This window comes from Stegodyphus dumicola, chromosome 9, assembly GCF_044657685.1.
Source record: "Stegodyphus dumicola isolate Sdum_Otavi_A_Nest chromosome 9, ASM4465768v1".
NCBI lineage: Eukaryota > Metazoa > Arthropoda > Arachnida > Araneae > Eresidae > Stegodyphus > Stegodyphus dumicola.
In genome coordinates this window covers 103,050,435-103,517,772 of record NC_140776.1, presented here as the reverse complement: position 1 = coordinate 103,517,772, position 467,338 = coordinate 103,050,435, and the positions used below count along the sequence as shown (strand labels likewise).

Sequence of the window (467,338 nt, the reverse complement as noted above, 5' to 3'; positions counted from 1 at the left end):
AAATCTTGAATTATTCTTAATTAAATACTGGAAACCTTGGTGTTAATTTTGTGGAGTTTGGTGCAGGTGACGATGTAATAGTGTGTGCTTTTGTGAAATCAGCTGTGTTTTGTGAAATCAGGTGCAAGAAACGTCATCAGAAGAAAGTAAGAAGGGCAATATCACTCCGCTCCTCCGCCAGGAAGTGTTACAAGCCTTGGGCACTTTAGAGCGTTTGTTGTACTATCCGAATCGTCAGCTAGGTTTAGTGAAGACTTCAGTACAGTTGGCCGTGAAGCTATCAGGCAGCGACAGAGCAATATACAGGAATTTTTCACCAGAAAATAATCAGTGAGCACAATTTTAAGTTACAGTACAGTAATTAGTGTAGTACTGTAGTGTTTTTTTATGACGACATACATAATATGCTATTGTAATTACGTATGTACCTATGTGCTGTAAATATTTAATGTGTGAAACAAACTACTTGAAAAATAAAATTTCATCCTCTCTTCCACTTAACACAAATTCTTGATTTTTCTATCCTTTGGGATTAGTATTAATTAGGGTTTAGTGCATATATATATGTAATGTAATGCACAAAATTTATATAATATTATGAATTTTGTGCATATATAAATAATTTTATTGAAATTATATGTAAAATTCTAGTAGGTTTATATAATATAATGTAACATGAAAATATAAAAGAGCTATTTAACATTGTATATAGTTATTTCGTTAAATTGGAGAGATATCGCCAAGCTGGCAGTTTTTTTGTGACTAATTTTTGTCACCAAATTTGGTGAGAAATCGGCGGTCTGGCGCCTGTCTAACTATAAAGGGTATTGTAATTGAATAACTGTAATTAATCTATATATGAAATAATTATCATAGTAGTTGCTAGTTCAGAGCTGAATTGAGTATTGAGACACCCTTGTTAGCTTCGCTCTTTAGATGAACTATGCCTTATCTTGTGTTTAACGTTCTTAGTATATATATATATATATATATATGTAATAATTGCAAGAGCAGGAAAGGCTAAGGCAGATTTAATCTTCAGTTTTATTTTTAGCAACATGTTGCGGTTACACAAAAGTCGGCACATTAAATGTGCCTGTTCCAAAAGGCTTACATTTTCGATAACTTTGTAGCAAAAAAGAAGAGGCAGACAGACAGCAGTGTAGCTAGGCCAAAGCGTGGAAAGCAAGCGCGTAATGTTCAGAATGAAATCTTAAGTCAAACTGAGTTAGTTTTTGTTCTCAAAGCATTCTGATTGGATGGTTAATATTGCTGTAAAATTATTATTGGCTGTTAAGAGTTTTAGTTCCGCTTACATCATCATACAAATTACGTAAGAGTCATATGACAAAGATTTTTCTCGAAATGACGCAGTGCAGAGAGGGGTTACTATTTTTAGAATAGAGACGGAAAATTTACTTTGTTAATTTAATCTTCTATACTTTTCTTAAAATATTGTAACCCCTCTGCGTCATTTGCGTTCTGCGAATATGCGTTCGCCTCCGGTTTCCTAGTCATTATGGATCAACACTTATACGCAATCAAAATTCCTCTCCCTGCTCTTCAGTTACTTCTGACGTTGTTTATATTGTTGCGTTATTTTATTCTTTTGACACCAGTTGTTACGTTATTTTCTGCCTTCACGTTCGTACGGGGTCGTAGATTTGGAGTGAATAACGATGACACTTGATGAAGTATCGTAACACACTTTATTTACCAGTATTAATCAGGACAGCTCCAAAGTCACATTTTACAGTCGTCGAAGAACTACTATATACACTCACTGGAACAATCAGCTTCACACTGTCAGGCAATAACGGTGGAAACAGCTTCACTGCAAAGCACCCGAGTACAGCTCCCAACTCTGCCCGGTCGTTCTCGGAACTCCACGTACTCTCGAGACTCTCCATGCGATGCACTCGACGATACACAAGAGTATAGTTCTCGACTCAGCACAGTCTAAGACAAAACTCGACGATGCACTAATTCGCGATGCACTAAAAGACTCTCTCGATGCACTCGACGACCAACTCGGCGCTAGACTTCGAGACACTCGTTCAATGACTGACTATCAGCTCGCTAGACGAGGCACACACACTGACTGACTGCTGACCAGCAGCGTTTATATAGCTTTCGGTTTGTGTTCGAGAACATTCTGTGCTAAACCGGTAAGAATTCGTTCCAGAAGTTTCTCCATCCGTCCATGGCATATCGCCAATTTTGTCGCCAAATGTGGCAACTTTGCCTTCCTTTGCCATTTATGGTAACCCTAAACTGCTTTGTGGGGAAGCCATCTTACCGCGCCTGTACATTTCGTAACAATATTACATATATATATATATATATATATATATAATATGTAAATTAAAATTATAATTTAAATTAGCAATAGTCCTTAATCTCCCCCCTCTCTATTCTAAAAAGCGTTAATAACTTTTCTGAGTTTTCTGAGTAATTTTTAGATCAATTCATTTAGCATGGATTGCGTAACGCCCATGACGTAACTAATAGACATGAAAGCTTTGAAACAGATAATTGGAATATCTTAAAAGATAAATTTCTCACACATTTTTCCAGTTTACAGTACCTTTGATCATTTTGTTTTAGTAAATAATAATAAATTTAATGAAGTTGATCAATATTTCCGCCAAAAATTAAAATTAGGTTCTGCGTTGAAATTTACTGGCCAAGTTTTAATCGACTTCCTCACTCAAGGATTACCAGAAAAACAGCATATATTGCTACCTGTTCAGAATAGTATTTCTCTTCAAAATTGGATTTCCTTATGCGGGAAAATATTTATAACCTCAAATCCCCCCTGAAATATCACAAAGAACCAGTAATCTGCGCAGGTTTACAGTTCCTAGACAAAACCCTTGTCCGTATTTTGATTATCTAAGATATCCTACTCTAAGACCATACTATCCTAGGTCTTACTTGCCTCGAAGGCAGGTCTGGAGAATTTTTCAACCACCGCAACTGAGATATCCAAATTCACAGTACCCCGCTTTAAATTACTGTTAACCTCCATCTTATAAAAATCCAAATCCAAATTCACAAGTATCTCGACTTAAACTAACAACAACCATCATATTCACAAAACTAAGTTTCACCTAAAAAATGAGGCTATTTCAAAATCAATATTCGGGTAAGGAGCAATGACGTTCCTGCTATTATTGATACTAGTAGCAAAGTTAACGTAATTTCTGAAAATATTTTGTTATATTGATGATTTTGAAATTACTGAAAATGAAATTTGCGAAAGCTATTATCGCTATCTGAAGGTCTTGATGGTCACTAAATTAGTTAAAGTGTTATGCAAAGCTGGAAGAATAAGTAGAAATGTGATATTTTATATTGTTAATTCTTATTTATTTAAGTTATTTAGAATTATTTGTTGTCTTCATTTGTGTGCCATTGTTTCAATTACAGCTAAATTTACTGACTATAATGTGTATCACTTTAAAAGAAATATAAGCAAAGATATATGTTTAAGTAATCCTTTTAAAAATAATTTCTTATATTTACCTGAAAATCTTAAACTTGAAAGAAACTGATTCAATAATGTTGCAAGAAATGAATGTGAAAATTCCTGTGTAAATAACCACTTGAATGAATTCTTAAATAAATTTTTTTGCAAAAAGTAAATATGATGTAGGTAGCGTAAATATTGAACGTCCAAGAGTGGTATTAACTTATAAGATATTTTCTTCCTTCTTTCATCGTGGCGCGTATTGTAGAGGTGCAGGTTCGAGACCCGGTGAGGGCATTGCTCATTTCTGACGTCTTCTGCTTCAAAATAACTTAATGTTTCTACAGTGGCGCCAGAACTATAAGGTTGTGGATGATAATTCTTCACCACCAGGATTTTGCGATTGTCCAGTCGCCATTTAAAGGGTGGTATATAAGGTATTATCTCCCTCCTTCCAGCATGCCTTCGTGGTATAACGGTTAGTACACTCGGCTCGTATTCGAGAGGTCCACGTTCGAGTCCCGGCGAGGACACTACTCATTTTTCACATCTCCTGCTTCAAAATAACCTAATAGAACGATCTACATGTTAAATAACCTAATCGATACGGTCTACAAGCTACAGGAAGTCTACAAACTTCAGAACTTCCTGCAGCTTGTAGACCGTATTGAGCATATCCTAAAGCTAATAGTGAAATTCAAAAACAAATAGACGAATCATTACATGCAGGTACTATAAAACCCCTGTAACTGCCCCTGTAACTGTAGCCTATAAGAGATGAAAATGCAAAAGCTCGATTATGCATTGATTATACAAAAATAATCAAATTACGTCACTATGGTTAGAGAACTGGCTGAGTAGGTATATTTTTCTCCCACCAGTCACATTCTTTTGGCCACAGCTTCAGCAGAAAGTACTACCACACTTACACGCACACACAATACGCATTTTTTTATCATTATAAATTTTAATATTGTAGGGTAATGATGTTATAGCAATTTCTTTGACATAACTTCAGCATACAAGATATTTGTCTACCTTGAATTTGAGTTTTTGTGTATTTAGATTTTTGATTGTAAAAAAAAAATTGTTTGGCATAAGAGTGAAACTAATATCAAGATATCTTGTCAAGAGCTTTACAGATCTTGAACATGAAAAACATCTCTAATACAGGAAATTTTTTATCTGTTCAAGAACTTTAGAGACTGTCAATTTGCATTATTCATTCATATAATTTTGTTTTTATATTTCTAAATTGCATTTTTACGTGTTTTTATATATTCTAATTTTTTTTTTTCCCCCGTTTTTAAATACTTAGATATGAGAAAGTTTGTGAACCAAGTGACAGGGCATAGTGAAACATCGATGCTGTGTCCCTGAAGCCCTTCATTTCCTTTCTCGTATCAACTGTACATATAGTATAAAATTACTCTGCTACTGCTCTTATGCTTTTGCTAAAAAGGCTTTTCTGTAGACAAGTCTTTTGTTTCTTGAAGGGGAAGAATATGAAAGATGAAAAATATGTAAATCAAAATTATAATTTAAATTAGAAATAGTTCTTAATTCCCCCTCTCCATTCTAAAAATCGTAATAACTTTTGTGGACTGCGTTATTTCTAGATCAATCCATCTCGCATGGCTTCCGTAACACTCATGATGTAGCTAATTCGGAACCTAAAGTCAAAATTTTGTGAATTGAAACCTTTCTAAACCTTAACCAAAATCTTCTCTTGGTGAGCTTCCATACTGGATAATTGCGCACATTTGCTTCAGCTCTTTTCCCATTAAGATGCTAGTACGCTCGCTTAGCCTTTGCCAGCTATTGTCCATTGTTCTAAAAATAGAATCTGTATAAAATTGGAGGGTGCATGGTGCACCAATAATAATAGTGTGAAACTAAAAAGAATATGTGTCCTCAAAAGGCATTATCCAGGAGTAAAATTATATGTGGAATTTACGGCTACGTCTGTATTTGAGTGTCATCTTTCTAACTGCGCAGTAAAGCCTCTTTAAGTTATAAAGCAGAGAATCATCGCCAATCCATTGCAGCTTTCTATTACATATATATACAGGGTATCCACTAAAGTCCGTTACCACTCGTTTAACTGCCAAACGGCTACAACTATAGTCATAAACTGGTGTCAACGTATAGTAAAGTGGCTATGTGCTACTAGCTTACAGCGCCATCTGGTGGAAAATTGCGTAGTTAGCGTCTCTATTTCGAAAACTATACGAGATAGGAAGAAAAAATGAATTACAAAGTTGTAGAGCATCATCGAGTTAGTACAAAAAGATACCTTGTGGATAAGAATGCTAAAAACAGATCGCTGAAAACGTATATTTGTTTCTTCGTGATTTCCGAAACTGTGACGTCACGAAACTTGAACGAAACAGAAAAGATCACCTTTCGGACGAAACACGAGCCCGTATTGCGGCACAGTAATTCACAGTCGAGAGGACTGTGGTTCAAACTCCGCGGAGTGCAATAATGTACTGATTTCCATTACAAACAGCGTAGACAGTATGAAGATCTCGCCCAATTGTGTCGCAAAACGCATCAACTCAATGCAACTTGAGCTTGGTGCGTGAATTTGTGCATTATGCAAATAGTTTATAAAACGTTACGCCTGTTCACCTGAGACAGCTATAAAAGAGATATTTCCTCGGGGTTGTATGTTGAGCCTCATGTTCATGGAGCGATTTTCAAAAAAATGATTATTGTGTGTGGTTCTACTTTACGGTGAATGTGGGCACAAAGCATGATTAGCAGCGCGATTGTATCGGCAACATTTTCTGTGGGCCCACGTCCTACACGCAAATCCATGCTACAGGTTGTAAAACGTTTAAGGGGACAGGCTGCGTGACTAGCCGACTTCGATCCGGCAGACCAGCTAAAGTAGAGCAAAAAATAAGGCCGGATGATGTTTTATCATACGGCCTCACATATCCGAACAGCAGCAAAAACTGTGGCCTCTCAAAAAATCGTGTTTGGAAAGTCTTAAATGAATTAGGTGCTCATCCATACCGGCCAACACCTAATCAGGCATTAAAGGACAGAGATGCCGAGAGGCGTTTCGCATGGTGCAACTTTCATGAATCAGATAGAGATCGAGCCAACAGTCTTGGCAGATATAGTGTGGACGGATGAGGCATGCTTTTCGCGGAAAGAAATGTGCCCAGTAACGGCAGAACACCTGTTACTGGGCACTGGGGGAAAATCCATTATGTTTTGCCGGCGTTCGACTTCAAATACGGTTTCAGATTAATGTTTGGTATAGAGTTTATAATAACAGGCTAATCGGCTCAATACTTTTACCAGGGTACGTCAACGGTCGTACGATATTTAGAACTTCTGCAAGATATAATACCCGAATTTTTTTAGAACCTGCCGTTGCTTCAACTCCGAAATGGATGGTTCCAATATAACGCTGCGCCTGCGTGACGTCACAAGTGAAGTAGTACCTCATGGAGGAAATCGAAGAACGAATAATCGTATATGGTGGTTTTGAAGAGTGGTCTCCACGTTCATCTTATAAGGTGTTTCTCCCGCCTTCTTAGCCTACCTTTGTGGTGTAGTGGTCAGCATGCTCGACGCGTATTCGAGAAGTCCGTGGTTAGAGTCCCGGCGAGGGCACTGCTCATTTTTTATATCTACTTCGAAATAACCTAATGTCTCTACAACCTCATCTGACTCTAATGGACTTTTTCCTGTGGGAATACCTCAAACAACAGGTGTATGCGACCCCTCCACAAACATTACGAGACCTTCAGCGACGTATTACAGATACTTGTGCAAACGTGTCACCTAAATGCTAAAACGCGTGCAGCATGAAGTTCTAGGAAAGGTCCAGATGTGCGTGTCAGATGACGGAGAAAAGTTTCAACATCAAAAATAAAGGTACCTTGTGATAACTAGTTGTTTTTTTCTCTTCTAAGCTGGTTTCGTGACTTCACAGTGTAGGAAATCGCGAAAAACAAATGCCCGTTTGAAACGTTCTGTCCTTAACATTCATGTTCACAAGGTGTCTTTTCGTACTAAATCGACGATGCTCTCCAACTTTGTAATTCACTTTTTCTTCCTATCTCTATTGTTTTCGAGACAGGGACGCTAACTCCACTGTTTTTCACCAGGTGGCACTAAAAGCTATCTCATCTAGTAGCGCACGGCCACTTTACTATACGTAGACACCACTTTTATGACTATAGCTGCAGCCGTCGGGAGTTAAACGGGTGGTACCGGACTTTAGTGAGCATCCTGTATATATATGTCTGCATTGCCTTTAAGTTTTAAACTTCTAAAAATCTTCCATTTTTATTAATATTTCACTTTAAAAATATACCATTATATTAATAATTTCTTATCATTTCTCAGGAAATAATCAAGTTGAAATTAATTATTAAAATTTATATATATATATATATATATATATATATATCCAAATCTTATTTCCTGGGCTCTATGCTGCTGTAAATTAATCAGTTATAGACAAAACGTAAGAAATTTAAAATCAAATCCACAAAGACCCAAAGAAATTAAATTCAAAACCAGTAAATTTCAAAATTCCCCATAAGTATGTAAATAACCAACCAAAAGTCAAAAGAATTAAATAAATATGAAATACAAAAAACACGTAGGAAGAGGAATGCAAATCAAATCTAATTCAGCGTTATCGAGAGCAAGTATATCAGATTCAGTTGAATCCCCTGCCTCTGGAAACTGCGTTTCTGTTCGTCAAGAATAGCTGATCAACCATTTTAAATTATTTAACTAAAATAGCTCACTCGAAAATTTTGTCCTCCTCCTCGACACAGAGGCAGCCCATTAAAGAAATGTGCAAAAACAAATCCATATGTAAAAAATTCCAATGTCAAATAAAGTAAAAGAAATTAATTATACACTTTCTCTGAGTTTAAGATTGAAACTAAAATATAGTAATGCTATTTTTATACTATAAGCTAACACAGTAATACTATAAGCTAACAGAGAACATTGAAATTAATTTACTGGTTTTGAATTTAATTTATTTTCTGTCTTTGTGAATTTGGTTCTAATTTTTTTACTTTTTCACACTATATATTTGATTATGCTAATGATTTCTCTCTCTCTCTCTTTTTTTTTTTTTTTTTTTTTTTTTCAAAGCCCAAGGGCGTTAGCTCAGAAAAGCTATTAATTTCGTTTTGGCATTTTGCGTTGAAAACTTTAAGCGTCCGTTTCGCTTTTCAAATTGTTGCCACCAAATATTAGAGCCCTGTACTATATTTAAAGGAATTAAATAATGAGGAATCTGCATAAATGTGTGTATGTTCCTAGCATTGTGATAAAACAAAACGGTACCTAGAGGTATCAAATTTTGAATAACGTCACCACCCGAATATGGGCATCTAGAAGCCCGAATTTGGAATTTGTTTTATTACCTATTGCATATTTTGTAAAGCATATATGAGTTTTTGATTAAGAAACTCAACGATTTCAAAGCAAGCATTGGTAACACTGTACGGGGGGGGGGAAATTATCTCCGGCGCGCGAGACTGTATGTCGGAAATTCTGAAGATATGCTCTTTTTAAATTACTTTCTGATATTGCTGTTGAATTGAATTTATGGTTTAAGTGAGAAGAACATGATATTTAATAAATAAAGGTAACACACAAAACATTAAAAAAAAAAAAAAAAAAAAAAAAAAGCCCTTTTGAGAGTAATGTAAAATTTGAAAACTTTCGGATTTTTTTTTTTTTTTTCCACTTTCCTGTTTTTGTTCTTATTTCTTGATTTCTGCTGTTCTAAGCATAATAAACATATTTCTTCACCTTCTTTCGTGTTCTTGCTTTCCTTTACTTTGTGTTGCAGCTACCGCGCCAGGAAAGCGTTTTCCACCATTACATGTGATTACCCATCGTCTTCTATTTCTCCTCAAAGTTTATAGCAGATTTGCTGAAACACTTCCCTTACCAGATTACCTTACCCGGCCTATATCTTTTGCAATTGTTGATCACAGTCAATTACTTCTAATTACGGAAATGTTTTAAATGATGAAAATATTTGTTTTTTGGCAATTTAATTTTTTTAAATTAATTTTCCACAGATAACGAAATTTAACTTTTAATGCTGTCTCAGTATTTCTAGACTTATAGAAGAATAGAATGAGAAATTTTCATGCTCATTATGAAAAAAATAAAGTCAAAAGAAATTTGACTCCCGTGAGACGAAAACTGACCAGGATATTTAATTTCAAAATTTGCAATTTTTAATGCCATTTTCAATTTGCCTTGAATGTTTGGTTATTTTGTAGCAACATTAGGTTTCTTGGTGCTCGAGACGGGAAAAATGAGCAATGCCCTCCCCAGGACTCAAACTTGGACCTCTTGAATGCGTGCTGAGTGTGCTACCGTTAACCTGCGAAGGCATGCTTAAAGGAGAGAAAAAATACCTTATAATTCAAGTTAGAAAAATTCGAGGAAATTAGTTAAATAAAATGCAGGGAAGAATGTGCATAATTTAATGGGCCGTACAAGAAACTCATGTAGTGTCCGCATCAGTTTTTTTTTTTTTTTTTTTAATTTTTAAAATGGCGATAATATTTGTGTTATTTAAAGCATTCTTTTAGAACTGGAAGTTAAGAATTTTAAAGGTGTATAATTTTTGGATGGAGGGAAAAGCATAACTACTGCGCTATTAAAATGTGTGCATAAAATTAAATGTGTTAACTATTTATTATTTTAGTAATAGTCTTCAACTGGAAATTTACTTTAGTATTATACTTCATGGGAAATTTTTAAGTGCTTTCCTATTTGAAGTTCAAGAAAAGTTCTTTTTTAAATCGCTGGTATTTTTATTTTTTATTTTTATTTTTTATTTATTTATTTATTTACTTATTTATTTTTTCTGTTTAGCTGTTAATCAATTTTTCAGTGACATTCGTTCGTTAATTACTTAATTATTATAGCAAAGCGATTCAGGGATATATGCATAAGAAAAAATGAAGAAAACTTTCTAAGCAAAATACAACTTTGTATTTATATTACAGTTGTAAATGTTGATCATCTATGTTTCTGAATTGAGAACAATAATAGGTAGCAGGCTGTTCAGTTTGTATGCCATTAAAGCATTTATATGTAACTAATACGATTAATTACATCATTATTTTCACCTTCCTACTGCCATTTTTGGCTTTCACAGTATCACAGTTATTCTATCTTAGTGGTGTTCAACCAAAGAATCTACAGGATCACGGCCCCAAATGAGGCTGCAAAACTGTAGTGGGGTCGCAAGGTGAATACAAATCCTAAAAAATCTGAGTTGGCGAGTTGATGGTATAAAACTATGCGTCGACGATCCGAGTGGGGTCGCGGAATTGTTTGACGGTGTGGTACTGCCAGAAACTTTGAATACACTTTTCTATCCAATGCAACGAAGCCGAAATTTATTTGCATCATTTTTTTTACAAGAATCTGCAAGTCTTCGAAAAAGACATTAAGTGTTGAATATACATTCCATTTAACGGCAATTGCACTGACTAATCGTATATTTGCACATATTCTATCACTTGTTTTCAAAGGTGAATATTTGTTAGAAAATTCTGCATATGGAACTGTCGTTTTCCACCCTTAAGCTAGATATAGCTAGACTCATTAAAAGAATGTTCTGCAATCTAAGTTAAAAAACAAGAGATGCAGAATAAATATTTTATACAGTTTTTGCATCGTTTGGATTTAAAATTGCATTTTATGTTCATTCCATGAGACAATAGCATATGTGGTCATACATTAAAATTTCTTCTGTACATACAATATCATCTATAATAAATCCAACGACAGGTTCGAGTTCGCTTGTCATATCGTCTTCCCACTGGGCATAAAAACTTCGGAGTTCTGCTGTCAAACATGTTATGTAATGGATGAAATCTGCCACTTATTAGAAATGGATTTCTTCGGGCGATAACTGCATGAAGTATGAACCAACTTGTACATTGCAAGAACAAGATGTAGTGAAAGATCTTCATGCTGTGCAGATCTGATAATATTTAACCTGAAAAAAAAAAAAAAAAAATAGTATTCAGAACATAGAAAACGCAAAGTTCGAAAAATTAAAGGCATGAAAAATCCTTTTAAAGAATAAAAAATACTTATATTGCTCCTGTTCCTTTCACCCTCTTCGTTTAAGACTAGGAGACTAGGAGTAATTTTATAAATAATTACTTATATTATTTAATTTTATATTTTCGTAATAAAATAACCTCTACAGCTCTTTTTTACAATTTTAATGAAGTTGATGTAAGAGGGATTAATAGTCCTTTCTCGTGTCGATTTTTAATAACAGATGGCACTACGAACGTTGAGCGATGAAGCGTCAAGTCTGTAAGACTACCTACAGCCTGGTTACTATGGCAACAATGCTTTCCTTCCTCTGTACTCGTTTGGCGGGAAAGTGAGTAAGCCATAAACCACTTAACACATCCCCTCAATTGACTGCATAGAGGTAGGAAGCAGGGATATATAGAAAGGGCTAGTGCATTCCTTTGTTCGACTCCTCGCCGAGGCGAGCCTAATGGGGGGACTTAACCAGCAGTAATCTGATGTCACTGTGATGCACCTAACCTGTTCTCTTCTGTAAGTCCTGTGTAGTTATAGTCAAGCTGTGGTTTAGTGAAGCATTGATTGTCCTTCCGCATAATAGAAAACGAATTCATCTGAGCTTTGATATAAGAAACAGTTGTAGATGCAATTTCAAGTTTCGGTTTGCGATAAGAATAGTACTCAATTTTTTTAGCTAAATTATTTTCGCATAATTTTTTTTTTTTTTTTTTTCGTTTGATTTTAATTAAAAGTAACGTATCTGCACAGGAAACAATTGTTTAATTTTGCACTCAAGTCTTGAATAGGAAAACAAGAATATCACAGTTTTAAAAATTTAGAATATCACAGTTAAGAAGTTTATTTCGAAATTATTAGTCCAAAGGGGCTTTTTGTTCCTGAGGGACTATTGTTTTCATTTTGCGATTTTGCGTCGAATCGCTCTGAATGTCCGTTTCACTTTTAAACTGTTGCCACCAAATATTTTTGCGCTATATTGGAAGAAATTAAATAAAGAAGAATCTACATAAATATATGTATGTTTCTCGCATTGTGATAAAACAACGGCACCTAGAGCCATCCAATTTTGAATGACGTAATCCTACTGCGAATATGGGAAACTGGAAGCCCAAATTTGGAATTTGTTTTGTTACAGATTTCATATTTTGTAAAACGAATTTTTAATTAACAAACTCAAGAATTTCAAAGCGAGCAATGGCAACGTTGTACAGAAAGAAACATTTTTATTTCCAGCGCGTGAGAATGTGTATCGGAAATTCTAAAGATATGATCATTTTAAAATTATTTTACGACATTGCTGTTGAACTGAATTTTATGATTTAAGCGCAAAGAACATGATATTTAGTAAATAAAGGTAATACACAAAACGTTAAAAAAAAAGGCCCCTTTGGACGTAATTTAAAATTTGAAACATTTCATATTTTTTATTTTATTAAAATTTTAAAATCTAATTAAAATGGATCCTATAACCATGTGATCTGGATTTAAACATTTAATATACAATGAACCCTCTTATGGCGACATCCTCCAAAAGAATTTCCCACAATAGAAATAAACACTTGTACCGAGCATTATCTCTTTAAGGCCACTTCCATAGAAACGTGGATGATGGTCTTAGAAAGGATTTAATACATTTTACAATGTTCTGGGTTGATCACGCATTTTCACCTCGCTAAGACGATCACTTACAAAAGTGACCAGCTTTTCTAAAGCTATAAACAAACACTTGCACTGAACATCATCTTTCTAGGGTGATCACCTCCACAGAATACCATTAATCAACTAGAAACTTGGATGGATATTTTAGAAAGGATTTTTACTCATAGTAGTTATATTCATTACAATTACGTGTAAAGCTTATGGAAACTTATAAGCGGCCGAGCGATTAAATTTCTGAATCCTGTTGTTAGATCTGGGTTCGATTCCTAGCAAAGCAGTGTTTCGGGGTTTTTCCCATATATAGCGTGGTTACGAGCGAGTTTTCCTTAGGAAGCCCTCCACGAAGACAACCCTTCTCTTAGGCAGATTACTTTCGTGCGCTTTGTTATAATCAAGTATACCAAACCAAATTAAAGAAACTTATTCATTCTACTCTCTAAATTGCGTTTCAAATAAATCATACGTGGTAGTTTTTCGTATTCAAAACCTAAAGCGTATCAGAACGGAAAATTAGATAAATTTAATTATTTAACTTGGTTATGCAGAATTCCAATTTTTTATTTATCCCTACTTTCCAAAAATCTGGGCGTGAATAATTATGTAATAGACCGATAACTTTGAAATTCAGAGAATAACTTGGATGACCTTCGACCACTAGCAACCGAAAGGTAAAAATCGTTGAATATTGGTAGTTTGACTGGCGTTCAAACCATGGCGGATGGGCTGCTTACCAGGAAATTTTCGCAGTTTTCTCCATGTGTAACATAAATACGAGTCAGTTTCTATCAGACGTATAAAATAATTTTTGTATCAACTCCAGACTAGTATAAACAGTCCTCCATGAAGGCATCCATATCTCCTTCGGCAGATAATCTTATGGTACTTTGCCATAACCCAAATAATCTGAATTGATGATCATGCTAATCTACTCTCATACTGAAGCCTGTGTTGCTTTAATTAATGTTTTATTTATCGTAAACTGTGTTAACTGCTTTAAATTAACCATTTCAACAACTTTTCTGTTGGATTTCTTTTTTTAAATTTTTGATATCATTTTAAAAGTCTAAATATGTCTGATCGTTTTAGTAAGACATATTATTTGTAACTGTTTTACATATAAGTACAGATAATCTCATGACGGCGAACTCTAAAAGTGTTTCCTATAACATAAATAAACAGGCTATTATACATTTTCCTCTCTAATGCAACCATCTATATAAGTGGCCTAAATCGCTTGAAGCCATTAATGGTCGCATTAGAAAAGTCTCATTATATTTGCATTTTTGTGGCATTTAATAATTTCAGTTCATTTAACATGTCTGCCTTATAAATTATAATATTGATTTTTCAAGGTCGTGTAACAACTTTCAATATAAATTAGAATAGTAATAATCTTTTACATTCCATTCGGATTATTCTATCCGTATGAAAAGCCTTGAATCAATTGTTGATCATTATTTTGTACGTATGTTATTGCAAAAATTCAAAATTCTTAATTATGATAATTTCCAATATTCGGGCTTTAAATGCCCAAGTTATTTCATTTTATGTCAAGATTTAAACTTTGTGCATTTACAATGAGATCATAATTATGGAACTTTTTAACATCTGAAGCTTGTTAAAACTGCTTGAAATGTATTGCAGTCTCAGTTTCGTTATGCAAAACCATTCTCGCATTGATTTGTTAACTGGTTGAAATGTGTTGCAGTCTCAGTTTCGTATGCAAAACCATTCTCGCACTGATTTGTTTTATGCTTAATTTATAGCAGTTTCCCTATGTAACCAAATTTTAGATTTATATCTTTTTTTTTTTTTTTAATTTGTGAAAATAAAAAAGAAAGGAGAACATTTTTGTTTCTTACATTATAATTATTTTCTGTTCATCTTTTATGATAATTAGTATATTTTTCAATTTTCCTCAACTGTCAAATTTTGTTGGATTTCTAAATATCTTTACATTATTTACAGTCCCCGCAATTTTAGTGTTTTTGCGTTTATTATTAGCAGCGTTTGATGTAATTAATCATGCACGTCGCCCATAGATTGGATTTTTTTTTTTTTTTTTTTTTTTGATTTTGCAGCAAAATTTGAATTTTTAGAATTGTTGCAAGCACTAGAGCAAAAGATTCGTCTTTCCTAGAAAACTGCAAATTTTAAAATTCAATAAATTCACTCCATCAATCCAATTTTCAGACTCAATTAAAGGCACTGAATTTATTCAACTTTAAGAACTCTCGGTGATTTAGAACTCCCCGGGCATTGGTACTCAAAAAATGATTTCAAAAATGTTCTTCTACATCTATTAATATTTGTTCTATTCCTTGAATAGCTAGTATCTACTGCATTTTCTTCTCAATTCTTCTTAGGTTATTTGTATTATGGCAAAACACGTGAACTGTCTAAGAGAAGGGATGCCTTCGTGGAGGACTTCCCGAAATATGAGAAAGGGAAACTGGATCGTATTTACCAGAGTCGTAGCTAGGGTTTTCAGCGCCCAGGGACAACTGAAGATTTCGCGCCCCCTACTGCTTGTCAAGGATGGAAAACATTTAATTCTAAAATGTCGTAACATCAGTCTGGCGCCCCTTGGACTCTGCGCCCAGGGACAGATGCCCCCCTCTAGCTACGCCCCTGGTATTTACCTTACACATGAAAAAATAACTAAATTATCTTGCAACCAGCTTGTTTGCTGGGATTTGAGCCCCTGTCGAACTATGTCAGTGTTAAGCTACCGCTGGAGCGCTAATGAGCTACATTATGTGTTCTGCTTAAGAATTTAGAACACAAATGACTGTCAGTCTTCTTATAGCATCAGTGTTTGGTAACTTTCCATATGAAAATAAAATTGCTATAAATATGAGTGAATGTAAATATTTTGAATTTGAATTCAACTTAATCCCCTTCATGTAACATATAATGCTGTAATTTACGTAAGAGCATGTAAATTTTTGAATATATTAGCACAAAAGGATCGCAAAAAATGCGATGATGGGACCATCGTATAAATAAACAGACATTATGCTACGGTAGTGCTGTAACGGCATTCGACAAAATATGTCTCGTTTACATACAAATCTCTGCAGAAGGAAGAAAATTATAGCCAATGCAGAAAATTTCCAAATTCAATTTCGCCAGATAAATTTTTCATAAAATGAAAAAACAATTTTTAGTATACATAAATAATTAATTGAATGAATGTAAATTTTTACTGCAGAATACATAAACTTACTTCCAGCTCAATGTAAAATTATTACCCCACAAAATTTATATTACAAGAAAAAGTTAAATGTCTGTTATGTCGAATATTTCTTTACTTACACTGTAGAGACATTCGATATTTTATGGAAGCAAGAAAAAAATTAGCAATGCCCTCGCCGGGAATCGAACCGCGGATCTCTGGAATACGCGCCCAGCGTGCAGACCACTACACCACAAAAGCACGTCAAGAAGGCGGTAGAAATACCTTATAACATAATTAAAATCAAATCTAATCTAAAATTTATGCATATTTAGTACTAATTCTATATTTTGCATATTAACGTAAAAAAATACCTGACTAAATTACTCCTGGACGGTTGTGTATAAATCTATGGTTTGTTTGATCAAGTGCAACTCATTTGCAAAGTATTGAATGGTGTACTCGCTTGCAAAACCTTGTGAATTTTGTGTTTCTTGGAAAATCGGCAATGCTAAGTATGATTGCTAAATATTACATTCTTTTTAAGGTAACATTATATTATATGAATATTTTCTCCTGGGATATAATTTTATCAATGATACGTTACTGTAGCGTAGTTTTGCTAATTTTTGGCAGTGTGACTCTTTCCACTGCTTATTTTTTTCTTCTCTAGTAGTTTCCGTTCTCTGGCCAGGTTTTATAGCAATCACTGAATATTTGGAGAAAAGTCTAAACTCGGTCTAATAAATTATTTTAATGTACTATTACACAGAGAAAATAATATTTTGATCACCAAATGACATAAGGTGAACACAAAATGCCACTGATGGAAAAGAAATATGAAATTCTAATCCAGCTCCTCAAAATGATGAATTATTAATAATAAGCAGCATTTATGCGATGGCTCTATCAAGTAAATATCATTGTAGAAAACATTTTCAGAATAACTTGAAATTTGATTGATTTTTCAGAAATCATTCTTTTCTGCTTATAATTTCTTAGAAGTAACATTGTATAATATTTATTTATTTATTTTTTTTATTATTATTCATGGGTTCTCAGTTAGTTGTAAATTATACCTTTAATCAAATATTTACCTAATGCAACACTTTCGTATTTGTATTCAAATATAAAAGTGGCAGTGCTACGAAATCTGCTTATTAGGATTTATTTCATCCAAAATTAATAACTGCCACGAATGCTTTATAATTGAAAATATTCCGCCATAAATGGCTAAAATTTTAAACCATGTGTGTGTGTGTGTGATTATGGCAAAGCCTCGAGGGCTATCTGCCTAAGGAAAGGGATGCCTTCGTGGAGGACTTTCTAAGGGAAACTGGCTCGTATACACGTTACACATGGGGAAAGCCACGAAAACGCCCATGCGGCCAGCCCCCGTTCGCGGGACTCGAACCTCGGACCGAACTACCAGTGTTCAGCGACTTTACCGCTCGGCCGCTGGTGAGCCCCAATTTTTAAACCATGAAAATAGGACTAGGATATTTTCAGCTAAATTTCGCATCATGAATCTTGACTTACCAGTTCCTTATTGAAATGATCACCATACAAAATGTCAACACAAATACGTTATTTAGCATTTATTTTATTAAAATTAAATAGTTAGCATGATTTGGAAAACAAAAAACTTAAAAACTAACGGAAAAATACCACTTAATTTAACAGACAAACATATATTTAAAAAGAGCTTACTAATCTGCCAATTATGACTATTTAAAAAATATTTTTAACTTTTCTGTCAATTAAAAAAAAAGATAAAATTGTTTCTGCTAGGTTTGACTTCAGACAGTTTTTTTTTTTTTTTTTAACTTCAATTTTTAGCATAAGTTTTTAGTTATTGCATTTTCAGTGGAAAGGATTGCCAAAGTATTAAAAATTAGCTCATTGTTGATCGATATCTTTTAATCAACAATTTTGAAAACCTTCTCTGGCAAGAAGCAAATGAAACGCATTCTGTCAAAAACATTTTTAGTGACAAATATAATTTAGGGATTGATTTTGGAAATCTGTTTCCACAATACATTTTCAACGGAGACCACTTTTTAGCTTCATTCTTTTTTATTTTTTTACATGTAGGTACACCTTGCACACAAATAAGGAACAATTCTATATCTCCCGTTCTACTGGACCAATTGTCGGAATTAAACTTGAGTTTTACATGTTTCGAAACAGTGACTTAGGATATATGTATATTAGATTAATATGTAACATTATCCTAACATAGGTATTTTGACACAAAATCGGACTTTTTCTGAAATAAAATATCATTTATATGCAAGGTAGTTAGTACAATACTGGCCGTAAAAAATCGCCAAATTATTGTTGATGCCAATGCTGCCAAAAATAATTACGGCAACCCTAATAATTGCTGCAAGAAAGGAGGTATAATAGTAAATAATTATCTAAGGTTGATGTTTTAATTTAGATGAAAGGTTAATTTCATATAATACTTTTTTATTATTATAATTTATATGAAAAAGGCTAAACATGACTGAAGGGAAGCATAAGAGTAAATAACTATTTCAGATCATTATTATAATTTATATAAAAATTGCTAATCATAATTGAATGGATGCGTGCATCGCTACTTCGCTACCGACTTATCGCTAAAGCATAATTTCATCTCGTTGGTTGTTCAAACGTAATTTTCTATGATGAGGGATGCCTTTTCTTTGAAAATATTCTCAGTAAAGTGCAGAATCGCTCACTTATTTGTTTGCCGCTTTTTACAAGGGTAAAAACAATTAGATTTTTGTCAATTTTCTTTTACTTTTTAAATACAAATAGGTCGATGTGTACATAGATAAAGTCAAGGGTGTGCGCAGTGCCATTTTTGTGCAATTCTAGGATTTTTTTTTTTTTTTTTTTTTAAGTGAAAATAGGTCGATGTGTACATGGATACCGAGTATGTGCAATTCTTAAAAACGCGTCAAGCAGTGGGTGATTCTGCACTTTACCCAAAATTCTATTGCCGACTTTTCGTCGTGGACAATTCCCAAATTGTTAAATCCATAGGATATCAAAAAAGATTTAAAATCAAAAAAGAATTTAAAAATTAAAATGGCGTCTTAAGAAATATAGAACTATATAAACCTACGCAATCTGAATCAACGAGTACGCTAGATTTGGCGAGCTGTTAAATGGGCGCGTTTGATAGATTTGGCGCTTTTACGCATACATTTTCGCTGCAATTATTTTACGGCCCTCAAAACCGAATAGTACCAAATTTTATAATTTTTGGTGAGAAATTTATGGAGAAATTTTAAAATTTATCTTACTGCATTGTTTTCAGTTTGCGAAAAGAATAATTCACATGGCGAACTTCTTAATTTATAGCAACCTATTTTCCTTTCAATTTGACGTTATTATCGCTTATAACGGATATGCCGAACTTAAAGCGCGAACATGTAAATTCACGTACATTTTAGGAAATTTGGAATAAAAAAATTTTTGTAGGCATGCTTAGAAATGCATCTGCTTTAAGATAATGATAAAAATTTGATAGGTTATAATTCAATTTTTTTTTCGAAAAATTTATAAAAATTATTTACAAATATAAATTTTAATAATAAATTATAAAAATAGACGAATTTTATTTGAATGAAATAAATTTAATAAAAAAGAGATATTGACAAAATATGTTCCAAATTCAATTAACATGGAGGAGCTAATTTTTTAAAAACTACTCTGGCGATTTATGCAAAACTTCGGATAATTTGAGTCGTAGAATTGAAATATGGAAAAAAAAATGGTACGTTACTTCAGAAAATGTCCGATTTTGTGTCATCTATGTTAGAACAATATACAAATCTAATATATATCCTAAGTTGAGCTTTCGAGATATGGTAAACGCAAGTTAAATTCCGACAATCGGTCCAGTAGAACGGATGATATAGTGTTGTTCCTTTTTTGTGTGCAGGGTGTACATATCCGTCATTGTGCTATGCAACTAACTGACGTAAAATTCTTCATGCTGTCAGAATAGAAAACGCAAAACCCATGTGTTAAACTTTCGTGGAGAACTTTTTAAAGAAAACTGGCTCGTATTCCCGTTACACAAGAGGAAAACACAAAAGTTCCCATACAGCAGAAGCCCGTTAGATAGATTCTGAAGCCGAATCAAACTACCAGTGTCATACCGCTTAGTCGCTGGTAAACTTTTAAAAAAAGAGAAAAAAATTCCTGTTTCTTTATTATTATTTCATTATTTTCTCCCTGAAATCTTCCTTCGTGTAAGGTTTGGTGTCGTTTTAGACAGTGGATTTTTAGCCACAAGAAAAAATCGAAAAAATAGTAGACATTTAGCCAGAATTTCTTTTGCCCGAGCAGAAGGGGAAATCGAGGCAGGTTGCAGTAAATAAACGCTCCCCACTTAGCCAAGATCTCGCAACTTTGCACCCCCCCCCTTTATTCCAGCTTTAACTTTTTCGTAAGTCCGATGTCTTAAACTGGCTTGGGCCCACCAGCGGCCGAGCGGTAAAGTCGCTGAACACTGGTAGTTCGGTATGAGGTTCGAATCCTGCGAACGGGCTGGCTAGATGGGTGTTTTCGTGGCTTTCCCCATGTGTAGCGTGCATACGAGCCAGTTTCCCTTAGAAAGTCCTCCACGAAGGTATCCCTCCCCTTAGGCAGATAGCCCTAGTGTACTTTGCCGTAATCTTAATAAACCAAACCAACTTAAACTGGCTCAAATTTGGCGACCGCATACTAATTAATAGCACTAAGCACTAACTTTCACAGAGCAAACTACTTAACTTTTTTTTTTTTTTTTTTTTCCAGTTCGATCATATTTTGAACGAAATTATTCAGCACATAGTACAATTTATTTTTATTTGATTGTGTTTAAGAACTAAGTACTAAAATAAACTTGACTAAAAATATTCTCTGTATTTTTAAACATGTAAATTCACGTATGTTTTAGGAAAGACTAAAAATATTCTCTGTATTTCTGATTTAAAAAAAAAAATCCACACAAATTAAGGAAAACTAAAATGCGAGGAATTATAAATAGCTCCTTCATTAGTTTATTCAGCTAGATTGATATTTCTGTCTTCGACATACTATTTAAAAAAACGGTAAGACAGCAGTAAAGCTTTCATACTTTATTCCTTGGAAGACAGCACTTTCACTTTAATTTACGGTTATTTAATTAAATTAAATTTCATAGCAGAAAATATGAAAATCATTTCACTGATATGTATTATGACTTCTAATTCATATTTAAAAAGGAAATGAATCAACAAGCTTAACATGTATGGCAAACGGCTGCATTCTGACCTTTTAGCTCAATCTCATATTTGATATTTCAGCATTAGGTACAGATATTGCAATCAGCATTAATGAATAGTTAAAGCTTTGACACTGAAAATAGTTTTAAAAAAAAGATTTCTAAAACTAAACTTTGGAAAATCGATTTGAAGTAATTTATCTCTAGAAAAAGAAATTATATATGAAATGTAAGCATATGTAATAATATATATATGCACATACACACACAAAAAAGTCGTTTAATTAGTTATGCAAAGCATTCCAATGAAATGAGAAAGAAACTCAAAGTAAAGTTAATGAAAATATGTTTCTAAGAGATAAGATCGACTTAAATGCGTGGCTGTCGAATTAGTTGGCTGCATAGGAGTGCGTGTGATTATGGCAAAGCTTCGAGGGCTATCTGCCTAAGCGAAGGAATGCCTTCGTGGAGGACTTTCTAAAGGAAACTGGCTTGTATACACATTACACATGGGGAAAGCCCGTTCGCGGGATTCGAGCCTCAGAGCGAACTACCAGTGTTTAGCGACTTTACCGCTCGGCCGCTGGTGGGCCCAAGGCTGCATAGGAGATTTCTCCATATGTAACATGAATGGAAGCCAGCTTCCCTTAAAAAGTCTCCCACTAAGGCATCCTTAATTTATGAAAATAGTGCTTTGCCATAAGCTGTTAAACAAACAAACTGTGAAAATGCAAAGCACTGATGAATTTTGATCATAATTTGTTGTGGTATGGTCAAAAATTTTATAATAAAAACTTCTTCCAGCAAATTGGAGAGCCGCGTGCGGCTCGCTTCGTAATAAGCAGCAATATTTTATTTATGAAGAATATAATTAAAATTTAACGAAAATATCTTGGCGCTACGAGTCTTGTTTTACGTATCAGTAACGTAATTTTTTGATAATATTTGCGTATAATAATTTTAAAATGCATACAACGCTTTAAATAAAATCAAGGTAATAAACGAAAGACAAAAATTTCTTTTCTGGACTTTGGAGGCATTGTTTTTAGAATAGACATTGACTATCGAAGCAGCATAAAAGACATATACGTTGAGAATATGTTCTACCAAAATATCTTGCTGAATAACATCATGGAAATAGTGGAAGAAAAACAAGGTCTAAGAAAAGGCAAGATTGTTCATGTATTCCAGACATTGTACGACCAGAAATAGAAAAATATAAAAATGAATATCATACAAACATAATCGCGAAGAATTTAGCAGATTTATGAAGAATCGTTTTTCAGATTATTTGATAAAGATTTGAATTTCAAATCAGAAATTCTATAATGCCAAAGCTGTAAATAGAAATCTTCGTAAAGCTTTAGATATTTCATTATCACTCAATAGGGAAGATTTAATTACTTCTAATGAATACAAAAGTAATTTTTTGATACACGAAGAAGGTGGAATATATATGAAGAAGATTGAGTTCCTTGTGATGCTCCTTGAAAAGAAAACATGCAGCTAAAATTCTAGATATATAGATAGAAGCCGTTATATGCCTCCCCACAAAAAATATGTCCAAATATACCTCAGGATACTTGTTTTAAACAATTTTACTTTTTCAGCTTCGTATATTTACCATGCACATGGGTGATTCGCATTTTCGAAAATGATGAAAATATTAACAAATTGGAATGCTGCATTGGAAATAATCCTTTCACATGTGAACAAAGGAACGTCTCTCCTATTTGGTTTGAGCTCACTAGCGGCCGAGCGGTCAAGTTGCTGAACACTGGTAGTTCCGACCTGGTTTCGATTCCAGGCGAAAGAGCTCGCTGCATGGACCAAGGAAGTTAGAATAGAATAGAATCTATTCTAACCTCCTTGGCATGGACGTTTTCGTGTTTTCCCTATGTGTAACTTGTATTCGAGCGATTCACGAAGGCATCCCTTTCCCTAGGCAGATCGTCCTTCCCATTTTAATAGATAGATAGTCTTTGCGTGTATTTTTAATAAGGTTAGAGCTCTTTCGAGTGGCCTTTTTCAGTGCATTCAAATATTTTGTATAAATAATTAAGCAAGTTTTTTACTGTACCATATTTTTTATAAAGCTGTTCTCGAGAAAAAGAAATTGGGATTATTCCTCTGAATTATATAACATGCTGTAATTCAATTGGCATCAACAGTTATCACACGTATCAGTGAAATAATTTTTTAAATGCATGGTATAAAGTTTCATTTCATTAAATTAAAATCTAGTTACCGTCCTTTAAAAATAAACTTTGGAAGCTTTGTGTTTGTTTACTGTCCTTTTACAAGTAGTTTAAGTAATATTTCAATAATAGAGATTTCACCCTAGCTGAAAAAAATTTCATTACTGTTTATATACATTATAAAAGAGGTAAAACATTGTAAAACTTCATACGTTACAAATCTATGTACAGTATGAAGAGCTTTACAAATCTTCGGATAGACCGTATTCACTTTCGTTCGAATTAATAATTTCAAATTTAGTTGATTAAAAAAAATAAATTCTACGAAAAATGTACACAAAATAAATTTTAATGCACAAGTGTTTGATTTTTCTTTCATTATATAATCAGGACTCTTTTTGTAAGATTTTAAAGTTATGCGATACAATGCATATTTCACTTTTTCTGGGGTTCCCCGTTGTTTATGTGTATATCTATGCTAAAGCCTTGTTCTTGAACTCCAACAGCTGTCTATGGCCCACTGTTGAATAACTATCATTATTATCAATATTAAAGCATGTAATAGGAATGTATTTTAAAGCTGAACTGAAAAACGATACAGTTAGTTGCTACAGAGAAATGACCTAACGTGTAAAGGACAAACATCTGCAGACATCGAAATTTCTAAGTAATGAAATTGCGATAAATATGCGTTTTTAAAAATTATTCATAATACAGAAATTTGAAATTGCGTTTTATTTATTGAAAAACAAGAAGGTAAAAGGATTTTTTTAAACCTATTATGCTATTCTGTATGTATTAATTTTTCAGTTAGTGCGATTTTAAATAATTTTAAATGGTGGACCGATTAGCCAGGCTGTGAAAGATTTTTGTTTTCAATTTAAGTTTTAATTACATTTTGTTGTTAATCAATTTCAAATCCACGTGAATTTCATTTTAACATTATCGGGTAATATCATGCTTGAAGGAGTAGAGTAAAACTTGCTTCTTATCTTCCTCTTTTTTAAATTATTAGCGCAAAGGAGCGTTAACTCAGAAAGGCTATTAATTTCGTTTTGACATTTTGCGTCGATTCAAGATAAACGTTGTTTAACTTTTCAAATTGTTGCCACCAAATATTATCGCCCTGTATTGTATTTAAATTAAATACTGAAGAATCTGCCATGAATGTATGTATGTTTCCCGCACTGTGAAAAACAAAGGTGCCCAGAGACTTCAAATTTTGAATAACGTAATCATTCAAAATTTCAAATTCAAAATTCATTTCGCTCAGCATTTGAAAGCCCGAATTTGGAATTTGTTTTATTATCGTTTTCATATTTTGTAACACTTTAACGAATTTTTGATTAAAAAACTCAACGATATCAAAGCGAGCAATGGCAACACTGTGCGAAAAAAAAAAATTATATCCACCGCGCGAGCCTGTTTATCGGAAATCCTAAAGATACGCTATTTTAAATATTTTGCGATATTGCTTGATTGAATTTTATGGTTTAAGTGAGAAGGACATGATATTTAATAAATAAAGGTAACAAACAAAACGTTAAAAAAAACGCCTCTTCGGCGTAATACAAAATTTAAAAAGCTTTGAGTTTTTTTTTTTTTTTTTTTTTTTTGTGTGTGTGTGTGTGTTGTTGTTGTTGTTGTTGTTAATTAATTTTAAACATAGTTCAATTCATATAAATTTTATTTTACCGTTGTTCGACTGCCCTGCAGAAGCCTAGCAAGTAATCACCAAATGTGCAGTTGTTTGTATGAAGTGGCGCAAACTATTCATTCAGTCCACAGCTGATAGGAGTCAGGTTACTTGCACGTGTTCGTTTTAAGTGGGGTGGCTATAAGAAACCACTTTTTTTCCTATCTGCCTCAAAATCCACGGCTAGAAGTGGACATCACTTCGTGTAATTCTTTTTTTTTCGGGGGGGGGGAGAAGGAGTACGTGAGTTGCGATAAATGGTAGGTATGCATGTGGATCCAGAAACTGAAAAGTCTGGGTTTTAAAACGTTGCTGAATATCATTTAATTCCTCTGATCTTTCTTCTCTGCTATTAAATAATGAAGAATTTGTATGCATGCTCCTTGGATTAAAAGAAAAAAAAAAAAAAAAAATATTGGAATGCCAAATTTTGAACAAATGTAGTAACATCGAAGCCTAAAATTTGAATTTCGAATTTTTTATTTAGTTTATATTTTGCTACTTTAATGAATTTTTAATTACGAAACTCAGCCCTTTATAAACAATGTGTTGCCAGTCAGCAAAACGTACGATCCTTACTAACAGGCTGCGATTCGAAAGCGACGGAGGGAGGGAGCTGGTATCCGGTCGACCGTTGGGTTGGCGAAAAGTCAAAGTTCACGGATTTACGTACATGTGGAAAACCATTTTAAAATTAATAACTTCTAATTAACTTACCGACTTGAAACTATTATCAACATTTCGACTTTTGTGATATATTTAATGTTTTGTTTTGTATTTTTTTAAAGATCTTTTCGTTCGTGTTATATATTTGCTGGAAAAATTACATTTACATTTTATATTCTTTACATTTTACTGTGTGCGATAAAAATTTTTGTTTTATCATTTTAAGGCGCTGGAATGTTATTTATTTTGAAATTTTACGCGGAGTGTATTTTTAAAATCCACTCGCAGTTGAAACTTATTTAAGGACATCAAAGCGAGCGCAGTTTAATGAAATATGTTTCAAATTTAATGAAAAAAATCGGCTATTTAAAGAAACGTGCTGCCATTGCGCGATAAAGAAAATAGTTTTATCTTCCACTTGCTAGTGTGTTACCGTTAGGCTAAGCGTAAAATACTTAATTTTCGTCGCAAATTTAATCTTTCTGTCACTGGCTAACAAACTGAAAGATTTAAAAGCAATGAAGGCAGTTTTTCTACTCTATTTCATTACTAATAACTAGACAGATACAGACGATTTCACTAGCTGAACCCATTAAAATTGTTATATATTTTTGCTTTTTAAGAATTTACAGTTCTTTGTACGAAGTAAAGGGAATATTGTAATCTTGAAAAATTTCGGGTTTCACATTTCAACGAAAATATCCATTTTCACTGCTCCCGAATCCATTTCGACTATTATTATTATTATTATTATTATTATTATTATTATTATTATTATTATTATTATTATTTGCTTGACTGTCTGACTGAATAAAGAACTCTTTATTCTAAAATGAATTCTAAAATGGATTCAAATTGCATTTTTTTTGTGACGTTTGTACGTACATATAACTTTGGTACATATGCATACATGTATCTTGCATAATTCAAAAGCGTTGAAATTCTATATATTTAATTGCTATAACATCTAGTTCATCGCAATCGACAGTAACAAAGGAATACATATATATATACATTCTTCTCTTTATATATACGTACATAAAACCCTTACCCAGCCTTTATTTTCGCAATCGTTGGTCGTAGACATATACTTCCAATTACAAAAATGTTTTAAATGACGAAAGTATTCATGTTTTGCCAATTTCAAGTCAAATAATAGTAATGGTTTGGAACACATAACGAAATTTAAATCAGTCTCCCCATTCCTATACTTATATTTGGGAAAGTTTTATACTCATTATGAAAAAATAAAAATACAAGAGGCTTGACTCCCGTAAGCCAAAAACTGACTGGGATATTTCATTTCAAAATTTGTTGTTTTCAACTTGCCTTGAAGGATTGATTAATTAAGTTAGAATAATTCGAGGAAACAAGTTTAAATAAAGTGCAGCGAAAATTGTGTATAATTTAATAAGCCGTACAAGGAAGTGATGTGGTGCGCGCATATCTTTTATAATAGGTATTTTAGGCGTATGACACACCAGCGGCTACCGTAAAAAGGAAATAAATAAATAAGCAAAACTTTCAGGCTTTACTTAGATTTTCAAGATTTCAACTAAAATTTAATTCATTATTATTGCGAAAGTTCAGATTAAACTTTTTGTCATTAGACTAACATATTTCCTAAATAGCAATGTAAAAATTCAAATTTTTTTTCGTTATGATTATTCGATTAGTTGTTTTATTTAATTTCGAAGGTAAGTACCCATTTGTCTCCTTTAATAACGCCGATGTTCCATACTGAGGGATTAATGTCAGAGTACATTGAAATTATGAAATGGATTAGGTTCTTTATATGACGAATATCGAATATGTCAAGATAATACTTGTTAAATCATTTAAGTCAATAAACAAATACATAATGGATTTAACACACGAGGTTACTAAAAAATACCATGCAGGGGGAAGCGTCAAGGCCGTGACGTGGCCGTCAAGGCCGTGGGGGTTGCGTTTCTTAGTAAACCCTCACAGCGTATTTGCTTTGTTCTGACCAGTGAATGAGTGGGCTTTACTTTAGGGTTAGTGTAATTTTCGATGTCAACAATTTTGCCAGAAAAGGTGTCTGCGTACGTCATCAAAGAGATAAGCATACATATTATTATATTTTTAAATGAACAATTCTAAGAGAAATATTTTATCTTTAAGCTTATGTTTTCGCGATACTGGTCTTATTCTATTGGGTATGTTAGAGACATTCTTGCCACATGAATCTTCTTTTACAGCCATTGTCCTCAGCGCCTCAGATTCAGGGAAGACTGTTTCCGGGTGTTGGTTCATTATGTTATGTGAATAGAACGTCTCGGGGGGTTTGTGGAATCTGGATTTCATGCGCTTTCCCTAAAGGTGCAGACTGGAATTTTTTTGTTAGGCTTTTCAATAACCACGTGATCTAATGGGTATTGTGAAAATGTTTGTTTTGCTTCAAAGAACGTTTAAGGATCCTTTAATGTTAGGTCGTTGTTTGAATTTCAATGAATTACCAGTACAGGGCTAACAATCCGCCACAAACTGAAACCAGTTATTTCGAACTCTTGATAGCGAAAGGGCATAAGAAACTGGTTGCTCCTGTAGTTGCTTGAAGATTCTTTTACTTATTCACTTGAAGACTCGCACTGGATACGCATCAAAGCTGCTTGAAGAGCTTACTTACCTACATCTTTGATACTGATACCGTTTAGCTTGCGCAGTGAAAATCACGATGGCAGCTTCGGTAAGTTTTGTTTGAAAACTCTGATCTGTTAAATACAAATGCAGTAATTATTAGTAAAGTATCAAAAACGAGGCAGTGTTAAGTCTAAATTTGTTCCAGTGAAAAGTTTTTCCGAATTGTACGTAATCTGAAAGTTTGCCATTGGAAAAGAAATGCATGCAATTCTCACAACAATTTTTGCATATCTTTTTATATCTCCTTTTTAAGGGATCATTACTAGTTCCTGCATCAATATAAAACTGCTTGATAAATGCACTATTTTATTATTTGTCTTTTGATTTTTATTTAAGAATTTTTGAATTGATTAATTTTAAGAGTATTTAAATTTTGAATTTTATTTCATAATTTTTATTGATTTTAAGTTGTGCCTGCTGCTAGTGAGTAGAATTAAAATTGTTTCTGTATTTGTGTGATACATTAAAGGACGAGAAATAGTAGTATCTGTAGGAAGATTCGTAGAGGAACTGTTATCGATTCATTTGTAAATTGTTTATGTAATTTTTCGTACAGATAACATAAGCATGCGTCAACTGTGGTATCCGCAAGTAGACAGCTTAAGTGCATTTTTAAGTAAAGAAAATTTCTTGAGATTAGTGATGGTTAGATTATCGGAACAGCTTTAGTATTGGTCCTTTTGGCGATTTTTTTATTTGGCGACAAACTTCGGTCGTAGTAGACCCGATTTTGAAGATCGGAAAAAAATGGCGGATTGTCAACAAAACCCGATCTAGACTAAATAACAATCCTAAAAAATAAGCTCTTAATCAGAATAAACAATCATTCTCTAATTTTTAATATTTCTTGTACTGCAATGATAAATTCTTGAAACACTACTGTAAATGAATTTATGACAATTATTATGTTATGAGTAATGAAATTTACAAAATGTTAATATTTTTAATTACAAAATATAATGTATTAAACATTAATATTTTAAGTAGTTAGTTCATATTTATATTTTATTATATTAGTACTTAGCTAATATTTTAAATTTACAAAAGGTTAATTTTTATGTTTATGAATAATGAAATTTACAAAAGGTTAATAAATGCATTTCAAACTAATATATGTTACTTTAGTTTCTTAGATTCTGTTATTAAAAGAAAATAAAAAAATATTTCAAAGTGAAAAAAATCAAATTCAATTATAATGGGCAAGTTTTGTACCAGTGTTAGAAATATTTTTTATGATTAAATATTGTAAATGGTAAAAATATTAAGAAGTGTGTATTTTTTAATCCCTCAATTTATTACAAGTAATTTATGATTATAATTTAAAAGCTAAAATTAAATTATCATAATGAGTAAATTTTGTACCAATGATAATAATACAACAATCATCGTAAATGATGATTTCTGTGAAAAATTCGAACAGTCATTGGAATCCACTAGTGGTGCAGTGATAGCCACTGAACAGTGGTAGTTCAGGCTGGCTATATGGGAGTTTTAGTAGTTTTCCGTAGATGTAATGTGAATCTGAGCCAGTTTCTCTTAAAAAGTACTTTATGAAGGCATCCTTCTTCTGCTAGCCAGGATATGTATTTATTTTCTATTCATAATTCTCTCTTATTTTCTTATTTCTTAATTCTAAATCTTACTTCTGAAGAGAAGAAGTGTTGCATCTATAGGTCGAAAAATATGGTCAATATGTTTGCAAAATCCTGTCAGTTTTGGAAAGCATTTAAATAAACTAAATAATTTGTATGTGATGCAAACAAAAATGCATTACACTATTTCATGTACTGAATAATTAATCAGGGAACAAAGTATATTGTAACGTTCCTTTATTTTGTAACCAGAGTTATTTTATGCTTGGGATCTTTACTGTCAATTTCCTCCATCCGTTTTCTCACCAGAATCCAAATGAAGTTTTTATTTTGTAAAACAAACCGTGTTTTGCCTTTTGAGGCCACATTAATAGGTTGCTAGATAAGAAAAGATTTGTAGTCTTCAGCCTTGCATTATAATTGCTGATAGTTGAATTCCAGGCCAGTTAAGTTTTTAACCAACTTTGCATTAAATTGATTTGTGCAGCCTTTGGGCTACAAATTTATTTGAATTTAAATTTTACATTTGAACTTAATTGTTATCATAAGTTATCTTGCCACAAGTGGTTGACTGAGTTGTAAGCACAAAGTGTGCCTTCTGTTCTGTACATCTAAACTTTATAATAGAATAAAAGTACTTAATAAGAATAAAAAGTTAACTTAATAAGAATATATCTAAACTTTATGATAATAACATTTAAAGACATTGAAATCAGTATCTAAGTGCTTGCCATGTAGTCAAATTTTTATATATAAATTGTACTCTTACTTTTATTGTAGAGTTTTTATTACAAAAAATTCAGATTTCTATTAGATAAAATGTTTAAGTAATGTAGAAAATTTGCATAAAATTTAAAATAAAAAGTCGACTGTTGTGTCAACATACTATTAATAAAAGTAATAATACTCAGTGAAGGTTATTCATATACAGCTGTTAGGTTGTAAGATTTACAGAATTTGAGAACTCTAAATTATAAGCAATATATTCCATAATCTAAGCATTATTATATTTTTTAGTCAGGCAAATTATGAAAATGTTATAAAAGCAATAATGAAACCTGATTTTGGTCCTGATTTGAACCTATGAATTCATGCAATTACACATCCCTATAGTTCTAATATGAGGCAAATAAGTATTTTTAGACCATGGTAATTTTGATCTCCTTAGCAAAGGAAACACCAAGAGTTTACTTCATGCTACTGAAGGGGGGGGAGTTTATAATAATATGCAGAGTTGACATATGAAAAAAATGTCAAGACTCATGTGATGTAATATTAAAAGCACCAGTTTTAACTATAAAAAATTCGGCTTTTTAAAAAATATTTTAAATGTTGTGCTTTCCTAACACAAAAGTAACTTTAAGAAAAACACACAATTTATCCCTCCTGCCATCAAAGCTCTGATACCTATCAAATTCGTTAAAGTTACGTGGACAGAAATGGCGGCATGTTTGAAGCTCAGTATTTAGGGTTACCAAGGTTATCATAATATTTCATTTATCGCTCCAAAATGTCGCCAAACAAATTTCTCGCCAAAAAGGACTAATACTAAAGCTGTGCCAAATTGTCAATAATAGTAACTTATCAATTATAAATGCAACTATTTGGGTTTTTCTGTTCATGATTTGCATAAGTTATTGTTTTCTGAATGCGCTACCACGTGGTGTCATTCCTCTCGTGTTTACATATTATTGAACTATTTATGTAAAGCTCATATAAACTGTGTAAGCACATTTTAAGTAAAGAAGAATTTCTTGTGATTTGTGCAGGGTTTAATTTCTAAAATTAGAAGCGCCGGAACCGTTAATGAAGACCGTCAGGAAAGCTGAACAAGAATAAATAAATAAATAAAATGTCTAATCAAATCATATATAATTAATTAAGTATTAAAACAATTAAATAATCAATTAAAGTAATTAAAATTTGACAAAATGTAGAGGTAATTTAAAACTTAACAAACGATTTTTGATATAATTTTATTATTAAAATATTTGAGGTCAAATTTCTACCGAAAGTTTGAAGTTACATGAAAGAAGTGCCGGAGCCTTTTTTATTTAAGGTGGTCTACTACAGCAGCATTACAATACTAAAAATTTTTTTACACGCAGAATCGCTAATTAAGAAACTATGTTGCGTGCAATTTGGCAGAAATATAAAGCAATAGGTCAGTTTTCGAATCACAATGTTAGAATCAGGTTTGAAATGAAATTTACTTAAATATTATATTTTAAAAAAATTAGTTTGAAATACGTAATTTTAATGTGTAGTTTGGAAAGCCATCAATAGATGGCGCTACGAGTTAAAATTTAACATTGTAATCTTATTTCTGCAAAAATTCACGAAGTAATTGATTTTGATATCAGTTATAAATCATATTTTTTTCTAAATAATATTTAGAAGCGTTTCATATATTCCTTTATACACAGTTTTCACTAAACATTGTCAGCTGTCAGCAGAATGACGTTTACGGCAACCCTATTGCATTGCTATTCCGCACTCGTTTTGTTTACATTTATTTGTACTGTGGTCAGTTTGCAAAAAATATGCGAAAATATCAAGGACGACCGAAAAAACATCCTGGTTTTAATAAAAGATCCAGAATTCAGCGTAAACGTCGAGCTCAAGAAAAAAATATGAAATTAAATTCCCGAGATGTGGAAGATTCCGAACAAGCGGATGTTTTCGAAAGGTGAGAAATAATTTATTCTTTATATCGACTACCCCGTGTTTATGATTTCGTAGTAAGTTAATTCCGAAGTAAAATATGCGTATTTTTTTTATTGAAGGTCAGAAATTATTGATACAACTGCATCTGTGTCAAAGGAGAATCATTGCCCGGATGATTTTTTTACAAAGTAAGTTTTTTTTTTTTTTTTTTTTTTTGTATATGTGTGTATGAGGGGATGCTAATAATTGTTCAATTCTGTTATAAGAATTTATTCCTTATTTCACACTAAATTGTTGGGAAATATTGAAAGGGTAAATTCCAATTCACAAGGAATTGCTGAAATAATTGAATCTTTTCAAAAGTATGAGCATGTTCTTGCGATCTAAATTGAATTCACCATCATTACATGTATTATTGGAAATTTTATAGTCATATGTTTGCTACAAAATGCTTTGTCAGTTACCTATGGTATATTTTAACAGGTGTATGCACATTTATTCATGTGCTCGCTGTTCAACTTGCTTTTTTTTATTATGTCATTTACTTGGATGTTAAAACTTTCTTTTAGCGTTGGAACATTTTATGATCATTTAGTAAAATTTATATATAAATATATATTATTGCTTGTTTATTTATGGTTCTGTGTATTTGTCATGTATGCATGTTGTGAAGTGTAGTTTTTGAAAAATATGTCACAAATGTTAAATTCCACCAAAAGCTGAATTGAATTGATATTGGGATGCAGGTAATTAGAAAATATCTGCTGTGTATTTTGAGCGTAAACCAAACTAGTGCCAAGAATGGGACCAATACGCTCAGGCTTGCTTAGCCTTTTTGCCATTGTCCAAATTGAATTATCTCCAGTATAAAGGGAGTGAATGCTTTCTCTGTATAACATTAAAATATCCGTCTGATCAAAAATCTACCAATAAGAAACTTTTCATATGTTATGTGACAGACTTTCTGCAAACAGAAGTCCTCAGCTCTGTTCTTGTACATGTTTTTTAATTGTGGTTCAGATGTGTACTTCTCAAAGGAATTCTTCTCATAGGAAGATTATCTGAACATTTAAAAACTATATTCTGCTTTTAGGGGCCTAATATTTTATGCCCCTAAAATTAATATTGAAATTTCTAAAATGTTGAAAAATATGTCATCTGGATTCTGTACAAAAAATATAATCCCCTTTTTCATTTCTGCATTTGCAATTCCTGCATTTTCTTTATTCCTACATTTTTTAATTGGAAGGAATTTCATACGCAGAGCCCTCTAATTTATTCTTACAAATCATGTAGTAATGTACCATTTTAGATAGATATAAATAACACATTTTGTAATTTTTCTAAACTGTGGTTATACAGCATGATATAATAGCTACACAGGGTATGGCGAAACAGTATACAGCAATATCTGTCGCACTGTCTGAGATGGGTGGTAGTCATACATAGCTTAATGCTTGAATTTGTTATGTGTTATTTATTTATTCATGTTTTTTTTTTTTTTTTTTTTTTTTTTTTTTTTTTTTAATTATGTTATAGCAGTTTATTTCTTTCATTCTTAGGTCCGGAAGTGAAAAATTTGACTTTTCTATGCCAGAAGTTACAGCTAATGTTCCTAAGACAAACCAGGCTTTCCTGAGGTAAGTTGGTTTATTTTTAAAATAGATATTAGCTGTGCATGATATTACAGTTACTTAATTATGGTTAACTAATTATGTATTTAGAAGTCAAGCAACCAAAATCAGCGTTATATTTTCAAATAGTGAATATTTCAAAATATGATGCTGATTTTTGTTGCTTGACTCTCAAATTAATACTTGGTCGGTGTGTTATTGTATCTTAATTAAACTAATTATGGTTCTTTTCTTCTCAGTTCTGATCTGGACATTTCAGTTATTGACTCTGACGTAGAAGGTAGAAATACAAGCTCTCTTTTGGGGTAAATATGTATTTCTCTATGCCAAAATTAAAATGTCATCATTTATGTTTTTCTTTTATGGTGTTACATTATGTTGTTTACATACTGATAGCTATTAAAACTGTTAAATATAATATTGTAGCTATCAAAAAGAGGGGGATGAATTTGATTTGTACCAAATTTGGACGTTTTGCATGAAAGAACTTGAAAATAAAAGATTTTTTTAAAAATATATTCATTGAAATCAGTGAAATTTTCAGTCGGGACACTGAAGCAAATGAAAATATTTTGGGGTTTGATTCTTTTGATGGGAGCCTCATCAATAAGCCTACTATCTTTTTTAAATATTGCTTCTTTTTCATTGTTTTCATGATGTTTTATGTTCCCTTCATGAAAGAGATTTTTAATAATTTAAATTTTGTTAATAAAATATAACAAAATGAAATCTGTGATTATGTGGCTGTTATTTTTTCCATATATATATTTATTTGAGGAAAACCACAAATTTTATTATTTTACAGAATTTTTAAGAAAAATATAAGGATAAAATTTTTTAAATAATTCTGATTACTACCTTTGCTTTCCTCTCATAATGTGCCTCAAATTAGAGCAATTAGACAACAAATTTAAGTCGTGATCTTTTTTTTCCAAGTTTTTTTTTTTTAGGCTTAGGAGTATAAATTGCTTATCCCCACAAGACAGTGCATCTTATTAGTATGCAATCCTAAGGCTCCGTTCACATGATGGTATAAATGTCATAGACGCATAATCATAAGGCACAAAATGTGGGAGTTCCATTCACACCTGCGAGAGAGGGTCTAAGCCATAGCCAATTAGAGAAGCTAAATTTGTGCATGCATGTATGTGTCTACAGCTTTCTCTCTCAATAGGTTTTATGTATATGCTCTGATTGGCCGACTCTTATATCAAGTCGGCACAAAGTTGAAAACTTCAAGCTTAATGCCCAAACTAGTTTTTGTGACATAGTAAGGTCTGACTACAAAGCGTTGTTAGTTGGGAATTATGACATTTATACAACGGCTTGAATAGAGCCTTAGAAAGCCATTTGGTAACTGAGTTATCCACCATGAAAGAGTTATTCTTGCCCCTCTGAATTCAGTGTTTACTGGAACACGAACATTTTATACTCAGGTGTAGAGGCCCTTCATATGAAACCTCCGGCACACAAAGTAGTGACTGATATTGCACGAGCAAATGACACTGCGAGCACGGAAGCAGCAGTTGTGAAGATGACTCATCTTCTTGTAGTAATATACTGGTAATCCAGTGTATTATTATTGTTAATTTATTTGCTATCTGTTGCCTAAATTTCCTAAACCTAATTGCGAATGGGCTGCCTGCATGGGCGTTTTCATGGTTTTCCCCGTGTATATGAGCCATTTCCCTTAGAAAGTCCTCCATGAAAGCATTCCTCCTCTTAGGAAGATCAAGTGCTTTGCTGTCATCAAATAAGCCAAATTTAAACCTAATTTGTAATATTTATATATATTAATTATATATATGTATATATATTGTATATATATATATTTTAGCTTGGAGTCTGAGCCTCTTCAGGAGAACCTTAATGATGAATTTCTGTGTCCTGATTCACCTTTAATTATCGAAAGGGAAGATCGACGAAAGGCAAATCCATTACCATCTGGCAGAACAATTTGCAATATGTCTTTTGTAATAGTGCAGGCTAGGACATTAGAGCAACATTCCCTAAATTGTAAATTTGGAGGATCATTTATTTTTAACAAAGTGATTCGACGTGGTCTTGTCACTACATATAACTATGTATGTGATAAAATTTTATGTGGGGAAATGGCAACAATTTGTTCTGATATGGAGAAAAGCAGCCTAAATCAGCTTGCAGTATTAGGTGCGTTATCTACTGGCAGTGGATTTTCACAAGAGGAGGAAAAGTTTAGCATCATGGAAATTCCGTATATGAGCAACTCGACCTTTGCTTCTTGTGAGCGAACTACTGGCAAAATAATACAGGGATGTGCACAGGAAACTATGTGTGCTGCTATAGAAGAGGAGAAAAGGCAGGCAGAACTTCGCAATGATAAAGATAATGATGGTTATCACTGTATAACTGTCATTGTTGATGGAGGTTGGTGTAAAAGAAGCTATGGGCATGGTTACAATGCTTCAAGTGGCATATCTGTTATTATAGGCATGGTCACCCAGAAAATTTTGTTTGTTGGAATTCGCAACAAAGTGTGCCTTATATGCAGTGCTATTGAAGATGGCAAGATGCCAAATAAAGTGCACCTTTGTTGGCGAAATTGGAATGGGCCTTCTACAGGTATGGAAAGCAGTGCCATTGTGGAAGGTCTGAATTATCTCCAGTGTGTTCACAAAATACGTTGTACTCGACTTGTTGGAGATGGAGATGCTAACACAATGGCCAAAGTGAAAGAAAGCGTTTCATATGGAGGACGGGTGATCAAAGTAGAATGTGCTAACCATGCTGTTCGAAGATATCGCAGAGCTCTTGAGAAACTTCAGCAAAATACTGCGCGCTTCCCAGGGGCTAAAGGAATTGCTGCCCGTAAATTGCTGAAAATTAAAATGCCACTGTTAGTCAGAGGTGCTAGAGTAGCTATAAAAGCTCATGCTTTACCTAGCCATTATCAGCACACACAAGAAGCTATTGATGCATTAGTATCTGACTTGAGAAATGAGCCACATCATATATTTGGCAAGCATGATGCTTGTAGTGCTTTTTGTGCAAAGAAAGGTGCAGAGTTGGACAGCACATACAATGAAATTTTTTCCTCGGGTATGTTGCAAGCTATTGAAGCAGAAGTGGGAAGAGTACTGATATCGTGTATGCCATATGGTTTTATTGAATTTTTTACTGATTTCTGCATTATTAATGAGCAATTTTTTCCAGTTTATTGTTTCTGAGATCACAAACTTGGAATATATATTCGAAAGTAGTGGTTCCTCTCACTGCTGCTGAAGAATGTGACCTTGATTTCTTCAAACACCTTAAAATGCTTGCTCATAACGATTTCCTGCAGAAGCAAAAATGAGCATCCAGAGATGAAAGTTTCCAAACTCTTCAAAGCAAGCGGATAGCATTGAACAGCAACCTGGGGATGATGAAAGTCATAAAATCTGGTGACCCGACAGGCAAGAAAATTTAAATGATGATAGCTGCTATAAGCCGATCGGCGGAAGTTCAGATTCCGGCAATGAGCCAAGAAGAAATAAAACTATTTGTCACCAGCCAGAAAGAGTAAGGAAAGTGTCTGCTAACATGAGAATGAAGGTTTTTGATGCTGCAAAAAAGCTGATGGAAATAGAAATGCCAGTACCCAGCCTGACATTCCCCCCCCCCCCCCCCCCCGGGGGGTTGACGTAGAGAACTCTGCGAAGCTACTGGCTAGGATCTGTATCTAGGCAGTCTCGGATTCTGCTACACCAAACAAGTGGCTTGCATTAATCCTATCACAATTCAGGACTCCTGATTCAGCTGGAAGGACATCCATACAATGATATTTGAGAAGAAGACATACAAAATTGAGTATTGTGGAAAGATGATTGCTTATATCTTGAACGTGGATGATCCACTTGTCTACAAAACTCATAACCATTCTAAAAAATAAGGACATCAAATTTCAGTGCATCCTGCTCTCACAAGAGAGAAAGGTGATCATTAGAAGCCTTCCCAGCTCCACATGTTAATGCTGCCTCATGTTGCATAATATAATAATACACACACTGGCCAATCAATAAGAAACCTTTCAGATTTTCATCTGAATGCATGCTAGGGATGAAATATCCAAATTTTTTCTATGATGTGGATTATACTTGGTTAAAATGCCAGTATAAGTAAGGTGTAAGAGTGCTTTTCATGATGAATGAAGTAAAATGGGGAAAAAAGGCGGCAGATCGTTCACCATTTGAAAAAGGGGCTTATTGTTGGTGCACATTTAGTGGGGGCATCGATTTCGAATCCTTCTCTAAAAAATGTAACTGCAGTTCGAGCATAGTTTTCAAAGACAGTGATCGGCGGTATCTCCGATGAATTGTACGGCAGAACACGGATTCAACTATCACAAATCGTCAACCAAGGCTCTTCCCAACAAATTTCAGCTAGAACTATGCGCAGCGAATTGCAGAGGGATAGGAATGCATAGTTTTGGTGCCTGTAAGAAAATCACTCAGTTCTGCCGACATGCAAGACTTCATTTTCAGTGGTGTCGAGAAAAGACACTGGACATCTGAGGATTGGAAATGGGTAATGTGGTGGGATATTACATTATGTATTACATATTAAACATAAGTTATGGGTTACCTCATAACTACAGAAGGTTCCTGTTCGCTGCCAGAAAAGGTTGAAGTAATCTGCAATGTAAATTACCGACAATACATGAGCTTTGTTCATTTATGGGCATGATAAAATTTTATCGATGCTTTTTGAAAACTGCTGCAGAAACTCAAGGAGTCATACACGAAATGTTAAAGGGTGATAAAAAAAGATCATTGTAAAGTTCCATGCACAGATGAAGGTGTTTAGTGTATTTAATTATGGCAAAGCACACTAGGGCTATCTGCCTAAGAGAAGGGATGCCTTCGTGGAGGACTTTCTAAGGGAAACTGGCTCATATACACGTTACACATGGGGAAAACCACGAAAACGCCCATGCAGCCAGTACGTTCGCGGGATTCGAACCTCGGACCGAACTACCAGTGTTCAGCGATTTTACCGCTCTGCCGCTGGTAGGCCTGCACAGATGAAGGAATTCACCAGTTTGAGAAGTGCAAATCTGATTTAGTCAATGGTGCCCTTTTGTGTTTCCCAATGGATTACCCTTTGTGTGCAGATACATCAGACTTTCCTATAGGATCAGTATTGCAGCAATTGGAAGAACAAGAACAAGACTGAAAACCTATTGTGTTCTACTCTAAAACATTAAATAATGCACAGAAGGTTTATAGTACCTATGACAGAGAATTCTTAGGAATATATCTTTCTGTCAAGCATTTTAAACATGTATCGGAAGGACGCAAATTCATCATACTTACTGATCACAAGCCACTGTCATATGCATAGAAGCAAAAGAATGGGAAGGCATAACCCAGACAACAACACCAACTTCAGTATATATCGGAATTTTCAACTGATATTCAGCATATTGATGCCAAAGAAAATTTAGTTGCAGTTGAAGTAGTCTCAGTTACTGGCTATGAAGCAGTAGCAGATGCTCAAGAATATAATGAAGAATTGCAACATTTAATGACAGGTAGTGCTTCACTGAAATTTAAATCATCTACATTAGCATTTTGGAAAACATTAAGATGTGACAGCTCAACAACCAGTATCAGGCCTTTTATTTCAAAGCAATTTAGACAACAAATGTTTCATCAAATTCATAATTTTGCTCCTCTGGTATCAGGACAACTGTCAACGAGATGACTGAAAAATTTATCTTTCCAAATATAAAGAAAGAAATTCACGAATAGACTTAAAGTCCTGTTAATTGTCAAAGGAGCAAAGTCAACAGGCATACAAAATCTAAAATAGCCGAGTTCCAAGCACCTCATGCTAGATTAAGTATTGTGCAAGTTGACCTGATTGGGCCATTACCACCATCTGCTGGTAGGACGTATTATCTGACATTTATTGACCATTTTTCCTGTTAGGGAGAAGTAGTTTCTTTACCAGATATCACAAGAGAAATGGTTGTCAAAGCATTTTACAATCATTGGATTAGCAGATTTGTTGTGCCTAGTTCCATAATCTCAGATCAAGGAAGACAGTTTGAGTCGCAGCCTTTCAAGAGCCTTGCAAAAGTATGTGGTGCTAAAGTTTTACGTTCCACTCCATACCACCCACATTGCAGTGGGAAAATTGAGCAGTTTCTCAGAACTTAAAAAAATGCAATAAAGGCTCACAGCAACATCAGATGGACAGAAATCCTTCTAGGATTCAGAGTTGCAATATGTCCTGATACTAATCACTCTGTAGCTCAAATGGTATATTTTATGCAAATAAGGTTACCATGTGAGTTTTTCGACTACCTACCACTAAAACTAAACCTGAACCATTTGTAACAAGTTTACTGTCTTTTATGGATCCGCACCAGTTTATCAACTGCTAACAAACATAAAATATTTATGCATAAAGACTTGAGATCATGTTCTCATGTGTTTGTGAGAACTGATCGTGTGAAAAAGGCACTTGAATTTGCTTATTGAGGGACCATTTTTTTTGTGGTGAAAAAATATGATAAATATTTCCGAGTCTTAATTAAGGACAGACAAGTTAACATTTCATTGACAGACTGAAACCAGCTTATTTGTTACTTTCGAACAAATTACTAGAAACGGTGACTAAAAATAAAAAACCATTTCACATTTCATGTACCCAAAATTCTGATATTGTACCTAACGTCAAATCTATTATTCTAGATGGTATGAAAATCAGAAAATGTGTTAGATTTAAGGACTAATGTTTTGTATATTTTGCTATACTTCATCATCTTCTAAATATTAGTAAATATATATCTGCATTAGTGATAATCAGCTGTGAGCACATAGTGCACCATCTGCAACTCATTTGGGTATAAACTATGCTAGTGATTATAATGTCCTTGCTTTTTCCCATATGCCATATGTTGCATGAAATTTTGTTATATGAATCTAGCTTCCTGTGAGGAATTTCTGTGATCTTTCTAGTATGTATGGTCAAGAATTAGGCTTGTGATATACTGTCATGATTTTGCCCACATGTTCCCTAAATATACTAACATTTCCTTAGGAAGACTTCCAAGAAGAATACTGTTGTGAGTTCTAAGCCTAACTATGGTTTGGAACTGTTTATAATGAATTATTGGGATTCTGCACATGTAATGTGGATGCAATTCTATTTCCATTTAGAAGATTTTCTGCAAAGGCAATGCTTTAGCTGTGAGATAATTCTGTTTTGGAAATAAAACTGATATTTATTTAGATTTGTGGTATTTATAAGGCAGTTTATCAATAGCAGGTAGCATCTTGCCTCTTTGCTTTGATCAGGGCCTGTGCAACCAGTGGTAGTCAAAATTTTATAATTTAGCAGAGGGCACTGAGCAGCAAAATTTAGAGGCAAAAAAATGTTCAGAACTTACGAAGACATCAGCCAGCAGAATTTAGGATATGCAGAGATTGCACTGAGTGGCAATAGTGCCATATGTTACATTTGCTATCTGCATTATTAATTTGTGAAACAATTTCAGCTGCTTGAAAATGCATTTTTCTGTTAGAAATTTGTATTTCTTGCAATTTCTTTTTTTTGGGGGGGTCGAGAATATGGTGTTAAAAATATTTTATCATTTTCTTTTTTTTTTTTCTTTTCAGGTGAAAATTTTGTGCATGATTTGGCTTTCATTGAGACGTCTCTGGGTCAGGAGTTACTAAGGAAGAGAAACTTACATGCAGGTTGAAGGATGCAGTGTCAAATGTATAAGGAATATAAAAGATGCTGTATATTAGTATAAGTTTGAATAACCATAATAAAAAAATTTCTTGAAAATTGTGTTTTTTCTGCGAGTTATTAAAATTGGAAATAATTAATTACAATATTTATGAAAATTTTCGAAAATAAAAATACAAGTAGTATTTAAAAAGTACTGCAAAACTCATTTTTAAGTAGAAAAATTATTCTCAGATGAAATTCTTTATGCAAAAGGATTCGATTATGCAAAAGGACTTTTTTAGTATTTGAAAGGTTCATTTGAACCCAACAACTGAAACTAACGTATCCCCAGTTTATTGATACCAACCATTTTGTTGGTATCAATGAACCCACTACTTTCTAAAAGCATTTCTGTCAATTACTAAGGGCTAATGAACAAGTGTTGAATTCTCAAGATGAATGTTGCCGAAACAGAAAAAAGTGTACTTCAGAACATTCTGCAGTAGCTCAAACAAAGTCACGGACCTCATCTATACTGTAGTCAGAGAGAAATTATTCCCCTTCCTTTTCTTTCAAAAGCTGAGTTTCCAAACGCACAACGGGAGGCCGTTGCTAAAAGCTGTGGAACCAGTTTTATAGCTATTTTTAGCAACTTGTGAGCTGTTTTTCAGATAACACAGTAAATCTCGGGGAGGGGGAATTTGAAATCATGATCACTGCCGGTACGGCAGAATTTACGTACAGCAAAATTGTAAAATTCAGCGAAGCATCAAGCAATAAAATTTTAGAATTTTGTGGGAAGGGCACTTGACAACAGAATTTATTGCGTACAAAATCAGCAAAATGCATAGCGCCGTACCTGATTCATGATACAGCAGTATTCATTACCAATAGCAAACTTGTTTGAGGATAAGTTCGAAAAAATGTTTTCTAGTTGTTACCTAAAATCGGTAAACAATAATCTTTGAAAGATTATTCGATTATATCGTTACTAATATGGTAAAAATTTGAAAAGCAATCAGAAGCCGTATCTCTAGGGTCTTCAAGTCACGATTTGTTTTTATTTGTTCGAATATGATATTTATATCTCTCTTCCTACAAGTATGTATCTTCGTACGTATAAAGTATCAAAAATAATAAAAGTAATTAATAAATTTTCTCTAGTTGCCCTGAAAACTACATCTGAATATAAAGATAAGAAAGACATCAGTAAATTGCTGTTGTTATTTGCTGATCATAATGGTAATCAACCGAACATGATCACATATACCGTCTTCAAAACTTTGATTTTTATCAAGCTTCATATAAATACTAGGTTTTTGTTAGTCACGTAATTTGACATCCTAAATTTAAGATGACAGATGAAATAATGACTAGTTCTGAATTAGCTCACTCAGGAAGTAAAATTTTCTCCTTCCCGTCAATATAGCATATTTATAGCTCCCAATGATGGCGATCACTAACTAAATATGTTATGGATTAGAACCCTATTGCACTCCATAAGTTTTTCTTTATTCGCCTTATGTGCATGCATGCATGCTTGGTTGTGGAAGAAATTAAAAAGCCCCCCCTTTTTTTTTTTTACTTAGGTTATTCGAATGTATACGCCAGACATTTATTTGTTGAACTGTAGTTATAATTTGGAACGTGGTGCTAGAGCCGTTGGAGCCGAACCGAACGTCAGTTTGTTTAGAATTATAGAGTTTGATTACGCCAAAGCAGGTGAATTTGGAAAACACCAAAATCGGTCATGCATCCAACTCGTTATCGAGGCTTGAACTCCGGATGAACTACCAGTGTTCGGCGGCTCGCTTGCTAGAACTGCGTTAGGCTCTTTGAATGTAGCAAAGCCACGAGGGTTACCTTCTTAAGATGGCAGGCCTTCGTGGAGTCATTTTCTGAAGGCTTAGATTAGGTTATTATGGCAAAGCACAGTAGGATGCCTTCATGTTGAACTTTCTTAGAGAAATTGACAACCCATACACGTTACACATACAGAAAATTATGAAAACGTCCATGCAGCCGGCCCGTTAGCCTTTATTCGAATCCAGGTCGAAACTACCAGTGTTCAGCGATTTAATTCCTCTACCGCGGGAGGGCCTAATTGCTGAAGGGAACTGGCTTGTATTCATGTTACACACGGTGAAAACAAACAATGCAACCAGCTGATTCGTCTGGCATCGAACCCAAACCAGTTCGAACTTCCAGTATTCAGTAGTTTTAACCACTCGGCCACTGGTGGCGTGTGGTAGGAGCCACAGATAATGTACTGAGTAGCAAAAATCCCTAATAGTGGCCCTGGTTACTAGTAGGATTGTAAGTATATTGGTAATCATCCAATCTACAGCAAGGAAATTTCGGAGCTTAATTGTAAAGTCAAATGCGACACTCCGATAAACGTGGTATATGTAGAGATGGAAAAATTTATTATTTAAAATACTTGTATTTATTAGTAAACATTTTATAAAATTTATTCTTAATTTAGCGTTTAAGAATTCTAAGAGAGTTATCTGAGTATTTTTTCCTCCTTTGGTAATCCAATAAAATTGAGTAAATTTATGTTCTGTAATATCTTTGCGTGTTATATACATAGTTTTTTTTTTTTTTTTCAAAGTTAGACAAGTTTACACAAACAATATAGGTCGAAAAGGGAGCTGGTCTGCGCCCGGTGAGCCTGTCGGCAGCGTCGCAAAGCGTAATTTGACTAACGAAAAGATCATGCTTTGGATCTGGTGATCTGGATAGTCACTTGTGTTGAAAAATAAATTTATTTCAACAACATAGGCCAAAAATTTAGTTGATCTGCGCCCGTGAGTCCGTCGGCAGCATCGTAAAGCGTAATTTGACTAACAAAAAGATCATTCTTTTGTATTTGGTGGGATTGCCGTGGTATTAATCACAAATAGTATATGGAAAAAGGTAAAACCCTTGACAGTAAAGGATACAACGAGATGCTAGTGCATGTTGACGCTGCTATCAAGGAAAAGAGTCGAATTGAGTTCCGGCGCAGAAAGGTAACGTTCCATCAAGATAATACCATACGTGTCTGCATTCACCGGCTAGCCTCTGTACGGACTCGAAAGGGATCTTTCACCACATCCACCATATAACCCCGACATCGCACGTTCGGACTTTCAGCTACATCTTGCTGGTCCTATCTTCACTTCTGCACAAGACGTCCGAAATGAGGTTGACCTGTGTTTGGACTCGGGCCACCAAGTTTCCGAGCCGAAGGTTTTGAAAAACTACCAAAAAATTGGCAGAAAAGCATAGATTTTTGGTAGTGATTACTATCCGCACTAAAGGTACTGACTGCTTTTTTTTCATAACTTTATGAAGAACGTTCGTGCTTAAAATTTTCGTTACAACCATTAAATTCTGTAATTTATGAATTCCTTCCCACTTCTCATGTATTTATCAACTGTTCTTTATGAACCTGATATTCCTACAATTATCAGCTGTACTTTATAAATCTGATATGTAGAAACGCAATTTGATTTTATGCATTTCAGTATCAAGTGAAATCTTTAAACTAATCGTTCATTATAACACTTTATGTTGTTTTCATTCAAAGCTGAACTCAGATAATGTGCCGAGGTTGAACTACCAGTAATAGGCGACTTTAGCGCTCGCCCGCTAGAATTTAGAGAGGAACTGAGTGCTAGAATTAGGTTAGGCTCTTTGAATATAGCAAAGCCACGAGGTGGCAGATAGCAGATGCTTTCGTGGAGGAAGTTTCTGAAGGCTTAGTTTAGTTTATAGCAAAGCTCCCCATACACGTTACACACGGGGAAGATTATGAAAACGCCCATGTAGCCAGCCCGTTCGCCTTGATTCGAACCCAGGTCGGAACTACCAGTGTTCAGCGATTTAACCGCTCGGCCGCGGGTGAGCCTAATTGCTGAAGGAAACTGGGTCGTATTCATGTTGCACAACAGGAAAACAAACCATGCAGCCAGCTGGTTCGCCTGGGATCGAACCGAAACCAGGTCGAACTTCCAGTAATCAATATTCTTAATCACTCAGCCACTGGCGGCGCGTGGCAGAAGTAAGAGCCACAGATATTGTAGTGAGCAGCAAAAACCTCTAATACTGGCTCTGGTTACTAGTAGAATTATATATTGGTAATAATCCAATCTACAGCAATGAAATTTCGGAGCATAATTGTGAAGTTAAATACGACACTCCGATAAACGTGATAAAGATGAAAAATTTTTTAAAAAAGGAAACTTACTATGCAAATACATGTATTCATTAGTAAACATTTTATAAAATTTATTTTTAATTTAGCGTTTATGAATTCTCAGAGAATTATCTCATCGAATTATTTTTTTCTCCTCTGGTAATCCAATATAATTGATTAAATTTATGTGCTGTTAATATCTTTGCCTGTTATGTACATAGTTTTTTTTTTTTTTTTTTTTTTTTTTTCCGTTCAAAGTTAGATAAAACTGAACGTACGTTACACTGAAATTACTTTGTCTAGAAAGTAAGCGCTTGAGTAGAAACAGATGTTGGGTTTTATTTTTAGAAGACATGAGATCGCTTTCTGTAAAGTAATGTTATAAAATTTTGAATTTGAAATAATCGTACTTCGTTTTTAGTAGCGCAGAATGATAAAGATTTAATGAGAATATAGCAAAGCATCTTTTTAGAGACGCTGTTATAATTTTGCTATTTTATTTTTTTATGGTAGGTCAAGGAAAAAGGCAGGCTGCTAAATACGGTAACAGCACATTACTCTGTTTCATATATAGCGAATCCGCTCTGAAATGAGGCACGAAGCGGTAAAGTAGCTGAACACCAGTATTTCGGTCCGAGTTTCGAATCCCGCGAAGGGACTGGTTGCGCTTTCGTGGTTTTACCCTGTGTAACGTGTCTAGGAGCCAATTTCCCTTAGAAAGTCTTCCACGAAGGCATCCTTTCCCTTAGGCAGATAGATCGTACCGGTGTTTATTTTATCAACAGTACTGGTTATTTTTAAAAATGATCATCCTAGAAAGGTGATTGCCAAAAAGTATTCACTTCGCATATTTATACGTTATGCATGAATATACTCTTTTTAGTCAATCTAATATATATAAATTACTAATGCTTTAAAAAAATTCAATTTTCAATATTCTGTTTCCTATTTGTTCCTGTTCAATGAAACAGATTCATACACAGCAAATCCAAATGCATCGCTACAGGAAGATGATAAACCAGCACAGTACGTAATTACAGTTACATCCGGAAAAGAGTAGATATACATATAAATACATAATATATATATACGGTATACAACGATATACAATATATATATATATTATCGTTTTTTAGGATGTATCTATAATATGTATCATTTTACTTTATTAAAATATAATATTCAATTTTGTAATTTAGGAATTTCTTCTCCCTTATCATGTATTATCAGCTTGTACTTTATAAACCTGATACCCCTTCAATTATCAGCTGTATTTTATAAACCTGAAACATAGAAACGCAATTTGATTTTATGCATTTCAGTATCAAGTGAAATATTAAAACTGATTGTTCATTATAACACTTTATGTATTCATTCAAAGCGGATCTCAGATAATGTGCCGCAAATTATTTCCACACTAAGTTTTTTGTGCAAATAATACGTCCTGCTAGTGTTTTTGTAATAAAATGCATGTTATTAATTGATTTCGAATTTTCGTTGCATCTTGATATTGCTGCCAAAAGATATTCAATCAACAATAGTATCTTTTACTACGTTTATGTGTGTGGATACATAGACCATTTCTCCGTGTACTAGAAAAATTTGATAATGATTTATCCACTTTTGAAGTAAAAAAATAATAGTTAGGAGTGTTATACGATTTTATAATACAAGTAAAAAATATATATAAAGCTCTGAAAAGTGCTAACACATATTTATGGAATATTATGGATGGATGAGTAAATGGAATATTATGTGCGTGCTATATATGTATACACATATCATCAAGTATAAAATCATTTATATATAATTTTTATGTCGCGATGAAATTTGTTTTCTTCCGCAAAATAACGGCAAATTATGAAACATTACGCAACATTGAAAAGCGTGATGAACAAATTTTGCGAAAAGAAATAGCGACTGCTGCACGTATCTCACAGATATCTTTCATTCAACACAAAGGTGAAAAAGTTCTATTCCTGTTCAAAACATACCCTGCAGTCTGAGTCACAGACGGAAGAAATGACAGCAGGTCTTTTGTTCAACTGAGGGGATGTGTTTTATGGCTTACTCACTTTCCCGCCAAACAAGTACAGAGGAAGGAAGCGTCGTTGCCATAGTAACCAGGCTGTAGGTAGTCTTACAGATTTGAGTCTTTATCCCTCAACGTTCGTAGCGCCATCTGTTATTAAAAATCGACATGAGAAAGAGGTATTAAACGCTCTTAACGTTCCGTCTAAAATTAGGATTTATTCCAAAAACTAAGAAGTATCGGAGTCGGGCCCCGGCGCAATTTAAGCTCTGGATTTGTGATAAATTTTTAATAATAGTCAATTGTAGAATACAAATGCGACTATTTGAAATTTCTATTCGTGATTTGCATAAGCTATTGTTTTCTAAATACGCTACCATGTTCTGTCATTCCTCTCATGTAAATGCATGTCAAAAAATTCCATACCATTCTGAATACGCTACCACGTGCTGTTATTCCTCTCCTATTTACAAATAGTTGAACTATTTTAGTAAACCTCATAGATCTGTGCAAGCACATTTTTAAGTAGAGAAGAATCTCTTGTGATTAGTCATGGTTAAATTTTTAATAACAGTTAACTGTAAAATGCAAATGCAACTATTCAAAATTTCTATTCATAATTTACGATTTCTAAATACGGTACTACCACGCGATGTTATTCCATTTCGCGTGTTTATAAAATGTTGAATTATTTGAAATTTTTAAATTTGTTTCTTGTAATATGTAGCCTAGGCCAATAAATTACTAAATAAATATGATATAGGGTGTCTTTCAGCCGCTGAAAGGTAAAATTGTTGCACACTGGTAGTTCGTCTCGGAGTCAAGCCATTGCTAATAGACTTCCCTCTCCTTAAGCAAACATGTGTAACGTGTATACGAGCCAGTTTCCCTTAGAAAGTCCTCCACGAAGGCATCCCTTCCCTTAGGCAGATAGCCCTAATGTGCTGTGCCATAATTAAATAAACCATACCAAACCTCCCTAAGCAAATAGCCCGGGAGTGCTTTTGATATTCTAAATAATTCTAACTGTATTTATACATAGACGTAATTAGAAAAAAGGCATTTGGTTAGATTAAACAAATGACTTCCATAAATTAAAAAAATATATATTCGTATTAGAAGTACAATTAATTTATTTAGAAATTAATTCCTGTTTGTTATGACCAGACTCCCATATATTTAAATATTAAGTAGATAATTTGAAAAAATTTCATTTTAATTAGAAATTATCTGGAAATACGAGCAATAAGTTAGAAAAAGAGAATATTTTATTCTGTAAAAATAAAATCATTTTATTCTGATTAAAATTGTAATTAATTTATTTATTATAATTCAAAATTTTATATGTAAATACACATGGGATAAGGTGGGCCATAAGTACGGAAAAGGAGCATATTTTGTAATTTTCTTGTAAAAATAAAATTATCTTGTTCTGATTACAAGTGTAATTAATTTATTTAAAAAATAATTAAACAGCGAATTCAAATTACTGACAAAGTCATGTGATCACCAGAACAAAGATTCAGCTGCAAAGTCACGACACCCAACGCAAAGCATCAACTGTATAGAAAAAGAAAATATCCCTTTCATTTTCTCTATCTTACTTTTAACATCTGGGCTAGCAACCTAAACACTGTTCCAATTGTTTGGCGCCTATCGCTCAAGTTGGCGAAAGGGATTTCTGGAACCTCGCCAAGTGCCGGTTATCTGAGTACTCCACAAGCGGGAAGGACTCCTTTCTTTCTGTTGCTGAAAAACTTTTTAAAATTTAATAGAAAGTATGCATGTGTACGATAGTTTCTTCTCCCCACATGGTATTCTAAAAAAACCTAAACGGAAAATTATTTACACCTTATGCAGCGACCTTACCTTCTAATCTGTAATGCAGGATACTTCTTTATTTTTGAGCACATGCTAATACATACCTCAGATAACCAGCGGTAGGGTTTTTGAATTTACTACTTTCTTGACGTTTTCTTGTAAATCTTCGTTTTATTTATATATAAATTATCCTCAGCTTGGATGCATAATATGTGAATTTTAAATTCCCATGTTGAATGCATTGTTACATGATTTCTTTTTAATGTATTCCAACTAGAGTGCTTGAAATTGTAATTTAAGATTACTTTAGAACTGTTGCTCCTCGTTCAGGTCTGCCGCTGAGATTTTACCCCTAAGCCATATGGTGGCATATGTTGCAATTACAAAGGTCTTGCCATTTCTTATTGAATTTCTTGAGCAAAATATGCATATTTTATGAATGCTTTGTAAAATGTGTTATATTGCGATTAGTTTTTGCCCAGTGAATTAAAAAATTAGAAATTTGTTTGCACTATCTTGTATGTATAAGTATGACAGTTTTCCTGTTTTCCCATGTGATCGTCGATGAAAACTAATAGTTATAGGATTTTTTTGGAAAACTATTTGTCCTTTATGTATTGGTCTTCTAATCTATTGATGCAGGACCCCCCTCTTTTTTTTTTTTTTTTTTTTCTTTTAAGAACATTTCAGTACGGAGATCAGACCACAGCTTTTGGATTTTCCCCGATGTGAAACGTAAATACCAGCTATTTTTCCACAAAACATCCTCCATGGAAGCATACTTCCTTTTAAGCAAATAACGCTACTATGCTAAAAACTAATCTTTCAACCACGGCTGAGTGAATAAGACTGTTGAAAAGTTAAAAGGGGGAAAAAATAATTTGTTATATAGTTTAATGGGAATAATAGAGTAAATAATTCTACTTCAAAAGAATTCACCTAAAGTTTTATATCACAGACAAGCGTGGGGCACCAAAGTAACGAATTAAATAATAAATCTATTAATTTAATTCTATTATCAAATGCATAAGCCATTATTTTTAAAAACTTTATATCAATTTCATTGAGTTTATAAAAATTTATTCATGTGTGTTCCATGCTTATATTATTCACGATACTCAGCATAAGTTTAAATGATTATAACTTGCTTTGAGATTGCATGGTGGTTCATAAAATGCAATAAACTTCATTCCTGGTCAAAATTGACTGTTTCTCGACGACATATTTCGAAAGTAGCATCATCTGAATTCAAATCAATTTTATTGACTCAAGCTAACTGCAGATTAAAAAGAAAAATGACTTCCGTTAGCCAGAGTCATACCTAGATAATTTTTCGCCTAATGTAAGAAGGTAAATTTGTGCCCCTATGTAAACGGCGAATCAATTATACCTGTACATATGCGTATTTAATAAATGTTTTAGATAACCGTAACTTTTATTGTAATTTTAATCAGAGTTCTTAATAATGAAAAAAGAAAAGAAAAAAAGTACATTAAGAGCCTTTTGTTTTAAAACAAGGAAAAAATAAAAGTGCATTTTCTATCACTGAGCTAAAATAAACAATTTAGAAAATTATAAATAGTGATGCAGTTAAATGTAGAAGGATATTGCTCTTATTTTTAGACAGTGCTTTTTATTTATCGACAAAAAACAATAAATTTTTGCAAAAATAATATGACTATTTATTTTATGTTTTATAAAGTAAATATATATTTATTTCATAATACAAGTAACCCTCGTATAACACGGTAGATAGGTTCCCAGAAAATGCCGTGTTGTATGAGACCCAGAGCCAGTAAAAAAAAGGGGGTTGCGTTCCGAAAACATATTAAAAACAAATAATACTTTTTAATTATACATAAACAGCTTAATTTTTATTAAAAATATATCGTATGTACAACACAAAACAAAATATATTACATAATTTAATTTAACACAACTTTAGTTTAATAAATTTCTTCATTGTCATTGCTCAGTATAATCAACAGAGAACGTTTTTTCTGTGGAATGAGATCGTTTTCACTTTCAGAATTTCTTTCTTCATTTAAAGTTCTGGCATTTTCTTCCCTCTTTAAAAAAATTTTAATTTCATTTTGCTTACTAGTTCTTACCAGGTCATTTTAAATTTCTCGATATAGAGCTAGACAGTTTTGCAGCTCCCTTTTGAATTTTCGGCTTATTTCAGAAGGTTCTTCACAAAGAAAGCTAGATTCAATAAGGTGTCACTAAAATGTTTATACAGTCAAAAGTCTTTAATCTGGACATCCATAATCTGGAATGGTCTATAATCTGGACCTCAAAGCTACAAACTTTCTGCGCATGCGTTTATGCATGTGCATAATATGTTTACGCATGCACGTTTAATCTATAACGGACGATATAAACTAAGCTAAAATTATCTAATTATCTATTTCAGTTAATGTTGCAGATTGCATTGTTCCTTAATCTTCTAATTCGATCCCGCTTATTATTTTTTGCAGACTGTTAGAGCAATTTTATAAAAGTAAGCTTGAACTTTCGATTATGTCAAAAAGAATTTCCGATTCTGGAGCTGCCAAAGGATCTACAAAGCGAAAGCATGTTTCGATGTCCATCAAAAAAAAAAGTGGAATTGCTTCAAAAAATGGATAAAGGCATATCCTTTGTTTTTCTAACCATTTGGAAATCTGTTTATCAATTTCATGCTGCTCTGCGGGGGGGGGGGGACATCGCGGTGCGCAATGAACTGGAAATTGATCTGTCAGTACTATCCTTATCTTCAGGGCAGATGTTTTTATTTTATTCTGCTCATAATTCCTTACTAAATGTAGTATTTCATCTGGATGTACTCCTTTTTCGATATGATTTAAATCAAATTCCTCGTCATTATAAATATCACAAATACACATCAAATGGTTTTCTGGTTGCAATTTTCTAATTTCGACTACAGTCAAAAGTCTTTAATCCAGACTCGTAGGGTCTTCAGCGATTCCCGATTATAGATCATCAGTTATCATCTGGTAAGATGGTATGCAGAAATTATAAAATTAAAAATATGAAACCGTAATTTATGAAATAAAGAGCAATTATGATCTAATGGGTATCAAAATTTACAAAAAAAAGCTTAATATTTATTTATTTACTTTATTAAACATTTCTTTCAATGTGCACATGTGCAAAGTATACATTACGCATAGTCGAAATCAGAAAATTGCAACCAGAAAACTATTTAATGTGTATTCGTGATACTTATAATGACAAGGAATTTGATTTAAATCATATCAAAGATGGAGTACATCGAGATGAAATACTGCATTTAGTAAGGAATTATAAACCGAATGAAATGAAAACATCTGCCCTGAAGATAAGGATAGTGCTGACAGATCAACTTCCAGTTCATTGCGCTCCGCAACGTTTCCCCCCCTCGCAGAGCAGCGTGAAATTGATAAACAGATTTCGGAATGGTTAGAGAAACAAAGGATATGCCTTTATCCATTTTTTGCAGCAATTCCACTTTTTGTTTGATGGACAAACTACTTGTGCGATTTTTACAAAAAATGGCAGTTTGGCATAATTAGAATCGAATTGTGGAAAAAAATTGGCATGTCATTTCTGAAAAAGTAATATTTTGTGTCAGAATACCTATCACAGAACAATGTTATATATAAAACTAATACATATCCCAAGTTGCACTTTCGAGACATGAAAAACGCTAGTTGAATTTCGTCAATCGGCCCAGTAGAATGGGTAATGTAGAACTGTCCCCCCCCTTTTTTTTGTGCATTGAACCATTTCAAAATAATTATTCTAATTTTTTTAATATCTTCATTGTTATCATCATTAGAATTTTCAGAATCATCTTATACTTGTTAAACCAACGACTTCCTAACTCTGTCCCCAATTTAGTGTAAATTATACCTATTGTAAAATTTTATTTCAGCAATCAACGTAATTCCATGTAGAAGGCATAATAACTGATGACTAGCATCAATCAAATTGATTGCTTTCTTCGTCACCGAAGATTTATTCGATATACAAAAATAATATTTAGTAAAAAAATGTAAGTTAATTTAATTTTAGATGAAAATTACACATTTTCAGCAAGGAAATATCCATGAATACGACATAAGATTCGAAAATTTAATTTCATTTTGTGTACAACTTTTCTTGCATTCAGAAACAAGCAGCACTGGCGAACAGAAGAAAGGTGCGATTCTTGCAGGATAATCTACATTCTGTTTTGGTCACCTGATATAACTATTACTAGACATATCTATTTTTCCAACTTCTCAGACACGCACTTTGGATTTATTGAAATTAAGAAGTATAACTTGTTAGCAGAACTTTAAATAAAGATTAATTTTGGGACACTGTAGACCAATTTAAAAAATTAAATACAGTCAAAAGTCGTTAATTCGGACACCCATAATCCGGAATGATCTATAATCCGGAGATCAAAGCTCAAACTTTCTGCGCATGCGTCAACGTGACGCATGCGCGTAAGACCTTTACGGCTGTGAATATGCATATGTGCAAAATACGTTTACGAATGTGCGTTTAATGTATAACGGACGGTATAAGCTAAGCTGAAATTATCTAATTCAGTTAATGTTGCAGATTGCAGTGTTCCTTAATCTTCGAATTGGATTCGGCTTATTATTTTTTGCAGACTATTAGAGCAATTTTATAAAAGTAAGCTTGAACTTTCGATTATGTCAAAAAGAATTTCTGATATATATTTACTATTATGTAAAGGATCTACAAAGTGAAAGTATGTTTCGAAGTCCATTAAACAAAAAGTGTAATTGCTGCAAAAAATGGATAAAGGCATATCCTTTGTTTATCTAAACTTTGTTTATCTTTAACGCCGCGGTGCGCAATGAATTGGAAGTTGATCTGTCAGCACTATCCTTATCTTCAGGGCAGATGTTTTTATTTTATTTAGCTTATAATTCCTTACTAAATGTACTATTTCATCTCGATGTACTCTCTTTGATATGATTTAAATCAAATTCTTCGTCATTATAATTTGCTTCTGATAGCAAAGAAAGTATCAGAGGTTATTGAAAACGAAAAAATTTCGATTGACGAATTAGTCGGTATTCTCGACACAGCAATTATAGGACTTGAACAGCGGAACTTTGTAACTGAACAAGAAATTATGTCTGTTTATAGAATTAAAGAGAATGTATTATCACATAAAAAACGAAGCAACCTAAACAACTTACATTGAAAGAAATGTTTAATAGAGTAAACAAATAAATATTAAGCTTTTTTTTTTTTTTTTTTAATTTTGATACCCTTTAGATCATAATTGTTCTTTAATTCATAAATTACGGTTTCCTATTTTTAATTTTATAATTTCTGCATGCCATTTTACCAGATTTAAACTGATGATCTATAATCCGGAAAAATCGATAATCCGGAATCGCCGAAGTCCCGACGAGTTCGGATTAACGACTTTTGACTGTATATATCAAAATCATATATTATTGTCATTTCTTTTATTTAAATTGTGTAAGTGGTTTATAAAATTCGCCTATCCAGCTGTAAAGTTCAAAATAGTTAAATGCAAGTTTGTTTAAAAGTTTGCAAATTTTAATTGAATTTTTTCTTTTAGGATATGAAGGAGTTTGGATTTGATCAAAACTGGTGTATTATGAAGCCAATAATGCTTAAGGTCCTACACCAAAAAGCAGTTAGACGAGAAGAATGGCATGAATTATTTGTGTAAGTAGTAACTTCTCTTATTAGCATCCTAAATTATAAAATTAAGCTCCCACCAGTGGCCGAGCGGTTAAGTCGCTGAACACTGGTAGTTCGGTCCGAAGTTCAAATTCCAAGAACGGGCTGGCTGCATGGGAGTTTTCGTCATGTGTAATATGAGCCAGTTTCCCATAGAAAGTCTTCCACGAAGGCATCCCTCCCCGTTCATGAAGAATATTTTTGAGTAATTTGTGGCATTTATGTGAAGCCATTTTTAACTAATGACCTGAACTGTGATGAAATAAGCTTGTGGGTTTTTGCATCATGATAATGTATATGTGCACGAATTTTTCGCTTAAAATTCAATAGATATGGCTACTCAAGCTTTGGGTTCATCTGTTATGCGATTGTGTGACTATTTCTTATTTCTATAGTTAATATGTGGGTCAGTGGTTTGAGTCCGTTGAACAAAAATGTTTGCTGCAAGCCTGAAGGGGCTTCCCGAAAACGACTTCAAAGGATTGGGGATTAAAAAAAAAAATAAATAAATAAAAAATAAAAATAGCAAATTTTTACTTCAGTCACATTAAAAGTTGAAAATCACATTTAGAAATAAGTAATAGATTAAAAACAGAAAAGTAATTTTTTATGGAACAATATTTCCATAAAAATATTCATTTCCAAAATGAATACCGTTTTATTTTATCAGCTTTAACCTTTTCCATATGATTGTATGTTAAAAATGAAAGAAGATTAAAAAAAAATTTTTTTTTTGAAGTCTTTCAAAATTTTTATTGCACCTCAAGGAGCATTTTTTAATGTTTTGTGTGCTACCTCTATTTATTAAATATCATGTTCTTTGCACTTAAATCATAAGATTAAAAACAGCAATATCACAAAATAATTTAAAAAGAGCATATTTTTAGAATTTACGATACACATTCTTGTGCGTGGAGTTTTCTTTTTTTCTTTTTTCTTTTTTTTTCCATATTTCTGCTCGCTCTGAAATGGTTGAGTTTGTTAATAAAAACTTCCTCAAAAGTTTTACAGAATCTGAAATAGATAAAACAAATTCTGAATTTGGGCTTCCACATGCTCTTATTCGAGTGCAGGACTACGTATTCAAAATTTTATGTCTCTAGGCGCTATTGTTTTTTCACAATGCGAGAAACACATCATTAATGCAGATTCTTCATTATTTAATTTCTTTAGATATAATGCAGGTCTCTAATATTTGGTGGCAACAATTTGAAAAGTGAAACGCCATTTACAATAAACTAATGCAAAATGTCAAAACAAAATTAATAGATATTCTAGACAAATTGCCCCTTTGGGCTAATAACACTCCTAAGTAGTTTAATGGATGGTAATAACATTGATTCTGTTTCCAAATCTGAAAATTGAATGCAAGCAGAATATCAGAATTTGGAAAATTTTGATGTAAAATATTATAGAAATGTTTCAGCCAGTAACTTTATAAACTTGAATCGTTGCTCTGTAGTGGCATGGCTGTAGTGGCTCTGTAGCCTCTCTGGGATTGAAAAAATAATTGGCTTGTCCCCTGATGTGGCCCTTATTCAAGAACCTTATTTGTATCAATGGAAAGATTGCCTGTGTTCAAGGGACCTAAGAGTCATTCATAAAGAAAGACAGGACTGCAGCAATTGTTTTAAATGAAGATTTTAATTTTATAGCTAACTCGATTGAAAATACGGTGGTAGTTGTTTTACTTAAACTGGGTGAGGATTATTGTAGCTATTTTCGGTTTATTTCTCGCCCTCCGAAGATTTAAATGGTCATATTTCTGGATTAGAGGAATGTATTAAAAGATACAATAGATGCTTAATTGTCGGAGATTTTTAATTCAAAACATTTTAATTGGGGCACTCCTTTTAACGATGACCATGGATGCATTTTTATTTTATACAATAACTTAGTTTTATTTAATAGTTTTAATTTTCCTCTGACTTTTCCCCCCATCTGTTAGTGATGGTTTCACGGATTTGGCACTTGTTTCTGAGAAGATTGACATTAAAGATTATCGATTTAGTGTCTTAGACTGAGAGATTGTTAGTGATCATACATAAATACATTTTATTTGAGAGGAAATGAAGATACGGAAGTAGTTATTTAGAGGTATAGATTGGACACTCTAGAGATAGAAATAGATTGGTCCGCTTTTGTAAATAAATGAGAAGATATTCAGATGTTGAAAAAAAGGTTCAGATCACTTACAGAAAGAGAGGAAATACGTTATGTGAATCTAGAGTTGGAAGAAGTGATGATTAAATATATAGATAAAAATCTGAAAATAATGAGGAAAACTGCAAGGAAATTTCTTGTTGATTCCTCAAACTGGGAAAAAAAAAAGAGAAGGACAGCCCTTAGAAAAAGTTCCCAGATAACTAATATTCAAATGGAGATTAAAGTACAGAGAAATATATTGTGTTAACATCAGCTGGCTGTGTATATTAGATTGATTAAAAAAGTGAAGAGAGAAAGCAAATGTAGATATTTTCTCGAGAGTTCCGAATATTACGATAGATTATAAAAAATATCAACCGGAAAGCTAAAGAAAGGATTGAAGGCAAAGAATATTTTTGAAAAATCTCAGGATTATAAAGGATTTTTTATACATATATGATGACAATATGATACATATATGACATACATATATGTATCATATATCATATGTATCATATACATATATGTATCACATATATGACAATATATACATATATGATCTCTCTGAGATGATTGATATAAAAGATGTGAAATTAGAAGATTAGTATTCTACCCTCGGGAAGAATTCCCCAAACAAGAGATCCAGATAGTGATTAACCAGTAGAAAAGTAGAATTGTGCCAGTCACAAACAAAATAAAGTATGTTTGATTTTTATTCTGATTTTATGGTTCTTTTGTTCAATAAATGTTTTCACTATTATATATTTTTCCTAAATATTGGAAGATTGGGAAAATGGTCCTAATTCCGAAAGAAGATTGACCAATTTGTTTGTTAAAGTTTCTGGAAAAGGTTTTTAGACAAATTATGAACAAAAAGACTTTATCATTATGTACTGACCTTAGAAATTATGTCAAGGAGGCAATATGGGTTTGTGTCGAACCGCTCGACTAATGATGCATTATATGATTTTGTAAATTATATTCAAGATAACAAAAAAAAAATTTCTAATGTGGCAGCTCTTTCTTTTGATATTAAAAAAGTTTTTGATTCAGTGAACTAGAGTATACTTTTAAATTTTTTAGTAAAATTAAGTGTCCCTATTGACATCTTTCAACTTTTACAAACCTATTTCGAAGAAATAAAGGTGTCGTTTACTGAAGAAGATAAATTATATGAAATGAAGAGAGATTGTCCTCAGCAGTCCTAATTTGGAATAGAGTTATCAATGCATTACTTAGTAAAGAGTTCCTCGACCACGTAGAAATGTTTTGTTATGCCGACGACTTAATGCTTGTTGTGTCAGAATGCTCTCTGGAGAGGCTGGATAAAAAATTTAAAGATGCTGTAAATATAATTGAGAGTCGGAGGAAAGAACAGAGATTAGAGTTCAACTTTAAGAAGACCAAGGGCCTATTTTCACAAAAGAGGGAAAAGGAACACTAAAACTAGGTTCCTTGTCATCTGTGAATTTGTAAGTTTATTTTATTTTGTGTTGTGGTATTTGTGTGTGTGTGTGTGTGTGTGTGTGTTTACTTATCTCTGTAAGCCTTGTGTAATACTATGTGATGCACAAGGAATTTTCAATTAAAAAAAATAGGGAATTAAATCATTTAGTGTACTAACATTAGTATCTTTTTGCTCAGTGGAATCAAAAGTTAACATTCAGTTTTGTGCAACGAAAATTTTTTCTTCTTGCCTAATAGTTTTTGCATAGAAGCTCTAATTTTAATTTTAAAAAGTTAAAAATTAATCTGAGATGTTAGGTGTTTCTGTATTTTACAATTAAATTGCGATACCGGATTAGGGTTTTTTCCGGATTATAGATCATCAATTTATATCTGGTAAGATGGCATGCAGAAATTATAGAATTAAAAATATGAAACCGTAATTTATAAAATAAAGAGCAATTGATCATAATTGGATTGACCTAAAAGGTATCAAAATTTACAAAAAAAAAAAAAAAAAAAAAAGTTTCATATTTATTTGTTTACTTTACTAAACATTTCTTTCAGTGTAAGTTGTTTAAGTTCTTCGTTTTTTGTGCTAATACTTTCTCTTTATAAACAGACATAATTTTTCAGTTCCACTGTTCATGTCCTGTAATTGCTGTGTCGAGAATACCGACTAACTTGTCAATCGAAAGTTTTTCGTTTTCAATAACCTCTCTGTCACTTTCTTCACTATCAGAAGCGGTACATTGAAACATGCTTTCACTTTGTAGATCCTTTGGCAGCTCCAGAATCGGAAACTCTTTTTCTAATCGAAAGTTCAAGCTGACTTTTTATAAAATTGCTCTAACAGTCTGCAAAGAATAATAAGCTGGATGCAACTAGAAGATTAGGAACAACACAATCTGCAACATTAACGGAATTAGATAATTTTAGCCTAACTTATGTCATCTGTTATACATTAAACATGCATGCGTAAACGTATTATGCACATGCATAAACGTATTATGCGCATGCATAAACGTATTATGTGCATGTGTAAATGCATTATGCCTTTATGCATGTGCAAAAAGGTTGTAGTTTTTAAGTCCGGATTATAGATCATTCCGGATTAAAGACTTTGTACTGTATTTGTTTATCTCAGTGCCTATATTTACAGCAATTGTACTACTTATATACTTGTGGTTTTCATAATGATGCATCACCGTATATTGTTCGAATCATCTCAAAAGTTTTGGTAGCAGATTAACCTAATCTGTAGCAAAATTTAATGTTATAACTTGAATCCATCTCAAAGCAGATTTTTTTGTACAATGTCTCCTCAATAAACGAAATTGACTCTGTCATTTCGATGTTCAAACAACAAAATAACCAGTTTATCAAGAGTTGAAATACTCTTTTTCTAAACATGCATTTATTCTTTCCCTTTTTTATTTTTACCATTTGGTCTTTAAATTTTTTGGTTACTTAATGGGTGCACTTTGTAGATTTTGCTGCATGAGTCATTTCTCAAACAGCCATATGTTGATAATCGTGCAGTGATAAAGGAAAAAGAATAAATAATGGTTCACCATCTTGGCGTCAGGGATATAAGTATTCTGTAAGTGCAAAATTAATGATGTTTCAGTGTAGAATGTTTTGGTTGATGAGATGCATGCCGAACAAAAGGATGGCTATGGAGCCAAATTATTAACCATACCTTGTATTACCTCCGTTACCTCCTTGTATGGTAATAAAAATGATTATTTCTATGATATGGAGGTATTTTATTTAGTGCCAAAGTGAAGTTAAGAATCAAGACTCCATGCATTTTATAATGAAAAAATGTTAAATGTGCCTGCATGAAGAACACGCACATAAAAGCAAGTAGTTGTTGGTTGTCTAGAGGTCCCCATATTGGACTCCCAGATTTCAGACCTTGTGCTGTATTACAATAGATAATAACAAACCTGCATAAATAACTCAAATACATATCATTATTTTAAACTGAAGTTAACAAAATAAGGGGGCTGGAAAAAAAGAAAATCGGGTATAATTCAGATTTCAAAGTCTCAACAGAGGGTTTGTTAAGGTTTTTATACTCTCCTTGACTCTTTCAATTTTAACTATCTGCTCTTGCTGCTGCTGAAACAGCTTTTTTTTCCCTTTATTATTAAAAACATCACTTTCTTTGAACTTAAGCTACTTAAAATTAATAATAAAAAATCACAAAATTTTTGAAAGGATCATGTTTTTTGAATTCCTTATAGAGTGTTAAGTGTTGTCATGCAGTTTTCCATTTTTCAGCCTTTTTCATATTTATGTTCAGTTTTCTTTAACAAAGTGACTTGCACAGTTTCCTCTGTCTTTTTAAGTTTTTTGTGAAACATATTTTGTTCACTCTTACACAGTAAAAAATTCAAAAGCAAAATTGCAAAATTTTTAAAACCAGCATATGTTTAGAATTTCCAATACAGTGTTAAATGTAGCTTTTTACCCACTCTCAGCTCATCATATCGATGTTCAGTTTTCTTAGTAAGGTAACTTGCACAACTTTTGTTTGTCTTTTAATTATATTTATTAAACTGTTTAATGAAAAAAATGAAAAACTTATTTTTATAATTCACTTATTTGTTGTTACAATTAATACTGAAATTTTGCATATTTGCATGTCTCTTGTATACTCAGAAGGCTTTACATGTACTTAAAATGTTAACTGTCTAAATTTTAATGAAAATATTACATACTGATCTGTGATTTATTTATATTCTGCAGGCTTGTTCATAATATTTGTCTTTGGGCTGAAAATGGTCCATCAAGTTTACAGAAAAATATAGAAGAATGCATTTTAAAATTTATTAGGGATACCCAGGCTGTAAGTAATAATTTTATGTTTTTATTTTGAATCTGAAAATACTAGTTTCTTATGTAGGTATCATTATTTATTTTCAGGGGGAAAAAATCATTCAATCTAGAGAATATGATGATGTACTCATACTTTTAATTAGACATATTTCCTCACACTGTGAAAGGAGAGCATTTTAAAAGCATAATTTTTTATCTGCACAATTATCTTTAGCTTTCGGAGAAAAATCATTAATTCTAGCAAATATGATGATATATTAATACCTTTTAATTTGACACAGGTTTGCCTTGCTTTGTGAAAGTAGAACATTTCTCTTGTATCTTCATAAGAAAAAAAATGCAGTAAAGCGACTTCTATTATTTTGGAATGGCAAAAATTTATCATTTCACCTTATATACACCATATGCTTCAAATTGTATGGTTTTCTTTTTCTCAACTGCCTACAACAACAGTTCAGAAAACAAAAACCTCACAATCTTGAGTGGCATTGTTTTCTCATCTGCGGACATACATTTTCAATTACAAAAATGTTCAATATATAAAATCAATAATAACAAATGATTCAAATATTAATGTTTTTGAAAACATAATTATGTAATAACTATGAAATCTAATTTTTTTATACACCCTTTCTGTTTCCTATAATTAAAGTTAGTAACAATTTATACTCATTATAAAAAGTAAAGCACAATAGGTGTCAGTGCTTTAGAGTAAAAAAATGACCAAAATACTTAATTCCAAAATTTGGAATTTTTGCCTTTTTACTTCCTTGTATAAAGTTAATTAAGTATTGTAACTTACTGTATCATATTTCAATAAAAATACCCCTTTGATCATTTCCGAATCCTTAGGATGAATTTTTTGCATGATGTCTGTATGTATGCACAGAATGAAGGACCTTTTTTTGTAAAATGGATGCAAAGGGGATTTTTTTGCGATGTATGTACATACATGTATATCTCGCATAACTTAAAAATGATTAAGCATAGGATGTTGAAACTTTGTACATGGGGCTGCTAGAACATCTATTTCTGCACCTCCCTTTTTTTTATTGTAATTGGCAGTACCAAGTATATGTATATATGTATATACAGTCAAAAGTCGTTAATCCGGACTCGTCGAGACTTCGGGGATTCCGGATTATCGATTTTTGTGGATTATAGATCATCAGTTTAAATCTGGTAAGATGGCATGCAGAAATTACAAAATTAAAAATATGAAACCATAATTTATGAAATAAAGAACAATTATGATCTAAAGGGTATCAAAATTTACAAAAAGAAAAAGCTTAATATTTATTTGTTTACTTTATTAAACATTTCCTTCAATGTAAGTTGCTTCGTTTCATGTGATAATACTTTCTCTTTAATTCTATTAAACAGACATAATTTCTTGTTTAGTTACAAAGTTCCGCTGTTTAAGTCCTATAATTGCTGTGTCGAGAATACCGAATAATTTGTCAATCGAAATTTTTTCGTTTTCAATAACCTCTGTGATGACGAGGAATTTGATTTAAATCATATCAAAGATGGAATACATCGAGATGAAATACTACATTTAGTAAGAAATTATAAGCCAAATAAAATGAAAACATCTGCCCTGAAGATAAGGATATCAACTTTCAATTGATTGTGCGCCGCGGCGTTGAAAACATCTGCCCTGAAGATAAGGATAGTGCTGACAGATCAACTTTCAATTCATTGCGCGGCGGCGTTGAAAACATCTGCCCTGAAGATAAGGATAGTGCTGACAGATCAACTTCCAATTCATTGCCCCCCGCCGCAAAGCAGCGTGAAATTGATAAACAGATTTCGGAATGGTTAGGTAATTTTTTTGCAGCAATTCCACTTTTGTTTAATGAACTTCGAAACATACTTTCGCTTTGTAGATCCTTTACATATTAGTAAATATATATCGGAAATTCTGTGTGACATAATCGAAAGTTCAAGCTTACTTTTATAAAATTGCTCTAACCGTCTGCAAAAAATAATAAGCCGGGGATCCAATTCGAAGATTAAGGAACAACGCAATCTGCAACATTAACTGAATTAGATAATTTTAGCCAAAGAAAGTCTATGATTCTTTTATTTTAGCTTACCTTATACCGTCCATTATATGTTAAACGCGCATGCGTAAACGTATTTTGCGCATGCGCACACGCATATTCGCAGCCGTAAAGGTCTTACGCGCTGAGGTCCGGATTATAGATCATTCCGGATTATGGGTGTCCGAATTAACGACTTTTGACTGTATATGTTGTATGATCTTAAATTCACTTAGTGCGAAATCAAGTTATTCTACTATATTTGCACAATAGCTGCAAAGTAAGTTAATAATAATTTATTTACTAAAATATTGGTTATATTATCTCCTAAGATTAATTTTAGTAGAATTATCTAAAAAGAGTGAATCCATAGTTAGTAAGTTTAAATCCGAAAATTGTTTTAATAATAATTCACAAAAAATAGCATAGACTATCTTGATCTTCAAATCATTAACTACAAAAAAATTTTACTTTTTGACAAAACAAGAAACTTCACTTTCAATACTAACAAATTAATAAATTGGAATTCCAACATATCCAAAAAGTAATTAACAATACAAGAATAAATCAAATACAACGTATTAAAAATATCTGCACAAATACAATAGATCTACATTTGCTCTAGAAAATTTGCTCCTTATTAAAATTCTCAAAAAGAATCTAATACCTAATCAATTTATTAACCATTGCCTTAAAGAGCAGGCATTAAATACTCATTCGAAATCATTTAACTGATAGGGATATGATAATTTGTTCCTAAACCTGAGAAGGCGGTATAAGTTAGATGACTATCAGTTGAAGGATTTGTACATAGTGTAATTACAAAGCTGTATATAATGTAAAAAGCTAATTGTCTACAGACTTATGCTGTTACTAAAAAAATGGGCCTATTTCATAATCTTTAGTCTGTCAAATAGTTTTTTGACAGTGAAAATTCCTTTTTTCCTTTTTTTAATTTCTTCCTCATTACGACATGAGAATTAGCCAGAAATTAATTAATTTTCATTCACTAGTATATTCAAAATTTCAGCAGACGGTTTCACTCACATAAGAACTCCACAACAAACTACGTCCCTCAAGCATTCCTAGTCACTCCCTCTCCCATAAATTACTTCACACAAGTTTCACCACCTGAAATAATTCAAAGCCTCCGCTGCTGATAAAGAATTTTGGACACACAACTCTTCTGAGTAAGATACGAAGAGAACACTTTGCCCACTTCCCACTAGAAAGAACGTAAGTTAATTAATGCTTTTTCTGGCCTTTTATATCTTCATGTACATTCCCTTTTCTTCTTATATATATTTTTAATTTCAATTTTTATTTTTTGATTTGTTTTTGCAAAGATTGCATTATATTTTTTATATTTCGTAATTTTCTAATGTTTATTTCAATTACTTTGATTTCTATTTCATAGTGCCAATTTCCAATGTTTAATTTTTTACAAATAGTTTTGAATTAAAATGCATTAACACGAGGGTGTCGGGAAACAATTACTCAAGTAATTTATCAATTTTACTGCATAAATTGCTTTTCACTCAAAATTGAATTAACGAAAATACTTAATCAAAATGAGTTCTTTGGTGCTCTGCATTGGTTCTTGATCCCTTCAATTCACGGAAATATTTGGCCTTACTTAAATTGCCAGTTTGGCATCGCCTTATTATTTGAGTGAAGGATGAAACATCTTCGTATTTATTTCTTAATTATTGTTCATTGAACGGGAGTTGGTTCGTTCGTCTTGAAAAGTCAACTAATTTCTGATCAATGGCAATGATTACTTGGTTTTAATTTAATTTCTTTTTACAATTGAAATTTTGTTATTCATGATTTAATTCAAGTCCTTGTTAAACATTTTTAACAATTTACATTCAAGTTACTGTAAAACAATTTTCAGAATTAAACTTACTAACTATGGATTCACTCTTTTTAGATAATTCTACTAAAATCAATCTTAGGAGATAATATAGTCAATATTTCTTTAGTAAATAAATTTATATATATATATAAAACGAGTGGTAATAAAAGAAAAACTTCTCTGTTATAATGAGCCACTATTGGCCTATTTGCTCAAACAATCTAAGTGAAATTTCGGATACTGTTATTTGAATGTATGTGCTTCAGATTGTGATGATTTGAAAAACATCCACTAATAATTATAGTGATAAAATTTGAAATTTTCAAAAGGCAACACCCAATTTTCTCCTAAGCAAATTGTTCAGAGCACTGGAAAACCATAAATGACATTGAAATGATACACATATGACTAAAATTGCTGACATAAAATATTTGAAAAAAAAAAAAAAAGTCATTGGGAAGCACTAGTGAAAACATAAGAGAGGAGAGGGAAAATTAAACTTTTATATCTGCATTAAAATAACAATATTTAGAAAAATTTATTTGTAGCAAATCTTATTATTACAGCTTTCAGATCAGCAAAGATTTCAATGATGGTCTTTGTTATGTAGATTGTGAAGTAGTGCTCATTTTGTCTGCTCTATTTCCTACGTTTAAAATTAGCTACAGTCAAAAGTCTTTAATCGTTCGGACTTCGGCGATTCAGGATTATAGATCATCAGTTTAAATCTGGTAAGATGGCATGCAGAAATTATAAAATTAAAAGTATGAAACCGTAATTTATGAAATATAGACAAATTATGATCTAAATGGTATCAAAATTTAAAAAAAAAAGCTTAATATTTATTTGTTTACTTTATTAAACATTTCTCTCAACGCGAGCATGCATAAAGCATACATTACGCATACTCGAAATTAGAAAATTGCAACCTGAAAACTATTTGATGTGTATTCGTGATATTTATAATGACGAGGAATTTGATTTAAATCATATCAAAGACGGAGTACATCTAGATGAAATATTACATTTAGTTAAGGAATTATAAGCCGAATAAAATAAAAACATCTGCCCTGAAGATAAGGGTAGTGCTGACAGATCAACTTCCATTTCATTGCGCGGCGCGATGTTTCGCCTCCCGCCCCCTGCACAGCGGCGTGAAACAGATAAACAGATTTCGGAATGGTTAGAGAAACAAAGAATACACCTTTATCCATTTTTTGCAGCAATTCACCTTTTTTTTGATGGACATCAAAACATGCTTTCGCTTTGTAGATCCTTTGGCAGCTCCAGAATCGGAAATTCTTTTTGACATCATCAAAAGTTCAAGCTTACTTTTATAAAATTGTTCTAACAGTCTGCAAAAAATAATAAGCCGGATTCAATTAGAAGATTAAGGAACAACGCAATCTGCAACATTAACTGAAATAGATAATTAGATAATTTTAGCTTAGCTTATATCGTCTGTTATAGATTAAACGCGCATGCATAAATGTATTATACACATGCATAAATGCATATGCACATGCGTTTACGCATGCGCAGAAAGTTTGTAGTTTTGAGGTCCGGATTATAGATCATTCTGGATTATAGACGTCTGGATTAAAGACTCTTGACTGCATAGAAAATTTATTTATATAATGCACTAAAGCTGCTTTTATATTTATTTTAGACTAGTGGTTGGAAATTCTTCTGTCATCAGTTTTCAACCTTTATTATAATATTTTCACTCATGGTATCTGAGCCTCTTTTTTTGTAGCCCAAAGGGGCATTAGACCCAAAGAACGATTAGTGTGAAAATGGCATTTTGCGTTGTTTCACTTTCTGCATTAATTCACTTTTCAGACTTTTGCCACCAATTATCCCCATGTATCATTTAAAATAACTAAATAATGAAGATTCTACATAAACGATTCTCGCATTGTGAGAAAACAACAGTACGTAGAGCCATCAAATTTTGAATAACGTAGTCCTCCAACCGAACATGGGCACTTGGAAGCCCAAATTTTGAATTTCAAATTTGTTTTATTATCTATCTCAAATTTTGTAAAACTTTAAAATGAATTTTTGATTAACAAACTCAACTATTTCAAAGCTAGCAATGGCAATATTTTACGGAAAAAACCATTTTTATCTCCAGCGCACAATACTGTGCATTGGAAATTCTACAGTTGCTGTTTGTAAATATTTTGTGATATTGCTGTTGAATTGAATTCTGCATGGTTTAAGTGTGAAGAACATGATTTTTAATAAATAAAGGTAATGCACAAAACATTAAAAATTAATATACAAATTTGAAAGCTTTCAGATTTCTCCCCCTCCCCCAAGTAACACACGACTTACTAATAATTTTATCTCACTTCAAAACTGTGCTGAATGAAATGTGCATGGATTCTCTAAAGTTAGTATTTTGTAGGAGAGTGATTTAATTGTGTTGCATGTAACATTCAAAATACAGGTTTATACTTTGTTGCAGAATGTTACAAGAACTAATTCATATTTTTCTTAAAATATATTAATATAGTATTCTTTAAAATATTGTCTCTCAATTTCATTTAACTGTATTTGTTTCTTGTTTTCTTAGAAAGTTCTTCGTCATCAAGAGGATCAAGCTTTGCTCAAAGCATACGTAGCAGAATGGACAAAGTTTTACACACAGTGTGATTATTTCCCATTGCCATTAGCACAGCTTGAGCTCATCATGGTTGGCAGTACTAGTATAATAAAAAAATGGAAAAAAGATGGTCCAATTAGGAAGGTTATACATATTTCTTTCTTTTTTTTAAAACTTCTCTTTCTTTATCATGCAGCTTCATTTACCTTCTCTTCATTTATCTTTAGCATGCTTTCCAAATAGAAATTTAAGTTACATTGTATTAACATATATTACTTTTTTTATTTGCAGTTGTTGTTGAAGTGTTGGAATGACAGTATTTTTTCTGACATAAAGCATAGACTTCAGGAGAGTGCAATGAGACTTGTTCGTGCTGAAAGGAGTGGTGAAGCTTTTGATTCACAGTTAGTTATAGGAGTCAAAGAATCTTATGGTATTTTCATTTTATGATTTTTTTCACTAATGATAATATGATAGCTGCTATTTCTGTTGGTTTTCCCATCACGTCTCCCAATGTCCCAGTAAATCACTGAATCCCTTGGTTTTTAATGTTCAGTGTTTCCTAAAAAAAGTTTTTCCTATCAAAAAAATGAAATTAATTGAATTAATAAATCCTATTTTGCACAAATTCCATTTCTACACTCTTGATAATTTTTAGTATAATTTTTCTTATTAAATTTTATTGTCTGAGTTACCTTAATTTGATTTAATTTATAAAAATTCAGCCAATACATAATCAGTTAATATTTTTATTTAATTATATTTTGCATCAATAAATGATATAGTACTTGTATTTAGAATATCCAATTAAATATAAAATTGTTTCACAAGAATATAGTAAAGTTAAATTAAATTTAAATAAATCTCTTGCACCATTTTGCATTGGAATCAGTATAGTAATAACTAGAATCATGCATTATTATATGAATGTAAGTCAGCTGGAAGCTTTTCGCAAATGGCTTTGCCATGCACCACAGATAACTAGCAATCCCTGTTTTTTATGCATGAAGTACACCCATCCACCCAGGGTGCTCTCGATCAAAATTGGGAGTAGAACTGAGCTAAATCACACTATCACCTGTAAGGTGCTCAAGATTGTTGCCAATGATAGGCGTATCTTGCCCTCTTCACCATGAGGAATTTTGTGGGCTGATAGTACTGTCAGACAAATGAGTATAAGTAACAACAACAATAACAACAACATTAAATATTTTAGGAGACAGTAATGTATATTTAAATTTTTTCTTTTACTGAAATTATAAAGAATTAAAGCAATCAGAATTTATTTCAGATAGTCTTTCTATGCTAAATTGAATTTTCAAACAATTGCTAAGATCTTAGTTCAGGTGAGTTTAATGTTTTTATGTTAAAGTTAGTCCAAGTCTGCAAATACCATATTTTTCTTTAACTTTTTCTTCCAACAGTTAACCTTGGTTCGACTACTGAAGATAAACTACAGATTTATCGAGATAATTTTGAAAAAGCATACATTGATGCAACTTCAGTATTCTATAAAGAAAAGGCCACTGAATATTTAGAAGCAAATGGTATTGAAAGCTACATGCAATATGCAGATCAAAAATTGAAGGATGAAGAGCAGCGGGCTGTCAAATACCTTGATTCTTCTTCCCTGATAGTGGTAAGGAATTTCTCCTTATGCTGTCATTTCTTATAAATCTTTTAGTCTTTTTTTATTGAATTAAATTATAAACATTACCATGCTTCAAAATTGGAATTTATTGCAATGTAATCTGCCTGTTAAAAGCCGTTTGATGTGGTTACCTCAGTGTAATTTTTTATTGTGAACAAGATGTTTCCCAGTACCTTTTATTTTATTTATTTATGTGAGAGATTTATGCTTATTATTTCTTGCAAAATAATTATTGAATGTTCTAGAGGAGTTAAAGTGATGTTTAATACTAGGAATTGCAGCCTTTAAATCTAGAGGAAAATATAAAGGGACTGTACATATACAATATTAAAATGCTAGAAAAGGAATAAATCACAGGATAAGGATAAGATAAGGAAATAAATAAATAAAACAAGTGCGTCTGATAAAATATAAACTCATAAAACTAAATTACAAATGGGTAAACATAGATATTTACACAAATTTACATTCATATATAAAAAAATTACTTATTAAAGGGAGTTTTGAGGGTCTCTTTATTTGCATAATAAAATGTATTGTAAAATTTTAATAATGTAGATCAGAAACATTACTTTAAAGTGGTTTGTTACTCTATAAACTTTTATACACACATATATATATATATTGCAAAGGCACTTGATTATATGTCATTCGCCCCATTGGAGAATGAAAACAATACAAAAATAGAATTACAAAAAAAGGGGGAGGGGTCGCTTTTATACTGAATACTGGACTTTTATATTAAAATATTATTTCAATAAACTTTTATATTAAACATTTCTAAAATTTCATATCTTTAAAAAAAAGGTGTTCACCATAGTTAAAGAAACTAGTTGGAAGAAGGTATTTGATTATGTATTTAAAATAGCTTTCTTATTGATGAATTTTTTAGAATAAGAAGTTGAGCAAATGACTAGTAAGCTAAATGTAAGTTTAATTTTATTTTTCCAAATTTAAATATAAAAAGAAAATATTTTAAAATATAAAAAAATGTATTTCATAATTTATTAATATTTTAGTATTGAAATAAGTACAGTCAAGAGTCTTTAATCCGGACGTCCATAATCCAGAATGATCTATAATCCGGACCTCAAAGCTACAAACTTTCTGCGCATGTGTCAACACATAATGCATTAACGCATGCTCATAATACCTTTACGCATGTGCATAATATGTTTACACATGCACGTTTTAATGTATAACTGACGGTATAAGCTAAGCTAAAATTATCTAATGATCTATTTCAGTAAATGTTGCAGATGGCGTTGTTCCTTAATCTTCTAATTGAATCCGGCTTATTATTTTTTGCAGACTGTTAGAGCAATTTTATAAAAGTAAGCTTGAATTTTCGATTATGTCAAATAGAATTTCCGATGCTGGAGCTGCCAAAGGATCTACAAAGCGAAAGCATGTTTCGATGTTACTCAAACAAAAAGTGGAATTGCTGCAAAAAATGGATAAAGGCATATCCTTTGATTCTCTAACCATTCCGAAATATGTTTATCAATTTCACGCTGCTCTGCGGGGGTGGGGGGACGACGCAGCGCGCTATGAACTGGAAGTTGATCTGTCAGCATTATCCTTATCTTCAGGGCAGATGTTTTTATTTTATTCGGCTTATAATTCCTTACTAAATGTAGTATTTCATTTTGGTGTACTCCATCTTTGATATGATTTAAATCAAATTCCTCGTCATTATAAATATCACGAATACACATCAAATAGTTTTCTGGTTGCAATTTTCTAATTTCGACTATGCATAATATATGCTTTACGCATGCGCACGTTGAAAGAAATGTTTAATAAAGTAAACAAATAAATATTAAGCTTTTCTTTTTTGTAAGTTTTGATACCATTTAGATCATAATTGCTCTTTATTTCATAAATTACGGTTTCATATTTTTAATTTTATAATTTCTGCATGCCATCTTACTAGATTTAAACTGATGATGCATAATCCGGAATCGCCGAAGTCCGGATTAAAGACTTCTGACTGTATTAATAATAATTAATAATATAATAATTAATGAAGGTCCCCTTTGAGGTTTGGTGCATAATTACTTTTGGAAGAAATAACTTTATGCATAATTAGCCTCTAATACAATGTTATTTCGTGCAAGGTAAACCTTTAATTCATAATTCAGTGGTATACTGCTTGTCCCACCATATCTAGAACAATAAAATGGCATCTTTGCCTGAGTGTAAATTCTTCTAACATGCTTATATAAAGTGCTAGTTTTAGCAACCAAATGAAAATGCAAGATATAAAAAGCATTTTTGAATAATTATGTAGAAAATATCATATTCACAAAATAAAAAAAATATTTAAAAAAAAAAAGAAATTACATAATTTAAAAAATATCGCTTCCTGTACAACTTTTTAGATATTTTTTAAAGATTTCATAGTAGATTTGAAACAAAAGATTTTCGCTCCAGTACTTTATTTGTTACAGGTTTGAAAAGGAGGATATTTAGACGGCCATCATGCTTAAGAGGTTTTCATATCTCGTGAAGGTCCCTGCTAGATGGGACTTTTCTGAGAAATGAGATTCTGGTAGCACTGGTTTAAACGGGAGGATTCCTAGGAAAAACTGCTCTGCTGGAAGCGAAGTCCTGCCTATCTATGGAAATGATGTACCGGCTATGCACGATTTTTTCAAATTTTGCTGAAAATGTTTCGGCTGCAGCTCTGTCCCGGGTAGAGATCAACCAATCAGATAAAAATTCTGTTTCTGAAGGATCACGTGATCCCAATCTGAGTGATAATTGATTACTGTTTGGCATTCATGTCTTTGTAGTAAGGGAATATGGTTACCTAGCTACATAGGTTTTGTGGAAATGTGCGATATCTGAGAATTGTCCCTTTCGACATACAGTCCCTCGTAGCGAAAACATGTGTGATTGGGACTGAACATTTCACCTTTCTTTCCTCTGCTTAGGATATTTTCTATTGTGAAACACACTCACATATCCATTCAGTATTCAATGACATTTCATGTTACAGAGTTATATTTTCATTTCTTTCGGAAAAAATATTAAATCTTTCTCAAGTTTTAACATTACTGCAATTTATTAAAAAATATAAATTTGCATTATCCATATATAAAATGAACTTGGTACTTGAATTTCAAAAAAATTTGAACAGTGCTGTCACCTAGTAGCAGCATTTCCTACATGCATGCTGGGACGTATTTGTCCCACCTTTTAATTTCAATCATTTTCAATTAATATATAAAATTTCAAATAATAATTTTTATTAGAAAAGGAAACTTTCAGATAAAAATATATATTTTAATACCTAAAGTTGTTGTTCAGGTGATTTAAACTGCATAAAAAGTTTAAATCATCTGAACAACAACTTTTGGTATTAAAATAAAATAAAAAAAAACTGCTTCAAAATTAGAATTTTCAAAGCAAAAACTGCAAAGAATTTTTCCTACGTTATTTCCATTAATGAATACTAATGCTGCCATCTGTTGTACATTTAGTAAACTAAAAGGTGTAATTTTTATGTATTTTAAATGGAATTTTGAAGCTTTCATCTGGGAGATAAAAACTAACAACTGGCAGTGGAATGCCTGATGTCCCATTAAAAGGGGAAATGTTTTGTCTCCTTAATTCTTAAAAATCTTTGTGAAATATGTAATTTATATGCAGCTTTAAAATGACAGAATTCTTAAGATTCCTTTCAACAGAAAATTTTGTACACAAACTTTTCTCAACAAGTATTGTTTTTTCCTAAAAGTTGTTTCTGGACTTTCTCAATCACTGCAAGATATTTGAGTAATTTGTTTTCAATTTTTGGTGTATATGCTTGCTTTCTCTTTCGCTTTTTATATATCTGCACAATTTTATTTGTATTTATGTTTCACATTAATTTTTTTTTTATTTTGTCCTTTCTTTTAAACTAGTTCACAGAAAATATTGTAAAGTGCCTGGTGATAGAATATAAGGATATTATGTTAGCAGAATGTCTACGAATGATAAAAAATTATGAAACAGAAAGTAAGTCTGATTAAATTCATTGCATGGAATAAGTATTTCAGTTTTCACTATCTAGATGTGAAGATAAAAATTCATATTGAGGGCTAATTATTAAATATTGACATAAATGAATGAATTGTTTTATTTTAATACTTAAATGTAATCATTTTTAGTTGTTAAAAGATGTTTTTTATTTTTGATTTTATACAATAAAATACGATGATACATTTTACATTCTTTTAATCTTTTTGCACATTATATATTTTTACTTAAAGAAAATGTATTTCAGAGCTGCAGTTAATGTTCAGATTGATAGATAAAGTTGAAAATGGAATTGAGCCTATGTTAAAAGACTTAGAAAGTTATATCATTAGTGAAGGTTTAGCTAACATGATGGCCTCTGCAGATATTATTACTCAGGTATATTTTATTTGTTACTTAATGTATCATACGGAACATATGTTGAAGTCATTAGTGTGAAATGACTGATAGTTAAGTACTGAATTTATCGAAAATGTCTTGTCGAATCCTAACCCCTTTTATAAGGCTGTATTCTATGTAGTTATTATTTTTTAAATTTAGTCTACCTGTATTTTATACCACAACTCTTGTGAGAAAAATATGGAATTAAGAGTACTAAAACTGCTTATTAATTTTTATATTTTTTATTAAAAGTTGCTACCATTCATCAAAATTGAAAATAAGTAGATGAAAAAATTTTAGTATACAGAAAAATTAGGTGTATAAATTGGCTGAAAAATTGCTGCAATTCATAACGGACACTTTTGTTTATTTCTTTTCTTACTCATTACTAGAGATTCATTTCTTATATCCTATCACTTAAATGAACAGTTTAGCAAGTTAGAAGGGATATGGATATAAGATCTAACCTTTCTTGCTATCATACAAGGTGTCTACATCTCAAGGAATAGCCTGGCAATTTCTCACACAGGCGTGAAAAAGCAGAGAAAGTGTGTAAATAGCCCTTTTATTTATCGCAACTCTTTAACAAAAGGCACAAACTTCATGCTCACAACCCCCTGACTACTTGCGGTGAGAACTTAAACTACATTTAACAATAAATTCAAAAGATAAGAAGTAGTGCTAGACTTCACTATTTAATTTAACCTAAAAGGCTGACACAGCAAACTACACTGGGGACAGACTAGCTAAATGGCCAGAATACGTAGTCGCTGCCAAGTTAACGGCTGAAGGACAAAAATAGGAAATGTGCGCTATACTAGCGAAATCACACTCCACCTAAACTATTCATTTCACTTGTTTAAATACTCTTTTTCACCCCCTTAATTTGGATCCTAGCGAGGAAATGCAAGAGGGTATAAAAAATGCAGAAAAGATGCCAAAATTGAAATAACTGGTTAGTGAACCAAGTGAAACCTTGTAGAAATAAAAATGGAGAAATAAATTATCTCTTCTTCAAATTTATGTAATTAACCCTCCATGTATGGCACGATTTGGACACATTCTGGTTCTGAAATACGGGGCATTTCTTTTTATATTCTCTATCTTCATATATTACTATTCATATCTCTATAAACAAAATTGGTCTGATGCAGAGATTTTAATAGTTTTTTCTTAATTTTAAAAAACATGCTTATGCACGCTATTTTCATGTATTACGAGACGGATTTCGTATCCCGTGGAAATCACGGGAGCCGTACACAGAGGGTTAAGAAATTTGGTAGAACATACATATTATTGATGATCAACAAAACTCCTCTGCCTTTGAAAAATTCTTAAAAATCATCTGTTATAAGTTAAATTATTTTTTTTAACTCTGCTTCATTTGTGTTGTCCATTTCAAGTAAAAAATATAATAGATGAACACATTAAAAAAAATTAGGCTGCAAAAAAATATTTAATTTATATAAATTTTTACTCACTGGATATATAGATTTGCTTTTATGCACATTCTACAGAGTATTTTCATCTAAATTTGATTTTGAAGTGAAATCTATATTGAAGTTTTTTTACTCATGCAGCACTCAAGTGAACAGCAAATTAATTTTCTGATTCCAGATCAATATATATTTTTCTTATGCAATGCGTAATTAATTTTCTAATATTTTAATAGTATTAATTTTTTAATTAACGTTAATTCATTCATGTCACTCTGTCACTCATATTGCTGCAGTAATAGACTGACTGAAGGGACACCTTGAAACAGTCTTAGTCTAGGGTTTCAAAGAATTAAATCTTTATTGTCTTTTTGATCATATGCTGTATATGCAGTATGTATAATGCATATAATTTTTCAAACCATTTTTGATATGTAGGCATTCACATAAAAATTTTAATGTTTTCAAACAATATGTATGTCAGCTTCAATTTATATTGACAGCCTTTCATGCTGCCTAAGAAAGTATATTGAATATAAAAGAGGGGTTGCAATAACCTTTGCAACCCCCTATTAAGTTATAATTATATCAATTATATAAGTATGTTTTTCCAAGTGTAAGTGCTCATATTTACAAGGAGGGAAAGTTGTGTTCTTAGTTTCACATTTTGTTACATTGTTTGTTAATGATATTAAGCTACTCTACAGAAAAGATTCTTTTTGGTAACATATAAAATTGGTCTAAGCAAATAGCAGTAAATTGATACAAATGCCCATAATTAAAAAAAAAAAATAATAATTTACTATATTTGATGATTATATAAATTTAGTAACCATATTAACCAGTTAACTGTGGCACTCTTGTTTAAGAGTGCTCATCATTTTGTATCGCCAGAATCGAGCCATGACGAGTATATTTGTCAATAACAAAGTAAGTTGTGCTGGTAAGATATTGGATGAAAAAGATGGGTTTATTTTATAAAATTGAAAATTTTATTACTAATATTTACTTATTTGGTTAACATAAGCATATATTACATACATATTAAACTAAAAATGCAATAAATTAAATTAAATATTATACATATAAAAGTAAGAATTTAAATTTCTGCTGTGGAGTGATATTCAGCAAAACAGGGTACTATACACAATGAGACTTTGCAAATCGAACACCAATAACGCGATTCCTTCCTGATCTTAATGTTTGTAGCAATGTGAACACCTTTGCATAGGGTTGTTTTTTCAGTGTTCCGGGTATATAATCCAGAACATGATTCCCACCTAACTGGCTTATATTAGGTTTAAATGGCCGAGTTTGTGTTGATTTATTTCTTTCGATTGGATACGTCGCAAACGTGTCTTCAATAAATTTGAGCAAAAAGTCGATACGCGATAATGTATTATTATTTTTATTATATAATATGAATGCATTCAGAATCATAATGTCTAAGAAATGGAGAAATATCTTTTTGTAGTTGACTTTTTCTGAGTCGTTTTCTTGCTATGGAATACGCTATGATAATTCCATTGCTCATATCTACTCCAACCATTTTTTTATTATAATCAATCACTAGCTCTGGTTTCTTTGCTATTATTTTTCTTTTCCCTGTTTCTATTACATTGCTTTATATGTGCATTGCTTACACTGCTTTATACGAATGATGAGTATACTCGTCAATACACAAAATTGTGCCGCTTCTCCATGACGAGTATACTCGTCAACCACAGTTAACTAGTTAAAATGTTTGTAAGTATGGAAAACTTAACTCTTAAATGAAATTCATCTCTTTAATAGCCATTTTAATTTATTTTATCTGTTTTTATTGCTTCTTACAGGATTCTGAAAAATATGTGGCGCAGTTATTAGAATTATTTAGAAGATTCAGTAAACTAGTCAAAGAATCATTTATTAATGATCCTAGATTCCTAGCATCAAGAGATAAGGTAATGCTCATATTGATGATTATAATTAAAATAGGATGTATACAAATTGTGAATAACAGAAAAGGGATGGTGGGAAAAATACACAAAATTAAGAATTTTGATTTAAATCAAGTTTTAATTTAAATTACCTTTATGCAGTTAAAGCTTATTTTTAATGTGATTAAAGCTTTAATGCATCACTAAATTCAAATTAATTCATAAAGGAGCTTTTAATTATATCATTATTAAATTTTGTTGTGCCATAAGTTTGATTAATATTCCATTAAACAGATAATTAATTTTCCCCAATACCTGAAAACTAAAACTGATTATCAGATGGAAGTCCATATAACTTTTACTTTTCATATTCATTACATTTTATTATGCTTCTGATTCAAATATCCAGTACCAATGGCTGCTGTTTCAGTATAGTTATCTGACTGGAATAGAAATTCTGAAGCCTTTTTGAAATTAAATTTTTCTTTCATTTTCTACAAACCAGATCCAATTGTGAACCATTTATTTCATATCAGCTAATATTGTTTCAGCTGTGAATAATGTACAAATTGAACTAATAAAAAATTGTAATAATATGATCAATGATTTAAAAAATGTATCAGTTGATTAAAATCCTGATTTAAATGAGTGATAGGGCAGCAGCTGAGTGATAAAGTCATTTAACACTGCTAGTTAGATCCGAGGTTTGAATCTCATGAATGGGCTGGCTGCATACGCATTTTTGCGATTTTCCCCATGCATAATATGTATACGAGCCAGTTCCCTTAAAAAGTCCTCCACCTAGGCATCCCTCCCCTTAGGCAGATAGCCCTCAAGTGCTTTGCCATAATCAAATATGCTTTAAATAAGTGATTTTATCATATGACTAAAATTATTGACACTGAATTAAAATCATATTTAGTTGTGTAAATGTGTGTATATGTTACTGTGGAAAGACCAAAATTGGAAAATGTCGACTTTCACCGGAGAATGTCAACATTCACCAAATATGGCGGTGAAAGATCGAATATTTCTTTACATTCTTGTACATTCGGACCGTCACTGGTGTATGTCGACAATCCCAGATATGCTCTGGTGTAGGTCGAAAAGAGAGGAGTATATATACATGCTGCCATTCCAAAAGGAAGTGTTCCACAAATAAATGCGGTTGTAAAAGCAAGGGCCTCTTGTGCAATTCAAAGTGTCATAATAGTTTAAGTTGTTGCAATAAATAAGATTTGAATCACATAATTTGGTAAGTTTATAACTTCTATTATTTTCTTTTCTCATTTTGAATGTACTGTGTGTTTTATGTTCTTAAGTTCTTATTCTGAGTCTCAAGTGCGTTTTTTTGCGAATGAATTACGGAGAAATATAATATTCTTATATGTTCAACATTCATCATTAGTACATGGTGAATGCTGACATTCACCGGTGTAAGTCAGAAATAAGAGTATTTGGAAAATATTTCGGACATACACCAAGCGACTATGTGAATGTTGACATTCTCCAGATTTCGGTGTTTCACCATAACATATACACGCATTAACATACATGCACAGAGAGGTATATAAATATAAAAATTTGTAATTTATGTTATTTGTAATAAATTGTTGCAGATTAGAAGAAATTAACTGCTTTAATGGCATCAATTATTAAATTTTGCCATTTTGTGTTTCATTTCTCTTTTTCTACTGCCCTCTCCCCTTTTTCATTGCCTTTTATATTTGTTAGTACACTGTACAAATTTACTTTCAAATCTGCATGCAATCAAATTATAATCCATAAGGATATTATTCTTTCTTTCTTTCTTTCTTTTTTTTTTTTTTTTTTTTTTTTTTTTTTTAGGTTGACACTTTGTAATATTAATTCTTCCATCATTCTGGAGTCAAGAAACTTATTTTTTAAGGCAAAACTCAGTTAATCTGAAATTGATTTTATTTCATACTTCAGAATGAAAAAGTATTGCAAAACTTGACACTTGAGTATGGTAAGGAAACTCCTGGGAATCAGCATTCGTTTACTCTAGAAACATCTGAGATATATTTCCCTCTCCCCTGTTGAAACATAAAGCTTGCTCATAGTTAGCAATATTACATTAGCCAACAGCATCAAACTGCAAAATATTTGCTACAACTAACTACAGCAATTACTGCCTTATTTAATGATCAAATAACAAAATACTTGAAAAGCTTGCCTGTTAATAAATTATGAGTCAAAAATCTGTCTAAACTAACAGTATAGTGATCAAACAATTATCAAAGTGTTCAATTTTACTCCACACATAGATGGAAGACACTGCAAACTAATTGATTCTGAACTCTTGAACTCTAATAATAATTGCTGTCCATTTTTACATCATCAGTTTCCTCTCTAGTTGCTTTTATTTGAGTCAAATTTTCTGCAGTTAAACACAGAGATTCTAGCCCTAATCTTCTTTACAGAATCATAGATGGATTTCATAGCATTTCTGGAACATTATCTGTACAAACTCCTCTGAGAATAGCTATAAATTTGCAAAAATATGGGATAGTGTCTATACCTTAAGATGATAATGACTCTAGCGCAAATCAAGACCCATCAATTTGGACTATTTTATATCGAAGAGGATAATTTGAAACCACCATGTAAGAAATTCAGAGTTTAAGAAAGCATTACTGCAACAATCATCAGTCATACCTGAGCATTATGAATATAAATAAAATTTAACCCTCACCTTCAACTGAACTTCTCTATAATTAAATTAGGTAGCTGTAGCAAAATTGTTTACATAGTGGAAAACTAATAATTGTCTGATTTAACTTCTTAACATGTCTGATTTAAATTCAAAACTTTTCATTTAAAAAATTATAATTAAAAATAGATATCTTTTGTAAAAGAGTTCTGTATTACCTCTCCCCTTAATTGATCAGAAGGAAACCGAAGCATTTTACTTCTCGTTTTGTATATTTTCTTCTGAAATTCCATAATGCTGTAGTTTCTTAATTAATATTAATGACATTTTTTACATTTCTTGAATACATTTCGTAATTTTAAATTATTTCACTTATCTGATATTAACATGTAAACTTTCAATAACAGTTGTTTTTGCTGTGGGAGTGTTGTACATTAAAGAGAAATATCATTCTGTTACATAATTTGAATGAGAATTTTCAGTTTTATTGAAATACCATTATGTATAACCTTTCAGAAAACGTAGTATTTTACCTTTTCTGTTTATTTAATATTTCATTATTCACTTGACAGGCCTTCAAGAAAATCGTCAATGATATATCAGTTTTCAGCTTAGAATTACCTACAAAAAAGAGAACGTAAGTTTATTTCAAGCTTTCATATAAAGTACATCAATAAATACTTTTATTCAATAATTTGAAAAATTACATGATCTTTTTCAAAATAATCCTGCTCATTTTCTTGGAAAATGACTTTTTGTTAATTAGATTCTGAATGTTAATATTTTCTTTTGTATAGAGGTAAAACTGAGCCAGAATCTCGTTGCCCAGAACTGTTGGCTAATTATTGTGATATGCTGCTGAGAAAAACACCTCTTAGCAAAAAATTGACATCAGATGAAATTGAAGGAAAATTAAAGGATGTGGTATGTATTTAAACATAAAACAAGTATTTACAAGTTGAAAATAAGTTTAACATAGCACATAGTTGCAAATTCAGGTTTAGTAATTTTAATTAACTATTACAACAAAAATTGTGTGATTTATACATTTTTAATATATGATATATTGGTTATAATAGATTATAGTACTATAAAGTAGGGCTATATGACTTGCAAATGGCCAACTCAAAAAAGATTAAAGGACGTCTAATTGAAATTTCAGCTTAAAAATGGGATACACATATTTTAGCTTTTATGATGTTATAATAAAAAATATTATACTGTTATTGCTGCATAAATTCAATTTAGCATCAATCACTAGTTGTTTAAAATATTATCTATATTAAAAAATAATAATGCTTCAATTTTTTACAAAATTCTTATTGAATAAAATATATAAATAAGAAAAACCATACCTTTATTTCAGTTGTTCAACTTGAAAAATAACCCTTTTTCCCCTGAACAATTTCAATATACATGCAAATTTTAATTTTTTCATATTGTTAGCAAAGATTATTATAGATTATTCATTATCATTATTAATATTTCTTAATTATTGTAGAATGTATCAATACATTCTAGCATATTATAGCATTGGTTATATAACAGAAGTTCTCAAACTTTTTTTCACTCTTGTTGGGTTAAAAAAAAGTTTGCAGTCTATCTACCCTTAACCCATTAACGCCCAAATTAACAATTCTTGAAATTTTGCCTTGAAATTGATAGACATTGTTAGAAATGCATAAATTAAAAGTATTTCAAAAGCATTTTGAAAAATTTTAACTGCAACCATATTTTTTAAGCCGTCCTCATTTGAGGACACTGGGCGTTTGTATATAAAAATGTAAAATTTTTAAAAATCAAAATTTTTTACATAAAATGATTTAGTTTTAATATATAAACAAACTAATAGACAAAATAATGTTAAAAATCAAAATTTATTTTAAGACGTGTAAGAAAACTTTTTTTTTTTTACATTTTTAAGATAGATTTTTTTTATGGAAAAGAGGAAAGCATTGAATGCACAATGTTACATTGCATTTCATGCAATATGTTCTTGGCTTTGAGGCACAACTGTCATATTGGCAACACCTTTGTTTATCTCTTTTACCAATAACATGCTGTATTTTGTCGAATTTTATGTCAGGAAGCACGTTCGATCTGCATGTTATCCTCCTTTGTACTGGTCTTCCTAGGATTGCTTTTGAGTCGGCTCCTTTCTTCAAATAGGTTACTGCAATGTATCTCCTAAAATCTTTGATTGACATTGAACGATGGATCCTTTTATAAATGAGATAGGCATTTACAACAGCCATATCTATCATCCTAGTAATAAGACAAAAATACCATTTCTTTCCTCGTATGGCTATAGAATGTTTCTCAAGAAGCCAATCATGAAGGTCAACACCCCCCATAAATGAGGTATAGGAACTTATAGCATGAGGCTGATTTACTTTCACCTTTTCTTTTTTTTCTCTACACTCCATCTTTGTACTGAGCCCACCAGCGGCCGAGCGGTAAAGTCGCTGAACACTGGTAGTTCGGTCCGAGGTTCGAATTCTGCGAACGGGCTGGCTGCATGGGTGTTTTCGTAGTTTTCCCCATGTGTAACGTGTATACGAGCCAGTTTCCCTTAGAAAGTCCTCCACGAAGGCATCCCTCCCCTTAGGCAGATAGCGATAGTGTGCTTTGCCATAATTAAATACACACACACACACACCATCTTTGAACTGAAGATAGCGGCATTATTGTGTCAAAATTAGTGGCCAATGAAACACACTTATTGTCTTTCCATTTGACAACAAGAATTTCATTTGTTGTGTCAAATTTACTATCGTAAAACCCTCTCTCTTTCTTACTCATTTTCTTGTCATCCATTATTGGGCATTTTTCAGTACGATTTTCTCGAATTGTTCCACTAGCTCTAAACTTCAGTTCTTTCAGTTTTTTTAGTAACGCATGACTGGTAAAAAAATTATCAAAATAAACACGATGGCTCTTCGGATCTTCTACAATAGATAGTAGATTTAGCACCACTTTTGTACCTAAAGGCAGTTTGTCAGATTCGGAAGTATTTGTTTCCTTTCCACAATACAGTGCAAAGTTATAACAGTATCCATCGTTGCCACACAGAACCCAGAGTTTATACCCAAATCTAATAGGTTTAGATTTTATAAACTGTTTCAGTGTATGATGACCATAATACCGGACGATCATTTCATCAACAGACAAATTTTCATGGAAAATGCCCCATTTTTGAAAATTCTTGGAAAGCATTTCTAACAAGGGACGTATTTTAAATGATTTATCATTCTTGTTATATTGATGTAATTTATTATCTTGGAAATGCAATAATCTTTTGAGCTCTAAGTAGAAATTTCTAGTCATAGCATTCTTCACTATTGTTACTCCTAAATCATCTGCTTCTGCCCAGTAATCCCGTTCACTGGGTAAAGTATGATAGCCCGAAAGTATCAGAAATCCTATAAATGTTTTTATTTCATCTTTAGTCACATTATAATTCAATTTATTTTTCATTTCGTGAGCATATCGATTAGTTTCCTCTACGATCATATCATAAACACTTTCAGTAAAAAATTCTTCAAACAGCTCAACTGGACTCATATTATTAGTTTGCGCTGTCAATATATCAGAATTTCTCTTGGACAAATTTTCCGAATTCCCAAATGTGTAAGCCGGGCTTTCATTCGTCCATACAATTGACTCTCTTTTACGTTTACGGGAATTGTTTTCCTTTTTCTTATCCGAAATAATAGGGTTATCATTATTATCTGGCATTGTAATTTCTAATGTACCTGTAACATCTGATACAACTGGAGTACCCAAATTATCATCATCGAATTGCTCTTCATCTGTTAGATCATCCACATCCGGAGGCATCGATATAATATCTGCTTCTATTTCTTCAGAAAAAAGATAAGCAGTCGCCTCTTCTAAGCTTTTAAATATTTTATTTCTACTCATTTTTCAAGATTTATTTATAGTTTTTCTGCAACAAAAGTAACAAACACTTAAAAAATAAATCTGAATACTGCATAAAAACTATACCCAAACGCCCAGTGTCCTCAAACGAGGACGGATATGTTTTCCTGTTTATTACGGATATATTTACAATAATAAATATTAACAAACATGCTAATGACACAATATGGGCTATCTAGATTATATTTATAACAAATTGAAAGAATTTACCTCATAAATCCAGTGCCATACAGTGGAACATAAAATAAACAACGCGATTACCAAAAAACGGGTAAATTATACTTTAATCTTTTTTATCTTTCCCGCACAATTTTACTTAGTTCCAAAATAATTGCACATCTCCCATTGTATGGTTGTGTCATCTATCGGACCAAATTGTACATATAAAAAGTTTTTTTAATTTAATGCAGGGAATAACAATTTTTTACAGCGTCCTCAAATGAGGACACTGGGCGCTAATGGGTTAAAACAGTTTCAATATGAAAAAACGAAAAAAGAAAAAAAAAAAAAGTACCTCTCATTTGTCTTTAATTTGCTGAATTTTTCATTATTTCTGTTATATTTATGGGAATTTTTAGTTAATTTTATCTGTAAATCACTTGACCCAGAAAGTTTGCTACAACTTTTCGTGATTATTGCCATGCTATCCAGTTTGAGAATTGTAGATATAGACCATTTTATTACTGGACTATTTGTGCATTTAATATTTTACTAATTAGTACTTATTTTAATATTTACTATAACTATTTTCTATTTAACTATTTATTACTATTAAATATTATTTTGTTATTAGACTATTTGCACATTTGACATAGGCTATTTTTGTTTTTAATGCTATTTAACCTAACCTAATCTTTAATTGCTATTTAATTTCTTTATTTCATGTCCTTCTTGTTTGATTATATAAATATTCTTTTTGAGGAATCACTAAAAATGAATATTTTTATTTTAGTTTTAATAGTTAAGATTTAATTAGTACTTGCAATATGCTGGGTTTTATGGCCATGTTAAAATTTATAAAGAATAATTTGAGATAATATTTGAATTGAAATTTTATTTACTGAGTGATGAAATCTTCTCTGATAAAAATAGTTATCTGCTATTAGATCAATTAACATTTTATCCTAAGTTAACCTTCGTTAAGACATTACTTTTGATAAGACAGATGTTAATCTTTTTTATTTATTTATTTATTTATTTTAAGTGCTCTACTTTTGGATATATTATTTCCAGTGTTTAAATTGCGCCAGAGCCCACTGGAGCCCGGCTCTGGTACTTCTCAATTTTTAAGATAAATTACAATTTTAGCCAGAGCGCACCGGAGCCCTAAATAAGATGAGCTTCTTTTTATAAAATTGACGCACAATTTCAAGAAAAAAAATTTAGAATTCCTAATGTTTTAGTTTAACAATAAGCAGATCTTGCAATACCCTATTTCGCTAGAAATACAAGCTCATGAGAACATGAGATGTTCAAGTAAAGTCCTCTCACCCACATGTGGAAACCTTTCCCTTTAAGAAGGGTAATAAATTTGGGGGAGTTTGTTTAGGAACATGTAAATTTCTCGCCATGATATCGTATCTAGTGTATTGTTATCGATGGTTACAGTTAGTTATCCTCGCAGGAAGGAAGATTTGTTTTCTTAAATGTGCATTAAGTGACAGCGAGTACAATACAATAAGAGATAAACTGCTCAAGCACGTCCTGTATATCGTCTTCCTACAGTATCCACTAATGTAACCAAATACGGGTAGCGAAAAGCATAACCAGCAACTTTACATTCATCCTTAGAAGTCAGATTCAGTACTCATTTTACCCCTGACACACATCCACTTGATGGCTATACTTATATCAGCAAAGAGCTGTGGTCAAAGAGAATGCTCTCTCTCACCAAGATTCCCCTCATTTTTTGTTTCCACTTACTCATACCCTTGTGCTCTCATTCTGTTTCGCCCTCTTTTTAGTATTATCTGAATTTTCATCAGCTATATTTTAAGTATATTTGTGACGATAAAAGAACTTTTTCCTTCCCTACCATCTGAGCTTAAATTGCGCCTAAGCCCACCGGATCCTGGCTTCGATGCTTCTTAGTTTTTGTAATAAATCATAATTCTAGCCGGAATAATTCTAACTCTAATTCATAATTCTAACCGGAGCCCTAAATAAAAAGGTTGTGACACTTCTTTTATGTAAATGAATAACAATTTCAGTAGAAATTTTATCTCGAAAATTTTATTTTTAGCAATAAAATTATATTAAAAATCACTTATTAAATTTTAATTTATCTCTTTACATTTAATTTAATTTTAATTATTTAATTATATCATAATTATTGACTAAATAAAAATTTATAAGCATTAATTAAATAGCTATTAATTAATTAATGTGATAGTAATTAACTATTCAATTTTAAAATTATTAATGAGTTAAATAGTCATTTTATTTATTTATTTACTCTTGTTCCTCTTTGCTGACAGTCTTCCATAGGGCTCCTACACTTATTATTTTAAAAATTAAGCCCTGATTGTTTTTTTATTTTAACAAATTATTATTGTATTCATCACATAGCTATCATCTTGTCATCACACAGTTCCTTAAATGTTGACTGCTCTAAAATTTAGTATCAAAATTACTTTTATTATTAATTTGGGTATTTTTGAAATTCCAAGAGTGTTTATTTCCCTTCCTGTTCGAACTTTTATTAAAATTATGCTATTGCTAAAAAATAAAGTTTTTTGATCACATAGTTTCATCTGGCTGTTTTCTTTGCACAGCTTTTAATTCTCAAGTATGTTCAAAACAAAGATGTTTTCATGAGGTATCACAAATCTCATCTTACAAGACGGCTCATTCTTGAGACTTCAGCTGATAATGAGAAAGAAGAAAACATGGTCAATGGCTTAAGAGTAAGTAAACTTTTAAATTTTTTGCCTTTACATGAATTTTATTTTATGAAATGTTGGTTGTTATTAATTTTTTTCTTTTCTTCTAAGGATATTGGTATGCCTGCTGATTACGTGAATAAATTATCGAGAATGTTTCAAGACATAAAAGTAAATGAAGATCTTAATGAAGAATTCAAAGGAACTTACCATACTAAAAACTCTTTGGCTGGTAAGTCATAAAATTAATCAAACTATTTGTTGTAATTCCACATACGCTTTAGTTTGCTTACGTTTCCAACCCTCTGCTAGCTGAGATCTTTGAAGCAGAGGCATACCTAAGGTTTTCAGCGCCCAGGGACAACTGAAGATTTTGCGCTCCTTTCTGTGTGCCAAGAATAGAAAACATTTCATTCTAGAATTTTGTAACTTCAATTTGGCACCCCCTGATTGCTGCACCCAGGGACAGGTGCCCCCTCTTGCCCCACCTTAGCTACGCCACACTCCAAAGGTTTACTTAAGTGCTACTTTCCGGATTTTTTTAAAAAATTATTTTAATAATAATAAATGTTACATCTATGAGTTTATTTATAGAAATATATTTCCATAGACATTTAAAATGAAAGCATAATTTAACATAGTATTACATTAAAAATATTAATATAACAGTAACCATTTATTAAGTGCAAAAATGAACGCTTTTTCTGTAAAATAAAAAAAAAAAAATAGTATGTAAAGTACATTGCAGAATAAAGATTTTAAATAAGAGCTAAAGCTAATTATAGCAAATTTATGCTTTGTACTTCACTAATATTTCAAGTAAAAGGAATTCTGCCAGCACCCTGCATGCTTGCTTCATCACATGCTGGCTTCCAATTCAAGAGTCACCTGAGTCTAGTCAAGCTGGTTTACATTATGTCTACAAGAGCTAGCAACTCCCCTTCATATTCTTTGATTATATATATATATATAATGAATTTGGTTCCCATATGATAAAACTGACCCATTTATTTAATTTAAAAGTATGTGCGTATGAGGCCATACACAAACTGAAGCCTAAAATGCTTAGTATGTAACATAAATTTCCGTTTAGATAGAGGTTTTTGATCTTGATAGATAAAGTGGTGGATATTGCTATGCAAACTGATGTAAGAAGTAGTGATTAATATATATCTTTTAAAAAGGAGATCCTATTCCCCTGAATGTAACAGAATTCATGTTCTAGAAAACATTGGCAGACTTTGGTATTAGCACATAGCTAACTCCTAATGTTCATATATTAAACATTAAAAATATTTATAGCCTAATGAATTTTTGTATGACTCAGATTATGATTCTAAAGTATTAACTCTGCATGACAATATGTTTCCTACATGTGTGCAGCTTGTACATGCAAGAATACAGTAATAAAAGTATAGTTATTATGGGCTAAAATGAGCTTGAAATTTGTTCATAATTTGCTTCCTGATATTAACTTGACTGGTTGATAGTAAATTTATTACTGACATTCAAAGTACTTTTTAGCTTTATTATCATTTACTAATTCAGAATACTCATTCATCTAATAACAATTTTATGTTTGCTCTTATAATTTTCATTTTTATTAATGTTTTCTGTAGATTTGGTGAAAATAAAGATTCTTAATACTGGTGCTTGGGCTAGGGCAAGTGAGCGAATACCAGTTTCATTGCCACTAGAATTAGAAGATTTTATACCTGAAGTTGAAGAATTTTATAAGCAGAAATACAGTGGTCGTAAACTTCAGTGGTATCATCACATGTCAAACGGCACGGTAAGGATTTATCTATCTTCTCTTCTGTTTGTATTTATATATAATAAATATGCTGTCCACATTCATCTGAATTATCTGCAATATTGCTGTTACCAAAAAATTTGAATACGCTCAAAAAACATTTATCATCTAAATACATTTATCATTTAAAGTCACATTTATCATCTAAATATTTATCTGAATGACAAATGTGGGTATTTTAGAGCATGCAAATTGCAAATGGTAGTGTCTTAGCATATTTTCTCACACCATTCAGGTTTCCAAGAGATTCCTCTCTCAATCCTTGTGGCAAACAGTTTAGTTGCATAGAAATAGTCATGGTTTTTCCTTGAATAGCATGACTGTGAGCCTGTTTTTCTTAAGAAATCTGCACAAAGGCATTTCTCCCATTAGAAAGACAGACTATGCTTGTTTTGTGTAATTTAAATTATAATAATATCTGTCAAACTGTTTTTATGTGTAGATTCGAGTTTTATATATTTCTATGGATTAATTTTCATGTTCTTACTTTACCAAACAAGATGAATGACACTCTTTTGAGCACAGGATAAAATGGAAAATGCTGAATCATGGCATCAGAAACTGAAGACATTGTAATTTCATCACACATGATGTTGCAAAGACGTCGCATTATGTATGCATGTGTCTGCAAAATTCCACACTTTTACGACAGTTGCAAAGATGTTGATTCAGATCGTTGCCTTTATTTCTTTTTACACAAAGATGTCAATTTCATGTCTTTAAATACCATATTCTCGTTACAAAAATGTAGGATGCTAGGTTGTAACAACATATACAGTCAAAAGTCTTTAATCTGGACTCTTCGGGACTTCGGCGATTCCGGATTATTGGTTTTTCTGGATTATAGATCATCAATTTAAATCTGGTAAGATGGCATGCAGAAATTATAAAATTAAAAATATGAAACTGTAATTTATGAAATAAAGAGCAATTATGATCTAAAGGGTATCAAAATTTACAAAAAAGAGAGAGCTTAATATTTATTTGTTTACTTTATTAACCATTTCTTTCAACGCGTGCATGTGTAAAGCATACATTAGGCATAGTCGAAATTAGAAAATTGCAACCAGAAAACTATTTGATGTGTATTCATAATATTTATAATGACGAGGAATTTGATTTAAATCATATCAAAGACGGAGTACATCGAGATGAAATACTACATTTAGTAAGGAATTATAAGCCAAATAAAATAAAAACATCGGCCTTGAAGATAAGGATAGTACTGACACATCAACTTCCAGTTCATTGCGTACCACAACGTCTCCCCCCCCGGCAGAGCAGCGTGAAATATATAAACAGATTTCGGAATGGTTAGAGGAACAAAGGATATGCCTTTATCCATTCTTTGCAGCAATTCCACTTTTTGTTTGATGGACATCGAAACATGCTTTCGCTTTGTAGATCCTTTGGCAGCTCCATAATCAGAAATTCTTTTTGAAATAATCGAAAGTTCAAGATTACTTTTATAAAATTGCTCTAACAGTCTGCAAAAAATAATAAGCGGGATCCAATTAGAAGATTAAGGAACAACGCAATCTGCAACATTAACTGAAATAGATAATTAGATAATTTTAGCTTAGTTTATACCGTCCGTTATAGATTAAACGTGCATGCGTAAACATATTATGCACATGCATAAACGCATGCGCAGAAAGTTTGTAGCTTTGAGGTCCGGATTATAGATCGTTCCGGATTATGGATGTCCAGATTAAAGACTTTTGACTGTATAAACATTTTAGTGACACCTTATTGAATCTATCTTTCTTTGTGAATTTCATGCACTAAAGAAGTAAACTACGAAACTAACATCTTATTAGTTCTGTAAATTTACCTTTTGGGGATTGTTCCAAAGTCTTGTTATGATGTCTTTTTGTATATAGAGTCCATTTTGTTGGACCATAGTGTTTATTAAAATCTTATTTAGTTTTTAATTCACTGATTTTCTAAATTCAGTGACTAAATCTTTACTTGTTATTCATGATATCTAAATAAAGTGCATATTTAATGTAAAACTATATATTTTAACTCTTAATTTAGTAAGAATGGTTTATAAAATAATGAACCTAAATAAGAGCTTCAGATTTGTTCAGATCTTTCAGCATGCATTACAATTGACTAATAATATAAGCATCCTTATGAATATTGTTTATTGCCTGTAAAAACTTATAAGACAAACACAGACAAATAACTGATAAGACAAATAAACATTATAATAAGACAAATAACTGATTAAAAACATATTTTACATGAGTCCCCTTTCTTTCAACAATCTGCCCTGGAATAAAAATTTTGTAAATTAGTACATATGTTAAATTTCAAGTTTTGTCTACAGATATATATAATAAAAATACTCACTCAATAAATTAAAGTATAGTAAAATATTTATTTCTGATGAACATGCTTTTCTTTGTTTACACATGTTGAGTTTAAATATTTTTCATTTCATGAAGTACTACATTTTAACTGTTATTCAAATTCACTGTCTTCCCCCCCCCCATGTTTTCTCATAACATGAATTATCTACAGCATTCATTATTTTAATTATCTACTTCTATAGGAACTTTATATAAATTGTCAATTTTCATTCTCTTCAAGATGTGCCAGTGTTTCATTAAATTAATGGCATAAAAAATGTTTTTTTGATAATAAAATTGAATTCCATAATTTTTGTTGTACATTCTGAAACTTACATTTCATAATATATAAATAACAGTGTTAGCTAACATAAAAACAGATAGGATTTTCCAATTCTGTTTTTCCTCTTTGTAGGTGCATTCCTCAATTTTTTTAACCTATTGTATTTTAATGCAAAGGAATAACCTTAAATTGAACTAAATAACCCCTGTTGAAATTTGGTGATAAGGAATAACCTTTAATGTTACTGTTTTGTGACATTAAATGTTATTCCAAACTTCAGTTAAATTTTCTGTAACCCGTTTATTAAATTCAAAATCCATATGCAAATTTTTAAGCCAAAAATCTCCCATTCATTATTCATAAATTAAAAATTATCTTTAATTATTATAAATCTTTTCAATTAATAAAAAAGCATCTAAAATTAAATCTGTGATTTGTAAAAATAAAAAAATAATGAGTATGCTTTATTGATATGATTCTTTCTAATAAACTGATTTATAAAATCTCCAGCAGCATGCTTTGAATATGCTTTTTGGTAAATCTCTTAGATTGCATTTACAAGCAGATAAACATTCATATTTTTCATATAGCTAATAAAACTGGCAGTAAACGTTTTCAGGAAATTCTAATTTAAAATGCCCAGTTTTTATAATTTAAAGTGTGCCTAATTTTTTTATCAGTTATTAACTTGAAACTACTTTCCAAGAAATAAGCATACAAAAAAAATTATAAAATCAGTTAATAAATAAGATTTAAAGAGCATCAGCTAATAAATAGCAGCATTAAATGAGAAATCTAAATAAGTATTTATAAAATAGTGAACCTATATAAAAGCTTCAGATTTGTTCAGATCTTTCAGCATACAGGCCCACCAGCGGCCGAGCGGTAAAGACGCTGAACACTGGTAGTTCGGTCCGAGGTTCGAATCCCATGAACGGGCTGGCTGCATGGGTGTTTTCGTGATTTTCCCCATGTGTAACGTGTATACGAGCCAGTTTCCCTTAGAAAGTCCTCCACGAAGGCATCCCTCCCCTTAGGCAGATAGCCTTAGTGTGCTTTGCCATAATTAAATACACCACCACCTTTCAGCATACAGTATAATTGACCGAATAATATAAGCATCGTTATGAATACTGTTTATTGCTTGATTTGAATTACTTAGTGCTTATTTATTAGTTTTTCATTTAGTTTATTATTTAGCTTATCAAAAGTAATAGATGCAGCTTAATTTTAAAGGTTTTCTTATTAATATCTTACAATTGCTTGAATAATAACAGTATTTCCGTAAATAATTGGCGTAATTCTTCGAATGTGACAGAATAATTGGCATCTGAATCAACAAGGTCTTTCACACACTGTCCGTTCACAGTTATAAGGGAGGTATTTTTTTTTAACTTGGCTGTGGTGTACATTAGAGGATTTTCTTCAATTGTGGCCTCACCTCCTGCATAGGACACCTGCCCTAGTTTTGCTCATTGCTTTGACATGGGGAATGGCATACTGGCAGCTGCGATGGCTGTTGAGAAAGCGTGATAAGGTGAACCGGATAAGGTGAACTCCTCCTTATTCGGGAAGAAGTTTTGGCTGGACATACTTGAAGCTGTATACAGTGTCCTTGTCCAGTGTTGGAATGTCCTAGTTGCTCTTGCATTTTCAAACATTTGGCATCTATTCCTATAGTACATTGCAATGATAACAGAGAGATATGCCAATCCTTGGGCATCTGCAATGATAACAGAGGGGCATATTATTGTCGATCCTCCCCAGGGCTATCTTACATTGTGGAGCAGCTTTCTTGCTGCCTTCATGCCTTGGTTGCGGCTTAACTGGAACAGAATGTAGGGTTGTGTTTTTGCTTCTTTCGGTTCCTGTGAGTGATGCTAGAGCCTCCATAACTTCCTTCCAGACCACTGAAGCTATGTGATTCGCTGGCTCTTCGTCTGTGTAGCCTTGAACTTGTGGCATGACATTCTGAAGCCCTTCCTTGATGATGGTGTGAATTATAGAACTTAAATCCCTGTCGTCTGCATTGGCCAACGCCGCAGAGACATTAAGTAGCCTCTCGAATCATCGTTGGTAGAGATACCTCATTCTCAAAGGCTTTCCATGTGACGGCGACATTTCATGAAGGTTTCGAAGCTGTCGTAGTCCTGAAAGGACAGGAGACAGGACCTGGTACAAGTCCTCGAAATATCTTTCATGAGTCATGAGATAAGCCACTATCTCATCTTCAACCCTCTATGACTGAAGATGAGAAATTCTCATCTTCAACCTTTTCGGCACATAGCAAGTACATCTTGAATATAAGCATCAGACATCTCGTTAGTTTGCTGCACACATGTGAGTAGTAGTCTTTCGACTTGGCGTTTTACAGCAACTGCATGACAAAATGTGTTTTGAGAGGATTTCTGAAAACAGTTCAACTAGTAAATGTGTCTTGATTATTATCGAACCACTGTCGAGTGGTTCCGGTTCTGTCGAGTTTCCAAAGTAAAAAATGTTCGCTAGACACAATTAATCGTCACAGTGGTTATAGGTGGCGATTCAATCAAAGTCCTTGAGCCATCTGTTAGTATCTTGTTGGTTGTTACCGGCTTCTGGGTATTTGTAAGTCATTTAAGTATCGGTGCGGCGTTACTCCGAACGGAATTAGCTCCTGCTAGGGGACTTCTGCTCTGCTTTCTTCCCATCATCCTCGATCTTCTACTTGAATCCTTAAAAGACCAAAATTAGGGGGAAGTCTTCGAATATGTAGGCTTTGGCTTGACTCTTCTCTAGTAATTAATTTACCTGGCACCTTGACTAAACTGTAGCATAGATGAAGTGCTGGAAGAGACAAGTGTTCAAGGATGAACTCAAGACTTTATCATTCAAACTGAATGAGTAACCATTTATTTACACCTGAATGATCTGAATGATTACACAAATGAATTCTTTAAATATTTGGTTGTGTTGAGAAAAATCATTACTAAACTGTTTTGCTGTGCTGAGAACAACTTATTATAACTTATTACAACTTTTATTCACAATAAAAAAAAATCTGACATGTTTTTCATATGAGATATCCTAAACTAATATCCAGCTTGAAACAAGCTTTGATTAATTTACGACTAAAATCTTAGAAGTTAATATAAGTAGACAAACTAACAGGAAGGAAATTTAAACAAAAACCAATTTTTAGACCACTTGCCTTTGATGAGTTTTGAACTCAGGTTTGATTTATTGGTTTATGTGATTGCAGCAAAGCCTTGAGGGCTGTCTGCCTAAAGGGAGGGGTGTCTTCTTAGAGGACTTTCTAAGGGAAACTGGATCGTATACATGTTACACATGGGAAAAACAATGAAAATATCCATGCAGCCAGCCTGTTCATGGGATTCAAACCTCGGACCAAACTACCAGTGTTTAGTGACTTTACCACTGGTGGGCTCTTTGAACTCAGGATCTTCAGTTTCCAAATTCTGCATCTTACCCACTGAGTCACATTATACTTTGTAGAAGGGAACAATTTTAATTAATTTTCTTTACGGGGATATAGGCATATTTGTGACTTTAGTCAGGTTACTCCTGTCTCCTGGCGAGCAGTGGTCAGCTTGAAAATAAGTGCTGGTACCTTTGTAGAAGTTGGCCAGTGCTTGCCAAGATTTAGAACTCTCATGGGTTTTCCAAGAACCTCAAAGAGGATTCCTCATGAAACTCAACTCCGTGATGGTACTGGCACCTTTGCGTTTCTTGCACAGTCATGCTTGTGACTGCTAAATGGGTACCAAGGAAAGCTGCTCGTGTTTTATCCAAATTGCGTGCTACAGTTGGACCAGCTCCATCCACACTGTGCACTGTGTGTAGAAAATGGCTTCAGTATCCTTCTTGCATTGCTTCTCCACATCATGCCTGAAAACAAACAAAAAATGCATACCTACCATACATCCTATGGAAAGCATTTCTTGCAGTGATTGAAAAATTCATCCATTACCTTGTCATGAAAAGAAGGAAGACTTTATTACTCTAAATTTGTCCTTATTTATTGCTAATATTTAACAAAATTTTAAATACATGCAAGTATCCTTTTTTATAACTTAAAACCCGGACCAGCCTCACAGCATGTGCAGCTGGTGTGGCTGCAACGGACCGCAAAATTTTTATAATTTAGAAAAGAACCGGGTGATGGAATTTTGGATTCCATCGGGCAGCAAAAAATCTATCATCAGTGTTGCTTAAAACCCAGTAACTTAGTCTGAATATGAAAATATATATATGGGCTCCTTGGCACATGCTGAGTTATGTGCTTACATGAAAAAATTTAGCAATGCTCTGAAACAGTTGAATTAAGAGTGGGCATAAACATTTGATATGTAGTGTATATCCTTTTCTTTTATTATTATTATTAATTTTTAAAAGTTTTACACAAATGAATTCTTTAAATATTTGGTTGTGTTGAGAAAAATCATTACTAAACTGTTTTTCTGTGTTGGGAACAACTTATTATAAGTTATTATAACTTTTATTCACAATAAAAAAAATCTGACATGTTTTTCATATGAGATATCCTAAACTAATATCCAGCTTGAAACAAGCTTTGATTAATTTACGACTAAAATCTTAGAAGTTAATATTTATCTTTAAAAACAATAAAATGAAAAATTAACTAGAGAGTAATGTTATAAAGTTGTTTTGATTCTATTATTGCTAGTTGTTTATTTTCCGATTATTTCACCCCCCCCCTTTTTGTGCGTGTGCATGTAGATTACTTTTAGCAACTCAGTTGGAAAGTTTGATCTAGAAATTACAACATTTCAAATGGGAATTTTGTTTGCTTGGAATCAACGACCACATGAGAAGATAACATTTGAAAATCTGCGTCTAGCTACGGAACTACCAGATACTGAATTGAGAAGAAATTTGTGGGTAAGTGTTATTGTTATTGCTCTGCCTTCAATCAATCTATTCTTTCCTCTGTGGCAAAACAGACATTAGAAATTCTTTGATTGCTGTTTGCTAATGTTAAATGTTAAAAACTAGTCTGTTTTAAAATCTCGTAAGATGGCCAGTAATCAAAATAAACATCTGAAAGAACTGTGTAAGGGAGAAAAATGAAATTCCAATACTCATAAATAAGAGTTCATTTTGACTAGAAATTAGGAAAGTGGTCTTCTTATATTATGCCATTTTCATTTGTGTGTAATTATGTGTCTAATATAATCAACGGTGTATTTAATTATGGCAAAGCACACTAGGGCTATCTGCCTAAGAGGAGGGATGCCTTTCGTGGAGGACTTTCTAAGGGAAACTGGCTCGTATACAGTCTAATATAATCAATCTTGACTTCTTGTAAATAATAAATGCAGGTTTGAAAGCATCAAGTTTTTAGAGAACTTTTAGAGTACTATTAATATTGCCATACAGAATTCAAACTGATATTCTAATGGCTGTGTAATGTTATATTTCCTTTAATTGAACTGATTAACTTGTACCCACTTTTTCTTGTTTATTTTTCAGAAAATAATTTATTAAATATATTAATATTTCTGAAATATTAATTAGCAGTGAATAAAATGTAGCCTGTATGTTAATCTTTGCTTTCATTCCTTATTCCAGCAGGAAATGTTAACTTACATTATATTTGTTTTATATAGAAACTGCTACAGAGAAAGCAATTATCAATACAGAATATTGATAATTGTCTTTCCGCATGGTGAATAGAATTTTAGCTGATTCTCTTGTTCCAGCTTCATATATTACTCTATCAGTTTCCTTTGTCACAATGAGAGGGGAATGGATTAAAAAAAAAAAAAAAAAAGGCAAGGAAGATTGCCAAAATAAAAAGAAATCTATTGGGATTTGATGAGTTAAGCCAAAGTTTTGCTAAAGTATAATAATTATATAATTATAATTTGCAAACATAAAAAAACTGATCAAATAAACTCTTTAAATGATCTGTAATAGTTATTATTTCTCTCTTAAACTGAGCAGTGAGATAATTCAGAAGCAAAAATTTTTATCGGAATTTATTAAGAATGGGCATTTTTGGAAGTGTGAACCTAAAGAAAACTATCATTCACATAGAAAATAAGATCAAATCAGTTTTCTATAGCTTCATAATTACAGACTTACAAAACTATGCTTAATTATTTTACTTATAATAGCTTTTTATCTTAAAAAGACTATACTTTTCTTCTAATGTCTTATTAAAATGAAGGGATGATAGTTAGGAAGCTGAAGTTAAATTTAAAAAGAAAAATTGGCTAGGGCATTTGGCAAAACTGCAAACTCAACAGCAAATCAAATAGACTTTCTATAACAATTTAATAGCGATTGGTTTGTAAAATTATGTGTACAATCATTTTACTTAGAATTATTTCTTTAAATCTCAAAGACTGGACTTTTTCAATCATATTTGTTGGGACAGATGAAGAAGAAAGGAAGCTCAAATAAAATATTAAAGAAGTTGCTTGGCTGAGGTATTTGGGGAAATAGCAGACTCAAAAGTTGATAAGTCTGGCTTACTGAGTGAAACTCAGATGTTAAGTCTGTTATATAGTAATGAGGGTTAAGTAATTTTATAGTTTAGGTACATTAATACATACTACACTAGGAGTATTTGTCATAAATTAAGGGACCATCTCTTAGACCTGTAATTTGTAAACAGAGATATTCATTCCAGAATTGCAAACTAAGTAATTAAAGACCATGCACGTGAATGTCAGTTTCATAGCTTTCATGTATATGATTTTGAATTATTTAGTTTGAAATTCTGATCATACCTCATTTATCGCATGCATGATGCATTTTCTTTACTTTTCTTCCTAAAATGTGGCCCACCAGCGGCCGAGCGGTAAAGTCGCTGAACACTGGTAGTTCGGTCCGAGGTTCAAATCCCGGGAACGGGCTGGCTGCGTGGGTGTTTTCGTGGTTTTCCCCATGTGTAACGTGTATACGAGCCAGTTTCCCTTAGAAAGTCCTCCACGAAGGCATCCCTTCCCTTAGGCAGATAGCCCTAGTGTGCTTTGCCATAATTAAATACACCACACACCACACTTCCTAAAATGTGAAAATCATGCAGTATGCAAAATGAATTGTCAGTTGAATTTATCCAAATAGTGTCTCAGCTGACAGCCCAAAACAATGAGGTCCAAGTGCAAGTGTTTTGGAACACACTGTTCAGATAACACTGTTGGATATGAAGACTGTGCAGCAGACATCCCACTCGTGTGTCTCTGTTGACCAAGCATCATTGTCGACTGTACCCACAGTGGGCTCAGAAACATTGAGAATGGACCATGGAAAAGTGGAAGACAGTTGCCTGGTTAGATGAATCATGATAAATTATCAGATTGACATTAAGTTCAAATAAACATTTTGCACTGCACCATATTAGCTGTAAGCATACTGGAAAATCCAAATAGAGCAGGCAGGGGCTTAAGTGTAAGTGAAAAAGATTGAAATATTTCTTTGTAAAATTCTAATTTGTAAGTCTAATTTAGAATTTATTTTTTATGCTTTAAAGCTATGTAATAAATTTATATTTTCCTGTAATGTTGCATGATATGCAAATGACATGAATAAAAGAAAAGATCATGATAAAAAAAAAACTTTTTTTTTTTTTCAGTCCTTAGTTGCCTTTCCTAAATTGAAGCGACAAGTTTTATTGTATTCACCTGAAGTTAAGACACCTAAAGATTTTGATGAGAGTACTGCATTTTGGATCAATCAAAAGTTTGCAATAATGTAAGTCTTTTATTTATACTCATAACTTCATATACGATTTTGAAACTATTGAATTGAATGTTACAAATGCATATAATTTATTAATGTAAGAACATTATTTGGAACAATTGTATTCTCATTATTACTTTTTAAAATACATACAACAGAGAAAAAGGACATTAAAAATGTATTGCTTTGAATGAAGGTAAGAAAAATATTATTTCCTTTAAAAAGCATGCAAAATAATATAATATATAATCATCTCAGGAATATTATTTTTAAACTTTGCACAAATCAAATTTTTGCTATGCATTTGTAAAAGTTATATCGAGTTAAGATTTCTCCAAAATTAAAATGTGAAGCACTTAACTGAGTACCTATTCTGAACTTTAATTGATTTAGACTATAAATCCTTTTTTTATTATTATTCACCTAGATTGACTGTTAAGTCATCTAGGTGACACATTGAGAAAGAGCAGACACATCGAGAAAGCAGTGCATGAACTATGTACAGCTCTTTAATCAGAGATTCTTATATAAAAAATAATAGTTTTATTTTGAAATAGAATAAGAATTTGAATAATTAAAAAAGTATTGCCATTTGCTTTAACAATCTTTTTAATTACAGTAGGAATACAATAATTTCGAAATAATTATTATGCACTTATCAAAATACCGAAAAAAAAGAACAAATAATTACATTTCTCTGAACTTAATTGCCATGGTAATGCTATTTTTAGAACTGACTATGATTATCAGACAGCAGAAAATATGCCGATAAGCCAAAACATTATGGCCATCCCCGCATTTTTCAATGCAGTCATTTAGATGATGTGGAGAGCATGTGATTAAGTGGGAATGGTATTTAACTATTGCTGGAGAAAGTAAGGAATCATTCTGGCAGTTACTTTTGCACTGTTCTTGCATATTTTTACTTGCAAGTGATGGGAAAGGCTGCTGATCTAAGCAAATTTGTTATAGGGCAGGTTGTAATGGCCTAGAGACTCAGAACAAGTATCTCTGAAACTGTACGAATTGTAAATTGTTCACACAATCTGCCATTGTTAATAATTATGCAAAGTGGATAAATTATGGTGAAACTAGCAGTAGACACGAAGGTATTGGACATCCATAAGATCATCAAAGTAAAAGAACATCGGAGAATGTCTCCCTTGGTAAAGCAAAATCAGCACCAGATAGTGGCTCAGCTGACAGCCCAAAACAAAGAGGTCCAAGTGCAAGTGTTTTGGAACACACTCTTCAGATAACACTGTTGGATATGAAGACTGTGCAGCAGACATCCCACTTGTGTGTCTCTGTTGACCAAGCATCATTGTCGACTGTGCCCACAGTGGGCTCAGAAACATCGAGAATGGATAAATGGAAGACAGTTGCCTGGTTAGATGAATCATGATTTCTCATTCATCACGTCGATGATCGTGTCAGGGTATGCCATCTTCTAGGTGAACAATTACCTCCCTCAATAGATACACATGCTGGTGGTGGCAGTATAATGCTTTGGGGGGACATTCTCATGGGTGGCTCTGGGACCTTTATTTGTGTTAGAACAGACAATGAAAGCTGTGGACTATCTGAACATAACTACAAATTAGTTGTACCCTTATATGGCATCTGTCTTCCCAACTGGAAATGGAATTTTCCAGCAGGACAATGCCTGTTGCAAGGCTGGAATTGTGTTAGAGTGATTCAAGAAGCATAAGGATGAATTCCAATTAATGCCCTAGCCACCTAACTCACCATATCTTAATCCAATAGAGCACATTTGGGATGACATGGAGTGGAAGCTCAGAGCTCAAAAATCACCATGTCAGAATATCTAGACTTTGCATGACCGCTGCTTAGACATTTGGTACAACCTGCCTTTAGTCATTTACCAAGAACTTGTAGCATCCATGCCAAGGTGAGTTGCAGCTGTTTTGCAGGCCAAAGGTCATGCAGTATGTTATTATATAGGTGGTCATAATATTTTGGCTCTTCAGTGTATATAAACCTTGGCAACAGTCTCACTGTGTTTTGCCATGTAATTTTACTTAAAACCATAACAAATATGAAGCAGTAAATTGTGAACAGATTGTAATTGTAAATTCCGAGTTGGAGAAACTAAAGGTGTGATGGTCTAATTCACTTGCAGTAAATTGATCAAAAATAAAATCTATATATATTGCTCCTTGTGTTAATTTTAGGGGGGCTACTACTTCTTTTATAAAAACAAGTAACAGAATGCTCTTTTCCACATGAATCTCAGTGCAGGTCTTTTCATTTTTTTTTTTTTTTTTTTTTAATTGTGTATGAGGGATCAAGAATGTAGAAACAACACTATTCCATTTCCCCCAAATAGCTCTCATTCTTCATTCTAGTGGAAAGCTATATTCTCGATTGCAAGGGTTCTCAACTCTTTTTGTTCTCATGCACCATTTTCACCATTGTTATAAGATAATCCTTCCCTCCTTTCCAGAACTCAAATTTACACATTTATTTAGAATTAGATAATTTTTAAATCATTTAATAAATTAAACACTGAAAAATGTATGAAATGTTGATAAATACCAAAACATGAATAAAAATAGTTTTTCATTTTCGTGAATTAAAACTAAATACTTAACACCTAAATAAAAAGCTGACTGCAATCCCACCCTAAAAATATGAAATCCTTCCCAGAGAGAATTCTGCCCTGATTGAGAAATCCTTCTCTATTTCAATATCGTGCAAGTGATCATCAAGTTTGAGTAAAAAATTTTGGAACTGAAGTTAGAGAAATTCAAATATTGTCTGCATTATTTAGCATTATTCCAGGGGTGTTTGTGCTCCAGGGAAACCCCGGAATACCGGGGATTGTGAACTTCCGGGGATCGTCGTTCAAAAGGAAGTAGGAATAATAATGAATTATTTATTTTTATCTGGGTAATTTTGTTTGCTTTGAAACCAGAAAACGCAAGGTCAGTGTGTGTGGTGAAAACTTTTCCTTTCTTTCTCCAAAGGCAGTGATAATGCGTGAAAAGGGGGAAAAAACTTCTTTTTTGTTCTTTCCTTATTGCGAGTTATGACTCATTCCCCCGGTTCTCGGACATTCTCTTCTGGATTCTTTTCGGCGTGGTGCAAGGGCACATGGTGCTAGAAAATAAATGTTGCTGGACAAGCATATTGTGTTGTTTGTAACTCACTGCTGAAGTATGGTGGGGAAGGATTCAAGGCTTTCACAAATCATTCTAAAACTGTGACGCACATAAAATATTCAAAGTGCATAATACATTCAATGACTTTAAGTAATTATGCTAATTCAAAAAATACTGATGACTTACTGGAGACTGATGCTCGGCCATTGGATATAGTGACAAGAAAAGCACGCCAAGAGGTATCAATAACTTCGTTTATCGCCGAGAATTCTCTTTCTTTCAATGTAGCTCCCAATTTAATTGAACTCTGCAAACAGTTGAGCCGCGATCAGACGGCACTAAACTCGTTGGAAATGTCCAGGACTACTGCATGTTATAAGATGAAATATGGGCTCACAAAAACTATTAAGGAAAATATCATTAAAACTTTAAAGGAGACTCCATTTTCTCTAAATTTGGATGAAAGTACTAGCAATGCTCAAGAAAGCATACTGGCAATATTGTTGCAGTTTTATGACAACAATCAAAATGAAGTTGTAGTTCATCATTTTGCATCTCTAAAAATGGAATCTTGCAATTCAGAAGCTGTTTTTAAAGCAGTTGTTAATACTATTGAAGATAATAATATTCCATGGGCAAACTTAATTAGTGTATTAATGGACTCATGTAACACCATGCGTGGAAAAAAAAAAGGGTGTTGAAACCAGACTACGATCAAACAAAGCACCCCACTTATTAGATATTGATGGTGACACATGTCACACAGCTAATAACTGTGCAAAAAAATTTTCTTCATGTTTTGATAGATACTTAGAAGATTTGTTTGATGACATCTATTTTGATGTGAAAAACTGCAGTAAAAGAGAAAATTTTTTCAAAATCTGTGAATCCCTTGCCATTAAAAAACTTAAGCCCTTGAAGAGACCAGACCATGGGTGGGTGTACATTTTATGTGTTTGAGAAAGAATCAAAGATCTGTGAGATGCTCTTATTGCATTTTATTTTCACTACTTGGATAAAACTGATAAAGGAGATTATTTTTCTTATGTTGAAACTGTATACAATAAAAGAAATATTTCTGCAGCTCAGAAAAAAATTATAAAAGTTCAATGTTCATTGTTGAAGTTCATTGTTCATTGTTCATTGTTGAAGGGGTGTATTCTTGCTTGCATTCCCAACAACTCACAAAGGATGCTTTAGCTCCGGAAAAAAGAATATTAAATGGGTTATTTGTTATGCAAAACAAAACTTTATTGCATATGGCATTATATTCAGCAGTATTACGAGAGTTCAACACATATATTAAATTATTTGAAACAAAAAAAACCAATGCTTCATTTAATACATTCCAGTATTTATAAATTGATGGCAAAATTTTTCTCTTTTTTTATGAAGCCAGAAAATATAGAGTTCACATATTATAATGATTTATTAAAGGTTGATGTCACAAATCCAGAATTCCATTTACCTAGCAAAGTAATATTTACTGGTGCAGAAGCTTCCACTCTCCTGAAGAAATTATCAAAAAATCATCCAGTAGCAAAAGAATTCCAAATTTCTCTGATGAAGGGTTATACTAATACAGCACAGCATATGAAACAGAAATTACCCCTTAAAAATTCATATCTAATTAGTTTTACAGCATTAGATCCAGAGCTAAGAGGTAAAACCAGTACAATATTAGCTTTTGAAAAATTATCATCTTTTATGTCCCATATTTTTAGTGATAATGAAAAGTCGAAAGTAGAAGCTGAAATAAGGTTATACCAGAGTGATATCGATATCACCAAAGAAATGCTCTACACATCTGATGAAAGTGGAAATCAAGTCAAGTGTACAATTGATAAATATTGGTCTAAAGTTTTTAATTTAAAAGATGATTTCACAAATGATTATAAGTATCCTACATTGGCTAAATTGGTCAAAGCCTGCCTTAGCTGCTTCCATGGCCCATTAGTGGAAAGTGCATTCAACTTAATGGATACACTTGTCACTGACTATAGAACCTCTCTTAAGATTGATTCCCTAGATGCAGTGCAGACTATTAAATATGATTTAATGGCTTCTAAAGAAATCTCTTGTGAAAAATATGGCTCAAAAAATCCAATGACTGATCCAATTCACAAAGATCTCTTACTGAATATGAACAGAAGTTGGAAAACATATCAAGAGGACTTAAAAACATGTATTTCAGATGAGTCACCTATAAAAGTCTCGGAAAAACCTTCTACATTAGCAGAAAAGCAAACTGCTTCTACCTCTGCATGTGCAGTTCTCAAGGAAATTTCTTCAACTATAAATGAGAAAAATACAAAAACAAGTCAACCTTCCTGCAATTATGAAGTTCACCACAAAAGAAAGACAAGCCCACAAACATCAGAAAATAAAAAAAAAGCAGCAGAAATTAGATAATTTTTTTTTAAAGAATTAATTCAGGTAATTTAAAATATTTACATAAAATGTAGTAGTTTATATGTTTGAAAATTTATGGTTATTAATTTTGCAAAAAAAGCAATTCATTGAACTTTTATAATTAGGTCATTCAATACTTCATAATTGTAATTTTTCATTTCTCTCCCCCTTCCTTCTCGAAACTCCAAAATGTCGGTAGTAAGTCCATAAAAGTTTCAGGGGATTTTTTGGGGTCCCACAAACACCCCTGTTATTCAGAAATGTTATTTAACATAATTTTAAACAATTCTTCAGAGAAATTTAAAGGGGAAAAAACAAATTTTACTTCGTTTTGTTGCAGAATATTTGTGCAAGACAGGGTTATAACTTTAAATTGCAATAAAATACAAAAATAGAATGAATAATAATAATAAATACTATTTGCTTTTATTTAATTAATATGTTGATTTTTTGTAAAATTTAAGAGTGAGATTCATTTTGTTCATAAGTATGATATAAAAATGGGAATAAATGTTTCTTTTGTTTACCTAATATATATATGTGTGATCATTTATTATTAACTAAAAAACCCACATTTACCTCAGAGTTCCTTAAATTTTTAAAACTAAAAAATTATTCCATAATGAGAAAAGTTTGGGAAACACTGCTCTATCATAAAAACAGTTTTTTTTTTTTTTAATCAATTTAAATTTACTTCTGTTCAGATAGAATAATGATTATAGTTAGATGAAAATGCATGATTTTTGGTTTGAACCAAATAAATAAGAATATTATTAGAAAGATGTAGAGTAAGAATAACAAGAATTACTTATTATAAATAAATGCCATAATAACAGAAATAGAAACCTCTGTTAATTTAATTTAAATGCATCATTCTATTCAAAAACTATACTTCATTTAAAATTATTTAACCCTTTGCGGCACAGTGTGTCCGGTCTGGACACACCTAAAATTTCCTTCTGTACGCACAGAAAAATTGAATGAAAAAGGATTTATAGATTACTCTGAACCTTCTTTATTTATAGTAGACAAAAGTCCATATATTTTAGCCATGTTTAGTTTTTTAAGACCCTCATTTTTCAAAGAAATCTTCCAGATTTTTTTTTAGGGTATAAAAGGGATAGTGGCTAAAATTAGTGGGGATGCTGTTCCAAAAAAAAAAAAAAAAAAAAAAAAAAAAATTAACCTTTGTTTTAAAATTGTCTGAAAGGAAACAATCATGTATAAAAAGAAAATTTATTTTGAAACAGGAAATCTTACAATAAAATAATTAAGCATTTCTTAATTACTTTAACCAAAATTTGTACAGTTCACTCTTTGTTTATTAATTTAAAAATGAACTCCATTCTTCTTGTTTTACTTTGCACGAAACAGTCAATAATTTTCTCTTTGATCTCTGGATGACAACTGAGGAAATTTTTCTTTATTGAAAGCAATGCAAGTGCATTTAGTCTTTCCGAATTCTAGTGCTTCTTAAAAATGTTTTCATTCTTTTTAATGTTGAAAAGCAGTGTTCTGCCTCTGATGTAGTCATGGGAACTCTTAAGAGAATTTTGATCAATTTCGTAATTCCACTAAGAATATCATCTAGTTTATTTTTGAAGATAAATTTCAGTAGCTCAATTAATTTGCAGTATTCATGGATATCAGACCTATAGTAGAATACCTTTAGTTCAGTTTCAAGCTTTTCTTTGTCCATCATAGGATATGCTTCAGTGGTGACTACTATTTCTTCTGTAGAATGTTCATTCTTAAAACTAGCGAAACATTTCTTGTTTAACAATTAAGCAGCTGCTAAATGTTTAGTGGAAGAATATCTGTGCATTATATCAATACATAGTATAAAGTCACATATTTCCTTAGCTTCTGCCATCAGTGTCTTTGAAAAATTCTCACAGTACTTTGAGTTTCTTAATTCTAAAATATCAGTTTTGAAATTTTTTATATATGTGTTAACTTTTAACACACTAATTTCTCTGGATTGCATTTAGTTGTATATTATTTCAACGTGAGGCATCTGTTAAAAAAGCTCTAACCAAAACTTGAAATTATCATCATTTAGATATTTTTAAATTCCTATTGCTTTTGCAATAGGAACAGTTGTTTCATTTGTTGTTCTGCATTTGATGTTGATTGAATTTCACTAAGGCAATTTTTTAAAAGGTTGCAAATTTTCATGAACTCTGTTTATGGTCTGTATGATGAAGTTCCACCTTGTGGAGGAATACCACACGTGTGGAGTAAAAAGAAATCACTTTTCGAACAACATGCCAGAATTTCGGCATTGCAAGAGTGACAGTGCTCTTCTCTCTGCCCGGTTCGCGTGCTGCTTTCTGTGTGCGCATGCGCAAAACAGCCAAACACCACATCGCTGGAACTGTGAAGCATGCAGTTCCAAAGACTTTCGTCCCTTTTTGACAAAGTGGGGGATGGCTACTGACATAAAGCTTAAGGATTATGTATTGTAAAAGTGTAAAGAAAGAATTAAAGACTAAAGGGCACACTATATTAAATATTAAAAATAATAATAAGTGGAAATTGGGGGTGCTGCAGTTCCACAGTGCTTATTATGAGCCGCCACTGAAAAGAAATTGTTTGAAAAGAAATGTTATTTTTCTGGCTGTATGCTAATCTCCTTATTCTATATTAGTTTTAATTTTTTACCTTGAAATCTTGCCTAAAATCAAACGGTGAATCCTAGGTGTGCCCAAATCGGACACACTGATAATGTAGAACAACTGAGAGTTTGTATTCTTTGTTTCTCCACATTTCATCGGTCAGTTCATTGACAACAATGCTCGTTTCAGCACTCTTTTCAAAGCTCTATTCAATCAGTGTGCCCATTTTGGGCACACCCACAGAATTAAACGATAAGTGCTATCTTCACAAAATTTTACTTGTGTGCTCCTCCAGGCCTAATTAGACTGCCTACCTTATATATATATATATATATATATATATAACAAAACTCCAAATTTAAAAGGTAGCGTGCCGGAAGGGCTTAAATGCCTAGTTGCAGATCTTGAAATTTCAGAATTTTTGTATGTGGCTCTGGCTCTTGCTAAGTTTTTTGTTTGTATGTTGAATCCTTGTTTTACTGCATATTTTTATTATTTTTTATATATACTAGAATTATTGGCAACTTAATATGCTACAGTACAAAGCGGAAAATTAGTTTTTTTAATATATCCTTAAAATGTGCTCTGTCAGCAGATGTACTTTAAAATAGCTGATTATCTGATTATATATGTTAGTGTTTTATACTGTAAGTTACAAGTAATATATTTTGCAGAAAGAATAACAAACCTCAGACAAGAGGCAAGATTAATTTAATAGGAAGACTTCAGTTGTCAACTGAAAAAAGTAAGCAAGAAGACAATGAATGCATAGTACATCTGCGAATACTTAGAACTCAGGTTAGTACAGTTTTCATTTGCAAGTATCTTATAATTTTATATTAAACTATTGAATCTGAGATCAGGGTAATATTTATAGATTTTTTGGTTACTATTATTTTCTACAGATAGTGTTTGCAGAGTTTTAAAAGATTGTGGGGTCGTTTAATTAGGGTTTAAAATAAAAAAAATATTTTTTTAAGGTGTTTAAGCTGACGACCCCTTTTCTGGAATGTAAAGACTATTTCTATTATGAAGAGCTTTTAATAAAATTTCCTGGTTTATTGATTTCCAATCTTTTCCCACTAATCTCCAGAGTCCATCTATCATGGTGTGTTTTCACTTAGAAATTGCACTTTTCAAAAGGACAAAAGCACAATATTCCATAAGGGTAATGTTCTGAATACACTGAGATTGGTGGAATACACTGGAAAAGAATATATGCAATCCTGTATCAGTTTTTATTTTTTCAAGGTATGCAATGGTACTTTTCAAAGTATAACTTGTTGCTTCATCTTGATGAAGTTTTTACTCTTTGGAAGCCCAGTGGCTTCCAAAGTGGATAAACAAATCAGATTACTTTTGTGAATATCAGCCATAAAATTTTCCCTTGAAAGTCCAACGATTTGATTTTAGCATTTTTTTAAAATCTTCTTATTTTTAATTTTCTGCTGTATGAGACCATGAAACCAATGCGACAATCATAATCCTCTTAATGAAATTTTCTTTGCATCAATGGAACCAGATCTGTAAATTTTTTTTTCTTTTTTTTTAATAATAAATATATAATTTTTTATTGAAGACATTTAAGTACAGGGTTATCCAAATTAAACTTCCCCAACTCAGAGGCCTGTGCACAGTGTTGTATGCGTCATAATGTGATGAAATTTTAAAAACAGACACTTCAGATCATGCGCTCGAGATTTATTACAGAAAAAAAAAATTAGTACAAGAAGTTGTTGATAGATGGTGCTGTAACACTAGTAATGTGCATATTGCAGCAACATGATTTGCAGAAATAAAGCTTCTGCGCAACGCATCCAAAAGACGAGCCCTACAAAAGTAGAAGACAGGCCTTGCACAGGCAGTTGTTTCCAGCTCGCTGATGCACAATGGCGACTTTGAAAGACAAAGCTTTGTTAGTGAAACTTTTCTACTAGAATGATGAGAACTGTGCTGCGATAAGAGCATTCCATCGGTTGAAGATCTTACGCCGAGGACCAATGACACCACGTGCTCTACGAGACATGATAAAGAAGTTCGAAAGAACGGGACAGCTGTGAATTTTACCAGGTAGAGGACGACAGGTAGTGGAATCTGCACGCGTAGAAGACGTTGCTTTGGCGGTCGTGGACCCCACTAGCCAATCGCCACATGGTGTTGTCAGTGTGCCAACTGTTTCTCGTGCTGTTGATATGCCCTATACGACCGTCTGGTGTGTGATGCGTCGAATCCTCGATTATTTTCCTTACAAAATTCATAGTCGTCATCAGCTGTCCGACGGGGATCCTGTAGTTCGGGAAACATTTGCGTTGCAGTTCCTTGCCAGAATGGAAGTCGATGCTGCTTGGCCGTGGAACATCCTTTGGACAGATGAGGCCCATTTTCACCTGAATGGTCGAGTGAATACGAACTGCTGCATTTGGGCAAGTGAAAACCCACGCGCAATCCATCAAATGACCTTGAACCCTCCAAAGCGTATTGCATGGTGCGGTTTCACTGCAACATTCATCATTGGGCCTTATTTTTTTGAAGAGATGACTCCAACAGGGTTCAAAACCTGCTCTGTCACAGGAAAACGGTATGAGGACATGTTGACAATGTTTGTGATCCCTGAACTGCAACAACGTGGCCGCCTCCAGGACACGATATTTATGCAGGATGGTGCACCTCCCCATATTCTTCGTGGTGTTCAACAGGTGTTACGGGCAACTTTTACCGATGCACGTGTGATCAGCCGCTGTTTCCCTACAGCTTGCTTTGCCAAGTGGGCTTCCCCGCTCGCCTAATCTCACGCCATGCGACTTTTGGTTATGGGGATTTTTAAAGGATCGGATCTACCGAGAACACCCAGGAACCTTGGCACACCTGAAACACGCAATTATTTGACATGTTCGAGGAATTAATGTGGACTTACTGCGTTCTGCTGTGGAACACACTGCTTTGCGAATGGAAAGAGTTCTGGAGAACCACGGCACACATATAAAACATGTATAGAATATCTTGTTTATCTGCAGCGCCACCTATCGGCAACTTCTTGTACTAATTTTTTTGTTTAATAAATCTCGAGCGCATGATCTGAAGTGTCTGTTTTTAAAATTTCATCACATTATGACACATACAACACTCTGCACAGGCCTCTGAGTTGGGGAAGTTTAATTTGGATAACCCTGTATACCTGTACTTCATCAAGAGTCACAATATATTTCCATTTATCTCTTGCTAAATAGTTTTCATACAGAGTTCTACAAATTGTTCTGTGTAGAGCCACATGTTTTGCCAAAAGCTGGTGAACAATGTTTTTTAGCTTTTTTAAGTTGTAAATCTTGGTTTATTATTTTATTTATTGTTGCCACCAGATGTATTTAAAGACTTTGCAATTGATTTCTGGGTCAGTGAATTTTCTTGCCAATGATTTAATTTTAGAAACAGTAATTACTTTTTTCAGGTGAGCATTTATAGCCTTCTTTCCCTGTTGAAGTAATGGTGGACAGTTTTCCCCTTTCTAATAATGATGTTTATTTTGTACTTAAAAAATTTAATACCTTGCATTTCACTATGTTTTTGAAGTATGAATAGGAATATTTCCTTTTGGAAAGCACAAAAACTTATCCTTCATTCCACAGCTTTTTTGCAAGCAACATTTTGAAAGAAGAATAAATTTAAAAGTAACAGACGATATTCTGCATTTTAAATAATAAGCTGGTGCTAGAAATTTTTATTTTAGAATATTAGCTCTTTTTTTATTTCTTTATCAAAATCATTCTGAAGATGTGTAAATACCTCTGCAATATATAGGTTTTCACAATTTTTGGTTGTATATAATTAGAAATCATGAGGCTACTTATGCAGGGTGAGCCAAAGGTTCATTAAAACTTAAAAAATTTCTAAAAACAAAAAAATTATGATAAAGACTTGCAGTTTGCAAGAAAGGACTCACAAAGAAGTCTGATTTTTTTAGCAGCAAAAAGATTTTAGTTTAAAATGTCACCGGTAAAGGGGGCTGACATGTGAGAGACCCAGCAGAATTATGCAAATTAATCTCTTAATAAAAAACTGTGATACACGAGGATTTCTCATTCGCTTCCAAAATATTATTATTACCCAATCGAGTGTTGTTGGTAAAGTTGTTCTATTTGAATGGATAATCAGCAACTGTTGTGTTGTGAAACTTGTGTCCCAGCAAAAGTACTGAAGACAAAGAATGGCACCATACCTTGTTCTGGAACACTGACGGTTCGAAGAAACTGGCTCTTTGGATGATTGGCCATGAAGTGGAAGTCCCTGTGAAGGGCCAATTACTGCAGTGGAAACCACTATAAATGATACAGCAGAGGAATTGTCGATGGGGGATAGCAGGACTTGCATAGCTTGAAGGATATTGGATGTGCCTCACTCATTGATTTGATGTATTCTCCATGGGATATTGCATCTCTATTCCTATTAATTTCAATCACTGCATGAGTTACAACTGGGAGACACAGCTATGATTCATTTGCCAAGTGGGCTATGGCAAAAATTGAAAGCGACCGTAGTGATTGTTCCACATTTTATGGATGGACGAGAAACATTTCATACTACATGGGGGATGTCAACACCCAGAACACTTGTATATGGGCAATGTCGAATCCTCATGAGTACACAATGAAGTCCCTGCATCCAGCCAAGTTGACAGTCTGGTGTGGCTTCACTTCATCTTTCATTCATCATGCCTCTTCCAAAAAGAATAGTCTTTTTGGAAGAGGCATGTCCCATATCTGGCTGGAAACATGCACAGTAGTTGCTCAGCATTATCTAACTCTTTTGTGTGAAAGTCGTTCCCACATTAAATCAAAGAGGTGTGTTATCTGTAATAAGCTTTATGCTGGATGGTGCATTGCCAGTCTAGTAAAACGATTCCCATTGAGTACCTTTGGTGAAAACAGAGTGATCAGTTTAGGTGACAAGATCCCATGGCTTCCATGATCACACGACCTCACTCTGGTCAACATCTGGTAGTGGGGCTATGAAATCATTTGTGTTCTATTCATTCCCTTTAACACTGTTTGAACTCAAAGATTCTATCTGTTGTAAGGTTTTTGCAATTCATTCCAATATGTTGCATTCAGCTGTAACAGGAGTTGCAAATCGCCTTAGTTGTGTCATACAATGTTCTGGAGGTCAAGTTGAACAATTGTTATTAAAAGAATAAATGAATGGAGTGTCTGTTGGCTTGTTCATTATGTTTCGGGTCATCAGCACTCTCTACTGGTGACATTTAAAACTAACAATTGTTTTTGCTGCTAAAAAAGTACGACTTCCTTGTCAGCCCTTTCTAGCAAACTGCACTTCTTTAACATACTGTCTTCCTTTTTTATGAATTTTAAAAGTTTTAACAAACTTTTGGCTGACCTGCTACATGCCAGCACTTATGTATTAATGGAACCACCATGGTGCAGTCTGGCGACATTTTATAGATGAAAAGATATGAGTTACTTGTTGCTTTTTATGACTTTTTAAAAACAATTATCAGACTATCAATGTTTACCATAAATTGGTAGATGTTATCAACATATAAACAAAACACACATTTTAGCAATTTAAAAAACAGATTTTAATTATTAAATAAGGATTACGTAGTGCATTAAAAAGATCAAACATTTTCATTTTTGTGAAATTTATACGTAATTTTCTGTGATGTTGTTCTTTGTGCTTTTGTTCCATGTGGACAGCAACCTAATTTTTCTTTAAGAAATTCCAAAGAATTGCACAAACTTGGCATCATGTGTAATATTGGCAGTACACACTGACTATCTATCAAATGCTTGTCATGTTTGTTCCTTTTAGGGACCATGTGGCAAAATCTTGCTTTCCTGCAAAAATTTTGACACAATTTTTTCCGTTTTTCTTAACTACAAGTACACTGGTTATCATAAATTAAGGAAAAAATCACAAAAATCACAATTACTAAAAAAGTTACATGTAGAATTTTATGAAACTTATCCACAATAAACAACACGTAGTAAGGTATCAAATAACATAAAAAGAAATTAGCAGACAATTATGGTAGTATAGAAATTAGCACATGTATAAAATGAAAAAATCGAAAATGTCAGTGCTATAGTAAAAGTACCTTCAGTATGGAATATAATCACCTCTAGAAGCAATACAGCACATTCAGCGATGTGTGATGCTTTCAATTATGCGGTCTATCAGTTCCAAAGGAAGCGAGAGCCATTGCTCTTGCAAAGCAGTTGCAAGCATGGCAAGGGTCTAAGGGGGTGGATTGAGAGCAGCTAGACGTCTCCCTAAAGCATCCAAAACGTGCTCGATAGGATTCAAGTCCAGGGATCGAGCTGGCCACTCCATGCACATAATTGTTTCCTGTTGAAGATAATCATATACAATACGAGGCCTGTGTGGTCTTGTATTGTCGTCCTGTAACAGAAAGCATCACCTATTGCTCCGGCATATGGGCGCACATAAGCATCAAGGATATCATCTCTATAAACATGAGTATTCATGGTTCCCCTTGGAAAAACATGGAGGTCTGTGCGTCTACCTAAAGAGATGCCACCCCAAACATAGACACTGCCTCTTCTGTATGCATCTCTTTCACGGATGTTTGACGGATGATAACGGGTTCCAGGTTCTCTCATATGAAATAACGTCTACTATTGCATTCTAGACAAAACCTGAACTCATCCATAAAGAAAACAGCCCTCCATTGCTCAGGCGTCCAGTGGACATGTTGTCGTGCCCACTGCAAATGGTTCCTCCTATGGCGTGACTTGAGCGACACGCAAATGGTTGTTCACCTCACATACAGACCACCTTCGTGAAGCCTTCTAGGCACAGTTGACATTGACACCAACCTTACGTTAGCTGCAGCAAGGAAGGATCTAAGAAGAGTCGGAGTAGCGGTTCTATTCCTGAGTGCACATAATGTCAAATATCTGTCATCAGCGCTCGTCATAGCAGTTGGCCGTCCTTGGCTGAACCTCCTAGGTGCCGAATCTGTGATTTGAAATTGCCTCCAAAGTCTATGAACCACAAAAGGACTCACATTTAGATATCTGGCCACTTCTGTTTGACTTTTGTCCTGCCTCTAGTCTCCCAATGGCTTTCTATCATAGTTCTGTAGGCAAATGATGCCTGGAGATCATTGTTACAAATTGGCTATCTCAGATTTCAGATGTCACTAATCTATAAATGATGATCTATATAATCACAGTGAAATATGTGGTCTTGCTCTCAAACATGGACTTTTATGCTCCTCGCAGATGACGTATTCCGAGTGCAGCACCACTAATTTGCATATTGGAGTTTTACTCAGCTACTCTTACTTGGCAACATATTCAAATTTTACGCGGTTTGGCTTATTTTTGAGGGTGTTATCGCTATTTTTGTGATTTTTCCTTAATTTATGATAACCAGTGTCTATATCTTAAAACTGACTTCAAGGCAAAAAAATATTACTGTTTGTCTACAAAAGCATTGTCAATTCGAATACAATAAAAAAACTACATGAATGGCGATGATGCTTGACTGAAGAATAGTTATGAATATGGTTGCCTGAAGAATAATTATGTGCATGGTTGGCCAGCGTCTAGCCCTTTCTGGAAAAATTTGTCATTTTCTTCTAAGGTGTTTGTGATAATACTCAAGTACCCATGTGCCATTTCTGCATTAAAAATTTTACTGCTGTTTTAAATTCTGAATATCTTCTTCTGCAGTTGCCCTTTATTTTATTTTAAATAAGATATTGCTAAGAATTATCTTAGTTAAAAAAATTAACTTTCTCTCTTTAGGGTATGTAATTTAAACTGTTATTATAATAAAGTAGGCGTGCACACCCATTTTAGCAGAAGGGCCACTCACAGAAATGACTTGGTTGCCGAGGGCCAATAGCATATGCAAAAAATTTAGGGGGGCATTGCAAGAAGTTGCTTAATTTGCAATTCAGACATGTACCATATCAAATTTAAAACAATTTGGAGATCATTATATATGTAAGTAAGGAGGAAGGGGGTTCCCTTTCCCCTTGCAATGGCTACTGGGGCCAACACACCCAGTTCAGCTTGGAAAAAAAAAATACAGTTTATGTTTGCATATGATAATCTATAAATATTTTACTAAAACTGTGTAAAAGTTAGCTGTAGCTAAATACATTAGTGTGATGTTTGAGACTGAATTTTATAAATAATTTTTCATATATTTGGTTGACAGCTAGTTGCTAATATTCTTGATTGATTGCTGGCCACAGGATATGCATTCCTATAATAAAGCAACAATCCATCTATTCTGTATTCTTTTATTTAAGCATTTCATTGTAACATTTTTTTGTCTTTCACAGGAAGCAATAGTGAAAATATTGAAAATGAGGAAAAGAGTGACAAATGCACAGTTACAAACTGAACTTGTAGAAATTTTGAAAAACTTATTTTTGCCATCCAGAAAAATGATGAAAGAGCAGATAGAATGGCTTATTGAGCACAAGTATATGAAACGAGATGATGATGACATAAGAGTTTTCCACTACATGGCATGATTTTATGCATAGATTTTATATGGACAATTTTGTCAATTTTGAAAGTCATTCACTTTGAATGGAATAATTTGTATTTTGTAAATAAGTGTTTTTTTTTTTTTTTTCATTATTTTACATATTTTTAATGTGTTTTTAAATAAAAAATTTTCAAATTCGGAGTAATTAATAACCTCTGTTATAAAAATGTCTATTAATTATTGAAATTTTATTAAAAATGCAAAATGAGTTTCACATCTGTGAAAAGGTCATTATAATAATATGAAACACACATTTCTAGATAATTTTTGCCGTCTGAGCAGGTAATATTACATAAAAGAAAAAATATCCGTAATAAAGATTATTGCTTTGCATTCTGCCTTTAATCTCTTTAAGTTTCTTAATGCTGCACAATGTCAAAAATTTTAGCATCGAAGCATAAATGGCATAAATAGCATAATAAATTTTAGCATAAATGGCAGTTTCACAGGGCAGGGCCTACACTATGCATTTTGCCATTGAAGGGTATACCATTGAAGGGGCATTTTGCCATTGAAACAGATACCAAACAGCAGTTTGGGGGGACTAAAGGCCTTCAAAACTGCTGTTTGGTATCTGTTTAAATTCTAAAAGGTTTCGCCCTTAAGTTCTACTGTCCAGTGACTCTCCCAAATTTTAAAAAGTTCTGCAGTCTCTATAATTTTTGCTGCTTGGTACTCTTTTAAATTCTAAAATTGTAACTGCTCGTAAATTATGACACATGCTGGAGGAGGGCAGAGGAGGTTGCATCTTTCTAGCTCACCTAAGCAATAAGTGAAGCTCTAATGTTGCCCTGCCTACATGTCATCTTACTAGATTTAAACTGATGATCTAGAGTCTGAAATCACCAAATTCTTGATGATTCTGGATCTTGGAAATTTTGCTGTGTTAGAGACTGTGTTGTGTGTATAGAGAAAAATGCAAAAACAAAATTGTTGTATATTTGCGGATTAAGAAAGCTGTGAATTATCTATAAACATGTAGTAAGTAACACTCTGATAACAGAATAAAATTTAGGAAAAAATTAAACTTAATTTTTAAGTATTTTGAATAATGATTTAAAAATAAACAGTTTCTATGTGTGAATGAAAAAAAGAATTTTAAATTAATGAGTGCTATAAATGCTTATAAATTAGTAACGCAAAAGCAGTTATAACAGGAATAGCAAATATATAACATTAGGTGGCCAAACTTCAGGGTAGTAGAAGCCACAAGATAGGATTTAGGAAGCTTCGAGAGCCACAATAAAGTATTTATATACCAAGAATGAAAATTCTTTATTTGCATCATTTTAAAAGATTTCGGGAAAAGAAGTGTTTGAAGTAAATTAATCAGAGTTTCGCATTTTTGGGGTAATTAATGTAGTTGCATATAAACATACCTGCCAGCTGTGCAGTAATTTTTACGAAAATGCGTTTGTCTTTACGATTTTACGATCGTAATCCATTTTTTACGATTTTTTTCCTTTTTCAAGTGTTTTTAGTGATTTTTGTCGAAATTTTAGAATTTTTCGCCAATTCAGCGATTTTCGCCAATTGCATTGTGTTTTACCGCCAACTACCGACTACTTCGAATCCAGTAACCTGCGGTTTCTCCCAACTTGCCGCTAAACCAGCCAATCCCATGCACTGAACTTGTAGAATTACTCAGCTCGGATTCGGCGAGCGTGGATTGTCGCATTCTGTTTTTTTCTGTTTTTTGCACGTGCTACAAATTTTCTTAATACGTCGTTGTTACGAAATGAGTTCAAAAAAACCGTATTCTCAATATTTTCGGCTGACTACAAAGCCGAATTTCCAACAATTAAAGAATCCTTCAAAGGAAATAACTGCATTTTGCAACGTGTGCGTGTGTGACTTCATAATAAGTCACGGTGGAAGAAGCGACATTGTGAAGCATGTTAAGTCTAAAAAGCATGAAGTTAATGCTTCGGCTTCGACAACGTCAAAGTGGATGATTTTTTTTTTATTATTATTTTTTTATATTTTTTTTTCAAATTCGGCTACGAATTCGGATGCCGATGTCATTTTGGCAGAGTGATTGTTTACTGCATTCCTCATCGAACACAACGTGCCGCTAAGCGCTGCGCCGGTCAACTTTTCAGACGGATGTTTCCCGACTCCAAGATTGCTCAGAAATATCAAACCAGGGAACTTGTAAATTCTTTGAAAGATCATGAGAAAAAATAATTTTTTCAATGTGTCAGAAAGTACTTTTCCTCAGCCTGTGATTACATTGTAAGGAAGTTTCCTTTGCAAAATGAAGTTCTTTTAAATGCTGAAGTGGCAAATTTGAAACAAATTGAAAATTCATCTTTTGAAAAGATTCGTTTTTTTATTGATAAATTTCCATTTTTGTTAACAATTAAAGAAAATGAATGCCATAATGATGCTTTAGATGAACTACAGAACCAATTTTCTGCTGCACAGTTTGAAGACTTTGCCAGTTCTGGAGAAGATAGACTTGATGTCCTCGTTGGTACCTTAAAAAGAATAAAAAGAGCTGATGGAACACCAAAATATGATAGACTAGCAAGAGCTTTATGTGCTATTCTCGTAATTTCACACAGTAATGCTGAGTGCGAGAGAGTCTTCAGTGTTGTGAAGAAAAACAAAACTATGTTTCGTTCTTCAATTTCACCAAAAACTCTAGAAAACATTTTAATTGCTAAATGTTATGAGGAAACTAATTGTTTCCAAAGAATTTTTGGCTAAAGCCAAAAAATGCTCTCTAAATTCATTGCAAATTTTTTTTGTGTAACATTAAGTTCTTGTTTTATGTTTCCTAATAAATTTTTTAGTTACTACTTAATTGAGATTTACTAATGTAAGTACAATTTTCTTTTTTCTATTCGTATATTTTTTTTTTTTTTTTTTTTTTAAATATCAAAGCATGATATTAATTCTTCGTGTTCTTCTGGATTTTTATCTTTAGAGGTTGGCAGGTATGATATAAATATAAATAAGAGCTTTTATTTCTCTTGCTGTATACTCAGAAAAATTTGTTTCTTTGATGTTGAAATTTAAAATTAAATGCAACTGAGCATTCTGTTTTCAGGCAGAAAACCAAACATTTACTTCTGGTTTCCTTTCCTCCTTCTCCCTTTTATAATTGTTGATTGGTTTTAGTCGATGTATACCAAACTCAAAGAATTCTAATGGTGTTTGCGAGTACAACAATGTAAGAAAAAAGCATTAATTTAAAAAATAAATCCATTGCTCTTTATCAACTCCTTCACAATAAGATATGTGAAACGAGACAGGGTATGCTATACACATTGTTATTCGAGAAAGATTTGTTTGAATTTGCAAAGCACATGAGGTCTATCTGCCTAAGAAGAAGAATGCCTTCCTCTAACACTTTCAAAAGAAAGAAGCTCATACATATGTTTTTCAAGAATCAAAGAATTAATTTTCAGGATTTTACATAAAAATACATACAAATTAATTTAAGAACTAGCATTCTGGGATTAAAGCCTAGCTCTAAATAATTGATTTAACTCTTAAAATGTGAATTGGATTATCAGTTGCATTCCATTTCGTCCCGCCCCTAAGGATGAGACATTCAATCTCTCAGACCCCTTTCTTTTTATAATAATGTTTACCTAAGAAATAGCCTAGCGTTTTGACTGAAAATTTTATAAAGATTAATTGTATTTTTTCATTAAAAAATTAATGCGATTGTTGAAACTTCAGTGGATAGGTTATTTCATTATGTCAAAGCACACTAGGACATTCTGCTGAGAGAAGGACTCAGCAGTTCTTCGTGAACTTTCTAAGTCAAACTGACTTCTGTTCACGTCACATATGGTGAAAACCATGTCGAACTGTTTGTATTGAGTGAATTTAACCCTTGTTCATGTCGAAATTTTAATGGTATCTGAACTTTTGCGAAGCTACTCTGGAAGTGTTCATATCTCTTATACAATATCTAAAGCAAGAACAACTAGAAATTTCCAAATGCAACTTATCTCCAGAACCAGCCACCTCTCTCAAAAACAAACTCCTCCTTCATTCAAGCACCATCCTTCTAATTCTCACATATACCGCATCTATTTGGTCGACCACAGTCAAGAAACTCCAGGTATTCCAGCATGTTATGCTTCATATCCTTACCAATGCTCACTAGTACGGCCGAAGACTCAGGTGCAATTGCGTCACTTGTATCAGACCCCTGGGCTAAGGCACATCCTGAGTAGAACAACGTGGCGCACCCATAACTTTCAGGTACCACAACATGAATAAGTTCTTAGCTGAGAAAAGAATTTCTGTGTTGCGTGCGATAAGTCTTTCATATTTTTCGAGTTACTCCGCTGGAATATGTAAGTGGGATAACGGCAAGAAATCATTTAAATATTTCACTCAAGAAATATTCAAAGATGGTAAAAAAAAATTGCGTGCTGGTAGGCATCCGAAATCAGGAGAGATCCAAGTAGATCAGCCTATGATGAGCCAAGGACTAAGGAAGGGTTGTATTACGAGGCACTTTTAGACTTATTGCCTTTATCCCCACATCATCAAAGAATTATTTTTATCGTCAAAAAGAGAGTTCCGCAAAGAGGTAAAATTTAGTGCCAAATGTTAAATTTAACAAAAGAGTTCCTTCCACAGTGAAAAAAAAGTAAAAGCACTGAAGGACTTAATTTAGTAAATTTTTTGTGTCGAAAAAGGGCCAGAATCAATTTGAGGGGGTTACATCATGAATTTTGACAAGCATCGACGTTTCCTTGATCAATGGTCATGTGATGTTAACAACACGAAAGCGGAAACACTCGCGAAAAACTTCATGTCGCAAGTGCTTCGCGTCTGGGAGGAGAAGAGAAGCGGGAACTCGTTATGCGAGTTTGATTTAAAGAGACACGGCCAGCAATGCCTCTGAGGAGAAACTTTTATAAATACAAAATGATTACTTTAGCTTCAAGTGTTATGTCAACTAATGAAAAATAGTATTAATTCTCATAGCGAGATTAAGCTAAAATTAAATAAAAAATAATAATCAATGCACTAGAACCCTTTTAAGAAGGGAACAAAAGCGTGCTTAAAGTCAGTTAACAACTGCTTACGGTTGAAAGAAATAAGATTCCCCGATTACGGGACAAAAAGAGAGTGACCCCGAGGGAAGCTGAAAGATCAGCGAATTCACTCAGGCGGAGGGAGGGGGAACGCGAACGAGTGTAGTGAAACCTTCGAGGCGCCTCGTCTCCATAGCAACGACTCTTGGAAAAAGGAAGTGCATTATATGCGTTCTCCAGAGTAGCTCTGGGTCTCTTGATGATGCAATTCCCGGATGATAAACAGACAGGCAGGCAGTGGAGTGCGGGGTTTCCGATCGAAGGAATCTTTTGGAAAAAATTAGCCGAAAGTCGCTGTATAAAGCGAATCACAGGGAGAATTTTGGCTGCATTATGAAAGTCCTCGTTTGTAACAAACCAAGCAGCTTTATAAATTTGCCGTAGCATAATATTCTGAAAAATTTGGATATGTTTTCTGTTAGTAATTGCTGCTGCGCCCCATACAAGACTAGCATATGTCAGAATTGGCCTTATCATTGATTTATAGAGCAAAGTCCTGTTTTTCGTGAACAGGTCGCTATTTCTAGCAAAAAAAGGCAGCAATTGGGTTTTGACAACCTTCGCATTGGAAATCGTTTTTTGGATGTGAGGTTGCCAAATTAATTTTGAATCAAGTATCACTCCTAGGTACTTATAAGTAGGAACCCAGAGAATTTGTTCTCCGAAGAACTGGAAGTTAGGTAAATTTGGGAAAGTAGTTCGGATAAATAAAGTGGCAGCACATTTAGCGACATTTAATTTTGATCTTCCACAGTCCGAGCCAGAGCTCTAGGCTTGGAAGATAATTCTGCAGTGCAGGCATTACCGTGGAGGTGTTGGAATATTGGTTCATGATGGCTGTTTCGTCCGCATATAAAGCTAGATCGACGTTAGGTGACTTAGGTCTGTCATTTACGAAAATGTTGAACATTTGAGGTCCGAGCAAACTTCCTTGTAGGACCCCAGCACAGATCGGGTGAGTAGTTGAGTATTCGTGGCGAACTTGCACCGAAAGGTTCTACCCGTCAGGTACGAGTTGATAATTTTAATGAGTTGGGCCGAAAAAAAAAAGCCGCATGAACTTGTAAATAAGCCCGTCATGCCAAGTCCTGTCAAAGGCCTTGGCAATGTCAAGATAGGCAATTCCAGTTTTCTCTCGTTTATGAAAGCCCTCGTGAATGAATTCGACTACACGGAGTAACTGGTGTACCTTGGAGTGTTCAGACCGGAAGCCAAATTGTTCCGAAATTATTAAATTTCGATCACGGCAGAATTCATTCAGGCGTTTAAGTAAAACATATTCATAATTTTTTGAGAGAGATGATAAGAGACTAATAAGCCTGTAATTGACGGGGAGATTTAAATTTTGACCCGGTTTTGGAATAGGAGTGACTGCGGCGTTTTTCCAATAGTCAGGGAAGTAACACCTTTTAAGCATAAGGTTAATCCATACAATATACATTATGGGCAAGTTTTTGATCATGCGATTCGTAAATTTGATCTATGCCAGGGGCCTTCTTCGGTTTCATTTTATCAATGAACTCTAGCACCTCAGTTGGATCAATCGGCCTGAGATCAGGTGTGATGGGTTGTGTTAAGAAATGTTCATCACGAGAGTGTATGCGCCCCTGTGTAACCGGACGGTTACAAAAGGCGTCGTTATTTGGAATGAATTGTGTAGCAAGGCTGTCAGCAATAACTTCAGCCTTTTCAGTGTCTGTAAAAGCCATCTGTTTAGCATTGACCGTTTGAAGGGGTGGAATATGTTTGTATTGATGAGCCTGGAAAGTAAGTACAAACGCTAGCGAGTCAGGCATTGGGGTAGATGGGAGGAGCTAAGGTGAGTTTTTAGTGATTTGTGTTAGAATGGGAAACTAGATGGTACCACATGACTGTGGAGTACTAAAAGTAGATGGGGATATTTTTAAAATTTAGACCTAGATGGCGACAAATGCCCATTGAAAATTTGAATCTAAAGGAATTATTAAAAATCGGGAAGATCAGGGACTGAAATAATAGGTGGCCTAAACATCTATTGTAACATTAATGGCGGTAATTAGTTTTAGTTGTATAATTAGTACAAGATAAAAATATTGTAAGAAATATCAGGGTAGATTTAATCAAAAGATAAGTGCTATTACTCTAAAGTGCTGGTGATTTCGCTCATAATTTCAAAGAACAGAAACATTTTATCTGTTGCGTCAGTGAGCGTCCTAAGCTTGGGTAGGTATTTTTTGATTTTATTATTCATAATAGCATTGTTGGGACCAAATATATCATTTAGCTCAGATACTTGGTTTTTATCTGTTGTATTAGCATTGCTTTTAACTTTAGATTTAACATTAGTAGAGCGAGTATCATCCTGATCAACATCGTGCTGTGCAGCAGAAGATGACTGGGGGACCTTTCGGTCGGTTTAGAGTTATAATGCTCTGTTTGTCGTCTAGCCATTTCTGCAAAGGTAAGTCCATTTCTGACTTGGTTGTCTTTTCTTAGTTGAGAGGGCTTATTTTTTGGGAATCGACGGCATCCACAATAGGACGCTGTGTGATTTTGAGAGCAGTTGCTGCACTTTGGGTTTTCTATGCCGTCCGGGCGTAGGGCAGTCCTTGGTTTTGTGATCGAGAGAACACTTTACACAGCGAGGAGTGAAGAAACAATTTTCAGAGGAATGGTGCCACTGCTGACAGTTATAACGTTGGGGCACTTGGTTTTTGGAGACAAACTTTTTCACTTCCACCGAGAAGAGCAAGAGGTCCTTGAGATTGTATATATTGTCAGAATTCTCGTTCCTGATGACTTGAACCAAGAATAGCGGCATTGAAACACTCGTTCTTCTTCTGGTGAGCTGAGTGACTTTGGCATTCCTCTAGCAGTCAGGGCGCTAATAATATTTTCCGTTTTGGTCGACGAAGCAGTTCCTCTTATGACGACTTTAATCGGTCGATCATGCTTGGCATTGATTACATAATGCTCTATGTGCTTATTTTTAAACAGGGTAGTGAGCGTTCGGTGATCTTCCGGGCTATGAGGTAGGTAGGTAGGTTACGGAGGACTGGAACGCCTGGTGTCTAACAGAGGTAAACAGGCATGTGTTCCAAACCCTCCTCTAACTACGGCAAAAGCTTCCTGGAACCACACGAGGCTGCACCAGGAGATTATTGAGGTTGTCAAAGGGAAGTACATGGCCTTACAAGGGCATTAGTAGGATTGTATTACAGTTTGAAGAGGCAAGCTGTGGTGTTACAGATAGTAGGTAGTTAAACTAAAAATACTTGGATAATAAGACGTACGCATAAAAATGAATAGGCAACAATACACAACCTTTCCTAAGAATTTGGCGTTCGTGATGTTTGCAAGTTCTTTTAGAAAATCCTCGTGCGCTAATTCGCCTGGATTGACCATAATGGGGGGCAGCCTGAGGGCTGGGGGTCGTCTGCTGCTGCACAGCCTGAGTAACTGGAGTATTATCAGTATTGTTACCAGTGATCATTTTTTCATTTAATACATTAAATTGATTCCTGGTTTCAATATTTTCACTAACTTTTTCTAGTTTTTGCAGTTTAACCGTTTTAATAGTTAATTGAAAGCCATCATTATCAGTATTTTTAGGATTAGCACAATTTACGTTTACTATTAGTTTCAGTATTTTCCCTTTATTTTTGGTTTAGGGGGGTTAGTGCCTTACGAGCTAGGAGAGTTGCACATACCCCGTAATACCTCGGCTTGAACTTTCAGCTTTTGAAGTAGTTTAATCGTCGGAGTGGAGACGATATCCTCATCAGTAACAGCCCGGCTGGCCTGGTAGATCATAAGTGAGGCTTTGAGGCTTTCGACGTCTTTCTCAACTTTTCTAAGTCTTTCACAAGCAATGTCCATTTTAGAGTCCGAACTTTCATTATCCGATGGTAAGCCGATAATGGCAGGAGGTAATCCAACACAGCTTTCGCGCGGTTGATTAGCAGTAATGGGGCGACTTTCGTCAACATAAGGATAGCTGTCGTTGCCGTTAGGCATAGTTGCATCGGCTGGCTCGGACATAGTCGAGCAACCTACATCCACGAAGGATCAGGACGGAATCGTTATATATCGAAATGTGGTACGGCCGAAATGATGTGTTACATTCTGACTTCAAAATTCTAGCCCTTGATGACTTTTTCCAGCAAAATTCGGCCAAATTCTTTCAACGACTTTTTCAGATAGAAAACCCTATCTTGTTTTCTATTCTTGTTTATGATCCAGCAGAACCAAGCTCTGCCAAGCTATCTAGGGCTGGGCAAAACATTTAACACCTTCCCCAGGAAGCCTAAACGAGTTTGTTTGCTCGACTAAGGGAATTTATCAGAATTACCAGCACTTCACAGCCCTAACCCGGCAACAACTATTTTTTCCTGCTCGCTAGATATAATCTAAACTTACCTCGGAATCAACTCCCGTGCTGCTAACCTTATTTTGGACCTTCTGATGTTAGGGCCTCTCCTTTGTTCAGCCACGCCACACAGTTTAAATTTTAAAATTTTAAATTGATTCAAAACATTGATCTTAACGAGTTCCGCAAGCTGACAAAACTATATATAACTTTATTCAGCTTAATTACTTAAATTTGTTCATTTTAGCATACAATCCTAACTTGGATTTTATCTTAATTTTAATTCTTTAATTATTCTAAATTCATCTCACTAAATATCCTAATCTTAATACACTTTATCACCTTAATCTTAAATCTTATTTTTATTTAAAAAAATCTCATCTAATTCAATGCAATGCAGAATAACAAACTGGACTCCCCGCTTCTTGTTCTTTCTCGCTTTTCCATGCAATCCAGGTGATACTGGAGTCAACGACCAGCAAGCGACTAGCCTGAATGGCCGTAATAATGGAGAAGAAAAGGGGTGAAGAGCGAATAATGAAGAAAGATAAGGCAAAGAATAGCGAAGTTTGCTAAGAGCCTTGGCAACGCCACCTAGACTGTAGTCTAGACGTTGGCCTTGGTCGCTGTGGAGGTAGGAAGTAAGACTGGAGGCCTTAACTGGTTTTTCCAATGCACTGTCTTGAAGCAGTGGTTCACCCCTCGTGGAAACCAAAATATTCAGTGACTTGCCATTAAGATCAATAGGGTTATATTAGGTAAATATTTTGTAATTATGTCGTAAATATACGTATAAACATACATATTTTCTTTTTTACAGTATTGCAGAGCCCTAAGTATGTGATAAGAATGCATTTTTAAAAAACATTTCATTCTGAACGGAATTGAATGCTATACTTTCCCCCGAACAGTTTGCTTGCAACAGTTTAATTTGAATGAAATAGTTTCACAAGTTTTCGTTAATTACATGAGAAAGAAATTTTAAGATAATTCGATTTTATTCGGTTAACGAAGACCAAAATTTATTGTAGTATTAATACTAAATTGCGCATTACTTCTTTTCCGTTTACAGAACTTTGTTCTGAAATACTTTCTCAAATAAGAGATGATTTTTTAGCTTCTGGAGCATCCTTTAAATAAAAAAGCCATTTTATAATTAGAACACCTTTTATTTTAATCGCGAAATACCTTAAAATATCGCTGCTTGTGAAAGGGAATAAAAAAAAGTTTTTTTTTTTAATACATTATTCAAAACTTGTAACTGAATTATTATAAAATGTTAGGATATATTTTTTTACTCTTAATTTCAAAAATACATATTTTAAAAATTTTTCATTACTACCTTAAAATACGCATTTCATCGACTGTGCTATACCGAACAATTCTTGCCTAAATAGTTTTATAAATATATTTGTCAATAGAACTTCAGTTTACGTTTGCAACTAAATGTGAAAGTTATTCTATAATTAGATAATATTTATAATCATTATAAATTTAGATATACTTAGTAACTAGATTTCTTCACCATAATATTCACAACAGATTATGAATGAATATACCCTTCATTTCTAAATACGTTATTAAATATTTACGTATTTTGTTAAAGGCAAGCACATGCTTTTTACATGGCTATGCACAAACCCATACATATTTAATATTTTTCATTTTCGGCGTGTGCAAATCTTTCATTTCTGCACATTCACTATATTTTTCGAGTAAAGTAATTTACAATATATTAGCATAAATCACAATTTTTTGTATAAGGAATATGTATAAATGTTAATTGAAAGAAAATTACATGCATTGTTTTTAGTATGCATTCAAAGATCAGTTTTCCTTCGAAATTCCTCCATGAAAGCATCTCTCGGTTTAAGCAGACAGCCCTTGCATGCTTTACCCTATTTAAAATCTTAACCTATCTTGATCTATGTGTCTAAATACGAATATTTTAGCGTACATAATTTAAGTTTTCATTTAGCTTTCAAGTTTCAAACTTTTGACTTAAAACACGTTTTTGGATACATAGCAATCTTGATTGCCTTACTCTGCATAATATTGCTTCATTTTTCAAAACAGTTAAAGCAACTAATTGATCTAAATTCACAAACACATACATTATACAAATAATTAAAAATACATAAATTATACAAATTTTTGGGCTTACACCACTTAGTTATAAGGAAACTGAGGTAAGAGTGTTATATTTTTGTGATATTTTGGCATTTTAAAGGTAATTTGGCAAGTAATTTTCCTTCATTACGCTTAGTATAAAAATTTTGCTAAAATATACATTTTTGGAGTCCAGTAGCTTCGAATTTTATAAAACAAATTCATAATCAAAATCGCTGTTTCAACTTATCGAAAAATAACAAAGATGTGATTTTTGTGTAAATGCCACTAAACTATACAAATTGCTATTCATCCATCCAACAATGAATGTGTCCTTTATGCGGAAGTGTCCTCGCTTTTTGATTTGTCTGGAAGCACTATCAAAGCGCTGTCAAGGAAGATCCGGATGTAAACAAAAAACACTTCCTTTGGAGACCAAAGCTTGGAAGAACTGCATAATAAAAGAAGACGCCAACCCTACACTACGACTGGTTCTCCAACTCCAACTTCCTCTGTTTGCCGCGATTAACCTGCAAAGAATGCAGGTTGTTTTCCGACTATCTCAGTCGGTGCTTTGATCAGTCGGTTTCAGTTTTCCGACTATCTCAGTTAGATGCTTCGATGAGCGATGCAAGTAGGCATTTTTAGGCATTTTGGTCTGTTTGACCTCAGGTGTACAACTACTGTGAGTTTTGACCTGTTCAAAATTGTACCGCCTATGCCATTCACGGTATTTAGATCATTAAGGTGCTACTGAACCTCGCCCGGGGGCGTGACATTAAAACAAGGTGCAATCATTCCGCGGCAAAGTCAAGCAGTACATACGAAAATTAGGAAATTAGTACTTAGAAAAAAAAAATCATCCAGTATTCAAGTCCATGCATGATGCATCCGGTCAGGATAGTAGCGTAAGGTTACTGAGAGAATTTTTGTAGCAGTCTAGCAGCAAATTAGAAGTAGAACCACAGCGGTGGTCGTGGTGAGAACATATGATACACAATTCTTTACACATACTAATTAACTCAGAGTTTCTAGCCTGCTTCCAGGCATTACGCCAGTTTTGGAATAACACAGTCATTGGTTAAATAGATCACAATTAAAAAGTACATACAATATTTAAATCCCCACCGCGCATTATGGTGAATTGACCGAGGTCTCTTCACTACGCTATCCAGCGTAGGGTCATAATTTCGGAGTTCTCTTAGCGTGTGCACTGGAGAATTATCCATTTTTTTTAAAGAAGTTGTGCGCCTCCATGAGGATTTGTTCAAGAATGGGTTTTATTTTCCTGCGTGAATGATGTTATTTCGAACAAACCAGGGCGCGTTAGTGACGAAAATGTTGAATAATTTTGGGCCAATAACAGACTTTTGTGGGACGCCACTGGCGATAATTTTCCTTCTGGAAAGGGAGTTTCCAACTCGCACTGGAAGGTTCTTTTCTACTGGAAGGTAGGAGCTTCTACTGGAAGGTAGGAGATGATTAACTTCACAAGGCTTACAGGAAACATAAAGTTTTTAGCTCATAAATCAATCCTTCGTGCCAAACGTTGTCGAAGGCCTTCTCAAGGTCTATGAAGCAAGCTGCCACCCCAGTTTTGTGGAAAAAAGCTCTTGTGATAACCTCAACAATATTTAGTACCTGATGAGTTGTACTGAGTTGTTTCCGGAAACCAAATTGGGCCGGGTCTAACAGATCCAATCTTTCTAGGTGGTTGGTGATTCTATCGTTTAACGCTTTCTTAAAAATTTTCCCGATAGCCGGAAAAAGGCTAATAGGACGATAACTGTCTGCTAGTGACGGGCTTTTCCCTGGCTTCAGTTTGGTGATAATTATCGAGTGTTTCCACTGCGGTGGGTAGTAACTCGTCTTGATATTCCTCAAGGTATCTTTGCATGCATAAGAAGAACTCTGAATCGCATTTTGAATTTTGGAAGTAAGCGAATAAATTTCGCTTTCTATTTCCCCGCAGTCTCTTAGATGGGGGTTACAAGACATGTTCCGTAGTTTATCTGTAAAGCTGGTCCAATTTACTTTAGTGCGTTTCTTTGGAGGGTAAGGGTAAAAGCCGTGAAAATCAAAAACAACTGGATAGTGGTCTGACGACAATTCGTTTTTTACTTCTAAGTAGGGAGTCTGATTAATATTTTTGAGTAATGCAATATCCAATATGTCTCCGCCGCTTCGACAGTAGAAAATCTATTCACTTGGGGTGACTAGCTGTAAGGTATTTGCATAGATATAGTTTTTGAGCAGTCTACATATCCGTTACCCATCCTGGAGCCTCAGGAGCGTTCTTTTGCATTTAGATCAGCCGCAAGTATGGTAGGGAAATTCGTCGGCATTGAAATGTCAAAGTCCTGTAAGTTTATGTTATTCCGGGGGGGGGTTGTACGCTGCCACTATAAGATAATTCTCATTTGTCGTACTGCTAGCAAGAATTGCAGTGTATTCTAATCTCGTCTTCCTGATAGTGCTGAATTTAATGTGATTCTTGATCACAACTGCAGTACCTCCGCGGATAGTTCTAAGCCTATAGCTTCTAATAACATTATAACCTGGGATTTTGAACTTATCACAAGGCTTGAGATGAGTTTCACCTATCAACATAATGTCAATATCATGTGCCGATAAAAATTTCATTAATTCAAGTTTCTTGTAGAAAACATTGAAAACATTGAAAATTTTTACATTGAAAAGGGACATCCTTAAGAACGAATGCGTCGCATCGATCAGATTTGTCACGTGAGCTTGGTTATTAGAACTCATATTTAATATTTGAAATGTATTCGATTGCTTCCATGCTAACTTCAATTTTACCCATTAGGGATTTTGCTGACTTTGTAAAAATGTTTTTCACTTTGCAGAGCTGCTTTTTAAACCAGTCAAATATGTTCTCTTCAGGTTTTCCGCCTTTCGCCCAACTGGGCCAAGTTTTGGTGTTTTCGTCAGTCTTTCCACCCGGGAATGTGGGAAAGTCATCTTTATTCAAATTGAATCTAGCTTCCTGCTCTTTCGCTAAGGGTTGGGATTCAGTTCTTCGGATTTTAGGATACTTTTCACATCCCTTGTACGACGAGACTTGACTTTCATCACAGAGCGCACAGCGCGCTGGTAGTTTCTCCTTGAGAGTTTTGCACGTAAACGTTTCATGCCAGCCTGCATATTTCATGCAGCGGGCTCTGTAATGGCAGTGCTCTCTTGAATGTCCGTAACGCTGGCACCTATGACACAGCACAGGTCCAGGCTTCTTCTTGTACTGTCTGACTACAACATCAAGTCCTCGAAGTTTTTCTAAATTGCAGATCTTCTTTCCATTATAATTTCTCTTGGTTTCAACTAGAAATGAGAGTAGCTTCACTATCTGGTCTTCTCAATAGCTGGTAGCTGTCTCATTTCTCTACGGGTATTTTTAGCTCTTTCAGCTCGTTTTCAATAGCTTCTACTTTCATCATTCTGGGTAACTTTTTTATCACTGCTTTTAGCGGTCTATCTGAGTTAATTTTAAAAGTGTGGAAGGGGACTCCCTCACTTGCGAACATGCCTGTGATCGTTCTATAATCATCAGGGGTTTTTGCTCGAATGGTTAGCGTATCTCCTTTCATTTCACCTTTGTAGTTTTTAATATTTAATTCTTCCTCTATTTTCTCTTTTATCTTATCCCAGTCGCCATTGAAGTCATCTAACACGATTGGGGGAGTATGGTTTGCCGTCTTTCCGGGGGCAAGAAATTCTCCTTCGGTATCTGCACTATACATTTTGTCATCATCCTGTAAATCCGCAAATTTATTTTGAGGTGGTTCATTTATCTCAGATTCCGATCGCGTTCTTTTTACGGTATTACGAGGGGCAATAAAACCGTTCTCATCGACCACGTTTTTCTTTTTAGGCTTCGAATTTGTCCTCTTAATTTTAGGGGTTTCCTGCACTTGTATACTTAGCTGGAAATCACTTAACTGCTGTGAAATACGCTGAATTCTAGCAGTAACCGGTTCTGCTTTCAAACATGATTTTTCTAATTGAATCTTTTCCGTAGTCAGATTATTATATCTCATTAAACTTTTCCTTCGGTAAGTTACGGATAACCTGTTCATCTAGATATTTCCGTAAATCATCTATCTCTATTTTTGACATGGCTGGCTCCAACCTAATCTGCTGTTATCTGGCTGATTTGGCTCGGCAATGCATACTCAAGAAACAAAAAGATCTTACCTAGGTGCTCCAATCCACCAGGTCTCCAATTCTTGAACTTCAAATATCCTTATCGCAATAACGAAATCCTCGACAAAACCAGGAGTAAGAAAATCCGACCTCGTCTCTCGGAGCTCAGCGGTCGAATCCGATATCGATATGATTCAGGTAGGGAAATGCTGAAAGTAGGTCTCAGGAGGCAGGATATCAGGTACTAGGAGCGTGGCCAGTTTCCACGTGATGAGCTTTGAGACATCTGAGTGGTGAATAGTTATCTATGCATCGGTAGTCTGAAAAATCGTACTTTACAGAAAATAATTCGAGTATAGACAAACCAACAATATTAAAATAAGTGGGTTGCAATCCTAACGATGACTAAAATATTTTCAAGTCTAAATATACAGGAATAGGTACAGATAAATATTTACATTCTAGGGGGGTGGCATAGTGTGTCACATGGGTAGTCACCCTCCCTGGTGCTAACCTCTCAGTTTGCAGCATGATTTATCAGATTTCTTAACTATTTACAGAAATATTTTGAAGATAGGCGTAGTTCAAAGTTACTTAAGTTGAGAAGTCTTGGTTTCCACTAAGGAGAAATGCAGCGTAAGGTCTTAAGCGTCGGTACTTTCGCAAGATTTCATAGTGGAATAAATTGAATATGCTCATATGTTCGCACTGCTTAGCAGAGTCATAGAAAGAAGTATTAACTTTACTTAGAAATTCCTCGATAGTGTCAAGCTTTAGATCTCCGTGAAGACGCTTGTTCTTTACATGAGCATTTGTGATTATTCTGAGACAGCCATTTTGCACTATTTGCAGTTTTTTTATGTCACTTTTGGTGGCATATGTTCAGACGAGGGAAGCATATGACATAATAGGTCGAATTGTAGCCAGATAAATGAGTCTTTTCTTTTCCAGGGTAAGCTTGGAGTACTTCCGATGATAGGGAATAAGCTCTTCATAACTTTAACTGCTTCATAACTGGGGCAGGGTTGGCGCCGTAGGGAAAAAGACCGATTCGTTGGCCTAAGAATGGGAAGGAGCATGGAGGTAGGAAAAAGTTTATTCTTACCTAAAAAAAAAAAAAAAGAGCCACACACCAGTCAAATACAACTCTAAAAGTTAACAAAACTTTCCTCTTCTAGTGGCTTTGAAAAATATCACTTCTACTGTTTATGATTTAGAAAAAAGAAACGGAAAGGAAAACTGCAGAATTTCGTCTGACTCTATTACTTCTAAATGTTTCGACACCCGGCAAACTTAAAAAAAAAATTAAGCTCGATGAGAGCTAAGAGTGTGTTGTATAAATGATTAAGGACAAAGAGATTCGAAGGTAAGCCAAAGCAGGACTAACAGAAAGCAGGATCTAAGCTAATCGAAAAAAACTAAGCAAAAGAGAGAAACAGAGCTATGGTTCTGGTATTCTGTTTATTTAAAATTATTGTTTTCCTTTCGATTTTTCGAAGAAAATATGTTGAATTCGTTTTAATTTAAATTTAATTCAAGCAGAGCAGTTTTTATATTTAAAATTAACTAACTGCAGTTTTAGTTAAAAAAACTGTCCCATTATTTCTGTCCTCTGAAAAGACTAATATTTTCAGAAAAATCTGTATTGTTAACTACCATTATTAATTAATAAAAAAAAGCTACATTCGTTCTATATTAGAGTGTGGATTAATTAAAAACTTAATTACATAAATTGATAATTAATGGATTAATAAAGCCAAAACGAACCCATAAATAAAGGACTTTGTGCGTTATATACTAATGGAACTTGAATTATTTTAATCTATTAACTTTTTTTTTTTTTTTTTTTCCAAAACTTTTTGTTGCGAAAATTGATTTAATTCAGGAATTAATGTTTCGTGAAAGAAGACTAAAACGAAGAGGAAAGTGCAGATGCATCTTCTCAAACGCTTAGGCCAGCGAGATGGGACTAAAATTATCTCGCCCAATCTTTCAAGAGTAAGAAAGTAAGAAAAACATCATACAAAGAAAGAAATAAAAATTTAGGAAAGAAGAAATTTTAGATTACGCCCAAAGGGGCGTTTTTTTAATGTTTAGTCCAAAGGGACTTTGTCCCTGAACGACTATTGCTTTCGTTTTGCGTTGAATCATTATAAATGTACGCTTCACTTTTCAAACTGTTGCCACCAAATGTTAGAGTCCTGCATTATATTTGAAGGAACTAAATATTGAAAAATCTGCATAAATGTATGTATATTTCTCGAATTATGATAAAACAATGGTACATAGAGCCATCAAATTTTGAATGACGTAATCCTCCTATGAATATGGGCATGTGGAATGTGAAGACCAAATTTGAAATTTGGAATTTGTTTTATTATCGATTTCATATTTTGTAAAACTTTAAAGAATTTTTGATTAACAAACTCAAGGATTTCAAAGCCAGCAATGGCAACACTCTACGGGAAAAAAAAAAAACTTTTATCCCCAGCGCGCAGAACTGTGTATCGGAAATTATAAAGGGGTGGGCTCCAACTGCACGAATGAAAATCCTCCCCCCCCCCCGTTCTGCTATAGTATAACTGCGCGAATCAAAATTCTTTCCCCCTTTGCCTACAGGATTACAATTTAACTTTTCGAAGCCAATTGTAGCCATAAGGAAAATAAAAATAAAAAAACAGAATTACATATCACAATCACAAGAACAAGTAAAGAATATCTAACAAGAAGGCTAATTACTTGAATAACAGTAATAAATGCGAGAGCTAACAAAGAAAAAAGAAAATAAAAGTTATTGGTAAACATACATATTATCATTACAAACACCTTTCACTTTCATTAATTACAATATTAGAGCAAAGAATATTACAATAATATCATAAATTAAATAATTATAAAGCATACCAATTATATTTTTTATAAATGATATCAATAATAGTCAAAATGTCTAAACTAGACTAGAAAATTTAATATAGTTCACTTGTGTGCAAAAGATAATTTAGAATCAAAGTGTGCTAGAAATATTTTTCGTTAATTAAAGTAATCATGTAAATGTTTGCAGAAATTAATAGTTAAATTAACAAATCTCAGCATGAAATCTATTAGAACTGTAGAGACATTAGGTATATTGGAAAAGCAGGAGAGATGAAAAATGAGTAAACTGCCTTCGCCGGGAATCGAACCACGGACCTCTGGAGTATCAGCACAGCGTGCAGAACCACTACACCCCGAAGGCACGCTAGGAAGGCGGGAGAAATACCTTATATACTCCCCCTTTTATAAAGGACGACTGGAGTTTTTAGGGGACCCAAATCCTGGATAAGGAGAATCATCATTCAAACACCCTTTTAGTTCGGGCGCCACTGTAGAGATATTAGATTAATTGGAAAAGCTGAAGAGATGAAAAATGAGCAAACTGCCTTCGCCGGGAATCGAACCACGGACCTCTGGAGAAACCGGCCCAGCGTGCAGAACCACTATACCACGAAGGCACGCTAGGAAGGCGGAAGAAATATCTTATATAACAACATTACTGTGCGTTTGGAACACTGACGTATAAATTGTAAATAATTTAAAATTATTATTTCTAAAATTTATCTAGAAGAACCCAAAACTAAAAATTGGGATGCAAAAGTTTGTGTAATATACTTGGAAATATCTTAACATATAATTAATTAGAAACGTACAATTAAATTAATAACAAGCTAATTAACAGTAACATTAAGCTTAATTTCATTCAGTCTAAAACAAGCAATCGATGAGGATCTCCACATAACTGAAGTTTTATTGCTATTTTGCGTAGATTTGCGTATAAAATAAATATTTGCACTTGTGAAACAAGTGAATAATGTACTGATAGTCAACAGGAATTCAAATTAAGTGGTTAAAAATATAACTACTTGTCAGGAGGTATGCAAAGTTACCATAGCTACAGAAATTGAAGGATTATAGTGTGAAAAGAAGCGTGAAAAGTAAATTCTGGAATAAACACAGTAAGAACAAAAGTGGGCTGAATTAGAGATTTACATGTTTGGTGAATGAGTTAAACTTTTCTGTATGCCATTATGAAATATTAGGAATGTAGCATAAAAGTGAAGAAGGCAATGGCAATTTAAATCATTGTAATCTAAATGTATAACATTACAATATCTGTTATTAATTTCAATACTGCTGAAAAAATTATAAATGAATTCTATTATAAATCACATGAACTTGTTGCATTATAAATTACAACAGTTAGAAATATTATTAACGTGATTTAGCGACCATCTTTGTTAACAAATAACTTCAAATAATTAATTTTACAGATAATTCAGCCTGAAACTAGGTTAGAAAATAAGCTGCATGCTGAAGATTAAGCTTTACCAAGGTGTTAGAATTAGCTTCTGTTAGCTAGAGTTATGATGCAAGAATTTATAAAAATTATCATTTAAACATAAATTGGCATAACTACAATACAAATATATAAATTCTACATACATGAAAACTTGAATACAGTGCAACAATATGTGAAAAAGGAATGGATAAAAAGGGAACTGAAAATCCCAAGGTAAGGTATATAAGGGAGTTCGAATTTTTTTGGTAATTATGAAAATTCTGCAAACACTCATAATTATCAATTTATTAAATAATGTGTATTAGAAATTAAATGTATGCCAAAGTACATCAGGTAGAGTAACTGGAAAACAGAATAAATATTTAAACGTTTCTAGTATTAAAATATGGACTTGTAATAAAGTTAAATAACCTTAAAATAACTTTAATGACTAAAAATGGAAAGCTTAATATGGCAATATATTGCAATAATATTAGTGTGAATTTAGAGCCACTTAAGAAATCCAATTTTTAGATTTAATAAAGAGAATTGTTTAAATTAAATTAGAACTGTTTACCTAAAAGGGTAAATTTGAAAGTTAAAACCATTCTGCTATCTAATAAGATTTTTTTACATTTATCTAGACAAGAAACTTATTCAAGATGCACTACAAATCCGATATTTGATAGGTTGATTATGTATCAGTTTTATGTATGTCATTAATCTATCAATATCATTATTCAAAACTGATATATATATATAAAGTTTTTAATTTTTAAAAAAGATCTGGCTCATTATTCATTTAAGCATCATAAAACTTTAAAAAATGAGTGCAAAAGAAATTCCTTTTTGTTTTAGCACACTCTAGATTTTAAATTAATATTTGTTTTGCATGCACAATTTTTTACAATATTGATAAACGAAAACAGAGGTTTGCAGTCTCAATAAAATGCCCTATTGATGGCGATAAATTACTTTTTGTAGCACCCAATCTTCTTGGGAATTCAATTTCTTAGAAAGAGGGGACAGGAAAAAGTCGCGCAGTTCGTTTATTAGATAAGAAGGGGGCATGTTAGATCAAATTTCGCGCAGTTCGTACCCTACCTGCTAAAGATATGCTCATTTTAAAATTATTTTGCGACATTGCTATTGAACTGAATTTTATGGTTTAAGTGCAAAGAAAGTGATATTTAATAAATGAAGGTAACACACAAAACGTTAAAAAAACGCCTCTTTGGACTTAATTTAAAATCTGAAATCTTTCAGATTTCTTTTTTAAATTGTTTGTGAGTTATTTTTATTTATTAAATATCATGTTCTTCGCACTTAAACCATTAAGTTCAGTTCAGCAGCAATATCATAAAATAATTTTAAAATGTGTGTGTGTGTGTAATTATGGCAAAGCCTCGAGGGCTATCTGCCTAAGGGGAGGGATGCCTTCGTGGAGGACTTTCTAAGGGAAACTGGCTCGTATACACGTTACACAAGGGGAAAACCACGAAAACGCCCGTGCAGCCAGCCCGTTCGCGGGATTCGAACCTCGGACCGAACTACCAGTGTTTAGCGACTTTACCGCTCGGCCGCTGGTGGGCAATTTTAAAATGAGCATAGCCTTAGAATTTCTAGTTCACAGTCTCGTGCCTGGAGATAAAAATATGTTTCTTTTTCCGTACAGTGTTGCCTTTGCTCACTTTGAAATCGTTGAGTTTGTTAATCAAAAATTCGTTAAAGGTTTAGGCCCACCAGCGGCCGAGTGTTAAAGTCGCTCAACACTGGTAGTTCGGTCCGAGGTTCGAATCCCGCGAACGGACTGGCTGCATGGGCGTTTTCGTGGTTTTTCCCATGTGTAACGTATATACGAGCCAGTTTCCCTTAGAAAGTCCTCCACGAAGGCATCCCTCCTCTTAGGCAGATAGCCCTAGTGTGCTTTGCCGTAATTAAACACACCACACCGTTAAAGGTTTACAAAATATGAAATAGATAATAAATAAAGTTCAAAACTCTAAATTTGGGCTTCCATATGCCCATATTCGTGTGGAAACGTGCGTTATTCAAAACTGGATGGCTCTAAGTACCGTCGTTTTATCAAAATGCGAGAAACAGACATACATTTATGCAGATTCTTTATTATTTAATTTCTTTAAATATAATACAGAGCTGTTATATTTGGTGGCATCAGTTGAAAAGCGAACCGACATTTAAAGTTTTCAACGCAAAATGCGAAAACAAAATTAATAGCCCTTCTGGGTTAACCTTTTGGGCTAAAAAAAGTTTACGAAACAGCAAGAAACATAGCATCTGAGAGATCGAATACAGGAAAGAAAAACTGATTGGAAGGGGGGGGGGAACAAGTAAAAGGAAATTGCCCTACTTAATTTGAGCAGTGGCTGTTTTGTTTTTTAACTACTTTAAAGTGAAAAAGCTAATTTTATATTTATTCCTTTTTACGTAGCGTAATTAACAATGTTTTTCGCTGACAAGAAGTTTGATTCAAAGCATTTCCGAATATTCATTACTAATTTTTAGCAGTTACTATCCACTATAAGAATTCAAAGTAAAGCATAACTTGATGTACTTACGAAGTTCAAAAAGTTTATAGCCCAAACCACCTGAAAAAGAATTTCCATACTTAATTTCAATAAAGAGCAGTTTATTAATGAAATAACATAATGTTACTGCAAATGCAATAACAGTTATTTCTTAAATGATTTTTAAATTAATGCACTGGAAAGTTAAAAACATGATATTCTTCGCCCAAACAACTCCAAACCTTACGATTTTGTACTTTCATTCTAAAACTGAAGTGTTTGTATTTTTAAAACACTAATATTATCAAGTGTTATTATAAATCTGAAAACAACTTCTGCAGAAAGCAAAATATATTTTTAACCCTGCATCTTCCGCCAAAAGACAACAAACATTATCATATGCTATAATAGCAATAATAATATTTGAAAGGATTCAGATAAACAAGCATCTTTAATCTAAAATAATAATTATTCATATGAGAACTCTTTTCAACATTCAGCGGATAAAAAACAATATTCTATCAGAGACTAGATTATATATTTCCAAATTCAATCTTTAAATTCAAGTTTACTTAACGAACCTAGTATTTATTTTCTAAGTTTTTAAAGCTAAAAATAAGAAGGGGAAAAAATGTTGGAATTTATGATACACAAATAATTGCTAATTATCTATGCAGACATTCAATTTTCTATGCGTTAAAGAAAAATATAGTATAATATGAGTAAAATGAGTCAGGGTATAAACAAATTGTTATTTAAGCAAAACCAAAGCAAAAAGAATAACGATATGCACACCTCTGACAAACATTTGCTTATTAGAAGAACTTCCTGTTTGTCCAGAAACTAATTGTCAGTTACAACTTCGAGGGAAGTCGCACTAGCGACGTAAGCCGCATCCAGCGGCCACTGTTTTGTATTATGGGCTGTAATGTTTTGATTATTTTACTTATGATTACTCAAGAAATTCTTAGTTTTAAAATAAATATTTAAAAGACAACTGCTCTTTTCTCTTCGTCCATCACGGGTGATCAGACGTTACAGCTTTAAATAATTGGTGGCAGCGGTAAAGATAAGAAAATCCATGCAGAAATTATAGACCGTCAAGATCTGAAAATTCATCTCAAGATTGTGGGACAGCCATTGTCCGAATATCATCAGTATTGTCGCTCAAGTTGTGGGACAGTCATTGTCCGAACATCCTCAGTGTTTTGCAGATATTACAGACCATTAGGTTCTGAATTTCGGTTCAAATTGTGGGAGAGTCAGTGTCCAGGTATCATCAGCAATTTTTAAAATTTGTACGATCGTCTTGCGTCCGAAAAAAATTTAGTGGATCGAAGTGTGTGGGACAGCCAATGTCCGAAGATCATCAGTTCAAGTGCGGTGAATTGTGTGATGTGTGTGATAAGTGATATACGAGTCGAATATTATCAGCATCCTTTGTTTCAAGTTTCAAACCAGTGCACCAAGTGCTTAATTTAAGTATTTCTGTAAATTAACTGTTCAGTGAACACTTTTCAATAAAACTTAAAGAAAGGTGTCGTTTGGTTTATTTTTATATTAAGAAGCATAAATTTTAGGTTGGAATTTGTGTTCATAGATAGTTAATATCTGAAATGTTAAACGCTGGGCTGAAATTAAGTTTATAAAATTGAATGTTTTAAATGTAAGTATTTTCAGTTAAGGTGTAAAATTTTATTTGAGTAAGGACTGAACATTTCTTTTTTGCTTTCTGGTGGACTGGTAAAAGGGGAAGCTGGAAATCCCAGTATTTTATTTTAACTCTGTGTGCGAAATCAATGTTTAATTCTGAGCATGTGGATATGTGTTGTTTAATTTATTGTAGCTTTAAATGCATGTTTTAACATATCTCAAATTTTGATGAAAATATACGGTATTATCAAAAGCCTTTGAGTTAACGCTGTAAGGATCTTAAGTTTTACTAACGTTTATTTTATTTTAAATCTTTACTATTACTTCTTATTTTCTACTTCCGGCCAGAATTATAAGCGTTAAGGTTTTTATGCAAAGTTTGTCTGGCGAACGCCAAGTATTTAAGTTGTGGCTTTTTGCCAAGAGAGAGAGAGAAAGCAGTGAGTCAAAGCAGGCTGCTTACCTTAGAAGTTACGCAGTTGCTGTTTGCCTTCCAGGCCAGAGGTTGTAATTCTCTTGATAAATTTAAACGTATTGTAGTGTTCACAGTTCTCTGTACTACATACGCTTCCTGTTAATATAAGGCCAATCTTCCACGTTTATTATTATAAAGTTAAATTAGAGTTTAGTTTTATTTTTATACTTTTACGTTTTGACCCCAAGTAGCGGGTCGGTGTATTCCGAAGTACGGAAGTCATTGTAAATAAAGAAAAATAAAGGGTTTTGTATACCCTTCTTGTGTATCCTGTTTACTTCCCACAATTAGTGAACATAGCTTTAGTAAGCTCTCTGTTCCTAGTCAGGTCCTTGCATGTTCCCGAAGAAGGTTAGAAGCAACATTGACCCTGATAGTGGCGCCCAACGAAGAAGAATAACCATGGCCGAGTTTCAAGAAGAACCTGTGCTGTCTGCAGAAACGGCTCAGAATCCAGAAATGCCAGCTGCCGCCCTAGAAGGATTTGGTTACATCGTCCAGACCATGCGCGCTTCGATGAAACCAGAAGCAACATTTAATGGAAACTCACCGGTAACCAGTTTTTTGGAAAAATTGGATGACCACTTCATGCTCTACCCCGTGCACGAGTTTCAAAAAGTTACCTTAGCTACCAGCGCTTTGAGGGGCCAAGCGCTTAACTGGTTCAAATGTATAGGCAGAAGTCTCTTGGGTCAAGCAGGAAGTCCCACCTATACTTACGAACATTTCAAGACTGCCCTACTAAAAGCCTTCCCTGTTGTAAGGGATCGTGCGAAATTAGAAACGGAACTTTTTAGTATATATCAACAAAGAATCGAAAACCTCTCAAGCTTTATTTTAAGAAAAATTCACGTCTTCAAACTCTTGTATGGAAACCGTCCGAATCCTGAAATAATTCAAGTGATTTTGCCGAGGTTACTGCCCCAAGTGCAAGACTTTATTGAATTAAGAAATCCGACTAAACTGGAAAAGTTATTTGAGCTAGCAATCCAGTTTGAAAGTAGAAGAACGGCGGACGTCGAAAGAAGACGCCAATATCAACAGCGAAACCAATTTGGTACGCCAAGACTACAGCAAACTCAAGCACACGGCTACGGAGGCAAAGCGTATCAGTGGGCACGGAAACCCGAGCATTCAAAAACAGCCGGCGAACGTCGACACTTCAATAGCAATCCAGGAAAAAAGTCTCAAGGCCAGGGGAAAAAGAAGGAAAGCACGGAAATGAAAAATAATTTAAACTAAAACGGATTTCTGCTGACGAGAGGGTGCGGAAATCCGAAGGTCACGAAAACCCCTCTTCCTACAAGTTAAATACAGTAATGGTGAAAAATTTGACTCTTCCGAAGATTGAAGTGTTGGTGAATAATTTCCCAGCCACCGCACTCCTGGATACCGGCGCGCAGTGTTCCTGTGTGGCAGAAGATTTTTTTAGGAAGTATTTTCGGAAATACCGCATATATAATTCGGATAATACCACAGTGTTAGCGGCGCAAGGAGAACTATGTAAGTGTATAGGTAAAGTACCGCTATATGTCCGTATCAAGGACGAACAAGTAAAGGTGATGTTTTTTATAGTAAAGAATCTGCAAGCACATATAATCTTAGGAATAGACTTTCTTTCAGACGCACAAGCAACACTGGATTTTAATGAAGCGTCCCTTAAGCTGACAATGAAACCAGTCCGTGCAGAAAAGACTGAACCGCCGATGTTAAAACTTGACCACCTCCCTAATGACGAGCAAGGAAGAATCCGACAAGTGGTAAGTGAATTTGCTTCGTTATTTAGTGATATTCCAGGATTTACTCAGGTTACTAACCATAGTATTGACACCGGAGATGCAATGCCAGTTCGTCAAAAACCATATCGGTATTATAAGAATAAGGAAAAAATTATAGAATGGCATATTACCGATATGCTACGTAAAAAGATCATAACGCCCATCTCAATTAGTTATGCTAGCCCGGTGGTTTTATGTAAGAAAAATAATGACTATCCTTTGACGCATCCAAAAAGGTGGAGATTCGCTATTGATTACCGTAAATTAAACTCCATAACTAAATATCCGGTATATCCGTTACCGATCATTGAAGAAATTCTAAGGAACATAAAATCAACCAAATTTATGACGACTTTAGACTTAACGACTGGTTATTTTCAAATAGGGGTTAGGCCTGAGGACGTGCCTAAGACTGCTTTTATAACCAAGTCTGGCACTTATGCATTTTTGCGTATGCCGTTTGGCCTTTCAGGGGCCCCGGCAACATTTCAGCGATGCATGGACATTGTGTTAAGACCTGTTCTTGGAAAGTCCACATTTATCTATTTAGACGATATCATTATTACTAGTGATAATCTCGACCAACATGTACAGGATTTAAGACAGGTGTTTTCTTTATTAAATGAGCCGGTCTAAAAGTTAATGTCGAAAAGTGCAAATTTGCAGCCCCTGAATTAAAATATTTAGGTTACAAAATATCTCAGAAAGGAATAGAAACAGACGAATCAAAAATAATCGCTGTACAAAAGTATCCGACTCCGAACACGCCAAAGAAGCTCTCTTCTTTTCTAGGACTTTGTTCATATTATAGGTCCTTTATAAAAGATTTTGCGGCTATTGCTGAGCCATTGTTAAAATTAAAAAGGAAAAAAGCAAGATTCTCGTGGACGGCCGAAGCCAATAGTGCTTTCGAAAAATTAAAACAAGCATTAACGCAAGCCCCTGTGTTGAAATTTCCTGAAAAGGATGAGAATTTAGAAATTTCAGCGGATGCTTCGGATTATGCGGTAGGAGCGGTACTTTCGTAAAATCAGCAGCCCGTGGCATTTTTTAGCCGAACTAATTCAAACACAAAGAAACTATTCCGCGACCGAGAGAGAGGCACTTGCAGTTCTGTTAGCAGTGCAAAAGTTCCGAGTCTATTTTGGAAAGGCGCCGATAACAGTATACTCTGATCATGCGGCGGTAACTAGATTGTACTCAGGGAAAAATTTATCCCCAAGGTTAATAAGATGGGCACTCAAGCTGCAAGAATATAATCTGGTAATCAAGCATACCCCCGGAAAGGAAAATATCGTAGCAGATGCCCTATCAAGAATTAAAATAGATGAACAAGGGAATACCGTAAAGGTGGCAATGCTCACAGCATGTACAATAAATTCCCGAGAAACTGTAATAACTGAACTGGGTAAGGATCCTGAGTTTGGAAGCATTTATGAGTATTTGAAGGATCCTGAAAATTTTAGCCACCAAGATATTGTGGCGATAAGAAATAGGGCGGCCCATTACGAACTAATAGATGGTCTATTATTTTATACAAAAACTACGAATTCCAACAACGAATTTCGACCTGTTATCCCAGCTAGTCTTAGATTAAATATCCTGCAGGAGCTCCATGACAGCCCTTTAGCTTCTCATGCTGGTATTCGAAAAACTATCCAACGCGTACGCGAGGCAGTCTACTTTCCTGAACTGCAAAAGTTAACAAGGGCGTATGTCCAGTCCTGCCCAACATGTCAAGCAGTTAATTATATTAATTTCCGCCCGGCCGGGTTTCTAAATAGTATTAAATCCGAATTTCCAAATGAAATAATTGGCATCGATTTATTGGGCCCTTTCCCAAAAAGTCAGTTAAATAAAAGTCGCTATCTCCTTGTTATGGTTGATCATTTTAGTAAATGGACCGAAATTGTTCCCTTAAAACGAGCCTCCGCGAAATTAGTTACTGATTCTATTTTAAATAAATATATTTTAAAATACGGGGCGGCCCTAAAAGTTATATCGGATAATGGTCCTCAATTTGTAAGTAATATATTTGAAGACATCTGCCAAAAACTGGGCATACGTCATTTAAAAATGGTCCCGTATCGGCCGCAATCAAATATAGCGAAACGGGTCAATAGAAATATAGTGAAAATTATCCGTAGTTATGTTAAAAATTTTCATAAAAGCTGGGATAACTATGTCAATGAATTTGCTTTCGCCATTAGGACCGCAAAACATGATACAACGGGCAAAACTCCTGCTGAGTTATTTCTAGGCAGAAAGATTATAACGCCGTTAGATAAGTTATTTTATGTGCAACAAAGAGCCCCAGAATTTAAAATGGGTGATATAGAAAAACTAATTAAGGAAGCAAAGAAGAATACGGAAGTAGCACAAAGAAAACAGAAGCTCTATTATGATTTGAAACGACGGGGAGTAACTTATAAAGTAGGGGATGAAGTTTTAAAAATTAAGCATTCACTTTCTTCAGCACCAGAAGATAAGACTGCCAAATTTTTTCCACGATTTGAAGGACCATATGTTATAGAAAAAATAACTCACGCTGTAGTAGTGTTAAAAGCCAGAAATGGTGAAACCTGCTCCGCAAACATTGATCAAATCAAACCCTACTTCGATCGTAATAAAATGCAAATATTTTCAGATCTTTTGCAGGATCCGGCACGGCAGACACCGCAGGCACAAGCTCCAGAGGTGGAAAAACGACAAGTAAAAGGGCAAGCCACTAAGAGGCAGGAGCAAGTGAAAAGAAAATTTCCCCGCGGAAAAATTGAAGGTAGCAAGAAAAAGAAGCCGTTCCACCGTCCAGAAAAGAGAGTTCACGAACACCCCCAGAATGAAGAAGGGAGAAGGACGACGTATGTGAAGAGAACCAGGCGAAATGACGGCAACTATAACCCGGTTCTAAAACGGAAGATCTACTCATCCGACAGGAATATCCGCAGCAAATGCCGCCGAACTGCGGAAGGGCCATCAAGGCGGAGGAAAAGTTACAAGGAAAATTTGAACGGCCAGCAACGAGGTCCAAGCAGGAACACGAAAGAAGGTTCCCGGTTCCGCCAAGACCAGCTGCCATCAAACGGCCAAGAGCACAAGCAGAGGAGAAAAAGAAGGTATTCAAGGGTGACCGAACTGGTGAAAAAAGGAAGCTTCCAGAGGAAGGCACTGAAGGGCGAGCCCGTACAAGAAGGAGGATAAATCAAACTACTATCTGCAATACCTTTAAAGACTGGGCCCAGAAAAGGATGTCTGAATATCACAAAGATAAGTAAAATTTTATGTTACTTTGCAAACATTAAGTTAATCTTTCATTCTTACTGCAAGTGGCAGATTTCAAGAAGTTTTACCTCATGCGAGGTCTACCTTTATCGCCAAAAGGGCGAGAAATGAGTTCTTACCGATTTTGGTAGTATGTTTTTCAATTACTCGCGCGTAAAATTAAAAGTTGATGTATAATAGCGTTGTGTAAAGACTTAAATATTGTAAAAAGTTATTGTATAAATTTTATTTAAAACATTCTAGCAAGAAAGAAGTTTTAGTCTGAAAGACTTTTTGAAGTGTATTATTTCAATGTAGAAAGAATTGGCACTTGCTTTGAAAAGAATAGAAGTTAACAATGTACTACTAATGTATGTTTTCAAATGTGTAAAATTAACGGCATGTTAATATGTTCTTATATACAATGTGAACTGTTATTTTAAATGTTAAGAAATACCGTGATATGGTAAAAGTGAAAGTAATGTTAAAATTTTTTTTATTCGTGTGACTGTAAACAGATTAAATCATGATGAATATGTGTTAAAGGGTGAATGATGTAGTTAGGCTCTCTGACGCTACACTTTAGAGTTAGCCACTTTTAGAATAGTACCTCAGGGTTTAGAGTTGAAATTAGGGTGTGTTAAGAGGTCTGGTTATGTTGAATTTTAACACGTTAGTGTTTTGATTGTAGGAGGAAGTGTGGAACACGTAGACAGAAACATATTCGTGTTTGGTGTTCTTTTACAACACATGTCAGAGAGCACGGGGAGAGATAATTAAAATAGTCATGAATGAAATAAGAATGTTAAGAGAAGTATAATTATATATGTTACTTGCCATTTCATTGTGTAACATTTCATTAAACTAGTTTTCCTTCCAGGTCTCTGGAAGGAACCAGAATTGAATAAAAGCTCCTGTTTAGATGCAGTACAGATGAAAAAAAAAGTGTGTATCCTGGGAGCTGCTATTGTAAAAACGAATTTCTTTCTTTTAAATTTCTAGTTTCTAGCGAAAAATATTTGTAAAAGATTGGCAGCTAAAAGTTTTCAACAAGGTCGTTTTAGACCTCAGTTTCAAACTAATTAACTCTGGCGGGAAGTATGTAAGGATCTTAAGTTTTACTAACGTTTATTTTATTTTAAATCTTTACTATCACTTCTTATTTTCTACTTCCGGCCAGAATTATAAGCGTTAAGGTTTTTATGCAAAGTTTGTCTGGCGAACGCCAAGTATTTAAGTTGTGGCTTTTTGCCAAGAGAGAGAGAGGAAGCAGTGAGTCAAAGCAGGCTGCTTACGTTAGAAGTTACGCAGTTGCTGTTTGCCTTCCAGGCCAGAGGTTGTAATTCTCTTGATAAATTTAAACGTATTGTAGTGTTCACAGTTCTCTGTACTACATACGCTTCCTGTTATTATAAGGCCAATCTTCCACGTTTATTATTATAAAGTTAAATTAGAGTTTAGTTTTATTTTTATACTTTTACGTTTTGACCCCAAGTAGCGGGTCGGTGTATTCCGAAGTACGGAAGTCATTTTTAAATAGAGAAAAATAAAAGGTTTTGTATACCCTTCTTGTGTATCCTGTTTACTTCCCACAATTAGTGAACATAGCTTTAGTAAGCTCTCTGTTCCTAGTCAGGTCCTTGCATGTTCCCGAAGAAGGTTAGAAGGAACATTGAACCTGATAACGCAACTGAATTTTAAGTTTGTAAAACGTTAATAGTATTTATAATCTTAAGCTCTCAAGTAACAAATTATATTTGAACTCATAATATGCATATTAGGGTGTAAATTGTTTTGCATTTGTGTTTAGACCTATAGAATATGTTGTGAAAAAAATTAAGCGCTCAATTTTACTTCTCTTTTTGTGAAAATGATATTTGTTTAAATCAATCTTATATATATGTAGTGTGAGGGAGCTAAAATTGTTAGGTTGTTATCATAATTTTGGCTTATATCATGGCATTCTTAGCAAAAGTTAGGAAAGAGGATCTTAAAACCTTGGCTGAGGAGATACGGGAAAACGTCAGCTCTGAACTTAGGATATTGGATTTAAGACAGCTGATTATGGGAAATGAATCCTATGAGGAGGCACTAGTGAAAGGCCTTTTAGAAAATATCATGTCAACGAGGCTTGAGAGATAAAAGAAGGAGCAGGAAAGAATTAGGAGAGAAGAAGCAGAGAGGCAGGATAGAATTAAAAGAGAAGAAGAAGAAAGGCAAGAAAAGGTTTAAACTTAGTCCAGAAAAATTTCGCATCAAATTTTCAAAATCCCAGAAAAACACTCAAACCACTTGGAGAGATTTTGCTTTTAAATTAAGGAATTATTTTGAAGAATGTATTGCAGGTTTGGAAGTTACAGATTTTGAACTTTTAAAAGAACTCATGATAACAGAGCAAATGAAGCGTCGTGTAAATTTCGAAGTGCGGCGGCATTTTATTGACGAATGGTCGAAGATAACAACTCCAGATAAATTAGCAGAAATGTTAGAAGATTATGAAAACGTACGTGAACCCCGGAAGAAGATCTCCCCTGTTCATAGTTCGGAGTCACAAAAGGGCATTAAAATCATTCAAATTAAAGAGATTCGCAAAAGTATCACCTACCTGGAGGGGAAGCTAGATATGCCTCTGAAAAAAAAAAGGAAAATCTCCGAAATCAGAATGAGCGTTATTTTGATGTAAGAAGACCACTTAATTGTTATTCTTGTGGATCCACCGAACACTTAAGGCCTCAATGCCCGGAAGTTCAAAAAGATTTCAAATTGCCAGTTATTGTAAATAGGGTGCAGGAGATTGAAGAAGATTGTTTATCTCCGTACCTGACAATGGCTAAGTGCACGAGTTTAATTTCCCAGTGTTGAGGCATACCGGATCATGTACTGACATACTATGCAACAAATACATCACTCCTTCCATATTGACCGGCGAAACAATCTGCGTAAAACAAGTTTGATGCCGCTTCAATTTGCTTACCTTTAGCACACGCCAAAATAGAAGGGGGGTTTGGACGCAGTGGCTAATCGCACTGACGGTACGAATAGCTAACAGGCTATTCACACAACCTACGTTCGCGCATGCGCACAAGCAGCCCAGGTACCAGCATTTTACGCCGATTTTCGTAAGGCAGGTGACAGTGAGAGCAAAGAATCTATAGGGAGATTATAGTTTCTTTGGTGAGAGCGCAGGTTGTTAACCCTAACTCAGCAATAGAAAGGGTTGTTAATAGTTCACCAGCAAGAGAATAATTTGCAAGTAATAATTATCAGTTACAAAGACGAAGTCAATCTATATATATGATAATGTTCAGGAAATGATTAGATAAAATAGGTATTTAATGATGGTTTTAATTTCAAGCGAGAACGTGTAATTAGTTAAAAAAATCTTAGAAAATTTACTGAAAATGACAATATTCTTATATTCATCACTTTTTCAGTATCCACACAGGTTCAAATGCCATATTTCAAAATCAAAGTTATTTATGAAATAAAACCTTACAAAATCTGATAAATCATTTGTGTGTGCAGATTTTTAAATCTAAATCTTTTACATTAAATTATTTCTGTCTTTTAAATTATATCCCATTATTTATTTCAATTTAATTTATTAATGTGTTTGTACTAATATTTCCAAGTTTTTTGAAGCACTTTTTGTGTCTTGAAAATACCGAGTATTTCCATAAAAAAATAAGCAGGCATACAGAATGATTCATGTAATAGTTCATATAATCGCTTTTAACTTATTTCATGTCTAAATTTTCTGCACAGAAATCCTCTGTCTAATTTTTAGTATCTTTTATCGGACGAAATTTTTCAAAGAGGAATGAATTAAAGGCTTGATTGAGCAAAACACATCTTTAAAGCTAAATGTATTCTAAGAAGTACAAAAAATGTCAACACGATTTTGTCCCCCCCTTCAAATCAGTTATTTAAACTATTCAAACCGTTCAGGAAAAGGATAAACATTGCGAACATAAAAATGTGCCCTTTTTTTATATATACTTTAATAAAAGGAAATGTGTTCCTTCTTTTTATAAGAAAAGGAACCCATTTTCCTTTCTAAACTTTTGAAAGTCGCCAACGCTTAAAAAAGGATAAATTACGCCAAGGTAGAAACCCGCCTTTGACAATTCAATGCGCATGCGTGGTTAATGTTGGTGAGAATAGCTTAAGCGGCTAATCGCACCGGTGGTGCGAATAGCATCGGCCGAGTTTGGACGAATAATAAGAAAAGCATGGGTCGTTCGTAGCGAGCTTGACGAGGGACGGTATGTCCCATAGACCTGTTATAGACTATAGCCATGGCTGGTGATTTCCCCCCCCCTTTTCTCTCAGTTCGAAACGCGAACTTGGAAAGATGTCATTTCGCAGAAGCTGCCATTGAATTTGCAGAAGAGGTTAGATAGATAAGTAGAATAATATTTTGTAATATGTCCATCGGCGTCTACAAAATTTAAAATAAAATAAAAAAACTGGAGAGAACAAACTAAATTCAAATAATTGAAATTAAAAATACAAAAATTTCAGTGATAGATTCAAATGCAGAACGATTCTTGACGAATTTAGTATCGTAAAATATAAATTTTATACAAGAAAAACTTTTTATTGTAATTAATTCCAAGATAACTATACGTTCAAGGAATTTTATTTCAATCACAATGCATATATTATACTGAATATGACTAAAAAAACTTGCACTTTCCAAATAAATAACATCTAATCATAACTACATATAACTTTCTTTATAACACAGTAAATGTATAAAAATAATTAATTAATAATAATAAATAATTGGTACATTACATAGACACTAAAAAATCAGAGGCAATAAAGCTACAAGTGAAGCCCAGAAAAGGAGTATGTACATTCTGTTCACAATAAAGTTATATAAACAAATTTGCTATATACTTTAACACACTAACACTACCATATATCATATAATGTGTCAAATTTTAATACATAAGGCTGCTCTTTGAATAAATCAAGCTTTTCCTGTCCAACCTCACAAAATAACGACGCTGATGCATTCTAATACACAGACTTGTTCATGTTTCGCTGTGAAATTAGTTTCATAAAACAATACCAAACTCAGTTTTTTCATCGCAAAATCATCAACCATGGATTTGTATTTTTATAATTAATACCTTTTTATTAAATATATTTGCATGGTTAATGTTGGTGAGAATAGCTTAAGCGGCTAATCGCTTAAGCTATTCTCACCAACATTATGATTAATATAAGTAAATATGTTATTTTTTATCAGGCTTTATAAAAAAATTAAAGAAAAATTATTTTCTGACAGTGAATAACCACTCAAATTATTCAGAACCAAGAAATGAAATTTACTAAAAATGGGGAAAGAGTCAAAGCATATAACTAATATTTGATCAAATGTGCACTAATGACCTTTAAATAAAGTTGTTTTGATTTTATTGCTACGAATTTTTTTAAGTTGCAGTTTTTCAGTAATCTGTTTTCCCACATGATAAAATCTGATTTTTAAATATTCAAATAAGAGAGCTTTCATTAAAGATAATCTATGGTTTTCTAATGGAGAAAAATTTAAAGTGTGTGAATTTAACGGGGTGAAAAAGGATTCAGATTCATGGAGGGTCTTAATAATTAGTCGACGCATAATATGACGTTTCACTAAATCTCCTGCAGCTTGCGCTACGCTGAAATTTCTTTCCCCATTTTTACAAAGTTTTATAACGTTGGCAGCCAGAGTGATTAATCCACCCATATTTTTCCTTTAAAAGAGCCGTTTTCGAAGTGTAAGTCCCTTCTTAAAGCTGATAAGCAATGTGCACAATATATTTTTTTTAAATAATTTCCTCACTATGAATCCAGAAATGTATTCCACTATATCTGAAATGTATTCCCTTACTTTTTGAGGATACTCATCCGAATATAAGTGGATTTCTAATTCATTTCTGCTGTCTGAAATACCATCATCATTATCACTATCCTGATGAAAGTAATTCAGTTGAGACACATATTTGTTCATGGCAGATGTAATATTTAAAATATGTGTCTCATCCAAAATAATACAATTAGCATTATCAGGTGTGATAATTTCATGATGGCATAACAGTCTTATGTATGCAGCTTTAAACTGCTTAACAGTTGGATTGTTGTTATGTCCACTTTTCATCCTAATTGCACTAAAAAACATTTCGAGATGGTCTTCCGAAACCTTGTATGTTAACAGGAACTTCATTATAGGATTTGGTCCCTGACACGATTCAGTGTACAAATGTTGAACGCTTTTAACAGATGTTAAAAAGCCCCAAAATCCCATTTTCCTATTGCTTACAAGGATATGGTCCTCATTAGCCAATATTCTAAGGCATCTTATGTATGCAGCAGCATGTTCTAAAAAGTCAAAAATTATATTATGGTTGTTTGCATTTAGTGATGATTTGAATCCTTTGCTAATATATTTTTGGAATTAATGATATCAAATAAATTGAATATCGTTAAAAAGCGAACTGTGGCAGCAGCACCCTGAAATTCCTTAAGTTTAAGATCATCACATAGGTAAGTTAAAGAATTGGCAACACTTAGTCTGAAAACTTGAGAAGCAAGTTTCACTTTCATTTTTTCGCGTTGCCACTCAATGTGTCTTCTGCGCAATTTATTTGTAGCATGCAGCCCACATTTTTCTTGATATTCCACCAAGTCTATTACATACTGCCAATTAATCATTTCACTATTCTCATCAAAAATAGAACCTTTACTGCTAAAGTGTTTCTTATTAATTTGATCATATGTGAAGCATTCAAGAAAATGTATATATCTTTTTTTGTAACCGGATGTGGAAAACTATTTTTTAAATGCTCAGCGTTAATATTTGCGCCAAGATTATTTACTGTGCTCACATTGGCACTCAAACCATCAAAAGTTAGAGAGACAATGTCTATTCCAATACAGTGTAATCGGCCTAAGGCATCTTTTATTATATTTGCTCTTTCATTGGAATTTAATCCATTAATGAGAAAATATGCAATTGGAATTTTCCAGTTTTGGTTCAAAGCATTGACCATAAATACCAAAGTCTCCTTTGCAACAGGCATTTCATCGTCGTCAACGTTATTTCCCCTTATGGCCGTTTTATCCATTAATAAGCCACAGATGAGCTTCTTATTTTCTTTTTTTGCTTCTTCAACTGTGGCAGAAAGTGCGAGAAAAGCCTCGGATGTAAATCCAGGCGATCCATCGACCCCCTGGTACCACTTTCTTAAAGTGGATGGATGAGGCAAGCTGGTGTTAAAGACTTTCTTGACATAATTATAAGCTTTTGATGAATAAAAGTTTTAAGTTAAGGCAAATGCCCACAACTGTGGAGGATAAGTCTCATTTGTCTTTCTCTTTTCTATCCGCCTAAGAAGTTCAACAGCAGAGCCAGGAAGAGAAAGCTAGAGGGAAAAAAAAAAAAAGATATGTATAAACATACTTGTAAATTCTTATTTTTATTCATGAAGAGGCCACACGCATACATATTTGCAAATAGAGCAAACGACTTCTGCATATTTTATATATAGATATGCCAGCTGCTAAAGATAATTTTGAATTTAGAAAAATTTTGAGAAAATTAGGACGATTGTTATTTTAAGAGGTATTAGCACAGATTTTTTAAAAAAGTAAAAATTTTATCTTAGCAAAAACTAAAATCTTTTAAAAATGACAGTGAAAAAGTACGCAAAATAAATTTAGACTATAATTATGTTTACTTACCTCTAATAATATATTAGAAGCTGAATCGGTAATTAACGACTTCTGTTTCATTTCATTCAAAACGTCTTTCAAAGATAAAATATTTCTTTTTAGTCTCTTGTTCTTTTTTTGCAAATTCCTGATTTTTTTCCTGTATGCTTCGGCAACATGATTTGCGACACTAAGGACTTTTCTTGCCTTTGTTGGCGAGGCTACATCTTCTTCCGTGAAATCGCTCAAAAAGCATTTTCGTTTTGTTCCTTTCACAGCATTATTAGAAGTATCTAAACAAAGGAGATATGAGATGCTTTATAAACAGACTAAAAAGTTTTATAATTGACGTAATTATTTATGGTGCTTTATACCAAGTGATTGTTTAACCTGATTAGTAGTGGATTACAATGAAAGAATAATTCCAGTGAAAACTTATTAATATGGGATCCTCGGATAAATTCAGGGGGGTATATACTATCCGTTTCTTTACAAAAGATTAATTACTGAACTAATCAAATATTATGGTTGATTTAGAATTTTAAGAAAATATACAAATACAGAAAATATATTGTTGATTTAGAATTTTAAGGAAATGTACAAATATAAAATAATTTGCATGGGAGTCAAAAGTGATGACAATTTTAGAAATTATATATACTTTAATTAGAAAAAGAAAGAAAAAAAAACCTACCTGGTTTTTTATTAGTGGTCTGGTCTACAACACATCTTTCTTTGGGGGGCTTTCTTCCTTATGCAAATGATTTGGGAAGTTAAAAATTGATGGAAGCGCATCTTTCTTTAACCAAGTACCTCCAAATTTCCCTGTGTCGAAACATTCGGGCTTGAAATGTTTTGAACACACTTTCGAATATTTTATAGCTTTAAATCCTTCTCTTTTTAATCTAACTTCCCATAATGCTCTTATTTTCTCATCCTTAGGAAAGCTACAAATAAAATTACGATTTTTACAAAGATTGTGAGTATATAGCAAAAATAAAATGAATAACAAAAGCAAATACTCTCTATAGAAAAATATAAGAGAAATTATAATAATATTGAAATGAAGAATATGCAGGGAAAAATGGAGAAAGTGACAAAAATGTGCAAAAAATTAAAAAAAAAATGTTTTTAAATGGAGAAATAGGATGATTTTATCAGAAGGGTAGCATCACTATAAGGCTGTTTCTACACTGCACAAATTAAATTTTCAAAATGCAGTCTACCCCCGAGAGCCAGACAAATAGTCATACTAGCTTAACAGCACGAAGGTAGACAAAGAGAAAAAAGGCAAAAACAGAATGAGACGCAGCAGTGTACAATAAATACAACATATCGGAAAAATGGTAATGGGAATAAATAAAGTACAAATAAAATAAATATAAAAAAAGAGTTTTTTTCATTTAAAAATAAATGAATAAATAAAAAGTGATTTAGGCAAAGTATATAATACATACTAAAGATAGTGGATGAAAATTAAATAATTAAAAATAAATAAAATTCATATATATATATACTTATTGTAATGTATAAAGGAGTAAAGATAATTTAAGAAATGATTTTGATTGAAAAAGAGATTAAAATAAAACAGGAAGATTATAAGCCTAAAAGGAAAAAAAGGGCCAGGGAAAAAGAAAATAAATAAATAAATAAAAAAGAAGGTTTTTTAGTACTTAGGACAGAATAAAAAATTTAAAAAAAAAATAGATAACACAAGAAAAATGAGTGAAAACAGAAAATAGTACAAAAAGGAAATTTAATATTAATACGAACAGGAAATTTAATGTTAATACGGAGAACTACAGAGTAGGCAAATCAAAGAGATAAAGAAAAATTCAATCAAAGAGATAAATTAAATGAACTAAAAATGAATGTCAATATAGCAGATATAAGTTAAAAGAAGAGAGAGAGAGGTAAATAATTAAATTATGAAACAAAAAGGTGGTAAATTAAGACTTCCTTTTACTAGCAAAAATATATATATCATGCACGTTGCACAATGTAGTCGCACTTATTTTAAATAATTTTAGAAGGTAAAATTTAAATAATGTTCATTATTTTTAAAAAGAAACTTAAAACTATTAAAGTTTTGAAATTTAACTGCTATATAATTACTTAATACTTAACAAATTCTTAATATTGGAATAAATGCCAGAAACATGATATAAGAAAAAAAATACGTGATTGAAAGTAAACATATTTGTTATATTTGGATGCAAGAAAAGGGGATAAAATAAAGTCATTCATGTTTCCCCCCCAAAAAAAACATAATTTTATGCAGTTCTTACACAGTGTTACATCAACATTACCAAGTATTAAATACATACTTCGCACATGTCCGCATAAGCAAACGCATACAAAGAATATTTAAACAAACCCATTCAAAGCAGTCTGTTGGCGTATAAAAAATGTCGCCAAAACAGAATACTAGACTAATTAAAATTATATTATATTACTAAAATTTTAACATTTTTTTTCAGAACACAGTTATTAGAAACATACATATATATTAAGGTACTTTTATTTAAATGTTATTTCAAGTATGCATATATTATATAAAATTAGAAAATCTATTTTTTTATTAGAAAACGGCAAGTAGAGTGGATAAAAAACTATACATTTTATAAAATTAGGTTTTAAAACATTAGGAAAAGCTCACCTGTGAAATGTTACTCCCTCAGCTTTCACGTATCTGGAATTAAATCCATATACGGAGCAGGAAAGTACCATTTTTGAAGTCCGAAACAAAGCGCGTACACGCAAAACACTTGCTTCTCACAAAATCTCCTGTAATGGTAAGGAAGATTCGCGGGAAATACGATTTGGGAAATGTTCCAAATGTCACGTGGTTCGCATTCCTGTTCCCCTTCAAGGTTGCCGTTTCTGTCTCTAGTACATTACAGCTCTATGGTATGTCCTAGGAAACCGGACCGCAGCAAAATTAGAAGCAGATCAACTCGATAGACTTTCTTTTCGAGCTCCTCCGGCAGTCGAAGAATGAAATCGGGGGAAGCTATCCAAGGTTCTTTATCCACATGAGTCTGAACGCGTCGGGTTAGAGCAGTATCTCCCAGGGATAAATAGGGATAAATCCCAGGGATAAATCTCTTCTAAGTCCTGAGTACCTGTAGGAGGTACTGGTTAGAGCCCCTAAGGGAAAATTCCCCCCGTAGTACCGAAAGAGCAACGTTTTGTCCCAAACAAAAGAAATGGGTAAGGCCAATTTCGCCCTGCCTCAAATAGAGGTGAACGAACTGTCACTGTTTACAATAGACAAGACGCAGTTAACTGATCTACAAGAGATAAGGGACGTTGTAAAACCACTTTTTGACCTAGCCGCGTTAGACGATCAAAGTAACTCTCTGGAAAATGTTTACATATTAGAAGTTCTAAATTTTGTTTCCGAGATGGACGTCTTACTACCTTCCATTGGAGCGGAAGTTTCTAAAGAAATTCGGCACGAACCGGGAAATGTAGATATGCCAAATAAGGCTCCGTACCAACCAGACTCAGTAGGTTTACAAATGCCTAAAAATTCCATAAGAGAATTGCTCAAGACACCGAGGAGCGTAAATTTACCAGGGAAAGTAGAAGAATCCCCAATTCATCATTTATCTATGTTAGTGCCTTATACTGAAAGGTAAAAGGGGTATAAATATAGCTACTTCGTGAATGATGTAAATCTAACTTGTAATGAAGTAGTTTATTCTGATGTTAATGCCAAATTTAATGTGCATGTTTGTGTTGAGGTTAAGTGCAGTAGATCTCGATCGGGCTTCGGGAGAGATTACCAGAAACTGAAAATCAAGTATCTGCAGGTTTTCCCTTTTCAGCCTGGCTAGATATATAATTAATATGAGATTTAAGAATGTATATTGTGTAGTACATATTTCAGAAAACTGTACGTTCTATTTTGTATGTGTATGATTAAGATTAGTTCTTAGTATTGTGTTGTTTATATGTTATTTACTGGCCTCAGTATAAGTTCCTACTGTGTTATCCTTGGTACTTAACCCAGCTTTGTGAAAAAAATATTAGTGTTAATATTTATTAATTAGTGTTGACTTTTTGAGAACTTGCTGTGGTAAAAAAAAGGTACGAGGAATTGGAGTTCTGAACCACGTTGCCTCGGGGAGGAGAAGGGTTGTAACGATATGCACCCTCTGACAAACATTTGCTTAACTAGAAGAACTTCCTGTTTGTCCAGAGATTAATTGTCAGTAAGAACTTTGAGGAAATGAGTTACGGAAATCCCCTGGTGCGATTTCCGGACACAAAGAATGTGGTAAATGATCTCCTCATAAAGCATTTCCTAAAGAAGTTTAACAAAAGGGAAAGAAAGGGGCTTTTGTGTGGATTTTACGCAATGAGTGACTCGAAGTCGCACTAGCGACGTAAGTGGTATCCTGCGGCCATTGTTTTGTATTATGGTTGTAATGTTTTGATTATTTTACTTATTACTCAAGAAATTCTTAGTTTTAAAATAAATATTTAAAAGACAATTGCTCTTTTCCCTTCATCCCTCACGAGTGATCAGACGTTACACTACATTTCATTTACGCTTATGTTTCACAGACTGACTGTAGAAGAGTTTAAATGGTAAATAATTTTTTCCCGCTGGAAGTTGAAGCATCTCCCCACCCGAACTTGCGCTATGATCGTTTTGGGGGACGATATTTAACATTAGGAGGAAAGAAAGAAAGCATTTTGATACCTTTTTTTTAAAGAAAAAGGTCAATCCTCTCAAGTCTAAATATACTATTATGTCAGCAGGCACAAGTTAGCAAGAGTTCATTTGAATGAAAACCCACTTGTATTATTACGGAGCTCCACCCCTTAACCCATATAAGCGTATTCAGGCTCCTCTTTAGAATCGCGAAAAAGAATTTGATGTAATCAGAACAAATTAAAACACAAGCTTGGAAGATGACATACACCTACAGTAGTTCATATAGTAGTCAAATTGTTCTCTATAAAGGTACTGGTTTAACAAAATAAACTAGTTTCTAAAAAATGGGCTAAATATTATGTCTGCATAAAAGTATAAAATTTCACCCACAAACAGGGGTTTTCTTTTTATAAATACCTCATACTTTTTAAATACTTTCCATTATATATATAAATTATAAATCCAATAACTTGGTTCTATTAATTAAAAGAAATATTTTAATAAATGATGATATGAATTGCAGCATTTTTTTTTTTTTCATTCAGCATTTATTTTAAACGTTTTTAGCAACATGAACAACTTAAGGAGTTTAATAATAAAGTCAATTCCTTTTCAGTATTAAATGAACTCATACAGCCTTAAAAACTTAGAAATGCACTTTTACAATACTTAAGTCAGAATGTAGTACTTTTCGAAAATGACTTGGCGTTCATTATTAAACAATATTACAGTGCAATATAAGTATGTAATCTGAAATATCAATAATTTAAGATTAACGAAAGAAAAAAGATAGAAAATTTCGCCGCAAAACTTGAAAATATTCCAAGATCTTAAATCTAAAAAATAGATACTTCGATAAAACTAGTATGTATTACAATAATAACTATTCTTAAAAAAGAAAATACGAAGGTTGCTATTTATATTTCTGCCCTTTCGATATTTTTAACCATAACTTCTTCAGAACGTTTTGCCATTTTAGCATGATTTGTGTTGTTTACAGTAAACTGAAAAATTCATCCCGGGCAAAAAATGCAATTAACTCGTGAACATTTTCGTGCGATGATTTATCATAATTTTCAATGTGGATTATCAAGACAACAGTGCTTCGATGAATTTAATTCTTTATACAGAGATAAAGCACCATTCCGTGAAAGTCGTCCAAAATCAATTGTTGTACCAGATAATATCGATGTCGTGCGTGAACTGATAAAGTAAGATCGTCATGTGACATACCGTGAGATTAAGTCTTTAGACATTAGTAGGACAAGAATCAATAAGCTATTACATGAACATTTGGCCGTAAAAAAGATTTGTTCACTTTGGGTCCCTCATAATCTGACAAATGCTCAAAAGAAGGCTCGTGTAAATTGGTGCAAGGAAATGTAAAAATACGTTCAAGTTGCATCGAAAGCTGTGTATAACATCTATACAGGTGATGAATCATGTATCTATGCATATAAAGCCCGAAAAAAAAAAAAATAGCAGCGATTGTATGGGTCTTCCAAGAAGAGCCAAATCCAACAAAAGTTGTTTGCAGAGGAAGCAGATCGAAGTAAATGGTTGCCTGTTTCTTCGGAATTACCAATCACGTGGCGACAGTGGCGTTACAACAACGCAGGATGGTCAATTCCGAATGACACACGACAATTTGTTTCATTGGAGAAATTCGAAAAAAAGCAGAAGCGGCGAATCATTCTTCATCATGACAATGCGCGCTCTCACACATGGGCCCAAACAAAGGAATTTTTGACGGGCCAAAACATCGAATTGATTGGTCATCCGTTGTACAGCTTTGATTTGGCAACCAACGACATTTTTTTTTATTCCCGCACATCAAAAATAAATTACTTGGTCAGCGATTTGAGACATCCGAAGAAGGGGTTGATGCATTCAAAATGCACATGTTGAAGTTACCTCAATCAGAGTAGAAAAAGTGCTTCGAAAATTGGTTCAAACGCGTACAAAAGTCACTGATCTTTATGAAGAATATTTTGAACATCAATAAAACCAATTTCGATCATAAGTATTTGTTTTTTCATTATTAGGCCAGAAATATAATAGGAAATTTCGTAATATATCCTTTTTAAGTATATCGACTTGAATAATGGCCTATTTACTAGAAATATTTGCATAATACGGTTTTAGAGCATTAAAATTATATCATATTCAAATTAGCAATAAATATCTGGTTGTAACGTAAGTTTTCCGCCAAAAACATTCTTAATAAAGTTAGGAAAAAATATGAAAGCAGTACTTTTAGTGCGGGTAGTAATCACCACCTAAATCACATAGAATTTGCCATCATTCCAGAACAGATCAACCTTACTGGTGGCCACGAGTCCAAAAACATATCAACCTCATTTTTATACGTCTTGTGCAGAATAGAAAATAGCACCAGCAAGATGTAGTTACAGGTGTGAAAAAAGGTAGACGTCCGAAGGAGCGTTGTCGGGGCTATATGGTGGCAAAAGATCCCATTTGAGTCCGTACAGAATCCAACCGGTGAATGCAGAAACATGTGGTATTGGATTATCTTGACGGAACATCACTTTTTTGCGTCGGAACTCTGTTCAACTTTTTTTTAATATTTCTGTCAACAAGGATTAGCATTTCGCTGTACACCTTACTGTCCAGGGCTTTACCTTTTCACAGATACTCTTTGCGGATAAGGCAATCCCAGCAGATACAAAGCATGATCTTTTTGCTAATCAAACTGCGCTTTGCGAAGCTGCCGACGGGCTCACCGGGCACAGACCAACCCCTTTTACAGACTGTGTTGTTGAGGTAAATACACTGCGATCCGGTCCAGAAAGATTAAAGCAAGGTCGAACAGGTCTGTCCTTATCTGCTTGAGTCAGCTCATGCGGCACCCAGCCATTGAACTTGTACGCCAAGTTAATAACATGCATAGCGCGACTAATGGACATAGCACTAACGTCACATACTGGTCTTCTACAAATTCTCGCAGGTGGGCCTCATCAACATCAGTAGGCCGGCCAGAGCGCTTTGATTCTTGAATGTCACAGCCCTTGTTTTTGAATTTTCGGTACTAAACCTTATGTTACAACAATAGTACCTAAAGCTGTGCACATATTTTGGTGGCATTCTCTAGCTAACTTTTTGAAACAGAAGTAGAAGTAAATTGATGGTTCTAATCTGATAGCGTGATAGTTCCGTTTAAGCACCTTGTACTTAATAAAAACGATATTGTTTTACAAATTTCATATCTGATAGCGTGATAGTTCCGTTTCAGACACCTTGTACTTAATAAAAACGATATGTTATACAAATTTCACAACACAGTGTTCTAAAGCGTCTCTTTCTTTCAAATGCCAAAAATCGTTTGACAAATTATGGATAAACACACCAATGCGAACTGTTTGCGCAGACGATATTTATAGCGGCAGGAAACTTTCGTTAAAAACCCAGTATATGGAACAACGGAAACAGTAACTATTGTAACGATTTTGAGAGGTTAATAAGAGGAATTTAAGCACACATTTTATACATATACAGGAAGTTTGAGTGATTTTATACATTAAAAGTATATACGCAGACCGCAGAGAGTACAAAAGATTTTACGAAACCAAAATATAAGCATTCATAAAAACGGGGGTTCCAAAATACGTGCTGGTATATTTATACAACAATACGCAAAACGTTTCAAGTTACTGCAAATATGTAGAAGGATATGGAATATAAAACGAACCTTCTTCTGATTATACAAAATAACAAACCTTCTTTTAATTATTCACATAATTTAATTTTCCTTTTTACAGGAAAGAAATAACTTGGTATTTTCTTAATAGCTAATAACTGAAAGGTACTTATTTTTTAGAATAAAAGTTTTTGAGCAATAAAAGAATAGTTTAATTGACTTCAGTAATTAATAGTAAAATATCTGAGGACCGATTATTAATCTAGCTGATCAATTTGTTAATACCTAGTTGCAAAACTTCCGATGTGACTAAGTGCAAGAACCAGACAGGAAAAGGGTTAAAAGAACCCCTTTATTTAATTATTAAAAGAACCCCTTTCGATTCTTAAAAATTCACAATGCATCGACTTGACGCTAGCAATTAACAAGAACTAAAAATTCAAAGATATTAACAAAACAGTAGAACTTTCCCCAGGGCTCAGATAATCTTGTTACTTAAAACCGCGTTGAAGTCTAGTGGCAGCAGAATAATAGCAGTTACGCCACTTTTTTAACCAGCTATAAATACAGAATCAGAAGCTACAGAGGAATAGTACTATTGGTAGAAATTACATTCCCTTACGCGCGCTACCAAATTTACATATTCTGGCATTCACAATTAGGGGAATGAAGGAGCATAAACCTAACTGGTGAGTCGAAACAAACATAAATCCCTACAAGTTATCAGCTGGACTTTGAAAACTAGTTAGTAAAACAAAATTGCAAGGAAACTTCATACAATTTGCTATCTAAGGACGTCTTTGCGGTCTATTTGGCACTTACATATGTTTGGGGAATATAATTACAGTATACTTAAGCTAGATTTCAAATATGTTTGTAAAATGCTTCTTGAACATTTGTAAAACATTTTTTCTTAAACATTTGTACAAACGTTTGTGAAACATTTACTTGAAATAATTCGATGATTTAAATTAATATAAATTATTTACATTTCAGCTGCCAAAATAAATTATATGAATTAACTGCGTATGGAATATGCTATACTTATTTACAACCGTAGCATACATATTTGTTTTTAAAATAATCGAATTCATAATTGTCCATTATTTCTTAATTAAATGCTGGAAAACAAAAGGGCAGTAAGGAGATGCAGTGTTACCTTTCCCAAAAAATAATTTTCGAATATTTCCATCTGCATATTCATCAGGTCGTAAGATGTGTATCTAGACATCCGTTAACCAAAATCAAATTTTGCACCAATTAGATCTTTTGCTACGTTATTTCAAAATTTCTGAGACGTGACATGTTGAATTGAAGCAGACGGCACAGAGATTAAGAGATGAACATACGTATAGTCGCAATCCTATGATCATGAAACGATTTTTGCAACGTTAAAGAAATGAGACGCATTAGGAATGACGACGCAAGACGATTCGTTTCGATAAGTTTCTCTTCATTTAGCGACATTTGCTATTCACAGGTAACGAAATAAAATGGTTTCGAAGGTGAACTTTTGTGCAGCTAGTAATACGATTATGTAGAAAAAACGACTGCATTGGTAGCACATGTTGACGTGACTCTTCCTCTACAAAGAAATATGGCAGTGATAATTAACTATGCCTAAAAATAGTGTTATTTCTATATTCCATAGTTCTATTTGGGAGAGCTTTCGATTTCTATATTCGATTCAAATCATAACTTATATTAAGTCTTAATGAGTTCTTATTTTCACCCATCTTTTACATTACAATATATGCATAATTCGAGATTAATTTCAAATCAAAAGAAAAGGATTATCCCCCCCTTCGTATCAAATTCTATCAAGAGAAACCGAGTGAGCGACCGCTCCCTTTCCAGTTCGTTTTTTCGACTCCTCATTGCCATTGGCAGAAGCGAAACTTTCGCTCATTTCGCGTTCGAGTTGTGAAAATTGGAATAAGAATATAAGATGAGTAATTTAAATCTTACCAAAAATTAACAATTTTATCTAGGCGTAACAAATATTTTGAATATTTTAAACTTAAAATTCTGCAAACGTACATTCTTTAAAAAACAGGCAAAAAATTCTTTTCTGAAAAATACTAGTAAAGAGATTAGTTCACTAAAATGGAAAAAATCAAACTGTATACAAAATTTACACTCAAAGAAAAGAATAAAGAAAACAAATAATAGTGATACTGAAAACAAAATTAAACTAATTAAGGCGTTGGTGTTGGTGTATTTAATTATGGCAAAGCACACTATCGCTATCTGCCTAAAGGGAGGGATGCCTTTCGTGGAGGACTTTCTAAGGGAAACTGGCTCGTATACACGTTACACATGGGGAAAACCACGAAAACGCCCATGCAGCCAGCCCGTTCGCGGGATTCGAACCTCGGACCGAACTACCAGTGTTCAGCGTCTTTACCGCTCGGCCGCTGGTGCGCCTTAAACTAATTAAAATTAAAGAATAAAGAAAACAAATAATAGTGATACTGAAAACAAAATTAAACTAATTAAGGCGTTGGTGTTGGTGTATTTAATTATGGCAAAGCACACTAGCGCTATCTGCCTAAAGGGAGGGATGCCTTTCGTGGAGGACTTTCTAAGGGAAACTGGCTCGTATACACGTTACACATGGCGAAAACCACGAAAACGCCCATGCAGCCAGCCCGTTCGCGGGATTCGAACCTCGGACCGAACTACCAGTGTTCAGCGTCTTTACCGCTCGGCCGCTGGTGGGCCTTAAACTAATTAAAATTATTTGGTTTCACAATTTTTCTGTCATATCTACTAAATGTTTTTATCAGACTTTCCAAGTTCATAGTCTTTAGTATCAATTACTAAATCATCCTTTTTACCAGTATTTCTCCAAGATGTGGATGATTCAGTAGTTTTAAGCTCGAAGATAGATTTTTTATTGTCTGTCTCCATTGGAAATACTCTTTGAACTGGTCTTAACAGTTCACCACTAGATGCCTGTACTTTCAACACTCTGATGTTGTTGTCTTTTCCTGGGTATGTTTCGATTACACAACCCATGGGCCAGTCTGTTCTTTTCCTTCTATCGTCCTCTATAAACACTAAATCATCTTTCTTGATGGTTCGCGAAGGTACGGTCTTTGGTCGCTGTACTAACAGTCCAAGATATTCATTGAATATGCACTTCGATATGACTCCTTGTATGGTTTTTCTTCCGTTTATTATCCAAAATTTTTGATGAATATTGGTCAAAAGAACTTGAGTACCAGCATGTAAAAGTTGTAAATGGTAGTCTTGTATCATTCTTTCTACTGATTCGTGTTTGGATGGAAGAACAATGGGGCACCGGAAGTTTTCATCGTCATGTCTTCTCAAAATCTTCGTTTTCAATCTTATAATCCCTTCTTCATCTCTGAAAGTAAAATGTCCCTTCAACTGTTCTTTACTAGAGAATGCTCCTTGTTGAACGATCTTCACTAATTTCTTCTCAGCAATGTCCATTTCTTCAACACTCAGGGTTTTGCCATAATTTCTTCCTCCATGTGTACAATTATTTATGAATCTTAGAATCCAAGGAATCATTCTCAGAATTTTAAAATAACTTGAAAAGTGAATCAGATACCATTTTTCAGCGGTGATATTAGCCAAAGTTGAAATAATGTTCTTTCGCTTTTCTTTCATAATTTCTTCTTCGTTAGTAATCACTTCACTAGTTGGCCACTCTTCATCGTTCTTCATAAGTCATTCTGGCCCTTGCCACCAGCGAGATCTCACAAAACTCTTAATCGAACACCCTCGTGATGGTATATCTGCTGGATTCGAATTTCCTGGAATGTGACGCCATTCAGATCCCGATGACAATTTTCGTATCACTTTCACTCTATTTGCGACAAATGACCCCCAATGGTCATCTCTTTGGATCCAAGAAAGAGCAGTACTCGAATCTGTCCAGACAATTTTATGGTCATTTGTCTTAACGAAATCACTCTACTTTTAGCTAGGAGAAAATACACTGATACGTTTTCACTTGTTTCTTTTGTTAAATAAATCACACATCCATAGGCTTGTTTACTTGTGTCACAGAACGTATAAAGACTAAGACTCATTTTCCTTTATATCTAAAGCCCTTGGAATTCTAATACTGGATAAAAGTGACAAATCACCAATCCACGAATAGAACTCTTTTTCTATGTCTTCGGGTATATTTGTATCTGTTGGTTGTGCATTAGCACTGAAGGCGTAATGACTACGTTTCCTCAAGCACAGAATTAAAGAATCATAAGTCAAAAGATTAACTACGAAATCTTTATTTTAATAAAATAGGTGCTTAACTTAAGCATAACAAAAAGTAATAATGTTCAAGGACATTAAAACACTGAAGTATTGAAAAGGAGAACTTACATAGAATCATCATCAGTACTATATATCATCAGGCTTACCCATTTTAGGCAATAAGAAAAATAAACAGGAACATACTTTGCCATCGTACCTGAAAGAGAAGAAAGTACTACTGGATTAGACCTTTGGCCAGGTACAAGTAGCTAGGGTGAAAATCAAATATACTGCATTGCACACGAGCTTTACTTTCTCTCGCCAATATATATCTTGGCGCACGTTCGTTTCGTATGCCTTTCGAGTTTCATTATGCAAAATACCTAAATTTATGCTAACATTGCCCCTGTTTTGCTAATGAAACTCATACCAATTGTAATTCATTCCTGCAAAACTGAAATTTAGCTTTAGGAATTGGTTTAGTCATAATATCAGCAACCATTTCCTCTGTTGAAAGATAAGCAAGTTTTACTATTCCTTTGTTATTCAAGTCGCGTATATGATGAACTTTTGTATCAATATGTTTTGTGCGTGAACTGAATTTTTCAGATTCTACAAGTCTTATAGTAGACTGATTATCTTCAAATACCTTTATCGGTAGAGTTTGGGGTAGATTGAAATCTTCTGTTAATTTTAATAGCCATAATAGTTCTTGCGTAGCTTGCGATAGTGCAACATATTCAGCTTCTGCTGAGGATAAAGAAACACAAGTTTGTTTTCTTTGTCGTGTTTAAGTATCTAATGATTCTTTTAACAGCATTCCAGTCCTTTTGACGTGGATTATTACACCTTCTGCTGAGTATGTGAGTTGAAGCTGTGATATCTGGTCTTCTGATAGACGATATATACAAAAGACTTCCAATAGCTTGGCGAAATTTATCATTTGAAGTTAGGAGATTTTCTTCCTTGTTTAGGTTATAATAGTTCGTTTCCATTGGTGTGCTAGCGTGTTTCGCTTCTTCAAGTTGAAATTGCTTCACAAGTTGATTTATTTTATTTTTCTGTGATAAGAGATAACTTCCATCTTCCTTGCGATTTATTTCCATGCCTAAGAAATATTTAGCTTCACCAAGATGCGTTATTTGGTAACGTTTCTTTAAATCATTAATTGTTTGAAGAATTAGTCCTTCTTCTGTAGAACTTATTAGGATGTCATCAACATACACTATTAAATTAATTCTTTTATCACGAACCACTTTTGTGAAAAGACACGGATCTGCTTTGCTTTGACTGAACCCCAGATTCTTCAGTATATTTTCAATTTCTGCATTCCAGCACCTAGCTGCTTGTTTGAGACCATAAATCGACTTCTGTAATTTACAAACTTTATGTCTTTCTTCCGGAACCACGAATCCTTCTGGTTGTTCCATATATATTTCTTCATTTAAGTTGCCGTACAAAAAAGCTGTTTTAACATCTAGTTGATGTACCTTGGCATTATTATACGCTGCCCATGCTAAGAAAACTCTTATCGTAGTGTGTTTCACTACTGGTGAAAAAGTTTCATCATAATCACTGCCGTATTTTTGAGTAAATCCTTTGGCTACTAAGCGTGCTTTGTATTTTATATTTTTACCAGTTTCATCATATTTTGTCTTAAACACCCATTTGCTGCCTACTGCATGTTTTCCTGGTGGTAATTCTGTAAGTTTATAGGTTTCATTTTCTTTTAGAGAATGTATTTCTTCTTGCATAGCCTTGATCCAAGCTTCTTGTTCACGTTTTGGTAAGTTTAGAATTTCTTCAAAGCTTTCTGGATCTTTAATTTTAAGTAAGATTGATTCTGCGTCTTCTGCTTTATAAGAGAATCTTTCCGGTGGGACCCCTTTGGTTGATCTGCTAGAAACCCTTCTTTCTACATTTTCTTCACATTTAATTAACTCTTCGGAACTTTTTGAATCTTCTGTAAAATCATCGCCAAGAGATGTTTCTTCATTATTTTCTTCATCATCTTGCGAGTTATTGAAGTGAATTAATTCTAAATCTTCAGCATTATTTTCTGCAAGTTTGTCAGGTAAAGACGCGTTTTCTGAAAATTTAACAGTTCTACTTACTATTATTTTTCTTCCACCTACATAAATCCTGTATCCCTTACTTCGTAAATCGTATCCTACGAATATTCCTTCTTCAGCTCTGTTATCGAATTTACGCCGTTTTTGTTTGCTCACATAATAAAATGCTGTACAGCCAAATACTCGTAAGTGACTTAAGTTTGGTTTTCTACCATTCCACATTTCATATGGTATTCTATCTGTGGCTTTAGTTGGTAACCTATTTTGAAGATATGCAGCAGTAGCTGCTGCTTCAGCCCAGAATCCTTTCGGTAATTTAGAGTTTATTAGCATAGCTTTTGTCATTTCTATTAAAGAGCGAATTTTCCTTTCTGCGACGCCGTTTTGTGCCGGACAACAAGGAACCGAAGTTTGGTGAAAAATGCCGAGTTTCTTTAAATAATTTTCAGTACTTTCGTTACAGTATTCTGTACCGTTGTCGGATCTGAGAACCTTTATTTTTTTTCTAAATTTATTTGTTGTCGATGCAACATACTGTTTAAGTTTGTCGAATACTTCATCTTTTGAAGTAATAAAATAAATTTGAGTATAACGCGAATAGTCATCAATGAAAGTTACGAAATATCTTTTCCCTCCTAAGCTGTTGACTTCAATTGGCCCACACACATCTGTGTGCGCTAAATTCAGTGGATTTTTAGATCTTAAACTAGTTTTGGGATAAGGTGTTTCAGTTAGTTTCGCTTTTACACAAGTAGAACATTCCACACTATGAGTGCATTTGCCAAGTTTAATGCCGTCTGCCAAATCATTTTTCTCAAGTGTTTTTATGGCATTTATATTTCTGTGGCCTAATCTTTGATGCCATTTTAGTATACAGTTCGTATTTGAACATGAAACATTATTAACTAAGTATGCTTTCTCATCAATTGGGTTTACGATCAATTTATATAAACCTTGCTGAGCGTTGCCGTCGGCTACGAGTATATTGTTACGCTTTATGTAACACTTATTACTATCAAATGTAACAATGCAACCTTTATTGGTAACAGATTGAACAGAAAGTAAATTACTATCTAAACCTGGTACATACAATACATTTTCCAATTTTATTTGTGTAACCTGACCCTTTAAGTTTTGAACTTTAAAATAACCTTCACCAGTACCATAAGAATTTAATTTAGCACCATTGGCTACAGTTACTATGCTTAAGTTAAGTAAATAAATGCATACGATAAATGACTGTATTTATTGTTTATTAGAGTCATTTAACTGAGAGAAAAATTTCTTATCACTCGTCATATGAGTGGAGGCTCCTGAGTCGATAACCCATTCTTGCGTTTGCGTGTTTTTCATGTTTATTTTCCACTTTTAGAACTTGATTAAACTGAATCTGTGTATTTTCAGTTTCAATATTTTTAAAATACTTATTTTCTTTAAGTTTTGTTATGTTTTCTACACTTTGCGTATTTGCTATTTGGCATGCATTACTTTTATAATTTTGAGAATAATTTCTTACTTTACTATTATTTACATCTGTTTTCGGGGAAGTTCTAGCGTTGCGTTTTAAATGAAAACAGTCATTTATCGTATGGTTATTTCTCTTACAATAAGTACAAAATTGTGTAACATACTTTGGTTTATTTTCGCTTTTACTTTTTAAAGCAACTGAATCGTACTTTTGAACTTTCTTAGTTTCCACACGTCTACTATACTAATCTATTAGTTTGTTTTTAACATATTCTAGCGACAATTCAGCTTCCGATTTACTTTCTATTGCAGTTATTAAGGAGTTGTATGAATTTGGTAAAGAACATAGTAGTATTGCTATTAAGTTATTTTCTTTAATTTCTTCACCTATACTACGTAGTTTTTCAGCCAACTCTATTACTCCTTTGATATGTTCCTGCATTTTAGAACTTTCATTATATCTAATGAATATAGTTTTCTAAGAAGAAATAACTTATTTGTTAAATTTACACGTTCATGGACACATTTTAACTTCTGCCAAACTTCTTTTGCAGATTTACTATGTAAAACATGGATAATTTGCGAATCCGAAATGTTTAGACATATTAAAGCTTTAGCTTTATGATCATTCTTTAACCAAATATCAGTATCAGTTTCCGGTTTTTCTTCGAATACAACATCATCTAAACCTTCTTTTATTAGAAGTTGTTTTATTTTAAATTTCCACACTGAATAATTTTCATCTGTTAACTTTTCTATACAAATTGATTCTTTTAGAATAGATATTATTACTTGTTACAATTATTCTTATAAACTTTGTAACTAGTTTTTTTTTTTCAACAAAGAGTTTTAACACTTTATGCCCCTGGAATCTTACAACATTACAAAATTTTAATTTCTCAGTCTCATAATCTTTTGTTGGTTGTGCATTAGCACTGAAAGCGTAATGAGTACGTTTCCTCAAGCACAGAATTAAAGAATCATAAGTCAAAAGATTAACTACGAAATCTTTATTTTAATAAAATAGGATAATTCTGCTTAACTTAAGCATAGCAAAAAATAATAATGTTCAAGGACATTAAAACACTGAAGTATTGAAAAGGAGAACTTACATAGAATCATCATCAGTACTAAATATCATCAGGCTTACCTATTTTAGGCAATAAGAAAAATGAACAGGAACATACTTTGCCATCGTACCTGAAAGAGAAGAAAGTACTACTGGATTAGACCTTTGGCCAGGTACAAGTAGCTAGGGTGAAAATCAAATATACTGCATTGCACACGAGCTTTACTTTCTCTCGCCAATATATATCTTGGCGCACGTTCGTTTCGTATGCCTTTCGAGTTTCATTATGCAAAATACCTAAATTTATGCTAACAGTATCCCAACCAATTTTTAACAACCATGTCTTTTGTGTGAGTAGTTTAGGTGTTAGCATTATAGGACAGAGAAAACCCATGGGGTCGAAAATGCGATGTACCGCAGACAATATATTTCTTCTAATAAGATTCACTGGTGTGTCAGTAGTAGTCTTCACCTCACAGAAAAGGCTATCATGTTCCTTATCCTACAAAATTCCAAACACAGGAGTAGGTTCTATAGTGTCTTCAGATTTCAAAAGAGAAATGTGCTACCACCCTCTCAGATCGAATGACGCAGAATCTAATATTTGTTTCGATTCCTCGATGAATCGCGTAAGTGTTTCTTCATCAGGAACAGATGTGATGCAATTATCTACGTAGAATGATTCTTTTAAATTTTCCGCTGTTTCAGGATATTTATACGAATTTAGATCAACGTGATGGCTTATACAGCATCCAACAAAAAGGGAGTGCAATTCAATCTAAAAACAACGCGTTTATATCTAAAAACTCTAAGTTCCTCCTTGTCAAAGTCTTTCCACCATAAAAATCGTAAGAAATCTCGATCACTCTTATTCACTGACATTTGAAAAAAAGCCTTTCTTATGTCTGAAATAATTCCTATTCTATTCTTGCGAAATCTTAAAATTATAGGAATAATTTGTTCCAGCAAATTTGGACCCTTTTCTAGGCAATCATTAAGTGAGCGCGAATTTTTGTTTTTACAGGAAGCATCCCCCCCGGGGTCGACGTAGAGAACTCTGCGAAGCTACTGGCTAGGATCTGTACCTAGGCAGTCTCGGCCACGGGGGATAAAATTTATGAACTTGGTGGTTCTGAAGCCCCTGGGAAAGGTCACTTATTGGCCGGCCTCGGGAACTGGCGTGTCCTGAGCGGTGTGGAACCGTAGCCGGAGGGTTAGTTCCTCTCGGTTTGCTGGGTAACGGCTCACTGCGACGGGCTCGCCCATGCGACTGGTAGGAGCAACTTGACGACCGGTGCTGCCTGGTGTCTTATCCAGGTGGTGCGCTGCTCCCTTGGAAGGATAATAGTTGAGGTTGAACCTCCACGAAGTGCCCAAAGAGGGAGTGGACCTGTAATGTGAATGAGTTCACGAGGCAGGGAAGCCCAAATTGTTGTTGTTTACAGGAAGCATCAAATGCCGGTCGCAATTTCGTGGTCGAAGTTCTTTGAATACCCCTTTATGTGGTAAATAGTGACACTGATTATTCAAGATTAGTTCAGGGACTTCTTCTATAATTCCTTCATTTAACCATTCTGTGAAAACATTTTCGTAATCCTCGAATTTTCCGTTTTGTATCAACCGGTGTGTTCTTCTGTTTAAACGCTGTCTAGCAATATCGAAATTTTGACTCAAACAGTCCTTTTCTATCACCCGGGTTTTTTCTCATTTTTGTAAAAAAAGGGTTATATTGTTTTTTGTGGTAGTATACACAAGAGTTTTTCTCAGAGCAGTCTGACAATTTATGACCTTGATCCAGACAAATATAACTTCATATCTTCACTCTTCAAAGGTAACTGAACTGAAAGGTAACTGAACTGAACTGAACTTCATATCTTCACTCTTCAAAGGTAACAATTTCGTTAAAATGATTCAACGCGGCAATTTTCATTTCCTTTCTGCATTTTGTTTCAACAGGGTCTCGAATACCCAATAAATCTAATTTCCACAAATTTTCAATTCTCGATGAGTGAATAAATTAAGAAGTCACTGCGACGGCATGAGTCACATTTTACCAATCTTCCATATGATCAAACAGTTTTTCCATTAAAATCCAACCCATTTTGATTTCCATTGTAACTAATGTTGAATTCAAACGTTCAATTTTTGTCCTTTACTAATTTCCAATAATTATCAGCTCCAATGAGCAAAGATACGTTGTTGTTATCTAGAGATTCGTGATCAACATCCGCTAAATTTATTCCCTTATCTTTTAACAACTCCATAATATTTTTCGGAGGATAGTCTAGTTCAGCATTTGAGATCTCATCAGTCTCTGAAACCTCAATAATTAATTCCTGGTTATCCAAAATGTTTTTTATTTTTACTTCCACTTGCGCACAGTTCTGTTTGGTAGGCACATGAGATCCGAAAGTATGAGTCATTATTTTTTCCCTTCCCACGACTTTTAATCCCAGTTGTTTAGACAGACGTTTCTGAATATACGAGCGTTGACTAGCGCTGTCAAATAAACAACGAACTAATTTATTGCGTGACCTACTTTTAAGTTCTACTGTCGCCGTCTGTAAAAATATTTTATTCTTACCGATGTTAATGTGATTGCACGCTGAATTTTCTACACCTTTCGAATGCTATGCTTCGGGTTTTTTCTCATTTTTGTAAAAAAGGGTTATATTGTTTTTTGTGGTAGTATACACAAGAGTTTTTCTCAGAGCAGTCTGACAATCTATGACCTTGATCCAGACAAATATAACACTTACCTTGCAATCTCAGTACATTTCGTTTCTCATTTACACTCATATTACACTTTTCACTATTATGTGTGTTATTTTTGCAAAAAATACAATTTTCTTCTTTTACGGAAGCTAATAAAATATAAATTTTTACTCAATTTTTTGAAACTCAAAAGAAAGGTTTAATGTATCCGAAAAGTAATAACGGACTTAAATTTAGTGATGCATATTACAACAGAAAAATTGAAAACGGAGAATTAGTTCCCGTTACATGGCTGTTATATTCCATAAGTAAAAATTCTGTTTTTTGCTCCTGTTGCAAGATATTTTCACCGATTGACAGTAGTAGCCTTGTAAAAAGCTATAATGATTAGATAAATGTATCTAAAGCTTTGCATAGGCATGAGACTAGTGAAGCATATATGAAATATTTCTTAAAATGGAAAGAGCTTGAGAAAAATTTGAAAAATAAAACAATTGATTCCCAAACACAAGATATGCATAAAAATGAAACAAAAACAATCGTTAAATGCATTAGGAAGACTGACAGAGATCACAAAATTTCTTAGCAGCCAGAATTTAGCTTTTCGAGGCTTATCTGATGAGCTGGACCAAAAATACAACGGAAACTTCTTAAAATTAATGGAATTGTTTGCAAAGTTCGACCCAGTTATACAATTTCACATAGAGAGAGTATTACGACTTAAAGGTAACAGTAGCCAAAGTCATTATCTAAAGAAAGAGAGTCAAAATGATGCTGCAAATTATTGGCAGTAGTATAAGAGAGAAAATCTTACTATCTCTTCGAAAAGCCAAGTATTATTCTATAATTTTAGAGTGTACTTCCGATATTAGCAAACCTGAAAAGATGAATGTCGTCATACATTTTGTCCTCTGCAATGATGGAGTAGCAGAAATCAAGGACCATTTTTTAAAGCTGATGATTATACAGGTAAGGGATAAGCGACGGAGGACGTGACTACTACCCCTTTACTAATAAGTTAATTAGCATAGTGTCACGCCCACCCTTATCCAGAGTTTGACCAGAGGGCCACATGTGGGGCCCGCACAGGACGCTCAGACCCAACATCTGAACCAACCGGTTGGCAGTTCTGCGAACCAATTGCCACTTAATACCACCGGGCACACTCCCGTCCAAATTGCTCAGGTCCAGTATTTATTGATTCATTAACCATAGATGCTACATGGCCATACAGGGCGTTTAAAATTTACATATGCTTTGGAATACATAACTGAGAAGGGTACATAATTGTGGGTTGACATTAACAAAAGGTAACGGTCTAAACACTAACAGTAACGGAAGTGTAGAAAATGTGGAAGATTCCCCTTGATGATATGAGAGGCCAGGGATATGACAACGGCGCAAATCTGAAATGGAAAAAAAAATTATCTTCAACATAATATCTTAAAAATAAATCCTCGTCCATTTTATGTTCCTTGTGCCGCTCATAGTTTAAAAAAATCAGTTTTTTTTTTTTTTTTCTTTCAAATTCAAGAATTATACAATGTATTTTCTTCTTCTCCTAAGCAATGGTCAGTGCTTTTGAAAAACCTTAAAACCTGTTTAACCTTAAAACCCCTCACAAACACTCGGTGGGAAAGCAAAATTGAAGCCATTCGACCTTTAAAATATCAACTAGAGGTAATCTATGACGCTCTTTCTGAAATATCCGAAGGTGAGTGCTTTTCAGAAGTGCAACATGAAGTACGAAGTCTGTGTGCCAAAATCAAGGATTATAAATTTATTTGTTCCTTGGTACTTTGGCATGATTTGTTTAACAGAATTAATCCTTCAGCAAAAAACTGCAAGAAAAGGGTTTGAGTGTTACACTAGCCTTAAAGGCCATAAGTAACTTAAAACCATTCATTGAAGAATATAGAAATGACATCAATTACAAAAGTATTCTTGAGAAAACCAAAGAACTTAATGAAGAAGTGGATGGAGAGCCGCAGTTGAAAACTATTGAAGAAGTTCGACAAAGGAAAAAGAAATGTCACTTCGATTACGAACATGCTGACAAATCCCCTCAATCTCCAGAAGAGAAGTTTACGGCAAATGTCTTTTTTGGAATTCTGGATATTGCTTGGACATCATTAAATGAAAGATTTGATGCAGTGAAAAATCACTGTGATAATTTTAGTTTCCTGGGTAATTTATCAGAAATCGATAATGAAAATTTGAAACAAAAATGTAGTAAATTAGAAAAATTGTTACAGTGGGATAACAATAAATATATTAACGAAGAAGACCTTTATGACGAAATAGTAGTTTCCAAAGACAGTTTTACAGCTGGTATGGATCACCCATTTGATACTCTGAATTTAATTGTATCAAACAATTTATACAAGAGATAGATGCAAAAGAAATTATAGAAAAATTCGTAAATATGAAATGCAGAAAAGTAAACTATTATCGATAAACTCTTAAAAAAATCAACAAATGCTTTCTTCAAAACTTCCTTTTCCTATACAAAAATTTAAAAAGGGGGGGCGTGACTTCAGGTATTTTGCAGGCGGGCGTCAATAACCTTGCGCCGGCGCTGGAGACGTCGATTGGTTATGAAGCCGTACAAGTTACATTTGTTACAGGCTCTGTGTCCTGATGAAAAACGCAAACATATGGCATTTTGTAACGAGATTATTGATGCTATCGACAATGATAACACTTTCGCACAACACATCGTGTTCAGTGATGAAGCGACTCTTCATGTTAGTGGTCATGTAAACAAACACAATGTTCGAATTTGGGGCCTACAGAACATGTACGGGATTAGCCCAAAATTAATGTGTTTTGTGCGATATCTCGCCCATTCTTCTTTGATGTGCGATCATCTGTTTACAGCCCATTCTTCTTTGATGGAAACACGGTTAATGGTCAGCAGTATCTCGCTATGTTACAAAACTGGTTGTTTCCGAGGCTGCACTAAGACAACTTCATTTTTCAACAAGACGGGTCCCCCCCCACACACACTGGTATCGCCAAGTGCGCGATTATCTGAATGAAACTCTACCGAACCGTTGGTTTGGTCGTCAAGGAGCTGGCGACTTAGCATGTCTCAGCTGGCCTCCATGGTCACTTTTCGCCACTGATACAGGCTTCCGACCTAAGGTAATTGCGAGAATTGCCAAACGGAATTAGTCAGTAGAAGTATTCAACCTCTCCATCAGCGTGCCCTACATGCCAGCGGCATTTAAATTCAAAATTCAAGAGTTACAGAGTCACAGCAATTTGAGATATACATAATCATCTATGCCAATGGCTACAAATACATTCATTAACTGTATACATTAGATAGAATAGCATAATAATAGACATATTGTATCCACACAAGATTCACATCAACTATCTTTGCAAAGAGTATATAATGTGAAGGCGTAATAGGAATGAAAGGCAGGTGGGATCTCTTTAAAATAATATCAAGATGATATAATAGTTTAAGTACAAGAAAAATTAATTTTCTCTGTTTCTACATGACGAAAGTACTGTGCTATTTACAGTATACAGATCATTCATATTTAATGTACAAGATATGTAGTACATTAACAAAAATAAGTATAACCAATACATTTTAAACAGTACTGGAATGAAATTGCAACAGAGATGCAACAAATACAATACAGTAAGTATACATAACAGAACGTTCCTAGGCAAAGATATATCACAAAAATGACAGTGATTTACAAATTACCGTCACAGCATATATTGATTTGCTTACTGGAGTAGTAAAATAAGAGCTATATATATTGTATTGTCAGAATCATCAAGGGATACAAAACTATATATTATATTGTCAAGATCATCAGAGATTGAATTGATTCAATTGAATTTGATTTAACTGGTCATACTTATAAATGTGCTTACCTAGTTACTAGAGAGATTTATCGTATAGTAAAACATGGTAACATTAAGTGTGCGAGAGTGGTTAATACATAACACTTCCATACCTCAAGATATCATATGCTACAAAGCATAAGTAAGACAGCATAAGAAGTTTAGTAAAATATAAATATACGCATTTGAAGTATTATAAGGATATTAATACAAAATTAATAAAAAATATATTGTAATATACTAAGTAAAAACAATAAAGCAATTGAGCTGCAGTGTTATCCTAGATTATTTACAATTAGGTTACATAAATAGTTATGCAATTCAAAGAATTGAGAGATGATTACAAATATTGCAGCGCAGTGTAAGACATAATGAAACTATATTTTAATAAATCTGCCCCTAATGTAGTTCTATGCCTCCAGAGAGCTTAAATGAAGCGTGTGCTCTGAGCACCACTGTAAAATGTTATTAAACTTATTTTAAGTTACCAGAGTGTCCCATCAGGTGTTTGAGCCAGGCAGTTCTGTGAGCATTTGCAGGTCTTGCAAAGTGGAACTGAGCTGTCATGGAACAAGAGTGTACACAATGATCAGGTGAACCAATTTCACCACATTCACATGTATCGTTTTCAGTTCTAGAAGTTCGAAAGGGCCCATGGCCAGTCAAGAAGGTAGTCAGTGCAGAAGAGAAAGAGAGAAATTTTGTTGACACCTTTTTAAGATAATTAAATGTCCTTCTACCGGTAGGCGAAGCATCCCATCTACTTTGCCACTGTATAAGAAGCTGTCTAAAAGTCTGCTATTTTAGAAATGAGCTTGGAATAGGAACAGAGTGTTCCACCAATGTAACACCCAAGGCTGCTTCCTTTGCCAGTGCAGCAGCACATTCGTTGCCAAGGATGCCTTAATGTGCTGGTAGCCAGTGCAGGGTAGTTATTCGGGATTTGATACCCTGTGACTTCTTCCTGTGGGGTTTCATTACAGACAACGTTTATGTACCACCACTCCCACAGAACCTGGAAGAGATGAAGAACCGGATCCGTACTGTCATAAAATCAGTGACGATGGACATACTTGCCCGAGTATGGGAGGAATTTGAGTAGCGATGTGACAGTGTTCGTGTCGTTGATGGAGGACATATTGAACAACTGTAATCTGAACTTGAGAGGTTCGTACATATTTGCGTAAAGTTTCATATTCGTATGTCATACAGTTTAATAAATATATGCATTTGAAATGCATATATATATATTTTTTTTGAAACACGCTATTTATACATTTAAAATACATTATTATTAATTTTAACGTTAATATAAATTTTATTATGTGTAATAGTTTAAAATGTTTATCATAATAAAAATAATAATTAAACTTTTTTAAATGCACTTTTTTGTTTTCTTAATTAAATATGTTTATATGCGGCTTAAATGAAAATAAAAAAAAAAAAAAATAATAACAGAAAAATTCTACAGTTTATTTTATGCGAATCATGTCGAAGAATAATATTATTTTCGAAAATAATGCATTTAAAAGTCAGATTTTCATGACTTTTTTTACATTTCTGATTTTCATGCAAATATACATCACCCTGAGTTATCTGAAATGACAGCTCTTCTTTTAATTTGAATAAATGAGGTCCTACTCTATGTTACAACCAAAAAATTTCATGAAAAGTAACTAAGGTTTCAACCAATTAATAAATTCAAATACTCAACAAAACATTACATGGCATTTTTCTCTGCTAATAATTATATTTTTTCCTTAATAATAAATAATTATTTTTTTCCTGCGATAATAAAATGTAAAACAAACTATGGCAATTGAATTTGAATGATAAACGATTTATTCTTAAATGTCAACCTGAAAGTTTTTATTAAATAAATTTAACATTCAAACTTTAATAAAGGGCTACAACATAAGGATTCTTCTGGTTCTGAATTCTTCCATTATATTCGTACATAAGGACACATTAATTAAACATAATACCTCTAGTAGAGGTATAACAGGCTCTCCCTGTTAGTATGGAATACATATATACATATATATACAGTTCACAAAATTTTCTTTTCTCGCAGAAGTTAATGCACAAAAGATAGTGCATGTTACTTAAAAAAAAAAAAAAAAAAAAAAAAAAAAAAAAAAAAAACCTTCATTCTTTCCATAGGAATTAAAAACACGTTATAAAGTTATTTACGTACTAATGCTCCGTACGAAATCGGATGCGTCGTTTTCGTAAAACTGATATATAATATATGTATAATATTATCAAGTAGAGCAAATGAACGAATAAGGAAGTAAAAAAATTGCCTCAGGTTATTATTATTACTTTTTAAAAATTTTCTAGTAGTTTCTTTTTAAAAATTTCTAGTTCTTTTTTTTATGTACTGTTTGTAAGCTACTTCTAATTTTTCTAGCAGTTTCTTGCTTTTATTTAATTTTTGTAAGCTGCTTCTAATAATTCTTATGTACTGTATATTTACGAGAATACTTAAACATCTTATATTTACGTTCGATTTAAATTTCAAATTTTACGCAATTTGTGGTTGAATACATTTTTTATTCCAAAACATAAGATTCATAAACTAAATCTCTGCATTTTATGTGTTTTAAAATAATCTTTCAGGAAGGAAAATTTGGGTACTTTTTTCACTTTTAAAACGTCTATAGCGGAGCCTTCCTAAAAATTTCAATACGTTACGTCACACTATGCTACCATCATCCACGGCTTTCGCAACAGTTATCATTGCTAGAACACTGCTTATATTATTGATTACGTAAGGTATCGTATGTTAATTAACCAATTATGATTTAAACCTTTACGATAACTTCTCGTTTTACGTTGTTCTCACCAAGATGCCAGTCAGTTGGCCGAGTAAGTGCAGGGTCTGAATGTTTTAGAGTGAGAGTTTTTGGCAGTTTCACCTAAGGTTTACGCCCTGTCTCCCAGCTCTGCCAGTGCTTATTCCGGCTTTAGCGATTTTGGCAGCCGGCGTTAAAAACCCGCCATTAAAAATTGAGGTATATTAAGTAGATCACTTTCTGTAGTCTACGATTACATTACCTTAAATCTGAAACTTCAACTTATGTTATTTTAAATGCCGCAAGTGGCGGTGTTTTGATCTTAAGTACGAGTTGTGGCTTCTGTTTAAGTTCAAAATTAAATAGAAAAGGTTATTCACAATTTTTTCAAGGTTTTTGCCAAAACATTTTCAACCGAGTGATAGCATGCTTATCAGTCTTCAAGGAATTTATTTTAATTTTTTCATAATTAAGACACTATAATTAAAATTATCAGGTCACCAGTGACCAACGCCTTTAACGGAAACCGATCCAATTTGATTACGATCAACACTGTCTTTTACAATCAACAGTTTTCTTCTATTTCATTTAATTTTGACAATTTATCTGTTTGAAATTGACGGATTAAACTCAACATTAAAATAAAAAATAATTTTAGGAAAACATTTATTATTCTTTCTTCAAAAACTCGCTTGTCAGAAACTTAATTCCTGGGGATAAGGAAAATGCACAACATTTGAAATTACGAGAGAAACATTAAAGTGTGACAACCGCAATCTCAGAATTCGTTGCCACATAGCTTAATCAGAAATTATTTAAACACAATGACAGTATTCAAGACACGTTTCACTTATTTATTTTTTCCTCCCTTTCAAAACAGGCGACGCCCAACAACCATTTAAAATTCAATCTATAATGTAGAGGTAGAGAAAACCAGTCTAAAATCCCCTTCAGGCTTTTTTCGTTTAGTTACTTCACAAGGTTTCAAATCTGAGACAGTATTAATATTCTAGTGAAACGCTGATCTTATCCTCTTTTAATATCCGATTTATGCTTTCTTTTTTTTTATGCTTGAAATAAATATAATGAACTTTAAACTTGAAGTAAATATAATGAATGCAAATAGATATTTACGAAATGGAGATTTTTTAATGTTATCAGATTGGATAAAGCAATATTCGATTAACAGTAAAAAATTGTAAATGGTATTTTATTGTCTGCAAATCTCTCTCTTTATATATAAGTGCATGATTTATTTCGACGGCAGTCCTTTAACAGTCATAGTCTTAAGCAAAGCTATCTTACGTATGTACATCAAAATATAAAAACCGTACTTGAATTCAATTTGGCTACAAAGGAAGGACATAAGAATAAGGACATAAGAGAAAGGATATAAGAATAATGTTTCTATGTCACTAACCAAGGAATAAAAGTGCATAGAGATAAATTAGGCTTTTTTTCCTTCTCGCGTGTAGTTTGTCCAATAAGGCAATTATTGCATATAAAAGGAACTCAATCCAGTATTCTGCCATATAGGTAAATAGCTATTCACAGGTACATTCCGTTATATGTTTCCTTTATGTTACAATAGAGTTTCTAGACAAACACTTGCCTGTAAAATATAATACAGAAATTTAAATTCCACAATAAGGTACAGATTTACACATTGCGTTTCCAAACAAATTAAGAAAGAAAAAAAAAAAAAAAAAAGAGAGAGAGAGAGAGAGAGAGAGAAAAGAAAGGGGGGGAACTATATGGCACTGAAGGACTTGTAAACTTAAATAATTAGTGCATCAAACATGAAATTTCTTTTTAAGATTTCAACTTAGCAATTGCCACTTACTTCAGCTACATGTAGAAGTACATAAATAACATAATGAACAACATAAATTTCACTTCATACAAATTTCTCTTAACTATTCGATCGTACTGTAATCGCAAAAATAAACTTGCCATTAAAATCTAATTACATTGTTTGCCGTTAAACCATTGATTAATAAGTTATTTTTGATCTATGAGCGTACACTGAGTTGCCTAAATGTTATGTATTTAGTTTTTGACTAAAAGGTTCAAATATGCTTTTGTAAGATTATAAGGTATTTCTCCCGTCTTCTTAGCATGCCTTCGTAGTGTAGCGGTCAGCACGCTCGGCGCGTATTCGAGAGGTCCGCGGTTCGAGTCCCGACGAGGGTACTGTTCATTTTTCATCCCTCCTGCTTCGAAATAACCTAATGTCTTTACAAGGTAACAACGCACGACGAATTTGTTTTCCTTAGAAAATTAGAAATTGTCATTTAAAAGAGTTCAGAGTTAAAGAAATTTAAAAAAAAAAATCTGAAAGCTTTTAGATTTTATATTACGCCCAAAGGGGCGTTTTTTTAACGTTTTGTGTATTACCTTTATTAATTAAATATCATGTTCTTCGACTTTAAACCATAAAATTCAATTCAATAGCAATATCACAAAATATTTAAAAGAGCATATCTTTAGAATTTCCGATACACAATTATAAAAAAAAGGGGGGGTTGGGGGGGTGAAAGTGTTGCCATCGCTCGCTTTGAAATCGTTGAGTTTCTTAATCAAAACTCATAAATGCTTTACAAAATATGAAATAGATAATAAAACAAATTCAGAAATCAGGCTTCCAGATACTCATATTCGGGTGGAAACGTACCTTATTCAAAATTTGATGGCTTTAGGTACCGTTGTTTTATCACAATGCGAGAAACAAACATACATTTATGAAAATTCTTCATTATTTAATTTTTTAAAATATAATACAGAGCTCTAATATTTGGCGGCAGCAATTTAAAAAGTGATTCGCTTGCAAAATGCCGACGCGAAATTAATAGCCCTTCTTGGCAAATTGCCCCTTTAGGCTAATCAAGGATTCAGACGAAAATAACATGCCATCACATAAGAAAATTTCAAAGAAATCTGCAAATTAGTTAATATTTAATTTACTAATTAATCTTTAATTTTTAACGAAGCAAAAAATCTTCAGTTTTAAGCGACGGCAATGCAACAATTTTCTTTCACTTTTCTTAACAACACTATATTTGAAAGAAGTTGATCCTAGAAACGATTTCTCCATCACTGAAATAGTAATATTCAGCTAGTGTTAAATATAAACTATTTCATATAGTCTTGTGAAAGTTTGATTTCTCAAATAGTTAATGTCAAATAAAAGAAGGCAAGTTTTTCGAATGCATAATTGAGTTTAGAGATGTGTTACAATAGTTTCTAGCCCAAAAGGGTCTTGAAAGTCAAAAGTCTTGAAACACGATTTTGCGTTGTTTCACTTTTCATTCGAGTCTATTGCTTTTCAGAAACTACATAAAATATTATTCTTCCATATTTAATCTGCCTGTAATTTATTAACAAACTAAACTACCTCAAAGCGATAGATGCGGTTCTTGAGAATATTAATTTTTAACTTTTAAATCTAATTGATTTAAATAATAATGCATTTAATTTGGGACATATCTAATTTAAAGCATTAAATATTTTAATAGAATTAAATTACATATTATTTTTTTACTTTTCAAATATACAGCAGATATATAACGGTGTTATCTTAGTCTAAATGCATAGTCATCTAATATCGTATAAAATGTTTCGTTTTTCTGTATGGGACAGGGATTCTCAACCGGTGGTATGCAAGAGAAAAATGTGGTACGCAAAGAAGCAAATTTAAATTCAAAAATTCAAACCACAACATCCTGATTGAATTTTTTCTGTAACAATCGTAAATTTATGCGATCTGAGCTTTGTTCCAAGAGTGGTGATGGTAGTAGTACTTTATAGTGGTGGTACTAAAGGTTTTTAAATTTTGTTTGGATGGTACGCGTTAGTCAAAAGGTTGAGAACTGCTGATCTGGACCATCTCTATCGATAATCTCTACTTATAAACTATATTAGACTTTGAAAGAGTTCTTTTGATCGATCATTAAAATTCAAGCCTTTTCAGATGATTTTTTGTATGATAATAATATTTAACCTCTAGCACTCTAAATTTGTTTTTTATTAGTCATTCTACTATTATCAATAATGATATGAAAGAGGAAGTAAATCAAAAGATATCTCACAATTTCTAATTATCTTGAAATATAGGTGCCTGAATTTTAATGTTATTATAGAAAATAAAAATGATATTCATAAATTTTTATTTTTATTGCAAAATATAAATTCTTTCTCAAACTTTAGTATATACTTCGAGAAAATTATTATTTTCTTTCATTATATATAATTTTTTACTTCTTCTTCAATGGCCAGACAGCCCAGGATAGGCCCTTACCTTCTTCAGAATCGAATTCCAAGCTCTTCTATCCCTGGCCATGGGCATCCAATTGGTTATTTTTAAAATTCTTAAGTCTGTTGCCAAACAGTCGAGTCACCTAAGTTTAGGTCTCCCTATATATGATTTTATTTAGATAAAATATTTTGCATGATTTTTTGATTTTTTTTTAGGAAACAAAGTTTTTGACTTCCTTTATACCATTTGAATTCTTAAGATTTTGCTACGAGAAGTTGGTTAATTTATTCATTAGGATAATTAATGTTTGTGTTAATGGATATTGCTTATTTCATTGCAATTTTTTTATATATATAATACATTTTTATTGAAATTTCTGGCTGGCAGCGGCTAGTAAATAAATAAAAAAGTACATGAAAAATATGTCTAGAATATAAAAGTATTTCTCATTGCGAAAGCAAATATGATTTGCATATATACACAGCAATTTTGTCGTACTGAAAAACGCCGAAGCCTAATTAACAGAAAAGCAAATCATAGTAAATAAATAAAATTTACAAAAAAAAAAAAAAAAAAAAAAAAAAAAGGAGTTTTTCTAGAGAAACAGGATCTAGGATAAGTATTTCTTGTAAAAATTTGAACATTTTAGTGATAATTTTTCCCTTCAAAAACGAATTTATCATTAAAATGTTTTAAAAAGTTAAAAAATATATAAAGTGTTAAAAATGTGAAAAAAGCGGCCATACAAATATTTCCTTTTTCTGCTCAAATAAACATAACTACTATTCCAGTTTATAAAACTAAATTTTTACACTTTACATTATGAAACTAAATCTTCCTTCAATAACAGTATAGGTCAAGTACAAAGAAAGTTCAGTTTTAAAAGTTCCCGTTTGATTCTAAACTTGCATCCTCCTTTTTCTCCTTTTTAAAACTTAATATGACATAAACAGAAAATATCAAAATAGTATATTACGAATTGAACGAAAATAAAAACAGTGAAATCTGCGTTTCTATGAAATTTCGCGGTAATCATCATATTTTATTCTGGATGATAATGTACACTAAAAGTATAATTATAAATTTTGCAACCTATCACTATTAGAAACCTACTTATTGTATTTACGTTATCCGTTACATAAAATAGCACTTGCTGCAAAATACTGCTCAGGAATCTAGATAAAATAACTCTTTTAATGAATAATGTGTGTTTATTCAGCAATGCATTTATAATACAATACTGAAGATAGATCTTTATCGTCGCTTGGCAACAGCGTTAATGTACTGCAGATGTGATTTATTGCAAACTGGAAACTAAACACTCCAAAGATGTTTCTTTTTAGAGTTTAATTATTATATTTTATTTACTTATTTATTGAAGCCATGTTACATTACTTGCAAATCTCGTGACTCCAAGCATATCACATTATTTGAAGATTTCAGTAAACGGGTGTGCTGTACCAAATAAAGAACTAAAGCTGCTGCTCATAATTTTGTATTCGTGGCATGGCCGCCTCCCTATTAGTTTATACCCCCTTATTTAGCCAAATTCTGACTTACTTTCCGGGTAGGGAATTCTCTATTAATAAAAATTATTCACCCTTATCTTTTATGTGATTAATTAGTTACAAACTGCAGTAAACATAAAATTATAAAGAACATGATGAAGAGGAGAATTAATTCTTCTAATCATTATGAAACTTAGGTGTGAATGTTGCGAGTACAAAAAAAAAAAAAAAAAAAAAAAAAAAAAACTGTGAACATCATACCATTTTACAGCTATTTTAATTCGCCAATGAAGTTGTATTCCCTATGAACACCACTTTTTTCAAAATTTACACAAAAATAAAAGCTTCTCGAGTATTTACAATCACCTTCAATTTATTTTGCTGACTGTCGTTAATTAATAATTTGGAAAAGTTCTTAAGTTTAAAAAAAAACTTTTTTAAAAAATCCTTCTTAAGCCATAACAGGAAAAGCATTTACCTAATCATTTAAAGAAGAGTATCCAGTATTTACCTTGAATTATTTCAGAAGACTTGATTTATTTAACATATTTTTCTCATCTTTATTTACTGTGAAAAACTAAACGCAATTTAAAGGCATTTTCGAACTGACCGATTCTGAAATGAGAATTTTAGAGGAAAAGTGTACATAATGCATTGTGAATTTTAGCACTGGATTAATGGTTAAAAATAGAACTGGCCGATTAAAAATATAATACTGATTATGAAGTAAATTATTACGTATATGAAAAAGAATTGTTACTTTATCTTACGTCTCATATAGAGTCTTACAGTGAATGATTGCTCCAAATTTCAGTAAGTGACTATTTTCAGAGTAACATTAAAATAAAGTAGTTTAATAATACATATACGTTTACTATAATTTACTTACACAGACTGACGAGTAGTTCATATTAAAAGGCTAAAGAACCTGGAATTTACATTCAGAGTTGCTCTGTCTCAATAAAGTCGCTTGGAAAGCAAAACGGCTAGACAAGACTGATTAACTACCAAAGCGCTTGGCTCAAGAGTCTGAATCCGAATGCGATATGAAAGAATCTTTTAAAAATATAGGAAGGTGCTATATAATGCTATTTTCAATAACCGATGGCACATTTCTTGAATATTCAAACTTTTTACTATATAATTAGAAACCATTCCCAGAAAAAGAAAAATAATAATACCAAAATTTGATGAAAATACAAATGTGGTATAGCACAAAATGCATTCATAATTGGTTCTGAAGGTGATGCATGGATTTAGTTGATTCCAGATTTTACCAATTACATTTTCTTCGCAGCTATGTTAAATTAGTCAGATTAACTCATTTTTAATGGTGAAGATCAATTCGTCGACGGAAAGCAGTTCAGTAGCATATGGGAGTCAAAAAAGCTTACTAGAAGCAGGGCCGGCGGAAACGGGCCTGCAAGGTCCTTTTTTGCAGGCGGGCGCCGACCAGCCGACAGACACTGAGCTGTTTTTTTAATGCAAAAGAATTTGCACTTACCAGGGAAGAAAAATAATTGTACCTTAAATGCTACACAGGACAGGGACTATGGGCGCTTGCGTCCCCCACTTTTCTTTTTTGCAGAAATATTTGCAGGGGCATTGTTATTTGGTAAACTTTCGCCGTGAGCTGGTATCTGTTTGTTTTGTTTTCGGTGCTGTCGTAGTGTTGCATAAATGGGTTGAGGTAAGGGTGTCTTCCTGTTGCGCGATTCCTGTTTGCGCGAAATCATCAATCTTCATTAACCCCCTTCCAAAGGGGTTCCATAATGGGGGGGGGGGCGACTGGGCGTTGGCCTCTTCCGAAATGTAGGAAAGCAAAAATTTTTTAGATTTAAAAAAAGAATTTTTAAAAGAAATAATCGAAAGATATTTACGGAGTCTTTGTATATCTTTGTATAAATGAAGTACTGTATTTAAAAAGGAAGAGATAGTAGCGGGTAAAAGCCGATTCTGGAACAATAGAAGCTCCGCAACTCCGCAACTTCTCCACCCTCTCCCTCCTCCTTCCAAGCCATGGAGGTAGAAAAGGGGGAGGGGCCAACCCGCGCTAAAAGTGAAGCACTGCTTTGGAGCTTGGGTCACCAGATGGGGTGTTCTTTGTTTACATTCAGAAGCTCGCTTGACAAGATTCTGATAGTATTTCGACACACGACAGTTCCATAGAAATCGAAAAAGGGACACTTTCGCATGAAAGAAACATTTATAGTGTGATGGATAATAGCAATTTGTACAGTTTAGTGACATTTACGCAAAAATCACATCTTGGTTATTTTTCTATAACTAACAACAGCGATTTTGATTATGAATTTGTTTTATAAAATTATAAGCTGTTGCACTACAAAAATATAGATTTTAAGAAAAATGTTATGCTTAATGAATGAAAAATACCTTACGGTACATTTAAAATTGTATACGTCTTTTGATACATTTGATAGAGTATTCGCTACTTTTATTTTATTTTCCAAACGTCAAAATGTTTTAAATAAAACAAATTTTTTTTCATATCCATATATTACTGTAACATGTACCTTTTAAAATTTTTTAGAGGAGAGGCTTTACTGCTGCTCATTTGAAACCCATCGTTTTAATTTTATATATATGAAAAATAATCACTTTGGGCTTACACGTTTTATAAATATAAAATTATGTATGTTAAAATATTTGTAATTAGGCACATAGGTCAGATTAAGTTTTTATTAAATAGAGTAACGCATGCAAGGGCTATCTGCCTAAAGAGAGAGATGCCATCGTGGAGGAATTTTGAAGAAAAACTGACCTTTGAGTGGGTATTAAAAATAATACTTATAATTTTCATTCAAATTATATTCATATATATATTTTTATGTAAAACTTTCGGGTGTATGCTAAATTAGTGTAAATTACTTTACACGAAAAATATAGTGAATGCACAGAAATTAAAGATTTGCACATACCGGAAATGAAAAATAGGAAATATGTATGGGTATTTATGCATGTACTTGCAAAAAGCATGTACCTGCCTTTGGCAAAATACTTAAATATTCATTAAATTATTTATAAATGTACTTGAAATGAAGAATTTATTCACTTATAAACAACTGTGAAAGTACTGTGAAGAAATATAATTATTAAATGTATCTAATTTATAATGATTATAAATGTTATCTAAATATATAATAACCTTAATATTGAATTGTAAACATAAATTGAAATCCTGTTGACAAATACGTTATAAAACTATTTAAGCAAGAATTGTTCGTATTGGAAAGCAATCTGTTAAAAGGTATTGTAAAGCAAATGCTATGAGATGCGCACTTAAGAACGTAATAAAGAGTTTTAAAATATGTATTGTTGAAATGAAGGGTAAAAAAAAAATCTGATAATTATAATTAAAAGAATTATTCCCCTTACATTTTATAATAACTCTTACAAGTTTTAAATAATACTAAAAAAAAAAAAAAAAAACTTATTTTATTCCCTTTCAGAAATGTTCAGAGAAAGTCAAGTACTATTTAATACCAATTTAATTATTAGGAATTAGCGAAATATATTTCGCTAATTCCTAATCATTCTCTAATTTAAAATGAACCGAATAGAGCATTAATTATAAATTGACTTACATTTTTCGATTTAAAAGATGCCTCAGAAGCCAAAAAATCATGTCATATTTAAGAAAGTATTTTAGGAAGAAGCTCTATAAATAGAAAAGAAATAATGCATAATTGTAATATTAATAATACAATAAACTTTGACCTTAATTTTTGTACCTTAACCGAATAAAATCGAATTACCTTATTTTTTTTTCCTAATGTAATTAACGAAAACTTGTGAAAATATTTCATTCAAATTAAACCCTTCTGAAAACTGTCCTGTGAAAAGTATAGCATTTAATTCCGTTCAGAATGAAATGTTGTTTAAAAATATGTTGTTTTCACATACTTAGGACTCTGAAGTGTTGTAGAAAAAGAAAATATATACATTTATATGTATATTTACGACGTAATTACAAAATATTTACATCCGAAAGCGTCAAATCCCATAGAACTCAATGGTAAATGACCCAATGTTTTGGTCACCACGTAGGGATCGCCGGTGCTTCAGAGCAGGGTACGGGAGAAACTTGTTTAGGGCGACTCCATCTTACTTCCTACCTCTATGTTCCAAGCGCTCCTCTTCCCCACCCCTCCCACTCCTTCTCATCCCACACCCCACCCTCTCCCTTCCAAGTGCTCTGCTTCTTCCCCCTTCCCACCTTCTACTAGGGTCCATGGAGGTAGGAACTAACGATTTATTATTCCAACTAAAGTTTAACAAAACTCCGTCTTGGAGTGTACAATAAAGCCGACACTTGGGCTTGAACTTAAGAAACTAAGAATTAAACTAAACTAATCTTAACTAAAGAGATATAGCCGAAGCTATCAAGATTCTAACAGTATTCGCCCCTTAACTTTAATAGACTGCGAAGCTATCAAGGGCCTAAAGTACGGCCGAGCGTGATAATAGCTTACGAGAGAGTAGCCTAAAAAGGCGGACGCGTGCAGCCAGAATGCCTGGTATCTCTCTCTCTCTCTCTCTAAGACCGAATAACTTCGCGGTTAAATACCGCTCTTCCTCATTATGTATTCAGACGTGATTGTAAAACTACGTTCTGGCCGGAAGTAGTAAGTTGAAGTTAAGAATCGATAGGAAAGGAACTTTAACTGAAAATTTAACTGTTAATAAAATTAACATAATCCTTACAAGTTTTTTTTCGACAATTTAAGAATTATGCAATTTATTTTTTTCTTCTGGCGACGGTCAATTCTTTTAAAAAAACATTTTCTGTTTATCCTTAAAGTCCCTCTCAAACATTCGATGGGAAAGCAAAATTGAAGCCTTTCTATCTTTAAGATATCAATTAGGAGAAATTTATGACGTTCATTTTGAAATATCCGAAGGTGAATGGTTTTCAAAAGAAGTGCAACATGCAGCACAATGTCTGTGTGCCAAAATCAAGGATTATAAATTTATTTGTTCCTTGATACTTTGCCACGATTTGCGTAACAGAGTTAATCCTGGCAGCAAACAATTGCAAGTAAAGGGTTTGAGTGTTACACTAGCCTTAAAGACAGTAAGTAAGATAAAATCATTCATTGAAGAATATAGAAGTGAAATCAATTACAAAAGTATTCTCGAGAAAGCCAAAGAACTTAGTGAAGAACCGGATGGCGAGCAATAGTTTAAAACTGTTGAAGAAGTCCGACGAAAGAAAAAGAAATGTCACTTCGATTAGGAACATTCTGATGAAAACCCTTAATCTCCATAGAAGAGAAGTTTAGGGAAAATGTCATTTTTAGAATTTTGGATATTGCTTGGGCATCATTAAATGAAAGGTTTTACGCAATGAAAAAATCACTGAGATAATTTTAGTTTCCTGGGTAATTTATCAGAAATTGATAATGCAAATTTGAAAATAAAATGCAGTAAATTACAAAACTTGTTACAGTGTGGTGACAATAAAGATATTAACACAGACCTTTATGACGAAATAGTAGCTTTGAAAGATATTTTTACAACCAGTATGAATGACACATTCGATATTCTGAACTTAATTGTGTCTAATAATTTGTGCTTCACGAACTTGAACATCATACTGAGAATACTACTTAGCATTCCTGTTAGTGTTCCTAGTAGCAAAAGATCATTCTCAAAATTAAAATTGATCAAGACATGTTTATGGTGAAATATATCGCAAGAAAGACTCATAAACCTAGCTTGAATCTGTTAAGAGCTAAGATGCAAAAGAAATTATAGAAAAATTCGTAAATATGATATGTAGAAAAATAAATTATTATCGTTAAATTGTTAAAAAAATTCAACAAATGCTTTCTTCAAAACATTCTTCTCCTATACAGAAATTTAAAAAAAAGTCGGGGGCGAGGACTTCAGTTATTTTGCAGGCGGGCGCTGGATAACCTTGCGCCGGCGCTGACTAGAAGTAATTAGTTTACATAACATGCACAGTACAAAACGTATCAGTGGCGTAGCTAGGACAAAAGGATTCCAGTGCCCGGGGACAACTGAAAAATTTGCACCCCTTTCTATGTGCCAAGAATGGAAAACATTTCATTAAAAATGTTCGTAGCATCCATTTGGCGTCGTCTGGATGCTGCGCCCGAGGACAGATGTCCCCCTTTGCCCCACCCTAGCTACGTTTCTGAAACGTATCATCTGTACTATTTATTACACTTTCCTTTAATATGTTAGGATTAAACTATTGTAGTCTTCATTATTCCTGAACAACGGTGTCTTTCCTGTAATAGTCAGGTCTTGTTGTACGAAACAATGAATATATATCCTGAGAAAAATTTACTTTGCTTTGTTCATCACACGTATTCATGAAAAATAATAAACGCACAAAATATTAAAATCGACACATTTCTTAGAAGAAATTAAAGATATATATATATAAGAAAATCTGAAAGGTTTCAGATTTTAAATTACTAAATTTTCAAATTTGGACTTCCAGATGCCCATTTTCGTAGTAGGATTACGTCATTTAAAATTGGATGTCTCTAGGTACCATTGTTTTAACACAGTGCGAGAAACATACATACATTTACGCAGATTCTTCATTATTTAATTTCTTCAAGTATAATACAGGACGATAATAATTGGTGGCAACAGTTTGAAAAGTGAAACGGACGTTCAGAGTGATTCGAAGCAAAATCGCGAAACGAAAACAATAGTCCCTCAGGAATTTTTTCAAATCCAAAGAATAGGCACTGGGCTGATAGGTGTACTCTAACAGAAGGATTCTAAAGTGGCCTACATTGAAAATTTTCTACAGTCGACGAAGCAAGCCGAAAAAAGAAAACAAGCAAAGAAAAATAAACGGAATAAATTTATATATTAAGGAAAAATCTTCAAGAATGAAGAATTTAGTTTCATATCCATGAGAGAACGTGCAACCATGTTTACACTTGAAACCCCCTCAAGCAGAATATGTGAAGGAATTAAAAATCGTCCTTTCCAGGATTCGCAGAGCGTGACCGATTATCACGGACAGTCTTCTATCAGCATTATTTAGCTGCGTCCACTCCCCTAACAAAGGATTTCTGTTTACTTGGAGCAATTATTTAAAAAGCATTTCGTTGGTAATAAGTTGTTTTGCTCTTGATGATTCGCTCTTTTCTCATTCGTGGTTATTGTCATTGGAGCATTTTCCATCAGGATAATAATCACAAGATTGCTTTTATGAAATGATACAACTGGATAAATGATAGAATAAATTAAGAACATATAATTCGGTGAAAGGAACTCCTACTCTTCTTCATTGAATACGGGCGTAATAAATTGCATTGTATGTTTTATTATTGAAACAATTATAAAACTGCGTTATCTTGAATACAGTTTCAAACACTGCATTAGATAGTACGCATTTAAGTGGCAAATTTGAATTATTCTCCTACTGTTTTATATTTGTTTTAACCTACAATTAACTTTCTTTTGTTTTATTGAAATTGATTTTCAGCATTTCTTACTAATAATTGATCACAGCATAGATTCATCCAGGGTTGCCACTCAAACAGAAGAATGAAATTCCCTGACTTTTCCAGGTGTGTTTTAAAAAAATTCTAGTCTATCTGCGTAGTACGCGTTGTCTGTGCTGAGAGGTAAATTAATTATGGTACCACTTGAAAACACAAAAATTTGCCAATTACATATGACTTCCCCAAAGCATTACTATTATAACTATAATAAGAGCTGTTTTCTCCACTGAAGATAGAGATTAGAATCTGCCCAATATGGATAAAAAATGTCTCTTTTTACAGACATATTACAGATAAACGAAAGGAAGAAATCTATTTAATGATATTTTAAAATAAATTCAGGTATTTTATATTTATTTAACAGGCTACATAAGCAAAAAATATGTGCATTAAATTTTGTGATGGTAGGTCATCATACTGCTAGAATTAGTTTCAGGAGTATACCAGAGAAAATTGTTTGAAATTTGAAAGTGTTATTAACTAATAATAAATTAATTTCGAAGGAAGAAGCCACATTGAATGACACGAATAATATTAAAATAAAGTTAATGACTTAAAGATCAAAAAATAAATAACAATAACCTACGGTATTTTGGCGAATAGTTACATTAAATGGTTAGCCTTGATGATTGATAAATATTTTTTTATTTTACTAAAAAATGACAAAAGGCATTTATTAAAAAGAAAAAAAGATTTTGTGGTAAAATCCTGGTATATGGTACGGTCTTGACACAATTTTGAAAATTGTCGCCAACACCAAAATGACCTGTTTACTGCTCATCTTAGATGTCCGGTTTACTGATCATCATAAATGTCTCCAAATCTCCGTATACTAGGATTAAACCGATTTCGTTTTATACGACAATGGGAAGGTATTTTCTTAGGTTCAACATGCGCGTCTCTCGATTCTCGAGGTTTCTAGAAACCAAAGTTGCTGGAAACTTGCTTTGCTTTGCTGAAAGACAATCTGACTGTAGCTGCGAAAATTAGCTCTAGCTCTTGTAGGCCTCGCCAGTTGCTCGAATGATGCTAACGAGATACATAATTCGTCAAGAAAGTGATCGCTTCCAACGTTAGCATAAAAATTGCTTTTTTTTTTTTTTCTTAGGGGAGGTGAGGAAATCGCCGTATGAAATTCCCTGATTTTGACAGAAGTATTTAAATTTCCTGCATTTGTTGGTCAATTTTCGAATTCCTTGACAGCTTAGCAACATTGTTCATTACACTTTTATTTCTCTCTAGATGCCGTATTTACTTACATTATGTTCCCCTTAATATCCCGTAGCTTGACAATCACTGGTAGTTCTGAGAAGTCATTAGGTTATATCGATGCAGGATCGCGAAAAACGTGCAGCACCCACGCCGGGATTCGAACTCCGGACTTCCCGATTACGCATCGATAGTGCTTCCAGTTACAGCATTGAAGGCATGCAGAATGGAGGAAAAAAAAATAGCTTATAGTTTAATTATAAATAATTTTCATTTGTCATTTTCTTGCTCTACGCATAAAACAAATTTTTTATGAATAAACTACTTACTTTTATTACTTTATTTTACTTCTTTTTCCTCCTCAGTGGCGTAACTAGAACTTTTGGGCCCCTATGCAAAAAATTTTCCTGGGCCCCTTTCCCAATAAATTTAATGTGCTTAAAAAGAAATAAAAAAATAAATACATAATTAAAAAAACGCGGAAAGTTAAGAAGAAATCAAGGATTCCAGGAGTCAACGTTTTCATGAAGATTTTTATCACATTTGGATTAATTGTTAAAAAATAAAAGCACGTTCTTAACTAGTTGAAAGGTACGTAACATGAAGAAAGAATAAAAAGGAAAATAATTTCCCTTGACCAACTGGTAAAATGAAAATTTGTTTTAGTCTGGGTATTTGACGTCAGATGATTTTAATTCAGTTACTTAAGACTTTTTGTTTGATTGCGAGAGACAGATTTTTCTCTCCTTTCACTGAGATGCATACTAATAATAAATGAATAAGTCTATATAAAAAAAGGAACATGTCAACGTATACCATTAAGGAAAGGAAAAAAGCCTAGATTTCAGTGGCGTAAATAGAACTCTTCGGCCCCTACGCAAAAAATTTTCCTGGGCCACTTTCCCAGTAAATTTAATGTGCTTAAAAATAACAACAACAACAACAAAAAAAAAAAAAAAAAAAAAAAAAAAAAAAAAAAAAAAAAAAAAAAGTAAAAAAAAATATTAAGGATTCCAGGAGCCGATGATTTTTATCACATCTTGTGTATTGAAAATACGGCCAAGCACACTAGGGCTATCTGCCTAAGGGGAGGGATGCCTTCGTGGAGGACTTTCTAAGGGAAACTGGCTCGTATACACGTTACACATGGGGAAAACCACGAAAACGCCCATGCAGCCAACCCGTTCGCGGGATTCGAACCTCGGACCGAACTACCAGTGTTCAGCGATTTTACCGCTCGGCCGCTGGTGGGCCTCTTTATCACATCTGGATTAATTGTTAAAAAGTATAAGCACGTTCTTAGGGAACCATTTGAAAGGGACGTAACATGAAGAAAGAATAAAAAGGAAATTAATTTCCCTTGACAGCCTGGCGAAATGTAAATTTGCTTTAGTCTGGGTACTTGACGTCAGATGATTTTAATTCAGTTACTTGAGACTTTTTGTATGAGTTTGAGAGACAGATTTTTCTCTCCTTTCACTGAGATGCATACTGATAATAAACGAATAAGTCTATATAAAGAAAGGAACATTTCGACGTATAGCATTAAGAAAAAGAAGAAAGCCTAGATTTGTGGAGATTTTTATATAAAGTCCAAGAAGTTTTACATACTAATGTTTTAAATTTTTATATAAAATCTGCGTATATCTCAGTTTTTTCGCTTAAATTAGCAAACTTATAAATAATTAGTTATATTATAAACCGACAGACAAGATAATTGATAAACGTATAAAATAGCTATTACATTAATGTATAGTACTCTGTGATTTACGAACTTACGAACATTACATTTATAATATATATAATATTATATTTATTTATATAGAATTATATTATAAATATTATAAATGTATAAATATATTATAAATATCATAAATTTATAATATATTAAGTATATATATTATAAATGTAAGTTCGTAAGTTAGTATTATATTTATTTATATAGTTCGTAATGAACTTACGAACATGATTATTAGCTTACGAACATGATTTATGCAATAATATACAAGTAATAAATAAGAACTTTTATAATGTAAATGATACATTTGTTAAACAAGATAAATATAAAAGATATTTATCATAAACTTCATAAAGAAAACTATTTGAACATACAATTTTCATAGAAAATATGTATGGTAAAGTTTTGTTCTGTCTTTTTAAAAAACCTTTTGGTACACTAAACTACTTGAATACATGATTTTTATAAAAAATATGAATGTTTAAGTTTTTTACTGTGTCCTTTTAATTCTCCTCAGTCCGTACTGCTCTTCTTCTCTAATTTTTTCCTCCCTCAATAAGTGTAATGATAACACTGGTGGCCAAAATTCATCATAAAGAAAAAAACCCTATAAGGTATTTCTCCACTTCCCTAGCGTGCCTTCGTGGTGTAACGGGTAGCAAGCTAGGCCGGTATTCCAGAGGTCCGTGGTTCGATTCCCAGCGAAGGCGGTTGCTAATTTTTCATCTCTCTGGCTTCCAAAAAATCCTCATGACTCTACAAGTGGCGCCCGAACTTGTTGGGTTGTGGATGATGATTCTCCGCACTCAGGATTTGGCGGCTAGGTCCCCTAAAACCCTAGTCGCCCTTTAAAAAGGGGAGTATATAAGTTATTTCTCCCACTTCCCCAGCGTGCGTTCGTGGTGTAACGGTAGCACGCTGGGCCGGTTTTCCAGAGGTCCGTGTTTCGACTCCCGGCGAAGGCGGTTGCATATTTTTCATCTTTTCTGCTTCCAATTAATTAACCTAATGACTCTACAACTCTTCTTTTAAAATTTGCGTCTCCTAACCTTCATTTCCGCAAAATTATTTATCAATAATTAGACGTCCATTTTCTCAGCCATCTCAGCTTCAACTCTCAATAGTGAAAGGTTTGACAACCGATCTTGTGTCATACTGTTTTTATTAGTTTCAGTATTGAAAATGACCTCTCACTCGTGGCTGTGGTTACGGATAATAATAAATAGAATATCAGTGAATTGCACACTTCCAAATAACTGCTTGTCATGCCATAATATTTTATCATTGCTAATTTAGCTAAATCCTTAACGGATTTCAAATTTTGAATTTCTGTTCTGAAAGTATTTATAAATAATAAAAGTTGTACTTCCAGTGCAAGTCTTCGTTATATATTTTCTGTATTTTTAAAACATTATTAATAATTTCCGTATTTGTTAACAATGACAGTGTTTTAGGTTCTTTATTTCTCTTTTATTTTTCAAATTTAGTTTCTATGCCCCCATTTATTTGCAATAAACTCAGCTTCTTTCATAATGTCTTCAAACTTGTTTCTCATATCTTGCATATTAATAGAAACGCTTTTTAGATGTTGATAAGCTCCGTTCAAGTCGATTGATTTTCGATTGTCGAGCCGATTGATGGGTTGATCGATCCTGCACTATAGCGCAGGACGTGTTTAAAAAATTTTGTTTTGAATTTTGGCCTGTTATGATGTTTCTTAATGTATGGAAACATAGATTATATTTATATTTCATATTTATCATAAAACTATTTCATGTTAATGTAACAATACGTTATTAATATTAGTAGACATCTGCATTGTTAATGGTGATAATTTTTTATTTTGCAGATAAATGGATTAAAAGTTTATCTGAATTGAATTGCAAGTTTTAAATTATAAGAATTTAGTTTATGATTAATTTAGATATTACAAATCAATAACTTACCTGTATAATGAAGAATTATATTTGAGATCACCTCTGAAATTTAATTTTAAACAAAAACTTATGTTTGTTCTCGCCACAGACTAGAGAAATAGCATTAGAATAAGAGCAAGTTTAAGTTCAGTTTACTGTTCTGAGTCATCAGCCAATATACAAGTATACTTGAGGGATGGCCTGGCAAATGCGGGCAAGAGCAGGAGACTGACGTTAATTACGGAAGGGGAAAGTAAACGGCTGTGTCAGGAATCATAAGGGGAGATATATTTTTTTAAAAAGAGTGTTTTTAGGTCTCATTCAGTATCAGTATATCCTTAACGTAATTAATGAAAGCCATTTGAAACCAAAATAGGATTTGCATTAGTAAATTATAGTTATGTTTTTGCAGTTGGAAGAACAAGAATATAGCTCATTTTGATTCACCTTTCTTTTCTTTATGAATGACGAATATCTGTTTTCCATAACCGTGATCAAATAGGGAATAAGTGTTTAATCCGTAAGATTATAAGTATTGATTAACATTTCCTATAACTACTTCTAATTGAGGCTTTCTAAGAGCAACCCCCTTAATTTTGACTCGCAGCTTTTAATTTTAGACTAAAATATGAGCATAGAATCTACCTTTAAACAATGGGATTTTTTTTAAACACTGTGGCATGAGAGTGCCTAGTAATAATAGTTTTAGCGTCGCTAAGAATCATTTTCTGGATTCTCATATTGATTTTTTTCCAAAAAATATTAAAAGCTGCAATTGACGAGTATGAGCAATGCATAATACATACATATATAACGTAAGCCTACCATAAAGAAAAATGAACCCCCAACAAAAGCTGATCGACTGCTATTGAACTCTAAAGAGGGGTTTATCAGAGGGAAAATGGCAATTAAAATTCCATTTAATTGATTTTAATTATTTATTTACTGTATCTATTTATTACTTATTGTAATGGATTGGAATATATGAATATGAATTAGCTGAATATTTAAGAAAAATATTATGACTGCGAGAATAGGAAAAAAAAACATTTCTTGAATAATTACTTTCTTGTAGAATGCAGATGAATTCATTTTTACTCAACGAAAATCAAAATTTAGTAGCTAATTAATCTGTCCTGTATCGAGCACTTTAGTTCAGTGATCCGTATTAATGTGCGCTTTTAAAAAAAAATTTAAATGCTTCAAGAATAATTAGAAAAGGGCATAATTCTCTTCTTACCCTTAAATTCTTCAATAAAAAAACTGCATTTTCAGCTATAACCAAGTGAAATAATTTTCTAAATATAATTCAAAGCATGAAAAATAAGGTACATAAACAGCTTGGAAATGGAACCAGCATTGAGATTCTCTTTAAGAAATATGGTGAAGCTTAACAAAAAGTCTACGAAGTGAAGTAATTCCGTAGAATATTTTCTAACTCTTTATGATTAAATTGCACTCAATTATACTTTATAAACGACATGTAAATACTATTTAATGTATATGTGTGGATGTGTGTGTGGCTCACTAGCCGGCTGAGCTGTAAAGTCGTTGAACTCTGGCAGGTCGATCCGGCGTTCGAATTCGGATCGACAGGGATGGCTGTATTGGCGTTTTCGAGGTTTTCCCCACGTGTAACGTGCATAAGAGTCAGTTTTGCTTAGAAAGTTCTCCACGAGGTACCCTTAGGTAAGTAACCGTCGAATGCTTTGCTATAATCAAACAAACCAGACCAAACAATAGATATATAAATAAGTAGCTTAAAAAACTGCTATATTTTATGTATACTTATCAAGTAGTATTTCAATATATATAATGATTAAAAGAAAGGAAAAGTCGGATCCTAACTGATTGTATATAATGTAATCCCTATGAAGGCCCTAACAATTCTTTCTCACTTAAAGTCGTAACCCAAAAAGAGAACAAATTAAACTTCAGATTAATACTACTACATATAAAACACAAAAGTGCATCAATAATGTATTTTTCAGTATTATTTAACTTCATTCTTAAGAACTTTCTGCAGTCTAGTTTGCGTTATTTTATTCATAAGTCTCAAATTAAAAACAATTTAATGTTTATATGTCATTAGAAAATTAACCAAAAAGCAGCGACCACAATGTAATTGAAAAACAGTCCTTAGACGTGAAAAGGTTGAAGGCCATTTGGGTTAAGACTATTTTCTCAGATACTCAGCTACTTCGCATACATGGAACATAGCATTCAAAATGAAAAATTCAGTATTTACTACAAATTCATTGATGTAACAAATATCTGTCTTTTTCTCCTACTTTAAAAAAAGATCATTATTTGCCTTACAGTATATAGTTCAATAATACATTTTCATCGTACAAAATTGCATTCATTCGAAGAATTCAATTTGTATTTTCCTCTGTATAAAAATTGAATGTAGAGAAGTTAGATGTTTAAACGACCCCCACATTTTCTGAAGACCATGAGCAAGATTATCCCCTACTTTTCAGCCCCCCTGTGAAAAAAGGGGTTCTAAATTTACGACCTGACCGCATATGAGGGTATTTCACTTGAGGGGTAGCGTTTGACACTTCAATGCAGCTGTTTAACGAAGAAAGTGGCCCCGCCTCCATTATAAATTTCCAGTGTCTTCCCAAGTCTAGTCACAGTAAAACTTTCATCTAATAAGACTTTACTGTAAAGATGCCCATTGTCCATTTCCCTTTTAAACGCTGAAATATCTGTTTTTTCTTTTTCCCTTCAGTCAAATTGTACTATTATTATTGTCATATTCCAATGATACATAGTACATCACCTACAATATCTTTCTACATTTCCTCTGTATTATAAATGCATTTCAGTTAATGTATAATTATTAAATATTTAACAGTAAAAATTATGGATATTCGAATATTTTTAGGAAATTCTTCACAAGTTTACGACGAAATCATAAACAGGTAGGAACAAATTTTATTAATATGTTATCCAAAGAGCTTTGAAAATGATTGTGTAATAAGCAATGGAAATTTTAAAATTAAACACAAAATATTCATGGTATGAGGATTCATCTAAATTTAAATACGTACTGTAGCAAAATATGACGATTCTCTTCCAAGTTTCAAGGTCCCAGAAATGTTTAATAATTTAGAGTTAAGCTTATTGACACTAACGTATATTTGAAGATGAGTACTCACACTCTGTCGCATGGATTCTAAAAGTAGTACACATAAATACTTGTTTAGGAAACAAGTATACAGTTTCTTCATAATTAGTAAAAATAAGATTGTATGAAACAAGTTTTGCGTACTTCGTAGAGAAATGCACAAACCTTCATTTAATGAAAATATGTTTGTTGTACCCCAGGTGATCAGAAAGCAAAAATCAGTTAGGAAAAGCGGATAAAGTTTAGGAGCATTAATATTTATGATTATTGTTATCTGTTTTATTTGCGTCTTAGAAAGCTATTTATGTCTCAGAAATTAATGACCTCAGATTTCCAGTCTTTACACTGCTTATAAATTAAGCAGTATCAATTTTTTATCTTAATCATAATTTATTAATGACAAAAATATAAAAAATAAATATAACGTATTGGAACATATATTAATGGAAGTTTTTTTATGTCTTAGATAAGTTATACAGTGATGCTGAAATGAAAGAGAATAATGTACAAAGGGATTTTATAAGTGAAAATTGCATCATTTACTATTAAAACGTGTTAATTAAATTTTTTTAATTTGCAAAAATTATTGAAATATTTCAATAACGGGGAGCATTCTTTTCTGAAATATTCCATTCGTTTGTGTAGTGAAAATAGCAATGTAATTCGCTTTCTTTGAGATGTTGAAATGCAACTTAAAACTATTAGAGCAACGCTGCCATTGATATGTTTAATATTTTCAGTAATTAATTTAACGAAATTTACGAAGTAGTATATAGTTTTAGTTGTGCGATACCATTTTTATTATCATTATTATACTATTACTGATGATTTCACGTACTGAATGCTGTGGAAAGTAAATTAAAAGCAAAAGTAAAATAAACTGTAAAATTTCATTTCAAATAACGATTTGAAAGTACTCTATGAAGGCGTTCTTCCCCTTAGGCAAATAGTCCTCGAGTGCTTTATTATTATATAATAATTCAATTTCGTTTAAATAACGTACAAATTATTGCGCATTACTCAATTATACGCTTAAATGCTATACTCAATTATACGCTTAAATGCTTCAAAACAAATTTAATGTCTTCAGAATTATCTTTTACAGATAAGTGTGAATTTTTGGTAGATGGGTAATTTACAGGTTAAGAAACACTATAGCTCTTCTCTTTTCTACAGCAAATCAAGTAAATCCTCAAACGAGTTCTGTGCTTTCAGATTTAATTCTCGATCAGGGATTTTAAAGAATTCCTAACCTGCATTTTATCTGCAATGTGCGAATATTTTGATATGAAAAATTGGATAAATATTTATTTTCTCATTAATTCAAGCAAAAATATTCACCCATTCCCATTTCCTACCCCCATGAGTGAAAAAGTAATGAACTTCGATAAATTTAATTAAAAAAATTTCATTAAATTTAAGTCGGAAATTAACTGAAATATTTGGCCGTTTAATGTTTGAGCATCTGCGTGTTCGTAGCCTGTCGTTAAACTCCCCCCCCCTTTTTTTCGGACATTGAATTCATTCAAAGATCCCTAAGCCAAACGGGAAATCTCTCCTTTCCAAGTGTGGTGTCATAAATTCTTAGCGTTTCCTTAGAACGGCATTTCGACATGGGGGTGGGGCAAAGTCCTTTCATGCCACAACTGCTCAAGTTACGTCAATGATTTTGTGTTCTTAAGAAAGAAAAGCATGTATTCTGGAGTTAGCAATGAATACTTAGGAGTGATCCCCCCCCATCCAGCTTATTACTGTAAAAAACAGAGGGAAAAAATCGATCTGCCTTTAACTTTTCCATTTTGTACTGTCAATCGTGCTTCTAAATCCAAAATGTTTCTGTCCCTTGCCTCTTGGTGCGATTGCACAGGTTAAAGTACCATCGTTTTTTACATTGTGAGAATTATACATTCAAACATGCAGATTCTTTCTTATTTAATTTCTTTAAAAATAATACAGGGTGAAATTATTTGGTGGCAACAATTTGAAAAGTGATACGCCTTTTATAGCGAACCAACGAAATACATGTTATATTAAATTCTAAGAATCATTCACATTAATAAATTCAATTTCAAATTGAATATTAGGACTGATTTTTGGACTTGCGTTTAATGGAAAGGCTAGGTAAGAGATTCAATATATGAACAAAAAATTAAACGCTACCGGAATGACATATTATGAAAATTACGAACTGCAAATAATATACCACGACTTCTCTTAACTTGCAAAGTTCATTCCAAAGTACCAGAATCCTGCCTAGTTACTTCTTTGATTTATACTTAGAAAATATGTCTACTGATTATTCGATCATAATGCGAATTATACAGAAACAAATTAATATATAAAATAAGTACTTTATAATAAATAGTTACAATTAATTTCAACTTCCACCGCTTTTTGATTTGGGACTGCAAAAGGAGAAACATTTCCTTTCGGTGGTCGCCTTCAACAATTTTCAGGTTTGAGACAAAGGAATACAAAGGAACTTTTCCTATTTTCCGCTTACTGCTATCCCTAAACTGGGGTAGGTCATGAAGTTATTATATCATAGTCGACTGCTGGAATTTTAACTTTTGCAAACACTTGAATTTAGCTGTTTCAGGTGCTTCCAAGGGCCTCCTATCTGCGTCATACAGAGAATTGCGTCACTGCACCATACAGGTAGGGGGCCCTTAAAAACTTAAACGAATTCTATTATCTACATATACTTGAAGATTCTAAAGTTAAAAGTGAATTGAGTCAAATCAAGGCTATTCCTCAACTATATTAATGTTAACAAACGTGTAAAAGGGGTTTAACACAAAATCAAAACATATCAAAATTAAAATAAGAATTTATAGAAGTACAAATTTTAAAAACAAAAATGAAAAGCAAAAGGGAAAAAAATACAAGATAAAACATATAAAAATAATAATTAATATCTTCTTTTATTGAAATTCTAATTCCGAATTCATGATGGGAAAATGAATTAAAGCTTCTATATATATGTAATGGAATCCGCCTTTTAAGTTTAAACATGTAAATGTAGTTCAGCAGGACATTTAAGGGCCCCCCTAAGCCTTCGGGCCCCTATGCGACGGCATTCCTTGCATACCCTTATTTATGCCACTGTTCCACCTTACCGGTAACTATCGAGCTAAGGAAGAAATACAGGGGGAATAATATGCTATGTGTTTGTTTATTCCTTATTTGATTACTTATAATACGGAACTTTCAAACGCTGTTATTATTTCAATAAAAGAACTTTCTAAAACGCAGCTGAAATTGTTGGATCATTGTGAGAGAAGCTAGAATTTGAATGGGAACAACTAGTACAGTCAAAAGTCATTAATCCGGACTCGTCGGGACTTCGGCGATTCCGGATTATCGATTTTTCCGGATTATAGATCATCAGTTTAAATCGCGTAAGATGGCATGCAGAAATTCTAAAATTAAAAATATGAAACCGTAATTTATGAAATAAAGAACAATTATGATCTAAAGGGTATCGAAATTTACAAAAAAAAAAAAAAAAAGCTTAATATTTATTTGTTTACTTTATTAAACATTTCTTTCAATGTAAGTTGTTTCGTTTTATGTGATAATACTTTCTCTTTAATTCTATAAACAGACATAATTTTTTGTTCACTTACAAAGTTCCGCTGTTCAAGTCCCGTTAATTGCTGTGCCGAGAATACCGACTAACTTGTTAATCGAAATTTTTTCATTTTCACTAACCTCTCTGTCACATTCTTCATGTCTTTATCCATTTTTTCAGCAATTCCACTTTTTGTTTGATGGACATCGAAACATACTTTCGTTTTGTACGATCCTTTGGGAGCTCCAGAATCAAAAATTCTATTTGACATAATCGAAAGTTCAAGTTTACTTTTTTAGTATTGCTCTTACAGTCTGCAAAAAATAATAAGCCGGATCCAATTCGAAAATTAAGGAACAACGCAATCATCAACATTAACTGAAATAGATAATTAGATAATTTTAGCTTACACCGTCCGTTATACATAAAACGCGCACGTGAAAAACGTATTCTGCGCTTGCGCCAACGCGGAGCATGCGCAGAAAGTTTTTAGCTTTGAGGTCCGGATTATAGATCATTCCGAATTATGGGTGTCCGAATTAACGACTTTTGACTGTATCACGTTTCTATCGATCTCTGCCTCAAAGCAAACAGGTGTCAGTGAAGAATTACTGTGGGCTAGTACCACTGAGGACATTCAGAAACATAAACACCGTCGTCAAATGACATCTTGAAGTTATTAAAATACTTTATTTTATTTAGCTATGTTTTCCCTCTTTCAGTCTTGCATGGCCATCTTAATTGTTTTCAAAGATACTGTTGTTTAAAATACAATCTTCGCATATTTTGCTGCAATCAGCTATATATCGAAGCCAAATCTCTTACTATTTCCTTCTTCCTATAAAACTTCTACCTGGTTGAAACTTCAACAATCAATATGCTCCACTGAATCAATGAAACACATACATAAGATCTCAAAGAAAATCGAAATCATTAAATTTATTTAAAATACCTCCTTTATATTATTAGTTCCCCCCCTTTGGAATTTGTATGCATAAAATGATTGCCAATGAATGATAAATTGGAATTCAGCAAACAATACTTTAATGATTAAAAGTTTTTTAGAAAGCCGCAAATGAACATCAACAAAGATATGCAAAATTCAATAAAACATATTATATCAACATAAAAAAACTTTAGTTTCCCTTTAGAGGTCTTAATTTCTTGATCACTGCAATGATACAGAGACAATTCTTCAGTCGATAAGAAAATTTCATATCAAATTTATCAAATACATAATTATTTTTCATAGCTGAAAGTCTTAATTATTAAGAATGAAATTTTTCACAGGTATAGGTAAATGCCATTTTCACTATGCTCCTTCCTGTAAAAGTATACTCACTACAATTATTAATTTATAAAATTGCTGATGCAAATCATTTGTCATTATAACATGTATCATAACCTAAATTACATATATTAAATATTGCAGTTAAGAGCTTTTTTTTCCATGCATGATTTACAAAATGACTTCTTAAAAATAAGATATTTTCTCTTTCTGCATGCTTTCAGGGTGTAACTGTAAGTATATTCGACGTGTATTCGAAAGGAATCCCGGCGAGGGCAATGCGGATTTCTTCAGTTTCCTAAGCAATAAAAACCTAATGACGCTACAGTGGTGCTGGAACTAAAACGTGGTGGACGATAATTTGTCACCACCAGGATTTGACGATTGGGTCCCCTCATCCCCATTTGCCCTTTGAAAAGGGGAATATACAAGGTGTTTTCTCCTGTCTTTCCACATGCCTTCGTAGTGTAACAGGAAGCACACTCGACACGTATTTGGGAGATCCGTAGTTCGAATCCCAGCGAGGGCGTTGTGGATTTCTCCAGTTTTCTAGCATAAATAAAAAAAAAACCTAATGACTTTGCAAAATAAATTAAACTTTACACAATAATTAAAAAATTTATACCCCAAGGTATTAATTTGACTAATTTTAAATTACATTTTATTGAACTTAAAATAAATAAAAAAATAGGGAAAAATCTTTTAAAATTTTACTATTTCTTAATATAACATTAGAAATTTGTGAACATATAAAGGGACCCTAAGATTTTATAGTATAAAAGCAATAAACGCTATTTCACTAATTAGAAACTGTAAGTAGATAAACAATCAGTGCTTAAATTGCGCCGGAGTCCACCGGAGCCCGGCTCCGGTGCTTCTCAATTTTTAAAATAAATTACAATTTTAGCCAGAGCGCACCGGAGCCCTAAATAAGATGAGCTCCGGTACTTCTCTTTATGAAACTGAACCACAATTTAAAGCGGAAAATTTTTAAATTCCTAACGTTTGAGTTTAAGAACAAGCAGATCTTGCAATACTCTATTTCCCTAGAAATATGAACTCATGAGAACATGAGACGTTCAAGTAAAGTCCCTTCACTCACATGCAAAAACCTTTCCCTTTAACAAAAGCAATAAATTTGGGGGAGTTTGTTTAGGAATACGGAAATTCTCGCCATGCCATCGTATCAAGTGTATTATTATCGATGCTTATAGTTAGTTATCCTCGCAGGAAGGAAAATTTGTGTTCTTAAATGTGAGTTAAATGACAGCAAGTACAATAAGAGTGAAATACTGAGATAAACTGCTGAAGCACGTCCTATACATGGTCTTCCCACAGTATCCACTAATGGGGGAAAAGCGTAAACAGCAAATTTACATTCATCCTTAGGAGTCAGATTCAGAACTCATTTTACCCCTTACACACATCTGCTTGATGGCTATAATTATATCAGTAGAGAGCTGAGGTCAAAGAAAACGTTCTCTCTCATTAAGATTCCCCTCATTTTTTGTTTCCACCCACTTATACCCTCATTCTGTTTCGCCCTGGAATTTTCATCAGCTATAAGTATACTTACTTTTTTTGTGATGATAAAAGAACTCCCCCCCCTACGATCAGAGCTTAAAATGGACCGGAGCCCACCGGGTCTCAGCTCCGGTGCTTCTTAGTTTCTGTAATAAATCATAATTCTAGTCGGAACGCACCGGAGCCCTGAATAAGAAGGCTGCGGCACTTCTTTTATGTAATTGAATAACAATTTCAGTAGAAATTTTATCTTGAAAATTTTATTTTAACAATAAAATTATATTAAAAATCACGAATTAAATTTCAGTTTATCTCTTTACATTTTATTTAATTACTTTAATCTTTAATTATTTCAATAAATAATAATTAATTATCTAATAATTACCAATTAAATTATAACTAATTAATTATATAATAATTATTGATTAAATAACAATTTATATACATTAATTAAATAGCCATCAGTTAATTTGATAATAATAAACTCTTTAATTTTAAAATTATTAATGAGTTTAATAGTCGTTTTATTTATTTATTTATTCTTGCTCCTCTTTGCTGACGGTCTTCCATAGGGCTCCGGCACTTCTAATCTTAGAAATTAAGCCCTGTAAACAATGATCGTACGATATTGGACTACTCCTTCTCTTTGTATAGATAACTGTGTGATAAACTTCGTAAAAGAAACTGACTTGTATTTACAATACATTTTCCAATGGCATACACAGAAAACACACACACACACACACACACACAAAAAAAAAAAAAAAAAAAAAAAAAAAAAAAAAAAAAAAAAATGCAACACATAGAAAAAGTCGAATGAACTCCCATGTAACTGTAAGCCATACCAGTGGCCGAGTGGTTGAAGATTCCTGAATACTGGTAGTTTGGCCTGAATTTAAACTAAGGTGAACAGGCTGGTTACATGATTGGTTTTCGAATTTTTCTGAATGTGAAGCACAGAAAATCGTCAATGAATAAAAATAGGTTTAAATACTTCACAAAGGCATCACTTCCTTAGACAGCATGTGCTTTGCCATATTCAAGTAACCTAATCTATGTAACTATTGGGATGTGCCCAAAGGCTGAATGTTAAAAACAGTTGAACATTCCAAGTTCACAATTTCAAATCCAGTTGCTTTGAAGATTTTATGATTATCCCTACGTGTAATGTGACTATGAGCTAGATTTCTATAAAAAAGTCTTTCACGAAGGCAGCCCTTTCCCACAGACAGATAGCCCTTGAACGCTTTCTATTGTATATAATTCTAATCCTAGTCTTATGTAACTATAGAAAATATCAATTTATATTGACTAATTTTATTATTCATTTGTAAATCAAAAATAGCACAAAACAATTAAAGCTTTCACATTCAAATTTTTTATAATAAAATTTTTAAAATGAAATTGAATATTTTTATAATACTAACCAATGTTTTTTTTAGAAAACAAATTAGTTAGATAAGTTAATAACACACAAACACCATTCAAAGATGAATAAATTGCAATTAATCTCTTTTGGATTGACTGCACAAATCTTTATTCCCTTAAACATTATAATTTTTTAATTTTAGAAGTTAATTTATGTACATTTGAAGCTCAAAGCCATTTTATAAATACATACTTAATGATTAAAAAAATACATCATGACAAAATTTCCGAGAAGTACAAGAGAACGAATGTCATTCACCAAAGATAAAACCAACTTTGTTTTGATTTCTCTTTTATTATGACAAGCAGCAATACCAGTATATAAAAATTAGAACTCGTGTCAATTTTAGCAGTTGAAGAACAAGAAAGTTTCATTTATTTGTTCGTCCTTGTTTATTTTGCTTGCTTCAGCCTATTCATGACTTCAGAAATTAATTGTTCATACTAAAAGTATGCAAGGAAACTATGTGCTATATCAATGATGCAAAAAATTTTTATTTCTAAGAAGCATCCATAAAACGTTGTTTTAAATTTCAATACTGTTTTTAAATTATTATGTAACTGAAAAAAGGATAATAGTTTGAAATTTCTCTCCTCGATTAGCAAATTTATGAATACCAATTTTTTTAAAGTACACATAATTAAGTTTTAGTAAATATTTTCTCAAGTATTTTAAGGGATTATCTAAAAAGTTATGTAATATGGTTTCTTAATTTTGTTCTTCAGTAACTAAATTTTAGTAATTCGATTTTATTTGTTCAGTTTAAAGTAACTGTAAGTTAATTTCTTTTTAAACTGTAAATCGTTAACTTGGTAGAGTTGATTTTTTTGGGGGGGGACAAGTATAACAAAACTTTATTATTACAAAGCAACTAAGCAATACACACACACACACGCACACACGAAAAAAAAAAAATTAAATTTACATAGAAAAAATTTTTGCACTTTGCACTAAACACACAACAACTTCAAAAGTTCTGTATTTTTGGCATCAACGTACTGCACAGGAGTGAGTCCTCGCTTATCTTTTACAGATTTTAGTTCAGGTCTCACAGTAACTAATATATTCGCTGCAGCGAAATGCTGTCCTTCTGCAGCCTTATGAAGAGGAGTTTTTCCATCGCTGTCAGAGATAAAAGGGTCAGCATTATACTGAAGCAAAAGAGAGATGATGCTTGTATGCCCTACATATGCTGCCCTGAGTAGTGGGGTGGCTCCTCCATGTGTTTGAGCATTAGGATTTGCTCTATGACATAACAAAATTTTACAGGCTGTTTCTTTCCCATGCCGTGCAGCATAATGTAAAGCTGTGTATCCAGAAGTATCACAACTAGATGGATCAACTCCTTTAGAAAGAAAATATTTCAATTTTTCAACATTCCCATCCATTGCTGCACTCCATATACCTCTTTCAAAAGCCATTTCATCTAAAGTTTGATGCACCGATGGCACTCTAGATGTGTGTCCACTGCAACATTCTTCTGACATAATGTTGTGCTTTAAAGTAAGTACTGTAGTTACACAAAATTAATTACATAAGTTTTAATTATTAAACAGATGAGTGCAACAGAAGATTCATTTCGCATTTCTTAAGCAAACAAGAAGAAGAATTTAAACATCACTTGAAATATTGTTTTTGGTGTGCCTAAAAAAAAAAAAAAAAAGATCAACACTACTATAGTTAACAATTACAGTTTAAAAAGAAATTAACTTACTTTAAACCGAACAAATAAAATCAAATTACTAAAATTCACTTACTGAAAAACAAAATTAAGAAACCATATTACATAACAAAAGCTATACTATAGACTTACCCACAAAAATCATGAATCTGCATTTTATTATTTAAACCATTTTCCATGTTCTGTATTGAATTTAATGTAAGGAATGGGTATTATAATAAACGAATACCTGAGAATCATTAAAAGGCATAACTAGTTTTTCTAAATTTGAATGCTTGGTAAATGCTTAATATTTATTCTCAAATACATTATTTTTCAGATTTCTTTTATTATACTTATACATTACTTACCTTGCTTAACAGATCTTCACATGGATGTTTAATTTCCCAGTACTATTCCGTTAGAATGGCATCGCTCAAAAATGAAGAAACAAATAGAAAAATAAAATGCTACAACAACATACCAAATATCGTAGCTCGAGAATTTAATGTTTGAAATATCGTGGGTTGGGATTTCTTGTTTTCATTTGAAATATTATCACTTGTTATTTTGAGTATTTTTTATTTATGTTTGAAATATCGTAGCTCCAAAATTCTAATTCTCGTTTGAAATTTCATCACTTTTTGTTTCTTTTCTTTTAACAATTTCGCAAATACCTAATCATGAAGAGGCTGCCATAAGATTCTTTCAGAACAAAGGAATAATTCATAGCAATAGTTTTTGTTCTCAAAATCATCCGATAAAGTTAATTTTTGACTCGCAGAAAGCTCCCATATGGTATTGTTACGTATGTTCTTCTTGTGAAAAAAAAAAAAAAAAGGATTCAGAATCAAAACTATGAATTGAAGGCTCCTTTCTTTCCTCAATGCCTCTGTTTTTAACTATCTCTGGTGCCAAGAATTGATGTTGACCGAATTTTTCCAACTTCAATTAGAAATCAGTCCTAGTACGACAATAGATTGGAATTACTTTAAAGTCTTTTCACAAAAAGAAAAATCAACATTGGACGTGTTCTTCCAGAGCAATGGGTATTCAGGGGTTTATGCCAGGAAAGCAAAGAATGTTTTCTGGTTGCCGTTCCCGATCGTTATGCTACAGCATTGATGACTGTCATTTGGGAAAACATCGCAGATGGCAGTATTATGTCTTCAGACTACTGAAAAGGTTATAAGAAAGAGGAGCTAAGAAATGCTAGGTATGAACATGTCACTGTGAATCAGTTATAATTTTACAGACCCCAAAGCCCAAACTATACAGAGATTGTGGGGCAGTGCCAAATGGAGAAATTAACCTCAGCGGAGTACTGCTCACACCATTTAGAGTCATATTTGATAGAATTTCTGCGGCATCATATTCAAAAACTGAAAATTTTTCTACAATACTGAATGATATTTAATGAATGAAAATTTACTTTTCACGGAAATATTTTTTTTTAGTCTTTTGAACATCCATTATTATTTCATAATTTTATACTTGGCAACAACTAGTGGGGGAAAAAATGGTGCATTCTGAACTGATACCACTATAATGGAATAGTACCAATTTTCCTGAAGTTTTCCAGCATATTTATCGAAAAAAATACCCTTATAACAGATCTAAGAAATTCTTTACAGCTCATACCTGTAGAGAATTTTTTAGCTAGTAGTTCCGGTGGATATTTTCTTCTGCGCTAAAATTCTTTAATTTTAAAATTTCTGCTACTGTTTCAGGAATAGAACTGTTCACATTTCCACAGAAACAGGTAAAAGTAATTTCTGAATTTTTTGTTAAAGTATTTAAAAAAAAAAAAAAAAAAATCTGAAGGCATTCAGATTTTACATTATGACCAAAGGGGGTTTCTTTTAAATGTTTTATGTGTTACCTTTATTTATTAAATACCACATTCTTCGCACATAAACCATAAAATTCTGTTCAAGAACGTATCTTTAGAATTTCCAATACACAGTCTCGCACGCAAAGCAGTGTCTCGTATCCAAATCGTCAAGTTTGTTAATTAAAAATTTGTTAAAAGTTTTACAAAACATGAAATAGATAATAAAAAAATTCCAAATTTGGGCTTCCAGATGCCTATATTTGAGTGGAGACACTCGTTATTCAAAATTTGATGGCTCTAGGTACCATTGTTTTATCACAATGCAAGAAACATACATACATTTATGCAGATTTCATTATTTAATTTCTTTAAATATAATACATGGCTCTAATATTTGGTGGCCAAGAATTTAAAAATTGATTCGCCATTTATAGTGAAGCAACGCAAAATGGGAAAATGAAATTAATAGCCCTTCTGGGCAAATTGCCTATTTGGGCTAAAAATCTATTATATATAATCTGTCGTTATAACTGTACGCTTATAATTATACACTGCGAAAAAAAAGGGGGGAGCAGTTTTGTATCTCTTGTTCTACTGGGCCGATTAACAAAATTCAGGCATTTTTCATGTATCGAAAGCGTGACTAACAATACACATTAGATTTATAACATTGTTCTAATATAATTTATTTACTAAATAATATTGATTATCTTATCTCCTAAGATTAATTATAGTAGAATGATAAGAGTGAACCCATATTTAGTAAGTTCTATTTCGAAAGATGTTTTTAAGTAACTTGAATGGAAATTGTTAAAAATGTTTAACGGGGACTGGAATTAAATCATGATGAACAACAATTGTAAAAGGAATAAATTAAAAGCAATAACTAAATTAAATGTAAGTAATCATTGTCATTGATCTGAAATTAGTTGACTTTTCAAGGGGAACAAACCAACTCCCGTTCAATGAACAATAATTAAGAAATAAATACAAAGGTGTTTCGTCCTCTACTCGAGCAATAAGGTGATGCCACACCGGCAATTTAAGTCAGGCCAAACATTTCCGTGAATAGAAGGGATTAAGAACCAATGCAGAGATCCAAAGAACTCATTCCGATTAAGTATTTTAGCTAATTCAATTTTGAGAGAAAAGCAATTTCTGCAGTAAATGTGATATCGCTCGAGTAAGCATTCCCCGACATCCTCGTGTTTATGCATTTGAGTTCAATATTATTTGTAAAAATTAAACATTGGAAATTGTCATTATGAAATATAATTCAAAGTAGTTGAAATAAACAGTAGAAAATTACAAAATATAAGAAAATAATTCAAACTTTGTAAAAACAAATCAAAAAATAAAAAAGTAGATAATAAGAAAAGTAAATGTACATGAAGATATAAAGGCCAGAAAAGCATTGGTATTTTGACACAAAATCGGACTTATTCTGAAATGACATGCAAATTTTTTCACATATTTTGACTGTATGATTCAAATTATGCCAAACTGCCAAATTTTGTAAAAATCACACAAGTAGTGTTTAAAAAATTAGCTCTCAAAATTTTAGCAAAATTTTAAATGTTAATTGAATTTGACATATATTTATCAATATCTCCTATTTTATTAAACTTATTTCATTCTTCCTTTCATATTTCGAAATTTAGGTTCATTCGAAATAAAATTAGCCAATTTTTTTACGATTTATTTTTAAAATTTGTATTTTTAAATTTTTTGAAAAAAAATTTTGAATTATAAGCTATAAAAATTTTGCCATCATCTTAAAATAGATGTATTTCTAAGCACACCTGTAAAAAATTACGGTTTTTTATTCAAAATTTCCAAAGATACAAAGAATATTGGCACATTTTGAAACTTGGCAATAATGAAAATGTGGTTTACACACTTCGCTAAAATTACTTGAAAGTATGAAAAATGACTTTTTCAGCACGTGGACAAAGAAAAAAAGGAAAAGAAAATAGGTTGCTATAAATTAAAAAGTTCATGAAGTGAATTATTCTTGGCCCAAACTGAAAAAAATGCAGAATGGAATATGGAAAAGAATTGGCAAGTCATTTCAGAAAAAATTCGATTTTGTGTCAGAATACCTATTACAGAACAATGCTATACATAAACCTAATATATATCCTAAGTTGCGCTTTCGAGACATGAAAAACACAATTTGAATTTGATCTATCGACCCAGTAAAGCGAAAAATATAGTCCCCCCTTTTGTTTTTGCGTGGTGTACCTAGTGCTATAATTTATCATGCCACCTGAAAAGAGCACGTTTGTTTATGTCTGTACAAGTTTATTTTAATAAAGAAATCTTTTTTAAATATTATTTCATAACATTTATATGATTTTACTGTATACTTTCATAAGACAAAGTGCTTAAATTTAAGCACTTGTTATGGTAATTACTAGTAATATTCATATTTTTATTAATCAAGCACATTTTCATAAGTAAACTATTCATTAAATGTAACACCTTTGCTGCAATTCATTATTTTAAGATTGTACACTGTGGGGGGGAAAAAAAAAAAAAAAAAAAAAAAAAAAACAGTTCTGTATCTCATGTTCTATTGGGCCAACTGACGAAATTCAAATTGAGTTTTTCATGTCTCGAAAGTGTGACTTAGGATACATATTAGATTTATATACAGCGCTATTCTAACATAGGTATTTTGACACCAAATCGGACTCTTACGGAAATAACATATCAATTTTTTTTCCATATTTCAATTCTTCGACTCAAATTACGCATAGATATTAAACTTTTTAATTTTTGGTGAGAAATTTAAAAGTTTATCTTGGTGTATTTTTTTCAGTTTATGCCAAGAATAATTCACTTGGCAGAATTCTTAATTTATAGTAACCTACTTACTTTCCTTATTTATCATTGATGCACAAAAGGAAAAAAGGTCCGTCAATCTTTCAAATAATTTCAACAAAGTGCGTAAACCACATCTTCGTTATTATCGCTTATAATAAATATGCCAAATTTCAAAACGTGCCAAAATGTAAATTCACGTATATCTTAGGAAATTTTGAATAAAATACTCTAACTTTCTGCACATCTATTTAATGATGATGTAAAAAATTTTATCGGTTATGATGCAAAAAATTTTATCAGTTATAATACAAAAGTTTTTCAAAAAATTTATAAAAAATATTTAAAAATACAAATTTTTAATAAATAATGTCTAGATTAAGCCTATATTTTGAATTCTGGAAGAAAGAATCAAGTAACTTTGATAAAAAAGAGATATTAATAAACATATATTAAATTCAATTAACATTGAGGAGCTTAGATTTTGATAGCTAATTTTTAAAAAAACTACTACTGTGATTTACACAAAATTTGAGTGGTAGAATCAAAATACGGAGAAAAGCTGGCATGTCATTTGAGAAAATGTTCGATTTTGTGTCAAAATACCCATACTAAAACAGTTCTAGATATAAATCGCACTTTCAAAACATGAAAAATGAAAGTAAAATTTCGTCAGTCTTTTTTTTTTTTTTTTTTGTGCACAGTGTACCTCTTTATTATTTATCCATAGAAATACTGTGAAAGTACTTTCAATTTTTATGATGAACAAGCACAGTTTGATGCGTATTTATTATTTTTTAGTAGTGAAATATTAAAGGCAAATCAAGATAATTTTTGGTGAAGTTAACCAATTTATACTTCATTAATGCAGTCAAAAGTCGTTAATTCGGACCTCAAAGCTACAAACTTTCTGCGCATGCGTCGCGTTGACGTATGTGCGTAAGACCTTTACGGCTGCGAATATGCGTGTGCAAAATACGTTTACGAATGCACGTTTAATGTATAACGGACAGCATAAGTTAAGCTAAAATTATCTAATTCAGTTAATGCTGTAGATTATGTTGTTCCTTAATCTTCTAATTGGATTTGGCTTATTATTTTTTGCAGACTGTTAGAGCAATTTTATAAAAGTAAGCTTGAACTTTCGATTATGTCAAATAGAATTTCTGATATATATTTACTAATATGTAAAGGATCTACAATGCGAAAGTATGTTCCGAAGTCCATTAAACAAAAAGTGGAATTGCTGCAAAAAATGGATAAAGGCATATCCTTTGTTTATCTAAACTTAATGTTTGTTTAACTTGGTTTATCTTTAATGCCGCAGCACGCAATGAATTGGAAGTTGATCTGCTAGCACTATCCTTATCTTCAGGGCAAATGTTTTTATTTTATTTGGCTTATAATTCCTTACTAAATGTAGTATTTCATCTCGATGTACTCCTTCTTTGATATGATTTTAATCATTCCTCGTCATTCTAATTCGCTTCCGACAGCGAAGAAAGTGACAGAGGTTACTGAAAACAAAAAAATTTCGATTGACAAATTAGTCGGTATTCTCGACACAGCAATTATAGGACTTGAACAGCAGAACTTTGTAACTGAACAAGAAATTATGTCTGTTTATAGAATTAAAGAGAATGTATTTTCACATAAAAAACGAAGCAACTTAAACAACTTACATTGAAAGAAATGTTTAATAAAGTAAACAAATAAATATTAAGCTTTTTTTTTTTTTTTTTTTTTTTTTGTGTAAATTTTGATACCCCTTAGATCATAATTGTTCTTTATTTCATAAATTACAGTTTCATATTTTTAATTTTATAATTTCTGCATGCTATCTTACAAGATTTAAACTGATGATCTATAATCCGGAATCTCCGAAGTCCCGACGAGTCCGGATTAACGACTTTTGACTGTAATGAGATTGGTTTAGATCTTTGCAATTTTAAAACACAGTGGACACTCATTAATCCAAATTTAGATAATTCAACCTTTGGTTAATTCGAGCTAATACAAAAGTTCAAAAATTGTATGGGAATTAACGTTAAAAATATCTCATTGATTTGATCTAAATTTTTTTAAACTAAAAATTTGACAATTTCCCCCCATCTAACAGAGAAAATATGTACTGCATTTATTATTTTGTGTGTCAAAATCACCTGTACGTAAAGAGGCACATGTTTGCATTCCTAGACTACTACATCTCCACATTAGTGGCTATTGTCTTACTATCCACCTCTTGTCAGTGCTTAATGGACAAAGCTCCCTGGCCCAGCCACTTTTCTTGGATTCCCTCAGAACCCTTTACGAATAGGTTGGAGAATCATTTGTCATGAATTTTCTTAGAATTTCAGAAAAACCAGTCTTTATTTATTTCTTGTCCTTAAAATATTTTGTCAACTTATTTGAAAAACAAGGATTTCTTTTTCATTTCATGATCATGTTAACTCTTTATTGCTTTTCAATATGTTTAATTTTAGATAATGTAGCATATTTTTTGGGGTTATATATACAAGGAGATTTTTTTTTCTTCAATGATACACTTTTAAAGTTATATTTTCCCTTAAGATTGGATAATTCAAACTCTTTTCCGAGAACTTTTGAGTTTGAATTAACGAGCATCCCCTGCATATTTGGGCCTGTAAATAAGCAGGGATTATAATTTTTAAAAATAATTTCATCTTATGTTTCTTATCATAATCTATCCTTATAATTAGTATTTAAAGATTTTTATACATTTTTATTATTGAATAATGTAAAAAGTATCTACTATTTATAGTTTCTAGGTATTTGCTGCGTATTTTATAATACGTTTACTAATATGTGCTTTTTAAAAAAAATATTTACCTTATTTTTTACAGAATAAATTAGGGAAAATTATTATTTACCTCTCATGCAAGACGTAAAGTGCATATAAAATTTCAATGCTTTTTTTTATAATGAACTCCTTATAAACAATCATAATGAGTATAAAACTTTCCCAAATGTAAGTATAGGAACCAGAACACGGCCTTAAAAGTTAAACTTACTTATTTGTCCACAATTTTTTATTATTTGACATTCTAAAACATGAATATTTTCGCCATTTGAAACTCTCTTGTAATTGAAAGTACATGACAACGACCAATACGATCAACGACTGGAAATATATAGGCCATGTAAGGACTTTAAAGCCTGGTAAGGTGATTGAGCATACAAGGTGATTCAGAATTCCCCATCAATATTTGGTGGGGAGGTAGGGAATAAGAAAAGAAGGAGATTTCATATAGGAAAGTATCGGCGCAGACGAACGCATGGTGATGTAGAGGGCGCTGTGTGTACACAACTTCCATACATAAGCACAGCTGTTTGACTACCAAAAAACATATATATACAATTTGCATTCGACCGATACTTTGTTATACTGCTTCTGCTTGGAACACGGTCACTCAAACTCAACTGCATCAATTACAAGTAATGCAAAACAAATTTCTGCGCATTATTACTGATTCACACTATCTTATCCGCAATAAACTTTTACACAGAGACTTAAACCTTGAGACGATTCCAGATTACATCAGAAGAACTAATGAAAAATTCTTCAACAAAGCTGTGCAATGTGACTTTGTTAATTACTCTTAAGTTTTTAATTATGAAATTCTCTTCGAAGATAGAAGCGTCAGACCACTTGCAGCTCACACCTTCATGGGAGGAGACGACAACTTTTTCACTTAGCTCCTGAATTGGTAGCTGTTCATACTTCCAATGCATCTGATTTTGATTGAAGTTCTTCTGTAGCTGGAATATTATTCTTGGTGAATTATAAAACTAATGCTGTGAGATTTTTCGCATTGTGATGATATAGTAGTGTTGTAAATAGGTTGCTTAGGTTGTTGTTGAGTTGCTATAGCGTATTGTGTTTAATAGTTGTATTAAAATTGTGTTGTATAGTTGTATTGTAAAGTGTTGTATTTAGCACTATTGATTGAGATGTTTAGTTATATTTGAATTTGTCATTGGAACTATTGCTGTAGTGTATCTTCTCATATTGTTGTCATTGATTTGCATTGTTTTGGGTCCTCCTTGAAAGCTATGATCGCTCGTCACGTTTTGCGAACTTATCCGATTGGATTCTCTTGCTCCTTTTGGTACTTATCTTCTTCCCCTTTTTCTACGTTTTCTCATCTGAGATTTTCTCCACGTCCAGATTTCTTTATATCAAGTGCCCTTGGGCTTTAATTCTGGAACTGGCAACATTGCTCTTCGAAATAGCTGGGTCAATTATAGGGTCAAGTATCACGCTACAAAATACGACATATCATCACGATAGTTCATTCATCTCTGCGCATGCGCTAGCCACACAATTTCACCAAAACCTCGTAAATCGCCAAATTAAGTTGCGCGTAGTAACTAAATTTAGTAAAAATACGCCTCAGGGCGAATATTAAGAGTCTCAAGGAAAAGCTAACTTTCATCCGCAAGATAAATTACCCGCCAGATCTGTAACATAAGATAGAAACATAAACTCGTCTATAACACAAGACTAAAGCTCCTTTAAAGGGTATTTCTAATAGCTTTACATAAGATGTCCTTAAAGGAGCCAAAATGGCGCCAGCAAGACTGTTCGCTGGAGAATATTTGAAAATTGTCCACTAGACCACCCCCCTACGGGCAGAAAGATGTAGCGAGTATTAAATGAGCTCGCTTATTCGATGTGTTTGGTAACAATAAATTTAAAGATGCTTTTTTGTTCCTCTCCACGTTAGTTAAGTAATACGTTTTTTTTTATTTCGTCAGTGATCTTGTTAGCACTATTAGTAAATTATGGAATACTTTGAAATATAGGAGGTAATAATAATTTTTTTTTTGTTTGCGTAGTACTTTAAATTATTAGCATGCCTAATTTTTTAGTGAAATGGTGAATTCACAGTTGAATTAAAGGGGATAATATAGTATGTAGCATAATTTTGGTATTGAATATGAAATTTATAGTTTTCTTTTTATGTGGAAGAATGTTTATTTCTTGCATTTATCTTTGTTTTTTTTTGGTTACCGGTATTGTTTAATCTTCAGTGTTTATATTTGATTATTTCTTTTTCGTGATTTTAAAGAAGTGCTTGCTAAGTTTTTCTATAATTTTTAAATATGCAATTTTTTTAACATTTTCCTTATGAAACAGTTGAATTTTATACCTATTTAAGAGAAATGTAGATGACCTGTGTAACATAAATGTACTCCACTTGCTTGGCAGCTCAGGAATCTGAATGTTCTGGAAAAGTGGAATTCGCCGAAACCAGGTATTTTTAGCTTTCAAATACATTTTAGCCTTTCGAAAATGTGAAATATATATTGTTTGCATGTTTGACAGACAAAAAAAAAAAAAAAAAAAAAAAAAAAAAAAAAATTCTTTTACACAGGCGAGGGGGAATACACAAATGTAGTAAAATGAAAGAGAAAGGTGCAAAATCATTATATAATAATATGAGAAAAGCGTACTAGATATGAAATGATAATAATGATGAGAAAAGCGTACTTATCTAGATAATGCTTTCATGTATGGCCAGTACATGTAATTTAAACAATGATAATTTTTGGAACTTCATTATTATAGTAGCCTTTAAAATTTAATCCCTTATCAACTGAGGTGTAATGTGTAGCAAGGTATAAGAGCGTATGGTGAGATATCTCAGTTGATTATTGATTCAGTCTTGAGAGCTGTTATAATCAGGAAATGCCTAATTTTGTAAAGAAGTTCGAAAAAGGTTATTGAGTTTTGTAACCAGGTTTTGTTAGTGAGCATTGTGTAATTTTATTCAAAGGTGTTTAACTTCTAAAAATGTTTTAAAAATAATTATATAAGATTGAATATAGAAATTTTGGTACTATTCCGGTTTGAGGGCCGTAAAAAATTGCAGCAAAAATGTATGCGCAAAAATGCCAAATCTATCTAACGTGCCCATTTAACAGCGTGCCAAATGTAGTGATTTCAAATTGCGTAAGTTTGGAAAGTTCTATATTTCTTAAGACGCCATTGAAATACTAGTTTAATTTTTAAATCCATTTTTGATTTTAAATCCTCTTTTGATATTCAAGGTTTTTAACAATTTGGGAATTGCCCATGACGAAAAGTCTGCAGTAGCATTTTGGGGAAAGTGCAGAATCACCCACTGCTTGGCGCACTTTTAAGAATTGCACATACTCGGTATCCATGTCATCAACCTATTTTCACTTAAAAAAAAAAATCGCAGAATTGCACAAAAATGGCAGTGTGCACACCCTTGACTTTATCTATGTACACATCGACCTATTTTCATTTAAAAATTAAAAGAAAATTGACAAAAATCTAATTTTTTTACCCTTGTAAAAAGCGCCAAAAAAATAAGTGGGCGACTTTGAACTTTACCAACAATTTTTTCAAAGAAAAGGCACCATTCATTATAGGAAATTATGTTTGAATAAGCAATGAGATGAAATTATGCTTTAGCGATAACTCAGTAGTGAAATATCGATGCAGGAATTCATTCAGTAATATTTTTTAATAAAAATTATAATAATGATTTGAAATAGCTATTTACTCTTATGCTTCCATGTTTATCCTTTTTTATATAAATTATAATAATAAAAAAGTATTATATGAAATTAACCTTTTATCTAAATAATCTTTAAATGGTTATTTACTATTATTCTTCCTTTCTTGCATTAGGGTTGCCACAATTATTTTTGGCAGCACTGGCATCAACAATAGTTTGGCGATTTTTTACGGTCCTCAAAACAGAATAGTACCGAAATTTTATGTATCCTGAATTTCTACACACGCACACAAATGCAAAAAATGGATAAAGGCATATCCTTTGTTTATCTAAACTTAATGTTTGTTTAACTTTGTTTATCTTTAACGCCGCGGCGCGCAATGAATTAGAAGTTGATCTGTTAACACTATCCTTATCTTCAGGGCAGATGTTTTTATTTTATTTGGCTTATAATTCCTTACTAAATGTAGTATTTCATCTTGATGTATTCCATCTTTGATATGATTTAAATCAAATTCCCCATCGTTATAAATATCACGAGTACACATCAAATAGTTTTCTGGTTACAATTTTCTAATTTCGACTATGCATAATGTATGTACGCATGCGCACGCTAAAAGAAATTTTTAATAAAGTAAACAAATAAATATTAAGCTTTTTTTTGTAAATTTTGATACCCTTTAGATCATAATTGTTCTTTATTTCATAAATTACGGTTTCATATTTTTAATTTTGTAATTTCTGCATGCCATCTTACCAGATTCAAACTGATGATCTATAATCTGGAATCGCCGAAGTCCCGACGAGTTCGGATCAACGACTTTTGACTGTACTGTTTTTATTTTATTGTAAAACTTAGAAATTTTTTATTAACAAACTCTAGTATTTGAAAGAGAGCATTGGCAACAACTTTTGAAATAAAGCAGATTTTTCATCTCCAGCTTGCAAGACTATTGCCACTGGGGAAAATGAGGGTGAAAATTATCGTTTTTCCGAGTCTTTAACTAATATCTCCAAATTTAGCTTCTTCTTTTTCTTTTTTGAAAAAGTGGACGTCGACATTTTCCAGGATCCAGAAAAGAGTTGTAGAAAGTTTGGCGATGATAGCTATAGCAGTGACTGAAAGTATATAGGACATAATTTTCTATAGTGCAGAAGCAAATGAATGGGATCTCCAAGCTAAGGCCTGTCATCTCGTCGCCTCTCAGCGAGCAGACGCAGCAAATATTCTTCAGACTCTTCCCGAAAACAAAGATTTCGAAGCTCTGTCCAGTTGGTTGGAGCTTTGCTTTGGAGAGAAGTGTTTAAAAGACTACAGCAGGCTTCAATTAAAATCCTGTCAACAGAAACCCAGGGAAACTCTCCAGGAACTTGCCATGTATGTTGAAAGGCTGTCTCATGTCACCTTTTCAGAATGCTTGACAGAAACAAGGAAAATCCTGTTCCTGCAGAATTTATCGATGACATCGAAGATCCAAAAGTACATAACATTCTACGAATGGCAAATGTCAAGGATTTAAAGAGCAACTGTGGTGTATGCTGTGAAATTCGAGGCAGCCCAGCAAGCAACTCATAGAGACCACTCACTCAGAGCTGTGCAAGTCCACGTGCCAGTAGATCAAGTCATGCCTTGTTCAGATGATTTATCCAAATAAGTCAATGCTTTGATATGGAGTAGGAATGAGAACAAACTGGCTCTAAAGTGTTGGAAATTTGGTGCTGAAGGCCACATACGATGACATTGCAGAACACCCAAGGCTACGTAAAATAAAACAGATGATTTCACAAGACAAGTCCAGTGCCTTGAAATGAAATAACAGGGTTCGTACGGTCCTTAAGAATCCTTAAATTTTTTTGCAATCTATTTTTGGTCCTTAAAAGTCCTTAATTTTGGCAAAAATCTGCAGAAGGTCCTTAATGTTAATCATCTGAAATTTCTGTCTGTTTTTACGACTGCCATTTTGAGTGTGAATTAGCATTTTGGAGGAATATTTTCAGTGATTCACTGACCTATATGGTTATCTTTTGAATGGTTTCATGAGTTATAATTTGTTTCTATTTCTAATGTAAATGATGGGATACTTGAGTTTCTAAGCAAGAAGTGAAACATAAGCATTTCAACTTTTTCTAATAAAGAGCTCTTTAACAACTTTTCACTTTTGGGGATGTGAATTTTTTTATTAAACAGTTTTAAATTTGGCGACTTTTCAACATTTTGGCGATTTTAAGATCCATTTCTATAGAAAATTTTTAATCCCGAGATCTGAGAATTTTTCTGTGATTTTTTAAAACATCGTAACATTGATAAATTTCATTACAATAATGGTAATATATTGAAATTATATTTAAATAATAACATTAAATAACATTTTTATTTTTTGCTCTCATATTATAAAGTTTCATTTTGGCAACTTATTATATAATATATTGAATCTGAAAAATAAACAAGGTATAATGCTATAAAGGTCATAAGGAAACAGCTCTTAGCAAAAGCAAAATTAGCTATGTAATTAATTTAAAATGTCTTCCTTTTAATTTTTTCTTATGTAATTGCCTCAGAATATGCATCAGTTTTCTCTATAAAATTAATTTTATACTTTTTCCCTACTTTATTTTTTCTAAAATATTTCTGGCCTTTTGCTGTAACAGAATTGGTAGGGATAATTTTTCTTTAGGATTTTAGATGTTGCAGCTTGAAAAGTTTAGAAGGATTTGAAGGCAAGATTCTGGAAGATTTGAGAAATATGTGACAAAATGAAAAATGTCTCCATGGTATCAACACGTAATGGATGTATTTTACGGAAAGTTTGCAGTGAATTTCTTACTTTTTGGAGAGCGTCTGGAAGAACAATGAAAACATATTTGAATGTTTTACTTCTGATACTAGAATCTTTTTCTTAACATGTTTATCTTCCCTTTATTTTCTTTACTTTTCACTAGACACGATAGAAAATATCAAAAATGCTTCTAATGTTATCACGTGGGCAGGCATTATAGAAAGGGATTTTTTATTAATAAAGAAATTGGAAACTTACAATTTAAAAGATTCATCTAATATGTCTTAATGCATCATACACAGAGCTGGTACTAGGCATTTTCTCACCTGATGCAATCTTTGTCAATCCTAAATTCTGCTACTTAGTGCCTTTCTAAATTCTGCTTCCAATGCCTGCTCTAAATTCTAAAAGTTTTGCCATTTCTGGATTTTGTTGTTTGGTGTGTCACTAAATTTTAAAAATTTTGCCACACCAGCTCTGTAACCGGCCTTTACTATATATATTTCATACTTCTTCTGAATGTTCATGTTACTAAAGAAATAAAATTAACGACTTTTTCTATACGTTCTAAATGCATTTAGTGTTTTTTAGAATAACAGAAATCCTTAATTAAATCCAAAAATTGTAAAAGGGAAAGGAAACGTGTTGAAGAAAAAAACTGAATTCATAAAGAAAATTATTCTTCAAAGATATGTGCAGTTATTATTATGTAAATTACCCAATTGTTTATGATTTTTGCCTCTATTATAATTTCCCGTTTCTATTTCCTCATATGATAGAGCTACTGAGCCAGATTAAATTAAAATTAAATTGTATAAACTTTGACTACTAGTCCACACTTTTAGTTTGAATTTGAATGTTCTTGTTTAATTACGTGACCATGAGCTGTAATTGATTTTGTTAGCATCAGAACGTGCCTTTATTTTCTAAGTTCTTTTAAAATAAAAAGCTTTTTTAAACCTTCGTCTTATATTGTTGTAATTTTTAGCCATAGCGATAATTTGCTTCATGTTTGTCAGGGGTTTAGGACTATTTAATTTTTACCAGATCAAGTAAACCCTCATGGGTACATTGTGGAGAGGTTGACAAGTTAGGAGATAAAACACACAGAAATTAGTGAGAGCATTGGTTTGCATATTGAGGCAAATCTCTAATTGTTAGAAAAAGAGCTTAAATAGAAGGAAATCCATATAAAATAGCCAAAATGTATGGGAAGGCTTCAAATTAAAATGACGGATAAATATTTTGTTGAGTGTTGCTGTTACAAAACATAAATGTTTTGTAGCTTTTAATGTGCGATTATCCTAATATTGCTTACAAATCAATGTCATAAATTACATGTATAAGGGTTGCCCAAATGAAAAGCAGACACGTGCGATAACGTCAGAATGAATGCATTCATAGCAGCGCCACTGCACAAGTATTTAAAGGGTGGTATGATGTATGCATCTCAGATGGCGTTTAACTGTGAAACCTGTTTGTAGGAGATTAAATTGTGCGAAAGGAAAGTCGTGCTATCCATGGATGCGTCCAGATAAGAACAACGCACGGTAGTACGGTTTCTGGTTGTGGAAGGTGAGCGTAATGCGGACATCTATTGAAAAATGGTGACAGTGTATGGCGACCACTGTTTAAGTCATACGGCTGTAAACAAATGGTGTAAAAGTTTCCGTAAAGGGCGGCAAACGACATCAAATCTGCCGAGACCAGGCCAAGCAAACAAAGTGATCACCTATGATTCCATTGCCTCTGTTAGTGAAATGATCCAAGCTGATCAAAGGGTTACGACCCGTGAAATCAGTCATGAATTCAACCTGAGTAAAGGAACAGTTAACACCATTATCCACAAACATCGGGGGTACAGCAAAGTGTGTGTGGCATGGGTACCAAAACATCTGACCTTTGATAATCAAAAATGATGATGGCCTTTTGTCTCCAGCACTTGATCCATTATGAGGAGAATCCCGCATTTCTGGATCGTATCGTTGTGGGCGACGAGACCTGGTGCCATCACTACATACCCAAATCCAAGAAAATGAGTATGCAATGGAACCACAGCTCATCTCCTCCACCACGAAAATCGAAAGCTAAGATAGCTGCATGGAAAGTGATGCTTTCATTTTTCTTTGATTGTCGTGGACCACTTTTAATAGAGTTCCTGCCCCAAGGGAGCACTATAAATTCCACACAATATTGCAGTACTGTGATGAAACTGTGACAAGCAATAAAAAACAAATGGCTGGGCCTTCTCACACAAGGAATGATCCTTCTGCATGACAATGCGCACCTACACGTCTCCCAGGAAACCCAGAGGACCTTTAACACATTCCGTTGGGAGGTTTTGGAGCACCCACCGTACAGTCCGGACATGTCACCCTGTGACTTTCACATCTTTGGGCCACTTAAGAGAACCTTACAGGGAAAACGTTTCCATTCAGACAATGGAGTGAAGGAGGCCAAGCAAGATGGACTGAAGGAAGGCAAGAAATTCATGTGAAGCCTAGCAAGTCTTCCTCAGGAATTGGCCCCAATCTTTCTACAACAAAGGCATCAAGCTGCTGCCGCAATGCTGGGACCTGTGTTTCAACACCCATAGTGATTTATTTTGATTTACATTAAAGGTATTATTTTTCTTCAACTTGTCCACTTTTCATTTGGGCAACCCTTACATTTTAAACTGTGAAATTTTATTAAATTTTGATTTTAATAGGACTTTTTTAACAAATGTTGTTAAAAAATAAAATTTAATAGTGGCCATGTAAATTCATAATGACTTAAGGTTATCTAACTACCTAATTTAATTATTTATAACTAATTGCTTACCCTTAAAATTGCCTTTCATTAATACTCATGTGGTCACAAGATAAAATACAAAAATGTAAAAATTCATGTAAAACTTATTTTTTGCATCTAGTGAGACTTAAAATAATGCAAAACAACTTATCACCTCTGGTGCTTTAATAACTTATTGGAACCTTAAAGTATATTAACTGGGTTACAACCCCTGGAGCTCTACACGGAGCTATGGCACTAACTGTATCAAACAGATCCTGACTAACTTGCAGCACTTGCCAACCATGCCTACATCAGGCCTTTCAGGTTGTTCTAATCAGCAGGTCTCTCTCTAGACAAGCAGCAGCAGTGACAACATTGAGTCTTTTGTTATGAATCATGCTGATTGGGATCTTACGTTTCATTTTAACCTATGCTGTTTGACATAAAATCTACCTGCTATTTACTAAACCTCTAGACTGACCAATTATGTGACAAAATGAGACATAAAAAAAATCAACATAAGCAAACTGTTAGTAAAACGTATATGTCACATATCTTCTTTCAAATATGTCCAACTATTATAAGTGTAAAATATTTAATGCTACTTGATAAATTGCATAAAGTTTATTTTATTCTCAAACTTATTGATAATTATGTTAATTAATTCATGTTTAGTAATAATGCATACTACTTAGGGATCTATTTTATTTTTAGGATGGTTTTACAGAAATGAAATTCAGGCATAGATAGTATTTTTAATTGAATTTATTCAGTTCCCATTTGCTCATAGGTCCTTAATTTTTTTCATAAATGGTCCTTAAAAGTACTTAATTTCCGTGTGCAGAAATGTGTACAAATCCTGAATAAGGGTGAAAAGAAACCAATTTGAAAGTACTGGAATTGCAGTGTTGAAGGCCATGTACGGAGGAACTGCAGAATACCCCAGGGCATGAAAAATTAGACCCATTCCCCAGCAATGCCACGAGAAGCAAATTAATGGCCATATCGCAAAAAGGAATTTGAAGGATAATGAGAAACCCCAACGTGCTTCAGATATCTGCAGTGAGTGACAGCAGTAATGGACTATCCATCAGTCAGCGTATCAATGGAGTTCCTTGCAATATGATCACGGACACAGGAGCTAATGTTACCTTCATTTGGAATGATTTAGCTAAACAATTTAAAGATAAACTCATTTGAACGCCATCCCGTGTTACACTCCAGACTGTGTCTGGCGACAAAATCGACATAGATGGGAAGTTAAACGTGAACATCACATTTGGAAGTGTCGCCTATCATCACGCGGCATATGAGGCAGAGATTACAGATCCTTACATACTTGAATCAGCAAATAAGGAAATACAATGTAAGGAAATACAATAATTAAATACAATTTTAAGGAAATACAATTTTCCTTGGACTTCAAAAACAACAAACTATTTTCAGCATCTGAAGACATAACTATCCATCATCAGAAAGGATCCTCACCTGGAAACGCTGATGCCTCATCTGGAAGACCCTGCTCAGAAAGCTGACGATATCATACTAGAGTTGAAGAGAAACACAAGGTGCTCAATCCAGTCGCATGACAAATTACAACATCAACATTGGCTGATTGAGATCCATGGAGTGACAAAGAGTTCAGGAAAGGCCAGCTGGGAGATGGCAACATGAAACACATAATTTATTTAATGCAGTCTTCAAACAGAAAACTTACATGGCAGGACATTTCGATCTATATTCTGATGACAAGACTATACTGGGCTCTCTGAAATTCACTCCACATTCGAAATGGCATCTTGTACCAAAAATTCGAATCTGATGATGGAAAGTCTTTTCGATGACGGTTGATACTTCCAAGATTTCAGACATCCTTAAAGAACTACATAGCAGCTCTACAGGAGGCCACTTCAGAATAATGAAGACTTGCAGAAAGTTTGAGAGCGTTTCTATTGGAGTAATGCTAAAGACAACATGCAAAAGTGGTGCCGATCTTGAGATGATCTTGAAAAGAACCGAAGAAACGCAGTTGAGATAAGCTGCAACATTACAATGTAGGATTGTCTATTGAACATATCATCTTTGACATCCTGGGACCTCTGCCACGAATTGCTAATGGCAACAAATACATCCACATTGTCGTAGATTAGTTCACCAAGTGGCCTGAAGTGTATTGTGTTCCTGATCACTGTCACGGTAGACTGAATCTGCCACTGAAGACTGTTACGGTAGCAAGAGGTAATGATTCAGTTGGATTTCCTGTGTGCCTTTTCAGTTACATTCCGATCAAGGAAAGAATTTGCATCGGCTGTAATTAAAGAATTCTGCATTGACAAAATCCAAATGACACCTTTACATTCTCAGTTAGACGGAATGGTAGAGAGGTTTAATCAAACCATCCTTAAAAACCTCTCATTGGTCATTTCCAGAAACCAACAGGACTGGGACAAAAAATTACCACTGGTTTTACTGGCTTACCGCAGTACTGTCCAAGAGACTACCAGCTATTCCCCATCTCAGACGCTCTTCAGTGGTGACCTTCGTCTGCCTTGTGATATCTTGCTTGGTCGCCTTCCGGATCCACCTTCATCACCTGAGAAATACATCCAAGATTTCCAGACCCAGTTTGAAGTGATGCACAAGAGTGAGTCATCTTGGCGATCTAGAAGATAAAGATCCGATACGACAGAACGATGCTGAGCAATGTCGGCTGAATGATGTATTTCGGATCAGTAAGTCACACTCTAAGCCTAAAGTTGTTCATTACCACAGGCTAGCTCCTTATTATGGCCGTAGTATGTAGTGTATTTAATATAAATAGTATAAGACCATGGTCGTTTTTGTGTCTATATTTGTGCACTCATTTATTGATTTAGTATTTGATTTGTTTTATGTTACTTATTGTAATCATTGTATATGTTGTTTGTTATTGCATTATAATGTGTAATATTGCATTGATGCCATAGTTGTAAGTTTCAAATCCTGTCCAGGGATTGTACTGCCTGGGATGTGTAGTCGTTGGGAAGGGTGCAGTGTTATGAATTTTGTATTGAGTTAGATATATTTAGTAGAATTATAATTAAAACTGTTTTATTTCCCTGTGCAATGCAGCGCATGATAAATTTTAAGAGAAAGCTACCCCTAAGAAGTAAAATTAATTATAAGAGCACATGCATCTCTTTTATTTGTATTGAAATTGAATAAATGTTATTGACTTCTGTTGGCTGTAATCATAATTCCATCCTCTTGTTGGTTTCCTGAAATCTCAAGAAGCAAAGAAATTACTAGGACTCTCTTGTGACCGACTTTAAAAAGCCAGAGAGAGATGTCTGAGTTAAGTTGTTTACTTAGCTACTGTTGTTCCTGTTGATCAGATTAAGTTTCTGGTTAAGTTGATCGGATTAAGTCTCTGCACTGTAGATTGTGTTCTATTTAACGTTTTAGTAGTTTGAAGGATAACTACTGATTATTACTACATGGTATTTTAGGCACTTGTCCGAGTATCTCTGAGGAAAATTTCAGTATTCTGTTATATTTCTTTTGATAATAATTAATTTTGTGAACATTTTATCGGACTTGTGCATTCAATTTATTATGAACCTGTACACATGGAAGAATATTCAAGATCTTAACGTTGCAACATTCAAAACTTTCCTTGGATATGTATTTGTAACACATTTTGCATTTGAAGCCAAACTGTGACCTTTTTTCTCTCCTTTTCTTATTGATAACACTATTAACTATCGTGGCTTTAGATATTAAAAAACCATGGCTTTTACACATTGTATCTTAATAACTAAATATGAATAACTTTCTTCAGAAAAAGCACAAACCTGGTCTTCCATCCATTCTTCTTCTTTTCTACTTTGTATGAAAACAAAACTGTCAAGTAGCAGACAAAAATTTATGTTTTCACAAATATAGCTGCAGTTAAATAAAAAATTTCCAAGAAGAGGATTTTTTTAAATGGCAAAGCAAAATCATGGTAAAAATGTACGAATGGCCTCTGTAACAGCGAAATATCATGAAAGTTTTCACTAACAGAAGAAACAAAAAGTACATGCTTATGTCAGGTATAAACAGTGTGTACATGTGCATATTTTTAACTGTCTTTTTCTTGCAAAGGTTGAAATGCACTAATTCCCATCTCTTTTTAAGGCTGTATAACCGACAAATACCAGAGCGTCTTAATCTGGTGCTCGAGATTTTAACAGTAGATCCTGAGACACTGCAACTTTAATATATAATGAGAGTAGAGCTATATCAAAAGATTATGATGTCTGGACAAGTCTCAAATTAGTGGCTTCCTAAATACCATTTTACACTTTGATATTTTTATTTAATTTATGATTTTTTCCCCCCCATTCTGATTTTTACACTTGAACTAAGTGCCTCACTTACAGCAGTGCTCCGCAACTGGTGTGCCATGAGTAGGATATAGGTGTGCCACAATCAAATACATGTATTTGACATTTTGCAATTTTTTATCATGTATTTAATACACAATGACAATTTTTTTTTCCTTAATAATGTCTATTTTAAATGTTTTTATATATTTCACTGTTGTGTGTGTGATTGTAAGTATGTCAGCATTTGAATTTTTCCGGCACTTCCTTGATAACTCGGAACTCTTTGGTGTGCCACGAAATTCCAGAAAGATTTTTTGTGCGTTGCAGGTGAAAAAGGTTGCGGAGCACTGACTTACAGCACCCTCAGTATAATTTTTGTGAAAGATGAAACTATCATACCTCATACCTTTCCATATCTAGAAAGGTAAGAGGTATGGTAGTTCTTAAGAATTGCTGTTTAATATTAAATGTTGTATTTGTTTAATTTTACTATTTTTATTTTGATTTATTTGATTTACTGTACATTTTTGCCTTTTAGTGCATTCACTACATCAAGTCAGACATTAGGTATTACTGAAAAAAATCAATTGCATTTACTTTGTATTAATATAATTCTGTATTGGTATGCGTTTTTAATTTGAAATCTTTACATTACTGAGAAATATGTTGTCATTGATTTGTGTTTTTAGAATAAAAAATACACAGCAGCAGGTCAAACTTGTGTGGATTCCAATTTACAAATAAAAGGGGTGATCAAAAGGCAGATGAATAAGTGATCTCTATGTATAAATTATTCAAACATTTCCAATTGTTTATTTTCCTTAAATACAGAAGTGTTTGTGGTGCTTACGTATTATCCAGTCAAAGTTGGCTACTATTGAACCACTAAAGTTGCGCCAATCATTCCTGTGGAATTCTGAAGCAACTGATGCTTCTTTGTTTAACAATTCAGCCCACTCAATTTTTGACATTCTGCAAAAATGCTTTATTCAGTTTATGCTGCTTTGTTTGGCCCTCCAGTTTTACAAGAATTTCTGTGTAGAACGCTACAAATACAAACTTCCTCCCTTTCCAGTCTATTTATTTTTTGTCAGACACCTTTTTTCGTAGAAAATTTCCGTATGACCTCTGAAAATAATCCATTGGCTGCTGTTTTGTAAAAGGCAAGTTCCAAACTCTAAATTTTTTTTTTTTTTCAAAATGAAAGGAAAAAATACAGTAGCATTTATATTATTGTATTCATGCCCGGTGTTAGCCATTTTGCTACCTGGTGTGGTCTCTGCAAATCCTAAATTTTGCTGCCCAGTACTTCCCTAAATTCTAAAAACTTTGCACCCCTAAATTCTAATTCCCAATGCCTTCTCTAAGTAAAACAAAAATTTGTTTTCACTAAATGCTGCTGCCCATCAGACAGTGCACTGGTTGCACTGTCTCCGTTGCCGGCCCTGATTTTATCTGTAATTGGTGCTAAATGGTGCTGCACGCCGACATGGTCAATAGAGTAATATATAAGTTCATGGTTGATGGGATAATACATAAGTATGGTGTATTCTTTATTTTATATTACTGAAACTGTAAGGATCTTAAGTTTTACTAACGTTTATTTTATTTTAAATCTTTACTATCACTTCTTATTTTCTACTTCCGGCCAGAATTATAAGCGTGAAGGTTTTTATGCAAAGTTTGTCTGGCGAACGCCAAGTATTTAATTGTGGCCTTTTGCCAAGCGAGAGAGAGGAAGCAGTGAGTCAAAGCAGGCCGCTTACCTTAGAAGTTACGCAGTTGCTGTTTGCCTTCCAGGCCAGAGGTTTTAATCCTCTTGATAAATTAAACATATTGTAGTGTACACAGTCTCTGTGCTACATACGCTTCCTGTTATTATAAGGCCAATCTTCCACGTGTATTATTCTAAAGTTAAATTAGAGTTTAGTTTTATTTTTATACTTTTACGTTAGACCCCAAGTGGCGGGTCAGTGTATTCCGAAGTACGGAAGTTATTGTATATAGAGAAAAATAAAGGGTTTTGTATACCCTTCGTCTGTATCCTGTCTACTTACCACAATTAGTGAACATAGCTTTAGTAAGCTCTCTGTTCCGAGTCAGGTCCTTGTATGTTCCCGAAGAAGGTTAGAAGGAACATTGACCCTGATAGTGGCGCCCAACGAAGAAGAATAACCATGGCCGAGTTTCAAGAAGAACCTGTGCTGCCTGCAGAAACAGCTCAGAATCCAGAAATGCCAGCTGCCGCCCTGGAAGGATTTGGTTACATCGTCCAGACCATGCGCGCTTCGATGAAACCAGAAGCAACATTTAACGGAAACTCACCGGTAACCAGTTTTTTGGAAAAATTGGATGACCACTTCATGCTCTACCCCGTGCACGAGTTTCAAAAAGTTACCTTAGCTACCAGCGCTTTGAGGGGCCAAGCGCTTAACTGGTTCAAATGTATAGGCAGAAGTCTCTTGGGTCAAGCAGGAAGTCCCACCTATACTTACGAAAATTTCAAGACTGCCCTGCTAAAAGCCTTCCCTGTTGTAAGGGATCGTGCGAAATTAGAAACGGAACTTTTCAGTATATATCAACAAAGAATCGAAAACCTCTCGAGCTTTATTTTAAGAAAAATTCACGTTTTCAAGCTCTTGTATGGAAACCGTCCAGATCCTGAAATAATTCAAGTGATTTTGCCTAGGTTACTGCCCCAAGTGCAAGACTTTATTGAATTAAGAAATCCGACTACACTGGAAAAGTTATTTGAGCTAGCAATCCAGTTTGAAAGTAGAAGAACGGCGGACGTCGAAAGAAGACGCCAATATCAACAGCGAAACCAATTTGGTACGCCAAGACTACAGCAAACTCAAGCATACGGCTATGGAGAAAAAGCGAATCAGTGGGCAAGGAAACCCGAGCATTCAAAAACAACCGGCGAACGTCGACAGTTCAATAGCAACCCAGGAAAAAAGTCTCAAGGCCAGGGGAAAAAGAAGGAAAGCACGGAAAGGAAAAATAATTTAAACTAAAACGGATTTCTGCTGACGAGAGGGTGCGGAAATCCGAAGGCCACGAAAACCCCTCTTCCTACAAGTTAAATACAGTAATGGTGAAAAATTTGACTCTTCCGAAGATTGAAGTCTTGGTGAATAATATCCCAGCCACCGCACTCCTGGATACCGGCGCGCAGTGTTCCTGTGTGGCAGAAGAGTTTTTTAGGAAGTATTTTCGCAAATATCGCATATATAATGCGGATAATACGACAGTGTTAGCGGCGCAATGAGAAAAATGTAAGTGCGTAGGTAAAGTACCTTTGTATATCCGTATCAAGGACGAAGAAATAAAGGTGATGTTTTTTATAGTAAAGAATCTGCAAGCACATTTAATTTTAGGAATAGATTTTCTTTCAGAAGCCCAAGCTACGCTGGATTTTAATGAAGCGTCCCTTAAGCTGACAATGAAACCAGTTCGTACTGAAAATGCTGAACTGCCGATGTTAAAACTTGACCACCTGCCTAATGACGAGCAAGATAGAATCCGACAAGTGGTAAGTGAATTTGCTTCGTTATTTAGTGATATTCCAGGATTTACTCAGGTTACTAACCATAGTATTGACACCGGAGATGCAATGCCAGTTCGCCAAAAACCATACCGGTATGATAAGAATAAAGAAAAAATTATAGAATGGCATATTACCGATATGCTACGTAAAAAGATCATAACGCCCATCTCAAGTAGTTATGCTAGCCCGGTGGTTTTATGTAAGAAAAAGAATGACTACCCTTTGGAGCATCCAAAAAGGTGGAGATTCGCTATTGATTACCGTAAATTAAATTCCATAACGAATTATCTGGTATATCCGTTACCGATCATAGAAGAAATTTTAAGGAACATAAAATCAACCAAATTTATGACGACTTTAGACTTAACGACTGGTTATTTTCAAATAGGGGTGAGGCCTGAGGACGTGCCTAAGACTGCTTTTATAACCAAGTCTGGCACTTATGCATTTTTGCGTATGCCGTTTGGCCTTTCAGGGGCCCCGGCAACATTTCAGCGATGCATGGACATTGTGTTAAGACCTGTTCTTGGAAAGTCCACATTTATCTATTTAGACGATATCATTATTACTAGTGATAATCTCGACCAACATGTACAGGATTTAAGACAGGTGTTTTCTTTATTAAATGAGGCCGGTCTAAAAGTTAATGTCGAAAAGTGCAAATTTGCAGCCCCTGAATTAAAATATTTAGGTTACAAAATATCTCAAAAAGGGATCGAGACAGATGAATCAAAAATAATCGCTGTACAAAAGTATCCGACTCCAAACACGGCAAAGAAGCTCTCTTCTTTTCTAGGACTTTGTTCATATTATAGGTCCTTTATAAAAGATTTTGCGGCTATTGCTGAGCCATTGTTAAAATTAAAAAGGAAAAAAGCAAGATTCTCGTGGACGGCCGAAGCCAATAGTGCTTTCGAAAAATTAAAACAAGCATTAACGCAAGCCCCTGTGTTGAAATTTCCTGAAAAGGATGAGAATTTAGAAATTTCAGCGGATGCTTCGGATTATGCGGTAGGAGCGGTACTTTCGTAAAATCAGCAGCCCGTGGCATTTTTTAGCCGAACTAATTCAAACACAAAGAAACTATTCCGCGACCGAGAGAGAGGCACTTGCAGTTCTGTTAGCAGTGCAAAAGTTCCGAGTCTATTTTGGAAAGGCGCCGATAACAGTATACTCTGATCATGCGGCGGTAACTAGATTGTACTCAGGGAAAAATTTATCCCCAAGGTTAATAAGATGGGCACTCAAGCTGCAAGAATATAATCTGGTAATCAAGCATACCCCCGGAAAGGAAAATATCGTAGCAGATGCCCTATCAAGAATTAAAATTGACGAACAAGGTAATGCCGTAAAGGTGGCAATGCTCACAGCATGTACAATAAATTCCCGAGAAACTGTAATAACCGAACTGGGTAAGGATCCTGAGTTTGGAAGCATTTATGAGTATTTGAAGGATCCTGAAAATTTTAGCCACCAAGATATTGTGACGATAAGAAATAGGGCGGCCCATTACGAACTAGTAGATGGTCTATTATTTTATACAAAAACTACGAATTCCAACAACGAATTTCGACCTGTTATCCCAGCTAGTCTTAGATTAAATATCCTGCAGGAGCTGCATGACAGCCCTTTAGCTTCTCATGCTGGTATTCGAAAAACTATCCAACGCGTACGCGAGGCAGTCTACTTTCCTGAACTGCAAAAGTTAACAAGGGCGTATGTCCAGTCCTGCCCAACATGTCAAGCAGTTAATTATATTAATTTCCGCCCGGCCGGGTTTCTAAATAGTATTAAATTTGAATTTCCAAATGAAATAATTGGCATCGATTCATTGGGCCCTTTCCCAAAAAGTCAGTTAAATAAAAGTCGCTATCTCCTTGTTATGGTTGATCATTTTAGTAAATGGACCGAAATTGTTCCCTTAAAACGAACCTCCACGAAATTAGTTACTGATTCTATTTTAAATAAATATATTTTAAAATACGGGGCGCCCCTAAAAGTTATATCGGATAATGGTCCTCAATTTGTAAGTAATATATTTGAAGACATGTGCCAAAAACTGGGCATACGTCATTTAAAAATGGTCCCGTATCGGCCGCAATCAAATATAGCGGAACGGGTCAATAGAAATATAGTGAAAATTATCCGTAGTTATGTTAAAAATTTTCATAAAAGCTGGGATAACTATGTCAATGAATTTGCTTTCGCCATTAGGACCGCAAAACATGATACAACGGGCAAAACTCCTGCTGAGTTATTTCTAGGCAGAAAGGTTATAACACCGTTAGATAAACTATTTTATGTGCAACAAAGAGCCCCAGAATTTAAAATGGGTGATATAGAAAAACTAATAAAAGAAGCAAAAAAGAATACGGAAGTAGCACAAAGAAAACAGAAGCTATATTATTATTTGAAACGACGGGGAGTAACTTATAAAGTAGGCGATGAAGTTTTAAAAATTAAGCATTCACTTTCTTCAGCACCAGAAGATAAAACTGCCAAATTTTTTCCACGATTTGAAGGACCATATGTTATAGAAAAAATAGCTCACGCTGTAGTAGTGCTAAAAGCCAGAAATGGTGAAACCTGTTCCGCAAACATTGATCAAATCAAGCCCTACTTCGATCGTAATAAAATGCAAATCTTTTCAGATCTTTTGCAGGATCCGGCACGGCAGACACTGCAGGTACAAGCTCCAGAGGTGAAAAACGACAAGTACAAGGGCAAGCCAATGAGAGACAGAAGCAAGTGAAAAGAAAATTGCCCCGCGGAAAAATTGAAGGTAACAAGAAAAAGAAGCCGTTCCACCGTCCAGAAAAGAGAGTTCACGAACACCCCCAGAATGAAGAAGGGAGAAGGACGACGTATGTGAAGAGAACCAGGCGAAATGACGGCAACTATAACCCGGCTTTAAAACGGAAGATCTACTCATCCGACAGAACTCTCCGCAGCAAAAGTCGCCGAACTGTGGAAGGGCCATCAGCGGCGGAGGAAAAGTTACAAGGAAAATTTGAACAGCCAACAACGAGGTCCAAGCAGGAACACGACAGAAGTTTCCCGGTTCCACCAAGACCAGCTGCCATCAAACGGCCAAGACCACAAGCAAAGGAGAAAAAGAAGGTACTCAAGGGTGGCCGAACTGGTGAAAAAAGGAAGCTTCCAGAGGAAAGCACTGAAGGGCGAGCCCGTACAAGAAGGAGGATAAATCAAACTACTATCTGCAGTACCTTTAAAGACTGGGCCCAGAAAAGGATGTCCGAATATTACAAAGATAAGTAAAATTTTATGTTACTTTGCAAAGTTAAGTTACTTAAGTTAATCTTTCATTCTTACTGCAAGTGGCAGATTTCAAGAAGTTTTACCTCATGCGAGGTCTACCTTTATCGCCAAAAGGGCGAGAAATGAGTTGTGACCAATTTTCTTATTATGTTTTTCAATTACTCGCGCGTAAAACTAAAGTTGATGTATAATAGCGTTGTGTAAAGACTTAAATATTGTAAAAAGTTATTGTATAAATTTTATTTAAAACATTCTAGCAAGAGAGAAGTTTTAGTCTGAAAGACTTTTTGAAATGTATTATTTCAATGTAGAAAGAATTGGCACTTGCTTTGAAAAGAATAGAAGTTAACAAGGTACTACTAATGTATGTTTTCAAATGTGTAAAAAATTAACAGCATGTTGATATGTTCTTATATACAATGTGAACTGTTATTTTAAATGTTAAGAAATACCGTGATATGGTAAAAGTGAAAGTAATGTTAAAAATTTGTTATTCATGTGACTGTAAAGACTAAATCATGGCGAATATGTGTTAAAGGTTGAATGATGTAGTTAGGCTCTCTGACGCTACACTTTAGAGTTAGCCACTTTTAGAATAGTACCTCAGGGTTTAGAGTTGAAATTAGGGTGTGTTAAGAGGTCTCGTTATGTTGATTTTTAACACGTTAGTGTTTTGATTGTAGGAGGAAGTGTGGCACACGTAGACAGAAACACATTCGTGTTTGGTGTTCTTTTACAACACATGTCAGAGAGCACGGGGAGAGATAATTAAAATAGTCATGAATGAAATAAGAATGTTAAGAGAAGTGTAATTATATATGTTACTTGCCATTTCATTGTGTAACATTTCATTAAACTAGTTTTCCTTCCAGGTCTCTGGAAGGAACCAGAATTGAATAAAAGCTCCTGTTTAGATGCAGTACAGATGAAAAAAAAATTTTTGTATCCTGGGAGCTGCTATTGTAACAAATTTCTTTCTTTTAAATTTCTAGTTTCTAGCGAAGTTATGTTTGTAAAAGATTGGCCTCGCGTTAGATTCTAGAGCTAAAAGTTTTCAACAAGGTCGTTTTAGACCTCAGTTTCAAACTAATTAACTCTGGCGGGAAGTATGTAAGGATCTTAAGTTTTACTAACGTTTATTTTATTTTAAATCTTTACTATCACTTCTTATTTTCTACTTCCGGCCAGAATTATAAGCGTGAAGGTTTTTATGCAAAGTTTGTCTGGCGAACGCCAAGTATTTAATTGTGGCCTTTTGCCAAGCGAGAGAGAGGAAGCAGTGAGTCAAAGCAGGCCGCTTACCTTAGAAGTTACGCAGTTGCTGTTTGCCTTCCAGGCCAGAGGTTTTAATCCTCTTGATAAATTAAACGTATTGTAGTGTTCACAGTCTCTGTGCTACATACGCTTCCTGTTATTATAAGGCCAATCTTCCACGTGTATTATTCTAAAGTTAAATTAGAGTTTAGTTTTATTTTTATACTTTTACGTTAGACCCCAAGTGGCGGGTCAGTGTATTCCGAAGTACGGAAGTTATTGTATATAGAGAAAAATAAAGGGTTTTGTATACCCTTCGTCTGTATCCTGTCTACTTACCACAATTAGTGAACATAGCTTTAGTAAGCTCTCTGTTCCGAGTCAGGTCCTTGTATGTTCCCGAAGAAGGTTAGAAGGAACATTGACCCTGATAAAACTATGAATTATAACTTTGCTTAACACTAAAGAGAAGTTATTTTTTTATGGCACTCCAAGGTAGGTATATGGATAACAGGTTAGTTATAAAGTAAAGTTTTGTTGATTATGGTTACCACAGAATGAAACTTTTTTAGTACTTGTTCATTTACAGAATATCAACCATTTCATTAAGTTCAGGATCAAAGAATATGAGAACTGACAAAATATGGCCAGCATGTTAAGCTTTAGTAAAAAACAAGTAATGCCGTATTTGGTCAGCGGCAATTGTCTGTATTTACAAGGCTATGTTTATGATTCAAATTTTCTAATCACAGCTGCATCTTATTGGTGTTGGTGTTACAGCAAAAGCATACTTTGCCTTAAGTAAAAACCAAGACTAATCTAAAATAAAACTAATATTTATTCCATAACTTAACACAACTAGAATGTATTAATAGCTTTTACATTAAAACCAAGGAGAAAATAAAAACCAACGAATCATCTCATGCTCATAAATTCTGACACATAAATATACAACATCAGCCAATTCGCAGCAACCATGTTAGTTTACCACCAGTTGAACCCTATTCTAATTCGCATGAGGAAAAACCAAAAACAGAGCATTAAGTCAACAATCACTCTCTTCTTTTTCATGCCAAATAAATAAAGCAGATCTGAAAGGTTTCAGATTTTAAATTACGTCCAAAGGTTTTTTTTTTACATTTTGTGTGCTACCGTTATTTATTAAATATCATGTTCTTCGCACTGAAACCATAAAATTCAGTTCAAGAGCAATATCGTAAAATATTCTTAAATTGAGCATATCTTTAGAATTTCTGAAGCACAGTCTCGTGTGCTCGAAAAAATGTTTTTTTCCCGTACAGTGTTGCCATTGCTCGATTTGAAATTGTCGAGTGTGTTAATCAAAAATCTGTTAATGTTTTACAAAATATGAACTAGATTATAAAACAAATTCCAAATTTGGGCTTCCAGATGCCGATATTCGGATTGAAACGTACATTATTCAAAATTTGATGGCTCTACCTACCGTTATTTTTTCACAGTGCGAGAAACATATATACATTTATGCAGATACTTCATTATTTAATTTCTTTAAATATAATACAGGGCAATAATATTTAATGGCAACAGTTTGAAAAGTGAAACAATGCAGAAAGTGAATCAATGTAAAATTCCATAACGAAATTAATAGTCCTTCTGGGCAAATTGTCCCTGTGGACTAAAAAAAATCTAAAAGGTTTCAGATTTTAAATTATGTTCAAAGGGGCATTTTTTAACATATTGTGTATAGCTATATTTATTAAATATGTTCCAAGTAATAGTATTTATTAAATATGTTTTCAAGTCCATAGCAGTTAATGCTTTCATAAATAAGTCTGCATTATTTAATTTGGTGGGATGAATTCGAGGTCAAATACCCCATCATTCACCAGTTTTCTAGTAAAGTGATATTGTATGTCAATGTGCTTACTCCAGTGGTTTTTTACTGGTGATCTAGAAAATCAGTGACAGATTTGTTATTGCAGAATAGTTTACATTCTTCCAAATTAAACTCTAAAACCTCATCTTGTGAGACATTTTGCGTCCACATCAATTCCTTCGCTGCTTCTGATAAGGCGATATACTCTGCCTTCGTGGTGGATATTTCCAAATTACTGGTATTTCATCTGAATATAATATGAATCCACCCATGGACATATGGTCATCCCTATTACTTGCCTAATCAGCATTTGAATAACAATATAAATTTAGGTGTTTAATCCTGGATAAGTTTAACTTATATGCTTTAGTACTTATGAGATAACCAAGCAATTTCAACAGTGCTTTCCAATGCCTAATTCTAGGATCCTTCTGAAACTGTGATAAGATATTAACTGCATATGCGATATCGAGCCTTGTCCTATTAGCTACAAAAACAAACATCCGAATAGATTTCTAAAAGGTAATTTAAGAATTTTAGCAATTTCTACACTTGTAGACAGACAGCCTAATTTTGTAAGAACAGTTCCTTTAGTTATGGAAAGTAAAGTTATTGGTGTCTAGAAATGTTTAAATTTTTCAAAAATTTCTGTGATATATTTTTGCTGATAATATGAAGGTCCCATTGTCATTTTGTTAAAATTCTATTCTGAGTAACTTTCTAGTTATGCATAATACTTTAAGATAAAGAAACTTACTCAACTGTGAGATTACTTTATTCATACGATGCGGATCTGTACTAAAAGTTACAATATCAGCTACATATTACATTAAAGTTCTTATAAACAAAAATGTAGATTTTCTAAAGTATTTTCAAATTCGTAAAACCATTCATGGCCGTTTTGATGCAGACCGTAAATGGTCCTGTGTGATAAACACACAATTTTTTTTTTCTCTTCAGTAAATCCCTCTGGCTAGATCAAATATGTTTTTTCATTTAGCTTTGCATATATAAATTTGCATTTTTCACATCTACTTGACAGTCATCATCAAAATCTTCACCTGTTTTCTGCCTGAATCCCTGTGCAATTGAATTTGTTCAAAGTATAAAATTTAAACTATAGTTTAGTGACTTCATAGTTATTTGTAAATATGATACTTAAGAGTGCATAAATTGTTCTTTATCATTTTGTGCCCTACTAATGATGATATATATATGTACACACACACACATTATATATATATGACTGGTTGAACTTCTTGTACCGCCATTAGAGGCTTAACAGGGCTTATTGGAGCTATTTAATTAAAGAAACATTGAGATTTAAAACAAGGCCTAAATCAGGCCTATTAAGCAGTAGAACTACAACATTACTACCTGAAATAACTTAAAATAGAATAAACAACTAACATATGAACTTAAAGTGTAGGAGCTGGTGAGATTTACCAGCTACACCAACAAAAGTACATTATTACATACTTTGTAAATTATTGTAAAATATAACACATATTGCATGCATAAAATTATATTGCTTACATATACAAAGAAATAAAATAGCAGAATATCATAAACATTCTAGTTTTCCTTTAAACAGACAGACAAATTTTAAACACAATCAATATATAAATTTAGTACATTTACAGATACATATTTTATGAAATTTGACAATTTCAATTTAGTCACTGTATTTTTACTTAGATCTTTTAGAGTATTAAATTTAACAATATCTGGAATAAATCTTAGAACAATATTAGTCATAGAAGAGCATCTAAGCAACAGGTGCTCAATATCGACATTACTCATGCCACACCGGCATGCACAATTTTTAATCGAAAACCTATTATAATAAAAGGGAAAATGTCCATGATTAGTTAAAGCTTGGTTTAGATACTTGTCACTTAGGCATATTCTCTCACTTACAGTTGAAATTAAATTATAAGTGAATCTTTCTTTAGAATCTGGGTCGTTCCACTTTGCTTGCCCTTGAATCAAACTTTTTCTTTTCAACAAGGGTTTCAAACTGTTAAAGGAAGTCTTTACTTCAAAATCAATAATTTGATTTTTAGTAGCAGCCTTTGCCAATCTATCTGCTAGCTTGTTACCATTGGTACCAATATGACTCTTTGTCCAAAAGAGTTTAATATCTCTGAAAGCGCTAAGAAAAATGAGCATGTCTTTTATCTGTTTAATTAGATCGTTACTTGGACAAACATCCGCAATTGAAACAGTTGCGCTTTCGTAGTCACTATAGATTTGTACAGGATCTGTCGCAGAATTAGAAATAAGCCAATATAAGGCCTCTTGCAGGGCCTAACTCTGCCTGATAGACAGAGGCATTGTCAGAAAGTCTATATTTCCTTTGTAAGCTTATTTTCTCATCTGAGAACACAAAAAAGGCTGCCCCCACATGACCACATGACCCAGTCATCCCATTACATGCATATGTATATATATTTAATTTTATGTTATTATAGCTACATATCATAGTTATTGCTTAAAGAAAGATTCATTTTATGTGTTACCCTAGGTCAAGTATATGGGTAAAAGCCAGTCACGAAGCAATTTTTTATCTGCTGTGGCTGTCTTATGAAGATTTTTTTTTTCAACTCATCATGTTTCAACTCATCATGTTTTCAACTCATCATGTTACTCATCATGTTACAATAAAATAAGTAATGAGATCATAAATCTGTTTTGAAGGAAAAGGGTTCCTGAAAATTGAACATTTAATGGATTTAATGGGCAATTTGGGACTATTTTTTATGCAAATATTGATATCATTTGCAAGTAAATTATAATTTTCCATTTTAGTCCATCATGAAAACTGATAATATGTCTATTATTCTTATTTATATTTTTATAAATTTGTTTTATATAATTTAAATAATCTGTAAATCTAAGCAGTCGAGCCAAAACTTTCAAGTTAATTGCATAGCACTTATTTTTTTCCTTGAATTTTTCAGTTTTTGTTTGAGTAATTGGCCTTTTTTTTAAAAAATTAGGATAGAAGGAAAATCTCGTTTGGTGATCAGTGGCCTGCTATGAAGCCAATAATACTTAAGCTCTTATATCAAGAAACAATTACACGTGCAGAATGGCAAGATTTATTTTGGTAAGTTATAAATTTATATTTCTGCATGTCATTTTAGACATTAGAAAATAAAGCTTATCATTTTATTCTTTAACATTATAATTGATAAAATAAAAAATGATATAATTTTAAGCTGTGCCCTATTAGTATTAGTTGTTGATTTTTTAGGTTCTTTGATTTTCAGTAGAGAATGCAAACATTGAATGATACTGTACTTCTTAAGTGATATAATTTTATGATTTGAAATTGTTGTGTGATATTTCATTTGTGAAATTCTGTGATTTTTTTTTCAAGTGAAAATAGATTGAGGAAATCCCATCAAAGAAACCACATTTTTCAACACTGTAAGTGTTATTTGGCTTGGGGTAGTCTGTATTTTGGGGTACCCTTGGATTATCTCTAAGTTTTTGATTCATTTATGGTAATCTGAGTATTTTGTGGTGTATGTTTTAGAAACTCTGTCATGACGTGATTGACATGTGACTGCGCTGATTTTGGTTGCTGGGAGAATATTTTTCAGGGCTTATTTCTAGATTGGATGTCGGTTAGGAAGTGCATTGCTTATTTTGTGTTTTACACCATAAAAAAACTGGCAGTGGTAAGATTAACCTGAAGTTTCTGTGCGATTTGGAACGAATGGGAAAAGAAATACAGAGAGCAGTATACAGATTCTAGTTGAGGTAATTTTAAACAGTTTTAGATACCGTTAAGGAATTCTGTGTGCCACACACCGAAGACTCAGAAATTTCTAAATAAAGTTAAGTCAATATTTCCTTTTTTGCACTGTGCAGATTATTTCCATTTTTATGTTATTTGCTTGTTTTATTTTGATTTAAAATCAGTTTGAGATTAGGATTTTTTTTAAATGTTTTAATTATGTTTTATTGCATTATGTTTTGGATGCCATTTTACTTGGGAGGATGTTGCACATAAACAGAAATAGTGAAAAAAAAAAAAAAATCGCCAGTTTTCGCCAAGGGGAACCCCGAAATAATTTTCCCTTTGGCATGATTTTCACGATTTTATATGGTCTGAGAAACTTGGGTTTCAGTTTAAGATCAAGTCCATGTTGAGTACGCTTGATAGCCATTACATAAGAAGCTGGAACTTATGGGATGGTTTACATCATAGATTGTAGGTTTTATGATTTTCAGCCTGCAGTTTTACAAAATCTAACTGGATATCTGCATTTAAGAGTACTGTAATTTTGTTATGATTAGCAGTGCTGAATAATTCACTTGCTGAACTTCACTGACATTTTGTTGGATTTCATATCGATAATTTGGAGAGAATAGAAATTCTGTTAGAATTCGACCTTTCAATTTGCCGTGGCATGAGGCTGTCCTGTAGTAATTTGAATATGCTAGATATTGTTGGTTGAACAATGGTCTTTAGCTTGTGACATTTTCTTGTATTTTTCAATTTCTTGTGTGATGACCTTCTTTCTTTCTACCTTGTGCTGGGTTAGAGTTGGTGGTAAATATTGCACTAGGTTAGAGGCATTCTGCTGCCTGTCAAAGCTAAAATTTTTCACCGCATACTGCTGCTCTGTAACTGCACCAGTTGCCTGGCTCTGATGCCAGAGCATTATACTTCTTTTAATCTGTTGATATTTATTGTCTTCCTAATTTTTGATCAACATGGTTCAACAACGAAAAGTTCGACAATGATCCACTGCTTGATCACTCCAAATTTCAGGCAATAATGAGAAATTTTGCTCCCATAAATATTTATTTTTAAAGTCTGATCTTTTATTTTCTGAAGTATCCTCTGCCTATAGACTCCATTTCAAACTCCGTTAAGATTTATTTTTTGTACACAAGTTAGGTAACCAAATGGAAAATTGTACTATTTAACCGTTAGGCTGACAATAATTTATTTAAAACTTTCTTTTGAGTTATTTTATTTAAAAGTTCAAGAAAAAAATGGTAAGTCATTTGATTGCCTTTATTTGATTGCCAACAGTTAGAATATGGTGGATTGGCAAGAGCTTAAGAACTAAACTATTGTGCAGATATCTGCTATGTTACAAAAGGCCTCCACATCGAACATCAAGCATGCCCATAGAAATATGAAGAGTTATGCTTCATGTTATACCTGCATTTGTGAAGTAAATTCTTTATAGTAGTGACAGGTATGTTTTCTTTCTGTAACATTAGCTCAAAATTAAACAGCTAGGTTGAAGAGTTCGGCTGGTAGACAGATGAAATATGTGCTCAATGAAACACTTGTATAGCCTGGCATGAATTACTAGATTTATTTATGTGTGGAATTATCATAAAAATTCAAGAAATGGTTTTGGAGTTCATGCACATAATTTCCATTATCTGTGTCCAAAAATATTAGGACAATTTGAGAGACAGTTTCAAGAATTTTAAATGATGCACATGAACTTTATTATCTATGTCTGAAATTATCGTGATGATTCAAGAGATAGTTTCGAGAATTTATTGATGTAGCGTTTCATTCACTTTTTTCCCTCTCGGATATGTTGCCCAGTAAGAAAATAATCACTGTAATTTGTGATTTAATAAAAAATTAAGGTACTTAAGTATATTCTGTGAACCATGAAAGTTGGCAGAAGTCTCACCTAAGTTGCCCCAGTCATTCCTGCAAAATTCTGAAGGAATTGATGCCTCTCTCTTTAATAAACAGTAAGCTTACCTGCTTCTCTTTTGTGCTTATTAAAAAGGGCTTCCATTGGTTTCTACTGTTTTGTTAGTCCTTCATTTCTTTCTGTATCGCCTTAGTACTTCTTTTCTGTGTTTGTACCGATAATGGTCATATTTAAATTTATTAGTTATCTTGTATAGTTCGATCATCTCAAACACAACCTTGGCTGACATTCTGCGAAAACATACCGAATCATCCAAAAGGAGCATTAATTATGTGACATGGGGTGAGAGGTCCACTTGAAAGTCCTCTCTTCGCTAGAAAGAGGAAATTTTTATGACCCAAGGAAGGAAATTCCCCATGCCATTGAGTGATTCTATTATCGGTTGTCTTTCGTGTCTTTGGTTCATATTTGCAGAAATAAATGCCAAGATTTGCATTGGTTTGCTGTCTGGAAAGCGAGAATGTTGAAATTGTTTTTCGGAATTTATGAATTTGATATGAACAATGTGTATTTCATTTCTTATTTTTAAAGATAAAGTCACTAAACATCATGAAACTATATTTTTTAGAGAAAGTATTCTTTTTATAGTAAAAAAAGGAATCCGGTCAATAATTTTCCACTCCATCTGACATTTGCCAATAGTTTGGCTTTTTGCGTAAGTAGAATTGATAACTTGTTTTCATCATTAAAATGAGTTCAGTTGGTGAAACAATGTGTTTCAAAGTGGTGCTAAGAAGTTGCTACATCATGTCATTATATTTTGTGGCATGGAAGCTGAGAATGGAAAACTAAGAAATTCCCCAACTCGCAGCCCGAGAAAAAAGCAAGCAATATTGCAGGAGTATATTGTAGCTCAAATATAAAAAAGATAGAATAATTATTAATTATAATATAAATATAATAATTATTTACTGTCTTTTAATTATTATAATTAATAATAATAATTAAATTGTTAAAATTCATTTTAATAAATGATAATGAAAATCATACAATAAGTAACTGAATCATTAGAATTACAGTTATAAAATCAAAACCATACAATAAAACGAAATAACTGAAATATAATACAACACAATTTATTTATTACATTTTGTATTAAGTAACGTACATAAGCAAAACTAATTCTTAAAACACTTGCATTTTTACAAATATGCAAATAAATAAATGAACAAAATTAAATATAATGTAATTAAACAGCTAATTATAAATGATGATCAGCATATAAACTTAGATTATTTACTGCATTATTAAGTACTTTTCTGTCTTCTCATTTTTGTGCTCTTAAAATGCAATGGAAATAAAAAGGGAAAAAATAATAACGGAAAAAATCCTTACTACATGATTCAAGTGCATCCAGCCTGTTTTGAGAATAGATTGGTCCGAATGGCGTATGCGTGTTTGCTCTCATGGTCGCGGCTAAGACAATCAAACTATAGTGTTATATTTAAGACACAATAACACGCCGAATAAATACTAATTTAGAAGTCAAACAACAAAAATCAGTGTTTTTTGTAAATATAACACTGATTTTTGTTGTTTGACTTCTGAATTAGTATAGTGTTATATGTAAACAAAATGTAAGTAATAATATTAATAAGTAATAATATTAAGTGAGTAATAATATTAATAAGTAATGATATTAATAAGTAATAATATTGAGTAAGTAATAATATTAATAAGTAAAAAATCAAGTTTTTCCAACTGATTTTTCCCACCAGGGAAAAAATTTTCCAATTCTCTCAAGAATATCTTACTTTCCAAATCTTCTCAAATCTGATGAGGTGACATTTGCAATATATTAAATCTTGTGTGATAGAAAGGAATACATGACTTATGAAATTTTTCATGAACTATATATTATAGTTAAGATTGAAGTTCAGCAGCATTAGAAAAGATTTCCCCCTCTTTTGTGTTCATCTATTCAAAACTACAAAATAAGTTATTGCACACAATAACAAAAAATATTATGTTTTATTACATTGTTTTTATGATTAAGTCCAACTCAAAAATTTTTTTGAACCTCATTTCCATTGCCTGTTCTCTGTAAATAATTAATTACTTTGCAGCTTCTATCATTGATACAAATTAAAATTCAATATCATTATTTATTTAAATTTACTATCATGAAAGTAGATCTTATAGCAAATAAAAAAAAATATGGTACTTTTCCGTTTCGCTGGCGCAAATCTCGCCAAGCAGACTTTATTGGCAAATTCATACAGTATACACATAAAAAATTTTAAGAAATGTTAGTTTTTAAGAATTTTGTATTTTGAAGGCATAAACATTTTAATATCTTTTAAAATTTTGACAAAAGCCGATAATTAAAGACAATAAATATGTAAAAAGAAGAATTTACTATGCTTTTATGGTTCAACATCCTGATTTGCCGGTTCATATCACGTGACCCCAAGTGATCTCATCTCACGTAAACTAAGCTACAAAAATCTAATTCTCTCAGTAATTATTTACATTAATTTCAAGTTAAATATTAATTTGGTATACAAGTTTAAATGAAAGAATTATTTGAATTAGGTATGAATAGCTGCAGTGCTTTACTTCGCTAGTGCATTCTCATTAGAATTGATGAATTTAACCCTTGACTTTGCCTTTTTTATATTTTCGCCTTTGGGTGAGCTGTGTGATTGCATCCTAATTAACTTAATTATCGCGAATGGCTTTAGGGCATAAAATTTAACTATCTGGTTAAAATTATATGTACGTTTTTGCCAATATTGAAAAAAAAAAACAATTAATCTGATAATAAATGGCTGTGACTTGTTTTGAAAACGAGGCATAAAGGTTACCAGTGAGGATATTCTGTTTGGCATCAAATGTACCATTATTGGTGACATCATCGCCCATGCAGGCAAAATGGAAAAGTACACAAAGATACAAATTAAAATTCAATATCAGGATTTATTTAAATTTACTATCATGAAGGTAGATTTTATAGCAAATAAAAAAACTACACCCATACACATGCATGCATGCATGCATGCACACATGCTGATGGGGAAAAAAGTCTCAACACCGAGATGGAGTTATGGAGATATGTTACATAAACGAAATTTGATAGGCGTGCTTATACATTAAAAGATGACGTCTATTCAGATTTCATGGAAGGCACAAAAGTATAGCTATAATAGCACCACTATGAACATGCAAATCTGGTTTGCTTTAAATACATGCTGTAAAGTTTGTAAGCATTATATATTGTTACGGATTTGGTATTTAAATAGCTTATGTTAGTTGAATTGTAAATTAAATGGTTTTATTTCCCATGCAGTGTAGCGCGTGACGAATATTAAAAGAAAGCTAAGCTGGAAAATTGAAAATACAAGAGCGCGTGCATGTAACATTTAATAAATATCTCTTTTTGATTTCAAAAAAGTACTAGAAAATATTCGCGCACAATTTTAAAATCTTATAAAAGGAGGAAAACCTCTCAGTTCATAGTAGTAACTTAGTTTGTTGTTGTTTAGAAAACTGCTCTTGTTGACTGTAGCGAATTAGCGGATTAGCTTTCTTTAGCTATTTTGAATTAACTTCTTTTGAATGTTTAAGTAGTTAGAAGATAACTACTGTGAGATATTGTAAAACTGAAAAATATTTGAGGGAATTTAAGCATTTTGTGATAATAATAAATTTTTTGTTCATTTTTCATCGGACTTGTGCATTTATTTCGTAACGAACCGTATGCACGCAACAATTTTCGATGTCGCGAGTGGGATTTGAATGCCAATCACAAGAGCGATGGAAGAGCAGTTAAGACAGCAGATATCAGCCTTTGCTGCATTTAAAGAGGAAATGAAAAGGGCCAGCAAGAAATGAAAGCGGCACAAGAAGAAATGAAAGATGAGATGAAATCTAGTCACGAAAAGTTGGAAGCTGGTCAAGTAACTTTTAAAGAAGACATAAAAGCTGTACAAGAAAAGATTGAAGCAGGTCCAGACGAAATGAAAAGAGAAATAACCTGTGTAATAGAAAGTAAATTTGAGGCTATGGAAGACAGAATAGGAGCTGTCAAAAATAAAGTCGGGCAAATTGAAGAAAAGGTTTCTTCCGTCAAAGATGAAATAGAAGATAGAGTGTCGGCTGTGGAGCAACGAGTCGAAGGAAGAGTTTCGGCCTTCCAACAAAATTGAAGAAAGAGTCTCTGCCGTCCAAGGACATATTGAACAACAAATCAAAGACAGAATTTCTGCTGTCGTCGCCAAAGAAGTTGACACTTTAAAGAAATTCGTAGCGATGGCAGGGAGCACTTCGGATGGTTTAAAATTTCTACCCATGTCTGCTCGTCCCTCTCTGAAGCTATCGACATATGATGGAAGACCTCCTGGCAGGTGTATAAGACACAATTTTCGATCGTGGCAGATGCAAATGGATGGGATTCCCAAGCTAAGGCCTGTCATCTCGCCACTTCTTTAAGAGCCGACGCAGCGGATATCCATTAGACTCTTCCCGAAAACAAAAGGTTACATTTTGAAGCTCTGTCCTGCGTCTTGGAGCTGAGCTTTGGGGAAAACTGTTTAAAAGACTACAGTAGGCTTCAATTAAAATCCCACCAACAGAAAACCACGGAAACACTTCAGGAGCTCGCCACAGATGTTGAAAAGCTGTCCCACCTCGCCTTTTCGGAGTGCCCGACAGAAACAAGGGAAATCCTGCCTCTGGAATACTTCATCGACAGCATCCAGGATCCTGAAATACAGAAAGCTATATGAATTGCGGGTGTGAAGGATATAAAAAGGGCTCTGTTGTACGCCATGAAATTCGAGGCAGCCCAGCAAGCAACTCATAGAGACCACTACCCAGTCAGAGCTATGTGAGTCCACGAGCCAGTGGATCAACTGATGGCTCATTTAGATGATTTATCCAGACAAGTCGACGCTTTGATACAGAGTAGCAGTGAGAACAAAGTCGCTCGAAGGTGTTGGAGATGTGGTTCTAAAAGTCACCTATGACGGCATTGCAGAACACCCCAGGGCACGGATAATAAAGCGGATGAGTTGACAAGACCAGTGAATGCCTTGAGAAGAAATGTTGGTGAAAAGAAACCGACCCTAAAGTGCTGGAACTGAGGTGTTGAGGCCACCTACGAAGGAACTAAAAAAAACCCCAGAGCACGGAAAATAAGGCATATGATTTAAACAGACAATTAAATGCCATGAGACGCAAAAGGAGTGACAAGAAACCAAACTGCTGGAACTGCGGAGCAGAAGGCCACGTGCGAAGGAACTGCAGAACACCCCAGAGCACGGAAATTAAGACTATTTCCCAGCAACGATGCAGAAAAAAAATTAATAGCCATATCGAGAAACTTATGTTGCCAGATAATGAAAAACCCTGTTTTAAAGCGCTTGAGATTTCTACAGTGTGTGGCAACAGTAACGGACTGTCCATCAATGGGAATGTTAATGGAGTTCCCTGCAATATGGCGATAGATACAGGAGCCAACGTTACCGTCATCCAAAAAGATTTGGCTCAACAACTGGGAAGCAAACTTATCTGGACACCGCCCTGCGTTACCCTCCAGACCGTGTCCGGTGACAAGATTGACATCGACGGAAAAGTAAACATTAGCATCATGTTTGGAAGTGCCGCTTACCATCACACGGCATATGTAGCAGAGATCACTGATTCTTAAATGCTCGGATTGGACTTTTTAAGGAAATACAATTTTTCCTTAGACTTGAAAAACAACAAACTGCTTTCAGCATCTGATGACATGACTATCCATCCTCAACAGGGATCCTCGCCTGGAAATGTCGATGCCTTGTCCGAAAGACCCAGCTCAGGAAGCTGCTGAAATCATACTAGGGTCGAAAAAAAAAAAAACGCAAGACTACCAGCTATTCTCCATCCCAGATGCTCTTCAGTCGAGACCTTCGTCTGCCTTAAAACCACCTGTTTGATCGCCATACGGATACACCTTCATCGCCTGAGCAGCACATCCAAGATGTCCAGGCCCGTTTTGAAGTGATGCACCGTTCCGCACGAAAGCGAGTGAACTTGGCGACGGAGAAAGTGAAGACCAGATGCAACACGAGAGCTACTGGACATAGATTCAACAAAGGAGACAAGGTTTGGTTGTGGAATCCGACTTGTCCGAAATTACAATCACCTTGGGATGGTCCTTACGCAGTCCTAAACAAAACGAATGACGTCGTGGTTCGGATCCGTAAGTCATCGAGCTCTAAACCTAAAGTCGTTCATTACGACAGGTTAGCTTATTACTATGGCCATAGTATGTAATGTAAATAATTGTAAATAGTGCAAGACCATGGTCCTTTTTGTTTCTAAATGTGTATTTAGTATTTGATTTGTATTTGACAGCATTTGATTTGTTTTATTTATTGCATTTATTGTTCATGTTGTTTATTATTGTAATGTAATGCTTATTATTGCATTTATGCCACAGTTGTAAGGTTGGCTTCCTGTCCAGGGATTGTACTGCCAGGGACGTGCAGTCCTTGGGAAGGGGGCAGTGTTACGGATTTGGTATTTAAATAGCTTATGTTAGTTGAATGGTAAATTAAATGGTTTTATTTCCCGCGCAGTGCAGCGCGTGACGACTATTAAAAGAAAGCTAAGCCGGAAAATTGAAAATACAAGAGCGTGTGCATGTAACATTTAATAAATATCTCTTTTTGATTTCGAGAAAGTACTAGAAAATTCTCACGCACGATTTTAAAATCTTATAAAAGGAGGAAAACCTCTCAGTTCGTAGTAGTTACTTAGTTTGTTGTTGTTTAGAAAACTGCTCTTGTTGACTGTAGCGAATTCGCGGATTAGCTTTCTTTAGCTGTTTTGAATTAAGTTCTTTTGAACGTTTGAGTAGTTAGAAGATAACTACTGTGAGATATTGTAAAACTGAAAGAATATCTGAGAGAATTTAAGCATTTTGTGATAATAATAAATTTTTTGTTAATTTTTTATTGGACTTGTGCATTCATTTTGTAACGAACCTGTACGCACGCAACAATATCATTGATATTTGAAGTAGTGAGTTGATGTTGGTCAAGAATGCCTTTAATAAGATGAAGAAGTACAACATCTCAGTGAGTTTCAATGAGGTTGTGTAATAGAGCTACAAGAAGGTAGATTTTCTTTCTTTGATATTATAGAAATCTTGGGAGGAATGTATTCACTGTGCATGATTGTTTGTCAAGGGAAGGTACTAGGCTCAAGAAGGCCGGGTTCCAGTCAGCTGGCACGGCCCTACTGAGATTGAAGACTGCCGTGTTTGACATATGGCTGTAGCACATCATACTACGAGCAGCCGAAATTCGAGCTGCTGGATACAACGAACTGTTACTAATTGGTTACTTGAAAGACAGCTTCGAGCTAGATGCCCTGTAGTGTGCATGTCATTGACTCCAAACCACTGCTGTTTGCGACATCAGTGGTGTCAAGCTTGTGTTCTTTAGAGGATTAAGTGGAGATCTGTTGTGTTTTCTGATGCCAGTGATGGCTGTGCATTGATTAAAAGGAGTTCAGTTTAGCACCTGGAACCAACCTGTCTGTGACCTAGACACACTGGACCTACACTTGGAGTTGTGGCCTGGAGAGCAATTTTATATGACAACAGCAGCACTCTCATAGTTATCCCATGTATTCTGACTGCAAATTTTTACGTCAACCTGTTCTGCTGCCTTTCATGAACAACATACAAAGAGGTGTTTTGCAGCAGGATAATGCTCGCCCTCGTACCACTGTTGTAACCCTGCATGGTCAGTAGTGTCAACATGTTGCCTTGACCTGATAGACCACTAGATCTTTCTCCAGTGGAGCGTGTATGGGATATTATTGGACGACAACTCCAGTGTCATCCACAACCAACATTAGCCGTCCATGTAGTGACTGACCAAGTGCAGCAGGCATGGATCTCCATCCCAGAAACTGACATCCAGCCCCTGTACAACACAATGCATGAACATTTGTATGCTTGCATTAAAAATTCTGGTGGCTACACCAGTTTAAATGTACCAACATTTCACATTTGAAATTACTCCTCTCATGCTTGTGCATTAACCTGTTATCTTTAAAATTTAATCAATTAAATAATGTTACCTAGATAAATGTATTGCCGAAATTTCAGTACTCCACAGTAATTTTTTCTTGGTGTTGGGATTTTTTTTTCTGTCAGTGTGAGTGTATATGTATAAATAGATAGATATTTAAAAAAATATAATTTAAGATGTAAGAAAATTTGCATGTATTAGAAAGATAAAAAATATAAATACACACACACACATATACAGTCAAAAGTCTTTAATCCGGATGTCCATAATCCGGAATGATCTATAATCCGGACCTCAAAGCTACAAACTTTCTGCGCATGCACATATGCATTTACGCATGCGCATAATACATTTACGCATGCGCGTTTAATGTATAACGGATGGTATAAGCTAAGCTAAAATTATCTAATTCAGTTAATGTTGCAGATTGCATTGTTCCTTAATCTTCGAATTGGATCCAGCTTATTATTTTTTGCAGCCTGTTAGAGCAATTTTATAAAAGTAAGCTTGAACTTTCGATTATGTCAAAAAGAATTTCCAATTCTGGAGCTGCCGAAGGATCTACAAAGCGAAGGCGTGTTTTGATGTCCATCAAACAAAAAGTGGAATTGCTGCAAAAAATGGATAAAGGCATATCCTTTGTTTCTCTAACCATTCCGAAATCTGTTTATCAATTTCACGTGGCTCTGAGGGGGGGGGACGACGCGGTGCGCAATGAACTGGAAGTTGATCTGTCAGCACTATCCTTATCTTCAGGGCAGATGTTTTTATTTTATTCAGCTTATAATTCCTTACTAAATGTAGTATTTCATCTCGATGTACTCCGTCTTTGATATGATTTAAATGAAATTCCTCGTCATTATAAATATCACGAATACACATTTAATAGTTTTCTGGTTGCAATTTTCTAATGTCGACTATGTGTAATGTATGCTTTATGCATGTGCGCATTGAAAGAAATGTTTAATAAAGTAAACAAATACATATTAAACTTTTTTTTTGTAAATTTTGATACCCTTTAGATCATAATTGCTCTTTATTTCATAAATTGCGGTTTCATATTTTTAATTTTATAATTTCTGCATGCCATCTTACCAGATTTAAACTGATGATCTATAATCCGGAATCGCCGAAGTCCCGACGAATCTGGATTAAAGACATTTCACTGTATATGGCATACCTACTCCTTAGGCAGATAACCCTCGAGTGCTTTGCCATGGTCAAACTAACCTGTGATTTTGAAAATTTAATCAATTAAATATGTTACTTAAGTAAATGTATTGCCGAAATTTCAGTGCTTTACAGTAATTTTTTTCTTGGTGTTGGGATTTTTTTTCTGTCAGTGTATGTATGTGTATATAAATAGATAGATTGATAAAAAAATATAATTTAAGATGTAAGACTATTTAAGATATGTTAGAAATATAAAAAGCATATTTTGATACACACACACACATACATATATAATTTAAAATATAAGAAAGATAAAAAATGTAAATTTGTATTGATTTTTCAATTTTCGTTTACACTTTGTTTTTATATACTTTTTCGAATTTATACACTTTGTTCTTTGTTTGTTTGTTTGTTTTATACACTTTGTTCGAATTAGAATAAAGTGCCTTTTCCACCCCAAACTGTAGGAGCTGCATTGATGGAGGCACATATTATTAAGTTAAAATTTTTAATTTTTATTTTGCTAATTTAATATTAATTTCATGTATTTGCACATTTGTCAGCTTAGAAACAGGCTTTTTCTTGTACTTCTCTTGCTACACTAATCCCCTGATGAAGGAGTACCAGTAGATGTAAAGTCCATTTGCCTTTTATTATTTTTTGCATTTTTGTATTGCAGCAATTTTTGTTGTGAAATTGTTTGGTACTTACGAATTAATTCAACCACAATCGTGCAATTTGGCAATTTTTGCAATTAAAAAAAAATTGCAAACTATTGACATTTATTGCTAGTGGGCAGACATTATCATCATATCAAAAGAAAACATACTTTAGCAATTTAAAACATAAATTTTGATTTTAAATAGCAATTATATCAGTGGTTCCCAAATTGTGTACTACTGCGCCTTGGAGAGCTGCTGGCTCTTCACAGAGATGCAGCGAAATATTGTAAAAACCTTCCTAATTGATTGAAGCGAGACATTTAGCTTAACTAAACAATAAAAGGAGAAGCTAAAAATATGTAGATTTTTTTTTGTTTGTTTTTATTTGATCCTTTATAGTTGCTATAACAGAATATTCTTGCGAAGGGTAGCCGGTAAAGCTGTGCCTTCTCGATCGTGTTATCGAACGATCTTTTCATTGCTTTCTACAGCTCATTTGGTAAAAAAGGAACCAGGAACCTTTTTTTTTTCCGCAGAGCAGCGTGAAATTGATAAACAGATTTCGGAATTGTTAGAAAATGAAAGGATGTGCCTTTATACATTTTTTTGCAGCAATTCCACTTTATGTTTGATGGGCATCGAAACATACTTTCGCTTTGTAGATCCTACAGCAGCTCCAGCATCAGAAATTCTATTTGACTTAATCGAAAGTTCAAGCTTACCTTTATAAAATTGCTCTAACAGTCTGCAAAAAATAATAAGCCGGATCCAATTAGAAGATTAAGGAACAACGCAATCTGCAACATTAACTGAAATAGATAATTTTAGCTTAGCTTATACCGTCCGTTATACATTAAACGCGCATGCGTAAACGTATTATGCGCACACGCATATGCGTTTGCGTAAAAGTATTACGCGCATGCGTGAATGCATTATACGTTGAAGCATGCGCAGAAAGTTTGTAGCTTTGAGGTCCGGATTAAAGATCATTTCGGATTATGGGTGTCTGGATTAACGACTTTTGACTGTATTTTATAAAATCTTCTCCACTGAAAGCATGTTTTTTTAAAAAAAGTCAGTGAGGATATGGAAGCCAAACACTCATCTTTGTTGTACTATAGCAATGCAAAATAGCTCTATCGTGGTAATGTTTTATCACATACCTTTCAACGCAGGTAGAAATATTTATTCTCCTTAAAGGAAATGGTACAAAGATGCAGACGGTTTTATTGATCCCAATTTTTTAATAAAATTGACATACTTATGCCTAATTTTTGAAAAGGTGAATTCCCCTACTCTCTGTCATCAGGGAAAAAACATGCACCTTTTGAAGTCAACAGAAAAAGCATCAGCTTTTATAAAAAAACTCTTAACTGTGAAGAAGAAAATTGGATCAAAGGTTGTTTTATAAGATTGCAGCAATTTTTTATGTCAAATGAACTTGATCATTCTGAAGAATTATGTTTGAAGGATGTTTATCACAGCTAATTGTCTAGTTTGAGAAATGCTTCCTCAATGAAAATTTTGAGAGGTTTGCGTGGATTCAAATCTATTTAACACTGTTGTTTCATCTGAGTTTACTTCTGCAGAAGAAAGAATCTTACCGAGTTGTTTTGCGACAATAGTTTGAAAGCAGAATTTGGCAGCAAGGAATTGGTAGAAGTTTTGATTTCAATAAAAAATGAACATCCCTTTCTAAGTGATAAGACTCAGTGGATTTTAATTCCATTTTTGATGTCGTATTATGCAAAGCTGGATTTTTGGCAGCTGCTATAATAAAAGTAAATATAGAGCAAAAATCAATATGGAAAAGGAAATGAGAGTGGCCATATCCAGTTTAATTGCATGATTTGAGAAAGTGTGCTGTGATTAGTAGTCTCATCCATCACATTAATTATTAATTTATTGTTAATAAAGTAACAAAAAATGTTTAATAAGTAAGATACATGAGTTTTATTTATTCTTATCTCTTACTTATGATTAGCCTTACATTTACTTAGGGTAGGGAGGGCACCGTGAAAAAATTTTAATTGAGAAAAGATCTAGTGACTCGTAAAAGTTTGGCAACCACTGGGTTATATGCTACATAAAAAATTAATACTCAACATTTTTTTGCAAATCCTTATGTAATTTATGCTGGTCTTCTGTTCATGTACACATTAATCTGTTTTCACTTTTAAAAAAAATCAGACAATATCACACCCTTTTCATTGCTCACCGACTATTTACCAAACACATCATGTCATTATTCCCTTTAGTGATTTTGCATAAAATGCTATAATCTTGTTGAAATGTTACTTTAGTCTTTTCTGTTGGTGGCAAATATTTTAAAATCAAATTTTAGGCAAAAGTATCACAGTTCATCTATAAAAAATGTTTGAACTTTGATTACAACAAAAGGAACTCGTACAAAAATGGTGATGTTTGGCTGAAGAATTGTTATATGCATGGTTGTCTGAAGAGTGATTATGTGCATGGTTGCCAGAGTGTAACACATTTTAGGGGGGTACTTAATGATAAAGTGATTATGATAATATGTTGAGTACCATTTGTTTTGTTTGGTATTGTTTACTAGCTATGTGTAATCATAATAATTTCTTAGAAAATAAAAGGTAAAAAGGCTTACCTTTTAGTCGATCTTCTTTCTAATCCAAAGGCATATCCGGGAGTGTTTATTTCATTCATCGATGCACTACTCACAGAAAGAGAGAGGCTTCTAAGATAATAAGATATTTAATTTACAATCACATCACTAAACTAAAATATATAGTATATAACACAGAAGAGTAGGATTACATGTTTCACTCAAACGTCCATCACGAGTTCTCAAAGTTCAGTTAAAAACGTTTTAGTTTAATGTTTTAGTTTTTGCTGCACACATGCGCAAATCACGTGGTTGTCGGTGAGAGTTTCAACATACTCCCAGCTTTAAATTTGCTGAAAAATCAAATTTAAAACTGTAACATTTGAACAGGCTTTACCATTCGACCAGTTCTTGTAATCATCGATGGAATCTTTTCGCTATTAAGATCTTGAGGCAAGTCATTACGAATATCAGGATCGCAGTAAGTCTCTGGTTCACCAGAAGAGCTGCTTGCCACATTTCTAAATCTAGACTGTTCATCTGATGATGTTATCTCCAAAGGATACAAACACTTGGTTGGTCGCAAAACTTCTCCAAGCTTAGTCTTGACCTTAACTAAACGCACATGTCCATCCCGAGATTTGAAAATCCTCGGTTACTTTCGCCAATATCCAGTCTGTTCGCTTCTTATTATCATCGGACACTAAAACAAGATCTCCTATTTTCAGAGGTTGTGAAGCTTTTACATGTTCATAATTTTGCTGTAACTGTCCGAGATATTCGATTCGAAATCTTTTACTTAGATCTTGTAAAAGTTTTTGTTGATAAATAAGCCTTTTGTTTAAAGATTTCGCATTTATATTATCCAGATCAGGAACTCCAATGTGTTGAATCTCATGGAGAAACATGGAAGGTGTGATCGGAGATAAATCTTCAACATCTTCCGAGACATATGTCAATGGACGATTATTCGTTATTGTTTCACAGTCACACAAAATTGTTATAATTTCTTCATGATTCAGAGATGATCGTCCTAAAACTTTGCGAAGGATTCTTTTCAGGACTCCTATTAATCGCTCACACCATCCTCCCTACCAGGGAGCTGATGGCGGAAGAAATTTCCATGTGATTCTGTGGATACTAGCTTATTCTAATATTTTATCCCAATTTAAGCTTTTGAATAATCTATCACTTCCTTTGAAATTCGTTCCATTGTCGGAATAGATGGTGTGGGGTCTTCCACGTCTAGCAATGAAACGTCTCGGTGCTTGCAGAAAACTTTCAGTTGGTAGCGAGAAAATCAATTCCAAATGTACTGCGCGAAAAACAGCACAGGTAAATATCACTATCCATGATTTTTGATTTCCCTTCAATATCAACGATCCAGTCAAGTCAACACCTACAATCTCAAAGACTGCTGCTTCTCTTACTCAGTCTTCAGGGAGAGCAGCAATGGGTGTTTTCAAAGAATTAGTATCGAACCTCTGACATACAACACAGCTTCTTATGACTTTCTTGACAGTCTTTCGTGTTTTCAAAATCCAATATTGTTCTCATAAAGCAGATATTAAAAATTGTACTCCTGCATGATTGTTCATTTCATGTTTAGCTCTAATTAATTTTACTACAATAGGATGATCTGAAGGAAGAATAATAGAAACTCGAAAATTTTCTGCATCATCTCTTCTCAGAATTCTGGTTTTAACCCTAAGGATTCCGTTAGAATCAATCATTGGTTGAAGTATACGTAATCTTTTGTCATCTAATCCAGAAAATGATTTGCTGTGCACTAATCTCAAAAGAGTTAGTTCGGCTCCTTTAATTTCTTCCGCTGTAATTGTTCCATAAGTTCTATCATTAGGACTTAGTCTGACATTTTTAACAAAATGGAAGATCCAAGATATTATCTTTAGAATGGTATTGTACGAAGAAATCTTATCAAAATTAACTTCAGTCATAGCATTCGAATTAACTGCAGAAATTATTGTCTTCTTTCTTTCAGCATTTATAATGTCAAAATTCAGTACAATTTCAGAGGTAGGCTATTTTTCTGAATCATTTCTCAACCAATCGGGACCCTCCCACCATTTCTATTTGACTAAGGTTTCCGGACTGCATCCTCGGGAAGGGAGGTCAGCTGGATTTAGTGTTCCAGGAATATAATTCCAGTCGTTTGGATTACTTAGAGTACGGATTTCTTTCACTCTATTGTGAACGAAAACGGCCCAGTTTTCATTCTTTTTTATCCAAAATAATGCATCCATAGAATCACTCCAATAATAAATAGGCAAGCTTTCTAGTCTCAAATCTTCCTTAACACGATGTGCTAGTCTAGCACCAATCGTACAAGCTAAGAGCTCTAGTCGTGGTATGGAAATCGGCTTGATAGGTGCCACTCTGGATCAAGCTGAGATGAGCTGACATGTAACGGAATTTTCATTACAGCTTCGCATAAATATGCATGTGGCATATTTACTCGAGTCACGAAACACGTTAATAAGAGATAATAATAATAAGATAAATCGGAATAAGATAAATATCATTAATAAGATAAATCGGAAATTCTTTCGGAGTCAGCAAAAATTCTTCTGGGTAGCTATTTTTTCCAAATTGTGCAATTTATTTTTCCAACTTTCAAATTTGTCAGAAATGCTTTTAGGTAAATATTTATCCCATGAAATCTACTGTTTCCAGCATTCTTGAAGCATTAGCTTAGGAATCAGTAGCAGGAGCTGTAAAACTAATCGAATCAAAAATCCTGTGTACTATTGACAATATATTCCTTTTGTTGACAGGCTGTTTCACAGAACTATCTTTAAAGTCACAGGACAAAGTGTCATTTGATAAATTCCATTTCAACCCCAGAACTGATACGGTTTTATCGGAGTCTTTATTGCAAGGATTTCCTTTTAAAGTTTCATTGCTAGGTTCATTGTAACACCATCCCCTTAAATCAAATTTAGCAGTCGACATAATTTCCTTCGACGCATTAATGAAAGTGTTTAGTCCTTCAATAGTATCAATGCTGGCCACACAATTGTCGACGTACATTGATTCACTTAATTTCTTAGCTACCTCTTGTTGATGTTCAGGAACATTCTCGAGATGATAATTCAGTGTGGCGGCGAGAAAAAAAGGACTGCCATTAACGCCAAACACAATGCGCTTATGTCGATATATTTTAAATTTTTCGGAATCTCCTTCTTCCCACCAGAGAAATCTAAGAAAGTCTCTATCTCGAAGACAGACACCTATTTGCAAAAAGGCCTTACATATATCTGAGATAACCCCGTATTTACCTAGGCGAAATCTGTTTAAAATACTCGGTATTAATTCCAAATAATTTGGGCCCTTTTCTAAACAGTCATTTAAGGACACACCATTCCTTTCCTTCGCTGAGGCATCGAACACAGGTCTAATCTTTGTGGTTGAACTTTGCTTAATTACAGCCCTATGTGGTAGTTAATGACAATTTTTGGTTTTCTTATCTTCAACAGATTCTATAATACCTTTTTCAGCCCATTTGCTAAAAATATTTTCATACTCTTTCAGACAGTTTTTTGACTGAAGATTTTTGATGCAGGATTTTAACCTTTTCTCTGCTAATAATCTGTTGTCAGGTAAAACCTCATGCCCTTCTAACCAAGGAAGAGAGACCTGATATCTACCCTCACTATCTCTCTTTAATGACTGACAAAATTATGTTTTAGCGATTTCATTAATTTCCTTTCTTGTGTGGGTTGTAGCAGAGTCAAGTCACCGTAAATCCGAAATTTTAGCATCATTAACGAGTTTTAGCATCATTTTAGCATCATTAGCATCATTACGAGTCAAGACACCGTAAATCCGAAATTTTAGCATCATTAACATGAAGTGACAATACAGTTTTCGTACTGTCAGAGAACTCACGCTTTTCATTTTTCCCCATCATTGTCCATCCTAATCTAGTGTGTACGCATGATAACCCACATTTTAGTTGTCTAACTTTCCCTGTTAGAAGCTTTTCTGCCACATCTGCACCTAAAAGAACATGAATTTTTAAAGGTGAATTTTCATACATCAAATCAAAGATTTATTCTGCATGTCAGTTAAATTCCATGTTTTCGCAGTTCAATAAGATATGTATCTCTACGAATTTGAGGAATGTCAGTACATATTTTATCCTGATCCAAAACCTGAAAATTACAGTGATAATCACCTTTAAGACTACTCAATCTAATTAAATATTTACTATGAGTTTCTTTCTTTTCAATTCCTCCGAACAAACCATGGATTAATTCTTCTTTACCACTTGTTTTATAATTCATTATACTAACTGCATACTTCGAAATGTAGGATCGCTGGGAACCACTATCTATTAAAATTCTCACATATTTTTCGATCCCATCCCCACGAAGTTTTAATATTAAAGTTTGCAAATTTACTAACTGCATGCAAGATTTATTTGTCAGAACACAGTCTTTTTTATTATTTTCATCCCCAATAATGTCTGTAGAATTATTTCCGTGAGAGTTGCACATTATTGACAAATGAGCTTTACCGCATATGGAACATTTAACTTTGGTTTTGCATAAGCGGGAAATATGGTTCCGTTTCAAACATTTAAAACAGAATCCGTGATTCAGCAATTTTTGCTTTTTTTCATCTAAGGTTAAACGACTCGCATTCCGACATTCATAACTTTCATGATCTGAATCGCAAAATATGCAGTTTGAATGTTTATAATTTTGATTCTCATTTGTAGACAGCAACTGCGAGGCAGACGATACATCTGGTACCCATTTATCATGCCAAGTTGACAGCTTGCTTTCGCGTTTTGTTTGTCGGGGGAGGGGGTTGTATGAGGAGAAATTGACGGTGCTTCTTTCGATTGCAAAGCTTTTCCCGTGCAATTAATTGCTGAGAAAGAAATTCCACTAGGTGATTCAAATCGTAATTTTATTTTCGAAGTGTTTTATTATATTCCAAAACCAAATCTGCAGGCAATGTTTTAAGCAAATTAGGTGCTCCATATGTTTCTGAGGTCATATTTAATGATTCAAGACATCGAATATGTTTTTGTATGTAATTGAATAACTTTTAATTCTGTTTTTGTATGTAATTGGAAATTTTGAATGTCATTAGAATCCTTTAGAGGTCTTATTTTCAGTAATTTATCTATATGGGCGTTTAGTAGTACATCTTTATTTCCAAATCTTTCTGTGAGGAGTTTAACTGAAGTTTCGTAATTTTCTTCGGTTAAATCGAAACCGTCAATGGTGTTATAAACATTACCTCCCAAAAGGGATTTCAAATAATTAAATTTGCTTATAGCGTCAAGCGTTTTATTTTGGTGTATGGCTAATGAAAAAGTGTTCCAAAATGTCAGCCATTCGCAGCTCTCGCCATAAAACTTCGGAATCGTAAGTTTAGGAAGCTTCACATTATGATTTTCGCTTTTAATGTTTTCTATAATACTTAACTGTTCAGTGCTTCTTAACACACTAAATTTTTGTTGTTCTATATTAATTTCTTTCAATTTTTTGTTAGCTTTGTATTTAAATGTAGTTATTCTTTCACGATATTCGTCAACACCGTTTAATTCCTGGTCTAGATCCTTTATGTCTATTAATTTTTCTATATCGGCATCTATTTGCTTTAACTCGATCGATTTTTCATTTAAGAGTTCTAAGGAAATTTCTAGTTCCTCTGCATTCACTTCTGTTTTTGATAATTCAGTTTCGATTCAGCCAATTAATTTTGTAACGGCAGCCCTTATGTGGCCGCGTTTCCTTTTCAATGTATCGATGAATTCTGTCATTGTTTAGTATTCAATAATTCAACAAGTATCAACAATTTGCTTTCATTCGCGGTACGGGATGCCAAAAAATGTGTAATCATAATAATTTCTTAGAAAATAAAAGGTAAAAAGGCTTACCTTTTAGTCGATCTTCTTTCTAATCCAAAGGCGTATCGGGAGTGTTTATTTCATTCATCGATGCACTACTCACAGAAAGAGAGAGGCTTCTAAGATAATAATAAGATATTTGATTTACAATCACATCACTAAACTAAAATATATATATAACGCAGAAGAGTAGGATTACATGTTTCACTCAAACGTCCATCACGAGTTTTCAAAGTTCAGTTAAAAAAAGTTCTGTTTTAGGTTTTGCTGCGCGCATGCGCAAATCACGTGGTTGTCGGTGAGAGTTTCAGCAAGCTATTTTTACAGCAGTAGTTTGCCGTTGCAAAAGGAAAAAAAAAAAAAAAAAAAAAAAAAATTCAATTTTTTACCAATTCCTTATTTGAGTGGGAATATGATTTTCTTTTACTTTGTGTATATTTTGTATTTAATAAATATTGCCACTGAATTATTGCAGCTTCCAACACATAATTTGATTTTGGGTTTGAAATTAGCTTGTCCAATTTTTGTAACTACTATTTGTGAACTTATATGTATGGTTCACTCACTTGGAAAGTTAATGATTATATAATACCTCAGTACATTTTAGCTAATGTTTCCATTTTTGGACACATTTTTCAGCTGTACTATATTTAAACATTTTGTGGGTGTTTTATTAATGCTATTCTTTCTTTCTATATATACATGTAAGATATGCCAACTCTTTAAGTTTTATCGGGAGACTTTTTTTGTTGCATCTCCAAGCCTCCTGCTAGACCACAAAATCTCCCAATTTTAAACTTTTATTAAGAAAAGTTTTCCCCCCCATGAATAAATGAACTTCATTGAATTAATGAAACTTAAAAGTGTGAAAATTTGATTCTGCCACCTGTAGTGAATTTCAGCATGCTTTTTCATAATAATTTTTTTTTTTTATCTGATTTATCTCTGTAGACATGGTAGGTATAAAACTTTTGGTATGTATGTGTTATTGCAACTGTCTTCTTAGAAGTCACCAAATTTTCCGAATGTTGCAAACTCTAGGAATCATGTGCATAGCTATTCTTCAGGCAACCCTGTTTATAACAGTTCTGGCAACCCTGCTCATAACAATCTTTCAGTCAAGAAATGTCTCCATTTTTGTATGTATTCTTAATGTATTTCAAAATCCAATAGCTTTTGTGGGATTTGTCAGCAGTGGAAGAAACTGCAGTAAAATTTCTGCAGAAATACAGAATTTTGATACAAAACCTCTAAAGGGAACAGTGAGGAGACACATTTTGGTAGGTAGCCAGTATTGCTGAGGTTTGCGCAATGCCGAGCCTCTGGAATTCTCTGATTTTTTTAAAGTGAAAACAGAGCACTGTATACTTGGAAGAAGAATGCTAAAAAATTACGGAAAGATCTGGAGATGAATGTAATGTGTTTTTTAATGCATCACATAATCCTCATTTAATAATTAAAATTTGCATTTTAAATTGCTAAAATATGCTTACATGCTCATTTGTTGATAATGCTTGCCAACTTAAAATAAATATTGATAGTTTGGAAATCTTTTTAAAAACAGGTGCAAAAACTACAATCTTGCACTCATCAAGTAACTTATTGTTTTACTTACAAAAAAAATCATTAAATTGCACCAGGTAAGTGTAAGTATCGAACCTTTTATGAAAATTCAGCCTATGTTTAATTAGGTAGTATTTATATTTCATTTTGTTTTACTTCAGTGAATAGTACAGTACTGTGTTTATCTACACAACTGTATGTATATTATTTAATATAATATTTGTCACATTTGAAAGTACTGCACTAAATTAAACTCTTCCTTCTCTACTCAAGATTTTTTTTAGTATAAAAGTGTAAGAAAATTACAAAATTAAATTAGAGCCAAAGGACATAAAATTTAGAATATCTAATTTAAAGTTTAGAAGATCTAATTAAATATTAAATTTTAAAAAACATTCTCTATTCGTAAAAAGCAAATTTAAAGTTAATTAAATTTTAAATGAACTTGAATTACAAATAAATGATTAATTATTGCTATGTTATAATAATCTACAATATCATTAAATTCTGAGAGCATATGTAAATCAAGTGCAAGTATCAAAATCTATGAATATATAATAAATGTATAATATATAATTCCAATAATTTTTTTTTAATCCTAAAAATTTATAAAAATGCATAAGTGAATAATTGTTGAGCAGGCAGGAGACAGACTTATCAAGGCGAAGTTGCCTCCAAACCTAACTCTTCAGTTATTCAATTCATGTTTCGTCATTCATGTAGGCAAGGGTAAAAGAAAAATTCAAAACCAAAAATTGTGAATTACTAAAAAGAAATTTAAACAAGTGGAATTTAGAGAAATTAGCAAGTAAAGACTAGGATAACTAAAGTCAATTAAGAGTAGAAAACCAAAGTAATTTAGAAACTCTTGCGTAAAAAAAACTTCCCTGGCACAAATTATGCAAATAAATCAAAAAGAAACTAGATGCTATTTATAAAAAAATACATAAATAATACTAAAAAGGCAAGTAAAAAGTAAATTTTAATTTAACTTACCAACTAATATTAATATGTTTTACATCAGAATCATTATAAATAGTTGAATAACCATTATAAAGGGTCTTCAAGGCCAGTTTGAAGTTCGTTTGAAAAGGTGCTACCATACAATGCGGAAAACTTCCAGAAACACCCAATTTCGGGTCTGAAAAACCTCCTGAATTTTCATGTTCAGGGTTGAAAGCTATGACATGTTATATATTTTTAACCATTATCAGCAGTGTGATACAACTAAAGATTAATCAAAATTTAATTCTTCTTCAAGATCTAGAATTCTGTTTTAAACATACTCGTATTGCTTTACTTACAGATTTTGTATGCTTTATAATTAGTTAAAGAATTAAGTGGTTAAATTAAAAATAAAAACTTGGTAAAGATATCTCAATTTGCTTAAATTTTATATTAAACTATAAATTTCAAGAAAGATGACATTGTTTCATCTTCTTGAAGGCGCAGAAAAATTCTGAAGAATTTGTTACTTCAAAAATAGGAACCTATGTGGGTTGCCTTCAAACTTTACAAAATTTGTGTTAATAAGTTATGTTAGCATAAATTATTCATTTATTATTTATTTAATTTATTATTATTACATTGTCATGCTTTTGAACTGTACTGAGTGATCACTATACAATATGTCCCAAAATTCTTTTTCTGATTACAAATATTCATAAAGCACAAAATGTAACACATTGACAAATATTTTTTATATTGAATTGCATGGAACATATTCAGGTTTTGGTGTACATGCTTACTGTTACTTTGTTTGTTGGATTGATTGCCTTGCTCATTATGACTTTGCTGTTGCCAAGCTGTGTGAGATTGAAAAAAATATTGACTATCTGAAATGTGTCCTTTTCTCAGATGAGGCCACATTTCATTTGAATGGTGGTGTCAAGTGACACAATGCTAGAATCTGGGGATGCGAGAATCTTCACACTATGTTGGAGACCATCAGAAACAGCCACAAGCTGAATGTGTGGTGCGATTTTATGCACAATTAAATCATGGAACCTGTGTCTTCAGTCAAAAGATGATCACAGTCAATACCTATCGCAATATATTGCAATTACTTATTGTGCCACAGATTTGGGATATTCTGGACTTAATTTTCCACAAGATAGTGCGTTAATTTAGTGGGTCTTAGATATCCATGCCTATTAGGATAGTTCCATAAACTGGCCTTCACGATCACCAGACAACACCACTGAATTTCTTCCTTTGCGGTTATGTCAAGGACCAGGTTTACTAGACACCAGTGAATGATATTGTACAGGTATCAAAGTTTTCTGTGTTTTCGCGTAATTCCGCTTTTTTGAACATCACCCAGGCTGTTTCTGAGATCGATGCAGAACCGTTGAAAAATCGCGACCGGCGTGGTGTTGTGTGGGGAGGTAAATACAGGACATGCTCTCTTTCTTCCTCTTTTCTTTGTAAAAAAACTTTACATCATGCCATCGTATAATATTACGCTGGGTTAGCGATCAAACGTGGGCACTCCTTGTTGCGAACTTTTCGAGTTTGCCTGAGCTGAGATCACGAAATACGTTGTTTCACATCAAGACGAAGTAGGTGGGGCTTATGTGGAAAGGCGGAACTAGATGCGCAGGATATCGAATCAAAGAAGAGCAACCAACCGTAAAACAAGGGCTGACTTCAATAATTTCAGCCATCAGTTCTGGTGCCATCTGTCGGACATAAGGATAACCACATGCATTCTCCAGTACACAAAACTCCATGTAAAAATTTAAGGAATGCTCATAAACTGTACAAAGAAGAGCTAGAGATTAAAAAGGAGGAGCGAGAATCTAAAAAAAAAAAAAAGCAATTAAACATTGCAGAAAATAAAGAAGAAAATAAAAAAGTATCAATGGATTGTATGAAAGCTGCTGAAAAGAAATCGAGACAAACTCGCAAACGGAAATTAAAAAAGTTGGCTGCAAAAGTAGCAAAAAAGAAAAAGCTTTTTCCCTAAAAATTTTTAATCAGGATCGAGTGAGACTGAGACAAAATAGCTATTTTTTTGTATTCCTCCTTTAACTATATGTTATTTTGTAACTATATTATCTCATATGACTACTTTTTCTGGTGTTATACAAAGTACTGTTTATTGAAGATAATTGAGAGCTATAGTAACAGTTATATATTATCTCTAAAACTTGTTATTGCCTGAAAATGGGCAGTAATATATAACATAAATATGTATATTAGTGTGTTGTAATGCTGTGTACAGTATTCATGTATCAACTGTTAAATTAAGTTACATAAATAGCATCTTAAAGAAGGTTAATTCATTACAATCTCTTGGTGATTTATTAATTTTTTTTTACAAGATAAAATTAATAGCAAAATAGTAAGTACAAGTATTATTTTAGTTTAATTATATGTATATGTTTAATACTTTTTATATTAAAATGTGTTTTTTTTTTTTTTTTGAGGTCGCGCGTGCGCAATTAGTTTTTGTGTAATTTTGTGTCCGCGCGTTATTCAGCTTTTTTTGCCAACATGCGCTTTCATGCCTGTATTGTAGTATTACAATGCAGAATTACTGAAGTCATAACATCCATCCCTCATGTAATGTTGACCAACACAAGGATGGAATTGAAATATCACCTGGATATCCTTTGGGCAATGAAAGAATCACATGTAGAAATTTACACAAAACTTACTACACACACAAAAGTACACAAAAACTTGAATATGTTACATGCAATTCAAGGTAAAAAAGTATGTGTCTTTATGTCATATTTTATGTGTTATGAATATTTATAAGCAGGGAAAGAATTCCTGGATACCCTGTATTACATAATTACCAACTTCCAATTTTAGAAGGAAATTCCTAATTTTTCATTATATCTCCTGATTTCAAATTTTTATCTTTTACAAAGTAAAACATTTCCTGCCAATAAATGCAGTTTATTAGGTAAAGGAAACTGAAATTGGGCTAATTCCATTCTTTCACTTCTAATGATTTTCAGCATAACTTTTCCTATTAAATTTTATTTGATTTGTCTTAATTTGCTGTAGGTATTTACAGAACTTTTCATCGTGATTCGAGCAACATTTAATCAGTTAATATTTATGTTTAATTTATTTTACATGAAAAAATGATATTTTAATTTATTCACATATAGTAAGTTTGTTTACATAATACAGTCAAAAGTCGTTAATTCGGACACCCATAATCCGGACCTCAAAGCTACAAACTTTCTGCGCATGCGTCGCGTTCACGCATGCGCACAGGCGTTTACGGGAGCGCATAAGACCCTTACACTGCGAATATGTTTGTGCGCATGCGCGTTTAATGTGTAACGGAGTTATACGCTAAGCTAAAGTTATCTAATTCAGTTAATGTTGCAGATTGCGTTGTTCCTTAATCTTCGAATCGTATCCGGCTTATTATTTTTTGCAGACTGTTAGAGCAATTTTATAAAAGTAAGCTTGAACTTTCGATTATGTCAAATAGAATTTCCGATATATATTTACTACAAAGCGAAAGTATGTTTTGAAATCCGAAATCTGTTTATCAATTTCACACTGCTCTGCGGCAGAGGGGGGGCAGAAACGTCATTATTAGATTATGATAGATTAGAAAGATTATGTCAAATAGAATTTCCGATATATATTTACTAATATGTAATTTGTATCTACAAAGCGAAAGTATGTTTTGAAATCCGAAATCTGTTTATCAATTTCACGCTGCGGATTGGAAGTTGATCTGTCAGCACTATCCTTATCTTCAGAGCAGATGTTTTTAGTTTATTTGGTTTATAATTCCGTACTAAGTGTAGTATTTCATCTCGATATACTCCGTCTTTGATATGATTTAAATCAAGTTCCTCGTCATTATAATTCGCTTCCGATAGTGAAGAAAGTGACCCAGAGGTTATTGAAAACGAAAAGATTGACAAATTAGTCGGTATTCTCAACACAGCAATTATAGGACTTGAACAGCGGAACTTTGTAACTAAACAAGAAATTATGTCTGTTTAATAGAATTAAAGAGAAAGTATTATCACATGAAACGAAGCAACTTACATTGAAGGAAATGTTTAATAAAGTAAACAAATAAATATTAAGCTTTTTCTTTTTGTAAATTTTGATACCCTTTAGATCATAATTGTTCTTTATTTCATAAATTATGGTTTCATATTTTTAATTTTGTAATTTCTGCATGCCATCTTACCAGATTTAAACTGATGATCTATAATCCGGAAAAATCGATAATCCGGAATCGCCGAAGTCCCGACGAGTCCGGATTAACGACTTTTGACTGTAGTATGAACATTAATTATTCATTTTATTTTCATCCTACTGAAAAAGTACGTCATTAAATAAAATTCTGCCTTGCTCAGGATCTTCTCACATTACAAAAATATAAAACTGAAGTAGCCAAAGAATATAAAATGTAGAATATCTAATTAAATATTAATATATTTTACACCAGAAACACATTATAAATAGCTCAATAGTCAATCACAATAGTATATTACAAAAAAATTTTGAATTAATATGGAGTTATTTTGAAATGACATTGCTGCCCAGAAAAAAAAAAAAAAAAAAAAAAAAAAAAAAAAAAAAAAAAAAAACACCTCTTCTTGGCAACTCCTGGTTTTCTGCAAGATTCTCCGCTTTTTCATATTTTGAAATTACCAGCTATGATGTAATGAAAGGAATTGATTATATTTTCATCAGGTAAGGATGTTTTACACCAGTTTATAAAATACTACTTATAGTTGTCATAACAAGCATCATCTATATATAATACACATTAAAGTAAATGACTTGAATTTTGCATGTTTAGGTGTACTTAATGGAATGATGTACAGATTGGAAATATTAAACTGTATTGGTTTGAGCTAAAATAATAATTACTGAGGTAGATTTTTTAAAATTTTTTAATTTTTAAAAAATTTTTTATTCTATAGGTTGGTACATAATGTTTGCCTTGGTAAAGATAACAGTGCATTAAAATTGTATCAGAGTTTGCAGGAGCATATCCTAGATTTTACTCCACAAGCTCAATCTGTAAGTAATAGCTTCATATTTTTTTTCTGGTATAAAATTTTGACTAATGTTTAATATTTTGTATAGTTTTTTTATTGCATAAAGGTATCTGTAATTAGCTTTTTGAGAAAACTATTAAGCAAAGTTAATATGGTAAGGATTATATACAGCCTTTATCTGTTTTATGAAAATAGAGCAATTTTGTTCAATCATACTTGATGTAAAAAGGCGTATAGTGTAAAGGTAATTATCAATCATTGTATGACCAAATTTTGTATACTTTTGAGGCCTTAAAAGAACTGTTAAGTAATATCAACTAAGTTAATTTAAATTAGTGCTAAAAATAAGAATAGTATGCAGAGTCAAAATAAACAGAAATAACATGTAAACTGAACTGGGACGATAGCTAAAAATATAGGAGTTTAGAGATAATAGCAATGACAACCTTGAATTAAGCTGTGTCAAAAGTAGTGATGGGCAACTTCGGTACATTCTTGTACCTGGTACGAGAGTAACGGGTACAGACAAGTACCCGGTACAAAATACCCGTTACTCAAGTAACCATTACTTTGAAAAGTACCGAAAACCGATTTCAAGTACCGAATACCCAAGTAACGATTTGGAGAACCGAAGTAACGAAATACCAGAGTAACGGTTTGCTGTACCATAGTACCCTAGTAACGGTTTGCTGTACTGGAGTACCCTAGTAACAATTTGGAGTACCAAAGTACCCTAGTAACGATTTGGAGTACCGAAGTGCCCTAGTAACGATTTGGAGTACTGATAACGATTTTGTGCACTGAAGGAACTCTGCCACGTCACCACGTGTTTGATTTTATCTGTACGGAGTAAGATTTTGAATATCAGAAAACATATCAACTACGGAAGTGTCTGAGGAGCAGACTATTCATGGACAAGAGGAGCGCATATCACCATTTCACAAATACAACCAGATACTACTGTCCTCGTACCAAAACCGAAGTGAGCTGAACCCTCATCGATCCTCCAGTAATGAATACCGAAATACTGAGAAGAGATGCATATTTTCGTTACAAAGTAACGAATACCGAAAAGCACCCGTTTCGGTACAGAAGTAATGAATACCGAAAAGCACCCGTTTCGGTACAGAAGTAACGAATACCGAAAAGTATCCGTTTCGGTACAGAAGTAACGAATACCGAAAAGTACCCGTTTTGGTACAGAAGTAACGAATACCAAAAAGTACCCGTTTCGGTACAAAAGTAACGAATACCGAAAAGTACCGATTTCGGTACTGAAGTAACAGGTACTTGGATGTACCGATTTTCAGTACCCGTTACAAAATACCCGGTTCGGTAGTACCGACTCATCACTAGTCAAAAGGGGAGCTGGTAGGCAATACAGGGTACTGTGGTAAAAGGGTACTTCCTTGTTGATCCCCCTTATTTAAGCAGTGCACAGATAATTATCAATGAGTCTTAATCAAGAAAAAATTAAGAACGTGTGCAACAAACATATTTACATCTCATATGCAGTCTGTAACTAGTATATTTCCATGATTCTTTTGAATGTAGACACAAAAACATTTACTGATCCCAAGAATTTCTCCATATAAATGCTTAAACTTACAACTTTAAATCTATTATCCCTCAAGTTAATGGATTGTGCCAAAGCAGCAGTTCTACTCAAACCTCTTTTCATAGCAGGTGGACTAAAATTCAGAATGGTTAGGGCTGCTCTTTGTTTGGCAATAATTTAGGCACAGTTTAAATAGCAGAGGTTGTAATAATTAGGAAATATTGGTGGACAGAGAAAAAATTGTCATTTTTATTCACCAGGTCAACATGACTGTGGTTCAATTATCTATGTGCCTCAAAGCTAAAAGTCAGTATTTGATAGCTCGTATTACAGACTTGGAAGTATGACAGCATTAGAATGATTAAATCTATCATAGATCATCAAAATGGTAGACAAAACTCTGTATACTTGCATATTTTTTTGCAGTCGAAGCTATATTTTTCTCCAGCTGATGCTTTGAAAGAAGCAGCAAATGTTATTTTTACATTTTTCTTTTTTCTCATGAAACCCCCAAATCTCTTTAGATTTCTTTCATAAATTGAAAAATGTGGTATGGAAGACTTTTTTTGTGAAAAAAGTGATATAAAGTAGGATTATCTGTATATGTATCAAATAATGTTTTTCTTTCCCATTAATTTATGAATGTCAATATTATCAGTTTTGATGTATTCATGTATTCAGTTTTAGAAAACTGAAGTAAACTAAAACTGTTAAACTGTGTTTCATGTTAATTTTTTCATACAGTGTCTCACAAAAATTATCGGTGACTATAAATTTTTGTAAGTAATAGGAGAAAAGCTTTTAAAATAAATATTAAAAAATATTCCCTTTGAATTCATATTTTCTTAGCTCTGTTTTTGTACTAAATTAATTTGAAAAAATTAAATAGTAAATTAAAAAAATTAAATGTTTTGCTTTTGCTATTTTTACTGCCATATATTTCATCAAGCTGCAGATTTTGTTTTTAGCAATTTCCTGATCAAATTTTATTTAATTTTAGTGTCCTTATGTTTGAGAGACAACTGTAAAATTTTATTTTCAAATGAAATTATATCTGTGAAATTATGTTTGGGATGTTTAAGAGTTGTGCAGATATTTTCAAAAGTTAGGGAGTATTATTGAGTGACAAGAACTTCTGTGTGTTTTCCATTTTATTGACTATATATTCTCAAAGGATTTATAGCATTTTAGGCTGAAATGGGGAAAAAATATATCACAAAATTAATCGGGCATTTTCATAATTTCTAACTAAAATTGTTTGTAATAAATAAAAAACAGTATTTTATGGAATTAGAATAAAGAAACTAGGCAAAAATCTAAAAATCATTTGCTATTTTAATTCAAATTTTCTTTTTAGAAAATGTTTGTTATTTTAGTTTTTCTTGCAGTGGTTATTTTAATGTATTCTTGCAATGAAAGGGAACATTGTTAGAAACTCACAGATTAGTTATTGATTTCCATCAAAAGAAAGGGAAATTTATTAGAAAAATTGCCTATTTACTTATATATATATATATATATAAACCTGGACGACCATTTAAGTTATCTTATTCTTATAGAATGAAGCATTTTATTCTAAGGAATATTAAAAGGAATCAAGACTGAGTGCTCCTAAACTTGTTGCGGAACTTCTTGAATTATATGGAATATGTGTAAATCCATAAACTGTAAGAAGAGTAATGCAATTTGTAGGATAGTATTATTGGAGCATTGGTATTGTAGAGTATTGGTATTGGAGCAGTATCATGGTAGTTGTAGGTAGAAGCGAGTAGCAAGAAGAAAATTTTATATTGGTTAAAGAAAAAATCGAAAATTTCAACTCGCTTTCACAAAATTGATGAAACAAAAGACACCTGACTGCTGGAAAAAAGTGTTGTTTGCTGATGAAAGCAAATTAACATTTTTTGCTCAGTTGGACAAGTGCTGGTGTGTAGGAAACTCAAAGAAGAGTTTCGAAAGCAAAACTTAGTAGCAAGTATTAAACATGAAGGAGTATGAGTTATGGTATGGAGAATCTATGCCACATTCCAGTGTTGGTAGTATAGAGTTTATGGATCAGTATAAGTACCTTGACATCTTGAATTGAAATTTGGCATCGTCAGCACAAAAACTTACTGTTCAAAATAGTTTCAAATTCTACCAGGGCAATGATCCAAAGCATACTGTGCACAATTAGACTCTGGCTGTTATATAAGTGTCCAAAAGTAATTAAGGCAGTATTCCAATCGCCAGAATGGAATCCTATTGAACATATTTGGAAGGAACTAGAAACAAAAATTGAAAATTGAGCATATTTTCATAGCAGTAATCCAAGAGGAGTGGCATAAAAATACTTCAAAAAATAACAGAAAACTCGTAAAATCAATGCCACAAAGATTAAATGTTGTTGTTGTCTTATTCATATTACATGGAACAATGCTTTCGAGAGCCTACTCCAAAGAGAGGTTGGACTTCCCGGAGAACCTGGGCCCTTCGGTACCGTAGTGGGCTTCCCTAACCACTATACCGTTTGGGCGACCAAAGATTAAATGAAGTGATCAAGTGTAAAGGTGATCTCATGAAAGGCTAAGAAGCAAAAACAATGTAAATTTTTTACTATTACTTAAAGTATCTGATTATTTTTGTGAGTAAATTTTTCCCTATTAAATAAACGATATTGATTTTTGAATTTAATTTTCATCTTTTTGAAAATGCATTAACTAAAAAAAAAATTTGAATTTTTATATTATCAAAATAAAACCTTTCTTTTTGTTTTAGTTTATTTTATGTTCATTAAAGAATACAAAAATTGCTTTCTGTTTGGCTTATGGCTGCAAAACCAAGCTCTGCAGTGAACTATTTGTATTTTAGTTACATATGTAGGAATTATAGGTTTTTGAAAAACTGTATAATCTCAAGATTTAAAATCACTTCATAATGTTGAAATTGCCTGAACTGCTGCAAATTCTTTTTGATAATATTCGCTTTATTACTGAATATTCTCTTTTGTTTCCAGTCTTGATTCGTAATGTATTTGAATTCTTTATTCTTTATTTTATGAATATCTTAATTATGAAATTTTTCTCATTTACTAATTTCTCTTCAAGCTGCTGTCTATGGTTATGTGTTATTAATAGTCAAAAGTCGTTAATCCGGACTCGTCGGGACTTCGGCGATTCCGGATTATCGATTTTTCCGGATTATAGATCATCAGTTTAAATCTGGTAAGATGGCATGCAGAAATTATAAAATTAAAAATATGAAACCGTAATTTATGAAATAAAGAACAATTATGATCTAAAGGGTATCTAAATAAAAAAAAAAAAAAAAAAAAAAAAAAAAGCAGCTTAACATTTATTTTACTTTATTAAACATTTCTTTTAATGTAAGTTGTTTAAGTTGCTTCGTTTTTTATGTGATAATACATTCTCTTTAATTCTATAAACAGACATAATTTCTTGTTCAGTTATAAAGTTCCATTGTTCAAGTCCTGTAATTGCTGTGTCTACTGACTAATTTATGAATCGAAATTTTTCCGTTTTCAATAACCTCTGTCACTTTCTTCGCTATCGGAAGCGAATTATAATAACGAGGAATTTGATTTAAATCATATGAAAGACGGAGTACATCGAGATGAAATACTACATTTAATAAGGAATTATAAGCCAAATAAAATAAAAACATCTGCCCTGAAGATAAGGATAGTGCTGACAGATCAACTTCCAATTCATTGCACACCCTGGCATTAAAGATAAACAAAGTTTAGATAAATAAACGTTAAAGTTTAGATAAATAAAGGATATGCCTTTATCCATTTTTTGCAGCAATTCCACTTTTTGTTTAATGAACTTCGAAACATACTTTCACTTTGTAGATCCTTTACATATTAATAAATATATATTAGAAATTCTATTTCACATAATCGAAAGTTCAAGCTTACTTTTATAAAATTGCTCTAATAGTCTGCAAAAAATAATAAGCCGGATCCAATTTGAAGATTAAGGAACAACGCCACTTAAAAACCATAATTTTATTCCATGATAATGCACATCCAATTGTTTTTTGTGTACACAAGATAGTTCTATATCATAGTTAGCAACAGTAATTTTTATGTGCACTGCACAAAAAAAGGGTGGGACAGTTCTATAACTCTAGTTCCACTGTGCCAATTGACAAAATTCATATTGTGTTTTTCATGTCTTGAAAGCGTGACTTAGGATATGTATTAGATTTATATATGGCACTATTCTAACATAGGTATTTTGACACAAAATCACACTTTTTCTGAAATAACATACCAATTTTTTTCCGTATTTCAATTCTACAGCTCAAATTATGCCAGACTGCAAAATTTTGTAAAAATCGTATGAGTAGTTTTTAAAAAAATTAGCTCTCAAAATTTTAGCTCCTTAACGTTAATTACATTTGATATATATTTATTAATATCTCTTTTTTTATTAAACTTTTTTGATTTTTCCTTTCTCATTTCGAAATTTAGGTTCATTCCAAATAAAATTCACCCATTTTTTATGATTTATTTTTAAAATTTGTATTTTTAAATAATTTTTATAAATTTTTTGAAAAAAAATTTTGAATTATAACCCATAAAATTTTACCACCATCTTAAAGTAGGTGTAGTTATCCAAGCTAAGCATATCTACAAAAAATTAGAGTTTTTTTATTCAACATTTTCTAACGCCAAATGTGGTTTATGGATTTTTTGTTATAGTGAATTGCCACAGCTATTTTTAACCTTAAATTTCAAATAAAGTTTTACGGAGAACTAATTATATGAAATTTTTTCCCTCAAAGATTCGTAATAAATATTTATTAATACTATATGAAAAGCTACTTTCTTAAAATTATGGATATTATTCAAAATTTTAACTTTCTTTTTAATTTCTTCCTTTTTTAAAAAATATTTGTGTTTTTAGTAAATTTTTACCTTTACCATGTTATTGTCTGCTACTTTACTTTAAGTGCATTTAAATTGAATTGTCTAAAACTGAAAAAGTTCGTTTAATGTTTATTTTCACAATGTTTTTAAGCAACAGGACGTTGACAGTTTGGGTCATGTCCCAGTTTAATATATATATAAATTTTTACATTAATTCTCTTAGAAAGAATATTTTAAGTAAATAATTCTACTAATTGTATAAAAAACATGATCTTTAATATGATTTAGTTTGTTTCAGCCAATATAATAATCAGTCTCTCGGTGGTGCAGAATAAACACTGCTCGAGTATTTTATTTCTTTGTCATTTAGCAAAAAATCTTTTAATTAAAATATTTATACTTTGGACTTTGCTTTAAACTTTATTTATAGTTAAAATGTCTAGAAAATGAAAAAGTGTCTTCAGCTGGAAACGCAATTGATGTAATTGATATTTTAAAAAATTTGACAAGAATGCAAAATTTATGGAAGTGTAACAATTGAAAAATCTTAATTTTCTTGTGTGAGCACTAAAAATAAATGTAGAAGGAAAGAAGAAAATAAAATAAGCAAAAATTTGAAGGAGAATTTGGCGTCAGAAATACCAAGGTGTTTCGAAAAGTTGGACGGTTTTGTATATACTTGCAGAATGCCTGAAGAAAAAAAGCAAGCCATTAAGGGGGAAAAAATTAAATTAGTATTTTTTTTTATTTAAAACTTTTTTATCGTATGATATATTTGATTCTTGCAATTTCAAAAATAAAATATTTGACTAAGGCATGAATAACATTTTAAGAAACTAAATGTAGGATGATAAAATTGTGTAAAGCAATGTGCACAATGTTAAAGCTATTTAAAGCAATATATGCAAGTCACCCTAAGTTAAAATCTCGATTATACTTCCTTCTCATTTATATATCTTTTCTAAACGGAACATTGAAAGGCGTGTTAACTGTGCTTTACTGTATTTTCTCTTTTAATATATTCAATTTTCAGATGCATCGTAGTCTATTCTTTCAAAAGAAATGCAATTTAAATAAATAAAATAAAATCCTGAAAAATTTATATTAATAAATATATTTAAAATGCTCAGTTCGAATGAATAAATAGAAAATTTTAAAATAATTATCTGAAAAGACAGTGCAACACAAACAATTAAAATAAAAGTCTGAAAATTTAAAAATTACCTAAAACAAAAACTATGGCAAAGAAAAAAAAAAAAAAAAAAAAATTTACAAAGAAAATTATCTGAAGAAAATAAATGATGCACCTTTTATTGAAACTACCCAAATCGAATGGGTAAATAGAAATTTTTAAAACAGTTATTCGAAAGAAACCATGCAACTTAAACAATTAAAATGAAATTCGAAAAGAAAAAATTACTTGAAGTAATAACAGTTATAATTAAATATATAATATAAAGAACATTATTTGAAAAAAGGAACGATTGTGACTTTCTTCCGCTCAAGGGAAAGGAAAATAGGTTACCATATATTAAGAAGTTCGTCAAGTAAACTATTCTTCCTGCAAACTGAAAAAAAAAAAAAAAAGCACAAACATAAATTTGTGAATTTCTCTGTAAATTTCCCAACAAATTTAACAAAATTTCATATTTAGGCATAATTTGAGTCGTAGAATCGAAATATGGAAAAAAATTGGTATGTTATTTCAGAAAAAGTCCAATTTTGTGTCAAAATAACTGTGTTAGAATAGAGCTACAGTACACTCCTGATTATCCGCAGAATAGGGTGGTGCGGCCGCCGCGGATAACAAAAATCGCGCATAATCCGAAAAAAGCTAAAAACGGGTATAGCAAAAGAGAAAACAGTCATTCCAATTTTGAAAAATTGTTTTATGTACAATAAAACGGAAAATAAACAGCAGGAAATGTTTAACTAATGCTTAATATTTTAGTATATCACTCAAAACTAACCTAAAATGCATTTTGTTAATGAAAACAGAAAAGTGCTTTGTACTTACGAGAGGCATCAAGGATACACAGAAAAATTATAACATATGTACTGTTTTAATACTGTAATGTATTATGTAATTACAAGAGCATAACTGTAAAACTACACCTTTTTGAAGCAATCAGTCATTTGTGTTTGCTTTTTGCTTTGGAAGCATTTTCTCTTGATCTGAGATTGCATTTTTCGTAGCATAAGTTTCTTGGCCAACTCTGTGTCGTCTTGTTCTTCCAAATAGCTCAGTAATCCGTCTTCACAATTTCATCATCTATCAAGTGTTCGAAGTCAGGTTCGTTGACGTCACACTCCAACCACTCGTTAATGTTTTCAGCATCGATGTTCTCACCACCCGGAACTGTTTACATTATATCGGCAAAAGTTGCCGTGGGCGTGTCTACATTTTCATTCTCTTCTTCACAACTCAAAGGGGTTAGGTTGTTGTTGGCTTCAGCATTGGGCATGAGTTTTCTCCATGATTTATGAGGGTTGACGGTTTCACTGAGTCCCATGCAGATGCTGTCCAAGATTGTGTAGTGTTTCCAAAACTCTTTCGGATCATAACCTTCTTCAATTTTGGTCATTAGCAGCTTGATTTGGTATGTTCTCTTCATTGTTGCAATGACTCCTTGGTCCATGGGTTGGATTAGCACAGTAACGCTTGGGGGGGGGGGAGAAAAGTCGCAAAAATGTGTCCATCAGAAGACTTTAGCACGCTTGTTGCTAAGTGAGAAAGTGTGTTGTCGATCAATAGCACAGCTTTTTGAGGCAGGTTTTTCGAATTAAGATGTTTACGCACTTGAAGAACAAACATTTTTTCGAACCATCTTGAAAAATGTGTCGGTTCATCCATTCTTTTTTTTTTAGGGGGGGGGGTTAAATTAATCAATGGGCAAATTTTCTATCCTTGTGGCTTTAAAAGATCTCTCTTTTTTTTTTTTTTTTTACTTTCCAATGACAAAAAGTCTAAGTTTATGTTCACCGGTAGCATTACATTAAGACATGATAGTGATCCTTTCCTTGCTGCTTTTATGACCCGCTGCTTTACTTTCACTTTCAGATACTAAAGTGTGAGTGGGAAGATATTTCCACAAAAGTCCCGATTTGTCGGCATTGTAAATATGTTCAAAAGATAGCTGTTCTTTTAAAACAAATTCTTCAAATTCATGGTGGAAATCGTCGGCTGCTTGTTATTCACCACTAAGTTTCTCCCAATGAAGTTCAATTTCTCGAATTCCATGTCGCTACTTAGAACGAGTCAACTAGCCAAAAGACGCATCAAAAGAAATTTAACTCGGACTGGTTCGCAAACACTATTAGGCTTAAACTAACAATGCCGAGTGAAAGGAAGTGGATGTGTCAGTAAGATTAAGATGAGAAAGGGTGGTGAAGCGAGCACTGCAAGGGTGAGTAATCACTTACTCATCATAGGGGCCGAGGGTAAGGTTCCGAGAAGGCCTGGGATATTTTTGCCATAAATAAGCACGATGTTTAGTAAATTTAACATTTCACTCAGTTTTGTGAACATTTTTATTTTCTTTGCTTTACGCTTGGGGGGGGAAAACTTTATGTCATGCGCGGATAATCCGCTCTGTGCATAATTCGCCTACGAATAATCGGGAGTCTACTGTATATATAAATGTAATATATATCCTAAGTCGCGCTTTTGAGACATGAAGAACACAATTTGAATTTTGTGAATCGGCTCAGCCGAAAAGGCAGATATAGAACTGTCCCCCCCCTTTTTTTTTTTTGCGCAGTGTACATAGGTTGACACCATACTATGTCATCTTAGATCAGGAACAAAGGAGGACAATTATGCATAGCAGCACAGAGGTTTTGCAGTGCAAGAGAAGTTATGAAAATGAATGACATAATTGCACGCGAAGCAGCATTTATATTAGGCAGGTACATATATGTACAGCCAAGCACAATTTGTTAATTTTAGGTTTTAGTTCTCTTTGCAAGCCGTTTATATAACGGTCATATGATCTTGGAGAGATCTCAAATTTGGGAGAAAAGATGAACTTAGGGGATGAACACCAAATTTAGAATAGTCATTCTGAGGCTGCCAATTATTTCTCAGTGTAGTAGCCATCATATTTTATTATATCTTACATATATATATCTATATAAGGTATAATAAATATATATATATGTAAGATAAAAAAATATGAAAGCAAACTTCTAAATTTAATTCACTATAACCTCTTTTATTTTCTATTTCATTTGGAAACTTCATCTATCTGTCCTAAAAATAGCACTTAAGTCGAAACTGCATCATTTAAATTAATCATGCGATCTTACGTAATCCTTAATGCAGATGCCTCTTGCCAATCACCGAATTGCAAACCAAAACTTTTCTCTTCGTGTGTTTCCATCTTGCATAACTATGCACTTCAGCTTTGCTCTCTACTCTGCTAAGATGTAATTTCGCTGGCTTGCTTTCCATCTCAACAATATCAAAAATGTAAATCTTCTGTGGAAAGGCACGACTAGAGTGCCAAGTGATTGTGGCAACAAATTATCAATTGCAAATGAAAATGGAATTAAAATTGCCACGACTGCCAAGTTCTTTAGATACTATGCAATCAAAATTCTTGTTCAATATGGATCTAAGCACAATTCGACAGTGTTCCGGCTTTTCCTTGTGCTCATAATATAGCGTAGAAGTGCTGATCCATAATGACTAAAAAATTGGAGGCGAATGCAGGTTTAAATCTTCATTTTTTATTTTAGCAAACATGTTGCGGTGAAAATCAAGTTGGCACATTGATTGTGCCTATTCCAAGAGATTTTACATTTTAGATAAATTTGCAATAAGAAAGAAAAAGCAGACAGACTGCAGTGTGGCCAGGCCAAAGCATAGAAAGCAAGTGCGTAATGTTCAGGATGAAATCTAAGTCAAACTGAGCTAGTTTTGGTTCTCAAAGCATTCTGATTGGACAGTCAATATTGCTGTAAAATTATTATTGGCTGGCTGAGTTTTAGTTCCATTTACATCATCATAATTACGTAAGAATCATATGGCATAGAATAGTCTCGAAATGACGCAGTACAGAGAGGGGTTACTATTTTTAGAATAGAGAAGGGAAATTTACGTTGCTAATTTAATCTTTTTGGCCTACTGAGCTTTCAACGATTTTGTTGACTTTTATTTTAAACATTGTAAAAGATTTCTTTATACATTTTTATAGTTTTGTATTTACTTTTTTTTTGTGTTTTTTTTCCTCTTTGTGTATGATTTCATTGTATTATTGAACACTGATGTTATTACTTACAATTTTGCCTTTTTTACTTACGATTTGCATGTCTCGTGTAATACTTTGTGGTGCACGAGGATTTATTTTTCTTTAAATAAATAAAACATAAACAATTTAATCTTTTACATATTCATTATTTTTCTTACATATATGTATATATGGAATTATATTTAGGCTTGAACTGTTTTTCGCTTTGTATATTTATTCATTTATATAATATACATATAATGTTGTTATTTTTTTTTAAATACTCAGACCTATTGCTTTGATGCTTTATAAAAAATTGTGATACTTTTCAAGGACATTCTTAGCATTAAGGGGAATGTAATTGCAATAAAGTATCCAGCGAATAATATACCTTTCTTAATAAATCTTTTGACCACATTTAATAATGCAGGAGGAATTGTCTGCATTTGAGTGCTGAAAAGAACCAGAACTGCATTTGTCATTTACATATTTACCATGAATTATTAACCATGCAGAATTAATCATTTCTTTTACTAGTAGAGGCTGACTGTATATGCCAAAAGGTTTTGCTTCAAATCCAAGAAAAGAACTGAATATTCAGTTTTTTTCTCCTCTTAGAGTGTAATACACATCTATCTGTGATTCATCCGAGATGATATTCTTTATGATGTCATGTTGAAATGATCAAAAGAATCTTGTGTTCTTTTTAAGTTCTCATGGGATAGTATTTTGTACTTGGGGAAAAGAAGCTAGGCATAATTTCATATTTCTCTGATTTTAAGATGCATATTTTCCCCCCATATGGATGTCTTTAAAAATGGAAAGCATCTTTGAGTAATAGATTTTCCCTAATCTTAAACAGATATATTGTCATTAATAAATCAAACATAATTTAAGAAAGAAATGTTTGCTAGATGTGTTTGAATTTTGTTATTTCATTTATTTTATTTTATTAAAATGAAAAATCTTCCCCTCCTCCCTTGATAGTGATACTGAAGTTAAAGAGAGGTGTGATAAAATAATGGTATCTTAGAATGGAAGAAAAATATTGCGTATTCCACTTTTTGTTACCTCTAAGTAGGCTTGTACTCATTAGTGTAGATATTTATGTTTTTGTAGATGTTGATCAAAAAGTCTTTCCCTAATTATTTTGTATAAATTTTATGCCACCGCATACTGTAATGATACATAAATGCATACATATATTTAACAGGTTGGTATTTTGTTAAAGAACAGGGTTCGTACGGTCCTTAAAAGTCCTTAATTTTGGCCAAAAGGAATAAACGGTCCTTAATTTTGCTCATTTGACATTTCTTATCATTTCTAATGATTGCCATTCTAAGTGTGAATTACGATTTCTCATGAATATGGAATTAAAATTACACAGCTCTTAACTAATCTGCTGGCGGATTTGCATTGCAAACGATTAAAAAAAACAATTAGCTACCCGAACGAAAGTATCGGTGTCTGATTGGCTATTCACGCAATCTTTCGAAACAGGTGTTATCCATAAATTTAGGCAGACTGTGACGAAAGCGTGAAGCTGGAAGTTCTTTAAGAGGCGAAAGTGATGATGAAGGTGCTCGAGAAAAAAAAAGGGAGGGGGGAGATTCTGAAAATATTTGCCAAAACTAGAGCAATTCCAACCTGGAAGGCCACAACCCTTCCGACGCCAATAGGAACGAGATGCCTGGAAAGTGCATTTTCAATAAACTGTGGCTTCATCAAGCTGACTACAAAGACTGGATATTGATGGATGGCAATCCTTAAATGTGGTCTTTGTCTGAAACAAATTGCAATTTCTAGAATGGGAGAGTCAGCACTGAAAATTCACATTAAAATTAAGTTTCGTTTTATCATTTCAATTTGTTTTTACACGGTTTTGCTTAGCTTAATTTCTGTGTTTGTTTCAATTAAGCCATAAATTAATTTTTTATCACCTTCTACGGAGTTTATTCTCTTTTGCACATACTATATGTATGGGATATCGGGATTATGAGTTTATTTCTGCAGAGGGTCTGTTATCGATTTCGCGGGAAATCTGTTGGCTCCATTTCGATTTTAGGTCGCCAAGGGCAAAATCGGTAACGCTAGCTGAGAAAAAGTGAAGTTCGGAAATACGTTTTGAAGCTTCAATAGACAATTAAGTATTTGGTTTAAACCTATGTTTTTGATAGTAATGCATAATTTTTGCTAATGGCGATACAATTATTAGTTGAAAATAACTAATTAAAATTTTTTAAATATTTTTAAAGCTGAAAACAACTAATTGAAACTAATTTTCCTGAATTAACTAGATGCAAAATTAACTTTCATGAATTACTAAAGTTATTGGGTAGAAGTTTAACTGAAAATATACATTCCGTATTATATATATATATATTTATACAGTGTACAAAGTCCGAGGTCTGGACTCGTCGGGACTTCGGCGATCCTAGATTTGAGATTTTTCCGGATATTAGATCATTTTAAATCTACTAAGATGGCACGTAGAAATTATAAATTTGAAAATATGAAATCGTGATTTATGAAATAATGAAGCATTTATGATTTAAAGGGTATCAAAATTTACCAAAGAAAAGAGCTTAATATTTATATGTTTACTTTAATAAACATTTCTTTCAATGTGAGTTGTTTGATTTGTTTTCTCTGCTAATACTTTAGACTAATACTATAGACATATAATTTCTTGTTCAGTTATTAAGTTCCATTGTTCAAGTCCTGTAATTGCTGTGTCGAGAATTCCGAATAACTTGTCAATCAAAATTTTTTCTCGTTCAGTAACCTCTCTGTTACTTTCTTCACTATCGGTAGCTGTATTTTCTGGATTTAGAACCATACTACAGATTCCGCCCTCCGTTAATTGATTGATGATTGGGCATTGTCATTGCAATGAAAAACTTCTGTTTAACTTCGCTAAATTCTACCGCCTGGTGCGGCCATGCGAGCTCTGGAGCTGGTTCTGGCTTTATGTGAATAACAAATCAGTTATTCTTAATTCAAATAGCACTAAATATAATCGTTTGTCCTATGAGTATCATTAACAAAATCTATTTTTAGCATAAGGAAAGAAATTTCTGCTAAATCTCCCCTTGTCAACATTTTAGCGCATTAAATTTAAATCTGTAATCGTATAATACTCTGTTATTTGGCATCGCTGCATGATTCATCACTCAAGTTGTCATTCGTTGATAAACATGCGGTGATGAAAGCAAAATACAATAAATAATGATTCGCGATTTCGGCATCAAGGATATAAAATATTAGTTGGTGTAAAATTAACAAATGTTTCGGTTTGAGATTATGCCAAGCAGATACGCAGCTATGGAGTCAAGTTACTAATCACACAAATTTATGCTAAAATAATTATTTCTTCAATAATGAGATATTTTATTTAGCACCAAACTAAGATTAAGAATCGGATTTCTGGCATTTTTTTTTATGATGAGGGAAAAAATCTAATGCGCAATTGGTTGGTGGTGGCTTTGAGGTCCAGATTTTAGATCATTCCAGATATTAGATGTCCGGATCTCGGACTTTATATATACATATATATACATCTTTCAAAATATAACTTACCAGTATGGATTCACTCTTTTAAAATAATTCTACTTTAATTAAACTTAGGAGATAATATAATCAATTAATCTATATTGTTTAGGAAATAAATTATATATATATAGTAAAAAATGTATATTTTCACTATTCAAGTATTCACTGTGACAAGTATTCTTATCTTGTCACATGAACAGGCCTCTGTGGAAAGGGGCTTCTCTGTAAATAAAGCAATTGAAATTGAAAATTTAAGTGACTCATCATACATTTTTCAACGCACAGTATTTGATTACATAAAATTTTCTGGAGGTGTTCTTAATATCGAAATTAATAAAGAAATGAGATCAGCAGCAGCTTCTGCAAGAAGTGGAGTTCGTTATTTAGAAGTTCAGTATTTAGAAGAACAAAAATCTTTAACTAAATCTGAAAATTCAAAAAGGAAAAGAAATATTATTGAAGAAGAAATTGATTATATGAAGCAGAAGAAAAACTTTCCTCAAAGGGACATTAAAGACATTAATGAAGAAGTAGATGCTTTAGCAGATAAAGCTGAGACCAGCAGGAACATTGATTTGTTTATCAAAGCAAATGAACTTAGAAGAATAGTTAAAGAAAAGGAAGATTTCAGATTTAAAAAAAGCACAAATGTTTTGTATCTTTTATTGTACAGTTTATTATTCTAGTATCTTTCAAAAAACCAAGGAAATAAATTGTATGTTTACAAATCAGTTATTTTAATCTGCAAAATATTCTTACATTGTGATTATAATAGTAGTTGACTATGTTTAAATAAATATCAAATAAGTTAAATAATAATCATGTAAATCTCTAAAATAGTGACTGTTATTAGTGTAAAATACACTTATACATGTTTTTCAAGAAATTATTTTCCTCATTTAATGTTATCTACTTCATAACTTGTAGGGAGTTAGTTTAATTTTCAAAATTGTTTTATGGTAAGTATTAAGTTGAATTTAATAATAGTGCATAATACACACTTCTGTTAGTTTTTTAAAGTGAAATTACAAGCATGAAGTCGGTTGTATGGATAATTGCTTTATTCTATTCATTTTTTTGTTTGCTGATAGGTCCTTAATTTTTTCTTTGATGGTCCTTAAAAGTCCTTAATTTTCATATAAGGAAATGTGTACGAACCGTGAAGAATAGTTTAATAGTGATATATGTGGTATTTTTAGTATTATCAAATCTCTGTTAGAAAATGTCATAAATACTGGCTCATTTTCAAAAATATTATCTCTTGGTTTGCATTTATATGTTAATTGATTGGTATCTTTTTTAGTATGTTCTTTCTGTTCAACAAGATGAAGCTTTGCTGAAAGCCTATATAGTAGAATGGAGAAAGTTTTCTACTCAGTGCAGTTATTTGCTTATGCCATTTTCACATTTGGAAGCTGCAGTAGCTGGCAAATTCCCTTCATTTAAGAGGAATGGAATTCGAAAGGTTGTTGATATTTAATTTTTGCTTTTTCTGAAATCTGTCAAAGTAAGTTTACAAGTAAGTGTATATTTAAAAACATTTGTTGCTTTTGTATTTACAGGCACTGCTGGAGAGATGGAATCAGAGTATTTTTTCGAACATCAAGCATAGGCTTCAAAATAGTGCAATGAAACTTGTCCATGCTGAGAGAACTGGAGAGGTTATTGATTCACAGTTGGTGATAGGAGTTAGAGAATCATATGGTATTATTATTATTTAAAAATGAACTTCAAAGCTTAAATGGATTTTTTTGTGATATACTTTATTTTATTCAGAAATATAGGTGAAAAAAAGATTAAAAAATTTACGCTACTGAATTTCTTGCTTGTAAACTGTTCAGGATTTGAAATAAAAAACCTAAAAATGAGCTACATGTTCTTTCCCCCTTTCTTTTTCTGGCTAGGGATTTTATTATGATAATATTATCCTTATTTTCAGAGCAAATGAAGTACAGAGGTCAGCAGAATTGGATATTATGAATTAAATAGTTTTTCTGTGATGCAGTATATACATACCATAGTTACTCTGTATCCCATTTAACCTATTAAGTTTACTGCTTGAAAACCAAGAGGTAAAAATATGCAATGTATGCTGTTTCTAAAGATATATGGCGTGAGTCATAAATATATTTCACTGAAAAGCACACATAAATACACAATAATACTATTGCATTATATATTTCAAATAACTTATCAATTTGAATAATATTTTTATTATTTACACAAAATAAGTTTCCGTTTGTGCATATATTTTATATTGTTACTGTTAATAAGAAATTGTTAAATCATATGCTGAAAAAAATCTGGGGGGAATACAGAAATATGTAAACGTACAAAGTCCGAAATCTGACGTTCATTATCTGGAATGATCTAAAATCCAAACCTCAAAACCACCAACAACGTTTTTCTGGTAGGCTTTACACATGCGCATTTGATTTTCCCCCTTTCGCGTGTAATAAAACATCTGGAAAGTCCTTATTCTTAATTTCACTTCAGCACTAAATAAAATACCTTGTTATTGAAGAAACAATCATTTTAGCATAAATTTGTACGATCAGTAATTTGGCTTCGTTGCTGCATATCTGCTTGGCACGCATCTCAAACTTAAACATTCCACATAGATACATCGCTGATCTGACGTCAACCTGGCGAATCAGTATTTATTATACCTTCCTTTCACCACATGTTTATCAAAACATGACAACTTGAGTAATGAATTATGTAGCGATGCCTAAACAATTTTTTTTTATGTTAGTAATTGAATAATAAAGGAGTATGGTAACTTTTTATGCTCACATTATGCTTGGCGATAATTACAGATTTAAGTTAAATGCACTAAAAATTGTTGACAAGGAAAAATTTACCAAAAATTTCTTTCCATATAAATAAATTTTGTTGATAATACTCATAAACCCAATGATAACATTTAGAGGTATACTAGACCGCCAGTCCCGGAATGGCTGCTTTTGTACTAGACTGGCAATCCCAGAATGGCTGCTTTTGTTAACTGGATGAGTTCAATTTACTCGGGTAAGAGGAAGAAAAAGGAAAGGTTCCGGAATGTCTTGCAACGGAAAGAGTTTAGATTGCGGAATGGCTTTTAGTGGGCATTAGAGATACACTCTCTGGCTTTTTCCTAAACCGTGGATGGAGTTTCACTGTGTATTTTTATGCTCTGTGTTTTATTGAACATTTTGTTCAAGGACGGAATAATTTTTATCAATTCATGAAACAAAAATATTTTGAAGAGAAATACCTTTTGAAATGTAAAATTTACGCATTGTATGCTTATTTAAAATTTTCTTAAAGCATAACGTTTTGGGGAAATTACATATTCTTGTTTATTCCAACAAAATCTAATATTTACTAGAACTCTTTATTTCGGTAAAGTAACCGAGTATTACATGAAGTTACAATAAGTAACTGTAAAGTGTTTATTTACTTGAGGTATTGTAGAAAATTGTAACAGTAAATTTTTGATATTTATAATATTCACCGATAATATGATAGCAACGGAACATAGTTATTTAACTTTTTTTTTTTTTTTTTTTTAAATCTGGTACACAAACTAAATAATGTGTTTCAGTATGATATATTTTGATGGAGCTTTAAAAGGCCTGTCTTTATATGAAAAGAGTATTGTAGCCACTTGTGAAAGAACAATTTAGTTTTAATTCCATTTTGTATAAAGAACAAGTAATATTTCTTTCCACATCTTATTTAAATTTAGCGCAGAATTTTTAAAATTAGGTAATCAAAATTAAAAAAGAGCAGACGATCAATGAAAATAAGACTAATAAATATTATATTCATACTAACAAAATGCTAGCTGTACTCACAAAGCACAAGCCGGAAATGATGTAGCATCACCTTTTTCTCTCATCCCTACTTTCAAGTATCATACCTACAAATCTTGGACTGTAATCCAAAATTCCAGAAAAAAAAAAAAAAAAAAAAAAAAAAATCATTCCGAGTTTGAGCCTCTTCTTAGGGCTATTTGAATTAAGAATAACTGATTTATTATTCATATAAACCCAGAACCAGTGCCAGGGCTCGTATGGCCACGCCGAGTCGCAGAATTTAGGAACCACAGGCTGCATCAGGTGGTAAGATATCTAGCGCCAGCTGTCAATAAGGCTTAAATGTATGTGGGAATTTATTTATTCAGAACTCTGATAAGCCTTAAAAGCATGTGCAAGAAATAGACATAAGTATAATAAATAACTAAACTAATACAATTCAGGCTTAATTGTCACAGTGCGCAATAGAAGCGAGATAAAATTTAACGGAACAACTTGTCATTAGTCGCCAAGCGCATGATGCATAGCCAAATATGTATAGTGAAGGATAGCTAAATTTGATGATGATAGCCACTAATTCTAAAGGTTTTTGGATATTGCAAAACAAAGGTGAAATTTTACAATTAACAGATTTTTATAAAGAAATTTAGAGAAGCAGTAATAAATGAAGATGATATAAAAGAAGTTTTTCATTGTGATGACAATGCTTCTCAATCATCAATCAATTAACGAATGGCGAAATCTGTAGTATGGTTCTAGATCCAGAAAATACCATGGTGATAGTGAAGAAATAGTGATAGATATAAGTGAAGAAAGAAAGTGATAGTGATAGTGAAGAAAGTGACAGAGAAGTTACTGAAAACGAGAAAATTTCGATTGACAAGTTAGTCGGAATTCTCGAAACAGCAGTTACAGGACTTCAACAATGTAACTGAACAAGAGATTATGCGTGTCTACAGAGTTAAAGAGAAAGTATTAGCACAAAAACAAAGCAACTTAAACAATTTACATTGAAAGAAATGTTTAATAAGATAAACAAATAAATATTAAGTTTAATTTTTTTTTTAAATTTTGATACCCTTTAGATCATAAATAGTTCATTATTTCATAAATCGTGATTTCATATTTTTAATTTTATAATTTCTACATGCAGTCTTATTAGATTTAAACTGCTGTTCTAATATCTGGAAAAATCCCAAATCCAGAATCTCCGAAGTCCCAAAGAGTCCAGATTTCGAACTTTGTACTATATATATATATATATGTGTGTGTGTGTGTATAGGCTGTTTTTTCTAAAGCTACTATAAATTTTGAGTCTACAAAAATAACATTTAGCATACAAATGATGACTTTTTATTTGTGTTATAGATCTCACAAATTCATTAAAAAATATGCATTAAATTATGGTTTCCCCCAAAGCTGTCGTGATCACAAAAAATTTCAAATGATATAGAATTAAAGAAGACAAAGCATGTTCCAAATCTGAATGTTTTTGTTTCTTTTAAAGTGATTTCTGTTGCTATTTGAGGGATTATATTTGAGGGAAAAATACTATTATATTTGAGGGAAAAACATTTCACCAAAACATAAGGGTAGGGGACATAGTTGACAATATTCACTTCTCTTGGTTCTGAGAGTGTTCAAAATTATAGACATTTTTTATTTGAGATAAATTTTTTGCAGTGCTCTTTATTAATTAAAAATAATTATGTCTGACACTATTGTACACTGGTATGCAAAATTTAGTAACAAATTCATTTTTCAACATACAGCTGTGAAATTATTGATGAGTCTCTGAATTATTGATGAGTCATTGAAACCATTGCAGTTAGGACTGCTCATATCCATCACTAAGGCTGTTTGGTTTGCTGTTGTCTGTCTTGATCAGACAATTGTGCTGTGCTACCTTGCACCAATGCCATTTAACGCCGTTTCTATTCATTCTATATGGTATGCAGCCTATGAATTTTTTTTTTTTTTTTTCCCTGCTGTACTTTCTACATTCTTTAAATACTACATTATGCCTTTGTAGTATGAATTTCTTGTCTCCCAGTTGATTTTTTGTAGAACTGCAGTCAAAATTATAAACATTGCTTAAGTTTTGCACACTAATATGTTTGTGAATTAAAAAATAATAATGAGGCACCTGATTAATCATTTTTTCTTTGTTAGCTCTTGATTTGGTTTCTCTTTTACTTCCTTGAAGTAGTCCACACATTTTTTTCTGATATCAGTTATTGGAAAATTATAAATGCCTTATTGAGATTTTATGAAAACTTCATTTATTCATTTTGTTGCTGAAATTTACTGATTCTGTAATTCTCTGCTATCATTAAGAATTTACCGATGAACATGCTATGTTAGATATGTCATCATAGTATATAAACAATTATTTTGAGAAAAGATGTATTGAAATAAATTGATATATTAAATACAATTTCTAGAAATAATATTTAGTTGGAATTTTTCCTGTATTAGACTTAGCGGAGAGCTTAAAAGTCGAATCCAGGTTCCTTTCTTTCAGCTGTTCTTTCCACACATCTAAAACTGAATTCTTAAATAACTGCCAAGATTTCAGTAATGCATGTATTTAAATTTTCATGTAAAGTCAGCTTTGACTGTGCATGTATGAGATGTTGGTGGATTTAATGTTTTTTTTTTTTTTTTTTTTTTTTTTTTTTTTTTTTTTGTGTGTTTGTTCCAACAGTTGCCTTGTGCTTAAATGAAGATAAATATGAAATTTATCGAGATAATTTTGAAAGGGCATACTTGGATGCAACAGAAGCTTACTATAAAGCAGAAGCTCCTCAGTATTTAAAAGAATATGGTGTTGTCAACTACATATGGTATGCTAATCAAAAATTAAAGGAGGAAGAGCAGCGAGCTGCTAAGTACCTTGAACTCTGTTCTACGTTACCAGTAAGGAATTTTTATAATGTATTCATGTTGTATTTTTGTAACGAATTCTCAGCACCCCTTTTTTAATAAACTGTGTAGTAATTTATATCGCAGTTGAAAAAGGTACATACGAAAAATTCCATGGACTTTTTTCACCCCCTTAAAAAAAAAAAAAAAGCAATTTTTTGCCAGTAATGGAAAAGCCACTCTTCAAAAACATTTGGTTTTGTGTAATCTTGATCTTTAAACTAAAATTTAAAAAATTTTGTAAGTTCTTTTTTCCTACTCATTTCTTTTTCTCTTTTTTTGGGGGGGGGTCTTAGTTTAAGGGGGACTATTAAAACTTGAAACCTGCCCGCTACAAAGCAGATGCAGCAAAGTATTTAAAAAATATTAAATGTGAAATTAATGAAAAGTGGTAAGGGGCATGATACGGCACTTTAATTGAAAACGTACAAGCAGTGGCATCACAATGTTCAGACTCGCAAAGGTACATGATGTGAGATTTCTGCTATTTAAATTTTGTATTCAGGTTCATCTAAGCTGGTTTCAAGATTTAGCGACTATTGAATGGGGAAAAGAACCATTAGATTCAAGTTACGAGAGAGTTATAAATTAGTACCTAGGAGAAGTTTGCGCACACAGCCATTTATCAAGACCAAAGAAAAAAATTGGATATGCTAACCATGTAGTTTAAAATTAATGAAAGCCTTTTAAGAAGGTAGAAAACCCGAGCAATGGATGTTGGGAAGAATTTGCTGGGAGAAAAACAAGTATTATATCATAAGAGTTCATAGTGAGAAAGTGACTACCCTTTTGCAAACAGTAAAAGAAAATATTGAAGAAGAATCTATGATTTATTCAGAAATGTGGAAGGGTTATATAACCTGATGAGTTAACAACTGCAAGATTTGAACATCTCGAAGTTAACCACCAATGTAATTTTGTAATGAATTCTAGAGTTTATACCAAAAACATTGAATGATCTGGGTTTCAGCCCAACTGCATAACAAAAACTCAATGGGGAACCAACCACATGCTACCACTGAGATTCATCATATGGATGAATTTATTTAGTGTAGCTTTGTGGAGAAAAGGATACATTTGTTTCTGTCTTCAGTGCAATTAGAAATTTTTGGTCCATGCCAATGAGTATGCTTGGTGGGATTCTCTCCAACTTTTATGGTCAATGGAATTTTCTGTAAGTACCTTGAAAAATTGTTGTTTATTATGGAAAATTGTATACTTTAGTGTTTTGTATGTATAAGAGTGAAATATGAAAAATTTAACTGTAAGACTCAAAACTTTATCTTATAAAACAAAATATCAAATTCTAATTAAATGTTTTACTTTCTACAGGAACTTAGTATGAAGTTTCGTGTTAAAACCATTTCTATCAAATCCCCAAAATCACATTCCAGGATATGTTTAAATTTTAGGTTATCTACAGCATGCGTACATGAATTTAAAAGATGACCCTAGTTCTTAGGAGAGAAAGATTAATGATAATTATGACATGCAAGATGGTTTTTTTTTGGAATGAGTAAGCAAAAAATGAGCAATAAGCTTTCAAATTAGAGGACAAATTTAAGAAAGGGCTGTCATTAATTCCCATGTCCTTCCTAATGCTTGCCACTGTCCCTTTCTATATGTATGAGATGATGTTAAATAGTGCAGTTATAATATAAAATTTTGCTGCACTGTACAAGAGATTATTGCTCATATATTTTACAACAAAAATGTTCTGAATTTTCAAATTCAGTCAATATGACTTTAAATGTTTACAAATGTAATAAATTACAGAAATTTAAGTGCTGAAGGATTTTATACATGTGCCTAAAATTTGAAATCTTAGAAGAAAAAGTGTATGCAAAGAAAATATGCTTATTTTTCCAAATATAAAGATTATGGAAAAAAAATCTACCTCGCTTTAAAAACATTCTGAAGACATATTTATAATTTTTTAATTTATGAGAAAAGCTATCTATTTTTTTACGAATATCACAAATTTTTGGCACAGATTTTTTTGACACAAACTCAGCATTTTATTTTACACTATGTCACAAAAAAATATATGCACCCAACGAGCCACAATCACTAAACTCAGCAGGAATGTAGTCTGGGAAGAGATGTGCAAATGATTTAAATTTCAACACCAATGACACGAGGTTCACATTTGAAATGCACAGCCGGGAGAGTTTAACAGCATGATTGCTTGTGCCGTAGGGCTATTTAAACAAGTCTGTTGACTTGGATGGATGGTATTGTGACTAGAGATGCCTCTGAAATGGAAAACCATTCGGAGATGACTAGCCGATGCTGGCAGGGCCGGATTTACATATAAGCTACACAAGCTATAGCTTAGGGCCTCCACTTTCTTGCCCCCCAAATTAAAGAATAATATATATAGTATTAAAATATATTATAACAGACTTATAAAGGGCCTCATATCTCAAATAGCTTAGGGCCTTATTAAGTCTAAATCTGGCTCAGGATGCTGGTATCGGCTGCCGACATCCATTGAGATGCCTACCACTGACCCCACATCAACTGAATTTTTGCCAGACTTGGGCAAGTCTTAGTGTGAAGAACTGGAAGTGTGTGATCTTCTTCAGTGATGAATCCTAATTCAGTCTGAATGCTGATGTATTGCACATGCATGTGGAGGTGGCCAGGCCAGCGGTCCGATCCTGCATTTGTTGTCGAGCAACATATGATGATGACAGAATGTGACAAGTGATTTGTTGGGACACACCATCACCTCTAGTCATCCTTCAGAATATTGTTACCACTTGCAGTTACGTGGAGGATATTTTGATGCTGGTTGTACTGTGTTATACTATCAAGTTGTCCAGGTGCCATTTATCAGCAAGAGAATGCTCATCTACATATTGTGTGATTCTCCCAACAACGTCTTCAACAATATGACATACTCCTGTGGCCTGTCAGGTCACCAGACCTCTCACCAGCAGAGCATGTTTAGGACATGCATGGAATCCTGTAATATTAGCGAATTAACTGCACATTTGTAAAGATTATGGCATGATCTTCTGCAGAGGTTCATAGGTGACGTACTTGGTTTGTTGCGACGCCATGTTTTGGCTTGTATAGCTGCCAGAGGTGGCTATACTACTTACTGATTTGTAACCTTTTTCATGCCATAACTTATTAATAAATGAGTTTTGTTTTGAATTTGTAATCACTTGTTTATCTCCTCAGACAGTACATGCCTGTTAAGTTTCATGATAGTAGTTTATTTCCTTCTCTGATCATATATTTTTTTTTTTTTTTTTTTTGTGAGAGTGTATATAACTAAATTGCTCCTTTAAATTTTTTAGTGATATCACTATTAGAACTCTAAGGCTAGTTTTATGAATGTCATCAGCAAGAAATATCACACTGAAAAAGTTTCCCAGTATTTAATGTTCATTGCTTTGTTCTTTATATTCATGTAATTCAGGAAAGGTAGTTTGCAAACTGCTTTGAAATGTTAATTTTGATTGCTAAAATGTATGCAAAAATATTAAAAAAACTAAATAATATTAACGTAATGCTATTTTATGTGAAATTTTAAAAGTTATTCAAGGTTTCTTTAACTTATTAAAACCATTTCCTAATGTTTTCCATTTCCTAATAATTTTAGAGTATCAACAGTATGAAATGTCTCTTAATTCTAAAAAATATTAATAAAAATGAAATGGAACTTTTATTTTGCTGTCTTAACAAGCATTAAAATTTAAAATCATTGCTTTTTCCAAAACAAAATAATACAGAACACACACACACAATCTGATCAAACATTTTTCAATTAATTCAAACTGTTTAATATATATAACAAAAAGTTAAGTAATTCACAAATTGCTGTGAGATAACAAGAATTGCGTGAGTAATTCTAAAAAATTCTAACAAAAATTCTACTCAGTCAGTAATTCCACCAAACTTTGAGGGCAGTTGAAGACTGTGAAAATAGCTAGAGGAAGTGTTAGAGCAGGGTTCCCAACCCTATGCCTGTAGGCACCATGGTGCCTACCAATTGTTTAATGTGTGCCTGTCACTATACGATCACAATAAAAATGTTTTCTCATTTTTAATGAAATAGAAATTGCGTCCATCACAGATACAACAAGGTTGCCACGCTACCTGGAAAACCGAAAAAAGTCAGGGAAATCGAAAATTGACCAAAAAAGTCAGGGAAAAATCAGGGAATTTAACAATTTTAGTCAAAATTTGAAAAAAATTAGGGAATTTCATAACGGCAATCCCCCCAAAACTGATTTTCGCACCAATGTTGACAGTGATCACGTTCTTGTGGAATTATGTATTGCGTGCTTGTCATTCGGGCAGCTGGCATAGAGCCAATTTTTGCGGCGCTAACCAGATTGTCTTTCAGAAAGGCAAAGAAAGTTTCCAGTATCTTTGTTTCCAGTAACCTCTTGAATTCAGGGGCTCGCACAAAGAATCGTATGCACATGAGGAACGGAAGAAAGAGATGAAGTTATGCCTCGTGGTTAAGAGAGCACGTTTTTCTGTTTTCAGTTAAAAAGTCTGGTAAGTTAAATTTTGTAATCTTTTACATCTTATTAATTTTTTTTAATGTATGTTTACGTAACACTCTATCGTATTTGCTTTTTAAAATGATAAGAATTCATGCAGTGCATTTTTAAAGTTAAAAGAAGTTTATTGTTGCTTTTTGAATCATATTTTGTGCAGTATTAAACAAATCAAATTGAACTGTTTAGCTTTTCAACATCGTTGGTGGCATGTATTATGATTATTGGACTTTGAAATGACGCAAAAAAATCTGATACTTTATAATTTCATTAAAAAAATTGACTTTGTTTTGTAATTGGCAAAATATTCTTCTCCCCCCATTTTTTTTGGTTTTGTTTTGTTTTGTGTGTGTTCTGAATTCGGTTTTCCGTTGTTTCGATTTTTAAATAATTCGCATTTAAAATTTATTTTTGAGAAATAAACGACGATAAAACTTGTTGCCGAATTCAGAAACAAACAGTAAATATTAAAATGTTTGTCCCCTCTTTTTTTATACACTTCATGTTGTAAAAATCAGTAATCAATCCTGCTCTTGCTTGAAATTTCCAATTTTGCTGTGCCCTTCCTCCAAGCTCATACAAAACAAAATCTTTTAAACATTTTTCTTTTTTATAAATGCCTTGTTATTTTGGAGTAAATTAAACAAAATAATAACAAGTTATCTTGACTAACCATTCAATATAACTATATTTGGCAAAATACCGTTAATTATTGTAATTCACTTTTTAATCTTCAATTAATTTATTTAAATGTTATTCATATCATTTAATGTTCCTTCATCCTTCTAAATTTATTTCTTATTAGTTAATACTTTCAAATTTCAGGCAATTTTCTGTGGCATACTCGTGAAACTAATTCTGGCAGTATGATAACATACCATTACGAAATCTAGTGCACATATTTTTAACTTATGTGTGTTGCTAAATAAGTATAAAATACTTGAATTTATTTAAAAATATTAAATAGATTTCTTTCTTTTTTTAGCTGCAAAATATCTGAAAAAAGACATTTTTTAATCCAGGTTGGGCAGATTCTAGTCTCAATCCTCAGTGGAATCCATGGTAGCAACCTATCGAATTAGCTCCTAACATGGCAAGATGCACGTTTTGCCAACAAAATATCATGCTTAGTACCATGGGAAGGAAAGCAGTTACAAGCCACATAAACAGTGTAAAACATAAGAAAATCATTTTTGTGAAGATGAACTCTGAAAACTTAAAAAACTATTTCTCCATAGATAAAAGCAGTTCTGAAACACAGCAGTCTTCGGCACTAGTTGCTGAATCATCAAATTTAAACGCGTTCACACCTGAGGACAAAGTTTTTGCTGCGGAATTACTGTGGGCTATGAAATTTGTTTCTTCAGATGTTTCTTATAATGCATTTAATGCTGCTGCTGTTCTGTTCCAGAAAGTGTTTGATGACAGCAATAAAGCTAAAGCTATGACCCTGGGACATACAAAAATGTCATATTTAGTGTCATTTGGTTTAGCTCCATACTTCAAAAAGATGCTCATTTCTGATCTTAGAACACTGAATTTGTAATTTGCTTCAATGAAGCATTAAATAGAATTGTCCAGAGAGGCAAAATGGATCTTTTTGTTAGATTTTGGGACAGTGCGAGGAATGAAGATACCTCACATCAATTTTTTGGGGACATGTATCTGCCAATGACCTTCTGAGAAGTTTCTTTGAGGGAACCTCAGAGCTAGATAAAAAGAAATTGCTGCAAGTATCATTGGATGGACCAAATGTCAATCTTAAATTCCTCAGAGATTTGAAAGAAAATTTAGCAAATAATGATGCCTGCCATGTATTACGTATTGGGTCCTGTGGTTTGCATGTTGTTCATGGTGCCTTTAGAGCTGGCCATAAAGGTACTGACTGGAATTTAAGTGCATTATTTAAAAATATGCATAGAGTATGTAAAGACAGTCTTGCTTGGCAAGCAGACTATATTGCCATCACTAACTGTACAACTTTCCCGTTGAAGTTTTGTGAAGTAAAATGGTGTGAAAACATACCTGTTGCTGAGAGAGCTATTGATATTTTTCATCATGTCAAAAAATATGTAGAATCATCCGAACTACCAAAAACTGTGTCATTCAAAAGACTGAGAGAAGCTGTTAAAGATAAGCTACTTTTGGCAAAAATCTCATTTTTTATTTCGGTTGCAGGAGTTAATTTACATCCATTTCTAAAGTCATTTCAGACAGCTGATCCTTTGTGCCCCTTTCTATATACAACTTTCCATAGTATGCTAAGTCATCTTCTCTCCAAATTTGTCAAAAGAGATATACTGCGAGAGGCAAAAGCTCCTGAAAAACTGATAAATATAGATATTCTGGATGAAAACATTTATTGTAATGTTGCAGATATAGATGTGGGTATTGCTGCTGGTGCGAGTTTAGCTAAAAGTGGAGTATCTGATCTTAACAAAAGAGAATTCAGAACTCGGTGCAGAACATTTTTGGTTAAGCTGGTATAAAAAATATTTGAAAGAAGCCCATTGAAATATAGCTTAGTTAAATACATTTCTTCATTAGATCCTAAGCTCATTACGTCTAATGAATTTTTATGTGAGAAAAGGATGGAGAGGTTATTGCATATAATATATGAAAGTGAATGGATAAATTCCACAGTTTCAGATAAATCAAAAATGCAGTTTAAAGAATTATTATTCAGAAGTAAGGGTGTTTGGAAAGACACTTTTACTAATTATGCTTCAATGTGACTTGATCACTTTTATAAGGATTTGATTAATAACTCAGATTTTAAAGAACTTTGGAGTGTTGTAAAACTAGTTCTAATTTTATCACATGGCAATTCCACAGTAGAAAGTGGATTTTCAGTTAATAATGATATGTTGGTGGAAAATCTGCAGGAAAATTCTTTAACAGCAGTGCAAACTGTTTATGATGCTATAAAAGTAAATGGAGGTGTGATTAATATTAATGTAACTCCTTATATGTTATGATATGCCAGATCTGCTCGTGGTGCATATCACCGAGCACTCGAAGACAAAAAACTGTGTGATAATAAACATAAAAAATACTATTAGACAAAAGGAACAAGGCACAGATTAAAATTTTGGAGTCAAAAAAACAAAAATTGAGCAGAGATGTTTCTTCAATTGACTTGCAAATTGCAAAGTTAAAACAAGAAATCTAATTTGGTGCTTATTTTTCATTAGTATTTTTTCTATTAGTGTTTTGTTTAAATATATTAAATGTCATATTTTTAATTCTAATAAATATTTTTCATTTAACATATATTATGTATGCTTATATTAACAGTTTTGCATAAAAAATGCTTTTTTAACCTTTCAGAATTTAGCAAGTGTTGAAATATCACTGAGGTGATTGTTTGCCAATTATATATTATTTAATAGGATAGATATAAATGGGCCCCGCACTGCCATTTTGTGAACAATAACTTCCATTCCAGAATTTATGTATAATACTTTTTAATATCATTCATGACATAATTTTATTACAATTAATGGTGGAGAAAATCTTATGTTTAAAAGTTCATACATTGCATTGAAAAATCAATGAATTTCATTTCTGGTTTTGGTTTAGATGGAATGCATTGTACTTATTTAATTTCTTTTGTAAATGAAAGTTATTGGGGAAAATGGAAAATAACTCCTATTGTAGTCATAATAGTAATGTTTTGGTAATATACTTTATATATATGTATATAAGTCATATGCAGTTAGCAAATTTTTGTGTTATCAAGTGGCACCACAATTAATTTACCTTTAGCACAACAAATGCACACTACATGGATAGACTGGAATTTTCTTAAAAACACTCCTGGAAAACCTGAAAAAGTGAGGGAATTTCGTTCTCCTGTTTGAGTGGCAACCCTGATACCAGCACAAAACAAAATGCAACCAATCTTTTTTTTTACGTGCATGTAATATTAACTCTTTCCAACTATAATTCACCTTGAAAAAATAAATGGTGCCCACCATCCAACAGATATTGTAGAATGTGCTCTTAGGGACAGAGAGGTTGGGGACCCTGTGTTACAGGAATTTATAGTGTCTGGGTATTAGCTCATAATTGCCAATACACCACATTGCCAACAATCAGTTGGCATTTTGGGGCAATGAAATGTCTTTTTGATATAAGCAAATTAATCAGTTTTTAATTAATTGATTAATTATTTTTAATTTCCTACACATATTATCTGACAATTAGATTACAAAATTGTATCACTCTAACACCACAGGTTATCTGTCTCTCCATATGAAGTCGTTTAAATAAGGCAAATGACATCTTTCAAACCAGTTCCCAGTTCTTATTCCAATACTTTGATGACAATTTTGTTAACACTATTTCTATTATTCAACCATTGTTACGTGCAGTTTCATTTTAGGAACATTGGAAGACTCGTAAATTTTTAGCAAAATAGAACGGGCCAGAAAATAATGGATTGCTTTTGATTAGTATCTCTATAAATCTAGTAAATACATGATATGAAATGCAGTAAAAATTATCTAGATAAGTGCTAGTATTTAATTAATTTGAAGTTGACATTAAATGGTAAACAAAAGAAGCCATCTTTATCCTGTATTAAACCATCTCCTTCAAGAAGAGAGAGCATATTAAGCAGGAAAGGAAAAGAAAGAGAAAACTTATGTGTTTCTAAACTCTGTTTCTTTAAAATGTGCACTTCAAGATCTTAGTGGACCTTCCTTCATTCATGATTTTAATTTATGTTGTCTTCATTGTATATAAAGGATTAGGGAATTTTAGAAAATTAGCGAACTCGGCAGACTTTGCAGTAGTTGTTACCATGATTATAAGGCTAGTTAAAAAGGGAAATATTTCCTTAAAGTGACTAAAGTAACAGTCTTTAGAAGAATACAAATACATTCACTATTGGTCATACAGTTATTATCCCAATGCAGTAACTGTACGTTTCTACCCCCATTTTGATGGAGCACATCCCAAAGGTTTCAAAAGGTCTTCCACTCTTCTTTTGCCACCAAACTACTGAAGATTACTTTCAGCTTGCCAGTATTTTGAGTGCTCTCCACGCCACATAGACGCTGACAAACATCAGTGCCTTCTTCAAAATTAGAACCTATGCCCATCAGTACAGAGGAAATACAAAAAAATTTCTAGAGCTGGCATAACACTTACATGGAAAGGACACATGTATCATTATTGGTGTTTACCAAAAGGTATTGATTTATGTCAAAGTACTAAATATATATTAGGTTAGCTATGGTTGTGAAGCCTCTTTTTTACATTTCTAAAGATAGGATTGATTGTGAGTGTTAAATCATATTCTGACATTATGGACTGATGTTTGCAAGTGAGTTTCACTTTAGTTTCCTCAAAGCTCACTTTGGCAGTGCATGTTTTGTGGATGATGCAGACACTGAGCAAGAAATCTTTATATGATTGCAACATAATGCAAAAAAATTTTGATGCAGTAAGTATTGGGACTTTTATGCACTGATGGAATGAGCTTTGATGTGAGTGGAGTTAATGTTGAAAAACAAAACTGATTGCTACATCAGTATATCATGCAGTTTTATTTTTATAATAATAGAATTTGTTTCTATAGCAGCAGAATTTGAAGAGTTTTATTCATTAACTAGTCTTCCTATGTAGCTTATTTTGTTCTTTTAATACATATTTAATCTGTCTGTTATCCAGTTTTATTTTAAATGCAGAATTAATAAATGTTTCTTTATTGCTAGTTTACCAGATGCATTGTAGATTTGCTTGTTACAACATTTCAAGAAGTTATTTTAGCAGAATGTCCAGCAATGATAAAAAATCATGAGGCAGAAAGTAAGTCTTGTTAAACTTACTTAGTTTAAAATTTAGTTTTAAAATTCATGTTAAGTAAGTTTAACAAGACTTACTTAACATGAATTTTAAAACTTTATTATCTGCATGTAGGTAAAAGCTTATTAGTTAACTGTTATCGTAATTTTGATAGCAGACAAGTGAGTTGAAAATTATTTTTTAGAAAAGGGCTGTTGTTTGTAAAAATATAATACATTATTCTTTAGTTTTTAATATTACTCTTTAATTTACATTATTCTTTAGTTTTTTAAATTCTTTAGTTTTAAAGAATGAAAATTTTGTGGATGTTTTTCTTTCTTCCAATTTCATTGTTTATTCTGTAGTTTTTAATTTAAAAGGGAATTGCATTTCAGAGCTTCAGTTGATGTTCAAATTGATGGACAAAGCTTCAGATGGTATTAGTCCTATGCTAAGAGATTTAGAGCATTATATTATTAGTGAAGGTTTAGCTGAAATGAAGGCTGCTGCACCCATTATTACTCAGGTATTTATGTTGTGTAATTAATTGCATTATGTATTAATATTTGATGATGTTAAGCTCATTCGTATGGAATTTGACTCATAATTTATATGATTAATTAAGTGAAAAGAGTTATGGAAATTTTGGGAGAGAAGTTCCTGTTCCAATATTCTTTTTGAAATTAGTTAATTCAGATATTAGTTTCTAGCTATAGTATTGTATTCTATATCTTTTACTGATGGGATGAAATATTTTACTTAACTTACATTTTTTTCAGAGTCTTTAATGATGATACCTTTTACAGTGCTTTTCAGTCAAAATAATGGCAGTATTTGAAATTTCCTTCAGAATTGCTAAAGAAATAGGAAGTTATCAAATTACATTAATCTAGTGCTAAACAAAGAAACAACCCATCCCTAATTCCTAGAAACTGTGGATTTGGTGTGAAAATCCCTGCATGTCAATTCTTTGGGGGAAGAAATAGGGATAATGTAATAAGACCAATTATTATATCCCACACCAAACACTGGCAATTTTCCTACTTCTGTTGGCCATCTGAGGAAACCTCCAATATTTTGCATCGAAAGCTGTTTGGATCAGTTCTTTGGGAAAGGATTTCAAGTTACATTTATCTAAGCTAGAAATAATATATGTAAATCAGAATTTAAAAAACAAAAGAAAAAAAAAAGATTAATTTGTATGTAGGAAAATTGATAGATAAGGAGGCTGAAAATCAGTTAAATTTATATTGCTTTTATCCATGCATTAGTCATGATTGATTTATCATATTTTATGCTCTAAGTTAGTGTTTCTCAAACTTGTTTGGGTCACTGCCTTGAGTTTTTTGTGTTGATAAGGCCATTCTCTATCCTTTTTGTACATGATATATATATATATATATATATATATATATATATATATACTATATATACACACACATGTGTATGTGTATATATATGTATAAGTAAGAATGTTTATTATTATTGAGTGAGCTATGGAATTACACGAGGTGAGACCAAAAAGTAAGGTGACTGATGTCATAGTAATAACTGTATTATATATTTGCATATAAATATCAGAATATTATATATTTACATATAAATACCATTACATGTAAAATATTATATATTTGCATATAAATACCTTGTCAGAAGTGTATTGTAGGTGGCGGGATCTAGTTCCCGCCGTCTACAATACACTTCTGACAATGTTCATACAAGTTCTGGAAACTTTATAGTTTCTAGAAACTATCTAGAAACTTTATAGTTTAGTCCTTTGAGACTGTGTTAAGTTCCTTGGTAACAGCAGCTTGAATGTCTGAGATGCTTGAAAATCGGTGTCCCTTTAGTGCCAATTTCAGTCATTGAAAGAGAAAAAAGTCTGCTGGCACAAGATCAGGGGAATAAGGAGGGTGAAATAACTCCGTAACCTTTTGCTGCACGAGGAACCATCTAACACACATTGCAGTATGAGGGCGTGCACTATCATGCAACAGAAACCACTTGCTTGATGCAGGGAGATGGGGCCGAACACAACGAATGTGAGCCAGGAGGTGCTTCATAACATTTCAATAAAATTCACCTTTAACTGTTTGACCTTCCAGTATGTATTCTTTATTGATAATTCCCTGTGCTTTGAAAAAGGTAATCAACATTGTCTTAACCTTTGATTTTTTGGAGTGAAACTTTCTTGATTTCGGCGATAAGGGAGTGCACCATTCCATGCTTTGGCGTTTCATGTTTGGATCATACACAAAACACCACGTTTCATCTCTTGTGACGATTGATTGTAAAAATGTGTCATCTTTATCTTCTGCATTGATCAAGTCACCACAGGAGTCCAATCGCTGCTGTTTTTGTTCATCGCTTAAGTAATGAGGGACAAACGTCGCACAAAGTTTTTGTTTACCCAAATCCTGCATCAATATTGTTCAGAAGATTTCATGAGGAAGATTCAATTTGTTTGCCATTATTCGGATGGACAAACTGCGATCTTGCAGCAATAACTTCCTAACTCTTTCAACATTTGCTGTCAGTCTGCTCATCATTGGTCTTCCACTGCGATGTCATCCTCCATGCTTTCACAGCCTTCACGGAAAAGTTTGAACCACTGAAATACTATCTTGTGAGATAAAGTGTCTTCACTATACACACTTCGAAGCATTTCCAAGGTTCATGTAGCAATTTTACCCATTTTAAAACAGAATTTCATTATTGTTTTCTGGTAAATTGTGCAATGCACTAACACTTTTCAGGTTTAAGTGACTGCACAAACAAACAGGAAACAAGAAACTTGACTGACTCTGAATTTCAAATGACCCTGAACTTCAACGTTGCGTACCAAATATCGTAATGTGCATGTGTCAGGTCATCGGCTGTTCTCATTTTTGAAAGGAGGGGTGAGTCACTTTTTGGTCTCACCTTGTATATTAACTTACATAATTCCTTAAATATTCCAAATTTTTAGTAGTTTCAGGCCTACCTAACTCTGCACAAATATAAGGAACCAAACTACCTAATGAAAATATATTTGGTATAAATTAACTATTTGAAACTAATAAATTTTTGTATGTTTGAGAGCTGTGATCCCCAATGGCTATAGTCACAGTCATCTCTGTTTAAATTTTTTTTTTGTGAACTAAAAAACCTTTAACAGGTATTGGAGTTGTTAAAAAATATGAGAGTATTGTAAATCATTGTCTTTCTTTGTATACAGATTTACAATAGTGTATGTCATTGTAATTTATATAGCTATTTGTATTTATGTGTTTATAATTTGGTTTTACATATTTTTGTGTTGTTGCTTATTTGTATTTATTTATTTTATGCCTTTTGTAAGGTAATTTTATGCTTTTTTATTATGTTTTTTTTTAATCTAGGATTTGTGGCTGCTTTATGTGTTAGTCTTTAAATTTATGTATTATTTTGTAGCAATTTAAATTCTAAATCAATTGATGTGGCAGTATTAAGGATATCTCTTGTAGAACTGGAGATACAGCAAAATTCCTTTTACTTGGCCTTAGTGCTAATTTTTGTCACTAAGTTGATGACATTTAACAATTTTCACCAACTTCCATGGCATTTTGGAAAATACGTTTTTTAAACTGTACACAGATGAGTGAAAAGTAGATACTGTATTCTTCAAAATAAGTTTGAAACTAGTACTTGAATGTGCAGACAAAGTAATAGAAACTGTATTTCAGACAGAATTGGTGACTATATGTGTAGCAATGACTCATATAAGTACCAAGATGCATAAAAACTTGCATATACTTTAATTACATGTCTAGTCTGCCACCTATAAAAGAAATGCAGCTATCCTCTTATCAAGAAAATGCAAAAACTGTATATATCTACAATCCCCCACTATAGTAGCTTCCCACTGTATAGTTAGAAACAGAGCTGCAGACAGAGCAGTCAGACAAGCAGAAATGGATGCAAATATTTCCAGGTATTCCAATTCCACTGCCTGCAACATGTCATGAAATGTAAATTCATTTTATTTTAATTACAAAATGGCAGCAGAGTGGGAACTGTAATACTGGTTGCAAAACTCACAAAAATTTTTCCAGAAATGACCAGCACATTAATAAGTAAAAAACCCTACTAGCTGTGACTTATTTACCATGTATTGGAGTCACCACCATTGCAGTCTCAGAGATGATATCTGCTGTTATGAAGATATTTTTTTATATAAATCACTGTATTTTTAAATCTATACATACATTTATTTATTTGTCAGTTTAGAAATCCAACAGTGAACAGTCATATCTCTTGGATTGAAAACACAGTTAATAATAAGAAAGATCAAACCTGCTTTAGGCATTCTAAAACTGGCAGTGGCCTTACTAGGGAAAAAAATCTAGTTTGCATCTCAATGAATGGTTATATAATATTTGCTTTTCTTCGATTTATTAAAGTATTGCTTATGTATTTATATTTTCATGTACTGTATGTCTGTCTTTGGATATGTATTTTTTGCTTTTCTGTGCATGGTATAAATGATTTTTCCGTAATGTGTTCTATTCAAAACCAAAATACATTGTATATTCAGCATTTTTTCCCAAAGTGATAAGTAATAATATAATTACAGTAAAAACTCGACAATCTGGAAAACTCAGGAAATGCATAGTAAGGGAAAATTTGGGATAATTGAAGGTATAAAAGTAAACATGGTAGAAAAGCTAAATGAATGTGGGGAAGATATCTGTTATAAAATTATGAAAACTGCCATCTTGCTTATTATCAGCTTGAATATCAAAAGCCTATCTAAACGTCATGAATATTTAAAGAATAAAAATGCATTTCAGACATAAAAGGTGATCTATAGTCATAGGCCTTAACCATGTAAAAGTAATACATCTTATCTGACAGTGAAATCTCTGGGTGGTACACAAGAGAAAAATTGGTGGTAAAGAAGCGAAGTATTTTTAACTATTGAATTCAAAAATTAAAACCCCAACATCTTGACTGAGTCTTTTCTCTAACACTTGTAAATTTATGCGATCTGAGCTTTGTTCAAGAGTGGTGATGTAGTAGTACTTTGTAATGATGGTACTAAAGGTTTTCAGTTTTTGTTTAGATGGTACACGTTAGTCAAAAGGTTGAGAACCGCTGCCATAGACCATGAAAGTTGGTGGAGATCCTGCCAAATTTCTGCTAATCATTCTGGCCAAAATTTGAAAGAACTGGTTACTCTTTATTAAATTAGTTAATCGCAGGATACGAGTTATGGCTATACTATCTAAAAAAGCTTAAATTACTTGTCAAAACTTTTCATGTTGTATCACCAGTGTTTAACCATTTTTTTCAAATAAAATATCATATTGTGCCCATTAACACACACTTTGGCAGGATCATATAACTTAATATAAATATAAATGCTACTCCAGGGTTGGCACCAAAATGATTACAAACAGTGAAATAGCACTGGCGATAGAATTTAAGGGCTGTGGAATTTTTAAAATTTAGGTAGGTACTCTGTGGCAAAAAATTTAGCATTGCCTCTATAACCCACTGCTTGCTCATCTAGGGCAAGTCCCAAATTTTAATCATTCCTTCAAAATGTGAAAGAAAAACAAATAAACAACTATTAACTTACATCCTTCTTTACAAAAAGAAAAAAAAAGGCTTTTTGAAAATTAATTGGATTTCCATAAAAACAGGGCAAAGATCTTATGATTGTAATGTGATATCATATCTATCCATTATTTGGACTAAATATCCTTATTTTGAAGACATTTTTAAAAAAAATTCTGGGTCATAGTCCCTGTGTGTTTCATGATGGCTGTAAAAGTCTCTCATTTATTTAATTTTTTGTAAATAATAACAATGAATTTACTAAAATTTTAAAATATTCTCGTTAATTAAACTTTCTGATTATTTGAATGCTGGATAATTGAGCTTTTACTGTATATGTGTTTTCGTGACAAATCAACAATTTTTTTTTTTTTTTTTTTTTTTTTTTACACGCAGCTTAGCAATATTTTCCAACTTTCAGTTTTCATCTTATTTAGAGGCTTTAATTCCTCTTGCTCACTATACTAAGTTGATATGCTCGTTTGGTGGAACAGTTGTTCAGCTAACTGTATAAGAAAGGTGCCAGAAGTGGTTATTCACCCTTTTGAGCATTGATATGAGGCTGTGAATAGCTGTAAGCCAGTCGAGTCAAGATTATCAATGTATCATATGTATAACTTTGGAAACAATTTCAAGCAAAGTTTTAATTCAGCAAACTTAATTTAACAGTTAGGTATGCTTTTCCCAGTAATAATTTATACTTTTTTTCTTTAAATCTAAGATTCAACTTTTGTTAACGATTGTATAAACATTACTAAAAACAGATTAGAATTGATGGATCTTATAATTGCATATTTTTCAAATTATTAATTTAAATAGGAATTTAAAATTGCAAATAGATCAAACTCTCATTAAAAAACAGTTTTCTAAACATATTTAAACATTTGATTTCATTCATTGTATTTTCTTTGAATCATATCCTTTTTCTCTGTTATTAGAACTGAAAATCACTAATGTGTCTTAGAACTACTGGTATGTTATATTAGAAGATGCATGATGATTTAACAAAGTATATGTAGATAATAGCTGTATCAAGAGACATGCCTGAGTAATAATAAATTATATTAAGGCATTGAAATTTTAAATAATCTAAGGATTGAAATTATGAATACTCAAAAAAATTCTTTCTGTTGGTTTTCTAACAAATGTTTCTGTAGGTTTTCTAAACAAATATGCTATTCTAAAGAAAGAAACAATATGAAAATTGTTTCCTTTGTTTTTTGAGAATATAAATTTTTGCAATTGTGTTATTATATCTGCGAGTACATAAAATTGAGTCATTAAACAAAATTCATCTTTTTCTTTTAATATAACAAATGCTTTTTATTTTATCATTTATTGATTTGTTTTTATGTTTACTGTCTTTTCTAGGACTGTGAAAAATATGTTGCCCAGGCAATAGAATTATTTATAAGATTTAGTAAACTAGTCAAAGAAGCATTTAATGATGACTCTAGGTTCACAGCATCAAGAGATAAGGTATTACACATATTATGCTATAATTAAAAAATTTACCATATGGTATATAGTTATGATTAGGTATATAAATTTTTTTGTTTCTTTGTCTTTTTTGTTTTAGTTCAGATCTCTCTAAAAGCACAAAATGAGATAAAATTATGACTATAGTGGTGAAGTTTATGTTTGAAAAGGCACGGAAGATTAGAAATGGACCAAAAAATTGCACTCAGTTACATTATCTGTTATGTAGGGAAGACTTGATGATAAACATGACTACAATTCATGAAGTTAAAACTAGAATTTATTTACATAAGAATGAAAATAAAAGTAAAAGAATAGTTGTAAAACATTTTGTACACGTCCATCCTCATGATTGTTCACTTTTCGTCTGATCACACCCTATTCTAGACGGCGCTTTTATATAATCTTAGTTTCAGTTGCAGTTCCCACAGTCATTTGTCCACTTGCCTGATTTAAATGCAGTTATACAGTACAAAGTCTGAAATCTGGACTCGTCAGGACTTCAGCGGTTCCGGATTTGGGACTTTTCTGGATATTAGATCATCAGTTAAAATTTAGTAAGATGGCATGTAGAAATTATACAATTAAAAATATGAAATTTGAGTTTATGAAATAAAGAGAAATTATGATCTAAAAAGTATCAAAATTTATTAATTTAAAAAAAAAGCAGCTTACTATTTATTTGTTTTTTTTTTATTAAACCTTTCTTTCGATGTAAGTTGTTTAAGTTGCTTTATTTTTTTGTGCTCATACTTTCTTTTTAATTCTATAAACAGACATAATTTCTTGTTCAGTTACAAAGTTCCACTGTTCAAGTCCTGTAATTGCTGTGTGGAGAATACCAACTAACTTATAAATCGAAATTTTTTCATTTTCAATAACCGCTCTGTCACTTTCTTCACTATCGGAAGCGGTATTTTCTGGATCTTGAACCATACTACAGATTTCGCTGTCCATTAATTGATTGATAATTGGGGCATTGTCGTTGCAATGAAAAACTTCTTTTATATCATCTTCATTTACCGCTTCTCCACGTTTCTTGACAAAATCCGTTAATTGGAAAATTTCACCTTTGGTTTGCTGTACAGTACACTCCCGATTATCCGCGGAATTGGGTGGTGCGGCCGCCGCGGATAACAAAAATCGCAGATAATCCGAAAAAAAGCTAAAAACGGATATAGCAAAAGAAAAAACAGTCATTCCAACTTTGAAAAATCGTTTTATATACAATAAAATGTAAAATAAACAGCGGGAAATGTTTAACTAACGCTTAATATTTTAGTATATCACTCAAAACTATCCTAAAATGCATTTTGTTAATGAAAATAGAAAAGTGTTTTGTATACTTACGAGAGGCGTCAAGGATACACAGAAAAATTAATACATATGTACTGTTTTAATACTGTAATGTATTATGTAATTACAAAAGCATAACTGTAAAACTAACCTTTTTGAAACAATCAGTCATTTGTGTTTGCTTTGTGCTTTGGAAGCATTTTCTCTTGATCCGAGATTGCATTTTTCGTAGCATAAGTTTCTCGGCCAACTCCGTGTCGTCTTGTTCTTCCAAATAGCTCAGTAATCTGTAGACTTGTGCAAAGCCGCTTCATGAGTCTTCTGCATATGCACAGTATCTTCTTCGTCTTCACTTCACTGTCCTTCATTCTCGGTCTCTCCCCTTGCTTTCTTCACAATTTCGTCATCTGTCAAGCGTTCAAAGTCAGGTTCGTTGACGTCACACTCCAACCACTCGTTAATGCTTTCAGCATCAACGTTCTCACCACTCGGAACTGTTTTCACCATATCGGCAAAAGTTGCTGTGGGCGTCTCTATATCTTCCTTCTCTTCTTTACAACTCAAAGGGGTTAGGTTGTTGTTGGCTTCAACATTAGGCATGAGTTTTCTCCATAATGTTATGAGGGTTGACGGTTTCACTGAGTTGTATGCAGATGCAATATCGTAGATGCTGTCGAAGATTGTGTAGTGTTTCCAAAACTTTTTCAGATAACCTTCTTCAATTTTGGTCATTAGCAGCTTGGTTCTGTATGTTCTCTTCATTGTTGCAATGACTACTTGTTCCATGGGTTGGGTTAGCTCAGTAATGTTTGGGGGGGAGAAACTTTGCAAAAATTTGTCTATCAGAAGACTTAACATGCTTGTTGCTGGCTGAGAAGGTGTGTTGTCGATCAATAGCACAGCTTTTTCAGGCAGGCTTTACGATTTAAGATGTTTTGCACTTGAAGAAAAAAAGATGTTTTCGAACCATTCTTGAAAAATGTTTCGGTTCATCCATTCCTTTTTTTGGTTAAAGTAAACAACGGGTAAATTTTCTATCCTTGTGGCTTTGAAAGATCTCTCTTTTTTTTTTTTTTTTTTTTTAACTTTCCAATGACAACAAGTCTAAGTTTATGTCCACCGGTAGCCTTACTGCAAGACATGATAGTGATCCTATGCTTTGCTGCTTTTATAACCCGCCGCTTTACTTTCATTTTCAAATGCTAAAGTGCGATTCCCGATTTGTCGACAAAAGTCCCGATTCGTTGGCATTTTAAATTTGATCAAAAGATAGCTCTTTTTTTTAATACAAATTCTTCAAATTCATGGTGGAAATCGTCGGCTGCTTGTTGGTCACCACTAAGTTTCTCCCAATGAAGTCCAATTTCTCGAATTCCATGTCGCTGCTTAAAACGAGTCAACTAGCCAAAAGATGCATCAAAATTTCTTTTCAGGCCTAACAACTCAAAAAAGGTTTTTGCCTTCGCCGCAATGATAGGACCATTTACAGGAGTACCCTGTTTTCGTACTTCAGCTAACCACTCTGTCAATGCCGTGTCTAGCTCATCAAAGGTAGAACCTTTCACACTTTTTCGCGTTTTCTTTGCGGAAGCACTATCCGACATTGATGCAAAGTTCACCAGTTTGTCTTTTTGCTTTAGAATGTCACGCACTGTTGTTTCCGCGATTCTGTAATCCAATTCCATATGCTACCTTGTAGCGCTGTTTGCTACTTTGGAAATTAATTCTAGTTTTGGCGCTATCGTCAACACAACCTTCTTTCATTTTCCTGACATTTTAAATGAGTAACAAAAACACAAAACCAAAAAGCACAAGCACTGAATACAATAAAAAGATAAGAAATTTAACTTGGACCGGTTCACAAACACTATTAGGCTTAAACTAACAATGGCGAGTGAAAGGAAGTGAACGTGTCAGTAAGATTAAGACGAAAAAGGGCGGTGGAGCGGGCACTGCAAGCGTGAGTAATCACTTACTCATCATAGGGGCCGAGGGTAAGGTTCCGAGAAGGCCTGGGATATTTTTGCAATAAATAAGCACGATGTTAGCAAATTTAACGTTTCGCTCAGTTTTGTGAAAATTTTTATTTTGTTTGCTTTACGCTTGTTTAAAAAAAAAAAAAAAAAAAAAAAAAAAAAAAGTGCGGCAGGCGCGGATAATCGGGAGTCTACTGTACCTGAATGTCTTTAAAGTTCGTAGCTTAATGCTTTATCTAGGGCCGCCGCTAAAATCACATAATGCAGTCTCTACGGGTCTTAAATTCTGCTACAAAGTGCCTTCCCAAGTTCTAAATTTTCACCGCACTTTAACTTTGCATCCATTCTAAATCATAAAAAACTTCTCATCCCTTAATTTTCCTGCTCGGTGCTTCCTCAAATTCTAAAAATTTCGTCTTCCCTAAATTCTGCCGCCGCTTCTGGGTTTATGGTGAATAACATATCAGTTATTCTTAATTAAAATAGCACTAAATGTAATCTTTTGGCCTATGAGTTTCATTAACAAAATCTATTTTTAGAATATGAAAAGAAATTTTTGTTGAATTTGCCTTGTCAACATTTATTAAAGCATTTAAAAATCTATAATCATTGCTAAGCGTAAAAGGTTGCCCATACTCTTGTTATTCAATTACTAATATAAAAAAAAAGTTTAAATATTATTGCATAAGTTATTACTGAAGCTGTCATGTGTTGATAAACATGCAGTGAAGAAAGCAAAATATAATAAATAATGACTTGCCAGGTCGACATCATGGATATAAAATAGGTGAGTGTTTTGGTTTGAGATGTATGCCAAGCAGACAGCTACAGATCCAAATTATTAATCTCACAAATTTATGCTTACATGATTGTTTTTCCATAACAAGTTATTTTATTTAGTGCCTAAATGAATTTAAGAATCGAAATTTTTAAATGAAAATCTCCACGTGTTTTATTATGGAAGGAAAAATCAAATGCACATGTGTAAAAAAAAATATACCCCCCCAAAAAAGTTTTTGTGGCTTTTGAGGTCTGGATTTTAGATCATTCCGGATAATGGACGTCGGGATTTCAGACTTTGTACTGTATTAGTTTCTGGTGCTATGCTTAAATTAGTTGAAATTATTAAAAAAATTTGTCAAGTTAAAAATTCCGATTAGTAGCAATAATACTTATTTAACATAAATTATTGCAAGCAGAATTAAAATTGCTGAAATCCAAAAGTCAGAATTTTATGGAAAGAGAGCAAAGTGTACATGCAACTATTTCTAAATCTCAATGGCTGTCATTGGCAGTTATGATTCATAGCAGTCTTTAACTGGACAGAACTTTACCTAAAATCTACGGAAAATGAAAGATAAGAAACTATTCTTCGTTCTTAAGAAACAGTCAACAGAATTCATAAAAATCACTTAAATTTTATTTTCTTTGAAGTAGTGATGAGATGCTCAAGGTACATTCAATTTAAGTGGCAGATGAGAAATTTCCCATCTGTCTCATATCTAGGTACTTCTATTATGATGTTTTAGGCAAACATCTTGAGCTTGATAACTGATAGCTAAGGTAATTTTTCATCTGTCTGATATTAATAAGCAACAATGTCTAGAAAATTGAATTTTTTGAGAGCATGGAAAAAAATTTTTCCCCCTTCCCCATATTTTGAAGATTAAAATTATTATATAACTTTGTTTGCAAAAATTATTTTTCATTTTAAGGCATATAACAAGTACATATACAGTTTATAAAACTGAAAGATTGACTTTGCTTTTTTTTTTTAAATCATTTATTTATTTAAAAACAAAATTCTTCTAGCTTAACAAATATTTAAAGCCATGTGTATATATGCATATGAAATTCAGTGGCAAACAAAACTAATTTAATAAGACAACTGAATTTAAGTAAGAATCTAAACTCATTCAATCAAGTTAATTGAATTACATGACAGAAAGGAATTAATGCTTAGATAAAAGATACTCACCTTTAACTGTGGAATTATCTATAAAACTTTACTCTGAAAGGGGGGGGAATTGTGTGTTTAAATTTTGAGTTTGACTTTATTAGAAATGTTAATAACTTTGATTTTCAAATCAAATTCAAAATTGGTTTTTGATATTAGCTAAAGTGAATAAAATAGCAAAAGAATATAAACTCAGAACTTTCACATGTTACAATAGAATTCTGTTCTATAGTGGAAGAAGAAAACAATCTTTTTAGAGCAAACTTAATTGAATTTGATAATTTACTATTATTCTTATGTGTTTATATAAATATTGTGTCATAATCTTTTTCTTTTTAATTTAAAATTTGTATGTCTCACTTTATAAACCTAGTCAGAAAGTTCTAAGCTTTCTGACTTGATTTACTGGACTGTGTGATGCATTTAATTGTGGTTTTTATTATTGCATTAGATACTTATTGAATTCCATTATTCTATTTGCTGTAGTAGAAAGATTTATTACTTTTTGATATTAACAGGCAGATTTTGAATTATAATGCTCCCCTGTTTGTTTAATATTTTTAATTTTTCCTTCACAGGCCTTTAAGCAAGTTATCAATGATTCATCCATTTTCAGTTTAGGAATAACTGCAAAACAAAATGGGTAAGATTATTTCTGTTTTCATGTAAATTTCTTAAATTGGTTATTTTACTCTGTAACATAAACTATCAAAGTGCAACTTTTAAAGCAATTTTAGTAATTTTTGAAAAATTCTTACAGATCTGATTTTGAGTATTAATGTTTTCTTGTGTATAGGGCTGGCAGCAAAACACGTTCACAGTCTCATTATCCTGAATATTTTTCGAATTACTGTGAGATTGTGCTTAGGAAAGCACGTACAAGGAGAAGACTGACATCAAAAGAAATGGAACAAATGAAAGTAGTATGTATTTGTATTTTCTTCTTGCTATTTCAAACATAGAATAGACATTTACTATTAAAAATGATTGAAAAGAAGTTTGTATGATGTCAGTTTGCAAATTCACATGTAGTAAGATTAAGTAATAGTTGTAATAGACATGATTATAAGAAATTATGTATCAGTAAAGACAATTTATACTATCTTACATACAGTAGTGTTGAGAAAAAAAGTTGCTTTTGCTGTGGTTTTAATGAGGGTATTAACTTAATCATGACACAAATTTTCACGAATTTTAAGGAATTTTTAAAATTTTAAAACTGTCAGGTTTTTTTGGCAAATTTCAAAATATTTCCTTCTTTTTCTTCTTCTTCTTTTTTTTTTTTATGTGTAATTTTCCATTAGAATTTTGCAAAAATGCAGTGCAAAATAATCAAAAATCCAAGCATTAAGGAATTTTCTGAGGCTTCACAACTATCAAATTTTTCTGTAAATGCGAATAAATCCATAAATTTTAGATTTTATATATGATTTTTTTAATTTTGTTATAATTACTACATAATATTTAAATATGTCATTATATTTTTATGCCATTTTCTTTTAAAATATCCAAAAAGTGTACTGCAAACTAATCTGACTCCAAGATCCAAACTACAAGATTAAACTTTGAATTAACCAGCTGAAGTTACATAAAGTTGCCTTCTGTTGCTATCAGTGCCAATAAACAATTTTGATGCCAAATGATGCTTTTTCTTTTCTTTTTTAAAGTGTTCTACTTAAGTGGGAAAAAAAAAAAAAACTGCATATATCTGATATAATATTAAAAAACACAATCTAGTCAGATCATAATCTTGATCAAAAATAAACTTATTGAATGTGTTCATAGAATTTGATTGGTTTATAAATGTAAATTTAATCTAATAATGCTTATTTTGTCATGTACTAGTTACAACGTTGCTGCTGCAATTCTAGCAGATTCTCTCCCTTCCCCAAACATTATTATCTTCCATCATGAAATTTTCTGTAAATCTGCTAATATAGGGATTTTGTGAACTTTCACGTCTTATTCTTTGCTTGCCCCACAAAGTTTGTCTTCTTCCTCCAGGATAAAATTGCTATTGTAGTTATAGCCTCTTCTCTAGAGTGGTCAGTGCTGTGGAAAGGAGGTGGCAGACCCTCGGGCCATCTTCCAGGGTGACCTCCCTCAAAATTAGAGCAGAACTGCAGAAATCTACATAAACAGAGTTAATGTAGTGGAAATACCTGTACAACCTGGTGGTAATATTCTGTTGTTCCATCCACTTATGCTGGTGTTCCACCACGCACTTGCTTGTAGTTATAGCCTAAATTATTTTATTGTTGCTTGCACCTCGAAATTGATTGGTATCTTGCAGAGCTATTAGATATTTATCTAAGCAAGAAACAAGAAAAATGAGCAATGCTGTTGCTGGAATTCAAACTTTGAACCTTCCAGTTACTTCCAGCCAGACATGCTTCCCATTAAACCATGAAGGTACATGGTAAGGAAAGGGAAAAGTCCTTTACATTTTACCCTCACTAAAGGGCAACTTAAAAGTTGGAAACTCAAATGTAAAATCCAAGTGGTAATGAATTATCATTCACTATATTTTAATACAAGTGCCACTTGTAGAGCATTTATGTATTTATTAGAACAATTCCGTCGCCAGGATTCAACCATGAAATCACATGCTAAGGAAGGTGAAATTTCCCTATCCTTGATTTTTCTTATTTGAAGGTACTGAAGATGTAAATAACTATATCTAGTATTTGAAGATAAAATCAATAAATTTTATGTTTAATATTTTAGTTTCAATTTAGAACTAACAGCATGTGCTTATTCTTGTACATAGTTGCAGATGTATTCAGATCATTTTGAAAAGGCGTACATTGATGCAACAGAAGCTTTCTATAGGGTTAAAGCTCCACAGTATTTAGAAGCAAATGGTGTTCAAAACTATATGCAATATGCTGAGCAGAAGTTGACAGAGGAAGAGCAGCGGGCTGCTAAGTACCTTGAATCTCATTCTGTACAGTCAGTAAGTAGTTTCTTTAATGTTTTCTGGCTTAATTTTAATATATATTATTGTATATATATATATTAATATTAATATTAATATCTTTACTTCATTTTATCTTTTTAAATGGTGCAATTTTGATATGAATTTGCAAAAAGCAGCAAATTTCCTGTTCTTTTGCAATGGGAAAATCTGCTAGTTGGATAAACTAATAAGTGTATCTTAAGAACATGGCAAAGGAATATCTTTTTATTTCTTTTTGAAATGTTAAAAGTGCAATAAAATGTGAGTATTTCTTTGAATGTAAAATTATTCAAACTTTTTACAAAGTATTGGTACGAAATGCCCAGCCTCAGTAAGATAGATGCTCTGCAAAGTAGTCTTAGGGTTGCCAAAAAAAGGCAAGGGAAGACAGGATTGCCACATTTGGCGACAAAATTGACTATATGCCATAGACAGATGGAGAACCTCCTGAAACAAATTCTTACTGGTTTAGCCCAGAATGTTCTCGAACACAAGCCAAAAGCTATATAAACTCTGCTGGTATGTGGAGAGTCAGTTCGCACAGAGTTCTAGTCAATTCATTGAGCGAGTGTCTCCAAATCTAGTGCTGAGTTGGTTGTCGAGTGCATCGAGAGAGCCTCTTTGGGAATTCTGAGTTAGAACATCGCCAAATTTGATCTTTGAGTGTGTTGAGCTCCGGCAATCACTGAACCAAGGAGTCGGGAGCTGTGCTTTTGTGTATTGTCGAGTGCATCGCGAGTTGTAGTGTGGAGAGTCTCGAGAGTATGTAGACTACCGAGAACGACCGAGCAGAATCAGGAGCTGTACTCTGGTGTTTTACTGTGAAGCTGTCTCCACTGTTATAGCCAGATAACCTGAAGGCTGTGTCGCTGATTCTTCCAGCATGTTTGTAGTAGATCTTCGATGACTGTAAAAAGCATTATTTTGAAGCTGTCTTGAATAATACTGGCCAATAAATTGTGTTTCTATTTTTCATCAAGTGCTGTGATCTTATTCACTCAAATCCATATAAAGATACGTGAAGAGAAAAATGCAACGGTATTATAATTTTGAATAAAGGGCTAGTATAAATCTTTTATCCCTCAGTGGCACAGCTTTTTGAATGTGCTTTTGAAACATAACATTTAAACAGCTTTTATTAGCTAAGTTTGTGTAATTATTTTCGTCTGTTTCCATAAGCTAAATATTGTACTTACATCATTGAAAAATTAAGAAAATAAGATGTTTTAGGGCTGATGAAAAAGAAAGTATTGCAGTTCTTCAGAAATATGGTAGTGTGGCCAATAACCAAGAATGCAAAAATTCATATTTTTTGAAGTTGTACTTTTTAAGTAACCAAATTTTATAGACATATGAAGTGAAAAATTGATAGAAAAGTGTTAGAATTTGTTTGAATATTCCTATATCTAATTTACGATAATTACTTGCTCTATGTATTGTTGGACAGTGGAATGTACAACAAAGATATTCTATAAAGAAAACTGGTAGTATTCCAAACACAAATATCAGTTGGTGTAATTTCCTCTGAGAAATTAATTTTTCTATGTAAAACAAGAATGTGGAGAAGCATTTGTGCTCCACATAAGGATACCCAAACAAAGATTTCTCTCCAAATTCACTAATGCATTATTGCTATCTAGTCACCGATGAGTTTGAGAATTTTCGGTAGGGTTTTGGGTAATCAGGAAGTACCTTTAAATGTTTAGAATGATAATTATTGAGGTTATTCATTTAAAGTAATATTTTCAGGTTTAAAAATAAAAGTTGGAATTTTGGAATATTAAAATATACAGGGTGTCCACTAAAGTGCACTACCACCCGTTTAACTTCTGAACGGCTACGGCTATAGTCAGTGGTGTCCAGGTATAGTAAAGTGGCTATGCACTATTACGTGAGATAATTTTCAGCACCACCTGGTGGAAAACAGCGTATCTATCTCAAAAACGGTATGAGATAGGAAGAAAAAGTGAATTACAAAGTTCTAAAGCATCATCGATTTAGTACAAAAAGACACCTCGTGGACATGAATATTAAGAACAGAATGTTTTAAATGTGCATTTGTTTATTCACAGTTTTCGAAACTGTGACGTCATGAAACAATCTTAGAAAGAAAAAGACAACTAGTTATCACCAGCTATCTTTGTTTTTGATGTTTTAAACTTCACCTAAAATGCACATCTGGACCTTGTTAGAACTTCATGTTGCATGTTGTAGCATAGCGGGTGACACTTTTGCACAAGCATCTGTAATATGTCGTTGCAGTGCTTGTGGAAGGGTCACACACACCTGTTGTTTGAGGTATCCACACAGGAAAAACTCCATTGGAGTCTGAGGTGAACGTGGGGGGGGGCACTGTTCGAAACCCCTGTACCCGATTATTTTTTCTCCAGATTCCTCCATCAGGTACTGGTTCACTTTCGACGTCATGGGTGAACCAACCATTCGGGAGTTGAAGCAACGGCAGGTTCTCAGCAAAATCTGGTATGTCTTACAGAAGTTCTCACTATTGTGAGGCCATTAGCATATCATGGTAAAATATTGAGCCAATTAGCCTGTTCTAAGTCCCCACCAAACATTAATTGAAAACTGTATTTGATGTCAAACGTTGACAGAACATGATGGAATTTTTTTAGTGCCCAGTAATGGGTGTTCTGCCTATTGTATATTTCATTTCGCGAAAAGCATGCCTCATCCATCCACACTAAACCTGCCAAGAATTTTGGCTGGACATTTATCAGGTTCATGACGAAGTTGCATTATGTGAAACATCTCTAGGCATTCCCCAGTAATGCCTGAATAGGTGTTGGTCAGTATGGATGAGCACCTGATTCATTTAGGATTTTCCCAAAGTAACTTTTTGAAAGACCACAGTTTTCACTTATCTCTCTTGTGCTACTGTTTGGATATGTGAGGCCGTATGATAAGACATCTTCCAGTTGCACTTCCCGCCCTACCTTTGCTGGTCTGCCAGATCGAAGTCAGCTAGTCATGCAGCCTATCTCCTTTAAACGTTTCACAACCTGTAGGATAGTTTTTTATGAAGAATGCAGGCCTGCAAGAAAACATTGCCGATGCAACTGCATTGCTGATCATTCCTTGTGCTCACATTCATGTAAGTAGATTCTCAATAATCATTTTTTGAAAATTGCTCCATGATAATGAACTTCAACATACAAGCATGAGGACATATCTCTTTTATAGCTCAGGTGAAACGGCGTGGCGTTTCGTACACTATTTGCAATGCACAAATTCACATACCAAGCTCAAGTTGCATTGAATTGATGTGTTTTGCGACACGATTGTGCGTGATCTGTATGTTATCATCTCTGTTTGTAAAGACAATCAGTATAAGGATGCACCCCATGGGTTTTGAACCAGACTCCACTCGACTGTGAATTACATGCGACATCGCTGTGCCACGATATGGCCATGTTTTTCATCCGAAAAATAATCTTTTCTCCTTTTGTTCAAGTTTTGTGACGTCACAGTTTTGGAAATAGCGAAGAAACAAATGTGCGTTTTCAGTGTTCTGTCTTTAGCATTCATATTCATAAGGTGTATATTCGTATCGACAATGCTCTACAATTTTGTAGTTCACTTTTTCTCCCCATTTCGTATTGCTTTTAAGATAGAGAGGCTAACTCTGCCATTGTTCACCAGGTGGCTCTGTAAGCTAGCTCATCAAGTAGGCACCAGGTGTAAGCTATCTCATCAAGTAGCACATAGCCTAGACACAATTTTATGAATATATCTGCAGCCGTTCGGCAGTTAAACGGGTGGTATCGGGCTTAAGTGTACCCTGTATATTTCATAGTTTTCTGTAGAAGGTTTTCAACTGAAAACAAGAAATTCTAAAAAGATTTTATAAAAAATGATTCTAAAAGATTTTTCAAATTCCTCTTTCTATAATTTCTTCTTCTTAAGCGGAATAGTGGTATTTTTTGTAGCCTTCTTCGCACAATTTGATGATTTTTGACAGACAGAGAATAATGCTGATCTAAAATTTCAAAAAGTTATGTACACACATCTTTTATGTTCTAATTAGGTATTTATCTCCTAAAAAAATAAATCGGGAAACTTATTTACACAACAAATTTTCATTTCTTTTGTTCTGTGAAAAATTTTGTGGTGATTGCTTTAAGAACAGATTTAAAGCAAAAATTTAGTGGTTTTGCACCAAAATACTGTATTTTTGTAGAAATTTTAGTGTAGTTTCTTCATTGCAGCTTAAATTCACGAGTGCTTATTTTGAAACTGAGTTTAAGACAAATACAGTCAAAAGTCATTAATCCGGACTCGTCATTACTTCGGTGATTCCGGATTATCGATTTTTCCGGATCAGTTTAAATCTGGTAAGATGGCATGCAGAAATTACAAAATTAAAAATATGAAACCGTAATTTATGAAATAAAGAACAATTATGATCTAAAGGGTATCAAAATTTACAAAAAGAAAAAGCTTAATATTTATTTGTTTACTTTATTAAACATTTCTTTCAACACGCGCATAGTTGAAATTAGAAAATTGCAACCAGAAAACTACTTGATGTGTATTCATGATATTTATAATAACGAGGAATTTGATTTAAATCATATCAAAGACGGAGTACACCGAGATGAAATACTACATTTAGTAAGGAATTATAAGCCAAATAAAATAAAAACATCTGCCCTGAAGATAAGGATAGTGCTGACAGATCAATTTCCAATTCATTGCGCGCAGCGGCGTCCCCCCCTCCGGCCGTGAAATTGATAAACATATTTCGGATTTCGAAACATACTTTTGCTTTGTAGATCCTTTACATATTAGTAAATATATATCGGAAATTCTATTTGACATAATTGAAAGTTCAAGCTTACTTTTATAAAATTGCTCTAACAGTCTGCAAAAAATAATAAGCCGGATCCAATTCGAAGATTGAGGAACAACGCAATCTGCAACATTAACCGAATTAGATAATTTTAGCTTAGTTTATACTGTCCATTATACATTAAACGCACATGCGTAAATGTATTATGCGCATGCGCACACGCATATCCGCAGCCGTAAAGATCTTAACGCGAACGCGTAAACGCCTATGCGCATGCGTCAACGCGACGCATGCGCAGAAAGTTTGTAGCTTTGAGGTCCGGATTATATTTCATTCTGATTTATGGGTGTCCGAATTAACGACTTTTGACTGTAATATAATGATTGTCTATCAAAAAATGCTGGAACTTAAAATGTAATGAAAATAAAGTGTAGGAAAAACAATGTGTAGGAAAATATTTAACAACTTCTGTTAGTTCAATTCGCGATGCAAATATGAAAGTAGAAAGAAAATTTCAGTATACTGTCACCTTCATAAGAATTTTATTGAAAGGAAATTGGTGCTTATGTATTAGCTGGAACTCAGCAAAAATACTATCTCTGACTCTGGTTCTCGTAGATGGCCATCAAACCATGAAGCTGCTGCAGATTCTTCTAAAAAAAATGACTTCTTTTTTTTTTTTTTTCCCTTTGTCTTTTCTTTTCTTTTACTTTCTCTCTTCAGTTTTTTTTTTTGGGGGGGGGAGAAGAGGAAGGATTGCCAATTTTTTAATTTGCAGTCTCAACTTTTAGATCAATTAGAGCAAGTACTTATTTTCATTGCATCATTTTTGAGGGGAATGGATCTTTTCTTGTGGAATGTTTTAAGGGACAGAGCTTATTCACCTTATTTAAATTTTTTTGCATTTTTCATCTTGTCTTCACTAGATTTGCTGAGAAATGTATTAGAAATAATCTATTAATTTAAGCAGTATGCTGTTTTGCCAAAAATTTGTGTGTAGGAAATTATTCATGACAGAAGCCATATACTGGAAATAAAATTTCAGCGAGAGCCAGCAAAGTGTTAGAATAAGAACTGGGAAATGGATTGAGATAAGTCACTTGCCTTATTCAACAGAAATCGCACAGAGATAGAAAAAAGCCGCAGAGAATAACAATCTAATAAATTTTGGAATGTGATTGCTAAACAGTATCCATGGGAATCAGAAAACCAGTTCCGTCAATCTGCTGATGTTGAAAATATATTTCATTGTTCAAAGATGCAATAGATTGAAGCTTTTGGTATTGCAGAGTAATGGGTTAATATACAAGTATCATATAATTTAAATTTTGATTCTGTTTTCAAGTTTAGACTGTTTACCCGGAACCCCAATGTTACATGACGAGAACGCCTTCTCCGATGGGCAGCGGACCGCTTGCGGGGGCTTTCACTGTAAGTCTGCTCTGTCTTATATTTGTCTTGTAGCAGTATTTATTAGGGGCAAAATGCCTTCGTGGAAGACTTTCTAAGGCGAAACGCTGGCATTGGAAACCTCGAAAATGAATTCATCACCGAAAAAGATGTAGTCGGGTTCGAGCCCAGCTAAAACAGGCATTAGCATGTAATCTTCATGACATGTTCTTTCACCCTTCTGTTTCTCGTCGTCTTCCTCTCTCAAACACTCTCGTTAACCTCTCAGTCTTACACCAGCCCTGTTTTTGTAACTAAGTTCACCCCAGCATACTTACTAATGAAAAACATTTCGAGTTTAGAGATGACATTTGAGACTTACTTAAATATTTGAAATAAAAAGGAGAGAGAAAGAGAGTGCGAGAGAGAGAGAAAAGTTTTGATTAATGAGGCTGTACAGTAAGTCCAAAAAACCAACTTCTTCCTGTCTTCTCTACTATGTGTATGGCCTCAGTTCAATATTATTTTCTTCAGCGGGAGGTCAACAATTTCATGCCGTTTTTATTCTTTCTTTTACAGCACCCTTCCTGACTCTTTGGTTTTTTTCCTCCTCTTTTTTCCGAACGCTTGCGGGGGCTTGTTCAAAAGGGGGAGTATAAGGTATTTCTCCCGCTTTCCTAGCGCACTGATGGAGCACCTTCCCTGGGAGATAAAAAAGAAGGATTCGTTGCGAAGAACAGTGACCAATAATTTTCTTCTCCTCCTTCAGTGTATTAAGAAAGTTTAGATAAAATGCAGTTTCCCTTAGAAAGTCTTCCACAGAGGGCAAAGGTGACATTCAGACGGGAGAAAGAACCCCAGAAGAAGAATTGGGTTGGCTGCAAAGGATGGAAAAAGCACTCTTCCTCCAAAAGAATTCATCGTATGTCTAAAGTAAGGTTCGTTTTGCAATAAAAAAAAGGAAACACGTAAGTCTCGTATCTTTTACAGATCAAAGAAAAAATGCTCGAGGGCTATACGCAAAGGGAGAGGAATAGAAATAAAGTTAATATAAAACAAGAATTACCACTTACAGCAACCTTTCCTGGAAAAAATGCATGCTGGAAGGGATAAGGAAATACATATTTGGGCATGCTAAAGAAGGCGGGAGGAAATGAGCAGAAGAAGCGCTCTTGGAAACAACTTAGTAGAGCCTAGAAAGAAGAAGCGCTGTGCATAGTTCGAGTCTTTTCTCACCCTGGGAGTGATTTTTCCTTCCACTTTCTCATCTAACTGGAAGACATGATCATGTGTGTCGAAAACATAGCTTTAAACGAGTAGAGGGGCCTATGTCGGGGCTGAGAGAAGAAAATGGAAAAAGAAGTTCGCATATTTCTCTCTCTCTCTATATTCATATGGAAGAAGAATCTCGCATGTTTCTCGCATTGCGGTCGCTTGCGCCGGGGTCAAAAATTCGAAAAGTGGGGTAGGGTACATTTAAACAGCGCGCGAAATCTAGCGTAAGCCGATTTTCTTATCTTCCTCGCCTCAAAGCCTGTCGGGTGTCTGTAAAGTAAAATGGCCACCACGTCCTTTTTCTGTGACGTAGCAGAGCAATGGCGCAGAAGTGTGTATTTCGGCTGCTTGACGTCCACTGTGCCTGCACTTAAAATTTCTCAGTTAGCCTCAAAATTACTGGTACCCGTAAGAAAAACCCGTATAGATTTATAGAAAGAATGCCCATGCGAAACGCACCGGAGTTCTCTCTGTAAAATTCAGTTTACACTTTTCTGATTTTTTTTTTTTTTTTTTTTTTTTAAGTGGGAAACTACTTTCTCAGAGACCTCATTTGCTTCTTTTTCCATGCACTGGGAAAAGATTCTTCCACTGGAGGGGGGAAGGAATGCTTTACGCTCCTCTCAAAGACTATCAAACTGGCAATCTGAGACAGAATTACAAAGCCCCTTTGGTACTCTCTTCTCATTGAACAGAGACAAAATGTTCAAAAAATGCCCCTTCCACACTCGTGAAGCAAGAAAGCACACTTTCGAATTCTATTTTCTTCTCCGTAATTCAGGGGAAATCTTCGCTGACAGGAGAGGACAGTGAAAGGGTTAAGTACAGATATCCCCCACGTAGAGTGTTGACACTGCTCTTGGGGGGCGAAAGAGAGAGAGAGAGGGGGAAAAAAATGCTTACGCAGGCTTTGTACAGACACCACGAAACAGTGTTCGAATCCTGGCGAGGGCACTGCACAATTACAAAGATTTTTATCTCTTTTTCATCCAGTTACTTAGCGAAAAACCAAAGACTACAGCAGGCTTCAACTAAAATCCCGTCTGCAGAAGCCCACCGAAAACATCGCAGGTCTGGAGCGACAACTAATCAATACCAGGGTTCAGTACACCCTTCCTGCTTTGCTTGTTAATAATTATTGTTGTCATATTTCCACATTCTTTTTTACAACTCACTCCATGCATGTTCCACAGGATTTAAGTCTAAAGAATATTGGAGAGATCTCAGAAGGGGAGAACAAAAGTCGAATTGGGGGTGCACGAAAAATTCTCTTCAGAATTCATTTGGAGGGTTTGAAACTGCATTATGCAAATGTTGTCCCCTGAAAACAACTGGCTGCTCGTCGTTCCTCATGTGGTCTCCTTCAAGAACGTTGGGATCAAGCCTCCACAGGGAGACGGGTGGGGGTTTAGCCAAGCTGGCTGCCCCGTCTTGGTTAAAAGAGGTTGTTTATGCACGATGAAAAATATGCAATGCCTTTGCTGAGAATCGAACCACGACAACAATGATGAATTTAACATCGCAAGAGGAATATGTGTTCAGTTATGCAAGGGACATGCTCTTGACCACGGTCTTCCTTCACCGAACCAAATCCGACAAAATTGTTCTCCGAAGAAGCACATCGAAATTGGACCATAAATATGTTCGTGAATACAATGCTGGGCTGGTAAGGACTCTTACCAAATTTTTCTACCTTATTTAAAAATTTGTTTCTTCGATTCCGAAAAAGATCATATTCTGCAGTTTTAGAAAATAGGCGAGGAAAACTTATAAACTACTATAAATCTATTACAGAATCACAGGCGGATAAATTTTTGGTATTTTCTGATTATCTGGACCTCTCCAATATCAGCATGTCATAAAATTGCCATGTTTTAGCCATATTTTCAAGTATACATGCAGCCAACAGCCAACTAATGCATTTGCATACAAATGGTAGTTGCATATGGATTTATATGCTATATATTTAACTGTTTCACTTGTACTGGCTGTTAAAGATGTAAATTTTGGCTGTATAGATTGTTTTTTTTTTTTTTTCTTGTAAAATTCCTTGCTTCTTAGAAAGTGTCCTTTTTATTATTATTTGTGAGCAATACAGTACCTAAAATCTGTAAAGATGCCAAACAAAAATTTTTTGTCCATTCTCAAAGCCACAAATAATTTTGCAAATTTTTGTAAAGATGTGGATAATCAGAAAGTGCCAAATTTTTTCTAATGAATTCTAATAAAATATATATTTTAAGTTAGTTATTTCCATAAACAAAGACTAAAACTGAAGTACAGTACAAAATCCGAAAATTCGATATTGGGAATGATCTAATAATTGCATCTCCTGACTATCAACACAAAATAAATTAACAAATATAAGTAAATAAAATAAATTAATTAAAAAAAAGTCCTTATGAAGTGTAGGAACGGAAACTATAATGCTGAAGAAAAGAAAGCACATGTGCCATAAATGTGATTAATTGAGATTTCTGCACATTACTATCTAACATTTGCTAGCTAGGGAGTCACATCGCGTGGCCAGTGACAATAATTGATGTTGTATTGATGTTGGACACAAACAGACTTTTGTCCCTTGGTTGGTTGGGGGGTTGCCATTTTACTGTTTGAGCTAAACAATGAGCAAAGCAGCAATATTACTATGCCTACATGTCATCGTACTAGATACAGTCAAAAGTCGTTAATCGGGATGCCCGTTAATCGGGATGCCCATAAACCGCAATGATCTATAATCCGGACCTCAAAGTTAAAAACTTTCTGCGCATGCGTCAACGCAAAATGCGTTCACACATGCGCATATGCGTTAACGCATTCGCGTAATACCTTTATACATGTGCATATGTGTGTACGCATGCGCATAGTATGTTTACGCATGCATGTTTAATGTATAACGGATGGTATAAGCTAAGCTAAAATTATCTATTTCAGTTAATGTTGCAGATTGCATTATTCCTTAATCTTCGAATTGGATTCAGCTTATTATTTTTTGTAGACTATTAGAGCAATTTTATAAAAGTAAGCTTGAACTTTCGATTATGTCAAATAGAACTTCCGATGCTGGATACTGCCAAAGGATCTACAAAGTGAAAGCATGTTTCGATGTCCATCAAACAAAAAGTGGAATTGCTGCAAAAAATGGATAAATGCATATCCTTTGTTTCTCTAACCATTCCAAAATCTGTTTATCAATTTCACGTGGCTCTGAGGGGGGGGGACGCGGTGCACAATGAACTGGAAGTTGATCTGTCAGCACTATTCTTATCTTCAGGGCAGATATTTTTATTTTATTCGGCTTATAGTTCATTACTAAATGTAGTATTTCATCTCAATGTACTCTGTCTTTGATATGATTTAAAAAAATTCCTCTTCATTATAAATATCACGAACACACATCAAATAGTTTTCTGGTTGCAATTTTCTAATTTCGACTATGCGTAATGTATGCTTTACGCATGCGTGCATTGAAAGAAATGTTTAATAAAGTAAACAAATAAATATTAACCTTTTTTTTTTTTGGTAAATTTTGATACCATTTAGATCATAATTGTTCTTTATTTCTTAAATTACGGTTTCAAATTTTTAATTTTAGAATTTCTGCACGTCATCTTACCAGATTTAAACTGATGATCTATAATCCGGAAAAACTGTATAATCTGGAATCGCCGAAGTCCCAACGAGTCCGGATTAAAGACTTTTGACTGTATAAACTGATGATCTGAAATCCAGAAACTTTCCAAAATCCAGAATTGCTTAAGTCCATATCTCAGAATTTGTACTGTATATACTTTAAAAATATTTTATTGACAATTCTTTAAAAGCAAGATCACAGTTAAAAGAGATAAGTGACATATTTAATATTTAATTAATGATGATCAAGAGTCATCAATGTTAACTGAGATCTGTTCAATTAGTTTTTATTTAGGAATGTACTTGGATTTTTATAAATAAATATCTTTTCACCCGAAATTTCAAGTTAGCATATGTATCTTTCTATAGAGAATTTTTTAAATAGAAAAAATAAAAAAATATCTTGATTGTTTTGTTTCAATAACTGTGATATGCAAACTAAATAGTTTCTTCAATTATTTTTAGCTGTGCATAAGCTGCATATAATTAAGTTTTATCTGAGCTCTTAGTTAATAATATTTTCTTTATTAATAGTTGACTGAATCATGTGTAAGTGTGCTTGTGACAGCATTTAATGAAAATATTTTAGCAGAATGTCTACCAATGGTCAAGAATAATGAAATAGAAAGTAAGTCTACTTCGATAAACTCACTGCATAGAATAAGTATTTTAATTTCTAGTAGATGGGTCTGGCTAATAATTTAAGTTTGTTGTAAATATATTTTTAGCAGTAAATAAATAAATTACTTAATTTTTTATTACTTTGTGTCAACTTTTATTTATTTGTCAAAGTAGAATTGTTTAATCTTTAACTTTATAGAACAAAAATGTTGAGATATACAGTCAATCACAAAAAAATATATATATATATATGCACTCAGAAGAAATTGAGCCATAGGCATGAAACTTGGCAGGAATGTGGTCAAGAGATATACAAATGATTTAAATTTCAACGGCAATGAGACATGGGTAAGTGTGCTGTGGGCATATGAGGTGTACAGTTGGAAGAGTTTTGAAGCATGACTACTTGTGCCATAGGGCTATTTGAACGAATCTCTAAACTTGGATTGATGGTATTGTGACTATAGATGCCTCTGAGATGTAACCGACAGCAGTACAAATAGTTGTCTTACTTTGAGAAGGGGCGTATAGTAGGCCTCAGAGAAGCAGGTTGGTCAAACATGCATATTGGCCACCATCTCGGGCAGAGCGATATGGTAGTTGCTCAGTGTTGAGGACTATGAATAACAGAAGGGATAGATAGAGTCAGGACATTCCAGGTACACGAATGAATGTGAGGATCGTGCACTCATAAGAGTGGCCACTTCCGCACCAACAACGTCACTACTAACGATTCGATGCCATTTACGACCTTTCAGGCATCCAGTGGTATCAAGAAAAACCATTCAGAGATGACTGGCCAATGCTGGTATATGCTGCCGATGTCCATTAAGATGCCTATCGCTGACCCCACATTATAGACAGTGTCAGTTGGATTTTTGGCTGAACTCAGGCAAGCTGGAGTGTGACTGACTGGAGGCATGTGATCTTCAGCGATAAATCTCGATTCAGTCTCGGTGTTGATGATCAATGCACATACGTGTGGAGGCGGCCAGACCAGTGGTCTGATCCATGATTTGTTGTCAAGCAGCATATGGCTATTACACAAGGTGTTACAATATGGGGAGTGATTTGCTGGGACACACAATCACCTCTAGTTGTCCTTCAAGGCAATATCAGCAAGACAACATTCATCTATATACTGTGTGATTCTCCCAACAATGCCTTCATGGATATGACATACTCCCATGTCCTGCCAGATCACCAGACCTCTCACCAACAGATCACATTTGAGATATGCTTGAAAGGCAACTGCAGCCGTCCTAAGATATTGGTGATTAAACTGCCCACTTTCAAAGATTATGCCATGATCTTCCACATGTATCATAGGTAACCTACTTGATTTGAGTCCATGCCGTGTTTTGGCTTGTATAGCTGCTAGAGGTGCTCTACTGATTTGTAGCCTTTTTCATGCCAATCAAATGATCTTTTGTTCTGAATTTGTAATCACATGTTTATCTCTTCATACAGTACAGACATGTTACGTTTTATGATAGTAGTTCATTTCCTTCTGGGTGCATACATTTCTTTGTGACAAAATTTATTTTGTATTCTTTGCATTTGATTGCTTATTCTATATTTTAATCTGTAAAAATGGTGTTTTAGAGCTGCAGTTGGTTTTCAAATTGATGGATAGAGTTCCAGATGGTATTAACCCTATGTTAAAATACTTAGAACAACACATTGTTAGTGAAAGTTTAGCTGACTTGATGGCTTCTGCAGATATTATTACTCAGGTACATGCATTATCGTGTATTTACATAATATATCATTTTTGAATCCTGTTTATAAGTTATTTAAAATGAAATCTGATTTATAATTTAAATCTTGAGTTAATTGCTAGATGACCTAGAAACTTAATGTGTGAAATTCTTTTCCACAGTTTCATTTTAGATTAGTTAATTCAGTACTTTCTTGTTGTTAGAGAGCCCCAAATTGAGTCTCTAATCAAGATATCTTGCCTAAATCTCCCCATGTATTCTTATGCTGCACTACATGTTACTTTTTTGCTCTCGCCTCATGTTCTTATATTAGTATTGTGTTTCATTTTTGTTAAAGGTTTCAAATATTTGTAAATATGCAGTTGTATAGCCACATAGGATGATACACGATTACGTGTAACCATTATTCTTTATCTGTCGTATAATGTACAAGTGCCATTATCAGTATTTCATTTCTATTAATGTGTAAGTGTTTAAGTGTATCATTTGTATTAATATATGTGTCATTGTCAGAATATCATTGCTATTAATGTATAAGTGTTTATGTATTTCATTTCTAGTAGTTTATGTATAGTCATGCAGGACAATACACAATTACGTGTAATCATTATCTGTTATCTCCGGCATTAATGTGCAAGTAACATTATCAGTGTATCATTTCTTTTAATGTATACGTGTTTATTGTCGCCTAACTCATTTACCACTTAAGCTGATGTATATGTGTATCCAATGTACCTATGTATGTAATTTTTATTTATTGAATGTTGAAGCATATATGCAAACACCCTTGTCTGGCCACGTCAAAATCTCATATTCTTCATTATTAAATTTCCAAAGCAGCCCTGGCGGGATGCTGCGAGGGTTGTGTTGCTCTAGATAGGTGTGGGTACCGGACAACACCTGATTTGTCATACAAAGCCGTCCGAGTATCCAGCCCTGCATTCATCTGTCACCTGTAATATGCAATTAACAGTCTTTGATTTGCCGAATAAAGAGATGGATGCAATAACATTTTTTCAAATAAGAGGTCTTTTATTGGGCAAGCGAGTATGCGAAAATGGCCACAATATGAAACTATATGTTAATGACAAAATGAGGTGCAGTATTAAAAATCATATTAGAAAGAAGGTTGTCCGTGTTAGAAATTGGTTCAGTGGTTCAAGAATATCATTCATCTTTGCTGTTAGATTTATGTATTGAGCAGAGGAGTTGACATCAATAAAATGATGTGACAAACAGCTTAATATGTGTGAAAATGTTACAGATATTGAGAGATAACTATATTGCAGAAATGCGTTCCTCTGCATCTGATGCAAAGATTCATTGAGGAATAGGCAGTCCCAATAAAACAGTTAAAATCGATGAAATTTTGTTTGTCTGACATAAGAACAACTATGGCTGACTACTTCTGCAACAGCTGATTTTTAGAGGATTATGCTGGGAAGATGTTGAGTGCTTCTCATCCAGATCTTGAATAGAGATGCAAGTGTACTTATGGAGAAAATTGTTAAACATGTGCAAGTTGGATCAATGATCTACTCAGACTGCTGGAAGGGACATAAAACGGAGCAACTTGAAGAAACTGGTTACAGTCCCTCTACTGTGAACGATGTGTACAATTTTGTAGATCCAAAAATGGGTGTTCACCAGGGCTGTGGAATCTGAGTCATGGAGTCGGAATCGGAGTTGGGCAGATTTGGAGGTATAAGAAGTCAGAGCTGGAGTTGCTAAAAACAGGTCGACTCCGACTCCAGTTTTTGTTGGACAGTTTTAATTTGAAATAAAATTAAAGTGAATTAAAAAGAAACATTAATGACAAACTGAGTTATTATTTTTATTTACATTAATAAATAGTTATTTTCTATTCTATTGGCATATTAATAAAAAATATAAGGAAGATGGATGTGATATATTTGCCATTAGTGATTAAACTGATTCATTTAGTTACAAATCTCACTGGTAAATTTAAGTAAGCAGCAGTAACAGCAAGAACTCCCAAAATTGATGCCATTCTCAGGAAGCGAGCAAGAAAAGGACCAATTATTGATCAAGCAGCGCAATGAGGAAGTACATATTTGATGATGTAGGGGTTGTTAGAATTAAGAACTTTTTTAGAAGATGTAGATAACCCTAATGTTTCATTATCAGAAAGACTGGAATGATCTTTCCAGAATTGGAAACTCTTCTTTCTACACCGTATAGAGCCACAAAAAAAAAAAAAAAAAAAAAAAAAAAAAAAATACTGCAATATGAAAAATTTAGGAGGCGAGAATGGAAGAATGTGGTGTTTTTTTCTTTCTGAAATTGAGGGTTTATTGCAGAAGGAATCATTTCATTAATGAAGAAATGAGAAACTAGTTTGCTAGACAATAAGATCTTCCTGGATTCAATTTATGTAGATCCAAAACACGAATTTTGTTGGATGATGACAAATTAAGAAGGCAAAGAAAGTCATCTATGAACTTTCAATAAGAATGAAATTATTTTCAGAACAATTGGAGTATTCAAATCAGGACAGTCAAACTGCAGACATTGCAACTGAGTCTCTATCATCCTCTTTCAATGATGAATAAGATATTGAGAGATATTTTTGGATAATATTGTAAAGGCTAAGGCAAAGCGAATGAAAATAAAGAAACCGAGAACCTTTAGATATAAAAATGAAAAAATACAAACAAGATTTCTACACAGCCTTTGAAGAAATAGAGAAATATAATTGCTTTTGCAAAACACTTATAAAAATCTATCCTGAAAAGTATCTCTAATAGTAACAGCTCTTTCTCCTACTCATGTCGAAAGACTCTTCTCAGCTCTGAAGTTTATCAAATCGGATCTACAGTCCTCCAACAAAGAAGATCTTGCTAAAGCTATACTGTTCCTTAGAAATAACTAATGCCAGTTTTTCCATTTCATAATAAATAATTAATATAAATAATTTGCTACGCCATCAATTTTTTTCTGGAGCATCTATTACTTTTATATTAAAAAATAAGCTATATCCCATGTGTATATGTTTTATATATATATATATATGTAAATATGTAATGATTTCAAAAGCGTCGATGAAAGCAGTGGAACTCTCTACAGCTTACAATACTGCGTAGATGACCGAGAAGACTGCAGTGGCTTGTAGGTGGCAGAGTGGAAAGCATGATGATGCAATTTAGCACAACATATCTTGAAAAATCACAATCTTTATTTTTTCCATGCATATCAAATAATCCTTTTTCAGACAAGATATTTCTTAATAATATTTGAATAGAATAACTCCCATTTTGAAGTACGACATCATCTTAAGCAAGTAAGCGGCAGCAGCATGGATGAAAAGCGTCTTACCAGCAGGAGAGCTAACGCGGAAAAGGGAAAAGTTATAGTACTTTCATAGGAAGAAGGCTGGGAGTGGGAAAGTTTCAGTTCACAGTTTTGGTTTAGAATTAATTTGATTGGACAAGAGGCATCTGCATTAAAACGTTACATAAGATAGAAAAGTCTGGAACCTGTGAGAAGAGATGAATTTAGGGGCAGATTACCAAATTTAGAATGTTAATTTTGAGGTTGTCAATTATTTTTTTGAAACAGCTATCATATTTTGTTATGTCTTACATATCCCCCCCCCTTCAAAAGAAAAGAGTTGTGTGAGCAGAGTGGAAGAAAAAGCATTAGAGCAGCAAAATGTAGTTATAATTGTGAAAATATAAAACATATTTACTTTTTTTAAACAAAAAATTATTGCCATAAAACTTTGACCGATATTTTGAATCAATTTTGACATTTCACTGAATGTCATAAAATTTTGAATTCAATAATAATTTTAGACGCTGTACTCTTTTAAAACAAATTCACATTTTTTAGTGTTCTGAGATAAGAATGTCCAATGAAATTTTGTAAAGTTCTTGAAAGTTCCACATGGTAAAAGTTCAAATTTTTTCACAAACTAAATGTTCAAATAAAATTCTTTCAAATTTTTGTTGATGAAAATATTTCTATTATATTACAAATTAAGATGCCAATTTTCATATTATTTAATTTTTTTTTCAACAAAGGCATTTTAAAATATAAAAATTTAAAAAATGTAAAATATTTTCTAATCAAAGCTTACTATTATGAAAACATACTCAGCGAAAAAAATGCATCATATTTGTGGACTATCTGGCATTGAGAGGTTTTACCAGATATTTTCATTCTATTCGAACTCTTTTTATGAAAAGGACTTTCAAAAAACAAAATGGACATTTTAACAAAATTGAGGACTTTTGTAATTATAACTTATTTATTTATCAGTATTCCATATTTATTATGTTATAGTTTTAAAATTAGTCATATATTGTATATGTATTTATAACTCATAGTTTTAATGTTCAAAATTTCATATGCTATAAAGTCCAAATTTTATATGAGAAAGTCATAAACTATGATAGGCCATAGTTAAAGCTTGTACGCTATGTCCTGGATGTTTTCATGTCTTTTCTCATACTTTTGCTTTACTCCTGTACTAATGCTTTTCTCACCAAGGCCTCTCCTTTTGACGGACGGGGGGGGGGGGGGGGAGATGTAAAATATAAAAAGAAATACGATGGCTTTGCTCTTTGCGAACCAGCAACCTTTAATTAATTTTCTGCAATTCAGGATCTTCCCCTAGACCAGTACCTTCTAGAACATTCGCGCCTATTGCATAACCTCCTCATATAAATGCTGCGTCATAAGTCTTTCTACATTTTTCTAGAAGCTACTCTGTTACATAACCTTTCATATAAATGCTGCGTCATAAGTTCTCCTACACAGATGCCTTCTCGCCTTCATTCTGCTAATGCCTCCGCTATGCTCTTCTTTCTTTGTTAGAACGTTATAAGTCAGTCGTATCTAATAATTCAATTACTGAATAAGTATTTGAGTAACTTCATCTGGAAAAAATCATCTGCTTTAAAATAAAATAAAGATGTGCTGTTAAAAGTGAAAAGTCCTGAGTCGTCATTTTTCTCCGTGTTGCAATCATCCCAGCTTCGTCAACCATCTGCCAAAACGTGAAATGGAATAGCCTCACCATTCACCCACGATGTGTGGGAATAACTGAAAACATTACACATGCACATATATATATATATATATATATGAGGGAATCGGAGTCTTTAAAATTTCAGGAATCAGAATTCGTCATTTTCCCTACCGATTCCACATTCTAGATGTGGATAGAATGGGGTGTTTAGCCAAGTGGCGTAGTGGTAAACAACAGGCCATGGCTCAACATCACCTCAAATCATATCTTTCAGAATTTCTGTGGAGGCAAAAATTATGTTTTTGAGGAATCAATTAAAAGCAGTTTCAGAAAAATGGCCTTGCCATAATGATTGTTAAAACTATTCTTAGGCAACAAGATTTGAGTATTATTGTTATTGTATATTGTGTGATTTATTTATATCTTTGTGTCTCACTAGCTGGTGAGATATCTTGTTGATTGGCGATTCTTAGTCTTGGGGGCCACTATAATAAGGAAGTACCATTAATTCTTTACTTTGACTGTATTATATTTGATAGATTTTTTTTGGTAATATATATCTAATTAAACATGCTAGAAGTATTTTAATTAATGCTTAAGTGTTTTTAAAACATTTTCTTTGTAATAAGAATTTTTTAAGTTAATTAGAAATAGGCGAGAAGTTAAAATTTTTTTAAAAAGAATAATAATACCAGATTGATATGTCATTTTTATAGAAAGTGTCTTCTGGTAAAAAAGATGTCTTTTGAAACCAAATATATTATTTTATAAGGAAAGACATTATTTAATTCTTTCTAAATGTGTTTTTGGTAGAAGTTTAAATGATTTCCAGCTATTAAGTTGGCATGATTTCTTTCCCTTCTTTCTGTAGTATGCAAATGTTTGCAAGTTCCCGAACATTTAAAAAATATATGTTTTAGGTATTTATTGTACTGCACAGTCACGTGATAGTTTTAGATGCATATTTTATAAATTTTTTGGTAATTGGATCATTTCTTAACATTTTTTACTTCTTTGTACAAAGTAAAGGAAGCTTTGTAATAGAAACATTTCCGGATATATTTCAATGAAAATATCCATTTTACCTCTCTCGAATCCATTTGAATGGTTTTTTTTCCCTCCTCCTCAATGATATCTGTGCATATGGCCTGAATAAAGGAATTTCTTTCCGAAATGGATTCAGAAGGAATTTTTGTTCCATGACATCTGTACATACATATGTATGTGTCTCGCTTACCTCAAAAACAATTAGCTGTAGAACAGAGAAATTTTGTACATGGGAGTGCTATAACATCTAATTGTGCAACTCCTTTTTTTGTTGCAATCAGCTGCACCAATTATATATAAAAATTATTAAAGACAATTATGAAATTATTAAAGACAGAACTTTAAAGCATTTAATGAATCTTGGCACCAAATTTCAACCCACTTTTAAAGTAAGCAAAAAATTCAGCATCCAGTAATTTGGAAAAAATCTAGAAAGTTCCATAGTCTTCTCCAGCTACAAAACTAACTTACCTACTACAACTTATCTAGAATAGAAAGAAGCAATGCTCCATGACTTCAAAAAGCATACCAAAGAACACATAATAAATGAGATTTAGACAAGAAAGTTAAAATATTGAAGAATTTTTTTACCATTGCGAAAATTGGCAAAGCCAGTAACAACTTTAGTATTATTTAAAAGGTTTTCTACCATAATCTGATTATAGAAGAACTCCATGCCGCAGTAACTATGGCGAATATTCTGCAAAGACGTTTCACTGCAATTCATTGAAGACTTAAAATAACCACCAGTATATTTTACAATAGATTCTCCAACCTTTATGCATTGCTCAAATTTCACAAAATGCCAGATTTCAATTTATAGCTAACAAGACCAGAAATTACATGAAAGAAATAGAAAACCGTTTTGCTAAAATACTTAACAGTTCTCTACTTTAATTAAGACACACAGATGCAAGATCACAATTTCACTTGGATAATAAGTAATAACACACAGATACTAGAAATGCTTCTCACTATTAAAATTAAAATTATTTTCCGTTAATGATTTTGAGAATTTATACATGGCTGTTCCGTTGCAAGAAGTATTTGACAGTCTTTTAACTCTACCAGATTTATTTCCACAAATTATTACGGTTATTTCCAAGGAAGAATGGCAGCTGTATTTAGAAAGTATTCTTTTTAATAATTACATTGCTTTTAATAATGCTTTTTTTAAGCAAATCAACAGTATCCTAATGGGGATAAGATCTAGTTCAGTGATCTATAATGTGTACCTTTTCACCAAGGAATTTCATTTTCAACAACAGTTATCTCAAGTACAAAGTTCATATTACTAAAGCATATACAAATACATGGATGATATTATTGCAATCAATAACTTCAATAAAATAGAATTCGATCACATTTATCCTTCATGTTTGAAACTCAATAAAACTAACTTTCAACAAGGAGATATTAATTAACTTGATTAGCAAATTATCAACTTTAAAGATATCAAAATTTATGACAAGAAGAAATTTTGATTTTCCTACTGTTAAACTAATCTATTGACACTCCAGTATCTCCAGAAGAGTAATTTTAAATACCATACATACTCAGCTCCTTAGAATAAAAAGTATTTGTAACAAAGTCGAATACTTACAAGAAGAAATAAATTATTTAGTCAAAATTCTCTTTGAGAATAAAACACCTCTATTCAAAATTTCTATAACCCTGAAGAAAGCTGCTATTAACTACTTTTAAAAAAATTTTTCATTTATAGTGATATGATATTTATTAATTAAGACACAATAACACGCTGAACAAATACTAATTCAGAAGCCAAACAACAAATATCAGCGTTATATTTTGAAAATTTTCACAGGACTAGTTTCGATAGTTTTACCGAACCACCATCCTCAGCTGCAAAACCTCAAATGAACAAGATAGGAAATAATGATTAGATAAGATAAGAAAGCCTAAACAAGAATAAGCAAGTGGTGCCATCTGTTGATGAAACCAGAACTAAAACATAATTTCTTTAAACGCTGAAGGCAAAGATGGATTGGAATTAGAATCGTTAACTAGAACAGAAAAATTCTTGTCCAGGCTTTCTTATCTAATCATTATTTCATATCTTGTTCATTTGCGGTTTTGCAGCTAGTCCTGTGAAAATTTTGAAAATATAATGCTGATTTTTGTTGTTTGACTTCTGAATTAGTATTTGTTCGGCGTGTTATTGTGTCTTAATTATAGAAGTCCCAAACAGGCTTATTTTGTGCATTCTTTTTTCCACGTGGTTTTTGTTGTGTTGCGTTTGTATGTGTTTCCGAGCCCAAAACGGCTTATTTTTTGCTTCCTTTTTTGCACATGGTGTGGCCGCCATTTTGTGATTGAATGGGTTTCGGTAAGTACTTTTTTTGCAATTTTCTAGTTCTGTTTATGTTTCGCATATTTGGATATTGTGCTTTGCTTGTCTGATTTCATGCATTTTGGTTACAAGCGTTTTGTTTTCTATTCGTTTCAGTGAAAGTTTTTTCTGCTGTTTTGTATGTGCTTTATTATTATTTAGTTTGATTTTCTGCATTGTTTATCATGCCTTCATCCATTAATCGTTTCACTAAATTACACCTGAAGCAGCAAAAATTCCTGAATCATCTTGACTTTTTACTTAAATGTAAATGTAAAAAATTGATCTCCAATTTTATTCAAATCAAATCTAATCAAAAACCTTCCAGTCGCGTTTCAAGAATTCTGTTAAATTTCAAGCTTGCCTTACTTCGGTCCATCATAAGGGATACACGTCAACAGTTGTCCAAAATTGAACATGAACTCTATAAGCTTCATCTGGAACTCCCTAATTCATATCCAAAATTCACTGCCCTTGAACAAAAGTCTTGGTCTAGAACGGAGAATGCAGTTAACCGTCATAAAAACACCCTTGCAGTTATATTCGAAAAACTTTTTTTACAGTCTTCCAGTAGTTCAAAAAAATCTTCCCATTGTAAACATCAAGCCAATAGTTAATATTTCTAATGTTAGTCTTTCAGAAGAACAAGAGAGAAGTCTAAAATATAATTTTAACTTCTCACAAACCTGTAAACTCTCGATTCGAAAGATTTTGGCTCCTATCGAAAAAACTTTCAAGTTCAGTAAAGTTTCAGATTCACAGAAAGAAATGATTAGGCATCTTATCGCTCATAATGTGAAATTCAATAATAAACCTTTGAAACCAAATCTAACTGTGAGAGAAAGAGCTACAATGCGCGAAATTCATTCTAACCCGTATATTATCATTTCAGAGGCATGCAAAGGTGGCCAGATAGCTGTCATGGATAAGAACACTTACATTGATGGTGTCACTAAACTCTTAAACGAAGGACCATATAATCCGATCCCTAAAGATCCTTCACCTTCGGACCTGTCAAAAATGAAAACTGCAATCAAATTTTCACGAATCATTTCAAGCAACTTAAAACATTCGCTTATCTCATCTGTTGCGAATTTTGCCAGATTATATGCTCTTCCCAAAATTCATAAAAGTGGTATTCCTTTCTGCCCTATTGTATCAAACTCAGGTACTGCCTCATATCCATTAGCTAAATATTTAGTTTCTAGATTTTCAACTCTATTAGACAATAACATTTACACAATAAAAAATTCAATAGAGTTTGTAAAAAAGGTTAAAACATTTCTCCTAGAAATTTACTCATGGTTTCTTTTGATGTAAAATCATTATTCACCAATGTTCCAGTGGAAGGTGCATTAAGATGTCTAGAAACCAGATTTCGTGAATTTCATTTGTCTTGCATCGAAATTGATGAGCTAATTTCTCTCACTCAACTCTGTTTGAAACAAACACATTTTGTTTTCCAAAATAAATATTACAAGCAAACTGAGGGATTAGCCATGGAAAGCCCCCTCACTCCCATCCTGGCTGATATCTACATGCATTATTAGGAATCAAAATTGTTTGAAACATTAAACTTCCCGGCATGGTTCCATTACGTAGACGATACTTTTACCCTGTTTGAAGGTAATAAAGATGATTTAAATAAAGTTCTTTCAACAATGAATTCTATTGATCTTGCTATTCAATTCACTTTTGAACTTGAGACTTGCAATTCTCTTCTGTTTCTCGACATTCTGGTCACACATAACACATCCAATTTTAGTACTACGGTTTACCGTAAACCTTCATCGGTTTCCCTTCTACCACACTTTAAATCATGTCATCCGACTAAACAAAAGTTAGCTTCATTTTATTCCTATGTTTTCCGTGCTCTTCAAGCTTGCTCCTCCAAACTATCCCTTGATAAAGAACTAAATTTTTTAAAAGCAATAGCTATTGACGGGCTTTTTACCCAACATTAGTAATCAAGCAGTTAAAAAATTCTCATCTCAACACACTAAAAGGCACACTCTTGTTTTAGGAGATTATAAAAATTCTGTTGTCATTCGCTTCTTTGCATCAATTAGCTATAAAGTTGCACATATTTTGTAGAAATTTAACTTTTGGGTTGTTTATTCTCCCATCAATAAAATTCCGAGTTCCATACTCCAAGACCCCATTCTGTATATGAATTCCTGGGGTATTTATAGGATTCCTTGCCAGTGTGGTATTACATTGGCCAAACTAAGAGAGCCTTAAAATTTCGTGTCAAGGAACATGAGTCATATGTTAGAAAAAAGGAAACACAGAAGTCTTCTGTTGCTCAACATTGTTGGTCCGAAAATCACACTTTCAATTTTTCTGCTGCCAAAATTATTCAAAAAACATCTTCCATTCGAGAAATGGATTTTCTAGAAGCATTTCACATTAAAAAAAAACCTTTCTGTTCTAGTTAATGATCCTAATTCCAATCCATCTTTGCCTTTGGCCTTTAAAGAAATTATGTTTTAGTTCTGGTTTCATCAACAGATGGCGCCACTTGCTTATTCTTGTCCAGGCTTTCTTATCATATCTAATCATTATTTCCTATCTTGTTCATTTGCGGTTTTGCAGCTGAGGATGGTGGTTCGGCAGAACCATCGAAACTAGTCCTGTGAAAATTTTGAAAATATAACGCTGATTTTTGTTGTTTGACTTCTGAATTGATATTTATTACTTAAATCCTAATCAGAGGTAATAGTTGGGTGGCTACGGTAAGAAATTTAATGTAAATATGTACAAAGATTTTGTTTCTTTTCCTTTTCAATTATTAATATTTTACTGGCAAATTTTCTTGCTTAAAATGGGGCTTTTTAGTTTCAGAAACATTTTGTACCCCAATTATATGAAGACTTTTATCTTTTTAAATATATTTTTTCTTTTCCTCAACTTTGAGCCAGTACTACTTTCACAATTTTAAGATTTTACAGAAGACAGCATTTTTAGAGTTTCTTAACGGTGCCACTTTGAACTTTGGTGGTCACCCTTCCCTGTGGTAGTAAATTTCACGACCGCACCCACATTTGACTTCCCCACAAACAGAGTTTAACAGGAGAGGTTTATTTGAACACACGTTTAAATACTTAGCTCTGCTGTTAGAGACTGAACCTCATTGCATACTTTTTCCAAGAACTACCATCTTTGGGTTCTTCAGAGCCACTCTGAATTCTACAAGAAACTCAGTTTGGTCATCTGAAGGATTAAGTAAATTTTCGTTTGAAGAATGTGATATGATTTCAATAAGTTTGCATTTTTTAAATTTTATATTTCATAGGTTCTTTCAATTTTATTTTTATTAGACTTTCAGTTTTTGTCGAAATGGGCTGTGCTTTGATTTTATTATTTAAGCAATCTTTATGAAGAGTTATTCGTTTTCTTGGAATTAAAAGTTTAGTTAAACATAATCAGGGAACACTCATTTTTAGAATATTGTTTAAATAACTATTTGTTTTAAAATACACTTACATTGTGATCTGTCTTTATATTTCAATTTGAATTTCAGATATACATATAATGATTTTAGCCCCCCTTTTTTTTGAATAATCATTTTACATTATGTAATGTTCAGATTCACTTTTTTTGGTTTAATATGAGTTTGTATGTATTATAAATTTCCTTCTTTTGTCGGTTTTTGATCTCAAATTTACCAGAAGAAGAAAACGCATTTTCGAAGCATATTAATTAACTTTTATGAAGCTTTTATTCATTTTCCCCTGATGAGTTCTGAATTAAAGTTTGAATAATGGGAGATTAATTTTTATGCTCTTGTATACACTGTTTTGCAAAAAAAAAAAAAAAAAAAAAAAAAAAAAAAAAAAAAAAAAAATTGAAGCACCATAAAGGAAGTGGTTGTTTTTGATAAAATTGAATATGTGTATGGCTCATACACAGATAATAAAAGGATTAAAAAATCAAGGTCATAATACTTGTTCACGGCTCACAATCACGCATTGAGTGTTCAAATTAGTAGCTAGTCAACTGTTTGAACCGCCCTGGCGGCAATGCATGCTTGAATTTGTTGAGGCAATGAGTGGTAGAGGCTCCTAATGTCATTCTGCGACACATTCTGCCAGGCATTCACCAGTTGTCGCTCCAGATATGCAATATTTTGTGGTGCCCGAATCTGGCGGCCTATCATGTCCCAGACATGCTCGATTGGTAAAAGGCCTGGTGACCTTGCTGGCCAAGGAAGAGTATCAGCTACGCAGAGACAGTCCAGAGATATGCGAGTGGTATGTAGCCTGGCATTATCTTGTTGGAAAATGGCCCCAGGACAACGGGCCATGAAGGGTAATGCAACCGGCCTCAGGATGGTATCAACATATCATTGAGCTGTTAAAGATGTACGGAGGATGACTAAAGATGACCTGCTTTCATAAGAAAGTCCCACACTCCAGACAACTCTGCCGATGTTGTGGGGTCAAAGGCAAACGTCTTAAAGGCCTCTGTGAGCGTAACCCTGCCTCAGACAAGGGCCATGAGATGGAGGGCGGTACCATGGAAGTTATAGACATGGCTGTAGTGCATTGAATGGTAGACAGTGATACCATTGGGGCAGTTTGAACCTGGTATCTTGCCTTGCATTTGTGATTCTTGTCCTTCCAGAGCCTTCATTTCGTCGGCAATTTCCTTGTAGCAAGCATTGCTGCCACCATCTTTGCACAGCAGTGTGTGTACGCTGCAGGTGGCTGCCTGTTGCTCGCTGTGACCACCCAACTTCATACAACCCTACAATGGGACCACATTTTAAGTCGTTTAGTTGTCTGTAAGATCTTCGAATCATCGTAATGGCATTTTTAGTTGCTTCTTGAAGGAATTACAAGGGCAGCAACAAAGAAAGATAAATTTTCCTCCTCTGTTACTGGTTTTATACTTTGCAAATTGCTCACTAGAAACGCAGGCTATGATCGCAATTCCTGTTCATTTGCCTTGAAACTTTGATCATTTGCATGTTCGATCAAGATGTTTTTGTATACCAAATTTCATCATGATTGCAAAAGTCTTTTTTGGTGCTTCGATTTTTTTTTTTTTTTTCCTTCAAAAGAGTGTATATTTTCCCTTTTTACATTTTTAGAATTCAAGTTTTATACTACTATGATAATTTTTTATTTTGAAATGTTTTGATTTTATGTTTAACCCCTTTAAAAGGATGCAGTTATTAATATTGTCCAGGATTCACCTTGCTTTGACTCCAATTTACTTTTAACTTTATTTTAAATATATATATATATATATATATATATATATATATGTGCCAGGTAAGACACCCTCTTACCTGGCTCAGTGATCTCTGCTTTTTATTCTTATATGTTGAGAAATTTTGCATTTTTTGCTTTAAAAGTGACTGAATAATGTTGTTATATTCTGGCTTATGCCCTTTAGTCAATGTGCATGCAATAGTTGTAGAATTATCAACAATTTAAAATTTAAGTGATGTTAAGCCTAATGAGGCTGCAATTCGTTTACATCTGAAGCTCTTAGTAGAATAGTGAATTAAATCAGTTGGTGCACCAACTTAAGTTTCTTTTTGTGCAGGAAGGCCAGTATTTAACTTTCAATTTTTGTATGCCGAAAATTTCTGTCCAATGGTCAAACTGCTTGTTTTGGCATAGAAACTCTAATTTTTATTGCAAAAATTGTTTTTTTAAACTGTATTTGGTACTTTAGGTTTTCTTGCATTTTACAATTTTAATGAAGATTTCTTGAGTTTTAATATATTTTTGCTATGCCATGAAATCAGAACTGAATTAATTGAATGTAAAATATATTTCTAATGAAATTTGAGGAAATGAGTTTAAGTGAAATGCAGCAAAAAATGTGTATAATTTAATAAGCCATACAAGGAAATCATTGTGGTGTTCACATCAGTTTTTTTCCTTATAAAGTTTTCTAATGATATCCTTAATTTCTTTTGGAGTGGTAAAATTTGGTATGTTCTTGGCAGTTATTTTAGTAAGCTTAATTTAGGAATTACATGATTTATCTTGTTGATGGTTAAAAAATTTACAAGATTCCAAAAGACAGCTGCAATGTAAAAAGTATAGGTTTTCTGGAAAATTTTGCAACATTTTGATGATTACAAAACACAAGAAAATTCATCGCATAAGCACAAATTTGTTCTATGACTTTTAGTTACTTATCTGGCAGCTGCAAAATATTTTTTTTAACGTCATTAGGTTTATTCATAAAGAAGTTAATGACTTCTGTTTTACAGTCAACGTAGACGGCTGTCCATAGAATTTTGAAGTGATCTGAAGGGATCAAAATCTAGTAAATATAGGATAATGTCATAAAGCCCTCCAGCTGTACTCCATGCCTTTGTCTGACATTCACCGAAATCTGGGGCCCACCTGGACAGTTGGTCAGTTCTTCATGCTTTGCTTCTATTGCTGCTATAAACTGCCATTTGGAATAAATTTTCAAAATTTATTATCTGATTTAGTGGCTATAGTTCATAGTATGCAATTCATTTGCAGACTCTTTTATGCAAAGCATTACTTTTTTGGGATGTGCCCTCTGTGAGTGTTGCTAAAGGAAGTTTGTTTGGTTTACCCTATGATCTTTTTTCTTCTTATAGTTATAGTATATTATACACTTCTTGTACACTTATGTACATTAATGAGTCATTTCAAAAAAGGAGCTTCTTTATTTCTTTTTAGCAAAGAATTACCTGCTAACTTGAGCAAGCGTATTCTTCTGTGATAAAGTATGGGGTACTCCTACGTTGCAGTGGATTTACATGCCTGATCTTCTTCAAATGATCTATACTTTTTGGAATATTTAGTCTGTCTATTAGTTCCTGAATTGTATCATGTAAACTTAAGCAATAGCTTCTTTTATAGGTCCTTGTTTACTGTGCATGGTTGTCCAGAGCATGCACCATGCCCGAAGCTGAAATTTCGGTTTTTAGGTGTTTCAAAGCAGCTTCAAACTGTGGGTTTAAAAACAGCATTTTTTCTACATACATCACAAATTTGACTAGCCATTAAAATAACTTTTTTTTTTTTTTTTTTTTTAAACTAAAAGAACATAATATGACAAAAATGAATTTTTAAGTTCTCAATTCTTAGCACTGTACTGAACAAAATTTATGCCAAAACAGACTCTAGAATTATACAGCGTGAGTGGAAGAGACTGTGTTTAAACATCTGTTTGAATCAAGGTCATTTTTTATCAGTGGTAACAAAATAATTACAAGAAAATACACTTCAGTTTGAAAATCGAGAGAAATTTACACACGATACAATAGTTTCTTATGATTTGAGACTATGAATTATGCCAAGCCACTTTAAAAAATTTAAAAGGTTATTTATTTTCTCAAGCAACTAGCATTGTGTTTATGCGTGGAAAAAAAAATCAGAATTATAGATCTTATTTGTGGAGGATATAAATTTTTAAAAGTATTTTGGTGTTTGAAACTGAACCATAAAATAAAGTTCATTTGTTATTATATAGCATCTGTTTTAAATTTCTGTTTATTTATTTACTATTATATTTCTGGTGTGTTTATTTTTACAGGACTTTGAAAAATATGTAGAACAATTATTAAAATTATTTGCAAGGTTTAGCAAGCTAGTCAAGGAAGCATTTAATGACGATCCTAGATTTTTAACATCAAGAGATAAGGTATTGCTCATATTTATGTTATAACTGAGAGATTTACCATATAGCATGTTCTAGTTAAAAATCAAATTTAACAGAAATATTTCAATGGGAAAAATATATTTATGTATTTCTTAAAAGTAAAAGTAAAAAAAAAAAAAAAAAAAAAAATGTTCTTGTGGTATTCCTGTAATTTCAGCAAATATTCCATCAGCTTTAACTCATTCACATCGAAGTCACCCGAAACGTCTGACCATTCAGATATAAGCAGGTTGCTCAAATGTCTGAATACATTTCTACCTGGTGCTTTTCTTCATCATGTTAGTGCATGCCGCATTGGTTTCGGGAGTTGTTAAATGACATACCAACCATTCTTTTGAAGCTATTAAGTAGCTCTGTTATTTGAATTGTGCCTTTGCTCTTCTTTATGTATTGTCAATGTTTCACTATTGGTGCTTTCAACTGCAGTCGTGTCCCAAGGGAAAACTGCACGCTGGGTGAAACCACACAAGAGAGTAATCGCTTCACTTAAAAAAGTAAGCTATTGTTAATGCTGTAGCATTCTACTTTGAATGGGAAAAGAAAATCCATTCCAACAAAAATTTGTATATACAGGCATTTCAGATGTTTGAGAGAAACAGATTTGGGTCTCTATCAATGCGAAAGAGTTAATAGGTGTATAGTAAATAATAATAATAATAATAATAATAATAATTAGTATTTTGTTCTATTTGTTTAAGAATATTTCATTCACAGGCTTTTAAGGAAGTTGTTAACGATACATCTGTTTTCTGCTTAGAGTGGTCTACAAAGCAAAAAGTGTAAGATCATATCTGTTTTTCACATAAAATTCATAAATTGTTAATTTTAATGTCACATAAAAATGTACATTTTGAAGTAGCTCTGCTCACTTTGTTAGAAAATGCTATTTAATAATTTCCGAATATTAAATGTTCTTCTCTACAGGATTGGCAACAGAACTCAACCAGAATTTCGCTGTGCCGAGCTTTTAGCTAATTATTGTGATGTGCTGCTTAGGAAAACCTCTCTCACCAAAAAATTGACATCAGATGAAGTTGATAAAAAATTAAAAGGAGTGGTATGTATTTATATTTTCTGCTATCAGTAGTTAGGTATAAAATATAATTGACAGATTTAAATGTTTTAAGTTACAGTTCTATGTAATATATATGTATGCATTACATAACTATACCAAATTTTTGTTAGTTAATGTAAAATTTGATGAAAATAATTTTTTTATTTTAAATTAATACTTAATTTTCAAATTAATGCATGAGATTTGTTTTTTCCCCCATTGGGTGGACACATACTTATTAAGCATTGGTTGAGAATGGCTGAGCATATCACTCATTTAGCTATTTCATCCTCAGAAGTATTGTCCATGGGTATTCAATATTGTACCCCAGTAAAGGGGAATTGACAAACATCCATATCTTCTCCAGGAATCGAATTCAGGTCCTATAATATGGCATTTGCACTGCTAACCACTTTAAAGAACAACAGGGAATAAACTTAAGATTTCATAAAAACTGGAATTCTCTTCTTTTCTTTAATTATTCAATATCTTATGAAAATGCGTTTATTTATTACAGAGGGTGTTTACACATTTTTAGAATAATTTTTGGGCCATTTAATTTATGTTTAAAATGTGAAGAGTATTTTTTTAAATGTTCGATCTGATAGCCTTTTTACTGGACTGTAAGTCTGGGTCATGATTTCTATGATGGAAGGGCTCTTCTGATTTCCATGATAGAAGGACTCTCCATAAAATTTTGGCAGTATTGATCTCCATTCCTGTTCCACTTCTTCCAGGGTTCATCAATTGTGGTGGGTAGCACTTACAAAGAGCTCATTTTGAGACACTAGATACACAGTAGTCCATAGGTCAGGGAACTTTGTTCGAATACGTTAAAAAGGTATATACAGTATGAAGTCCATAATCCGGACTCATCAGGACTTCATCCGGATTAGGGGTTTTTCCGGATCATAGATCATCAATTTAAATCTGGTAAGATTGCATACAGAAATTACACAATTAAAAATATGAAACTGTAATTTATGAAATAAAGAGCAATTATGATCTAAAGGGTATCAAAATTTACAAAAAAAAGCTTAATATTTATTTGTTTACTGTGTTAAACATTTCTTTCAATGTAAGTTGTTTAAGTTGGTTTGTTTTTTGTGCCAATACTTTCTTTTTAATTCTATAAACAGACATAATTTCTTGTTCAGTTACAAAGTTCCACTGTTCAAGTCCTGTAATTGTTGTGTTGCGAATACCGACTAACTTATCAATCGAAATTTTTTTGTTTTCAATAACCTCTCTGTCACTTTCTTCACTATCAGAAGCGGTATTTTCTGGATCTAGAACCATACTACAGATTTCGCTGTCCATTAATTGATTGATAATTGGGGCATTGTCGTCCCAATGAAAAACTTCTGTTATATCATCTTCATTTATTATCACTTCTCCACATTTCTTTACAAAATCCAATAACTGGAAAATTTCACCTTTACTTTGCGATGTCCGAATACCTTCAAATTCGCGGCTATGAATGACCATGAAATATGGTCACCATGAAATATGGTAGCTGGCCATAAATTATGCCAAGCATTTTTTAATGTGTCTGGAGACACATCCTCCCAACGTGCATGCGCAAACGAGCAATAACGAGCATGCATAAAGCATACAAAAAAAGTTTTTGGATTTTGAGGTCTGGATTATAGATCATTCCGGATAATGGACGTCCGGATTACGGACTTTGTACTATATGTATATATGATCGGTCTTCATTTTTTCAAGAAATTCTGTGGTACTTTTCAAAGTATGACTTTGTCTTGATAAATTCTTCTTGCTTTGTCTTGATAAATTCTTACGCTTTGAAAGTCACTGGCATAAAGAAATGGAATTTCTATTGTCAATATCGGTCATAAAACTTTCTCTTGATAGTGAATTAATGTTGAAATTTTTTTCTGCTCTTCTTATTTTTATTTTCCTACTGTAAAAGAATCCTGCGGCAATCATAAAGCCATTACAGAAACTTAATTATGCATTGACGGAACTAAGTTTATGGTTTCTTTTTCTCTTCCTTTTCAGTATCAAATAAAACATTTTTTTAGTTGTTGCCATCATTTAGGTAAAACCATGCTTCAGCAAAGGTCGCAATGTATTTTCATTTATGTCCTGCTAAATAGTTTTCATACAGGGTTCTGCAAGCTGTTGTGTCTTGAGCCACATGCCTTGGCCAAAGCTGGTGAACATTATGCTTTTTAGATTTTTTAAAGTTGTAAGTCTTGGTTTGTTGTTTTATTTATTGTTGGTACGGATGTATTTAAAGATTTTACAATTGATTTCTGCATCGTCGGATTTTCTCTGGTTACTAATGATTTAACTATAGAAACAGGAGTATGTACCTTTTTTGAATATTTGCTTGAAGTTTTTTTCAATGCAGAAGTAATAATTGACGGTTTTTTTCATGTCCAATGAATAATGTTGCTTATTTTGCTCTTAGAAAATATAATAGCATACATTGCTCTAAGCTTCATAATTACAGAATAAGAATAAACTTGAGAGGCATTAGAAACAGTATGTACCTTTTTTTGGTATTCATTTGGAACCTTCTTTCCATGTAGAAGGTCCATTGATGGTTTTTCCTTTTCTGAAGAATAATATTGCTTATTTTCCACTTAGAAATTTTAATGTGATTCATTTCACCGTGTTTCTGAATTACGGAATAGGAATATTACTCTTCGGAAAGCGCAAAAACATATTCCTCGGTCCACAATTTGTTTACAAGCAACGTTTTGAAAGAAAAATTTAAAAAAAAAAAAAAAAAAATCAAACCATTTTTCTCGTTTCAATGAATAATTTGTGGCCTCAAATTTTTACTGCAAAACATTTGTTTTTCTTCAATTCTTTATTTAAATTATTTTGAAAATGTGTAAACACCCTCTTTATTATTCAGTAATGAATATTTAAGTTACCACCAATTAATATTACCATATAATATGATTAATATCTGTTAAAAGTATCAGTTATTGAATTATGTCATCAGTCATTCCTAATTAAATAATTAGAACTAAAACTGGCATGTTTTTTTTTGGGGGGGAGGGTACTCAAAAACATAATATTGTCCATTTTGCCATTCTGACGAAGTTTTCATTTAATTTTTTAAAAAATAAAAATTTTTTGTGTGATCTGTTTTATAGAAAAAGTAAATATTCAAGAATCAATTATATTACACATAGTTTGGATAATTTTACTGTTATAAAAAATATGCATTAACTTTTATAAAGATAAGAATTTTAAAAAAAATTAAAACTTTTATGTTGGTTGAAAACATGGGAAAAAAGTAGATCCAAAATTGTAAATATTGTCCATTTTGCCATCCTGATGAAGTTTTCATTTCATTGTTTAAAAAATATGAAATTTTTTTTGATCTGTTTTATAGAAAAACTAAATATTCAAGAATCAATTGTATTACACATATTTTGGATAATTTTACTGTTATCAAAAATATGCATTCATTTTTATAGAGATAAGAATTTTTAAAACAATTTAAACTTTTATGTTGGTTGAAAACATATATATAAAAAAAAAAGTAGATCCAAAATTGTATGTATTAGATACATTTTGATTCTTCTGTCATATGATCTAAAACTGGTGTCTCCAAACATTTTAGCCAGTAGGCCATATTGGCTCTTTCACAAAGCTACGATCCAGTTAATTCATCATACCACTGTAATGAACAGCATTTATAATGAACAGCATTTATGAGGAACAGCATACATGTTTTTAAATGAGGGAGTGAGATTTTTGTGATTGGATTTATGTGCTATGATCTTATGAAAAGTCTTGTTTTTTAGACATTTATGCAGTTTCACCTAATATAAATTTCTTAAAGCTGTTTTTAAACATTTTCAAAAATATATTTTTGTCCCAGAATATTACAGATTTCTTTATGTACTTTACTTTTCAGTAGTTTTATCTCCCCATTGTCACAAATTATCAGTGTATTTTATTTACACTTTTCTCTGAGGCAAACTTTCTCTCATAAGTATTTTATATTTTGGGTAAGTTTTGTGTGAAAAAAACATCTCCAAGATTAAAATAAATTACTACATAAAAAGAACAAAAATTAAGTTTTAAATAAAATCACTACTGAAAATTTCTATGAACCGACCTAGCATAGTACTATAAAAGTTAGAAAGATAACACACGAAACCTTTAAGTAAGTGCGAAGTATTGTAATTGTAAAAAATTTAGGATATCATGTTTTAATGAAAATATCCATTTTGACCTCTCTTCAATCTATTTAAATGATTTTTTGTGTGACATCTGTACGCACGCACAGAATAAAGAGACTCTTTCCCCCAAAATGGATTTAGGAGAGATTTTTTTCATGATGTCTGTACGTATGTATCTTGCAAAATTCAAAAACAAGTAGTCTTAAATTCTCTATATGGCACTGCTATAACATTTAGTTGTGCACCTCCCTTTTTGATTGCAATCTGCTGCATCAAAAGTCTCTCTCTCTCTCTATATATATATATGTATATATATACCCACTCTGTTACCTGGCTCGATGAGCTCATTTTTTTTATTCTTATATGTTTGTAAATTGTGCATCTTTTTCCTTTAAAAGTCACTGAATTATGGTGTTCTTGTATTTCGGGTCAGGTTTTTATTACTTTAGTTAATCTGCATGCAATAATTGTAGAATTATCAACAATTTAAAAGTTGTTTAAGTGCTACGAAGCCTAATGAATGCGCCATTTGTTTACAATTTAAACTCTTGCTTTGTTTGAAGTTGTTTTGAGTTTTTATGTATTTTTGCCTTGTCGCAAAGTGAGTGAGAAATATATCTCTAATGGAATTCAAGGAAATAAGTTTAAATGAAATGCAGCAAAAAATGTGTATAATTTAAAGGATATATGAGGAGGTCATGCATGTCCATGTGAGATTTTTTATATATACAGTGTTACAGTATTTCACTCATTGTAAATTTAGAAAGGTTTGTATAATATGTTTTACAAAGAATGTGCATGATAGGCAATGTATTTCTGGATTGGCTGTTATACGAAACAGTTATTGCATATTCTATTTGTAATTTAAAATTTTATAACATTATTTTAAAGAAATCCCTAGTGGTCCAGATCGTTAGTGCTCACGGGCCAGATTTGGCCCTCAGGCCATAGTTTGGAGACCCATGATCTAAAAGAGAGCTGACCTAGTCCATGCTACTGGTGGATTGTGATCATGCTTAATCATTAGCCTTACGTATTACATTGTTATTTGTATTTTTCTTATACATCAATCGATAATATCACCTAGTCAAAAGCATATCATCATGTTCTTAACCCTCCAAACATTACAGATTTTGAAGCATTAGAAATTTCAGAGTTTTCCGAAATGTCATAAATATATTTTCTTTCTTATAATTCTAGAATGACTCTCTCACTTTGTACCTCGAATCCTTTCCTTCCAATACACATGCAATCCAAAATTAGATTCATCTGGCAGAAAATTTCAGTTATAATAAGTGGTAAAGCCATCCTTGAATATGGAATTTTACATCCATAACTCTGAAGGGTTAAAATGATTAGACAGCATCTAGAATGAACATTTCACATTTTTTATGCATTGTGTAATGCTCTTCTTTTTGGAAATCACTTTTTATATGCTTAACTTCAATAATTTTTTTAATCTATTTTATGTTTTTCTTCCAACCAGAGCAGTTTATTGTTCCAAGTAAGATTATTCCTTAAGTTCTCTGCAAGTTGTAGGAAAACTGTTGTATGGCTTGCTGTTGAGATTTGTGGAGGAAGCCATTCTTTTCTTCCTAAAACTATTTTGTTTACATTTCCTTTTGATTCATTAATCTGTACAAACCCATGTATACTAACTCTCAATGCTTACTATCTTTTATTTCCAAAAATCATAAGAGGAAAAATATTTAGATCTTATAGATTTATCTCTTTACAAGTTTATAAACTTTTATAAAAAATATGTTTTATGTGTCCATGAAATATCTTTTAATTATGCATATTTTCTTTTCTGTAATTATTAGAAAAATTATGTTCAATAAAAGTATTGTTTCTGCTAGATTTATGTACTATAATGAAACAATAATAAATTTGTGTGTTAGCATTCTGATTGTAGGTGTAGGCATCTGTACAGTTAATCCAAATGCTTTATTTAATTGAAATTTTACATGCTGCATATATAAATATTTTTAGGTAGAGTCTTGAAATTTCACTTTTAAGGTTGATGTAGGTAATAAAAAAAGATAATTTTTAAAAGATAATAAAAAATGAAAAGTTTACCAACAGTAAGGCCCCTGCAGGCTAATTTATTAATTAAAGATATTATCAGAACTTAATATTATCAGATTTGTAGAAATGGTTTCCTGGTTTTTAAATATTGATTACTCTGAACTAATATTTGAAGCAGAAAGATGCTTAAAGCCGATTGAAATGATACTGTTGTTAAAATTAAAATTCATATGTACACATGTTCATCTCTCCGATTTATTTCTTCAGCTTTTAGTTTTGAAGTATGTTCAAAATAAGGATATTTTCATGAGGTATTACAAATCTCATCTCACAAGACGTCTCATTCTCGAGTCTTCAGCTGACAGTGAGAAAGACAAAATTATGGTTGAATGGTTAAGAGTAAGTAAAGTTTTAAATTTTTATCTTGATATGAGTTTTATAATATATAAAATTCTGCTTATTATTAACCTTTATTTATTTATTTATTTATCCCCTCACACCAAAGGATGTTGGTATGCCTGCTGATTATGTAAACAAATTAGCAAGGATGTTTCAAGATGTAAACATTAACAAAGATCTTAATCAGCACTTTAAAGATCTTCATCGAAATAGTGGTTCTTGGGTTGGTAAGTTACAAATTTTTGTCACTTTTTTAAGGTGATAAGGTGCTTTATATCCATGCTTCTTAACATTTTATGTGTACTCCTTAGGAATATGTCTGTAATTCGTCTACTTTTTATATGGTTATATAAAATAATAATGTGTATTGTATTAATGGGAATGTTATATATAATTATACCAGTATCCATTTTGAACAATCAGCTATTAAGAATGGTCATTATAGTAATAGGCCTTGTATATTTCAAATAGGTAAAATTTTATTGTTAATTTGTTTCTGGTGAATTTTGGCTCAGGGAGGGAGGAGAAAACAATTACAGACATAATGAGTATTATGCTTAAAATAAACATAAAAAAGTTTGTATCACCAATTTATCATTAATGACATTGAGTTGTCAAACTTAAATGCATTTACTTGAGACATCACTACCAAAGTGGGTTAGAGCTTATTTCTTTAGCAACAGACAGCTATAGACGTCCTATTAAGAGATATTCTTGTGGTAGACAGACAGAATGTGCACACACACATGATACGTTTTTTATTTGCACATCTAAAATATGTATATCCATAAATATATAAAATTTTCATCATGGTAGCTTCTGTAATTTTAACATTCCTATACATTAAAAACTGGCTTATCATTTAATTCTGTTTTATGTATGAAGATACTGTTCAAGAAATAATTTTATTAAACAGTAAGACTGAAAATTTGGTCAGACTTTTTGAATTAATCTTTCTATAATTTTTCATTAAAGAAACATTGATTTTTTTTTTATATGGCTGGTTAAAAGAGCTAAAGAAAAGAAATGTCTTATTCATTTACTGCTTGTGAATGGTACAGCAATATCAGAAACCCTTGGGATTGGGGCATGACACAGCAGTCAGTTCCCATACATATGATGCCACATTGCTTGTAGCATTACCTACTGTTTGCAAAGTGGCTTTCGTTCTGTTTTCTTTAATGGTTTATAGCAGGGGTTCTCAACCAGTGGTACACGTACCACTGGTGGTATGCAAGAGAAAAATAGGGGGTATGCAAAGAAGCTAAGTATTTTTAACTATTAAATTCAAAAATTAAAACCCCAACATCCTAGTTGAGTTTTTTTTCTCTAACACTTGTAAATTTATGCAAGAGTGGTGGTGTAGTAGTATTTTGTAGTGGTGGTACTAAAGGTTTTCAATTTTTGTTTAGATGGTACGCACTCATCAAAAGGTTGAGAACCGCTGGTTTATAGTAGAGACCAGGGGTTGGCCTGTGAGCCAAATCTGACCTGCAGCCTGCTTTAATACAGCCCATAGCTTAATATTGTATTTAAATAAAAAAATTTTAATGCAGCTGCCAGTAATTGGGTTGAGAAGTTCTAAAAAATAACTATTGGGATCACATCTTTGCATTTATAATCTGCCGTTGCCATAGAACAAATGTTGCCAGTTTTCTCAATTTTTCTTTAGTAGTACATGTTGTATTGTTTGTCATGTCTTTTGGTGTTTAGTGATTATCAGCACTCTGTGTTGTTTTATTATTTTCATTTTATTTTACTTATTACCAACTACTCTCATTTCACTCTCAAGACCTTGGAAAAGTGGAGGTAAAAGGTGGAAAGTGAAATTTGATAGTTGTGGTATTAAAGCAGAATGAATATTTGGCTATGAAATTAAATGATAAAGTATTGTGTTTATTGCATAATATAATAGCTCTGTGAAAAGCGTAGTTCCTTCTGTGAAATATATATCCTTACCAAACTAAGCACTCAAAACAATATTTAAAGTTCACAGAAAATGAATGATTGTTAAAACTGGAATGTTTAAAATAGAGTGCTTCATTACAATATGATTTATTTGCAAAATTAAAAATTTATAATGAAGCAGTAAGTAACTTACGAACAACTCATTTATAAGCTGCCAAAAAAGAAAAAAAAAATCGGAAGGCCTTCAGATTTTACTTTACGCCCAAAGAAGCTTTTTTTTAACGTTTTCTGTGTTACCTGTATTTGCTAAATATCATGTTCGTGAAGAACTTGAACCATTAAATTCAGTTTAATGGTTCAAGTTCAATTCAGTTTAATGGCAGTATTGCAAAATAATTTTGAAATGAGTATATCTTTGGAATTTCTGATACACAGTCTCATGCCCTGGAGATAAAATTTTTTCCCCCATACAGTGTTGCCATTGCTTGCTTCGAAATCATTGAGTTTGTTAATACAAAGTTCGTTAAAGTTTTACAAAGTATGAAATAGATAATAAAACAAATTCCAAATTCGGGCTTCCAGATGCCCATATTCAGGTGGAAACTTCTGTTATTCAAAATTTGATGGCTCTAGGTATCGTTGTTTTATCATAGTGCGAGAAACATATATACATTTATGCAAATTCTTCATTATTTAATTTCTTTAAATATAATACAGGGCTCTAATATTTTGTGGTAGCAATTTGAAAAGTAAACTGACTTCAACGTAAAAGGCCAAAAGGCTAATGCCCTGTGGGATAAAAAGAGATAAAAAAGATAAGAAAAAGGAAAAAAAATATGTTTTGATGATGAATTTATTAAATCATGTTTGTTTGTGATAGCTGAAGAAATGTGCCCAGAGGAAATGCATTTGTTTTGATCTGCCAGCCATTCGACGAGAACTGTTAAAAGAGTTGAGCACATTATTAACTGCATTAATAGTCAATTAAAAGACAAAGCAAAAATTTTCATTTTTGTTGGCTGTTGATGTATTGAAAGACTTTAGTGACACAACCAGATTGCTGCTGTTTATTCAAGGAATCAATATTGAGGTGACCTAAGAATTAGCTTCTGTGAATGATCTGCATGGAACAATTACTGGGAAAGATATCTTCAGGGAAGTTGAGAAAACACTAACACAGTTTGTAGTGAAATGAGTTAAAATGTATCACAATTGATGTAGGATGGGAAAGTATTAGTTGGATAATTGTGAAGAAGCTAAATGTTAAACATATCTGGGTAAAATCCTTGTATTATTTATTTGCGTACTGTTTGCGAGAAACACTTCAATCTGTCATGTCTCATTGAACTAGTTGTGTAAGCTATTTTATTCACTTTCATCATCAGTTTCATGATTTTTTTATTAAAGCTAACAAAGTGAAAGGTTATGATTTGCTCTACCATACAGTAGTTTGATGTGTTAGCAATGGAAAATTTTTTTTGAGACTTTTGAAATAATTGAAATTTTTCGAAATGAGAAAAAGTGTCCAACCACTATTATAGAACATTGAATAACTATAGAAATTATGATTTCTTACAGATATCGTGGGATAGTTTAACAAATTTAACTTCAAACTACAAGGAAAGGCTTGTAATTTAAAGTTAAATTTATTAATTTAACTGTTTGTTATTTTTTCTAATTTAAGTTAAATTTGTTATTCATTTCACGTATGGCCCAACAGCGGCCGAGCGGTAAAGTCGCTGAACACTGGTAGTTCGGTCCAAGGTTCGAATCCCGCGAACGGGCTGGCTGCATGGGTGTTTTTGTGGTTTTCTCCATATATAATGTATATACGAGCCAATCTACCCTTAGAAAGTCCTCCATGAAGGTATCCCTCTCCTTAGGCAGCCCTAGTGTGCTTATATTAGCCCTAGTGTGCTTTACCATAATTAAATACAGCACAATACACCATTTCACCTATGAGCATAACTGCTATGCTCACATGTGAAATGAATTCTGTCTGTCTTATTGCTGAAAAATCACGTTAAATGAGTTTAATTGTTTTCCATACTGTAAAAGTGTGAAATCTCCATTCCCCCAAAATTTGTGACAGGTACATTTTGTGAACATAAGTTACAACAATGTTTTTTGGATCTTTTGCAAGCGCAAAGACATCTCCATATTTTAAAATCCATTTGCTTGTGCAACTGAGGACCTTCAAATGCAAGTGATTGATCTGCAGAATGATGATATGCTAAAAATGATGGTTGAAGAAATGGATCTAACTCAGTTATATAAATACCTTTCAGATGATAAATATGATCATAGGGAAACAGACTTCAGTACTGAAGATCCCGAGTTCAAATCCTGAAGAAGGCATGGATGGAAATTATCTGTCTTCTCATAGAAGGTAACAGTGTCTGCCTATTAGATGCCTCCGTAATAAAATGACCACCACTTCTGGCCTTAGTAGTGGCAAAACCCTAAAAATGGCTCGTACCCGCCATTAAAAAAAAAAGAGAAAATCATATTAATGTCAATTTATATCTGTATTTGGGATTACTTACCAATGTGAAAGGAAATTTTCAAAAATGAAGTGTGTATAGTCGCAGCTCAGATCATTATTAACAGTTGGCAGTACTAACTTGGAAGTACTAACTTCGAACTTCAATATGATAAAGTATTATCTTGAAAAAAACAATTGTATTCATCACATTAGTATAAAATTTTAACTTATTCCATTATATATTTATTAATAAACAAAATTATTTTATTTATTTATGAATTTTTTTAGGGCGGGTGGTGTAAATATTAGCAAAATGTGCATAACTATAAAAATATCACTTCCTAAAAAATGTTTTAAACTTTTTTTTTGAAGCCTACCCAGCCCAAAATTTTTGTGATCTGGCCCCTTGTTTTTTTTTGAAAGTTTGCCAATCTTTGGTATAGATTGTAATAGTTCACTGAACAATGTGCATGGATTCATGAATGGTGTGCATCCATCTTTTCTGATGAATCATGATTTTTCATACAGCCGCATGATAGTCATGTTTGTATTGGAACTGATTGTTGGAGTCATTTTACATTATCATATCAACTGAGCACCTGTAATTATGGTATGGGATGTGCTACAAGTCCCATTTGCATCTGTTATACATACCTAGTACTTTTTTTAGCCAATATTACATTGAAGAGATGTTAGAGCTTCCAATAGACCTAAATGTTGAGATCACTTGTGGAGTCAGCTACCAGCAAAGTAATATGTGATTGCATGCTTCACACATTTTGTGACATTGTTTCAACAGATAGCATTTTCCATATCTTTTTTAGGCAGTATGTTCAGGATATTTTTATGGATTTAAAACATCTGCTCTGTCATTGGCCAGAGGCTTGGGCAAAAATAACCACTAATAACTACAACAGATGGACTTTGGCAAAGTGTTAATGCTTCATGGATGCAATATCTTTAGTTGATACCCAGATTTAACTCCACTGTATGCCAAGTCACATAGCAGCAGTTATTGCTACCCATAATGATTATTCACAGTACTGAACTTTAGGTGTTCTGAAATGCCAAACAGCATGCAAGTTTAATCATATCATCCATGTAATTAATTTATAAAATAAATACGAGTTTTTATTTTATATGCATTATGTCACTTTCAAATCCAGCAGTTTATTTTTGTGCCTTTTTTCATGAGTTAGTTCCTGATATCAATTTATTCCACTTGTTTTCTTTATTAATAATTTTTTAAAAATATTTTTTTATAATTTTTTGTATTATTGTTCTTTTCTTCATAATACATTTTATAGGTTCTTTCAATGTGAAAATTCTTAATGCTGGTGCTTGGGCTAGAGGAAGTGAACGGGTACAAGTATCATTGCCTCTAGAATTTGAAGATTTTATTCCTGAAGTAGAAGAATTTTATAGACAAAAACACAGTGGTCGTAAACTTCAGTGGTATCATCACATGTCAAATGGCACTGTAAGACTTTATTTTTTCTCCTAGTTGTATATATACAACTTTCTCACATTTACTCTGATTAGGAACAGGGATTCTAAAACTTATTTAGTTTTGTACCACATAAATAAGAATAATATATATATATATATATATATACACCATTATGTACCAACATAAATATGATCAAGTTACATATTATGTACCAGTATATGGGCCACTTTGTATTCATTTCGACCATTCATTTAAATCTTTCGTGTAAAAATTTTGCTATAAAAATAATGTAATATACCATAGTTTTTGATAAATCCTGCTTTAGAATATTGCTATTATACCAAGACTGTGCATAAATTAGAACAATATATTAGTCATAACATGTGTTACTTTTAAAATTTGTCAAGTCTATCGACTATTAAAAATATGAAAATAACAAATAATGGTATTTTAGCATATAAATATATTATAATATATTGGAGAGTTCAGACTATCTTCCATAACTGTTAATATTCAGAATGATAATTAATTCTTGTTGGTAAGTGAATAAGCACAAATGCAAGTATCATAACAGAATAATTTTATAAATGTAACTTACAGAATGTGAATTTAGAAAAACCTACATATAACAATTTACTTTACATTACAATTAACGATTTACTTAAGATTATAAAGTCACAGTGATGGTCATAAATAGCATTATGGAGAAATATCTTTTTAATTGTATTATTGCATTGGCAGAACTCAAGTCATATTGATGGTAATAAGTAGCATTGTGGAGAAAGTTAAACTTCCTAGTGTTCTTGCTTTGGCAGAGAGAAGATTCAATCTTCTGTCATGTGTGAATGATAATTTTACTGAGAAGTCTCCCATACCAACACCTCCTAGAACTAACTCAAGGCCACGGCGCGTTTCCCAAGAGGAGGTGTGACGTCATTGTCAGTAGGGATTGTATTTCATTTAACTCTCCCCACCCAGGACTGTGGTGGGTGGATTTCCGGAGTTTTGACGGTCACTTGGTCAGAAATCGTCCATAAGAACAGTCTACATTTTCTTTCTTTTTTCAGATATTTCTATATTATAAGTATTCCACTTTATTATTTGTTTTTCAAATTTTTGATATGGTTTACACATGCTGTGTACCTAACTGTAAAGGGAAATATCCAAATGGTCCAAAAGTACAGGTTTCTTTTTTCCGAAAGAGAAAGAATTCTTAAATAAAGGAATAAAGGCGATTCATAGAAGCAATTTCAAGCCAAAAATATTTTCGAAGGTAAGTTGCATTTTTTTTTTTTTTCCCCTTTAATGAATAAGTTTATACTTATCTGTGCTTTAAAAAGTGCTTCTGTGTTAAGTATGTTATAATTATCATAAACTAAAGCGAGTACATACATTTATAGAAAGTAAACATATTTAATCTTATTGTAAGTCTAATAGAGATTATATAAGTATGATGATTAATTTAATTTATAGCAGATATTACTGTTTATCATCATGCTAATCGTTCAATCTATAGCAGATTGCATTCTTTATCGTCATGCTAGTCAATTTGTAGTAAATAGCATCATTTACCAAGTTAAGTAAATTAAACAAATGTGTGACTTAAAAGTAGGATTAGATTAAATGTAGGATTAATAAAAATTCAAAATGGTAAATACATTTTGTATGTTGCAAAATGCTTGCATTTAAATATCTCGATACATTTGTCACAGGAACAGCGTATTTATTAAAATCCGAAGACCTTGAAAAATCTTGATAATATATCTGTAACTAATACCAATTTTGTTTCTGATGTTAATGCGAAAAAATACGCTATTTAAATTTTTGTGAGTTCATGCCTGATATTCTTAAAATTCACTTAATATAACATAAATCATTAAATATGAAGTTTTACAAAATCTTGTATTTAATTCTAGTTTAGATAATTAAATCCGATTATAACAATCTTTGCATGCAAGTGTTTCAGATTTTTTGTAAGTAAATAATTAAATTTATGCAACACTTTATTTGACAAAAGAATTTTCTATCTAATTAGACATTATTCTTCAAAACTAGTACCTGTTTCACTTTATACAATTAATAGATAAGTATGATTTTCTTTCTATTAGTCGTGAATAAACATTAACTTATATTATTTAGTAGAATAAACAAACCAAAATATGAATTTTTACCTGCTACAGGGAATGTATGCATTTCTATATATTTGCACGCATTAAAATTTACGAAATTCTGAGTTTCATTTATTTTTTGTCAAAGGTATTCATTATGTATTCCCTCTTCATTTACTTGTATAGTGCAATATCAATGCAACTTTTCTATGTGTATATGTTAAAGTTCATGAAATTTTTTTATTGTGTTTTGATTTTTAAATTTAATTACTTCATATATATATATATATATATATATATATATGTTAAAAATCCTAAAATTCTCTTTCTTCACCCCAAATATATTATTTTAAATTGTATATTTTGTATAGCAGTATGTCGAAGCAATTTTTTTTTTCCCCAAAGAAATCGAATATATTGTCATACATATATACGCATGCATATACATACGTATGGAAATAAAAATGTATGGCATGATATTTCATAAAGACTACAATTTAAGTTCTTTCTAAAGATAGAAATGTAGTCTTTATGAAATATTATGCCATACATTTTTATTTGATGAAATGCAGTCTGTGATAAAAAAAAAAAAAAAAAAAAAAAAAAGCAATATTTATTGTTTCCCGTTTACAGACAGTTTTGAATAATTTTGAATTGACTGTAAAGACAATTTCGATGATTTTCTTCTTTTCCTCTATTGGAACAATCCTTCCTCTTTTTAGTTGACTGATTGAAAATAAACATATACATGTTATCTAAAGTATTTCTGTATAAATTGTTTCGAATTGTAATGTATAATTTAGTGCATCCTAAGGGCATTATATGTTAGTAATTTTATTCGGCAGTAATAATGCAATGATAGTTGTGTTTTTCATTTGTTGTGTTCTACATCCCAGTTTAGGATTTGTTACATTTGCCTTCCACACAATAGTGCTAAATCATGTTATAAAATTTCCCTGTAAAGATCAGAGGTTAGCTATTTAGATCTATATCAGACCTCTATCAGAGATTTGATATTTGCCATTTAAAATGCAAAATAATATGCAATTCTCTCTGTGCACCTAATGTCTCAAATAATTATAAAAACTTATTTAAATCATTGCAAGCTTAGCGTTATTTGTTTCAAACATGAGTATTTATTATTATTCGGCAACATATGTCAAAAATAAGATATATTACTTATACTTATCAAAGATGTTTATTAGTCAAGGCATAAATTGTTGTAAGTATAATTAATATGACCCTTGACCAATAAACATCTCTGATTAATTATATTTGTTTTCAACTAATGATTTTATGTTGCTACATGATTCCAGGTAAATTAGCTTCATAATTTAAATCAGTTAGAATTTATCTCAATTTTTTAGGATCTATATCCTGCCTTCATGTCTTAAATTGTCTTTCTGTTTAATTATTGCGTAAAAATAAAATTCCGATTCATTAAGTGTGAAGTTTCTTTCGTTAACAAGAGTTTCTCAGCGCTTAAATTTAGTAACATCAGTAATAACTTTTAATGGAATTAAAATTTCTAGTTATTCGTATCGAAAACATTCTAAAAATAAAAATCTCGGTTCTTCACATTCTAATGAAAGCAAGGTATTTTCCAGATTTATAAACGATGAGAATTAAATATAAAAATTTCAATTTTTATATAAGCCTTTCAAATGGATATTTAAGAAGGCACCCTTAAAGTTGGCGAGGACGAAAGTATCCCTACTGCAGTGACGTCACGAACTGCGCGCCGTGGCCTTGAGTTAGTTCTAGGAGGTGTTGCCCATACTCATTTTATTCTCATTATTGGTTAAGTTTCACATATTGAATCCTTAAAGTCTTATGATTCTGTTATGGAAAACTGATTTTATATCTTTAATTTGTTAGAAATTTTACAGAAAAGTGTTACTTATTTCAAATGAGATGTTCCCACTTGGAAAATAGATAGATCCCATTATAACATAAAAGACACCCATCAAGATAATATTCCATTTGAAAAATGCTGTTGAAATCTTGAATTAAAATTTTAAAAGCAAAAATTTGTCTTTAAAAAATCATTAAAAACATCATCAGAATGTTTTTCCTGTATTTCTATTATTATCAGTGAACTTCTTTTGTTCCTTATTTTATTTTATTTATTTTAAATAGATCACTTTTAACAATGCTCTTGGAAAGTTTGATTTAGATGTAACTGCATTCCAAATGGCAGTTCTGTTTGCTTGGAATCAACGACCACATGACAGAATAACATTTGAAAATCTACGATTGGCTACAGAACTTTCTGACGCTGAATTAAGAAGAACGTTATGGGTAGGTTTTATTCGTTTTTATTGCTTTTTTTTTAATTTACTCATTTTCTTAAGTTTTGAAAATGGATGGATATAGGTTTATTAGTTAACACTACTGAACATAAATATATTTCCATCAATTAAAATCTACAACCACATGAGATTTTCATTAATTAAAGTGCACGTGAGAAAAAACTGTTAGAAAAATAAAAATTATATAAAAAAATATAAAATTATATAAAAAATTTTCCTATAAAATTTTAATAATCTTAAAGCTTTTTTTCTTAATTTGAAATGAGGACAACTTCTCTTGTTATTGTGTATCACTTTCATTAATAAGATTCATTCAGAGTATAAATTGATATTTATAGATTAATTAGTAAATGTGTAATTATAATCTATGTGCAGGTATGGTAGAATCACTTAAAACATTATTAGTATTGTTATATCAAGCTTGGATTTGATATTTGTAATGCAAAATGTTATTAAGAGACATACTTCTATACTTTACCCTTCATTTTTTCATATCTATTAGTGCTGATTCTGAAATGTATTAAAACTTGAGTGTAGTATTTGATTTGTTAATTTGATTCCTTAACTTTGTAATGAGTATTAATATATGATTTTTCTAAATTTTATTTTTAACTTTGAAAACAGAAATGCAAAAAGAAAGGATATCTCAATGCTTAGAAAAAAGAGTTCAGGGTGATTTTCTGAAACCAGCTTCTGTATATAACTCTGTTAATTTATACTTGTTAATATGGCAAGTAATGCCATTGAGGATGAAAAATACAGTCTGAATAAGAAATTATCTGTTTGCATATTGCTGAGAAGTAAGATTTAAAATTCAACACACTGACTATGATAAAAGTTGCATTGAGAGAAAGAAGGGGGAAAAAAAGTAGTTGTACTTCTGAAAATAAATTCCAAATTTAAAGAATAATATTAAGGAATTACATGAAACTATACTGAAGAACAAGCTGAAATACTGAAATATACATATACCTGCAAAGTACAAAAATATTAAATAATTCATTGAAAATATGTTGTTAAAAATGATAGTACTTGAGTAAGTTAAAAATGGTGGCCAGTTTATTTTGCTCTCATATTAACTCTTCAGATTGTTGATGTGTAATAATGAATGAGTCAATGCAAATGAATATAACTGAAGAATAAAGATGGATCTGCATATAAGATAAAATTAGACAGGACTATCATAATAACATGATATTCATTAATTTACAGAGTTATTTCTGTAAACATTTCGCTTAAAGGTATTTCTATAATAAGTAAATAAACATTTGTACTAGTTTTTTTAGGAGAAAAATGAGAATATTAGGCATTTAAAATTAAGTATTAGAGAAGTTTATTTCACTAGCCCAGTAACTCTAACCAGTAACCCAGTCAAAGTCAGCAAAATTTATTGCAAATATCCAGACTAAGGTAATTTGATAAATGAAATATAACTTGTTGTAAACATTTCCTTAAATTCAGTATGACGAATTTTATTTATAAAATGAAAATCATTGATGTATGTGGTATTTGAATATTTTTGTTTGCATTTCTGAGTTTCCTGATATTGTTCTGACTATTATTATTGTAATAATATCATAGTATCACAGTGATAATAACTGTCAAATTGTGACAACTTATCTGTTGCACTGAGAGTTTATGAAATCTCACGTGTACACTGAAAATGAAACGCATTTATGAAGAGGGATTAGGAAGAAGTAAGGAACTAATGTTTGTTAGCAAAAGAAATCATAATTGTTTTGAATATTTTGTAAAGTAATTAAGTAATTAATTGAACTTTATGAATTGGTTTGACAAACTCTGTTATTTTCAATTAATCATAAAATAAGCAAAGTATCAAAGACAATCATCATTTGTTAAAAATCATTGTCTCTAGATGAATATTTATAAATATCAATATATGCTAGGCATTATTGTTAGATTGTGAAAAATGAAGAATGAGATATATATTGATGCAGAGTTGTTGCTTTGTAGGTCTATTGTGGATGTGGGAGCAATTGCTATGTTGAATCTTCCCCTGTGTAGAAATTTCATGCATTCAAATGCATGCTACTGAATTCATGCATTATGTTTAGATCTGTCACTGCAATGGCTGTCATTTATGTGTTAAAAAGACAGCGACATAATCTGCATGGATTTGGTGATTAAATCTCATTTCTTTCTCTTTTTCTTTTCTGCATTTATTGAAGCTTGACTTGATCCAAGAGACTGTAGTAGTAGGTTGCGTTGATGGTCTGACGTCCGTGTAAGAAATCTACCAGTAGGACACCCCTTCAATCCCCAAAACCATGGCCAACATTTTCCCCGCAGACATCGAGTTTTGGTTCGTACTTGCATGCTTTGATTCGGGGGTGTAATGATGCACCCATGTCTCATCACTGGTGGCAATTTTATGCAAAGCTTCCCCTTCTTCTTCAAAACGAGTTCGAAGCAGTTGAGAAATGCAAACTCTTGTGGCTTTTTGATCATCATTCAGCAACCTTTGGAACCCAATGTGCTGAGATTTTTCTGAAGCCCAAATGCTTTCTGATGATTGATTGGGCACTTTCATAGCTGACACCAAGTTCTTCCGAAATTTGAAGCGATGGGAAACGTCGATCCCATTCGCTAAGCTCACGAACACGTGCAATGTTTTCATTAGTCACACTCGTGCGAGGATGACGGGGATGTGCTTGATTCGCAACACGTTCACGGCCTTGCTTAAATTGGTTGCACCAAACCTTCACTTTTGACCATGAAAGCGTAGCTTCCTCGAACTGGGCAAGCAGTCTGTGGTAAATTTCAGCTGGTTTCATGTTTTCACAGACGAACAGAGAACTTTATAATTATGTTTTCACAGAGAAACTTTATAATTATGTGTTGCTCCAGAGAGATGGGCACACTCATTGTAAGGGCACTTAAGCACTGGACAAGCTGGCTGATGTGGTTTCCCTACTCTAGGTATCCCCACCTAACGACTACAAATGCCCAATCACACACAAATACCCTTCCCCACTCTCAGCCAATAAAGGCTCGTTTATATATGATCGACCTGCATACCTCATTAATTCTTTTAGAGTTGATCGATTTATTTATACACTTTGTGTCGCCACCATTTATTGCTCTATTAAGTGAAATTGATCTGTCTTAAAAAGGCCCGAATTTCACAGTAAATTGTAGAATTGAAGTATTATAACTTGAATTTTGATAATTAAAATGGTTATTAATTTTTAATCTAATATTTTTTATGTGTGCATATTTAATATGAATAGCTCATAGGTTGTACAAATGGCAATATATATGTATATATTTTAATATTTCTTTTGAGAAATTAAACTGGTAAGTTTTTAAATTTTTGTTTAAATGGTATGAGTTAGATGAAAGGTTGAGAACCACTGCTCCAGAGCATGTAGATAAGAAGTCCTGTTGTGCTACTATATCAGTGCAATAGGAAAAAGGTCTGATATTCTTCGATTGTTGAAGTAAAAAAAAAAAAGAAAGATGCTGTTAAAATCTTTGTAAATTCAATTTATAACATTTATGCTGCTGGAATTTTTAACATTTTGTTAAGTATACCATAATAAATGCAAGTAAGTGCTTTTGTCATATTGTGTGATTCAAAAATGGAAAAAAAAATATACTGATGAAATTTTTTCTGATATTAGTCCTTAGTTTCCTATCCTAAATTGAAGCGACAAGTTTTATTGTATTTCCCTGAGACTAAGTCACCTAAAGATTTTGATGAGAGTACTGTATTTTGGGTCAATCAAGAATTTTCATTAATGTAAGTCTGTATTTTATATTTGTACTTTTATGTGCAATTTTGAAATTATGAATTTTGTGTGGAATATTGGGTGATATATATAGAGTTGTAAATTTATTTACTTATTACAATATTATTTACAATATTATTATTTAATATTACAATATTATTTAAAACACTTATGTTTCCAATTTAGGTCTTTCTTAGAAATTCCTGTAATATTGAAAAAACTTTTGAAGCATTAAAATTGAATGTATTACTTATACAGAAAGTAAAGTAATGAATATTTATTTTGAAGAATTAACACACACACAAACAAAACAAAACAAAACAAAAACTTGTGAGCCTATATTGTTTTATTTTAAGACTTATTAAATAAAAAATTCTATTAAATTGAGTGGAGTTAAAAATTTGCTGAAGTTTTAAAAACATATAAAGAAGTGAAATATGTATAAACTGCAATTAGTTAAAAAATGATGTGCAAATTAAACATGAGCATTCTATTCTTAATACGAGGGTTGGAACTTTAATAGTGGCAACACAGCTGAAAAAATGCTACGCAACAAAACCGAAGAATATCACGTATACCACACGTAAACTACATACCTACCTTACCTCTCAGCAAAAAGACTCGTCCTGCCTACGTCACACGCATGCGGAGTGACGCAAAGAATGGATCCTTGTATTAGCTCGCGGTCTAAAGTAAGTGTTGTCAAGATGTTTTCAAAACAAGAACAACGTTGTTGGATAAAAATTAAATGTGCCAGAGGTCATACAGCACGACAGTGTCATCAAGAGGCTTGCGGGGAATCTGCATTGCCTTACAGAACCATAGCAAGATGGGTGAAAGCATTCAATGAAGGACGCCAAAACGTGGCAGACATGCTGCGGCCAGGTCGTCCGAGTGTCAGCGATGCAGACGTGCAAGCTGTTGACGCACTAGTGGACAGTGATTGCCGCCAAACGGTTCATCAGCTGGCTGGACAAACAGGATTAGCGCATATGACTGTGTTGCACATTCTGAAGGAATGCCTGTCCATAAGAAAAATTGCTTCACGATGGGTTCCACATCACTTGACGGAAATGCAGAAATGGCTACGATACAATACTGCCAGAACCCACCTGGAGCGCTATGAGCGCAAAGGAGATGCTTTTTTACGGCATATCATTACGCTGGATGAGACTTGGGCCCGATCGTACCAGCCAGAACTGAAACGCCAATCAAACGAATGGTGTCATCACAGGTCACCACGACATTCGAAATTTCGTCAGAACCCCAGCAATGTGAAAGTTACGGTGATTATCATGTTCAACTGTGATGGTGTCATTCTAACACATACCGTTCCCCCACAGCAGACCGTCACTGCGCAGTATTACTGCTCATTTTTGGATCACAATCTCCAACCAGCTTTGAGAAAAAAACGGCGACACTTTCTGCAGAACGCTCCTCTCATTTTGCGTGACAATGCTTGGCCGCATGCAGCGCAAGCTGTGACTGATTTGTTCAAGCGATGGGGCTGGGAAGTGCTTTACCATCCACCATACTCCCCAGATCTAAGCCCATGTGACTATGGCTTAATTCCTAAGGTGAAGGAACCACTTCGTGGCACTTGCTTCCAAACTGTTCCTGAGATTCTTGCGGCAGTAAACCGGTCCATTCAAACTATTAACAAAACAGGCGCTGCTACAGGTATTCTGCGACTTCCACATCGTTGGAAACGGGTTGTACACAATGCTGGCGACTATATTGAAGGACTGTAAAACATGGTGACATGAATCACTTTTGTATTCCTTGTAAATAAATAGTTGCCACTATTAAAGTTCCAACCCTCATATTATTTTAATCTGGTTGATTAAAATCACTGTATATTGGAGTTTTGTTACTGGTTTAATTCCCAGTGGAACAGGATGTGTAAGCTTTTACATTGTTTTCTCCATGTGTAGTAAAATATGTGCGAATTTCCTTTAAATTTGTTCATGTTAATATGTCTTCTAACCTGGAGTAAATGATGTTTTATTATGATTAAGCATTTATTTGTCTGCTTTTCTAGATTAGTGCATAAAAATATTTAACTGATTAAAAATGATAGCTTCCTTTCTTATTATGTATATGAAATTAAATTGAAAACTACTTATTTTATGTTCCATAAAGATTATCCATCATGGTCTACAATACTGGCACAACTTGAAAAATAACAAGCTTTGAGTTGTGACCATTTTCAGTATTGTAAAATTATCTTTGCAGCAGCACTGGCACATATTTTAGCTCAATACTGTTATAATAAATGACAGCAATGTGTATGTGTTGCATTCCTTGGTATCAAACATATCAAAATTTTACTGCATAAATATTTATCATGGCACTGTATACTTCAACGACATTTCTGTATCAAAAGTAAGAGAGCAATCACAGGATTACTTCGTTTTGAAGATTTCTTTTAAAGAAATAGATTTTGAAGGTGAAAAGACAGCAGGTGTAGGAAAAATCTCCAGTCCTTTCAGGAAGCATTATTGGAAAAACTTATTATAAACTACTTGCAAGAATATATGGAGATTATCTATGGAGAAATTTGACAGTCTATACTGTTTTATAGCCAGCAGTGCAATAGGAAGTTCTTCTTTAGCATTTTGCAGCAATCTAAAATTTTAACAATAAAAATGCATTCTATTTTGATACTTATGTAGGCTGCTGTTGGAAAATCGTTCACTCTTTTATATCCTGTTTACTGATGTAGAACTAAAACCAAGGAAAACCCAACCAAGAACCAAGGAAAATATTAAGAATGCCATTTTGTAACACCTGTCACAATATGGTAACATTATTAATAAAATTCAGTTTATTGTTTTCGAATTTTGTGTATGAGCCATGAACTTCGAGAACAATTCAATATAATATTAAAAAATTTGATAAAAATTTTTTTACTAACATTATTTCATAAAAAATTTGATAATTTTTTTAAATTTTATGATCTTTTAGTAATGCTTATTTCTTAATCTGACAATTAAGTGTACGATTCTTGCATTTCAGAACCAAGGAAAACTTTAGGCATGCTTATCTCAATACTTCATGTTTTGAGTTGTACTAATATTGCAGCTCATGAATGATACATAGCTATATTAAGCAGCAGCTTTGTTAATAATATTTATCTGTAGACCTAACATAGCTCTATATTTTTACAATATGACTTTAAAGAAGTTTAGAAGTATTTTTTAATAATATCCATTTTTGTATAGATATAATGCTATTGCTATTTTATATCTATAAGGTGAACTTAAAGGGCAATTTTTCATTTATCTCCTCCCTGAATATAAACATTACAGTGTTGTATTAGCAAATTAACTTTCAAAATAATAATTATTGATATATGTGTTATGTGAAATTAGTAACACAACAACCTTGAGTCCGGAGTAGAGTTATATACAAGATTTCAATTGATTTCGAGGGCAAACAAATACAGGTCCCTCTTTGTGAGGAGCAAAGAAATCTGCAGGACTGGAAAGCAGTGGTCATAATTTTACAGTGGACATTTATACTCCACAGTGTTATTAATGTTATTTCTAATAGCAGAATGTCTTCTCTGATGGCAAGCAGAAAATTTTGTAAAGGCTTTGACCACGAGAGAAAATCCTGGGTCAATGGAAACTGATCTCAAATAATTGAGTTCATTAGCAGACAAAGGTTCTGCAGAACAAAATTTGAAAGCATGAAATGTATAATAGTAAAAAGAAGCCATTTTTTGCTTAGCCAGGTGACATGGTTTTAGCATAGGGCAGTAAACAAACAGAAATCCTGGATCAATGCAAACTGATCTCAAATAATTGAGTTTATTAGCAAGCAGAGCTTCTGAAGAACAAACTTCATGAACATGAAATACATAATAGTAAAAAGAAGCCATTTTTTCTTAGCTAAGTGACAGGGTTTAGCAGGGGGGTGAACAAATATAAAAGTGTTTAGTAAACAGTAGTGTCAAAATCAGATTCATTGCGAATTATAAGAATATCAAAGAAGGGAAGGGAGTTGTTAGATTAAAAAGTGAACTAGATAGCTGGATCAATCAAATTCATAACAGATAAAATTTGGGATAAATCTTCTTTATTACCATGAAAAAGTGTGAAAGTGTCGTCTATGTACAAATCCAGAAATGAAAAGAAAATTTCTGAAATAATCTCACTTCAAAATAGTGCGCGTAAATGTCAACAAGTACAGGGCTGAGAGGATTACCCATGGCTCTCTCAATTTGGTGATAATATTAACTTTGGAAAACAAAGTGTTTTGTATTCAAAGAGATTTTTACTAAGAGAAATTAACTCTTCAATTTTAGTGTGTGTAAAATGGAATTCTTGAAGCCTGATTTCAAGACAATTTGTGCTCCTTTGACTGAAACATAAGTAAACAGTGATTTCACATCAAAGGAAACTACAATGGAATGCAGGAGAGAAAAATCTTTAAGTATCTCAATGACTTCAAAAGAACTTTTTACAGTGTGAATATTATTAGAAAGTAATGGAGAAAATCTGGAAACTAAATATTTAGCCAAAGGATGCTGTTCCTTAAATGGAAACAATAGGTCAAGACGGAACTCCAATTTTATGGACTTTGGGAAGAGTATGGAACCTAGCACTGTTAGCAATAGGTGGAATAAAAGATTTTTTTAAATTGAATTGGGATGATAGGAGAAGACTGAACAACTGTTTTTACTTTTGTGAGATCAGAATTTGAAAGAATTTTGGCTTTCATTTATCAGTTTCGAGACTCTGTATGTGTTTTTGTCCATAACAATAATCTGTTAGTTCTTATCAGCTTTAAAAATTATAATGTTAGCATTAGAGTGAATTTCACTTAAGGCCTTCATTTTCTTTCGCTTAAGATTTGAAACAAATGATCTGTTATTAAAATCCATGTTGTGAGTAATTGAGTATTGGATTGTGTCCTTCTGTGTTTCTGAAGTTTTAGAGAATTTAAAAGTTTTTTCAATAGCAGTGATGATTTGAGGAGTTGAAGGTTTAGATGTTTTTTAAAAGTTGAAGTTATATTTTAATATTTTCATATTATCTTCTGAAAGATTAATATTAGAGATATTAATGATGGGATTAGGATTTGCAGTGGGTACGGTTAAGAAGGTGGGTGGGACTAGCTGATAGGGGTGAAAGCTTTTGGAATTTAGAAACAAGGACACTTTTATGGCCTAGACAAGTGGTATCAGTTCTAGATCAAGATTTACAATCAAAAGAAGGGAAATTAAAAGTAGAATTGGCAGTTTTTAAATGAAGGTAATATAATCCAAATTCAATTTTAGCCAAACCTGAGTTTCTTATCATGTAATGAAGAGCTGACAGTTTGAATTTATGCATAATTTTTGTATTGTGAACAGAAGATTTAAGACTACATTTGACTTGTATAAATTTGAGAATGATACAAACTTGTATAATTTAGCACATGTAATTGTAAATTTGCACATGTGCAAACTTGTGTATATTTCAGAGTGAATTGTTCAGAAAGCTTCTTCAATTGGTAAATTAGATTTTCTTGAAACTCCATAAACTGAAAGATTTTTCCCCCTCTGTGTTCCATTACGGTTCAATGTCACTGCTTAACTACTATTCCAGTTGAAGGAATACTAAATTGTCTTTGAAACTAGGCTTTGAGAATTCCTTTCACAGTTACTGAAACCAAGAGTTAATTTCTGTTACTAAAATCTCAAGAGTTCAACGAACTTTTTTTCCAAAGTGATTATTATCGCCAAATTCAGCAATTAGCTATGGGCAATCCCCTCAGTCTTGTACTTGCTAATATTTACATGCACTATTCTGAAGTCAGATTATTTCAGAAACTACCTTTTTGTCTCTGGATTCGCTACGTAGATGACACTATCACACTTTCTGATGGTAATAAAGATTTATCCCAAATTATGTCTGTTATGAATTTGTCTAATCCAACTATCCAGTTCACTTTTGAATTCGAATCTGAGAATTCCCTACCTTCCTTGATATTGTTATAATTCACAGTGAATCTGATTTCAGTATTACTGTTTACCATAAACATTTTTCTGTTTGTTTACCACCCCATGCTAAGCCATGTCACTGGCTAAGCAAAAAATGGCTTCTTCTTAGTATTATGTATTTTGTGCTCTCGAAGTTTGTTCTTCAGAACCTCTGCTTGCTAATGAACTCAATTATTTGAGATCAGTTTCAATTGATCCAGGATTTTCTCCCGTGGTAATCACTCTCTCCTGTGGTAAACACTTTTTTGTTTGTTTACTACCCTGTGCTAAACCATGTCACCTGGCTAAGCAAAAAATAGCTTCCTTTTACTTATGTATTTTGTGCTTGTATTATATTACATATTATGTAAGCAAAAAATGGCTTCTTTTAATGATTATTCGTAAGTTTGCTCTTCAGAACCTGTGCTTGCTAATGAACTCAATTATTGGAGATCAGTTTCCATTGATCCAGGATTTTCTACTGTGGTCAAAGCCTTAAAAGATTTTCTGATTGCCATCAGAGAAGACATTCTGCTATTAGAAAATAACATTAATAGCCTTCTTGTGTTTCCATTTTATCCTTTTGTCAGTTTTAAAATTGCATGGATTCTTCAGAAGTTCAATTTGTCTAATCCAACTATCCAGTCATTTTCTTGCCTATCAATAAAAATCCATGGTTTAACTCTTAAAGATTACATTTCTAACTTTAATTTTTTTTGAATTTATAGCATATCATGTCAGTGCGGTTTGAGATGCATCAGCCAATTTAAAAGAGTGTTAAAGTTTCGTATCGAGGAACACCAATCTTATGTCCGAAAAGGCAAAATTAAAAAATCTTTGATAACTAATCTTTGTTGGGAATGTAATAATAATTTTGATTTTGCGTCTGCAAAAATCATTTAAAAAGCTTCTTCAATTCATGAATTGGATTTACTTGAAGTTTTTCGCAAAGTTAGTCACAAAAGTTTATCTTAACCTAAAAGTCCAATCCAGTCATTCCTACAACTTTTAAAATTCTACTAATTTAATTTTTTAATTTCATTAATATTTTGGCCAAAGATGGCACTACCTTCTCATTTGCTTCTTTGTGGAGTATAAATATGACCGTAAAGCCCACTGCTTTCCAGTCTTGCAGATTTCTTTGCTCCTGATGAAGAGGGACCTGTACCAGTTTGCCCTTGAAATAGCTTGAGATCTTATACCTAAATCTATGCCAAACACGAGGTTGTTGCATTACTAGTTTCGTGTTTCACTTAGTGTGTTTCTTTTTCATTTCCATATGTGTTATATTCTAAGTTACAGCTAAACTTTTTATATTTTACAGGAAAAATAAAAAACCTCAGAAGAGAGGTAAAGTTAATTTAATTGGAAGACTTCAGTTATCAACAGAAAGAAGTGAACAAGAAGAAAATGAACGCATAGTACTACTTCGAACACTCAGAACTCAGGTTAATGTTTCTTTCAACTATTAACCTATTCTAAATTTTATGCTACATGTTTGTAATTACTGTAAATATATTGATTTTTTATTGTTGTTATCTAGAGTATAAATTTTCAAAAGGTTATTCACAAAAATAGTGAGCTTGTTAGCAAAAACTGCTGTATAGAAATAACTATGCATGTTATTATTGTCAGAAGTACGTATCACATATGAAAAGTCTAAATAAATAAGTATGAAATGCTGGACTAATCTTTTCCTCTTTAAGGTTAGGTTAGATTATTTGAATATGGGAAAGTATGCAAGAACTGTTTGCCTAAGAGGAGGAATTCCTTTATAGAAACTTACTAAGGGAAGTTGGCTTGCTTTTGCATTACATGAGGGGGGGGGGGAACTCACCAAAGCCGACCATTCAGCCATCTCGTTTGCATAGATTTGAACCTCGGTCAAACTCTCAGCATTTTTTTTTAACCATTCGGCTACTAGTGTGGGTGCTTACTTTGACACTTTTTACGATGTGTGGCAGCAAACTCATCATGGATCTACAATTTTAAGAGATAATGTAGCATTCTGAATCAAATAACCTCTTTTTCTGTCTTGATGCAGGGCTTCCACATGCTTAGAAAGTCAGTAAATTGGAAAATAGCTTGGAATTGTTGGTAAAATCCAGACCATTTTTCCAAAAAGTCAAAATATAAAGTTAAAAATTTAAGTCAAAATATTTAAGTTAAAATATATAGAGTAAATTTAAAACTAAACCTGAATCAAACTAAATACAATATTTGGTTTGGCAAAGTAGAAAAGTAAATTGGTAGAAAATTATAAAGTTGCAAAATGTGCAAACAGTTTCTGCATAAATTGACACAAGGGAAAATTTACAAAACACCTCATCAACTCAAAATGTTGGCATTTAAAAAAAGTCAAATTATCATGTGATTTATTTATTTTATTTTTTATTTTTTACTTTTTATAATTTCACTTGTTTTTTCATTTGTGCAGTAATCGTTTGGAATTTTTTATATCATTTCACTTTTCCAACTTTGTCAAACTGAGTATCAGGGCTGGATTTACGTATAAACTACACAAGCTATAGCTTAGGGTCCCCACTTTCTTGCCCCCCCAATTAAAATATAGTGTATATAGAATTAAAATATATTATAACAGATGTATAAAGGTCCCCAAATCTCAAATAGCTTAGGGCCTTATCAAGTGTAAATCTTATTCTGCTGAGTATGATATTTGAATTTGCTTTGATTTTAGTTTAAATTATTACCACTGATTTACTGCAGCTTTTAATGCATGTTTTTTTATTTACAATTAATATCTTTATTACTAAATTATAAATAATATTTATGTGTGTATGTTCCTTGCATAAGGGAATAAGGGTGAAACATAGGAGCTGCCAATTTTTTAATTTGCATAATCCCTCACATGAGCACCTCAGATTGAATTTTGATTTTTTTTATTTATTTTGTGTGAATTTAATGAACTTTTGATTAAAAACTCTGTAATTTAAAAGGTTTATGTTGCCACTCAGCAACATATAAGATATCTATGTTTCAAATATATCAGAAAACCTGGTGATATAAAAGAAGTATGCTGCCAGTTGGCAAAGTGCAGGTATTTGTCTTTCAAATTTAAATGCATTGTGAAATAATTGTGGCACTTAGAGCCACCAAATTTTGAACACCGTCTTCATCTGAACGCTGAAGCACAACTTTCATATTTTGTGCAAATTTAAGGAACATTTGATTAACTGTCTGATTGCTCAATTTGTAGACCAAAATAGCTTAAAAAACTTTTTTTTCCCCATATTTTGATTCTATATATATTGGAGAATTGAAAAATGAGCTTTTTCTTTTTATAAAATACTTATATATATATATATAATATAAATTTTTATCATGAGAAACTAAAGTTGCCAGAAAAAACAATTTCAGATGTTATCACCCCCCAAAAAATTTTTCTAAATAAATTTCAGTCGAATTACAGTTAATTTATATTTATTGCATAATATAAAAAAGCAAAATGTATAAAATTTAAGAAAATATAAAGCACTGAGGAAAAACTACCGTAGAAATGCAGTTTAGTATGATAGAGTTCAAAACAGGTTTCAAGACAAAGTCTAACTTCACGGTCTTTGCACCAGATTCAATAAATCTAGTTAATGATCAATCTAATTAATAATTCAATAATTTAATTAAATAATTAAGATAATTGCTGAATGTTTTCTAGCAGCCATTTCTGTAAGAAAAAACACCAAAAAGTGAAGTTTGAGCGGTAATACCACGTGCCTTCAAATGCCGCAATTTAGTGGAGAACTAACAATATCTGTTGGCCAACATGTAAACTAAACGTCTAATACTGTATATAATTTATTTCAATGGGAAAAAACGGGATGCGCTCCTCAATAAAGGAAGAAAAACACATGCCCGGGGGATGAGCAGATTTTGCTACATTTGAGTTGCCCGTGGAAATCGCAGGATGAGCAGCCAAAGAGTTAAAACCTCAACATCTAAAATCTTTGTTGCTTATCAGTGCTTAAGATATTTATATTTTGAATTTAATGAAGAGACTTGGTGATTTAAAAGAAATGGGTTGCCACTCTTGGAATTAAAATGTTTTTATCTTCTTTATGGCAGTGTATTGTCATTCACGCAAAACGACTTTAATTTTTTCTTTCAAATTTATTCTGTAATTAATTAACAAACTACGCTATTCAAAAGCAATAAACTCATTCATTTCATTTATTTATTACTAAGGGGGTCATGAAATTATACTAGCATTCAAATGCATATATATATGTTTGTGTGTGTAAACGTACAGATACACCAAAAATGGGATAAAGTTTAATTAATAATTACTATTAATGTCATGCAAAGGGCTTCAAAATTGATTGATTAATTAAGAGAGATAAAATACATGGTGATTCAAGAAAACATTTAACAAAAGCAACAGCTGAGGAAACGGAGATTGTCTCCATTGAAGCCGTGGATGCGTTGGCAGTAGTATGGCTAGTTACGCATACCACAAAATGGCTGACGTGCACTTGATGTATGCATGCCCAGCTGCAATCGATGAAAAGCAATGTGAATGAATCACGAGAAATATCCTGATATAGAAAGTTGCCTTGCCACTCTGCATCAACGATTGTGCGAAACAGTTCATTCGATATGCAAAAGCCAAATGCCGGTCGCCAACGAATAACTCGGACAGTTTTTTTCCAAAAGAAAGCATTCTCCAAGATCTGGAGCATAATCCTTCAACAAGTACATGAGTTGTAGCCCGAGACACTCATATCCCCGTCTGGCGTATTTTACATGACAAAGGACTGCATCCTTTCCATTTACGATGCATCTGGACATTGGAACCGGAAGGCTACAACAAGCACATAGATTTTGCGTGGTGATTTTTGCAAAAAAATTGTGCAAACCAAAACTTCACAGCAAGTGATCTCGTCACTGATGAGGCTACCTTCTCACTAGAGGGTGTGATGAACATACACAGCTTGCGTACTTGGGCAGATAAAAACTCACATGCTACATGTATGCATGCCTCACAGTGCAAATTTGCCCTCAGCATGTGCTCTAGCATTGTAGGAGACTTTTTACTTGGTCCATACTTTCTCCCAGAATGACTTGATTGGCTGCATTTATGTAGCATTTTTGCAACAGGGTTGCCACGCTACCTGGAAAACTGGAAAAAGTCAGGGAATTTGAAAATTGACCAAGAAGTTCAGGGAATTTCATATGGCGATCCCCCCCCCCAAAAAAGCGAGTTTTGCACCGACGTTGGAAACGATCACTTTTATTGGCGAATTGTGTATTGGGTGAGCGTCGTTCGGGCAGCTGGAATAGAGCCAATTTTCACAGCTCCAATTAGATTGTCTTTTAGAAAGGCAAAGCAAATTTCAGGTAACCTCGAGAATCGCATGTGCAGTGCATGTTGAACTAAGCAAAATACTTATTGTCGTATAAAACAAAATCGGTTTAATACTAATATACGGTACCATGGAAGTTAGAATCAAAGAATATGTATTGTTAAGAAGGAAAATTTCGATTTTTTTCTTCCCTGGAGCAAATTACAGAAAAAAACCTATTTACAAAAAATCAATATTACATGGTTGGTATGATTAATACATTGTATGTCTCCCAGACAATGCAATACAGTCCGTACAACGCCTAGGTATGCTGAGTATCAAATTATCGATCTGATCTTGGGGGATATTACACCACTCAAAAAGCAATGCTCTCCGAAGTTCCGGTAGACATGTAGGAGGAGGTTGACAGGCTGCAACTTGTCGATGTATCCCACATGTGCTCTACTGGATTCAAGTCCGGTGAGAATGCTGGCCAGTCCATACGGGTGATATCGCCGATTGAAGGCATTCGCTTACGATGTTTGCACGGTGAGGATGGGCGTTTTCATCCATAAACACAAATTGTGCGGCCATGGCGCCCCAAAACAAATGTACATGTTGTTCCAGAATGACGTCCTGATAGATTTGGCTTGTCATGGTTCCAATTTGAACATGCAGGTCAGTTCTGGAACCCAGAATAATTCCACCCCAAATGAGCACTCCTGCACCACCGTAACGGTGTTGTTCAATGATGTTTTCTTGGTAGTAACGGGTACCTGGAGCTCTCCATATGAAAGTCCGGCGAGAATCAGACTGCAAGCTAAACCTGGACTTGTCGGAAAACATCACGCAAGCCCACTGTTGCGGTGTCCACAATGCATGCTCTCTACTCCAGGATTAACCGCAGGCGACAGTGAGTTGCAGTAAGTGGAATGCATATGACAGGTCTACGAGCATATAGACCAATCTGCCCTAAGCGTTTGTACATGGTCTGCCTTGAAATTGTCGTACCAGTGGCTTAAGAGAGCTGACGAGACAGGTCTGAGGCTGTGCTCCGCCAGTTTTTTTTGGCAGTAACTGCCAAATACCGGTCCTCATTCGGCGTTGTAACTCTGGGGCAACCTGTGCTGTAATGTCTACTCTCACATTACCATCATCTTGGAATGTTGCCAAAGCCTGGAGATGATACTCTGGGCAATTCCAAGTTTGTCTGATACTTCCAGTTGGGTACGCCCACATTCCAGACGGCCGATAATTCTACCACGTAAAATATCATCCATTTGCTTCCTTTGTGTCATAACTATTCGGTTATTGCACTGAAATGCTTATAAAGTGCCTGCGAAAAATTTTACTTCTTTGCCTGTATTCCTTATATATCACTCTCTTACACTCTCGTCATTGTGACGTACCATCAGTGTCATCTAGTTACTACCTGAAATTTGCATACGGTTCTTGAAGATGTGTGTTGTGATTTTACAGGTGATATATTTATTTTAGAGTTCGATTTCCGCGTGACTCCGAATTATCCTTAATTTATGGACATGAATGTGATTGAAAATGAGAATATAACACTAAGTTTGAAGCATTCAAATTTTTTAAGAAACTTGAAACACTTGAAAAATAATATAATGATAAAAACCTGTTATCTGAAATCTTTAAGGTACAGATGGCAAGCGGCTCGGATGTGACTCGATATTAGATACATAATATACAAAATAATTTTTTTTTCAATTTTTTGTATGAGTTTACTTTTATTGCAATTTTTTTTTTCAATTTTTTGATTCAGTTTTAATACTTCACCATATTAAATTGTTATTATTCTATATATTTATTCTATTATTCTATATATTTATTCTTAATTAATATATATATTCTTAATTATTTCTACATGTGTAATAATTTAGAGGAGGAGACTCAGATGTTTTTAATCATGATTGTTGTTATAGATGGTAATGGAATGTATATATATAATTACATAAAGTTGCAGACGGGCTAGTGAAGGAAAATTTTCTTTATTTTTGAGAAGCACAGTTTTAAAATGAATTGCACATCATTATAATTATACAGTTGATGAAAGAGAGATAATTTGGCAACATCATTGCTAAACAGCAAGCAAGAGCTGGAATGTAACCCATTTAAAATGAAAGCTTAGGAGAGTTGTGAAAAAGTTATTCCTCTCAAATTTCCTGTTGGCAGTTAAAAATTTTAATAACTGGTGACCATTTGAGTTTCAGTTTGCAAAACTATCTGCATCACCAGCATAATGCAACAGTTATGTGACATGTATTAATTTGAAAATATTGCATTTTAGAGATTTATTATAAGAATTTACAATTTTTAGATCAAAACAGCAAAGTAAACAAATTAAAGCTAGAATTTTTATTTACATATTTCACCCACACAACACACATTGATCAGCTATTAAAATTCCTGTACCATGAAGGCAACATGTAACAAACAGCAAATTTTGCCTGAAAAATAATATATGTGGGGATATGCATTCCAGAACATGCACACAGAGCAGGTATAAGCAACACCATCTGTCTTGTGTGTAAATGGAAAGATTGGACAGCAGTTGTTTTATAAGGTATTTCTCCCACCTTCTTAGCGAGCCTTCATGGTGTAGTGGTGTGCACATTCAGCGTGTAATTGAGAGGTCCACGGTTCGATTCCTGGTGAAGGCGTTGTTAATTTTTCATCTTGACTGCCTCCAAAAATACCTGTCTCTACAGTTTAACATGGAAATCACATTTCAGCTTTGGTTGTTGGTGTTAAGGTCTGTTATCCTCACGTGAGGAGGAACTTTTACCAGCACTTATCACAGTTTGACTGTGGCAGGATCACGGCCTTTCGGGACATCAGTTTATTTTCCACAACATTGCTACTCATGTAAGTTGGAAACTCAACTCATTACTGTCAAGTGAATGGGGAATTAATAGGTCCAGTAGGATCCTGCAGGGTGCCATGTGGGATCTCAATGACCAGAGCCACTAATATCCAAGAGGATATATATTTATATATGTTGTCCTCTTGACCTTGAAGATTATACAACCATGGCACATTTGAGTCAAACTTGGTTCCTGTGCAGGATGACATGTGTAGCATCTTTTTTATGCCTTTCCCTGTTATTGCCGTGGAGACAGGTTACACCCAGTGCAAGAAACAACAGCACTGGACACAGGAATGGCACCAAGTCATCTTCTCGATCACATCGCGGTTCTGCATACAGCATGATGTTGGATGTATTCAATCATAGAGGCAGGGAGTAGCACGAATGATGCCAACTTGCATTTGTTATTGTCATAATGCCTAAGCTCGTGGCATGCTAATGTGGGGTGCCGTGGATAGACATTCAGGTTATATCTTGGTCTCATAGCTGGTAATCTGGATGGCCACTGGTACATTTATGACTTGTTAAGGCTCATGAATGTGCCCTATCATCGAGGCCTAAGTAATGAAATCATTCGACTAAATAATGCATGATGGACAGTAAGGATATGTGGTCAATACAGAGGAATTCAATTCCATTGTTGCTCTAGCCAGCAAGTTCTCCATATCTCTCATCCACCTAGAACATCTAGTTATGGGTTACCAAGAGACTGGCATGTGACCACTCATCTGTCACTATGATTGATGAACTCTGGTACAGAATTGAAGCCACATAGAATGAAGTACCCCCTTATCTGTCATCCAAGTTCAGTTCAACTTAGAGTGTAGTCAAATTGCAGCTGTTGCTGCCAGATGGGGCTGCTCTCTGTACTGAATTCTGCATTCAATATACCACAAAACCTTCATGCTGTGTGGAAGGAAGTTCTTTTTTCTTTCTACAGTGCATGCAGAATTCAGTACACTGAACTGCCATCTCTGGCAGCAGCAGCGACACTAATCCAGCCGGGCATCAAGTTGAACCGAATGAATGTCATATATAGGTGTTTCATTCATTTATATATATGTAACTATATATCATTATATATATATCTTTTATATATGTATCCTTTATATGTTAGTACTCTAGGTTGATGTACCAGAACCATATGTAAACACAAATTAAATATGTTGACCATTCTGCTTTTTTTTTTAGCTAGAGTTGTAATGGATGGTTTTGCCATGTTCTTTGGTTTCTGCAGGATTATTGTACTTAAAATTGCATTCATATGTAGGGAAGCTTGAAAGGAAGGTCTTTGTTGCAACACCACCTAGTGGTGGTTTTAGTTGCTTTTTTAATTATAATTCTGGCTTTATGCTCAGGAATTCTTATCGATAGTTTTCTGTATGTTGAGCTGATACATTGAGTTTCTGTGCTTGTTTCTTTCATTGTAAATTGGGGTAGTATATACACGTGAAGTATCTATTGTGGCAATATTTGATTTATCTGATCTTAACAATTTCCAGATAAATGAGGCTAGGATAATGCCATGTTTATAACCAGATCTTTCAAACACAGCAGATTCATGAGGTGATCATGTAGTAGAAAAAGTTCCAATAAATTTACTGTTATGTGATGCTTGCATTTATAACAACTTTACTTTTTGAGAAAGGACTGTAGAAGCTTGTTTGTTGATTTTTTTACAAGTTTTTCTACAAAATATGGAGGACATGTATTATTTTCTGCAATTTGGAGTATGTAACTATACAAGGTTCATGTAAGTCCAGTGTACAACATAAAGCCAATGGAGAAACCTAACAACAGCAAGAAAGTCGTTTTATGGGAACATAAGTGTTGCCTCTTTTCACTGAAATCTATGTGCAACATGTGGAAAATTTTGTTTTCTTTAAGTTGCCTCCCAAATCTATTTTTTGTAATAGGTATGTAGATATTTTCATGCCATGAAACATACGGAAGATATACTTAAAATTTTGTTATCTTTTGGTTCATTACTTATGCTTTTCATATAAGTATGGCAATAAAATGTTTTAATAAATAATTTGTTAGATTGTTTTTGGTTTGGTTTATGTGATTATGACAAAGCCTCAAGGCTATCTGCCTAAGCGGAGGGATGCCTTTGTGGAGGACTTTCTAAGGAAAACTGGCTTGTATACACGTTACACATGGGGAAGACCACAAAAATGCACATACAGCCAGCCTGTTCATGGGATTCGAACCTTGGAACCTTCCAGTGTTCAGTGATTTTACTGCTCGGCTGCTGGTAGGCTAATAATTTGTCAGAAATATATTGTAATTAAGCATTACTCATTATTTGAACTCGGGAAACATTAATCAGTAAGCTCTTGTGTATTAAATTCTCAGCAAACAGTCAACTTTATTTTATGCAATCTTTGATTCTGGAAATAACTTAATAATGCTTTTTGGCAGCATTTGAATTTTGAAACTTTACAACCAGAATCATTGATCATTAGTTACGGGATAAATCACATGGAAATTGTAAACATGCAATTCTTTTTTATTTCATTCATGTTAGAAAGGTTTAGTCACGGTTCGTTTAATTGGTAAGCATTAGCATTTAATTTTGCTTTAAATATTTAAATGGTTCACTACTAAGTTTATCCACTTGATTACATGCATATTAATTGCCATTTTTATCATATTTAAAAGCCCTTTAATATCTAAAAATTTTCCTTTGCTACATGAGCTTTCATCAAGATGAAGTTTTAAGAAATTATAAAATCAAATGCAGTTAGCCCCCCCCCCCCCGAAAAAAAAAGTTAAAATAATGAATTATTTTAATTTCATATATTTTATTTCAGAATAATGTTATAACTAATGCAGCTTAATAATTCAGATGATGTATTGTAAATATAATCTTTAGTCAAATTGTAAATGTTTTGAAGTCACATTGCCATGCAGCATGAAAATTCTACTTCAGTTTTCAAACTTGTGAGCTGTGATATAGCTTAATTGAACTGGAAATGGTATAGTATGTCCATTGTGTTCATGCTATTTATATATACTCTTGTAACATTTGGATTCTTTTTCACAGGAAGCAATAATGAAAATAATGAAAATGAGAAAACAAGTAACAAATGCTCAGTTACAAACTGAACTTGTCGAAATTTTGAAAAACATGTTTTTGCCATCCAGGAAAATGATGAAAGAACAGATAGAATGGCTCATTGAGCATAAGTATATAAAACGGGATGAAGATGATATAAGTGTTTTTATTTATGTGGAATAATTTTAAATTGTTAATAAAATCATGAATCAAATTTATATAAGCTGTTTTCTTTTCCCTATCTTAATATTCAGCAAATTTGCTTATTGCCATGTTATAGTCAGATGATTCGTAAGAAAAAGTGTCATTTACTCAAAGGTATCGGGGGCTGTCTAATATTAAGTGTAACCTTTTAAAAATGTCTGCAATGTTCAGAGGTCTTTGTACATATGTCATGTTCATTTTTGTAATTCTGTTGTTTTCCAGTGCTTATAATTTTTTAATAAATAATTTTTGTACATAAAGATAATTGTAAATTTTACGAATGATGTGTAATTATCTGGTGTGGGCAGTTTTTATTTGTACAATGGAAATTTATTGAAAAAAGTTATCATCCAAAGTAATAATTTGTAGTTAAGTCTACACATTAAAAATCTAAGGAAAGATAACTCATTCTAATAAAAAGAATTCATCAAAAAATTGTCAATATTTTAAATTAGCCCTTATTCATAAAGCAAAAGTTGTAGCATTTTTGTCTTAGTTTGATGCAAGGGCAGATGTGATAATAATTTTTGGGGAAGATTTATATTTAACATATGATTTCGTAAAACAGAGATTATTGTTGGGAACAAACTAATTTATTTATTGTTTCATTTTTCCTTTTTATTTTATACTGAATCAAACAAGAGCTTATTAGTTGCATTATAGTACATATAGTTCATATATTGTTAATTTTTTACTTGCTGTTATTGTCCTACTCATAATTAGGATTATATGTTATTAATTCATTATGTCTATGTTTTTAAATCATGTATTTTGAATCTGCGTGTTCTAACTTTACGTATATGCTTTTTCTGTTGCCATTTTTTGCCGACATTTTACCCCACTGAATAGTGTACTTTTAAATTTTTTCTTCATATAAAACATTTGTTGTGTCAAATAATGTAAGATGTATAACTTTCATTATAAAAATAATCTGTCTAGTGATTTTATTTTTTAAAGTGCAAAGTAACTGTTTTATCTATGATTTGGTATTAGTCTTAGATTAACGTCATATGTATTTGAAGACTTTATAGTAATGTTAAGTACATATTTTAAAATTTTCATTGCAAACATTTTTACTCTCAGTGTTACTTTTGAATTATTTTTCATATCTGGAGTGATCATATTGTTAAATATCTATTTATTGCTATTTCATAAATCCATACAGTGGCAGCTTAATGTATGTGGCATAAATGTATACTGGTATTTTATCATCTGTTTTGCCTATGTATTGTAAGCATGTACCCTTTTCCCCAAATGAATTGTATATGTTTTTTAAATGTATATTCTTTAAATAAAATATTTGTTGTCTGAAATAATGTGTAATGCATAACCCTCCTGTTGGAAAAGTAGTTTACTTATTAGTATAATTTGTTTAAAGGAAACAATATAGACATTTAAAATTGTCATATATTTGCTGGCTATTAAAATTTTTGTATTAACAAAGACAAAACATAGTAGAAGTTTTTGCTACAAAGACAAAACATTTTTGTTAAGAGTAATAGACAAAATGTAATGTTACAAAGACAAAAAATAGCAAAACATTTCTTATGCAGTTGAACCCTGCTATAATGAACTCTATGAGACTGAAAGTTTGGGTTTGCTATATCCAATCTGATAAGAAAAAAATATATTATCTCACAAAATAATGTAAAAAATGATAAAGGAATCACAAAAAGTAGACCGATTAGCATTCTGGCATCTTCCAAAAGAAGTGAGTAATAATTAATTAAAAGATCATTAGTGATTAATTACTGTTATATTCATTTATTATAATTATTGTAGTTTTTCAGTTTCAAAATACATCAGTGATTTTACACAATGAAGTATTCAACATAAAAGCAATGGTTTAAACTGATCCCTTTAAATACACATCTTTATCTAAAATATACATCTATAATTAGTAATTGTCCAGGTAAGATTGCAGCTTTTTTGAATAGTGAAATATTCTAGCAGTACTTTAACATTGTTATGCTCAGCCCTTTAAAATTTTTTCATTATATCCAAATTTTTTCTGGAAGTAGAAATTATCAAGTCTTGATTTTTCAACATGGGACCAATTATAGATTCAGAAAAATCATATTCCCACCAGATGCCAATTTGGTTAAATCTGTTCTCTGTTTTTCGTACAAGGTTCACTTTACATAAAATACAGAATGTCATACATCTCTAAGCATACAGAGGAATTTTTAACACAGAAAATTTTCCCAGTACAGAGTGAAAAGAGTAAAGCGAAAACAATTTTATCTCTTTTCTATTATAAATCCAATGATAATTTTACTCTAAGATATGGATTAAAAAAGGTGCAATAATTCTTATAAAAGTATCATAATCTTGCAAATGCAAAACTTACCATGACAGCATTTTAAATATTGAGTTAAAACAAACCCATAAGGATAAAATATTTCCATTTCCTAAAGAGACGAATCATCTGTATAGCCCAAAACGCTTAGAATCTGTTAACTTTTACTATGAATACCAAAAATCTTGATCAGAGCTATGTCTTACAGGTCAAAGTACTTGAATGGAATGGGAATCTATTCGTATTCTTCCCTGCATATGGTAGCCTAAGTTATGCACGTTGTGTATTGTGGTTCTCCAAGAACTAGGTGTTATATCTGCTTTGCATAATCTTTGTTTAGAACATAGAGACAGATAGGTGTGAAGACAAAAAGAACAGTAACAAACTCTTTTCTTCCCCCCCCTATTCTAACATGGATAAGTTTAAGGGTTTTTTTCAGAAATTATGGGGAAATTATGAAAAATATAAAAACATTTCAGTTGAAGATATACATATAGTTGGTTATATGATCTTCATAAATTCGGAAGTTTGCCATAGTTGTATAAAACATTTAAATGTGTAGGAAATGGTACTGGAGCAAAAGGTTTATTCATTATATGTGGGGGGGGGGGTCTGTTATTAGCCGGGTTTGCTGTAGTGAATTTGACCTTAATAAAAAAAATAAGTAAGTACAATTTCAGGTATTGGGCAAACAGAATAGGTTATGATCATAACCAAATGTGGCCACCATGAGCAGCAATAACTACTGTTGTATGGCAAGATCTGAAAAAGACTTTAATAATGTTTTGCGATATTGCAGTTCAGGTAGCTGTATTTCATTGCCAGAGTTCATCTCTTGTAGCTGTTGATGATCTATATCTTGTCAGTGTATGGGACTTCATAGACTGAGTGCATTCAGTGAGGCAAAATCTATCAATTGCACTAGCCAAGGCTAGCACATAAACTTGTCAAGGAAGTATCACTCTTTGAATGTGGAATGATTGCACATTAATTTGATGTTACTTAAGAGGCTGCTGAAACTATAAGGCAACAATTAGCCTTAACACATCTGTGATGTAAACTCATGGGTCAATGTGCCAAATATGTACACCAAATGTGAACTGGGTAAGTATCTAATTACATCCCATTCCATAACTCTTGGCGTTGGCCTGGTGTAATGATGCATGAGCTATTGATGCAATGTATGTATTGTGTTTCATGTAAGTTGCATGATAAGGCTGTATGATTCATACAAGTTATTTGCATAAAATATTGTGCTCTCAGTATTAGCACATCAAGGTCACTGCAAGCATTGTATGTCGTATGCCGCCGTAATCTTTTCTGGACCCATCAGTTTATTCACAAGACAGGTTTTGATTATCATAAAAAGCAGTTTGTATATCTGCAGTTACTGTATGCTTTTCTACTGCAATCAAATTCAGATATATACAGTTGTACATTCCATCACTTTACTCGAAGTGTATTCTACGTTTCTAGTCAAACAAAGTGGAAACACAAATTCCATATCGGAAACCAGTCCTTTCTTCTCTTTTTCATTGATTATAAGTAGTGTTACTGACACAAATATGCAGTATTAATTTGATGTCTTAATATGCAGTATTTATTACACAAATTTTACATGAATTTACTGCTTCTTTGTGATTTTAATGGCTTATTCAATTACGTTTTTAAATTTGTATTGGATTTTTTTAAAATATAACTTTCCTTTAATGTGTGCATGTGTGTATATATATATGTAAGATGTAACAAAATATGATGGCTGCTTTAAAGAAATAATTGGCGACCTCAAAATTAATGTTCTAAATTTGGTTCTCTCCCCTTAAATTCATCTCCTCTCCCAAATTCGAGATTTTTCTTTTTTATGTAACGCCACTAACTAACCAATCATAAATTAGCTGTACTTGTAGATCAAACTGGGCATGAATACACCTGACAGCTAGGAAACAAATGTGTTATATTCAAGGTGAAATATTAAATCAGACTGAGTTAGTTGTGGTTCTCAATGCATTCTGATTTAATAGTTAATATTGCTGTAAAATTATTATTGGCTTTTTGAGTTTTAGTTCCATTTACATCACCAGAATTATGTAAGAGTCATACAACATGAATTAATCTAGAAATGACGCAGTGCAGAGAGAGGTTACTATTTTTAGAATAGAGAAGAGACATTAATTTATGCTGCTAATTTAATCTTTTACATATTCTTTATTTTTCTTACATATATATATATGTGTGTGTAATATATCGGGATTTAACGTCAGTTTCCCGCCATCGCAAATATCGTCTGCGCAAACAGTCCACATTGGCTTGTTTAATCATACTTTGTGAAATTATTTTTAGCATTTGAAAGAAAGTGGCTTGCTTTAGAGCACTGTGTTGTGGCATCTGTAAACAAAAAATTAATTAAGTACAAGGTGTCTGAAATGGAACTGTCACTCTACCAGATTAGAACTATCATCTACTTCCAGTTCTATTATAAAACGTCAGCTACAGAATGTCACCAAATCATCTATATAGCTTTAGGTACTAATGTTGTATCATATGACACTGTGAAGGTTTGGAACCGAAAGTTCAAAAACAAGGACAGTGGCATTCAAGAAGCAGAATGCTTTGGCCGGCCTACTGATGCTGATGAAGTGAAAACTCGTGGAAGAAGATCAGTATGCAAACCACTAGAAGGCTTGTTAAGGAGTTAGACGTTAGTGCCATGTCCATCGGTCGCACTATGCATCACACAAACATGACGTACAAGCATAAACTTGACGTTAACGCATGAGCTGCCTCAAGCAGATAAGGACAAGCATTTTCAGGCCGGCACTAATCTGTGTTGGAAAATATAGCTTATTTTAAACCTTTTACTGCATCATCTCTCCTCCTTGAAATGTTTATTTAGTTTAGTTCTTATTTTAATGTAATATAGTAGTTACTTCTACTTCTTTTTCTTGCTGCCACTGTTTGCATTGAGAACGGACTGTTTCAACCTAATTGAGATGCAAAAACGAAACGTGATGTTACGTCATCTGAAAAGCCCATTCGTGCCGATAGCTGATTGGTTGCCATGAGATGACGACATTCCTACTTCTGCTATAAGTATCTCGCATCGCTCTGGCTCAACCCTTCTAGTTCTCCTCCTTCTAGTTCCTGCTTTCCTGGCACTTGAGTGAGCGGTTTCCAGCCCCTTCAGAAGGATGCATGCAGTCCGGTGAATAAAGTGCCTTGGTTCCGGTTTGCGGGATGGCTGTTCCTGAATAAAGTTCCTTGGTGCCTGTCCACGGGATGATTGTTTCGGAATGAGTTCCTTGGTTCACATCCATAAGATGATTGTTCCAGAATAAAGTTCCTTGTTTCCAGAGGCTACCATATGAGTGACTGCTGTGGGCGGCATCCATGTTTTTCAATAAAGGCTGCATTTAAAATACGTGAGCGGCGATTCCTCGTGCAAACGGAGTTAGGCCGGTTTTAAGTGTTTTCAAGAACTTGATTTAAATTTCAGGTGTTTTTCTCGACCATTGATTATGGACTTATTGAATGTGTAGCCAGCTTCATTTTTAGGTCGCATAATTACTGTTTAGGTTTGTTTGTATTGAATGCCAGTGTTTTGGAGACCAGGTAAAAATATTATTTGATGAATGATGGTCATATTATATTTTTACTAAGACTCTGATATTGTTGAAATTTATTTTCTGTGTTTTTATTCTTTATTATATTGTTAATAAATTGGTTAAGTTCAAAATCTTTCATTGTCTTCAATGTCTGCACAACGTGATATCTCAGGGAGCTTTTATTGCTACTACTGCTAAATGTTTAATTTCTTTAAACTTTAAACTTTGCTTTAGCATCATTTTGGTTATGGGCCCAGCCTCTGAGATATTTTTAGTGCAGACTTTTGAAGTTTAAAGTTAATTTAGGACTTAAGAGATTGGGGGGGGCGGTTTTTGTTAAAATTCAAATATGGCTACTGTTAGTGTCATGCATAATATTGCTAAACTTGATGCATGTAATTATTTTACATGGTCCAGAGATATGAAGTTTGTCTTGAATGAAAAAATGCATGGCTTTTGGTTAAAGGTATTGAAAAATGTCCTGATTTAAATGATGTTAAGGGTATTACAAAAGAAATTATAGCCGACTATCAAAATAGAAGTCGATTGGCATTATCTTTAATTTATATGAATGTAAGCCCTGAATATAGAAACTTGATATGTGAAATTGATGACCCAGTAGTGGCATGGAATACGCTTGCCAAATACTTCCAGCCAGATTATCGGTCAAGACATATGTCCCTGTTTTCAGAGTTCTTAAATTGTAAAATTAAGCTAAATGAAAGTATTAGTTTCTTTTCTTCTAGATTAAAACGCGTAACTGAACAGTTAGCTGATATTAATCAGGCTGTAAGAGACGTATATATATGTTTCCAGTTTCTTAGGTTCCTTCCAGATAAATTTGATCAAGTAGTTCAGAATGTTTTGAGGTGGCCAGATGAGAAGTTCATATTTAAAAATGTTGAACTTGAAATACTAGCAGAGGAAACGCGTCTTAACTTAAGAGAGATAGATAGGGAAAACTCCAATAAGACTATAGAAGTTCAAAGTGCTAACTGTGAACACAAATTTAAGCAGATTAAAGGGCTCAAGTGTTATAAATGTGGCCGTCCAGGTCATATTCAAAAATACTGTAGAATGAGAGGTAATTTTTCCAGATCACCCTCACCTGCTTCTTCTGTTTCCTCAGCTGTATCTAGTAGTAATAAAACATCTCCTAAGTGTAAGAATAAACCCAAGTTGAGTAAAGGTAAAAATAATTCCCATGCACAGTCCCATTTTATAGCTCAAGCTAATGTTAACAATTTGGAAGAAAATGATGATAGTTGGATTTTTGATACAGCTGCATCTCATCATTTTTGTAAAAATCGTGAATTGTTTGATACTTTTTCTCCTGTGAAAAATGAGAATATGCTAGTAGCTATTGATGGGGTAACTTTTCCAATTCATGGGAAGGGTACTGTTAAAATGAAATTTGGGGATACGGTTATTTTGCTTAAAGATGTGTTATACTCACCTGAACTGAGACGAAATTTAATATCTGGACCTAGAGTAGATATCAATGGAGCAAGATTTTTTGGTAAAAATGGGCAAATTAAAGTTACTGATGATGAAAATGAAACTTTGTACAAGGCTAAGTTGGTAGGAAGTAACTATCATGTGTTCCCGAAAATAGTGAAAAAGGGGGGCAAATCTGTAAAATTTGAGGCATCCACAGTTCAGCATAATAATAGTGAATTATGGCATGGTCGGTTTGGTCATATAAATTATGGTGCTATTGTCAGGACTAGTAAGAGACATTCAGTTCGAGGTCTTCCTGTGTTAAAGCACTCACCTAATTTGTTTTGTGAACATTGCCAAATCAATAAACAAAGACGAATCTCCTATAGACCCTTAGAAGGTATTCAAGTAAAGAGACCGCTTGAAAGGGTTTTCTCTGATGTATGGGGACCTATTAACATTCCAGGTAGGAATGGTGGACGTTATTTCGTTTCCTTTATTGACGAATATTCTCGTTACGTGGTAGTGTACCCCATTGTGGAGAAAAGTCAGGTGTTTGAAGTATTTGAAAGACATATAGCACGTGCGGAAAGATCTTTGAACCTTAGATTGAAATACTTTAGGACTGACAATGGGCGAGAATATGATAATGATCAATTCAGGTCATATTGTAATAAAAATGGTGTAAAGCACGAATTTACAGATGTATATACTCCAGAACAGAATGGAGTTTGTGAGAGATTTAATCAGACAGCTCTCAACAATGTACGTGCAATCTTACACGATAGTGGAATGAGTTCCGAATTTTGGTCAGATGCAGTAATGTATTTTGCATATTCATTTAATAGAATTTGTCATAAGGGCCAAGATAGAACCCCATTCGAATTATACACTAAGCGGAAGCCATCAGTACGTCATCTTAAGGCATTTGGAACGATTGCCTATGTGGGAATTCCAAAGGCTAAAAGAAGTTCTAAACTTGATCCAAAGGCAACGAAGGGCCGATTGATTGGGTACAGTGTACGAACAAAAGGGTACAAGATTTGGTTGAAAAATGAGCAAAAGGTAGTAGAAACCCTAAATGCTACTTTTAAAGAGTCAATTGGAATGCAGAAAAGTGGCAGTGGAGCTGCACTGGGCACCCTTCCTGATTTGGAATCTGAAGAAAGGGTAGAGTTCCAATCTAATGATACTCCAGTTGGCTATTTTCCTGAAATAGAGGAAAGAACCGATACCAATGTACCTTCTTCTACAATTGGCACTGACACTCAATCTACATTGAGACAAGTAACTTGCTTCGTAAACCTGTTCCAAGGCCAGACGGCACTCGTACGGATGTGTATTATTTTGAGAGGGGGTGTAATCAGAGACTACGATCACCAAATGATGTAGAAAGGTATTGCACTGAACATAATATTCAGTATGATCCTACCTTGTTTGATTTCAAGGGAAGCAATACTTATAGTGGTGAAATCGACCCAACTGGTACTCCTTCAACGTCATATACCCGAGATAGCTGACTAGAGGTTTCAATTCCAAACGCTTATAACCAGGCAATGAAATCCACAGAAAGCTTAAAGGCAATGGAAGAGGAAATGGCCAACATGCGAAAGCATAAGGTATGGCATCTTGTTCCACTTCCTAAAGACAAGACTCCACTGGGTTGCAGGTGGATTTTCAACATTAAACGTGACGAATTTGGAAACACTGTTCGTTTTAAAGCTCGTTTAGTGGCTCAGGGTTATCGGCAAATTAAATACGATACCTATGATGAAACCTATTCGCCTGTAGTCAACTTTTCAGTAATAAGGCTCTTTTTCTCCCTTTTAGTTGCACACCTTGGATGGGCAAATATACAATGCGACGTAAAAAGTGCCTATCTCTACGCTCCTTTATCAGAGGAAATTTATATGTCCCAACCTCAGGGTTTTGTGGAGCGAGATAAAGAAACTTTTGTGTGTCGTTTAGATAGAGCCTTGTATGGTTTGCATCAGAGTGGGCGATTATGGTACTACGAGTTGGATAGAACACTATGTAACCTAGGGTTTATCAAGTTTGAGTGGTGTAATTGTGTCTATCGTTTTAAAGATTTTGTCATTCTGTTGGTTTATGTTGATGATATAGTTGTGTTTGGGAAAAGTGAAATTCAGGCCAAAAGGATATTAAAAGTCCTGAGTTCACATTTCGATTTGAAAATTTTGGGTAAAACAAGAAAGCTTCTGGGTGTGGAATTTGAATATGAGAACAATAGTGTTTTAATTCATCAGCAATTATATATAGAGGACATAGTTGATCGATTTAAGTCTTTTAAAATACAAATTAATTCCCTTCCAATAGTTAAAGGTGTGAAATACTCAAAGTCTCAAAGTTCCAGTACACAAGAAGAAACGACTGAAATGATGAATTATCCTTTTAGAAATGTTTTGGGATGGCTCTCGTTTCTTTGCAATCGTACTCGTCCGGATATAGCTTATGCTGTTAATATATATTCTCAGTTCCAAAGCAATCCTGGTAAGTTTCACTGGGAAGGATTACTTAAACTTTTAGGGTACGTTTCCAATACCAGACAGCACAATCTTAAACTGGTATGCAAGGAACTGAAGCTCAATATATATTCAGATTCTGATTTTGCTTCAAGCAGGGATGATATGGCGTCTATTGGTGGACAAATAGCTTTGTTGGGAGAATCACCTGTATCTTGGCGTACATTTAAAGAAAGGGGAGTGAGTTTGTCTACTATGGAGGCTGAATTTATCTCCACGACTGAATCAGCAAAAGAATTAGTTTGGTTTAAAAATATTTTGGATGAATGCATTCAGTTTAAAATTGCAAGTAACTATGTTTCGAGGCCAATATTATTTGCTGATAACATGGCTGCTATATGTTTTACAAAATCACCCATTGAAAACTCGAGGACAAAACATATAGATGTGAAACTATTTTTCATTCGTGATCTATTGAACAGGGAAATTTTTGATTTAAAATATGTTCCAAGTAAAGATAATCTGGCTGATCCCATGACAAAACCGCTGACTAAGCATAACCTGATAAGATTTTGTGGAACAATTTTCTTGTGAAGTTTGTTTTTGTGTGTATTTAAATTAAGAGTTTTGTTGAAATTTGAAAATATGTTATAAGTCATATATGATGGATATTAGGTAAATGTAAAAGTGTATAGTGTAGAATGTTGTATGAGTGACCAGGGCCCTGGGTAAAAGTATTGAGTGTATGATCATACATATGTCTTTGTATTGTTTTGTAACATGTTGGACTTTCTTGCTATGGTAAATTTTTGAATAATGGGATAAGATGTTCCCAAAGGAAAATTTTCTTAAAACTTTCTGAATGAAATTGTGATATTTATTTATTCTTGTTTTGAATTTTGTAAAGATACTGGCGTTCAGTTTTTATTTCAGGTCGGAGATGATGATGTGGGGGGCATTTGTTGGAAAATATAGCTTATTTTAAACCTTTTACTGCATCATCTCTCCTCCTTGAAATGTTTATTTAGTTTAGTTCTTAATTTGATGTAATATAGTAGGTACTTCTACTTATTTTTTTGCTGCCACTGTTTGCATTGAGAACGGACTGTTTCAACCTAATTGAGATGCAAAAACGAAACGTTATGTTACATCATCTGAAAAGTCGATTCGTGCCGATAGCTGATTGGTTGCCGTGAGATGACGTCATTCCTACTTCTGCTATAAGTATCTCGCGTCGCTCTGGCTCAACCTTTCTAGTTCTCCTCCTTCTAGTTCCTGCTTTCCTGGCACTTGAGTGAGCGGTTTCCAGCCCCTTCAGAAGGATGCATGCAGTCCGGTGAATAAAGTGCCTTGGTTCCGGTTTGCGGGATGGCTGTTCCTGAATAAAGTTCCTTGGTGCCTGTCCGCGGGATGATTGTTTCGGAATGAGCTCCTTGGTTCACATCCATAAGATGATTGTTCCAGAATAAAGTTCCTTGGTTCCAGTGGCTACAATATGAGTGACTGCTGTGGGCGGCATCCATGTTCTTCAATAAAGGCGGCATTTAAAACACGTGAGCGGCGATTCCTCGTGCAAACGGAGTTAGGCCGGTTTTAAGTGTTTTCAAGAACTTGATTTAAATTTCAGGTGTTTTTCTCGACCATTGATTATGGACTTATTGAATGTGTAGCCAGCTTCATTTTTAGGCCGCATAATTACTGTTTAGGACATTTTGTTTGTATTGAATGCCAGTGTTTTGGAGACCAGGTAAAAATATTATTTGATGAATGATGGTTATATTATATTTTTACTAAGACTCTGATATTGTTGAAATTTATTTTCTGTGTTTTTATTCTTTATTATATTGTTAATAAATTGGTTAAGTTCAAAATCTTTTATTGTCTTCAATGTCTGCACAACGTGATATCTCAGGGAGTTTTTATTGCTACTACTGCTAAATGTTTAATTTCTTTAATCTTTAAACTTTGCTTTAGCATCAATCTGCTCGAATATCAGCGCAAGGACAAAATTGTGTATTTTGATGAAAAGTGGATTTACTTCAACAACACAGGCCAAAAAGTGCTGTTTGGCTAACAAAAAGATCATGCTTTGTATCTGGTGAGATTGCTGTAGTATTATCCACAAAGAGTATCTGAAGAAAAGTAAAACCCTCGACAGTAAGGTGTACAGCGATATGCTAATCCGTGTTGACGCTGATATTTAAGAAAAACGCCGAACTGAGTTCCGGCGCAAAAATGTAATGTTCCATCTAGATAATTCAAGACCACATGTGTCTGCATTCACGGTCTGGATTGTGTACAGATTCGAATAAGATCTTTTGCCACACCGACCTACCTTTTTTCACACCTGCAGCTACATCTTGCTGATGCTATCTTCCATTCTGCACATGACGTTCTAAATGAGGTTGATCCATGTTTGGACTCGCGGCCACCAAGTTTCTGGACTGCCAAACTTTGAGAAACTACCAAAACGTTGGCAGAACATCATCCGCACTAAAGATACTGCTTTCATGTTTTCTCTAACTTTATTAAGAACGTTTTTTGGCGTGAAACGTTTCGTTACAACCAGATAACTGATTGAGCCAGTAGAACACAGTACAGTTATTTGAGTACCTACTAGACAGGACAGTTTTTCGTTGGACGCTATGGCACGAAAGGCTGCGAGTAACAATATTTTATAATTTACAATTAAAAAATCAATAAATGTTTATTCTAAATCACACAAATGTAAGCTGAACCAAATTTAAATAATTGACTGGCAGGTCTTGGCAAATGAAAGACTTAAGTAGATAAAATAATTTTATTATTCGAACGTATACAAAACAGTTACATATCATTAACAAGCTAAACTCATATTTTAGAGGGGAATAAACATTTTTCTTATTAACGTTAAATGCTACTACTACAAATTATTAAATATACCAAGTTTACTCATTTAGACTGCTATGGTATATATAATTATTAAGAGCTTCCAGATTTGTTACATTTACACTAATCGGATTTGCATTACCCCTTGCAAACACATTGCTGATATCCCTATCTCCAGAAAGAGATGATTTTTCTAACATATTCTCGAAATGATCCAGATCTGAAGCATCACCAAACAAAATAAATTGTTCTTAGCAAATTATGAATTGATTTCTGGTATACATTTATTGCACTTATATACCAGAAATCAGTTTCAGATCTTCCTCATTTTGTTTCTAAGTGATTAAACTCTTCATTCTGAACCTCTAATGTCACCATTAATAAATTTCATGGATCACTTCCTGCGCTGTCAGCGTTTGGTACTTGTAGTTTCGTTGCGTCACCAGGTTTACCAAAAGGAAATTTAAGATTTGAAACATTCAACATTTTCTTTGCCTGTGATTTTAAAGCTTCTTTAGCACTCATTCTATGTTTCCTTACTTGTTCTTGCCTGTTTAAAATATTTGCCTGGATTAAAGGGACTGCTGCTTCGTACTTTTATAAGTTTCAAAATTAACTTCAGTTGGAGGGTCATTTTGCAAACAGGTCATTATTGTTCACATTAAAATCATCTTCTATCTCGCTAATGTTGTTTACGGAAAAGCTATTAACTGCCTCTATTAAAGCCTGAAGCTCTTCTTCGATTCTAAGATTTTCTATAAATTCATTCGGGAAAGAAGACGTTTTCAAGCCTACTTTTACAGGCATCCCAAAAATTGTTTCTTAAGGAGTACACTTCATGTCTTCATGAAATGCTCTATTTTTCATTCACTTCCAAAAAGCGTAACCATTCGGACCACCTATTACTTTGATTGCTTTCTGGCCAAAAATTGAGTATATTGCTGCGTACGTACGGTTTGATAATGGAATGAATGCACACAGAACTGATGGTAGCTCTTTCCCAAAAGTACTCGTACAGCTCATCTCAGTATGATAGAGCACAGTGAGTAGTTACCACTTCAAACGATTAAGAACGTTGAACAAAACGCAATGCAAAGTGAATCAAGCTAAAGAGGAGATCTCTCAATCTCGAAAGGAGATCCCTCTACTCCGCCAATTTATTGAGATAGACACTTACCTCAATTTTAAATAGACTTGCCCTCGTAATCTTATTTTTTCAGCCCAGTCTCGCTCGCTTCAAATTTTTGTGTTACATTATGCAAAATTCGATCAGTAAAGTCGCTGAACACTGATAGTTCTGACATGGGTTTTATTCCAGGTGAAGGGCTGGCTGTATGGATGTTTTCATGGTTCACCATGTGAAACGTGTATATGAGCCGGTTCCCCTTTGAAAGCCCTCCAGGGAGGATCTTTTGTGTAAGCAGACAGCACTCGTTTGCCTTGCCATGATTGAATAAACCAAACCAACTAATGTTACAACTAGAGAAAATCAATGCATGATTAAAATAATAATTTCAATAAATAACATATAAATAATCAAATACTAAATCAATAAATGAATGCAGGAATTAAAAAATTTATATACGCATAGGATTATGGCCTTAGTATACTATTTACATTATATACACTATGGGGTCTATGGCCAAAGTAAGGGGCTAGCCTGTCGTAATGAATGACTTTACGCTTAAAATTTGATGACTTACAGATCCGAACTGCGATGTCCTTCAGCTTGTTTAGGACTATGTAAAGACCATCCCAGGGTGACTGTAGTTTAAGAGAAAGTTATTTCAGTCGAGTCAGATGCCATAACCACACTTTGTCACCTTCGTTGAATCGATGTCCTGTAACTCTTGTTTTATATCGAGTCTTCATCTTCTGTGTCGCCAAATTGACTTGTGCAAAATTGTGCATCACTTCAAGCCGTGACAGGAGGTCTTGAATGTACTCCTTGGGCAATGAATGTACACCTAGAGAGTTACCAAATAAGAGATCACATGGCAGACGAAGGTAATGACTGAAGAGTATTTGCAATGGGGGATAGCAGGTAGTCTTACGGATGGCATTGCAATATGCCAGTAAGAACGTAAGTAACTTCTGATCTCAGTCCTGTTGGTTTCTGGAAACCGTCAACGAGAGGTTATTAAGAATGATTCTATTAAACCTTTTTACGTTGGCATCTGACTGCGGATGTAAAGGTGCATTTTTGATTTTATCTATGCCGAGTAGCTTGCAGAGTTGTTTAATTACAGCCGAGATAAAATTCCTTTCTTGATCAGAATGTAACTAACTGAACAGGCACTCCAAACTTGAAAAATCCAATCCTGTAGCAATACGTGTGATATATTATCCGCTGTGTCATTACACGGTATGTTAGTACCTGGAAAATCTCTTAATCAGGAATAGGATACGCTTCAGGCTGCTTTGTAAAATAATCAATGGCAAAAAGGATGTATTTGTTGCAATCAGTAGTTTATGGCAGATTTCCCAGGATGTGAAAGGCAAATATGCTCAAAGGAGCTTCTTACACTGTAGCATTGCAGCTTCCCTCGACGGCATTTTTTGGTTCCTTCCAATTTCCACTATCATCGCAAGATTTAAATATCGATGAAAATGTTCGCACGGAAAGGAAGATCCTGTATAAAAAAAGCTAGCTGCATATAAAAAGATGATAGAGAAAGTAAAATACCAGAGTAAAATGTGTCTCTTTGGTTGAGAGTGCAAAATATTATGGAGGATTTCTTCGTGCGGCTAGTGGTAAAATACATGTCTCGGAAATGATTATGAGAGAAAAGGGTAATACTGATGTGAACAATTTTGAAGTTATAAAGAGTTATTTTAATAGCAACTTTGACTGTGGCTCTGTTTGAAGATGATTTTGTGGGTATGGATTTGTTGCAGGATAGTGGATTCGCTTCAGATGATCTGACGTTTAGTTTGGCGGAAATTAGCAACGTGGTTAAGAAATTACTTATTTGTAGTGCGCAGGAACCGAATGGGATCTTAGCCACTATGGTAAAAGTTTTATTTTGCAAATATTCTGATTTTTTTTGTGTTATTATGTAACAAATGCCTTGATTTCTATTATTTTCTTAAAGTGTCTTAAAGTTTCTAGAGCAGGGTTGGCCAAACTTCATGTAGGTAAGAGCCGCACGTTTGAATTCAGGAATGTTCGACAGCCGCATCTAGATTTTCTAAAAGCCACAAGTTCACATTTATATCATTATAGAAGTAGTGGAGGAGGTTTTAAATACTAGAAGGAAATCCCTGATAATTTTGTAAAAAGAGTCTAAACTAATTAATTACTTCCTTTTGGACCCTGAATAGTTTTAGTTTACCATATTTCATACATATATTTTATATGCATGAGCCGCCGCACAAATTGCCTACGAGAATCGTATCAGTCTCGCGAGCCGCACTTTGGCCACCCCTGTTCTAGAGTTTTGTTTATTCGAAAGTTTGGTAGGGTGAGCAGACCTATATGTTTGTTAAGCTTTTGTGTAAAAGTTTTGGATAAGTTACTTACAATGTACTACATTTTATGAAAGAATGCTTTTGCATCTACGAAAAAATACGGGTTGACTCCAAGCCGCTCCACAGAAAATGCTCTTTATAATCATGTCAATATTATTAGTTCACAAAAATCTGAATTCTACCTGGCTGTGGTCTTCAATGCCTCGGGAGCCTTTGATTCAATTATATAGACAACTTTGCTTTCCACTCTTACAGATTTTAGGATACCCAAAATATTTATAGACTCTTTTTTAGTTCTTTTAACTAAAGGAGTGTATGTACATATTTAATAAGGAAATTTGTATTGAAAGAATGGTTTACAAAGGATGCCCACAGGGTTCTTGCAGTGCTCTGCTGCTCTGGAACTCCGTAATGTATGGATTGTTAAAGAAAGAGTGCCCAAATGGTGTAAGAATGTTATGTTATGCTGACGACATTTCATATGTAATTCGTGAAAACTCTTTGGAGAAATCAGAGAAAGAATTTTCATTTGCTATAGAAGATTTAAGAATGTGGATTGAAAACAAAAGCTGAGATTAAATTTACAAAAACTAATTTCTTGTTTTATCCAAAAGGTGAAAAAAAGTCTAGATCACCACAACTAAAATATGAACGTTTTAGAATTGTGTTGAAAATCTTAAATATGTTGATGTTTTTTTCGATTGTAAACTGAATTTTGAAGAACATTTTAATAATATTCATAAAAGAACCAACTCTATTCTGATATATTATAAAAGAAATTTCTCAGCTGAGTCCTTAGCACTGAAAAGTAGCATTATTAGATTAATTACAAAACAGTTATTACTCCCATTATATTATACGATGTTGGGACTTAGAGTTTCAGGGCCGCGGACCTGTAACGAATCAGAAATAAATTAGATACAATACATTGACCCTGGCTTCTACTTTTGACCAGATGCTTTAAAACAGTATCAGTGGAGCTCGTTTAATTAGTATACAGTATACATACTGCATTAACAAAAGCAGTGGAAAATCAAAGAAAAAACATTTTGCGCAGAACTGGACATATTTACTGACGGTTCGGCATATGACAATGGAATTGGTGCAGTATATGTGGTTTACTTGTTTGGTATAGAAATAGACTATGGCAAAATTAGACTTGAACTTTACAATTCGGTTTTCAAACGGAATTGGCTGCTATCGTATTTCTTCTTAAACGGATTGATGAAAACCTGACTGTAGGAACATATATTAACATAGATACAGACTCATTATCTGGTTTGGAAGTACTAGCAGATGTTGATAACACGAATATTTTGGTCTCATATATGAAAGACCTGTAAAAGTTGAGAAATTACAAGAAGTGAAAATGAACTGGCCAAAGAGGCTGCTTATGGGTAATGCGGGAATGCATTCGATATTCAAGTACAAAAAGAATTGTTATTGGTAAAATCAAGGATTTCTGTTATGATTGCTGGAAAGAGAAATGCAACACTTCGGGAAAAAGGAAAGCTTCTTTGCTGAACTTGACGTTTCTAAAGATATGAGAATGATATGTGATTTTGACTACAATATAATAATTACTGGACATGGGTGCTTCCCAGCGTACTTGAAAAGATTTTTAATTTACAAAATAATAGTGTTTTTAGTTTCTGTGGTGTTGAAGGCAATGCAGGACATTTCGTCAAAGACTGCGAATTATTGCGACATGTATGGGAGAAACATGGTAACATAAAGGAATTCTACCGCCGCAAGAGTTTAGATATACAAAGTAAGTGCTGAACTTTTTAAATGGCAATAGAACAATACTTTGAATTTTGGGTTTGATATTTTTGACTGTATTTCTGTTTTAAACTCTTTTGTTTTAATCGTTTAACTGTATTTTTCTTTGCCTGTGTTGGGTGTGCTGCGTTAACCACGAGGCCGATTATTATAGACCAGGAGGTTTGCAGCAAACTCGTATATTACATTACATTACTTTCCACTTCTCGAAACTACTGGAACGCATATAACAGTAGCATATAGGGATCAATTACTGTATGTTATTCAGTAACAGTGCGTTTACAGTTATACAAAGACGGAGCCAAAATGTCACCAAATGGTAGCCAAGTTTCGCGATAATTAGCTTTTTCTCCCCAAATTTAGAGACAAAAATTAGTTGCTAAAACAATCATCAGCTTGTTGCTATCTCACAAATTTCGTGAGATAGCCATTAACTTCAATGTTAAATGGGGCCTGTCCTGTAATCTTATTTTTCCGAAAAAGCTTCAGTTCTTATGCATTTCATGTTATATTATACAAGAGATAGTACGATTTTATATGTAATATCACTAAAATTATTTACATATATGCAAAACTACGTAACACTGAACCCTGACCAAGGAATGTGTTTATTCCGTTAATACTAGTGGACTGTAGGTTAACTGGCGATTACCTCAGTGTAGAACTCGAGAAGAGACATTATGTTGATCGAATCTCTTTATTGGCCTTCAAACATTAAGTTGGCTGAGAAGCGGCGACGAAAAAGGGGAAACCTCTGGGTTCAGAAGTTGCAACTCAAAGAACCTCTGCCTCGTTGAAAATCCAGTAATTTCCAGCAACCTAAAAGTTCCAAATCCATGCTTAAGAACACTAACAAATTTGCGTCTGCGCCGCTCCTCAGTACAAAGTCAGAAATACAATTTGCATAACATCAACATACCCCCACACTTGGAGTCCAAAGGGGGTTCAAACAATAAAATATAAATTATCAAACTGAATAAACCTAAAAAATAAAAATTAAAGTCTCTAAATCAGGAATTAAATGGCAAAGGACATAGCTTTGCTATAGGTCTCTTTATTTCATCACTGGAAGTGCGTAAACTCACCACTCGAACTTTCTCATCAAGACCAGGATACACTTTAACAATTCTAGCTAATTTCCAGCGTAGTGGAGGTAGATTTTCGTTCTTAATGAGAACTAGCAGCGCCAAACAGGTGATACAGATTCAAGAACTCTGGAGAAAGCGCCAGTTGGCGAAACAGTAAACCTGCTTGGCAACCCTATGGGCTGACGGGAAGAGATGAATTTTCCTCGGCAGTTCTGGGTAACGACTTCAGTCTGTGTATGTGTGTCTGTGAAACTACTCCAGTCTACTGCCTTCCACATGATATGTAAACTCCGATCTGTGTTGGGTTAACGCTTCCTTAAGCTATTATTATGTATCTATATTACTTCCCCTTATTAAATCTCATTCTTAATGTTATATGCCTATCTCAATTTCGATTGCTATTTTTTCTAGGTAAGGTTATCTATACTTTTGTAGGCACGCGTTACTGACGCGTACCTCATCACAAACCTTCAGATTTTGTTGCAACATGCACCACTTGGGTCTCTGCTGCAACCTACATAAATACTCATTGCTCCATCTCTTCCAGAAGTGTTGAAATAGCCTTTACAAGTTTCTCCAACTATTCCTGAAACTTATGCTTTCTTGAATTTGGTTAGGTTCTGGAAGAGCTTATAGCCGCTCCTGTTAAGAAGTGTCCTGGTGTAATGGCGTCCAGGTCGTTGCAATCACTTGAAACTGATACCAAAGGTCTAGAACTAAGACAGGATTCAATTTGGGTTATTAATGTAAAAAATTCTTCATATGTTAAAATAAGTGTTCCTAAACATCTTTTTAAGTGATGTTTTATGGACTTGATTCCCGCTTCCCAGAATCCTCCAAAATGAGGTGCAGAGGGTGGATTAAATAACCACTTAATATTCTTCGACGAAATATAACCTTGAAGCTGTTCATCACTCTGAACAGTAGAAAAGGCTTTTTTTTAATTCTTTATTAACTCTTATAAAGTTCGTTATACAATCACTGTGAATTTCATATGATTTACCTCTACGTGCTATAAAGCTCTTAAGTGTCTCAACGAATGATTTTGTTGAAACATCTACTAATTCTAAATGTATTCATCTTGTAGTAAAACAAATAAAGAGACATTCATAAAACTTAAAGATTTTAACTTTTATACAAGACATTTGACGTTAAATGGTCCTGCTATGTCAATCCCTACATGAGAAAAAGCTCAATTTTGAGTAACTCTTGAAGCGGGTAAATCTGCCATGAGCTGAGTTTCAGTTTGCGCTCTAAATCTACGAAGATAACACATTGGTTTATACACTTTCTTATAATATCTCTAGCACTCACAATCCAAAATCTATGTCGAATGACAGAAATGAGAAGTTGGGTACTTGCGAGAAGATACGTGGCATGATAATACTTAATAATCAAATGCGTAATAGTAGGATTCTTGGGTAAAATCATAGGATGTTTCTGATTATTTGAAATTGCAGCGTTTCTGAGCCTTCCGCGTACACGCATTATCCCTGTGGAATCTAAGGAAGGATTTAACACGTTGAACGCAGCACCGAATTTGCTGTCCTTTCCGTTCAGCCAGCAGCGAGCTAAGCCGTAAAGCTAAGCCAGCCAAACGAAAATTTCAGTGCCGGTCCGCAGGGAGCGACGCCGGCCACACGGAAAGTTCACTGCCGGTCCCCAGGGACCGGCACCGCGCTCAACGTGTTAAAGACAGTAGTTTAATTTACGTCTTCAAGCGTTTACTCGATTCTAAACAAAAGAATTCTGAAAATTTGGCTCTTTCTACAATCCTAACAATCATAAAAGTAACTTCACAAAGTTCTTCAGTAGATAAATAACCCTTTATATGCTCTGCAGGTAACTTACTACAATTATTTCTGAATCTTAAACACCACGCTAATACTCGACATAGCTTTATCCATGATGAAAACTTCTAAAATACACTAGGGTCCTCAAATTTGCAAACACTTGAACTAAAACTCGTTTTCAGTTCCTTCAACATAACCTCGTTCTAATTCTACACTTAAATCTTGCTGTACATGAATTATAGATTCGTTTAACCACTGCGGTCCCTTCATCCATAACTCGAAGTGTAAAGATTCTCATGCAATAAGACCTCTAGTCCCACAGTCTGCAGGACTTTTCCAGCGACATAACTCTATTGAATACCTGGAACAGCTTCCTGAATCTTCGCAATCCAATTTACTACAAAAAGTAGTCAACGGCGACGCTCGGATGAAACCCATGCAATGCAACCCGTGAGTCGGTCCAAGCGTAAATACCGTTAATCGGCAGTTCTATGCATGATAATACTGCGTGTAAGAAGTTGGTTAAAAGTAACGCAGCACACAACTGTAGTCTTAGAAAAGACTGGGTTTTTAAGGGAGCTGCTCTGGTTTTTGATGTCAGAAGGCTAACCTTGACTGAAGAATCAGAGCTGATTGTTCTGAGACAGATGACTGTACAATAGGCTTTTTCTGAAGCGTCACAGAAAGCATGAATTTCTATAATTATTGCCTCCGGACTTAAGACATACCTCGAAATTTGTAAGCTTGGTAGTAAGGGCAATTCTAGGTAGAAACGTTTCCACTTCCTACTTATTCTCTTGTCAACGATTTCATCCCAACCAAGCTGTAAACTCCACAACTCTTGTAATAATATTTTCGCGTATATCATTGTTGGCACTAACCATCCCATTGGATCAAAGATTCTGGCTATCTCTGATAAAATAGTCCTCTTGGCAAACTCTTTATCGCTTATGTATTCTGAAAAATTAAATGTATCACTAGATGTATTCCAATTCATGCCCAATACCTTCACTTTCTTATCACTGGTTATTTCCAGAGAAGTACTGGATTCTCGTAAGCACTTGGGAATATTCTCTAAAATAGCTGAACTGTTCGAAATACACTTCCTTAGGCGGAATCGACCCCTTTCCATCATTTCACTTAAGTGTTGACATTCGCTTCGTCGTCACTTCGTGCGCCTGAAAGCAAATCATTTATATAAAAGTCATGAAGAGTACTTTTTGATGCGAAAAGGAATCTGGCTTGTTCATCTAATGCAAGTTGTTTCATTACTCTAGTGGACAAACATGGTGCACAAGCAGTCCCATACGTAACTGTTACTAATCTGAATGTACTCAAGGGCTCACTAGGACTATCCATCCCTCCACAGTAATCGTTGCCAATTTGTATCTTCTGAGTGGACACGAAGTGGTATGAACATCTTCTCTACATCGGCACATACCGCAATTTTGTCAGTTGTGAATCGTAGAAGAATTGGAAACAGCTCTTGTTGAACTCTTGGCCCAGCCATCAAAGGTCATTTAATGAAAAGTCATGACGTTGTTTTAGCTGAAGCATCAGAAACGACTCTCAGCTTAGTAGTAGTACTTGATTCTTTCAACACGGAATGATGAGGCATGAATTGCGTAGAATCAATAAAAATCTCTCCCTCAGGCACCCCCCCACTCTTGAATTATTTACACTATCCGAAATAATCCATCGTAGTTCAGAACGAGAGGCTACTGGTTTACTTTCTTTGCATTTAACCGTTTTCTTCTTCAAAAGAGGCAAAACGATATCTACGCCTAAAAGTATATCAACAGGCCCACGCTTGTAGAATGTTGGATCTGCTAAGATTAAATCATTATATTCCTCAACGTACTTCTTATCTAATGTAAAATGCGGCAAGATTCCAGTAATTCTATTGATGATAAATCCCTGGTGTTTTATATGACACCTGGGCTGGAAAATGTGGGACGAATTTTATTTCCGCCATCCCATTAGTTTTCGTATCTAGAGACCCTAAACATGAAATAGAAACTTTGACACTTCTGTCTTGGTAACCACAGTCTCTGTACGCAACCTTCTGAAATCAGACTTGCTTGATTGCCAGGATCAAGAGTGGTTCCACACAATTGGTATTCACCATATGAATCTAACACTTAAATAATAGCCGTGCATAATAAAATTTCGCGCTGAAAATTAAAGTCTGATAGACAAGATTTAATTACCGGATTGGAACTTGTGAAATTCTCCCCTGACTCAGCCAACTGAGTACGAGGTTCTGGCTCGGGGAAAAATGGCTTAGCCGTCAGCGATAATTCTTTCGAACAGTTCATCACTCCTATACGCGCTTTTGATTCATTCTGAAATCTTTCGAATTGCAGTAATGTGTGATGATTTTTAAAGCACTTTTTAAATTTATGAGTACTTCTACACTTGTAAGCTTTATGATTTAAAACTAAACAATTAAAATATTGTTTTTCTTGACAAAATTAACACTTTCCTGAACATTAAAATTAAAAAACCTATTACATTTCAATACTGAATGACCGGCTTTACAATACGTACACTATGCGCGAATGTCTGAAGTCAATGAAGTTAATTTGTCTCTCACTTTGTTTTTTTAAGACTTTGTGGCTTACCAGCTAGCAGAGTTCTGGCATGAGATTTCAAGAATTCTAACAGGGTCATTTAAGCGTTGGTATTTCCTCACGCTTTAACGTTCTCTCCCACCATCCTCTCGTAGAAGAATCTAATTTAAATTGTACTATTATCATTAAAATAGTATCCGCGAATTGTTCCCCTTTAAATACCAAATTTTCAAACAAACATACACATTCTGCTTCGTTATCTACTAATGCTAATAACTGACTAGGATTTTCAGTTTGTAAATTTGATAAATACAAGATTTTCTTTAATAACGATGAAAGTAATTCTCTCTTATGTGAAAATCTTTAACACAGTAAATTCCATGCAATTTCAAAATTTCTATCACAAATAGTTAAAGCTTGAACAATCCTTAAAGCATCTCCCTTTAAATATGGTAGCTTTTGCGGACCAGATAATCGGTCATCATCGACTATCGCCGTTTTAAATAAATCAAAAGTGGTGATGACCAATCTTCAGCACTGCCACTACATGCAGGAAGAGTTAGCTTAGAGAATATTCGCTATTTAACAAGATTTAGCTTCCACGCTTATATATTTAACATTTCTTAAAATTAACGGGCCCACCAGCGGCCGATTGGTAACATCGCTGAACACTGGTAGTTCGGTCCGAGGTTCGAATACCGCGAACGGGCTGGCTGCATGGGTCTTTTCGTGGTTTTCCCCATTTCCACCCAGAATGTGTAACGTGTATACGAGCCAGTTTCCCTTAAAAACGTCCTCCACGAAGGCATATCTCCCTTATGGCAGATAGCCCTCGGGTGCTTTGCCGTAATCTAATAAACCAAACCTAAACCAATCTTAAAATTAACTCTGGTTAGCGTTAAAAATAACTCATCGACAGTATCTTGTATGAATGCTGTTCTATAAGCACGTCAATATCTTTCTCTTCACACACTACAAAAATGTTACTAAAAATATCTGAAATTTCAGTCATTACATTATTTAATCTGGATTTAAAAAGTTCTAACTGAGCGAAATCAGCAAAATCGTAAGTTATTGTAATTTTCTCCTTTAGCTTAAGCTGCACGCTTCTTAGTGTTAAGCGTTGCAAATTCCATTATCTAATAAGAAAGATATAGAAATACACTGACTCACCAATTTTATTGCAGCTCCGTAGTTGACGAACCCAAAACCATGCATATTCCGTTGTTTAATAATAGAAATCGTTGTTTAATAATAATTGTAGGATGACTTGTGATTACCTCAGTGCAGAAATCAAGAAAACTTCAGAGGTATAATGCTAACAGCATCTCTTTATTGGCCTTCAACATTAAGTTGGCTAAGGAACGGCGAAGAACACTGAGAAACCTCTGGCTTCAGCAGGTGCAACTCAAAGAACCTCTGCCTCGTTGAGACCAGTAATTCCCAGCAACCTAAAAGCTCCACACCCAAGCTTAAAAACCCTAACAAATTTGCGTCTGCGCCGTTCCTCAGTTCAAAGACAGAAATACAATTTTCATAACATCAACAAACTGCATGTCCAGGCCAAAACAATGCCTGGACAAGAGGCCATGCTTACCACTAAGAAAAACCAAAACAATACTAAAATAATAACTTCAATGAATATATACAATAAATTAAATACTAAATCAAAAAATAAATGCATAAAATTACAGATTTATGCACACAAAGTATGTGGTCTTATCATATTAATTACATTATGCAAATAATGAAAACGTGCTATGGCCATAGTAATGGGAATGGACGACTTTAAATTTAGAATTTGATGACTTACGGATCCAAACTACGTCATTGTTCAGCATGCATAGGACTGCTTAAGGATAGTCTCAGGGTGACTGTAGTTCAGGAGAAAGTCTTTTCCGTCAAATTTGGATTCTGTAACCCTACCTGATCACCTTTGTTGAAGCGACGCCCTGTACTTTTCGCATCGTATATCTTCAACTTTTCCGCTGCCAAGTTAATTCGCTCTCGAGCAAAATTGAACATCACCTTAAACAGTGCCTGGGCATCCTGAATCTACTCCTCAAGGTATGAAGGCGCGTTCGGAGGACGACCAAATAGATCTCAAGGCAGACGAAGGTCGTGACCGAAGAGCTGGGATGGGGAATAACCAGTAATCTCGCAGAGAGCACTGCGATAAGCTAATAAAAATTGAGGCAACTTCTAGTCCCAGTGCTGTTGGTTTCTGGAAATCATCAACGAGAATTATTAAGGGTGGTTCTGTTAAGGGGGCTGTATACCTTCGAACACTTTGTACATTTAATTTTGGCTTTAAATTAATTAAGAATGAAAAAAATGAAGAAGCTGAGTTATTTAAGGACCATTAATTTTGTATTTTTGGAATAAAGTAAGAAAACAAGCGAAAAAAAGCAATATTCACAATAAATTAGAAACACTTTGTTAAAAAAATATATGTTTTCACATTTTGTAAAATGCAAACTCATCATAATGATATTCTTAAGGAAGTAGACTATTATTTTAAAGCTGGGAAGTTATTAAAAATTTTTTTAAGCTAGAATGTGTAATATAACAAAGGAAAAAAGCATATTTTCTCATTAAAATTCCTGTTTAACACATAACTTTACAAAAATGCATTTATCAATAACAAATAGTCTATCTCCTTACATGATGTGTTCTAAACATGTATACCAATTTGCATAAGATTTCAATCATAATTTTTAGAGATATTGTGTTTCATATTAGCATTAAAACACGAAAAATGAAAAACGAGATAAACGCATTTAAAGAATTCAAACACTCGATTACCTACTTTTGATCAGTTTGTAAACTTAAAATTCCGCCGATTTATAACTAATGCCCTCTTGTTGCTCAGAATCTACATTTTCATTTTTTTTTGCTTTCTAGCAGCTTTTAAAACTTCTCTCTGCTTTTTAAAGCCAAATCAGGGAATGTCGTTTTGCAGTGTCGATATGGTTAACATCAAACCTTTCATTCTCGTTTGCAGTGTAGTAACCAATATCTATACCTAATTTACCATATGTATACCTATCGATATCAATATCTATCTATACCTATAAAAATTAATGAATATTACTCTGTAATAAATAAATACAGCGATAATTAGCAATGTAAACGCAGAAACAAAACACTAGCGAAAATACGTTAGTGAAGTCATAACACACAGCTTGAAAATATGCTAGAACTTTGTTTTGTTGCCATCATAAAAATACTTTTTGGTCTTTAAAATGCGTTTGGATAAAGTTTTAAGTCCCGAAAGTAAAAGTAAACAACACTGACACACCCACTTCGGCCTTTTAAATACTTACATCTTGTGCACTTCTGGTATGTTTTTCGAGGACAATGTGTCAAATAAAGTATCATAACTTCGGTTTAAATCAACGTAGGAACAAAATTAAAACAGTTTTGGAAACATAAGAAATAAGACTTTCAGCCCGAGTAAGAAAAAGAAACTTAGTTTTTTGACCAAAATCTCGGTTTATAAGGTATACAGCCCCCTTAAATCTCTTCACCATGCTGTCCGACTGTGGATGTAAATGTGCCGGTTTGGCCCGAGTAGTTTGCAGAGTTCTTTAATTGACGCTGAGATAAAATTCTTTCCTTAATCGGAATGTAACTGAAGATGGACTTCCCTATACGTGGAAATTCAGCGCTGTATACCTCTGCTAACGTAACAGCCTCTTGATCAGGGATAGGGTACGCTTTAGGCTACTTTGGGAAGTAATCAATAGCACCGAGAATGTATTTGTTGCTACCAGCAATTTCGTGGCTAAGGACTCAGGATGCCAAAGGCGATGTATTCAAAAGGCTCTGTTACATGGTAACATTGCAGCTTCCCTGGTCACCGTTTCTTCAGTCCTATTCAACACCTTCAAGATTAGCACCACTTTTGCATGTCAGTCCTTGCTTTATTCTAGTAGAAGCGCTCTCGAACTCTATGAAAAGTCTTCATTATTCCAAAGTGGCCTCCCTTTAGACTGTAGTTCTTTAAGGAAGTCAGAGATCTTGGAAGTGTCAGCTGCTATCAGAATGACTTTCTATCATCCAATTCGAACTTCTGGTATAAGACGTTATTTCAAATTATGGAGGGAATCCCCAAAATGGACTGTGGATCGAAATGTCGTGCCAGGTAATTTTCCTATTTGAAGATTCCATTAAGCCAGTCATGTGTTTAATGTCGTTTTATGCCAACTAGTCTTTTTGAATTCATCGTTATTCTATGGGTCTCGATCAGCCGATGCTGAAGTTGCAACTTGATGGGACCGTATTAACCATTTCTTATTTCGCTTCGACGCCGGAAGAATATCAGCAGCTTTCTGGAATGGTCTTCTAGACAAGGCGCCGGCGTTTCCGTCTGATGATCTTTTCCGTTGACGGATAGGGATACAATATTCCTGGAGTCTCTGTATGCACCTGGCTATTTGACGTTCAGGATTCTTGAAATTTAAGAGCCAGCTCAACGATGCATGATCTATGGGGAGCAGACATTTTCCGCCGTAGAGGTAACTGTGAAAATATTCTACGGATTCAACAAATGGCAAGAAACTCTTTTCTGGTTACACAGTAGTTCCTTTACGGTTTAGATAGACACTTGATCTAGTATGCTACTACACTTTCTTGGCCTTTTATTTCTTGGGACAAAACAGCACCGATACTCTCATTCTTCGCATCCATGTCAATAATAGTTTGTCGAACTGAGGATTATCGCAAATGTTAAAGCTTCCTCCAGTTTGTAAATGCATCCTCACATTCTTTAGTCCCCGATAACTTTTGCTTGCTCTCTGTTGGTTTGTTAAATGGTCTTGCCGTCGAAGAACTACCCTTCATAAATCTCTTACAGTAGGTGCAAAGCCCCAGGAAACTTCTCAACGGATGGGCATTTTCGGGACGTCTCCAACCTTTAACTTCTGACACTTTTTCTGGGCCGTATAAACAACTTGGGCACAGATGACATTTAAAAGTTATTTCCTGTCTGAACAATTTGCATTTGGAAATACTTAACTTTAGACTGGATTCCTTTAACCCTCTGAGCGTTATGACCGGGTTTAGGCGGTCAAGACGGCCTACCTCGAAAGCGTTACGGACGCTTCTAGGCGGTCACTGGAAAAGTGTTCGAAAGCGTTACTGACGGTTCTAGGCGGTCAGTGGTGAAGACCTCGAAAGCATTATGACCGCCTTAAAGCGGCCGTGCAGATGTCTCCTGCCCCCTTATTTCTGGAACCCTGGAGATGTCTAAATGACAGTTCTCAGTAGGAGGCAAAGAGGGTTGCTCTTTTTCGTTTTAGACCAATATGTTTAATCGCCAAGAAAACGCTTGAGCATGTAGTGGTTTATAAACAACAAACAAACGTGGACATTCTTCGCGAAATAAAAAAGTAGCGTATAAGCATGTTTTTTCAATACTCTCTTTAAACAGATAACATTTTCATAAATTATCCTTTAGTTTTTAAATTGAATGTTCAGAAATATGCGAAATGCTCGTGAATTCAATTAAAAAATAGCATTAGGAAATATTTAAACAAATTTACATATGGATATATAGATACATAAATAAAACCGACAAGTTATAAGTTTTAATTATTCGAGCGAAACGAATAGCGCAGTTAATTACTGCATTTAATTTAATACTGCATTTAATATGAATTATATATAATTACATAATAATAATTACATAATTAAGCGATAATTCAAATAAAAATTAGCCATCAACAGTAATTTATAATAAACGTATTTTGAACGGGTTTATGAAGCATAATCTAATTTGATAGTAAAAATAATAATGGCGAATTATTTATTCATTTTGTAACAATATTCTTGGCTTATACTGGTTTAATGAAGTTCTGTTCAAATTCATTTCAAATATTCCAAATCTTTTTATGTACATTGATTTCAATGCGATTTTTATTAGAAAAAAATTCAATGAGTTTGATTTTCTTACATAATTGTAATTACATTGTTCAACGCAAAATAACTACAAGCAGAAAAGCAAAGGTGTGTTAAAATTTCTGTATTTTGCTATATAAATTATTAAAATAACCAACCTCCAGCCTAACAACTGAATGTCCAAATTATAACCCGCAACTTTTCTAAAAGTAACAAATTTCAGTTAAAAAAAAACGCAGTAAATAAATAAAACGAAATACTATTAAGAAAAGAAACACGAAAATTTATTTTTTTATATTTACTTACTTTATTTTTAGTTCAAAGGGGCAATTTGCCCTCAAGGACTTTTAATTTCGCTTTGGCATTTTTCATTGAAAATATAAACGTCGAATCACTTTTCAAATTGTTGCCACTAAATATTATCGCTCTGTATTATACTTAAAGAAATTAAATGTTGAAGAATCTGCATGAATGTCTCGCATTGTGATAAAACAACGGTACCTAGAGCTATCAAAATTTAAATAACGTAATCTTCCATACAATATGGGCATGTGGAAGCCCTAATTTGAATTTGAAATTTGTTTTATTATCGATTTCATATTTTATAACACTTCAACGAATTTTTGATTAAAAAAACTATAAGATTTCAAAGCGAGTAATGTCAACACCGTACGAAAAAAATCTTATTTTTATCTCCAGCGCGAGAGGCTCTAAGATACGGTCATTTTAAAATAATTCTGAACTTTATGGTTTGAGTACGTAGAACATGATATTTAATGAGGTAACACACAAAACGTTAAAAACGCTCCTTTGGACGTAGTTTAAAATCTGAACACTTTCATATTTTTATTTATTAGTCCAAAGGGACGTATTAGTATTTAAAACAATAGTCCGTGAGAGACTATTGTTTTAAATACTAATACAATTTTCGTTTTTGCGATTTTGCATTGAATCACTAGAAACGGCGAATCACTTTTCAGACTGTTGCCACCAAATGTTATTAGTCCCGCATTACATTTTTTGAAGTAATTAAATAATGAAAATCTGCGTAAATGTATGTATATTTCTCGCATTGTGATAAAAAAAAAGGTTTGAAAAAAGGCCATCCAAGTTTGAATGACGTAATCCTCCTACGAATATGGGCATGTGGAAGACCAAATTTGAAATTTGGAATTTGTTTTATTATCTATTTCATATTTCGTGAAACTTTAACGAATTTTTGAGTAACAAACTCAAAGATTTCAAAGCAAGCAATAGCAACACTCTACGGGGGTGGAAACCTTTTCAATTCACTAACTCTACTAACTCTTTCAAATGCAAATAAAGGGTGGCCTCGTTGCGCCTACCATTACTTTTACATTGCTCATAAATCGATAGCTATCCCATGCACTAAAGTTGTAAAATCCGTAACCGCAACATAAGAACAACATACTTTTACCCCTTTATAAGGCAAAAATGCAAAATTTACTAATAGCATAAGAACACAAATACAGAGCTGAACGAGCCGGTGTACCAGAACACGAATATATATATATATATATATATATATATATATATATATTTATACGTGTTAAAGTGACCGATTACCACGAAAAAGCGAGGAGTACAACTATATGTTATAGCACTCCCATATACTAAAACATTCTACGTCTACTCATTCTCGAGTTATTCGAGATACGCATCTCTTGAAACGAAAAAACTTACAAATACCGAAAAATATCTTTGCTGAATTCATTTTACAATCCGTTATTGGAAAAAAAAAGCTCCATATTTATTCTGTCAAGATACTATGCCAAAAAAAGAAATAATTTCAATTGATTTATTGTGGTTTAAATTGGGTGACAATTACAGAGTTTTCTTGAAACCTGGTGCCCTAAATTTTTTGCAATTACAGTTCTTACTTTAATTTGTAGAAGGAATTAGAAGGTGACAGTTTTGTATCTTCCATTCTACAGGGCCGATTAACGAAATTTAGCTTGCATTTTTCATACCGGAAAAGCGCTTCTTTGGCAAACTTGTATAAGAGTTTTAACACAATATTAAAAATTATCCAAATTGAAATAAGAATTTATAATTGAACAAACTCGAAAAATAAAAATGCGAAAGGGAGAATATACAAATTGTAAACATATAACAATAAATCTCCTTTTAAAGAGGTCGCTTACCTAAAGAAAATTTTCTGAGTTACATGAAATTCGAATCCAAATTACAAGAATTTGTTAACTAAATTGTTCTTTATTTAAAATCATTCTCTGGGATCTGGATATACTTATGGATTACGAGGAAATGGAAACCCTTAGGGCGGAGTCTTAAGTCTCATAGTTTTGCCTCAAATGCCAATATTTTATGATTCATGCAGTTTTTCAAGAATAAAGCTTTGAATATTATAATAAATCATAAATGAATAATAATAAACAAAAGTCTTTAATACAAATGAGATGACAAGACGAATGATTAAAATTTTATTGGAGAGCCAAAAGTGTTAATTTTACATTTAATTTTTAATAAAAGTCTAAACTTTATAACTAGTTCGAAATTTTTTTGAAATGGTAATAATAAATGAAATTGTAATAAAAAATATAATCAAAAATTTAGAAATAAGTAAATCAAATACAAAATTAAGATAATAATAGTAATAATATTAATAATAATAAAATTAATGCTAAGCAAAATAAAATATTAAGGAGAAAGAAATATAAAATTTAAAAAGTAACAATAAGAAAACACAAAAAACATAAAAGTAAATATTAATAAACAAATAAGTAAAAATAAAATAGCATTTAAAAAGAATATGATATAAACATAGTAAAAAATGCAGTAATTGCAAAAATATAATAAAAATAATTCTTAAGCTTTAATTAAAAGCCTTAATTTTGGCAAAATGCACAGTTTAGTCATAATTAAGCCACTTCCTTGGCTCCCCAATTAGTATCTTTTTTATTAAATAAATATAGGTTCTGCTTATGAGCTCAGTTTTTCAGTCAGTCAAGGAGATCATCACATGACCAGTCCCTGGTCAGTCAATGTCCAAATTTATACAATCAATGAGATCGTCTCTTATTTAGTCAATGTCCTATATTTATTCAGTCACTTTAGTCACTGGTCAATTAGTGTGATCGTCAGTTAGTCAGTCTCTCGTCAGTCAATGTACAATTTTTAGTCAGTCAATTAGATTGGTGTCATTTCGAACAAATGTATCACGAACATAAATTGAAATTATGTAAACTTAGATTTTGATATGATGCTTTAAACTGTTATGTTTATTTTTGATTTTTTTAAAGCGAAAATATTTCAGTAAAGCTTTTCTTAATTTTGAAATTGTGAAACGCTTGCTGCGCTGTGATGAAGGATGTTGAGTATTCTCGTCATCAACGTAGATAACAGCGACGGTATCAACGACGATATCAATAAGGCGTTCTTGAAATTCTTGAATTGGTTTCACTTCTAATCTGTCTACTTGATCCATTTTGCTATTTATTTCTGGTTCATTATTTGTGTTGATGAGATTGCCGAAATTGATGTCCCCTTGTGCTCCAAGATCGGTATGCGATACAATGCATTCAGCATCCAATGATTTAATAGAGGCATTCAAACTGGGGTTTTCCTGGTTGAAGATGGTTATTCTGATATTCATGCCTGTTTGATTACCTGAGTTATCAGGTTTTGGGTAATCAAAATTCCTTTCTGCTTCTTCATGGAAGTAATTCAATTGATTTCCATCACTTATATGGTAAACTTCAGTGGGATTATTATTGAAATCTTTGGCAGAACGTTCGATGTGGTCAGTGTCACTATCGATATGCAAATTTAGAAGATTATTATCAAAAGCTTCGTTAGGAATTTGGAGAAGATGGGTGTCATTGTCTATATCCACATCAAAGGAATCGTCATTATGTTCATGAATATCAGCACATGAATCAAAGAAATCTAAATTATGTACCTTCTTTCCGGCACTATAGTTGTGTTAATTAAGGTTAATGGTATTTTCATCGTTACTTTTTCGAGTTTTCTCTTCTCTTCGAGGAAACAAAATGAAGGCAATCGCAAAACAAATAAGTATGCCCAATAGGCTGTCGATAAACGGTGTTGGTATAAAAACGTAACATAATACTGTCAACAAAAAGAAGCCCATTTCTAAAAATGGCCCGAATTCGTTTTCAGCAGTAAAAATAACAAATTTAAGCAAATGTGATCCACACGTAAAATTTTAGCACCACTAGATTTGATATCTCTAATGATTATGGTTTATTAGCATTGTTAAAAAAGTATTCATTAACTTTGTTGTAATTCAACAAAAGCCTAAAACAATTATTAGTAACTTGATTGTTACAAATGTTATTAAAAGGATTCTTTGAATATGTAGCAATGAAAGATGTTCTGATATATAACTCTACTCATAATATAAAGGAAGTTTCTGTGTGTATTTCTTTCGTTCATGCTGCGTGTTAGCTAATAGACTCAGGGCTACGAATTTGGTACATTGGTACATGTACACAAAAGCCAGTATACCTCGAACAGAGTTTTAAGCTCAACAATATGCTTCCATAAGAAACCATACTATCAGACGTCATTCTGACATCATATCAGGCGACGACATTTCATACGACCATCATAACAGACATTGTGAACATTGAAAACCGAGTGAATAGAACATATCGTTTCAGTTCTCTACATTCCTCAATAACAAGATATAATAAGTTGAGACAACGTAGGGTTTTCAGAGCGCTTACCTTACTAAGGGATTCAGGGAATGGAATTAAGGTAGCTCGTGCAATGGTCACTTTCTCATCCAACAGATTATGACTAGAGAGCGGAAACGAGAAAGTGACTTATATTTCATCTTCGGTGAACCAATAGAGCTAAATTATGCGTCTGCTTAATCAAAGAATCTCTAACTAGAAGAAGTAAAGGTTCATCGGGGTAAATGTGGCTCCGTCAGACCGAAGAGACACATTATGTATATCCTTGAAGCTTACTTTAAAGGGGTAAACCATTCCAAAGCTATCCACCCTCCGTACCTCACTGCGCATGTGCGAAATATCATCAGGAGGTACCAAAGCAGCATCAAAGAATGCGGCATGCCGTCGGCCATGTTAGCAATCTTTTACCACGTTGTTCGAAAACGTTCTTTGTTGTTGTAGTCAGACGTACTTGGTTTTAGCTATGTGAAATTCTTTTAAAGACTTTTTAAATGTAATGCTGTAAGTGAAATGGTTTTGGCTATTGGGTGAAAACTTTGCTCTTGGTTTTCACAATGGTCATTCCAAATAATTGTCTAAACGTTTTCACGGTAATTTGTTTTTAAAGTTGTTGTCGGATAATTATAATGTATTTCAGTGTTTTCAATTTATTTAGGGGTGCCTTTAATTGTCTTTAAATATGTTTTTCTGTTTCAGTTAGTTATTGCAAATTTTGCTTTTAAAATTTCACTGTAAAATTTTAACTTTGGATCCATAAAAATTTATTACGTTTTGTATGGCATGTGTTTTCCCCCCTTTTTAAGTTTACAGAAGAAAAGAATTAAGAAATTTATTTCATTTAAATTTTGTCTTCGTACGGCTCGCTGTTTAAATTGAAAGTAAAAATTGGACAGGATTTCTATAATTCGCCCCAAAATTCCAACTAACATCCTTTTGCTCAGAAAACTCCAGAAATGTATGAAAATAAAACATTTTGAGTTATTTCAAAGTAAAAAATTTACTATCTCCTCGAAGTGCGCTGTTTAAATTTCACCCTGCGCTGGTGTTTCACTGCATAGCCGTGGCTCTTCGGTACAGCGGCGCAGAGGCGAAACAGGTTTACATTGCGTCTATGGAAGCTTTCATTCTTCTCCTTAGAGATTCTTTGGCTTAATGCTGTTGGCTGAACAACCTTCTAAAACTTATACACATGCCTGAAAAAATTCATGACACTTAGAATGGAAATCTTTTATCTTCACTACTTATTGGGTCACAATCACAGAGTTAAGGAAAGTGGGAGTTTAATTAAACTATTCTTTTGTCTTTTCTCTAAAATCAGTGCATTGGTTTCAGAATATTATATTCGATCTAAAGGTCTCACATCGCTTTTCCTCCTACTCAAATCTTTCGATTTTTATTTATATATAAAATCATAAACACTTTCGCTCACCACTTACCTAACATGAACGTATATTTAAATTAGGTACATGCACCCAATAAAATATATGATGTGGCCACCACATGACTTCTCTGCAAGGACTATTAAAACACCTGCATTAATAACTGTAAAATATATAAAAATATAAAACGTTTATTACAGTTAAAAACAATTTTTACAATTAAAATTAGAGTTTCTGCATCCAAACAAGCAAATCAGCCAACAGGCAAACTGACCAAAATTTTGGTATACAGTATTGAAAGTTAATGCCTAGTCTCCCTATGCAAACGGACATGGAAGTTAGCGCACCAAATGACTTAAATCACTAACTCTACTAGCTCTTTCAAATGCAAATAAATGGTGGCCTCGTTGCGCCTACCATCACTTTTACATTGCTCATAAATCGATAGCTATCCCATGCAATAAAGTTGTAAAATACGTAACCGCAACATAAGAACAACATAATTATACCCCTTTAAAAGGCAAAAATGCAAAATTTACTAATAGATAAGAACACAAATACAGAGCTGAACGAGCCGGTTTGGCTTTAACTTATAACTCGAGTAAAGACGAAACACTTTCGTATTTACGTATTTTTATCAATTATTGTTCATTGAACGGGAGTTGGTTTTGATGTACGTGTGAGTAACACGTGCATACGAAAATATCCCTAACATAACTAGGAAAGCCGAAATCTTAGTTAAGATAGACATGTTACAATTAATAATCAAATTTAATAAGGAAAAGTAACAGTTGCCGGGTACATTATAACGGCTTAAGAAATTCAGAGCACAGTACAGATGCGAGTACACCAGTTCACATATCTCGGCGAAACAGAGACGCACACATTTGTTGAAGTAGTTCCTCTTGACTGCCGGGGAAAATTCTTCTCTCCCCGTCAGCCTGTAGGTTTGCCAAACGGGTTTACTGTTTCGCCAATTGGCGCTTTTCTGTACAGTTTTTAAGTCCGTATCGCCTGTTTGGCGCTGCCGCTGCATACTCCCTCCGCAGTGTCAACGAAATGTGACATACCGATGCGGGGGTCGGATTAATCGTCCAGAACGGTTGATACAAATGTCCGAAGTTTTTTTCACACTCTTGGAAGCAACTTGAAAAGAGTCCATGGTTACAAAAGCGGGTGTCAGTCTATCTATGGAGATCGTTTGCTTAGTCCCTTTTATTTCGAGATCAAACGTTTTATCTCGTCTTTCTAGCACATTAAATGGTCCATCATAAGGAGTTTGAAGTGGTTTTCTAACTCCGTCGTGTCGAACAAACACATATGTGGACTTGTGAAGGCGTGGATGAATGAAACATGTTCGCTGGCCGTGGCTAGAAGTCGTGGTCGGGCGGACACTGGCAAAGTGAGATTTTAAATCCTCCACAAACTGTTTGGGGGACGCATCCGGAGGTGTCGGATTGAAAAATTCTCCTGGGAGACGGATAGTCTTTCCATACACCAGTTCAGAAGTGGTTGCTCCTATGTCCTCTTTGAGAGCGGCGCGGAAACCCATCAGCAGCGTTGGAAGGGCAGCCACCAAGTCACTGGTATCGTGCGCTTTTAAGGCAGCTTTCAAAGGACGGTGGAATTCCTCGATCAGTCCGTTCGCCTGTGGGTGGTACGGAGACGTCCTGATCCTCTTGATTCCCAATAATTGGGAAAGGGCTCGAAATAAGCCGCTTTCAAACTGTCGCCCTTGGTCGGTAGTAATAACAGTCGGACAACCAAATCGAGTAATCCAGTGGTCATAGAAAGCCTGTGCTACTGTGCGTGCTGTTATGTCTGGTATGGGTACTGCTTCGGGCCATCTAGTAAATCTATATATCATAGTTAGACAGTAATAATTATTTTGAGAAGGAGGTAGGGGACCAACAAGGTCAAGGTGGACGTGATCAAACCTCTGTGATTGGTCTGGAAACTTCATTAACGGGGTTCTAGTATGCCTGCTTACTTTTGCTTTCTGGCACGGAATGCACTGCCGTGCCCATTTCGCGCAATCTTTGGGGATGGAAGACCAAACAAACCGTGAACATACTAACTTTGTTGATGCGCGAATGCCGGGGTGAGACAAATTGTGCAAGGTGGCAAAAACTTTCTCACGGAATGCCGGAGGAATGTAAGGACGGGCGTTACCTGTTGACACATCGCAATATATCGAAAAGCTACAATTCGGTAAGGTAACTTTTTTGAGATGTAGAACTTTTGACTCTTTAAGCAATGTTTGTAATTCTGTGTCGATTTCTTGCATTTTAGCGATTTCCTCGCTAAAATAGTCGATAGGGTTAGGCATGCTTATTGCTTCTATACGCGAAAGTACGTCGGCAGCCATATTCTCCGAACCTTTTATATGGCGAATTTCAGTGGTGAATTGTGAGATAAAGTCTAACTGCCTAGCCGGACGAGGTGAACACTTATCCAAACGCTGTCGGAATGCATACGTGAGCGGTTTGTGATCGGTGATTAAAGAAAAGTTCCGTGCTTCCAACATATGCTTAAAATGCCTAATAGCAGCATAAGCTGCCAATAGCTCTCGATCATACGCACTATAGTTCCTTTCCGCCTGCGAAAGCTTTCGTGAGAAAAATGCGAGAGGCTGTAAATTTCTATCAACTATTTGTGATAGCGTTCCACCGATCGCGAAGTCTGACGCATCAACCTGTGAAACCAACTGGGCATCTTTCTTCGGGTGTGCGAAAAGAACAGCATTAGCGATTAGCTGTTTGCACTTTTGAAATTCACTCCGCGCTTCCTCAGACAAATTCAGGATTGTCTTATCATTTTTCTTAGCCCCTTTTAAATACGAAGGTAAACGTATTTGATTCTGGGCTACGTTGGGCAAAAATCGACGGTAAAAATTTAAAAATCCTAAAAATCTCTGCAAATCTTTTACCGTTTTAGGAAGTGGATAGTTAAGTATCGGTTCCACTTTGTTCGTCAGAGGCTTGGTACTATCTTTATTGATTATATGGCCTAAAAAAGATATTTCCGGAACGCCGAAAACACCTTTCGAAGCGTTAATTGTCAATCCATATGAAGTTAATCTTTCAAAAACAGTACGTAGGTGAGATTTATGCTCATCTTCCGTATGACTAAATATCAAAATATCATCTAAGTAGACGTAGGCGAATTTTAGATCTCCAAGAATTTCGTTCATAAACCTTTGAAAGGTTTGAGCTGCTCCGCACAGTCCGAAATTTAAAAAGGAAATTCGAAAGACCAAATGGGGTGCAAACTGCAGTTTTCGGTATATGATCTGGATGGACTGGTATATGATGATATGCCCGAACGATATCAAATTTTGAAAAAATTGTCTTTCCGCTAAGCGTATTATTAAAGTCTTGTAAATGCGGGATAGGGTATCTGTCGGGTTCGGTGCACGCGTTTAGTTTTCGGTAGTCTCCTACTGGCCGTATGTCGCCCGAACATTTAGAAACTACATGAAGAGGTGATGACCATGCTGATTTTGATGGTCTACAAATACCTTGATCTATCATAAATTGAAATTCTTTTTTCACTGCTTCGTATAACTTAGGGCTTAACCTACGCGGTTTACTGTGCACAGGAGGACCGTATGTTTCGATGTAATGAACCGTACTATGCTTTACTCTACCCGAATCGGATTTTAACTTCAGTACTTTAGGAAAGTCTTTCAAGATTCTGTGATATGGTGAATTACCAGATATTAACTTTACCGAAAAATAATTTTTAGAATCGGAAAGAGAACCAATACGAGTTAATTTCGTAGTATTATCGATAAGCGTACCTCGTTTTAAATCGATTAAAAGATCAAAATGCCTTAAAAAGTCGGCTCCTATTATAGGCACTGGTACATCGGTGATTAAAAACTTCCAAGAAAAGTTTCGTCTAAGTCCTAAACTCACAGTTAACAATTTTGTTCCATACGTAGAAATTCTGGAATTATTCGCGGCAAATAATTGAAGCGAATCAGGATGCATTTTCCTAAACTTAGAAGTCGGTGTCACACATGAAACATCCGAGCCCGAATCAATCAAAAAGTTTAAATTTAATCTGTTATCGTAAACATGTAAACGACATGAATGCGCGACTGCCGATGAATTTCGATCGACAGCCGCTACTACTAGTTTTCCTGGGCCGTAGTGTTCTGAGAAAAGGAACAAGGTGCTCGACATTTTCGTGCATTACTACCGAATCGCGAATGAAAATAACAATAATTGTTCACACGCTCTCGGGAATGCCCACGCGAAAAACTACGTGCTTTGTTATGTTGATCCCGGGGGAAATTATTCCTCGTGTTTCCGCGGGAGAGTCGCTCGACTTGTTTACTTAGGGCAGAGATTTCACTCCTTAAGGCCTTAAGCTCCTCGAGGGGGGCACCAGAATCGTTAGGGTTTCTGGGGGAACTGGCCGAAGCTGCCTGGACCGCGAACACGCTGTTGTTCGTTGGCGTGCGCACTTCAGCTATCTTCACAGCCATTTTTGCTAAATTGTCTAAGGATTCCGAACTTCTTGATAAAATGGCATGCACCTCGGAAGGTAACCTTTGCAGCCAAAATGATTTTAAAAATTCGTCAGTTATACAGTTTCCACCTAATTCTCTCATTTTTCTCAATAAGTGAGATGGTTTGTCGTCCCCTAAATGCAATTCAGAAATAAGTCTGCGTATTTGCTCGCTTTCCGAATCTGAGAATTCTCCTATTAACCTAGCTTTAAGGGCATCATATTTAGCCGTCGCTGGGGGATTAAATAAAATATCTGATACTGCGGAAAGAGTTTCAGGGTCTATCGAAGAAACCACGTGGTTGTATTTTGTACTATCGGTACTAATCTTCGCTAAAGCAAAGTTACTTTCAACTTGAATAAACCAAAGTTTAACATTATTTTTCCATAAAGGGGGAATTTTAACTGCCACGTGTGAGATTTGTGGCTCCTGAACCGCCATATTCGATTCCTCGTTGGTTTGGCCTTCCGATCCTGGCATGGTTGCCAATTATAAATATATCGTAAATCGTAAACTTAATGTTTTGCACTATACCTTATCAAAACAGTATCAATTTAGAATAAAATAATGAAGACATTCAATATCTCAATAAAAGTGTGAGCACAAATATTACCCAAAGATCAATTTTAAACAATCAATAATTAAATTAAAACTATAATTTTAGAGCAAAACATATCACAAAAACATAATTAAGACCAATCACAGATAATTAAAAAAATTTGAACACATACCTGTAAATCCTAATTAAGTGTGATAAACCACGTGTAATCCGTACGATAAAATAAGGAGGAAATAAATAGGGTGGAGCCTTTATCAGTCATAAGGAAGAGCATTGGCATCAAAATAAGGCATATTTTTAGTTTTTTAACAAAGATTGAGACAGATAGTCATTAGGGATCGAAACAGAAGGAGCGAGGGACAGGGTCACCAATGATGTACGTGTGAGTAACACGTGCATACGAAAATATCCCTAACATTAACTAGGAAAGCCGAAATCTTAGTTAAGATAGACATGTTACAATTAATAATCAAATTTAATAAGGAAAAGTAACAGTACATTATAACGGCTTAAGAAATTCAGAGCACAGTACAGATGCGAGTACACAAGTTCACATATCTCGGCGAAACAGAGACGCACACATTTGTTGAAGTAGTTCCCCTTGACTGCCGGGGAAAATTCTTCTCTCCCCGTCAGCCTGTAAGTTTGCCAAACGGGTTTACTGTTTCGCCAATTGGCGCTTTTCTGTACAGTTTTTAAGTCCGTATCGCCTGTTTGGCGCTGCCGCTGCAGTTTGTTCCCCTTGAAATGTCAACTAATTTCCGATCAATGACAATGATTACATGTTTTAATTTTTCCTTTTACAACTGAAATTTTATTCTTCATGATGATTTAACTCCAGCCCCCGTTAAAACATTATTAGGTACTTTTCCGTTTCGCCGGCGCAAATCTCGCCAAGCAGACTTTGTTGGCGACAACATACAGTATACACATAAAAAATGTTAATTCTAAGAATTTTTTTTTAATTTTGAAGGCATAAACATTTTAATATGGTTTAAAATTTTGTAAAAAGCCAATAAATAAAGACAATAAATTTGTAAAAAGGCATTAATTTAAGAATTTACTATGATTTCATGGTTCAAAATCCTGATTCGCCGGTTCGTATCACGTGACCCCAAGTGATCTCATCTCACGTAAACTACACTGCTAAAATCTAATTCTCTCAGTAATTATCTACATTAATTTCAAGTTAAATCTTAATTTGGAATACAAGTTTAAATGCAAGAATTATTTCAATTCGTACGAATAGCTTACTCAGAAATTATGTAAAACCGCAGTGCTTTACTTCGCTAGTGCATTCTCATTAGAATTGATGAATTTAACACTTGATTTCGCCTTCGGATGAGCGGTGTAATTGCGTTCTAATTGACTTAATTACCGTGAATTGTCTTAGGGGATAAAATTTAAATATCGTGCAAAAATTCTATATTATTGAATTCCAGTATTGAAAGAAACAATCTGATAAGAAATGGCTTCAACTTGTTTTGAAACTGAGGCGTAAAAGGTTACCAGCGAAGATATTCCGTCTGGCATCAGTTAAACCATTATTGGCGACTTTATCGTTTGCGCCGGCAAAACGGAAAAGTACCCATTATTAACATTTTACTTTCAAATTACTTCAAAACATCTTTCAAAATATAACTTACCAGTATGGATTCACACTTTTAAAATAATTCTACTTTAATTAAACTTAGGAGATAATATAATCAATTAATCAATACTGTTTAGGAAATAAATTATTATTAACTAACTTTGCAACAATTGCGCAAGTAGTAATAACTTGTATTCACACTAAATGGATTTAAGATCATACAACATTTGATATGCTAAATAGCAGCTATTAGCGCTATTCATCTCTTACCTAATGTACCCACTTTATATATTATCTCCATTCTTTTTTAAGTTTTAAACTTCTTATACAAAAACTTTACTGTATTGAAAGTTAGCAGCCTGCTTACTTTTATATCTTGCTAGTTTAACTCATATTGAAATCATTAAATGTCATTCCACTAGATGACAAACTTGAAAATTTAACGCTATGCCTGCTACAGGTAAACCCAAAAAACAATTTCTATGAAAAACATTTAACTGTATTTACATGATTGCATGCGGTACTTTACATATTAAATATATAGGACAGACTAAAAACAATCTTAACTTTCGGATCAATAACCATAGAGCTCAAATCAAAAAATTCAACGCACAAAAAAGTAGCATTGAAATAAGTACACCATCACAACTCAATACAGCAGAATTAGAACACTTTAAACACCATGACTTCAACTCTATTCAACTTGAGATACTAGATATAATACCCAATCACAAAACACGAATTTTTCAGGAATCTCTCTATATACTAAAACAACGTTCACTTTATCCATATTGACTTAACACTTATATACATAGTCATAGAGATACTTCTAAGAAGTCTATTTTCAGCCAGTTTAAGCTCTACAGCAACAAAACGCAGAGAGGAAAAAGAGGAAGCAAAATAAAAAATAATGCGAGATTTTTATCCACTTTGGATACACTTGCATTGAAAAAACAATTGAAATGTTTTTTTGACTCACACTACTATCCCAAGAAACTTCTCAACTGGTTACACTCCTGTACTAATAAATTCCTTATCAAACTAAAAAAATTCATTCAAGAAAGCTACGACGACATACAAATCATTAAAGACATGATTCTTGATTTTAGTCTTTTCAGACTCTCTAATAGTCTCACTCAACGCAAAATTTATTTTAAAGTCAATTTTCTACATCCGCAGTTTGACAATATTCATTTCTCAAGAATCATCAGAGATTGTAAAGATTACTTCCCCGCAGTTGACACTATACCAATGATTGCATTTAAATATCAAAGGACCTTAAGCAACTTGCTCACTAACCACCATGAAATAGATGAAACTGCAGAATGACATTGTAAGACACCAATTTACAGCAATTACGTAGATTCTCATCACCAGCACATAATTACTGGCAACCTGAATATCATACAAAACCATCAACTAAAAACACTAATGAGTTATGGTACAAAATTTAGACCAGTCAGAAACATGACTACAAATTACTGTTACAAGACTTTCGAAAACAACATCAACGAATTTATAGTTAAAGCAAGCTATCAACTGAATTTACCTATAGATACCTTCTTAAAATGGAAAGCTAAAATTTTTCAACGCATATCCACCGAAATCAGTCACCTCAAATTTAAAAGTACACTGAATTGGTCGCAACTTACATCAGATATTAATCAATTAAAACAGCTTTTTACTATTACAAAAATAGATAAAGCAACTAATAACTTTAGCATTATATGAAAACAATTCTATGCTGAAATTATTCATAAAGAACTGCTCAACGCAACTACTTATCAATTAGCCAACCTTACAGAAACATCTATAATAAACAGGATTAAAACTTTTCATAAGAAACTCAATATTACTTTCAATGCAAACTACAACAGATTTACTAATCTTTATGCGATTCCCAAATTCCATAAAACACCATTAAAATTTAGATTTATAGCTAATGGAACTAATAATTACAAGAAAAATGTAGACTATTATTTTTCAATTCAAATTAATAAAATCTGTAAATTTATATTCAATGATTGTAACACTAATCATAACTATTGCTGGATCATTCATAATAACACTCATGTCATTAATACCATTCAAACCATTAACATCCAAAACATTAACTGCTATGATTTTGAAAACTTATATACCTCACTTCCTCTAGAAGAAATCTATACCAGTCTACTTGATCTACCTAAACGTTTCCCTAATATACTCAATATCATGACTCTTGACAAATGGAAAACCTACCTAAAATGCACACTTTTTCATAACTACATCAAGTTTCAAAATCAACTTTTTAAACAAGTCAGAGGATTGCCAATGGGCTTACATTCCAGCACCTCGCTCTGTAGCTTTATTTCTTTTAACTTCTGTTTGGATGGACACTCTTGCCATCGCATAGGTGCACCTCTCAGCACGCAATCAAGCACACTAATCATGGCCGCTAGCTAACCACGTTGTCGTTTTCTCCCATCGTGGTTGCCAGATCACTTCTGCCTTAACATACCGCCCGGGTTGGGCATTTGTTACATAGTTAACAATGACCAAAATTAAACAGTTTTAAATCACCATACAGTCCAAATCATATATCACAAAATTTAAATTGATACACATGAACAAAAGCAATAAACATAATTAACCACAGAACATGAAATGCACAACATCTAAATTAAAATACAATGCATATATATAACAATTTTTTGAACTCAGGAAATATACATGAAATTATGTAACATCTACTGGTAGTACAGCTAATTTAGTTATTGGTCTTTTTAAAAAACCTGACTTGGTTCTTACAATACAAACTCTAACCTTTTTATCCTTACCATAAATTACCTCTTCTATTTTACCCAGTAACCAAGTCGAAGTGGGCATGTTGTCTTTCTTTACTAAAACTATAGTGCCCTTTTTAACGTTATCCTTAGAGAAATACCACTTAAATCGTTGCTGTAAATGACTGATGTAATCATTTTGCCATCTTTTCCACAAATATTGCGTTAGTTTAGTAGTGCGCTGCCAGCGCTTTAAAGAACTATCAGTTAAATCACGCTCTGTTATTGATGTTAAAGGTCGCCCGACTAGAAAGTGTGCGGGTGTAAGAGCTTCTAAATCATTGGTGTCATTTGACAAAGGGGATATTGGACGTGAATTAAAATTCCTTCAATCTGGTTCAAAATTGTAAGAAACTCCTCAAATGTAAAAATCAATCTCCCAACTGCACGCTTAAGATAAAACTTAAACGACTTAACACCCGCCTCCCAGATACCTCCAAAGTGAGGAGCCCTGGGAGGGATAATCTTCCAATGAATTCTTTCAGATGTCAGATATTTGGTTAAGAATTCATCAGGATATTTCAACAGATTGTAGAGTCGCTTCAATTCATTGCTAGCCCCAACAAAATTTCGAGCGCTATCGATAAATAAGGTTGCGCATTTACCCCTTCTAGAAATAAATCGCTTCAAAGCAGCAATAAATGATTCTGGAGACAAATTTGAAACGATCTCGAGGTGGACTGCACGAGTCAAGAGGCAAACAAAAATTGCAACATAAATCTTGTGCACTATGCTCTTCTTTTGAGTTGTATACTTTATACCAAAAGGGCCACAAAGGTCAACACCAGTATGGTTAAAGGGAAAGGATGGATTCAGTCTCTCTAATGGTAAATTTCCTGTCTTTTGATCCAGCAATACTGGTTTTACTTTGGCACACGTAACACATCCTCTTACTATCTTTCTAGCAAGATTACGCCCACTTATCGGCCAAAATTTTTGTCTAACACTATGCAAAAGCGCCTGTGCTCTAGTATGAAAGTTTCGAATATGGTAGTGTAACATAATTAAATGAGTCAGTTTATGATTTTTTGGCAGGACAGCAGGGTGCTTTGTGTTAAAGGGTAAGTTAGCTTCCTGCAGTCTACCACCTACTCTAATAACTTTAGATTCATCTAAAAAGGGACATAAAAATTTTAACTGACTATTTTTACATACTTCCCTTCTCTTACTTAAGTTCTTGAATTCTTCAGGAAAGTTTTGACATTGGACTAAGGAAAGTAATTTATTTTCGCTTAACGAAACCTCATCTACTGTCAGATGACCTACTTGTTTTTCCTTGGATCTACAATTTCTTATAAATCTTAAAACATAAGCAAAAACATTAATTAATTTAGCATAACAATTAGTAATACTAAAAACATAATCCAAAAGAGAATTTTTAACAGTTACGGTCAAATTTACATTAGAAATAAGTTTCAGTTCGCGCACATAGTTCTCATTTGAATTTTCAAAGTTATTATTAACACTATAATTAATGACTTGTTGATGCAGAAAATTTGGTCCTTGAAACCACAAAGAGTTGTCAGCAATAATTTCCGGTCTCAGACCGCGTGAAATTAGGTCAGCGGGATTGTCTGCTGTTCTGACATGTTGCCAGCAGAAATCCTTAGTTAGCTCTTGGATACGAGCTACTCTATTTGACACAAACACTTTTAGAAGATGAGGAGATGTAGCAATCCAAGCTAACACAATTGTTGAATCTGTGTACAGAATAACTTTGTCAACATATAAACTCAAAGATGTTATTACCTTACACACAAGTTTGGAAAGGAGCTCTGCTGCACACAACTCCAGACGAGGAATGGTTATTACCTTGATAGGCGATACTCGAGATTTGCTACAAAGTAAAGTCACTTTAACTTCGCCAATTTTAGAGACACAGCGCAAGTAAATTACTCCACCATATCCAAACTTTGAAGCATCAGCAAAACAGTGGAGCTCAATTTCTTTAATTGATTCTATTAGAGTGCAACGAGGGACTTTGATTTGTTTCAACTGTGGTAGGGCCTTTTGAAATGTCTCCCATTCTTGTTGCTCTTTGAAAGGAAGTGGATCATCCCACTCTAGATGTAAAAGCCACAGCCTTTGCAGGAATATCTTAGCACGCATGATTACAGGCCCTAGGAAACCTAAAGGATCAAACAGTTTAGCAATATCTGCCAAAACCGTGCGTTTTGTACAGATTTTTGACGAACTAGACACAGTAAAACTAAAAGAGTCTTCTTCTGGATTCCATCTTAAACCCAGAGTCTTTACGGTGCTTTGTGAAGATTCTCCAAAACGATACTCTTGTTTTTCAAATGGAACTTGTTCTAAAAGAAATTTTTCGTTTGAGCACCAACCACTTGTGCAATTCCATTTTCGCAGATTGTAGCATGTCTATTAACTGCCGCTGCAATTCTACAGCAGAGGTGACATCTTCTGCACCAGTCAAAATGTCATCAACATAAAAATCGTTGAGTGTCGTTTTAGAAGCCAATGGATACTTATCCTTTTCATCTAAGGCTAACTGTTTCAACACTCTTGTTGCTAAAAAAGGCGCTGATTTTGTTCCATATGTTACCGTAAGTAATTGATAAAGTTTAGATGCATCATTCAACGTATTTTTCCAAAGTATGCATTGAAGTTTTCGTTGCTCAGAATCTATACGAATCTGCCGATACATCTTGCATATATCAGCAGTGAAAGCCACCTTGTGTTTTCTAAATCGTAGCAAGATAGCAAACAGGTCATCTTGAACTACACCTCCATTCATCAAACAGTCGTTTAATGAAAAACCAGACGATGAAGGAGCCGATGCGTCGAATACCACTCGTAACTTAGTTGTACTGCTGTCTGCCTTATAAACACCATGATGAGGCATTATGTATTTAGAAGTTTCCGTCACACTCTGCATTTTTTGCATATGCCCTAACGCTTCATATTCACTCATGAACTCACAATACATCCTAGACATGTCAGGGGTTTTGTCTAGTCTCTTCCACAAATTATTTAACCGCTGGGTGGCTAATTGCGAAGAATCACCCAAATGAACATCTTGCCTTAATGGTAGCGTCACTACATATCTACCCTCAATATCCCTGTGATGGGTTTTTCTAAAATGCTCCTCACATTCTACTTCTTCTTTATTTTTTAGTTTGAGAGATTCTGTAACAGCCTCAATTTCCCAAAAGGACTTGATTAGTGAATTTAAGTCTTCTTCGACTTTCATAAATCCGCACTGAATCGTATTGCCTGAATTTGAACCAACATTTACACCGGTAGCAATGTATCCAAATACGGAATTTTGAAGAGTTAAATTAGAATTTCGTGGATGAATTTGATCAGCCTTCAATAGTTCATAAAAGCATTCTGCACCTAACAAGGCATCTATTTTCTGGAGCTTGTTAAAATGAGGATCCGCTAGTTTGATCTTTTGCGGAAGCTGTGAAAATGAAAATTTAAAATAATTCACTGGTACCAAATCATTAATTTTAGGTACAACAAAGAATTCGAGAGCACGGTGGTAATCACGCTTGTTTGATATCACAGCAGTAAGCTTGGATTTTACCGATAGAGCTTTTCCATTTAAACATGAAATTGATATGTTAATTTTACTCACTTTTATTCCAAGCCTATTAGCGAAATCATAGGTGAAACACGAACACTGACTTCCGCAGTCAAGTAAAGCTCGACAAGCAATAAAATTCCCGCAAGAATCTTTAACATAAATAATAGCAGTAGATAGTAATACCTCCTTCGAAATCACTTGTGAAGCAGTTACAGAAGAACCACTAAATTCCGAATTGTTTATTTGGTTGCAATTAGATAACATTTCAAAACATCTGGCTTCAGCGTTCAGCTCCGAGTTGTCTACTAAAGGGGGGTCAGAATTATTAGCTAGTGCTTCCTCCTTCCCCACACAACTCGCTATAGTAGCAGGTGAATGCGAAATGTCTTGATTGGGAGAATGCAGTAAACTATGGTGTTTTTTCATGCATTTTGAACAGCTGAATTCTGAACGACAGTTCTTTGCAGTATGAGTCGGATTAAAACCCAAGCAATTAAAGCATAATTTATGTTTCTTAACAAATTCAAGCCGTTCACTTACAGTCATTTTCAAGAAAGAATTACTTAATTTCAAGAAAGAACTTGTGAAAATTGATACTTTTACAACAAATACATTTAAAATCTTGACCTTTAACATTTGACACTAAGGCAGTCACCTTTTGAATAGGTTGACCCTTTTTTGCATTAAACACATTAGATGACTTTGACGACTGCAAAGTTCTAGCATGATTTTTTAGAAATGTAATAAGCTCAGATAATTTAGGTAACTCACTTGTTTTTGAATCTCTTTCCCACCAAAGACGAGTGGAAACATCCAATTTTTTCAGCAAAATATATGCAAGAAATGTTTCTGCGAATCCCTCTATTTTTTGGTCTAATATTTCCAGAGACCTTACACTTTCATTCACTGTGTCTACTAATTTCAAAATAGAAGACGGGCTTTCATTTTGTATGGGAGAAATTGACATGAAACGCTTTATCTGGGCGAAAACCTGATCACGTTTATTGGAGTATCTCTCTTCTAAAAAATCCCAAGCAATTTTATAGTTATTGTCACAAATTGTGACTGATTGAATAATCCTAGCTGCTTCGCCATGAAGCGATAACTTCAAATACGAGAGCTTTTGGGAATCCGATAATACATTATTATTATGAATGCTTGAAATGAAAAGATCCCGAAAGCTTAACCAATCTTGAATATTTCCACTAAAAGACCGCAAGTTTAATTTAAGTAATTTCATACCTTGTGCACTGGTATTTTCAATCTTTACATTACTTGCATCTTTAGCACTAAATTTTGACATTTGTCGTTTAACCTTAACCCACAAAGTATCAATACTGTCTTGAATAGTTTGTTGTTCAGTTACATATTTGTCAAACTCTTTTCATCAACTATTACAAATAATTTATCAAAAGTATCTGAACATTCATTATTAAATTTTGCACATTTATTTTCAAAAAGTTGTAACTGAAATTCATCACAAGTATATTTTTCGAAATCTGATGTCGCTTTCGTTATATTTGACTTTAAAATAATTTTCTTAATTAAAAATGCTTCCATAATTAACGTTAATTAATAATACCGAACATATATGAGCAAATTCACTTACCTCCGTTTGAGGTAATCCAAATGAACCCGAAATTTGTAAATCCAAACACACACTAATTTTTATGTCGAATGCGAAGTAACATATCACACTTTTTTTTATCAATTTAACACTTCACCTTTAAGCTTTTTAACCAGCACTTTATCCATAGGCACTAATCTTCCTACCGGGTTGCACGGACCACAAAATATGTTCGAGAATAAACATATAAGTACTCAGGAAACACAAACAGCAAGATTTAATGGACTGTAGCTTTATTTCTTTTAAATTCTGTTTGGATGGACACTCTTGCCATCGCATAGGTGCACCTCTCAGCACGCAATCAAGCACACTAATCATGGCCGCTAGCTAACCACGTTGTCGTTTTCTCCCATCGTGGTTGCCAGATCATTTCTGCATTAACAGATACCTTCTTAAAATGGAAAGCTAAAATTTTTCAACGCATATCCACCGAAATCAGTCACCTCAAATTTAAAAGTACACTGAATTGGTCGCAACTTACATCAGATATTAATCAATTAAAACAGCTTTTTACTATTACAAAAATAGATAAAGCAACTAATAACTTTAGCATTATATGAAAACAATTCTACTCTGAAATTATTCATAAAGAACTTCTCAACGCAACTACTTATCAATTAGCCAACCTCACAGAAACATCTATAATAAACAGGATTAAAACTTTTCATAAGAAACTCAATATTACTTTCAATGCAAACTACAACAGATTTACTAATCTTTATGCGATTCCCAAATTCCATAAAACACCATTAAAATTTAGATTTATAGCTAATGGAACTAATAATTACAAGAAAAATGTAGACTATTATTTTTCAATTCAAATTAATAAAATCTGTAAATTTATATTCAATGATTGTAACACTAATCATAACTATTGCTGGATCATTCATAATAACACTCATGTCATTAATACCATTCAAACCATTAACATCCAAAACATTAACTGCTATGATTTTGAAAACTTATATACCTCACTTCCTCTAGAAGAAATCTATACCAGTCTACTTGATCTACCTAAACGTTTCCCTAATATACTCAATATCATGACTCTTGACAAATGGAAAACCTACCTAAAATGCACACTTTTTCATAACTACATCAAGTTTCAAAATCAACTTTTTAAACAAGTCATAGGATTGCCAATGGGCTTACATTCCAGCACCTCGATCTGTAATATCTTTTTATTTGTCAAAGAATTTAACTTCCAAAAAAATCTACAACTACAAGAGTTAAATTACTACAAACACACCTACAGATATATTGATGACCTTATTACAATTAATAATTTTGGTAAAATTGAACACTCCGAGATTTATCCGAATTGTCTTACACTTAATAAAACTAATAATTCACAAAATAGCATAGACTTTCTAGATCTTCAAATCATTAACTACAAAAAAATTTTACTTTTTGACAAAACAAGAAACTTCAATTTCAATACTAACAAATTAATAAATTGGAACTCTAACATATCCAAAAAAGTAATTAACAATACTATAATTAATCAAATACAACGAATTAAAACTATATGCACAGATACAATAGATTTACAACGCGAAATTTTGATCCTTATCAAAATTCTCAAAAATAATCTAATTCCCATTCAATTTATCAACCATTGCCTTAAAAGAGGAGGCGTTAAATACTCACTCTAAATCATTTAACTGATAGGGATATGATAATTTGTCCCTAAACCTGAGAAGGCGGTATAACTTGGATGACTGTCAGTTGGAAGATTTGTATATAGTGTAATTACTCAATTGCATATATTGTAAAAAGCTAATTGTCTTCAGACATATACTGTTACTATACTGTTACTATACTGTTACTAAACAAATGGGCCTATTTCATGCCTTTAGTCTGTCTATCAGTCTTGGACAGTGAAAATTTCTTTTTCCTTTCTTAAATTCTTAATCATTGTGACACGACAATTAGCCAGAAATTAATTAATTTCCATTCACTAGTATTTTTAAAAAAAATCTTAACAGACAGTCTCTCTCAGATAAGAACTCGACAAAATACATCCCTCAAGAATTCCAAGTCCCACCCACTACCATAAATTACTTACCCAAGTCTTACCGACTGATATTATTCAAAGCCCCTACTGCCGCTAAGAATTTTTGGACACCCTACACTTCTGAGTCAGACACGAAGAGTACACTTTGCAAACTACCCCACTAGAAAGAATGTAAGTTACTTAATACCATTTCTGGCCGTATATCTTCATGTACATTCACTGATCTTATTTATATTATTTTCTATATTATTTTTATATTATTTTTATATTGTCTTTGATTTGTTTTTACAAAGTTGGCATTATTTATCTTATTTTGTAATCTTCTATGTTTATTTCAACTTTACTTTGAATACGATTTCATAATGACAATTTCCAATGTTTAATTTCTACAAATAATATAGTACTCAAATGCATAAACATGAAAGTGTCGGGGACGTTTACTCGAATTAAATAGAATTTCTCTACAGTAATTGATTTTTACTCCAAATTGAATTGACGAAAATACTTCATAAGAATAAGTCCTTTGAGTATCAGCATTGGTTCATAATACCTTCTATTCGCGGAAATATTTGGCCTGACTAGAATTGCCGGTTTCGCTTTAACTCTAGCAATAACGAAACACTTTCGTATTTACGTATTTTTATCAATTATTGTTCATTGAACGGGAGTTGGTTTGTTCCCCTTGAAAGAAACCTAGAAAGAGGATTTTTGGCTCGAACCACGCTCGGATAGCGCTCCGTCGTTTTGATCTACAGCAGCGGCAATAATCTTTCTACGAACGCAAAAGTAGTTGTCACGTAATAGCGTATACCCTCAGGAGTACCTGGATATCAATTTTATGCGTATACGAGTATTAGTTCGTTAACTGTGGATTTTACAAATTTTGAACATTAATCAGCGTTCCTTGACGCCATTTTCGACGTGAATTCCATCTTCACAACTGCATTAGGAAGCCATCTGAAGTCGCAGCAGTCCAATATTGGTATCATTGGAAAGAGGATTACTTCAGCTTTCTATTAATACTGGTTTTATCTCAATCGGCAAACTGGATGATGAATTATAATTAATTTACTAATATAAGTTAGCGAATTTTCGCTCAGCAAGCACTTTTCGACCGTTGGAGCGACCGTTGAAGGAAATCATTCCGCCCTTCCCCCGCGAGCTGCAGAAAGTTCGCGAAGGTCATTCACAACGGCGAATTTTTATCAAGTTGGTCATTTTATTCAACGTAGTAATTAAAGAACAACTCGACGCAATAATCTGGAACCAACGCGATTACTCATACTTCACCTTCGCGGACAGAAGTTTCCAAATTTGGTGTCATTCCGATAATTAGATCCGGAGATACATTTTTTTCCTCTATTTATTGGACTTACCAGAATTCAGTGCAGTGTAGTGCTTACATAGTGCAAGTGTGTGTGTCAAATTTAGAAATAAGTAGCAGAATTCAGTGCAGTGCAGTGTTTACATAGTGCAAGTGTGTGTGTCAAATTTAGAATTAAATAGCAGAATTCAGTGCAGTGCAGTATTTACATAGTGCAAGTGTGTGTGTCAAAGTTAGAATTAAATAGCAGAATTTAGTGCAGTGCAGTGTTTACATAGTGCAAGTGTGTGTGACAAAGTTAGAAATAAATAGCAGAATTCAGTGCAATGCAGTGTTTACATAGTGCAAGTGTGTGTGACAAAGTTAGAAATAAATAGCAGAATTCAGTGCAGTGTAGTGCTTACATAGTGCAAGTGTGTGTGTCAAATTTAGAAATAAGTAGCAGAATTCAGTGCAGTGTAGTGCTTACATAGTGCAAGTGTGTGTGTCAAATTTAGAAATAAGTAGCAGAATTCAGTGCAGTGCAGTGTTTACATAGTGCAAGTGTGTGTGTCAAATTTAGAATTAAATAGCAGAATTCAGTGCAGTGCAGTATTTACATAGTGCAAGTGTGTGTGTCAAAGTTAGAATTAAATAGCAGAATTTAGTGCAGTGCAGTGTTTACATAGTGCAAGTGTGTGTGACAAAGTTAGAAATAAATAGCAGAATTCAGTGCAATGCAGTGTTTACATAGTGCAAGTGTGTGTGACAAAGTTAGAAAGGAATAGCAGAATTCAGTGCAGTGTAGTGCTTACATAGTGCAAGTGTGTGTGTCAAATTTAGAAATAAGTAGCAGAATTCAGTGCAGTGTAGTGCTTACATAGTGCAAGTGTGTGTGTCAAAGTTAGAAATAAGTAGCAGAATTCAGTGCAGTGCAGTATTTACATAGTGCAAGTGTGTGTGTCAAAGTTAGAATTAAATAGCAGAATTTAGTGCAGTGCAGTGTTTACATAGTGCAAGTGTGTGTGACAAAGTTAGAAATAAATAGCAGAATTCAGTGCAATGCAGTGTTTACATAGTGCAAGTGTGTGTGACAAAGTTAGAAATAAATAGCAGAATTCAGTGCAATGCAGTGTTTACATAGTGCAAGCGTGTGTGTCAAAGTTAGAAATAAATAGCAGAATTCAGTGCAGTGCAGTGTTTACATAGTGCAAGTGTGTGTGTCAAGGTTAGAATTAAATAGCAGAATTCAGTGCAGTGCAGTATTTACATAGTGCAAGTGTGTGTGTCAAAGTTAGAATAAATAACAGAATTCAGTGCAGTGCAGTGTTTACATAGTGCAAGTGTGTGTGTCAAAATTAGAATTAAATAGCAGAATTCAGTGCAGTGCAGTGTTTACATAGTGCAAGTGTGTGTGTCAAAGTTAGAAAAATAGCAGAATTTAGTGCAGTGCAGTGTTTACATAGTGCAAGTGTGTGTGACAAAGTTAGAAATAAATAGCAGAATTCAGTGCAGTGCAGTGTTTACATAGTGCAAGCGTGTGTATCAAAGTTAGAAATAAATAGCAGAATTCAGTGCAGTGTTTACATAGTGCAAGTGTGTGTGTCAAAGATAGAAATAAATAGCAGAATTCAGTGCAGTGCAGTATTTACATAGTGCAAGTGTGTGTGTCAAAGTTAGAATAAATAACAGAATTCAGTGCAGTGCAGTGTTTACATAGTGCAAGTGTGTATGTCAAAGTTAGAATTAAATAGCAGAATTCAGTGCAGTGCAGTGTTTACATAGTGCAAGTGTGTGTGTCAAAGTTAGAAAAATAGCAGAATTCAGTGCAGTGCAGTGTTTATATAGTGCAAGTGTGTGTGTCAAAGATAGAAATAAATAGCAGAATTCAGTGCAGTGTTTACATAGTGCAAGTGTGTGTGTCAAAGATAGAAATAAATAGCAGAATTCAGTGCAGTGCAGTATTTACATAGTGCAAGTGTGTGTGTCAAAGTTAGAATAAATAACAGAATTCAGTGCAGTGCAGTGTTTACATAGTGCAAGTGTGTGTGTCAAATTTAGAATTAAATAGCAGAATTCAGTGCAGTGCAGTATTTACATAGTGCAAGTGTGTGTGTCAAAGTTAGAATTAAATAGCAGAATTTAGTGCAGTGCAGTGTTTACATAGTGCAAGTGTGTGTGTCAAAGTTAGAAAAATAGCAGAATTTAGTGCAGTGCAGTGTTTACATAGTGCAAGTGTGTGTGACAAAGTTAGAAATAAATAGCAGAATTCAGTGCAGTGCAGTGTTTACATAGTGCAAGCGTGTGTGTCAAAGTTAGAAATAAATAGCAGAATTCAGTGCAGTGTTTACATAGTGCAAGTGTGTGTGTCAAAGATAGAAATAAATAGCAGAATTCAGTGCAGTGCAGTGTTTATATAGTGCAAGTGTGTGTGTCAAAGATAGAAATAAATAGCAGAATTCAGTGAAGTGTTTACATAGTGCAAGTCTGTGTGTAAAAGTTAGAAATAAATAGCAGAATTCAGTGCAGTGCAGTGTTTACATAGTGCAAGTGTGTGTGTGTCAAAGTTAGAAATAAATAGCAGAATTCAGTGCAGTGTTTACACAGTGCAAGTGTGTGTGTCAATGATAGAAATAAATAGCAGAATTCAGTGCAGTGCAGTATTTACATAGTGCAAGTGTGTGTGTCAAAGTTAGAATAAATAACAGAATTCAGTGCAGTGCAGTGTTTACATAGTGCAAGTGTGTATGTCAAAGTTAGAATTAAATAGCAGAATTCAGTGCAGTGCAGTGTTTACATAGTGCAAGTGTGTGTGTCAAAGTTAGAAAAATAGCAGAATTCAGTGCAGTGCAGTGTTTATATAGTGCAAGTGTGTGTGTCAAAGATAGAAATAAATAGCAGAATTCAGTGCAGTGTTTACATAGTGCAAGTGTGTGTGTCAAAGATAGAAATAAATAGCAGAATTCAGTGCAGTGCAGTATTTACATAGTGCAAGTGTGTGTGTCAAAGTTAGAATAAATAACAGAATTCAGTGCAGTGCAGTGTTTACATAGTGCAAGTGTGTGTGTCAAATTTAGAATTAAATAGCAGAATTCAGTGCAGTGCAGTATTTACATAGTGCAAGTGTGTGTGTCAAAGTTAGAATTAAATAGCAGAATTTAGTGCAGTGCAGTGTTTACATAGTGCAAGTGTGTGTGACAAAGTTAGAAATAAATAGCAGAATTCAGTGCAATGCAGTGTTTACATAGTGCAAGTGTGTGTGACAAAGTTAGAAATAAATAGCAGAATTCAGTGCAGTGTAGTGCTTACATAGTGCAAGTGTGTGTGTCAAATTTAGAAATAAGTAGCAGAATTCAGTGCAGTGTAGTGCTTACATAGTGCAAGTGTGTGTGTCAAATTTAGAATTAAATAGCAGAATTCAGTGCAGTGCAGTGTTTACATAGTGCAAGTGTGTGTGTCAAAGTTAGAATTAAATAGCAGAATTTAGTGCAGTGCAGTGTTTACATAGTGCAAGTGTGTGTGACAAAGTTAGAAATAAATAGCAGAATTCAGTGCAATGCAGTGTTTACATAGTGCAAGTGTGTGTGACAAAGTTAGAAAGGAATAGCAGAATTCAGTGCAGTGTAGTGCTTACATAGTGCAAGTGTGTGTGTCAAATTTAGAAATAAGTAGCAGAATTCAGTGCAGTGTAGTGCTTACATAGTGCAAGTGTGTGTGTCAAAGTTAGAAATAAGTAGCAGAATTCAGTGCAGTGCAGTATTTACATAGTGCAAGTGTGTGTGTCAAAGTTAGCATTAAATAGCAGAATTTAGTGCAGTGCAGTGTTTACATAGTGCAAGTGTGTGTGACAAAGTTAGAAATAAATAGCAGAATTCAGTGCAATGCAGTGTTTACATAGTGCAAGTGTGTGTGACAAAGTTAGAAATAAATAGCAGAATTCAGTGCAATGCAGTGTTTACATAGTGCAAGCGTGTGTGTCAAAGTTAGAAATAAATAGCAGAATTCAGTGCAGTGCAGTGTTTACATAGTGCAAGTGTGTGTGTCAAGGTTAGAATTAAATAGCAGAATTCAGTGCAGTGCAGTATTTACATAGTGCAAGTGTGTGTGTCAAAGTTAGAATAAATAACAGAATTCAGTGCAGTGCAGTGTTTACATAGTGCAAGTGTGTGTGTCAAAATTAGAATTAAATAGCAGAATTCAGTGCAGTGCAGTGTTTACATAGTGCAAGTGTGTGTGTCAAAGTTAGAAAAATAGCAGAATTTAGTGCAGTGCAGTGTTTACATAGTGCAAGTGTGTGTGACAAAGTTAGAAATAAATAGCAGAATTCAGTGCAGTGCAGTGTTTACATAGTGCAAGCGTGTGTATCAAAGTTAGAAATAAATAGCAGAATTCAGTGCAGTGTTTACATAGTGCAAGTGTGTGTGTCAAAGATAGAAATAAATAGCAGAATTCAGTGCAGTGCAGTATTTACATAGTGCAAGTGTGTGTGTCAAAGTTAGAATAAATAACAGAATTCAGTGCAGTGCAGTGTTTACATAGTGCAAGTGTGTATGTCAAAGTTAGAATTAAATAGCAGAATTCAGTGCAGTGCAGTGTTTACATAGTGCAAGTGTGTGTGTCAAAGTTAGAAAAATAGCAGAATTTAGTGCAGTGCAGTGTTTACATAGTGCAAGTGTGTGTGACAAAGTTAGAAATAAATAGCAGAATTCAGTGCAGTGCAGTGTTTACATAGTGCAAGCGTGTGTGTCAAAGTTAGAAATAAATAGCAGAATTCAGTGCAGTGTTTACATAGTGCAAGTGTGTGTGTCAAAGATAGAAATAAATAGCAGAATTCAGTGCAGTGCAGTGTTTATATAGTGCAAGTGTGTGTGTCAAAGATAGAAATAAATAGCAGAATTCAGTGAAGTGTTTACATAGTGCAAGTCTGTGTGTAAAAGTTAGAAATAAATAGCAGAATTCAGTGCAGTGCAGTGTTTACATAGTGCAAGTGTGTGTGTGTCAAAGTTAGAAATAAATAGCAGAATTCAGTGCAGTGTTTACACAGTGCAAGTGTGTGTGTCAATGATAGAAATAAATAGCAGAATTCAGTGCAGTGCAGTATTTACATAGTGCAAGTGTGTGTGTCAAAGTTAGAATAAATAACAGAATTCAGTGCAGTGCAGTGTTTACAGAGTGCAAGTGTGTATGTCAAAGTTAGAATTAAATAGCAGAATTCAGTGCAGTGCAGTGTTTACATAGTGCAAGTGTGTGTGTCAAAGTTAGAAAAATAGCAGAATTCAGTGCAGTGCAGTGTTTATATAGTGCAAGTGTGTGTGTCAAAGATAGAAATAAATAGCAGAATTCAGTGCAGTGTTTACATAGTGCAAGTGTGTGTGTCAAAGATAGAAATAAATAGCAGAATTCAGTGCAGTGCAGTATTTACATAGTGCAAGTGTGTGTGTCAAAGTTAGAATAAATAACAGAATTCAGTGCAGTGCAGTGTTTACATAGTGCAAGTGTGTATGTCAAAGTTAGAATTAAATAGCAGAATTCAGTGCAGTGCAGTGTTTACATAGTGCAAGTGTGTGTGTCAAAGTTAGAAAAATAGCAGAATTTAGTGCAGTGCAGTGTTTACATAGTGCAAGTTTGTGTGACAAAGTTAGAAATAAATAGCAGAATTCAGTGCAGTGCAGTGTTTACATAGTGCAAGCGTGTGTGTCAAAGTTAGAAATAAATAGCAGAATTCAGTGCAGTGTTTACATAGTGCAAGTGTGTGTGTCAAAGATAGAAATAAATAGCAGAATTCAGTGAAGTGTTTACATAGTGCAAGTCTGTGTGTAAAAGTTAGAATTAAATAGCAGAATTCAGTGCAGTGCAGTATTTACATAGTGCAAGTGTGTGTGTCAAAGTTAGAATTAAATAGCAGAATTTAGTGCAGTGCAGTGTTTACATAGTGCAAGTGTGTGTGTCAAAGATAAAAATAAATAGCAGAATTCAGTGAAGTGTTTACATAGTGCAAGTCTGTGTGTAAAAGTTAGAAATAAATAGCAGAATTCAGTGCAGTGTAGTGCTTACATAGTGCAAGTGTGTGTGTCAAATTTAGAAATAAGTAGCAGAATTCAGTGCAGTGTAGTGCTTACATAGTGCAAGTGTGTGTGTCAAAGTTAGAAATAAGTAGCAGAATTCAGTGCAGTGCAGTGTTTACATAGTGCAAGTGTGTGTGTCAAATTTAGAAATAAGTAGCAGAATTCAGTGCAGTGCAGTATTTACATAGTGCAAGTGTGTGTGTCAAAGTTAGAATTAAATAGCAGAATTTAGTGCAGTGCAGTGTTTACATAGTGCAAGTGTGTGTGACAAAGCTAGAAATAAATAGCAGAATTCAGTGCAATGCAGTGTTTACATAGTGCAAGTGTGTGTGACAAAGTTAGAAATAAATAGCAGAATTCAGTGCAATGCAGTGTTTACGTAGTGCAAGCGTGTGTGTCAAGGTTAGAATTAAATAGCAGAATTCAGTGCAGTGCAGTATTTACATAGTGCAAGTGTGTGTGTCAAAATTAGAATTAAATAGCAGAATTCAGTGCAGTGCAGTGTTTACATAGTGCAAGTGTGTGTGTCAAAGTTAGAAAAATAGCAGAATTTAGTGCAGTGCAGTGTTTACATAGTGCAAGTGTGTGTGACAAAGTTAGAAATAAATAGCAGAATTCAGTGCAGTGCAGTGTTTACATAGTGCAAGTGTGTGTGACAAAGTTAGAAATAAATAGCAGAATTCAGTGCAGTGCAGTGTTTACATAGTGCAAGTGTGTGTGTCAAGGTTAGAATTAAATAGCAGAATTCAGTGCAGTGCAGTATTTACATAGTGCAAGTGTGTGTGTCAAAATTAGAATTAAATAGCAGAATTCAGTGCAGTGCAGTGTTTACATAGTGCAAGTGTGTGTGTCAAAGTTAGAAAAATAGCAGAATTTAGTGCAGTGCAGTGTTTACATAGTGCAAGTGTGTGTGACAAAGTTAGAAATAAATAGCAGAATTCAGTGCAGTGCAGTGTTTACATAGTGCAAGCGTGTGTATCAAAGTTAGAAATAAATAGCAGAATTCAGTGCAGTGTTTACATAGTGCAAGTGTGTGTGTCAAAGATAGAAATAAATAGCAGAATTCAGTGCAGTGCAGTATTTACATAGTGCAAGTGTGTGTGTCAAAGTTAGAATAAATAACAGAATTCAGTGCAGTGCAGTGTTTACATAGTGCAAGCGTGTGTATCAAAGTTAGAAATAAATAGCAGAATTCAGTGCAGTGTTTACATAGTGCAAGTGTGTGTGTCAAAGATAGAAATAAATAGCAGAATTCAGTGCAGTGCAGTGTTTACATAGTGCAAGTGTGTGTGACAATGTTAGAAATAAATAGCAGAATTCAGTGCAGTGCAGTGTTTACATAGTGCAAGCGTGTGTGTCAAAGTTAGAAATAAATAGCTGAATTCAGTGCAGTGTTTACATAGTGCAAGTGTGTGTGTCAAAGATAGAAATAAATAGCAGAATTCAGTGCAGTGCAGTGTTTATATAGTGCAAGTGTGTGTGTCAAAGATAGAAATAAATAGCAGAATTCAGTGAAGTGTTTACATAGTGCAAGTCTGTGTGTAAAAGTTAGAAATAAATAGCAGAATTCAGTGCAGTGCAGTGTTTACATAGTGCAAGTGTGTGTGTCAAAGTTAGAAATAAATAGCAGAGTTCAGTGCAGTGCAGTGTTTATATAGTGCAAGTGTGTGTGTGTCAAAGTTAGAAATACATTTACCGTGGATAACAATTATTAGATTTCAACTAATTAATATCACATGAAGAACAGAGAAGTCTGTCTGCCAAGATACCCAGAGAGGCACAATCGTGCAATAGTGCTAAAAGTGTGTTAAAGTGTGTCAAGTGTTATAAGTTCACCAAGTGTGACGCAAGTGTCATCTCGAAGTGCTAAGTGCTAGTCTTTTAGTGTTCAGCGCATAATTGCTCAGTGCTGTGTTCCACTCTGACATGACACGTAATAATCAACAGATACCCACAGAATCAAATAACCCTAGGACAGCACAGATAATCGGCTGCACACAAATAAACCTGCAAAGAGCAGAAGTTGCTACAGCACAGGCGATACAACATGCAACGGAGCATTCTGTAGACTTCCTGATGATCCAGGAGCCGTACTGCCAGGAAGAACGCATTGCAGGTTTCCCTATAGCATGGCAGGTCTTCCAGTCAAAAGCAAGGAATCAAGATCAAGCACCAAGAGCGGGTCTAATATGTTGTAACCCAGCCTGGAATCCGCCGCTAATTAAACAGGACAGAGACTGTTGCCGTTTTAATTGTGCTCAAAAATGCACAACTGATTCTTATATCTGCGTACTCCTCCCCAACAGACTCTATCAACAATTTCGTAGCAAACGCAACGTACGTCCGATCTAAATGCCATTCAACGCCACAAGTCTATGGGGGTGATCTTAATGCGCATCATGTAAACTGGGGATACCAAGATATCACTTCCAAGGGACAAGCGCTAGAGGACTACTTAACAGCAAACGACCTACATTTGGTCAATACCAGCGGCGCACCCCCTACCTTTGATAATACGTACTGCAAAGGTTGGCCAGATGTCACCCTGGCAACAGGAACGGCTCTATCGCAGGTACAGGACTGGAAAGTTAGCGACGAACTAAGCTGCTCGGATCACTGTTACATAACCTTCACAATCAACTGTGACACCAACATCTGTAATTTAAAGCGCTTTAAGTTACCAAAAGCCAAAATCCGTCCTCTGACAGCAGCCTTCTCTACTTTTATTAACAGCAGAACAGGAGACACTAGAAGCCTACAACGGCAAAGGCGAGATGGAAGAATTTACAGAACATCTTCTGGATAATATTAAGACCGTCTGCTCAAATTTGCTTCCAACGCGAGCTGCCAAGAAACGGCACAGCATTTCATGGTGGAGTAAAGAACTCAGGCAACAGCGTCAGAAATGTCGTGCTCTAAGGCGCAGAATAAGAACAGCAACCGACGAGGACACAAAAATGCACTACCTTTCAATTTTCCGTAAGGAAAGGGCATCATACAAAAAGAACATCCTCGCAGCAAAGATAACAAGTTGGAGAACTTTTTGCACGCAGAATAACAATCCATACAGCGTCCTCCATAAATTGTCGACTAATAAAATCTACCAGCCATCACAGATCTTCGCCCACCCCTCTCTTACAACAGACATCGCAGGAGCCACATTGCCAATTATAAATATATCGTAAATCGTAAACTTAATGTTTTGCACTATACCTTATCAAAACAGTATCAATTTAGAATAAAATAACGAAGACATTCAATATCTCAATAGAAGTGTGAGCACAAATATTACCCAAAGATCAATTTTAAACAATCAATTATTAAATTAAAACTATAATTTTAGAGCAAAACATATCACAAAAACATAATTAAGACCAATCACAGATAATTAAAAAAATTTGACCACATACCTGTAAATCCTCCTTAAGTGTGATAAACCACGTTTACTCCGTACGATAAAATGAGGAGGAAATAAATAGGGTGGAGCCTTTATCAGTCATAAGGAAGAGCATTGGCATCAAAATAAGGCATATTTTTAGTTTTTTAACAAAGATTCAGACAGATAGTCATTAGGGATCGAAACAGAAGGAGCGAGGGACAGGTCATCAATGATGTACGTGTGAGTAACACGTGCATACGAAAATATCCCTAACATTAACTAGGAAAGCCGAAATCTTAGTTAAGATAGACATGCTACAATTAATAATCAAATTTAATAAGGAAAAGTAACAGTTGCCGGGTACATTATAACGGCTTAAGAAATTCAGAGCACGGTACAGATGCGAGTACATAAGTTCACATATCTCGGCGAAACAGAGACGCACACATTTGTTGAAGTAGTTCCCCTTGACTGCCGTGGAAAATTCTTCTCTCCCCGTCAGCCTGTAGGTTTGCCAAACGGGTTTACTGTTTCGCCAATTGGCGCTTTTCTGTACAGTTTTTAAGTCCGTATCGCCTGTTTGGCGCTGCCGCTGCAGTTTGTTCCCCTTGAAATGTCAACTAATTTCCGATCAATGACAATGATTACATGTTTTAAGTTTTCCTTTTACAATTGAAATTTTATTCTTCATGATGATTTAACTCCAGTCCCCGTTAAAACATTATTAACATTTTACTTTCAAATTACTTCAAAACATCTTTCAAAATATAACTTACCAGTATGGATTCACACTTTTAAAATAATTCTACTTTAATTAAACTTAGGAGATAATATAATCAATTAATCAATATTGTTTAGGAAATAAATTATATATATATATATATATATATATTTATACAAGTTAAAGTGACCGATTGCCACGAAAAAGCGAGGAGTACAACTATATGTTATAGCACTCCCATATACTAAAATATTCTACGTCTATTCATTCTCGAGTTAATCGAGATACATATCTCTTGAAACAAAAATACTTGCAAATACCGAAAAATCTCTTTGTTGAATTCATTTTACAATCCGTTATTGGAAAAAAGAGCTCCATATTTATTCTGTCCAAAAACTATGCCAAAAAAAAATCATTTCAATTGATTTATAGTGGGTTAAATTGAGTCACAACCACAGAGTTTTCTTGAAACCTGGTACCCTAAAGTTTTTGCAATTACAGTTCTTACTTTAATTTGTACAAGGAAATAGAAGGTGACAGTTTTGTATCTTCCATTCTACAGGGCCGATTAACGAAATTTAGCTTGCATTTTTCATACCGGAAAAGCGCTTCTTTCGCAAACTTGTATAAGAGTTTTAAAACAATATTAAAAATTATCCAAATTGAAATAAGAATTTATAATTGAACAAACTCGAAAAATAAAAATGCGAAAGGGAAAATATACAAATTGTAAACATATAACAATAAATCTCCTTTTAAAGAGGTCGCTTACCTAAGGAAAATTTTCTGAGTTACATGAAATTCGAATTCAAATTACAAGAATTTGTTAACTAAATTGTTCTTTATTTAAAATCCTTCTCTGGGATCTGGATATACTTATGGATTACGAGGAAATGGAAACCCTTAGGGCGGATTCTGAAGTCTCGTAGTTTTGCCTCAAATGCCAATATTTTATGATTCATGCAGTTTTTTAAGAATAAAGCTTTGAATATTATAATAAATCATAAATGAGTTATAATAAACGAAAGTCTTTAATACAAATGAGATGACAAGACGAATGATTAAAATTTTCATGGAGAGCCAAAAGTGTTAATTTTACATTTAATTTTTAATAAAAGTCTAAACTTTATAACGGGTTCGAAATTTTTTTGAAATGGTAATAATAAATGAAATTGTAATAAAAAATATAATCAAAAATTTAGAAATAAGTAAATAAAACACAAAATTAAGTTAATAATAGTAATAATATTAATAATAATGAAATTAATACTAAGCAAAATAAAATATTAAGGAGAAAGAAATATAAAATTTAAAAAGTAACAATAAGAAAACACAAAAAACATAAAAGTAAATATTAATAAACAAATAAGTAAAAATAAAATAGCATTTAAAAGGGAATATGATATAAACATAGTAAAAAATGCATTAATTGCAAAAGTATAATAAAAATAATTCTTAAGCTTTAATTAAAAGCCTTAATTTTGGCAAAATGCACAGTTTAGTCATAATTAAGCCACTTCCTTGGCTCCCCAATTAGTCTCTTTTTAATTAAATAAATATAGGTTCTGCTCATGAGCTCAGTTTTTCAGTCAGTCAAGGAGTTCATCACATGACCAGTCCCTGGTCAGTCAATGTCCAATTTTTATTCAGTCAATGAAATCGTCACTTATTTAGTCAAAGTCAGTCAATGTCCTATATTTATTCAGTCACTTCAGTCACTGGTCAATTAGTGTGATCGTCAGTTATTCAGTCTCTCGTCAGTAAATGTACAAATTTTAGTCAGTCAATTAGATTGGTGTCATTTCGAACAAATTTATCACGAACATAAATTGAAATTATGTAAACTTAGATTTTGATATGATGCTTTAAACTGTTATGTTTATTTTTGATTTTTTTAAAGCGAAAATATTTCAGTAAAGCTTTTCTTAATTTTGAAATTGTGAAACGCTTGCTGGGCTGTGATGAAGGATGTTGACTATGTTCGTCATCAACGTACATAACAGCGACGGTATCAACGACGATATCAATAAGACGTTCTTGAAATTCTTGAATTGGTTTCACTTCTAATCTGTCTACTTGATCCATTTTGCTATTTATTTCTGGTTCATTATTTGTGTTGGTGAGATTGCCGAAATTGATGTCCCCTTGTGCTCCAAGATCGATATGCGATACAATGCATTCAGCATCCAATGATTTAATAGAGGCATTCAAACTGGGGTTTTCCTGGTTGAAGATGGTTATTCTGCTATTCATGCCTGTTTAATTACCTGAGTTATCAGGTTTTGGGTAATCAAAATTCCTTTCTGCTTCTTCATGGAAGTAATTCTATTGATTTCCATCACTTATATGGTAAACTTCAGTGGGATTATTATTGAAATCTTTGGCAAAACGTTCGATGTGGTCAGTGTCACTATCGATATGCAAATTTAGAAGATTATTATCAAAAGCTTCGTTAGGAATTTGGAGAAGATGGGTGTCATTGTCTATATCCACATCAAAGGAATCGTCATTATGTTCATGAATATCAGCACATGAATCAAAGAAATCTAAATTATGTACCTTCGTTCCGGCACTATAGTTGTGTTCATTAAGGTTAATGCTATTTTCATCGTTACTTTTTCGAGTTTTCTCTTCTCTTCGAGGAAACAAAATGAAGGCAATCGCAAAATAAATAAGTATACCCAATAGGCTGTCGATAAACGGTGTTGGTATAAAAACGTAACATAATACTGTCAACAAAAAGAAGCCTATTTCTAAAAATGGCCCGAATTCGTTTTCAGCAGTAAAAATAACAAATTTAAGCAAATGTGATCCACACGTAAAATTTTAGCACCACTAGATTTGATATCTCTAATGATTATGGTTTATTAGCATTGTTAAAAAAGTATTCATTAACTTTGTTGTAATTCAACAAAAGCCTAAAACAATTATTAGTAACTTGATAGTTACAAATGTTATTAAAAGGATTCTTTGAATATGTAGCAATGAAAGATGTTCTGATATATAACTCTACTCATAATATAAAGGAAGTTTCTGTGTGTATTTCTTTCGTTCATGCTGCGTGTTAGCTAATAGACTCAGGGCTACGAATTTGGTACATAGGTACATCTACACAAAAGCCAGTATACCTCGAACAGAGGTTTAAGCTCAACAATATGCTTCCATAAGAAACCATACTATCAGACGTCATTCTGACATCATATCAGGCGACGACATTTCATACGACCATCATAACAGACATTGTGAACATTGAAAACCGAGTGAATAGAACATATCGTTCCAGTTCTCTACATTACTATATAACAAGATATAATAAGTTGAGACAACGTAGGGTTTTCAGAGCGCTTACCTTACTAAGGGATTCAGGGAATGGAATTAAGGTATCTCGTGCAATGGTCACTTTCTCATCCAACAGATTATGACTAGAGAGCGGAAACGAGAAAGTGACTTATATTTCATCTTCGGTGAACCAATAGAGCTAAATTATGCGTCTGCTTAATCAAAGAATCTCTAACTAGAAGAAGTAAAGGTTCACCGGGGTAAATGTGGCTCCGTCAGACCGAAGAGACACATTATGTATATCCTTGAAGCTTACTTTAAAGGGGCAAACCATTCCAAAGCTATCCACCCTCCGTACCTCACTGCGCATGTGCGAAATAACATCAGGAGGCAACAAAGCAGCATCAAAGAATGCAGCGTGCCGTCGGCCATGTTAGCAATCTTTTACCACGTTGTTCGAAAACGTTCTTTGTTGTTGTAGTCAGAGGTACTTGGTTTTAGCTATGTGAAATTCTTTTAAAGACTTTTTAAATGTAATGCTGTAAGTGAAATGGTTTTGGCTATTGGGTGAAAACTTTGCTCTTGGTTTTCACAATGGTCATTCCAAATAATTGTCTAAACGTTTTCATGGTAATTTGTTTTTAAAGTTGTTGTCGGATAATTATAATGTATTTCAGTGTTTTCAATTTATTTAGGGGTGCCTTTAATTGTCTTTAAATATATTTTTCTGTTTCAGTTAGTTATTGCAAATTTTGCTTTTAAAATTTCACTGTAAAATTTTAACTATGGATCCATAAAAATTTATTACGTTTTGTATGGCATGTGTTTTCCCCCCTTTTTAAGTTTACAGAAGAAAAGAATTAAGAAATTTATTTCATTTAAATTTTGTCTTCGTACGGCTCGCTGTTTAAATTGAAAGTAAAAATTGGACAGGATTTCTATAATTCGCCCCAAAATTCCAACTAACATCCTTTTGCTCAGAAAACTCCAGAAATGTATGAAAATAAAACATTTTGAGTTATTTCAAAGTAAAAAATTTACTATCTCCTCGAAGTGCGCTGTTTAAATTTCACCCTGCGCTGGTGTTTCACTGCATAGCCGTGGCTCTTCGGTACAGCGGTGCAGAGGCGAAACAGGTTTACATTGCGTCTATGGAAGCTTTCATTCTTCTCCTTAGAGATTCTTTGGCTTAATGCTGTTGGCTGAACATCCTTCTAAAACTTATACACATGCCTGCAAAAATTCATGACACTTAGAATGGAAATCTTTTATTATCTTCACTGCTTATTGGGTCACAATCACAGAGTTAAGGGAAGTGCGAGTTTAATTAAACTATTCTTTTGTCTTTTCTCTAAAATCAGTGCATTGGTTTCAGAATATTATATTCGATCTAAAGGTCTCACATCGCTTTTCCTCCTACTCAAATCTTTCGATTTTTATTTATACATAAAATCATAAACACTTTCGCTCACCACTTACCTAACATGAACGTATATTTAAATTAGGTACATACACCCAATAAATTATATGATGTGGCCACCACATGACTTCTCTGTAAGGACTATTAAAACACCCGCATTAATAACTGTAAAATATATAAAAATATAAAACGTTTATTACAGTTAAAAACAATTTTTACAATTAAAATTAGAGTTTCTGCATCCAAACAAGCAAATCAGCCAACAGGCAAACTGACCAAAATTTTGGTATACAATATTGAAAGTAAATGCTTAGTTTCCCGATGCAAACGGACATGGAAGTTAGAGCACCAAATGACTTAAATCACTAACTCTACTAACTCTTTCAAATGCAAATAAATGGTGGCCTCGTTGCGCCTACCATCACTTTTACATTGCTCATAAATCGATAGCTTCTCTCCCCGTCAGCCTGTATGTTTGCGAAACGGGTTTACTGTTTCGCCAATTGGCGCTTTTCTGTACAGTTTTTAAGTCCGTATCGCCTATTTGGCGCTGCCGCTGCATACTCCCTCCGCAGTGTCAACGAAATGTGACATACCGATGCGGCGGTCGGATTAATCGTCCAGAACGGGTGATATAAATGTCCGAAGTTTTTTTTCACACTCTTGGAAGCAACTTGAGAAGAGTCCATGGTTACAAAAGCGGTTTTCAGTCTATCTATGGAGATCGTTTGCTTAGTCCCTTTTATTTCGAGATCAAACGTTTTATCTCGTCTTTCTAGCACATTAAATGATCCATCATAAGGAGTTTGAAATGGTTTTCTAACTCCGTCGTGTCGAACAAACACATATGTGGACTTGTGAAGGCGTGGATGAATGAAACATGTTCGCTGGCCGTGGCTAGAAGTCGTGGTCGGGCGGACACTGGCAAAGTGAGATTTTAAATCCTCCACAAACTGTTTGGGGGACGCATCCGGAGGTGTCGGATTGAAAAATTCTCCTGGGAGACGGATAGTCTTTCCATACACCAGTTCAGAAGTGGTTGCTCGTATGTTCCCTTTGAGAGCGGCGCGGAAACCCATCAGCAGCGTTGGAAGGGCAGCCACCCAGTCACTGGTATCGTGCGCTTTTAAGGCAGCTTTCAAAGGACGGTGGATTTCCTCGATCAGTCCATTCGCCTGTGGGTGGTACGGAGACGTCCTGATCCTCTTGATTCCCAATAATTGGGAAAGTGCTCGAAAAAGCCGCTTTCAAACTGTCGCCCTTGGTCGGTAGTAATAACAGTCGGACAACCAAATCGAGTAATCCAGTGGTCATAGAAAGCCTGTGCTACTGTGCGTGCTGTTACGTCTGGTATGGGTACTTCTTCGGGCCATCTAGTAAATCTATCTATCATAGTTAGACAGTAATAATTATTTTGAGAAGGAGGTAGAGGACCAACAAGGTCAAGGTGGACGTGATCAAACCTCTGTGATTGGTCTGGAAATTTCATTAACGGGGTTCTAGTATGCCTGCTTACTTTTGCTTTCTGGCACGGAATGCACTGCCGTGCCCATTTCGCGCAATCTTTGCGGATGGAAGACCAAACAAACCGTGAACATACTAACTTTGTTGCAGCGCGAATGCCGGGGTGAGACAAATTGTGCAAGGTGGCAAAAACTTTCTCACGGAATGCCGGAGGAATGTAAGGACGGGCGTTACCTGTTGACACATCGCAATATATCGGTAAGCTACAATTCGGTAAGGTAACTTTTTTGAGATGTAGAACTTTTGACTCTTTAAGCAATATTTGTAATTCTGGGTCGATTTCTTGCATTTTAGCGATTTCCTCATAGTCGATAGGGTTAGGAATGCTTATTGCTTTTATACGCGAAAGTACGTCGGCAGCGATATTCTCCGAACCTTTTATATGACGAATTTCAGTGGTGAATTGTGAGATAAAGTCTAACTGCCTAGCCTGACGAGGTGAACACTTATCCAAACGCTGTCGGAATGCATACGTGAGCGGTTTGTGATCGGTGATTAAAGAAAAGTTCCGTGCTTCCAACATATGCTTAAAATGCCTAATAGCAGCATAAGCTGCCAATGGCTCTCGATCATACGCACTATAGTTCCTTTCCGCCTGCGAAAGCTTTCGTGAGAAAATGCGAGAGGCTGTAAATTTCTATCAACTATTTGTGATAGCGTTCCACCGATCGCGAAGTCTGACGCATCAACGTGTAAAATCAACTGGGCATCTTTCTTCGGGTGTGCCAAAAGAACAGCATTAGCGATTAGCTGTTTACACTTTTGAAATTCACTCAGCGCTTCCTCAGACAAATTCAGGATTGTCTTATCATTTTTCTTAGCCCCTTTTAAATACGAAGTTAAATGTATTTGATTCTGGGCTACGTTGGGTAAAAATCGACGGTAAAAATTTAAAAATCCTAAAAATCTCTGCAAATCTTTTACCGTTTTAGGAAGTGGGTAGTTAAGTATCGGTTCCACGTTGTTCGTCAGAGGCTTGGTACCATCTTTATTGATTATATGGCCTAAAAAAGATATTTCCGGAACGCCGAAAACACATTTCGAAGCGTTAATTGTCAATCCATATGAAGTTAATCTTTCAAAAACAGTACGTAGGTGAGATTTATGCTCATCTTCCGTATCACTAAATATCAAAATATCATCTAAGTAGACGTAGGCGAATTTTAGATCTCCAAGAATTTCGTTCATAAACCTTTGAAAGGTTTGAGCTGCTCCGCACAGTCCGAAATTTAAAAACGGAAATTCGAAAAGACCAAATGGGGTGCAAACTGCAGTTTTCGGTATATAATCTGGATGGACTGGTATATGATGATATGCCCGAACGATATCAATTTTTGAAAAATTGTCTTTCCGCTAAGCGTATTATTAAAGTCTTGTAAATGCGGGATAGGGTATCTGTCGGGTTCGGTGCACGCGTTTAGTTTTCGGTAGTCTCCTACTGGCCGTATGTCGCCCGAACTTTTAGAAACTACATGAAGAGGTGATGACCATGCTGATTTTGATGGTCTACAAATACCTTGATCTATCATAAATTGAAATTCTTTTTTTACTGCTTTGTATAACTTAGGGCTTAACCTACGCGGTTTACTGTGCACAGGAGGACCGTTTGTTTCGATGTAATGAACCGTACTATGCTTTACTCTACACGAATCGGATTTTAATTTCAGTACTTCCAGAAAGTCTTTCAAGATTCTGTGACATGGTGAATCACCAGATATTAACTTTACCGAAAAATAATTTTTAGAATCGGAAAGAAAACCAATACGAGTTAATTTCTTAGTATTATCGATAAGCCTACCTCGTTTTAAATCGATTAAAAGATCAAAATGCCTTAAAAAGTCGGCTCCTATTATAGGCACTGGTACATCGGCGATTAAAAACTTCCAAGAAATTTTCGTCTAAGTCCTAAATTCACAGTTAAGAATATTGTTCCATACATAGAAATTCTGGAATTATTCGCGGCAAATAATTGAAGCGAATCAGGATGCATTTTCCTAAACTTAGAAGTCGGTGTCACACATGAAACATCCGAGCCCGAATCAATCAAAAAGTTTAAATTTAATCTGTTATTGTAAACATGTAAACGACATGAATGCACGACTGCCGATGAATTTCGATCGACAGCCGCTATTACTAGTTTTCCTGGGCCGTAGTGTTCTGAGAAAAGGAACAAGGTGCTCGACATTTTCGTGCATTATTACCGAATCGCGAATGAAAATAACAATAATTGTTCACACGCTCTCGGGAATGCCCACGCGAAAAACTACGTGCTTTGTTATGTTGATCCCGGGAGAAATTATTCCTCGTGTTTCCGCGGGAGAGTCGCTCGAATTGTTTACTTAGGGCAGAGATTTCACTCCTTAAGGCCTTAAGCTCCTAGAGGGGGGCACCAGAATCGTTAGGGTTTCTGGGGGAACTCGCCGAAGCTGCCTGGACCGCGAAGACGCTGTTGTTCGTTGGCGTGCGCACTTCAGCTATCTTAACAGCCATTTTTGCTAAATTGTCTAAGGATTCCGAACTTATTGATAAAATGGCATGCACCTCGGAAGGTAACCTTTGCAGCCATAATGATTTTAAAAATTCGTCAGTTATACAGTTTCCACCTAATTCTCTCATTTTTCTCAATAAGTGAGATGGTTTGTCGTCCCCTAAATGCAATTCAGAAATAAGTCTGCGTATTTGCTCGCTTTCCGAACCTGAGAATTCTCCTATTAACCTAGCTTTAAGGGCATCATATTTAGCCGTCGCTGGGGGATTAAATAAAATATCTGATACTGCGGAAAGAGTTTCAGGGTCTATCGAAGAAACCACGTGGTTGTATTTTGTACTATCGCTACTAATCTTCGCTAAAGCAAAGTTACTTTCAACTTGAATAAACCAAAGTTTAACATTATTTTTCAATAAAGGGGGAATTTTAACTGCCACGTGTGAGATTTGTGGCTCCTGAACCGCCATATTCGATTCCTCGTTGGTTTGGCCTTCCGATCCTGGCATGGTTGCCAATTATAAATATATCGTAAATCGTAAACTTAATGTTTTGCACTATATCTTATCAAAACAGTATCAATTTAGAATAAAATAATGAAGACATTCAATATCTCAATAAAAGTGTGAGCACAAATATTACCCAAAGATCAATTTTAAACAATCAATAATTAAATTAAAACTATAATTTTAGAGCAAAACATATCACAAAAACATAATTAAGACCAATCACAGATAATTAAAAAAATTTGACCACATACCTGTAAATCCTCCTTAAGTGTGATAAACCACGTGTAATCCGTACGATAAAATAAGGAGGAAATAAATAGGGTGGAGCCTTTATCATTCATAAGGAAGAGCATTGGCATCAAAATAAGGCATATTTTTAGTTTTTTAACAAAGATTGAGACAGATAGTCATGAGGGATCGAAACAGAAGGAGCGAGGGACAGGGTTACCAATGATGTACGTGTGAGTAACACGTGCATACGAAAATATCCCTAACATTAACTAGGAAAGCCGAAATCTTAGTTAACATAGACATGTTACAATTAATAATCAAATTTAATAAGGAAAAGTAACAGCTGCCGGGTACATTATAACGGCTTAAGAAATTCAGAGCACAGTACAGATGCGAGTACACAAGTTCACATATCTCGGCGAAACAGAGACGCACACATTTGTTGAAGTAGTTCCCCTTGACTGCCGGGGAAAATTCTTCTCTCCCCGTCAGCCTGTATGTTTGCCAAACGGGTTTACTGTTTCGCCAATTGGCGCTTTTCTGTACAGTTTTTAAGTCAGTATCGCCTGTTTGGCGCTGCCGCTGCATACTCCCTCCGCAGTGTCAACGAAATGTGACATACCGATGCGGGGGTCGGATTAATCGTCCAGAACGGGTAATACAAATGTCCGAATTTTTTTTCACACTCTTGGAAGCAACTTGAGAAGAGTCCATGGTTACAAAAGCGGGTTTCAGTCTATCTATGGAGATCGTTTGCTTAGTCCCTTTTATTTCGAGATCAAACGTTTTATCTCGTCTTTCTAGCACATTAAATGGTCCATCATAAGGAGTTTGAGTTGGTTTTCTAACTCCGTCGTGTCGAACAAACACATATGTGGACTTGTGAAGGCGTGGATGAATGAAACATGTTCGCTGGCCGTGGCTAGAAGTCGTGGTCGGGCGGACACTGGCAAAGTGAGATTTTAAATCCTCCACAAACTGTTTGGGGGACGCATCCGGAGGTGTCGGATTGAAAAATTCTCCTGGGAGACGGATAGTCTTTCCATACACCAGTTCAGAAGGGGTTGGTTGCTCCTATGTCCTCTTTGAGAGCGGCGCGGAAACCCATCAGCAGCGTTGGAAGGGCAGCCACCAAGTCACTGGTATCGTGCGCTTTTAAGGCAGCTTTCAAAGGACGGTGGAATTCCTCGATCAGTCCATTCGCCTGTGGGTGGTACGGAGACGTCCTGATCCTCTTGATTCCCAATAATTGGGAAAGGGCTCGAAATAAGCCGCTTTCAAACTGTCGCCCTTGGTCGGTAGTAATAACAGTCGGACAACCAAATCGAGTAATCCAGTGGTCATGGAAAGCCTGTGCTACTGTGCGTGCTGTTATGTCTGGTATGGGTACTGCTTCGGGCCATCTAGTAAATCTATCTATCATAGTTAGACAGTAATAATTATTTTGAGAAGGAGGTAGGGGACCAACAAGGTTAAGGTGGACGTGATCAAACCTCTGTGATTGGTCTGGAAACTTCATTAACGGGGTTCTAGTATGCTTGCTTACTTTTGCTTTCTGGAAAGGAATGCACTGCCGTGCCCATTTCGCGCAATCTTTGCGGATGGAAGACCAAATAAACCGTGAACATACTAAGTTTCTTGATGCGCGAATGCCGGGATGAGACAAATTGTGTAAGGTGGCAAAAACTTTCTCACGGAATGCCGGAGGAATGTAAGGACGGGCGTTACCTGTTGACACATCGCAATATATCGGTAAGGTAACTTTTTTGAGATGTAGAACTTTTGACTCTTTAAGCAATGTTTGTAATTCTGGGTCGATTTCTTGCATTTTAGCGATTTCCTCATAGTCGATAGGGTTAGGCATTCTTATTGCTTCTATACGCGAATGTACGTCGGCAGCGATATTCTCCGAACCTTTTATATGGCGAATTTCAGTGGTGAATTGTGAGATAAAGTCTAACTGCCTAGCCTGACGAGGTGAACACTTATCCAAACGCTGTCGGAATGCATACGTGAGCGGTTTGTGATCGGTGATTAAAGAAAAGTTCCGTGCTTCCAACATATGCTTAAAATGCCTAATAGCAGCATAAGCTGTTAATAGCTCTCGATCATACGCACTACAGTTCCTTTCCGCCTGCGAAAGCTTTCGTGAGAAAAATGCGAGAGGCTGTAAATTTCTATCAACTATTTGTGATAGCGTTCCACCGATCGCGAAGTCTGACGCATCAACCTGTAAAACCAACTGGGCATCTTTCTTCGGGTGCGCCAAAAGAACAGCACTAGCGATTAGCTGTTTGCACTTTTGAAATTCACTCCGCGCTTCCTCAGACAAATTCAGGAGTGTGTTATCATTTTTCTTAGCCCCTTTTAAATACGAAGTTAAATGTATTTGTTTCTGGGCTACGTTGGGTAAAAATCGACGGTAAAAATTTAAAAATCCTAAAAATCTCTGCAAATCTTTTACCGTTTTAGGAAGTGGGTAGTTAAGTATCGGTTCCACTTTGTTCGTCAGAGGCTTGGTACCATCTTTATTGATTATATGGCCTAAAAAAGGTATTTCTGGAACGCCGAAAACACATTTCGAAGCGTTAATTGTCAATCCATATGAAGTTAATCTTTCAAAAACAGTACGTAGGTGAGATTTATGCTTATCTTCCGTATGACTAAATATCAAAATATCATCTAAGTAGACGTAGGCGAATTTTAGATCTCCAAGAATTTCGTTCATAAACCTTTGAAAGGTTTGAGCTGCTCCGCACAGTCCGAAATTTAAAAACGGAAATTCGAAAAGACCAAATGGGGTGCAAACTGCAGTTTTCGGTATATGATCTGGATGGACTGGTATATGATGATATTCCCGAACGATATCAATTTTTGAAAAAATTGTCTTTCCGCTAAGCGTATTATTAAAGTCTTGTAAATGCGGGATAGGGTATCTGTCGGGTTCGGTGCACGCGTTTAGTTTTCGGTAGTCTCCTACTGGCCGTATGTCGCCCGAACGTTTAGAAACTACATGAAGAGCTGATGACCATGCTGATTTTGATGGTCTACAAATACCTTGATCTATCATAAATTGAAATTCTTTTTTTACTGCTTCGTATAACTTAGGGCTTAATCTACGCGGTTTACTGTGCACAGGAGGACCGTTTGTTTCGATGTAATGAACCGTACTATGCTTTACTCTACCCGAATCGGATTTTAACTTCAGTACTTCCGAAAAGTCTTTCAAGATTCTGTGATATGGTGAATCACTAGATTTTAACTTTACCGAAAAATCATTTTTAGAATCGGAAAGAGAACCAATACGAGCTAATTTCGTAGTATTATCGATAAGCCTACCTCGTTTTAAATCGATTAAAAGATCAAAATGCCTTAAAAAGTCGGCTCCTATTATAGGCACTGGTACATCGGCGATTAAAAACTTCCAAGAAACGTTTCGTCTAAGTCCTAAATTCAGAGTTAACAATTTTGTTCCATACGTAGAAATTCTGGAATTATTTGCGGCAAATAATTGTAGCGAATCAGGATATATTTTCCTAAACTTAGAAGTCGGTGTCACACATGAAACATCCGAGCCCGAATCAATCAAAAAGTTTAAATTTAATCTGTTATCGTAAACATGTAAACGACATGAATGCGCGACTGCCGATGAATTTCGATCGACAGCCGCTACTACTAGTTTTCCTGGGCCGTAGTGTTCTGAGAAAAGGAACAAGGTGCTCGACATTTTCGTGCATTATTACCGAATCGCGAATGAAAATAACAATAATTGTTCACACGCTGTCGGGAATGCCCACGCAAAAAACTACGTGTTTTGTTATGTTGATCACGGGGGAAATTATTCCTCGTGTTTCCGCGGGAGAGTCGCTCGACTTGTTTACTTAGGGCAGAGATTTCACTCCTTAAGGCCTTAAGCTCGTCGAGGGGGGCACCAGAATCGTTAGGGCTTCTGGGGGAACTCGCCGAAGCTGCCTGGACCGCGAA

General features: G+C 33.4%; 4 protein-coding genes and 1 long non-coding RNA gene across 25 annotated transcripts; 3 read left to right on the top strand and 2 right to left on the bottom strand.

Annotated features, from left to right (window-relative positions):
• The first annotated feature begins 28,782 nt into the window (after nt 1–28,782).
• Nucleotides 28,783–117,089, top strand: LOC118197916 (cullin-5-like). 5 transcript variants are annotated; one of them, XM_085823838.1, is made up of 18 exons: nt 28,794–28,912; nt 56,099–56,208; nt 62,572–62,671; nt 69,146–69,319; nt 69,467–69,608; nt 70,600–70,814; nt 74,738–74,831; nt 75,100–75,230; nt 78,505–78,612; nt 81,835–81,899; nt 82,060–82,186; nt 87,979–88,110; nt 88,198–88,318; nt 89,706–89,878; nt 97,280–97,441; nt 100,143–100,261; nt 109,079–109,202; nt 116,737–117,089. In XM_085823838.1, exons 1-18 carry the CDS (start codon nt 28,901–28,903, stop codon nt 116,929–116,931), a joined length of 2,304 nt encoding a protein of 767 aa, XP_085679964.1. In that variant the 5' UTR covers nt 28,794–28,900; the 3' UTR covers nt 116,932–117,089. The 5 variants fall into 5 exon arrangements, 4 of the variants coding, with proteins under 4 accessions (XP_085679967.1, XP_085679964.1, XP_085679966.1 ...); XM_085823840.1 differs by lacking the exon at nt 28,794–28,912 and adding an exon at nt 50,324–50,456; XM_085823839.1 differs by lacking the exon at nt 28,794–28,912 and adding an exon at nt 50,371–50,618.
• LOC146995435 (uncharacterized) lies at nt 31,963–42,580 on the top strand. 2 transcript variants are annotated; one of them, XM_085823836.1, is made up of 5 exons: nt 31,985–33,147; nt 33,245–33,313; nt 34,688–34,765; nt 34,999–35,064; nt 42,406–42,580. In XM_085823836.1, the coding sequence occupies exons 1-5, from the start codon at nt 33,002–33,004 to the stop codon at nt 42,407–42,409; spliced, it is 363 nt and encodes a 120-aa protein (XP_085679962.1). In that variant the 5' UTR covers nt 31,985–33,001; the 3' UTR covers nt 42,410–42,580. The 2 variants fall into 2 exon arrangements, with proteins under 2 accessions (XP_085679963.1, XP_085679962.1); XM_085823837.1 differs by lacking the exon at nt 33,245–33,313 and having other exon boundaries at nt 31,963–33,147.
• On the bottom strand, nt 113,020–219,912 carry LOC118205980 (uncharacterized). Of its 6 annotated transcripts, none has more exons than XR_015043054.1 (5): nt 219,347–219,912; nt 171,599–171,648; nt 139,530–139,559; nt 132,687–132,955; nt 113,020–114,253 (listed from the first exon to the last, which is right to left on the bottom strand). XR_015043054.1 is itself a non-coding variant. In XM_085823843.1 (4 exons), exons 1-4 carry the CDS (start codon nt 219,430–219,432, stop codon nt 114,198–114,200), a joined length of 222 nt encoding a protein of 73 aa, XP_085679969.1. In that variant the 5' UTR covers nt 219,433–219,908; the 3' UTR covers nt 113,020–114,197. The 6 variants fall into 6 exon arrangements, 4 of the variants coding, with proteins under 4 accessions (XP_085679969.1, XP_085679968.1, XP_035234149.1 ...); XR_015043053.1 differs by lacking the exon at nt 113,020–114,253 and adding an exon at nt 117,107–119,428; XM_085823843.1 differs by lacking the exon at nt 132,687–132,955 and having other exon boundaries at nt 219,347–219,908.
• Nucleotides 219,913–221,003: 1,091 nt separating this feature from the next.
• On the top strand, nt 221,004–391,687 carry LOC118205983 (cullin-5-like). 11 transcript variants are annotated; one of them, XM_085823827.1, is made up of 25 exons: nt 221,004–221,144; nt 221,548–221,593; nt 245,671–245,780; nt 274,194–274,293; nt 290,792–290,953; nt 291,051–291,192; nt 295,996–296,207; nt 306,460–306,553; nt 306,925–307,055; nt 313,481–313,588; nt 319,396–319,460; nt 319,614–319,740; nt 321,588–321,773; nt 333,418–333,511; nt 335,110–335,240; nt 351,155–351,262; nt 351,995–352,059; nt 352,205–352,337; nt 358,802–358,933; nt 359,040–359,160; nt 364,634–364,806; nt 369,024–369,185; nt 372,841–372,959; nt 380,244–380,367; nt 390,156–391,687. In XM_085823827.1, exons 2-25 carry the CDS (start codon nt 221,561–221,563, stop codon nt 390,348–390,350), a joined length of 3,027 nt encoding a protein of 1,008 aa, XP_085679953.1. In that variant the 5' UTR covers nt 221,004–221,144; nt 221,548–221,560; the 3' UTR covers nt 390,351–391,687. The 11 variants fall into 11 exon arrangements, with proteins under 11 accessions (XP_085679953.1, XP_085679956.1, XP_085679955.1 ...); XM_085823829.1 differs by having other exon boundaries at nt 221,027–221,144; nt 221,498–221,593; XM_085823830.1 differs by lacking the exon at nt 221,548–221,593 and having other exon boundaries at nt 221,014–221,144.
• LOC146995434 (uncharacterized) lies at nt 260,111–283,367 on the bottom strand. The gene is made up of 3 exons (XR_015043049.1): nt 282,723–283,367; nt 266,740–266,828; nt 260,111–260,954 (listed from the first exon to the last, which is right to left on the bottom strand). It is a non-coding gene; the product is annotated as an uncharacterized LOC146995434 (long non-coding RNA).
• Nucleotides 391,688–467,338: the final 75,651 nt, after the last annotated feature.

Coding starts and splice junctions, on each gene's coding strand:
- LOC118197916 (XM_085823838.1), top strand. Junction 69,609..70,599: donor AGGAGTCAAAGAATCTTATG/GTATTTTCATTT, acceptor TTCTTCCAACAG/TTAACCTTGGTTCGACTACT. Junction 109,203..116,736: donor TGCGAATACTTAGAACTCAG/GTTAGTACAGTT, acceptor TGTCTTTCACAG/GAAGCAATAGTGAAAATATT.
- LOC146995435 (XM_085823836.1), top strand. CDS start 33,002: ATGCGAAAATATCAAGGACGACCGAAAAAACATCCTGGTTTTAATAAA. Junction 33,148..33,244: donor CAAGCGGATGTTTTCGAAAG/GTGAGAAATAAT, acceptor TTTTTATTGAAG/GTCAGAAATTATTGATACAA. Junction 33,314..34,687: donor CCGGATGATTTTTTTACAAA/GTAAGTTTTTTT, acceptor TTTCATTCTTAG/GTCCGGAAGTGAAAAATTTG.
- LOC118205980 (XM_035378258.2), bottom strand. CDS start 211,481: ATGTCAGAAGAATGTTGCAGTGGACACACATCTAGAGTGCCATCGGTG.
- LOC118205983 (XM_085823826.1), top strand. CDS start 268,195: ATGCTTACATGCTCATTTGTTGATAATGCTTGCCAACTTAAAATAAAT. Junction 291,193..295,995: donor AGGAGTTAGAGAATCATATG/GTATTATTATTA, acceptor TTGTTCCAACAG/TTGCCTTGTGCTTAAATGAA. Junction 321,774..333,417: donor AATCTCATTCTGTACAGTCA/GTAAGTAGTTTC, acceptor CTTTATTAATAG/TTGACTGAATCATGTGTAAG.